The sequence below is a fragment of the Lineus longissimus genome, chromosome 10, assembly GCF_910592395.1.
Source record: "Lineus longissimus chromosome 10, tnLinLong1.2, whole genome shotgun sequence".
NCBI classification, from domain to species: Eukaryota; Metazoa; Nemertea; class Pilidiophora; order Heteronemertea; family Lineidae; genus Lineus; species Lineus longissimus.
Genome location: NC_088317.1, coordinates 3075764 through 3643080, shown reverse-complemented (window position 1 = coordinate 3643080; position 567317 = coordinate 3075764). Strand labels below are relative to the sequence as shown.

Here is a 567317-nt window from a genome sequence, read left to right as displayed (position 1 = left end):
CAGAATCAACTGGACTGACTAACGGCAAGCCCTTGACTTAAACAACGCTGGCATCATATCCGAGACACAAGACTCAGACTCTCAGATAACGATGGCTTTCAGATAACGATGGCATCCAAGACCCTGGCTCTTAGATAACGCTAGCATTATCCGAGACACAGGCTCTCAGATAGACAATGCCGTTATCAAAACGATGTGTCAATAACCGGATACGAAGTTGACTAAGCGCACTCGGGGAAATCAGAATCACAGGCGGAATTGATCTAGTTCCTTGGCAACCGAACCAACCATAGCTGACTGGACCAGCAGATGACTCAAACTGGAGTCTGACAATTATTTCCGACATTCTCCATGCAGCTATGAAAAATCCTTTATCTCAAATAAAGCTGCACCAGCGCAGTTCACCAACGCCTTGTCGGAGACTGGAGATGAGTCATCGTCTGCTCGTCTCAAAACTGCTCCTCCTCCAGACGACATTGTTCATCCTTTTTCGACTCGAGTCCGTACAGGAAGCGTTTTCTCAATTCCTCTCAAAAGAAATCCTTTCAAAATGTCTTGGAAAGAATGGTCCGATAAATTTCTTGACAACGGGTGCATGGACATGAGTGCTATTTACGGTATGGATGGAGGACTGACATTGTGGTCCGCGTCTGGGGAGCAGATTACGGTAAGTCTCCAATGTTGTCAGAACCTGAAACAATCATTGTGTGTGGGGTGGGGTCTTTTTGTGTGAAGTATATTTTTGTTTCAAGACTCCCGTGAGAAAAAATATACCGCGCGCTGTCACCAAACATAGGCTACGGTAAAAGTGTGGAGAGAGACGTCTTCTTTGGGAGCTTTAATTATTTCTTCGCATGTCACATCCTGACTTAAAGATTACATTGATGAGGTGATTCGCTTCTTCTATCTTTTATTCATGGTCACAAAATGTGTCAGTTTATGTAGGGGGACTATAGGCAAGAGCTGGGGGTCCAATCGGTGGTCTCCAAATGACAAATCTGAACAATTAGCACTGTATAGATAAATCTCTCGCTACTCATGAACATGAAAGTATATCAATTTCGCATGCTAAAAGGGAAACTCCTTTCACCACAACGCGGAAGAGAGGCAGCGTTCCGCATTTCAATTAACCTCGTAATAGAATCCACCTCATAAGGTGAGAGTATGAGTCACTCCCTCGCATTTCAATTTGCGATAATCAACATCAGGATGACTAAATCAGTCAGTCTCAATAGATTTCAGGAATGAGAACTATTAGCCAGGATTCTGAAGCGCTTTAAGTAGGTCGGTATGATATTTATGGAAATAAGGATCTGAATAGGAAATAGGGTATACAAAATTGATATCCATTCCACGCACTGTCTTTGGGAACATCCTCTATCTTTGGGAGCACCCCATTATTTTGAGAACACCCACAGTCTTTGTGATCATCCTGTTCTTGGGAACACCCTCTTTGGGAACATCCCCTGTCTTTACGAAATCAGCTTTGGGAACATCCTCTCTCTTTGTAAACATCCCCTATTTCAGGGGAGGCAATCCTCTATCCCACGAATCATTGGGAACATCTCCTTGGAAACATCTCCTATCTTTGCGAACACCATCTATCTTTGGGAACACCACCAGCTATCGTCGGGAACATCTAGTGACGGAGAAGAGAGGAATCTTCATGCGATCGACCCAGGTTTAGGTTCTGTACTCATGCTAACCATTTCATTTTTCAGATGAACGAAGAAGAACTCAAACACTGTATCAGCGCCATTGACATGAATGACTTCAGCCACCTCCAAGTGAATGGAGTCCGCGCTTGCTCCGGCAGGAAATTTTTATTCACATCCGAAGACAGAGTAAATAAATGTATAAAAGGCCAACATAAGGAGCACGGTGGTCTATTTGTCGGGGTGACCAAGTCGGGAAAATGTGAGTAGCCTTTCCATATCTTTCCATACAAGATTATATAAAAACATTATCTCAGCCAAACTTCTGTCTATTGTATGGAAACACTCAAATTATGGGGAAAGACAAATACGTTACACCGGTCCGGTCTTCACGCTCGCGCTGTCTGATTACTGATGGCCAGGTGTGACGGTTGCTGTAGCTTAGTCACCCCAGATATCCAGACGAGGACAGCGCGACGTGTTTATTCAGATTTCGATTGATCCAGTGATGACTCATCATCCATCAGACGAGTGTCAGACCCGGGGTGTCAGGTCACGTGGTGTCAGAATGGCAGTTGCTAGGAGCAACGGATTCTCATTTAGGAGATGCAATATTCATTGTCTGTTCAGGATTCAGAACACGACACGTTTTGATTGAATGTCATTGCGGAAAAGTTGCGGTACCGGGTCAAGAAGGTAGCGATGTTCCTGACCGGTTTTACAGCTTCCACTTCGTCTCGTCCTGTATTGTTTCTCAAAATTGCTGTCTTTCTCTCATTGCAGGTGCACTAGTGGGATACTGCAGTAAGCCATTCCAATGTCGACCAGCCTATGCCAAATTTTGCCAATTAAAATCTGATTTAGAGGGACATGGATTTTAGAAAGTGACTTGACGAGAAAACGGTGCACGTGCAATCGTGGAGCTAACTTCCAAACACACGAAAGGGCCTAATTCCTTCATGCCAATCTCATTCGAATTAAAAACATCTTTGTACTGAGTGTTTATCTCGAGAGAATCCCGAAACGATTGGTGATTCTGACATTTTATTGAAAGAGCACATTCCAAAAATCATCCATTATCATCCATTCATTGCCTGCGTGTTATTGACGTTTTGAACTGCTGCTCACCCCCGGTAGGTCGGCATGGGGTATTGCTTAAACTACGGTTTTACTGCTCTGAGAGCTTCGGATATATTCGAGAAAGTCTCGGTCAGGCATGGAAGTTCGATACGGACATCTCCCTGGGTCAATTCAAGTCACCGATGTTTACTAGAGGAGAGGAGAACAACGTCAAAGTGTCCTTTGTCCTTCATTTTTCGTCCTCTGACCATTTTATGATCGTTTGCTCTAGTCATTCATCTCATAACTGTTCATAACCATAACAATGAAAATAATAAATTTTGCTGATCATCCAATCCATTATCATGACCATAGACTCATTCTGTAGAGGATGAAGTGCCAATTAGTCGGAGCTTCTCGGCGGAGCATTTTTACTGGAATATCAGCCAGGAGCCATACCAGCATTGTGGCATAGGAAAAAATACCGTAAAAGATGTCCAGCCTCGTTTTGCTTTGGGGAAGCTGCATGAAGCAATGTGAAGTGACGGTTCCTGGCGGAATTGACAGTAATGATCGTGATAGGTGTAATAGGGTGGACGTAGGTTTAGATTTTTGTATGTAGTATTTAACTGCTAATGCTGTGGATACGGAGTTGACTGGTTAACGAGTTTAGTTGGAACGTTTGGCTTGTGACAGTATTTTATAAATCTGCCTTCTTATAAAACCATTATATAGATAGCCTAATCAACTTGAATTCCCTTACTCGATACAAACTAAATGGCTACCACGCATGTTTCCCCAGTTACTTATATCTCCCCCTTCTCCAAGCATGTCCCCTTCAATTTACTCAACCGTCAACTTCATATAGCCAAAAGAGATTATACACACTAAACCCGCTCGTCTCTGACCAATGGGCGCGGCGAGTATCCACAGTGTTTGGCATTACATCTACTCGTGCCATATTTATATTGTGATGCACTGCTTCTGTCTCATGTAACACTGTTGCTTAATAAATTGAATATATGTATTTTCAAAAATTGACTTCCGTCACGTGTTATTCACTGAGTGTGCTTGGTGGTTTGTTATCGAGAACGTCATCTCCTCTTTTTCGAGATCTTTTCGAATTCCTAGACGTTATCTGGCACATGGACAGACCACTGCTTCTCGTCAGGATCTGATAAAGCCGAGGCCCTATAACGTACCATTCTGCCATTGAGTAGACTCCTATGCAGTCCATTTCGTCATCCTGATTGTCTTTCATGCGACAGGACCAGCCAGTTGACTGCTTCCGTAGTGTACCATTGAGGCGCCGAGGCTAAGCACACAGGAAATTTAAACGAATTCGTTCGAAACTAATTTATTTGACCGATACGAAGGAAAAATAAAAAAATCACTGATACAATCCGGATATGTATTCTTTGCTCAGAAACCAACGAAGGCTCTAACATACACATTGCACGAAGCACTTTATTTGACAAACGACATCTTGATAAACGACATCTTGAATGTCATTCTTCCTTTTACGTCCCTCCCTGTCCAAAGCAGAATTTGCTGATGATTTTTTATGCCTTAAATTTCACGAGGTCTTTAAAATTATCGGGGATAAAAAAGTATTGGGTAGTTACTATAAGGTTAAAGCAAAAACCCATTTCTTTAAATGGGTCTTCGGTTAAGATATAAGCCGACACTGAAGATGAAAAAATGGCCCTATTGCACAACCCGTCTGCCGTTGCAGTGAAATAGAAAATATACGGAGTGACGTAATTTATTCAAGATGACGTCTCATACCATCATCCGGCCTTCCGTACACTAGCGAGGTCCATCTTTTTCGTAATCTTCTGTTTTGCATCAAGAAGTTTAGTTTTTGGGCGATTTTTCTCCTTGGACGACACTCCGAGCTTCCTATGCGCCGTGGCGAGCTTTTTAACCTTGGATATGTGTGGGACTTTCTCTTTAACATTCACAGGTTGAGTCTTCCCAACCTGCTCGGGCTTCAGTTTGATCGGTTTTACTTTCATGTGTTCTCCCTCGTTTTTCTTGCCATTTTCTTTTTCTTTTGATTTGATTTCCTTTAATTTTGGTTTCCTCCTTCCTTTGGGTTTAGTTTTTAAACTTGAATGTCCATCCCCTTTCAAATTTGATTTCCCTCTCCGTTTTGCCTTACTTTTTGCACTTGACTTTCCTTTTCCTTTAAATCTTTCCTTTTCCTTTACCTTTCCCATTACTTTCCCCATTGGTACCATTACTTTCCTTGCCTTCTGTTGCTCTCCATTACCCTTCAGCTTCATTTTTCCTTTCAGCTTCTTCCCAATTTTCACTGCTTTCGTTTTGGTATTTTTCAGTTTGAATTTCGTGTTTATTATAACTTTCGACTTCTTTTTGCCAGTTTCTTTCAGCGTTTGCTTCTCTCCCAACTCCTTAGTTTTTCTTGTTACGCTTTTACCTAAAATGTGTGAAGTTAAAAAATAGCGAGTGCATTAATTAGGTAGTCGATAGACAGAGAAAGAATTCAAGATGAATTCAGAGGCAATCAAATAATGAAATAGATTTTGCTCAACTCGAGCAGTGGCTATTCCCGAAAATCATTCATTGAGGATTTTGCATTTCGGAACTTAAATTCGCCATTTAATGAATATCACTTCTATGTCAGAAATGATGTAGGAAAGAAAATGTACCTAAATTAGATGAAGACTAATCTTACTTTGTTTTGATTATACTCACCGAGACAGAGATCACCATATCGTTTGTAAAACTTCGGACATTTCTTATCTGGAACAAAACATCAAATATACAATGTCTACGATCGACGAGAAAATGATACTCTGGGTATTGGTGACTTCGCATATTAAATGTAAGAATATAGTTGAAAAAATGCTATTCTTCATCTGATATTCAATGTCCAAAGTATCTAAAAGTACTTGCGAGAATCGGACAATGCATAATCGAGAACGAGAAATTGGAAACGAAATACCGACAACTTCGATTGTCGATAAACTTACAAACACACGCGCCGTCCTCGTTGACAAAACCTGGAAGGCAACCGTCTTTAACTTTGCTTCGTTTGCACTTGTGACCATCATGGGCATAACCCACTGGGCAGATGCCCTTGATATTCTTTACTGTTGGAAGACATTGCTTTCCGACCATCTCATAACCACCAGGGCACTTCGTCGTAACTGAATATAATAGTTTACATAATGTATACACTAAGAAAACGTTTAAATTAACAGATGGTGTCATACATTTTGAAATTCACCTTCATCATATACATGTTTAGTAGAAGCTTCTGAAGAATTTGAAGTTGGCTGGCTCATACATGTATGTATATAGGGACGAGGTTAGGTATCACAAGCCAGGTGACTAATTAGTCCAGTAAATTTAGACCAAAAGTAGCTGATACATGGCTCATATACATGTACTTACATTCGCATGTGTCGTCCTTTTTTCTGTATCCAACGGGGCAGATATTAACTGCAATTATAGAAGAATAGAACGCTTTCGCTTATGGTAGCTAAACTAACGTCAGAAATATAAACTAAATGTATTTGGATGCAGATACCATCGGAAATATACATAGCGTTCAAATATTCGACTAGGACCACTCACCCATACTGAGTTCGTAACACGTTTCACCAACCCTGGTTTCGTCTGTCTTGCAAACGACATCTGCAACAAAATTATATTCAGTCAGAGAGATTAAGATGAAAAAGAAAGAATGACAGCACGTTGTGTTGGCCCTGGGGGATTCCTATTTTCACCGAACTGTTAAAAACTGACAACGATCTTGTATTCAATTGATCGCTTTCACACTAACAATATTTCATTAGTGTGTCCTTAGACCACAGCCAAATAAGAAGATTTACCCCTGGCAATAGTCGGCACAACAATGGAGACCAAATCCAGCGCGTCCTTCCGTGAAACTTGGAACCTGAACCCCGGATACGTCAAACTCCATTGAAACTTGGCATCAGCGAGGTCATCCAACGCGAAGGAGAAAATCCTGATGCCCATTTTCCGCAGCAGCTCGGCAGCTTTGGCGACCTTCGTCTTGCGCGTGGTTTCCCCGCTGCCGATGATGACCAGGGTTTTCGCTGCGTCCTTTCTGTTTCCGGGGCCGAAGAGAACCGTTGCAGCTTTTCGCAACATTGGGAAAGCATCAGCATCCCCGGACTTCTTCTTGATGGAATCTGATTAGGAAAATATATTTGAACGAGTTTGAGCCAAAGGAGTTTATTTTGAACAGAGGGAAACAGGACCCCATGAACAGTGTAGGGCCATATCATAAACTTGTATCAATCATGCACTGGCTATTGCATTACATGCTTTTTTTGGGTCCTCCTCGTCCTCAGACATCATCGAGACTAACCTCACTCTCTCCACTTACCAATTTTATGCATTGCTTCTTCTGCGTTCTTGAAGCTGTCAAGCCGTCCCAAGATCTCTGTCTCTTTCCCGTAGACGATCACCGCGAAACGCGTGTGGCTTGATGGGACAGGCAGGGAGCTGATGAGCAGCTCGCCGAAACTCTTGGCTAGGACCACGTCCTCCTGCTCCAAGTCTCCTGACGACTCGATTGCAATGACGATGTCAGCTTTCAGGTTGTCTGAAAAGAAACGATGTAACTAGTGAGGTTGTGGTGAAGTTTTTTGTCAGGCAGTCCGTCAACTTCAAAGCTTCACTCCTTAGGTATGTTACAAAAGCCAAATTGATACGGACGTTTTCAAAGATTCGGAAACCTTTCATGGCCGCAACCTCAGATTTCGACCGACGCAACTCACCAACAGCAGGTTCCGATGGGAGGCTACAACCTTGGTTTGTGCGTTTGAAACCATGCGGGCAATGGCTGTGTGCTGAAAAAGACAGTTGGGTTTTAAAACGCAGGAAAACCTAGCATATATCTGAATACGGTAAGTCGTCTTGATGGCACTGTCGACTGTCGACTCGGTTTTTTGCGGCCTACCTATCAACTCCACGTGACTCGTGCGTTGTTTGAGAGAGACGTCCAGTTCGGTATCAAATCTGAACGCTCATTTGTTGTAAATTCATACTTACGGAGGCAAACTCTCCCGACCTGTTTATAGTGAAGGTGGCACGACCCTGGAATGAGCAAAAGCATCAGACGGTGTAATTGAAAGATTTAGAGATTTATAAAATCAAAAAAGAAATTTTCATTGCTTTCTACTATTTCCATAGCAGACTAAAATCATGAAAAGAAGATTTCGTACTTACGGCTACAGTAGTTTCCTGTCTTTTTGAACCCAGTTGGACACTCGTAAACTGAAATGATTGTCAGAGAGGTTCAGATTTTGACCCGAAAACGAGGTGGTATTTTTGATGATGGTTTATATTGCGTAACATGTTGTCAGGAAAGCAATGAAGTGGTGTGACTTTAATGTGTGCTATGCATAAAAATAAAGGAAATGACTATTTGGCAAGCCCGGCTTACCAAACAGCGACTTTTTCTTGTCCTGAATGGAGAGCCGAACTCATTAATATTAAAGTAAAGTCTCCAGCTCGCCAAACAGGGTAGATTTTTTACCTGTTTAGCAAGCCCGGCTGGCCGAACAGGGTGGCTTTTTAGTGCTGTTTGGCAAGCGGCTCTCCAAACAGGACAAAAAAAGATGCCTGTTCGGCGAGCGGCTTGCCAAATAGACCCGGCCAAAAATAAAATGGCAACTGGAACACTTACACAGGCAGTTCGCTCCCTTGGCCCTGTATCCGATTGGACAAATTGTAGCGGTCCCTTGATGAAAACAATGGAAACTTTAACAAGCACAGCTGATTTAGGGATGCCCCTCGAAGGGAAGAATGTTGGCAAAGCCAGGGGCCACACCGGATTGACATATCATGTAAAGTTATCCACCAACGTGCAACATCGGTTTTTAGGAGCAACCCTAGTCATTGCCGAGCCGGGAGCTGGTTTGGAGCAAGCAAACGAAAATGGGTTGTGACTAAGCCCCTGCGAATCTAACACTTGTGGTTAGTTGACATACAGAGGTAAATCTTTCGATGCCAATGTTAAAGTTAGCGTTAACGTCATATACAAGTCAACTATTGTCATACTAACGTTTGCAATAGCTTCCTCGTCTAACGAACCCCATCGGACACTTGACAACTGGAAGACAACAAGAAAATGGGCGACAAACAGACATTAAAAACTATGAATATGCCATAGTCTCCACTCAAAAATTCAATCCATAGGTTGCAGGAAATACCGCATTCTGAACCATCAGAGTTACTCGGTCCGTTACCTCTCCTCATAACGGTGTTACGGAGTCCGGGTCGGCGGAGTGGATCCAAGGCTTGTGGGTATGACGTTGACTATAAGAACCCCAACTACAACCTTTTTAACACTTTTGACCTTCATTAAATACTTACAAGTGCATTTTCCTGCCTTGGTTTCATATCCTATGGGACAGTCAACAACTATAATCAAAAAAGAGGATAATATTTGTTGGTTAACAATATTTGACTTAATTTTTTTTTTTAATTCGACAAAGTTTTTAGTTGACGAGTGATTTTTGCCAAAAACTTCATACTTACAAACGCAGTCTAAATTTTTCTTGGTGTAACCTATCGGACAGCCTGTGGACAGAACGTAAAACAGAGGGTCATCTTCGATCACACACCGGGTTATAGTTGGACGTAATTTAGTCAACCCCTAACTGCATCATACCAGTGAACTTTATGTCAAATGTCAAATTCAAAATGTTCCAGACCAATTGTCTGACTACCAACAAAGTATTTTTAGGAAAACTGATTCAGAGTCGGAAGTGGTGGAGACTCTCACGGCACGAAGGCAAGCTTTCGCGTTATCAGCCACCATTCTTCAGTTGCCGCTGACCTTTTTTCTTGTGCTTTGGTTCCTGTTCAGCTTTCGTCTGTAATTTTGAAATCTTCTTCTTTTTCTTCTTCTCTTCACCTCTAGTAATCTTGCCCTTCTTCATTTCTTTCTCCTTCGTCTTTGGTTCAGACTTCTTCGACAAGTTTGTCAGTTTCTTCAGTAACTTTTCTTTTGAGATTCCAGTACTTTTCTTGTCCACACCTTTCTTTCTACAATATTGAAGCATACCCCTGCTTGCTTCCACCATACCTTTTCCACAACCTTGAACTGTGGGGGTAAATGACACTTTTTGAGAAAATGAAAATTTCAAATAGCGTCTTGCTCATCATAGAAATTTGATAAAAAGAGGGGCCCGGGTATGGAGAAGGAGGAAGTTATCGTGCCCTTAGAATTTCGTATGTATCACTGAGATAAAAGCACATTACCTGCACATTTTCATAGATCTATAAGAACATTGCTGGTATCATGATGAATAAGAACAAGAAAGTACAATGTACTGTACAAACAAAGTTTGAGTCTCTTCATGCTGGCGATCGGCGAAAATTTTGGAAACCACAACTTTCTGGCGGTTTTTCAAATCGGCGAATATTTTCGCGAGCTCTAATCCAACACGACACTGCTGGTCTTATGAACTACTTACACAAGCACTGGTGGTTTTTCTCTCGATACCATTTCGGACATTTATGAACTGTAACATACCATAAGCAGAAATATAACAATTTGACAGGGTGGCTCTTTGACACCAGGTGGACTTTCTTGAATTGAAACAACTTTAAAATATAACATCAGTATGTAAATGTGCATACATTTACGTAACCGGGCATTACTTCGGATAAAACGATGTTTACCACATTTTCGTTTAAACGCAATTATTGATCCATTTTTAAGCAACATTACTTACACTGACACTTGTACATGTTCTTCATATCAGCCGCCTTGTATCCAACAGGGCATCCTGAAACTGTCAAATTCAGAACGGGGTAGCAATGTGGTCGCCGGGTACAGCTATAGACCAGACGTGGCCGCGTCACGGGTATATTGTTAGCCGTGTTTCGAGGGCGCGAGCTTCATCAGCCTCGGCTGACTAGGGCATGGCGTAAGCTTCAACTTGTCCATAAACCGTAGAACTTTCACCCGTTGGTGTCCGTGATAACGTACATCATAGAAAACACTCTTTCGCTATTCCCCTGTTACACTAGTCTCCGTCGATGGATCTATGATTGCCCATGGACGTCCCATCAACAGAGGTCCATGGATGGATAGACGATGGTGATTCTCCATCATCTATTCATGGACGGCCCATGGATGGAACATTGATGGTTTATCACCATCATAGGTCAATGCAAGGACACTTCTGCCTGTGTAGCCTAAACTTACAGACACACTTGTGGTCGGTCAACATGGAATAGAAGGCTGGACATTGGTTGGTCAAGGGTCGACACATTGGTATACCAATCTCTTTCTCTTCTCTGAAGCCGTTTGGACAGGCGGTGACTACAAGAAAGACCGATTGAAAAATGTGATGAGAAAAGGAAGCACTACAAAATACGGCTTTGATATCCACGTAGCAGTTTGAAATATCCTTGGATAGAATGTCCGGGGAACAAAGGATTCTATATTATGTGCTTTAATCTCTGGGCTATGGACGGCCATGGCCTCAATAGCACCATATACCATAATCCGTAGGGTCGGACACTTGTACCGAGGGGACATATTATACTTCTACACCGGGATCTGTGTACACTGTGTCGGACCCGAAACCATGGCGAAGGACTTACATGTATTGATGAGTATTCATGTGTGTTCAATGATAACTTTCGTTCGTTATATTTTTTCTGTCACTATGTTTGAAAAGTGGATGTAAATGCAGCCAAGATATTATACGAATGATACGAGAACAGTACATCGTAGAAAGCTTTTAGATAGGAACAAAGGCCCTATACTTACAGACGCATTTTATTTTGTTTGTGACCAAGACTGGTTTAGTTCCCAATCGGCAACCTAGGGGGAAATAATCACGGTGAACTACAATGAGGGCTCAGAAAAATAAAATCTACAGCATAATTTTCAAATATTGGCGAATGAGAACATTGGCCGTATGCTAGTAAGATGCAGTTGGTTCAGCGATAAGGAGTAAAAAGAGCAAAACCTGTTTGGAGAAGGTGGCAATATTCCGTCATCTAGGATCTGCGTTCGTTTAAAGCAAACGGTTGAAAACGACTTGATGGTGAATTGCTTCTTTTTTGTTTTCGTTATGGTTTTTCCAGGGTGAGTACCAGTTAGGCATAATCCTTAGTATGCCTAGGTTCACTTACAGAAACACCGACAACCCGTTTTTGTCAACTTCTTGTGGCAAGGACAGTCCTCTTTTGATGTGCACTCTGGAAAGAAAATAGGTCAGGTCTATTTGGTAAGCCGCTCGCCGAACAGGCATCTTTTTTTGTCCTGTTTGGAGAGTCGCTTGCCAAACAGCACTAAAAAGCCACCCTGTTCGGCCAGCCGGGCTTTCCAAACAGGTAAAAAATCTACCCTGTTTGGCGAGCTGGAGACTTTACTTTAATATTAATGAGTTCGGCTCTCCATTCAGGACAAGAAAAAGTCGCTGTTTGGTAAGCCGGGCTTGCCAAGTAGTCTTCCAAGAAAATATGGAACTATTGACAAACCTGGTTCGGGAGGAAGTGGCGGAATCATCTTGGCGATCTATGCTCCATCACTTGCAGAATCAAAGTTATAAGTAAAGATTTCTATTGTGCTGTAATGGTGAACGGACACTTCTGATGATTTTTGGGCGTTTATGTCGCATTGCAGATGAATTTGACAACATTATATGAGTTCCTTACCATCCTTGCAATCACACTCCGCGCAGCCGTTCGCTCCTATCTTGATAATGCATCCGCTCTTGCACTTCACCTTTGGACAAACTGTACATGTAATTAGTAATGAAATAATAATCAACGAAATAAAATATAAAAATATGTACATTTATCTGACAATGCGTACTCGGTGCACGGGCACAGAGAATACTTGTAACTTTTCGTTGCTATGTATCATCAAATGTTATCTATGCTGCTGTCACACAAGCTAGCCTTTTGGTCACTGGGGGCCCTTGCTTGCTGCAGCTAATGCCCTGGAATTACACAACCATGGCATGATTATAAGAATAAACAAATATGAAGAAAACTTTTTTGCCATGCGTACCTCTTTTCCTTCTCTTGCAGAAGAATTTCGGTGGAATACTTCTTGTTGAGAATTTCGCATAACCCTTCGGACAGCGAACAACTAAAAAGATAAAGACAATTTGAGCGAAAGGTTCACAAAGCACGCAAATCATACAAGACTTCGAATTCGTTTTCCTTCCAATGCTTAAATGATCATCTTTCCAATGGGTGGAAATGGAGAGTATTCGATACAGACAGCGACCAGACGACTTCTCGTTCCTGCGTAGACAATCCGCAAACATCACAAATAGTCAGACGTACACAGGGCAGGACCACATCACATGAATCCAAAATGTCGTCTTCCCATTTCTTTGATAATGCTTTTCAACCAAAATATCATTTCATTTGATAAAGCTTTCGCCTAAAGCCTTCCGAGATTACTTACAAATGCATTTCTTTCCTACACGCTTGAATCCAACGTGACAGACTAACACCTTAGCTGAAAGAACGAAGATGCAGTCATACTGTCATGAAATTACGACTCGTTGAGACAGCCCAAATAACATACATCGTATTCTTTGTTGGTAGTGCATTTATCTGTTTCCTCTTGAAACATGCGCATTGGGTTTAGATGACAAAATATCATTGAAATTCGGAATTAAAATCCTCGAAAGCAACAGACACTGCTGCCAAATGAAAGAAGGGGCTTGTCATGGTCAAGAACTACTCCAGCTTTCTATCACTTTTCTACTTCAGTATCAAATAATAATAATAATGAGTCTTTTATATAGCGCAATTCCGTGACACTATAGTTCTCGCTCAAAGCGCTTTGGGATATCATATTGTTACCCCGGTCTCCACAGAAATCAATCAGGGGTTTCAAGGAGCAACCAGAAGGTGCTCACTTGAACTCGACCACTAGATTCGGAGCAATTATCTGTTGGAAGTCGGTCATCAAAACGTACCTTTATTACAGCCCACTTTCTTGTGTTGCCAAATGAAGACAGAACATGGAACGCTCTTTGCCTTGTAATGCCAAGTGCATGATCCCTCCTTGCTGTTCCAATCCACAGAGACGCATTTGGAATGGTACTTGCAATACGCTTCACACGCCTTGTCCGTCCGGATGTGTTTTAGGAGACTGCCACCAGGGGTATGAGTACGGAGGAGTTTCTTCATGCAAACTGAAGATATGAAGGTTACATTAAAGAAATAAGTAGGCTACTAGCACCCCAGAGAATCGAAATCCTGAACTCCGGGCAGTACGAGGTGCCGAGTCTTTTCGTTCCGATCGTGCGTCTTGGGAAACCGCGCTCCCTTGCACCAAGACGCACAAAGTCAATAGTCATACATGTGTTACCGTGTGCATTCGGATCAAGGGGTCATTGGGAAGATGATGGTTAAAGTTTCACATTCAGATTGCGACATTTTAGAGGGGAGAAGGTTCAGAGAGAGAGGAAAAGGTTCATCTCTCACGGCATCAAGCAATTTTGAACCGATCTCTTCCAGTCTCGTTGATGAATTCCCTAAAGTTTGTGTGACTTTGATAACAGAGGGCGTTTACCTTTAGGCGCACAATAAATTGTGCCGCCCTTTATCTTCTGCGTCCAGCCTTTTGGGCACCTGACAACTGAAAATATCAGAAAAATGTTTTTTTTAAAGAAGGATCCTGACTTGAATCAGAATTTTACACAACCTGTTCTCAGTCGGTTTCTTGCATTTTCGTGATGAGTAGAATTACGGGATGACCTCATTTAACATTTGTATCAAGCCATAAATGACGGTAATACGAACGATGTAGTAGCGTCGGACGTTATACATGCCGATCCACCGCCGTTGTGCGTATATCCATCCTTCGCCGATAACTCTCCCCTGATCGGCTGTCAGAAGGGCTGTTACTTTATCGGTAGTCTCCCTGCATTCCCTTCCTTTCCCACGCGTCCTCTGTCGCGACAACACTAGCATTACACTCAATCGTGGTTGTCGCACGAGACACGTGCTAAAAAGCCATCATAATTGAAGACCAGGTGTTCAATGAGTAACGATTCCTGGGATGCTGACCTGACCCAAATGCACAGTGCATGCTGTATAGAAGAAGGGTGACCTTATCCGGAGGTTGGCACTATCAATTGAGGCCGTCATTCAATTACTTTGTGTCGAGCAATTTGATAGGCCATCCATTTATGGTGCGTCCGACAGATTACCTTGCGGGAGTTATCGGCGGTGAAAGGAGGAGACTTTAGGAATGGTATTCACCGCCGATAATTTGGCATGGACGTTATAGGGGAGGCAGTAATTAATTGAAGGAAATATGCTTACAAACACATTTTCCTCCTGTTTTTCGATACCCTGGCTGACACTTAACAGGAGGTTTGCTATTTCCAATGCAATGCACAACGGCATCCTTTCTCACCAATTTTGTGAATGGAGGGCACTTATTGACTGAAGGATAAAGTGAGACGCATGCACTTTACAAGAAAATTTTGATTCACATTAAGAAATATCTTTAAAAGATTCTTAGATATTGCCACGGAAACTGACGGGGCTCAACGCAAATTAGACTGAATGTGAAAATGTTGTGTCACTAAAACGGTTCTATACTTGCAAAGGTGAGCCTCTCAATGTTTATTTTTTTGTCCCGATTTCAAAAATTCAAATTCTACCTAGAGCTGAGACCGCCCTAGGTATTTTCACCTTTCTTTCTCTCAAAGGTACAAGGCCGTATCTTCCTAAACTGCGAAATCCCAAAACGTGTTCTCTTCAGCATACTGGGCCTATCATGCAGCCAGCATTGCGCCCGCCCGGCATTCCAGTCCACCGCCTTGCACTTCGGTCTCTCCATGCAGTACATCTTACAATGGGCCGCAGTGGTGATGCCGCGGAGTTTTATACCACCGATGGAGTGGCTGGCCGGATAGAACTGCATACAACCTGGAATTGCGGAATCATTCAATCAGATAGACCACATGCAGCAGAGTTCAGAAACGCCGAAAGAGGAGTGTTGTGTTGTGTTGTGTGATTAACTTCCTTTCGTCCCAAATTGATCTCATCAGGGCAGAGTCACAACCAGAATGCCGGGATTAGATCACTTTAAGAATCCTTGCAAAAAAAACGAAATCAACTTACGTATAACTATGCAGCTCCTAATGCCTTTTATGAAGCCAAGTCTGTATCCAGAAGGACAACCCTTGACTGGAAATAGATGTGAAAATAGGACGGTATAGCACTACGCTCTGAGCCTAACAATTTGGATGGGCTAGTCGTGTCTCTTAGGCTTACATGTCCGCAGGAAATAATGATGTTTGATATGGATATCATAGAACGGGATAGGACCATTTCCTCTAAGTATGAAAAAGCGTTAAGATGTTATGACCAAGATAGGTTCCTCATATATACCGCCCAAATTACATACTGTCTTTTATTTTAGAACGGATACTTACATCGGCATGTCCGGGATGACTTTCGTTTGACAAAACCAAGCGGGCAGCCGCGAACTGTCATAAGAAAAGAGAGGATATGGTCAGTTCGCAAATTACATATCAAATTTGATAGTCTGATAAAGATTGAAATCATTTCAATTGCGAAGAATAACATATATGGCTGACTCACATGTGCATTTGTCATTTCTCCAAATGTATCCAACTTTGCATGGCTTCCCTAAAGCAAAAAGGAAAATGATGAGCAAAATAATTATCAAAAGAGGTTACGTTATCTTATTTTGACTAATAAATCGTACGTCGGGTTTAGTCTAAGCAGAGTCTTTCGCCGTTCCTACGGACTGCGAAACCTGCCTCCAGACTATATCAGTCGTCCATTTTAAAGAGCTCCTCATTTCCTTCGCTGATGAGCGGAAGAAACGGTAAAATGAATTCAAAAATGGTTCAGTTGATGTCATTGTTGACATATCATAGCAAGAAAGCATTTCTTTTTTTATACAATGTTATAGTTTGTGACTATCATACTTAGACAGAATCCAAACTTGGACCGGACGAAACCATCGGGACAGCCATGATTCGGACGAAACGCTGAAAAAAGACATAGACAAAAGTTGAGAACAGTTTTTATCTCAACGCTGGAATGCGAATAGCAATTCGGCAAGGAGCCTTCAAATAACAGTATCACGTATTTTAGAATCCGTCTCTATGGACTAACCTTTGCACACTGGTCTCGGGAGCTTCCCGGACCGTTTGAGTATTCTACGAAAGCCATTTGGACAATGCCAGACTGAAAATCAATGAAAGTGCTTGGTTATGGAAAATAGACTGAGATAAAAGTCATTTTGTTTGGAAGAGATCATCAGTACTACGTGTATACGGTTCTAAAGCGCCCCGCAAAGGGGAGATTTTTGCTGCAACGATCGACTTGCGCGATTGTTCTATTGACAAAAGTAACAGGTTAAGGTGAACAACTGCCTGGAAGAAAAAGAGACTTACAAACACATCGTCCTTTTTGTTTAATGAATCCAACATCACACTGTGTTCCTTTATTCTGATGTGTTTCCTTCCCTTGATGTGTTGCGTTCTTGTGATGCGCCTCTTTCTTGCCATGTGTTCCTTTCTTGTCATGTGTTCCTTTCTTTTGATGTGTTGCGTTCTTGTGATGTGTCTCTTTCTTGTCATGTGTTTCTTTCTTGTCATGTGTTCCTTTCTTTTGATGTGTTGCGTTCTTGAGATGCGCCTCTTTCTTGTCATGTGTTCCTTTCTTTTGATGTGTTGCGTTCTTGTGATGCGCCTCTTTCTTGCCATGTGTTCCTTTCTTGTCATGTGTTCCTTTCTTTTGATGTGTTGCGTTCTTGAGATGCGCCTCTTTCTTGTCATGTGTTCCTTTCTTTTGATGTGTTGCGTTCTTGTGATGCGCCTCTTTCTTGTCATGTGTTTCTTTCTTGTCATGTGTTCCTTTCTTTTGATGTGTTGCGTTCTTGAGATGCGCCTCTTTCTTGTCATGTGTTCCTTTCTTTTGATGTGTTGCGTTCTTGTGATGCGCCTCTTTCTTGTCATGTGTTTCTTTCTCGTTATGTGTTTCTTTCTTGTCATGTGTTCCATTCTTTTTATGTGTTGCGTTCTTGTGATGTGCCTCTTTCTTGTGGCGCGTTCTTTCCGTGTGATGTTTTCTACTGTAGAGATGTGTTACAACCTTGCGGTGTTTTGGTTTTCCGGTTTGGAGAAGTCTTCCTTTTCTGTGCACTTTGCTATTTTTCTGTCCTAAACAGGTAAAAAAACGTCCCGTCCATTTCCTAACTTTGCCTTTTGGACAAGCACGAACTGAAACAAAACGCAGACGTTGACGTTGTATTAATTGTCATCACGGATGTATAGCTCCACATCTGTGTTTTAATGAGACTCCTTTTTTTCGCCGGATTGGATGGTTTTGGGAAAGGTTTCAGAGCCATATAGCCAACTATACCCCCAAATGGAAATATGTGAACCAAGTCATACTTACATTGGCATTTACCGTTTACCAGTCTATAGAACCGATGGCATCTGCTAATGGCCTTGTCTGTAATGGAGAGCGTACAAAATAAAGCCCAGTGTAGAAAGTGCATCCGTTATGTTTTCGACGGACGTACGTTGTCGTTGACCCAAATGCTCTACAGACGTCATACACGCGCCTTCAAACGTAGGAAACGATTCTTCATGGACCAATCGTGGATCAGTCACGGATGACATGGGTTATAACCCAATCAGGTTTGCACGCCGATCAACCTGCGTCGTCAGCCTCTTCTGCATCATGGCATGTAAGCGCAGCTTGATCTACGCGTAACTCCTTGTCCTACATGTGTATAAAACGTGTTTTGGGCTGTAAAGTGCACATTTTAGCATTGACTTTTTAGTGATTTCTATGAAGGGTTTGTAATTTTTCACCCGATATTATACTTACGACAAGACCCTGCAAACCATGTGTAGCCTTTCGGACAACCTATAAAACAAGTCCGAAACAAAAACTCAAACTTTTGTGGTCACATTTAAACAATCATATATCTCCCTGATCACAATAACCAGCAGCGAAGTGGCCCGGTGAAGTTTCTGCTACATCGATATTTCGTCAGCTGCGGGTCCACTGCAAGCGGCAGCCACAGCTGTGCGCATTTTGTCCCACCTGGCGTTTCTGTGTGCGATCGTCAATTCAATTTGCGGACTTGTACATGTATATCAACTATTGATTAACCATTATAACATAAATACCAACAGAGAATACATATAGTTTTATGGTGTTGCAGACAAATTAAGCGCAACATAGAACTCTTTGTTCCCGGACATTCTATCCGAGGACATTTCAGACTTCTACACCAGGTCCTAGAGTAATTTTCACAGAGAGAGAAAAAAAATGGCAAACTATTAATGCGTTCCAATATCAACCTTTAATGGCATGACCTAATATGAAGGCAACAGGTTTGCGCTCATTTTCATGCCACAGATACCATCACAGCCCATCCGCTGACAACATGCCCTATCAATTACACAATCAGGTATCAGCTGGACAACAACTAGGTTATTCACATTTTGGAGTAGAAGGTTCCCGTACACGAATAGGCTACTTGGATGGCAGTGTTGACCAACTCGATAACACTCAAAGAGGAGATAGCTTGCCATTTGGATATTCCTTCCAGGTGTGACGACCCGTCTTCATGGGATTCATGTTAGGGAATTCAGTTCCCTAAAGAAGATTGTGCCACAACTCGTGTATCGTTCTCTCATCATGAAAATCAACCAGCCGGTCTAAAGCCGCCAGTTCGTATTCCAGACCACTTTTGCGTTCTTAAAGCTGCCCAAATTGTGTTCTAAAAAGCATTTAAACAAGGCAATCTCTGATCAGTATAACCGGTAACGTTACGGCAAGTTACGGGTGTGACTCTGAGAATATCATATAAAACGTGGACAAAGACTGTGCTCAATTGCACCATGGAGCAAGCTACTCCGGCATTGCACTGAAATGTTCTATAATAACATTGTTGGTGGATTAAAATTCTGTGGAAACCAGGCTTAGTACTTTGCGATTTGGGCGAATTTCGCTGAAGATGACGCGCCGCATTCAAATCATGACATCCTCGAGGCCTAGTCGGCACGCCCGTTGTGCTATAGGCTTCGTCCTGGTCTGGTTTCTCTTGACCTTCTTGCTTCTCGTGAAATTCGCAATGGAACATAAGAAGCACGAATCCCGACATGAAGAACTTTCCAAAATGGTGGAAGCAATTCAACAACAAAAAATGGGCTTCTTCCCATACAAAATGGCTGCCGAGTCAAACAAAATGGCCGCCAAGACAAACAAAATGGCTGCCGTACAAAATAATATACCCATTCTTAAACCTAAGTTAAAAGCTAGGAGCGTGAATGAAATTTGCCGTGGCGACATGAAAATTAATTTACTAATTATTGTGAAAAGTGCTGTGCAAGATACGACCAGACGACTGCTCATCAGACGCACCTGGGGAGATCCTTATATTTACGCGGGAATTTCAATCCGGGTTGTTTTTCTCATTGGATTTGCAGACGGCACGCGAATGAAACAGAAATTTCTTAAGGAGGAACGAATATATGTTGATATCGTGAAGGGAAAGTACAATTACTATAGCAAAGGAGCTCATATTATGGACGGATTCAAGTGGGTAAAAAAATACTGTGGCAATGTGGACTACGTCATTTCTACGCAAGATGACGTCACTGTGTTTCCGGAGAATGTGATGCACTATCTTGCAGATCGTTCAGCAAATGAGCCTTTGTTCATGGGCGTCATATCTCGCAAATATCTTCCTGAAGAGCACCCAAAATGGGCTGAAGGTGTCAACAGAGGAAAAGATTTCGTTGTAAGGGAATACTTCGAAGATTTTGCAACACTACTGAATTATGACGTCATCAACAAATTGATCGAGGCAGACGAACTTTTGGACACGTCTCATTCTGATGATGATATCATACTTGGCGCATGTGCAGTTATAGTAAAGACAAAACTGGAGCCTTTTCCTGAAGACTTCGTCTACCGTTCGCAATACAACTACAATGTTTTGAAAGACAAATGTTTGAAATATTTTAAGGTTATTGCGGTGAGGGGCTTGTCTGAGACGGATATTGTTTTTTTGAGGAAAAATAAGCTGACCGCAGCGAAGTCAATAAAGGGCCATTGCCTCAGAAACAATTCAATGTTATAAAAACTAAGACAACGAATGGTTAATTTTCTCCATCTTTTGCGCCATATAGTTTTACATGTATATGCCTACAGGACTGACGATAAGGAGGTAGACGAACAGAAGATGGCCACCTATCTACACTGCACCTAGGAAAAATGGCTGATCAAAGATTGAGAAAATGTTAAAATGAAACTTACGCATTGCTAATTTATGAGAACAAGACATCTCGAAGTAAATATCACCAAACTTGCTGGGTTTAAAGGTCTTCTTGCTAAGTGTTTTTCTATTGTCCTTGGAGAGGTGACATATCCGTTTCCCCTTGTTATACTCCACAGAGAGACAGAGGAAGCGCCGCTCACGAATGCAGAAGAGCAGGCAGATCCTTGGATGGGAGACGCCGTGCATGGTGCGGTCGTCGTGGTGGAGAAGGTGGTAGCCCTTCGCCACCTTCCACGTCGGTCCATTACCTGGGGGAGGGAGTATGATACAGAGGTTGTGTAAGCGTGCGCAACCTCTCTAATATCAATAGAGAGGTTAAGTACATTTCCAGTTGCGTTACAGACCTCAGAGAGATGTAATATAAATGTAGCCTCTATTAGTTTGTCGAATAACATGGCGTTATTTCAAAATATTGGCTATAATTTTATACTGGAGAATCTAAATATAAAAACTAGCATAGATCACTTACAAAAACATCCAAACGCAGTCTTTCTGAAGTTTCTTGGACAGATGCCAGCTGCAGAATTGTGCCTCAAAGAACCTAAAGGTGGTGATACTTAAAATGTGATGAAATTGATACGAGTATTAATCAGTTCGAAAACATCTTGGTTCAATCAAAATCTTTCGATCATAACGATTGTTCTCGTTCAATGCAGTGTTGTCTTCTATACATAAACTGCGCCTCGCTTTGGCAGCTGCGTCTAAGGGTTGGTACATGATATAGAAACAATCAAAAACCTACCAAAATCCCATTTTCTATGGTCGATGTCTATTGTGTGGAAACACAAAGATACGGGGGACAATAAAAAACAATACACGGCAGTGACTCACCAGTGTTGTGAAGAATCACGATCAAGAGAAACAAAAGTCTTTGTACCATGGCTAGTAATTGCCTGAAATGAATGGTACGACAATTAAGGGACAGCATCGTTAAGCCATTTCCCGATAGCAGGAAAAATGTCCATCCGCAAACCAGGCGGCGCCACCAGTACGAGTCTGGGCTCCTGACCCACTTGTCTGATGTCCTTACTGTCCTTACTGAACGCCGAGGCCCGTAGTGCCAGGCTGTATACACGAAGGAAGCGAGCATATGATTTCCAAAGGGGATTGGTGACTTTTTCCAAAAGTACAGCGGCTAAAGCGTTAATTTTGAAACTGAGATTTTCGATCATCGGTCATTTTCAATTAATTCCCAAGAAGGGGGTCGGACGAACCGACTGCCATCCACTGGGACGCCAATGCTTCATCTGTATACGATCAACTTATATACCGCGGACGCATCCTTGTTGTTTCCTGCAGCAATTGAAGATAAAAGATCATAAAAAGAAGAAAAATAGGATGGTATTTTAAAACTGATAACTTACCACCAAATTATCTGCTAAAAGAGTATATCACACTCAGGTTTTAAGTCAAAATCTACATTTTATTCACGAATATATCCAATCTATTTGTATATCCGCCATCTTCTAAAAGTACAAATTGATTTTTGAACTCCGATCAATTGCAATTGTTCAATATATGCATGTGTATAAAAGTATTGTCCGAAATCATTAAATCGTTTTAAGGGTTAGTTCGGCTTTAACTTTGGTGCGACTGGTGAATACACGTGCCACCAGTAGCTAATTAATTGGCCCTAAACCACTAGAATGTTCGATTTAGGACAGGTGTGGCGAATTGATTTTACAAGAAGCAGTCTAAATATGTAAAAATATGTCCTTCTCGGCAATCGTACCACTTACACTCCCCCCGTAGTGATTTTCCTGCTCCTGTTAGTGTAAACTTTTCGCTTACAATCGAACGGTCCCTTTAACTGGGACAGAATATCGTTCTACATTGCACTACATAACTGAGTCGAATTTTGCCCTTCCCTCCAGCAACCTCTCCGCCTCGTCTTGAGTCTTCGTGTTCATTTCCTCAGCCAGCGTCGTGATGTCCACATCAGACAACCTGACATCATCATCCGACTCCGGAACGGCCGCAATCGTCTCCACCGCCTCAGTGGCTGCACGGTACATTGCTTCTGCCACGGACAAGCAATCGTTCCATCTGCCGGCGGCAGTCACAGTATCCCGCAGTTGAAACACAGTCATATCCCGCGTAACTTGCTTCCCGTATCCAGGTTTTGCCTCGTACAGTTCTATTTGCTGAGTTCCTGTCACATCCTCGATACGAAAAGATTTGTTGTCCTCACAACTCCAGTGCAAAAACACGTGTTTATTTCTCACTCCGCCGGGGGTTTCCCGCACTACAACACGGATCCCAAAATGGCGGTCGTTCGGACAGTGCGGGACTCGATGTGACAGTTCCTTCGTTTGCACCAAAGCGATGTAGGAAATCTTGGCCCGCAGGTCGCCTTCTACGAGATTGGGGTCAATGAACCCCCCAGTCCCATTGTTGCAGAAGCAAGACATACTCGTGTATGTATTTAACAATGTTCGAAATCCTGATGCACTCCCGAAAGATACTCAGCTCTTCGCCAAATCAATCCAGCGGTCTATTTTCGTGGAGACACAACAGCCAACGCTCGTATGTTTAGACCTATCTTGCGAAATCGATCAGTTTATTCCAAAATCGATTCAAGAGTTCTCTAATCTATTGACCGCCGGTATTTCCTATGACACGTTTACCTTCGACTGGAAACCTGGGAACATTTCCAAGTTGGGGTTTTTGATTGCAGGAACTGTACCTTTTATGTAATGCTAAAATCTAATCCCAATCTTTCTATTGCTAACCCCTATACCAGACCATTCGATGAAAATGCTATCCCCTGCCCTAACCTCTCCTCCATGCTAATGCTATATTTGTACGATTTGTTATTGTTATTTGCGATCATGTTTAGAAAGGGAAAACCCATTTGTTAAGACAATGATTTTGATTGGTCAGAATTAAACAATAGCTACCTAATTTCACTTTTTGTTTGAACATCATTTTTCCTCTTTTTTTATCTCACAGCAGGTCAGAGGTGTTATCAGGCACTCAACATAACTCGAGATGATCCAATCAAAATAAACAATAAAATCTGGTCTAACTTTAGACATCAAAGCCTTTGTTGTTAGTCAACCGTTAGTCAGCTCTAGTGAACGGACGAAAATATTGCGCCTATCGACACGCAAGCTTTTGACAATCGTTTCAAAATCGGACAGTGCGAACGGCGCCGATTCAAATAGGATATTACTCCGGATGTACGAAACATGTCTTGTTGCGGTAGCTGCTCCTCTGCCAAAGGCAAATTCAATATAGATCCGACCATCCAAGAGGAGGTCATCATGAGACCGATCAGGAAAATTGCCATGGTCAGAAAGAAGAAGAGTTCCGCGAAGACGAACTGCGTCAAGCATTTCGCACTGTGTCTCTACCTTGGCTCACGGAGAGCGAAAGACCTCGCGATAATCTTCATGGACTGGCGAAAGGGCGACGATGGGGCGCTGATAAATGTCGTGGACTGGACGCGCAAACTAGATTCCCGGCAGAGTTATGAGGTCGTATCGGAGGCGGAGATGTGCGGCCGCAGGGTCACCATTCTCACCCTGCGGGACTTTTACAACAAAGGTGCGTCCATGTTTGATAACTGCCGTTCATCCGCGACGCGGATGTACAGATCCGCTCTCCTTCATCCATTGGCTGTTCTCGATGACCCGAACGGCAATTGCTACGTTCCTCTGCAAGACAATGGAGACGCAGATTCGTATGTTGATTTTGGTGCAAGGAGGAGAGACGAAGACTTCGAGTCGTCACTGGAAAAAACTATTCTCAGGGTAGATATGAAAGTGTAAAGAGATGACGGATGAGCTAGCGCGAGTGACGACATGCATGTAAAGGACTGTAAATACGACATGTACCTGTTATAACGGATGTAGAGCAACATCCTCTGTTGCCTGAGATTCATTCGTCTTGAACGCTTGACCTTGTACTCCTTTGACCAACTGTGGCGAAGTTGCCTTTTATTTTCTTTTTGGACACCCTGTAGCCTATTTTAAGGAGGCCTATATTGGTAAGCTGGTTGAAGTTGAGAGTTTTTATGGCAACATGAATTATGTGCGTATTACATCAGTAATGGACTTTCCTTTAAATATTATAAAATTGTGCTTTAGAAGTTGACTCTCTGTTACATGTAGGAACATTGTCAGGTGATTCAGGAGGAATAAGGATTCAACTAGGCCTGTTGTGATTTGTGCTGGAAACTCCCTGTTATGAAATGTTTTGGGGTATGAGCTAATGTGGGGTGTGTGACCAGAAGGCTGGGTCACTTTGGAAGTCACCGAGGACCGAGCAGGACCTGTTTTACGGAAGGAGCTCCGACCTTTATCTTGGCGTTGATGCCGCTGTGACTGCAAGACTTCAGTGTACTATTCTTGGCGTTGGTGCCGTACGAGTCGTCGTGAAACGCGGCTAGACCACTGTCGTGGACGGTCAGAATCTGTTCCTGGCGTTGGTGCCGTTGATATCCTTTTCAATATCATCCATGCCAGAGGGCATACGGGGTCGAAGCACCCAATTCCTACACTGTGTCTCGTCGAGATTCGGCCGGCCGAATGTCATCCCGTGTTTATAATAATTCGTTGCTCATACCCCCACCGGAACTGTCCCTTTGATATTTGCTGAACACTGAACACTTGTCTCTGGAAGAATTTTTGGACTGTTGTAGTAGTAACGTGCTCTTATGAACTATTTTTCTTGGGTTTAATATTCGTTATCTATGTTTATTCTTGTAAATAATCACTCAGTTTATTTTAACCAGCTTTTGTTATAATTCGTGCCCGGAGGTACCGATAGCCCTTGATGCACTTGTTCATCAAGAACTACGTTACAATGCACAGCCCAGAATTGACTTATCCACGGCATGACCTTATTGTGAATTAATTTATGTACCGTGCGTGGAATTTATTGTACATACACGTAGGGGTACATGCAAGTTTCTCCTTTATTTCTTTATACAGGGATCTTTCAACGATCACCAATGTATAACTCTATAACTATTGCAACGCCAATAAATGTGGAAAAAATATTCAATTTACTTTAATTTCGTGGTATACCAAATTTTGCCGTTCTTCAATACGCGAAGGTGACCTTATTCAAAACAGTAAACTCGTCCATATTTATTGTCGTCGAATATTGTATTACACAGTCTATGATTAGTTTAAATCCAAAAGAACACGCGAATATACATTAAATCAGTAAATTATCAGGTGATTATCCTCGGAACATAGTCTGCGCGAAACTGCCTCCTTCTCCAGTGATGTTCCCTTCCGCTTGCTCATCTCAGACCAGTGTCGCTGCTTCTGGCGCAAGCGTCTGATATTTAATTGGCGCGATTGGGAGAATGGGATAACCAATCAGAAACCCCATCTCTCCTATAGCCTCTCTTCAAAGAGACACAGATCTACACGGTCATCCCCGTAATGTGGACGAATTATGACATTGGCCAGGTATGAAAATTGAGCGCCGTCGAGACAGACTGTTGGTTACCGCCAATGGAATTAAGCAATATATCTTTGCTGATACAAATCAAAGTTTAAAGTAAGAACAATCAACGCATCAATCATAACTCTGTTTTTTAAAGCAAGGGCATTGATAACGACGGACTTTCCAAATATATATTTTGTGCCACAAAATATCTAACCAGGAAGCATGAAAATGAAGTTCGCGGCCCGTCGTCCCCAAAATAGTATGATTTCGCGGTAATTAATCATAAGATCTGGGTTGGCGAATGCTTCCAAGGCAGATGACCTTTCAATTACCAACCCCAAACAACCAACTTGACTCCTTGGCACAACCACCATGAGACCGAACTGAAGACCATTATTTTCGCTCTGAACAGTGGCGACGCGTATGAGAATAATGCTTAACTAATTAAACGACGGATAACCAGCTGGAAGAGATTTCACCACGGACAGGTTGCAGCCGACACGAAATGCAGTTCCTTGGATGTGCTGATTAGCATAAAAGACAGTAACTAGCATAAAAGACAGTAACTGACAAAGAAATTCAATAGTAAAATGGTTTTATTATTCAATACCAGGCAGAAAGTCAGTGCACAATATATGAACCAAATATCAACAAAAATATACAGCCATTGAGACGTGGGCCACAATGAAATATGAAAACGATCGAGTTGGACAGGAACAATTAGTCACAAACAAGTTGTAGGCCCATCATCAGGCACCTGAGCTTGTGCAATACTTTCCTGTTCAAAATACATCGGGAGGACAGTGACCAGGCTAGCAGACTTGTGGGACGAATCATATCTTTTAGAATACAGCATAGCAAAAATTCAACTCTAATACATGAACGCATGTAAAAACTTCAGAAAACACAACTTGATGAAATCTTTTACAAAACTATCACCAGAAGCGCTTTCATTGTTAGCATTTGAAGACTTTCTGACCTGCAGAAAATACCAAGAAACATCTTGCAAGCGTATTTTTCTGGCAGTCAATGCCAGAAGACATTTCGAAAACAATAGAATTTCCGTTTCACGTAAAAAGGGACGGATTTAACATACACAATGCTTATTCATAAGGCCATTCAAAATTAATTTTTAGATTTACGTCACTCAGATCTGAAAAATTTGGTGGGGAGGGGAATTTGTTTTTTACTTTTTGACATTTTGATCCGTGTCCTCCTCAGTTCGAAAAGGATGAAAGAACCTTCCACTCTAGTCTATTCCCGCAATGCGGCGTCGGTATACTATTGCGTACTACATCTAACGGGAGTTGGATATTTTGGCTAGTAAATGGTCATATAAGCACTGTACCGAAGCTATCCCTATGAGGAGTTGTGCCAGTAAGGCCATAAAAAAGGTTTCCAATGGGCTTCAAGACCGAACTAATACAAAAAAACGGTTTTTTTAAAATTTAGCAAAAAACAAAAAAATATTGGGACGGAGGCAAAAACCGGGGCGGGCGGTAACGTAAATCTAAAAATTAATTTTGAATGGCCTAAGCAGATGAGACTGTCAACACACAAGTTCTATAGCCAGAGATTAAGTAGAAAATGTTAATTTGAGGGAGAGATCATGGCATATTTAACTCTTTAATGCAGGCCTAAGTTGGGACAAGTGATATCACGTGATCATAAAGATTTAAGTTATTTACAATTTCTCCCCCGCATTATTCACAAAACTTATTAGTTTTCCCATGCAAAGTTAATTGTTGTCTCTGCAGCGAATTCAACTGTCCCTGCTCTCTGCAGACACAATGGTTCTCTGCTCAGAGTAGGGACACTTATTCGCCAGAGAGAGAGACTTGTACAGGACTGATTTCTTAGCTCTTCCTACTCAAGGAATGGGATTTCATTCACAGGTCATGCAGCCTAAATATATCTCAGATTTTCAAACAGTTCATGTATTTCAGGAGATTCCACCGGGATCTAACTGTCGAGGATCTTGAAGAAGTACTCGACCTGAAAAATAATGAAATTGAACTTGTAGTCAAGGCATAGGTCAGATGAGGAAAGGCATAGGTCAGATGAGGAAGAGGACACAGGGCATAGGAGAAATCTGATAACATGCTTAATTATATACATGAGAAACATGCCTGGAAGGTATTTGCGAGAGCCCAAACTGATACCATGCCCAGCATTACACACCCTGAATTCACCTGTACACTTGCACGATAAAATAGAATCTGAAAGTCCAACTGAACCCAAGTTAGTAGTACTTCTGCTGGCCGTTTTTGAACTGGGAGCTGCACCCGGCCTTTTCCTCCCTTTTTCTTGCAGTCCGACTCCAGAAAGTTTCAAATGAATAATTCATACCAACCTCTAATAGGCCGTCTTCGGGAAGATCTGTGCAGTGGACGGCATTCTGAACCTTATCCAGTCCAAACTTGGCTCGGAGTGTACGTGGTCGCAAGTGGCGTGCAATTTCCTGAAAGAAAATAAAAATTCATGAAGCGACGTCCACAACTACATGTAAGCCTAGTGATATCTTACTTGCCTGAAATATCCCAGGGTTGACTTTTTTCAACTTGACCAAATCAAGCTAACACTGATGACTCAAGTCTGGTACCAAAATAACAATGCAGAATTTCATCATTTCATTCCTGATCATCTTAGTGTTCCATTGGCAGCTTCTACTTACAGGATCAGCCGGTCCAACCATCTCCCTGAAAGCCGTCGGTGCACTTTCCGCTGTGACTTCGAGTGCAATACACGGCCCCCTCGTGAGTTCCTCTACCATATCTTTATACTCCAACACAACTCCCTTGTACACTTCAAAGAATTCCTCAGCATTAGCTCGTTCCAGGTTAAACATTTGTATAGCTGTGACTCGGAAGTTGGACTCTTGGATTGCGGCTATGATTTTACCGGCTTGGCCTAAAATGTCAAACCAAAAGGTTATTGAAAGTTTAAACGTTTTTTTGGTTTAGGATCAACTCGAAAGAAGGGTATCATCCGACTTTACACCCTGGTCTGTACAGAAACTTTTCAGTAGACTTCAGATGAGCACAATCTGAGCATTTCTGACCGGTACCCATTTATACATCTGGGTGGAGTAAGGTACTTAAGACAAAGAGACCTGCTTCGAGTCTCATGCTGACAGTGGGGATCGAACCAGGGATCTCTTGGCCGCTAGTCCAGAGTCCAAGCCACTGCACCAAAGCGGCTTAGAGCAGGCCTGAATGCATTTCCTGTACATGTACGATAAAGAACACAGCGACTCACCTTCTCTGACAGCGTGAGGCTTGATCACACAGCACGTACAGTCACCGGACCTTGACGTGTTGTGTCGAGGTGGTGCTGCCGTGGGGAAGAAGAATTCTAACTCTCGCGCAGCAGATTCGGGGGAGTCTGATCCGTGACAGGCATTCCGTGTGTTATCTGAAGGAGGAAGAGGTTCAAACATGAAAACAGTTGCCATAGTGACCATCTCCATTGCCTTCATTATGGTATTACAGGACATTTGGTCAATTTGTAATTGATACTATGGGAGTTATTCAAAATCAAAAAAAAGGTAAATTTTTTTGTGACACCCAGTACAAACTTACCTTGACCAAACTTTGCCCTAATACTGCTTGGTGCCTGGCTTCTTGCTGCCGCAGAGTCGGTGGGGCCCAACAGACTGCGCCACTTGTTCACAGCATCACTTCCCATCAATTCAAACGCAACCACTGGACCGCTTGTAATATACCCTAAGAGTTCACTGAAATGAAAGTAAAAGGTTTGAATCGTTGTAAATTATCTGGAAAAAGTTCCCATTCAAGGGATTCTACAGGGCAAAAACGACTCTGTTAAATACTGGCCTACAATGCAAAATTTGCCCAATAATATCATTACGGAAGCTTTGTATTGCGTTGCAGTGCACTGACACCTACCTGAAGAATGGCTTCCCGACATGCTCTTCATAGAACTTATTTGCCTCATCTCTGCCCAGCTGGCACATTTTTAACTTTGAGATGCTGAAACCGCCTGCGTAGATGGCATCGAGGATGTGGCCCAGTTTGGAGATGGCATCTGGCTTGATCATACCTAAAGTTCTGGAAAAGAATAAAGGAGTCGTCACATTGAGTTAGGATTTATCCAAAATCTCGGGATAAGGGTAATTTTTGTGATTTGCAGCCTAGATGGGTGTGCGTCGAGATGAATAACTTCTTCAAAGTTTTGAAACTTTAAATATGGATGATTTCATGACTCTCAACCTCACATATTGGAGCTTCAATTAATTGACACATTGATGATTGACACATTTTACAATAATCACTCACTTTTCTTTCTTGCTAATGAGCTTACTCCTGGTATATTCATCTGCGTAGTCTGTCAAAGTTAGCTGCCTGGAGTGTACATTGATTGTGCTGCCTACATACAAGTCTGTTAGGGTGATATTTTCACATTTGGACCGCTTCAGGAAAATGCGTCTATTCTTAATGTCATACTGAAAATAAGATGGAAGTGAAAGTTAAATTATAAGTCAGTTTACCTCGAGTAAAACTTCATCTTAAGTTTAGAAAACACTCAACAGTAAGTACTAGTAGCATCGGTAATGAATCACGGAAATGGGATTCTGATTTTACCCCTATAGAAGATTCCCAGGCCTACTCTGATTGTATGTTTCATCGCCATATAGATTTGAATTGAGTGGTAAAATCGTAACTTTGACGTGACTTCTCCCCTGTTGGATGTCATGGAATACGAGTTGACCCACACCGAGGGCGAGGACCCACTGAATTGATGCTACATCGACTCGTCATTCCTCCATTACCTCCAACAACCACTTCCTGTTTCAGTGGCATAAAACACTGTTCAATACAAACTGGTTGAACCAGCTCCACACTCGATTTCACTTACCATCTCAACTGAATTATCGCAGACATAGTAAAGGAACTGGTATCGCCTGATAATGGTGGCATTAGGGTCGTACCACTCTGCTATGAAGGCATATCGGTCATCCGCCATTCTCACTGAAAGGAGATAATAAATTATCACATGAATCTATTTGTATTTGGTCATGTTTGAATTGCAACAGTGCAGGCCAACAGGATAGGACTGAGCCTGAGGCTGAGGAGAGGACAGAGTCAGAGACATCATGGACATTTTGATTTAACTTAGTGAGGAAAGACGAAAGTGAACTTGTTCAGTGAACATGGTCTCATGTTTCGGTGTCATGGCCCATGAACTGATGGAGTATGGAGTAATGCCAAATGGACACGATAGATTGGTGGTGTAGAAGCTGAGACTGTGAGAGTGAAAACAGTTTTGAGCATCACCAATGCCATGGCAATGCACTAGCCTAGGCCTATATCTGGTCATTCTGTAGCACAATGCAACTTACAGAGTAGAAAACACACACTACGTAGTTACAGTGTAATGGAAAAATAGAACAACATAGTCACCTCAGTAATTTTGACCCGATAAATGCTATGAAATTGGTTGTTTTTGCAAGGAACTTGCTTGACTCGATTTTGAAGCAAGCACTTGTTGTTGGCAACAAACGGAACCGAACGAATTTGTGTCGAAACTTCTGATTGGTTTGAAGCCAAAATCACGTGACAGTCATACAAAATGGTAGACGGAAGGAAATAATTTGTTTCTCATGTTTTCGTCATAATTTCTCCAATAACGTCATTATCAGATAATCGATTGGAAATATTGATTTGGAAAAGAGTCATCCTATAGTTGGAGCTGGTATTCATCAGCAGGTATTGGTTAGTTTTCATTCATTTTTGTATATTTATTTACATTTCCGTGTTGGTTGGACTCCAACTGAACTCCACCTGATTGTCGGGCATGTACATGTCATGACATACCATATGGCTACTGTAAATTCACATACCATACTTTCCCACTGCTGCTCAGATGATGATGATGAAAATCTATGAGTGATGATGCCACAGCAATATACGACTACGTCTACGAGTGTGCTGATATCCAAACCTACCTCGATGAACAACACTTCGTGCTTGTGGACAGTGGATATTGGATGTAGGTGGTTGTAGGAGAAGAACATCACAAGCATAAATGATGCCCTGTGTAGCATGATTGCTGCTGTCACAATCATCAATGGTGTAATCAGTATCGTTCTCATCTTTTTCAGAGGGACTTCTGAGCAATGTCAACTAACCTGCACATCCATTTAGACATCGAAGACGAGATGCCACCAAATGCTGGCATTGCAGATCAATCAAACTCAAGTGCCAGAATACGAGCACCTCGGTTCATTCCTTGGGAGCCAACCAAAGCCGCAACTGGTCCTCCGCCTATCAGCCACAGAAAACATGGAAAGAAACAGGATGTGATTCCGACAAGACCAACTCACATGACACATCCGCCTACCAAGAATCTACAAAATGCCACACCAACCTCAAAGCCAGACTTAAAACGGCTGTATCCTAGTCCCCACGTTGTGTATCATACTCATATTCATCCCAATAATGAAGTATTGGGAAATTTAGGAGTCAAGTCGTCCACTGTCCTAGCCAGTGGGAAAGTTGTTCAAAATACTGGCGACTTTGCAGTAAAACTGCAAGAAATGGACAGAAATGTGCTGAATGAATCTCAAAATGACAATGAAGTGGCCAAAAATATAGAAAACTTGAGCAATAATGTGAGAAGAAAAATCCTTCCTGATGATTTGATTCCAGAAAGTCCAGTTTCAGCTGTGATAGACCCTTTGGAGAGTTCTCAGCTGGAAGTGGTCGGGGAAGCCTTGAAAGTTACTAAACCGATTAGCGTTGTCGATCCGATGAAAATTGAGGACACGACTGCTATCGACATCAATGACCTGGAGAGTCGCGAGATTGTGAGGTTACGGCGGATGAATGATAAATATAACGAGAAGGTGAAACAGATACGGGAGGAGAGGAATGAGCTAAAGAAAGAATTGGAGGTGCAGTTTCAGGTAAGATTTCAATCAATCGGTTGGTGCCCATTCCCTGGTGCTGGCTTGAAGTTTGATGATAACCTGTACCAGTCTGCAGGCGATATCAGACTATAAACCCTAAACTTTAAACTCACTAAAACTACTGCCACTGACACGATGTTCCTATTCATCATTTAAGGAAAATATATTACAATGTCTTCTCATAAATTTCAGGTAAACACTGAACTCAAAAAACTGTTGGTTGCATCTGTTGGTGAAGATATACAGCACAGGGTGGAAAGGCTCGTGAGGTGAGTCAGTTGCGACTGTTAAAATTATTCCTGATTATTTACAGTGTATGACATGCAACTTGAAATTGATTGTGGTCTTCAGGATAACATAGGAGTCGACCAGTACCGGTCTGGAACTCGATAAACATCATGATTTGTATCATACACAGCCTTGCATATGTGTACAGTCTGATGTCATGCACACCTGTTCTGTTATCTCTTGAGAGTAACAGCTGTTACAACTTTACACTCCCTAACTCTTATATTGTAGAGAACGTGCTCAACTGGCTAATGAAATCGGCGACTACTGCAAGCGTATCCATGACGATCATGAAAATATTGACAGCGTTTCAATCCAAGCCGATATGTGGCGATCGAAATACATAGCTAGCAGAATGATGGTTGACGAGCTCGCGAATACCAGGTCGCACTTGACCGCCCAATACAAGGAATCCCAGCATGCACTGCAAGGCATTCTGCGGGAGCGTAATCAGATGAGGTCTAATCTGACCGACACATACAGGTGAATAAACCATGAGTGTCTTGTACCATTTAAGAAAATAAGAGCAGCTACAAACCACTTGAATGATGGACATCGAGCTTGTTCAATTACTTGTGCTGGGCTATGGTCAAGGCAATGTTACAGATTTCCACATGTCGTGAATATGGTCCCTCAAAACTTAAAGAGCTCAATGTACCTTCATGCTCGCTAAAAAATAATCAGGAAAACTTGAGTATTTCTTCCTGTTCACCTCGGCAATCTTCTCTGATTTAGGTATCTCCATCTAGTGAAGGACTCACTGCAGGCCCACGGCACCAAGAAACACGTCTATTCCACCAACGTTGTCAGCCTCGTTGAAACCATACGAGGGATGGTCGAGGCAATCAAGTTCCGTCTCATCGGCAACCCACCCATGCTGATGAACGTCTGTGTGTCTGCAGATGATTATACGCCAGCTGAAGTTATGGCAATGGAGATTGTACACAGCCAACAAACCACACTGGAAGGACTGTCAGATATTGCTCCCCCATCGGAGCAGATGATACATGGTTCCATATCGCGATACCATCCAGTCACAAGATACGATCACCTAACGATAAACTGTTGTAATCATTGTAATGGTGAAATATTAGTCATTTGAAAGCATTATTTGTTAAAACGGGTTTGGGTATTACGCTTTTTATCTACGGTGCAACGAATTTATTGAATCATTACGCTGCATACCAGAGATCTCCATTGTTGCAATTTCTGATAATTATTGCATGAGATAAAAATTTCATCTGCAGGGGTTGTTGCAGGCTCCTACAAGAATCAGTCATCGCTGTGATTTGCAAAAATCAGTTTTACCACAGTCAATATTTTTGTCACTCATCGCGTTGATAATTATCACATGACACTGCAACAAAAATCTGACGTTTACAATCTGCTTTTAAGAGATGTAGCTGCATTTTGTGATCAGAAGTGTGTTTTTTGTGATCAGAAGTGTGTTCAAGGAGCAGACTGATCCAATACTGAAGGAGAATTTGCTCAAGATATGGTCAGCTGGTTTGCATTCCCAGCTCTGCGTCCCAATGAATTTATATATTTACAGTATTGCATGTAGTATCAGACTCGGATAGACTCACTTGGGCATGTGGGATGTACAGTTATAAAAGGAACTTGGGAGGGGGAAAATATATTGAGGTCTTTTCATGATGCAATACATGAGCTTTTCAGGTATAGAGTTAGTTCATCAAATGTACTCAGAACTCAAGAATAATAAAAGTTTTATTTAATGATAAAATAAATGTGGTTGTTTTTGTTTATAGCCAAAGGTTTGTAAGATGCCAAGAATGTCTGCCTTAAGTCACAGGTAAAATTTTCCATCATAAAGTCTCTGAGCTGCGAGTGGGACAGAGGGCAAAGGACACTGTCTGCAGTACCAATAAAAAGGAACCCTGGTCCAATAAAACGTTAGTCAGATAACATTATAGCCAATATTAGATACCTGGTATAGGGTCAGAAGGAACCCATGGTCCTTACTAACTTCATGAAACAATATGGATGTACTGCTTTGGACAATCCGACTTGTCACAGCCCCTTATGAAGGAGTCGCATGTATGCAAGTCCTCTCCATGAATAGGCGACAGGACCGAACAATTTTTATGCCCATGTTTTGTGTAGTTGCCTGTGGGAAATCTCGGGCAGGTTGGCAATTTTCTGGTACTTGACTACAGCCGACGTGATGGTGGATGATGTCAGAAAATGCAATAGAGCCACATCGCTTCCGACATCGTAAAATGCCACCAGATGTCACAAGCAACATGATTGTGGAGATTCCCAGATGCCGTTACCTCATACAAATCATCATGGCCCTATATGTTTGTGAAAACATCATTTTCAGATTATGCATCCATTAGTTTTCCACAAATGGGTGAATGGGCCCCAGAAGTTTGTGATTGTATCCACTCGTACAAATATTTGCCTTGCAAAAATAAAGGGGATTACAGTAACAAGACAACTTACCCCGAAACTGTTTTTCCCATTCAGTGCTGCATGGAATCCGAAAACTATGTTGGTCCACATTATTCAATATATCAGTTTATACTGATCTGGTTGCTTCACTCTCCATATGCACATCGAGCTGGCTTACTCGTGCTCAGACCACCGACATGAAGTAGCTGTCTAGTTGTGGTGTGCAACTTTTGTAGAGACCTTTATAGGCCCTACCCCTGACCTTGTCATTACCTCATTGCGCATTTGATCCAATCATAGGCCTATTCACTGGGCTTTTATTGATACATATCATGAAATGGAGGTCAAAATCAATGAGGGTGACTGATCGGTTTCTCAGCCCCTATAGTTTGTGTTGCATAATAGTAGGTAACATTTACAAGAACATGTAACAGTGAGTTATAATATATAATGATTCTTTTATAAAGCGCAATTCCGTGACACTATAGTTCTCGCTCAAAGCGCTTTGGGATATCATATTATTACCCCGGTCTCCACAGAAATCAATCAGGGGTTTCAAGGAGCAACCACAAGGCGCTCACTTGAACTCGACCAGTAGGGAACTAAGCAGTGACTCGGCCGGGAGTCGAACCCACAACCTCCTGATCATGAGGCCGACTCTCTTCCACTGCGCTACCGCTGCCCCTGTTATGGGGGGAGGGCTTCTGCCGAGATGGATAACTGGTATGAAATAAAGCAAACAAAAGTTATTTTCCACATCATTCTGATTATTCGCTGTCCTCATTTATTCTGAATAAATACTAATTGCATTAACACAAAGAATTCACAAACAAACATCTGGCAGTTCTATGTAAACGAAACCCGACACCCCTATCCCTTACAATGGATCCTCCCTGGATTAATATACTCCGTTCTCTGCAACCTGTAACCTCAGGAGGCGATGAATCTCAATGAGAACTTGACACCCCTCCTTTGAAATGAGTCCTCCCTGGATGAGAATACTCCATCCTCTGCAACCTCGTCTCAGTGGGACATGAAATGAGACCCTGACATCCCCTTTTTTTTAATCACAATAAATTTTTTTGCCCAACTTTCTCTACTGCCATCTAAGCACTAAAACCTCTCATTTACAACATGTACAAGGCCAATTATCATTTATTAACAGCAATTACATATTACATGCATCATTATCACATTAGGTTGAGCATGATGAGATTCCAAACACACATTGTAAGTAACAATTATAAGTACTAAATATCACCATATTTATTTCTACTAGGTTTCAATCTTCCCTTGAAAAAACCACTGATACTTTAATAAAGACAGACATGAATAAGTAAGAGAGAGATTAAAATTCTGTCAATATTTTCAAACTACACATGCATTTAAGGCCTATCCCATAAGCATACTCATTGTTGCAAAAGCTCTGTCAAGTACTATATAGAATGAGTTTAAAAAAATAAGTTATGTCAAACCCTATTTTACACTTCAGTCAATGAATAACTTATAATCTGTTTAACTGAAATCTTTCACATTGTTTCTGGTAAATATTGAGGACTACTACATAAGACTACAGGGTGGGGCAAAAAAAATTTCCCTCACACAATGGATTACACAATAGAATTCGATTGTGCAAGGGAAAAGTTTTCTGGGCCACCCTGTATAGAACATATGTGACTCGCTCTACCAAAACTAGGCGCTTGTCGCATCTGAACTCGACAGGTTGATACGGACTTGTTGTTCATTTCCCTATTGTAGACCTTTTGTGAAATCTATTACAAACTGATTTGGTCACATTTCACAAAAGGTCTACAATAGGGAAATGAACAACAAGTCCGTATCAACCTGTCAAGTTCAGATGCGACAAGCGCCTAGTTTTGGTGAGCGGGTCACATATTTCAATGTAATAGGACAATAGAGCCTGACAACTGAAACGCGAAGCAATGAACTTTTATGTGGAGATAAAATCGAGTGTAGGCGTTAGTCACAAACACCAACAAATATCAAGCACCAGTTAAGCTCTCTGGAATGATCAGCAATCGAACATGTTTAAAAATGACGTAAAAATTCCTAAAAAGTAATGCGGGAGTTAAAAAATCATCACATAAGCATGACACAATACACTGCAAGAAACCAGTGCAAAGAACCCTTAACACATTTCTGGCAAAATTGTGTTCCTCGCGCTATTTTATTCAGCAGCCTGCCCTCTAACTACATGTACTGAAATTAAAAGCATTGTTCTGCACGGTACAAGCCTTGAGATATTGAAAGTGCCCTCAAAAGCAACAAGCCATAAACAGCCGACAGGAAGAACCTGGTAAGTACAATTTGAACACATTAGACCCTCAGTTGATGATATCATTGGCCCCAATTTTCTTTTATCTTGGGCCACCCTGTAAATGCAAACAAACTCCATTCTTGAAATGACTGACACGTGGGTTCCTGCTTTCCTACATGCACCTTTCAATCCCACAGTACAGTAGAACTTCTCTTAGCGGACACCTCTCTATTAAGGACTACCTCTCTATTAAGGACACAATTGGTCCCAATTTGGTAGTTTCCATTCAATTTGACCTGTCTTATCAGGACACCTCTCTATTAAGGACAGCACTTGTCAGTCCCGAGGGTGTCCTTAATAGAGAGGTTCCACTGTACATAAAATAAGCACCAATGGCCAGATAACCCTTGCCAACAAAGTATTCATCATACATGCCTAGTGTAATCCCACTCTGAAGTACCAAATTAACCCATTTTTGGCAACTACGGAAAACACCATGTACACCCTTGTCGGAAAGTTTATGGACACCAGTTTTTGCACATTTTCTCAAAAACGGCTAATCCTATTGAACCCAAATATTCACCAATGGTGGAGAATCTTCCTGGCTATCGAATGACGTGATAGTTGATATCAGGACCAATTGCATAACAAAGTTATTACATAATTTTGAGAGGCATCTATTTTTCACTTTTTGGTTGATTTTTTTAAAATCGAAGTATAAATCTTGCATCATACAGATAACAATGCTAAGACTTTCTGTGAAGAAAGTATTTGAAAATATCATTTACTTTTCATGATATATCAAAATATCAAAATTTTGAGATTCTGAAAATTTTGAGATTTTTCTGATTTTTCGATATATCCTAGTAGTACCCATGTCCCCTGAATGAATGGTGATTTTTTTCTGATTTTCAACTAAAGGAACATCTTGAAATTATAATATGAAAATTTTCATACTACCAAGTATCCACCTTTTCTCAGCAATATTAGTTGCTAGCTGTGCTAAATTGGTGCCAATCATTATTTGGGTATGACTTCTCAATGATACAGTTGCAAAAAACCCAAAAATATCAAATTATCAAAATATCAAAATTTTGATATTTCGATATATCTCAAAACCGAAATGAGATTTATCCAAATTTTTTTCACAGAAAGTCTTAGCTATGTGCAATATATACTGTAGGTTAATTTGGTTTTGAAAAATTGATTAACAAAAAAGTAAAAAAAAGATCCCTCTCAAAATTATGTAATAACTTTGTTATGCAATTGGTCCTGATATCAACTATCACGTCATTCGATAGCCAAGAAGATTCTCCACCATTGGTGAAAATTTGGGTTCAATAGGATTAGCCGTTTTTGAGAAAATGTGCAAAAACTGGTGTCCATAAACTTTCCGACAAGGGTGTACATGAAGTTGAACAAAATATAGCTTTGTACACTTGTCCACAGTGGAAAGGTACATGAACTAAAACTCATTCATGTCAATACTTAAATGCTCCATATTGTGCCGCTTTCCGTATAAAGTTTTTGAGAACTGTTTCATCGAGATTGATAAAGGCTTCCGTCTGTGTGATAGCAGTCATGTGGTTCATCGCAAATCGAAAACAAAACTCCTCCAGATCCTGCCAGGAAAGAAAATTATAGTTTTAGATACGTTATGCAACAAAAATTTGCCAGTAAGAGATTGAATTTTCGGTTGTTAGGAGTTGCAGATATACCGTTCAGTATCCAACATAGACCAATAAGGTCATATAAATAAATGGTTACAGTACCTTAGCTTCATATTTAATGGCAGCAGCATAGAGCATGGCAGCATTTTCGACTGAGATTCCTTGCTTGATGATCCTCTCACACAGTCTCTTGAGTTGTGTTTCACAATAAGCGTTAGCAAGATCTAATAATCCTGAAAGACAACAAACGGTGGCTGCATAAATCTTGTCCCTTGCCAAGCTTTGACAATATCCACATACCAAAATAAACAACTTGTCAGTACTATGTTGTTGGAGGGCTACGTCACAGTTATACAAATGCCACGGAACATCTGAGCGAGGGGGGGGGGGCACAATGCCAGGGGTCATCCTCAGAGGGATACTACCTACCAATAGCATCTTCAGGCAGCAGATCTATCCTGTCCGTGTAGAGATACTGAAGGAACGAGTGGTACACCACCCATGGAAACTGCTCGATCTCTATCACACTGAAAGACAGAAACGGAGAAGCTGACATTAAAATTTACATGAGGAATTCACGCTCAATTTCAACAAGGAGCATTCACAGGCTTTGTGGTCAATTGCGAGACAAAAATATCACATCAAAATACCAATAAATGCAACTCCTGTGTAGTTAAAGCTGCTTGGACCCCGCTTAACCCAATATAGTCTTAGCTTTAACCTGGCACAGGGTTCTCCACTATTCGAACCCGGGCCCTACTGTGTGGCAGCCCGAACTGTAGCTAACCATGAAACTGTGAGGCTCAAAATACTAGTATGGCGATCAGCTCAGGTGGACTTACTCTTTTCCTTCCTCACACCAATGAGACTGGAACATTTGTCGGAAGTGTTCGCACCTGAAACAAAATTCGAATAGTGCTTAGAGTGCTGGGCTCATAATCAGAAGGCCATGGGTTTGACTCAAGAATGACTCACCACTGTTTCATCTCTGTGTCCTTGAGCAAGACACCTAGCACTACGTGATAGGAGTATGAGGTTTGCCCCAAAGGTTGACCTGCAATGGATCAGTATCATATCCAAGGGGAATGACTAGTTCCGCGCATGAAATGTCCCCCCCCCATGAGAATAACTGTATTGCCTTACCTAATTTTGAGCACACTTTTATGTACATGGATTGTCTTTCCCTCAATTCTGAATTTGACATCACTTGTGACCTGAAGAGAAGAGTTAAAACAGGATCATACAACAACAAAATACAGAAGGATAGACAGAGGTTTCAAAGATGGTCAACTAGATCTAGTTCAAGCCAACTACAGGCCATAGTGGAACTATCACGAGAAACTATTTATCATAAAAAAGACTGATAATGGATAAGCCATCATCCTTACATTTCAAAATGCCATCTTGAGACTAATGTTTTTTGGGTAGAAGCAATAAAATCCACTGCTTTGAGCAGCTGTTCCGATTACTTGACACACCTGTATACATGAATGTATTGTATGATACACTAAAACAGAGTTTAAATAAATTTAAGAACTTTCTACATCCTAGGTTTAATATTTTGAATACTGTAAATGATACTAAATAATTTGCATCATGTCACATGCTGTTTCTGAGCCTCATTTGATTGCAGAAATAAATGCGTCATGCATTAGATTTACATTTTCAGAAAAGGCATGCTTTTTATTCATTATTATATCACCAACTACAATTCTTCAGGTTAGTTAATTACTATTGAATCTGTAACCATGATACAGCTTGCCATGCAAATATTACATCAAGAAGTCTATTGCCTTGTCAGGTTTATTCAGGTTTAGTGCCAGTCTTTGAAATTTCTACAGTTTTTCAGTTTGAGTCAGAGACAGATGAGGCAATTAAGCATTGCATATCATCGTAAATAATGAGCATTTCAACAAAATATGCATGCATAACGATAACCTATACATGTTATATATAATATGCTGTTATTTCAATACTTCAACTGGAATAAGAGAACTCTCACCTACATCATTCTAAATATCAAAGAAAACTACATTTAGATATGAAAATTCTCCTACAAACGCTTTAAATTTACCCTCACTTTAAACTGAATACTACATTTTCGATTCTCTAGTTATAGTTTATGAGGACAGCAATTTTGCCTTGAAAGTTTTAGATTGTTGATATTCCTATTAACTCTGTGGTTGTATGACTCTTGGTTGCCAGTCGTAGTTTCCAGGTAGTTGACACAATCAACGTGCAACCCATTGTCAATCAACGTACAACCCATTTTCAATCAACTTACAACCCATTTTCAATCAACGTACAACCCATTTTCAATCAACGTACAACCCATTTTCTGACTTAGAATGAATGTCACTCACCTAAGGTCATCAAACTTTATTGAGAAATACAACGTATTCACTGATTAATAATTTGAGCACAATTGCCAGGTAGTACTTACTGGATCACCAAATGCTCTTCTGAAACTTTCCGTCACAGGGCAACAGTCCTCATGTTCTGAAAAAAGAGGGGAAATGCTGATGTCCTTGAAGGTGCATTGCATGATGATAAAAACAGTAGAAACTCTCTATATCTTAGGGACTGAAAAATACTTTTCATGATAGCAAGGTGTCTTGATTACTCGGCCAAATTTCACAGAAACGAACTCTTTGGGACCAAGAAAATACTTACCAACATTCATGGGTTTCCAAGTGACCGATGGAGATGCAAAGCCAGCAAAGACATCATGCATGCTTGTGTAGCGAGTGCGTAAGGGCAGCGTTATACTCTGGCCTCGACACTGACCCCACATGTACACCACGCCAGTCTGGGTCGTCGCTGCGGAGATGTGGTTGTAGTGTGTAGCAGCTATTTCTATAAACCTGAATAAGGAAAAGACTGTAACAATAAGAGATTCAATAGTGAGATAGGAAATTATAAGCAAAATTCTGGATCAACTTGATAAATGAGAAAAGGCCACGCCGAATATCACTGTGGCATAATATTTACCTTTGATTGCCCTTGGCCATGACCACCTTGGCAGGTGTGACTAGATTAGCCTTGTTGCCTGTACCAAGCTGTCCGTACGAGTTGGCACCCCACACAAAAAGGGCACCTTCATCCGTGAGTGCCATTGTGTGCGCATAACCACATACGATCTGAAATCAAAGAGAAATGGAGGTAGTAGGTAAGCTCTTTACATCTCAAGGGAATGTGGAGATAATATTTGGCTGGCCCTAAGAATTCGGCTCAAGATCTACTTTCAATACAACCTCACCTGTATGACGAAGACACCCTGCAGTGCAGCAACTCGGCAAGGGTTGGCTTGGTTCACGTTGTTCCCCAGTCCAAGTTGACCGTTACCGTTATATCCCCAACCATACACCTGCAAATAATGGTAGTATAGCTTTCTTTTGAGCCAGACAGTAATGTATTGTAAATTCACCGGCCACCACTCGAAGAAATGGATCCGAGTTTCAAGAAACCCTAGTTTCCAGTCGTTTCAAAGACACATCCACACCTGCATTAGCTTTTGCCAACCATAGCCACTAGCGCTTATTGAGCAGCTCGTCTGAGCTCTACTGAAAGGTTGCAGCTTAAGACAGGGGAATAAATGTGACCCGCTCTACCAAAACTAGGCGCTTGTCGCATCTGAACTTGACAGGTTGATACGGACTTGTTGTTCATTTCCCTATTGTAGACCTTTTGTGAAATGTGACCAAATCAGTTTGTAATAGATTTCACAAAAGGTCTACAATAGGGAAATGAACAACAAGTCCGTATCAACCTGTCGAGTTCAGATGCGACAAGCGCCTAGTTTTGGTAGAGCGAGTCACAAATGTAAAGCGCTTTTAGAATGTTGTACATTATAAAGTGCCATAGAAGAATGTTTACTACAATGATACTCACATCGCCATTATCCAATGCACACATTGAAGACGTCTGCCCACAGGCTATAGACATGACATACTTTGTGCCGATGCATGCAGTGATTTTCCTAGGCGTTGGTTGGTTTGTGGTCGTACCGGAGCCAACCTGGCCACAGTTGTTTTGGCCCCATGAGAATACCTTAAAGACAAAGAAAGCTTGTAGCTAGTTTCAAGGTTTGGATCGTCTTTCTGAAATAGTTCTTAGCATCGGGTCAAAAGGAGTAGTTTTTGGTGCCAATGAAGTCACGAATGATGGACTTGCAGTCATGTTTGGTTTGATTCTCTGAATGAGAATGAAGCCGCAGATGCCTAGTCTGCTGTACTCACCTCCCCCTCTGCGGTCAACGCCATTGAGTGGTGACTGCCACATGCCACAGCAGTAATTTTCTTGCCCATGAGATTAGTCGTACAGAGCGTTGGCGAAGTTCCTTGGTTCGTGTTTCCATTCCCTAGCTGGCAATACCCGTTGTGGCCCCAGGCATAAAGCTCACCAGCTGAAGAAAACATTTCAGTTCATTCATTAATCTAATCTTCTCCGGCATTGTTAAAAGAAGTTCTGTGAGAAAAAGTAAAAAGTTCGATGGAATGTAGATTACTTTTTTTTATACTCATTCGAAGACCTAGTATCAAAAGCTAAAGCTGGAACAAAATGTTCAGATTTTAATAACGCAAATATTTCAGCAGGATTTCTAAAGGATACCAACCATTCAAATCTGTAACTTACATTCCGAGACAGCCAAAACATGAGGTCCACTCCCATAGGCAAATTCACAAATTCGCTTCTTGCATAATGGGTCCAATTTTCTCGGTTCGAGGCACCCAACAGAATCACCTAAAAAGTTTAAATGATATCAAAATTCATGTTAACAATGAATTTAATATCCCGTGTCTTGAATTACATGAGAAAAAGTTTGTTCTTTAGTTCACTCATGTCTGGATAGTGCGGTCTTCACTAAATCAGTCTTCAACCGATGGAAATAAAAGTCCGGCACTTAGATGCCACTTGCTGTTTCGGGAAACGCCATCTCAGAATCAAAGTACGACTTACCAAGTCCTAAGCAACCACTGCAGTTAGACCCCAAAGAGTAGACGTCATCGTCCTTCGTCACAACTAAGGCTTCATTGCCAGAGTTGCCGAATACACACGCAAACTTCACAGACGCAAGAAACTCTGGAGAGAGGAGGCTGAAGAGTGGCCATTTTCCAATGTCGAGTGGAATACTGGCGGAAGCAAATGACGAACATGCTGTGCCTGTCGCCATCTTGGAAAGACTCTGCGGGTACGGTTAGAACATTCTGGAAGAAATTTTGAATTGAAGTGAAAAAGTCAAGATGCTGGTAGCGACGGTAGCATACCTCGTTGGCATTGTTGTTCCCAATCAAGTGCATGAATCTATACATATAGGCTACAGGCAAGCGCTAATGGCCAACAAAAAAATGCCAGAAATTCTAAAGTTACTTGTCTTTGCCTTTGGCATCTTCATTCATGGTGCATACAATGGTCGCAACGAGTTTACGATCCCCGATCACACCCCAAAAAAGAAAGGTCATCGGTTGACTAACCAAGCACCACTGTTCAATGGATTTATAGTTGAATGCGATCAAACTACGTCATTTCCGATCGGGGATTCTAAAGTTTAGCCCAATGGTCTTGTGATGATGACATTGGACAAGACTTGAGCAGTTGGAACAGGCTTTGTAACACATTTACTATTGAGTCTGACAGGTTGCTAAGGTGCTAAATATAGAATGGCGCTGTTGTATAGATTTTGTGAAGTAAAACATTAGATGGTTTCAAAGAAACTATCGCAAAATTGCTACTTTTCTCATTGCGGAAGGGTTCTTCTATATACACTTTACCTTTGAAATACGATTGTAGATGAATAACTTTGGTTTTGATGTGGTTTATTCGACAAAACTGTGAGAGAATTTGAGAAAACGAAAATGAAGCGGTGAAAAGTGGAACTACGGATCCTCGCTTCCAGGATGAAAGGAAATAAAATGTGCAGGCGAATGCACGCGATAAAATTTGTCGAATCCATAAATCAAGGTTGTTTGGTACTTGCATGACACAGCAAATCAATACAAAGTATTCAGATAAACAACGACCCGCCCACCCCAAAACAACAAAACTCAACATTCCTGGTGAAGAAGATTGTGTTTTTGCAATCCAATGGCTTCAAAGATTGTGGTAGATGTGGTCAGTGACGTCATCTGACCATGGTGTTGGGTGGGGAAGCGTAAACTGGAAGCCGCGATTGAAGCTTGTAAAAAATACGAGTTCTCAGTCCGCTGGCATCCGTTTATGATTCGCCCACAGATACCGCTGGAGGGTGAACCGAAGCCACCAGACACACCGGGAAATCCAAGGTAAAGCGATAAATGTCCATGTGCCACAAAAATGGGCAGAAACGGAGACGTAGTCGCCAGGGTGGCCAGGCATCGGCCATTGGGGGAGGGGATCCAAGACCAAGTGGGTTTCGGGGGGTGAAACTGACGTCCGTTGGCCTCGAGCTCATTGTGTCATGTCACTCTTCTTTGCAGGGTTGGTCAACAATTGAAGGCAGCAGGTCAGGCCGTGAACATCGACTTCACAGGGAAGTCAGACATCCGTCCGAACACGGCCTTGTCCCATGTCCTCATGGATTTCACTCTCCAGAAATACGGAGCAGAGAGGCAGAATGATCTTGCAGAAAGTTTGTTCAAGGTAAAGAAAGGTGATACTGTCACATGCTTAAAGGGGTAGACCATTTGTATTTACTGGTGGCTCAGGAAAACAGAAATGCACTAATACACAATGCTGTAGGCCTACACTCCCACCACAATCGGGAGTTCAACCAATCAATTCCAGTGTAAATCAAAGGGTTCAAGGTCAGCTTGGCCTCCTATTGAGCCCTGAATTCTAGGAGTAGGCATGACAGTATCACGTTCCTGGAGGTTACTCTACGGCTCTTAGGAAGGCGTCGCTTTCATATTGGCCAAAAAGTAATGAAAGTAATAAAAGTCATGCACCATGTAGATAAAAAAACAGAGTATGTTTCAATGAGTCATGAAATTCCTCTCTTTGATTTTTCAAGGCGTATTTCACCGATGGAACCCAACTGAACAAGGCCGATCTCCTTGATCTAGCGCGTGAAATGAACCTTGATGTGGCGGCTGCTGATCAAGCAATGAGTGATCAGGCGATGTTTGAAGAGATTTACAAGAAGGACGAAGAGTGGAAGAAAAAAGGTGTTTCTGGTAAGTGGGAATCTCATATGTTGTGGCTCTTAGTTTGGGTTCGTTTTTTGGTTATGTCTGAAGGAAACCGAAAGAACTGTAGGTTATATTGATGTCGGGAGAAATGGTATTTTTTGGGATGCTGGGATTGGCCAAAAATCAGTCTGGATTAGGGATAGACTTCCTTATTTCAGTTGAATTGGCCTGAATTGCATATTAGGAATCGGGATGGGGCCATTTTTACAGCGGAACATTGCGACAGATTCCCCCTCAGGTTACATCACGTCTCTCTTTATTTCCAATAAACTTTCTTTACTTCCAGGTGTCCCATATTTCTTGATGAACGGCAAGCCGACCTTCTCAGGAGCCCAAGATGTCAGCGCTTTCCTTGCCACGTTTGAAAAAGTGTAATCAGTGAACAATGCTTCATGACCAGACCTATCAAGGATCTAAATAGATGTAGAGCTCCTCCTTTGGGCTTTTAGAATATAAGTTAACAACTTATTAATTATAGATAATACACTATTAAGTTTATGATTATAATGATTGCCATATTCTTGCAGAAAATAACTCTATTCTTCTTCAGAGAAAGTCTCAATGACACCTGTTTGATAAATCAGTTCGAACAGTTTGATAATTGACTTGTTTTGAAATAAGACCGAGGACTATTTTCTACAAGGACACGAGGTATGTGGAGTAACAATGCGAGGACCCACTGTCTCAAGTTTATTGTACAATCCTGTTGTACGCTCTTAAACAAAAGGAGACAGAGTTTGGTTTGAACATTCTTATGCCATATTCCCCGACTTTTCGGTTCAGAAGTTGTTAAATATAGAAAGTTATCTTCTAAGAATGATCTTTTTAATGAAATTAAAGATATTTGTTTGCTATTACTTATGTCTTAGTCTCGTTTTTTATCCAACTTTGATGTTCCTTGAAGACAGCCTTGGGGGCTTTCGGAGTGGCGCATTGAAAACGTCTGTGCCTGTCACCACTGAGGTTCTGGGATACATGTAGATTGGCGTGCGGGAACCAGGACTCGGACAAGTTCGTTGGCATCAACGTGACACTTCTCATGAAAAAATTGTCAAAAATGTATGAAGAGAAAAATTTATTACTTTCACTTCTCAACATTTATTGTGTTAACATGATACACAGTTAAGATGTACAATAGACCATTTAGAAAATGACCAATTCAAGAATGATTTCGCGCACAGCTATACTATACAATTCAGAACTTTTAATCACAGTTTATAATACCTTTGGATCACAACACACAAGTACATCTTAGTGGCCCAACATGATAACCACCATTCGCCAAAACTGTACAACTTACACATCTGTTGGAACTTAAAATCACATTTGACCACAACCTCCATGTATAACCGAAAACCCCTTCACAGTGATCACCCCATTTGGCAAATCTGTACAACTTTGAACTTCCAATCACAATATCTTAGCAAAACAGCACCAAAGTGTATCTGAAAGTTCCTTATCACATCAACAGCAATTTAAGCAGTTCAAGGCTTTCAGCTATGTAGCACTTGACCAAAGGTACCGTCATTTTGGCCGGAACTCGAAATCCTAAAACGATTGGAACTCCTTCAAAATGAAGTGAATGCAAATTTCAAGGATGGGTGTATGTTCTTTAGAAACAAAGAACTGACTCCCGCCCTTGAAATTGGCATTCAATTCGTTTTGAAAGAGTTTTAATCACTAGGATTTCAAGTTCCAGCTAAACTGCTGGTGCCTATGGTCTAAACAAGTTTGTTCCAATCATGTTTACCAAAAAGATGGCAAGTCTTTTTTACATAACGGAAAACCCCAAAATCAATTCTAAAATTTCAAAATTTGAACGAATGTCGTAGACCTTTAATAATTTGATAACTAATTTAAGCACATTAAAGAAAATATAGAGGTAATAATACTGCAGAATAATAAAATTAAATCACAAAGTACACCTCACTGACCAGATTAATATTTATATAATTATGTCCCTTTGAAAGTCATGGTCGATTCTGATCAAACAGCAAATTGTCCCGACTTCAAAATAATAATAATAATAATAATAATGTCACATATTTATATAGCACTCCTTAGTAACGGAACTGTTAAGGCGCTGTGGGATATGAAATTATTACCCCGGTCTCCACAGAAATCAATCAGGGGTTTAAAGGAGCAACCAGAAGGCGCTCACTTGAACTCGACCAGTCGGGGAACCAAGGAGTGACTCGGCCGGGAGTCGAACCCACGACCTCCTGATCATGAGGCCGACTCTCTTCCACTGTGCTACCGCTGCCCCTATAACCATACACGTACGCACATCAATGTAGAAACCTGGCCTTTTAAGTCAAGCCAAATATTTTCCCACTGTGTCCCTGTGTCCCTCCAAATCACAAATGCTCAAGTCGACGATGGAATGTTTACGATATAATCAGCCAAAGCCCGGTTGTTCATAAGCTCACAATCCACATTATTCCTGACGTAGTGTCCTAATCGAAGAAGTTCATTGAAGAGATCTCAGTGAAACCGTTCTTTGCATTTTGCAGGTCCTCATTGGAGAACTTCATCTCGGGTAAAGCTGAAGAAAAGAGGATATCCTTATCAATCCACTGCTTGTTCACAAATCTTTTATCTTTTATCTGTAACGTTATGGCAGGCTGGAGTGGCCTCACAGTCCTGTCAACATAATGTCATGGCTTCATTTCTTCACATCATCCTGACAGCATGACAGCAGAACTTTACAGCATGAAATTCTAATCTACGTAAGAGGCAACCGTGAAACCTCAGTTCCAACATACCTGACTCATCATTTCCAGCAAGCAGTAGAGCCTTCTCGTACAGATCTTTTGCCATCCAAGAATGAGGGATCCTGGGATACACCATTTTACTCTCCTGCGGCATGACAAAGTTGAGCTCCTCCAAAAGCTTGTGGAAGTACTGATTTGATAACATCTTCTCTTGGTCGCAGGTAAAGGGCACCAATGGAACCATTTCTTGCAATACTGAAAAGTTAAGTTGGAGTTAAAGTTTGGTTGCAGGTGAAAGGCACCAATGGAACCATTTCTTACAATACTGAAAAGTTAAGTTGGAGTTAAAGTTTGGTTGCAGGTGAAAGGCACCAATAGAACCATTTCTTACAATACTGAAAAGTTAAGTTGAAGTTAAAGTTTGGTTGCAGGTGAAAGGCACCAATGGAACCATTTCTTACAATATGTCAACATTAAAATTAGGTCGCAGGTAAAGGGCACCAATAGAACCATTTCTTGCAATACTGAAAAGTTAAGTTGAAGTTAAAGTTTGGTCGCAGGTGAAAGGCACCAATGGAACCAATTCTTACAATATGTCAACATTAAAATTAGGTCGCAGGCAAAGGGCACCAATGGAACCATTTCTTACAATATGTCAACATTAAAATTTGGTCGCAGGCAAAGGGCATCCATGGAACCGTTTCCTACAATATGTCAACATTAAAATTAGGTCGCAGGCAAAGGGCACCAATGGTACCATATAAAGATATTTACTTACGAAGTGAGACATGGGGAACTGGTTCTTCATATCGTTTGATCTCTTCTTTTGAGTGAGAGTCCCTTCCTCCTGAAAAACAATGATGGACTTCAGCAATGTTGACATGTATTAAGAAACACATTTTTCAAGTTTATGAGTCAGATAGTGTCAGCCCCAGGACTATTGAAATTGACACTGCAAAGTACATCTAACCGAGAATGACGTATACTAAACTGACCTAATTTGACATAACACGCTTCCAGAAGGAACTTTTGTAGCCACTGGATCATCGGCAAGCCGTCCTTCTCCGAGATTTTCTTCAAACAGGTTTCGATAGACTCAGCATTCTCCATATCCGAGAATTTGACCTCTGCCTTTTTGACATCAGTTTCGGTCACAAATGTCGCTTCGAATTTCTTGAATTCATTGTCTTCGAGGAGGCCCACGTAGAAGAGCTGCTTTAGAATCTGTAGAATAAGGGTGAAGGGTTTAGAACGAGGTTCAAATGACACTGCGCCAGACATTTTGACGCAATCAGCTAACAGAGCCAGCAAATGGTATGGACCTTGCAAGACATGATAGGTTTCGCCAGCAATCAACACAATTGCACAGGCCTTTGAGACACTTAACAGCAACTGCTGTACTTGGTATCGTCAAACTCTCTAGTCCGGAGGCAAAAATGCCAAGAATTCGTATCAAACTGACCTGTTTTTGTGATTTTGAGATGTTGACAGTGGCAAGTTTGCTCTGGATTGTCTGCAGAAGGTTGGAGTCGTTGAAGTTTTCAAGGTAATGCAGACAAAGATAGGTGTTTTCCAACTCTGTCCAAGGTGGCGGGCAATCATCTTGGATAGACTCCCTGCAATCAAAAGATGTTTATGGTAAATGTATTCCGATCATAACTCCTTGTTCCTCTAAGCAGAGTGTATCTTAAAAGGCCAAGTAACATCACAGCCTTTAGGAGTCGCATAGCCCAGTGGCTAATGTTACTACCACTTACTTTTTCCCATGTTCCGTGCTGTCCTCCTCACTCAGAATGGTGACGCAATCGTTAGGGTTCCCTTCAATAAGGTTGATAAACCTGTCAAACACAAAGTCGATCAAGTCCTCAAATACCTGAAACGAGATAAAATGAGCCATGATTTGCTTAAACAGAGAGTGGCTTTTGTAGGGGTACTGAAATCAACCAACGCATAGTACGTAACTCGGTTTCCCAGAGAGACCACTGTGGCATTGTGGTTTGAGTGCTGGGCTCATATAAAGTAGGTCCTGGGGTCAACTCTCAGAAGGATCACCACTCTTTTGTCTTTGTATCCTCGAACAAGAGACCCGGCCCTAAATTGCTTTGTCCTTCAAATAAGATGTAAAACCGAGGTTCCTTCTACCTGGTGTCTTCGCCAGGGTGAGCAAAAGACCACACCAAGAGAGAAACATATGTAGCTTGCGAGGCACTCTAATGGGTGAATTGAGAAAAGCAGAAGAATCAACATGAGTTATCACAAAATTTCAGGAAACGTACGTACCTCAGCCAATGGTAGCTCATGTTCTGTAATCTGTACCAGTGTGTTGAGCGTTTTTGGCTTGACTAGCAGATCAAGTTTTTCACAATCGCCGGCTATATGGTGCATCATCGTGAATAAACAGTTGTTGACGAAACTGCCATTTGTGGCAAACTCCTGAAGCAGGAGGGTGAATTTGTCCATGATGTCCACTTGAGCAAATCTGAGAAAAGAAAATTATGGAATTATTATTCTTTCTGATTCTAGAATGTGATCTAATGCAGACTGGCCCAGCAGTACATGTACTAGCAATTCCGAACTTATTAGCTCTTCTGTCACTCATGCAACACTCAGCTCCCAAATGCACACGGGCACACAGAGGTGGCCCAAAATATACCTCTATTCTGTGCCAAACATACAGGCAAAAGTGAACAAAGGGTGGATACTTCTGTGTCAACAGATAGGCTGCACACTAGAACAAGTCAAATCGAGCGTATGTATGCACAACTCACATCACTTGTTCGTGTATGAGGTCCAGCTTCAGCAGGGCTTTGTGGAGTGGTCAAAAGGCCTGCTATGGAAGGACGACTTTCTAGGACATGATACTTACTGTTCTACAACTGGCTGGAGCTGAAAGCTGTCCTTGTCCTCGAGAAGTAGTAGTAGCCGATGATTCGTCACAACCAGCGATTTGAAGAAGTTTATGGACTGTGCATTGTTGATAGCACCGGCGGCATTGTACGACCGCATCATGAACACAAAGAATTGCCAGATCTGTTCCAATTGTCGGAGGTTCTCTAAAATGAACGAGAAGAAAAACTTTGATAGGAAATTGCACCCACAGCCTATGAGCGCATGACGCACAGGATGGCGATGAAAACAAGAAATTATTTTCTGAAAGTTTTCAACTTTTTCAGGGTCAACCACACATGATGAACTAAGTGGGGCGGTTGCGTCAAAAAACAACTGGGAATTGGGTAAACCGTGATGACCCACCCCTTTAAACAAGACGCCTCAATATGCCATTGACACCTTTTTATAAAACCTTCCCCCTCACACCCTTGTCCATGCCATTACTGTCGCCATCTGTTGCCAAAACGTCAAACTCAATGTGTCCCATCCGATAAACATGTTATTGCCGCATGCATATGATGTATACTACACTGTCTGTAGCAAAAGGTTTAACAAAATCTTACCTATTTTTTGAATTATTTGGGGTTTGTCCTCTGTGTTTTCCATAAAGCTGCTGAGACATTTTACCATCTTCTGCCACAACAGTACACATCTTAAACACCTGAAAAGTAGACAGGTGGGAAGCTTTATAAATTAGTGTAAACCAATACAGTTTCGTGGGATCTTAACCACAGGCAGTTTACACACTACATCCCGTACATAGCACTGCAAAGAACAACCCAAAATATACAGTAGAACCTCTCTATTAAAGACACCCTTGGGACTGACAAGTGCTGTACTTAATAGAGTGGTGTCCTGATTAGAGAGGTCAAATTGAATGGAAACAACCAGTTTGGGACCAAAACTGGTGTCCTTAATAGAGAGGTTGTCCTTAATAGAGAGGTGTCCGCTAAGAGAGGTTCTACTGTACTGTTTTACGTACCGCTGATGGAGCTCATTAGAATCTCTTCCCTCCTTCTCCCGGAGAATAATTTCTTCAGATAGCGACACCCCATCGTACAGCATGAAGGAGAACGTATCGATACAGAATGCAGGCCTGAAAATGAAGTGAGAGCGTATTTAAACCCTGTGGTTATTCCTAAGTGATCCTGATACAACTCCCGCACATTGTGGAAATTTCGGACAGCCTTTTGTGTTCAACCAGCTCTAAGACAACCAACCACTTTGTTTATACACACCTTGTCGTACATGGTTTGAATATAAAGGGCCTGTGGAAAATATCGCTGCTTGGATAGTCCAATTAAATGCAATCTAGAGTTAGAGACTCAAAACGCTATACACCACCACAAACTCTTTACTTACTCCATGTTATTCCATGATGTGAGTGAGTAGAACGGGACAAAATCTTCAAGAAGTGTGAAGTACATTTCGAGTTCTTGGAATTGAAGCCGCTTAGTTCTGTCCGTCTGCAAAAATAAAGGCGTAATGAAACAAACACACTTTCTTCACCTCCTCTATTAGTCATCTTTTGTAGCAGTTGCTCGTTGCGTATCTGAAGTTTCTCGCCAAGGCACCACAGCAAATGAGCACCATTTCTCTCAGCGGACTCTCCCTCTGTCTGTGGACACTCCCACTGTCCATGGACACTCCCACAGTCCGTGGAGATACGATCTCAATACGTGGGAAAACCAACAAGTCTCGGAAAAGTTTAAGAAGGGCCTAAAATGGGATAAGGTGCATCGGGTAGCTAGGTTACTTTTCAAACAAAAATGGTGAACAGATACTGGAACTTACCAAAGACTTTAGGAATGTCTCAACTAGGCTACTAAAGCCAGACTTCATGAAAGAGGTGACAAAATCCTTCAGTGTTTCCCTGTTAAAAGACAAGTAAACAAATGGACGCTTGCACTTTATCATGGAAATCTTTTGACAGAAATTGGTGAGCACTTCAAAGTATGGGCAAGCTGCTGTAAATCCTGGTCACTTTCTCCATTGATTTGGGATGCTTGAAGATGCCATTCCAAAGACCTCATGCAGCTAATGTCAGTTAACCTTCAAAATAGATGCTTTACAGAAACAATCTATGGAGAAATCAAGTGGCAACATCTGCCAATTTGACACTTTTACTTACCTCACATACTCATACTCCATTTTGAATCCATCAGCGGATGGTTTCCAAAGTTTAGACGACGTCGCGTCACACTGATTCCACGTCAGGTCCGTGACATGGCGTTTACCAAGATGTGAGGACGCCTTGGAGAAATTTTCGCCAGTCCCGCTAGCTTTGAAAACCCAGTTGTCCAACGTGAGCGGGTTTTCCATTAAGATCTTGGAGCCCGAGGAGTCACGTAACGCCAATTGATTTCTGTCGTCAGTTGGCGCTTCCTCGGCTTCGGAGCAGTCACTTGCAGCGGAACCGGTCGAGCCCATGCACGATTCGTTCTTGTTCACGATAGTGTCGCCCTCTTTTGTCCAGAATGACGGCAGGAGGGCTTTCTTTAGGCCAGGGTCCGACTGGAATACGAAAATGACAGATGACTTCGGTTAGTTTTCAAGTCCCCTAGAACATCTATGGGAGGTGGGGTAGCAGTAAGGTGGGTTCGGGAGTGAGAGGGTTGATGGCACCATTTCTTCTTCGATTTTCATTTAGGGAAAACTGATATATCATGGGAACTTTCTAAAAGCAGAACCTGTTGGTTGAAATGTGTTTGAACTTGTAGAGCACTCACCTTTAAGAGATCATGAAGTAATTGAGACACGGCTCCAAAATGTTCTCCCTGGAAGAATGAAGAAAGAAATCAGCGGACAAATCAGACACGCAATTCTGTTAGTGTAATGGTTCTGTTCTACTTACAGGGTGTATCAATAAAACCAGTACACGACAAGACGGGGCTCTCTATCAGGGAAGCCTGGATCTGAGTTACCGGCTGGAACTTGACAACGAATGCATTTGTGCCAAAGATTCCCAAAGTTCGTCCTTGATAAAAGTGCGTTGATCGCCACGAAACAGAGTCAGAAGTCCTTCCAAGGCAAAATGCATTGACAACTTACTTTGGATGTTGACTGTATTGAATGGTCAATAAACCTCACCAAACCATGCTTCAAAAGGCACCTGAAACAAAAATTCACCAAATTTTACAAATGTTTGGCATTATAACTGGCAAACTTTAGGCTACTTCTCTTGCGAAACAACGTTAAACTCCTCTCACGATTTCATCCTCCTCCTCCAAACTTTATCTCAGGGTTCAAAAGACTGGCTAGCTGTGGTATTCAAGTGACATCCCACAGCCCCAATCAGTCCTTCCGAATAAAACGATTATTGACATCACAAATCAACTTACATTGTCACCGAAGTAACAACTTCGTTTCTCACAGTATCCTCACTTGTCCACATCAAGTTGTGGAACAGCTTCAGGCAGTTCAACACGCAGAGTTCAACCTCGGGGGACAACGCATCATCATCAATCTGCAAATAATCAATCAATCAATCAAACACTCAATCATCATCATCGTCACTAAACATCTTGATCCTTTTGGAACTTTGCCATGAGTCAGTCAGTCAGTTAGCCAGTTGATCTGTCAGTTGATCAATCAATCAATCGACTGATCAATCGATCGATCGACCGACCAATCAATGACTATGACCATGGGGTATGTGGGGAAGACCACCTGGGGGGTAAGTATTACAAGTCTGAAATGCAGAAGCAATACGCCGTCAATTAACAGCTTCAGTAGAATAAGTACAGATCAAAATCTATACATTCCGTGAGGAGTTGGGAATTTGAGACCCCCTAGGGCCATAACTCATGCGTCACTAAAATCATGCAGTCAGGGGTCGAGCTCCCCTGCAGGGGAAAAGGTCATATGTCCCCAAGCCTCGCTGAAAAACAAGATTTCCATACACACTTTTTGCCTTTTGAGGGCCAGTAAAGCCAAGAGGAGGTGATTTGCCTTTCCCAGACCAAAAGTCTAGCTACGGACCTCAATACACGGCAGTATGGATAATTGTCATAAGAAACATACCTTATCTATCATGTTGAACATGTGTTCAAATATAACAATGCTGAGGTCGAGTTCGACAAAACGCTGTTTGCTGATGTTGTTGCTTTTGTGGAGTTGTGGCGAGATGGTTCCCTTCGTATCATCGGATGAGGGCATCTCTGGTGTTGTCAGATATTTTGCTAAGCTGAAATAATGTACAAGAAACCTTTGTTAAAACCATTCATTGAAAAGCTCTCGATGAGCACTTCTAAACAGAATCTTTCGTGATTTTGTGTAAGTGTCAATTCATTATCAAGCATGTTCAGTTCAAAAATCATCACAAAACAGTCACTCTTCATGAAGAGTTTATAAAATTCAAGTTCATACTTTTATATTTTGCGATTTTTACCACCTTCTTTCTAAAAGAATAAACTGGAAGCTTCCCCTACAAGGTGAGATGACAGTAACACCCAGGTGGCGATTGGAATCGTACTCACTTTAAAGCATGTTTAAAAACCTCTTCATCCCCATCCATGAACTTCAGAACAGGCCATAATTGCTGAAAAACAATGTGAAAACATTTTATTCCATGTTCCACAAAAGAAAGTGACAAAATAAAGTGTTTAAAACTATCTGCATGCTTCGTCATTTACACTTACACAAATTATGCGAAGTCCATCGGCTAAATTCTGAAATATTTGTACATCTGCCTTCATATTCAACACGTATTAACACAATTCGAAATCTTCAAATTCGATTTCGATTTTTGAACAAAAAAAATTGACCTTTAATAATGTAAGACCAGTGATATATTTTGAAAGTATTACCTTTTCGACGAACTCCAGCCCCAACAACTGGAAATGTACTTCCCATGAGTAACCCTGACTGGGGTTCAGCATATCAAGGATTTCCACCAGAGTGTCTGAAAATTAAGAAAATATTTCTTTAAAATGACAGAAAATATCAGCAGGAAATACCATAGTTTCACCACTCTAAGACGAGTTGATTGATTAATTTGAAGAGCCAATCTGGAACATGATGTGATGTGCATCAGACAACTTGGAGTTGCTATTGTCTGTTAAAGTTGAACATACAAATGGTACTGATTAACCAAGTATATATTTTGGGGCCAGACTTGAATATTCAGAAATGGCCTTAGATCGTTGAAACTAGAGTATTTATATGCAAGAACATTCTGAAGTAATGCTACAATATGTGACTCACTCTACCAAAACTAGGCGCTTGTCGCATCTGAACTTGACAGGTTGATACGGACTTGTTGTTCATTTCCCTATTGTAGACCTTTTGTGAAATCTATTACAAACTGATTTGGTCACATTTCACAAAAGGTCTACAATAGGGAAATGAACAACAAGTCCGTATCAACCTGTTAAGTTCAGATGCGACAAGCGCCTAGTTTTGGTAGAGCGGGTCACATATAATAAAACCTAGAATGAGATGAAGTGACAAAAGTTACAGAGATCAGATCAACAATCCAGAATACAAACATTGACAAAAGCAGCCGACATACATTTAAACAATACAGTAATTATGTAACGAAAACAACAATCGGACAGTTACAGTTCATAGACAAGTCCCTCTTCTCGCGAACAAGGACGGTATCACTATCAAGAACAGTGATTTTGATCTCAATATACGACTTAACAATACCTGATTTTCAAGTGAGTAGGACACACAAATGACTCGTCTATTGCCAGGAAACCCATCAGACAGCAGGCCAAGGGGGTTTCAAGGACCTTAAACCGATCAGTCTTAATACAAATGCTCAACAATCTCAGTCCGAACACATTCTAATGGGTATATGACACATAATATCATACTGCCAAGTCCTTCACCCATTCGTTGCAAAATGCTTTCATTTTCTCACCTGCAGTACTTTCGCCGATGCCAAATATTTCATTGGCGATTCCCAAGTTACTGGTCAGGCCTTTAAGGCCATCCCAGTTCATCAATAAGACCTTCTCCATCACGGTGTCGGGCTCGAGCACGAACTGATCAAACCTGGCCAGCGAACTATCGAACAATATAAACCTGGAAGGGAAAACGTCACTGAGATTTTGCTCCAATCATCATCGTTTATCCTGTGATTGGGGCGGTTTGAGAATGTCCTGGAGAGCAGCGTATCATGCAACTGAATTTATGGCTCTAGGGCACATGTTGTAAGACTCGATTTATGGCAGGAACTGACACATTTTGTATCACACGTGTAAGCGTGCATTAACGTGCCAGGTGGTATGACTGTTTTTAGCACCTATTTTCGTACATTGCCATGCCAATTTGCAAGGTCTCGCATTGAATGCTTGCTGCATAAGCAACCTCATCCCTGCACATTTTAGGTGCCAAAGGTCCTTAGTTGAACTCAGGAATGTCACCTATCTATCTGAAAAACACTTTAGCCGAGATCAAAATGTTTTGTTTCAAGTAACTTTTTTGATCTCATTACCTGCATTACTGTGGTTTGAGAGTTTGACTGGTGAAAAATAAAACCTGCTCATCGGCAGACGTTACAATTAATGTAAATGCTTAATAACCAATCCAGGTATTGATACAAACCAACTGGAACTCCGACAGTAATGATCTAAGCTATTCATGAACATACGGCGGAAATTTGGTAATAATTGAATTGATATTTTGGAAGTTATTCAAGTTCGAAAGCATATAATCTTTTTTGCGTCAACTTGTATGTCAGAATGAGGAAAAATCTCACGTGGGTCTTTCTTGCGCTTTCATTGCCAAGGAGATTTGCACGCAACGGTACACATGTCAAGCCAGGGGGCCAGTAAGGGTGTCATTCAGCGATGTGAAATACAAGTTACGCGACATGACTTTCGGGGTCTTGTATGTAGTATTACAGTTACAAGGAAAATTATCAGCGTTGCTAAAGTAATTACATCATGTTTATCGAAAACTTTGTGAGCTCTTTTAAAAGCCTGAATCCTGAGCTTCCTGATACCCCCCCCCCCCCCCCTCCCACACACCTTGACCCCCTGGGTATTTCAAAGTAATTAAAAAAAGGATATTGGTATAACTGCTTCTATCGTTCTAACAGAGCATTAAAACTTGAGGCTTTAAAAATAACAGGGGTCTTAAAATGGCTCATTGTGAATAAATAGCAAGTATCAACAAGAAGTTCACCACTTTTTGCTACTATTAATTATACTATTAGTTTTCTAGTTTTTTAGGAAAAAATGATTTATGATTATATACAAAAAAATATTCATCTTGAAAACTAACAACACTATTGATTAACACCTAGTATATTTTCTACAAATCTATAATAATGTTACTAATATTTAGTAACAATGGAACTTCATCATTTTTTGGGCTACTAGTTTTCTTTTCAAGACACTGTTTTAGGAAAAAAGCTTTTTTATACATAAAAGAATTTCATCTTGAAAAGTAACAACATTATTGATTAACATCCTGTATGATTTCTACAAGTGTTACTCATTTATTCCTTATGGTCAATCACATTATCATCCGACACCAATGTTCGGGTGAACAAAAGACTGAACCTACCAACAAAAACTAATGCCAACCTTGAAAGAAAGTTTGAGTGCGTTACATAAAACCACTACCTGTCACATTTTAGACCTTCCAATGCATGCTTTTAGTGTAGTGCAGGCAGATCACTTATTGTGGCAGGGTGGACATGGATGGTCCTTCTCAGAAGAACACACTCAGATTTTGACTGTTTCAACATTTCGAAATAGCAAAATCATTCGTGTTTAGCATCAATCTTCTACAAGGTGAGTATCACCTAGACTGAATCTTGACATTATCAATTTCTTTTAGGGACAAAGAAGATTTTGGAAGAGAGGACAACTTGTCTTTCTTTGTCTATTTTTGGCGGGAAAATTCTTTGCCAAGACCTCTGAAACTTATGACCTAAAATGCATAAGAAATTTACGGCCTAACCTCAGAATAACCGGGACAGCAGTAGCTCTGTACATTAAGTACACTCTGTCCCTCTGTACATTATGAACACATTCCTATCATTTAGCACAGAGTCTCCCGGCTATTCTGCAGTTGCTACAAAATTTACTATAACCATCATTTTCAGGTAATGATATCACGACTTAAAGCAGAATTGAATTTATCATTACAGATGCTGCAACCTTGTCCACAATGGGAGAATCTCGTATCGCAAGAGGAAGGGTATGTATAGTATCAGGATATGAATTGCCTGATTTGTCGATAGATGTGACACTGTCAAATTGCTGTTAGTATAATAAGAAACTTGTAAAATGACGAAAATGAAGTTGAACACTTGTCGCAGTATGCACCAAGCCCTATCAACGAGTTACATAGAGTTGAAAAAAATATTGAATTAAAAGAGATTTACTGATTCTTTCAGTTTCACTGCCTGCCATAATATGACTGTAAATTGCCAGGCTTTTAAACGTTTTTCAAGAATCTGTAAAGAATTACAAATAAATAAGCTATGTTCACAAAATTTGTGTTATTTTCTTCTCAGAAGTCTCCTTATTACATGTACATCCCAGAGTCAATAGTATATTTGATGTGGAGTAGAAGACACCAAAAGTCTCTCCTGTGTAAGGGGTATTCCTCTCATTAAGCAGTGTAGCCCCGTGTTTCAAAAGCAATTACAATAGTAGAATGACCAAAACACGTGCAAAGTGAAGTAGACTTAGTAGAAAATCTCGTAGCACCATTATACGAATGCCACACCATCTGAGATAAACGTCAAGATTTAATGCGTTGCTGTACATACATGTAGCCACTGCGATATCATTTTTTGGATCCAAAGTATTTTTCAAAATATCAGTGATTGACAGTGACACCATTATCGGCAAATTGGTCGATTATTTATATGTTTCAAGGTTGCATATTGTTATCTGTAGGTGTGCGTGTGCGTGTGTGTGTGTGTGTTTGAGACGGGATAGGAAAAGGGTGCGGGAGGTCATGTGGGGCGGGGGGGGAGAGACTATGGTGACCATTGTGAGAGTTGGAAGTGTGTCTGATGACCGACTTGCTCATTTTGTAGCTATTGTTGTTATTCTAGTTGTTAGAGTAGTTATCGTAGTTACTAGCTATCGTAGTTATCTAGCTATTATAGTTGTTATTCTTTTGTTTCCTGCTTATCATCTATTTGAACCTATTCAGCTTTCAGTTGTCCAGGCCAGGCCAGGTGACCAATGACGATGATAGATTGGGTTCGATTCAAGCTATACGCTTGGTGTATTTGGTTATCGTGACTGGCGACTTGAGTCTATCTCATCTCATTTCCAAAGCGCGGTGGCTGGGTCCCAGGCATGCTTGCCACTTTGTTCTGCGGTCCTCATCTAAGTTTCGACGGTGATGACATGGACTTAGGTTCAAAGTACGTGTTCCCCTTGAGTCATTGTGGTTGATTGATGGGGGGAATAGACAGTTGCGTGTCGCTAGTCATTCAATTGGTCCCCTTGTTTTAGAGTGTTGGCGGGATAAGTCTTACGACTGTTAACAATAGTAAGCAATAGCTGGCCAGCGATCCCCTACCTGATCTCGAGGGGGATGGAATGACTGGGGTCCAAGGCCTGTTGTTAACCTGCGGAATTTCGTCGGACGAAATGTCAGGCGTGTCCGTGTGGGACTTGTGCTAAACCAGTTTAGTACATATGACGAAGACATTGGGCTCTTTGAATAACAACAGTGTTCTTGACCTCCTTGTGCCTCACAAAGCTAATAATATACACCCCCTGAAATCGACAAGACGGCGATGAAGAAGGAGAGCCGGCCTCCAGCTGGTCAGCCAAGGAGCCACTGGACACGAAGAATACAGTCTTGATGCCAATGTTGGATTCAAACGGGGTAAGCATCACTTAGTCCTCAGTTACGTCCGAAAAAGTATCAATCTGATGTACACTATTTCATTTATGCTGCGGTCACACTGAATTGACTGTACAATCAACTTTAAGACGTATTGGGCATATCTGTAGCTGGTGTGCTAGAATGAAAGTTGACTGTTAAAGGGGGAGCATAGTGCTTTTTAAACCAGCCCATTTTACATTATTTTGATGATTTATGAATAAATAAAGCATTGCAGAAGTTAACTTTTATTATTCTGGCCGTTTGTATATTTTTTTCATTTCTATGATACGAGGTGCGGGTGACACTTTTCAAATCGAATCGAATGCGCATTAGGCCAGGTGTGGCGCAGCCGTTTTGAAACCGGTGTAACAAATCTGTATTCCAGAGAGTGCTCTCTGCAAAGCAGTTTTAAATCGGATTCAGTGTGAACTTAATGCAGTGGAAACACTCAGAAATTTGATAATCCCTTCAATAAAATTTTTTTTCTTTTTTGGCAGCCCGGTCCAACATTGTACAAAGGCCACAAGGTCCAGGGCCACGGGACCAGGGACACAAGGACCAGGGACACAAGGACAAGGGACACAAGGACAAGGGACACAAAAGTTGTTGCAGCCTGCAGGGTGAGCATCACTTAGTCCTCGTTATTAAATATAAAATGTCCCCATGATCCAAACTTCATGACTGTCCAACCAGCAGTCAGAGAAGAAAAAAAAATTGTGGAAATAGTCAACAAAGACTTGAAATCAGTTGACACTGTCTGTGACATATATTTACGAGAAGAGCATAGCGAGCTCCAATGAACACCATTTTCAAGAGATTTAGCACTCAAAAACAACAACGTGATGCAACTATTGAAAAGTCCTGATGAAAAAAGGGGCAAATCAATAGGACATATTTTGATATAACATTAATCATTATTGCATATTTTTGTAGGTGTCACAGCGAATGAGAGGCATATTTTTATTCAAAATCCTCACTGAAACTGTCACAAGATGATTGCAGTGACATCGTGGTCATTGTTACGTTATCAGTCAAACCAAACAAATGCCAAACGTTCTCATTTTTAAAGAGGTAGACAACTTGAGAATTTGTTAGTAGAGACAACCATCTCGCCCAAATGAAAAAAAGGAATTATTTTAATTTCAATCTATTCAGTTTGAGATTGGTCCTTGAATGTATTTTTCCTGTTATCTAGCCCTCTGCAGAGTGAGATGATGGCTGTCGAGACGACCCAACCACTCAACCAAGATCTACAATCGTACTATGGTAGACGGGACTCTCCAAGATTTTGGATGACGAAGGAATCTAACACATAAACGGTAACTATAAACAGGTGACATGACAGTATAGAAGATCCAACCGCTTCCAGAAACTAGTGAACCCACTTCAGCCACCATTTTGTTTTGATCGACCGGGTCATTCAGGCAGAGATGTGCCATGGTGACGATACTCCGATATTGCTTGAAGACTTCAGCAACTGAGGGAGATTTTACTCGGGAAACCGAACGAATTCGGCCCTAACGTGTTACAGGGTGTGCCGATATTTATTATTAGATTTTCCATCCATGGTTTCATCATTGCATCACTCCAGTTGCACTTTACCAAACACAAACTGCATCAAAAGTGAAAGCACTTCAGTTTTGCAGTGGTTTGGGTCTCTAACAAGTGTTCATGAGCTCTCAGGCTCACCCATTGAAAATGCTCAGGTTGTAGTGCTGATGGAGAGCAGCTAATCTGAGTGCAATTGGAAAAATTTCTAGTTTGTAACGAATGGTGTAGGATTTAAGGGTTGTGATTCTATCATCAAACAACCTTGGTGAAGTTGATGAAACTGAATGAAAGGCCTCATGGCACAAGTGCATTAATCATGGTAGAACAATGGAGTAACCCTAAATTTTGTTTTCCAGTCGCTCACAGATACAGCAGACGACCGAGAGCCGAGTGGATTCAGTGGATCGAACGGTTGCGCTGAGGGATATCCATGTGCAGGAATGACGAACCACAGTTCAGCAAACGATGCCTTGACAGACCAATTCAAGGAGAACCTTCGCTAAGATCGGGAAGGGAACGTGTTTGCTGTGTGGATGGATTGGACACCGAAATGTCCGTCGTTCTAATAGACTACAATGACAATGTTCTAATAGACTATAATGACGTTCGAATTCCGAAGGGACTCTCTGGACTTAGGGAAAGCTACGGACATAGAGCCCGGACATGATATCCTGCAGCCACCACGAGGACAGCCTATCTCATACATTTGGAAGGATGCTATCACACGGTAATATAAACAAATCAATTTCAGTTTTTCAAATGTCCTTGATTAGGTGTGGCCTGATTTAGAGATCGTGAGCTCTCTGTCGAGGAACAATTTTCCGATCTTGTTTTCGGGACACCAATTATAGTGTGATTTTCATCAGACTCACAGTGATGATAGTTTGGACCAGTCTTAATTAGTAAAACAATACACTGTTGCAAAATGTGCAAAAAGAACTAGACAATAAGGAATGTTCACAGCTTCATCTGCTACTCGTTCTAAGCATATTAAAGCTTGCTACTCGATATATGATTGCATCATTCAGAAATATGCTTTTACAAGGCAAAATTTCCAAAGAAAAGTGGCAACAACTCGATACTTGATTTCGATGAAATAAGTGAAATTAGTTTGTCACCCATAGATATCTCACTGGTGGCTTGATTTTCACCAGTCCTGCAAGGATCTTGTGTTGCAAGTTGTCGCCAGTCCACAGAGTTTCGCCCTTCACACCCGCAGAAGTGCCCCTCGTGGCCAAGTCATATCAGCCCTTGCAAAATTTACCAGTTAATACTTTTGGAGTAGAACCTGACTTAGTGGACACCTCTCTATTAAGGACACCATCTCTATTGATGACACTAGTTGTGGTCCCAAATAGGTTGCATCCATTCAATTTGACCTCTCTAATCAGGACACCTCTCTATTAACCCTTTAAGTGTCTAATTTGTCTTTCTGCAAATCAGGAACCGTGAATTATGGGGTAAAGATTTTTACCTCAGTTATATGAAGAGATAACCCCTTAAAACTATTAATTTTTGGATAGCCCTTGATCTCCGCTTTCCAGTGATACCAAATTTGCCACCCTGTAACAGGTCATGACCTTCAGGATGACCTTGACCTTGTGTCGAGATGGGGGTGCCCCTTCAGAAGACAGGCTAGAGGGCCCAAAAACATTTATATATTGTTATTTTTTGCCTCCCCGCTTGTCCCAACCCCCCTATAAGGTCAAAAGTTTACGAAACATGTTCTGAGCATTCCCGCACCAGCAAGAGCCTCGTAGAGAACAACGTCGCCATCTATACGATCATCGATGGAACCAGGCCAGCCTAAGGCATTACAATGGTCATTACCCAACGTGCTGATCTGTACGTAAGACGGTTATAGGGTTAAGGAGAGCACTTTTCAGTCCTGAGGGTGTCCTTAATAGAGAGGTTCTACTGTACCAGCAGTGTATTTCTAAAATTAGGTTTGCACAAAGAAGCATCTGCGCATATCTTTCTTGATTTCAACTGGGAATTCCCAACGTTCTCTGTCATAAAGATGCTGTTCCTGCCCAGCGTCGGTGTAGCTGGATCTTGCTTATTTCCGTGAAAAACTCCCCCATCTATTAACACACTGTGGTAACTCGGTCCATGGCTCGCTTTGTCAAGGAGAGTTTCAAGGGCCCCGCGCACTCGAATTGGCGACAACACGCCAAATTTGTGGCCACTCACCAAACAAAGATCCTTGCCCGACTGGTTTCAAGCATACACCTAGCATTTGTATCAACTAGAGTATATGCACCTGCAACATGTTAAAATGCTATCTATTCCTTTTCAGCATGGTGAAGCATCCCACAGAAGAGAGAAGGATGATGTCGACCCAGCACATCCTCTCCAGTTGTCATCAAGGAACAATTTGATGACGGTTTGATTGTATTTTTGTCATCGTAGGCCTTATCCTTATACCAAGTTGTGTTTTATTGAAATATCTGATTGAAAGGTGATTTAATCAAAATCCTAATATTTTCTGATGGTGAGATTGCAAAGTTACCTTCTTTATATGGCAATGACTCTACGATTGCCATGGGTCAAAATCTTACACCCATCAAAAGATGGAATCGAAATTATGGGATGGGGGTGTTTGAGGTTACCAGGAGACTGGCAGGGGAGCAACAGAGCACTTTTGGATCCAAGAAAGCAAAATACAGGGTGGGGTGGTGAACAATGGATGGGACAGCGTTGTCTGCAGCTGCCAGGGTAGCCAACGACCACACTTGAACTGTTTTCAAGCAAAATTGATTTTTCTGCTCATAAATCACCTAAACTCGTCGATATTTCATTTGATTGTGTCCATCACTTGAGACATGGGGTCCATGTGTTGTTGTTTCTCTGACCCCAGGAAACAAGAACACATGTGTCTGATGGAAACGTAGGCCTCTTATATAATGTTGCTTGATCTCTCTAGTACCACAGAATCCACTGACAATCGGCCTGAGATCCGATAACCTGAATGCCCTCGACTTGTTATCGTCAATGGCTGGCTCAGTCGCTCAGCGCCAATGCTTGAGACAACTGACCAACAACATAGTGAATTTGTTGAAATCATTTCCTCGGGTATCAGTAAATTAAAATTTACTAATACCCTCGTACCATCTAATAAAACAGTAAGTTTAAAACTCTCACTGTTTTATTGAAACCTACCATGATCAATAGTTAGTTTAACTCTGAATTTAACCGACTAGACTGGTTCCTGATCCTACCCCAGTGGTCGCACAGGAACAAAGCTCAAGTCTTTTCTTCAACGTTCAAGCATTCTGCGAGTTACGAAAAATATCTTTTTGCCCCGTCAAAAAGATTTTAGATTAGATTGGTACTGAATGGATCAAGCAAATTGTCATTTTAAGAACGTCCACTTTTTGACGTTTTTAGAATATTTGTCTTGTATGCATGTACATGTACTTGTAAATCTTGTATGTAAAAACGAATGTTTCGTAAATAAAATGTCTAAATGAGATCAAGACTCTACTTGCCAAAAAAGAGCTGGCAAACCAACTTTTAGTCTTTGCCATGTCAAGGTCACATCTTTTGTCATGCAGATTAATGTCAAAGGTGCTCCTTTTGTCATGCAAAGTTGGCAGACCAGCTCTCCAGAGCCATGAGAAATGTGGTTCTTTTGTTATTCAAATTGGGTCCTTAACCAATTGACAGCAAAGTGACCAGTCGTATTACAATGGGTTTTTATAATACAAAAGCTAATCCATGTATAGAGACATGATGAATGCATGCAGAGGTTTAGTGCTGGCGTTTCCGTTGTGAATACTGCTGGCTTATACTTTTGTGTTGGAGTCGAACAATAGTATGATCTCAATTTAGCATTGTGTTTCTTGGACACTTATTAGTGTTCCTTTGTTAAGGAGTTGAACATGTTTTAAAGGGATAGTGCTACAAAGATCTCCCTGGTCCTCCTCCTAATTGGGCTTTCGGAGTGGTGCAGTAAATACTTAAGACAACCATCAATGTAATGTTCATGTTTGATGAAGTCATGATAGATATTTGGGCTGCGCCTGTCACCTGTATGATGGAGTTGGCGACTCCCTCCGATCGCGTAGGTTTTCTCCCGGTGTGCGGGTTTCCTCCTACAAGACATCCCAAAACGCCATGTGTCATCCTTGGAATGTACAACAATAAAGAATTTGAAAGAAAAAACAATTTGTTTTCTCATATCGCCTCATTGGACATCAACACCAACTATTAACAGAGCCCTTTCAAGCCATCGTTTTTAACGGTGAAGCCTGATGAAGGTCTATTGTAAAGATGGTTTGTTTTCCTGACCCTAGGTGGAACAGGGTTATCTTGTAAAAAAGGTTCTTGTAAATGGGGTCCCTCCATTGCCATTAACCCCTCATGATCATTTACTTGTTATCCACTGCTTCGTCACGAGTGACCCCCAACTGGTGGCGGTGCGATAGTGTCTATTGAAGTCTATTCGATACTCAGGGGACCATGGGGAGGGATCAAATTATGAAATAAATCAAAAAAGAACTTATCAAAATTGATATTAAAAGAAGTTATCTTGGTAAATTTTGGATGCATAACTTGCTAGCCCTGGCATGGCAGCTGCACTGCACAGTGCTTAAGAGTGCATAAATGGCAATCCAATGCACGAAGCAGTAGGGCCTACAGTAGCAGAAAGTGCTTGACACTGACTGACAGTCAGCGTCGTCAGTGACTCACAGTCCAGTGCTCACTTTTGAACCTCGATTTTTACACATTCCACTCAACTTAATTTAACTTACTAGATATCTTTCTGGTATACGGTAAGCTGTGTAACAGCAGGATTGATCAACCGGACTAAAACTACGCACATTTTCACAGAATACGATGTTTTTATTTTGACAAAATGTTGAATTATACAAATCGGCCTTGACCTTATTGAACTATTCTCCAAGCGTCGTCAATGATGATCATTTTCGCCAAGTCGCACTCTATCTACTGACTATGTGAGAATTTCAACGTGTGTATGCAAATTCGACATTTTGGTCCGAAGACCGGGTGCGCTATCTATTGAATTATAGTTAAACTAAAAAGATTCTATGTACGCGGCCGATGCTGTAAACTTGGTCAGGAGCCGTCACAGCTGCTGTCTCGAGTTGATGACCGCAGATCCCGGCTTTCGATAGTGAAACTGTCAAAGCTAGGGATAGGGCTCGATCTCGAACTGTATAACTAGATCGATAGTCGAGTCCAAGATGCTGCTCGATCCAATCCAGTATCTCGAGATCCAATGCCCCAGGGCCTGAATTTAGTGTCCTCCCTCTCGTCTCGCCGGTCCGTAGATATTGCCAGACCAGCACGAATAATGACTATCACGTCTTCGATTTAGAGATCTAAAGATCACAATGCATTCGCGAAGTGACTGTGTGGGGGCCTGGTGCGTGTGATTTTTAATCATGCTGGTCGAGCTAAAGAGGACAAAGTCACAACCACTAGGCAAGGATAAGGCTCATCTCTCAGCTTTTTTAGCTGTAAAAAATCGTGACAAAACAGTGATTGAGATTCCGCTTTATGAATTTTCTGGACTGGGTTCAACATGCATTGCGAATATACACCAACGCTGACGACATTTAGACAAACGTTTGCAACATCAGAAATACAAAAAACTCGGTTGGGAGCCATAGCGCCTTTCAAAGCGCTTCGCATAGGCTGCATAATCGTCACCCTGGTATGATTATTCATGATTACACCCACCTTAATAATTCAGACTTTGAGAAAAAGGGAATCTGCTAGTTCTCTTCCTGGGGTGAACTCCAAAACACCCTCCTCGCGGGATTCGAATCCTGCGTGGACGCATAGGCGCTCGGCCCAGTTTCACTGACAATACCCGCGCCAGGAGCCATCGCAGTTGTTTTTCAGTAAAATGTTGCCCAACTCAATCAGGAAAATTGGCATTCCCAGATATCTTGGGCCAGAGAGACATTCACACATCAACAGCCTGGGCATTGTGCCCGTGTCGGGGTCTCTGGTGGTTCGGTATTGATATATTGATTTAGGCAACTATCAAATTGAAAAAAGGTGCATGATAGAACGCGCAGGGTGACGAAATTCCAAATGAATATACACAGGTAGTACATGCCCCCCGATTTAAGCATCCCTACCTTTCGCAGCCCGTTTCATTGACGCCATCATCCTCCAGCTGTCTTCGTTCAAAAAATGAAATACGTTCTAAATATAAATTTCAACTGAATTGCTTAATTGCAGAATCCCTGACAAACTCACAAAAGAAGGTCATCACTACCAAAATATTCCATGGCTAACCAAAATTTTGTCGGGTACTCGATCTGCAATAAAGCCGTGACACTTCTCCCAAACGCTAGTCTCATCAGTAAAGAACACAGAGTTGTTCCTTCTTCTCCATCGCACGATCTCGCATTGCATGGCTTCTTCTCATCAGTTCACCAGCGCAATAAGCGATTCGTTTCTTGTCGTCCTCTTTTCGAACACCCACACAATCGCTAGCAGTGATGGCGTTTGTCAATTGCAATGTTACTCTCGTCAGATTTACCATTAAGGATAAGGTGCAGGCTATTGATGTGTTGATGGCCTTCATCGACACACCAATGAATGGAAAATGAGATATTAATGCGATTCTTGAAATGAATAGACTGTCCCCTGAACATGACATGCGTCAAAAATCATGTCCCGTCGATACCGAAGTCGAGGAACAAGTAGACATAAAAAAGGCGGGCGTGAAGGGAAGCCAGTCCATCCCCGCCAAAGGACGCTGAACGCAGATGAAGAAAAAGAATACGAGCGAAATGTCTTAAAAACGGGCGCCGAGAATGATCTTACACATCATTCAAGGAGCAAGAACCGAAAGGAAAATGTCCTTTGCCTCATGTTCAGAGCAACATTAATTACAGAATCACGCAGCATGACATGTCGAGATTATTATTTCTCAAACTTGCACATGTTGTCCTTGGCAGGTTTCGCAACTCTTACGAAGAGCTACAAACGACGAACGACAAACAGGAATTTTTAACGAAGAGGGTTTTAAAGTTCAAAACTTTATTGAAATCAGTAGAAATAATAACATTACAGTATATTCATAGAAGCACTGGCCGATGGATGTTTTGAATTTCCCAGGGCTGGTAAAAAAATATCCGGACCGTTATTACAATTCGACATTGCAATCATGTGTTTACGATCCACCGTCAGTGAAGACGCGTATACAATCAATTCAATTAAATCAGTACAATTCAAGTTATTTCTATACAAAAACAGTAATGTGATGGCACTTAATTAAAATTACTGCATTTTCTGCCCAATGTTTCGATTTCATGACACCAGATATAGGCTTACTGTACACACTTAATGATGATATTGAAAACAAAAAGTAATTAACCATCAATAATTAAATGCACAGTTTTTGTAGTCAGAATCAGGAAAATTATCTGCCCTGAGTATTGTTGTCCCTGAATGATTTTTCTCATGTGCAATATTTATTGCATAAAACAAAAATTGCCAGTCAGCTGGTCATCGCAGATAATTGGTTTTGGTGCGACGAACGATGTTATCAAAATCGAATTTCCCGCTAGCTGAGCTGAGCGGTGATAATTATCGCTCGTCACTAGGAAAGTACTATATCCACCAAGCAGAAACAACATAGGATGTTTGACTCAAATACAATTTAATCATTAAATACCTTACCCCAACATATAATGTTGGACAATACAACCACACAAGTTATGAATACTACCTTACTCATATCAATTATGTACATTATGGCTAACCATAACAGTCATTGGGAACCTACATGTATATACTATGCCCCCCCCCCCCATAATGTATGTTAGTTTCGGTCATGACGGCTCCTGGTGAGTTCACTGTAAATACGGTGCTGTCGCGGCGAGGACAGAATGAGACAAACGACAGCAACCAATCCGCACCCGCCATAGAATCTCTCCACGTTTGACGTCGTCCGAATAGTATACTCATCAAATATCATCCAAGAAATATCCAAGAAGCCACAACAGACTTGTTTATTTAATGAAAAAGCGTTGGTGTCGTAACTAGGGCGATGAAAATATGCAATTGTACAAGCCTTTCATCACTTCGTGTGTGACAGTCGCAAACCTGACCTCATAATTATGGTGTCTGCATCGCCTTCATTGTCATCCAAGGAGGTCGCTGGCCATCGCACAAAAATGGCACTATACAACATGGAAGCTATGTACTGGCAGAGACACGCTTGAATGGTAGTCTGCTTGGAAAATTTATCAAACTGCTCCCTTAACTATTCTTATACGAATTCATTTGGGGCTCAAGAGATTCATTTGAAGCTGAAAAGATTCATTTGAAGCAGAAAAGATTCATTTGAAGCTCACGAGATTCATTTGAAGCTGAATAGATTCATTTGAAGCTCAAGATATTCATTTGAAGCTCAAGAGATTTATTTGAAGCTCAAGAGATTCATTTGAAGCTCAGTTATACTTAAATCCTATCTTGTTCATAAATGCATTATTGAGTGGCTCAGGGAGATCGTAATAAACCTTTTCTTTAGCTATATTATTCCTTACATGCACCATGTCATCAGAGTCAACAATGTCCGCTGTAGATGACCAAATACTCAACGTATATGCTATAGATTTTTCAACTAAGTTCTTTAATATAGGCCACGATTTTTTCACCATTGCTGCCCGTACTGGGAAAGTCACTGGTTGTTCTACGTCTTTTATTAACTCCAGCATTTCGTCGATCATAGCTTGCGTATAAACTTGATCAGAATCTGAAATTACAAATGAAAATAAACTGATAAATGATAATGATAATGATAATAACGAATAATCAATATTGCAAAGGGTTATCTTCGCTTACTTATAGAACAATATATCCAATCCTTCTCGAGCAGGACCGGAACTCTCGTCGTTTGGTCTCTGCTTGAATTGGCTGCCATTGCCTCCGAATTGCCTTGACGAGCCATTTCATTATTGTGAGACTTTTAGGGCTCCTGGAGTCACGCGAACGTTTGTGACATGGTTAATAACAAAATACAAATTATACATCCTTACCGCTATTACTCCATCCCGTCGTCCAACCTATCGATAGAGTCGCCATAGGAAAGTACTCCTCACAATATTTCAAAAACATTTTGGCGTCCATAGGATCTTTTCCTTGTGGGCCCTTGAGGATGTCAGCATTCAGCCATATTGGTTGACGGATTAGGTGCTTTTGCTGTTTTAGGTACTCGAGGGTGGGTTTGACCGCCGCCAGGTCTTTGAAGTCTAACTTGATCCCTGGAAAGTATGGCCGACACTTTAAACGGAAAGCTTTCAAAAGAAATTTTAACTGTTAAAAACACCTTTTAAAGAAGCATGCCAAATGAGCGAATAGTTAGATAAGAGTCATACATGTATATCAAAATTCAGGCATCTTGGAGTGATCTTGTCAAACAGATGAATCGCTGTGCAGGAGAGTTCTTTGGTTATTCCGATACAATTTTTTCCCGCGATTTTCATTTTCGCGAATTGAGATAACATGTTTTCGCAAAATCCGAAACTTTAGCAGTTTATTTACATTACCTTTATTGGTCATCAGGACCGCTTGTAGCCACATGTAGAACGTATTGTCGCTGTCTGTGGCGGGAGGATGTGCCATTATCGGGACGGTGGTCTCATTAGCTGTTCCTCTACCCCTCACGATGATATCGGCCTCAAGCATCAGAACATCACCTGTAAAAACAAAAGTTTACAAATATATTTAAAACAAAATATTTAATGTGTGGAGGCATTTCGGATGTCGATGTATCTTACATTAGGAGAAGACTCCGCATCATAATCGTCCGATAGTTGTTGGCAAGAGTATTCCAATCTACTCACTCTTTAAAGCCTTGGACACCTCCGCCTTACTGTTGGCAGCATGAGCCCACGTGATCCCGAGAGCATCGCGAGACTTGAGCGGGAAGTAGTTCAAGAGACTGGCAGCCGTCACTGCGAGTTTTTGCAACATCTCGAAGCGTTTTCCCGGCAGGTCGAAATAGACCCGCCTCTTGTCGAAGTCGTTCCAGATGTGGAGCATGTCGAAGATGGAGACGTTTTCCCAGTCTTCCGCACCTTTTGGTGTCGAAACTGTGATTGTCATTCTATAAAACGCAAATATAAGAGGTAATAAAGGTGGCACAATGTCTTTATTTTGGGCTTCATCATGGTAACCACAAAATAAATAATTTGAAAGACTCTGGTGAAATTCTATGTCTTGGCTGCTGAGAGAGTCATTCTGTCATTTCTTCAGGGTTTGTACACATTTAAGCTCACTGTTCAACAACAGTCGTATTTCTTTATAAGCTAGTTAGATCTTTCACACTTGCTGTTAATTTCCACAGGTATACATTTATGTTTGATTCTTACTTTGATGATTTGGACAGCAGCCACTTAAATTCAGGCCACGATTGCGTCAGCAGCGACGCCCTTGCGCCAATGGTGATAGGCTGCACCGAGTCCTTGCAGAGCTGCCACATTTCCTCCATCATGGCGCGGGTGTAGGTCTCCCCGCAGCAGTCAGTCACCCAGCTCAGGGAGAGCGTCACTCGGGGGAAGTTCTTCTGTACCAAAGACAGGAATCTAGAAAGAGAATTGTAAAAAAATATACCAATTGCCATCACCATTCTGTGCTGTGAGATGAATCAATAGGACGACCAGTCCTTCTCTGTGGAGGGTCGGGTCTATTCCTGGAGCGAATGATCCCAGTGCTCTGTTTTACGTTGACTATCCTTGTTCGAAAAGTACAAAGCAGGTAATACCACAGCCACCTGTCTCAAGCAAAATGTATCTTACCGCTTGCCATCAATTGGCTGCTGCTTGGCGTTCGCTCCACCTGGCCCGATGGCCACATCGGCGTTCAGCCAGACAGGTCTGTCAAGATACCGCCGACTGCTGAGGATCCGGAGTGTTGGCTCAATCGCCTCCAGACTCTTAAAGTCGATTTTTAGACCTGAAAACAAAAAATTCTGATGGAGAAAGGTGGAGAATGCTTAAGAGACTATAATTTTGAATAATAAAGAATAACTGCTCGAGTTAAGAAACTGTTTTCCTTTCTTACCCTTGTCTTGTCTCGTTAATGACGTTTGAAGCCATTCATAAAATGTGATATCGCTATCTACCGCGGGAGGTTGAGCCATTATTGGAATGTTTGTTTGATTCGGAAGACCCTGATATCTGAAAGGGAAACGAAATGCTGTGACGATGATTCTACGATGGTCGAAACAGCTCTGCGGATAAAGACAAATGTTAAAGCAATCTTATCTTGGCTTACTTGTTGTGACTTAGTCCTCATTAGGCCAACTAAAGATGAAGGGAAACACGGACTACTCGGATCTGCAACTGCCTTTGAGTAGAACTTATCAATAGAATTAAACCGGATCTAGAAGAACGTAAATTACGCCTGACATGCTTCCGTATGAGAACGGAAGCCATTCATAGAATCTCTCTTATATTGAGATCATCCTCGAGACTGACAATAGTGTTCTCCTTAAAAGAGAGGTCTCCTGACTAAAGAGGTCAAATGGAATGGAAACAACAAATTTTTGACCAAAGCTAGTCTTCTCAATAGAGAGAGTGTCCCAGTCGAGAGGATCCTGCCAAGGGAGATTCCACTGTACAAGCTGATGAGAAAGGGGAAGGGTATCAAGTTGGCACCAACCTTAGCGTGACGTCCCCCTCCACCATCATAAAGTAGCCCGTAAGTGCGTCCCTTGTCTGTGCCCTGGTGTTTGCTCCGTGGTACCAGACGATGTCCAGGGCATCGCTCACACCGAAAAATGTCAGGGGGTCACCCATTGTGTCAAAGTAGTCACTGCCGGGAACTGCAACGAAAAGGATACTTGGTGTAAATTGTGCATTCAGTTTGTTATGCTTGTGGTGCAAGTCATGACGTATAGTTAAACGTGGTAATTATGATATTTTACGAGTTTCAGAATGTTGAGAAGGAACACAGAGGATTATTTAGTAATTTGGCGTATGTTATTAGAATTAACGGTAGTTCATTTTTTTCGTAGCAGTAAAAGAAGACGCAAGTGTCCTATAAGAGCTCCTTTTCTTGACTTTTAGCTGGGTCATGTAATTTATAGAAAATCAATTACAATGTAAACCGTAAAATCCTTGTGGACTTGGGAATATTAAGATCAACTTGCGAATGTAAAAATCGTGAAACAGATACTGGCATTTACTTGTAATCCGAGATGGTGGTTGGGATGTATTGTACGGATTCACGGCTAACAACTAAAAGGTACTATTTCACCGGAGGTTTTGGTTGTAGCACTCATAACAACTCATATTCTATTATCGCGGGTTCGCTGTAGCAGCTGCCTAATTAGTGTGCGACTGGTGAGCGCTGCAGCGGGTCTCAGGTGAAATAGAATCCCCATCGATGGCCTGCAGTAGTCTATGATACCTTAGCAGCTGATGAAAGGATAGGTTACCCCGTTTTAAGTTATCGGATCCGCTACTACATGTACAAGCTAGCTACGCCGGTCGTCGCTCCCACTAAAGCTTTTTCCCATGTGGCTTGATCCGGTCGCCTCCAGTGCTTATTTTGGTAGCCGCAGGCGCGTTTTGCGACACTTCTATAGACTTGCAACCAACCACACAAGCTATTAGGTAATTTTTTGCATTATGAAATATCCTCTGGCATTTTTCAATAGGGCCGATTGGGAGCATTTAACGACAAAATCATCTTCACGTGAGTAAAACCAAGAAAGCGCAAACCATATTGCGATTGCTTTACTGGCGCTGTAAACATCGTAGACCACATTTTTGATGATCCCTAATCACCAAAAAGTACATGTCACTCTTCCCCAGCATCTGATCGAATACAACATGACAAAAGCCGTAAAACAACTAAGGGTTCATCCGAACTCCGATGCCAACCTCTCCCCATGACTGTTACCATGCATGATAATGTGCGATGATATCGTTTCTAGATGAGTCTGGGTACAATGTAAAAAATAACCAAGCTCAATGTTCATACATGTATACGTAGGTGTGTGCTTGGTTCATCACAGAATTCATAAGTGCAGAATACTGGGTACCAGGTCAAGCAAATCAAACGGATGACTAAGTCTCGCGTTAAACGGCGATTTTTATGAGAATCGGTTGTTGAAACATGGCTGCCTTTCCCCGGATGGTCGCGTGACATGGGGAATGGCCCATTAAATAATGCTACAAGCCAACATCAAAGGCGCCGCCAATCTATTCGATATCAGTGTTATCTTGGGTTGATATATCTGATAGTTCAGCGTATCGGTGAATATTTACTGCCTATTCTGCAGGATGGCCATGTTTGAGCTGCAAAATAACTCGGGTCGGATATTGCAAAATCTGACTGTTGGTTTTTGGAAAGGCGCAGCAAAAAAGGAAGGCAACAAAAACACCAATCAACCATTACCAATCGGCGAAGGTGTAGAGGCCTGCCAGAGGCCTACTCTTCATCATTCTGAGGCCATTAAGTACATGTACATTTATTTGTTTATCGACAGCGGCATTGCACCTGATTTACCGCTAATGTCTAGTCAACAACTGTGAAGTGTGAGATGATGATTATGAATCTATTAGAACAGTTAACCCTTTCATAGAAAATACTTGAAAAGAAATTCACGTTTTCGATATTTTTGAAGTTTCAATGAATCCTTGGTTTTCATAGTCCAAGTATTCCTGCCAGCAAGCACCGGTGTGACAGCGGATATGGTCCCCCTGGAGTCATAGTCCGGTAGCACTATATTTGACCAATTAAGCAGCATGATCTATTGTACCGCTAACCCTAACCAAAACATTTAGCAATGCGGGCTATTGTTACACGGACTATCAGCCCTAGAACTACTATCCCTTGCACACCGGTATATGCCCTTTAGCGTAAAGATGTTTTGTTTCCCGACTCTGCAGGTGGTGTATTGCGGGAGTTCTCGCAAATCCCCCGAAACGCCGACGTGAACGCCTGTCTCAATATTATTCGACCTCCTGATAACGATGTTGTACAATGCGATAGCCATCCGCGCGGCCGCGTTGGCATTTCGGGGAATTTGCGAAACCTCCCTACAATACCAGCAAGTATTGTCTGCGCCGTGTGCTTGACCTTGACATACATGTAGTATCGATTTTATGCGTTATGCTCCTTCAATAAGGCTACCACGCACGTAGACTTTCGTGTTCGATAGTATAGACCTTACAGAACGAGAGAAAGCCTATACCAATATGGGAATTTACAAAAAAGGAAGGGGTGGGGGGGGGGGGGGGGTCTGTTTGAGACACAATGAGATGATACCTGATGGGAAATCCTACTCACCGTTAAGAAACCTACGTGACACTGGACAGAAATCGAACCGAAAACATTCAGTCACGAGCAGGGAGACGAACACAAAAATTCCGAAACAGAACAGGCACCAGAACCTTACGGCCATGTGTACCCACCAGAACCTGCGGCCGGTGCGCACCAAAACCTGTGGCAAGGACGTCCACACTCCGGCAATTTGGCGAACATACACTAGATTGTCGACATGCTGATAAATCCGTGTACACTCGTGTTGTAAGTTGATTCAATATATCAATGTCTATTGATCAGGTGTATGCCTGTTGTTGAATACAGCTGTTTAATATCAAGATACCGGTATTGTCGCATCATACATGTACCTAGACGTTTATAAAACTTAACGATCTACATGTATATTTATTTGACGATGTTTCCATTTTCTATTTTTTTCATCTTGCATTGATTGGAGAAGGTACCTCACCTTTTTAGCGCGGATGTTATATATCATGACTTCAGTCTTGTCTTACTATAGCTTTAGAACCAATGTGACATTCGGGACGCCTCATCACGTGGGGCCTTAAGGCTTGCATAAGCGCCAAAGAAGGGTATATATGTATCATATGTTTTTTTCGGGCGGGGGGGGGGGGGGGGAGACGACGATGTCCATACTTACCATATCCATAAGGGTCTTTCTTGCCTCCCATAGAAACTCCAAAATACACCGCCACCGCTATTCCGGTCCCGATCAGAATAAGGGACGCCACGAGCGCCCAAACTGTCCTCTTATCCATCTTTCTCTATTGTACACCACAAATAGAAACGGTATTTTTGTTCGGTAATTTTCTGCTATCCTTGAGCTGTTTTAGATCGTCCAGAATGCGTTTAATTTATCTCTTCGTGTAATAATGTATAATGAAATCCCGCAACTATCCGATCCTTGATGATAGCTAAGAATTGATAATGTATTGTCCCAAACTGTCCTAAGAAACGTGACTCGTAACATATGATAAAGTTATTTTTTGTCACTGTAGCTATTTTCTGCTGTGGTATGCTATCCTTGGACTGTTTATAGATTTCCAGGAGGCTCTTTATTCCCGAGTTGGTAACCGAAGTGTATGGGCTATACCGGGTAGCGGTATCATAAAGTTGCGGGCCTTATCCCAAGAAAGTGACGAAAGGCCGCGAGCGTAAACAAAGCAAAGGAGGTTGTGCACAGTTGTGGATGTCTTCGATAGTTTGCACTTTAGCTATTGGCCCAGAATGTTACGAAGCTTTGTTATCTGCAGGGAACTGGATTCCATGAAGGATTCGCAGAAGCTGTTGTTGGCTGGCCGACACTGATTAGTTATTACCAGAAAACAATCAAAAACGTTGTCTCTCGTAACACATTAAAGCTTTCATCAATGATAGATAAACGACTGAGTGACGCAAAGTTTATACTTGCTAACGTGTAGTGTGCATGTATTTCGTTATTGGAACTGTAGCAACCACCAAAGTCTCACCAAATGGAACCAAATGATATTGAAAGGTGTCAGAGATTTAAACAACAACGCGTGACCCTGGGTACAATCCGATAAGGGCTGACAGTAGCAACACTTCCTGGGTTCGATCGTACTTTAAGGTAAGTTCACAACAGATTTATGTGTTCAGTGGGTTACGCAGGATCGGAGGAACTCTACGAAGGTTCCTTCCGCCTCGTCGTAAAGGCCGTAGATACTTTGATCGTCAGGTAGGCGTGTTGATTCCAATGAGGAACTGATTCTCATGCAGTTCGGATGTACTAGCTAATCCAAGTTTCTGCTTCCGACGAAATTCAGAGGTACCTTAGCTAATCCAAGTCAGACTGCTTCGCATGCACAGAGGCACTTTTAGCTAATCCAAGTCACTGCCCTTGTGCAGTTCAGAGGGACTGCAGCAAACCAAGTCACTGCTCTCATGCAGTTCAGAGGGACTGCCGCTTATCCAAATCACTGCTCTCGTGCAGTTCAGAGGTACTTTTAGCTAACCCAGGTAACTGCTCCCCATGCAGACGTACTTTCAGCTAATCCAATGGACCGTTGACCCAGTGAGTCTCGTGAAATGATTCCATTAAACATCGACGATCGACGTGTCCTTGTTTTCTTCTCGAGCTATGAATCTGAAAATAGTTAGATTGAAAAAGGTTTCAATACATACGATTCTTTTTGAGAATTTACACTGCAAAATGATACAGGAAAACGTTAAGATACACAATTGGTCAAATGTTAAACAGCCTTTTTCCTTCCAAGTCAAATGCTTACATAGATACATTGTCCACTTTAAATGATACCTTCTAATTGCTCGATGGCGAAACCACTACACATGTTAAAGAAATAATCCTTGAGAAATCGCATCGCACTTTATAAAAAGGTTGCCAATGCCTTCGTTTTTCGTTCAGAATACGGTTAATGTAATTACACGACATAAGTGAAAAATAAGATATCTGGTCGTGGTATAGGCACTGATATATATAGGCCTACTTCTTTATTCTTGATATCAGTGATCTACAATGTAGTTCCAAGTGATCTAACTGTCTGTCTGCTATCATGAAGTCGGTCTATTAATGTTTGCCCTTCAATGTCTTATGTTATAAAAAATAAACATACGGTAGCTGATAACTGAACATACTGCTGTACATGATCAATCATGAAGGGAAACCAACGGTAAATAAACTGGTACAGAGTTAATCAACAAACAAATAGAACATGTACATGTAATATTGGGAAAGAAATTGAGATATTTTGCATAAAATCAAGCTATATTCCCTGCAGGCAGTTCCATAACCAATGCCGATGAAGGATCAGGAGCATATGTCTCTCTTCTGAGAGGGGCACCTATTATGTCGCTTGTGGCTCAAGGGAATTGACGTACCGAACTGGAGTCAAACCCCGCGAGAAGGAACTAGGCAAAAGCCGAGGGGGCCGCCGAGGTTTTGGGCGAAATAGCGGTGTTTGTCGAGACAGATACATGCCGATAATGTGGTGTCCAATTCTATTCAAAACACATGAAAGTGTAATTTGGTGTATTTAAGGCCTTATCCATCGGGAACCTGCTTTCGGCATCAAGTTAATACATAGCCAATTGAGTCATCAATATACTAGTATACACGTATGACAGAGTAGGTCGGTCGTCAGAAATGTCAAACACCAATAAATATAATAGGGGATGAAATTGGGGATGTAACATACATGTTCTGGTATCCTCATGCTCATGGCTACAGTGAAAGAGCCTATTACATCCAGGAGCAAAACAAGTAGAAGAAATTGCAACAGCTTTAGTTTACTTACCGTTCCTCTGAAGTCTGATACTCAACAATGGAATAGGTCAGCATGGAATACAGAGAGTATACAGGTTTGTTTCGACGGAATCTCAAGAGTACATGTAGGCTTAAAAAGCATTAGATGTCTATAGACAAAATTGACGTTGGTCTTCGAGAGCAGGTTGTGAACGTCCGACTACGAAATTCGCTAAAGGACTGTCAGGATGTTTCCCCTTTCTCGTAGCTTCTCTTAGTGAATGCTCAAACATTTTATAATCCACACACAGCCATCATATTCTCCACTGGCGCTCTTTTATTATATTGACATATTATATACACCATGTAAAGTGCATTTTCCCGCACGGCACAATCTCGATCATGAGTTTTATTGCCCCATTCCGGGACGTGAAACCGGCGAACTCAGTGCGGGGAAGGCTGTTGACAAGGCCACTGAAACGCGTCCACCATATCGGCGCTAGCCCCGTGATATTTTACTGATCTTTACTTCCAAAGGGTAATAAACCCATTTTAAGTCATTAAATTCTTCACGAGTCTTCCACATCATTGTGATGGTGATTTTGGTGATGTACATTGTTTTCTTCCACGCGGTTCACCCCTTTCTTGCTCTGCTTGGTTATGGCCCGATTTGATGTAGTGCCTGACTAAGATATTTTACGAGCGAGAGATTCGTGTTAACCCTGGCAACACGGGTCGGGGAAAGAACACCAGCTTGTATATGATACTTCAAAGAGAATTATCAAAACGCGCAAAGATTGCCGCGGATAGCACGCGTTCAATTGCACAGGATAAACTTTTCAATAATTTTTTTACTGAATTGTGATACTTATGAAGATTTTGATTCGGATATGAAGCATAGACAAAACTCTCCATGGTATCAGTGGAAGCTTTAGCATGGCTCACTCTCATTAAAGATATAAAGACTTGAGTCTTTTCGTCATTCTTGGTGGTATTGTCATATAGCATTTCATTCCCTTTGTCTGCGTCGTGGCAGGACCACTTGAGTACTTTTGGGGGTTATTGAAAGTATTTGGGAAGATGTCATCATTGACATGATTGATCAATCGCGGCTGATATCTCTTTTGCCGTGGGTTTGTTAAATCTAGGTTAGATTTGAGAGGAAAAACAAGATTATTTATTCGATACGCCTGTTCCCCACACCGGCCAGCACACTTGCTGACTTCGCTCATTGTCGGTAAAAAAAGGCAGACAAATCAATGCCTTTTTTCGAAAGAAGCGTGTGCCGCACTCATTGCTCTTTCACGCGCTTTCATACGAGAGTCAAGATAGCGACTCAGGGTAAAGGCATATCTTCACTTGGGCGCTTTACGCCGCAATATTTTGAACAAAAAAGTAAGTAGATAAATTAAAAGTGCGGCCATAAGTATTATGCAGATACATGTATCTACTTTATCAAACCTACAATGATAGAGTATGTAAGTGTGAAAAGCATTTCTATTGAACGACTTTAATCTATAGTCACCGGTTCATATAGTAATACACGTTAATCTGCCATTAAACTTTTCAACAGGACACTTTTTCCAGGGGACATTGATTCCCATTACACCGGTTTGGATATACACTGTACACGTATGGGCCCCTAACCAGACCAAGCCACCAGGGTTTGACGGGAAGTCCCAGCTGGAGAACTCAACTAAACACGTATAGGTTAAAAATTCTGATAGAGACGGAAATTCAAAATGATCATAAATGTCTCAGGAAGATGATTTGCGATTCCATTTTGTTATGACGTCACCAGACCATGACCACTGACAACAGGTTTACGACATCTCTCGTGAGGCCCGAGGCTTTTGGGTAAAATGATATAAAAAAATGATATTGCGTACTCTATCTCCCATAACATCGCCTCCCTCGCCGGGACTAATAGTTCAGTTGAGATATCAAAGTGCACTGCCATAAATGTCCTCTGACCGATATATTTAACTTAGAAATATAGACGGCAATTAATGCAGTTTAACATGGCGAACAGCAATAACGGCACACAAACATGAAGCAGTCATAAAGTTCTCCGGTCCAGCTTGATTTTATGCGTTTATCTCGAGATCAATGGCGAGTTTTATTGCCGCGAGACCCAGGGAAAGACTTTGGCAGATGAAATTATGATATTCGGCAGTTTTCAAAGAGAACGGTTCGTGTTCCGGTGGTAGAAGATTATATGTATATGACGGGTTTATCTTTTTGGCTGGCACGTTTAGTTCTGGGGGTAGGTACTTCCGTTACACCCTGCCCTCTGCTTCAACGTTAAAACAACACAAACGCCATCTTCATGGTGATGAAGGAACCAATTGTAAAGCGATTCAGACGTCGTTTTTTAGAGGGTTGGGAGTGCTGAAAAATGGGTCTTTTCGGTCACTTTTGACACTTTTTAACTAGGAAAATTAAATACAGATTGGGTATAGTATGGTATTAACTATCGTATTAGTAATTCTTAACCATTTGAATTCAAATATATTAGTTCTTCAATACTTTTTACTACTCTTTTAGCTGTAGATCAAGTGATTCATGGTTAGTTTCACAACGACATTTATTTCGCATTTGTTACAATGGGAACTACCAGATAAGTTGTTTCTACTAATGTACAAATTAAATTGATACTTTTTTAAATGATTGTATTACGGTGTATCTTGGTAGACAAAAACTAATGTCTATACGTGGTATTTTTTGTGTCATGTACTGTATGTATAAATTTACATGGTTCAGCTGTCGGAGATCGTGTGACGCAGTAAATATTAAATTGTGTGACCAAAGGATGAACAAATAAAGATGTATAAATATAAATACAAAAGTCTGTTGTTTCAGACCAATGATATCATCTCTATCAATATGCACAGAGCATTATCACAAATCAAAGGGGAGTTCAATAAATTACCGTTTATTTTTAGGCCAAGTGAATCAATAGAAGACATGACCTCAAAGCGATGTTTACCATTATATTAGGTGTCTATAAATTTATTTGATAATTTTGAATGAACATTTTAATGACACAAACTGCTTAGTATCAACTCAGTGTGTAACGGGCAAATTTGACATAAAAGAACCATGGAAATACATGTCCGGTGACATAACGCAGCCTTTCGAATAATAGTTGATATTTAAAGCGGCAAATAATAATCTGTTATATTTTAGCTCAATTCGATATTTCTCCCATACCGGTTTCACCCTTTGCGGTCATGATTGGCACCGAAACCGTTGCAAGTTACGCAGTAATATTTCCGAAGGGTATTTCCCTGTAATTTTTCTTTGAGCTGGAAGGTGTTGTCACCTTGACTCGCAGATGACGTGATGAAAAGTGTTAAATGAATTATGTAACACCTAGTAGCGTATACATAGCGTATTATGCTATGTCATATTCTCCGCCCAAAGAAACCTTCCACTTAGAACATAATCACCTGTATTTTGAAAAGATCGATCACTGGTTCACGTCAGGCGTGGCTATCGCCTACCTACAAGTTACCATGGATACTGATATAATCGTCATGTGAAGGCAGGTTCTAGAAGGCAGTTTATGTTATTAGTTCCAATACCCACACCGAGGCGACCAATAAAAGATGGCGAGAGGTAAGCCTACGTCTTATTTTTTATTTTTTCAGGTTCATATCAGAGGTCTACCCCTGGCATTTTTTCCACGGTGTATTCAAACCCTTTCTTATTTGGAGTCATTGGCATTAATTTTTATAGATGATTAAATGATCGTCATAATCTCATTGGCGGCGAAAGAAATCTCTCATGTCTTTATAAATGAGTGGTCTTGTCATACGTTGCGTACCTTTTAAGCCTTTTAGTTTCCCGGTAGGGCACCCGAGAACGAAAAAACCGTCGAGGCACGTGACGTAGCCGACGATCACCACATGTTGCACTGAAAGTGATACATGTATAGGCCTACATCGCGCACTTCGCTAAATCATGCCGATCCAACGTCGTTGTGTGTGTATTCATTCTCCTTGAAAGGAGGAGACTTTGGGACTGATAATATTCACCGCCGATAAGTCGGCATGCGCTAAATTGTGGTGACCCACTTTGTCTTCAACGAAAATTTATAGGTGTCATCCACCCACTGTAGACCCCAATCAAAGCGAATGAATTTTAGGAACGATGATACAAAGGGCTGCTGTGAAAGGATGATTACTGCCGAGTGTCACTAAGAGCAGCTTATGATTACAAAGTCGGTGGGGTATGTTCGGCCATCTCTGCAGTCCATAAGCAGCGTACTTTTACTCCTGTTTTTCTGATGTCGGTGTCCATGCGTCGCAAACGGTTAAGTTGTTCACGAGAGACAAGCTCGTGATGTACATATGGCGATAACATCAAGTGCAATCGAGGAAGTCATGAGACATTTCTCTTTTAAAAAATGACCGGTGATCGATTATCAGACAGATAACTGGTGATATACATATATATATATATCTGCCGCGTCGATGATCTTTCGATAACAGAACTGCCGCCATCGATCAATAACTTCGTTCAAAATTGATTTGTGATAGACTCATCGCGATCAAGAAAAGGAAGTATATATAGTCTTTTAGAAATAAAAGTTTTTGAGCTTTGGAAAAAGGAATTCATTCTGGCTATTTATCGAGATGGCTTTCTTCGCCCGAAGAACCGCGCATATCTTAATCGGCCTATTGTTTCTTTCAGGTATGAACTTGGTCTCGACATGATTCACAGCTACGAGCTCGAGCAGACCGAGGGGCTCAAGGTCAAGGGTCGAAAGGGCAAGGCCCTCCTCTGGGCGATTCTAGCCTCATGCTGGTCCATTATCATCATCCTGCCAACATCCCTAGCATGCGTATCAATATTTATCATCTACGGGAAGGAGGACATTTTCATTTCGCCGACGGACCAGTACCCAATTTCGCCAATCTCCAGAACGATGTGCAGGTACTTGGATGTACAATCACCAGTGCATATAAACATGGTGCTAGTGAATTACCCACCGGCGGAGAATGGCGGCATCTATAACGTGACGTCACCACGTCTCGCTTTAGAACTCGGCGTGAACAAGACTATAAAACCTTGGAAATTTCACATCATAGAACGCTCAAACGTCTCATTTCATTTGCTCAGACCAGTTTTGAATGTCACTTTTCTTATCATAAAAGGAGAGGAAAATTACGAGTCGTGGTCCCACTCAAAGGGCAAATGTGTCACGTGCGTCATGGCGGAATATTCATTAAACCAAACAGTGACGTCCCTTCCGTTCTATGCTAAGGATACAGACTTGTACTATTTTATATTCAAGCCTCAAAAAGACTGCGAAGATCAAATCTTGCCTTACGTCATCTACCTCAATCGCCGGACTTACCGCTTAGAAAGCAACCATATGTGCTTTTACACCAAGTTATGTTCCTTCGACATGTTCCCGAAGACATACCAGAAAATCTACATCGATTACGAAGACTTAGAACAGACATTTCAACCAATCAGATTGACCCTCACTTGCCATCCGCGGGAATGGATATATCTATTATGTTGTTTTCTCCTCCCTGTCGTCCTAGGCGTCATCATCACGACCGCTGTGTTGTATTACCACAAGTCTTACGAGCGCTCCGTCACGGAACAGCTCGCTGAACAGCAATACGAGGAGCACGAGTGTCCCGAGCTCTGCTCCCTCCCAGGAGAGGAAAGTCCGGCCCGGCGGAGGTTCGTCCCTCATTTGAGCGACATTGAAGAAGTGGCGTCTGTAGGAAGTTGTGATTCGCAGTCATCGCTCCTGAACAGAAACATGAAGGTGATGGCTAATTATGCAATAAATTCGACGACGGAGGACTGGACTCCTAGCGTTTGAAGACCGCGGAAGCGTCCATGTTCGTGTGTCAATAACACGTTCTGCAGCTTTCTAATAGACTCCCTGGGCAGCCCATTGCGTCACCCTAATTGGGTCTCATTATGGCGAGGAACGAGGCCGGTCCACTGCGTTCGGAGTGTACTTTCTAAAAGCGATTTCAATTCGGTTTTTCATCCAAAAAACTGTTGGCCTGAGAATGGGTACAAACTAATATCAATCACTCCATGTTTCGGAAAACGTTTTTAGATATTTAGTATTTAACTTATCAAAAGCTACCCCATCAGCTATAGCGAGATGTGTGTCTATAATAAAAAGGAAGTGACTACTTGGCAAGCCCGGCTTACCAAACAGCGACTTTTTCTTGTCCTGAATGGAGAGCCGAACTCATTAATATTAAAGTAAAGTCTCCAGCTCGCCAAACAGGGTAGATTTTTTACCTGTTTGGCAAGCCCGGCTGGCCGAACAGGGTGGCTTTTTAGTGCTGTTTGGCAAGCGGCTCTCCAAACAGGACAAAAAAAGATGCCTGTTCGGCGAGCGGCTTGCCAAATAGACCCGGCCTAATAAAAAAATGTGTATATTGAAAAGGAATTGACCGGTGTTGCCCGGCCACAGGGTGATGGTTCAAATAAGTACGTGAACCATCAGCACCATCATGCACCGGGTCTAATTGGTCTTGGTGATTTCAACGAAAATCAATTGCCCATTTTTTTCCCGGCGCCATGTGATCAATCGGTAATTGGCCTGAGCTCACCCCTCCCAAAATGGCCATCTGACTGCGAAGCCATGCAGCTGGAAAAAATCGGATAAAACACAATACAAATTGTAATATTGTAAGTACTGGAAAATGTAGTTTATTTTTCTTTAAGCGCCCCGTAAATTAGCCTTTTAGATCGCATACCTGCGCTTATAATCGCTGATTTGTGCGACAAAAGGATATTTCGTCTGCGGCTGCTAAAACCGGTAATCCATCTTCATAAGCTTGACGCATACGACATCCAAAGTTTCGGTTTCGCCCTCAAAATCCATCTCACACGGGAGATGCATTATACTTATTATGGTCCAATTTTCTCAAAAGCCCCAGGTCCCCGCTTCTTTCGAACTCCTCAAATCTTCGGTGCTCGGCCCCACAAACATGACTAAACTTTCAGTATATACCGTACGTCCCTACGAATTTGGGGGCATAATCTTTTTACTTCAAATGTATACGGCAATAATGTTTATAAACTGTGCCATAAGAAAATCCAATGACGAAAACGGAAAGGTCCTTGGGCATTATTTGTTTCCATGTTTTGACTCAGAGCATCAATCATTAAAATGAGTCTCGTCTAACTATTTCGGGGGATACATGCATGCAAATGGACCGGCCTGAAAAAAGAATTGAGCTCAAAAAGAAAGAAAAAGAAGGGGCCAAGTCGGACATTTTTCTGGATAATAATTATTGGTTCTAACCCCAGAAACTCGGCAGGATGGGGCAATCAATAGCAATGGAAGGGTGTCACTGATATTCTAACCAATACGAAAGATAAAACAAGGCCTACCAATATACACGAAAACATGTGGCCAACACCAACACTTCGAATCAGTAAATCGATTCAATTATTTTAACCCAACCCAATTGATCCCGTTCGATAACCCACTTTATAGCCAGTTTTTTTTCTCGCTGAGGACCAACCAGCCTGAACATCATGGTCTATATCCCCTAAGGCATTTTTTCACCTCTATGACAAAGTAACTCAAATTTGTGGCTCTACGTGGTGGCATGGTGGTAAATTCCACACCCAAGCTGCCCCTTCTTGAATAATTATTATTCTCCTTCTCTAACAACGATTCCAGAAATTTCAAGTTAAAAGAGAAGCTTCACAGATACTAGGACGAGTAGTGGCGCCATGACGCGTTCTACACGGCTCCTTCTCGGAATACCTTGCATTCTCTTCCTATACTTGCTGGGAAATTATCAAGGTGTGTATTTGCAGACTTTATTTATTTTTATTTATTGACCTAAAAGTTTGAACACGACGAGAACGGTATTTGAAGCGACGGCAGCCTCCGAAACGACGAAATTTAGCTGCAAAGTTTCGCTACCAAAAACACGTAGGCACGATACCATGGCAAATATCACCGAGTTTATCCCGTATACCTTTTATCAGAAATGGACTTCTTTCTTAGTCAGAAATACTGAATGTGCTTTTCAAAATCATATCTTCGTGACCAATATTTTCAGATCTTCCGGAAAGGTGAATTGTCATTGTGACTTTCGCTAACGATGTTCCCAATCAAGTGTATATAGATCTCTATAGTCCCTGAAAAGTCACGCCAGAACGACACAATTTGAGGGAACAGTCGGACTGAAAAAAATCCTAGTCTAGATTATCCTGTTATCTTTCAGTCACTGCGAAGGTCATCGGCAACAAATTTAAGACGACATCGAGCGAGAACATTCCAAAGTACATGCTGGATATAATGCGTCGCCAAGGGCGTACTGGTAAGATAGAGGGTAGGAAAGTCGTCTATCGAGGGATGACAAGAGGCAAGACTGTTCCCCATGGCGCGATGATGGTTGGTAAGGTCGTTCGTCATAGAAGCTCCGGTAGTAACACTGGAGGTAAGGTAGTTCAAAAGGTAATTCGCCTCGGAAGAGCTCCAAAGAGAGGAAGGACAATCATTCGCAAGATCATTCGTCAAGATACATCTAGTGCCAGGAATGTTCCCGATAAGTCAGGCGGGAAGGTCATCAGAGAAGTTGTTTCTCAAGGAAAATCAAGCAAGACTGGAGGAAAGACCAAGGTCGTTTCTGTGCGGAAAGCTAGTGACGAGACTGTCGGAAAAGTCGTCCAAAAGAGTACTTCTACAGAAATGCCCGGTGCAAAGAAAGATTCCCTGGGGTCAAAGGACTCTAAAATGAATAAAGCAACGAGTATTGGGGAAAAGAGTGAAGAGAGGGTGATTCATGAGACTATACACCATTTCTTACCAAAGTATGAAGCGACAAATCATGGCAGAGAAAGGGAAGCTCATCATAGGCACTTACACCATTTCTTACCAGAGTACGAGGCAACAAATCATGGCAGAGAAAGGGAAGCTCATAGGCACTTACACCATTTCTTACCAGAGCATAAAGCGACAAATCATGGCAGAGAAAGGGAAGCTCATAGGCACTTACACCATTTCTTACCAGAGCATGAAGCGAGGAGTATTGGGAAGAAACGTTCAAGAGATAGGAAACCCAAATCTGAACCTAAATCAAAAAAAGACGGCGATGATGATGATGATGATGATGATGATGATGATGATGATGATGATGATGATGATGATGAAAAGCCTGGCCCTGGAGAGCCAACAGCCGAAGACAGCAGAAAGCAGGAAGCAGAAGAAGACTCCAACTAAGGACTTTATTCTACAGTGACATAATTGTAGCCAACGAATCCAAACATGTGACCTCGGGTGGACAAACTCAAGACTGAATTTCAGGAGCAACATAAGAACAATTTAAGAAATATATATAAATTTATTTCCATTTCATGCTTTAGAACATATCACATCATGTATATACGTTATGGTGAAGAGAATATAAATTTTATCTCTTTATGGCAAAATAATCAAGTTGATCACACAATTCTTAGCACAGCTTTCAGCTTTTACTAGTTAATACAAACAGTTTCACTGGATGGCAAGTTGCAGCTCATATACAGGATGTTCCAAAAAGATGTCCCTACCACCAAGAATACAATGAATATTGTTTTTACATCAGAAGTCTTGAGTATGTTGTGCGACATCATACATGTCAATAACTTGCCGGCTACATCAGACGCTGCTTCCTTACAGAGGAATATCGTCTATTTGGCTGCTATCCACTGACCGACCAAGTCCTCTATCTTCTGCCTGGCTTGCTTCAGCTGGGGTGGATCATCAGGACTGTCTGGGTACATGTTGGCGCAGTGAGCCGTCCCTGAAAGACAACAGTCACACAGATGTATCTTGTAAGCTAAGGCTGTTCAGTTTTAAAAAGATACCTCCTGTAAAAGTGCGTGCCCCAAAATGGAAAGGGGTCAAAATCACAAAAAAAAATGTTCGCACCCTGAAATTACTTTGCAATGAAAAACGATGAAAGTCTGTTAAAAAATCAAACTGACTTTTTCATACCTTGAATATAGAGAGCAGTTGCAGTTGGATTTAAGTCCTTGGTGATGCCAAGTGCATGCCATGGGTCAATAGCACCATTTGGGAAGACCACCTTTGTGACTTTCATGTGATAACCGCCATAATTCGTGTTGGTTTCATTGATGCCACGCTGGAGGAGCTCGAGTGTGAACTTTGGACCAAAGATGTCAGCACATTGTTGGGTAAAAAATCTGAAAAGGATTTATCTTAATATTCAATAAATCAAACTACACTTTGAGTTAGCAGGGTCAGATGTTAGCAGTGGTCCAGTTGCCAGAGACCACCTAATTTAAGGCCCCGGGCATCTTCTTTGAGAACTTGAGTACAGCCCTATTATTGACAGCTGACCTGTAACCGCTGGTCGGAATAAACGAAATCAGGTCTCTTTTCTCTAAAATTGTGGCAAAGCTTTTGAGATAATTTTGTAAGCTGTGTGCGCATTCGAGACATATTGTTGTTTACTCACTTAATGGGAAAGTGCTGGCCAAACGGCTGATCCTTTAAATCTGAGGACTGGAAGAAACCAAACTCCACACAGCTTTGGTACATCCACTGACGACCTGCGGAAAACAATATATAATTGAGGCGGCTCTCAATTATGGGTTTGCTGCTACACCCCTATCGCGTGACTTAGTGATCTCATAAACTTCAGGGTCAACAATGCTGTCACAAATTTGAACATGATGTATTGACTATTTATGTCTTTAAATGTCAACACTTTCAAACGGTAACCTACAAGACCGCATCTAATTTCATATCTCACGCCAACCGAATGGGCGTGTTTGCCGTGTCAATACAACTCATTATCATCTCTCTCTGTTCATATCCTCTCTCTCTGTGCAAAAGAAACACTGAGCAATGCACTGTTATCAGTGACAATCCTTTGAAGTGTATCAACACCCTAACGTACCTCCAACTCCTTCCTTTGACGTCCAATCAGTCACTTGCATATTCTTGATGTAGTTTGTATATTTGAAGTCGAGACATTTTGTGCCGTACGTTTTCAGGACCAGAGCGTTTACAGCAGCATAGCGGCCAAGAGTGTCACCAATGTTGTCATCATTCATCATTTTGCAGAGTAAGTCTATGGTAAGCTGTGTGTCGACTGCACCCTGGAATTACACTGAAACTTATTAAGGGAGGGCCTCGAGCAAAAAGTTCACGACACACAACTTGGCTTCTCACCGGGTGCAAATAAGGCTCATTGGGCAATAAGCCTTAATCAGTACACTGAAACTTATTAAGGGAGGGCCTCGGGCAAAAAGTTCACGACACACAACTTGGCTTCTCACTGGGTGCAAATAAGGCTCATTGGGCAATAAGCCTTAATCAGTACACTGAAACTTATTAAGGGAGGGCCTCGGGCCAAAAGTTCACGACACACAACTTGGCTTCTCACTGGGTGCAAATAAGGCTCATTCGGCAATAAGCCTTAATCAGTAAACATTGGTCAGTATAGACTTGCAATAAGCAATAAACAATAAGAGACTTCCCTAAGGACACAATCATCATACCTCAAAAGCTCTATTGTCTTTGTTGTACTGCACAACATTCTGGAAGTTCAAGGACAGCAAATTGTAGAAATTGGCCATGTCATTTTCATTTGTTGGATCAATTGGATCACACGTCCTGGAGAAAACAAATTCATTGGATAGAAATGGCATTGAAAGTTTCAAAGAAGACATTAGGATTGCAAGACAGACAATAGGAAAACATAATACCTGTTTATACGATCTTAGATCCTAAATGCCCAAAGCAAAGCTCGGGTGGACTTTTGTTTGGTAAAGGGTACTATAGCAATTATTGCAAAGCTTGAGCAAGAACTTACATAAACATCTTCGCTAGTTTTTCTCGTCCACTTGCGTCTGCTAGCAGGCTTGTTATAGCTTCATTTGCCTTTTTGATTTGGGGGTTACAGGTGCTGCTGAATGTGTTTAGCGAGTCCCTCACCACAGAGAGATACGCTGGAATTAAAATGAAAAATATGGGTCGATTGTCATACCATGGTTTGCTCTTCATGACTTTGTGCATGACAATGCATTAGGGGGGAAACCTGAACTCACCTCTACCCCTCCCCCTGCTTGCAGACACCCTTCTGGGATACATCAGGTATTATAAAATGTATTGTAAACTATTGCCTCTAACTTTGCTTTTCCTTATTTCAAAAGGTATAGCTGTGGTAAAAATTGAATATACTTTTTTGTCTAAATCAGCCACTAGTGAGGCCAAGGTCTCATTCACTATCATTGTGATCCTCAAACATTCAGTTTAGCTTGAGAAAATACAATTATCAAAGATGCAGAAGAAAACTTACTTTTAAAGTTTACCAAGGCAAATACTGGAGCACTTGTCGCTACAGATCCAGCAACAAGATGTGGGTACTTCATTCTGAACCAGGCAGCAAGGGTGCCTAGAATTGACAAAATAAGATAAGTATGTTTCATGTCATGAATGTCAGCAAGAATAAGTTGTCTTTATTAATTCCTAATCTTTCACATTTCGTGGGACAAGTACTCTGAAGGAGAGATTTCGGAAGTAACAGTGTCTTTATCCTTTTAAAATCTATTCCTGAGGGAGGATAACCCGAGGGCATCAACAATCTAGATACCTGCTCACCTGGATAGGACCCTCCAAAGGCAATCCATTTGTTGTTCTCGAAACCCAGTTTCACTGCCATTTTATTTCGGAAATTTGCCAGATCTGCAAGGGCTTGTTCGCTGCTCAAATATCGGAGATTTTCAGTTGTCATACTGCTAAAAAACGACGATAAAGGCGAAATTAGCTTCCTTTCACTAAAACCACAGATCAATAGCATTCCGCGAAAATACTATTTATAGCTCACAAGGTCATTTGCATAAGATATTGATGACGTTTTAGTCACGTGACAGTCGGACATCGACACTTATTTCTACGCATTTGAGCTTATTTCAAAGTCAATTATCTTTGACCCTGCATTGTTTTTAGCATGAATGATACCATAGAGTCAGAGAGAGAAATATTCAGAACAATTATGTAGTATTTCCAACACTCGGGCATGTGCCAGATTGAATCTAACTGCCCTAGTTAGAAAGCCTGAATCCATTACGAAACCGCATGTTTGTCCGACATTGCCTGTAATTCAGCGATGGGGAAATAGAGGGCAGCAGCTGCAGTGACGTCATCTTCGCGGAATGCTATTGTAACCCAACCAAACAGAAACCATCCAAAGGATTGATATATGTTCACATTGCATGCACTGTAAATTAAGAATTCGACTCAAATTATTTGGAACAGCAACCCCAAACTTTTCCCCCCCAAAGTTCAACAAAGTAATGATATTTAAGGCTACCTTGTTGGATGACTTTCCCCATAATATCTATGTTCCAGCATGAGGCAATAGGCATTGTACTTCTTAGCATTTCTCAGCCACTGGCCTGCCACCATCCAATTCGCATTAGCTGTGCCTTCACCACCTATCATTAAGAAAACTGGACCACCAGCTTTGTAGAATGAGGCATTTGTGAAATAGCGCTGAAAGTGAAAACTAATGTAATTAACATAGGATTCTGCATCCAAGTTGAAAAACAAAGTAGATGGGTAAGCAAGGGTCAGAGTAGGCAGTTACTTAAGCGTAAAAATAAAGCTGCAAAGGCACACTGAACAAACCCACGCTTGCCACTTGGTCTTTTGTTTGTTGTTGGTTTATTGTGGCTCTCAATGGTTTGCTCCTAATTGTTGGCATTATTGTTGCGGGGTTAACCCCTAGCGGTAAATAAAAGAACTATGCAGCCTACCTGTCTCCAGTTTTTTGTTTCTGCAGCGTTGAAATGATCTAATTTCTGTATGAACCATTCATCAGGTGGTAAAGTCACATTCGCAGAAACTCGAGGAGAACCAAGGAAACCATTTCGGTAATGGAACAATGCATTTGACGAACAGAAAACACAGAAAACCAGCAGAATTTGGCTAAAAAAGCGAAAATCGTCCTTACCGGGGGCAGCCATTTTGTTCGTCGGTCACATGATCCATAGACCAGTACTTCGTCCCCAAAAGGGACGAAGTGCGAGCATTCTCCAAGCGTCGTCAATGCTGATTATCGTTGACAAGCCCGTCTCACACGACCTACTGTGACCTACAGCGGGTGCATGTAAATTGGACATTTGGCCCGGCGCTCGGGAGATTGAAGTGCGAGGTGCCTATTGAAAAGGATTGGTTGACGAATCAATGGCCTGATTGGTTGGCTAGCCTTGTGACGTCAAACTATTTTTACACTGAGAGGTTTTCCTTTAAAATGCGTTTGAGCTGGAATTCCCGGCTTATTTCGAGCGAGGCTATGGCGCTGTGCAAATAATTATTTGTTTTGTGTTCAAAATTTCTCATAAACTGCCCAGTTTCTACACTTTCCGTGCACACGATTCTATTAAAGTATTGTCAGACTCAAAGAAAAGTTATATTTGCATCTGTAAACGTGAACAACTAAGTGTGACAGTTTTAGATATTCGATTGTTCAGAGAAACAGAGTGACCGTGTAAGTTTACAGTAACAGGGTGTCCAAAAAAAACCTCCAGCAATTAACGAAATGACAGAAAGAATGAATGAAAGACAAGGCTCACTCAGGACATGTATGGGCTGGAGACTGCTTTCCCAGGCTTTTACGTATGCAAATGGGTTGGCAGTGGCTGCTCCAGGAATTGGCTGTTGTCTACCCTTCATCACTACTAAACCCAAAAAGAAACCCCTAAATATATTATTGCCTCTAAAATGCTCTTCTATTGCATCCAGGCATAAATATGAGCTTTGTCGAACAACAGCTGATGAAGGTCCATAATGCAGCAACTTCTTCAGAATGGAACGTGAGGGATATTGTATTGACGTTGCTCTTTGGTGTGACACTCATTACTGCTCTGCCCTATGTGCATATAGGTAAGCGATACGTGTACATACATATATTTTTCGGGAGCATACCGATGTTCCCCGGTACCTACGTTCCTCGGTACCTATGTTCCCCGGTACCTATGTTCCCCGATGAGGTACCCATGTTCCCCGATGAGGTACCTATGTTCCCCGAAGAGGTACCTCTGTTCCCCGATGAGGTACCTATGTTCCCGGGTACCTGTGTTCCCCAGGTACCTATGTTCCCAGTACCTATGTCCGCAAAGAAAAGTGTGTTTTTTGTGATACGGTTTGTTTCCACAAATTCCTGGAAAGACTTCACAGAATGAAGTAACAGGTACCTCTTGGGGGAAGATAGGTACCTCTTGGGGGAAGATAGGTACCTCTTGGGGGAAGATAGGTACCGGGGAACATAGGGATGACCCCATATTTTTTTATGGAAATTTCTGCCTGGGGGTAGAATGATGTTTATGTTTCCAGCTTGACCTACTTCAGTCAACTTGAAATAATCAAATAACTAAAGGATGAAAAACAAAATATTGATGAAAAACAGTCACTAATGAATCATTTTTAGGTAATTTCCAAGTTGCCTTAGAAGGAGTAAAACTCCAAATAAACTGAATTAATCATGAATGATACATGATAATGATACATGTATATGAGATCCAAATGATATTAGACATTAAATTTGTTACTTATAAACACATACGATAAAAAAACGTTTGAATGAAGTACTGGCCAGGCTATTGTGCAATGATCATTCACGCCTACTTCAAATCAAGATTTGACAATGCTAGTCCCTTTCAGATTCACAAGTTATATATTTGACTGAATTTCAGGTATATTCTATATGATATTCTGGACGCCAGGCAAAGGAAAGGTTGACAGGGCGAAATGCTCATGTAGCTGTTTTGATACAATATTCCGAGGTGAGTTTATTTCTAAACTGTCAACTGAATTAACAGTCGTCTGCAGTTCTCAATGTTTCGTCTGCCTTCACCCCAAAGTGTAGTTCATACTGCTGCTGTTTCTAAAGGTCGTCGCCCTATGACTGTCGTATTTACTGTAACTTATTCATATGCATCCCACTGTTAATTTCAGGAAGCTACGAATACCCACCAAGTGGCTACAAGCATATCTACTTCAATGCAACCAGCAGTACATTAAAGATATGCCTCCTGTCTGTTGCTTGCGTCCTTGCTGCCTATGAGACTATACGCCACCTTTACACCACTGCCAGATACAGCCAAATCCGTCCGACGATGCTTCTCCTTGTTTTAGTCTCAATTTACCCGCACTATTACACCTGGTGGTCCTACTTCAGCTATCTGAACGAGGAGTTCTACGATCATTGGTACCACGATATCTTCTTCTCAGTCTCAGAGTGGATCAGTACGATAGTCGCATTACATTTGTGCGACGTCAAAAACGAATTCACAACCTGGAAACTCCTGATTATCATCAGTATAAACGTAGTACACGTGTTCGTCGCTGGTTTGGACCAGTTCGCTGTCCATGTGATTCTAAAGAAAGGAATGGGTTTTCAAAATGCAAGGAATCTTGGCTTAATGATACCCGATTGGGTGTTCGTCCTTGTCTCGATATTTGAACTCATTCGTATGATGAGAGAGAAGAAATTGAAAATAACTGAACTGTTCTATAAAGAAGAGATTGCAGTGTCTATTATTTTTGTCTCGATCGCCACAATATTAATAAACAATGTTTAGTTGGAGACGTCTGTACCGCCATTTTTAGAATTCTGATGCGTCTTTTTTTAGCATTAGATATGAGCAGATCGATTCGTGAATGTCAACACTTAATTGGTCTCGATGACACTCGAAGGGATTAAAAGTTCCTTCCGAATCCTTTAATTTTGTATACATTCCAGCTTCCAGCTTGTGTTTTGGTTTAGGGACTGACAGAAGCTGTCCTCAACAGAACAGAGTCCTGTGATTACGGAGAGGTCAAATTAAATGGAAATTACCAATATTTGTGGCCGAAATCAGTGCCCTACATAGAGAGGGCATCCTGCTAAAGGGGACGTCCGGTACGAGAGATGCTACTGCAGTAGGCCTTATAGAGAGGTCTCCTGCTAACTAAGGTACTGATGATAGAGGTTCTACAGCAGTTGGCCTAATAGAGAGGTCTCCTGCTTACTAAGGTACTGATGAGAGAGGTTCTACAGCAGTTGGCCTGATACGAAAGCCCTATATGACGTGTTACAGGCCCGGATTACAGGCTAGTAGGTGAAACGGACGCACCAAAGAGGCTAAATAGCGCCTATCATTTAAAATCGCGGTTGGTTGTCGCGATCGCTAAGACAGGAACCATTCTATTTTCGCCCTCCTTTTCCGTTCGAAGTAGAGCTGGAATCGGCCGCAGTCGTCCGCCCGCAACAGCAGCATATTATACGAAAGATCACCAGCGCCTCGTTGCGATAGTAATCAAGCGACTTTGAATATATAATGAAGTTCATACTGTAGTTTATCATGGTCAAGGATACTACAAATGCGCCGATTCCGTGTAACATGTCAACTTCGTCTCTTGACTGTCTTGCCAAGCCGTGGATGAAGTTTTCGTAGTTATAATAAGACCATAATGTGACATATGGTATATTCAAGAGAATGAAGACGGTCGAGATAATGAGAAGGTTAATGGCGCATCTCAATTCTCTTGATTCCATATTGGGATTGCTCTTCCGAACAGTGGAGGTTTTGGACCTAGTTATCCCGACAACCAAGACAGAATTCAGCGCCAAAATCAAAACACACGGCAGCGCATAGTTCTTCGTTGTCAGAAAGAAGAATACGAATAAGAATTTCTCATTACCGTTGAGGCCAGGGAGACTATAAAAACATTTGGTATATCCCTTTTCCGTGAATATTTCTGCAAAAATCGGAACAGGGATGTTGGAAACCAACGCAGCCGTCATCAAGACAATTAAAGCCATCCGACGTCTCCGGGAAGTGAGCAAATATGATGTCTTCAGTGGCCACCACACGGCAAAAACACGCTCCAAGCTAAAGACAATTATGGTCCATGCAGAAGTGAACGCGAACACGTCTGCTAAGTAACTGAATAGCTTGCACGATGTTATCGAAAATGTCATCGCATTGACGACGATGGTGCCAGACGACAGTTCGCTTAGTCCGTAGGCGCTCCAATATGCGACAACATACATCAAGAGATTTCCGCTGTCGCTTACAGCAAGAAACGTCAAATAATAAATGCTCGCTGCATCCTTTTTCCTGCATCTCGAAAATACAATGATGGAGAAAATGTTTCCAAATAGTCCGACGCAAACAATAACTAAGTCAACATAGACCTGAATGAAACCTGTGATCTTCTTCAATTCAATGATAGCGCGAGAGGCATGAGGACCGACGGTTGTGCCGTCTGCGACGACACTCAAGATTTTTGTGAACACACGACCATCGGCGTTCAAATGATAGCCGTCTGTTATAGAAGCCATTGATCTGCCTCAGAATAAGTAATAAATGTAGTATTGGCTTGCTTGATAGGGTCAATCAGTGAATAAGCATCTGAATTGTCTCCGCCGTCAGCCGAGCCAAGTGTCTCTCATGGTCGAAATTCGTCTTCGGGCATTTCAATATTTACTCGTGCCCGAAGTCAAGCTTCGGTGTTCAAAGACTCAGTGGGGTTTGAACCTCCAACCTCATTTGCTCTCGATGCAACATACACCACTGATTCGACTCTGAAATAGGTGGCCGTCGCGCGCTGCTCCATTTATGGCTGCAACTGTGTATAAGGAATGTTAGTACATGTACATGTACACGTATAATATCATTCCGACTGCAAGACCTTTTTGTCCGAGACTGGCGTTGCCAGGTCTGTCTCCGCCAAAGAGGTTTTGCGGTCGCTTGTTGAGATTGAGATCGCCACACATAAATTATTAAAAATTGAATTGTGATAAGACTCGGAGAAACTAAAATTACATACTGCCTCATACTCAGTTGCTCATGCTCATGGTCAACGTTGAGTGCGCTGCATGCTGACTGTGCACTGAATGGTGTAATAAAAGTTGAGAGGTTGGGTTGTATAGCTTTCCTTCGTTTGTGTGTTGAAATCCGAATACCTTTTGTTACGAAAAACTAAAGCTCTTTTCGGGAATACAGAGAAAAAAAACTTAAGAACTGCTTGTAATTCTATGGCATTGGATTTCAATGATATCAAAAGTATACTCGTATAAGGGGAAATGTAAAAGGAGAAAATGTGTGACAAATAATTTCATAGTTTGCATTGGCACTTAGTACCGAATTCTGAAAATCAGGGGGCGTTTAATTGATTTAGCTCCTCTTCCATGTGACTGTTGCTCATTTGGCTGGTTAATACTTTTTTTTAATCATAAAATGTACCTTGCAACTGGGATAAGGAGAATAGGAGGTGACTGGGCAGTTGGCAGCTGGGTAATATTGTCCTCAATGATATAGACCAATGGTTCTTAAAAACTGGTGCTCGTGACACAATGGACAGTTTTCGCAGAACTTCATATTTTTCCTCGGAAGCCTTGCGAAAAATGCCTTATGTGACGGAGACACGACGCAGTATATACTGCATTTAGTTGGCCTACAGAAATAGTTTTTAGACAAATCTGCATCCTCTGTGACGTGTCCTCAGCAAGCGCAAGTATTTTTGTTTACACAACGACTGACATGATCGCATGAGCGCCAAGCTGTCTGATTCCATCAGGGTAAATCTTGACAACATCGACCAGGGCGAAACAGATTCTATGGGGGTCGATATAGGCCTTGACTGGGAAAGGCAAAAAAGTCAACACAAATAAGCTGATTGGAACTCTCAAATATTCTTAAAATTTGCAGTCTGTTTGCGTGGCAGATTTTCTGACGTTAATGTCATGGTCATTTGTGGACTTTCGTTCGAACTGAGAACAGATTCCTCCGCACCAGAGCCAGCAGTGTGCCTGCAACAGCATAGGCTCTGGAGAATCCTCCTCCCTTCATTGCGATAGAAATCAAGCGACTTCGAATATATTATGAAATTTATGCTGTAGTTAATCATGGTCAAAGATATAACAAACGTTCCAATTCCGTGTAACATGTCAACTTCGTCTTTGGACTTTCTCTCCAAACCGTGGATGAAGTTTTCGTAATTGTAATACGTCCATAACGTGACAAATGGGATGTTAAAGAGAATAAAGATTGTAGAGACAATGAGAAGGTTTATGACGCATCTCATTTCCCTAGCTTCAGTCTTTGAGTTACTGGTACGAACAGCGGACTTTTTGGACATTACTATTCCGACCACTAAGACCGAGTTTAGAGTTAGAAGCAGAATACAGGAAAGAGCGTAGTTCTTTGCGGTCAAAAAGAAAAATACGAAAAAAAATTTCCCGTCACCGCTGAATCCTTTGAGGTTGTAAAAACATTTCGTGAATCCTTTCTCTTCGAATATTTCAGAGAAAACGAGAACAGGGATGTTCGAAACCAGCGCAACCGCCAACAAAACTAAGATGGCCGTCCTTCGTCTCGATGGCGTCAGCAGAGATGATGTTTTTAGTGGCCACCATACGGCAACAACACGCTCCAAACTGAAGACAATTATGGTCCAGGCAGACGAGAAGGCGAAAACGTCAAGTAAATAACTGAATAATTTGCAAGGTATTGTTGAAAACGTCATCATTTTGAAAGCTATACCACCAGATGACAGTTCTTTTAGGCCATACCCACTCCAAAACGCAACAACATACATCACGAGATTTCCGCTGTCGCTTGCAGCAAGAAAGGTCAAATAAAAAATGCTCGCTGCATCTTTTTTCCTGCATCTCGAAAACACAATGATGGAGAAAATGTTTCCAGATAGTCCGACGCAAACAATGACTAAGTCAACATAGACCTGGATGAAACCTGTGATCTTCTTCAATTCAATTATAGCGCGAGAGGCATGAGGACCGACGGTTGTGCCGTCAACGACGACACTCAGGATTTGTGTGAACTCACGACCACCAGCGTTCGAATGATAACCGTCTGTTATAGTAGCCATTGATCTGCCTCAGAATAAGTAATAAACGTAATATTGGCTTGATAGGCCCAATCAGTGAATAATCGTCTGAATTGTCTCCGATGTCGGTCGAGCCATGTGTCTGTCAATGTCAAAATTCGTCTGCTGATATTTCAATTTTATGTGCCCGAAATCAAGCTTCGGTGTTCAAAGACTCAGTGCGGGTTGTCCCTTCAACCTCTCTTGCTCTCGATCCAACATACAACTCTGATTCAACTCTGTAAGGAGCCCGTCGCGCGCTGGTCTCGATTATCGCTGCAACTGTGTATAAGGAATGTTAGTACATGTACATGTACACGTATAATATCATTCCGACCGCAGCACCTTTTTTGCGGAGACTGGCGTTGCCAGGTCAGTCTCCGCCAAAGAGGTTTTGCGGTCGCTTGTTGAGATTGAGATCGCCACACATAAATTATTAAAAATTGAATTGTGATAAGACTCGGAGAAACTAAAATTACATACTGCCTCATACTCAGTTGCTCATGCTCTTGGTCAACGTTGAGTGCGCTACATGCTGACTGTGCACTGAATGGTGTAATAAAAGTTGAGAGGTTGGGTTGTATATCTTTCCTTCGTTTGTGTGTTGAAATCCGAATACCTTTTGTTACGAAAAACTAAAGCTCTCCGCGAATACAGAGAAAAAAACTTAAGAACTGCTCGGCATTGGACTCAATTACATGTATATCAAAAGTGTACATGTACTTGTATAAGGGGAAATGTAAAAGGACAAAATGTGTGACAAAGAATTTCATAGTTTGCATTGGCACTAAGTACCGAATTCTGATAATCAGGGGGCGTTTAATTGATTTAGCTCCTCTTCCATGTGACTGTTACTCATTTGGCTGGTTAAAACGGTTTTTAATCATAAAACGTACCTTGCAACTGGGATTAGGAGAATAGTAGGTGACTGGGCAGCCGACAGCTGGGTAATATTGCCCTCAATTGCCCTCAATAGACCTATGGTTCTTAAAAACTGGTGCTCGTGAAACAATGGACAGTTTTCGCAGAACTTCATATTTGTTCCTCGGAAGGCTTGCGAAAAATGCCTTCTGTGACGGAGACATGACGCAGTATATACTGCATTTAGTTGGCCTACAGAAATAGTTTATAGACAAATCTGCATCCTCTGTGACGTGTCCTCGGCAAGCGCAAGTATTTTTGTTTACTCAACGACTGACATGATCGCATGAGCGCCAAGCTGTCTGATTCCATCAGGATAAATCTTGACAACATCGACCAGGGCGAAACAGATTCTATGGGGGTCGATATAGGCCTTGACTGGCAAGGGCAAATAAGTCAACACAAATAAGCTGATTGGAACTCTCAAATATTTTTAACACTTGCAGTCTGTTTGCGTGGTAGATTTTCTGACGTTAATGTCATGGTCATTCGTGGACTTTCGGTCGAACTGAGAACAGATTCCTCCGCACCAGAGCCAGCAGTGTGCCTGCAACAGCATAGTAGACTCTGAAGAATCCTCCTCCCTTCATTGCGATAGTAATCAAGCGACTTTGAATATATTATGAAATTTATGCTGTAGTTAATCATGGTCAAAGATATACTAAACGTTCCTATTCCGTGCAACATGTCAACTTCGTCTATGGACTTGCTCTCCAAACCGTGGATAAAGTTTTCATAATTGTAATAAGTCCATAACGTAACAAATGGGATGTTAAAGAGAATGAAGATTGTAGAGATAATGAGAAGGTTTATAACGCATCTCATTTCCATAGCTTCAATTTTTGAGTTACTCGTCCGAACAGCGGCCCCTTTGCCTTTGGGCTTTACTATGCCGACCACTAAGACTGAGTTTAGAGTTAGAATCAGGAAACAAGGAAGAGCGTAGTTCTTTGTGGTCAAAAAGAAAAATACGAATAAAAACTTCCCGTCACCACTGAATCCGTCGAGGCGGTAAAAACATTTCGTGAATCCTTTCTCTTCAAATATTTCTGTGAAAACAAGAACTGGGATGTTCGAAACCAGCGCAACCGTCACCAAAACCAAAATGGCCGTCCTCCGTCTGAATGACGTCAGGAGAGATGATGTTTTTAATGGCCACCATACGGCAACAACGCGCTCCATACTAAAAACGATTATGGTCCACGCAGACGAGAAGGCGAAAATGTCAATCAAATAGATAAATAACTTGCAAGTTGTTGTTGAAAGCGTCATCATATTGAAAACTATGTCGCCAGGAGATAGTTCCTTTAGGCCATGACCACTCCAAAACGCAACAATATACATTACGAGATTTCCACTGTCGCTTGCAGCAAGAAAGGTCAAATAAAAAATGCTCGCTGCATCCTTTTTCCTGCATCTCGAAAACACGATGATGGAGAAAATGTTTCCAAATAGTCCGACGCAAACAATGACTAAGTCAACATAGACCTGGATGAAACCTGTGATCTTCTTTAATTCAATTATTGCGCGAGAGGCCTGAGGACCGACGAGGGTTGTGCCATTTGTGACGACACTCAAGATTTGTGTGAACTCACGACCATCGGCGTTCAAATGATAACCGTCTGTTATTTTAGCCATTGACCTGCCTCAGAATAAGTAATAGATGTAATATTGGCTTGATAGGCCCAATCAGTGAATAATCGTCTGAATCGTCTCCGCCGTCAGCTGAGCCATGTGTCTGTCATGGTCGAAATTCGTTTTCGGGCATTTCACTATTTACTTATGCTCGAAATTCAAGCTTCAGTGTTCAAAGACTCCGTGGGAGTTGTCCCTCCAACCTCTTTTGCTCTCGATGCACACATACAACTCTGTTAGGAGCCCGTCGCGCGCTGTCTCCATTATCGCTGCAACTGTGTATAAGGAATGCTAGTACGTGTACATGTACATATACAACGTATAATATCATTCCGACCGCAATACCTTTTTGGCGGAAACTGGCGTTGCCAGGTCAGTCTCCGCCAAAGAGGTTTTGCGGTCGCTTGTTGAGATTGAGATCGCCACACATAAATTATTAAAAATTGAATTGTGATAAGACTCGGAGAAACTAAAATTACATACTGCCTCATACTCCTCAAGGTACGAACCGTTCATCTGTTTTCACAAAATCTTCGATCTACTGCACTTAGCCTGCTGTGATGTCACTGTTCAACAACAAGTGGTCAGTTGCTCATGCTCATGGTCAACGTTGAGTGCGCTGCATGCTGGGTGTAATAAAAGTTGAGAGGTTGGGTTGTATATCTTTCCTTCGTTTGTGTGTTGAAATCCGAATACGAAAAACTAAAGCTCTTTCCGCGAATACAGAGAAAAAGTTTTAGAACTGCTCGTAATTCTATGGCATTGGATTTCAATGATATCAAAAGTGTACATGTATAAAGAGAAATGTAAAAGGAGAAAATGTGTGACAAATAATTTCATAGTTTGCATTGGCACTCAGTACCGAATTCTGATAATTAGGGGCAATTAATTGATTAAGCTCCTCTTCCATGTGACGGTTGCTCATTTGGCTGGTTAATACTATTTTTTTTAATCATAGCACGTACCTTGCAACTGGGATAAGGAGAATAGGAGGTAACTGGGCAGTCGACAGCTGGGTAATATTGTCCTCAATGATATAGACCAATGGTTCTTAAAAACTGGTGCTCGTGAAACAATGGACAGTTTTCGCAGAACTTCGTATTTGTCCCTCGGAAGGCTTGCGAAAAATGCCTTATGTGACGGAGACACGACGCAGTATATACTGCATTTAGTTGGCCTACAGAAATAGTTTATAGACAAATCTGCATCCTCTGTGACGTGTCCTCAGCAACCGCAAGTATTTTTGTTTACTCAACGACTGACATGATCGCATGAGCGCCAAGCTGTCTGATTCCATCAGGGTAAATCTTGACAACATCGACCAGGGTGAAATAGATTCTATGGGGGTCGATATAGGCCTTGACTGGCAAGGGCAAATAAGTCAACACAAATAAGCTGATTGGAACTCTCAAATATTTTTAAAATTTGCAGTCTGTTTGCGTGGCCGATTTTCTGACGTTAATGTCATGGTCAATTGTGGACTCTTGTTCGAACTGAGAACAGATTCCTCCGCACCAGAGCCAGCAGTGTGCCTGCAACAGCATAGTAGACTCTGAAGAATCTTCCTCCCTTCATTGCGATAGTAATCAAGCGACTTTGAATATATTATGAAGTTCATACTGTAGTTGATCATGGTCAAGGATACAACAAATACGCCGATTCCGTGCAACATGTCAACTTCGTCTCTTGACTGTCTTGCAAAGCCGTGGATGAAGTTTTCATAATTGTAATAAGTCCATAACGTAACAAATGGGATGTTAAAGAGAATGAAGATTGTAGTGATAATGAGAAGGTTTATAACGCATCTCATTTCCATAGCTTCAATTTTTGAGTTACTCGTCCGAACAGCGGCCCCTTTGCCTTTGGGCTTTACTATGCCGACCACTAAGACTGAGTTTAGGGTTAGAATCAGGAGACAAGGAAGAGCGTAGTTCTTTGTGGTCAAAAAGAAAAATACGAATAAAAACTTCCCGTCACCACTGAATCCGTCGAGGCGGTAAAAACATTTCGTGAATCCTTTCTCTTCAAATATTTCTGTGAAAACAAGAACTGGGATGTTCGAAACCAGCGCAACCGTCACCAAAACCAAGATGGCCGTCCTCCGTCTGAATGACGTCAGGAGAGATGATGTTTTTAATGGCCACCATACGGCAACAACGCGCTCCATACTAAAAACGATTATGGTCCACGCAGACGAGAAGGCGAAAATGTCAATCAAATAAATAAATAACTTGCAAGTTGTTGTTGAAAACGTCATCATATTGAAAACTATGTCGCCAGGAGATAGTTCCTTTAGGCCATGACCACTCCAAAACGCAACAATATACATTACGAGATTTCCACTGTCGCTTGCAGCAAGAAAGGTCAAATAAAAAATGCTCGCTGTATCCTTTTTCCTGCATCTCGAAAACACGATGATGGAGAAAATGTTTCCAAATAGTCCGACGCAAACAATGACTAAGTCAACATAGACCTGGATGAAACCTGTGATCTTCTTTAATTCAATGATAGCGCGAGAGGCATGAGGACCGACGAGGGTTGTGCCATTTGTGACGACACTCAAGATTTGTGTGAACTCACGACCATCGGCGTTCAAATGATAACCGTCTGTTATTTTAGCCATTGACCTGCCTCAGAGTAAGAAATAGATGTAATATTGGCTTGATAGGCCCAATCAGTGAATAATCGTCTGATGAATCGTCTCCGCCGTCAGCTGAGCCATGTGTCTGTCATGGTCGAAATTCGTTTTCGGGCATTTCACTATTTACTTATGCTCGAAATTCAAGCTTCAGTGTTCAAAGACTCCGTGGGAGTTGTCCCTCCAACCTCTCTTGCTCTCGATGCACACATACAACTCTGATTCAACTCTGTAAGGAGCCCGTCGCGCGCTGTCTCCATTATCGCTGCAACTGTGTGTAAGGAATGCTAGTACATGTACATGTACACGTACGTATAATATCATTCCGACCGCAATACCTTTTTGGCGGAAACTGGCGTTGCCAGGTCAGCCTCCGCCAATGAGGATTTGCGGTCGCTTGTTGAGATTGAGATCGCCACACATAAATTATTAAAAATTGAATTGTGATAAGACTCGGAGAAACTAAAATTACATACTGCCTCATACTCCTCAAGGTACGAACCGTTCATCTGTTTTCACAAAATCTTCGATCTACTGCACTTAGCCTGCTGTGATGTCACTGTTCAACAACAAGTGGTCAGTTGCTCATGCTCATGGTCAACGTTGAGTGCGCTGCATGCCGACTGTGTACTGAATGGTGTAATAAAAGTTGAGAGGTTGGGCTGTATATCTTTCCTTCGTTTGTGTGTTGAAATCCGAATACCTTTCGTTACGAAAAACTAAAGCTCTTTTCGGGAATACAGAGAAAAAGTTTTAGAACTGCTCGTAATTCTATGACATTGGATTTCAATGATATCAAAAGTGTACATGTATAAAGGGAAATGTAAAAGGAGAAAATGTGTGACAAATAATTTCATAGTTTGCATTGGCACTAAGTACCGAATTCTGATAATCAGGGGGCGTTTGATTGATTTAGCTCCTCTTCCATGTGACTGTTGCTCATTTGGCTGGTTAATACTTTTTTTTTAATCATAAAATGTACCTTGCAACTGGGATAAGGAGAATAGGAGGTGACTGGGCAGTCGACAGCTGGATAATATTGTCCTCAATGATATAGACCAATGGTTCTTAAAAACTGGTGCTCGTGACACAATGGACAGTTTTCGCAGAACTTCGTATTTGTTCCTCGGAAGGCTTGCGCAAAAAATGCCTTATGTGACGGAGACACGACGCAGGATATACTGCATTTAGTTGGCCTACATAAATAGTTTATAGACAAATCTGCATCCTCTGTGACGTGTCCTCAGCAACCGCAAGTATTTTTGTTTACTCAACGACTGACATGATCGCATGAGCGCCAAGCTGTCAGATTCCATCAGGGTAAATCTTGACAACATCGACCCCAGCGAAACAGATTCTATGGGGGTCGATATAGGCCTTGACTGGCAAGGGCAGGTAAGTCAACACAAAAAAGCTGATTGGAAATCTCAAATATTTTTAATATTTGCAGTCTGTTTGCGTGGCAGATTTTCTGACGTTAATGTCATGGTCATTCGTGGACTTTCGATCGAACTGAGAACAGATTCCTCCGCACCAGAGCCAGCAGTGTGCCTACAACAGCATAGGCTCTGGAGAATCCTCCTCCCTTCATTGCGGTAGAAATCAAGTGACTTCGAATATATTATGAAATTCATGCTGTAGTTAATCATGGTTAAAGATATAACAAACGTTCCTATTCCGTGCAACATGTCAACTTCGTCTCTTGACTGTCTTGCCAAGCCGTGGATGAAGTTTTCGTAGTTATAATAAGACCATAATGTGACATATGGTATATTCAAGAGAATGAATACGCGGCGAGATAATGAGAAGGTTAAAGACGCATCTCAATTCTCTTGCTTCCATATTGGGATTGCTCTTCCGAACAGTGGAGGTTTTGGACCTAGTTATCCCGACAACCAAGACAGAATTCAGCGCCAAAATCAAAACACACGGCAGCGCATAGTTCTTCGTTGTCAGAAAGAAGAATACGAATAAGAATTTCTCATTACCGTTGAGGCCGGGGAGACCATAAAAACATTTGGTATATCCCTTTTCCGTGAATATTTCTGCAAAAATCGGAACATGGATGTTAGAAACCAACGCAGCCGTCATCAAGACAATTAAAGCCATCCGACGTCTCCGGGAAGTGAGCAAATATGATGACTTCAGTGGCCACCACACGGCAAAAACACGCTCCAAGCTAAAGACAATTATGGTCCATGCAGAAGTGAACGCGAACACGTCTGCTAAGTAACTGAATAGCTTGCACGATGTTATCGAAAAAGTCATCGCATTGACGACGACGGTGCCAGACGACAGTTCGCTTAGTCCGTAGGCGCTCCAATATGCGACAACATACATCAAGAGATTTCCGCTGTCGCTTACAGCAAGAAACGTCAAATAATAAATGCTCGCTGCATCCTTTTTCCTGCATCTCGAAAATACAATGATGGAGAAAATGTTTCCAAATAGTCCGACGCAAACAATAACTAAGTCAACATAGACCTGAATGAAACCTGTGATCTTCTTCAATTCAATGATAGCGCGAGAGGCATGAGGACCGACGGTTGTGCCGTCTGCGACGACACTCAAGATTTTTGTGAACTCACGACCATCGGCGTTCAAATGATAGCCTTCTGTTATAGAAGCCATTGATCTGCCTCAGAATAAGTAATAAATGTAGTATTGGCTTGATAGGCCCAATCAGTGAATAAGCATCTGAATTGTCTCCGCCGTCAGCCGAGCCAAGTGTCTGTCCTGGTGGAAATTCGTTTTCGGGCATTTCGCTATTTACTTATGCTCGAAATTCAAGCTTTGGTGTTCAAAGACTCAGTTGGGGTTGTCCCTTCAACCTCTCTTGCTCTTGATGCAACATACAACTCTGATTCAACTCTGTTAGGAGCCCGTCGCGCGCTGTCTCCATTATCGCTGCAACTGTGTATAAGGAATGCTAGTACATGTACATTATTCCGACCGCAATACCTTTTTGGCACCAACCATTCATCTGTTTTCACCAAGTCTTCAATCTACTGCACTTAGCCTGCTGTGATGTCACTATTCAACAACAAGTGGTCAGTTGCTCATGCTCATGGTCAACGTTGAGTGCGCTGCATGCTGACTGTGCACTGAATGGTGTAATAAAAGTTGAGAGGTTGGGTTGTATATCTTTCCTTCGTTCGTGTGTTGAAATCCGAATACCTTTTGTTACGAGAAATCGACTGAAGCTCTATCTGCGATACAGAGATTTTTTTTAGAAATGCTCGTAATTCCATTGCATTGGATATCACTGATATCAAAAGTGTACACGTATAAAGGGAAATGTAAAAGGAGAAAATGTGTGACAAATAGTTTCATAGTTTGCATTGGCACTAAGTACCGAATTCTGATAATCAGGGGGCGTTTAATTGATTTAGCTCCTCTTCCATGTGACTGTTACTCATTTGGCTGGTTGATACTGTTTTTAATCATAACACGTACCTTGCAACTGGGATTGGAGAATAAGAGGTGACTGGGCAGCCGACAGCTGAGTAATATTGCCCTCAATGATAGAGACCAATGGTTCTTAAAAACTGGTGCTCGTGAAACAATGGACAGTTTTCGCAGAACTTCGTATTTGTCCCTCGGAAGGCTTGCGAAAGTGCCTAATGTGACGGAGACACGACGCAGTATATTCTGTATTTAGTTGCCTACAGCGATAGATTATAGACAAATCTGCATCCTCTGTGACGTGTCCTCAGCAAGCGCAAGTATTTTTTTTACACAACGACTGACATGATCGCATGAGCGCAAAGCTGTCTGATTCCATCAGGGTAAATCTTGACAACATCGACCCCAGCGAAACAGATTCTATGGGGGTCGATATAGGCCTTGACTGGCAAGGGCAAATAAGTCAACACAAATAAGCTGATTGGAACTCTCAAATATTTTTAACACTTGTAGTCTGTTTGCGTGGCAGATTTTCTGACGTTAATGTCATGGTCATTCGTGGACTCTCGATCGAACTGAGAACAGATTCCTCCGCACCAGAGCCAGCAGTGTGCCTGCAACAGCATAGTAGACTCTGAAGAATCTTCCTCCCTTCATTGCGATAGAAATCAAGCGACTTTGAATATATAATGAAGTTCATACTGTAGTTGATCATGGTCAAGGATACTACAAATGCGCCGATTCCGTGCAACATGTCAACTTCGTCTCTTGACTGTCTTGCCAAGCCGTGGATGAAGTTTTCATAATTGTAATAAGTCCATAACGTAACAAATGGGATGTTAAAGAGAATGAAGATTGTAGAGACAATGAGAAGGTTTATGACGCAGCTCATTTCCCTAGCTTCAGTCTTTGAGTTACTGGTACGAACAGCGGACTTTTTGGACATTACTATTCCGACCACTAAGACCGAGTTTAGAGTTAGAAGCAGAATACAGGGAAGAGCGTAGTTCTTTGTGGTCAAAAAGAAAAATACGAATAAAAACTTCCCGTCACCGCTGAATCCTTTGAGGTTGTAAAAACATTTCGTGAATCCTTTCTCTATGAATATTTCAGAGAAAACGAGAACAGGGATGTTCGAAACCAGCGCAACCGCCACCAAAACTAAGATGGCCGTCCTTCGTCTCGATGGCGTCAGCAGAGATGATGTTTTTAGTGGCCACCATACGGCAACAACACGCTCCAAACTGAAGACAATTATGGTCCAGGCAGACGAGAAGGCGAAAACGTCCAGTAAATAACTGAATAATTTGCAAGTCATTGTTGAAAACGTAATCATTTTGAAAGCTATACCACCAGATGACAGTTCTTTAAGGCCATACCCACTCCAAATCACAACAACATACATCAGGAGATTTCCGCTGTCACTTACAGCAAGAAAGGTCAAATAAAAAATGCTCGCTGCATCTTTTTTCCTGCATCTCGAAAACACAATGATGGAGAAAATGTTTCCAAATAGTCCGACGCAAACAATGACTAAGTCAACAAATACCTGAATGAAACCTGTGATCTTCTTCAATTCAATGATAGCGCGAGAGGCATGAGGACCGACGGTTGTGCCGTCAACGACGACACTCAAGATTTGTGTGAACTCACGACCACCAGCGTTCAAATGATAGCCGTCTGTTATAGTAGCCATTGACCTGCCTCAGAATAAGTAATAAATGTAATATTGGCTTGATAGGACCAATCAGTGAATAATCGTCTGAATTGTCTCCAATGTCGGCCGAGCCATGTGTCTGTCAATGTCAAAATTCGTCTTCTGATATTTCAATTTTATGTGCCCGAAATCAAGCTTCGGTGTTCAAAGACTCAGTGGGGGTTGTCCCTTCAACCTCTCTTGCTCTCGATGCAACATACAACTCTGATTCAACTCTGTTAGGAGCCCGTCGCGCGCTGTCTCCATTATCGCTGCAACTGTGTATAAGGAATGCTAGTACATGTACATGTACACGTATAATATCATTCCGACCGCAGCACCTTTTTGGCGGAGACTGGCGTTGCCAGGTCAGTGTCCGCCGAAGAGGATTTGCGGTCGCTTGTTGAGATTGAGATCGCCACACATAAATAATTAAAAATTGAATTGTGATAAGACTCGGAGAAACAAAAGTTACATACTGCCTCATACTCCTCGAGGTACGAACTGTTCATCTCTTTTCACAAAATCTTCGATCTACTGCACTTAGCCTGCTGTGATGTCACTGTTCAACAAGTGGTCAGTTGCTCATGCTCTTGGTCAACGTTGAGTGCGCTGCATGCTGACTGTATACTGAATGGTGTAATAAAAGTTGAGAGGTCGGGTTGTATATCTTTCCTTCGTTCGTGTGTTGAAATCCGAATACCTTTTGTTACGAGAAACCGACTGAAGCTCTATGTGCGATACAGAGAATTTTTTTAGAACTGCTCGTTATTCTATTGCATTGGATATCAATGATATCAAAAGTGTACACGTATAAAGGGAAGGAGAAAATGTGTGACAAATAATTTCATAGTTTGCATTGGCACTCAGTACCGAATTCTGATAATTAGGGGCAATTAATTGATTTAGCTCCTCTTCCATGTGACTGTTGCTCATTTGGCTGGTTGATACTGTTTTTAATCATAACACGTACCTTGCAACTGGGATAGGAGAATAGGAGGTGACTGGGCAGCCGACAGCTGGGTAATATTGCCCTCAATGATAAAGACCAATGGTTCTTAAAAACTGGTGCTCGTGAAACAATGGACAGTTTTCGCAGAACTTCGTATTTGTTCCTCGGAAGGCTTGCGAAAAATGCCTTATGTGACGGAGACATGACGCAGTATATACTGCATTTAGTTGGCCTACAGAAATAGTTTATAGACAAATTTGCATCCTCTGTGACGTGTCCTCAGCAAGCGCAAGTATTTTTTTTACACAACGACTGACATGATCGCATGAGCGCCAAGCTGTCTGATTCCATTAGGGTGAATCTTGACAACATTGACCCCAGCGAAACAGATTCTATGGGGGTCGATATAGACCTTGACTGGCAAGGGCAGATAAGTCAACACAAATAAGCTGATTGGAACTCTCAAGTATTTTTAAAATTTGCAGTCTGTTTGCGTGGCAGATTTTCTGACGTTAATGTCATGGTCATTCGTGGACTCTCGTTCAAACTGAGAACAGATTCCTCCGCACCAGAGCCAGCAGTGTGCCTGCAGCAGCATAGTAGACTCTGAAGAATCTTCCTCCCTTCATTGCGATAGTAATCAAGCGACTTTGAATATATTATGAAGTTCATACTGTAGTTGATCATGGTCAAGGATACAACAAATGCGCCGATTCCGTGCAACATGTCAACTTCGTCTCTTGACTGTCTTGCCAAGCCGTGGATGAAGTTTTCATAATTGTAATAAGTCCATAACGTAACAAATGGGATGTTAAAGAGAATGAAGATTGTAGAGATAATGAGAAGGTTTATAACGCATCTCATTTCCATAGCTTCAATTTTTGAGTTACTCGTCCGAACAGCGGCCCCTTTGCCTTTGGGCTTTACTATGCCGACCACTAAGACTGAGTTTAGGGTTAGAATCAGGAGACAAGGAAGAGCGTAGTTCTTTGTGGTCAAAAAGAAAAATACGAATAAAAACTTCCAGTCACCACTGAATCCGTCGAGGCGGTAAAAACATTTCGTGAATCCTTTCTCTTCGAATATTTCTGAGAAAACGAGAACAGGGATGTTCGAAACCAGCGCAACCGCCACCAAAACCAAGATGGCCGTCCTTCGTCTGAATGACGTCAGGAGAGATGATGTTTTTAATGGCCACCATACAGCAACCACGCGCTCCATGCTAAAAACGATTATGGTCCACGCAGACGAGAAGGCGAAAACATCTATCAAATAAATGAATAACTTGCAAGTTATTGTTGAAAACGTCATCATTTTGAAAACTATGTCGCCAGATGATAGTTCCTTTAGGCCATTACCACTCCAAAACGCAACAACATACATGAGGAGATTTCCGCTGTCGCTTACAGCAAGAAAGGTCAAATAAAAAATGCTCGCTGCATCTTTTTTCTTGCATCTCGAAAACACGATGATGGAGAAAATGTTTCCAAATAGTCCGACGCAAACAATGACTAAGTCAACATAGACCTGAATGAAACCTGTGATCTTCTTCAATTCAATGATAGCGCGAGAGGCATGAGGACCGACGGTTGTGCCGTCTGCGACGACACTCAGGATTTGTGTGAACTCACGACCACCAGTGTTCAAATGATAGCCGTCTGTAATAGTAGCCATTGACCTGCCTCAGAATAAGTAATAAATGTAATATTGGCTTGATAGGCCCAATCAGTGAATAAGCGTCTGAATTGTCTCCGGTGTCGGCCGGGCCATGTGTCTGTCAATGTCAAAATTCGTCTTCTGATATTTCAATTTTTTGTGCCCGAAATCAAGCTTCGGTGGTCAAAAACTCAGTGCTGGTTGCCCCTTCAACCTCTCTTGCTCTCGATGCAACATAGAACTCTGATTCAACTCTGTTAGGAGCCCGTCGCGTGCTGCCTCCATTCATGGCTGCCACTTTGTAAGGAGTGCTTGTACATGTACACGTATATTGTATACCATTCCGACTGCAAGACCTTTTGGGCTGAGACTGGCGTTGCCAGGTCAATCGACGTCTCCTCCAAGGAGGTTTTGCGGTCGCTTGTTGGATATTGAGATCGCCACACATCGATTTAAAAAAAGTTAACTTGTAGTAAGACTCAGAGAAACTAAAATTACCTACAGGCATATACTGCTCGAGGTTCGAACTATCAAAATCCGTTTTCACCACATCCTCGACTTTCAGGAGCGAGAGTAACCGAGGTAAACTGCACTAAACCTTCTGTAACGTCACTGTTCAATAACAAGTGGTCAGTTGCTCATGCTCATGGTTAACGTTGAGTGCGCTGCATGCTGACTGTGTACTCAATGGTGTAATAAAAGTTGAGAGGTTGGGTTGTATATCTTTCCTTCGTTCGTGTGTTGAAATCCGAATACGAGAAACTAAAGCTCTTTCCGCGAATACAGAGAAAAAGTTTTAGAACTGCTCGTAATTCTATGGCATTGGATTTCAATTATATCAAACGTGTCAGTGTGAGGGGAAATGTAAAATGACAAAAACGTGTGACTAATAATTTTAATATTCTCATAGTTTGCATTGGCACAGAGTACCTAGTTCTGAGTAGCAAGTCCTGATGACTAGCGGCGTTAAATTAATTTAGCTCCTCTTCCATATGAGTGTTGCTCATCATATTGACTGGTTAATTGTTTTTTATCGTAAAATCGTTACAACTGACCGACAGTTTAATTCTAGAGGGAGACACCGGAAGCTGGAAGCCCGGTGTAACATCTGTGGTTGTTTCCCATGTGTCAGTGTTTCCAAACAATAGGCAGCTAGAGAGACCACGACTTTTCAATAGGGGGGATACACAGAAAAACTTGTCAATCTATTTTTGAGCGTTCCCAAACAATGAGGGGAAACACTCAAAAACAGAAACACTCAAAAACATTACACCGGGATCAAAACAGAAAGCCCTAGATGTAAAAGGGATACGAGTTTTCTGGAATGTCCTGAGGTCGATAGGTTTGTCACGTAGACTATTTGTATGGTGAATACACTACAGAGGTAATCTCTACCGCCAACCAACCTTGTGTGTTCGGCGAAAGCCGTCAGAAATCCTGCCGAAAACACAAGATTGGCAGGCATTTTTATAACCGTCACTTCAGTGACGTTGGGGTATCCCAGAAAAGACGTCGTTACATGTACGTTTTGAAAATTAAAGATGGTGGACATTGATTTTCAAAACGTCTGTTGCAAAAAATACAGTCAATCCCAACCCGTTCGGATATGTTGAAACTGGTCGATCATGAAACAATGGACAAAATTTCGCAGAACTTCTTAGTTTGTTGCTCGGAAGGCTTGCGAAAAATGCCTAATGTGGCAGAGACACGGCAAATACCAAATAAGCTGATTAGTACTATCACATCTTGTCAACACTTATAGTATGAATGTGTTGCCTACTTCCTGACGTTGATGTGGTCATTCGCGAACTCTCGTTCGAACAGAAAACAGATTCCTCCGCACCAGAGCCAGCAGTGTGCCTGCAACAGCATAGTAGACTCTGAAGAATCTTCCTCCCTTCATGGCGATAGTAATCAAGCGACTTCGAATATATTATGAAATTTATGCTGTAGTTAATCATGGTCAAAGATATAACAAACGTTCCTATTCCGTGTAACATGTCAACATCGTCTTTGGACTTTCTCTCCAAACCGTGGATGAAGTTTTCATAATTGTAATAAGTCCATAACGTGACGTAGGGGATGTTTAAGAGAATGAAGACTGTAGAGACAATGAGAAGGTTTATAACGCATCTCATTTCCTTAGCTTCAATTTTTGATTTTGAGTAACTCGTTCGAACAACGGACCTTTTTGATTTCACTATTCCGACCACTAACACCGAGTTAAGAGTTAGAATCAGGAGACAAGGAAGAGCGTAGTTCTTTGTGGTCAAAAAGAAAAATACGAATAAAAACTTCCCGTCACCGCTGAATCCGTTGAGGTTGTAAAAACATTTCGTGAATCCTTTCTCTTCGAATATTTCTGAGAAAACGAGAACTGGGATGTTCGAAACCAGCGCAACCGCCACCAAAACTAAGATGGCCGTCCTTCGTCTCGATGGCGTCAGCAGAGATGATGTTTTTAATGGCCACCATACGGCAACAACGCGCTCCAAACTGAAGACAATTATGGTCCAGGCAGACGAGAAGGCGAAAACGTCGAGTAAATAACTGAATAATTTGCAAGTTATTGTTGAAAACGTCATCATATTGAAAACTATGTCTCCAGATGATAGTTCCTTCAAGCCATACGCGCTCCAATACGCAACAACATACATTACGAGATTTCCGCTGTCGCTTATAGCAAGAAAGGTCAAATAAAAAATGCTCGCTGCATCCTTTCTCCTGCATCTCGAAAAGACAATGATGGAGAAAATGTTACCGAGAAGTCCGACACATACAATGACTAAGTCAACGTAAACTTGGACGAAACCTGTGATCTTCTTCAATTCAATGATTCGGCGATTTGCCTGAAGAGGAACGGAAGTGCTGTTGGTGAGGGCTGTCAAAAGCTGTGTGACTGTGTTGCTAATACCCAAACTATAGGTTTCGGCCATTGTCATTGCGCTCTGATAACAGCGTCACAGGATATCGCAATATTTGCTTGAAATGACAATGCCCAAATACGAAGAATGAGTTAGTATAAAATCCTCTGGTCAATTCGCCCGAGCGCCGCGATGCCTTTCTCTCTTCCGGAATTCGTCTTCGGTGGCATCGGTCTGGAAAGTAAAGTAAAATGACAATTGGTGTATGTTTATAGAATAAGTGCTCTGATGACCTTCTTTTCTCGGTTCTTTGCAAATCGGAAATAGCTACCTTTTGGTGTACTTTTGTACATACTCTGACGAAATATAATTACCTTTTGTGATCGGAAACATGATACAACATGCTCCGCTACATAGATAGAATTGGAGCTGTAAAGGCGAAGTAATTCCACATGTATGGTGTTGGGATATCAAATGAAAATATCAAATGAACAAATGTATCATGTTAGTGTATTAAAATGGCTTTAGATAAGTGTTGAACTGAGAAAATAGATGTCTCGCCTTTGACTGGCATTTGGTCATCTTATGTATCTGTGCAATGCATCAAAAGTACTGTTGATCATGCGTGTGTTAATGGTAAAGTAGTACCTGATAAAGTGAGATAATATCTGTTTGATTTGACTACTCTTGGTCATCTGCGCAAGTACACTACTCAATCACGTTGATCATGAGAGATCGCAGAACGTGATCGACTAAAAAATATATCTGTCACGATTTTATCTCGTTTGGGTCGTGTGTCTGCGCAAGCAAAATACTGTTGATCATGCTGATTATGAGCATGATCGTGCTGATTTTGAGCATGATCATGGAAAAGTAGATATGTGACAAAATGAGAAAATATCAGTAACGCTTTTGACCATCCTTGGTCATACATGTATCTGCGCATTGTGCAATCAAAGGCACTGTTGGTCATCACCCTGAGCGGCAGGAACTAAAACCTCGAGCTTGGGGCAAATATTGTCGCAAGAAATTGATGTTTGTCAGCTCCTTCGATGAGAATCTATGATATTTACTCATTGACCATCATCAAGGCCGGGTGACCTTGCAAATATTATCCACCAATCATTTGTGTGGATTCTTGTGCGATTGTGAAATACACGTATATGTGAGCCACCACAGCAAAATGGGTCGCATGTCGCACAGAAGATGAGCCTAAAATGACACCAGGACATAATAGAAGAAATTGATACACTCAGATTTCACAAAAGGCAGACTATAGTGAAATGAACAACCAGTCCGCCTCAACCTGTCAAGCTCGAAGCGACATGCGACTCATTTTGCTGTAGAGGGTCACATGTGTCCTGTTAACTGCCAATGTTCGTGGGTGTGTACGCCTATATACAATGTACATGTACTATCCTATAATTACCCGGTGGCCCATCCCATATCAACACGTTTACTAGTATTTTCAAAACTTACCTACAACTAGTTATGAGTTTATAATATGCAAAATTGCTACAACTTCACAACCTGATTAAAAGTTCCAAGCAAAAGATTTGCCGTGTCGGCTACTTACCTAATGTGATAGCGAATTCGAGATTCAATCATAGATACTGGACTGATATTCCTGGCCTCGCTTTATCTTTGTATAAACAGGAATTTCCTTCGCTTTGAGACCGATCTTGTCATAACCTCTCCAACCCGATACTTGCTAAACGTTGGCAAGTTTCTCGCAACCTCCTCTGTTGCTAAATCCCAAACACACCAGTTTTCGTCCTCATGCATCCGATGTCGGGACATTCTCTCCGATGACGGCATCAATGATGCCTCTGATTGGTCAGATTTCTGTCGTTGTATTTGTGCTGTGCATGCGACGGAGTTAAAAATGATAAACACATGCAATACTTTCAACCCCCATGCCATCATTTTTGGTTTATCGTCTATCGTCTATCGTCTATTAGTCAGCCATAATGATGATTAAAAGCCATTAGCATTAGCTGATGTCCCGTGTAAACTATTTGGAATCGTGATCGAAAGAGATAATTGTGTGTTAAATATTCGCTACTGGTTCGTGTCGCGTTGATATTCCTTTGATCCGAATAATTCCAATCAAATGTTTAGAAATAGACTAATACAATTCATATTTGATTGCGGGTTTGGAATCGTATTGAGATTTCGAGGACGCACGCGGTCCTGTTTGAATACCTCTGAGGATGGACGATCGTGTCGGCGTTGGCGTTGGCGTTGCGATTTGATAGGGAGTTTTCACAAAGCAACGCCAACGCGAACGCCTATCCCATTGTTCAAAATCGTGTTAGGCAGGTCTTAAAATGAAATAGGCGTATTGTACAATGCGTTCTGTGAAGTGTGACCACCTACTTCTGCGATATCGAACACTGGGATTTGAGACATGTCGTGAGTTAATTGGCTGATAAGAGAACAACTGATCCTCTTATTTATATTTCGTAATTGCCGAATTAAAAATGCCCTGTGGCTTTTTGCCTCAAATTCCTGTGGTATCGAGCTAGTTATGTTCCATTGCAGATGGTATCAGCTATAATTGCCACAAATTTTTACTTTACCGAACAATGTGAGGGTGGGTGTCTGTTCTTTGATTTCCAGAGAGAACAGCGTCCCATAATTTAATTTTGAAGGTCGAGTTCTAATTACGTTAGGATTTCAAGTTCTGGCCAAAATAGTGATGCTAAGTCCTTGTGCCATACGCGATCACAGGCGTGACCTCTAACTCCCAACAAGTAGTCCTGTCGGAAGGGAATTCCGCCTTGGTCTTGGTACCTCTGAACGTTTCAGCCTCGTTGTCGGGCTCAGGGCCTTGCGCGGCGAAGTAGAGTCTAGTTCGTCAACCTCCTCGTTGAAATCTTGAAGAATCTTGATCTGAAAGATGGAACCATGACATGTTAAAGCTATTTTCTTCTTTCTTGCATATACTGGGACGCGGTCATTACACTGACCATTGTGCCCAGGGCCTTTGGCCCAAGGAGGGGAGAGTCCATGCAAGCTGATCATGTTTCTCACTTGGTGGGGTCTTTACTTGCCCTGGCATAGACACCAGACATGCCAGATGCATGGAGCCTCGGAGTCTTATTTGAAAGACTTACCTTTGGCGTTGTTGAAGCGTCCGTGCCGTAACACCCGAACAAGTATTTCCCCGGAGCGAAGGGTGTCTGTCCGATGAGGAAGTTGGAGAAGAGCAGTTCTACAGTGTCGATGTCCAGGTGATAGGTCCCTTTCTAAAAAGAAGAGAAAATGATTTGGGACGCCACACAAGACGACGATCGGCCTGGCACGTCCCACTACAAAAGGTACAATATACATGTAGGTTGGACTCCGTCAGCTCATAAATGGATAATTTCTATCATGGTGTGCGTCTGTTGCCGAATGCTGGACTAGAACTTACATCAGTCATTTGGTTAAAGGCTGAAAGCATCATACTTTCTTGAACATTCTTGGTCTTCGGGAGAAGTTGTTGGTAAAACCTCTTCAATTCGTCGAAACTGATCACGCCATCTCCTGAAATATATATACTAGTATTACAAAATCGCGTTAACGAGACGATGTTTACCGGCCATGGAGTTTCTAAACGTTATGTAGAGTACATACATGCATTTTCCTTTTGCTAAAAACATGAAGACCGTAGAGAAAGAAGTTTCTAGCTGACGTCCTCTAGCTAGGCAGATATCAGTCAGTGTTTTCTGTCTTAACTTACCATCTCTGTCGATGATTTCCAGGAGGATCTTAGGTAGGACCGTCACCCAGATTGGCAATCCGTCCATCACCTTCTTGCCGCGCAGCAGGTGCGACCACGTACGGAACCAGTTCTCTAGTGGTATGGAATATAAATGAAAGAGAATAAAGATGCAAGTATGAGATTGAGAAAACCTACCCCCTTGTACCAAGGCCCAGTTAATGTCGGCATACCCTTGTTGATGAAAAAATTCTTGTCTCTAGTTAAACATTTAATTCTAATGTGCAGTGTTTGATATGGACTCAATGGGTGATATGAATAAAGACTAGCAATTGCTTTTACTGAAAACCCCATGTACATTTACACTAGGCCTTTCTGTACAAAACTGAAGTAAAAGCATTTACTAGTCTTTATTCATATCACCCAATGTCTCACCAGGTCAATTTGAATCAGGCCTTGTGTCCAGACAGAAAGTGAAGACCAATAGAACCACGTATTGTACATGTTATTGAAATTCTACCTGAGGACAAGTCTGTAATTTTTTCTTCTTTATCCGCTTGGAGTAGAAAGTTGCACTTCTCCACCATCGACTTAAAGAAACACTCGATCACGCCCTTGCATCGCTTCGCTTCTGTCGATTCCTCGGTCCAGCCGGTGAAGTCGAGAATGTTCTAAACGTAAATATTTCTGTTACAGCCACAAGCCGAGCGGGGAACAATCTTGTCGGGCAGCGCGACCGGGCACTGACAGGGCACTGGCAGCGCAGCCTAGCCGCCGAGCAAAGGACTGAGATGGGATCGTGGAATGCGATCACGCCGTCTTTTGTTTGCCATTGGTTTGTTGTGGGTTCACAATGGTAACTTCCACTGACTGATATGGTACAAAGTTACCATTTCCTAAAAAAACGTTGAAAACCTCACCTTTATGTTGCAATATTCCTCCAACTATCGATTTCAAACCCAACACTTACCTTATATAAAACTTTCCAGCGAAGTTCGTTGAATTTCTCCTCTTCGACGCCAATCTCACTCTGAACTAAAACAAAGCGAAATATCAGACGGTTTGTGAAAATGCATACGTGTACAGCCATTTTGTTATCATTCTTTCCACAGACAACTGGAGTTCACCAAGACAATCTTGTTCAAACAGACTACTTGAAGTTGTGCATGACTATTTTGAAGATTTTGAAAATTACTTTTGTATCATAGTAAACTCCAGTTGCCTGTGGAATTTGTAAATACTTGGGTGAGTTTGTAAATATTTTGATTTCAAAATGGCTATTTTATTCAAGAAGTTATTTCTTCTACTGAGATTTCGGAAATATTGGTGTACCTACCAAAGAAGGAAAACATCGACTGAAGTTTCTCCTCTTGGAATTTTGAGAGTGCCCATTCCATAGTCATTTTCCTCGCACAGCCTGTTGCGGTGGAAGTTCGCTCTTGTTCCCTTGGCTCGTTGCAACGGCGTCTGGGACTCAACAGTGACCAACACGATGACACTCGGAATGCAATTCAAGGGTGGTTCCTGCCCTGGATGACTTATGTAAGCCAAGTCTATGCGTTTCTATAGAGGCCTATTCACTTATCATTCATACCCTCTCCCCATACCCCATGCTATCTTTATGAAACTGACATCATTGCAAAGAAGGTGTTTAGAAACCGATTAAAAAACGGTTAAACCCATTTTACTGTCGATTCGGCTCTCTCACGTCCCTCGTGATCAGAATGTTTGTTGATTTGGAAAAAAACTTTAATCTTATGAAGTCTCGTGGTGCACAGATGAAAATATTGATGAACATTACAACTTTTCGAGAGCTCTGCATGACCATAATCGAACAAAATGATACTTAATTTTTTATTGATTTTTTCCTGTCCTTATCCCACATGAAGCGTTAACACAAGCTGTACATCTGAAAGAGCAGACGCGATGTTTGCTAAAACCTACTTGAATGACTGCAGGTAGATAAAACTGCTACAACCGGGAACATTTTACCCGCTGGGCACATCACACCGAGAGCTGTGTATCTTATCCAGGCGTTGCTAAAGATAGTTTCATGTCAAATTGTCTGCAAGACTAGCTTTTGAAGACGGTCCGGAAACGATGGTAGGCCAATAGTACATTTTACCCGCTGGGCACATCACACCGAGAGCTGTGTATCTTATCCAGGCGTTGCTAAAGATAGTTTCATGTCAAATTGTCTGCAAGACTAGCTTTTGAAGACGGTCCGGAAACGATGGTAGGCCAATAGTACATTTTACCCGCTGGGCACATCACACCGAGAGCTGTGTATCTTATCCAGGCGTTGCTAAAGATAGTTTCATGTCAAATTGTCTGCAAGACTAGCTTTTGTAGACGGTCCGGAAACGATGGTAGGCCAATAAGGTCTTGTTTTTGTTTTCAGGTCAGATCTAAAGCTTGAATAAAGGAGTCAATGAAGTGGGGGTTATAATCTTATGATACTGAGCCTGCAGGTCCCGTCAGGCATGCTGACTAGAAAATGGGGCATATCTTCAGCTGTACATTTTCAGCCCTGCATATACTTTAGACTTAATTTGGGCCGAGGGTGCCGGCAACTAGAAGAAATGATAAGGTGCTGATGAACGTTTTCCTTTGATCGTCGCGGTTAATCGAAAAGATCTGCGACTTGCAGCAGAAATTGTTGGAACCTTCCGACACTGTGACTAATAACTGGTAACCAAGAGCAGAGCCAGATGTTCCAAAGGTGAGGTGCTTTCAGGGAAGATATTAAAATGTAACAAGATCTATCGGCAGGTTCAATTCCTGGCGTTAGAAGTTCCTGATTCTGAAGTTAACTTCTCTAAATATTGTTGGAGATAATGGCTGATATGAATAAAGTCTAGCATATGCTTTTACTTCAATTTTGTACAGAAAGGTGTAGTGTAAATGTACATGGAGTTTTAGATAAAAGCATTTGCTGGTCTTTATTCATATCACCCAATGTCTGAAAATGTTTGCTATGAAAATTTCCCAACTTAAACGGTCAGGTGGTTAAACTTTATTTAGCATCATACGGCATGACCACGGTGCTCAGTCGAATAAATAAACCGGGCTACGGGCAATAAACTCGCCCGAATCTGTTCTCAAATGAATTTAGAGGGGTGTAATGCACTCCTTATACCCCTCAAAAAGGACTGCAAGTGTACATTTTAGACCGAGTACGCAAAAGAAGAAGGGTTTCTGATCGAAGCAAGGCATAAATCATAAAGTGGCACTGTTATCACCCTGTAAACGCCGAGTATAATATCATAACTTGTCTTACAACTTATTTACTTTATTACCTTTGCCTAACTTTCAAGCGTCTGCAATCAGAGCTCGGAGCCCTTCTGAGCCACAGAAGAAGCAAACTGTTTGAGATAAAATAAAGTAAATATTTAGTAGAATAAGACAGCTATATCTCCAGGAACGCAACTGTTAGAGTTTTTGCGATATTATAGCAACGCATCTCTAAACTCCAGGGCCTCCGGATAGAAAATGTTCGCCTTCCATTTCTCAGTCTCGGCGGGATGAACAAAAATGTTATGGGCCAAGGGGCAGTTGAACTGAAACGTTTTTTTGGTGAACATGGTAGCCTGGACTGGCTCTTGCTACACGTGTGGCACTCCTCGCATCCCAGTTGGGCCAGGGTCAGTTGGATACTCATCTTCTCACCGAGTACCAAGTGAAAAGGCCCTGAAGCTTAGGATGCTCGGGGTGTTACTAATGTTTGAAATGGCAGTGGACGCCGGAAGAAACGCCTAAATCAGTCAAGGGTGTTGAAACGTGATCGAATAGCATTCCGCGAAGATGACGTCACTGCAGCTGCTGCCCTCTATTTCCCCATCGCTGAATTACAGGCAATGTCGGACAATCATGCGGTTTCGTAATGGATTCAGGCTTTCTAACTAGGGCAGTTAGATTCAATCTGGCACATGTCCGAGTGTTGGAAATACTACATAATTGTTCTGAATATTTTTCTCTCTGACTCTATGGTATCATTCATGCTAAAAACAATGCAGGGTCAAAGATAATTGACTTTGAAATAAGCTCAAATGCGTAGAAATAAGTGTCGATGTCCGACTGTCACGTGACTAAACGTCATCAATATCTTATGCAAATGACCTTGTGAGCTATAAATAGTAACTTCGCGGGATGCTATTACGTCAGTATTCTGTTGCAGGTGCGATTTAATGATAGGCTCTAGTGGTCAAGCAACGCGATTGGCCTTGTTGCAAAGATACATACCATTGAAATATGAAATGTCAGTGTCGGTCTATGTCAAAATAGCGGACTTCATCTGAACCCTTCCGACGATAATGGCAACAATGTCTAAAATGTGCGAAGAGACACAATGAGCTTTTATAGAGAACTATTACAATGCATTTATATCATGACCTCGTCAACATGTATCCCCTTAACTCATCAATCATATCACATCTAGTGCTCGCCAGTGATATTCGCAACCTGACGCCGAGGTCGCTTTGAAAGCATGTTCGAGCTGTCCGGAACGCGCACCATTGATAACTCCATATCATTCATAACTTGTTAGCGGGCGCAACAAGCCGTCTGCAGCTCCCCAGGGACCTGCCGGAATGCGAGATTACGGACTACATGGTAATTAAGTGAAGGAATCTGCGTGCAGGTGAGCTCTTTATTTCAAATTCTGTTTTCTTCCAATAACTCTCTAAAGACTAAATTTTAATATGTTTTACGTTCTTCAATCCCGGCGGTTTAAGTAAGCTTATTCAAGGTTTATACTTGAAGAATTAAATTAAATCTTCTTTCATTTAAAATCAACTTTCATTTTGCGGACTATCAGTTACATGTAGTAAGCGAAGGAATCTCAAGGCAGGTGAGTTTTTATTTATTAATTTCGGACAGCGTTAAATCTCTGCGTTATTGAATTCTGTCGAAGAGTCGAATTCGATATATTGCCCGGTTAAAACCGGTACCCCGAAAAGTTGTAAATACACGATTAATTTTAATTAATTGGGTTTGTCATTTCGTTGAAAAACGTCCGTGGGTGCACATCTATTCTGGCCGCAAAACCGTTAAGGGTTTTTAAAACGTTCAAAAACCCTTCACTTCTATGAGTGATTCATTGCCAAGTGGACGAGGAATTTAGGCGTCGTTATCGTCGTTGTTGTCGCTGCTGTTGTTGTTGGTGGTGTTTTTTTCGTTGTTGCTGTTAATGTTGATGTTGCTCTGACCTTTTTCCCCTTCTCTTGAGCATTTTTTTCTAAATATTTTCTTCTCGTTCTTCTTGAAGTGGGCTGAATCGGCCGTATTATTTTGAGGTCGCTTATATTTTGGTCCTTGAACTGTACCGAGTTAATCATGCTATCACTGAAAGCAATACTATTAGCACTTGTGGATATCAGTGTATCTGGCAGTTCGAGACGATAACTGAATGCTCACTCAGTAGGAGCCAGACAGAATGAAACTCTTACCAGAATGATGTTAATGGCATTATGAGGTACTATCTAAGTGCTATCCGAAAGGTCATTAAGAGGAGGACGTAGTAGATCGTGCTTCTCATTTTGCAGGTAGGCCTACTTGGTGTCCAGCGTCATTTCGTCTTATTCTTCATCTAAGGAATATCGAGGCGGACACCCATAGCATAAATACCTTCATTTGGTAAAATCTTATAAAAAATACAGTGTACTCCCTTCATTATCATCATCATAAAAAAATGATGAACTTGAAAAAGCTTCTTCAGGTAATAATGTAATTTTCTTAGTGTAATAGATATGGAGATGTACGATACGTACATGAATAGGTGTAACCATAAAGGAATAAACAGTAAATATCACATCTTTGCATTATTATTCCCAAGCACTGTCTGCAAAGTAGTAGATTCCTAATGAGGAATAGGTTGCCAATTGCTTCCAACAGTACAAATGAATGGAAAGGTGGATTTCTTTGCTAATCCGCTGTATTCTACTCTACTTAGCGTAGTTCCTAGGAAATCCCTTGAGAAATCCTACCGAAGTGGCTATCATCGAAATTATGTTGGTTTCTAATGAGCAGGATTTGTATCAGAGGCCAGCAGTAAGAATCGAGAATATTTTCTGCAGCAATGAAAATGTGGATGTGATTTGTACAGAAATCGCCGATTTGAAGACAGCATGAGTTCGCCTACTGCAGTGGGCTTTGATGAACTACTGTCGGCCTCATGGGCTATGTCCCGTTACCTTTTCTGATATTTTGTATTCGTTCCGGGGTCTTTCGTCATATCAAATCGTCTTATCGAGCCCAAGTTAAAAGAAAACTTAACTAAATATACAAAATATACATGCAAATGATCATCTGTATCCAATTTATTCAGTAAACAGACATGTTTTGAACGTGTTAGCAAACCAATCGAAATATCTTTATCTTTAAATTTTACTAAGTAAACAATTCAGTAAGTCACCAAGATTTGGATCAAGTTGCTTCCAAGATTTCAATCTAAATTTGACTTGACCGTAGCCGCTCTCAATAAGAACCTGTCGTTATGCGAACTTATATGCTAGCCAGATGTGGGTTATTACAGGTTAAAGCGAAGAGACGAGACGGCGAACATGAATTCCTGTTGGTTGAGAATACTTTGGTTTCAACTAGTCAACAAAATAAGCTCTCAAACATCTTTCATGGACAGTCGCTGCGCTTATGGACAAATAGTAAAAGCAGTAGTTTTCAAGGCAGCATTCATCTCCTTATACCTGCAGATGTGCTGTGGACGGCACGTCCACCCGATCAGGTATTCTATTCATAAACCCCACTTCAAACAGTGCTTACATAACCAAGCAGCGTGTATTTTCATCTGAAACCAGAGGAAAACTATGTACATGTAGTTCTATCCTAATCCTAGCTCGGTGCTTGTAAGGATGTACGGGGTGAAAGGGCAGTAAACTACTGGTAATAGGCATATATAAATGTCGACAATTCAGCACTCTGTATGTACGTGTATATATTTTTGTCAGCATCATGTAGGGGTATATTCAGACCATATGAAATAAATACATGATATTATCACGGTGCAATTGGTTTGACAAAAGAGACGACTTCTTCTGATTGTTATGTCGGAATGCTGTCATTTGTAATGCTGCTTGTGCAGTCACAAAGAATTGTATACAATTTCAGGCCATGTTCTACATACGATGTAATTGATTACGATGCCTTTCATAACTTCAAGTTGACAATTCTATGTAATTTGACCGAAGTTTCAGGCAAATACTGCTAAAAGACAAAAAACAGATTTGGCAGCGTTTTTGGGCACAAAATATAAAATGAAGGTGTCTTCGAGAGCAATTTAAGTCAGATGACAGGTTAGCTTGCTTTTTTTATATTCGGCAAGGCCCCAAGACCCCCTCTCGTCTCCGAGGTCGCACCGATCGGTGCTCTCTGGATGGATCTGCGTCTCCCATTCTCAAACCTATGAATGAATGTGCAAAGAATAACAATACAGTTTGAGCTGGAACGACGGAATGTTACAGACAAATTTCGGATTTTATCGTATTCGTTGGTTAAGTTTACCTTACTTTAATGATAAGTTTACATAACTCGCAACAACCTAGACGAACGCAATTTCACCATTGAGCAAGTTAATTATCGTATGCGGTAATTAACGAATCGTTTTACCAATCTTCGATCTACCTAAAGTACGTGATGAAGTGCTTTTCATTTCAGCAGTTGCTTTGCACCTCTCACAGCAAAATAACGTAGCTTAACTTCCAACCTGTGATGTTTTCTATGACTTAGCTGATTAGTTTATTAAGTAATTAACTGCACCTTAATTCATTTTGATTGAGTAGTATTATGAAGTCATTTCACCAGATGTTTTAACATCGATTATGGAAAGTTGTAATTTCGTTTTGTTAGGTACTTAGCATTTATATACAGACTTATTTCTACAGTGTGTGGCATTTCTTACGGCAGAGTAATTTTGCTGGGACCTGTTTTGGGTGGGTTTCCTTTGACAATTTGATCATCATCGATTAACAATATCTGTCAGTGTTGACCTGTAACCCATAGCGTTAAAGGGCCCTTTCGATACAGGCCCCAAAAACTATGCATCAATCTTAGACCGGTGTAACAGTAACAAATGCCCCCCCGAAAAAAGTGTCCGGCCCTATTGTATTCTACAACATGGTTCTATAGAGACCCTGACCGTCAATAGCTCAGAGATTGAAACGCATACTACTATCTTTTGTTTCCCGGGCATTCTATCCTAGGACATTTTAAACTTCTACACCGGTCGCACGCAAAAGCCTAGTATTGTGTTTGACTTTGTCAACCCAGGACACACAATTTCTACCAAACATGCATATGTTATCCCTTTCAACGTGTTTCAATTGTATCAATGCGTCTAACCCGTGTGAGATAAAGGGTAGGTATTCAAGACTCCAGTTTCATTATCACGACATCTTTAGAATAGACACCAACAGTATATGAGAATACGCCTATTTCGTGATATATCGCGACTTAAGTCACTTATAAATAGGCCTTGAAAATTGTCAAAAGAGTTCAAATTCTTAAAAGGGTCGTGTATTCCATCGAAAGGTCACTGCCGTTTCGTTGTCGTCTCAATGTCAAGATGAGCTAAGAATGTCATACGGGGAATATAGACTTGTTGCACGAGAAATTTGTCGGGGCAGATTATTTTCTGTGATCTGGGGTAAGTCATTCAGTTCAAACCAATAAATGAATAACAGTCGAAAACAGTTGGGAAAAGTAATGTGACTGACGACGTTGTGCATTTCAGATTTTATTTGTGAATTATGTCACAGTGGGCGCACCGCAGGCGAAAGACAGCTATTTATCATTCTGTGATTCACTAATGAGAAAATCGCACCAAAACATCGGGAATCTCAGAGAAAAACACGAACGATGTCAATGGTGTGAATTGCACCATAATGAGCAATTAGGTATGCCTTATTAAATCAGTAAATCTGCGGAATGTTGCCTCAAAAAACAACAACATTCATTTCTGCCAAAATCACCATACTGGATAATGTCTTAATTGAGAACAATTAGCGTATTCTTGTTCTACTATATCCGGTTCAATTCTATTGATCGGCTCTGTCACGATCAATAGAACTGAACCGGATTAAGTAGAACACAGAATGCGCCTTCAGTTCTGAATAGGGACATTGAACAATGTGGAAAAAATTCAATAGCAATGAGAACAAAAGAAGACTTTGGTATGCTGGTTGTATATGCGGCGGCCGTTTCCCTCCATTTACATCGTTAAGGAATGTATAAAAAAACCAGGCTAGCTGACATGAGGATGCTGGTTCACGACCGCTCGATAAAAGTCTGGCACTGTAATGCACATGTTTAACTTAACCCCCACATTGATTTTTTTCAAATTCCACTTAGCTGCATAATGCAAACAATTTTTCACTTTAAACATACATGCATACATGTATACTCTAAAAACAGCCGTCGAGTGGGAAAGTCGCCGCGGTGAGCGCAGAAGCCCAGGGCGCGCGCCCGGGTCGAGCCGCCGCGGGTGCAGATCTTGGTGGTAGTAGCAAATATTCAAACGAGAACTTTGAAGACCGAAGTGGAGAAGGGTTCCATGTGAACAGCAGTTGAACATGGGCTTTTTCGAATATTTGGTCCGACAAAAAACCTGGCACTGGACCAGCTACTCTACTGTTAACGAAAGTCCCCCCCCCCCCCCATCACGTTCTCAGTGTGGATAATTGCTCTTGCCAGAAGAAATAGATGTCAGAATTCTGTAAAAAGTTTAACAAGGGAAAGACAAGGAAGAGAATTCCTTTCAGATGGTTTCGAAACATTAATTACCTAAATTATTTACAAAACGGTGCAGGTAGGCTGAGACGTGAGGCCAGACAAAATGCAATATTCTTTCCTTGGCAAAGCAAACTCGCAAAATGGTTCGAAGTAAGGTCAATAATGAGTAAAGCGCCGAATTTTCCATTTTCGAGTGCCAACATCTCGCGGCAGTGCAACTACATGCACTGGTACAAGATAATTATCATAATTTCCTGAGGAAGTACTGGAGACCTACCCTTTAATCGCACCTATGTGGATGGTGTTCGGGTATCACACTTCTTCTTCGTCTCATTGTCGTTGGCTTTTTGTCGCTTTCGCTGTTGATGCTGGAACTGCTAAACACTCATCGACAGTGAGCGAGGAATTCCGTTTGCCAAACTTTCTGCGGGTTAGCAAGAAACAAGAGCTTGAAATCTTAATGAGCTGCGAGAGCACTTCCCCGGCCACACATTATGGATCAGCGGGTGTCGGAAAACTATTACTAACGTAAAACCAGAACGGGTAAAGTTTCGCAAGTTGGAAGCCGACCTGGGAAGTATTTAGACAATCTTGTACTTGCCGATTAGCGGTATCGCCCAGGCTCGACGAGTTACTGTCTGCTGCTGAAGTAACATTCCAATACGTAATTTGTATCATGAGATGGTGTGTTGGAAATCGCCCGAAAACTAGACCGTTTTATTCGATGGCATCCGGATAAGACCGGTCGCTTGGGCCGTGCAAGGATATACGCAAAAGAACCTGTGCGATTGGTTGTCTATCAAACATATTTCATTCTTAGAAATAATCTGGGCTATAGCTGGCATGGTATTGGTATTCTCATGATAAAAGTAAAAAAAATCACTATATCATAAGATCTGTTCTTTACTTCACACTTAGGATATGATAAATGGAAAATTTACTATTCTTCGCAAAATGCTCACTGTAAATGGCTGCTTTTGAAAGAATGTCAAGTCGCAAACGTGCAGCGACTGTAGCTAATCAATGTGCTTCCTGCCAGCCCCCTTCACCAACAGGAATCCATTAGTCTGTGAGGGGTCGAAGCATGACGGGAATAATTAGATATCACTAACAGAATCGAGTCAATCAACTCTTCTTGTACATGTATATGGCGCTGATGCTGTGAATGTGAGGACGGTGTGCATGCTGCGTTAAGAAGAAGAACATAGAACTCGCTACCCACCACCGATCAAAATGCATATTTTTGCAGCACCCATTCTGATGCTTCGTCCATAACTCGAGGTATCCATTGGGTCTATTATGATCAGATGACAGGGCGGTGATGTCCAATTTCCTATCCTTCTCTCCGATGGTAAATTCAAACAAAAACACTGCTGTGGATCACTCTGTCAGGAAAGGCGCGCTTGAAATGATTGGTCGTGTTTTTCTAATATTGACGAATACCCAGATTGATGTGATTGCATGAGACATCACAACTGACCCCTTAGACGTGTACATGTCTGAGTTTTTCACAATCAAGACAATGTCAACATAGATTGAGATAAGAACTACACTTTATGCGTCAGAGTCTATATTGACTCTCTGTAGCACTACAAAACTGCTCGTTGTAGCTTCTACGACAGACAGTCTATATTCGTGTGGATACAATCAGAATTTTCAATAATATTTTCTATTAAGAGAGCCTGATACAATTAATCATGATCCATTAGTCTCGACACTAGACTAGTATTCACATCTATCGTCCAAATTGCTATCCGTCAACGCTGGCTAAACTTCAACACTTAACACATAATTGATTTTATGATTTACTTAATACATACGAAAAGAAATATGAGCAAAATCGACTTGCCACAAAATTGTACAATATGTTACTAAGCTAAGGTTAGCACAGTACGACCTAGCATACCACACCATGCAATGTCTTCACATCTGCTAACCGTTAGCTCAGATAACGCCCATAGATAACGTATCACAAACATGGCTAGCACTTGACAGAGCACGTGTTTCTAACATGGCCGATCAAAGAGAATGTGTTTTTATCCGGAGGTACTCAACATTGACTCGGAGTAAGATTGATGACCTCCGCCAAAATTGCTCACATATCGTCGCCACTGGAATATCATTCCAGCGTTAAGATATAAATGCATCGGAAAAAAGGTAGTCATGCTTCGGCGTTCCGCAGGTCGAACAGAAAATTGTTGGCAAGGTTTCGTACATTACGTTTATTTGCTCTAGCTGGTTTTAGTTTATCGACCCCCACGAAAGCTGTTCTATGTGGATCGATGTTATCAAGATTTGCCCTGATAACCCATTGATAAGACAGGCGAAAAGTTGGGATTAAGGCCTAGGAGAGAGCAGGCTTTTGATGAGCCAGACTTGTAGTGTAATCTTTTAACTACGAAGTTGGCAAAAACGTAATGTATCTTCATTAGTTCCTAGTCTTCTCACTGGTGCGCACCGGACGGGAGGATAAATCGGGTCCACTGATTGGTTGTGGGGGATTGGCTCACGAGGGTACCGAGTGGTCGGTATAAATACCATGTCCCTAAAATCACTGGATGGCCCTGCGTGACGTCTTGTATGCGCCCCGGACGAAGCAGAACGATTCTGCGCTGATTACTAGATTGTAACGTGTTTCTTACCAATATAATGCGTTGTCTTTTCAGCATCTCCAAGACTAAGGGGTACCACAATCGGGCGCGGCTATGACGCGAAGAACGTACATCATGGCGCTCTTTGCGTTCCTTCTCCACATTTCCCACAAATCTTTGGCAGGCGGCGCTTCTGGTGATGCAGACGACGAGGAAGAATTGCCCTGTCCCGCTAGGTGTCGTTGTGTGCAGGTGCGTTTCCATGCCGTTTTGATGAAATTATTGGGGTGATATATTGGGATGAGTCGGCTTATGTACATTTTATGGCAATACTATTTCTGCTGTGTGCACCTGGGGAATTAGCTTCTGTTTTCATGGCGGTTATACTTGTTGGTATCCTTTCCTTATTTGAATACTTCGTTTAGAGCTATTTGCAATGGTTTACTGCCCCCTATTGTGAGAAATCATAACCTAGTTCTAGACTGTCTCACTCCTATCTGATCTGTAGCAAACATACATTCTTAGTGATTGATTCTTGATGATATACCTGATTTATTTCACGTACGGTACATCGATCTTTTCAGGTCATGGGCGGCACTATCGACATCTACTGCGAAAATGCGGAGCTATCATCATTGCTGGACATAACACAACTCGGATACAAATCGAAAATTGGGAATCTTATAATTTCAGGAAGAAATAACATCACGGAAATAAAAGCGGGAGACCTTGACGGGTTAACCATAGAAAATATAGAAATGTTCAACAGCCCGCTGAAAAGGATGGATACGAATGCCTTTCAAGGTGTTAAAGGATTAGAGCGGTTATTCATCTTGCGTTCTCCATTGTTTGAATTTTTACCCAAACTCGGCCATCTCAAAAATTTGATGAAGTTGAATCTCAATAAAAACAATATCACGTACATTTCCAAAGGCGTATTCGAGAATGAGGACTCAGAAACGGTTGCAGGTATAATCAACCTGAACGAAAATAACATCAGAAATTTAGATTTTATTCAAAACGTCTGTAACTTTCGAAAGACAACTGTTCAGCTGAAGAAAAATCCGATTATTTGTGACTGCGCCGTTTATGAAATAATCCGCGCGGATGTATTCAAATCTAAAAGTGGGTTGTTCGGTCATTGCAGTGGGCCGAAGTACTTCCGGAGGACGAATCTAATGGATTTGAATGAGTCTCCGCTCATGAGTAAACAATGCAATGATTCTTGCGCAACGGAGAAGAAAATCTCTGTCAGGTTTGACTGCAAGAAAATGCTTTGGGTGACAAGTTCTGGACTGTCGTGCGAGACTCGCCCAACTTGTGAAAATGGACATCTCGTCTGCTCAGGTGGTGGCGTGCGCGCAGTAGTTTTTCAGAGTCCCGCGCAAGATTCCGCAAATGTTCGAGGTCAGGGTAACAATGTCACATCATCGGTGATGATAATAATCGTTGCATTGGTGTTTTCATTTGCTAAATTGTTCAGCTGAGGCGTTCCAGATGTTGGTGTAAGCATGATAGTTCCTTATGTACTATAATACTCCGCATAAATTTGTGACACACGTAGCCCGTTCGATTGGAACTCGGAGTTGAACGCGAGTCCCTCAAGTTACATTCGAGGTGCAAAATCTACCTGGGTTGGCGAGCTTTGCCGGCAAGCAATATGGCGGCACAGTCACATGCCTGATGCAGCCCCAACTGCACCGCGGCGTGGATCCCCGAACGGAGACTCAAGGCCCCCTAGACAACCAATATATCTTGTTCAGTATCAGCCAGGGGCAGAGTGCTTGTGAAATCCTAAGAGGGGAAGCTTCCATTTTCAATTTCAATTTTATTTTATCGTAACGAAAATTTGTGACCGTGACGTAACGTTGCCTGTAAGTTACATGGATATGCTTGTTTGTGACTGTATGGTGAAAGTAATAAAAAGATGTTTTCTAGCTCTCGGTTTATTTGTTCGATAACATCTGATGCCACGATCAGATGGCAGATTAGTGACGAATCACAACGTCTATATGGCCACGATCCATATGGAAGAAACTCCACCGCCCGTATTGGCGCATACTCAGCGTCATTTCCTGGGTCAACAGGTCTTGGTCCTCGTGTCTAGTTAAACACAAAAAGTGGCCTCGAGAAAGTTTATCTCAGTACGTTCCGAGTTCAAGTTTATCTCAGCTGCAGAAAGATCTACCACTTCATACTGGTGCAAACAACTTGGGCTAACAGAGGAGGTAACGTGATGAAATCACATCACGTGATTTCATTCAATATACACAGTATAGTCGACGGTCCTGACATGTATTAGAGTTGTACCGATGTAGCAGTATCCGGCCCTCCCCCCTCCGCCGCAATAGGCCTACGAGCCTTTAAGGGCTGACTATATGTGCATTTTAGCTAGAACTTGAATTCCTAAAGCAATTAGAACTCTTTTAGAAGAGTTCTTCCTGCTTTAGGATTTCAATTTCTAGAGAAATGGTGGCGCTATGGTACCTAGTCTATGACGTCATCACAACACACCACGCGTTTGTGAGTGTCTTCCGTACTGGGAATGGTATATGCTAGATTTATGATGTTTTCCAGTATTCATGAACTCATTATCGTCGCATCATCATCGTGCACGCGAGTCCATTCAGCTGCGGAGTAATACAACATCGCCAACAGGTGAAAAGAAAAAATACCTCATTATATGCATCAAACAGCACTTTAATTGACCAGATATATATATGACACTATCCTTTATGAGGTTCATTTTCCGCCCGGTGCCTTCCGCTTTGAATGGTACAGCTGTTTAACTAGTCCTTTTCATATTGTCATGGGGATGGTTCTATGGTTCTGAGGAAACGCTACTCAATGGTGCGTAATATTGCATTATTCAGTACCCTGTCCGCACGTTCCTACGGGATGATATTGGCCTATGATTTTTATGATGAAACTGGTTATTCAGATTCGCAGCTGAGTTTGATGTTCGGGATGGTAATCCCAAACATTGTCGTTCATATGACGTCAGGCGCTTAGTACCTGAGGGCCTCCTGTGATTTCCCCGATTTTCCCGTGCGGTATGTATTTTGGATGACCTTACATAATCTGCTACATGATGCAGGTTGGTATTACAATTTGACATCAAGGACTGCCGTTTAGGGTGGCAAGACTTTTCGCCAGTAAAGAACTTGGCAGGCAAACAGACACAAGCTCAGACCGACACGACAACGTTATTAAATCATTACTTCCTGGGAGCTGTACATGTGGCTGGCGCAAGTAACAGGCGCTTGTTACATTGGACGTTCGACGTAAAAATCGGCGAATTGGATTTCTTGGTACTAACTTCAAAACAAGGTAAGTGTTTCCGTGAAAAAAAAAACTCGAATTTTTAGTTCCAGCCTGACCCGAAATATATTTGTATAGTTGCCTATTTAAATTATATCAGAAAGTTGACAATTCCTAAAAAAACGCTGCCACAAGTCAAACAGTTGAACCGACTTACAAGATCCGTGAACAAATATTCTGACATGCCGCTCTGATAACGGTTTCGGTGATTTCCCATTTGGTGATATTTCGCTAAAACGGGCAGTAATTGGCCAGAATAGTTTGCAGGGCGGCATTGGCAGTAGTATAGCTGACGTTGCTTGCTCGGGGGTCGGGAACACTCTCGAAAACCTCAGGCGGGTTGAAGAAGGCAAACGGCGAAACTATGAGAACGGGACTCAAAATTTGATACAGTATTATAAGGTACAGTATTTAAACCAGTCTCTCTTAAAAATAAGGGGTTTTAAACCCAACAAACATGTACATAGTCATGGAAATGAAAAACCTTTAAGTTTTTCCTAAGCTCAAAAATCGTTCATGTCTTTTCATTTCTCTGAAAATCCTCTGGGGGTGCGGCATACACCGTGTTGGTTGAAAGCCTTTAAGCATTTTCAAAAGCCCAAACCCCTTATAAGATTGGCCTTTTCCTTCCCCATCAATCATCTTCGACAAAAAATCATACCAGTACTTCTCCTTTTCAGGTCTAACTGGTGCTTTCAACGACTCTTTTGACAGAAAATGGCTGTGGCCTTTCTCGGTTGGTGCTTTATGTTCGTTCTTCTCATCTTGCCGTGGTTGTGACCCTGCCGCATCTAAACAGCCGAATTGGAAGTCTGTGTCTAAAGCAAAATCTCAAGAGGATTCTCTCAAATTACTAGCGAGACGCGCGATAATAGTTTGTAAAAATCAGAGCAAAGTCTGACATCATTTGTTACTTGGAGCACTTTGTTTCTTAAACATTTCGGGATTAAAACATGGCTCGGACCGTGGACACAATTATTGAGGAGGTGGGTCCTTTTGGTCGCTTCCAGTTCTTTGTGTTAGCAATATGTATGTTAGTGTCGATATTAAACGGAGCGACCCTCTATCTCATGACATACATCGGTGTGCAGCCCCGTTACCATTGCGAACAGAGAGCAACGAACGGTTTCTTCAACAGCAGCCGCGGCCTGGAGAATATCTCCGACGCGGGGGTTCAGAAATGGATGCTACGGAGTTCGGCCGTGCGCGGCATCAGGGGCGCCCCGTACAGCAACACGACGGGGGCGCCGTTCCATGTTTTAAAAGCGTCGAATGGAACGCTTCGCACTGCTGGTGGAGAGTCGTTTCAGCTTCCTAAGGCAGAGAATTGGTCAGTACAAAGCGAGGAGGGGGTTTTCTTTCCGGGATACGATGCGGAGGATTGGGAGGTCGTGGTTGAGATGGGAGAGTTTTGTGATGCAGACGGTACGGCATGTGATGGTCGAAGAGATAATGAAAATGTGTCGTCAATTGTCACGGAGGTGAGTCATATGTTATGTGAGAAGTGAAATTACCAAAAAATACGTAAAATCGAGAAATAGTTTCACTGGCGTCAATTTAAAAAAATGAGTACACGGTCAGCGTGGTCATCCACGGTTTCGTTTGTGACTTACTTATATTCTATCTCAATTCTAGTGGGACCTCGTCTGCGACTATAACTGGATCCCGGACACCCTCATCTCCATCCAGCTGGTAGGCTACTGGCTGGGCGCCCCAGTGATCGGGCAGCTCTGCGACCGCTTCGGGAGAAAGAAAATGATGTATCTGACCCTCTTCTTCCTTGTCTGCTTCACATTGGGTCAGGGGCTCGCCGTCAACTATGTCATGTTTGGGGCGTTTCTGTTTCTGAATGGCATTGCTCATGGAACCGGCAAGGTAGGTCGACATATTTTTGCGACTAATTCGCGAAATTTTTGAAAAAAATAAAAATTTCACTTTCCTTGGCAGATTACAAAATTTCTTTTGGTTTTTTAAATCAAAAAATTTTCGCGATGTTTATTTTTTCGAATCACTATTTCAATATTGTCGTCTTCAGGTCGTGATGATCCTCTATCCAATGGAATTTTGTGGTTTCAAGTACCGCGTGATTCCCTCCTGCCTGCCCTCCAATGCCATCGGCCTCCTCCTCATCTCCGTGCTGGCGTACTTCCTCCAAGATTGGCGATACGTTACCATAGCCATTGCTCTAATTGGAACACCAGTGTTCCTGACAATCTGGTAAGTTCTTCTTATTCTGCTTTCCGAATTTTTGAGATGAATTCTAGACAGTCAGCTCGTTTTCGGTAACGAAGTCGGTTGTCCTAGAGAGTTCCATCACAGAGCCCCAGAGCTAGTGGTCAGGGTGGAGTTCTTTGGGCACTTGAGTATTCTATTCTGTTTCAGGGCACATCGCCTTTCAATGGGAAGGGAACTACCATGTTATGCGTTATGAAACTACGTTATAAAGACGAGTCCGGAAAAAAACATTATCAACATTTTAAAGTGACTGTTTTCAGCATTTTCCCTGAGAGCATCCGGTACCTCATGGTCTGCAAGCGATACGACGAGGCCCGGAAGATATTCTCCATGATGGCGCGTTGGAACGGAAGGAAGGAGCCAAATCTGGATGATCTTGAGACAATATACGCCACAGGAAGTGACGAAGCCAAGGAAACTGGAAATAAGATGACGTATTGGGACCTGTTTCGAAATAGAAAATACGCCAAGCTAACAGCCAAAGTGGCTTTTATATGGTCAGTTTCTCGACTCGGATATGTTTTACTCCGAGGCCTGTTCTTTACGACGGACGGCGTGAGAAACAAAATCTTCCTCCACATCAGTGGCTCACGCTACGTATCATGTACAAGGCCTTTGTCACTTTGTCACCGCATTGCTAACGTACAAAGGCATAATTTTATCTAGCCTTTTTTATACCTCCAACACCATCTCTAACATCTACCTCTTTCGTTGCCCCCCAGGTTATGTTTCGGTATTTCATACACCGGGCAGAGCTTCGCCGTGAAGGAATTCCCCGGGAATCGGTATGCGAATCTGGCTATTCTTGGCTGCACGGAGGCTGTTGCAGTTGTTTCTTCTGGGTGTGCTTCTAATATGTAAGTATCTTTTAGATGAAGTTGTACTTTAGGTTCCTCCGTGTACATTTTGTTTGCCTTTGGTCCTCTGGCAATGCTGGTGTATCCTTTTCTGCGGCATGTTGCTGCAGCTGCGTTAACGTCATGTATACATTTTGGAACAAGTGCACTGCAATTTGCTTTTTTGGCGCATTTATGCTAGCATTTCATTTTCATTTTGCAGAATTGGTCGGAAAGGTGCCGTGTTTTCCTATTATGCACTATCCATCACCTCTAACATCGTCTTAGCCGTATTAAACCAACTCAGTAAGTACAAATGTATATCATGAACAATTCAAGCACCAAAAGAGATATATTATGTTGCCTTCGTAAAGAAAGTGGTAGAATGACTGCTCATTTGGTTTCTCAAGCGAACAGCAAGTTTTATAACTAACCTGGACCTTGTGTAAGCCATCTTACTCTTCCTCTATTCCAGGCATTACGAACTCGCATGCTATCGTGGCGCTCTCCATGATCTCATGGTTTGGCATCAGTGGGGGCTGTGCTGCTGTCTTCACCTTTACCGCGGAAACCTACCCGACAGTCATACGGTAAGTTAAGTCAGTCAGTGTCATAGTTTGGTTTCATGACACCATGACTGACAGTATAAGCCGTGTGGATACTAGCACCCCTCAAAACAAGGAAGGCAGTACGTGGGGCCGTTTACACGACACGATAAAGTGAGATCACATCCACATTAAATCCAAATAATAAAAGCACGGTTTACACGACACGAAAAAGTGACATCACATCCATCCATTGCATTCAGATCATAAAAATACGACTAAATGACCTCTTCCCTATACTACAACACCAACTTTATTATTTCAGAGCACTTGGGTACAGTTTCTGCAACAGCTTCGGAAGATTCGGAAGCATTCTCGGCCCGCAGTTGGTCTACCTGGTAAGTATCGTTCGACATGTAATCCGGTATTTGCCAGCTAATGAATAGATCAGTTATTCTTGTTCGTCCAAAACTTACTTTGAATCTCGTCTAAAAAGTACGTTCTCATTCCAGTATCATCGTCACCCATTTATATCCTACCTGACCTACGGAGGCGTGTTGCTGCTAAGTATGGCAGCCACATGCACCATCCCAGAGACTAACGGCCAAGAGCTGCAAGACATCATGACAGAAGAGAAACCCAAACCTGGCACGTGCAAGTGTTACGGAAGCGTGGAGAGTGGGTTCAAGGACACTGCGAAACTGATGGAGAATGATGGCAACGATGGGAACTACTAGAAAGTGTAACGTGCAACCACAGCTCTATGATATGTACATGACAGATGTGTACATCAGTGCATGGAAGCTAATGGTTTGTGTTGCATGTGTGACATTTTAGGACTTACCCTGTGTGCGATCTTACGAACCGATTCGTGCATTTGATACTATGATATGCAGTGCCTGTGATTATACTTCTGGCAAATACTATGAATAATTATTCGATACAATGATCAAATTATTGGCCAGGAATACGTTGATTGCTTGTTAGGAGAACGTAGGCGTGGTAACAGAAAGGTTTATTAGTATTTTTTGAGATGAGTTTCACAGTGTTTTAAACAATGAATGAGCCCTAGATACGTTCAGGGGCTCAGGACCCCAGAGCTCGGTTGTCAGAAAGCATGTTTTAATAGCACATACTGACATGTCGGTTCATGTACATCAATGCACGTGTAAAAACACGTCAGCATGTTATGAGCTCACATGCCTTCTTACAACCGAGCCATGTCGAGTGTGTATCATGTTAGCTATTCAGATAATTAAATAGATCTGTCGGGGATTCGAATTTATTAAATCATCTAGATCAATGACAAGAGAATAATTTAGATGTGCCTATGTAGCTAATTTGTGATATATCAATTAAATTACTAAGTTTTCAATAGGTGTTTGTCTCAACTATTTGGTATGACATATTGTCCATTCGAGGGATCATAATGAGACAGCCAGGATCTACATGCAGCGAGGTATCTATTTCCATTTTAAAAGGGCTTAAAGTGAACATTTGTCATCGAATCAAAACCCAGTGACACCAAGGACCGCTGTGATCAAAACGAGCCTTAACACATTTTTTCCTCTTTACAATCATTGATAACCTATGGCCAACGCCTTTCAGAATTTTATGCTATCAACGGAAATGTTTACGTTTGATAGTTCTATGATCGGCCGCGTGGTGTATCGACGAAACTTCAGCGTTTCTTATCTCTGGCGCTAGAGTTTCGTCGTTCTTTTGCCTTATCTCATCAAAATAATGATAACACTGTCTGAATGTATAACATAACGATATTCATATACACAACAAAACAAACAATTTTTTGAGAGCAGTACTTGTACTAGACGGGAATAGTAAGATTTCGAAGTCTTTCAGCTACATTTTATACATTGTCTCACGGTAACCGGGAGTCACTATCGCCATGGAGACAGCGTGCGAACAGCGGAAAGGCTGTCAACGAGGGTTCCTCTGTTTTGCTGTTGTAATCCTGTGCATTGCCGGTGGTACAGGCATAGCGTTATTCTTCATTCTTGGGGGAGGCGCGGGTTCGACGACCCCGGCGGCACCATCAGTATCAGCGAGAACAGCACCACTAGTCGATTGTTCGATGGGTCAGGAGTTGGACGAGGAAACGTGTGCAAAAAGAAGGTAAGCGTCCGCGATGGATGACCGTATTGGTTTACCTCCCGGTTTACCTTCTCGTCTACCTCTACAACTCAATAGCAATGCAACGCAATCTTTAATTCAGTGATTATGAGTAGCGCCCCTCAAAATGAAAACGTGTTTTTCTGGGATTGGGTCGTTTTCTTCTTTTGAGATGTTAGCCTGTTCTTTTTGTCGGTAAACGATTATGATATATTTATCCATCGTGCTGTCAAGACTCATCCAACTTTGCCACCAACGCCTCTTGTCCTGATGTGCCAGGCATTTTCAGTAAAGAACCGTAAGTTAGACCATCCACGCAGCTTCTTTTTGCCGTAACAAAGTGGGCACTATCAGTAGGCCTACTGGGATGAGGTAGCTCTTAGCTTACGTTAAAATCTGTCTCACTACAGCTGTGTATGGCGTGAAACCCCGTCACCAGGTGAACCAAACTGTGTCTTCTCTGATACCGACGGCTACAATCTGGACGGTGACATCGAAGAGACAAATCTGGGCTACAGGATAAAGCTGCATCGGATAAATGGACCAAGAGTGCACGGAGACTTTTTTCAACATCTCATCGTTGATGTGGAGGTTCAGACGGAAACGAGAGTTCGTGTTAAGGTATGTGACCTTGACCAAGGTGACTGCGCCGGCGCATAGTACTTCGTCCGAAAAGTCCGAAAGAGGGACAAAATACCATGAAAATGAAACCATTCTACTGTACTAATAACATGTAAAATTGATAGCGGTTCTGAAAGGTACAATATTTGAAGAAAAAATTCAATTTGCTGAGTAATAAAATCTGTTTGTCGACAGCAACCAGCTGTCTCCTTCACCAAGGTCAACAACTCTCCCAACTCATCTTATCTCATCAAATCAGCATGGCCACTATAGGCAAACATCTCTCCCGAGCCAATCACAGCGTGCATTTTGCCACTTTTTTCAGTTCAGCGTATTCAACCAATCAAGATACGAGGTTCCAGACGAGGCTCTCCACATTCCGACCAATGGGATCAAGGCAAACCATACACTGTATAGCGTAGAGTTTCAGAAACTTCCCTTCTTTGGCATAAAGATTATTCGGAATGCGACGGGCGTGGTCATGTAAGCAACAACATCTATCCGTAATTTTTAGAAAGATGAAAATGATGTTTTTGCTAGTGATTAACGTGCTATTGAATCCTGTTGCCGATAGCTGACATCTACATTCCAAGGATCAAAACGTTTTTCGTTGAAGGAAATGTATTACGGTGTTCATTGCGTTTTATTAGCGACACCTTAGCCATACAACACCGGATGAAGTCCCGAGTTATCCGTCTTTTTGCTCACAACTCTATCAGTTAAACCTGGCCCGGTTAAAGGAAGAACGAAAATCTCTTACGACTGATCGTGACATCAATTTTGGCCCTCTTCGCGTAATTTCATATTTACAGTTTCGATACCACTTTCCCGGGGTTCCTCTTCTGTGACCAGTTTATCCAGATCACCACCAAGCTACCATCGGAGTACCTGTACGGTCTTGGCGAGCACAACCACCGGGTGTTTAAACACAACATGAACTGGAAGACGTGGTCTATATTCACGAGAGACGTTGCTCCAGTGGTAGGTACAAGAAAAACACACTTTAAACTTTGCTTCTAAAGATTGCCAACAACATAGCATTTCTCGAAACACACTCAATTATCAGCAACATTTAAAAAGTAGACAAACCTAGACCTCGCTAAGACCAACTTTACCCAAGGATATTGCATAATTTGAAACTGTGATATTAAGCCAAGGCCCGGGAAGACAAGGATTGGAATTTGCCTGCCAGTTGCTTTCGCAGGCCATTGGAATCTATATAGGCAAAGAGAGATCGTCATCCAGGCTACATCGGCATACGCATTCCATTCTGGGGGCAAGAGAACTTTCAAAGAAATGAAAAACCCTTTCCTTGAAAGACCTCTAGTCTAAGAGTACATATTTGTCTTGGCTGAAAGCTACAAAACTTAGATTAAGAGTGAGGTACATGTAGTTAAAAAAACGCTACATTGCAAATTACGGAGCACAATCGTCAAAGGCTTTGTCTTTCAGGACGAATGGAATCTCTACGGCGCGCATCCCTTCTACATGAGCCTTGAGAAAACGAACACATCCGCGCCAGCAGCGCATGGAGTGTTTCTCAAGAACAGTAACGCCATGGGTAAGTTTACATTGCAGCTATGCTTTGTGTAAATTGGACTTCCTTCTCATGCTGACATCGATGTTTTTTGGCAAGGAATGATAGCTCTGTGGGGCGCATTGACGAGAACAAGGGATGGAAATCGACGCTCCGACTCGACTCCGCCAGCTAGTGGCTGAACTGAGTGATCCGAGCAGGTCGGTTATTTCTTATTGTCTCAGTTGATGGCGATACCGCAAACTTTTTCCCAATAAAGGTCACAAAATACGTATTCTTCCAGACATTACGCTTCAACCGAATCCTTTCCCAGCCCTAACATACCGTGTCATAGGTGGTCTCCTTGATTTCTATATATTCCTTGGACCGAGCCCAGAGAACGTCGTGCAGCAACTGACTGAGGTAAATACACCATAAACGAATATCCAACTAGAGAGCCTACATTTGTCTAGAAAAATGCTGGCCGGTTTCAGCCGTCTAGGAATTCAGTCTCTGACGGAGTAAACTGAACGACTGATGAATTACAAAAAAGCCTCCTTCATATACCTCGGTAGTCACTCTCAATTTTGAATCGTCTCACCTCAAGTTCAAAACTTAGCTAGGTATGAAAATTGTTCTACAGTTAAGCCTCTTCTTTCTTTTGCTCTCCTTCCAGGCAGTTGGCCGGCCCATGATGCCGCCCTACTGGTCCTTGGGCTTTCAGCTCAGTCGGTGGAACTACGATAACATCACACACGTCGAAGAGGTGGTCGAACGAAACCGACGAGCAGGGATACCACAGGTTGTAATACAAACATGTAGCAAAATATGATTTGGTTTTGTCGTCATGAAATTTGAATGAATCAGCCCCCATCTCTGATGCAATATGCGTCTTCTTTATATAATCATTGGAAAGTAAAACCAAAACCTGTTTTTAGAATAATAATGATGCGTCTTATATAGCGCAGTATCCAGGTCGTTTGCCCGCTCAAAGCGCTTTACATTATTACCCCGGTCTCTCCTGAAACCTTTCAGTAGAACTCAGAAAGGCTGCCGTCAATTCAGCGCACTAGCTGATCATTCCAACCGGTACCCATTCATACACCTGGGTGGAGAGAAGCAACTGCAGGGTTAAGTGTCTTGCCCAGGGACACTGAAACCAGTATTGTGGTTCTAACCGGAGTCGAACCCACGACCTTTCGGTTATGAGTCCGGCGCTCTAACCATTACTCCACTGATTCCCCTGGAATGAACAAACCTGCTTCCCAAACAGTAGAACTAGCGTCGTTTCAGCCCGGCTCCTATGTCTTTCCTAGGTTGGTAGATCCATTGGCATGTAGAACTGTTGCTGGAAATGAGGACTACACCATTCGTACCTAACAGCTAATTTTCAACTATGGACTTGGCGTGCTAGAAATTAACGCGAACCTTTCTCTCCCATCTGCATTCAGGACGTTCAGTATGGCGACATAGATTACATGGAGTCCAAGTTTGACTTTACCATAGATCTTGACAAGTACGCAACACTACCATCCCTAGTCAAAGACTTACACGATCATGGTCAACGATATATCATCATTCTGGTAATCAAGTTTTTGATAACGTCTGATCCCTTAACTACCCAAACTTCCGCACCCCGAAACGCCAATGGGAACGCCTATCACATTGTTCGGCATCGATAATAGGTGTCTTCTAGGGTGTTTTGGGGGCTTTGCGAAAATTTCCCTTCGTCTAACAGGATCTTCCAAAGCGAATCCACATGAGACGATTTGCAAGATGCGTGTCAGTATTTTCTACTATGGAAGGGACGAAGTTTCAAGTTTCAAAACGTGCTGTGTATCTTTCGTTTCAGGATCCTGCCATTAGTAATAATCGTACCTTGCATGTCCAGGAATTGAATGACAGCTACCTATGCTATGAAGATGGCTTGAAAAGCGGTATCTACGTCAAGAACGAGTCGGGGGACGGCTTCATCGAAGGCGAGGTAAGCATGCATGTGGCACTGAAACATTGGGTCGATTTCAGAAACACGCGTTGATCTGTAAAACCTGTTTTGTCAGAAGTGTTCTCAGCAATAAAATCTAGAACGCCGGTTGGATCTAATTCCACCCCGACCCTTTAAGATGTGATTTGTGGCCTCTGGAATTGTTGTGTTTCTTGTTTTCCACCTGTTTCAGGTTTGGCCTGGAAGTACATACTTCCCCGACTTCACCCACCCCGACACGGAGGCGTGGTGGCTCAAATGGTGTGAGGACTTCTATCGCAACAACAGTGGGCGAGCAATAGAGTATGATGCGCTGTGGATTGTGAGTATTTTACACAATTAACGATCACCTCGACGCAAGATGGCATGAAATCCGAATTACCTTCATACCTTCTCTCATCAGCTAACATTGGCTAAAGAGTCAAGTTGAGCCATTGTTAGTACCATTAGCTTGTCATCTGTTATACAAAAGACGAAGCGACATTCCCTTCCACATGCTTGACGTTTCATGACATTATCTTTTCATGTGACTAAAAGATATTTGCCAACACAATCGGAAGGTTGTCTTTGCCCCCGTCTTAGTTGAGGACAGGACAGCTGTAGATCTAGTAGCTATCTGCAATTCCTTTGTCAGGCTTTTTGTTTCTTGTTCAGGATATGAATGAACCCGCCAATTTTGTTCAGGGATCAACCAAGGGCTGTGCCAAAAATAAACTGAACTATCCACCGTACGTTCCAAGTAAGTTTCAACTGCAAAATCTTATTCTAGTTGATGACGTATTACTGGAATTTACTTGAAATGAGCTCACTGTATGGGGGCGAAGGAGGTAGAAATTTTGGGGCCAACGAAGGAAGATGAAGATGCACCTACTGATGGGCCAGGTCACGCGAAGCACAGTGAGAGTTCTACCTGGGGTGCTAGAGGGGAAAAGACTAAGGCTCCTGCCAGAGGCATTACTCGCCTGGTTTTAGAGGCAAGGCAAGGAACCCATTCTGTAGCATCACTGCCAACAGCACGGGACGTCCTTCGCGTCCATTTTGCTGCCAAAGCCATCTCCAATTCTATTTCATTTTCAGAGATTCTCGGGGCGGGTCCAGAAGGCCGAATGTACGATAAGACACTGTGCATGGACTCTCAGCAGCACTGGGGACTCCATTACGATGTCCATAGTCTGTATGGGCACAGTCAGGCTATTCAGACATTTAGGTAAGGAGTGCTAATAGCTTGCCCTCATAAGGCTCTCAAAGCTGAAGCTGGCTCTGAAACTGCTGGGCCGATTTGCAAAAGTCAGGTTTCGTTTTTTCTTTGAGCAAGATTCTCCATTCACCACGCTTTTGGGGGGAGGGGAGGGGGTATTATTGAGTGGTAAAAATAGCAGCTAACCCCTTTGTTTCCGATTTGTCTACGTCCTCTTCAAATACGAATTCCTTGCGATAATTATCATAAAAAACTGTTTTCTTTCCAGTGTTCTACGTACCATGTTCCCAACGAAGAGACCCCTTGTTCTGACTAGGTCCTCCTTTACCGGAACCCACAGGTATGCCGGTCATTGGTTAGGCGACAACCAGAGTCAGTGGCCACAGATGGCTTGGTCAATCGTAGGTATGTGATGGTTTTGCTTCTTCCTTGAATTGGCAGGTTTCGAAACCCTCACAACGACATGTGTTCCATACTTAATGCCAAATGGCTAAGGTGAAATTTTGGTCTTTTGCAGGAATGCTGGAATTCAGTTTATTCGGGTTTTCATATGTAAGTACTTGTATTGATTCAACCTACACTCGTGAGCTTGCTTTTTTCGACTGGTATCGTATCCAGGGTAAGGGTCGACTGTTGCCCATGCGGCTGGGAATGCCGCGCCAGAAACGAATCGAAGTTACAAAGCGTCCCTTCTCATTGGTCAAGATCTGTCTCAGGCCGCTGGAAAGATGTTCTCTACACAATCAAGGATTGCAGTGTTGATTATAACCGAGCATTTCATCAGTCATTTAGGTTAACGAAGTCATTTCTGTAACACAGCACGTTTTATTTTGCGCAGATTGGTGCCGACATCTGTGGATTTTGGTTTGACACGAGCGAAGAGATGTGTCAACGTTGGATGCAGCTTGGAGCATTTTATCCATTCGCTCGAAACCATAATGCAATTGGATTCAGAGTAAGAAACATTTATCATTTACCATAGCTGCTGAGGAGCAATGGAAACACTGGAATACCTTCTTTATGACAGGGGGTAACCTGTACGCACTAAAAATAACTTGGGGCTAAAGTTGGTCAGTTGACGTGTTTAAGGTTGGTCAACTGCTGACGAAAAAACTCCATTGTCAGCTGACGAGATTTGCAGCCAACTTGCCAACGCGAGTAGTCCGTTGAAGGACTTGATAAGTCAGAAATTGTCGAGGCCAGATACAACTTAAGCTTGGCCAACCTGCTTGGTAAACTCCATTTCGCCACAATCAACTGACCGAGATATGACAATCCGTATGGAACCGCATCCAGAACGAAATGTAGAGCCGCAGTTGTGATAGGGATCTTATAAAAGCCAAGTCTTGCTGACATCCTTCTCGTTATTTTAGGATCAAGATCCAGCCGCATTTGGTGACGCCATGATAAAATCATCGCGTGACATTCTTCTGACGCGATACAAACTTCTACCATATCTCTACACACTGTTTCATTTGTCACACACAGACGGAAGCACGGTGGCAAGACCAGTATTGCACGAGTAAGTGTCCAAAATATTCTTGCTTCCACTTCGCAAATGTTGGTAGGAGTGTCCACTGCGCTATGCACATACCACCAGAAACCGACGGTATACCAACTGGTCAGCTAGGCGTGTGATCACATCGATCTAAACCCGATACTAAACCCGTCATCATGTTCATGTAACTTTACGATGCGTTTCAGATTTCTTGACGATGAAAACACGTGGAACATCGACCATCAGTTCCTATGGGGCCCAGCCCTTCTGATCTCGCCATGTTTGGAGGAAGGCTCTACCACAGTTCAAGCCTATATTCCTGCAGGAGTGTGGTATGACTATTTTACGGTACGTTTGAATATGAAGCGTCATGACCACTAAAATTTTGATTTCATATGATAAACGTCAAACAAATGGTTGAACTATTGCATTTGTGTGTCGTTGGTCTGTTTTCCTTATCTTACTGCACTAAAAATATAAACAGCATCCTAGTCAGCCACGTATCCTAGCCAAACGAATCGAGCGGCATACCGAATCAATCAATGTTTCATAAGTCCAGACTAAAGTTATATCTTGCTGATACCGAAGTCAGAAGCGTTGATTTCCAAAGCAAGTTTTGGTTGTTTTTAGGGCGGAAGGCTGCTCTCCGGTGGTGAATGGAAGACCTTTGATACTCCACTGGACACGATCAACCTCCATGTTCGAGGCGGATACATCATTCCTTGGCAGAAACCAGCAAATACTACAGTTTATAGGTATGCTGCTTTAAATTATATTTATTATTGAACGCCCTTCTTAAACTATCTGACATCGAAGTCCATCTTTTTTACATCTGACAGGGCGCAAGGGCAAAACACAAGTGCACGAATCCGTTTTCCATGCATGCATCAAAACGCGTGTTTGTTCCAGTAGTGCAAAGCATCAACAACAAAGATCTTGCCGCATGCGTTGACAAAACGGAATATCAAACGTTTGGATATAAAGATACGTACGGATAGACCGATCTGGCTTTGGTAAAGTCGACCACGTATTGACCGCGTGCTCCCGATACCTACATGTACATGCAGATGCCGTGCATTATGTTAAACGTCTTTCCCCAGTCAACTCCATCTGGAGGCGGTGGCGATAGTTTCGTTTGCCTCGTTAACCTCTATAATTTGTCACAGTCGGAAGAATCCAATGGGTCTCCTAGTGGCCCTAGATGAGCACCAGAAAGCCGGTGGCGAGCTGTTCTGGGATGATGGGGAATCCAACGATACCTTCCCAAATGGTCAACACTTGAAACTACGATGCATGGCAACGGAGGTAAGTACGATACAGTATGTCCCAGAAAAGATGATCTTTGTACAGTCATAGGTTTGGTTTTAGCTCCGCCTCTATGGGTGTCAAACTGAGAGCCTACGCATTGAACGACACATGACAGCAACATCTTATAATATGATTCAAACACTTTACCCCAATTCATTTATCCGTGGTTTTTTACGAGTTGTAACGTGATTGCTTCAATGATTGCTTTCAGGCTGGCCAGCTAAATCTGGTGGTGGAGAGCAACACCTACTCTACAGATCTAGTGTACGATACCATTGAGTTGTGGGGACTCAGGAAGGTACCCACCTCAATTCAAGTAGATGGGAAGGAGCTGTCGATGGGAGATATCGATGTTGACCATTCAAGAATGGTAAGAACAATCGGGGAAAGCTTTTTAAACTTTTGTTGTAAGAATATAACAGCTATAGGAACGAACAGCAGGCGACGAGATCTCTAGAGTGACATGAAGATCACAGGAACTCTTGGCATGAACTGGAGAGGATCGCGGTGGAGAAACTTTCTTGGTGGCCTATAATGCTCTCAGAGTAGCGAAGAGCTGAGGAACTGATAGCTGATGACATTCATCAGATATATGGCTTTCTAATGAATTGTCTACTACATGTACACGTAGTTACTTCCCTTTAATAGCTACTAATACCCGATGGGACTCATACGTAGCCACATTATTTCACGTTTCCGAACAAGAGTCACACATTAGTATCATTGTTTGCTTCGCATCGTTTTCAACATCTACTAGCTTGCATATCTCTCCCGTTTCAGGCGCTGACGCTCTCAAACCTGAACCTAGATATAAAATCAAACCACGACATCCGATGGAACACGTTTTAAATCTGAATGCAAGACTGGCGCGTGAATTCTTCACTTTCCTCATGCAGCCATTTTTGTTAGGTATTGACCAATAAGAATACACCTGTCATGCTTTCGTGGCCATGGCCATGACGATTTCAGCGCTCCTGATTGGTCAATAAAGGTCGCCAGAGAGAGGAAATGCCAAATCAATGCCGCGAGTGGTGGATGATACTACCAAGCGAGAACATTTCCAAAGTGTTTCCAAGTTTTTACGTTTTTCAATACTTATTGGGGCTTTATATTACGGGTTACAGGGTTTCGATGGTATCTTCGTCGATGCTTCTAAATGATCATTGGAGAACAAACTATGAGTAGAATTGGATAAATAGTTTAATCTTAGAGAAATGAAATGATTTTAATGGAATTTATAAGAAAATGAAAAGTTGACTAACATGTTGTTATCTGTTTGTCGCTTCCTAATAAAGAACATTTCTTTTACTTTTCTTCGAAAGTGCGGGTGTTTTCGTAACACAGAACGACTGCCAGTAGTTTCAATGTTTTTTCAAGACAACCGACCATAAAAATATGAGAAAATCATCAATGGTGGTACACGCCTGTATAAACTCCTGAAATTTACAAATGCCCTCCCCTTGCTGCGTACGTGTACGTTTCAAACGTCCGAAGGGCGAAACGTTCTTTTGATAGAGGGGAACTTCCTCGACTACAATGAAAAATATGAAATTCTACCTACATACTACATGAAGTAATTACTAGTAGTATCCGTATTATCGAAGAAACTTGGAATACGACCACGTAGTCCGGTACTGATTATGAACTATTCCTGAGAGTCTCTATATCTGTCGTTTTTCTTTGGCCTGAAAAGGATGAGGTGGCTGTCAGTGAAAATTCGTAGCATTTTAAGTAAATGTTAAAGATTTTTTCCTGAGTAACAGCAATTTATTAGAGGGAGAATTCACTGATTTAAAAGCAGTGCTAATGTATTCTTGCCAGAATGCAGAAATATGAGCCATCATATGTGCAATGCCATGGTTCAATATGCTGAATATATTGCACACACGTGTGTCTCACTTTGCGATGAAACTTTCCATATACACCTCTCGGACTGCGCAATGCCATGGTATGGGCTCAAAAATATATGGCTCAGACTACCAGTGCGTCTCGTCTTGCGATGAAACATTTCACATATTTCTACTCTAACTTACCATTTTATAAAGATTCGACAAGCAAATCAGAACCTGTCTCATATTTTTGCTCTCGTAGAGGTCAACCGTCTGGAAACAATACTCTTCGCGGATGCCGTACGATTTCACCGCACTGCAAAAGAACCCAATGTTCTCCATTTTCTTGAAAGCCATCTTCGAGGTATTCACTTTGATTTTTCCCTCCGGGTACAGTTGATTCATCTTACTGGAGTAAAAATTGATATTTTGATTAATACGTGGACGGACGAAAGGGAAGCATATAGTTCAGTTTATGTAAGCAATGATATTACACTGCATTATTGTAAGGTTTTGTAATGTCATTGACGTCAGCAAGACAACAATGCTATATAATTGTCTCCAGGTTTGATTACATCAATGCTGGTGTGGTTTCAGTTTTTCTGTGATTTTCCAAACCAAAAACTAACAGCACATGCTGGGGAACTAGAGGAACTAAATTCCCAAAGACAATTGAAGGCTTTCCCTCATCATTTCACGAGTGGCGATCGAACATACTCACTTGCATAAAAGCTGTCCATCAACGAGGGCTTCATGCACGTCATTTTCCTAAGGACAGAAATAATAAAGTGTATCAGCACAATCTCCACGCAGATAACATACAGCAAGATTGTTCTCTCTGCCATTATAGCCTCCATGCTGTGGGGGCGTCACTGGACATTATGGCAATAAGACTGAGAGTCAAGCGCCCAGCGAACGAGCATTTCAAACGCTGCTACCTTCGATTTAAATCGCATGCGATGATAATCGACCGTTTGCGGTGGTCATCGCCCTGTCCATGTGATAAGATTCAGTGATACAGTGAGTTGTCCCTTATGAATGACAGCTATTTTTATGTCGAGAATAATCATAACAAGATAAAATGTTGACGTACAGTTTTTGCGTGAAGACCGAGCAGCTTGTTCGCATCGTCGATCATTCCAGGGAGAGCAGTATCTTCAACCTCAGCCATCTGAAAAAGTCATAGATTATCATGTACATATTAAAGGGAGGCTACAGGCAGGAGCCAAGTGGGTCAGATTAAGTTACAGGAACTAACCGACAGATGACTCTCTACTTCCCGTAGCAGAGCTGCGCTGTAGCTAGAGGGGGCAGAGGGCAAATGCTCGGCCGACAGGTTGACCAAAAACCGTTTCATGCATTCTACGATTCTATAATAGGCCGCGAACGATGAACCGACCTGAGGAACACAAAGCATTCGTGAGGTGAAAAAGTAACCGCGTTAATGAGAAATGAATAATTAATCAAACCTAGTATTGGATAATCACAAAATAGTTCGTTACTATTATGACGTTGCCAATCATACGTTACAGCTACTGAACTCTGGCTTGGCAGGCATTCAGATATTTTGGGGGCATTGCACTACAACCATTGAAACATTCCCTAGAGGGTTTGAACGGGGATGTTGAATGATATGCAATGACATACAATAAACGCAAAGGTCCATGTTTCAACACTGTCGGTTCTTCACAATGAAAACAATAAATAATACGTGCAGCATGGTGCAAACAGGTCAATATCGTTCTATAGAAAATAGCAGTTCTATCTACGTTTGCTGACGAACTCGGGGAACAAACACAATGTATGAACCGCCGCCTAAGTGAGATCGATTCTTCAATACTACAGTAACTATAGCGGTATAAGTTACATTCAACTCCAACAGTATGCAACATCGGAATTCCGCCAATTAGACGCCCATGTGATGAGAGTTAATTGACTTCATTGGACTGCTGGCCTGCAAGTGACATGGCCATCTTTCCTTTCTTGCTCAACACTAACAGCAATGGCAAGGGCAACTTTCGAGTTTAAGTTGAACCCCACTTGCAAATAAACTGGCTGATTACAATTTTAGCCTACATCGAATGCTTTCAGCCATTGTCAGGTACACGTAACAATAAATGTGAGGAAATGTCAGTGTATGGTTGTCAGTAATGTTAGTGAAAGGAACCACCTGTTGATAGAAACTCGATACCGTATAAACCGAAGCCCATTGAATATTTAGTAGTATACCGTGTTTAACCGCCATCCATGCCGGGAAGTATTGATTAGAGACTGTACACAGCATTGTTCAGTAACACTAGAAATAGCTCTTCTTAAAATGAGGGAAGCGCTTTGCTTTACTGACAGGCATACGACACATCAAAGCAAAACACAAAATGGCATTAAGAAATGTTCATCCTTTGGGAGACAGAAAATGGGCGGGTCCCTATATAGAAAGTTTTTGGATTGTTATGTCATCGTTTTTTATGACACAACTTTCTGTCCCCGGCTTTTGCCACATATAGCAACGGTGGGTCCCTGGTAGCGAAAGAAGTGTGTTTGACGGTTGCATACTATCTCTCAGTGCATGTACAGTAAAGAGTGCATCAAATGCACACAAGAAGAAGCGTATTTCCTTTCCCAGATACAAGATCATACTGGTACATGTATATCCAAATGTCATATCTCAATACACAGAGATCAGTAGATATATACTAGTATACAGCCTAGATCAGCTAGATACCTTGACGAAAAAAGATCGATACCCTACCTTGAAATATCAGGCTTCCTTCCACACTCACAATGTACAGCCGCCAGCACTGACAGTCCTCTCGCCGTGGTATCCAGAAGACGCCCAATCTACGCTGAATCTACAGTCTACCTCTTCATTCAATGATTGGCACACTAAGGACGCCTACATTACATTCACCATATCATTCTAAATGATATGCGAGGAATCTAGGCTAATATGTCATTTATTGATATGTAATATTGTGCGCTTGGTGAATGGAATTATTTTCTATTGAATATTTCCTTCCGATCTTAATTCTTATTGTGTCTGCGACATGTTTGTTGGAATCACGCACCATCGTTTCGAGTTTCTATTTACAAACTATCAAAAATAGATAAGCGAAGACATGCCTAACAGTATGAATATAATTTGGTGCCACTTTTCGACAGTAGGGGGAGTTTTTTAAACTTGTTGGTTGTGGCTCCTATTTTGTTGAGCACGGATCTACAGCAATGGAATGTAGAGAAGTTCTGAGTGATAATTTGGAGAAATTAGCAAATTAAGGTAGCTTACATGGTACCGTGAGAGTTTAAAGTAAATTAAGTGCCTAAGTCGGATGAACATTTTTCAAAACCTCTAAATTTACGTCAATATATGGACGCGATGTGGTTTTTCAAACAGAGGGTATGATATAAAGAGGTTGTACTACCCGGGATGTGGAAATTCCCCACATGCCAGTTGCAGAACATGCCGTGCTGGATTTTGCTCGTTTGTTTGCATCGATATAATTCAACCAATACGGCTCGGCTAACATGGCCCATTGCCCAGGGCGACGCACGCGCTGTACCGCCTCCCCGTTTCCAAAACACCATCGACCCAAGGAAGAAAGTTTTGATATCGCTCTAATAAACTTAGGACCCTTTTCTGAATTATCCATTTTTTAGTCGATATTACCATGCACACGTAAAACAAACTGGACCTTGTTTTGAGTGTGGCGTAAAACTTCCGTTGACAATTTACCAAACAACGGAAATATTCATGCAATTTAGACCTCGTAATTTCGATCTTGGATTATTGCAAACACAGCCTCAAGACGAATAAGACGTGTTACGCGAAACGAAATTTTCCTAATTTATATTCGGAGATATTCTTACTTGAGAACGTAACTGATTAAAATGGAAGGCTTCAAGTGTAAAGATTGTTTGACGACTTTTCAAATTTTCTACCTGACTCTTTGCGGACTTGCTTTTGTGGGATCTTTACCAGGGATAGTACGGGCATCAGAAGACGAAACAACAGGTAGGCTGTGGTGCAGGAGTTCTGGATTCGTTCTTCTATCATCTACAAAGTCTTATATTCAATTCATTTTAAGGTTGGTTTTTCACCAAGCGATGAGCGGTTGAAAGTGTAATGCAAGCGGCTATAACATTACCAAAGCGAATTCCATCCGAAAAATTTCACTTCTGTAAAATCAGTGAAAAATCTATTCAACCAGTCTTTGGACATTGTGTCTGTTTTTCATGAGTCGCCTACATGTATACATATACAATAGAAGACCCAATAAAGCTTGATAACAGAAAGTTGTTTTGGTGTGAGACGGCCCACGATATCAAAGCATCACCTCCCTCAGATAAAGAGATATTTGCAAACTGGTGCAATACTGAATTTTATTGCGATATTTTTTTTCAGACAGCCCTGGTACCACTGCATCCATGGAACAAACTACGCCTGCCCCAGGTAAGCACTTGTAGATATATATTCGAGAGCCAAACTACGCAAGAATTCCGAAATACCTGCTTGAGCAACATTTCAAAGAAATTGTCTTCTATTTCCTTTTTTGATGACGAAGAACACAGGACTTTTCTTTGAAATAAACACTTCAACCATGTCTTTTCCATCCACAGTTGAAGTTTACTACGATGCCTCATTCAAATGCGCTGGAATCAACTTCACCGCCGACTTGCTCAACACATCCTCGGCTGAATTTCTGAGTTTGAAGTCGCAATTCACGACTATGGTAAGAGATAATTCATCATTTATCGTAATCCTATTATCATATAACTTCAGCATTTCGTCGTTCTGAGGGATTACGAAACCAGCTCATTGGCCAAGACCGCCGACGGGACAAAATAAGTTGTAAAGCATCACTTGATAGGGCTTTTTGGCAGGTTCCATCATATTTCTGACTCTTACAAAACCATTATTGCAAATAAGTGTGTCTTTCATATCCTACTCTAGACTTATTTTGAGATTCGTCTTTTCCAGTTACTGACTGCATTTAACAATTCAGCAGATGTGTCAAGCGTTGACGTATACGGATTTCAGTAAGTAATTAAAGGATCACTTCTTTTCTGGTAGAGACTCTCTTATACACTTGAACGACTGAAATTATGCTGGGAATCAGGGGAAAAGCCTCCGTCAGGGAGGAAATGTTGAACGCCTTGCTCATAGCAGGATCTCACTTCAGTAGGCCCTGAAATAAGAACTACATTATACCCATCACAAGGAACTTGGACTTGGATCTTGAAAGCCCTGTCTACGTGTATCTATGTGCTGGTATCCGGTTTATGCAAGTCAGATATACATTGTACCCAAGGTTTACCTGAAAACAGCCCAGACGATGAGAGAACTATCGCGTCTCGCTCTCCAACACGCCATGATACCTCGGTATAATGATTTTAAGAGAACTCAATGTCGTATAGTGGGCCCGGAAAGCATTTAGCTCCCAAACGAACATCATGAAATCGATCTCTCTGAATAATTTTCAAAATGCTTCCTTTCCTTATAGACAAGGCAGCGTGATTGTGTTATACCGGGTCATCTTGGCCACCCCTGCCTCGGTGAACGTCAGCGTTGCAAATACCTCTGCCATCCTCAACACCCTGACGACGTATATATCGAACAACCCGGGCTCCGTTTCGCAATTCGGCATTGACACGTCATCTATAGCAGTATCAGGTAAATCAATATATATGGAGAGTTTTTTCATCCAAGATTACACAACTACCCTCCAGGAGCCATCTTGAAAAAATCACAGTTGGAATTTTTTTTCCTTTGAGTTCATTTCAAAAACCTTCTAGTTATATGCCTATTTGTATTGTTGCGGAAGAAAGAAGTCAGTGATACAAATACGATAAGCCTGTTTGCCGTTGATGACATATATGTTACCATGGTTGAGGGTCGACTTTTTAATCTTTTGAGAGGAAACGTGACGTCTTTATTTTGTCTCATCTTTCACTAGTGCCCCTCAGCGCCACAACTACCGAAACACCTACGACACCAGCAGCGACCACAACCGAAACACCGACCACCACGGAAACGCCAACCACAACTGAACCAGTACCAGTAAGTACATGTACATTGTATATTTAATTTCCATTGTTCCAATACTGGTTACGACTGAGCCACAATAGACCCGAATCTTTTGTCAAACTAATTTTAGAGGGGTGATTCACTCTCCTTTCACCCCTCAATTTCGCCAGTCACAAAAGATTGCACGGGTCAATTGGCATTTGACAAAGTAAATGTAGTACTTATTGTCCCTCCATAACTCAAAAAAGCTGAAGCCATTAGCTCAACACTTTCGGCTTTTGTATTTTCTTCAGTCAATGAATTGGCTTAGAATAGAGAAATAGACTCCATAGAAACATGTGACGTACAGTGTCTTTCATGTTTATTTTTTAATTCTACAGGTTGTGTGCTATACGTGCACAAATAACACAAAATGCGACCGGGTGCAAATCTGCGATTCGGATAACTACACAACCTGTGCTATCGGGGAAGTTTGCTGGGTAAGTTGATACTCATCAATGTCGAAATGTCAGTATATCAACTGAAATCATTTGATTACCAGATTTACGTACTTCGGTCATCTTGGATACTATCGGCCATCTTGTTTACGATAAACCAATGACATTATGCCATTCATGTGACGTCACATTACATTTACATGTAATGTACATGTAGAAACCTATCTCTCCATTTTTATATTCATTTTAATCAACGCATGCGTGATAAAAGCTTGAAAATTTTGCAAAGCCTTTGTATGCGTTGACAAAACGTGTTATAAAAAGCGTGCATGTGTCCAACATATTAACATCAACTTCAATAATTACAACTCCACCTTCATGACCACAGGGTCACAGAGAATTATCTACAATAACTCCAATGCCTCGCCTCCTTCACTGAACATGTTTTTTTAGGTTAAAGACAATTCGCTATGATAATAGTTTCAACTAAGCCATATGTTTGGGTTACAGACAGTTCGCTACAATAACTTCAACACCAGCCACATCTACCACGAAAGGAAGTGCGGGCCAGCCTGTGACAGTACGTATACTGAGGAGTACTGTAAAACAGCCAACAACATGCAGGTGAGAATGGGTTCCAAATTGCCATAGACCAATTATATACGTCCTTGAGTAAAGCACTTAACCTATAGGCCTATGCATAAAACCACTTTTGTTGACAAGTAGGGCAAGCAGGAAGCAGGACTAGTGATATTTCCGGCAGCAGCAGTGTTGACAATTGAAAACCATCCGAGTATTCGCGGTGGTTTTAGACATGTTCAGCGTTATCACATATAATGCAAGTAGTTCGCTTAAATACCAGTACATCACCTATCATCTTTGGGTGGAAAAAGTGAAAGGCTTTTTGGGAGTGCATATGTCCTCCATCGGCGGCGTGGAGATTATGAACTAGCTCGTGGTGAATCTGATACTTGAACGCGTTTACTTTCCTTTTCGCTAATAGCTAGTAATAATAATGATAATGTTCTATTATTAATTATTGTGTATATTTTTCAGGAATGTGCTCAATGCTGCTCGTCGATAAAATGCAACATGATGCCGCTTACCGGAATGAGCGGGGCTAATCACGTGACACCAAGCATCCTCACAGCGGCGGCCATTTTGTTTTTCATGCTCGTACGGTGAAGATGGTGAATTCCCGATAGAAAAATGACATTCAGCGAGATGCACCGTCATCGCAAAGGAGGCGAGACAAGGACTGGTTCGAAATCCGTGCGCTTAGAAACCGCAGTTGAGGAACTTAACAGTTTCGCAATTTGCGTGAACGGGGTTTCGTTGTCGTTGTCCAATGCCAAAACTGGGACGGCCCGGCCGCCATGTTTCTTTATTTACATCTTGTGACGACAGAGCACAAGTTAGCATCAACGGATAAAGTGAATGTAGAAATAAATAGCGCGAATGAGATGAATGAGAACGTATTGAGTGAAAATTCAGGTATTTTTGATTGGTATGGGAAGCAGGTGATGAGAATGATTGTGTTGCATGTTTTGTAGTGTGAGGGATGTATCATAATGACATATCGTTGGTCATGTGAGACTGTATGGCCACACCCGTGGTGAATGCGATCAATCGAATGTGGAAGAAACTGGCGCGATTGATGCGAAAATTGTTGTATGAGAGCATCTATCGAAATGTACATATTGTATATAGTATTTGACTCTTAAAAATTCAGAATATCCGAGGAATCATTTTCTGCACGCTGAAATGTTAGAGAGCTGACATGCACGAACGTCATCCGTTCTGTCAACGCACGCGGGGGAAATATCAACAACTTTTACGATGCAATGCGCCCAAACAAATCCTTTGTCGCATGCGTCGACAAATCGGATATTAAAACGTGTACAAGCATGAGGCAAATTTGTGGAGCAATCTTTAACATGTATATACATGTGGTCTATGATGCAAATTGCCTGTTTTCACAATGAATATTTTCTTTTCTTCCTGTTGTTCATGTATCCATTGTATAAACTAAAGTCTTACTCCGTTCGTTCAAAGATTTGAAAATTAAACTAAAATTCGAAAATTTCGAACAAAATACAATAAATACCAAGTTTGGGCGAAATTGCGTGCATAATAACTGCACTATGCTACTTTGTGTTTGCCTGATGAGCTACCAGTACATACAATGAGTACGAGCGGCGTACCCCTTTAAGAACATCAACTATAAAAACAACTGAAATCATGTGCAACTCCTATACTTTTGAATAAAAATATTTCTTTGACTAAACAAGTTGGCGTTTTAGTTCGTAGGCGGGCAAGTTACATGTACAAACATTCAAATGGTTTGGTTGATATTTTCTGCCCACGGCAAACAGAGTCGAACATGCATGGGAACAAAGCAACATGGCAAAGAAGCTTGGCAGTGCAGTGTTCTGTCGAAGTATGTACGTTGCTGCGGTACTAAAAGCGCAGACAGTTGCATTTGCTATTGGCAACTGAATATAAACATGCCATGACCCCCTGCATAATTGATAATGTCGTTGTGAGCACGCAATGTGTACCAAAAATTGTTGTCAGCAACTGCATCGACCAAATAATATTTTGATTTGTTTCAATTTATCCATTATTGAGTTCAAATGTGCCGATCGCAGTTGCCTAAGCTAAATCGATGCTATCGAGAAATGCGGATTACGCCATGGTACAGAGTATAGAAGCGGTAAAACAGCGGTAAAATCACATTCGTTTCAGTATTTCGTTTGAGTACCATGTTGTTTTAAAAGAGAAATTGATACCTTACTGTCAGTATGGTTGTCTTTCCAAATACTGCCGAGGTAGAGCTGCCAGTTTTGCCCAAATCCCCGGCTGCTCGGCGTCTTCTGTCATGGTCTGCATTTAAGCTTTACCCTCGCAGTGTTTGCTGGGCAACGAATACCTCCAGTTCGGTATCAAATTCTTAAACAGCGAGCTTTTCATCATTGACCAACTTTTGAAATTTTATAAGCAAACTGTGTCCAGTCTATTTCTCTATCTAGAGTCGTCCCGACATCTTAAGCAAACTGTGTCCAGTCTATTTCTCTATCTAGAGTCGTCCCGACATCTTAAGCAAACTGTGTCCAGTCTATTTCTCTATCTAGAGTCGTTCCGACATCTTAAGCAAACTGTGTCCAGTCTATTTCTCTATCTAGAGTCGTCCCGACATCTTTCACCGTAATTTCTCCCCTGTTTAGCATGCCAGTGATCTTGTCTATAGCACCTGAAAATATCATATATCAAATAATGAATGGGACGCGTGGTAGAACTTTGTTTGAAGAAGTATTTCTTATTCATCCAATTTGTCGTTCCCATTCGAAGACTTTCCTCGAGCATGAATCCGCTCAAGTATCAGAAGTCATATAAGCGCCAAGGCCCGCACCAGACAAGCAACTTAGGCGTCTTCTGCATGGCCAATACCTGATCGAAAGTCACCGATTCCGGCACGAGGAAAGAAGCTAATCCTTAAGAGAGACTGTTACCCAGTTTCTTGTCGCAAGCTTGAACTCGTATGAGGACAGTAGGCTTTGCGTAAATGTTGCGTACGCTGTAATTTAACAAGTCGATTTTGGTTTATTTCGCGGCAAATGGGAAACCTGGGTTACATGCGTCATCGCGGAGATGAGGTAGACGAAACTTTGCTGCAAACGAACCTCTTCGTCAAATGTTCAGCGCGTTCAATTTCCCACTCAGAATTTTTTGTTGAATTATGATACGATAATCGAAGGTGTATACTTACTATTACCGAATTTCTTCATTTTATCAAATTCAATTCCGAATGTTTCTCCCCAGGTTTTCGGCTTTTCCTTCCCGAATAAAAACTTATTAAAGTCTTTCTGTATGTCTTCTTTTACGCCAGTGAAGATTCCTTTCAGCGCGTACTTTATCAGAGTGGCCTTGCTAAGAGAGAAGGCGTGACTGTTGCTGATTAGCAGAGAAATAGCTAAAATGGCCACCAATGGCTTCATGTTTCTATCAAGTAAGACTACAGCACTTTTGAGGATGACGTGGCCTCCAATAATGGAGCAATGACATACAAGCCCATTGTATTGTGGGAACATGAAAGAATGGGTAGGCCTATGTGATCAAATACGCCTTTTCAAGAACGATATGAAGAAAATATCGGTTATCGCGACGATATGAAAGGCACGGGCAGCGATGATTGCAATCAATGAAAAAAATTGACTTTTTCTATCATGATTTTCCAAATAAATCGAACTGAAACGGCACCCTCAAATATCTGACATCTGAGCATTAATACGTCCATATAATCTTGTTTCTAACTCCTAACGTCCAGCCAGATCTCTACATGAGCGCATTTCTTGGCCCGTTATGGGATAATTTTAAGGCCTTCTATAATCCTCTAGTATTTGAATGTGAATAGCAATAGTTGTAGGCGGAAATTGAATGGAGTTTAGATGCTGCGTGTCTAACACCTAAACTTACTCCCGTCGTGGGCCTACCCAAATGTACACATACACTAGCTTACTACAGTTGAGTTAGGCGTGCGAAACTAGAGTATATTTTGATGAACAAAAACAAAAACGCAACAGTTCAACGAAATCTCTTCTTTAATGTAAACTGTCACTGCGACAAAATTGAGAACATTATAGCCAATGTTGAAATTTAAGCAGAGAAGCGAGGAAGAAGTCTTACGAGACGATCGTAAACCAGTCAAGCAAAATCGCAGGTAGCGTTTCTACCTCATCAGAAGCCGAGTATATTCTTTGCATTGTTAAACGTATACATGTACGGAGATGGCGTGGGGTCAATGCTTTATTTTCTGTTAAAGTTGTTCATGGTCATCCTCAGATAGTCCGATATATTTTCTGGCTGAAGTTCTCCACTTTTGAGTTTGTTATCGATGTCAATGACGATCGCTGAAAGGCAGAAGAAATTGTTCCTTAACTTGCTGTAGCAGAGTTACCCTTAACGTCTAAAGCAAAATCAGTACCTTTGTAATACGGTAGTGTGAAGCTGTAACAAAAGTACCGCATATGCACTGCTACCTACCCCCTGCCCCCGCCCCTCCACAAACTCCTCAAGTCTCCTCACACCAAGAACCCTGTGTCAAGCCGCCATCCCGTGGATGTCTTTCCCTATTAATTGTATGTTGACGGATAATGGTTCTATCGATGAAACCCATGACCTTAAATATCTCCGAGATGAAAAGTGCATGCATAAGAGAATCTTTCGACATCAGGAAACGCTAACCGACATTTAAAACTGTTACACTGCATCAGGTCATTTTTAGCATGCGTAGTGCCAAGACCTTACCTGTGCCAATTTGCTTGACAACCGGTACGCCCTTTGCAATGGCTTCCTTCATGCCTTCTTTGATGACGCCTTCATAGATGAGAGTGACGGCCTGCTTTTCCATGTCCTTTTTCATGAGGCTCCAGACTCCATTGGCTATCCGTGTTATCATTGGGGTAATGAAGCCACACTCCGCGCAGGCAAGGAAAACCACGAGAAGTAGTATTGCGATCTTCATTTCGTATTCTCAGATGAACCTGTGAAACAAACGTTCTTGACGGACTCTTGCCCAAAGGACTGGCCCGTCATCGGCTTTTAAATCCCCTTGCCAACGCATGCAAACATTGTTTGTTAAATGCAGTGTAGCGCAAAGAAGAAGGCATCTTCCTGCATGCGTTGACAAAACGGATAAACGTGCATTTTAGATTCACACGCACGTTTCATTAAAAATGTTTTATCAACGCACGCAAACGGGACAACGTTTTTTTTATTATGATAACAAAGATGTTTCTGCACATAACTCAGACCTGAAGGAAACCGCGCCGACGCCACTAGATGTAAATAATGTAAATAACGTACGGACTTACGACAATATTTTCCCCTCGAATATTTCACAAGAACGCTTATTTCCCACGAAAACAACCAGTACCACCAGCGAACGCAGGAGACTGCGCAGTTTCATCAGACGTTTCAGTGTAGGTTATTGGCACGGAAATTGTAACATACCACAAATCTGGGAAACGTGGGCTGCGGTCTGTTGTGAAATCAGACCTCAAAACTCACCAGATACCTACAACCTATCCGGGGAATGGCCAAAATACAAAGGACCTAAATTTGCCTTCCGTCCCAGCTATCATTGCTTCCCTCGGCCTAGTCATGATTGTTCAATTAACCTTTATCAATATCAATTACCCTCTACCCCTAATGATTATGATATCTTTTTATATCCATTATCTATGTTTGTTTTCAATGTGCTGATGAAGCCTTCGGGGTTAATTGATCAGGTAAAAATTGAAAAACGACATTTGTATAGGAAGCAGTCGAGTTGAGGCAGGGCAATTATTTTTTAAATCGGGTCCTTACCACAACCCAAGGGCATTATGTCTTCTACTCCAGTACACTCTAGAATGAAGGAAATCATACTCGTATAACGGAAGATGTACTCACTCTGACTCTCTCGCAGGCACGGCGCCGTGGTGGGGCGGGGAGGGGCCCGTGAAAATCTTGAAATCTAGGTGCTCCAAGATGCGATTTAAGCCGCCAATTCTTGAGCCGTTGGCACGCCGTTGTACATGAGATCTTCCCAAAAAAGTCTTTAAAAAAGGGCTTAATTGAATGAGATAACACAAAGTGAAATTTACGTTACGCCAGTGTAAGTGGCAAAATTCGTTTTGAACAACCAGACCCTAGAGACTACAAATTGTCGACCGTAGCTCCTACCTATCAATGCTAAAGACCCATTATCGAGAACACAAAATAATGACAATACTGACAATAATAAAAGCAAATGTCGATCACAACAAGTAAATGCTTCATTTTGTGGATATCAGTCAGCTTCCGACGATACGACGGAGAAGACTTAATAATATCATCCAATTTAAATGTCTCAATAAGGCGAGCTGTTTTCGTGTAAATTGTTTACATATGACTACTGTCCCACAGGTCATAACCATGCGAGTAGTGTAATTACTAGAAATCAGCGTGTTGACTGTTAGCATCAATAGTGTTTCTTTATCGGTCAACGCAACATAGCATTGTAGTTGAAGTTTATATTAAATATGTATTTACATGATTTCAAGACACGAGGTGTGCTATTATACCCTTGATCGTTCTTAAATCCCATATGAAGAGGACAAGCGTTCCAGCCTGCCCACTGTGTGAATGTCAGATGGTGAACCCAACCGCATCCAATACCTTGCTGGGGTGCCAATCAGCAAAAAGCGTGAAGTCTCCGTCTCGGTTATGACTGAGGCGGAGAGACACGTCACCAGGCCTGCAAGGTATGGGGGACCAGATTGAATTGGTGAAGACAGTCTGTTTGGAGCTGATCGAAGACGTGATGAAAATAGCCGCCAACTCAGATATCGAACATTGGAGAAGGTGTTTTGTTCATGAGTAGGATTATAGCCAGCATCCTATAGGTTCGCCGCATACGCCATCTAGTGGTACTCAACTCGAAGGCACGATCGAGGCGAACAATCGCTCACTCTATCGCCTGTCCCTTGTAACCTTCCGCCTTGAGTTTTAGCCATGCCCTTGCATCATGTTTGGTCGGATTCGCGACGGCCAGCTGATCCAACATCTTATAGGCCTCATCCACGCCGACCCTAGATTGATCACAGACAATTTTTCTTGCCACCCACCTGGAACCGAAATGGTTTTGAATCATGATTATGAAGTTCCGTAACCTATCTTCTGTCTACCGCAATCTACGAACTGCAGATGCATGCACTGTGCATTATGCACGTACCGTAAGCTGGTATGTACAGTCCATAAAACAGTAACATTTGCCAACTACGGATATGCAATCCCGAAACTAAAAGCGAAATATTTATCTGCTAAGTTCCCAGCTGAAAACTCTAAAAAGCAGTATTACGTCCCAGACAGTCTTCCCATTCTGTTATAAGCAGCATGCAGGGAAGCTTTGTAAATGTATTTTTTATGTGGAATAAAATCCAAAAATTTGCCATACCTTGCATACATTGAGATGGCATCTTCCGCAAAGGCCTTCGACCGCCAAAACTCGGCCCGTTCTTCTTTCGTGGCTGATAGGGCGTTCACACTCGCCTGAAATTGCTGTTTATCCATCTCAGGGGCCATGACAGTCTGTAGACGCTCCCAGAAGGCGCACGCACACAACAGCTTCTTTCGCACGATCCTCAAACTGCCAGATAGGTCGTGTAGAAGGGGTTGGAGACTATTCAAGACCTCTTCCCTCCCTCTGGCTTGCTCCAGTCTGTCTGCTTGTGCAATCATCCTCTTTCGCGCATCAAGTCGCTCTCCTTCTAAATCCGCTGCCCGTTTTCTGGCCAGCTGTATTTTGTCTTCTGAGCCGATCGTTCTTTTAATAAATCTCTGGGTGGCTTTAATGACCGTGACTGCTCCAGTTGCTCCAACCTTAAATTGAGGGAGGGAAAACAGTGTCACGACCGGTATTGCTGTCACCACCACCTCCGCCGCCATTTCGATCACTTCGCTGATCATGTTGCGCTTCTCCATGCAAGCTAAATTCTTGTTCTCAGCCACCAACCTCTCTTCAGCGTCAACATGATCCCTCTTAGCCGCTGAAATCCCAGCCTCGCAAGCCATTCGTTCCTCCCCGGCTATGCCGAGCTTGGCCTTCTCTTCGGTTATCCATTCAAGAATGCTCATAACATTGTCATTACACGTGTCTATTAGTCTTTTGAGTTCTGCAGATGCACCTAAACTTGACATACTCTTAACAAGTGCCTCCAACTTCAAGTGTGCAACGTCTTCGAAACCATCCAACAGATAAAGGAATGCTCCCTTGTAATGGATACAGGCGTCATGAGAAGTACGAGAGAACCTGACCAAGGTGTTCCCTGTCGTGCTACACAGTTTGTTCATGTCAAAGCAGACACCGTTTATCATATTCTCCAGTTTGCCCATGTCATTCGCCACAGCAGTGTTGTACGCAAACTCCAAGTTGCAGCAAACTTCCTTGAACGGTTCCTCCAAGCCACCAATATCAGAGAGGCCATTCTCTTGGAAGTTATTCACGCAGATTTTCACCACTGTGCTGTCCGGGTTGGGAAGGTTCTCAAAGGAGTAAACTTGACCATGGAGTTCCACCCACCAAATGCCGTCATTATTGACAACGGCCCTGCATCAAAACAGACAGAATATGATTGTGAATTTGTTGAGTAACCCAACAACGAAACGTCGGCAGGCGTGCGTGGTATTTAACCTAATCTATTGTCTATTTGTTTCCCAAGAGTGGCGTAGATGGTGGCATTTCGTCTCTTACCTTAAAGGGACAACTTGGGCGTGGGTTTTAACTGGCCAGGAGGATAATGATCCTACTCTAATTCCACCATGCGCCGCCACTCGTAGTGCCACACATATTCTGATATCTAATATTGATTTTTGCCGGGGTTGTGAGGCAGTTTTAGACATGGCTTGTGAAACTCGGGCAGGCCTATGGATGCACCCACTTCTAGTGCATGATTGCAGTTCAATGGTCTTTCAAGTACTTAGTATCCCGTTTGAATATGTCACGGTCCTGCTGGAAGCCATTTTGTTTGAAAAACCAACATATCTCATGTCCAAGTTGTCCCTTTAAGAACGACCTCTGAGGATAAATGCCGTATTTTAGGTTAAGACGATCCTCGCGCGCGCCCTGGTCAATGAATAAAATGACAGGCAGATGGACAAGAGGGGCAAATACTCACTACATGTATCAATTTCTCATACGCAACATATTCTGCGTGGATATTTCGACACACTTACCGCTTGCCTTGAATCACGACCCGAAGGTCATCCATGCCATCTTCGAGGTCTTCCATGGCCAGGTCTTTTGCAATCCGATCGCGGTATCGATTTCCTCCTTCTGCCATGTTCATACAAAGGAGTGGTGACGATGTTTGAAGTTAGGTGGAGGTACCTTCGCTTCTGCAGAACAGGACAGAAGTACATGTACGTGTATAGTATAAGCGTCACATGTCAACAGACAGATTATGGGAATCCCAAAAAGAATTTAACATTACAGACACATCAATCGATCAAATTTCATGTAGGTCGGTTCCAGCATCTAAAAATGAAACAACAGAATCACACGAGCCTCAAAACATCCACAATGCAACTGGTGAGACCATCCTTCAAATTAGCAAGATCCGGCTGATTTACCCTCGAAACTGGGAAAATATTTGCCGAGTGTACTGTGAACATTTTCTACGCCGGTCTCAGCATGTCAAAAGGAGACTTACGGCGGCGACGGCTCTCAGCCAATGCACTAAACCCATGTTTGGTCAATCGTTTGAAACTGGCTGTCAACGCCGTCTTTTCACGATGTCCAAGTTGGATCCAACCATGCCAGCGGTTACTGGAAGCTAGTGATACATTTTTATATGAAAACGAACGCTGGGGAAGAGCGTAGAAGCAGGCTGATGAACACAACAAAAGTGAAAGTGAGTGATAATTCACAATGAGCTCACCTGTTATGTCTGCTCTCGACTCGCCACTCTGGCGCCAAAAGCTAGTAAGACTTGCAGTAGGCCTTCAGCGCGCAAGGCTCCGTGTACCAAGGGCGAAGCTTTGAGATTAGTCCTCTATTCCAGAAGGAACCCAGGAAGCGATATGACGAAATCCTCCTAGCTGATATCGCAGTGCAAGATACGCTATCGATTATTCCCGCTGGAATTCCCCCGCTGGTTTCCCCACTGCTTTCGATTCGCGGAATCACTTAGGTATGTATAGTTCTTTATGACATGCGGGTCTTTATAAAAGTGATTGTAGCATTTTACTTCATTTGTGATATACTGCAGCTTTCACCGGCTTTAATTAATGAGCTTGTCCCGAACTCGTGATAGTGTGAAGACTATTGTTTTGGGGGGGAGGGCGATAGACGCCAGCTAATCCTGGGCTGGCGTATACAGTATATGGTTTGGCGGGAGTCTTGAGCTAAAAGTTGCGATCGGCTGTGAATCACTCCTTAAAAGGGGCTCGGGCTTTTTTATCGGGACACCAGGACCGGACAGGCCAAAAAACTGGATAGACGCCCATATTTTAGCGACAAAATCAGGGAGTGGTAGAAAATTGGGTCGGGATTGCTGAAGTTGTCTGTAGGGATTCGGAATGGGGCCTTTTTATAACGGGAAGTGGGGACAGGAACCTCCCCCCCCCCCCCCCGACCATCTTCTAAAATAAAGGACAACAAGAATTACACAACTGATACACCTACTTTATTGAACAGGATCGCCATGTAATGTTCTGTACAACCTCAGAGTAACCAGACTAAATTTAGTCTGGTTACTCTAAGGTACAACCCTGCATTTACACCAGGCCGCCGAAGCTATTTAGAAATATTAAAAGATGCAGTTGAAAAGGCTTTATGGACCTTTTAGGGAGCCTGGGGGTATTATTTAATCAGTATAAAGCAGTGACAAAAAGCTTTGCAGAGAGACTATTTTATAAATGGAAGTGACTACTTGGCAAGCCCGGCTTACCAAACAGCGACTTTTTCTTGTCCTGAATGGAGAGCCGAACTCATTAATATTAAAGTAAAGTCTCCAGCTCGCCAAACAGGGTAGATTTTTTACCTGTTTACCCGGCTGGCCGAACAGGGTGGCTTTTTAGTGCTGTTTGGCAAGCGGCTCTCCAAACAGGACAAAAAAAGATGCCTGTTCGGCGAGCGGCTTGCCAAATAGACCCGGCCTTTATAAAATACATTGTGACTTTAAAGGTGGATAAAAAAATCAGTACACCAATTGTACATGAGTTTATTGATACATGTACATGAATCTAATTCACAAGTGTACAACCTACATGTATAGTATAATAATAGAAAACGTGCTGAATGCCCAATATGATTTTATCAATAAAACACTGCGCATTACAAATAAATTATCAGACTTACATAATACATGTATAGGCCGTTCCATTACCGCTGAGAAGACCACACCTAATCGTTGGCCTCAACAGCTCAGCACCTGTAAACAATAATGGTGTTGATGATTGTCCCGTTAAAACTAATGAACACTGGACGGTACAACACTATTCTAGAACAGCTAACGGACAAAACATTATTGTTATAACCGACCTACCCCCTACCCCAACCCCCCCCCCCCCGCCAGTAAATACTACTATAACCGTTTTTTAAAAAAGAGGTGGCATGATGAGAGTGTTCGTGCGTCCATGCATTTGAGCTCAGATTCGTGGTAGACGTACGATGTCATCGATGTGCGGCCGAGTTTCTCGACCTCAGCTATCATTAGATGCATTCTTCAGTCAAAAATATTTCCCAATACAACAATCCCCTACATCTCCATCTTGACACCGAAACAATAGCTGCAATACAATGTAGAACTATATTTAGTCACGGTGGTGCACGTGTTTCCGCTGAGTGAACAAGTATGTCACGCCATCAGGCTAATCTATTCACAACAAAAATTATAGTAGAAAAAAACGTCTTTTCATAGAAAGTACATATAACATTTCCGACATTTTGACCATTTGTAGTAAATACAACACCCTCTGTGACCATTCTGATATTAATATGCGAAATGTGCAAATCTGACAACAGCTTGTGGCACTGAACACATACAACGTAGAGCCTGCAGACACCATTTTCCATTTTCCACTCGTATTTAATCGCTGGTCAGGAAAATAGAAATACAGCTACACAATGCCATAGTGCAGTCGTTCATGCAACTTTTCTGGAACGTGTTGCTCTTGAAGCCCTAAGAATCAGTCACACTGAATGTCATACGGATATTTGATAAACGTGAGTTTAAGATTATATTGACGACTCCAACTCATCTTTAAAACTGAATTACAGTCTTCTAGTGACATCTTTGACCTCAATAAAGAGCATTTTCAAATCGAAAAACCAAAATTTATCCACACTAGAATCTTGAAATCCTAATTGGGACCTGTCGTACCAGAATGTAATAATGAAGTCGTATTGCATGTCGTATTGCACGTCGTAGGCCACCGCTCCCCTCCAGCACACATCAAATCAGAATGATCGTATCTCTTCATTCAATGTGAAAGAGTTCTTGTACTGAGTTAATTTGAAGATATTTGGACCATTATTTGCGTCAGAAAGGCGGGTTCGAGTCAGAATCGTAAAGTTGATCTTAACTTCACTATTGGCGTTGTTCGCACGCCACCCACGTTCAGAGTCTTGTCAAACTCTTCCTCTCCTTAAAGCTGTCCATCCACGAGTTATCCGCGTCATCTATGACGTAACGCTTCGCCTTAGTAAAGTTCAGATTGGCGTGTTCGAGTGGTATGGACTCCAGTGGTACGTTCGATTTGTACTGACGGTAACTGAAATGCAATTCGAAGTGTTACATGCTACGTAACATGACATATCAAGCTCGTCACAGAAAGATGTCTTTTTTCCAGAACAAGATGAATAGCCTATACATGCTTCCCAAAATTGGTGGCTTGCATTGGAACTAACTTTTCCCCCTTGTCCGTCATTAAAGGCATTCAAGTGTGTTGGTCAACCATGACTATCTCCTTGTCCCTCCACCATAAGGCCTAGTTTCTCCACTATTTCGGACACTCAGCGCCCCATTTCTGGAAAGGTGTATAGCGTCATTCGATAGAACAGCCCTAGAACATTTCCTGAAGGGTTTTTAAAACTCTAAAATAGAAAAATGGCCGCTCCATATTTCCAAAAAGGCAGTTAACGCGTCTAAATTTGGGCTAGGTTGTTTCAGTTTGTTTCAGTTTAGCAAGCTCAGTATCATTTAACTTGTTGAGGAAACGAGGAAACTGGGCTTTGGTTTGAACAGTGCGTCACGCACGAGGTAGGGAAATTATATAGATGTGCTACACCCTACACAGACAGCACTTGGATATCAAACTCAACCATCAAATGAACTCGGAAAAAATATCAAGGAGAGAGAGTGAATTTAAGCGATGATTGCTTTGAAACTTATGCGATGACTGTGAGTATACTTACATATATGTTGACCAGATGATGATCACCAACAGTACAGACACCACGTCCACTGTCACCCACATGATAAGGTACGTCAGTGGTTGCTGAAATAAAACAGGGTATAGATGGTTTTTGGTATGGTCTTCAAATATTTGCTCCGCTAAGACCTTGGATCACACGTCTTTTGGACACCATCTTCACTCACAATGCCAGGCCCGAAGATCGTTTTATTACATGTATAAAGTAGAGAAATGTTTTTTAGACTGGATGGTCAGTGACACAGGACAAATCTCCCATTCTAGAATATCTCTTGAACACGCGATGAGTTGGCCGAAATTTCAATGCGGTGGCGGGGGTCCACTTTAAAACAAGATGAACTGTAGGTTCTGCTGCAGTCTGAGCCCGGAGTTGGAGTAACCGGCTGCTTACGGTGCCGCACTGATACGTAAACCAATCACGGAGAAGAAGCTAGAAGAAGATGATGAAGTTGATGATGAAACTTACAATATGCCATATCGGAGACTGCATTTTCCGTAGTTCATCCACATTGTCTGTAGTAACGTAATCGACGCCGAGACACCAGTAGAATGAGTAAAGCCAATCGGTGTTGACAATGTAAATAATTGTCTCGATATTCGACTCACTATATTCCCTGAAAAGAAATTCGAAGGATGAAACTATAGGTGCACGTTTAGAAATGAAGGTTTTTCAGTTTTTGAAACCTTTAAATGGTTTTTCGACCAACACAAATATCATACGCCCGGTAGAGGATATCGATCCTATGCATACATGACTGTGCGCATCGTACACGTTCTAAAATCTAAACCTATTTTTCTTGAACTTACCTGATAGTTGACTCTTTGAGCACATCGTATCTTACATTAATCACCGAGTATTTATTATCTCGGAGATGCCGTACCCTGGGACTGGAAAACGTGCTAGCAACAAGGGTGGACCGCGCCAGGGTTTTGTTATCTGTCTTAATCCAATAAACCTGCCGATGATAAGGAATTGACATTGTAAGACATGCATTTTCCTCCAGTGAGATTATCCCCCAGCCCCTTCAAGCCACCAATAGATCTTCTCCAACAACCACAACCTCTGGCTGCCAAGCGCAGGACATTGATCCGAAAATCAGCAACTACTTCATTCAGGGACATTAATGGAACCTCACCAGCCCTGAAATAGTTGAACCAGTCTGGTTACACTTACATTTTTCCGTGGTATTCTAGAGTCCTTGACTGTTTCTAAGACCTTCTTCAGAACCGTCCCATTCTCGTTATAAACTTTGATATCGAACATGATCCTGGTTTTGTGAGATTTCGCGAAAGTGAGGAACTCGGCGAGAGTTGGTACCGTCTGCTTCCGGTATTGCCTCTTCTGCTTTTTTGTCAGCTTGCTGACTTGGTGGTATGGGTCTTGCTGGAAGACGAAAATGAATTGACTATTCCCCTTATTTTAGTTGATTAGGGGAATGGGTCACATGCTGTAAAGTGATTTGAATGACCAATCTTTAGACGATTCTCTCTCATATTAGCAGAAAATGGGGTTGTGGTCAAAACCTGGCTTACGTTCGTTTATAACAGGGCCTACTTGTGCAGAAATATTTGGATCATCTGGGTAGTTCAAAGCAAATATTAAAGAGCGAAGTAACGCCGAGATATAAAACCGATTTCTGCTTGAGCCGCACTGGTCACCCGCTTAGATACCAGTAATGAAGTCAAGGAATGAGGGGTTTTTTTCTGCTGGAGTGGCATTTTATCAAGCAGCCAAGCTCAAATCCTACTCTTCGTCCATATATATATATTGACACCTACGTCCAGAAACCACTGTCCTGCACTGAGTAGGCTGACTTCGTCCGCGGTGAACCGCCATATTGGATCGTCAACTCGACCCGGGAACACGTCGGCAACATTCGTGGTTCTACCGAGTGTCGTATCGTGAAGCATGACGGGTACTCCGTCCAATCTGAAACAGAGATTTATTCAAATCAAGAATAACCGCGGAACGCACTTAAATCTAGGTACATGTGTACTCTTAGATCAACACACTGTGATTGGTTCATCACTCTCAAGTGATGCAGAAGTTGAATTTTCTCATTGGACAATGTGATCAGACATGCAAATCAAGAACGGCAGCACTTCGATCTAGTTTGATCAACACACTGTGATTGGCTGACTTTCAAGTGATGCAGAACTTGACAATATGATCGTATACATGAATAGCATTCCGCGACGTTACTATTTATGGCTCACAAGATCATTTGCATAAGATATTTTGACGTTTTAGTCACGTGACAGTCGGCCATCGACACTTATTTCTACGCATTTGAGCTTATTTCAAAGTCAGTTATCTTTGACCCTGCATTGTTTTTAGCATGAATGATACCATAGAGTCAGAGAGAGAAATATTCAGAACAATTATGTAGTATTTCCAACACTCGGACATGTGCCAGATTGAATCTAACTGCCCTAGTTAGAAAGCCTGAATCCATTACGAAAGCACATGTTTGTCCGACATTGCCTGTAATTCAGCGATGGGGAAATAGAGGGCAGGAACTGCACTGACGTCATCTTCGCGGAATGCCATTAGCTATTGTATTAAAACCTAGTAAATCAAGATGCTTTTTGATGTCTATACTTCTTTCAGAATTTAAAGGTTTTGTCCATCTTTGTCCGAGAAAGGTTACCGTCTGCAATTCACTTACGTGATGCCAACGTCGGACTCGAGACCATAGCATCCATTTTCGATGGCATATTCAAAGGCAGCCATCGTGTTTTCTGGAGCTACCTGAAGCAGAAGAAGAAGAAGATATTATTGGGTACAACTTATGTAATAACAAAAAAGCGTTGTTTTTCTGGATGACATACTTGAAGGTGGCCATCGCGTTTTCTGGAGCCACCTGGAGAAGAAGATAATGAAGAAGAAGAAGGCACTATGGCTGGTAGAACTATAAGATCACAGCAAAAAAGCGTTGTTTTTTTATTTAAAGGATAATCTCTACATAGCTACTCTCGGGCAATGTGGCATAAAATAACAAAGGGCTGTACGTTATGTGATACGCCACGGGAAACGCTTTTGTGGATGTAGGCATTTACTGCTGATAAACAGTGACTGAGCTGGTGACTTAGCTTATATGTGTTTCTTGTACATCAGTAACTGCTGACTTATACCAAAACATGAAAGACTTAAGCACTGACGCAAATATACAGTTTTAGAAAGATTTCATTTTACACTTCAAGAGCTGAATGCCTTTAAAGGACTTACCATAGAAGCCCCTCTGTGAGCAAACAACTTTGGCTTGACCGGTACTTCATTGTCATGGCAAATACAGGGAGCTGATATGAGTAAGGGTGACAGGTAGAGGAACATCATGAAGGATATGTAGAGGACCAAAAGGAAGGCGCGAAGGGCTTGAAGAAAATATGGGAAACGTGTGAAACGAAAAGGTTTTGAACATGAAAGCTGGTATCAAAGACATAGATGTTGTAACCCGATCTATTAGCAATACTAATGCGGGATCGAAGTCTAGACCTCCAAGGTTATAAAATCCTTGAACGGACAGTGAAAAATTGGTAGGACGGGTAAACCAGGGGGACCAACTAACTTTTACACCGGGATATAATGTTTGACTCAGTGTTTATATATGAACAGTTATGATTCCATTACGAAGTGACCTTCTTGGAAAATTCAAGTTCATATTGTAATAATCTTATGATTTACCTGCAACTGTTAGTTTGACCCATCGTACCACAAACAGCCATGTCAAGATGGTAGCTAGGACTACGGCTGCCACCTGCAGGAATGGCCCGGTCATCTAAAAGTAAAAGGATAATTGAAAAAATGACCAGATATCTGCCTAGTATATACCTTAAGCGAACATTTCCAAGGGTTGAATGAGGATCAAGAAAATCATTAAAGGGATCTACATGACATGAAAACAGTCCGATTCCGCCTGGGAAATATCTTAACTTACATGTAGGGAGAGCCGGACGAGCTGCCATTCCTGTTTTTCCATCACACCAACCACGACCATGATGCCTCCAAACAGCAAGGTGAGCAGGACGAGAAAGACCCTGTTGACATGGTGCATGTATAGCTGGAGCTTCAGCACGGAGTGACACAGGGAAAGGACCTGCAACAAAAGTTTAACGCTCTCATTCTGATCATTTCCTTATAGAATTTTCACACGATTATTACAACATTTTTACAACATTTTCTAATTTAAACCAACATCTAACATGAAATGTATCTTGTCAAAAGTGTATGAGAAATCATTCTTTGTGAAGTACCTACCAATAGTAAAGCAATGTAAGAGAACGCGATCGATGTCGATATCAACATCAGGGTGTACCATCGAAAGCGGATCCCGGTCTTATTATGCAGATAACTGCAATAAAAATATCAAATACTGTTTTATCAACTTGAAGATTATTTTTTTGCGTCCCGCTTTCGCTTCGACTTGATCATGTATGTTACTCCCACGTTAAAATCCATTATAATAATGATGGCCGGTTATTGTTGTACGGTGTGATTGTGCGTTTCATCCGCTAAATATCTGTGGTTCTTCCGTTCCAAGGGCTGCGGGCGACTACGGACTCGACTCAAACCCCCGAATGCTCTTCTTTCGCTCCACCGACGTCCGTTAACATGTTCCGTGACAGTAACTTTACACCCACTTTAAAGTAACAGTGGCCGTTAATTATCCCGCCAGTACTTAACTGGTGATTGTGCGGTCATTGTGCACTTCAACCGCTAAATATTAGTTGTTGTTCCGTAAGAAGGGCTACAGAGCGGGGAGATTCATCAACGGAAACCCTTTTAGAGCTCTGTCGGACGTCCGTTAGCATAATCCGGTGACTGGCGCTAGGCGCTCTGTCGGTGTTTACTACAATGAGCTCTTGACGGGGCGCTTTGAGCTCTTGACGGGGCGCTTTGACCCGGACAATGCGTGCACATGGGTTGGGCGTTGCAGATGTGCTAACTGTAGATTTTAAATCTCTCTGTGCCTGTTTTTTTTTTAAAGTCCAATATTGATTGATTTTTATCATTATATGTATTAATTTTTAAGGGGACCCCTATTATGGGTCTATGATCCCTCTGGGTGTCCCTATTGAGTGCCATCATTGTGTCCCTTCGTTTGTTTGTATTTTTATTGTTTATGTTCTGTACTCTTGTATATTAAATATTAAAATTATAAAATTAAAATACCCTGATAACTCACGTATTAAAGTTCGCTTCGTCGTTCTCGATGACCAGCCAGAGGTAGAGTGAGATGGTGATGACGGCGGTGAAGAGAAGCAACAAAAAAAACCAGATGAGATCACACTGTAATAGAAATAGGAAAGTTGTTGATATGTTTATACAATGTCACTGAGAAAATCGGTCGCCAAGCTTGGTAATCGTCAAAAAGTCAAATAAAAAGCACCTTGATCAACAACCTATTGTTTCTTGTTCAACAACCTAGAATGACTGGGCATATCACCGGTAGGCATTTAATGGTTGGAGTTTGAACTCAGTTTTTAAGAAAACTTACCGCGGTACTCGGCGGAGGGACGTGCTTCTTCCAGCGGCAGCCGTAGATACCGCCGAGTAGAGAGCTACAGCACCCGTGGAGCCCTTGCCGGCGGGTGGGAGCCTTCTGCATGCTGCTGGTCTCCTGTTCTGGCACGAATGATTCACGGGTCGCCTGAAACGAATGGAAAATACAGGTAAAATATCATTTCCACGGTACAGAATTCAAAGCGACTACATCCATGTAGAGGTGAACGAAACGCAATCGTATTTCCAAGGCAAGTTTGGTAAGAAGAGGTTCTTTTCTGATTGGCTGCTGTAATAGTGACGTCATGCATGATGTATTTTCATTCAGCTTTTCTTTCTTCTAATTGTTCTTCCTATAAGCGTTCGAGGACAGCATCAAATTCTTAGGGTGATGGATGTCAGGAATCAGGCCGTGGCCCTCAGGTGTTCTCCAATGTTGACATTTCGATCCTCCATTAGGTCTCTCTCGACTGTGCTTCAGAAGGAGCGCAGTCTAAGAGGATGTGTGGTGTGTCGTATTACTGGAAGTATAACGTCCAGGAATATTCTTGCATTTCCCAACAGTTCAGGGTTTTTTTACAACCCAGTGTTAAAGCCTTCTAAACAGTATATAAACTCCATTGTTGTTGTGAGTCTACGGTCAGATATTTGTTTTTACAATGCGTATAATAGATCGATCAAAACTGTATCTGAGCAAAATGGAAGATGTAAATACCTTCCATTAGGTGCAATATATACACCATTATATAGCTAACTGACGTCAATCGATATGAAACTATTGTGACTCGTAAATGATGCTGACACCTGTCGCACTTGATCTTGATACCTATGTGCATGGAAAAATGCGCGATGGATGATGTGCTGCCTCGGTGGCCTAATGGAGAAGGCATCGGCCTCCGGAGCCGGGGATTGCGGGTTCGAGTCCCGCCCGAGGTAGATTTTATTAATTTTCTTCGATTACACAAAAAATGTTGTTAGTACTTTTTTATCAGGAGAGACAAATTATGTTGTGCCAAAAGAAGCAACTCTATGGTTACGTAAGCACACTACTACAGTCTCTTCAATTTTCGATAACATGCTTCTCGAAATTGGTGGTTTGCATTGGAACTAACTTTTTCCCCCTTGTCCGTCATTAAAGGCATTCAAGTGTGTTGGTCAACCATGACTATCTCCTTTGTCCCTCCACCATAAGGTTTAGTTTCCCCTTATGACATCACTATTTCGGACACTCAGCGCCCCATTTCTGGAAAGGTGTATAGTCAAGGCCAAAAGGACCGCCTCACCACACTACTTTCACTGCGCCGTAGTATGTTTTCGATGCACTTGTCTCGTATCACTCCAAGAGCCAATCGTCACAAGGACATCAACCCCAATTAAATGACTACAGCATGCCATTTCATAAATTCCTATCACTCATTTGTATCTCATCCAACATTAGCTTGGAATTCGTGAATCCTACCTGGTCGTTGGAAGACATTTTGAATCCAGTGTCAACCACTCCAAACCAGCAGAGGCACTCTGTAACCTCCCCTCGTTGGTATAACGGAGTCCGGGTCAAGATGGTGTGAACTGGTCATAGGTCCGTCTCTGACTAGGGCAGTATCCTCGATACAGTATTCAAGTACTCCATTCAATGTCTTAATTTGTTTAGGTTAAAGCGATAAATTAATGGCCACAGCAATAGAAACTGGCAGCACGATAATATGTTATTAGGTCACGAAGAGATAAATGTGGCATTTACACCAATTTCAAATGCCTGTACCACATAATTGCGATCGCTTTATCATACCAATGCCGACAATGAGAGAGTTTTCGCAAAGCACCCGAAATGCCAACATGAACACATCTCATTGTTCGACCTCCAGATAACTTTGTCGAACAATGGGATAGGCGATCGTGTTGACGTTTCAGGAGCTTTGCGAAAACTCCCTAATGCCAGTGTCGGGCAATGATTCCCGAACGGCGAGTGGTCGCCGAACGAGCTATTTTCACCCTTCACAGCCGCCGATTCGACTTTACCTTGTCTGGGATCCTGACTGCACTCTCGCTCATACAATATAAACCGTGTCGTTTCTGAAATAGACTCGCGCATAAAAAAAGCGCACACTTGCACTAATTGCATCTGTTCGAAATGAACACCATCTCTGGAACAATTCCAGTTCATTGTCACCGTCTTTCCTGTCCGAAAATTCCGGACAACACATGAAGATAGTTCCAGTTCACGACCGACACGATCTTGAATCGTGTTCTTGTCCAAATAATTAAATTAGCAAGCTTTACAAGAACTCATAATGAATTATGTATTGGTCGTTTGTTAGCTGCATATTGATATGTGAGCTGAGATTTACCATAAACACGAGAAAACACTCGTGAAAGTTTTGCAATGTGCGATATCTCGCTCAATCTTAGAGATTTTCACCTGGTTATACACCAAGTGACTGAGCGATTTGGGAAATTATCATTGAAAACAACAAGGTAAAGTGTCAACCGTTGTTCACAGATTCCATAGATTTCGGGCAGGAGTGACAATCAAATAATATGACATAGACTCAGAATCTTTGTTCACAGATGCTACGGATTTCGGACAGGAAAGTGATACTCGTTCTTCCCCTGCCAGAGGATTGTTGGTGGATGAATCCCGGCGGACAGTTAACTTTATCCTTGGCAAAACCTCAAATGATTTAATAATGTGTTATTGTTTGGATAATCACATCTATTCTTTGGAATACAATCATGAAGGTAAAAAGTTCGCTACGGTAATAAAGCCAGCGAAATTAGTGGAAATCGTGTTTGGATTATTTATCGAAATTATACAAGGTAACTGACCTTGTTACTCTAGATTCATTTTCATTAGGTCAGTGGAAGATATTCTTTTTACTTGGTCCGAACTCTGGCAATGTCATTCCACATAAATAACTGTCCCTTGGAGTGCCAGGCTGACTCTAACGACGAAAATGAAACAAAATCCGGCCACCGATCTGAAAATTGACTGACTTTATGAAAATGCAGATAGAGTATTTCGTGTGTTATGGTGTACGGTGATAGGTGACAGAGCCATGAACCTCATCCGGTAACATTATTGGAGGCGCGAATTCCTCAATCAGGCTGCATTATTAGCGGTGTGGATACCGCATCATTGGAGGTGCGGATACCTCATATGATGCTGCATTATTGATGACACGACAGAGATTTGGCAAAAGCTTGGTGACCTCATCAGGCTCCATTATTGAAGGCGTCATATTGACGATGACCTGACAGAGAAGCGGCAAAGGAAACAGCTCCAAACTGTCAATACTGTAATCGCCCCAGAGAAAAATCGGCGGTGCAGATTGGGATTGACTAATTCCGAGAGAAGTGGATGGCATTGGTATCGTTGGATCCTTTCAGTTTAGGCATGCCAAGGTTCTTTCCGTGACTTCAAAAAATTACAATCTGCACTCGGCCTGATGTAAGAGAAGCCTAATTGACAACTTTCGTACTCATCAGTTCAGTTTCTTCATTTTGTTGCGGAAATTTGTATTTGAAAAGATTGTCATCCAACGGACCTTAGCAGCACAAGACAACGATGAAACTTGCTAGAATAGGCCTCACTATTATTTTCTTGCTCGGTCTTCAAGCCCACACCTTGCTCGCCGTCACTACTGAGGTAGCTGTTACATTGGAATCAATACATGTAAGTACACTTTATAGGTTTTCCGGCGTTTTTTGAATTTGTGATTCGCAAAAAAATATAAGAAATATTTATATTTTGGTGAATTACGAATTTTCTTCCGTTGTCAAATAAAAAATAATTCACGATTTTCATTTTCGCAAAAACCGCGAAAATAAAACCACCGCAAAAATCTAGCGGTTTACCTTAATTAGCAAAAGTTATATAATAAAGAAGAATTGTTTTATAAATACTGGGTATTGATTTAGTTTCGAAAAGAAGCAAGACAGGGTTATTTTTGCACAATACGCGTCCTGAATTTTGTTATTGTTGGATTAGGGATTGTATTTCCGGTTAGGTTTCATTGTTTTGAGTTATAAATAATCGTTTCATTACGCAAAAACTAGAAAGAATCCAGGGTGTTCACTGCGGTCTACGTTAGCGTCAGACGAAAAACTCTGAATTATACGAAACCATTAGTTAAAATTAGGTGTTGGCTCGATGCTACCGCTCTGAAAACACTGGTTAATAGTTCAGCCGTGTTTCAATCGGGTCACTGAATGAAAGCCCTTGAAACTTCACTACTAAGTCGTTCGATAAACTCAGAATAGTGGATAGCAACTCGGGAAAGCGGACATCATATGATTCCAGGTCCGCAACGCATTTGCAGTTAAGCGTGACAAACTCGGGATAGCCGGCAGCAGTTCTGGTGATAAGTTTACATCGTATTTGAGAATGAAAAATGAGAACCCGAAATGTTGTTGCTGATTCTACAGGCTGATAATACCACTCTGTTATGGTGTCAATGTGGTTATAAAGTCGGCAACTTGTTTTCTATTCCCAGGACCTCAATAGCACAGTTACCCCCGGGCCACAGAATGATACCAGCGACGACACCCAGGTGGCGGAACCTCGTAATGTTCCCAGAGCTGAGAATAATACTACGAACATGACAACAACTGAGAAAACTACTGGAATACAGTAAGTCACGTTTTGATAGATACACGCACATTTTTCAAGTTTTATACTCCGTGCCAAGACGACGATGTGATGGAGAAAATGATGGGATCTACTTAACAGAAAAAATATTTCCGTCAGAAGAACCTGTATTCGCCATCTACGTTTTCTCCCGCTTCGAAAACGAATTTGAAACTTCTGAAGTCTTTCTGATTGGCTCATCATTGCAAATGAGCACGGCCGGGACGAATAATCATGCATTTCTGATTGGACAAAATACCACAGAATACCTGAACCCAAACTTCCACCTTCGGAATTGCCTGAATAAGTCGGCTTTGGGATTATCAGTATGTTGCATCAAAAAAACTTTCGGAGAAAGCAGAATTTCAACTTTGACTGAACCTGGGCAGGGAGAGTGCACCACAAACATAGACACGCCGCCAAAATATGTGCCAAAGTCCCAGGCGTTCTCCTCCTATCACGTCATTGGACATGTTGGAATTGGGGAGCCCCGAGATGGTTGATTTGAGTCACGACGATGTGGGGTAATCATGGGGCTCGAATCAACCATTTCGGAAGGTTTGATTGGTAAAAGAACGACGAGGGAGCCTCTTTTAGTTTTGAAATCAGACGGTTTCCCTTAATTGCAACTGAGGTAGTGGGGGCCTTATATAGTTTTGAATTAAGAATGCGACAGTACACTCTTAGAAATAAAGGTTTTTGAGCATTTGAGAAATATTGAATGTTTTTTTACCAACACATAAGCTTACATGTATATGCACCCTGTAGAAGTTTTTCAGCGAAGTGATCATAATCTCAAAAACCAGAGGTTTTTCTCATTTTGCCCCCCAAAAAACTCTACGTGATGCATATTTGTGTTGGTCAAAGCCCAAACACCTCTATTTCTGAGAGTGTTTGTCGCTCCAAACATGATGTCACGGCCCTCAAGGGTTGACCAAAGCCACCACGATTTTGGCTAGAATCTGTATTTAGAGGCATCAGAACTCCCTAAAAATCAAGTGAATGCCAATTTCAAGTGTGAGAGTTTTTTTTCAGGAAAACAAAGAACTGACTCCTACCCTTACAATTGGCATTTACTTCAATTTGCAAGAATAATTCTTAAGGCTTTAGGGAAAAAAACAAAGAACTGACTCCTACCCTTACAATTGGCATTTACTTCAATTTGCAAGAATAATTCTTATGGCTTTAGGGAAAACAAAGAACTGACTCCTACCCTTACAATTGGCATTTACTTCAATTTGCAAGAATAATTCTTATGGCTTTAGGGAAAACAAAGAACTGACTCCTATACCCTTACAATTGGCATTTACTTCAATTTGCAAGAATAATTCTTATGGCTTTAGGATTTTACGTTTTAGCAAAAATGGAAAGTGGTACCTGTAGTCAATCCTCAATAGTAGGTTAGGTTACGAGAGTTACATTCTGTTCCTGCAGACAACCTACCTTTCGTCTGATGTAATCCCTTGTCTTCATCAATTCTGTTTACCTTCCCTTAATCTCAGTCATTTAAATCGCCATTCAATTGGAATGTTGGACAGAAAAGTACACACTTTCACGGACGAAGACCACACTGTACGAAACGACTTGTTAAGGGTTGGCCATTAAATCACAACTTTGGTCAGAGCTTGAAACCTTAAAGCAATCAACTCCTTCAAAATGACGAAATAGAACCCTTTAAGAAAGAGCGGACAAGACCCGCGTGATACCATCACATTATTTACACCATAATGCATCAGAATAAGGCAACACAATAACAACTATGATATGCGACAGTACGTCAATGTTTGCAAAGGGACTTACCCTTATCCAGTACGGAATTTTGAAGGCTCTTAAACACAATGACTATTACCTTAATTGACTTTTGATCGTGATTTAGAAAGCTTTATCACTTAAAGCATCTGGTTTTAAGCACACTTCACGCAACGCAAACTGCTTCCCCTCTTCTCTTTCTATCATCGCCAATGCACTGTGTCTACATTGTGTATTGATTGTTTCCTGGTACAAGGGAGCATTTACTCATAGCTATGGCGGCTCAATACTCACAGCTCTGTACAGATTTGCTACCATTATTTAGTCACCATACTGTGAGTGACTCATCAGTCCCTTGTCGCCATGCTAACAACGCGTGCCAGGCTCCATGCATTCTCATCACTGCGCGTGTCGATATGATACGCGTGGAGAGTGGCGACATCACAGCCTCCAGGCGTGTTGTCAATGTGCACTCTGATTACCAGTACCACCCATGCGCGTGTCGCATTGTCATGATTTTGCACCTGTGTGGAGGATGAACGTCAATGAGCATGGTCCTTTGTCACCGTACCCTCAATGAAATTCGACGTGTGTGGCGCTATCGTAATGTTACAGCTCTAAAAAAGTAAGGGTTTTTTATTGTAGTGTCACCCCAAATGGCCGACCAGATGAGACACTCCTTACTACAAAACTCGTCGGTCCTATCTCTTATGCCAGACGCTTGGCGATAAGGCCGTTTGTACCCAAATATAATATTGCTGATTGGTATACACACAACCTAAACAGCTCCCTTTTTACCCTTTCATGTCCCGCTTTATGCTTGGGGTTTTTCTGGGTTTTTTTTAATCTGTTGATTCGGGACATCGCCGGTCACACGCCAGTGAGACATCTGGAACATCGTGCTGCAATGGAAATGACTGAGAGAATATCCTTTGATTTGCTTGGAGAATGTATAAAAAGGTATAAAAACCATCATGGTACAACCAAGCTTCTTGTAAGTTTAAATTAGTACCGAAAAAAAAATCTACATCGATAAGGGCTGAATCGGAAATACCTTTGAGGGATGCGCAAATGCTTAATTCATCCCACATTCGTTTCAGGTTTAACAACTGCAGCGTCCTCTTCTCTGACATAGACGATTTTCGTGACGTAGAATTGACGGAGGAACTACTTCTACAATGGCCGTGCGAAGTCTTGAAATATTACTACGACCTCCAACCATTGGTCAAGCTTGTGAAACTGCTTCTGAACCAAGGATCGTCAGCTATCGTCGGACTCGGCTTCGTCTTCAACATTTTGGCCTTCGTTACCTTCATGCAGGAAAAGATGCGGCGAGTCTCAATGGGGAACTACCTCGCAGTCCTGGCAATTTACGACAGCATGGTTTTGATATTTAACTTTTTGATTGGCGTTTTGCGCGGACAGATCGAAAGTGTCAACGCCACTTTCCAACAGAGTGAGGCACTGTGCATACTGCATTCAATTGGTGTAGAGTTGTTTACGATGTTGAGTGTCTGGATCATAGTCTGTGTAACGGCGGAGAGGGCGCTGGTCGTGATCTATCCCCTGAAGGCGTCCAACATCACCGTATCCAGAGCTCGTAAAACAATCGCCTGGGTCTCCCTTATCATTCTCCTTTTCAGCTGCAGTAAGGGCTTCGTGACCGGGTTCGAAGGTGACAGTGTGTTCGGATACGCAGCATGCCTCACCAATCGTGCGCAGAATCCGGCATTGGTTTACATGTACGTGGCAATAAGTACATGGATTCCCACTTTTACAATCCTTGGGTTGAACATCACCATTTTGTATGTACTCAACCGCGATAAAAAGAAACTCGGTGCTATAAATTCTGACGCAATGTCAAGGAAACAAGCGGAAAGAGAAGGAAAGTTGACCATCATGCTTTTGACCTTGACCTTTTCATTCCTTTTCTTAATCCTACCCCTAGGGATTGTCCAATCAGCGGAGCTGTATTGGAATAATGTGATGAAGGTTCCACCTAGCGGTACCGAGCCCAACAAATCCGAATACATCTTCTTCTTCCAAACAAAACTTCTTCTCAAATGGGTGAGGGCCTTCTTCTTCTTCTTATACCAGTTCAATTACGCGATAAACTTGTTCCTGTACTGCATTTCTGGTGACAAGTTCAAACGGGTGTTTGTAAGTTTCGCATTCTGTTTGCCCGAGACGTTGGGACAAAGCAAGGCATCGATGATGGGTAGCAGCATGAGTTCGCGCGGGACCATTTCCCTCAAAATGTCGAACAGCACCCTGGATGTGGATAATGCTGCCGCCACTCCATCACCAACGCCGCCAACAAATCCTAAAAATCCGCGCTTTTAGAACCATCAATGCAACGTTCGCGGCATGCTTTCGTAGACGGTCAAGAATGAACATTTTTAGTTCTATTGAAAAAGAAAAGGTCGCGTCGTTCTCGAATAAGCCGAACGATTTTCGTTATATATATCTTGACTTCTGATAAAAGTGGAGAAGCCGCATTTTTTCAGTGGGCAATACTGCTGGCTTACCATGCAAGAGGGCCAGGTTTGTGGAAAAGCAAGAATTGTGTTTGGGAGGAATCGATGTACCGAGGAATTTCTGCCCCTTCGGACCTTGAAAATGACGTAAATCGAGCTTATCTCTCAATGAATATGTTCGCTGTTTTCTCCGAGCAAAAGAATGACTCCTCATGAATATGAAATTTTTCAGCAGTATGGTCGTCTATGACCACATCCAATGCATGTGTTGCTTCCAAATATAGCAAGATCAGTTACGTCCTCCTCTCCTATACGCTGAACGTATCACTAGACTGGACTGCAAAACATGTAAATAGCGCTTCAGATGGTTAGGCCGACTAGATGTAACTCATCTGTCGAAGGTATATTTAAAAGTAATGTTGCTCGGAACATCTTATAAAAAAACACGAATCATGAACGCAAACTCCTTATTTGGACTAGCTGATCGTAGGAGATATCATTAATTGATCATGTCACTAAATATCACTAGTTTAGAGATGACCCCACTTATAATACATTTATGGACTGGAGTAGAAAGAGTTAATAAGTTCATAGTATGCGTGACGAATTCCACTCCAGGCAAGGACAAATTCGCAGTCTAACAAACATTCGGGTGAACTGTTGTAACTATAGACTGTCTGTTATTTGTTATGGATACTCCACGTGATGGCTCGTTTAAATGTCAGCGTTCTTTTCGAGGCCTGGTATTAAGACATATGTCAAATAAAGTCCCATAATAGATTTCCTCGAAATTAGGTCTATTACTTCGAAATCTTGATAATGGGACATTGGAATTACAAGCGCAGGTCAATCAATTTGCACTGATATAAATTTGTCGCTTGCCGACTATTGATATTTTGACCCGATTCACAATGCCAATTGTCTGCGTGTAACATTCTCATAACATGCATAAGCGTTGTATCATGGTTATACTAATATATCATAGAAAGTTGTTTGTAGTGCAGATAAATGCTTTGAGCTTACTCTTGCATTTTCACCACCTTAGTTTTCATTTTCTGTGTTCAAAACTCCGGTACAGGTCATTTAGCTCGATTTGTACTGAACATCTGGACATTAGGATTCTATTCACAAACTCGCGCGCGTGTTGGAAATTCCATATTAATGACTTGATGCATCAACAGCCGAATTTTCTTTTTTTAATCAAAGACAAAGACTAGAAGTAGCATTTTAGGATTTTCCTTCTGTGCGATGGAATTTTTTAATTTGTTGAAAAATGGTCGCTAATATTTTCGAAAAGTGGTTTTTGACCCGCCAATTTTCGCGAATGTTTTATTTTCGTGGAATTTGCGACTAATTATGAGTCGCGAAAATGAAAAATTGCGAACGTATTTTTTACAAGAAAAACGGAAAGATATTTTGTAAAAGAAATTTCGCAAAATTGAATAGACGCGAAAGTTGTTCGGTTCACGCGGACAGTACCCTGCCCAGTGTTGTATGAATACATGTAGTGGTTTAATGTGCATTATATTCCTGAGTAATGCAATATTTGTCATACATGTACATGTATAATTGTCAACAAACCTTCAGGGAATGTTAGCAGAATATGTTGTTGAGTGTAGTTAAGAATAATATATAGTGTAAAAAGGCTATCATTAAATAATTCACACCCTACTTCTTTATCATCATCGTCCACTGCGCCCTGCCAGAAAGGGGGCCATTTCACTATTTTAAAGGAACCCTCCCCCTTATCTTGTCACGATTTGTCCAAGCCAGTACGATTTAACACCAGAGATGTTCCGATTTTTATCCAAGACAAGTTCGTACGCTGCCAGTGTGACAGCGGATATAGTCCCCCTGGAGTCATAGTCCGGTAGCTTGTATTTGATCAATTAAGCAGCATGATCTATTGTACCGCTAACCCTAACCAAAACATTTAGCAATGCGGGCTATTGTTACACGGACTATCAGCCCTAGGACTACTATCCCTTGCACACTGGTGCTCAGCTTGATGTGTGCACCTTCCGACTGTTCCGGTGTTTTTTTAATGTTCGGAAATTACGAAAATGATACAAAATGACGCCAAACGATTCGAACTCGGCGTAGAATCTTCGTGAAGGGGATAATGCGTTGAATGGCTGCGGGAGGAATATGGATATTGGAGAAAATCGGTTACACTGTTTCGAACAGCGTATAATATAGTGAGGCATTCAGATCTTCATAGTCTATACTCCCTTTAAACGTAGCCTGGGTAAAGCTTCAGGAGATATGGATGTAAAAACGTTGGTGGTCAAGATGATAGTGTGGCGAACTTATTTGATTCAAGTCACTTTTTGTCGGTCCTGGGTCTCGAGATGAGAGTTCCTTTAATAGAGGACGATTTTTGGCATTTCGACAGAATATTAGTAGATATCTTATATCGATTCGGCAATATATCGTCACGGGCATTTCATACCTTGAAGTTGTTTTGTAAACCATACAGAACTAGGCCAGTGTCAAACAAAACACTGCTAAGTATTTCTGCTCACTTCATGTACGCATGGCGTATATATAAGCAAGATGCCCGATTAGTGCCTGGAAAGTATGGATTTGAGAGCAGGAAGGAAAGATTTCCTGGCGATATGGTTTCGACGAAGTCACAGCTGAAATTCAAACTTCGCCCATTAGCGATTTGATTCGTTCATTTTTAACCAATGGAGCTAGACTCTCGGAACATGATACACGGTGAGATCTTGTCCTGGTAAACAAAGAATTACAAAATTATATGTCTGTTCCGCATGGAATATTAGCACAGACAACTGACGCAAATTGTATAAAGGCTACTTCCCTCTTGATAAGCGCTCTTTTGATAAAGGAAACAATGGATGCTGAAAAAGGTTACAGCAAAGTGCAAAGCAGGAAAAAACCCTCGGTCACTTGGAATCGCGTTTTCGTTGTTATCGTATCAATTGTGGCGGTCGTTGGTCTCTGCAACTTTAGTCTCGGGATGATTCTGTGGATAGAGGTGAAAGATCTCAGGCGGCTAGCCCTGCAGGAGGGAAAGATTTCATCTACGAATTCAATGCAAGCTAAGGTAAAGATTGCGTCCATTGACATTGTTAAGCAGTGGGTGTTTGAGAATGGTGACGGGCTTTATCGCTGAAGCCGACCAAAGTCAAAGCCTGCAGAAAATCTGGAGATCCCTTCCTACTGCCAGGTCTTGACAGTTTATTTTCTGGGGCGTCACTTACTAAGCCAAGTCTCCCCAGTCTCTCACCACGCCAGCCTTTAGTTCAAAACTTTGAAAATTCAGCTCGAACTTGTTACTTTTTTCCAATTGCGTAATTGCCTACTGAATATAAATTGTAAAAATATACCATTGCAGCTGCGTACTGTTGTGTACTGATACAAATACTATAAATGCCACGTTTCAGCGAATTTGCCTGCATATTAGCTGCACTGTGACAATTTTTATTTCTAGATACCTGAAAACAACATGAAAGTACATTTTCTAACAGTTACAAGAATGGCGTAAACCATTAACTAGACCGATTCTTTTTGAGGCAACTCTCCTTTTGAAGTTAAATAAACAAATATCGCGAAATAAGCTTATTGTGAATATTTCTTTGAAAGCTACTATTCCGTCTGCAGGGTCTGCAGCTCAACACAAACGTCAGCTTCACAGAATGGTTAAATGAGCAGCATCAATCAGGGCGTTATAGTCTCCCTTCCCCCATCAAAGATCTCCTGCATGAAACTCACAGAAGATACCGTCGTTCGAAAACCACATGCCACAAACAAAGTAAGTTTTGGGCCAGACTCTCAATTCGAGTGGTATAATTTTCGATACATGTTTGTTTTACGTGATGCCGTTGTTTTCGTCGTCAGAAAACCCGAATACGTCCGACGGCCTCATAAATTTCCGAATGATTCGGATGTAAGAGTAATGCATGTAGCGCGGAGATGATGGCGAAGACGTAAATGTATCATTAGTACATTATAATTTCCATTATATATTGCCCAATCTCTTTTTCAGGGTGTGATCACCTGCCAAAGAAACGCCGAGATGCTTGCCGTCATCGTTGCTCAACGGAGAATGATATTAAAGGTAACATTATTAGTGCCATCCTTCCGACATGAAACAAATATTAGATTAGGATTTTGGGTTCGTGCCTGAGCTGCATCCTGAACTTCAGGGCAACACTTGGCACCAGACATGTGCAAGGCGAGGAGCATTCGCCTGACTGGTATTCGAGGATGGCCTGAGCTGAGTGCTCTTCCAACAAACCGTTGGCCGACGATGTTTGGGGAAACACGAGGATGGAAAATCTATTTCCAGTCAACTGGCCTAAATGATTATTTTAGGTTTTATCAGTGCCCTTGGTTCGCCCAGCAGCCCTCATTGTCGGAAAGGGCAAATGCAAGGTATAAATAATTTCTATCAGGCCTAAGTGATATCGTGATTTAAATAATTTCGCCCGAGCGTAGAACCCATACATTCATTACAAATTATTACATTACATCCGATCAGAGATACTAACTCATTCTCTACTTCAACACACAATGAAAACCTCGGACTCGATGGAGTTTTTACAAGCTGAAATAGCTTTAATTATAACGGTTTTTATAAATAGAGCACATGCTCCCCATGCCAATTGGAAATGAAAAAAATCAGGAAGTTTTCAAAACATGTCATTGTCAGTACTGCAAAGAATGGACTAAATAAAATCAGAGTCTTACACATATTTATATCCTAATACAAATCATTACCTATTAAAATCCTCTCTTATTTCATTAAGAGATTGACGTGTCAATCTAATAAAACTAAGACTGTCACAAGTGTACTCAACATCTTCGACAACAACGTGACGTAATTGTGTCTCGGAGTTCGTGACAGTGCATCAGTACTATAAGTGCAGGATATCCTAACTTCGCCAGTCCCCTGTGATGAATCTAGCAGGCCAAACAACCTAGGATCTGAGGTGAAAATATAAGAACAGAAATACAATTGGTGATAAGATATGTAAAGTTCAAATGGGTCAAACTGAACATCCGAAATCAACAAACTTCTGGTCGAATCTTTGCCTCTTATTTATCTCTCGTGTTCATTTCTTTTTAAAGGACGACTCGACAAAGTAGAAAAGGAGGTAGAGGCATTAAAAAAACAGGTAGGCATACCATGTGAAAGTACATCAAGGTAGACTAAACATAATACCACGTGAAAAAAACACATAAAGTAGACATACCCCGTGAAAAAAACACATTAGGTAGACATAATACCACATGAAAGTGCATCAGGCAGACATAATACCATGTGAATGTACATCAATGCAAGGCAGACATAATACCATGTGAAAAGACCACATTAGGTAGACTATTATGCCATGTGAAAGTTCATCACGGTAGACATATTACCATGTGAAAGTACATCAAGGTAGACATAATACCGGGTGAAAAGACCACATTAGGTAGACTATTATGCCATGTGAAAGTACATCACGGTAGACATATTACCATGTGAAAGTACATCAAGGTAGACATAATACAATGTGAAAAGACCACATTAGGTAGACTATTATGCCATGTGAAAGTACATCACGGTAGACATATTACCATGTGAAAGTACATCAAGGTAGACATATTACCATGTGAAAGTACATCAAGGTGGACATAATACCGTGTGAAAGTACATCAAAGTAGACATAATACCATGTGAAAAGAACCACATTAGGTAGACTATTATGCTATGTGAAAGTACATCACGGTAGACATATTACCATGTGAAAGTACATCACGGTAGACACATTACCATGTGAAAGTACATCAAGGTAGACATATTACCATGTGAAAGTACATCAAGGTGGACATAATACCGTGTGAAAGTACATCAAAGTAGACATAATACAATGTGAAAGTACATCAAAGTAGACATAATACCAGAGTTGTCCTCCGCCCTGAATGTTCAGTTGCAGATGTCCATTCCTTCAGTAAAGCAGAGTCTTTCTATAGAAAGACTCTGAGTAAAGCTAGTCCTGTGCCTTAAGTTCTCGATTGCAGCTGCATACAATTGCCCGGATATGAACGGTCGGTGAGAGGTCCACTCAGGATTTTAGGCCACATCAAAGTATCGAAACTTGCCGTGCAACTGGCATGACCGGTGTGATGTAGCCTACTGAAATATCGTTGCTTCTACCTATAATTATGTATACATAAGTCTTAGTTCCAGTTTTAGTTTTGCATATTCTCATAGAACCGATGTGCAATCCCCAATTGGTAATCACATCAAAAGATTCAAATTGGAATTTCTCAGGCCTAGTTTTGGTTCTGGTTTTGGGCCTATTTTAAAAATAGCATTGATTTCATTTTCAGCTTTCGACCCCGGCTCAGGTCACACGAACAAAGGTAAGACGTCTACATGTAAAATAAATTATTTTGTTTTGGTGTGTGTTTTAGTTTCTTAAGTTATGGCCTGTAACATGCGATGCCTCTGTATGCATCAATGGAACGTCTACTGGGCGAGTTCCAAAAAGACAGTCATTAATTTATACTTAAATGCTGTGATAAAAAACATACACTGAAACCTTTGATATTTGTGTCTGGTATAGTTTTTTTAGGAGTACGACATTAAATAGAAAAGACATCAAACACTTAAGAAAGTAGTTTTGGACGAAGTAATCGAGCGACGAATAGCGCCCTACTTTTGATTTCCATTCCAAATGTTCTTATCATTTTAAGTTATCTCACTTTTATTTCGTTAATTGCTGTTCAAACTTCACATTATCTGTGTTATCGTTTCCATTGTTGTCAAAATGGTTTTGGTAGTTCCAGAATATATATAAGATACCCCCCCCCCCGCCCGTGCGCTGCTCCGGGGTGACGTTTGACCTTTTAAGTAGTTTCTGATTAGATTTGCAGGGCTTTTTAATAAAGTGACACTTATGTGAAGTTCAAACTTATCCAAATTGTGGTTCATTTTCAGTACGAAGACCGACTTGGGCATTTTGAAGGCGGGAGTGGTCCAAACAACAAAAGTGCGTAACCCAAACCGCGGTTACAACATATATCTAACCGTGTTCTGTTTCCCCAAGTTCTCCTATACAGTTGTGATAAACAGTCCAGTATTAGGCAAGAGAAACCATGATAAAACCTATTCATTCACGAGAAACCATGATAAAATCTATTCATTCACTAGAAACCATGATAAAATCTATTCATTCAAGAGCTGAGGGAGCTTGTTCAGCCAATTTCATTGTATGCGCCAGATCGTTATTCAAGTCTTTACTCGCATGTTACTTTATTATCCTCGGAAAGATTTCATTTCTCGGAAAGACCCTTTCATTGTATTGGTCCAATGTACTCTGGGGGTTTTTCAAAGTCAAAAGAGTCGTAATCTTTTTTGTGTCACCCAGTAATCCACGTCTTTCCAGTGATTCTTATTTAATCTTTTTCCTTTTCAGACTGTAAAAATAAGTTTCTAAGCACACGGGAAACATACTTGAAAACAACCGCCGGTACGTGTTACTATTAAGGAAAGACCAACTGAATCATCTTTATTTTCAAATTCAAATTTTTTAACCTAAGGAGCAGGCCTTTAAAGTGATATTTTCCCGCTTTACTAAATGAGACTTTCCCCTCGGCCGGATGGAACAAGATGATCAAAAGCTGCAGTGTACATCTAAAACAGGGTGCATCACCCTTCTCGACCATACATGTAATTTGTTTTAGAATTAGCCAATATCTCCCGCCCACCGATATGCACGTGCAACTGTCCAAGAAAATCTCTTTATTAATTTGGCATTCTCAACAATTTGCTAAATATAGCCCGCTCTTTTTTAGATGGCAAGATTTGCATGTGGCAATATGCCAGCTGGGTGACCAATGGTGCAAAACAACTTTACGTTCTCAATACGGCTGATGGCACGGTGAGGGTCACCGAGGGAGGCGTCTATTTCATCTATGGACAGGTATGATCAATGACATATCAACTGTTTTAGCCAGGCATCCTTACGAATATCACAACGCCCTGGACTTTAAATCATTATAGGAGCGATACAAAGGCCTCCTATGGGAAGATGCTGCCGATTCTTTTCTTTGGAATAATACATTTGGTGTACTATGCAATTGCCTTACCTCAACGATGAGAGAAACAGGCGAACAGAGTTTCACGATGCTGAAGACTAGATCACTGTACAACGATACTTTTCACCCGTGTCAGTGAAGTCATGGCAAGGTTACGATAGACCTCTTCTCCAAGAACGTGTCTACTGTGTGACGTCATCAGTTTCACTGGTGTTTCCTAATGACTTGTGACTCTTCAAGTTGGAAGTTCTTCTTGTCGTAATTTACTGACTTCTCGTACTCGTCGAGCTGCGAGAATTTCTAAACCGCAAACGCGCGGTGCCACTCCCAGAACCGACTCCGCGTTCACCACATGTTCGTTCTCGGGAGCCGGGCCCGATCTAACCTCCCTATTGACTGGATAAGTTAATACATGTATATATATATATCATTCCTCTGTTTTTCAGCTAATTGTTAACGATATTGGACCGCGTGTGGCGCAGGGGCTATGGGTCTACGACGCCAGCGGCAACAGGAAAGAGTTAGCAAGATGCGTGGAGACGGCCAGATCAGATGGAACAAACAAGACATTTCGAACATGCTATTTCGGGATCATGGCGAGGATAGAAAATGGTTCAAAAGTCTATTTGGCAATAAACACTGCACCCCTAGACATTGCCGTTCGGATATACCATACAGACAAGACGGCTTTCTTTGGACTTATAAAATTTACCGGGTCCGATACATGAGACCTTGAGCGAATTCCGAGCCCGAGCATTACGCGGTTCCGGGCTTCTCGTGTTTCTGAGTTCCGCGTCACCCGAAACCGTGTCTTGGCAAAAACCTTCTCCCTGGTTCAAAATATTCAATTCAGTTCTTATTATCCTTGGACTTTGGATCTGGGGCTCTTTGGGAACACTATGGTTTTGCTTCTCCGGGGTGAGACATATAGTCTTAAAACTAATAAATACGTATTGGACAATACGCAAAAACATGCGCAGATCGTCGTAGAATTGAATGTCGGACATTCTGAGATTGGTACTGTGCAGTGGGGACAGCGCCTATATGTGGTTAGGTTGGTGTAAATATTGTAAACTATCCTGTACAGTCAATCTTTTTAATAAAATTCAGACATTTGAATCAAGTGTATTTTTTCCTTGTCCCACTCTCTAGCCACGCATTCGGGGAAATATCCTATGTCTTCATTGCGATGTTTTCCCACATCGACAGTTTGTATGCTCGCTCATCATTCGTCATAATATTGACAGGCCGCATTAAAAAAAACGTGAGGAAAGTAGTAATGAAGTTAGAAAATCATGTAAACTCACACGATAAGAATGCCGATAAATATTTCTTGATTTTCATGATGTTGCTATTTTTGCTTACATTGTTGTTACTTAATGTGAGATGTGCCTCTATGATGCATCCGGTGTGTACATTTGTACATAAGCTTCATGTAGATCAGCTGAGGTTGTTCGATCTTGTTCGGCCGCAGGTAGCCAGTAGTGATTGCAGATATACATAACTGTCGTATCACTACTCGTCAGTTCCCTTGGAACGACCGTTCCCTGTTCTAGAAGCGACGAAGTACCAGGGCCATCGCCTCTATCAGTTTAGGTGGGAACTCCTGGTATAATGCTTCGAGCACTTCAAAATCTCGTGTTGTATGGTTAATGGCACAATACCAAAGAGTATAAAGAAAATTGCTCAGTCATTCGTGAAAATTTTATTAAACTAGAAAAATACAAAGTCGTGCATGTGCAGCACACGTATATTTACAAAGCACAGTCATGGAATCAATGCCAAAACTCATCTTCTTTTTCTTTTCTTCTTTTACAAAATATGACTTTTTCAAATAATTCCCAACCGCGAATGTGTCGCAGTTTCAATATCCCCACCATGCCCGATGTAACAGGCATTCTGATTGGTTTTTCGCTATAAACAGTGGCGACCAAAGAAGCGCCGGACCTCTGGACTTGTCGTTGTATTCTGTGTCATTTAACGATTTCCGCCCAACTTCAAAAACACGAACTAGAATTTAAGTCACCGGGACTTAGTACATGATTAGATACGATCTACAAAATGTACACTAAACATTGCGTAATGCATTCTTTAACGCCATCAGAACCTTGATAGAATTAAAACATTCGTTGACCACCTCGTCTCCAGAAAAGGGACTGGTACAACAATAAAGTTGTAAAAAAATTGTACTAAGTAATCATTCGCTGCATGAATATGTATTTCTTATAAACTCTGAATAGATTCAGCGAAACCTTGCCCTACAATACCTAGGCCTTAACGGCAAACTTGGCATAAAGGGCTCTGTTGTTAGAAAGCATGTTAGCTAATAACATCATGTTGACACGTTGTTTCATGTACATCAATACACATCAATCCACATATAAATCAAAACCAAAGGTTTATAAGTTTTATACTCTAAATTTGGAAAATATTTTTAGAACTTTGCTAAAAGGTTTGTTACTCCCTGAGCAACCCTCTATCTTGCATCTTTTGTGTTATTTGTAATCCAAGTGAAGTTAAAACACTACGTGTAAAAAACACTACGTGTATTTTGGTTTAGGCGAATCGACCACCATGAAAGATGTTACGTGAGGTTGATGTTATCAAGATTTGCGTTGATAACCCTATGATAAGACAGTAGAACAGTACGTATTTAGGCCTAGGTGCGAGCGGGCTTTGTTTACAGACAATAGACCGTGTATTTGGCTAGGCCTGAATTCGTTTCACTACGAGGTAAGTGGTAAAATAACGTAATGAATAAAGTTGACAGACTTGTAATTGACTTAGGCCACTTGAGTTAAATCTGTTGGTTCCATCTGGAGCATGATATAGAGGCCGTCCACTGCCTTCGTCGACCTTCTCCAGTCACGCGCTGCTGCCTAAATCTTCCCCTACGATCGCTGCGGTAACATTTCATTCTCACATGCTCGGGACACATGGACAGCCACACCAAACTCACCAATAACGCCGCCATAAACCCTCACACGATGCAAGCAGGTCACGCACGCACACTATGCTGAGCTTCCAGCGATATTGCCTCCGCCCATACTGACGCCCGTTGTGTGGAAGCGTGGCAATGTCAATACATTGAAGGTCAAGATGGCACACCCCAGATGCACACCCGTTATCTTCGGAAATATAAACTGACCAAACTGGAAATACGAAAGGTGAGTTTGCATGTTTTCTTTCATGTCTGTTTTGTCTGTTCAACCAACGTCGCAGTTACATGTTCATTCTCAGTGCTGAATACCAAGTGGACCTCTGAATGAACACACTGAAAACTCAATTTTGTTTGGTCGTGGAAACGTACGATTAAGTCAAGTATGACTTGTTTGCACTTATCAGGCACTATAGTCACTTCGCTTGTCGCCATAATAAACAAGACCTAGGTACGTTTCCTTGTCAAATATGACATGCGAAATCATCTGCCCAATCTGAAGGTAAACCACATCGTTGACTTCCAGGTAGAAAAACTTTCTGCTGAAGGCCATGTCAATTGCTTCGATATTGCCGCGGTTTCTCCTGTCTCTGAAAATCGGAGGGGAATCATCAAGTAGTTGGCATCTATGACGATGCCCAATTGTGGTCTCACCCTCATGCTTTGCACATGGTTAGAAAATATCGAACAGGCCTATAGGTTCACCCCGTTCTCGTGCATTGTTATAGCAGTTGAACGATTTTTCAATTATCCTTTTTGGAAGCCATATTTGTATGAGAAACCAACATATTATCGCATGCCCAAATTAAACGAAAGTCCTTTAAACAACTACACAAATTACTTACGGTGAAGCCTGCGTTATCGTCTTCTCTAGCAAAATGACTCTCTTATTAGGAAGGCCATCCGGTGCCTTCGTGATGTAGTATGTCTGGTATGGTTTATCGACCCTGCCCATAGATCTAAAATGGTTAAAATGCCTATTTTATTTGAAAGATAACCCATTCTTTAAAGGAGAACTGTAGGCAGGAGCTAGGGAATCAATTTGGCAGGTGACTAGTACAGTTAGGGGAGGATTCTTGATTTATCTATCCTCGTTCAAGCGTGAATTGTTTCGATGTACTGCGAGATATGAGAGCGACAATCGGCAACTTTGTGTAACTTAATCTGACCTGCCTAACTTATGTCTGTAGTCACCATTTAAAATTAAACTTTTCCATAACACTGAATGATTGAGCACCTACTGGTAGGGCGCCGGTGTAACAGTAACAAATGCCCCCCTTGAAAAAGTGTCAGGCCCTATTGTATTCTGCAATATGGTTCTATAGAGACCCTGACCGTCAATAGCTCAGAGATTGAAGCCCATAATAGAATCCTTTGTTCCCGGGCATTCTATCCTAGGACATTTTAAACTTCTACACCGGGCTTAGAATGTAGGGGTTGTATCACAGTAGGCCCTTACATTTTTTAAGGCGTCGAGTCATAAGTCCATACTCAAAGACAAGAAAGTCAGATGTATCGTCTCTGGAAACCTCCTTGATCGAAAAAAGGTCCATTATTTCCCGGGAATCATCCAAGAAAACCCTATTTTTTTCCTAAGCCAAGAAATCTACTCAGAATTTTGAACTTAACTTTTTCAGGCCAATTGGCCATGGAGGAACAAAGGCAAATTAATTTAGAAATCAATTAGCAGTTTTACCTATGAACTCCTTTGAATTTGACCTGTGCATAGACAGAGAAAAAGCCTTGTTTCTTCACTTTGATTCCAACGATCCTGCCATAATGTACCGGGTCCGATTCAGCAATTAAGGTTGGATCCTCGTCGCTGTCCAAAATGTCGGTATTTTCTTCTTGCCAATACACCGTGTAGTTGTTGACGTCTAGAAGGTAAATTAGTACGGATGAATGCATTTATTACTAAATTTATTGCATAAACAATGGATTATCAAAAGTCTCAATTCAAGTGAATCACCCAAATCATAGTATCGAGAATTCATAAAAACTAGGAATTTGTACAGCATCGTAACTAGCACTAGGTTCCAAATTTTGACAATAGGGGGCGTTTGCAAGATAATAATCTTGATGAATTCTTGATAGTTTATGTGCATACGTTATCCTCACTTTTCTTTTTAAAACAATTTCTCGAGGGTTTTGAAGGTATACTCTTATTTCGGGGTGGTGTTGTTGGCTGTGATACTAATGACCAACTGGCAACGTCTATACAAAGTTCACCAATAAACCACGCCTAAACTGTATCAGGTGTTGTATTACTTTTAACCACCATATTTCGTGCTGATTTATATTTTCGATTCGCTTTTTTTTCTGAACTTTTTACGTTTTATATTCGCGGATTACGGAATTCATTTCAGTTTTTTCAATCCACAAAAAATGTGCTATTTTAATTTTCGCGATTCCAGGTTACTTGCGAAATCCGGGATAATAAAACAACGGAAATTGTTTGCAGTTGACAGTGAATGGTTAATACACGTACTGTGTGATTGGTTCTCTGCTGTCACTTGGAAGATGGCTGGGATCGGGGGCGAGTTGATCTGAAAGATGAGCATATCCAAACGACCTTATCAAAAAAGGAATTCAAACTCTAGGTGGCAGGACTGAAGGATGCAGGTCGGCCACCTAGGAGTCAACAGATGAACTAAACGTTACTGCTCTTTGCATTGGATAATCTCATGGTTAAAGTAATATAAAGTCGGTTGATATCATTGTGAGATAATTTTTGTCATGTGACCGTCATGATACGAGCATTTTTCTAAAACATCCAGCAAGGTAAGGGCGCCAACAATTCCACTGAACACGTATATGCTTACCATCGCTAGAATGTTATTAAATTTGTGTTGCAAGTCACTCACTTTGTGTCGCAGATCTCTGACCACCTGGCGACGATTATCTTGATGACCTGAAATACATGCAGCACATGTTGCGTATCAGGCGTAGTCAAAGTCTTGTGCTTGCCTAGATGTTTGACACAAATTGTACCCAGGATTGTCTGCCGTTCCGTCGCAATCACATTCCAAAGTGCAATTTGGTCTCCGATAGGATTTTGCTCCCGTCCCCACTGCCAAGGCTGGTCGGTTGCAACAACAGGCGACGGCAACGACCACGCAACGTCCGCCCAATCAAAAAACTTATTACATACACAGGTTGGCCCAACAAGACACTACATCATCAGAAGATAAAACTTTGAGGACACGTGGAGAAGTATCCCAAACTTACGCCTTTTCCGCCGGTGTCTGATGGAGCGCACTGGTCTCTCTGCATGTTGGTAAGCTGCGGGGGTGGGCAACGGACTCTGAAGAAGACAAATAAAACATAATAATTTGGTTTATTGGCAATAATTGTTTGATTTTGGTGTCGGTCGACGCTCACAGTCCCGAACTAGACTCCATTCGCGAATGGTATCAAAATGTGTGTCTGATATGGCAATCAAACTATTTTTAACCTATAATCTTGCCTCTTTGTGACATCAAATAAAGACACAGCCTACACATACCCGTGACAAAAACCGAATTTGTGCATTCCTCTTGACTTCTGCAGGCAGGGGGGGGGCTATCATACAACTTTGTCTTTCAGTACTCGAAGGGTAAGCTGTTAATAGCAATGAGATAGGCGTTAACGTTCGCGTTTCGGATTTGCGAAAACTCGCTATTATCGAACTTGAATTTGAGATTTACGTTGATATCCGATGAATAAATACTTATTGAACCCCGTTGTGCAGACTGATACAAAAATACTATGCATGGAAAGTTTTATCGCATTGGCGAATGAACTTATTGCACTATTGTTCGTCCATGTTTGCGAGCCTCTGCCAGGGTGAATGTCATTCCCAATGGAATTGTATGTTATGTAGAGTCAAACAAGTGGACCGAGCCAATGATATCGGCCTGTATATATGATGAGTACAACAAGTGTTTTTTTCATTCAGTTTTCAATTCAATGAAAAAAATGATTTATTGACGTCACACATTATCATCTTCCTTGTATTAATTTGAGCTATGGTGATAGGCTATTGTGATTTTAAGTAATGACCGCGCTGTCCCGTGATATCTCTCAACGGGGATTTTGGAATTCCCAGTTTCCGACCCACGTAAAATTTTTAACATTCCGAAGGAATGAAGTTAGAGCTGAGTTGGGAAATTTTTCATTACATCTCAGGAAGTTGGGATCACAAGAGTGCGAATGTTGGTTATCTAAAATACTAGGAAACACATGTATGGGGTAAGCTAAACGTTCAGTTTCATTTCTAAGCAGAAACTTGTGTTACTGTGGTAAAACCGGTAAAAGCTCATTCAAACTTGTACACTACAATTGGAAACATCTGGAAACACTGTCTTCATGAAATGACTGTAAGTGCAATAGGTACTGATGGAAGTTAAAATTTGATTGATTTTAGAAATTGTGAAGGCGAACAAATCTTTATGAATATTTGGATAACTTGGCAGAACATTTGGCTTAATTATGATTGCGATATTTTCTTCTTCAAACATTTTGGATATTTCAGAAAGTTGTTACCAACAAAACAAGCATCACAGGCAAAGTATCTGTGTCACATAGTTGAGTATTTACAGTTGGATTCAATGGATAGTGATAATTCATGTGTATTTCGGATCGTGGATAGTGATTTAATGGATGAAATTTGTGGATATTGTCATGAAAAGTTGACAGTGGTAAGAGTGACAACGCGGATTATGAATTAGAATATACGGAATACTCAGCCCTTTTCTCGTTTTTCATGTACGTTTAGATAACAAAATAATGTAAGTAAAATATTCTAGCAGTTCACATGATTTCCTTTTTTCAGGTTTTTTCCATTGCTTATAATTTTGACTATAGTGTCACCACTCGTATTCAAACACAAAATCATCTTGTTTGTGTATGCGATATCGGAATGCGATATCAGAATTGATTTTGCATTTCTTTTGAATTGGATCATTTGCATTAATCCTCGTATGGTGATATGAATATTGATGAGGGAAGGTGTCATGTCTGTATTCTGATTGGTTAATCCCGAACAATGATATTGTAGAAAACATGATATTTATAATATACCCAGTAACTTGAGACAGACGATTTACTCTGTGATAAAACAAAATGTTGTAAAATAATGCCCCAACCACAAATAATAGACATTTTGTTCAATTAATTTATAAAACTCGCAATTACTTTACCAACTGAAGAAGATCACCAAAAAATTCACTTCTTCGTCATGTACAAGGTTAGGTTTGAAATATCGAGAGGTGGCGTATATTGAAAGAATACAAGAATGACAAAAAAGTGGACAACCATTTTCAGGCGAGGTTTTACATGTTACCAAAAGATAATTTCACAATCACTCGCACGTTCGCACCATGAAATGTAACTCAAGAATTTAATCAGTTATAAACGATTGTCTTTTAAAGAGTGTTTTCAACATGATATTATGGCAATTTAAAAACTGATTACCACTTTTAGTAATCCACGTTTGAGCTGCAGACTCCGATTTTAGAATTTTCCGAGTCATTCAGTATACTTGTGTGATTGGTTTTACAAGTATGAAGTATGCAATAAAGGACATGTATGTATGGTTAATCTGTACTTGCAAGTATACTTATAGTCGAATACCGTCCTTCTATTCATACTAAATACCATTGACGCGCTTTCAAGGAAGGAATTAGTACATGTAGGTTAATAGTTAATGGGTAGTCATATTAGCCAGGGAATCTCGAAAAAAATAGAAGACTCTTCTGGTGAGGACATCATTTTCGAGTTTTCCTTATATGACAAATATCACTGTCTTCGAGAAAGGTGAAAATATGATTGACCCTAGAAATTGTGTGCGTCTTACTATTTGCTGTTACATAGCTTATAAAAGGACAATTTAGTAGTAATTAGCTTCTTCACTTTTAATTAATAATTAACTCTTACAATTGTTTGAGAGTACCTCAGTGGTGCCAGGATTTTGATATGCTCTATGAGCGAAAAACCATCTTTAACACATTCTCCAACTTAACTCACATATGTGTACTAATACCTTTGAAAACTACTCCTGGTGGATTTCTAGTAGCCAGTATAATTGTAACTCTGTTCTCAACCAACAAGTTAGAATTCCAGCAGTCATGGGCGCGAACTTTTGGCAGTTTGAAGACCGAGTCATACAAACAAGAGCAGCTTTCAAATTTATAGAATATTAGCCTAAAAGGGAAATTATGCAGCACAAAATTAAAGTCTTAAAATGAACAAGTCGAGTGAAATATCTCCCTTGGCAAAGGAGCATTACCCTAGAGAATGCTTAAAGAGATACGCCGTTCGTAATAACTGGTGGTCCAGGAAAATACTGCAGTTATACACAATGCCCGGCGCCCGCAGTGCAGTTATTCTGCACACAAATAACCTGAAACTCGGTGTTTTTATTTTGGAAGTGACTACTTGGCAAGCCCGGCTTACCAAACAGCGACTTTTTCTTGTCCTGAATGGAGAGCCGAACTCAATAATATTAAAGTAAAGTCTCCAGCTCGCCAAACAGGGTAGATTTTTTACCTGTTTGCCAAGCCCGGCTGGCCGAACAGGGTGGCTTTTTAGTGCTGTTTGGCAAGCGGCTCTCCAAACAGGACAAAAAAAGATGCCTGTTCGGCGAGCGGCTTGCCAAATAGACTCGGCCTTGTATTTTTTGTATATTTGTCTCCACAACGGCAATGGTGAAATTTACATCGAGTACGTATTAACGCTATTGGAAATTTTCAAATTCAAATTCAATTACAAATTTCAAATTTTAACGAACGACGTATGCCTTTAAAGTCATGGCCGTTCCTGTTCATTGCATAGACATGTATTTTCTTGTAACGCAGGAACTTTCATGATAATTTAAAAAAATGCCAGCCGTTGTACAGTTATAATGCACGTAGATTCGCAGAACCTTTGCATATCACACAACAGCAATAAGGAAATTTATATTCGGTACATATTGACAATTGAAAATTCTCAAATTCAAGTTGAATTTTCAAATTTTTGGCCGAACAGAGGAGGCCTTGAAAAAAACGAGACGGCTGTCCGATCACTTCAGACATTTTATATAAATGTAGTATGCCCAGCATTACATATCAATTCGAAGGAATGGTCACAATTTGTTCGTCTGAGAAATATATGACGTGTTAAAAATATTAGCTAATGTATGTAAGTATAGAATTCACTTATGCGTAGAAGATAAAACAATGTATTATTACTGGGCCCACTGAGATTTCCTGGCCTTTCGATTTCTTGGTAATGCCGCCATTCTGATTGGCAATGTCAAATTATTTTGAGGTCGTCATTGAATAATAACACTGTATGTATTGAGTACGAGACGGAATATAAAATCAAACACAGATGCAGTCATGAAAATGGATAGAATCCCCGATTGGGTAGAATTTACATTTTTTTTATCGGTAATATTGTCACGTATCATATTTGATATATACAGAAGTGAAGTGTAGTTTGTTAATTGCAGTGTCATTCCTTCTAAAAGGGCTGGCCATAATTGACTTACGAGACATGAGACATTCACTCCTAGACTCCTCTTTTTAATGTCAGACGAAAAGGCTGGTCACATCATATATTCGCTAATTCGTGGCGAACCAAATGGCCGCAAAGGAACAAGCTATCAACGGGTGTCGAACCTTCTCGCTCCTAATTACGAGACGGATGACTATACCACTCGGCCATTTGGATCCGGATCTGGTCATCATAAACAGCGTTTAAAGTCAATTTTTTAAAGTCATAAAATTAAGGAAGTGACTACTTGGCAAGCCCGGCTTACCAAACAGCGACTTTTTCTTGTCCTGAATGGAGAGCCGAACTCATTAATATCAAAGTAAAGTCTCCAGCTCACCAAACAGGGTAGATTTTTTACCTGTTTGGCAAGTCCGGCTGGCCGAACAGGGTGGCTTTTTAGTGCTGTTTGGCAAGCGGCTCTCCAAACAGGACAAAAAAAGATGCCTGTTCGGCGAGCGGCTTGCCAAATAGACCCGGCCTAAAATTAAATCAAATTAAAAGCAGGCCGGGACTTTTTCCACATGACATTTGTGTGTAAGATGGGAGATTTGTTGTCTACATGTATGATGTACAAGCGTCCACAAGCTCAGCCGGTGGCCATCTTGGATTCGACTTTAGAAGAAATGATAGGGCTTCTCAATTAAGTTACTGGCCACTTGTTACTTTAGACAATGACCCCCTTGTCTTACAGCACAGTCTGAAAGAAGCTACAGTCTGTGCTTACACCTAAAAAAGGAAATTTTCAGGAAATTTGTTAAATGGTCTACTTATTTCGTTTATGACAACTGAATTTTATTTTGATGGCTTTTTACCTGGTACGATTATTTTCAATGAAAACTATTTTGGGAACATACGCAGTGAATCAGCATAATAATAAGGCAGCCTTTCAAAGTTCTGAGATTCTTTCAGAATTCAGAGGTGGTTGGGTTCACTCAGAAAACGTTTGAAATCTTGCCCTATAGTCCCTTTCGTAGAATATCAGCACCGGAATAACCCAATTCCGGGAGCCGTTCTGTCTCTTGATCGCATTTGACAAAAGTATCTCCAGAAAAAAGCCTCTCGCATTTATTTCTATGAATGTGAGCCGGGGGGGTGAAATCACGATGTTTATGCTAATTAGGTCGATGGCCTTCAAATCGCTAAAAAACAAGTCTGTGATTGGCTGTAATACATTTTTTTGTATTTTTCTTCCAACAAATAACATTTCTTGGTGCCTTGATTCCCTGATCGTGTTTGGATAGCCCCAGGGGACCGCCAGCAATCCTGTAAACAGGGACAAGATAGCCTAAGTTTTGGTCCGGCGATATTTGGCTCTTATGAATATTTGAACTGTATAATAATCCAAAGCGTAAGTTGATATTGGTTGTTGCTGGGAATTCTCCCGGGGCCGTTAGCGGTCCCGTAAACAAGACGCCGCCTGGACCTGTTGAACTTTTCTTTCTATATTCGGCTCGGTTATAAATATGAATTAGTTCTTTATTACAAGTAGTTAATTCCTGCACCGATGCGGATATGTTGTGTTTCCTATTAAAAACAGCAGCCTAATTTGCGGTCTAATTTTACAAATTGATATATCAAATCCGCCAAGACTATATTAAGCAAAGTAACTTTTTTCCGTGATGCAAGTGAAGGAAGCTTTTACATGAAGGAAAGCTTTTAATTTTCATCATATGACACTTACCACCGCAGGCTTAAGTTCCTATCAAGATGGGAAAAATGTTCACTAGTTTTTTTTCTATTATGCAATGCAACAAGAGATGTTTCAAGCGCAATTATTTTTGGAAAAAGTGTTTTTAGGAAGTTTGCTGGTTTTGGACTCTGGTATGAAATTCATATCACTTGCAAATTCCGATGAAATGCCAGCACTAAATTTATGACTAATGTTCGCATTTGATATCATGTAAGAAGCTCAAAGAGAATAAATGGTCAACAAGGTGAAGTATCGTACTAGAAATGTCAATACAACTGAGAATCATTGATTTTGATATCTCAGACTTCAAAACAATATATTTTATGAGTAGATCAAAGCTTGAGTGAAGAGGTTTCCCTTGGCGGTATCTCTGGCAAGTTGCCGGAGCTTTTTCTGTAGCCACCCTTCGAGTGCACCTCAAGCCAAACTTTAGAATTTCAGTCTGCCCAGCAATGTAATTATAAAGGGTTCTTTATTTTGAAATGTTTATTTTTTTGGCAATGTCAGCTTGATCAACGTTTTGCCAAACTTCTCTGAATGCAAAAGGTATCAGCGTGAAATTATTCGCAAAAACATAATCAAATCAAAAAGTATTTCTTAAGCAAACTAGTATTTTGCCAAATTGGTATGAAATTTTTTTTGTAAGCAAATGTTGGACGCAGACAGCATTTATGTTCCAATGTGCCAAGCATGCAAAGTGTGAATTGTGAAGCAAATTAAAGAGCGTTAAACTTTGTTAGGTCAGAAATCCTGATACAGATATTATCCAAAATAGTCAAGATTCCAAATAGGCCTAGTCTATCGTCTTGGACGCAGGGCCGTATTTAACTTTTCAACCCTGGGACAGAACACCTTAGGGTCCCAAAAGGACCCAAATCAGCATGAAAAAAAAACAAGTTTTTTGGCGATGTCCGGGGTGGCTTTTGCCCCCGTTACCTCCCCGACCCCGCTAAATACGGCGCTGGGACGTTCATTATAACTACTTACCACAGCTGTGGAGGCTTCCTTTTTCCTGCAGCATGCCTTGGCTTCTGCAATGGCAACCTTAAGTTCTTTAATCTGCTCGTCTTGTCTAGCCAAAATCTCCCCAAATTGTACATTAATTATCACAAGCATGAAAGAACAAATGATTAGGGAAGATAATACGGCCACTACAATATGAGACAGAATCTCCGAACGCCGACTGGAAGGCATCGTTAAAAGAGTTTTCCCATGTGCTTGACCAAAGTAAAGCTAAACATGACGATATTGTTAAACCAAACTGTTTACGCCAGGGTGCGCTGAACTTTGTATGGCGATGCGTTTGTTGAGAGGTCTTTTTACTCAAGGCCTCTGAAAAATAGGTCAGAGATTTGATATTTCTAAATGTGCTCTGTAATAATCGCTTGTCATTTATTGATGTGGCAAGGTGTCAACAGCGTCAGTACAAAAAGGTGCGAGGACAGGCTGATTCCATTGGATTTTTAAACAGCTGAATGGTCAGTCAGATTGATATCAATGGTCCACGTCATGTAACACTAAAGTGGATCTGTCGATCAAAGTGTCACATGTCTAAAGATTATCATGTAACAGTGTCACATGTCTAATGTGATTATTCAAATCAAGTAACGAAAACTAGTCTTATATTCTCCAGGTAACTGTTAAAGGTATTTATTACTAACGTTAGTTTTTACAAATTTACACCTTTTACAGTTGTATACAAGTATATATGCATTATGAGAATCCTCCGATTTAACGTTACGTTACTACATTTTTACAAATTTACAACTTTTACAGTAGTATACAAGTATATATGCATTATGAGAATCCTCCGATTTAACGTTACGTTACTACATTTTTACAACGTTTTACAACTTTTACAAAATATTTATATGCAGTCGCCACCATCTCGGTTTTCGAGAACGCCAGTTAGAATTCTCGTAAAATCGAGTTGGCCTAGGCCTATTATTCAATGTATGCACATTTTTTACTGTTTGACTGAAAATCGACCCTCCTGCTTTATGTCGAAAACTGAGTAAAATAAGCATCTTTTCTCGAAACATACAAGAAGGCAGTACGTCGATTCCAAATCAAAGTATCCCGAGGATTGTTTTTTCATCGTAATATTTTTTTATTCGTGAAAATTCCCGAATTAAATTAGATAAATAAATTTGCAGCCATTTGTCGGTTTTTATAACGTTTCCCGCGGCATGACTGCGCCGGGCTGAATACGCTCACTTATTTTTTTTTTTCATTCGAGGATTTTCGAAATTGCATATATTCTGTTGCAATGCGCAAGCGTTGCATCACAAAATCTATTTCCGGAAAAAGGATAACAAAAGTGGATATTGTGAAAATTTCAGCTGTTTCAAAATTTGATAGCAAAATTTGAAATGCCTGCCAGACAGATGCTCTGCTCGGAGAATTACATGTAACTACTTGATGAATTATTACCCGTTTACAACGAATGCAATATCTGTCATAGCAGGATGAGGCTGTTTCCCATACGAGCAATGTAACCGACAATTACATTAATAAGGTAAATCCATGTTTCATCATAAGAGAGCGAATAGCTACCGTGGACACTAAAAGACCGAATAAGCTTTCTAATTCAATTGAAATACCAAAAAATATATTAAAAATGTCCTTTACATTGTACATGTACATGTAAATGAATTTCCCGAGTAATTTAAGATACGCGCTAAAGACCCATGATGCATCTTCAGAATGAAAAGGCCACATGTCAAATATTTTATGTGTATTTGATGATGCCAAAGAAGGCAGTTGTCACCTTATGGAAAGTCTTTACCGGAATATGCTTATTACTACTGCTCCTTGGCACGTGGACAACGATGTACACCTCCGATCCCTTAGACAACTCTGTTACGGAGCCCATATTGCAAGTCCGAAACGACTCGTCAGTGATTTGCCCAGCGGATCCAATGAGATAGCCTGCACTCTCTATGCACCTGCTTAGTTCTCTCTCCAAGCTATCTCCACCGGTCTTGTAGCGGTCTCTGATCATGATACCCAAACTAGCCGTCGGATTCCTATCGTGGATGATGAGCTGAGGAAAAGAGCTCATGCATTACAAGTAAATAATTCTCCGTCCTGACACAGTTTTTGTTCAGAGCCTGATTCGTTTAGCAACCGCAAATTTAAAGTGACCGCCACTCAACTTGCCAGAAAGTTTGGGGTTCCGCCTAGCTTTGGCGGAACCCCAAACTTTCTGGCAAGTTGAGTTGCGATCACTTAAAATTCACTTGAAACTTGGCGGAGCAATAAAGGATTTTGTACATTGACAAAATTGATGTCCGGTATCTCCTTCAAAATTATCTTGATTAGTTTACAGCTACATTGTAAGTGAGGTTTCATTTTGTTCCTAACGGTTTTATCTTTACACAGTGAACAAATGAATAATACTGTAGGATGTTAGGGAAACTATGGACGCCCTTTTTGCAAAAAGGCTAGCATTTTTGGCAATTTTGATGTTTCACGTTCTTAGTCTTTGTTATCTAGTTGAACTTTGTTTAAATATTCAGGAAAACTAACGTTGTACGATATTCTATCGCCACGTCGTGAGAAGATAGTACGCTATATCGCCACTTTTTAATGGACATTTAAACGTCATGGCATAAATGGCCATATAACGAGTATTACGTATATCTTTTTAACTCACCTGGCCATAGATATAGTACAGGCCGGCATCTCTCACCTCGACCTTGCCGTTTGATTGCAGATTATACAGTTTCTTGGACTCTCTTTTCATCCATGTTGCATATTTCCAGGCGCAAATGTCCCCAGCTGGCGAAAGAAACAAAGCATTTCAAGTACAAGACATTTCGGATTCTAATAACGGCAAAGGCTATATGTTAGCAAATCATCAGATATAAGTTACCCCCTCAAATCAGACTGAAGCTAAAATTTTCTAATTTTTGCATGCAACTTTTTCTCTTGGGACCCCCAGGCCTCTCTAACAAAACTGCATACTTACTATCCGTTGTGAGAGCGTACGGTTTACCCTTCTCGATCATCTTACCACACTTAATAACTCCTAATAAAAAGTCAAAGTACAAATGATAAACGACAAGGTCTCGAAAATGATATCGTACAATAGGTAGACTTGGCGGCCAGAAAAGCTCATATCATTTTCGGCAAACCAGGATTATGAGAATCGTTGAGGATGTTTCAGTTAACTCGCAGTTTTATATCGCGCACAAACATTCGTACAAGTACATCTCGAATGTCATTCCGTGAAGAAGTTTCGTGAGATTCTTTTTTGCACAAAGCAAAAATGGATTTGTTTATAGCACGTCATCAGTAGGCCTAGTGCGGAATCGGTGCGTTGTAAACCTCGTAAAGTGTGAGAAAACGACAGAAATATGGGCGAGGGAAATGGTGAACTTCTTCGAATTATGATATTACATGTATTAACTTTTCAAATATCTGCTCTAAAACCTTTGATCAGAACTCGCAGCACTGTCTTAAACAGCACGGACATAAATTTGTGTCCTTCCTTGAGACCATACAGGGGGAGTGAGGCGGTCTAATGAATTTTTGAAAAAAAATATATTTAAATAATTTTACAATTTTACAATTTCCTCGCTCCGTTATGGTATTTTAGAACGGCAGGTTACGTACATTTGTAATACCACTCTCCATCATCTGTACTGATGGTCGTTGATACTTTGAATGTTCGCCCACAGGGTCTTGTAATTGATTAATTGAATGACAAGTTGAGCTTAGAACGCCTAAAGCTCTCTCTCGAAATATACGTGTAAAAAGAAGCGGGATTATAATGTCAGATTTTAAAGAAAAAGGATGACGCTCGGTCAAGTTTCCAATTTAGTTTCTAAACCTATACAGAGGACGGTTTTGATTGGTTTATTTTTATCAGCAACTCAATTTGACCAATCAAAAGCCAACCTTCGTACAGTTGTAGAAGTTGCACATGAGCACAAGGTACATACACAGAAAGAGACAGACCTTGGTGAAACATTCTTTGACATAAAGGTTTTTGAGCATCTAAAAAACCATTAAGGTCGTTCGGCGAATACAAATTACATCACATGGATGTGAGAAAAAACTCAAACTTATGGGTTTTCATTTTTTTAAACCCTTCAATAGTTTTTTTTGCCATGCAGCACAAATGTGCACCCTCAGAAGTTTTAACAATTTCAAAAACCCTTAAGTTTGAGTTTTCTAAGAATTTCTAAGACAGTAGCGTTTTTAACTAAATCAACACCAAATCAATCACTCAGTTAACCACAAGAATCTATGACTCGCCGATCTCATTTTCATCGCAAATATGAGGCGAATGATCACCATCTTCGATGCTCCGTATGCATATCGATAAAAATATAGAAATATGACGTGTCGATATTCTACCAAAATTGAAAATTTGAAAGAAATCAGCTATCATGCAGTCCTTACCCTCTGTAGAACCAATAAAGTGGCCAATCCGTGACTTGAACTGAAACATTAAATAGTCAATTAAACATCAGAAGGTGCACAGGTGCATTTCTTCTTTTAATTTTTCTCTTGGCCGAATTAAGATAAAATCTAAGAATTTCTATTAAGCCTGTTTAATATCGGGTTAAATCGAGTTCTTAGCAGTTTGTGAGAATAAATTGACACCCAAATCATGACCAATGCATTATATCTTTTATGACCCCTGGGCCAGTTGATTGATTTATAAATTAGTATTTATATTGTATGATGTTTGCAGTATAATCAAAAGAAAGTAAAAGCTTACCATGGATATCTTTAGAATGCACTATACCGAAGAGTATTTTCTTTATACTTCAGAAGCCAACTCCCCCTCTTCTTGACCCGGTAAAAATGAACTCTACTTTTATCGGACACCAGTTTATATACCAGTATGTACAAAACATTTCAATATATACTTACAATACTGCTGATAGCTTTTTCTGTTACACCTGGAAGATAGTAAAGGGACTCTTAGACAGAAAGGTTTTTTAGCTTTTGAAAAAACGAAGGTGTTTCAGCTAACACAAATATGCATTCTGAACTATCAGAGGTACACCGTCCGTAACCTCCCCTCAGTGGTGAAGCGGAGTCATAGGCGATCAGGAGTGGATCCAAAACTTAAGAGTCAAGATGCCAATATGCACCTCAGAGCAAAGTGAAAGACCAGGGCTTATTTTTCTGTTACCGAAAAACCTTTGGGGGTTCCTTATCAGTGTCGGCTGAAAATCATTTGAAGGTTTTCAAAAAGCTCAAAAACCTTTATTTCTAACTAGAGCGGGGAGTGGGAATATTGCTTGAAACATTATTAAAAATCAAAGTACAAACATTATTGTTCTCTCATTTGGACTGACCGATAGTAATCATCATGACGACCGATTTTTACAACTGAGCAATCTTGTTAGAAATCGGTTACATAACATCCTACGGGACACCTGAAAGGAACATGCCGTTGGCTTTATTGTCTAAACTTCATTCATCTAACTGTAGTGAAAAGATTTTCTTCTCTGAAGTGATCAAATAAGGGCAATTGTGCTTACCATGATTTTTTTCGGGCCTGCAGAACTTGTGGCTTCCACATTCTGCAAATACATTCAAACAGTTCTGTGTTAAAAACGTTGGCTATTGAGATTCAAAAGGGTTTATTTTATACCCATACCTATACCTAAAACGGTGATCAGGTGACCATGTCACTCAGTCAGACGTTAGAGGATCTACTTTGGGACTAGATTGCAGGACCTAGCATATTGAAATACCAGTCCTCGTCGACGTCCAATAGTTTTTATTTGCGCAAATGACGTCATCGATGGCGGAATTACACTGAAATTCGGGTCGATTCCTTGATTACGGATGGAGATACATCCATTCTCTAACGCAGCACGTATCCATGCTTGCTGTTTTATCTGTGTTCCTTTAGAGTCAACTCTTAGGCGCGGATCCAGTTCCTGAATTCGCCATTCACCATTTTTACTTGAGCAAAATTGGAGCGATGTAAAACGGCAGAGTCGCATCTCAAAAATTGTCTGACTGACTTAAACTTATGGCTTTGTTTATTTTCACTGTGTTATACCTACTTTGACAACAGCGCTTGCAATCCCTCTTTGCTGAAATCAGAAGACGACAGTGATACAAGGGCAAAGGGTTTTTCTGCCAAATTTAAAATCAGTTTGTTTTTTTTGTTAAGTTTTCCAGCAAATCTTTAACAACAAACTCTGTCTTAAATAATAGTTAATTCTGTTTCTAAAACATTAAAGATTCGATGATGATACTAGTAGCATAACATGCTCGCAACTTTACTTAACACATCATATGTTTACCTTAAACACTTTTCGTCAACCTTGAAATTATTATAGGTTTTGTAAGTCACTTTATTTCGCGAAATACCTACCACCCTTTTTCTTCTTCTTGATAGTACAGTCACAATCTAAAAAAATACGGACGGCTTTATCACTAAAACGAGTACCCCTATTCTAACAAAGGCTAAACCATATTGGTATGTTCTGTCTTCGAAGATAAAGATAGATTCTCAAAAAGACCAGACCAAAAGGACGTCAACATTTTTAATGACAGTTCGAAATCTGAACATTCCTAAGTTTGCTTCGAAATCTGTCACAGAATAAAGTCAATCTACCACTTACATGTGTCTACCCTTCAACGAGTTGATATCATTTGACGCAGGAAGCCCTTCACACTTTTGATACTAGAAACTCAAAACCTAGGTTTTCCACTTTCAAAAGAGCACACAAGTACGAAAGGTCTCGTCAGTGAAAGGCGACGAGTCAGAAGACAAGAATATCTACCAAATCAAACATAGCCTATCACTAGCTGAAAAAAGGCGATATATCAAAATTCTTTTTACGGCAGAAACTTATCTCTCCACCTCTGGCAGAAATGTTGCGGCCGGGCGAAATTATGATAATTGTAGAAATTGTAAAAAAAAACTTTTCTGGACAACCCTGTGAAAGACTATAATGCGGTGCCCTCCTTTCGACAACGCCGATTCTTAAAGGGTCTATAGTACTATTCACGCCATCGTTTCTGCATTAGGCTCAATACAAATATGTGGATGGACGAGAAGGACATCAGTGACCGTGTCGGCACGACAACAACAAACTCTGTCACAGGAGATATGAACCTACCTCGGCAGCAGCCCGCACACGCCCTCACGTTCCGCCGGACCCTCACAGCACCTTCATCAGAGACAAACACCTCACTGATGTTGTTGGCTGGGAGGCTTGGCTTTATTCCTATTTGTGGAAAACTTGGAACCCATTCTGGAATACCGCTCTCTTCTTCGACAACTTCATCATCTTCTCTATCCTATAAAGAGGAAAAAATATCAATTTTTTTCTCAAAAACAAAATATTACTGATAGATTTTGCCATTCTTAGTGAACTCGTATGGATAATTTTAGATGGGGAAGAGAACAGTAATATTTTAGACCGGGTCTATTTGGCAAGCCGCTCGCCGAACAGGCATCTTTTTTTGTCCTGTTTGGAGAGCCGCTTGCCAAACAGCACTAAAAAGCCACCCTGTTCGGCCAGCCGGGCTTGCCAAACAGGTAAAAAATCTACCCTGTTTGGCGAGCTGGAGACTTTACAACACATTAGCCAATCGGAGGGCTCTCCATTCAGGACAAGAAAAAGTCGCTGTTTGGTAAGCCGGGCTTGCCAAATAGTCACTTCCAATATTTTAATACACACTCTAACAATTAAGGGTTTTCGAGCTTTTGAAAAAGCTCAAGGGTTTTTCAGCCAACACAAATATACACCACTTTTTCAGGTAAGCGAAAAACACTTTCAAATTAATCGTGCTTGGTTTTCCAAATAGAGGCTATCCACGGGTGTCAATCTTTTGCTATTCCCAGTTGTCAGCAACGGTAATCCATCTTACACTTTCGTCAAAATCTTCCAGACTGCTGTCCGGTTTCTCGGTAGGTGTCATTATGACTCCATCCTTGATCTCCCGGAGCTCCCTTCGCAAATCGCTGTTGTCCACGTAGGTGATGCAGCCGAACACGACGAAGCAGACCACGAAACTCGCCAACATCACCCCCAGGAACAGGACCCGTTTCTGTACAGGGCGATGAGCCTCAGAGGCGCTTTCTTGATCCTTCATCGTGACGGTCTGAAATTTTATGTTGATCTTTACGGTCTACTACAATTAAATATAGAAAGTAGACAGAGTTTATTTCCCGGAAATCTGCCTGAGACGTGCTTGCCAATTTTCTGGCTTACCTATTATTTTTAAATAAGAGCACTACCGTATTGATAAGAAAACATGTATGCACTTAGATACTAGTAAATGTCATCTATTTTGTGACAACTTTCATTTTTTCATACGCTGTACTGATGGATTCAATCCAAAAACAGGTGAAAATATGTGAGTGTCAGGAATAACGACCGATATTTTTGTGTTTTCATCTGCCATGAATACAAATTTCCCTGTACATGTTGACCAGTACTCGTCTTTCCGAGTTTCACTGAATCCATCGAGAGACTAGGGCCTAGATATATATCAAAACACATGATATGCATCACAAAGGAATCTACCAGGAAGCCTACCATGGACCCTGGCGAATCGATCCATGACCGACATACTATTGAATTTTCACGGAATACATCTGCAGAAACACCCTGGATCGTTTGACCCGTTTTTTGTTGCTATTATTTACAATGCATTCAAATTGGTGCGGATAAGATAAGGCGTTCGATCACTATCTGGATGCAAATAATAATTTACTAGTTTATCTACATGTAGTTAATGCAGAAGATGGATTGAATTGATTTCCTCAAAATATATTTAATGAGTTCGGTCAAGGCGGCTGCCACCTAATGGACAGTTTTGATAACTTGATAAATCTGTGGTCGTGTGGAAACACCGACTCGAATTCACGGAATCCTCCAGCAGATCTCGTCCTCTCCAGCTGAACTTTCTGCTAGAACTATTGTCATGATTCAAAATGATGGATGCTACATTGGAATTAATGGAATTCCCCTGCATTGCATTGTTTCATCGCTCTTGATTCGCCAGTTGCATGGGGAATCTCCTTTAAATCTTGTCCATCATTGGCCATTCGTTTGTGATTAAGTGTGCCACTGCATTATAAAACTTCCCCTTTCTATAGGTACTAGTACTGCTGGGATTTCCCAGAATCATGAATCATCAATGGTTTGACAGTCTTGATGGTTAACGGGAGGCTACAGGAAGGAGCCAGGTCGCCGGTATTGTCCTATCCTACCTCATACCACATGAAGAGTATTCACTTTTGTATGAAGAATGCGGGATGTCCTCGTGAGTACCGGTAGCCAATCCTTTCTGTACTATAAAAGTAGGACCATACATTTCGAAGGTCCACAAAAGGGTACCAGTAGGGCTAAGTAGGCCCTGGTCCCGCCTTTATTGTGACTTGTAATGCACAGTCTGCAAAGCGCCGCTTCCCATTCCGCCCTGGAACATTGACTAACAAAACATTAGAAATACCCGCTGGAGTGGCTTACAGATCTTTAACCAATGACTGTGACGACCTGTGCATACAATAACATTTAAATAACACTGTGTTCATAAATAGCCAAATATAATAGATGCAATATGTGGCACCCCAAGAGGCCTTTTCAAAATGGCACCCTATACCGGTATTCACGAGGACGACCTGTATTACTGCTGAATCAAACTCGATCCAATCCCCCGAGTGCGAATATCGGCCTCCTGGAGACCACCCATAGCTATTGTCTATACATGCTTCCCGAAATTGGTGGCTTGCATTGGAACTAACTTTTTCCCCCTTGTCCGTCATCAAAGTCATTCTAGTGTGTTGGTCAACCATGACTATCTCCTTTGTCCCTACACCATAAGGCCTAGTTTCCCCTTATGACATCACTATTTCGGACACTCAGCGCCCCATTTCTGGAAAGGTGTATAGGCTCCCTTTAAAGCCCGGACGATTGTGTTCCAGAAATTTACGTCTATCGATATTTTTGATCGTGAGCACGCAGTTCAATTCCCATCCTGAGATTCATGTTTTTGATCCTCCTACGTCATAGTCATTTGAAATATCGAGAGGCAGAGTAAATTGAAAACAACAGGTGCAAGACTGTTCAATCTCCAACATTATAACAGGCAGTCCCTTTTTTCGACCATGGCCGCCTCGCACCTGTTAAATAGAGGCAAACTGTCAAAACAAACTTAAACAAGAGTTTTGAGCTTTTGGAGTTTTTCGGTGAGCACTGAAATATAATACTCGCCCAAGGATTTTCGAGCTTACGTGGTAAAACCATCCAAGAGGTTTTCATTTCTCTTAAAGGATTTCATATTTGTGCCGCTTAAAATCCCTTTAAGGTTTGTCAAATCTAGTAGCTGAAACATCTTTATTTTTAAGAGGGTTCCGAATCCAAAACCGCGCTTTCATTGTATATTTAGGATTCAGGTCATTTAAGTATTCTAATCTTGTACGTATTGGTATATTGATCGGATGTCTGGTGTTTCGAGGCAATCTTGTGATAGGACATTTGAAATATGCTTTTGCCGAGTTGGAAATGCCCCAACTACCTGATCAGTTTCTCTGCACTTGCTATGCCTCGAAATGCTATGAAAGGGTATATGAACTGATTGTAATGAGTATGTATTGAGGCCGACCAAGAAGACGTTCATCATTTTCATCGAACGCCGACATTTTTTAACATTTCAATACAATGTATATTGCATCAATACATGTACAGTACCTAGCCTGATTGACTCCCATTGACTGGTCTCACTTGACTGCACAAGCAACAAGTTTGTTGACAAGACTGGTGACAGACACGTGGTTATTTAAAGGAAAAATCGGCAAATCGGGACCTGCCACATTCATAGCCCACTTCCAATAATGCCACGAAGCCTATGTAATATTGTATTATGAAAAAAAGCTTCATACGTACGGTTTACGTGAGTATGCTTTGAGCTGTATAGAAGCACAATATCCTCACGATTTTCTTTGGCGGACTTAAACATTTCTTACAGTTCCAATAAAAATAATTTTGACAGAAACAAAATAAGGTGAAAATGATGATAATGAAATTTAATTAATATTGCATTGTACTTATACAGATAAAGTTACTTTTATAAAGCATTTACATACATAACAGAACTGAACACTTTGGCTACACGTATAGATAGAGGACGGATAATGTTTAAGCCTTGTTTTGGCTATATAGAGGCTATGGCGAGACCACTATTTCCTCTCGGTTCGGAGCAAAAATGACGAAAGCAGTCAAAAGAGGTCAAAATCACTTCGATGTTAAGTTTGAAGTGATCATCGACCAATTCAGTCACCGGTGACACATTAAGGCATTTTGATGTAATTTAATATTGAACTACTAAGTTATTCAAATGACCTATACATTGCATATTTTCCGAGTATTTAACGATACGCGTAAAAGAACCATCCATCCTGTGAACGAAAAGGCCACATGTCAAATTAAACGATTTATGTGTACTTGATCATGCCAAAGAATGCAGTTGTCACGTTATGAAAAGTCTTAACAGGAATCTTCTCCCCATTACTTGCCTCTCCAACATGAACGAAGATGAACACCTCCGATCCCTCGTACAGCTCTGTCAGGGAGCCCATGTTGCAGGTCCGGAACGACCCGGACTTGTCCGCGATGACCCCACCCTCCCCAATGAGATAGCCCGCGGTCTCGATGCACTTGGTCAGTTCTCTTTCAACAAATCTGGTGCTATTCCCCATACGGGGGTCCCTGACCTTGAGACCCACACTTGCCGTCGGTTTGATATCGTAAACGATGAGCTGAAAGAATAAAGTCATCCTTGCATCACAAGTACATGTATGTATTTCTTCGTACTGAAACAGTTGAACTGTAAAGGCCAAATAGCATTCCGCGAAGTTACTATCTATAGCTCACAAGGTCATTTGCATAAGATATTGATGACATTTTAGTCACGTGACAGTCGGACATCGACACTTATTTCTACGCATTTGAGCTTATTTCAAAGTCATTTATCTTTGACCCTGCATTGTTTTTAGCATGAATGATACCATAGAGTCAGAGAGAGAAATATTCAGAACAATTATGTAGTATTTCCAACACTCGGACATGTGCCAGATTGAATCTAACTGCCCTAGTTAGAAAGCCTGAATCCGTTACGAAACCGCATGTTTGTCCGACATTGCCTGTAATTCAGCGATGGGAAAATAGAAGGCAGCAGCTGCACTGACGTCATCTTCGCGGAATGCTATTCATAGGGCACAACACGAACACTACAGAGCACCATTTTTATGCACTTCGCTCATCAGACAAACGTGATTTTTTTCCCAGTTGACAGAAAATAGGGGGGGGGGGGGGGGCGGGTCGCCTCCCCCCCTCGATCCGCCCTTGAAAAGGCAAGATCTTCTGGCATTTTATCAAGCTCCAAATTCTTAGTCTTTATGTGTGATAATATTGGTTGAGATCGGTTTTGATATTCTCTCCCCTGAACGCAGAGTACAGTATACCTCTCTATTAAGGACACACTCGGGACTGATAAGTGCTGTCATTTAGATCACTTGTCTAATAGAGAGGTTGTCCTTTATAGAGTGGTGTGTGCTAAGGGAGGTTCCACTGTATACGGAATACCGTTTTTTTTAAACTCACCTGGCCATACACGTAGTACATGCCTTCATCTTTAACCCTGACCGTGCCGTTTGAGTAAAGTTTATACAGATTCCTGGACGCATTCTTCATCCACGTTGCATAACTCCAGGCACAGATGATACCAGCTGATGAAAGAAACAATCTTGTCATTTCAAGTTCAACTGATTCGGATGACTGCTAGCAAGTCATCTATGTTAAGGCACCTTCTCTAAATTGGCTGAAGCGAAACTAAACTTCGGACTTCTGCCCTCCCTCAAAAGACCGAAGCATTGAGCGTTCCCATATAGGTGACAGGCCACACTCTTGGATATAAAGCTTTCCCAGCTTTTGAAAAACCTTCAGTGGTTTTTCCCAACACAGATATGCACCCCGCAGAGGTTTTCAGTGTTGGGAAAAACCCATAGTGGGTTTTCCATTTCAAAAACCTTCAAGGGTTTTTTACTTTTAATGAAAAACCACTACGGGGTGTCTATTTGTATTGGGCGAAAAACTTTTAAAGGTTTTTTGAAAGCTCAAAATACTTTATTTCTAAGAATGCATGAAGCAGACAATGCTTGGCTCCACTGAGCTGATGAATAATCAAACTAGAAAACCACATTATACATCTTCCCTTTGGTTGTATTGAGACCTTGAGCAATGCAGACAACTACAGTTATGTACAGTGAAACCAAATTACCAAGAAAATGAATTTTTTACATTGAAAACGATATTTTTATGCAAATGGGTGGTTATTTGGTAAATGCTAAATTTGCTAAATACCACCTCACAGGTGCATACTTACTTCGCGTACCCATAACATACTTTCTAGCACCCCAGAATTTCGAATTACAGTTACCTAGAAAAAAGGCCAAGGCACAAATGATAAACGACAAGAATTCAGCTGAAGATTATGAGAAAGGTTGGGTTTCAGGATCGAGCAATTTTATATTTCTTCCACGCCAACATACCAGTATATCGATTGCTTTTCGGTGACAAACTGTAGTTTAGGGTCTTTTCGTATAAACATAGCAGTTATAGAAAGCCATCAGTAGTGAGGAATTCTCAAATGTTCACCGCAAATAGGAGGCAAATGATTATATCATCTGTCTTTGAAACTGAGTATGCATTTTCCAGTATAAAAATATGATCTGTCGATATTCTATTAAACAATTCTACAAAACAATTGAAAGAAATTTGGCTATTATGCTGTGCTTACCAATTTTACTTGAACCAACAAAGTGGCCAATGCGTGAATTGGGCTGAAAAATTAAATAATCTATTAAATGTCAATAGGTGCCAGTTACCTAAGTTAAAAATTCTTAGTCTTTATCTATGGCAAGCCGTTTGCTTCAAAAAGTCGAAATGATTTATTTTCTAGTCGAAATGATTTTTTTCTAGTCAAGATATTTTTTTTCAAGTCAAGAAAAAAAATTTGAAATTAAATTTTTTTTTCAAGTCGAGATATTTATTTTTCTTCTCATTTAAAAGTTGAATCAATTAATAAAAATTTCACTGCGAGAAAAAAATGATTATAAAAATAAAAATAGTGTTTGTAAAATATAATAATGATACATAATAAATACCGAAATAGTGTCGAATGTAAAAATTTCATACTCGAGTAAAAATTTCATACTCGAGAAAATAATCAGTCGAGCGCTACAAAAATAAAGTCGAACATTATGACGTCATCAGTTTTTGTGTACATTGCGCGCGCCGTTCCAATTCAACACCTGGCCAGCCGCGAACAGGCCCGTGTGTCGTGTTATTCTGCAAACCCTCTATCGCGTGCAATACCTGATCGTTAGTGCCTTGCGTTAGTGCTGTGCATATGCACCAAGACCTCCGCAAAATCTTCTGCCAAAACGGAACCGGCACCGAAGTGATCGCATGCACGTATATACAGCGCACTCAGAATTCCTAGAATGTCATCTAGTAGCCTGGAACAGTTCTCTAGTTTGTTTTGATCTAATGATTGTCTGGCCCTTTCAGATCGCCGGACCATAGCGGGACACTGACGCAGACACTCGGCAATGTCAACAACATCGCCTCCCGCCATCTTGCATACTGTATAGGCTGGTCCCCTGCTATGTATATATGTGGGCATTAGAATGCGAAGTCAGCAAGAGAACGGCTGGGGACGAGTCTACATACTGTACACGAAAAGTGATGACGTCATAATGTTCGACTTATTTTTTCTGTCTCGAATGTGTTTTTTTTGTTGAATAGGAAATTTGTCATTTACAATAAATTTTTATCGACTTGAAATTTTTTTTTTAAGAATTAGAAAAATAATCAACTGATAAGTTGTATATAAAAAAATTAATGAAAAATTTTTTTTTTACTTAAAAAAAAATATGTATATATATTTAAAAAGTCGACTTAAAAAAAATGTGTAAACTTGAAAATACTAATCTCAACTTTTTGAAGAAATTTCTTGACTTGAAATATTTTTTCTTGACTTGAAAAAAAAATCTCGACTTGAAAAAAATCATCTCGACTTTTTGAAGCAAACGGCTTGCCATATTTATCTGCTTGATAATATTGAGATGGGGCCGAATTTTAACATGCGATCAAATTTACATTTTTATCAAACCTACTTTGTTTTAATTGGGTCTAATCTTATCAACTACATGTATTAAACTTGCCAATCGAAAGCCCAAAGTAGCAAAGATAATTTTCGAAGTATTCCTATATATTTCTATATATCACTTCGTCGGGAAATTAGTTATTTCTGAAACTGATGAACCCGCCCCTTTTTTAAATTTCCTCTTCTTTAACCGTAACTTTATGGGACTTATTGTTTATACATCTACAAAAAGTATTTACTTACGTCCGTCTTCGCTGGAAGATGAAGCAAAGGGAGTAGTTAAAACGACGCTTGAGACTTGTTATAAAAATCATGAGCAGGCCTACAAACTACTCATGGAGTAACTGATGTAAATATCATCAGTTGCCGGCCCCGTGTACAACTTATTCATGCAGTGGGCAATGTCCTTAGCTATGAGAGGTCACTACATTGGTGAAATAAAGTCAATATGGACGTCGAGTCTGATGGAGTTTACTGAAGGAAATGAGGCCAAGTTAGGTAGCTGGCCCAGGGTTGGGTAGCTCAGTCAGCATAAGACCTAAAAGATGAACCTCTAAAGGGTATTTCACCTTGTTGAAAAGTCACAATCTAAAAACGAAAGATACTCGTTTGAGATACTAAAAGAACAGTCGTTTTCTAACAGTTTGCGGTATACATGTACATGTATCGTGTCGTATTTTCTTTCATCCCGACGACTAGGCCGGCAGGTATACCGTATCAGCACGACAACGACAAACTCTACAACGTAATATAACGGGGACCTACCTCCGCTCTTTTCCGCAGACCGCCGGGCCCTTACAGATTTTTTTCTTGGTCGGCTTGGCTTAGATCCCAGTACAGGAAAACTTGGAACCCAATCTGGAATACCGCTTACTTCTTCATCTTCTGCATCCTATAACGAAAACAAAGATAAGTTGATATTTCAAAAAAAATCCAAATCAAAGTACGATGTATTACTGATCGATTTCGTCATTCCTATATCTAATAAACTCATATAAATCATTTAGATGAGGTGATTTTAAAATAGCATCAATCAGTAAAAATTTGCGTTTGTCATTGAAATTACCACGAGGTTTGAAGTAGTCTCTCAAGAGAACTCCTTTGTGTGTACCGTCTTTGATTTCAGGACAAAAAGCCCTATACATTTCCACTTTTCAGAATCGAATTGCATATTTTACTTTCTTAATCCTGTCTTGATCGTATCACGTAATGTGCTGAGAATGGAAATATTGCTTCTAGCATCCCTTGACAATCTAGCATCCCTCACAATGAATGCGACAGGCTGTATCCTCATGTTTTGGTTTTCAAAACGGAGATGTTCCCCGGCTCTACGTTCTTTTCTCCCTTCCCACCGCACGAAACAGCTGTCATGGACCCCCACGACAGGCCTAAACCGGTAAGATCCGATTTCGAGATTTAAAAAACTGCCAAAAAAGTGATAACGTCATTCGCGTAAGTCGCTCATTCTCTGTGGACCAGTACTCAGAACGGGATTGGGAAACCTTACAAGTACCATCTACGGAAATTCAACTTACATTTTCGTCATTGTCCGGTTTCTCGAGGACGGTCAACTTGACTATATCCTTGATCTCGCGGAGCTCCCTCCGCAAATTACTGATGTCCACGTAGGTGATGCAGCCCAGCATGACGAAGCAAACCACGAAACTCGCCAACATCACCCCCAGAAACAGGACCCGTTTATCAGAAGGGGAAGGTGCCACAGGGGTCGTTTCTTGAACCTTCATCCTCGCAGTCAGAAAGGTTATGTTGATTTTTTTCGGGCACACAACAATTTAAAATGCAACTAGACAGAAGACATTTCCCAGAAATGTGCTTGAAACTTACGTCGGACACCCACTTTCTCGATTTCTAATTGTAGGTATAAGCGCATTTACTGTAGGCTATGATATGCAAGACATACAAACGCGTCTATTCTTATAATATTTATGTCATCTATTTTGAGATAACTTTCATTTTGGGATATTGATTGATTCAGTTTATATTTATATTCCAAACTATCGGAGTGCCTGGAACTTTCATGAGTCATCATTCATCACAAAAGAACCCATCAAGACTTAGCATGGACACTGGCGAATCGCTGGCCCATGACTTACATATAATAATAATATATTGTAAAAAAACAAAAAAAACAACAACAACAACAAAACAAAATTCAGTTCACTACAGTTTATTTTAATCTTATTAGCGCCCATGAGGTTTTTACAGATAAAAAGACATATTATACATGTTATTGGAGTTTGTACGGATGATTCAAGACAGCATTCAACTCCTTTTGTGGGGAACTTTTTTATCTTATGATGTTATTACTGACAAAAGCATTTTTACTCACCTTTGAAATGTCGTCACGAAAAGACAGTTTTTTGATTCATTAGAAAATCTCAAATTCAATTTCAAATTTCAAATTTGAACTATACATACCATATGGAACGACAGGGCGTTTTTCAAAAGTGGTCATCATCTCAATGTCGCCAACAAGACTGTTTTTAAATGCTATCTGTGAAGAAATTAAACATACTTTGCAATGATAATGATAATGAATATTTACAGACGTGTTAAAACAAATCATATTTATCTGAGGGAGATGGTGCTGTGCTCTTGCGAGTAATATGGTATTAGAAGTTTGTAAGTTTTTAGCGAAATCTATCGTCCAACACAAGAACTAGATTCTGTTGTGGGGCCATCATGCCGATCCACCGTCGTTGTGCGTACATGTATATCCATCCTTCAAGAAGAAAGGAGGAGACCATAGGACTGATATTCACTGCCGATAAGTCGGCATGCGGGCCATTGACCTATTGGTTAAAATATTGACGTATGTACCAGTAGAGGCCTGCATGTTTACACAATATGAGCATTTCAAATTCAATTACAAATTTCAAATATTTGACGAACAACGGAGGCCTTTTACGAATAACCGATGTGTTCTTTATATCGGCACAAGTATGAAGTAGGCCAATGCAACAAAAACTAGGTTACCCAATGTTTATAATTGTTTAGACGCCATACGCGCGTACGTCAATATCTCATTTCGATACCTCGCACAGTCAATGGCCGACTTACGATTGTTAACCGAAAACCTCCTCGCTGATTGGTTGAGGCATGTCCCAGAAATTTAGGTGTTTTCCCATCCGTTTTCAGTGACCTCTTTGGGCCAGCTGGCCCTCCTTTATTTTGATATTTTGCCGATTGTTAATTGAAATGTAATTACAATAGCAATAAAGAGTGAAGTGCCCCCTGTTGACCTTCAATGTATTGACATTGCTCAGCTTCCAGACAACGCGCCGCCGAGGCTACGGAGGCAATACCGCTGGAAGTTCAGTATGGAAGTGCCCCAGGTCTTGTATCTGAATTCATCTTCATCACACCTAAAGCTTGAACGCGGGAAGTTAAGTAATACCAGACTTGCCGGGCAACTAATGCAACAAGTATTATCAAAAATATATTTTTGGTATTATAAGTCCAAAAATGTACTCGTTCGTTGCTTCTTATGCAAAGGTCCATGTTGATCATTCCAGTTTTGCGTATATGTAAGGCATCATCAGTCTTTTAATTTCTAAAAAGAGAACGAGTCAAATCAAGCGTGTTATCTAGTTGCTGGCTGCCATTAAACTCCCGAGGCAGCCCAGTTTCGTCAGCCCTTCATACTTTCTCTATTGTAGGGACATGGCCAATCCGCTGCGTCTGGAGTGTAACTGCCCCATGTGGGCAATAAGCTGTTGTAGGGTTTTTCACACATTTTAATTGGGTTGGAAGTAGAAAACACCGAAATCAACCCAACCCGGCTAGCCACTTAGACTAGCTCGGTTGGCATTTAACAAAGTGTCCTCGCGAGACGAATATTACATTGCAGCTGAGATGGCCCCTTAAATTATTATCAAATTATTCATGTATTGCAACGGTCTATGCTGTTCCAAATTCTTTCCAATGTTGCCATCTATCTTAAGTAAATGTCCTATTTTTGGACATCTCATCTTGCCATCTATCTTTTAATGACAAACCTAACCCAAACGACATATATCTGGGTATAGTGTCTGCAATAGCATTCCGCGATAATGACGTCACTGCAGCTGCTGCCCTCTATTTCCCCATCCCTGAATTACAGGCAATGTCGGACAAACATGCGGTTTCGTAATGGATTCAGGCTTTCTAACTAGGACAGTTAGATTCAATCTGGCACATGTCCGAGTGTTGGAAATACTACATAATTGTTCTGAATATTTCTCTCTCTGACTCTATGGTATCATTCATGCTAAAAACAATGCAGGGTCAAAGATAATTGACTTTGAAATAAGCTCAAATGCGTAGAAGTAAGTGTCGATGTCCGACTGTCACGTGACTAAAACGTCATCAATATCTTATTCAAATGACCTTGTGAGCTATAAATAGTAACGTCGCGGAATGCTATTGTACCGAGGGTAACTTAACCACACCTCACCCGACTGGGTCCAGCCAAAGTCTCCCTTGAAGCACTGCATCTAAGCACGATTCAATAGTTCACTTACATTGGTTGGTGATCGCTTGTTTGGCACTATAATGCATGCACTGCCACCTATCGCGAGTATAAAAAAAAGAGTTTTGATTCAAATTTATCAATATCGACACCTGTTAAAAACTAATTTAATGAGGGAAGACCACTCACTGACGATAGGATCTATCAAGTACCAGAGGTACACAATGTAATGTAAAGTTATATGTATGCATGCATTGGAGTGTTCCCTGTATCTAAGTCCTGCATCGCTTGAGATTTCGTACGGGATTTTTATGACGCGTTGTGTGAATATCGTCTAAAGCTGCCAGGATTAAGGGCAACAGTGGACTACATCTCTCCTTGGGCTGCTTAAGGTATGTATCTTCTAAAACGGACTCCTAATACTCACTTTCGATTTGCTTGTACATTGCATTGCTTACACAAAAAAAGATGGTCGTGATGCGACTACGTAAACAAGATGGCCGCCATCGCAGTTCGAGCTAATGACCATTGCTGGAGAACATTGTCCATTGTCATTTACCATTCAAATTTTTTAAAATTTTCTACAATTTCAATCGCTGTGTGTATTTCTCTATTTCTTGGACGTGTATTTGGCACTGGGGCGTTCAATGTTAGACGTGCTAAGGGTTCCATCGGTGTAGGGTAACAGTATTTGCCTCATCATACTGCCATACCAGTTTGGTGTTCCGATGTAGAAGTAGAAAATGTCCCCCCTGGAAAAGGTTTCCAGTCATATTATATTCTGTATGTGGGGTTATAGAGACCATGAACAATACCTTAGAGATCAAAGCGTATAATAGTATCATTTGTTCCCCGGACATTCTGTTCTAGGACAATTCAAACTTCTACACAGGCTTCATTCTTTCTCTGGTTAGGTAGAAGCTGTAAGATCATCATATTGGGTTCGAGGTGGGCATGACGGATAATGGTGAACGGGGTCGCCTGACAGAAGCGTTTATAGATTGCATTATGCAATGGTTACAATGATGATCGATACACTCAACATTAATCATAAATCAATCGTGTTGGTTTGGCATTCGTTTCATCCATTGAGAACTAACTGCCCTTCGATGCTATCGATTTTGTTTAGCGGCAACCAATTAAATTCGTGAGGCAAATAGGAACGAAATATGGCTGAAAGGTGAAATAAACCTTCCTGATATGGAATATAGGTGAAATGATGCTGCCATGCCAAATGAGAATTACTCATAACCTCAAGCAAAATATGATACCCCGTCTCTTACTTTCCATTTCCACCCCGGCGTTTTCCTGAGAGATTTCCTTTAATTGCAGTAGCGGCTCGTCCAAGGATGAGAGTATGACCGGGCTTCTCCTCGTCCTGGGGATACTCAGTTTCGTGGCCGCCGCCTCTGCAGGACTTCCCAAGGGTAAGATAGCCAAAACCAGCAAAAATGTAATCCTGCTTTGTTCAACATTATGCAAAGCTTTCTTTTCCATTCAGGTTACCCTTTACTAACTCGCCTTTGCAATATCATTTTTTTTGTCCGGCTTGTTTTATCGGAATTTTCTAACCGAGCAGTGAGCGCACGCTTGAAAATGTTCATTTCAAAAACCGTAAACTGGTTGAACGTCTCCCTAATGGACTTAACTAGGCTAAGCAAGGGCTAAATAGATACAGTAAGTCGATTTTATAAAGAAGTCCCGCACATCAAGCTACTGGTATTCGTTGTTTTAGTCTGCAAGACGGGGGCCATGGCAGACGTGGTATTCCTGGTCGACAGCTCTCAAGCCATCAAGCTCCATAACTTCAAGAAGCAGATCAACTTCATCTCCAATGTGGTCCACGGGTTCAAGCAGATCGGGCCCTGGGCCGTACAAGTCGCTATGATTCAAATATCTAGTCAGGCCGAGACCAAACTCTTGTGGAAGTTAAATAGGTGAGTAAGCTTGGGAAAGAACTTTTTATACGTTGTATCCGACCACTAGAAGAGAAAGTATCTTTGCTTTGTGATATGACTATCGGGAAAAAGGGAAAAACATCCCCTTTGTAAAACGTAGACATTACAGAAAATTTTTTATCAAAATGTAAGTTTTATACGACTATTAGAAAAAAACGGCATATTAGTGTTTGTGTATGACTATCAGCGCGACCAATCCTCTTCCATACGTTGTTCATACGACATAACACGTTCTTAGACATATTGATCTATTGATTGAGCCTGAAATACCGTTATTCTATTCGAAATTGATTCAAAATTGTTCACATCGATTGTTCCTTCCAGTTATGGATCCCAGGATGCCCTAATCAAAGCTATCAGGCGGACCAAGTACAGCAAAGGTGATTCCTATCTGGCGAAGGGGATGGGTATCCTCATCAACAAAGCATTTACAAAGCAAGTTGGAGGCAGGCCCAATGTCACAAGAGTAAGGTTCTGCCAAGACCCTGCACACTGGGGCATTCTGAGAAATTTCTTGCCATCAAAATTGTCATTGTGACAAAAGGTCTCTGAGGGGAACTAACTTAGCCAAAGAATTGACCTAAATTTCAAAAAGTTCTTACGGGCAAGGTGGTTTTAAAGTTCTTTGGCTTCTATATGCTTCTATATGCTACCAAGTTTCTCGTCGAAGGAGGTAAAATTTGTCTTGGAATGAATGTGAAATCCTTGTCTGCATAGTTTAGGTGCTTCTCCAGAACGGCATTAGGGTAGGCCAAAAGGTTGCTGATCGGCTTGATCCGAAACCTATTTACAGATAGCAGTCATCCTGTCGGACGGTCTGGCCACGGACCGTTCCAAGTTACAGTCTATCATGCACCAAGTGAAGTCCTCTGGCATAGTGGTCTACACGGTTGGTATCGGAAGGCGGATCGATGTGGCAGAGGTCGCCAATATGGCCACGGATAACAAGCATGTCCTCACTGTGGCGGATTTCAACCAGTTGGATAAAATAGTTGGGACACTTCGGACAAGGCTATGTCATTATGGTAAGTGGTCACACTGTGGTAAGTTTTCACACTATGTTAAGTAGTCACACTATGGCAAGGGATCGCGTTATGGTAAGGGATCAGACTATGGCGGGGATTACACTATGGTAAGGGATCACATTATGGTGAGGGGTCAGACTGTAACAGGGGTCACACTATGGTAAGGAGAGTAGCTTATCGTATCGCCAGTGCTGCTCGAAGAAGAACTGCAAGGTATGGGGAGATGAATGCTGCCTCTATTAATCTGCTGATACGGTATTCGGTGTTATCATTTTTCAGGACATAAATGTCCAAAGGGAAAGCGGTGGCACGCCAGCCTGAACAAATGTAGAGCTGACAAGAAAAAGGGTCACTCCAAATCTACAGGGTCAAAGAAGAAAGGCACATCTAAGAAGAAAAAGAGAAAGTTAACGCGAAAACCGAAGAAAAGAAAAAAGAAACGAAAGCCAAAAAAAAGACATGTGCATGGGAAGAAAGGAAGGATACACAAGCGTGCAAGGCTAAAACTTGATTTGATAATAGTGTTAGATGCAACGAAAAATACAGGAAAGGCAAACTTTCAGCGATGTTTTAAATTCATCTCAGTTTTGACGGAACATTACAGGATTGACCGTGATCACTTGAGGATATTCTTGGTGTTGAACGCCGGTGCGGCGCAGCAGTATCATATATTCACCAAGAAGGATAGGAAGAAATATTTAGCCAAGGCCCATGTTATCAAGTAAGTATAGGTTTGGTCTGCCCATCATGTAGGCAGAGAATTTATCTTATTGAACGATGCTCTTAAAATCACTTAATTGCCGTTCGCGAATCGAGAGCAACAGGCTTTGTTTGTTAATGGAGCAATAAAAGGGGAACGTGCATGCAAAAGGAGGCATATTCTGGAGCGATGAAGTACCTTTTGGTTATGCCGTGAATGGTAGAAACAGGCAGGAGACTATGCGGTCCTTTTTACTTGACCTCAGATACATGGTCTTGGGTTACCTTGAATAGCAACCTTCACATTCTGAGAAGACACCAAATAGGTCATCAACCTTTACTCTCAGCTGAGTATGCTGAAATATCGCCGCTATGGTACTATTAGCCCTACCATTCCTGTCAAATATGTATACATGTACTTATCGCGGTATCCTCTTTTTATCAATTGCAGATATTCTGGGGTAAAGCACGACTCAGTAGATGCCATAGAACTGCTCACCAAAAGCCTCAAGTCCAAGAAGCTAAAGCGGACTGGCGTGAGGCGAGCAATTCTCTTCCTCGGCGGCGTCTCCGTGGATCAGACCAACAGAGCCAAGGTCAGCGGAATGATGATCAAGGAGGTCCTCACGCAGAAACTCCTAGTGTTCTATCTTCCCATGGGCTCCAACCCCAACGTGCCTTTTTGGAACCAGTTCATCTCCGAGGCCTACCTCCTTGAAGGCTCCGTCACAGCGGACACCAAGTTTGTCGTAAAGACGATGAAATACATCATGGGGCTTGTTCGGAACGAAGGTTTGTGGTTGCTTCCTTCTTCTTTCTTCCTTCTCCTTCTCCTTCTCCTTTCTCCCCTTCTTCACGAGGTAGCCAGTTACTCCTGCTCTGATGACAAATCTGCTCTTCTTCGGAACTTCTCGAAGCTATTTGGCACCATCCCGGATAGATGTCTTCCTTTCATTTCCATTGCATCAATAGAAAACTGTATTCTCATTTTATCAAGCATGATTTTTACGTAAGGATTGATAATCCATGTATACACAATGTAAATGTACAACAGATTTGAATCCCCTCTAATTTTCAGAATGTATGCCTGGAAGAACACCCAGAGGAACCGCATGCATCGCCACGAAGACCGCTGGTATGTCAGAGTTGTTTATGTAGTCTGGATTGAAGATCTAAAACATCTGCACAATCATTCAGCCGATTGACTCTTTATCTAAACACTGGTATTGACCTTTGCTACAGCAAGGTGTGGAGAGAGTGGGGCGCCATGAGGAATCGGGGAAACTCTTCGTCGCTCCGGCACTGCACACAAACCCCTGAGACATTAGCCCTCATTTGGTGAATTAATAAAGACTAGTCCCTATCACTTTTTGCCACTACTCAATTCTTTTTCTCATCAGGTTCAGTGAGTAAGCGTATCAAGGAAGTGATTGACGTGATGGTAGTGCTTGATGGCTCCTCGGCAACTGGGAGGAAGAAGTTCGACCAACTCAAGCAGTTCGTCATCTACCTCCTGACCAACTATCAGATCTCACAGAAGTATATGAGGGTGTTCCTCATCTCGTGGGGTCATCGGTTGCATACGTATAGGTTCTATGGAGGCAACGACCAGGTTGGTGAAATTGTTAAAGAAGTTTTTGATAGAGGAAGGGAACGGCCCTGAGGAGATCCAAGACAATTCCTCCTACGCTGGCCACTAATCAGTTCAGTAAGCCTGAGCAACCTGTATACACCCCTCGGCCCAGACTAGAGCCCCTTCGCCGATCTCCGATCAGAGATTCCGGTTGCAACTACTTTACCTGAAGGCCATGGAGCTGAGCAAGGTTTGGACAATCTCGAACACCAATTTTAACAGCGTACGTTACCCACGCGGTTCTGAAGACTGTCGTATGAGTTTGAGGAAGATCTGAAACAAAACATACCCTAATGATCCGAACACATGGAAGACGCTGTCGTATATTCTTTTGTTGTGATTGTGATGTTCTATCTAGTTGAAAAATGTGGGTGAGAGATACACGTATTCTGCCTTTTAGGTCGTCACCGCACAATACATCAACGAGGTGCGTGAGGTCCTTTACGCCAAGTCTAAATCACACGTCGGGCTGATCCTTGGCAAGGTACTGGAGGTGGTCAGGGATAAGGAGTTCCTGAGGCCCGGAGTCAGTAGGGTCATACTGCTGTTTGGGGCCCTTCAGACGGAGGGTGCAAGGGGACAGCAGACAACTGCACTAGTACAGAATATCTTGTCCTACAGGACTTTCATGTTCTATATGGCATACGGAAAGAAGGTAAAAATACTTTAATAAGGCCTTTCCTGTCCAAAGTCACCCGATTGATATTGGCTCGGCTTTTGATTTTCGTCGTTATACGATCGTGGTTTTATCAATCTCATACTCGAAGTGTGCATGTACCTCCCGGAAGTAGAATCCATTGATCGTCTATTTTTGTTGCGCTGGGTGTTTCAATGCAAATCGGGTATCCTATAAAAGTGGTATAGAAGGATTGTGGAAGCGTTCTAGGACTTTTAGACACCAACATCGTGCATTATTTGACGTTGCGACATTTCCCGTTGCAGACAGATGATGTGTTTTGGAAGAAGGCGTTACCAGTTGGCTACGTATTCGACAACGTCCAACCGAAGTTGATATGGTTCATCAAGGTCATGAACACCATCTACGAGGTCACTGGAAAAAAGAGCTGTGCAAAGGGATACAAACTGACCAAGAACAGGTGCATTGGAAAAGGAAAAGGTACCACTGCGTAGAGTATCTGTAGTTTCATCATCGTCATCATTATGAAACTGATAGGGTCTCCCAAAAGTTGCTTTCATCTTCACGCAGTTTGCTTTCATCCGCAGCATGGTTCCCCATTTCGGATGCAACCACATTCAGGAACATATTCTTATTTCTAAAATATCAAATTGTACACGAAGAACAAAACAATGATGTTGTTGACAAGTGAAAAATGGGACATTAGATGAACTCTCTGTAACCTTTTAATGTTGTTCTTATGTGTGAAAAAACCTGCACGTGTATGACTTCTTATATCAAGAAACTACTTCCAGTGAACAAGCGAATCAAACTGAAGTTGAACCTCGTGGTAATCATAGATGCCTCGGTGAACACAGGTAAGGTCCACTACTCCAAGGTGAAGCAGCTCCTTCTCTATCTCCTGGACAACTACCTCATCAGCAAGGAGTACCTCACCCTCAAGATCATCTACGCTGGGAGGAAGGTGCAGATGCTGAAGATAAACGACACGAGAAGCATTCAGGTACATGTAGAACAAAAGATGCGAGAGATTGTTACCAACAGTAGTTGATTAGAGTATTCATCTAGCCTACCACCCCAAACGTCTTGATAAGCAATGAGCTTAAGGATAGCATTAATGTACCTGGTTCCTCTAGGTTCCCTGTAGAATTCGACACTGCTTGTTTATGTAACCACTGCTTGATGCACTACGATCGATCGGAGTATTTGGCTGATTACTGCACGATGATAGTGCACGAGGCCGTCAAAAACCATTCATTGCGCGCGCATCTTACATGAAGAATTCGGATGACGGAGTCTTTTCTTTCATGTCTTTATTAACAGGTTCTGAAAAAAGCCAAAGCAAATATAGCCTCGAAATTCCCGTACGTTGATGCCACACTCCAAACGTCCGATTCCTTCAAATTCCTGGTGAAACGTTCCGGAAGAAAAGGCTTTCATCGAAAGGATGTCGGAACAGCCATCTTCATGCTCGGGGGCTGCCGGATTGAGAGGGACAAGCGCACTTTGGTCACCAACTGGGTGAAGCAACTGGTCGGTCTCACTGCCCATGTTTATTACTTGGCGTACGGAGCAAAGACTGATGTACCGTTCTGGACGAAAGTAATTTACAAGTACAACATTCAGACGCGGACAATGGGGAGTTTGAGGTGGTTCAAGGGATTCATGGCTGATGTGATGTCGGTCATGAGGAAGAAAGGTTCGAAATTGTTCTTCTCTTCTGCATTTTGTGTACTCTCAGTTCATTAATTGCGCACAGAGATCACCTTGGTGAATAGCCCACGCTGTCGTTCCCGTCGAGTCATAAAGAATCTTTTTCGTCTTGCTATGTTAAGAAGCAATAAAGAAACGAAAAAATATCATCATTTTATTGACATTCTTTCCTTACAGTTAACTAATTGACGATATCTTTCTCTGGTCATGCAGGCTGTATGCGAGGCTACTACAAAGACAAGAAGAAAGGAATGTGTCTAGGTACGGACTCAAAATAGTTTGACCTCTCTCTCGATATTGCAAAAATGAGGAAAAATCGGTTTATGGTGACAATTATCGACAGTACCTCAGAGCGTAATAGCGTGTGATAGAACACTTTGGCCCTCTGATACTCTATCTAGGTCAAATTCAAACTCTTTCACCGGTTGGCTAGAAGCATGTCGTTTCTGAAATTTTACCAAGGCGTATTTAGTCAAATGACATTCGAAACACTTAGTAGTTTAAAGTGTGTTTTCTTTTATTCTAGGAGCCCTAAACAAATGCAAACACCCCCAAGTCTGGAATGGCAAGCGATGTGTCATCATGAAGAAAAGTCGAATCGTCCTAGACCTCATCATCGTCATCGATGGTTCAAGCAACACGGGTAGAGAAAAGTTCAACGACATCAAGCGGTTCACGACACTGATTCTTGAGAACTACGTCATCAGTAAAAGTGCACTTCGAATATACGTCATCGTTTGTGGGAGGCGCACGCATCAATTTCAATTTCTCGACAGCCAATCAGGAAAGAGAACCAAGGAGTTTGCGAAGCAGATTAGTAGTTTGGAGTACACGGGATCGAAGCCTGATGTTATGAGTATGATGGAGGCGTTGCATCAGGTTGTTGGGCGCAAAGATTTGTTTGTCCGGCGTGGGGTCAAGCGCGTCGCCTTCTTAATGGGAAGCTTCAAGCCGAAACGAAGAGCAAAGACCGATGTCAGTACAGAGTTGAAGTTGATTTCCTCATACAGGTAAAGCTGCTTTTCAGTTTTAATTTTTCTTCGATTTAAAACGGGTTTGTATTCGAAACATCTCAGCATTCACTTTTCGTTGGTAATATAATTTTAAAATGTGTATAGCCGTCGATTTAGTGTTGCTTTTTAAAGGTTGGGGACTCGGGATGCACTCATGCGCTGATAGACCATTAGGCGCGTATAAACGTTCCCGTGCTATCGATAATGGTCATATGGGATCAAGCGCAAACAATGTTTTATATTTTCATTCGTCTACTTCAGGGTATTCATCTTCTACATGATAAGCGGGAGGAAGGTAGAAAGAACTTTCTGGAGACAAGAGCTCCATATGAACCACATCATCAGTAGGATGCGGCTAACTCTCCAAGGCATACGCAGTAGGCTCAACAAGATCATGAAAGTCATCGCCAAAAACAGTATGTATTTTATATAGGGACTCGGGAGTGAGTACGCTATTCGGAAATCTTTGCTAGTTTGTTTCTTGCCCGCTTAAAGAATTATATCGCATTGGACAGAATGCATCAGAGAAAACCATTTGTTTTCGTTTTCTTTCAACAAAATCATTGATAATGCCTTCCAGTGATACATGTAGTGCTACTCAGACAAAGATGTCATTTCGGAGAATCTTTGAGTAATTTGGCTTACGTATGCCCATGAAATACATACGGGATATTAATTCCTTCGCGGCCTTATCTCAACTCCACGACAACAACGGCTGTGACAGTCGCTGACTAGTTATGCGGTGACCATGTACAACCTCTCTTTGACCATGATAAAGTCACAATTAGTCCAGCGGCTATAACTGTTGCAAAAAGGTAACATTCAACCAGTATATACGTGTTGTCCTCCTTCTCCTAGACTGCATGGACGGTTACGAGCTGAAGAAGAATATGTGTGTGGTGAAGCTCCCCAAGGCTGATACGTGTGCCAAGGAACAAGAATACGATAAGAAGGCGAAGAGATGCGTCAGAGGTAGGGAAACATTCACGACAATCCCTCCAGGGCTTTCCAACAGCAGCATTCAATTGGTTTAATTCACGCCGAATCTGCGAGTAGTACTCAAGTGCTCGGTTAACTGAACAAGTAGGCTCTTATCGAACAGTACCGATGGCGAAGATTGGAGAATGGTTAACATTTGGTTAGATCTCTAGTCATATCAAGATGCATGTAATGGCCAATCAGAGGGTCTAAAACCGACTTCACCAGCGCAGCCTTTACGGAAGGACGAATCACGAGAAAGTATTGACAATATGTTAATTTTCGTTAGGAAAGTGGCGAATGCTGACACTTCGCCTTTTTTCTTTCAGCTGGAGATGTAAACGGACCACTTGCTCCAAGCAAAGGTAATGCACGTTTCTCTAATTCGGAAAACTTCGTGAGAGTTGACATTGCTGTCCCGTAGTTTACTTCTTCCGAACTGTTGATGACATCAATTTGGATGTGTACATTATTTTAACACTTTTTCCAGGTTGTATGAAGCTTTACCCGCACAAGTTAGGCCAGGGTTCCGAGAAGATTCCAAACCCTTCGGGGAAGAAGTGGACGTCTAAACTGTGCCGAGACTACTGCGAAATCAACCCGAAGTGCCTGGCAGTGGATTGGAAGGCGATTGAGCGAGCCTGTCTGTTGCATACGTCGTCCTTCAAGCCGATGAAGGCGACCAAGAAGTACTCAAAGCACCCGGGATCTATTGCTCAGTACGCCAAGGAAGGGAAATGTCATGGTAAGGAAATAGAGTTTGCAAATTCAAGAGTGATATCCCCTAATGAAAACGATCGTATAGATGGCTAACATCCTTGACGTGCCGAGGCTGTTCAAGTGAGCGCAGTCTGGCTGCGTACTGTGTGTAGTGTTTTCAGTCAGGATGTCGACGCACTATACCACGTCGCCTCTCTCAAAAAAGGTACATTTACGTGTATCAAAAATATAATCTTTCAATGTTATTCTTACTTCCAGATCACAGAAGAAAAATCGAGCTGAACCTACTGCTTGTTGTAGATGCCTCAAGCGACACGGGCAGGGAAAACTTCAAGAAAATCCAAAAGGCCATCCGCGATCTTCTGGAAGACTTCGCCTTTGGCCCAAAGAAACTGAAAGTAGAAATCTTAATCTCTTTGGCTGGTGCAATAAAACACTTCAAGCTCCCCACAGATACCAAGGCATTCGGTCAACGCACGAAGTTCTTGAGTCTCGTTTACGAAGTTGGTAAATCCCAGAACCAAGCGCTCTTGGTGAAAGCAGCGAAGGTTGTCTCGAAGGGAAACTTATTCAAGTCCAAGGCGAAAGCAGCCATTTTGATTTTTGGCGCATTCAAAGCCAAAAATGGCGATGGAAAGGCAATGAAGACTACTTTACGGCAAATTATTGCGAAGAAGGTCCATATTTTGTATATTGCGTCCGGAAAGCATGATGATGTCAGATTCTGGAGGAAGCTGATCCCGAAGAATTATACCAGGAAAGGGATCCATTCGACTGAGTCTTGGTGGAACCGGCTGCTGAGTTACATATCGAGGAGCACGAAGAAAGGAGGTGAGATGGCGCGGAGAGACTGGTTGGAGCTTCCTTCCGCTTTTTCTTTTCATTATTCTTCTCCTTCTTCTTCTTTTACTGCTTATAGTTGTAATGTACATGTAACCTTGTCGTTTCTAGTTGGTTCTTTTAAAAAACGATGAAGCCTAAGGGTAGCCCGTAGTTGGAGGATAATTTTTCGTCATTCAGCGTCTAATATGATCTTCCATTTTGTTTTCTCGAGGTTGCATGGACAATTACATTATCGAGGGGGGCAAATGTCACCCTAGATGTTACAAAGGCGCAAAGTGGCACTCTAGGAAGGAGAGGTGTGTCGCCAAAGGTAACAATTGTCGTCAAGTTTAAGGGCTACATGAAAGCATTTTATTTGAGCTTTGCTGTTGACATCCTCCCAAACATATATCCACCGCTTTACTCATTATGACCAGCCTTGCGGATTAACGCCGATGCAAAATTGACTTCAGAGACATTTGCCGCTAAATTTGGACTTTTTGATGCGGGTACTTATTTAATTGTTTATATTGCTCCACGGTTTGATCATTTCAGCCAAACCAATTCCCTTTGCACCGTCATCTGGATGCATGAAGCTCTACGATCACTCTCACGCTCTTGGAGGCATTTTGATATCTAAACAAAATGGCCGCACCTGGAGCTCCGCTTTCTGTCGGGACTATTGTAAAAAGAGGAAGAAATGCACTGCCGTTGACTGGCATGGCGCTGAGAAGAAATGCAAGTTGCACGAATCGTCATACACGAGAATAAAGGCAACAAGGGCTTCTGCTCATCATCCGGAGAGTGTGGTACAGTATGCAAAGAAGGGGTCCTGCAAGAAAGCTGGGGCCAAACACGGCAAGAGCAAGAAGGCCGGGACAAAACATGGGAAGAGCAAGAAAGCTGGGGCGAAACACGGCAAGAGCAAGAAGGTCGGGAAAAAACATGGGAAGAGCAAGAAAGCTGGGGCGAAACACGGCAAGAGCAAGAAGGTCGGGAAAAAACATGGGAAGAACAAGAAAGCTGGGGCGAAACACGGCAAGAGCAAGAAGGTCGGGAAAAAACATGGGAAGAACAAGAAAGCTGGGGCGAAACACGGCAAGAGCAAGAAGGTCGGGAAAAAACATGGGAAGAGCAAGAAACCTGGGGCGAAACACGGCAAGAGCAAGAAGGTCGGGAAAAAACATGGGAAGAGTAAGAAACCTGGGGCGAAACACGGCAAGAGCAAGAAGGTCGGGACAAAACATGGGAAGAGCAAGAAACCTGGGGCGAAACACGGCAAGAGCAAGAAGGTCGGGACAAAACATGGGAAGAGCAAGAAACCTGGGGCCAAACACGGCAAGAGCAAGAAGGTCGGGAAAAAACATGGGAAGAGCAAGAAACCTGGGGCGAAACCTAGCAAGAGCTCGAAGGGTACTAAAGCCAAAACTAAGAATGGTGTAAACAAGGTTGGAATTAAGGGCAAACATGCTGCCAAATCAAGAGGTAAGCGACCTGTTTCCTTAACGTTGATTTCATGTGTGGTAACTGAAATTACTAATCTCCCGGTGCGTTTGCCCAATGCCAAGTCCAAATGTCATAAAATAGACTTTATGATTTTTTTCAGCGCAATGCCACTTCCCGATGGTGTGGAACTACTTGGAGAAGATCTGTGTGAAGCCGCCTACTGGTCTGTGCAAAACTGGTGATAGATGGGATGTAAACAAACGGGCCTGTGTCAAAGGTAACGAAATGATATTTGTCGCAAATTGTAGTTTTTTGGTCGCAATTCTCGAGTGTGCAAATGGAGGTAAATGAAAATCCTAGCTTCAATTTTAACTAACAAGGCATTATCCTACCTATTCTTTTCTATTTTAGTCGGGGTCGTATTCTATTCTGTTATCTTCACAGATTCCTGTTCTATATTTCTTGCTTCCAGGGTGTAAGCCAATGGAGGCCTGGAATGACAAGACAAAGCGCTGTGAGCCAAAGCCGCAGGATCTGTGTCGACCCGACGAGACATGGGACACAAAGTCAAGAAAATGTGTCAAGAACAAGGGTAAAAAACTAATAAATGATATCGTCAGTTATTTTGAAATGATGATAAGTAAATAAATGTATTCACACACAAAATGGTATTAAAATAAAATCACGGGAAAAAATTAAAAAAGTGACCGTAGCGTGATTCGAACCGGGGACGCTGACGTCGAAGGTCATTGCCATTACCATAAGGCCACGGAAATGTCTTGATCACTGGAGCTGAAAGTGTGGATCTCGTCCTGGGTGCCGACAAATGGTACCCAGGTTCGAGATCGACTGGACAATAAGCACCCTGGGTGCCATTACACTAGACAAACAGCACCCAGCTTCTTTTTGCCTGGCTTACGGATCTTAGGAACGAGGACGTTTCTTGCAATCTCGTTTTATCTCGCGCCGTGGTACTTGTGGCATTAGCAGTGCTCGAAATAAAAAGAACACAGAAACAGAAAAAAACGCGTTTAGGCCTAAAGGTCTTTGAAAGCACATTTCGGATGATTTATTCAGAAAAGGTATATAGGAGGGATATATCCGAAAGGTATAGGAGGGATATATCCGAAATGTGCTTTCAAAGACCTATAGGCCTAAACGCTTTTTTTCTGTTTATCTCATCTGTTCTTTTTATTTCGAGCACTGCTAATGCCGCAAGTACCACGGCGCGAGAAGGAGATTGCAAGAAACGTCCTCGTCCCTTAGAGCCAGGCCAGGCAAAAAGAAGCTGGGTGCTGTTTGTCTAGTGTAATGGCACCCAGGGTGCTTATTGTCCAGTCGATCTCGAACCTGGGTACCATTTATCGGTACCCAGGACGACATCCACCCTTTCAGCATCACTGGAGGCCTGTAAGCGCCAGAATACATGTGGACGTTTTGTATGATCTGAGATGATCCGTCTGGAATTTTTTAATCACCCTGTGCTGTAAAAGATTCAGATGATATTTTGTTGGAATACTCTATTCTGATATTTTTACTTTTCAGTAAAGAAGAAGAAGCTTGCTGGGAAGAAGCATTCAGGGAAGAGGAAGACCGGGAAAAAGAAAATTACCGGTAGCCTTGAGACGAATCTTAAATCCGGCAAATCGAAGAAGAAAAAGTCTAAAAAAATAGGCTCTGTTGTCATACATGAACAGAAGAAACTGTTGAAACACGGGGTGATACATAAGAAAATGTTGACTATGGCGATGAAGCAGAAGCTCAAACCTTCATTACACAATCAAGCAAAAAGTCATATAGAGTTGATAAACCACGGGTTGGCGCATATAAAGCATTTACTAAGACAAAAGCTGAGACAATACGCTTTAAGACATAAAGGTATTCACTCATTAAAACATCAAGGGAAACATGGGTTGAAACTTGAGCATAAACATGCATTGAAACAAAAAGGGAAACATGGACATAAACACGGTTTGAAACATCAAGGGAAACATGGACATAAAGACAAGCTCGCTTTGAAACATCACGGGAAACATGAACATAAACATAAACCCGGATCGAAACATCAAGGGAAACATGGACATAAACATAAACCCGGATCGAAACATCAAGGGAAACATGGACATAAAGACAAGCTCGCTTTGAAACATCAAGGGATACATGGACATAAACATAAACCCGGATCGAAACATCAAGGGAAACATGGACATAAACATAAACACTCATCGAAACATCAAGGGAAACATGGACATAAACATAAACACGCATCGAAACATCAAGAGAAACATGGACATAAACATAAACCCGGATCGAAACATCAAGGGAAACATGGACATAAACATAAACCCGGATCGAAACATCAAGGGAAACATGAACATAAACATAAACACGCACTGAAACATCAAGGGAAACATGGACATAAACATAAACCCGGATCGAAACATCAAGGGATACATGGACATAAACATAAACCCGGATCGAAACATCAAGGGAAACATGGACATAAACATAAACAGGCATCGAAACATCAAGGGAAACATGGACATAAACATAAACACGCACTGAAACATCAAGGGAAACATGGACATAAACATAAACCCGGATCGAAACATCAAGGGAAACATAAACATAAACATAAACACGCACTGAAACATCAAGGGAAACATGGACATAAACATAAACCCGGATCAAAACATCAAGGAAAACATGGACATAAACATAAACCCGGATCGAAACATCAAGGGAAACATGGACATAAACATAAACACCCATCGAAACATCAAGGGAAACATGGACATAAACATAAACCCGGATCGAAACATCAAGGGAAACATGGGCATAAACATAAACCCGGATCGAAACATCAAGGGAAACATGGACATAAGCACAAGCACGCATCGAAACATCAAGGGATACATGGACATAAACATAAACCCGGATCGAAACATCAAGGGAAACATGGACATAAACATAAACCCGGATCGAAACATCAAGGGAAACATGGACATAAACGTAAACACGGGTTGAACCATGGATTGAAGCATAACCACAAACACACATCGAAAAAGGGGAATCAAGGAGTGAGCCACAAACATAAAGGGAAACATGGATTGAAACATAAACCACCTGTGTTAAATCATGATGCAAAAGCTAATCACCTTTTAACACACACAGTCAAACATGAAGATGTTTTCAAACATAGAGCGAAACCCGGAGTAAAGCATAAGAACAAATTGACACATAAGGGGACGCATGGAGTGAAGCATAAACCCGCTGCCGAGAAGAAGTGTCCTCCGATGAATACTTGGAATGACAAGCTTGGTCGCTGTGTAAAACGTAAGTTCAAATGAATATTTCATGAATCTCTATTACAGGAAAGATGAAGAATCTCGTTATCACTTCGGGGGAAATTGTTTCTCAAACCGTTGAGGTGTGACTGAAAGCCAACAGCACTCCTCAAACAACTATATCTGTCGACGTGAGATTTAGCGAAAATATCTTGCGATTTAGGTGTAATTCACTGCAAAGATGTCACGGAAAATTCGTCAAAGAAGCACCGCTTGCGTGACTGGGATAAGCACGCATTTGTCTTCTGAACTGAACCCTGGACCAAAACGGCAAATCACTCTGAGCCAATGAAAAAACCTAGTGGAGGTGTACAGTTTGGATGTCCCTCATTTGAATATCGCTTTCAATCGCATTTCAGTGCATTGCATGCTGCCTATGGTGTGGAACAGATCAAAACAGATCTGTGAGAGTAAGTTGTGAAGATCGTCCGTCCCCCTTTTTCATGTTTTGACAACTTGGGGCAAAGGCATCCCATCCGTATCATGACTAGTGAGAGACCATCTTTCCTGTTTTCTTCTCAATTCATGTATACGTAAACACTCCAGTGTCTCCTCTAACCCCCCCCCTCCACCCTACCCCCCCCCCCCCCCTACCCCCACACGCACACACACATACGCACACACTCTACCAGGAGCATCATCATCACCACTGGCCAACACCACCACCGCCACCACCACCACTCACTGTACTTCCTACAAACGTTGTCTTCATAACTTATTCATCTCCTATATCCCACCCCCGGCCTCACCACCACCACTACAGTGTGCTACATTCTAGCTGTCTCTTTCTCTCTCTTCAGTGCCAAGGTGTCCACCGAAACAGGAGTGGGATGCGAAACTAATGAAATGCCTGCCAATGACTGCACAAGCAACAAAACCCAAACCAAAGTCTTCAACCGAGAAATCCCACCAGGCGAAACCTGTCGCTCAGAAAATTCACAAGACTAAAATTGCGAAATCCAAAATCGGACACAATAATGTACCCAAACCATTAGTATTGTTTATTTCATCAAAACAGAAGTCGAACCTCAAATCAAATAAAAATAAGAAGTCCGCAATTGGTACTAAGAAAAAAGAGCCGAAAGCTACCCCATTGGAGAAGCATGTGTCCAAAACAGCAGCCAATGGGAACACACCAAAAAAAGCAACCAATACGAACATGTCCAAAACAGCAGCCAGAGCGAACATGTCCAAAACAGCAGCCAGAGCGAACATGTCCAAAACAGCAGCCAGAGTGAACATGTCCAAAACAGCAGCCAAGGCGGACATGTCCAAAACAGCCACCAAGGCGAACATGTCCAAAACAGCCACCAAGGCGAACATGTCCAAAACAGCAGCCAGAGCGAACATGTCCAAAACAGCAACCAGAGCGAACATGTCCAAAGAAGGAATCAAGACGAACATGTCCAAAGAAGGAATCAAGGCGAACATGTCCAAAGAAGGAATCAACACGAACATGTCCAAAGAAGGAATCAACACGAACATGTCCAAAACAGCAACCAAAAAGAAACGAGGAAGTGAAAACAAGAGAACATACAAGCCGAAGTCTTATGGAGTTCAAACGAACTCGCATGGAATTAAAACAACATATGGAAGGAAGAGAGGAGGGTCTTCGTCTGGAGAAAACGAAGAGGCTGAGACACAATCAAGTAGCGGTGCTGAGAAGGGTCGTTCGGGAACCGAACAGAGTTCGCACAGACGGCGTTACGGAGAGATGCCCCGCAGGAGTAGCAGTATGCGAGGGGAACGGTACGAAGAGTCTGAGCGCCCGAATTATTGAGCCTTGTTTGGTTCCGTATTTAGTGCAAATTTCTGGCCCTGTAGTCATTAAAACTGGTTTTCGGTGAAGACCTGTCTGCAGAGTTTGTTTTTTCAGACCTGGAATGGTTGGAATGATCTGGAATGAACCACATTTTGACCATGACATGCACCTTTAGACAACACATGTTGCTTCTCTTGACAACCTGCCAGTGTCTTTGATAGCCATAGATACACCCATTTCGAGAGAATTGTGTAAGACCATTGCAATTTAATCGCTGTATACTACTTGAGAGACAGTTTGGGACATTGCTTCCAGGTTGAGAAGGAGTGCTGAAAATATTCCTGGGGGTCTATCGGCTTCCTGGCATATGAAAACGTTCCTCCTGGCTTCTGAACAGATTGTGACTCTGTCCTGACTTGACTGCTCCGTCCTGCCCTTGGGACTATTCCTTCTTCTACACCAGCCGCAAGTTGTGAAAGATAATGTAACAATTCCTCCTGCTACACCAGCAACAAATTGTTAAAGACCTAGGACAATTCCTCCTACTACACCAACAACAGACTGTGAAAGACAGGGGACAATTCCTCCTGCTACACCAGCAGCAGACTATGAAAGACAGGGGACCATTCCTCCTACTACACCAACAACAGACTGTGAAAGACAGGGGGAAATTCCTCCTGCTACACCAACAACAGACTGTGAAAGACGGGAGACTAGTCCTCCTGCTACACCAGAAACAGACTGTGAAAGATAGAGGACAATTCCTCCTGCTACACCAGCAGCAGACTATGAAAGACAGGGGACCATTCCTCCTGCTACACCAACAACAGACTGTGAAAGACAGGAGACTAGTCCTCCTGCTACACCAGCAACAGACTGTGAAAGACAGGAGACTAGTCCTCCTGCTACACCAGCAACAGACTGTGAACGACAGGGGACAATTCCTCCTGCTACACCAGCAGCAGACTATGAAAGACAGGGGACAATTCCTCCTGCTACACCAGCAACAGACTGTGAAAGACAGGGGACCATTCCTCCTGCTACACCAGCAACAGACTGTGAAAGACAGGGGACCATTCCTCCTGCTACACCAGCAACAGACTATGAAAGACGGGGCCATTCCTCCTGCTACAACGGCAACAGACTATGAAAGACAGGGGACCATTCCTCCTGCTACACCAGCAATGGACTATAAAGACAAGGGGACCATTCCTCCTGCTACACCAGCAACAGACTGTGAAAGACAGGGGACTAGTACTAGTCCTCCTGTAGACTCTTTCAACAGTCTCCGCTGCGCGGCGAATAGGATCGGGGTTACCTGGACTAGTCCGCCTGCTACACCAGCCGCCGGTTGTGAAAGACAGTGGGTGAGGTCAAATCTCAGAGTTAACTCTACACCTAGATTATCCAAGTGTAATCTCTGTGAAAAGTGTTAACCTGAACCCTAGACACCAAGTTCAGGTTAACACCTTGGTGACACCTGGGTTACACCAAGATTACACTTGAATAATACTTTCCTAACACCTTCTAGATACTTTACTTCTACATGGGCAAGGTGCCAAGCCTGGCACATGTCAGTGGTAAATAATCCATGCCACAGTTACATAATGATGTTAGTTTCACTTGGTTTCCTGGTTGCACAGGTCTGGCACTTTGCCCATGTTGAAGAGAGGTTGAATTGGACTATGCGTAGATCTTTAGTGTAAGTCTGTCATCTGAACAGTCATCATGGACGGAAAGGGGAAGAAACGCTTCCAGTGGACACTCGAGAAGAGGATGCAAACTCTTGAGTACGTGATTGATCACCATGAGGCATTTCGTCGTGCCAAGAAGAATGCTCTGGTCCAGGAATTTTATGCAGCAGTAGGGAACCACGTTGGTACCCACGCCGAAGTGGTTGAAAATATGCTTAAGAACCTAGGGAAGGAATATCGAGATGCCATCAAGACACAGCAGGCTTCAGGGGCTGCAACAGATGATATGCACCCTGGTTTAAAACTCAAGGACTCTCGTGAATTATTTGAACTTTTTGACTCTTTCCATCGACTTTATTATCCGAAAGTTCTCTGCTCTTCTATTATGTCTTAGGGCAACAACTTGAAACATAGGAATCGCAAACATGGCTGCCTTTGTAACTCTGAGAATTGACCTCTCACTGGTGTTAACCTCCAGGAGGTTAACACCTGATGTACACGATCTGTAATGCATTTTCTTAACACTTGGCCACTTCCTCAGATTAAGGGAACACCTGAGCGATCAAAGTGTTCCCTAGGTGTCTACCAAGTGTTAACTTAGTGTCAACTCGGTGTTAAGAAAGTGTTAACTAGGAGTCAAGTGAGGAGGTCAAATCTCGGGGTTTTGGAACACTTTCTTAACACCTGGTGTTAACACTTAGTAAACTCTGAGATTTGACCTCACCCAGAGTACTATTCCTCCTGCTACACAAGCCAGAAGTTGTGAAAGACCGGGACTATTCCTTCTGCTTCACCAGCCTCAGGTTGTGAAAAACGGTAGATTATTCTTCCTGCTACACCAGCCGCCGGCTGTGAAAAATAGGGGGCTAGTCCTCCTTCTGCTCCACCAGCCTCAGGTTGTGGAAGACAGAAGACTACTCCTCCTGCTACACCAGCCGCCTGTTCCGAAGGACAGGGTACGTACTATTAGACGCAAGTTGTGAAATACAGGGTACTAGTCCTCCTGTTACACGAGCCACCGGTTGTGAAAGACAGGGGGCTAGTCCTTCTACTACACCAGCCGCAAGTTGTGAAAGACGGGCTAATCCTCCTGCTACACCAGCCTCAGGTTGTGAAAGACAGGGTGTTATTCCTCCATTTACACCAGCCACAAGCTGTGAAAGACATGGGACTAGTCCTCCGGCTACACCAGGAACAGGTTGTGATAGACAAAGTTGTCAACGACTGGGGACTCGTCCTCTTGCTACACCAGCGGCCGGTTGTGATAGACAGAGGACTACTCTAGTCCACTGAAATATGCGGATGGGATGGACTTGTCGATCTATTGACTACTTCTCCTGCTCAACAGCCGAATGTCGTGAAAGACGGGGACTAGTCCTCCTGTTTCAATAGCCACAAGGTATAGAAGACGGGGTACTATTCCTCCTGCTACACCAGTCGCCGGTTGTGAGAGACGGGGGACTATTCCTTCAGTTAATACACCAGCTACATGTTGTGAAAGACAGGAGACTGGTCCTCCTGTTACACCTGCCTCAGGTTGTTGAAGACAGGAAACAAGTCCGCTTGTAACACCAGCCGCCTGTTATGAAAGCCAGGGGACTATTCCTTCTGCTACACCAACCGCAAATTGTGAAAGACAGGGGACTAGTCCTCTATCTATACCAGCCACACGTTGTGAAAGACAGGGTGTACAAGTTCTGCTACTACAGCCGGTTGTAAAAGACTAGGGACTAGTCCTCCTGCTGCACCAGCAACAGACTATGAAAGACAGGGGACCAATCCTCCTGCTACACCAGCGACAGACCAGTCTCTGCTGCGCGGCGGATAGGATTGGGGTTACCTGGACTAGTCCTCCTGCTACACCAGCCGCGTATTGTGTAAGACAAGGGACTTCTTCTCCTGCTACACGAGCCACCGGCTGTGAAAGACGGGGACAATTCCTTCTGCTTCGTCAGCCACAGGTTGTGAACAACGATAGATTATTCTTCCTACTACTGCACCAGCCGCCGGCTGTGAAAATAAGGGGGCCAGTCCTCCTGGTACACAAGCCGCAAGTTGTGAAAGACAGAAGACTACTCCTCCTGCTACACCAGCCGCCTGTTCCGAAGGATAGGGTACTATTCCTATTGCTACACTAGACGCAAGTTGTGAAATACAGTGTACTATTCCTCCTGCTAAACTTGCCGCCGCTTGTGAAAGACAGGGGGCTAGTCCTTCTACTACACCAGCTGCAAGTTGTGAAAGACAGGGGCTATTCCTCCTGCTACATCAGCCGCTTGTCGTGAAAGACAGGAGACTAGTCCTCCTGCTACACCAACCGCTTGTCGTGAAAGACAGGAGACTAGTCCTCCTGCTACACCAGCTGCAAGTTGTGAAACACAGAGGGCTGTTCTTCCTGCTACACCAGCCGCTTGTCGTGAAAGACAGGAGACTAGTTCTCCTGCTACACCAGCCACAAGCTATGAAAGACAGGGTACTACTACTCCTGCTACACCATCCACCTGTGGTGAAAGCAAGGGTACTAGTCATCCTATTACACCAGCCTCAGGTTGTGAAAGACAGGGTACTATTCCTTCTTCTACACCAGCCACACGCTGTGAAAGACAGGATACTATTTCTCCTGCTACACCAGCTGCAAGTATTTAGAGACAGGGGACTAGTCCTCCGGCTACACCAGCAACAGGCTGGGTATATTCATCCCGTTACACTAACCACAAATTGTGACGACAGGGTACTATTCCTCCTGCTAGACCAGTCGCCAGTTGTGAGAGTCAGGAGACGATTCCTTCAGTTACACCAGCTACAGGTTGTGAAAGACAGGGGACTAGTCCTCCTGCTACTCCTGCCTCAGGTTGGAAAAGGCAGGAGACAAGTCCGCTTGCTACACCAGCCGCTTGTTGTGAAACCCAGGGGACTATTCCTCATGCTACACCAGCCGCAAATTGTAAAAGACAGGATACTAGTCCTCCATCTATACCAGCCACACGTTGTGAAAGACAGTGTACTAGGTCTGCTGCTACACCAGCCGCATATCCTAAAAGACACGGCTACACCAGCCGCCGGTTTTGAAAGACAGGGTAAAATCTCTCCACCCACACCAGCCGCCTGTTGTAAAAGCCTGAGACAGGGACAATTCCTGCCTCAACAGCCACGGTAGTTAAAAAACAGGCCACCAGTCCTGCTACACCATCAGCATGTTGTCAAAAACATGCAGGAGACGATTCCTCGCTCTACTCCAGCCGCAAGTCGTGAAAGCCAGGGGACTATTCCTTCTGCTACACCAGCCGCAGGTTGTGAAAGACAGGAGACTATTCCTCCTATTACACCAGCCGCAGGTTGTGAAAGACAGGATACTATTCTTCCTACACCAGGCGTAGGTCCTATCAGGGGACTTCCTCCTGCTACACCAGCTAGTACTAGTATTCTTGCTACAACAGCTGCATGTTGTGAAAGACAGGGGACTAATCATCATCCTGTCGCAAGTTGTAAAAGACAGGGGACTTTTTTCCCGGCTTCACCAGCCACAGGTTGGGAAAGACACGAGATAGAGTATTCTTCCTGCTGAACCTGACGCAGATTGTGAAAGATAGGGGACTTTCCTCTTGCTACACCAGTCGCAGGTTGTATAAGACAAGTGACTATCCTCTTGTTATATTGGCGACAGGTTGTTGAAGACTTTTGCTATATCAGCCGCAAGTTGTCAGAGACATGGGACTATTCCTCCTGCTACACCGCCGCAGGTTGTGAAAGACAGGGGACCTTGCTCCTGTGACACCAGCCAGAAGTGTTTTTTAAGACTATGGTCTATCCCTTCTGCTACATCAGCCACAGGTTGTGAAAGACAGGGGACGTGTATGGCCCTACCAGATTCTGAAGGGTTATGGTATATGGTTCTATGGAGGCCAATCCTTTGTTCCGCGGACATTTCAAACGTCTCCACCGGGTTTAAAAGGTGGTCAGATATGTAAAGACATCGTCCCGGGTTCCTTGTGTATCAGGACACTGTTCCTGATTGCTCAACAGATTGTGACTAAGGCTCCTGAGCTTGTGTTGACTTACTACTTTGTCCCTGCGACACGGACGTATTCAGACATCCCCCTGGCTTGAATGTCTTTGTTTGCTGGGTAATTTGGCGTGTGAAGTGTCCCTGGTTGCTTAGTGTATATAGAGACACAGTTTCTTAGTTCTGGAGGGATTGTGACTCTGTCTATGGGTTATGGGCATCTCTAGACATTGTAGGTTGGATATGGACGTCTTGTGACGTTGCTGCCGGTGTAACATCTGTGGTTGTTTCCCATGTGTCAGTGTTTCCAAACAATAGGCAGCTAGAGAGACCACGACTTTTCAATAGGGGGGATACACAGAAAAACTTGTCAATCTATTTTTGAGCGTTCCCAAACAATGAGGGGAAACACTCAAAAACAAAAACACTCAAAAACATTACACCGGGTTGAAAAGGTGCTCAGATACGACCCGGGTTCCTTGTGTATCAAGACGCAACTCCTAGTTTATGAAGACTAGTTGCTCCTAGCTTTTGAACAGGCTGTGACTACCTGATCTTCCTGGGTCGATTGTCTTTTTGGATAGGTTTTTGGCATGTGTACATGCACATTTTGACAGTGTCCCTTGTTGCACAGTGTTTATAGACGTTTTTACTTGTTTCTTGACAGGTTGTGACTGTCTCCCTTGGTTCTGGCCACATTTAGATTTGTCCTGGGCTTGTGGGTGTCTTCAGACATTCTCTCTGGGTTGTGGACGTCTTTGGACAATGTTGCCTGGTTGTGGCCATCTTGCGAGATTGTCCCTGTGCTGTGAATGTCTTCAGACATTGATTCTATGTTTTAGAAGTATTATAAGACATTGTCTCTTGGATTTGGATGTAATCAGACATCGCCATAGGCTTGTGGATGTGCATGTTCATTACATGTATTTAGACTTTGTCAATGCACTGCTGTGGACGTAATCAGACATTGGGTGTCAATGCACTGCTGTGGACGTAATCAGACATTGGGTGATATGAATAAAGACCAGTAAATGCTTTTATCTAAAACTCCATGTACATTCACACTTGGCCTTTCTGTACAAAATTGTAGTAAAAGCATTTACTTGTCTTTATTCATATCGCCCATTGTCCCTGGGTTGCCCCTTTGTCATATATATAGAGACACACAATCAGGGTTGTGTGTGTACATAAGCATTGTCTTTGGCTTTGTATTGAGACCCTCCAACCAGGTTGTGCCCCAGTCATTGACATATAGAGAGGAGTATGAGTGGTCACCAGGTTTTGGTCACAAAGAGCATCATCGTCTCTGGGTCTTAAACATATTTCAAAACTATTTGCGCCGGTAATGCACATAGGAATAGAGAAAGATGAAATAGTTATACTTTTCATATCTTTTTATTGAATTAATTATACAGAGTTTGTTACATTATGATGCATAGAAAAATAGAAGTGAACTTGTATGATTGATTACACATCATACTCACATGGAGTTTCTAACAATATTTTGATTATTAACTAGGTAGGCCTATTAACTGTACACCCCTTTATTTAAGCAGGGCACTATATTTTCGTGTCAACACCCTTTCAAATTTTTCATTTAGTAACAGCTGTAGAAAGTGATTTCACCTGTTTTAACTTATAGCAGTTTGTTGAGCTTGCTTTGGGATGTACCCTTAACTTATAGCAGGTTGCTGAGCTCGCTTTGTGATGTACCTTTGACTAATATCAGTTTGCCGAGCTCGCTTTGTGATGTACCTTTGACTAATATCAGTTTGCTGAGCTCGCTTTGTGATGTACCTTTGACTAATATCAGTTTGCCGAGCTCGCTTTGTGATGTACCTTTAACTAATATAAGATTGCTGAGCTCGCTTTGTGATGTACCTTTAACTAATATCAGATTGTCCAGCTCGCTTTGTGCTGTACCTTTAACTAATATAAGATTGCTGAGCTCGCTTTGTGATGTACCTTTAACTAATATCAGATTGTCCAGCTCGCTTTGTGCTGTACCTTTAACTAATATAAGATTGCTGAGCTCGCTTTGTGATGTACCTTTAACTAATATAAGATTGCTGAGCTCGCTTTGTGATGTACCTTTAACTAATATAAGATTGCTGAGCTCGCTTTGTGATGTACCTTTAACTAATATCAGATTGTCCAGTTCGCTTTGTGCTTGGGATCCTTTCATAAAAAGAAATCAGCAGTTACATATATTTTGATGGCCACACGATCTACATTTTACATGTTTAGGCACTTGTGAAAGATGGTCACCTGACCTTCACGACACAGGAAGACATACGATGGTCACATGATCCTCATTGGGCCAATCAGAATGCAACCGATGGTTTACATTGGTCCAGTCAGAATACAGCAATTTGTCACATGACCCGAGCTATCCAATCAATCCTATCTCTTCAAGTATGCTCTTCGGTTCATCATCTTCCTGGAGAAGCAGAAGGAAATGAACAAAATAAAACGTGTTTCATAACAGATTAAGCCGAGCACTTTCAGATGCGGATAGTAGCAGAAAGTAGAAAACAGTTCTGCAGAATCAGGACTTACAATGTGACATTGTCCAAAGTGAGGTTTTCTGTGCAGGGATTTTATAAACATCAATTTGGAGTCACATTGTTAATATGCTTTTAATAGATGTCGTCGCCAGGAATGATGCAGTCGCCAACGTCAACCTGGTCGCGCTATCACACTTTGTCGACACATGGCATTTTTATCTCTGACCAGGATTCAACACTCATTCATGGAGGGCTTGAAATGAAGTCATAAGAAGCTCACCACATTTTTCACAAATTTTTCACTGTTATACATTGGGCGATATGAATAAAGACTAGCAAATGCTTTTACTTCAATTCTGTACAGAAAGGCCTAGTGTAAATGTACATAAAGTTTTAGATAAAAGCATTTGCTAGTCTTTATTCATATCACCCATTGTATGTATACATTTTCCTTTAGCAATGATGATGACAAAGTATTCGACACTACGAGGTCGACAGAATGTCGATGGGTAGAAAAGACTGCTCACTCAGAATTCGACACGTATTCAAAGCTTAACTAGTTGCAACACCAAACAAGGGGTGTACAAGGTTAACATCAACCACTGCATAAGGGAAAGGGAATCCAGGGGCTCACCTACATGACCTATGGGCTAGACAGACAGCTGTAACAGGAATGAAGAAAGCTGCAGGAAAGTGCTACTGGACTGTTTTAACCATCTCCCAATGATATCAAATAGTTACCCACACACCAGGTTTTAAAAAAATTTGGTGAAGAATCTCGCCATTGGTAAAGGAGCATCTCATAATCGGTTGAAGCCTTAAAACTGTTGTCGGCATAGTTGAAATTAACATAATTCAATATTTATTTTCTTTATTGATTTTCAAATTTTTGAATGACACAGTAGGCCTTTAAAGTTTAAGGCTTCAACTTATTTCGAGATCAATTCTTAAAGGGCAAACACTGCAGGGGAAGTGGAATAACACATAAAAGCGGGTAAATTTTACAGAATCATTTTTAATGCTAAAGGGGTCATTCAAGCCTGGTTTTTGGAAATAAGATGCAGCATCCCTTGATCAAGCTCAGGGGATCTTTAAGGAGAGAGAATTCGGGAGGAGTCTGCAGATATTTTGGGATTTAGAAATCCGACAAACCTTCCATGCAGGTGTACCATTACCATCCATATGCAGTAGTGACATATGGGCTAAAGCCTTCATCCTGCAATTAGGACAACAAGATCATGAAGCTTTCTTCATTCCTGACAAGCTGATGTGAAATAAAGCCGAATAGAGTGGGCCTATTTGAAAAGTTTGATGGTCTTCACATCCTTGACCACTTTCTTGCTTCTGAGCTGCCTCCTTTTTCAATTTTGGTGGAAATCATGTCTAAACATGTTCTCCACTCTACAATGGAACTCGTTTTATAAAAATTCAAATGCATTTATCATGTTAGTTAGTATTATGTACAAAAGTTTGGAATTATCAGTATTAGTGCGTTTTAGAAAGGAAGTTAGCAGCAAGCCTTGGAGATGGTATACGGATGTCAGCCGGGATGAGGAGGGAATTAGGATAATAGATGTCAATTTCATCAAAAGATAATTCATTCCGGAAAATAAATTCCCAGATTAAATGAGATTGTGGGGAATCAGGCAAGTCTTCCAACTTGCCAAGCTGGCCTGTGGTGGAATAGAAAAGTTATTCAGTGAAGTACAAAGAACTTTGTTGTTTGAGCACATTTTGGTTGTTGTTCCTGTGTGTCCCAGGGCTCAAACAGCACTATCCAGGGCAGGCTGCTTGGTAAGTTAGAAAGCCTGCCTTGGATACCCAAGATTAAGATAAGATCCTCGGTAATCTGGAGAGCAGATTCTCCGGGGCGTAATTGGGAGAGAAAGTAAGTCGTTCTTGGTTTGTTTAGTTCTCAATCTTGGAAAGTTTCCTTGGAGATCAGTCCTCACACAATACAGTCAAGGCACAGAGGTGGACCCGGAGGAGGAGCTTAGAGGCACCCATCCTCTCTCAAGACACCTGGATCAGCCCCAGTGACAGGATATTCAAAATCATTTTTGTTGAGGTGAACATTTCAGCCGGGGCACAGAGCAGGCAGGGAGACAACGGAACATAAACAAATCATACATTCAACAAAACATTTCGTAAGAGATTCCCATTTTTATTGTTATAAATGTCTTATTCCATGCTACAAGCTTTAAATAGCATTCATCCAGAAATATACACATCATTACAAACAAAAAAGTTTCAACATCTCACATGGCAACTAAATTACAAACCCATATTATCATTTTGTAACAATATCATTTGGACCTTGTAGGCCATTGGAGTATTGCTAAAACCGAGGAGCAAAGGCTCCAATGTTCTACATGAAGGCCTTCTAAAAGTTGATGGGCCTACTAGTTCAGGAGTACACATTATGAGATTCTTTCAATAATAATTGACATGGAATGATCTGAGATTTCGCTCACAGGAATGCCAAACATTGCTTTCCCGACTGTAACAGTTAATTCAATCAGATCTTCTTTTTCACGGACATATATTTTTGCAATTATCTGTAATCGCGAAAATATATGGCACGCTAATATTTCTCTGTTTACCGTAATGTTCAGATTCAAAAAGTAGATCGAGTTGATCAGCTGCAGATGAACATAGTATCACAAGTGTCGAAATTTCGAGATTCGAAAAAGCTCATGAAAAAAGAAAAGAAGGTAGGATTCGACCAGAACAAAACTCTACTACACCAGTACTTTGGTATTTGGATTATAATATCATAAATCTTGGAAAAAGATATCGTAATCATTATTCAGGATTTTCTGTCAAACAGCTAGGCAAGGCAGAGTCATAAAGATGGATTGAGAATGTAAAGTGTTACATGCAACACTCTTTCTTTTAATAGCACTTTAGTATTGACTAGCTGTATTTAGTGTCATGGAAAAATTGCCAATACATTATATTCGTGAGAAGGCCTACTAATATGCCTATCAAACAGCAAATACAATTTCACAAAATGATCCTGCCTATTAACACACTTGCCATCACAAGACTTTCTAGGCTTGACCATAGACAGGGTAGAACTTGACATCCTAAAGCAATTATTACTCGTTCAAAATGAAGTGAATATCAATATCAAGGGTGGGAGTCAGTTCTTTGGGAACAGTCTCTAAGGTTTTGAATGGGCCTTCATTTGATTTTGAAGGAATTCTATTAGTCCTGGCCAAAATGGTGATGCCTATGGTCAGCCATAGATGGATTGGGGGGGAATCCACCACTGCGCTTGGCAGCTGCTCAGATTGCAATAGAGTGTGGTCAGCAATATTTCTGGTCAGTATAATTTTGGTTACAATTAGGGCCAAATTCATAAAGGGCGTTTAGCTTAAAACAGCGTTTAACTACTGAATAGACAGATTCTGGCCCTTCATGCAAATCTTCAGAGAATATGAATAGGCCCTGAAATTGATTAGAGAGAAGTTGTACATGTCTAACCCTTAAACGCCCTTTATGAATTTGGGCCTTAGTATTTTTATCTGCAAAGGCGCACCAAGAAGGGATTTCCGAGTTATATCACATCGAAATGATGGATCACCGTATGAATGCACTGAATTCCTAACAAATTCTCATTCGCTGTGACTGTCAGTAAAGGCACAATGCAGTGTCAAAGAAGCGCTTGCTAGCAAGTTAAAATATCCGACTCACACACACAATAGACAACCCATGCAGAACAGGTCAATTTTTCAAATTGGCAAAATAATGATTAATTCATTCAAATATAGGTGACAGCACTTACGTCTTTAGTTTCAAATTTGCGGTGATTTCACTGAATGTGGAGAAAATGATATTGTAATAAAACCTTTTGACAAAAATTGACAGGAAAGACAGCGTTCTTTGCGACTTCATGCGTCAGTATCTTACGTTAACCCTTTTGCTGGGGCGGCCATCTTGTGCTGACAGTGGATACCAATACTGAACAATAAAGCGTATTTTAATTTGAACCGTCAAAACTACTTAAAATTGTTACCATCTATACAATTAGGATGAAACTATGTTCCTTGAGTGCTGTGCACGTCACCTACAGCAAAAGGGATAACTTACAGCACATTATTAATCAAAGAGCACATCAAATCATGAACACAGAGGAAAGTAGAGGTGAATCTTTAAAGGAACACTGGCCTACCACGTGATAAAACACTTGTGATGCAGAATCTCCTCAGAATCTCCTCTACAGTTGTCTGTGGCACTAGTGGTAGGCCAAGATATGTGACTCGCTCTACCAATAGGCGCTTGTCGCATCTGAACTTGACAGGTTGATACGGACTTGTTGTTCATTTCCCTATTGTAGACCTTTTGTGAAATCTATTACAAACTGATTTGGTCACATTTCACAAAAGGTCTACAATAGGGAAATGAACAACAAGTCCGTATCAACCTGTCAAGTTCAGATGCAACAAGCGCTTAGTTTTGGTAGAGCGAGTCACATATGTTTAAGACATGAACCACTACCTGACGTTTGGTAGTTTTAAACCAAGTTACAGTATTCCTCACGAAAGATCAGTTACAGGTTCTTAAAGGAGGAGAAGCATAATTTACCGCTGATCATCATTACGAAGCTCCAGGGTACATGTTGATGCAACAAACATGTACATGAACGGAATCGAAAGTGACTGTTTGTAAGTTTTTTATAAATCTCAATCACAATACACATGCAATACCGGGACTCCATAACTACATTAGGAGGGAATAACTAATACTGGTCCTCCTTTAATAACCAATTCTCAACTTGACTTCAACTTTTCTTTAAATAACTGGAAAGACAGACAATCTATGGATATAACGAAGACAGGAAAAACGGAGATCTCATCATAGCTTGCGCACACACGTGCATGCCTCATGCAGTCAACCAATCAACCAAGACCATGATCTTCAAAGAAACCTTGTGGTGTCTCCTCCTAGTGGCAGCAAATGAAACAAAGACAACAATAAGTTATACAGATTATGACTAACGACGGACCAGACTTGCAGAAAGTAACTGGTCTGTGGCGAAAAGAGACCATGGATAAGTCTGCAGTTATTCGGTTAGATATGTTATACATGTAAGCTTCAGCAACGGACAGGCAGCCTAAAGGCAAGGTGTTGTGCCAGTGGCCAACACATGACTTACCCAAGGAGCTCACACTTATGCATAATACCATAATGCACAGGCTGATGCACTTATGAGAACCTCTACCTGCAGTGCTCAAGGAGAGAATGTCAGGCTAACTATACTCGGCCTCCTTTTCTTAGCGACTGGAGTCTTTAAATGGCGACCAGTTTGAGAATAATTGAGAAGCAACTATAGTCGAACCTCTCTTAGCAGTCACCTCCCTATTAAGGACACCCTCTCTATTGTGTGTTCTACTTTATGCTTGGCTTCTTGAAAATATTGGAAATTTCACTTGACCAATTTTGAACATTTCAATGACATAAAAGGTATTAAACAGAGGCTGTTACAAATGTGCGACAGAAGTTCTGGTGAGGACTACACGTAAAATAAACGAATGTGTGCAGGGAAACTTAAATTCATAATAATGATAAAACTTAACCTATTAAAACTGCTACAACATTCTAATTTCACACAAAAAAGAGAGGGAAATTGAAATTAATGATATCAATTAATAACATCAGCAGTTTCCAGGAGAGAACCGCTGAAAACGTTTGCATGCACTTTCACCTGAGAGAAACGCCACACTAGCAATTGAACAGGCCAAGTGTGCAAGATTTCATGCTAAAGGATCTCCACAACAGAAGTGGCATTCAATTCAAGTACAAACCTTTGGAATGGAAACATACATAAAGACATCGGATGAAATGGACCGCGTGAAATAAGGCGTATTGATTGCACTGCGAGAAGTATTATGAAGTAATCGACTGCAGGAATTAGGCTGAGGAGTTTACTTATACTGACTAATAGCAAATTACCCGTAATGCGGGCAGGTTGAAAATTGATAAACCTAAGGTTTATTAATCCCTCACTGTTCTGTCCATTTGTCAACCAGGGTTGGCCACACCACACACAACTTGACACATGTAAATTGTTTCCAACCTAATAACAGATGGACGCAAGGAAGGTTGACAGATTGAGGTGGGACCAACAGAGTCTGTGTTGCTTGCAACGTCTGGTGGAATGCACCATTCCAGACGTCACAAGTGCAATATGTCTGGTGGAATACACCAGCAAATGCTGCATTTGGCATGCAATGTTACAAATGGACAGAAGTGTAGGTCAAACAAGTTTAACTCCGAATGAATAAACAACATTGTTAAAAGCTGAGTGAAATAAATGACACTTTACACAACTCAGTGGATTCTCTAAGGATGAATGGCACAAACATATATCTGTCAAGGAAAGGCAAAATATTTGGAAACGGTTTCCATATTTTGACATTTCCCAGACTAGTATGGAGAAGTTGAGAGATGTATGAGATTATACTACCATGGATCAGACGTACGAAGTAGACATTTCAAAGAATGATCTGAATACTTAGAGTCTTGGGTCACACAATTTGGAAACTGCAAGATTGACTCCTGTCCCCATCCCCAGGCTGAAGTTGCACATCAGGCAAAATCAAAGTCAAGCAATACCAAGGTTCACCCCAAAATCAGCCTTTCAGACAAGAGTACATCATGCTGCATTTCAAGATAAGCAATGAGCTCATGCAGAATGCAGGCTTGAAAACAATGAACAACTGTGGCCTTAAAACTCAACCCTGTGTGACTCCAAAAACAGAACTGACAGCCAGTATCAATGCAAACTACCAACTGCAGCCAAATGCAGTACATCTTGACCAAATGCATTGTAGAAACAACAAGCTATTTTCTGAAAAGGTACCTCGGGGTTTTTTTTCATCAAAAGTTGCAAGGAGTGTAGGTATAGGTCTCGACAACATGTACAACATATGCGAAGTGAGGTGGTCGTAGGTTGACGGCAAGTCATCCAAAGACAGAAGCCATGCCACACATGGATGGGTTGCTGTTTTGCAAAGTGCAATGTTTTGTCAAATTATGTGGCAAACATTTGAAGTGATTTCACACTGTATGCCAGTGTAATGTTTTTGGTTGTTCCCCAGTTCTAGTGTTTGCACAGAACAGACAGCTGGGGCCAGAGCTGGGGCCAGCAGAGAATGACAACAAGAGAGGCTTCAAATAGATCACCTCGACATAATTTGACAAAACCTGTCCAATGATAATTTGGTAGCCGCACCTATGTTAATCCATATTCTCTCAAAGCAGTTTCTAGTGCCTCATCCTTAGAAAACAAAGCAAAAGAAAGCACAATTAGTATGCATCCAGTACAGATAAAAGCGACTCGTAAAACACAGGGTTCAAGGTTTTTCAAGTCCAATCTATTGACAGGGACACTGCTTAAAGTGTGCATTATTACTGTGATCCCTGCTATGAAAGACTTTCGTCAATGATTAACCCACAAAATGGCAAAAATCAATTCGTACCAACTTTCCCAAAGTCGTCTGCTCAGCATTTCTTGGCAACTACTCCATTCTCTAACAGTAACACTGCAGTATTATTCTTTACTGATGATGTCACTTGATACAGTTGCAACAATATTTTCAACAGACAATGTATAGTCATTTAAGAGTTTGAATCTGACGGCTCCTAGTCAAAAATTGTCAAATATTTATAAATAGGCATTTTCTGATGAATGCATCCGAGTTGCCTGACAGGAACTCTCTAACTATATTAAGCGATGGCCGGCAGTATTACTCATTCTTGGCTTTTTAAAAATCTTTTTTATTGAAAATTTTGGAGAATCTAGTCTTGTCTTGATCAATGTGACTATTTTATCAAACTTTCATAAAACAATTGACAAGGAGAGCTTCAAAAGCACACAAAAGTATCAGCAAAAAGATGTAACCAAACTATTTGAATTTGGCAAATTAAGAATTATGTACATTGACAAACACTTAAATTTTCACAAATAAATGATGATAAATATGCACACAGGATGATACAAGTAAGAAATCAACATGGCATTAGGAAATGGTCATCGCTACATGCCAAGCCAAAAGCCTTGAGCAATCAAAAGAAATGGGGACTTTTTTAAATTATCAGATTATCATATTAACAATTGTATCAGGTACTGATATCTCAAATCAACCCTTGGTTGTATGGATATCAATGGTAGGCCTGTTGAGAGACTATGTCGGATTTGAGGTGAATGACTTAAGGGTTTAGCAGAGGTGCAAGAATGATTCTCAGCTGTTTGACCCCTAGGAGCCAAGTTAATCGAGAAATTGTTTCCCAAGACAGACATTGTGGAACACCTTTAGGGCCCAGATTATCACTATACTGACTGATAAATTTTGATAGAGAGAAGTGGATAGTTTTAGCTATGTCATATATTCATGTCCGGCACAATATAAATTTTACATCTAAGCAGATTTTCATGTTTTTTTGTTAGAATTCCAACCCATCATTCATGCATCAAACTGTAATATTCGGACACAGGCCTGGTTAGTTGTGTGAATGTCACTAATGCTGGCGTTAATTTATTTCCTTCAGTTAAGCCCTTAGACTTAACGCCAAAACGTTAGTGACAGAGGTTGTTTCGAACGTTACAACTGGGCCTTGTTCCTATCCCTGGCTTCAAACTCAAAGATAGACCACGACAGAACCCAACAATCACATCTCCATGCATACCACCGTTTACACCCAGGCTGCATTCAAATCTCGTGGTTTTTTACAATGCATGACCAACTTTGGAGTGCAAAAGATATTGTTTTCATAATGTATACAAATCATTATCTTTTTATTCTTTTTGCTTTCCCTTTCAACTTTTAAGACACTTTCTATTCGGCTGGTTAGTATGACTTACCAACCTGAGCTCCCCAGCCTGCGGGTGGCAATTACGTTAACCAAATAAGCACCTGCGAAATCCCAACTGTGGATGATCTTTTGCTGAATTCCGTTGGGTTTTTTTAGGACTCCCGTAGCATTTTTTGGGCTTTTTTACTCCTTTTGTCAGACACTCAAAATGAATTCCGATGGGAAAGTGTCTTATCCTGATCTTCATGTATTTTGAAAACAACCAACATTTTGAAAACAAACAAAATATCTTTTACACTCAAGTTGACTGAAGTGTGCGATACAGTTTCTATAAAATCTCAGGCATGATAGTTAGATTCAGAATCTAGCCAAGATTTTGCATTCATCAGCAGTAGGACACAATCATCTTTAGAGTTTACCTTGGAAAGGTTCAATCGGATCAGTTTCGCTTTGCTAGAGGGGCAACAAAAAATCTCGGAAATCAGTCATATCAAATTCTCAGAAGTAATACACGCTACATAAGACATGTAAGGTAATATGGTACAAATACAAATCATGTTTATAGCTCTGGTACAGTTTTAGCCCTTGTCGTTGTGGGTTGTTAAAAAGCATGTTAGCTCATCATAACATGATGTCAGATGGTCATTTCATGTACGGACATTAGAACAACCCAATATCTCACAAGTACAAGCTAAAATGAGCTAACAAGCTTTCTAACATCAACAAGGCCAATCTGTTTTCCACACTAGAGGGCTATAAGTATAACTGTACCGCTGCTATGATTGTACCTCAGTCTTTGACCACAGCTCATCCTGTACAATTTGAAGAACCACATTACACAGACCTCATCATTACTTTAGAAACACCCTGAAACCACTGCAAGTGTAGAGACAGCTGGGTTGGCTTCTTCCTGGACCTCAGTAAAGTGACTTTAAGACCCTGGTGTAAAACCCTTTTTTCATCGAAGATTTAACCTAAAGGGGCCAACTCGATCCTATTCCATTAGACCGGGTCTAAACAATGCTGCATTGGCAGGCAGGGACAACATAATAATCATGCTACGAAGTTACAAAATCTTATCAACAGCACGTTTACCAATCTGTGTGTGGAGGCACAACATCCAGTGATCCCAATCACCCACAACAGAAGTGATTTTCCTTTTGTACGATATCCATATCATTACACCCACTTCTGACTGATGATTTTTCAGAAATTAATTAACTGACAAACCTTTAAAACCATGGCATAAGTAGCTAGACCTTTTTGGCAGACTTACCATGCCTTCAGTATTGGGGAGTATTAGAATACACCAACGTCCTCAAGGGCCTGAGTAAATGCTGTACAGTTGGCATACATTTATAAACAATATTGACAAAATGAAATCTTCAAATATTTTCTTCATCAACTCAGTCTTTGATGGGTGAACGACATCTTGCCAGTGAACATTGAGAAATCTGACTGGATAGATTTACCTGGACACACTATAAACCATCATTGCCATGCAAAAACGGGACGCGAGAGTCTAACCCGGGCTAAAGTAATAGATAGAGTAGATGGGTAAAGGACGGTGCTTACATAGAGTTGAACTTTAAGGCTGGGCTTACATAGAATTCACCTTGTAACATATTCTCTTGTCGCTCGTGACATGAAGGCATCACATGAACGCGGTACAAAGGCGTCACACGCGTCACTTTTCAACCTCAGACATGTCAAGTTTTCAAGTCGGAGTAAACACACATGCTTGTGATGACCAACAAGTGACATGTGACAGCGTGAATCATGTAAACTCCCTTTTACTAATGTAACATGATTTTTATGTAGAAATAGCTTTTTAAACATACATCATCATCAATCTTCTTGAGGTCAACCCTTTCAATTAAGTCTGCCTTAAGAACTTCCAAAGGAATTTTTCACTCATACAGTCAAAGATAGTGCAAGAAGTTTTTTTTACACCGCTCACCGTATTTTATAGGGAGACTGGTGCACATAGTGTATAGTAGCTAGGTCACGACAGAGACTGAACTTACCAAGGGTCAATGGATCTATTTCTAAAAACTAATTCCACAAGAAGGATTTTTAATTTTACAGTATGTTTTCAGCTTCAAGTATTTAAATGCTTAACATATATCACAGCTGTCTGAAATTCGCTTGGACCCATTTTTAAAACACCCACTCTTCTTCTCAGCAGTTTATGTACTCAAACTTCTCTCTCAACAACTGCTGATCTTTCAAAATATCATGAACTACGACTTCGGCATTGTGCAAACCAGCAACCACAATCAGCGAGACCAGCAACCAAAAACTACTTGTCTCAGACTTCATCCTTTAGTGGCATTTTAAGTCTCCTGCATAGATTTGAGTGTCTTGTATGGATTCTCAACTTATTACAACTATCATGCGGCGTCCCCAGGTGTAGTTTCTGGACCAATCTATCAAACTTACTTTTGATAGTATGTGAGATCTTTCTGATAGTCATGCGCACACCTAAGGATGCCCTTGGAAGATGCCACATAAAATTGTCAAAAAACATTGTTTAAAATAGCTTTCATAAGTCATGAATTCATACAAGACACTCCAGACCTATCAGCAATGCCAAGTTTCCGTTTGCTCCTTTTTGAAGTCCAACAGCCATTCTTGATTTATACACACCTACGCACATGTGCATGCACAATTCTACACCGACACCAATGTGTGCAACCTTCCTTTTCACAAAACATATCAACCGATATTCACTTTTCAAATGCCTCCCGATGCTCTGTGCCCGGACACCAAAAGGACCACATGCGCTCTGAGAACTTGGGGGTAAACATTCGTCAAAGAGTCCAGGATCTTTGCCTTTCTGCCTGACATAGCACAATTATCTGAAGTTTTTAGATTTTATAAAAAAATATCTGGGGATATTAGACCGACATCATACGGCCAGGTAGAACCTGGGCAGGAGTGGATCAGTTGAGCCAACAATCTTTTTCAGATAACAGGATATGCCCCTGGGGCACTGGAGAAAATTCTTAGGAGAGGAGAGAGTTTAGGATAGAGGGCATTGACTTGACAGCAAAAGAAATAGGGTGTGTGTGGGGGGGGGGCTGGCTATTGGGGTCGACTGCAAAACCATTTATAGAAGCTAATCCAAAGCAGAATGCAGCAAATGAAATCATGAATCAGGTTTACAACATGGACAACAAAAGTGACAGAATATATAGGGTGCCAAACTAGAAACACTGAAGTGCAAAACATAACGAAGCAAAAAAATATCTGACACTGTAAAATGCCTGGTTACAGTTTCGAGTTTAAATTGTTAGAAGTTAGGTTCTGTTATGATGATAATCACAGGATACAAGTTTGCTGTTAGCTAGAGGCCGCGAGCATCAAAAATGTAACGCTGAGCGCAAACGTTGCAAAGCTGCATTCCTAATGCAGTCCTTCCACTGCGCTTCCACTTCCATCTACGCTGACACCTCTATACCCCACCATGCAAATTAGGAATGATCATTTCAAGAGAAATACGATGAAGGAAAGACGCAGCCCCATCCCAACCTTTGGAACCCAAGCTTCATCGTGGACCAGTTTCGTGTTTTGATTTCAGGAAGATGTCACCGAATTTTCCCGCATGTGTTGTCGTCAAGCATGCGAACACAAACTCGTTCCAATCTACTCTTAAAGACTACGAGAACTATGTCCAAACCTTCCATTCTTCATACAAAATACTGAATTCCTATCGCACACCTTTTAACCATTTCGAATTGCTAAAGAATTCTTAGATTTCAATCTCAATTTATTGGCTATGTATGGAGATATCATGAACTTCATATGGAAATCACCGCATTTGTGCAGAGTGAAGAGAAGAGATGGACAATTTCAGAGCGGAAATGCCTTCAGGGAATTCATAAATGTACATGTGTATAAAGTGAACTACTTGGCAAAGAATTGGTTGTGTTGATGTTCCGTGAACCTCTGTTTACTTAATTAGTCACAGCACAGGGAGACACAGGGGATTTTGCATTCAGGATTTGCATTTGAAAGGTAGGAAACATTCACTTCAAAAGTTCACCCCTGAACACTGTTTAGTGCATTTGTGTACAGGGGGCAAACTTGTGAAGTAATAAATAAGTTTCTCACCTTTTGGCCCCTTAAATTGGACCTTCTCCTCCTAAGTTAACCCTTCATGGTCATTCTACTATGTTTAAACCCTGACCCTTGATTGAGTGTCCTGAGATTTGACAATTCGCTGAAGACATTTTAACCCGACACAAAAATAACACCTCAACCAATAAAACAACATAAAACAGGACACGAATTGCATGCGAGAAACGAGATTGAAAAAAGTTGAGCTTACTTCTTGTAACAGATCCTGGGCAGCTATAGCTTTTAATACATTCTTCTTACTCGTTTCTTGGACTTCACCTCCGAGGAGTAACTCATCTAACATGAAATACGCCTTCTCAAAGTTGAAGATGATATCTAGTTCGCACACCTACGAAAGATAAAGACAGGATTCAGAAGAGATTTTGCATCAATATCAAAAACATTGCCTTCCTTAAAAAAATTGAGAATAAAACACATCTCCTTCTACACTAAGAGACCTGGGATAGAAACAACAGATTTTGGATGCCTCAAAAGACTAAATAGTAACAATGTACTCCTAATTTACCCCAATCTAGATTTATCGTTTTTGTAAGTTTATACTACATACAGAATAATGTGAAGGATTTAAGAAACTCAGACATCCCATTGTGAACCAAATACAGTGTCTAATCGATTGACCTGTGCTGATTGGGGAATAGATTTCCAGTAACAAAAGACTTACACTTCCAAAATACTTATCTAACAGCTCAACATATCGATGGATGATTTCTAGTGTCAATAGCTCATTATCTTCCTCTTCTATTGCACAGCAAAAATATAAACTGGCGTATCTGAAAATAGGAGGAAAATTGTTGGCTGTAATCTTAGTCAATAACGTTAAGTTAACAGCAAAATCGAAATGAAAACTAGAATTGTATCATAAAGTCTGCAGGCAGACAATGAAGTTATTGGCCTCATGTCTCCAACTGAGAATAAGTTCATCGCCAGATACTGTCAACTTGGCTGCAGTCGTTTGCTAGCCCCTCGCATAGTCCCAAGGTACAAGGAACCCCTTTTTTTCATTCCAAGGACGTAATGACGCCTTCTTCCAATTTGCCGTCTAGCCTCGACAGGCTCTGGACACTTGACAGACTTAGCAACATCATTTTCATTGGGTGAGGTCAAATATCAAAGTTAACTCAAGTTAACTCCAGGGGTTAACTAATAGTTATGGTAACCCCAAGATAACCCCTGCATTTGACCTCCCAGCGAGACTTTAGTTAACCCATAGTTAACTCATGGTTAACTTGAAGTTAACTATGGGTAAACCCAGAAGTTAACACTTTTTTAACCCCAGGGTTAACTCTGAGTTAACCCTGAGTTGACTTGGAGTTAACCTGAAGTCAGAGTTAAGGGTTCAGGTTAACTTCATCTCTGGAGTTAACTTAGAGTTAACTTTGGTGTCAGGGTTAACTTTGATATTTGACCTCACCCAATGTCACCGTCTACATTGTAAACATGAAATCTTTTCACCAGATTATGAATGCAAGTAAATAGTTCTTGTCAAGAAAATTCACCTTTTGTAAACTATTTTCAGATCTCTCCATTCTAGAAAACTACACATTTTAGGTTTGCGAGCCAGTATCATGGTGATCAGTTCACGTGTGACTTTCTTCTTGGCTTTATCCGTGTGAGCATTGTACCATTTCTGCAGACGGAGCTTGCCTTGGCGACTGAACAACAGCATGAACTGCATCTGAAATTAACAATAGCAAGCAATATGTTAAAACAATCTCGTTGATGACAAAACAATATGTTAAAACAATCTCGTTGATGACAAAACAATATGTTAAAACAATCCCTTCCCTTGGCTTCGGTGACTGATATGCATATACATGGCTGGTAATAGACCTTTTTACACCAGGCAGAGGAAGTCATTGTGGGCCCAAACAAACCTAAATATAGGCACAACGAACAAAAGATCATGTGGTGTGCGACCATGCGGTTTTTTGTTAGCTGCTTGTTTGTTTTGGCCTTCAGTGGCTCCCTCACAGCCTCCTCTACCTGGTGTAAGGGCTTCTATGCCAATGCCTCTTGCTCTTGCGGCTCTTGAGTCACTAATGTCTGGCATATTTTACCGTAAAGTGGCTTGTATATGATAGAGGATTGGGGAAGTCATAAGAGTAAAGACGGCTAAACTTTAGAATCCCCGATCGGAAATGACGTAGTTTGATCGCATTCAACTATAAATCCATTGAACAGTGGTGCTTCGTTAGACGTTAGTCAACCGATGACCTTTTTTTGGGGTGTGATCGGGGATTATAAACTCGTTCCGTAAAGACTTCTAACAGTGAGTCTATACTATAAGTACACAGTACTACAACAGTGCAGTCACACTCACACTCACTCGGTCAAGCCAAGCCTGCATTAGCTATTTGCATCCACACAAAACCTTTGTTTTTACCTTTTTATAAACCTTTTACTCACCATTTTGGCAGCTCTTCTGTTTCGACCACAACTAAATTATCAAGTGAATAGATATAAATTGGTCTCGATTCGTTTACTATCGTATAAATAGGGGAAATGTGGCGAAAAATAAGAAAATTTATGCAAAAATCTCCACCCTCCAGGTTGTACTTGTTCACAACGTCATCAGTTCCGGGGCGAATTCCGGTACAGAAAGTGATGACGAACTTCACAGGTGCTGTCAGAATTGTCCAAAATATTTCAATGAAAGTGTAAATAAAGGTCGTTTTGTGTTGGTTAATGACTGTGACTGTCGTATTTCGTGTAAATAAGTAATTGGTTAGTGCTGTAGCATCTCATTTTTTGTATTATATTAATGCCAGTTTCTTTTAATAGCGGAAAATATTGATTGAAAATCGAAAATTCTGTCTTCCATTCTCCAATCATTGTGACCTTGACATTAGGCATTTAGTTGCACTTACATAAGATGCTATTTACACCATTCATTTACACAGTTGGAAGTATATGGTAATTTCTATGTAAGTTTGATCATGAGTCGATGGTGACCCTGTCCTTCCTGGTCATTGTCGGTGAATTAGACAGAGTAATGTTCAGCATGTGATCACTTCTAGTCAGAGTTTTATAACTGACCCATTTTGAAGCTTTCTAATGAATTATAGAGTTATTGGCTCATAATATCATTTCTGAGATAGAGGGTATTGAATGAATGCAAGTTTTGCTGATATATTGATAATTTATTTTACTTGTTAGTGTGCATCAGGAGTTTAAAGTTCGGAAACAGAATCAAGAAGAGAGAGTTGACGATTTAGCCGACAATTAAGACATCACAGGAGCAGAGATGTCACTGTACAGGAATGTAGTGTGGTACTGCAAAGGCAAGGGGGAGTATACCAAGTAAGTATCCATGATCCTACAACTTGCTGTAGAGAATTGTTTCATTTAGAATAGAATGTGATTGCAGGACTTGATGGCCTTCAGGCAGCTCTGCATGGCTCTCAACTTAATTCCCATTTTGTCATAGACTAAACTGAACAAATTGAATTATTTTTGTGTACTAACCAATTGCAAATTTTCAGGAAAGGATATGAAGCTGCTGCTAAACACTTCAATGCGGGAGACCTCAATGTTAGTGCAGCTGGGAAGAACTACATGATCACTGGTGCTAATAGCGGCATTGGCAAGGCGGCGGCCATCGATATTGCAAATAAAGGCGGGACTGTGCATATGGTGTGTCGGAACGAGGAGAGGGGAGAACAGGCTAAAAATGAAATAATGGAGAAAACGGGTAGTTCAGTAAGTATCGGATAAAGTTTCTTTTATTGAACTGAAGTGTTTGAGTAAAATTTAAAGGGAGACTAAAGACGGGAGCTTGGGAGGTCCAATTAAGTTGCACAAAGTCACAGATAGAGGTCTTTCTTATCTCTCCTATCTGTCCTAAGAAATATGATTAGCTCCTGCCCAAGAATATGTTACCTACTGTTTTCATCTTTTCCACGGGATTTCAAGCTGCGTCTGTTAGTTCAAAGACAGCCACAACTTGCTCATTTCTCTTCATAGTTGACAGTCTTTCATTCTTTCACATTTTCAGAATGTTCACCTTCACCTCCTTGACATGAGTAACACGAGAGCTGTGTGGAAGTTTGCAAAGGACTTTGAATCTGCTGGGAATTCGCTCAATGTGCTGGTAGGTGTTGACATTCGTTGTTCGAAAGATTGTTGATTGACTTGACAGAAGAAGTTCTCTTCCAAATATTCCGAAAAAATATCCTTGGAAGACTCTCTGTCTTGTTACCAGTAGTAATTTCCAACCAAAAAAATTGTAAACTTCTATTCTTAAAACCTGATCGTGCGTCTCAGGCCCTTCAGACTTGATCATGTGCTGCTATATCTCGATAGAGCATTATCCGGTCGGAATGACCCAGTCATACCTTACTCACAATCACATGAGCTTCCTCTGGCTTGACAAAGAAACAGCTTGGGTTCTCTCCGTTTAGGAGTCGGACACATCACCATGTACACTGTGTCCTCCTTATGTACATTCATCCATACTCTCTTTCTGCAGGTAAACAATGCTGGGTGCATGGTGAACAGTCGAGGGCTTACAGATGATGGAATCGAGAAGAATTTTGCCACCAATGTCCTTGGAACCTATGCCCTGACGATCGGTCTCATGCCAATTTTGAACAAAGCAGACAAACCTAGAGTGGTAGGTATACCATTTTTTACGTACCAGTAGCTATGATGAATGTTTCCACCATTGAGCCACAGGTCGAAGTTTCTTCTTGTTGAGGAGGAAAAGGTGACATTATGCATTGCTCTTTCGATGCTGCAGCAGACCTCAGCATTGTCAAGTAAAAAATTTTTAGACGGATTTCAGCCTTTTTCACCTATTTTCCTTTCCTCCTTCAGGTCACAGTGTCGTCTGGAGGCATGTTAGTGCAGCAGCTAAACATTGACGATATCCAATTTGAGAAGATGAAACCTTTTGACGGCACAATGGCGTATGCTCAGAACAAACGGCAGCAAGTTGTGATGATGGAGGAATTAACGAAGAAGTACCCAAAAGTCCATTTCTCATCTATGCACCCTGGCTGGGCCGATACACCAGGTGTGTTTACTAGAATATACAAGTGAATAGCTCAGATACAAAAGGCTCGAAGCCATTCATTAAAAAAGAGAGAATTTTGAAGAAGTGAAGCTGACAGCATCGCTGCCTGTCCCTCAAATTTGAAAACCAAACCATTTCAAAGCAAAGTTTGCAATATCCTGTAGGACATTGTACGATAAGATGTCACTTTTAATGCAAAAATCATAAACCCCTGATTGATTTCTGTGGAGACCGGGGTAACAATATGATATCCCAAAAGCGCTTTGAGCGAGAACTAGTGTCACGGAATTGCGCTATATAAAAGACTCATTATTATTATTATTATTATTATTATTATTATTATTAATATGCTCAGATACTATGTCTACTTTGGAGAATAGCTTTTTGTACATCTGTTCTAACTCACACAAACTCTTTTCTTCAGCTGTCAAGCTCTCCATGCCCTCCTTCTACGAATCGATGAAAGGCCAGTTGAAGACAGCAGAACAAGGAGCCGATACTATAACCTGGTTGAGTTTGTCTGATGCCGCCCTAGCTCTCAAAGGAGGCGAATTCTTCCAAGGTAAAGAACCTAAACCACCTGCTCAAATTGCATTGGGTCCAGTTTATTCCTATCACCCTAGCCTCCTGATCTGGGCCTGCCTGGGGCCATTGGCCTTCCGGATTCCGTACTATAAGGTGACATGTTATGGCAAATAAAAATGTTCAAGTCATCACTTCAATTCCCCCCCTAGCTGTACGCAAGTGTAGGCAAAAATGATCTCAAATTCAAAATTCCCTCGTCCTTAGTGCGTACATACCATATGAACAACTCCTAGGCAAAATCAACATTTCTATATCTAATACCTCTTTCTATTCTTCAGATCGGAAACCAGTCCCCAAACATCTGCCACTGGCCTGGACGAAATCAAAAGCTGGCGAAAGTGAGAAATTAATTGAAATCCTCGATTCATTCCTGGAGCAGTTTAAGTCCTAGTTTTGATATCTCAGACGCAAACCGATTTACTGTGACTTTCATGTGCCTTTCAAGTCTTAATTGGTTTTGTCAATGATGTACTGATGTCTCAGGTCATTATTAATGTATTTTCCTCACGATTTTTGTACACGTAGATATACAAGCTTACAAAACAAAACTTAAGTTATTAGTAAGTTTAGCAAGTATAACTTCCTCATACGACAAATGAAAAAATGACTACTGCTATACAAATCATAGATTAGAAAAGTTAGGATTGCAGGGTGTTTTGAACTAAATCAGGACTTAAGACATGTAAGTGTTTATATCCCTGTGTCTTGTTTCTCAAGTGCACATCCCACCTTAACCTCAATTTAATACTTAATATTTGATACTCGAGAGAATTATTGTTATGAAAACCTAATATATTATTTTTATTGTATTGACAGTTATTTTTCTATGTTGCTGTTCATTCCTATATTTCAAAAGAGGCGTAAGCCTTCAATGTACAATACTAAAAAAATAAAAGATTTATATCATAATCTATTGTATTTCTGTGTTTTGTAATGATTTCCAATCATTGTGGTATCAAAGATGAGGCTGGAGTTGGTTGGGATATGTTTGCTAAATGCCACCATGCACAGAATCGAGTTGGCAGTCCCAGATCACGGCCAAAAAAAGCTCCGCAATAGATGAAATAAGTGGCATTGTTCATAGGATTCTACTTGAATGTGATCAAACTATGTCATTTTCCGCTCGGGGACTGTGGATTTTAACCCAGGCACGCTCCCAAGGACTGCTGGTGAGGAAAGAAAAGACCAGTGTCGCACGCATTGTGAGAATCTGAAGTCTGAAGTCTGGCTATGCAGGTTGTATGACATGAGGATGTCGTCCAGCATTCTTGGTTGTGACAGATCCAATCTAAGTCGAGGTCCGTGTGGTAATAACAGCAATCATAAGACTTCGATGTTGTCCTACACACAGAAGGTTGTGACATCCCCATGTTGGTAGGGACGTGTGTGCTGAATGTGGCTGGGCACATTCCCAAGGACTGCATACCAATGGACAGCAAACGGGAAATAAAATTGAGGACGTCCAAAGGAGACCAGCGTCACACTCATGATGAGAATAGAATGGAATCTAGTTGTCTGCTATCTGTTTGTGAGCCGAATCTGTTTTGTCTGCTGCTTGCTATGCAGGTGTGATAATTTGAGGATGCTGTCCTGCATTCTTGGATTGTTGTGACAGATCCGATCTTTGTCGAGGTCTGGGTGGTGAAAGCCATGATTGGACTTTGATGTTGTCCTAGATACCAAGAATGCCATGAGATCCCTATACTGGCAGATGTTTGGGTAGGACACAGATGTTTGACAGTGACGGGCAATGAGACTGTTGTAGGACAATGATGTCCCGATTTCTAGAAAAGGTTGCGACCACCCCAATCTTAGTAGAAGTCTCGATGGTAATGACAATGATTGAACTTCGATGTCGTCCTTCACACTGAGAAGGTTGTGACATCCCCATGTTGGTAGGGACGTGTGCTGCCTGTGACTGGGTACACTCCCAAGGACTGTATACCAATGGACAGCAAACGGGAAATGAAATTGAGGAAGTCCAAAAAGAGACTGATGTCGCACTCATTATGACAAAAAAATGATATCTGTTCATCTGCTGTCTGGCTATGCAGGTGTGATGACATGGTCTTCTGTCTGGCATTCTTGGAATGTTGTGACAAATCCAATCTCCGTAGAAGTCCGAGTGGTGATAGCAATGATTGCTGGTGTTCTTTACACTGAGAAGGTTGGGACAGAGGTATGGGTGGGTCACAGATGTTTGACAGTGACGGGCAATGGCATTATTAGAGGTCAGACATAGACTCAATCTAGGAATGGTTGTGACAGTCCTATCTTGGCAGATTTACAGGTCATTTTCATCTTCACAATATCCTGTCTCCCCTTCTGGGATCAAAAAAGACAAAATATTAACTGATTTTGTATCAATACTTTATTAGAAAATAAAATTTAACAGCAGTATGTTTGACGGTTGATGAAAACAAGAATGAAGGTGACATTTGTTGTTGGTGGGAGTTGCATATGTTGGTGAAAGGACCTGGTCTAGTGTTGCGGTTTAGTCTCTTAAAGGACACCGTATTTGGTCCGCTATTGGTCAATTCCAATGAATTTCACCCCTGATATTCCAATGAATTTCACCCCTGATATTCCAATGAATTTCACCCCTGATCAGGACATCTCTCAAACAAAGACAGCATATTACAGTTCCAGGGGCTCCAATGCATTCACTAAACAACTGTACTTTCATGTCATGGAATGCACCTCATGAAACATCTTCCATCAGGTTGTTGAGTTTCACTTTATTGACAACAGATGGCAGTAGCAGAGGAACGGGTGATCGCCACATTTGTGACCCGCTCTACCAAAACTAGGCGCTTGTCGCATCTGAACTTGACAGGTTGATACCTTGGGTTGATACGGACTTGTTGTTCATTTCCCTATTGTAGACCTTTTGTGAAATGTGACCAAATAGTTTTGGTAGAGCGAGTCACATTTGTCAAAAGAGCAAGTTTCATCATAATGAGAACAACAATGAGAAAACTGGATGGAAATATGCTATCAAAGAAACCACATTTATGACACTCAATCATGGTAACATCCACATGTATTCACTTCGTAAAGGAGACCAAAGAATAAGTTTTTTTCATGAAGATGAACGGTTCTTCCCAAGGGTGTCTTTTATTAAGTAGCAGTAAACATTGCCATCATGACAAAAGAATTCTGCAGACGACACCAAGTGGCCCCCTGGTGGTAATATCATCAATCACATTTTTCTGTCTACTTTTTTCATATGAAAAGTGCAACACATTATCGTTTTCTTTGCTGGAGAGGAAATTCTGCTTGTCTTTGTAACATTTCAACCAAGAGCAGGCATGCAAAGGAATAGTAGCTTGAAAACCGACGGTAGCAACACAATTTATATTATGTTAGTGATGGTCACTCGACGTATCAAGGAAGCACACTGTAGCAATAGCTGATGGCATTGTCCTTTTTACAACAACAAATCACTGATAATAATGTCCCTTTAAACACAGTTGGCAAATCTCATAGTCCCTTTAAGCACAGCTAATGTGATGGATGGCTTGAATGTTTCCGTGATGTCAGGATGATCACTCCATGAATCCGGCGCCAAATCGATGATAGAAGACAGTCACGTGTCGCTTCAGGGGGTCGATGATGAAATAGGAGAAGTTTTGGTCATGGTCTGAATCTGCGGGATAAACGTCACCCTCGGCGTCCTGAAAAATATAACGAAATCAGCAGGTTAATGACATGAATGATGAATTCTGAAGATGACCTTATAAACACTTGTGCAAAAACTTATTTTGCCAGTAGGGAAAAGATGAAAATGTGGATGTTATGCTGATAGAAGTCATGGTGCTTTTGGCGGGTTAGACAACTCCCTCAGAGTCCTGTAAAACATAACAAAATTAGCAGGCTTATTATGAATTCTGAAATTTCAGCTTTCACCAAGTGCTGAAGTAATACTAAACCGGCAATGAATATGATACTTTACAAATAAGAGCACACCTAAACAACACAGGTCAGAGGCAACAATCACTGACTTCCTTCTCAACGGAAGCAATCGTCACCACCAGTCGTAATATTAGACCATGAATCACAATTTTATTTTAAGACTGATAACATGAGACTATAGCTTTGGACGAAAAGCCCAGGAAGTACGACACGACAGTCGCGTAGGCTACGATTCTAGACAAAGAGCCAAGCAAACAACACAAGTCAGACCCGACAATCACCGACTTCCGTCTGAACGGATGCAATCATCAGCTCCTACCGTAATATTAGATCATGAATTGTGGTCGATGGATTGGCCTGAAGCTAGAGCACTCAATCTTGCAAAAACACACTGTCCAGAAAACTGCAGTGATATGCACGGCACTGATGCCTTAGAGCAAAAACAAAAGAAGTGGAGGGAAAAAACAACCCAACAAGTCAGACTAGACAATCACTGACTTCCTTCTGAACGGAAGCAATCGTCAGCTCCGACCGAAGATCTTGAATAATGGTCCCTGGATTGGCCCCAAGCGTGAGCGACCAATCTTGCAAAAACACCCACTGATTACATACCAGACAAATGAGTTGGGTGACTTGTTTAGTGCATGATGGGGAAAAGAAGAGTAAAATTGGTGGCAGATGAGATGATAAATACCAAAATATTGATTGGTTAACCCCCGAAGTCTTCATAGCAGAAGACAGGGCCTTTTCTCATGGCTGTTGTGAACAATTCCCGAGCATGGAACCTCAGCTACTTGATACATGGTCATGCCACGAGATGCTTTTCTCTTTCCGGCCCACTGACACGAGAGGCGAGGCAATGAGCTCTGATTGCTTGGTAAATGGTCAACCATTAGACTGTGTCCTCTCTGAATCACATCTTCTTGATCGTCGAAACGATTTCTACCTCCATTGCAAAATTTCTATGCTTATGCCTTACGAAGCTCGACTAACTCAACGCGATCTAATATGCCTTGTAATCAACACGCCATGATGACCAATTGCAACTCCCTGAAGACCTTGATGGACAATCTATGACGGCAGGTCTCATAACTGATTGAATGTTGGGCAAAAGTACCTGTGTCATCACTTGACGTCATTCGGCGGGATAAGAATTTGGTCTACATTGTGACCAGTTGTCATTGTTCATGGTGCTGGGATGATGTCTAAATGGCATTGCAGTAAGAGTAACTGGCTCGGATGTTACAGGGGTTTTAGAGCTGTTTTCCTTCATGTCCAATGGGTTAACCAATGATATGATGACCATTGCACTGAAGTTGTTGCATATATTGGTTATAGCTCAGCACCTCGAGGAAATAATGAATACCAATAAAGACCTGGCAATAAATGCGAGTGAATCAAAGTAGATTATCGAGTAACCAACTCATGGATTATTGCCACCATGAATGATAAAGGTTTCTTTATCAATATCAGTTGTGCTTTATTATAGCATTGATTTCTAGTGAGATTACTATGACTGGCACTGGTAGAGACTGAGAGAGTAAAAGTCTGCTGGGCCGGACTCATCAGCCTGAAGTGTATCCCAGATTCGGTCGGGAATTGCAAAAGTTGCCCATCAGGATTCAGGCTGGGACCTTTTTTATAACAGGACATCAGAACTGATAACCCCCTTCCCCCTTTAAGGTTGTGGTATCTTGATCCCCCCCCCCCCTGGTCTGGCCACAATCAGATATTACTCCTTGTTGGTCGAGCACTCAGCTGGACTAATCAAGCAGTCAAAACTACATGTAACAATTCATCATCTATTATTGCCTCCAGCAACTAGGGTGGGTACTCGTGGTCGAGATTGCTTCTTGATCCAGATGAAAAAAGACTACATTTGAAAGGTGCGATCACCGATTCTTATTGCACGCACCTGCGATGAACACTGCAGACAAGCGTTTCTGTTGGATGCGATTATGACAACGAGCAGCAGCGATTTCAATCGCTTGTACGCGGGGTGCTTTAACGAGAGAAAACTGGCTGCATTATGATGCTTGGCCGACAATGGAGGACCTGACCCAAAACCTTTCTGATTTGATCGCCAGTTGTCAGACGGATTGTCAGGGTATTACGGCAAGATTGATAGATCTGTTGACCGTAACCTCCAGCCTCCTTTTCATTAGCCAGATAATCCACGTATCTTGCTGCCTGGGATGGAAGTGATATTCAATGAGGGATTGAAAGCAATGTATTAGTAAGTCAGTGGTGGATTTAGGATGGCGCATTAGGCGTGTGCCTTCCCTTTCGTCGGAGACCAATCATTTCCCAGGGCGCCTCTTCCACAGAAGCAAAGAACAAATTCTTATTTTAGCCAGGACACCACAAATTTTCTACCTTTTTCAATGAACTACATATATGTTAAAATGAAGTCATCACTAAACTGTGCTAACATTACATAATGCCCAATTTTGTTTATAGACCTAGCAACGTTCTGGTAGACACTCAGCTCTCCACTCAATATTTCAATATTTACTGACCAGCTTGTCCAAATAAGGACTTGTATTTAAAGTCTATTTCCCCCAAAATGCAGACCCAGATTACAATCAAGAGTGCTATAACTCAAAAACGGTTCTTGAAGATTATCGGCAAATACTCTCTATTTGATTTCCGCAGTCATCAGTCATCTAGAACAAACAAGCCTAAAAACCTGTCCCAGAACCACCTTTTTCGGATGACGGTGATTATGCATTAGTGACGACCGGAAGGACCTTGCACAGGACACATCGTTACCACCAACACTCTCACCACCAGGCCAGTACAGACAATGCAAGACCATGGATTCTCCACTAATGATAGTTAATCATCTAATTGCGTGTTCCGTGTTCCGATAGCTTGAAGTTGTTTCGACATGCAATATTCTGTTGTGTATCATCAGCAAAAATTCTGAACTTTAATTGCTCTTCCATCATTCATACAACACCCTGCCCCCAAATGCAGTATAATGCACAGCAATGCATTGTAATGCATAGATCAATATTTGCCGATAGCACATGGTAATCTCTGGGGTAAATAGAACATGCTTACCCCAGAGATACCATGACTGTGCTATTGGCAAGTATTGATCTATGCATTACAATGCATGTCAATTATACCTATGCATTAGCAATGTATTACCATCTGTACACAGGATAACTTAAACTTTAAATTGATGCATGAAGCTTTTTAGAATTCAATTTTTCTCTGCCATTATAAGCCGTCCCGTGGGAGCGATGCAACTTCATGCCTTCTTCATCGATGCCATTACCGAGATGTTTGACTTTGATTTCTAGGATTTTCGATCGATTTTGTCCCGTTATTGCTTTCTTATGGTGATGCAGATGTCACGAATGAAGGAATGGTTTATATGTACTCGGCCTTTATTGAAGGGTAGGATGAAATATTCTTACACAAGCAGAGTATGCATCTCAGCAGTTTCAAGTAGGTTCCAGTTAAGGGTAGACCAAATGCACCACCATTTTGGCCAGAACTTGAAATCCTCAAAGCAATAGCATTCCGCGAAGATGACGTCACTGCAGCTCCTGCCCTCTATTTCCCCATCGCTGAATTACAGGCAATGTCGGACGAACATGCGGTTTCGTAATGGATTCAGGCTTTCTAACTAGGGCAGTTAGATTCAATCTCGCACATGTCCGAGTGTTGGAAATACTACATAATTGTTCTGAATATTTCTCTCTCTGACTCTATGGTATCATTCATGCTAAAAACAATGCAGGGTCAAAGATAATTGACTTTGAAATAAGCTCAAATGCGTAGAAATAAGTGTCGATGTCCGACTGTCACGTGACTAAAACGTCATCAATATCTTATGCAAATGACCTTGTGAGCTATAAATAGTAACTTCGCGGAACACTAGAATAACTCCTCTTGATGGTGCCTCACTAGTACATTTGTAAACTGTATTTTGAATGACTTAAAGTACGATCTACTTAGTCTATAACAAACACATCTTTTGATTGGTCCCATCAGACTGGACATAGTGTGCACACTGGGATCAATGGTCGAATCAATACCAATCATGGCAATGATTGATTCACGGAAATAATCCCAAAATACATGTTACAGCAGCGCTTTTATCCGTGATGTCCGACTAACACGGCTGGTTGGAGCGGGCTCATGGTTGCCTTACGCTCAATATAAAGCTCAAAACATTTGTCAGAAAGAACAGAAGGACATCCAGAAATGGAAGCTTGCCCCTAAGGGCATCCTGACCCCTGTACGCTGCTCGGAGTCATGATTGGGTGCGATGCCTTTCTTAGTAAATGATATTTGGGCGCCTCAAATATCCAGAACAGATACACCTGGGAACTAAATAGATGAACCCATCATTTGCCAGCACCCGGCCAGAGTCAATGCTCCCCATTGCCTGCCATGGACACCAGTCCAAGCAAACTGCTCCCCTGCTAGCTTCAGGCCTTACCACCTAGAGTCACTGCTCCCCACCTCCTGACCATGGAGACCAGTCCCAACAATCTGCTCCCCTGATAGCTTCTGTTAGAACAGCGTGAGGAAATACTCATCAAATGAAAAGACACTGAGTCCTGGCTTAAGGGATCGGACAACGTGGTACATGTTTCATAGTGATTATCCAGCTATTGGACGCTAAATCTATTGGACTAATTTTACGGCTTTTATTCATTGATTGGCGGGGATGTGATTACAGCCCACGTTTCAAGAAGGCAGGATACAACTTGAATGTCACGATTCCCCAAGGAGGGTGCTTCACTTGTCGATTTCCGATACCAATAAAGCAGACCTCAGAAATGACGTACCTTGTTCAAATCAGAAGTAATTAGACTTTGGTTTTGTTTCATGCCTATATCTGGAGAGGTAACCATACTTATGGCTGAATACTAATGTAGCCAGACGAATTGGAGAGTAAACCATACCCATACAGCCAAACAAATTGGACAGTTTACCATACTCATACAAGCAAACAAACCCAAGAGGTAACCATACTCATGTCGAATGAACCAAACAGCTAACCATACTCATGTCAAATGAACCAAACAGCTAACCATACACATTCACCCTATAACAAATTGGACATACAATGTATGCAAACAAAGTGAACCCAACAACAAATGTTTGAAATGTTTGAAATTCAAAGATCGTTGGAAACGCTTCAAGTTTTTTACGATACCTGTAACAAGGAAGATTCTGTTCGAGAAGTTGGCATGAGGATTGATTCCAATACCAGTGATTACCATTTCGGAAAAAGGTAAGGTGAAAATGGTTGTATAGTTGCTATCGACGAATCCTTTACAGAGATCATAGTGAGATAAAGGAACGCGCTCGGTGGGACCTCCAAAGGAGTTACAAATTTTCTCGAAGTTTTTAAGATTCAAATGGCGTAGAGGATTTCAAAGCTTATTTCTTGAATCAAAATTTTCTTCAGGAAGGACGACTGCTGGAGGTGATTAGATCAAGAGAAACCGCTACCCAAGTACTTAACCATACCCCTAAAGTGTAACTTATGAATGGTAAACCAATGATTTAAAGATTGTTGGAAGTGTGTCAAGTTTTACAACAGGTTGGCCAATAGAAGGGATTCCAATTGTTATTACTACTTTAGTGAAAGGTAAAGTGAAAACAACTGGATACTTCCCATCAATACCTTGGCTGAATGGAGCAGAGGTGATCATGCACCGTTCCATCTTGCAAGGAAATACCGATTTTTAAGTTATTTTATTACTTGGGATAAGACTGGTATAAGTCTATATCAATAGTGATTATCATTGAGAATCGAAGGTAAAGGAAACTGGATACTTCACTGAATGGCGTAAAAAAAGTGCACTCGCCAAATGAAAAACAGACTTTTACGATTGATTTTGAACAGTAGGTTTTTACAATACCTGCTTTTAGAGAGATACAACTCAAAGTGATTTATCATTAAGTATAGGTAAAGTCAACTGTATAATTTGAATGGAGAAAAGATCATCTCACTCAGTACGATCGCCGAACATTTTTTAAAGTTAGACACCAAAAATAAACTCTTGTCTGAAAATACAAGATTTAATAGGAATCCAAAAATAAACTCTTTTGTATGAAAATACAAGATTTAATAGGAATCCAAAAATAAACTCTTGTCTGAAAATACAAGATTTAATAGGAATCCAAAAATAAACTCTTGTCTGAAAATACAAGATTTAATAGGAATCCAAAAATAAACTCTTGTCTGAAAATACAAGATTTAATAGGAATCCAAAAATAAACTCTTGTCTGAAAATACAAGATTTAATAGGAATCCAAAAATAAACTCTTGTCTGAAAATACAAGATTTAATAGGAATCCAAAAATAAACTCTTGTCTGAAAATACAAGATTTAAGAGGAATCCAAAAATAAACTCTTGTCTGAAAATACAAGATTTAATAGAAATCCCAAATAAACTCTTGTTGTCGGACGATGCACAATTTGGAGGAAACGTCTGAAGAGCAAACTTCTGAGGAGGAAACTTCTGTGGAGGAAGTTGTCGGCAAATCATGCCTCACACAAAGCTCTCTTGAGGCAGCTCTCCGGCAACACTTTGCCAACTGAAACATGACAATCGTCCTGAGGCGGACCACCTGATCACAGTGAAAGGCAAAAGGCCAGCTCGGCGAGTATTAAGGGCTTTCGTTTCTGTCACTTCAGATCCGTAGTATTGTAAATGGGGGCGACTGGCTAAGAATACTTTCTCAGGCAATTCAGGAGACATGCTGTACTTGTGAGGTGGTAGGCTGAAGCAATAGTAAAGGATTCTGCAGGCGTTTTCACTGCTGTTATTGAATCTTCAGTATTGTAAATGGATTATGACTGACCAAGAAATCTTTCTCAATACTTTGTGGACATTCAGGATCTGCTTCACTGCTGCAGGAATTATAGAAATGCACTCAGTGGGATATGATTCAAGTATAAAATAGCAAACTCGTTCATGAAAGGGAGACACAAAAGCAAACGTTGTGATACTCAGAGCTGTTTCAAATGAGTTAAGGAATTTCCGACATGGATTGAGCTGTTTCATTTCCGACATGGATTATTGAGCTGTTTCAAATGAGTTTAGGAATTACCAACATGGATTAGAGCTGTTTCAAATGAGATGCCGAATTATCCACACGCATACAAATTGAATTCTGTTGAAATAGATTGTTTGAGCTGACAAATTAGCCATTTTCTTGTCATAGGATTATACATGTACACATACGATTGCAATTGACAATTAGTGTTGGGTCACCCATACTCATAGTGGATTATCCTTTAAGCAAAACAAAGAGATGAAATATTTCTTATTGGAATACATAGCGGAAGAAATGCACTTGAAATCATCACGCCCAGTTGGCAAACGTTTGTTGAGAATTGGTTTTGAAATCGATTTTTAATCATAAATCATTGTGAAGGTTGGTAATGAGAAAGCTGAATTGATTGTTGAGTTAAATTGGAATATGAGTGAATCTTATATGATCCAAAGTACATGTAGCAAAGGTTCAAAACCAACTTACCATTACCAATAGGTTTCTTGAAACACTTAGGAAATTATTCTGAACTTAGCTACGGGAGGAAAGCTTAAAATCAACAGGAATATAGTCAGGTCTCATCTTCTTGAAGGTGGCAAGTATTAAGAATCTTTGAATTGGTAAATGATTGCCACGTTTCACGTATTCAATTGCCAATAGCAAGGTAGTAAATTATTCTGAACTTGGCTACGGGAAGGGAAGTCTACCGGATCAATTGGAATTCACAGAACATATCGGATATCGTGAACCAGGTTCTCTTCTGTTTGTGATAATACATCACTGGAATAACGGACTCACAAGAGGATTTGGCCGAGGTGTATAGGTAGGTACCTATTCTGCGTTAAAATATTTTGATAATTCTCGTTGACTGCGCACGTACTTCGGTCAGCTGGTATGTTTCATTGTGAAGAACGGTGAACTTAAGTTTTTTGCTCTCAAACCATGGTTTTAAAATCGTGTTTTTTTGTCTTGTCCTTGAAAAGGTTTAAATACCTTGTTGCGTAAATCAGCTTGTTTCTGCGCATTTCATTCAAAACAGAACTCTGAGGTCTTTGACTTACTCTAATTATTAACCCTTTTAATGCAGATGACACACAACTGCACCAGCTCGTGTGCAGTAGTGGACAGCAAAGCTGAACAGTAGTGCTATGCACATCAGGCCGAAGTTACATAGACCTCATTCGTTTATTTACCACGAGTCACTTTCCGGGTTTTTCTTTCATTCCTCGGTGAATGCACGCCACAAGGCCGTGCATTCACCGAGGAATGAAAGCAAAAGGGGAAAATGAGTCCTGGGAAATGAACGAATGAGGTCTATGTAACTTCGGCCTCATGTCCTTGCTTCCAACTTCACTTTTGAATTTTGCAGAAAAGTTTTTATTGGTTTTCAGAAAGGTTCAATGACAGGTCAATTAAAAATCTCAATCAAAAGTGCATTGCGCAATGACTCAGCACTTGAGAATCAGTTGAGTTGTTTCTGTAATTGACATCCACAACTGATGCCAACATTATCCTCTTGTGTTTTAAATTGTCATTCATCCCGTTAGAGATGCCTGCTGTCTTAAAAATCATTCCAATCAATATTTCTCATCAAAGGGCTTCACTTAATGGGAATAGTGACAGTGGGTCGATCCAATTAAATGAGATTTAAAGTGCAGGCCGCTGGAGAGATTCAGCAAAATGCAAAAAAATGCTGTTTTTGGTTTTCTGCTTGAGTTTAGTAGTGATGCAATACCTGACTCGTGATCATAACATTGTGTGTTTGACACCGGACACATGCACATCCATTGTGATCTAGCGCAAGTCACTTTACTTCAATTCAACTACGAGGTCTATGCGGGGCATCTGGTGGCATAGTGGTTTATAGAGTGCAGTCCACCTGAACAAGAGGTTGTGGGTTTGAATCACTTTTGACATGTTTGAGGCATCTAAATCTTTCCCCGATACAGTTTGAAGTTAGGTAACATCCCCCGACAATTCTTGGATGAAAAAGCACTTTGAGGAAGTACTGTCTATGCAATAAATCTTCCCAAAGAAATGCAGATCACCAAATCACTATAAATAGCCATACAACATGTACACTTAATCCCATAGAGTCTTAGAAAAAATATTTATTGCACCAAATGGCTACATCATTGAAAGGATGCCAACTGGCTTATTGTTCCAATGATTTAACTAATAGGAAGTGGTGTAGTTTTCAATTAGACTCAAGACCCAGACGCCCATAAAATATTTCTTAATCCAACAAAGTTAGATTATGCCTTAAACGTGTCTGTATCCCCATGCGATAAATTACATGGGGATCTTTCCAGTAAATTCATCGCCTGATCTCGAAGAATATCCCTTGAATTAGTTGACATTGCGATGACTGACGGAATGTCTGCATCAATCCGTCCCAAGAAGAGTTTTTTCACCAGAGAATCTCTCTATTAAGGACAAGTGCTGTCCTCATAAGAGAGGTATCCTGCCGACACTGAAATTGCGCTTAACCTCTTGTGGAAATGCTGAAACTCTAAATTGGGAAGCGCGACTTTGGTGCCATGTTTTCCGACACAATGAGATGGAATTGATTCTTTAAGATGTCGTCATAGGACTCAACGTACCGTCAATAACAAATCCGTCGATATGAGGATCAGAGATTAAATCCATACAAAGCGCCCGCCTCATCTCTTACGAGCCGAGTGCAGAATCGTAGAAAATTGAGACGGCCGCCATTGTAAAGAAACGGCATCAATATTTGATGTCAAATGCAGAATTTGTTTGAATTCGTCTGCCTCTTCGGCAATTTCTCGAGATTTCATTCAATTTTGAAATTTAATCCATAGCGCATTCGCGCTATCTTAACCGACAGAATAACTTGAATTAATCTTGATATCAGATTTCCTGGAAATTGTAATCCAATCTGTTTTTTAACATTTTGCATGGGTACTCAGCGAAAGCTAAATGCGTGGCTGTCCTATGTGGCCTATGACCAGGTAAGATGTCAAAAGGGACCAAGAAAAATTGATTCTACAATCTTAAAGATTTCAATCATAAATTTGTACATGTGTATCAAATTTGAGATAAATATTATTGCAATCGGGTATGTAGTTAATAAGGGATAATAAAATGTTGAGGTTTTCAGGTTTGGCCCCCTGGTGGCCAAGCAGTGAATCAGATCAGATACATCACCATCCACCCCCTCACAGAACCAGGAATTAACACCAGGCTCATGAGCCAATTGGCACTACCGACTACAAAGCACACTTCAACCTAACTTTTTTATAACCTGTCTCTGATGAAGCAGTCCTTGATCTATTACAAGCATATTCCTCCATAAATCATTGTTTTTACCATCATATGACAGACTTAATACCGGTATTCGATGCTGGATTAAAGTGTCATATCACTGAGGACGAATTTACATTTTGACAGCTTGTAATACCACTGATGGTTGCCTTAAGTTAATTGGATTTTAGAGGGAATTACAGGCATTACGGCACACAGCCCTCAGACAGCCAATTCCCCCTCCCCCTCATTCTGATCAACTAGATGTAGGTATACTTGAGGATGAGATTGATGGACCTGGTCAAAGTAGGCCACTCCGAAAAATGGTTCGAATCAGCGCATGGAGAAGGAGAACTGAGGCTAGATGCATCGCCCCCCCCCCCCTCCCGCCCCACGGGACACAGTCTATCTCAGCACACCTCGACCGTGCCATCCTAGGTAGCCAGCAGCAACCACGGATCAACGGTCAAGGCACCACGGGCCATTCATATCTTCGTAACTCAGCACTCCATTTCATAAGCGGCAACATCTCTCACCTTTAACATTTATCGTAACTACTGACAACCAATAAATCACTACACGGCGAAGATTTTTACTTTTCTGTCAATAAAAATTTAACGCGTTGAGAAGAAAACATCGCATTGCTAGAGGATATTGATAGACCAATTTATACCCATTCCGGTCAAGATGGATTGAGTGAGGGTGGTACTCTAATTAGTTTGAAGTTCGCATTCTATATTTGGTGAAATCAATAGTTATATACTGGAGAAATTGGGTAGATCAAATTCACTACACCTCTTCCGCATTGATATCAGACTATAAGCCCCAAACTTAAACTTTAACTTCACGAAAGTAGCCATCCATAAAACGAAATTATGAAAACCAAAATACACCAAACACAAAATAAATGTAAGAAACACAGTGTCAATGAGGTTCTGCAGCCAATCCAAACAATTTCCATTTCTCCTGAAAAATTATGTTGTCTTATCCAATGCCGACATGCTGATTAAAATTCTGCATCAAATTCCCAATAGAGCATCGATTTTCTTAGATCTATCGAAGCCAGGTCCCTCCAGAGTAGTGTCAACCAACATGGAACAGAACTATATGATTCTGACGTCTTTGAAAACGAGTTTGCATGAGCTGGAATGCTGATGCCAAAGGATGTTACAACAGCAAGGTATGGAAATGAGGAAATAACTTCACCATAAAACCACAAAACATTACAGCATGTAGTCCCTCTGGACCTGCTGTTGCAAACCATGAAGTAGAATCTGAATTTTGACTTCTTTATCTCATGAGGTAGGAACGCATTAATGATAGCATAAATGTGGCACACCAGCAAGTTGGCGTGAGTAGGAATGCTAAGTACTGATCACCCAGGGCATTGACTGGGTATAACAGGTCAATGGCAAGTCAAGCCATGGACCACACTGCAGACAAAACAAATCTGAATTTTTATTTCTTACTTCTTGGCACAAGGAAGGAGAATATTTGAGATGACAGATTGGCAAGTCTACAAAAGTTGGAATGTTCCTGTTGACATGAGCAGGAGGTCTGATGATTTAGGGTGATAAGGAGCAATGAACTACACAACTCTATGGAGCTGTCGATTTCACCATAAAACAGAATTCCTATTTGACTTCTTTATGCATCGGGTATCATATGAGAATATTTGAGAAGACAGCGTGAGACAAGTCTGTATAAGTTGGAATGTTGATGTTGTAGGCATGAGTGGGTGACCGATGTTTTAGGTGCCACTCATGGAGAGGTGCAGGCAATTAACAAGTCAAGAAGGAGTGAACCTGACCTCTTCCAACACTCATCTGCTATGCTTACCAAGAGAAAACAGAATATGAGGTACGAGCATATTTGAGATGACAGAATAAATGCGGCATCCAGGCAAGTTGGCATGAGTGAGAATGCTAATGACAAATCTCTGGGGCGCTACAGGGTAAAATAGGTCATTTGGCAGTCAAGCCATGGACCAGACTCCTATCAGTCCCATTTGCAGGACGAAAACGAGTCTGATTTTTTACTTTTGCCGGTTAGCTAAAAATGACAGTCTAAGTGGAATGCTGATGCTGTGGGCTGATAAGAGGGAGGTCTGATGATTTAGGGAGTTTACAGGGGAGAGAAGCAACGGGGTTGATATATTAAAATACCCCAAACTTTTTGAGTAATTTTGCCCCCCCCTTCCTCCCAATTTGGGTGCCCCATACTTTTGCTACATCTGACTTCATGCAATTGAAAACTCAGATTAATAGCCAATCAGAGCAAGCATTCCCCTTGGCATGAGTATCCCATGTTGCCCCTAATTGTTGGGAAGTTGCTGGGATGTTTTCCAATGCGGCCAACTTTCAAAGGCAACATCAGACAAGACGAGTAACTTAACATGTCTCCTGTCTCACTTCCAAGCCTTTATCAATATTTGTCCTCGGGTTCAGTTTTACGACGGCTCGCTCGCCTAAAGAACGCCGCAATCCACTGGGATTACAACCTCCACTGGCCGCAGACGTTCCTTTTCCAGACAGTTCAATATCTCCCATTTGCACAGTAACTATTATCCTGGCCAATATTGACGCATTCAGGGTGACTTGGCTCTGCTCATCTCAACTTGCTTAGCGGCCATGAAGACACTCTTGTACAGTGGGACAATCTTTTTATTTGGTCTGAATTTGCTCAGGTGGTGGTTTTTTCTCATGAGTTAATGTCATAGACATGGCCAGTTGATAGCAGGTCAAAACGCAGAAAATTCTTCACATGGCTTCAGGAGACACGCTTGCGAGAGATGATTCACAACAAAGGCAACATCATCTCATGACGTTCATTATTCATACTTCCATCAATCTAGCAAAAAGCTAAACTGCTCAATCGAATCTGTGTTTGTATTGTGTGAGGGCGGTGGGTAATGGAGGTATTTCACTGCAACAATGTATTAAGTGATTGGCATTCAGCGAGTCTCAGATCAGATTGTTGTGGTAAAACGCTTATTTCCCTAAACAGTTTTAACCCACTGTATTTCACTTAACAAGAAAACTTCAAAGTCTTAAAGTCCTGGCTACTAATGTCCTGACACAATCGTGCGACCCAGGGATTTCCGACCCCAACTGTCAGGTGTCGCGACACTTCCCTGCAACACCCGGTAATTCCAAAAATCATTTTACCGACATCCATCGCAAACACAAGTAAACAATCTGGGTGATTCCTGTAAATTCTCAGAGAGATTCAACTGAGGAAGCTGGCTGTGTCAACATGGAATCTTCCCAAAAGCCGATATCTCACTCCTTGCACTTCACTGATCAAATTTGATCAGACAAGACCACAATTATCTGGATTTGACATGCAATACTCAGGGAATGGCTAACTTTTGGGGCAGACATCTTCTCTCAATCAATTTTCCCTAGAGACCTAAGGAGGACAAACTTATCTTGGTAATTTGTGGCAAGACTAGGCAGTGGAATTGCTTTCCTTAGCTGATAACAGCTTTTCTATTCAATTATGAGTAATGGTATTATTATGGATGAGACGGTTGAATTGGTAGCATTTAAAAATATCATAGTGTTCAGTGTTTGTTCAAGATGTATGGGGATGAGAGGCACATGTGCACACAATTGCCTCCCAAATTACGAAAAGTGCAAAAAAGTTAGGTTTATAGTCTGACGTCAGCTACGGAATTGGTCGTCACCCATCTTCGCAGCTAGAACTCAGACGAGTTCAATCAGTGCTTCAACCTGAGCCTTTCTGACCAGTGCCAGTGCCAATTATACAGCTGGGTAGAGTAAGGCAAGTTCGACACCGAGCCCTGCAAAAAAGTCTCCTGCCAACTGAGGGGTCAGAGCTAGGGACCTCTGGGCCGTTCGTCATCAGTCCAAGCCACTGGTCCACAGTGGCTCCAGGTCTGCAATATCAATCAGTTCATTTGGCCAAACACAGCTGACCATGCTCAACATTAGCCGCACGTACACCACCTGAAAATGGACCACCAATTTTGGTTCGCGAACCAATGCCGCACCATCGAAAATCCACCAAGCGCGTACACCAGCGCTGCAGCTAGTTATAAAATCCGGCAACAGATGGCGCGCAAACAATAAGCAGAAAGCGCCATTTCGAAAGCGCCGCCTGTCGCCGAACCATCTAACTGGCTAATTGCCGATCCATTAGCGCGTAAACCACGACAAAGCCGAGCTTTTAACAAGCCGGGCGAATTTGGACCATCGGCAATGGATTGCCGAACAAATTTGTCGTGGCAATGTGGTGGTGTACGTGCAATTGGTCCACCAATATTTCGTGGTGTACGCAACTATTATTTGAGACATCTGTACCGATGCTTTAGCCCCCAGCCAATCTCAAGGGCAACAAACAGACCAGTATTCTTAGCAATGGATTGATATCTCGTACAAAAAGATAAAACAAGATGTTTCTTATCATCAAGATGTGAACAAGACGGCCAGGTATTTCCTTTATTGCTTTCATCAATTATCTCGAACTTGTGTTGGCAGACCACCATCACCAGCAACGAGAAAGCAATCACTTACAGAGAAATCAAAACTCCTGCTTTATCACGAGAAGTAGTAGGAGTGGTAGATATGATATTGGTTCATGCCTTGTCTATGCATTGCCTTTATCAATTCCTGCTTTATCACTGGATGTAGTATTGGAAAGGTAGATGTGTGATAGATTCATGCCAAAAGAAGATTGGGCAGTTATGTCTATACTAACCAGTCTTTCAACCAGTTTGTGTCATGTGATACATTTATACACACGCGTCCAACTTTGTCCACGCAATTCCAATCTAAATTTGTAAAATGGAATTTTCATGGTCCGCAGTCACGACATGCATGATGGGATGGATTTCCATTATTTTCTGTCCTCGTTTCCTGTAATAGTCGATTTCAAGTAATCACAGCGGTGTGATGAATGAAGATGGATGAGTTAACTCTGACTGGACTCTCGTGTGAGTGTTGTTTGTTCATTGATGTTGAAAAAAAAGACATGCCGTGATGAACTGAGTATTCACTTTCTCAGAAGTGTTGCTGCCATGAGCCCCCAGGCCCATCAGTCATTATGTCCTCTCCCAGGTCTGTATTTGAAGATGTCTGACCACAGCCATGCGCGCCACTTCAACGGAAGGCTTAACTCAATAATGGGCCCGCCAAATCAGAACGAAATCAGGCAGAGTCAATAGAGGAACTAATTGATCATATTGGATATTGATTAGAGTGTGCATGTGTTTGTATGGTCGATGTTACAGCCTACCGCTAATATCGTTGAAGATCGTTTATCTTACATAAAAGGCTATAAATGAGATTGCACAAAACACTGATCAATAGCTTACCCACTTATGCAGCAGGCAACACGAACTCTGTAATCCCCACCCCCATTGTCAGGGGTGAATCTGCCCCGTATTTTTCGCACAGCGGTCAAAATGTTGTGAACATTTACTTCTGAAGCCGACTATAACTGTTTTTACACCAATCACACCAACTACAACAACTATCTGAAAATTATTAAAATATCCTGACATGAGTTAAGATCGGAGACAAGCTTCCGCTCGATTAGCTTTCCTCATTCCACTGCACTACATGATAGCATCAAGTTGCTCGAATTGAATTATTTCACTTCTCTGAACACATTTTCTCCTAAATATGGATTTTCTGATTAATTTTCACTCCGTCTTATGAAGGTTCACAACGTTATTTGTGTAAGATGTTTCATAATAAACTTGTTGACCTTTAGGACAAAATTTACGAGGACTTCTTTACTTACTCATTGCAGAAGGGAGAATGGTCTTTTTTGGGGTGCCGGGATTGCCCCCCAAAATATCTATCGAGGGGGAAGGTGATTCTTGGGATGTCAAGATCGGCTGAAAAAGCACTACACTCCCTTTAATATTTCAACAGGGTTTAGTTCGGTTGAGAATTAGGTGGGATTTGGCTGAAACTGCTTTATCAGGAATCGGGAAGAGGATTTTTTGTAACGGGACATCAAGACAGCTCCCCCTTTCCCCCCCTCGAACATACCCTCACAAGTCAAGAGTATTGTGTACGCACTTCAAAAGTTAAAGCAAATCAGGCAGCTTTATCGAATTACTTTTCTATTTGAAAGATTGGATGACGTTACCAACTGAGTTTATTACATTACAAACGTAACGGAAGCTTTAGGTTGAAATTTGTTTTTCCTCTCGATGCACCCACAAGATGTGAGGCAAAATTCCTTCAGCACGAAATGAAATTATCATATGACACCTCGGCTAATTGGTATTCCAACATTCTGCATCAAACACCACATACCTCGTCAGAGATAAACTTTGGATAGAAAGATTCTCTACACATCATCTTGAAGTTGAGAGTTCAAGATTTCCAACGGTACCAGCCATCATGGGGTATACGGCGGGTTGGTCTCTCTAAACCTGTAATTTTAGGGTAAATCGCCCGGGATCTGGAAGTCACGACGTGCGAATTCCCCCCGGGATCGTCAGAGTTAAACATGCAGGTCCAGGCAGAACAAACAACGCATGGCCAGGCTACGTACAAACATCCTCAGCCTCATTACTAAATCATCATTAATCCCATTAGAAGCCCCCGCTGTGTCTTTCAGGCAAAACCAGCGAGCCTGACATCAGCATGCATAAAAAGTGACTCTGGCATTCTTGGCATTGGAGTACCCTTACATGTCACTTCTTACAAGATAATGGGTGTCAATCATGCGACGCGCGCAGACCAACCGATTATTTTCAGCGCATGAATGCTTTTTCTCGTTACCAGTACACGATTATCGATCACGATCGGATATATTTGCAATTTTTGATAGGTCCTACTGGGATCTAATATATCATTCAGCTTTAAAAGATATCTAGCGGCCTCACTACATATTAAAGAAGGTCGTGTCATGATGCAGACAGGCCATCCAAAAACACCATTCTTTAGAAACGTTTCGCTGCAGGTTTCCTTTAACCAGATAAAAGACACGTCCGTCAGCTGTGAAGTCGATATCGGAACGTGCCTGAGGGCCAGTCAAAGCACTACTGGTCCGGAAGGCGTCTCAGTTCCAAGCTAATCAACAAATCGATATAGCAACCTAATCAAGCAAAACTAATTAAACTTTTCAAAGTCGACTAATGGTATTTAAATCAGGAGCAAATCTACCAAGTCACAAACACTCCCACATCGGGACTGATAAAAGGGCAAGTGTGGATGCTGTTTTCGTAGTCAAAGTCTAATTGGTTAGGTCAGCAGACAGGGCAGAGTGGGGATGTTGGTGCTGAGTCAAAGTCTAATTGGTTAGGTCAGCAGACAGGGCAGAGTGTGGATGTTGTTTTCCAAGTCAAAGTCTAATTGGTTAGGTCAGCAGACAGGGAAGAGTGGGGATGTTGGTGCTGAGTCAAAGTCTAATTGGTTAGGTCAGCAGACAGGGCAGAGTGGGGATGTTGGTGCTGAGTCAAAGTCTAATTGGTTAGGTCAGCAGACAGGGAAGAGTGGGGATGTTGGTGCTGAGTCAAAGTCTAATTGGTTAGGTCAGCAGACAGGGCAGAGTGTGGATGTTGTTTTCCAAGTCAAAGTCTAATTGGTTAGGTCAGCAGACAGGGCAGAGTGTGGATGTTGGTGCTGAGTCAAAGTCTAATTGGTTAGGTCAGCAGACATGGCAGAGTGTGGATGTTGTTTTCCAAGTCAAAGTCTAATTGGTTAGGTCAGCAGACAGGGCAGAGTGGGGATGTTGGTGCTGAGTCAAAGTCTAATTGGTTAGGTCAGCAGACAGGGCAGAGTGGGGATGTTGGTGCTGAGTCAAAGTCAAAGGGTTCCTAAATTCTCTTTTTGAACCAAAAGTCTTATAACTTCATTGATTTTTTTAGATCGGACTTTGCCATGAAACATGCAATTTTTGAGCTGAAATTGTACCCATACCCTTTTCCTCAGTGACCTACAAGTGATTATCCCTGCCTTTCCAAACTCCTTTATATAGTTAAATATTCTCCTAAGTCGTCAAATAATTTCAAACAGATTAGCCGGTTATTCATGACCCGCGCGACACCAAGCCACAAAGCGGCACTCCAGACTGCATATTCAAACGTCGACTTCTGATAAGGATGTGCGGCCTAATGAGATAAACCAAGTCAGACACAGACAGGTGATTAACGACTATCAAGTCTGATCCAATTGCAAGTCTGATCCAATTCCTAATCGCTCCAGTCCAATGTACCTGTAGGAAAAACCATCGCCAGCCGAAAATTTGCGAGTCAGATTCGTAACGTGGGTGGCACTCGAATCTGCTTCTAATAGAAACTTTGTTATTTATTATTCATGGCCTAACCTGAAGAGGCTGGTGACATGTCTTGATTGAAGGATACTTTAGTGAACTGAGAGGTTGGGGGGGGGTGGATAGTGACTAGAGATGCTGGGCCTCTCCAACCTCAACTTTGACCGATGTTGCTTCACCTCAGCCTGGTGCTTTAGTGACTTACAACCGACCGATATACATGACTAAAATCATACACCAACTTGCACACTGACAATAGCGTAATCTTTCAGGGAAACCTCTCTCCTTGTTTGCCGGAACATTGATTAACTGCTAGAGGACAGCCTACTTTATTAATGGCATAAACTAGATTGTTGCAGTAATTATAGAGTCATAGCAAGATTTATGACAACTAACTGGTTATAAGAAGTCCCATTGGTACTCAGATGGAATATTAATGAATTTTTTGTTTCACTTGAGATCTGCTGTAAAAAGGTAGGACCACTTGACACTGTGTGGTTTTGCTGATGGGTTTGACACTTTGGCCAAACCTGCCCTTGAGTCCCACTACCCCTCCCAAGTCAGATACCACAAGCTGCTTGCAAATTCCAAGCACCCAGGTTCTGACTTTAACATGAATGGGGTGGGGGGAGGGGTGGGGTGTAATTCTCTGCTTATCCTCTGACCTCCTCTTCAGCTACTTAAAGGGAACTGAAACCGCCAAGCCAGTTCGTATGACCTCCATTTCATTTCCAGCGTATCGGGTGATCAGAACGAGGCATGAATGAAATATGGCGCCTAGCTGTCAATCATTGAGTGACGTCACTAATATGGAATTTACCACGAAAACTCATGAATGAAAGATCACATGACTCACGTGATTCTCACATGATTCTCAATAATAACAAATTGAACTGCGCATGCTCGGGCACTGGGGGCAGAGCTACAAATCTGAACTCGAATAGGAAGTTGGAAGTTTGACTTTCTCGGGAGGTGAAAGTCGAAAAGTTGAATAAATCGCTCGGCGGTTCAAGTTCCCTTTAAGTCTTTCAAACTTAAACGTCATTCATAACTCAAAAACTGACAGTTTTTACATCGAAAGACACTTCATTAAGTTAGAATTCAAAACTGACGTTAAATGAGTCCTATTCATCGTGGAGGAAATTGAGGCTTGTCGATCTCGGTGGTTGGTTGAAGGAGGCAAGAGAATTAGAAACATTCTTTGCTGATTGACGCATTCATCGGGCGGGGAACTAGGGACAATCTCTCTCATAACATCATTAAGATTGTATTAAAAGTCAGTGTAATAGGACACTCTGCTGATTGCGGCATATACCATATAAAAGTCGGATAGAAAATCAAATCAGTCCCCAAGAAAGACTTTGTCGGGAAAATAGTTATGGCTTGCAATTAAGGGGGATTACTAAAACATAGTTGAAGCCCCAGGCAGTCGACAACATCAATCCAACTGGTACGATCACAGATTATCCTAAGATTGTTTTAAAAGACGATGTAATAAAACTCTGCGTTGATTGCGGACGATACCATATAAATTGTGTGATCGAAAATCAAATCAGTGCCTTGGGAGATATTACATTTTTGTTTGCAATTTATTCGGCTGTGCAATTGGTGAGGGGAGCAGGGTGGTGCAGTTCTGAGCAAACCAGACTCCTGATTAAGAGGTTTATGGTTTGAATCTTTACAAGCTACTTTGTTCTTTCCAAGTTTGGTTTGAGGGTTAAGTGATATGCCTAGTACAGTAGAAGCTGCTCTTTAACATCCCCTGGGAGAATCCTGGTGATGAAAAAAAAAATTTAAATATTTAAATATTTAAAAAAAAATTTTTAAAGATATTTTCTTTGATATTTAAAAAAAGCGCTATAGAAGAGCCTTACTTTTTATAAAATCCTCAAGATGTCAAAACAGATGAGACAAGGTTACAGGCAGATGGCCCAGATCATGTTATGAAGTGGAAAGTTCATGTAAACTCTACCAGTGATCACTGGAGTAGGAAAATGAATCTAAACAGACCTTCCTCGCTCGTTTGATATTCATGAAAATGGTTTAGAATTAAATTTCGGCACCATGACAATGCTCTAACATTATACACAATCACCCCCAATAGATTTAAACTATGCCCATGATCAAAACGGGAAGCCACCATTAAAGCTGACAGGCATGCATAAATCCCCCAGTGACCGATTTATAGTAGAAAACACAAATGCCTGACCGTCAAATGACCATATTTGGAAACGCTTATGCCTTTATCAGAAGTGGGGAGAATGAAGTGCTGAAGGTCCCGAGTTCAAACTCACTAGGATTATTTTTCAGTTTTTCTTTACAAGAGAGCGCATCTGTGACCTGTCTCGTCGATGACCTTGTGTCGATAGACCAGTCAGTGGATGTCTATCATTGCTGTTGGGCGTTTTTTCTGACTTGGCTGCTGGGGGATAACAAGTATGCATGTCATGTTTAGCATGGAATTGACATTGAACTAAATAACTTTCACAACTGTATTGTCCTTGAATTCTTACAATCAAATTTCAGCACCACAAAATTGTTTTGACATTATGCAGAATCACTCCCAGTAGATTTCAAACTCTGGCCGTTACCACAGCTTGAACCATCATTAGCATGGAAATGGTTAGAAATAGCAGGTTTTCTCAGAAGGTTACTCTGATTTATACCAGCACCGCCGGTGCAATCAGGCCACCTACATGAACTAACGACTTTTCTCTCCAATCGTCCTTGGCCCTTGGACCTTTCTGTCACTGGGCCTATGCCCAATACCGATGAGGCCATCGTGATTGGTACGAATTCCAGTCTTCTCTGGTCCGACGCCAATCAGTCTGACCAGAGGACCTCTCTGTCACTGGGCCTATGTCTAATAACGATGAGGCCATCAAGATTGGTACAAATTCCAGTCTCCTCTGGTCCGACACCAATCAGTTGGACCAGAGGACCTCTCTGTCACTGGGCCTATGTCTTATAACGATGAGGCCATCAAGATTGGTACGAATTCTAGTCTCCTCTGGTCCGACACCAATCAGTTAGACCAGAGGACCTCTCTGTCACTGGGCCTATGTCTTATAACGATGAGGCCATCGTGATTGATACTAATTCCAGTCTCCTCTGGTCCGACGCCAATCAGTCTGTTAATCTGGCATCGGGCCCTATCTCGTCCCACCCACACATCATGTGACGATCCCGCAATACACCCACCCCCCATATACAGAGGCGACAACTCAATCACCTCTGTGGTACTCGTGTCGAATCCAAAATTGTGTTACCATGGTTATATGGCTGTTTCCCTTTGCCAGACACTAGACAGATGGTCGTCTCATCCCTGGCTGTGATCATCTGCACACTAATTAAACTAAAGGCCAAGTAAGTCAGCGTTAATTTTGACGATTATAACTTGAATACAAATTTTCGAAATTATTGTAAAGCTGTGTCAAATTACTCACAACATCAGTTATGACATTTCTGCCTCTTGCTTGTCATCTGAGACATTTAACTCATAGCAGGTATTGGAAGCAAATTCAAATGCTAAATTCGCCAATTCCAAACATTCAAATGAGCAAACTTTGACCTTTAGACAATCAAACTAACACATCTTTTTCGACCTAGTTATTTCTGGAATCTTCATACTCTGCTCACATTCAAACAGAGTACATCCATGTACACATATTACGACCAGACAGGGCGAAACAGACTCTACATCTCTTGCCATGGAGGATGGAGGAGTGATGGGTCGGGCAATTATGTACGCATCCCAGCATCGGCCGGTCTTATCGGGATTAAGCGGTGATATTTCGGTATCAGCGGGGTATACGATACGAACTGGCTCAACTCTCTAATCGCTAGTTGCGGTGATTAGGGTTATTAGTTAATTAAGTGTTCCGTGTTATGGGCGGTCCCGCGGCTCGTTGGATGCTGTAAAATACTTTATCCACACTGGGAATTGGGGGCATAATGATGATAGATTTCAGTATGATGTTTGGTGGTTCTGACAATGGGGATTGTGGTGTTTGCAGTCATATAATGTGTTGTCACCTCAAACACAAAGGTGTGTTTGGTATTAAGGGGGGAATTCTATGACGTCATACAGTTAAGAATCCACACCAAAATTAGCCACCATGATCAAATCACACTGTGGAGACAAAACAAGGCGGTCATCCAGGAGCCACCCGAAAAACATGTACACACAAAGTTTTGCAAAAATTCCATTGACCCATAGCCATAAACAGCTGACAGTCCTCTCTACTTCCCATTTTATGCTGGTCGGCCACCAGACCAAATGTAGTTTAGACATTATCACCAGACAAAAAATTATATGCTGCCAGACCAAGATCGTTGAAGCTGTGGTGCACTAAAAACTGAGGAAAACGTCAATCTCAAGAAAATGTAAGTTTAGCACACGGCTATCAGAAAACTGAATGGAGAACCCTGAGCTAATGGTCAGCTATATGTCTTGCTATGATTTGAAGCTGACCAGTATTATACACTGACCAGTATTGATGACGTTTGTAGCTGTGTGATTATCATAGAGACATTTGGTACGGATGATAGAAATCTTGTGTCCCATATCCGATCAGCGGCAATCCATCTTGAATATTGGTATTCTATACATGCACATGTATATGGGGGCGTTGGGACTTCAGCGAGGGGACTCACAGTGCTTTCAGACTGCCAAATACAGTGGAATCTCTCATAGCAGACACCCCACTATCAAAAACACCCTTTCTAAGGACACTGCATTTGGTCCCAAATTGGTAATCATTACTGAACTTAGCTCCTTTAATCAGAACACCTCCCTATTAAGGACAGCACTTGTCTGTACTAAGGATGTCTTTGATATAGAGGTTTTACTGTAGTATGGCACTGTTAGGCCATCCACCGTCTCGGATAGATGAAGCAGTAAAGATTCATCATCATTATTCATGCGTAGATGCAGCCCGTGTCAGCTAGAAGCCTCCGGAGGCTGGGCTTAATGGAAGCCTGGAATAATGGATATCAAATAGACACCAAGTCAACAGTAATCCCCTATGAAAGACCCCTTGAAATACCAAACAACTATACTAGTTTTCAACTACCAATTTCTGCTCATGGTTCCCCAAAGGAGGCTGTCATTCTGTCTGATTGGGTTAGACCACCACAACCCTGAGGCAACACTCAACATCACTGCTCGAGTGTGAAAATAACATTCCGTGTCACTGGGAAGAGATCACAATAAGTCAGGCACCTGGGATTGAGATAACCCAAGTCTGGGGGCGGGAACTCTCAATGCAATTACACGATGGTCAATGACGACTGTTTATTAATCTCTCAAACCGAACTTGTAATTCATCACGGCCTAAGGCTACCACAAATTGTGAAGGAGTTTTCTGAGTCCAGTGCCCTGTTTGTAGACAGGAGATGGTCACCTGTTGCTTCCTGTCTAGCTGGGTGATGTTGTCAGTCCCGGGGGGGGGGGGGGGGGTAATGATTGCCTTTGAATGGGCGAGAGCATTGGGCTGGAACTCACATGTGAAACGCCACAAGTCTTCTCACTGGTAGCCAGGGGATCATGAACTCAACGTGGCATACCCAAGACAAGGAAAGTTTTGTCAGATGACAGTATGTCTAAAAGCAATTACATGTTTCAGACTATAATTGCTGTGTTGGACATTTACGAGTATCTTTACAGTTGTCTCGGCCCTATTGACAGACACCAGCCACAACTCAAGCGTGATACTGACATCTCCAATCACGCTTCCATCACTGGTTGCAACGAGATTACAAACTCTACTTGTTATACTCATGACACTTTATGTGATGTCAGAGTAGAGTAGGTCTCGACGCAATTATATCATACTGCCTATGATGGCTGAGTTGGATGTGTAGGCTGTCTCTATAGTCACCTTTCGCACTGACTACAACATCGGTCTGTAACTCAAGTGTGAAAGCCGAACATATCTATTCACTGGTAGGTTCAAACAAGAACTAGTAGTAATAAGTTATTGTTCCACGCAACCCTGTCAGCAGGTACAATTTGTTCCTGCCCGGAAATATTTTCACCATCAAAGTTTGTTGATGCTGTTATCACAGTAACCTCAGCCCTACACGCCCTGATTGAAAGATTGATGACAGCCACATCAGTTCTCAGTCGTTAGGTGTGTAATAGCCTTGAAGACGAGCCTCGACAGTCACATATAGACAATCTGCTAAGGAATGATTCGATCTCGGAGATCGATCCTAAAGCGGTTGATTGTCTCCGCTTGCTGAGTAGTCAATACTTTGGTTTGGTGTCTGGTGATTGGAAACTGTTGCTCCGGGTTCTGTGAATGTGGTTTAGTCCCCAGGAATGCACTGAACCATCTCAGGCACTGAACAATCTCAGGCACTTCTCAGCAGGTATAGCGGCTGACTGGAAATGGCACACAGAGACAAAGTGATGTTCACATTTTAGTCAGGGTGAGCTCCGACATCGAAAGGATATGCTCCTGCTTGGAAAGACAAAGTTTGTTGATGTTGTTTTCATAGCAGCAACCTCAACTCCACCACGTCTGATTGAACGATCGGTGATAGTGGCATCTTTGACATTGAAAGTATGTTCTTGCTTAGAAAGATGGAATTTTCTCATGTCGTTTTTTCCCAGCACCATCACTCCAACCGCACCGATCGAACCATTGGCAATTGCCGAATCGGTTCCAGTCATTAGGTATGTAATCGCCATGAGAGGACGAACTCGAAAGTCACATAGGCAATCTGCTCAGGGGTGATTCGATCTCGCAAATCAATCACAGAGGAGTTGATTGTCTCTGCTTAGAATAGTAGTCAATACCTGGTCTGGTGTCTGCTAATAACATGAATAAAGTCATCTTGACCCTCAAGTTTTGGATCCCCACCGCCGACCCGGACTCTGTTACGACATGAGGAGAGGTTACGGGCGATCAAACTTTATGAATTTCAGGGAAAAGATCTCCAAACTGCATATTGTTAAACTTCCTAGCATGAAAGGTAAATGCTTTTTCTTTATATTTTGCAGGTGGGAAAAGGACTGACTGATACTCAAACTACAAAGAAGCTGCAGAGAGTCAGCAGCAAAGGCTGATCTGTTGTCATCAGTGGATTCACAGAGACGCAAACGATTTAAACTGAGCAGATGAAACAAGTTACAGTGTGAACGTTTCAAGGATTCAAAACAAAACGAATGGATTAATTTCGTATTTCATAGATCTGTAGGAACGTCACACTTATGCAAGACTCGGATTCAAATATGTTTTCGGCTTTGCTGACACCCAAGCGGGACGTCTCAAAGCTGAGGAAGTCGTTATCACTCAGTAAGATCCCGTGGAAACACATACGCCAGGACATACGGTTGAACCGGTACCTGATAGCCGGCCTGGGGATGTTTCTACTACTGCTGGCTGGCGGACAGACTGCGGGCGGGATAAACTTAGTGAGTTCGTGCCGGCTTAATCTACACTATAGTGCCTGTTTCCCAGCGGGAGATGCGTGTTCGCGTATGGGGATTCCTGCCTTTGCTGGCTGTTCTGTGGTCTTCTCACTGCTGTGCGCAGTGACGTGTGCAAGCACGAAAACGTTAGCGGCGTTATTATTGATGGTTTTAGCAGGTGAATTCGTTTTAGGTTTGTACATACAGTTTTCCGCTCCAATGAATCGCTATTTGAAGAATTTCCTTCCAATGCAGACGCAGCAGTTGATCGGGTGTGAGAAACTCCGTGATAATATGACGATGCCCTGCTGGTATCATTTGGGGCTCCATTTCCCCTCATGTGACATCGTCTACCATGTCAAGCTCACCGCATGCAATGTGACCATGTCGGGAAAACTCATGCCAAAGTCTCAAAATGGTGAATTTGACGCCGTGAACATTGGAATGGGCAAGTATGGCAAGTATGGGCCATTGAAACAGAGTGATAGTCCGAGGGTGCAAGACATGGATAGACAGTTTTACAATGTGCCTGATCACGCACATGACGTGACGCCAAAATCAACGGTATTTGTGACGGGGAAACCGGAATACGTCATTTTCAAAGACGGACAGGAATTATCAGTGAAAAAACACTTGAACGTAACTGAAGAATTCTTATTGGAGAGCAGCGGTTTCTCCGTCAAGTCTGTGATCGCGAAACGGGAACTATGTTTCGAGGACGTAATGCAACACACAAAATCCCATTTCGGATTTTATAAAGACCTGACCGTCATCGTCCTTCTCGTTAGTGCCACGATACACCTTCTATGCGCAATTATTTTATGTTTATTAGACAAAAAGGCCATATGCATTCGTTCGGAAATCAAACACAAAAAGTTCCACGTCAGACCAGAAGAGGACGCCACCACGGTGAAACCAGTGACTGCGACGAATGTATGACTAAGAGTGAAGAAATGACAGTGGCAAATCAAGGATGCCACATTGAACTTCACATGTATACAAACAATCTATTACATCAACTGTCCATGACTTGAAGTAGAAAGCTACACACTCTTTCATGAGAAAATGACACTCCGATTTTTGTCGATTAGGATTTTTTTTCGAAACAGTCTTAGACCGGTGAATGTAGAGTATACAGGTACACTAACAAGAGAGACTAATAAACATGTCCAACGTCCACGGAGATGTTGTCATAATGCTTTGTGTCTGCGGCCATAAATCTTGTCCTAACCCTCGCAACAGACAAAGCTATGATTTAGTAGCCATCCAAAAGAAATGAAGGTGATGACCGTTGGCTAATGAAGGTACGTAACCGTACATTTCTTCTTGGGTGACTTTAAGAGTTTTAGACTGTAGTCTGTCAAGGCTCAGGATTGCTCTTAGGCATTATTTGTGGAACCTTCTTCAAAGAACACCACCAATGAGTGGGTCGTTATGATGGAACTAGGGAACTAACTTTCAAACAGGGACATCTGGTTACTTAACGAACAACTATCAGCAAGAGAAACCATTGGTCTCAGATGACAATTTCTGCACCAGAGACATCTAGGGAGGGATTCATCATGTATAAGTGTGTACACATTGTCCCTTGAGTAACAAAAGGTGCCATATTCAAATTTTATAGAACATGTGGAATTAAAGCTAGGCAATGACAGAAAATGCCTATATGTGAAAATATACAAAAATTTCATCTCATATTAATTTTACATCACACATACATATATCAAAGGTATTCACTTGGTGGTCTAGTCTGCTTTGTTGTACAGTAGAACCTCTCTATTAAGGACACCTTCGGGGCTGACTAGTGCTGTCCTTAATAGAGAGGTGTCCTGATTAGAGAGGTCAAATTGAATTGAAACAACAAATTTGGGACCAAAACTAGTGTCCTTAATAGAGAGGTTGTCCTTAATAGAGAGGTGTCCGCTAAGGGAGGTTCCACTGTACCAACAATGAATAAAGACCAGTCTTTATCAATTCTTGATATTGCTTTGAACATTATAGGCGTCACCAGGGTGGGGGTCGGAGATTCGAATGACCCTGCTTTGGACAATTCTTGATGGTATACCGAGAAAATTCACAAAAAGGGAGTCTTGTTGCTGAAATTGGTAGAAATAGCTTGCGAACCTAACTAGGGAATATGCACATGTAACTGTCAGTCGAATATAATCACATGTACATACTGTATCTCCTCTTTGTAGAATAAAGTTTCTAGTTACTTTTAATCCAGACTTGTTGTATTATTGTTATCGTTAGATAAAACATTTGTGTGAAATACATGTAGATATAGAAAGTGACTTACCGCTGCTGTGACTCTAAAAGCATGTGATATTACCCTAAGCTTTTTCGTTTCACTATCCTTCACGACACTGAAAATAAAATCTTATGGGGTGATTATTTGGAAAATCATGGTGGCACAGCAGAATCTGTCTCTGGCTTTTTATTTGACTGTGTCATCCTACCAGCACTATCATGTTTTGTACATTGTATAAAACGGCCAAGAGGAGGCAAAATTATGTCCCACAAAGAATACAATTCACCAACAGAATCAGCCCCCCCCAGCTTAAGGCATGAGATACCAACCTGTCTACAAAGTCTTTACACAAAACCTTTAGCTGTATCAAGACAAGGCGTGACGAGGCCCCCAAACTGACACACTTCACCAACCAACCCCAGCCCCCCTCCCCCCCGCTCAGGGCATGATATACTAACCTGACTAACTCCTTATACACAGCCTTAGCCATGTCAAGATAAGGTGTGATGAAGTCCTCAAACTGACACACTTCACCCCCAATACAAATATGGGTGAATATCCTGAACAAGAACTCCTCTCTTTCAGCTTCGCTGAACAGTTCATAGTTTTCTGATTCCTCCAGGAGGAGTACCTGCAATGTGATAGATAAGGTAAAGTGGTAGAGTTATAGCCATGGTACCCAGAAAACTAAAGTAAAGTGGTACAATTATGGGTGCAGCAACCAGAAATGTAAGGTAAAGTGGTACAATTAGTAGTCACTGTACCAAAAAGGCACTTTATGTCAGTCACTAGACTGAAGATACAGTACAGGGAGGCTGAACGCAGAAGAAGAAGAATAGTCACACACAAAACACAACCACAAACCTCTGCGCTTTAGATCATTTATGTTTTGTACAACCCCGCCCACTGTAAGTGATAGTAGAGACAATAGCACAATCTGTCTTCAGACGTTTTAGTTCTTCTTTACAGGTACAGGTGTCTCTACTGTACGAGGTGAAACCAGACTAGTAGTCCTACAAGAAAGTTGACATGCGAGAGCAGTACGTTAGACTCAGTGTTGAGAGGTTGCCCCCCTATAGTTATGCTTACCTTTCTCAGCTCATCAGAGATTATTGTGTCCCCCACATACTCATCGAAGCATTTTTTAATATGTCCCGTCTCTTGTCTGGCGATCTCTCCGTAGAGACGATCGAAGAATTCCATGGAGATCACCGTGCAAGGAACTGGTGCGATGGAAACTTTTTCAACTTTTGTACCTGAGGGAAGAGGTGAAGACAAGTGCTGATTGAAACAAAGAGGTAAATGATCACAGGTGACTGCTGTAAACTGTCCAATTTTTGCAGACTTCACGGATTACCGGTACTAAGATTTGCAATAATCATGATAATAAAAATCGGCAGGTCACAAGGTCATGACGCCACAAGTCCACAAGAAAACAGTCTATGGATACCCAGACTGATAAAGGACCTCACCAAAGCTTGACCACTTCCCCCCTGAAGACACAACTTGTAGATTTTGCTGAACTTCTGGGTCCTCAAAGAAAGCCTGAAATAAAAGGTGACAAGTTTTATACATGACAACAACTGAGCGAGCTGTAGCAATTTTTTGCTACTACATACGAAATTAAAGTACTCTACTTACTAAAATCAAAAAGAAAGTTTGTGTATGCTATTTATTTGGAATTATAGATCATGCCCTTAGACTACTGACCAACTGCTCTAATTTTATACCCCACATTTGGGGCATACTCTAACTGAACTAACCTTTGCAAAATCTTCTTTCTGGTATGTTTGGAACTGCTGATCAAAGCTGAAGGTCTGTGCTTTGATGCGTCCTTTCATGCCCCTGAAACCGAAAATAACGTACAATCATAATTAAGATACAGACCAAATCAAAATAGCCATATTTTTGGGAGGAGTGCATTAGACCCCCAGATGCCTCCCTGTGATGTTGCTCACCCTTCTCAACTCATTTGAGATAATCGGGGGATTGACAACACGACGGAAAATTCATACTTATTTTTATCTTCACACCGCCTCATAATGTAGGCCTATTTCTTTTTGACTCTACAACGGCAGATTTCGTTGAAGTTGTTAGGGTACTGACCAGTCAGGAGTTTCACCTGGAACAAAGGGTCAAAAGGGCTTATGGCATTGTCTTAAGGTGGCCTAGGCATGCTAGGCCTTCCGAGTGTGCACATGATATACTTTCAAGAAGATTGCTTTTGTGCATCTGGGTGGTTAACGTACAGAATCATGGGACTTTGGGACTGACATTCTCCGTTTGCAAGCATGCAGCCGAGCCACACCACACACTGCCACACTCACAGTGACAGTGTGAGCATTAGATTCGGACTGTGAGTGACGACAAGCCTCAACTCAACAGCTCAAAAGTCAGTCAAGACCATGGGATGTCATTGTCAAGTGTCAAACTTTTCACTCCTTTTCCTGATGGTTCGGTAACTCTTTAGCTTTCTTTGACCTAATCAAATGCAAATGGTGATCTGGTATATAATTAACCATTTCATGAGAAAATCTTGAGCATCTTTCCCTTCGATAGAGGGGAAATTCTTGCTTTTGAGGTGCTGAAAACTAAATTTCGACTGCATTTCTGCTATTCAACCTCGCCCTAGTGCCTTCCGGGAAACGAGAATGAGTTTAACAAATCAACTCTCATTTGGTGGATATAACAACGCTGATTTATGGCAGAAACAAGCAATAATAAACAATTATTCACCTTTATTTTTTAATATAGACTTAACCAAGTCTTTATTTATCTAAAAATGCATATTACATGAAATACATTAGAAGATTTTTAAAATTTTTAAAAAATGTTTTGAAAGCTGGTGTTCAATAAACCACAGTCAGCTGGATGAAATTTTGTAACATTTGTCAATTTTGTGTCCTCTATTTCCCCATTTTCTAAAAACTGGTTGGTTAATTTTTTAATTTTAGCGTCTAAATATGATCAACAAGTCTAAGTTGTTTCGACAGTGTGTAGCTAACTCACATACTTAGAGGTGGTGTGGCTCTGGGAGTTGATTTATGATGAGTTTTCTCATTTTTATGTCATCAGAAATATCATATGCCAATGCCATGAATGCATGAAGATGTATTTCATTCATGAATGCCAGTGAACACAGTTCGTGTGACTGTGCGTGTGCGTGTGTGTGTGTGTGTGTCTTACTTCATCAATGCGATGAGATGATCAACTCCGGCTTCGTCTGGTAATGAAGTAGTAGGCCTATACCCTGGATACAGTAGTCGGTAACCATCTCGGCATCAGTGTTTGTTATATACCAGGTTCATGCATGCATTGTATGGCATTGACTTGCAAAGATGTAAATAGATAACGTATGATTATGCAATCTCAGAAATGTCACGACGATGACACCGCCACCATACGTTGGAATCGAATATGTTGTTGACTGATGTAACAATGTTCGACTTCGAGGTTTGAAGCCCAAGTTTCCCAGGGAGTTTTCCATGCCGAAGACGTAATGAAGAGTACTTTTGCCCCATCCACATTGTTGTAGTGCAAATGGTTTGCTCTACAGGCTGTTGGCAATACACAGTCAGTGGTAGAAGACATTCTTAACTAAATTTAGCGCATTTCTAGTTGAATGACATAAAATGTAAACCTGACCTCTTCATCCCGATTGATCAATAAATAACCCATAGGCATAAAGTCTTGAGTCCAGTGATTGCACTTTTAAGTGAAATTACCTGCCCTACATCCAAATAGGACAGTAACACAGACAGTTCCAGAATTAATCAATGTTGTTTGACAGGTTATAATGAACACTCCTGGACTGACCTTACTTAAGTGTACTGAAAATCCTGTCATTGGAGTGATTTATATAAAAATCAATACAACAAATATGCCAATGTGCCAATGTGGCAATTCTGGTTCTCTCTTGATTTGTTTAGTCTGTTAGGGTTAAGGATTGCACTATAGATCAGATTTTGAGACTCTCCGTTTTGAGAGAAGTAGTGATTTACATTTACTTTTGTTAATATTATGAAAGTCAATTTATTTGTAAACAAACATCCATAAATCAAATTACTATTCGGGTGCTTTTCGAAATTTTCATGAATCTCAAAAATAAAAAGTCTGAAAGATTTAGCGAATTTTCCAATAACAGTCCACAAAAGTGTAGTAATATAATGTACTTAAAAGTTATTTCTGCTGGCTCTCCTTATATTTTTGGTTTAATCTGCTCTTCTTTTTTCAGAATCTACAATTACAATAATGTCACCTACCAAAAACTTAAGGAAACTGATGAAGTGATATGCAAAATGGTCAATTGTTTAGTGGCTGTCATTATCGAAATTAAGTTTTTCCAACATGGGAGATCGCGAGGCAGATGCAATTTCCACTGCTGATGATGCTGGGGGTATTCAGATAGGAGAGAATGTAGCTTTGGAGGAAATTAAATCTGACGTGCCGGATGAGAAAACAGACAGTAGGAAGAATGAGGAATTACACTGTACAGTGCATGGAAATGAAGGGAATACTCAGACTGGATCTGGTAACACAAATGATGGTAGCGTAAGTGATGGTAACACGAAGGATTCTGACACAAATGGGAGTAACACGAATGTCGCTGACAATAACACAAATGATGCCGATGGTGATGAAAAACTTTGTGCGTGTACTAGTGGTTGTTCCTGTGATGACGCGGCGGTGGGGGACCGTCTGCTGGGCAATACAGACATGGCTAAGCCCCCTGTTAGTTCTTCTAATCACAAGATTCAGTTCCAAGATTCAAGGTTAGTGTTTGCTTCTTCCTTTCAGTAGATGAGGATATGCAATGCAACTGTCAATATGTATCTCGTACCCCCCTCAATGTTTTGACACCTTCACATCTTGTAATCCCCCTCAATGTTTCGACATTTCACATTTTAGATCTGCTCGCCGCCTTCATTACGATTATGAACAGATTATAAAACTTCATTGTCAAATTTTCTGACTTCTCTCAAATCTTCATTTCAGTTTGCACTCAGTTGATGAAGTGTACCCAAAGTCGTACGTCCAGTGTAAGAAAACCTCCCCCAAAAGATCCAAATACAGCAAGTACAGGAATTCTATGTTACATTTCCTACCTGTACGCACAGATAGCAAGTGAGTAGAATTCAGAATCCATACATATCATCAATGTGCTTGTTAGATTTGCTCTTGTGTACGGGATCAGATTTTCTATTGGAGGAAAAATGGAATTTCTTCCCCTGATGTTTCCTTTCCTATTTCTAGGCCCAACATTTGTCCGTATGAGAGTGCTGGTTTCTTCTCCACGATCACCTTCCATTGGATCCAAGGTCTCATGATGAAGATTTATCGCCGCGGCTTGGAGGACGACGCGATCTGGGCATGCCCGGTCAACCAGAGTGCCGATACCAACTGCAGAAGGTAACCTTCCCTATGCCTCTGCGACTTCACCCCTATTCGGGGTGAAGTTTAAACACATTCATGATCATCTGATGTTCAGATTATTTTGACATACATCTTAGTCCTCAATTCAGACTCATACAGAGTGCAGTGTCGACTCCAAGTTTGGATTAAGAGTCCCAATAATGCCAATCGGACTGTGAGAACACTGCATTCGTTATGTTTACATGTGATTTCAGACTCGAACGATTATGGACTGAAGAACTTGAGAAGAAGGGCGATCAAGCATCGTTTAGACGTGTCATATTCCGATTCATCAAGACGAGGACATTAGTCTCGGGATTCTTTCTTGCCATACATGTGCTCATCAGTTTTGTGGGCCCGGTAAGTTTGATAATACGCCAGCCCATGGATGCCCTTGAACTGATTCTATATTGGCATGAAACACAACGCTATTGCAATACTGCACCTGAGGATATATTTCACCTGCACTGGCAAATGTAGATGCTCGTCATGTATGACGAAACGGGTCAAAAACATCAGTGACTTGGCCTCAGCTTTGCCTATCAACTGTAACCTTGCAAGCCATACACATAAAAAACTATGCTGGAGGCCTCTGTATAAGCTTAAGTTTCATGCCAGACATTTCGTATGAGCCTTGAATAGGTTTGTGACTCAGTGCACCTTCCTAGGGAGTTCGATTTGCAACAATTTCCTTTTCTCTTTCAGGCCTATTTTTTGCACAGCATCCTAGAATACACTCAACACAATGAAGTGGATATCGCCTATGGTGTTGGGTTAGCCGTGGGACTCTCCATCGTGGAGCTAGCTCGAAGTCTCTCTGCTGCTATATCATTCTCCATGAACTATGAAACCGGTAAGTATTGCTGAAGGAAATCCTGATTTGGTGTATGACTCTAACTGACAATTTTGAGTCTTTCAAAAGTAAGGATGAACTCATGTCTTTCAACATCTGCCTTTCAGGTGTTCAACTCCGTGGTGCTGTCCTCGCCATCGTCTATCAAAAGGTGCTCCGTCTCCGCAGCCTAAAAGATAAGTCTGCCGGCCAGTTGGTCAACCTCTTCTCCACCGACGCACAGCGTATGTTCGATGTCTGTATCAGCGCGATGAATATCATATCCGGCCCATTGATATCACTGGTTGCTCTCGTCTACCTCCTTTTTCTACTCGGGCCCATCGTCATCTTCGGATTCCTGGTCATATTCTGTTTTTATCCGTTTCAGGTAAGATCGCTTCTTCTTTTACTGCATTTGCTCCTCTGCCCCGATTGAGACAAAAATTCACCCAGATGACTCAAAAACCCTTTAAAGTCCATTTGAATTCCATAAAAATTACAAAACATGACTTAAAAAAAGTATCTGGCGTCTGCACAAAAACCTAGGTCCTATCGGTTCAAATCAAAAGCCTGGGTCTATGCTCTGCAGGAGAAAGTTCTGATTTATGGTAAAATGCTCACTTTTCTTACATTTCAGCTTTGTATGTCGAAATTAATGAGCCTGTATCGTAGAAAAGCTGTTGTTATCACTGACCAGAGGGTCCGACTGATGAATGAAATCTTGACGTGCGTGAAGTTGATCAAGATGTACGCTTGGGAGAAACCGTTTGCTAAAACCATAGCGGGTAAGTGGATTTGATCCAGTGCATGTAGTTTGAAATAACAAAGTGACAAGAAGAATTTTAGATTGAAATAGATAAATATTGTTTCAAATATCAAAGTTTGACTCTTTTTATGCTCTGTGGTAAAATAGCAGACAGAGCAGGTATAAGAAGGTATGAGCTCTTGAAATATTTTTTCATCATTTCAAGGTATTCGTGATGCTGAAATTAAGATGATGGAGAAGTCCACCTATGTTCAGAGTATGACGATGGCATTTACGCCCGGTCTTCCAATCACAGCAGCCATCCTGACCCTCATAGCGCACACCCTGTTGGGCAACGATCTCACTGCTGCACAGGTAGGTTGACAGATACTGAGACAGGCATGTATAACATAACCTCTCTATTAAGGACACCCTCATGACTGACAAGTGCTGTCCTTATTAGAGAGGTGTCCAGATTAAAGAGGTTAAATAACCAACTAGTATTAATTTTATCTGTCTTTGTTTCCAGGCATTTACCCTTCTGTCTGTTTTCAACTGCGTCCGTCCCAAGTTGAGCGTTGCGCCTGCCGCTATTAAATCTATAATCGAGGCCAGAATAGCTGCCAAAAGATATCAGGTACTCGTCTCTTGCTCTTTATTTACTGAAATTTCCCAAGTTCTGGGCCCGATTGCTCAGTCGGTGTGAGCGTGAAAGTTGATATTGAAACTGAAATACCTGAGTACTGGGTTGAGATCCCGTGGCCATTAATGTCTAACCTGGGGTGGACTGAATTCCTTGGGACTAAAATCTCCCAATGACAACAGGGCCGAATAGCACTTCCTTAGAAGCACTTGTTGACTTTGTACATTCTACTGTCCATGACTTCCCTCACTTTAAGCTCTTGAGTATACCTTGTATTGTCATTTCAGGACATCTTAGTAATGGAGGAGTCATCTTCGTTGAGTAAACCTGACGACCCAGATGTCGCGGTTGTGTTCAAGTCCACCACCCTCGCATGGGACGTCTTACCTTATGCCACCAAAGAGGAACTTAAGATCCCTGATACTCCGCTCAAGCCGAAGAGATACCTCAGCGAAAGTGAAGGTAAGGTCATATTTTGACAAATGCTAAACTGTAAACCACCAATATTTGTGTGGGCTATTTATTTTGGCGATTTCGCGAATGATCTTGCTCCGCTGAAATACACATAGAGAAGGAGTTTTCCAAGTTCATATCCTAATAACTGGGTTACAATATCTTGAAATGGAGATTTGTAAATTTTGATTTTGATATTTCTCTCCAAATATTTCCAGGCAATAATAATCTACGAAAAGGCTTGTACTTTTTTTGTCTTCGTGAGTCTTTCATGCTTAATGCCCCTCATTCCATGTGTCAATGATCATTATTCCAAAATTGCTAGTTTGAATTCCTTATAATACAAAATATCTTTCCACCTTCATGTAGAATAGAGATTTACCAGTACTGGCCGCTGTACGGAATGGCATTTTCCGCATGGCCTTCAGACATACATCTTGTAATTACCCAAGCGTGTTAGTGGGGTTGGGCCACTGAATGAGTCGCCATCGTTACCATAGTTTCATATTTTCCATGGACATGCATTAACAGCATGGCGGTATTCACAGGATGGCATTGCATTCATGCAATTGTCATTGTTAACATCCTGTTCATTGAATAAAGTCCAGCACTGAATTGGCTTCAGTCCATGTTGTAAATAGATAATCCAGTCTATAATCATTTCTTAGTCCCTTCCCTTTGTAAACATTCCCCTGTGTGATCTTCCTCTTACCAAATTTCCTTTAGGACCCATGGTGCCTTTGGTAGGACATGGGCCATCCATCAGGGACCTCCACTCCAGTGTATTGGCAACTTTTATCTTGCTGACTCCCATGCGATGCCCTTGTCTTAGAATTCTGTCACCATTTTCTTCACAGGTTGCTATAAAACTGTATAGAAATTGTGAGATGTTTTTGCTGAGGCAAAAAGCAAACAAGCTTTTACCTGTCAGACAGTTGGACCCTATATTTTGATCTTGGCCACTTTGTTTAAAAGTTGTATTATTCCTCTTCTTTCACAGAAATGCCTCTAGCTGGAAGTACACCTAACACAGAAATAAAGAATCCGTTTGGAAAACCCATAAAGAAACAAAAGATGCAATCTACAAAGAAGGGAAAAAATCAGGAAACAAGAAAAAATGATAGTCAGGAAACAAGAAAAAATATCACTGTTTCCCAGAAGAAGCAGAGGTGCTTGCAGATTCAGGCTGAGGTTTCTCTGATGGAGATTGAAAAACCATCATTTGAGGAGGAGGAGAATCTTGAGGAGACAGAGTCGCTGGAAGAGAAAGATCCTGAGTTTGAGGAGGCTTTGTTTGATTTGAACTTGGAGGTGAAGAAGGGCAGTTTGATAGGGATCTGCGGTAGTGTGGGCTGTGGGAAGAGTTCGTTGTTAGCTGCGGTTATGGCTCAGGTAGGTTATTACCATCTGTTTATGTTGGTGCCAGACTCCAAGACGTCTTGCAACGTGTGAGAGCTCCTCTGTGGTGGATCAAGTGACTCGGCCAAAAGACCATATTCCAAACTGAGGTGGCACAGAAAAAACAATGGGTGATGAAGAATCAAAGGACATTTTCGAGTTCCTTAAAAATTATATTGTTGTATTCTTAAATTTTCAGATGAAGCTCATGAGTGGTACTATCAAGGTTTGCGGGGATGTGGCATACGTCGCCCAGCAAGCGTGGATCTTCAATGCGACAGTCAAGGAGAATATCGTCTATGGTTACAGCTGGGATGAGGTGAGGTACCAGAAGATTCTTGAGGCGTGTAAACTCGTGTCGGACTTGGAGATGCTGCCGTCGGGGGACGAGACTGAGGTAGGTCATTTCAGTCCTGTATATTGGTGAAGCTGTCGGCCAAAATGGAGAAAGTCGACCCACTGACTTTCAACCCTGGTGCTTTTTTGTCACATCTCTGCTGTGAAAGCATAGTCTAATGTCCAAGTGCTTTGTCACACAGAAAGTAATGTACATGTATCATTTTTTCAAGATTGGTGAACGTGGCATCAACCTTAGCGGAGGTCAGAAGCAGCGAGTGAGCCTCGCCCGAGCAGTGTACAGTGACCGAGATATCTACCTGCTCGACGACCCACTGTCTGCGGTCGATGGGCCCGTCGGCCACCACATCTTTCACCAGTGCATCAGGAATCTTTTGAAGGAGAAGACTGTCTTACTTGTGACTCATCAACTGCAAGTGAGTGTGAACATTTCAAATTCTTAAAGGCCTTGGTCATTTTAACAAAAAATACTTGCAGACGGGTGATCTTTTTGTTGCACATACCAGCGATTTTAGTCGCAGGTCACAGCAATATAAGTCCCTTGTTTGCAAGCAAAAAAGATGAAAAACTTGCCTCTATTCATGCGTACCTCTGATGTATTTCAGTATCTGAACCACTGCAGCCAAGTCCTCTTGATGAAAGATGGCCGCATCGTGGAGGCAGGCCATCACAACGATCTTTTGCAGCAGGCAAAAGAATATGCTGCAATAATACGGCATTATTCCAGCAACGAAAATCTAGCGAGCGAAAAATCAGACATCCATCACGCGCGGAGCATGGATGAAATTTCGATTCGTGTTTCGAATCAAGCGGATTTGTGGACGTTGGATGATATGTTGTCGCAGAGCAGTCATGGGTCCGGTCTGAAGCGGAGGAACAGCGCTAGTTGCTCTGAGTTACCAACATCCTGTGACAGAAACCTCATCCATTCAATGCAGAGTATAATGAGTGGCATGAGTTATGAGTCGGGCGAGCATGAAGGTAGGTCCCATTGTTGTTAAAGACTTCTTCTTCAGATGGAATTGTGTATTGCTGAAGTATCATGCATTCAAGGCTTGGTAGTCAAAATGCTCACCTGCCTTGGAGGAGGAAACCTCTCTCGAGATTAGTACCTACAAGTGCAGAACGAACGCTGAAGAAGACAAACATAAAGCATGGATCGATAAAAAACAAATCCAAATTACAATACAATACAATTACGAATGAACTTTAGTAAGTTTCACCTCTTTTCAGGAGCAACTGGAAAATTGATCACTGCAGAGACCAGGGCGAGCGGCAACATCAAGGGCCAGACGTACCTGTCGTATGTCAGAGCAGCCGGAGGATTTGGCGTCTGCTTCTTTGTACTGTTCATGTTTTTCATCCACATCGGCTGCACGGGTTTGGGGAACTGGTGGCTGTCGTACTGGTTGGCTCAGGGAAGTGGGGTGAGTCGTATGAATGTTTTTCTGCGTGCAAAAAATGCCCAAAACTGCTGGGAAATGTTGTCTGTATTTTGCTTCAAATGGCTTGTTATTGGTCATGGTTTGTCTAATTTGAGCGAAGTAAGCATTTTGAGATACTTTGATCCTTATGGAACAAATTGTTGACCTGCTGCATGTGTGAAATCACCAAAAATCAAAGTGCCATTTTCTCCTGAAATGACAACTTGATCAGAGTTGTAAAAATTGTCATATTTATTCCATTTCAGAACACGAGTGTCACAGTGGACAATGTAACTTACATTAGTGATAATATCAGCGATAATCCACAGATGTATTTCTATAACTCGGTTCATGGTGCTATTCTCATTGCCATATTGATTACCACATGTATTAGGAGTCTACTTCTCATGAAGGTATGTACAAATCTCTAACCTGTGGAATGAAGGTACTGTTAACAGCCAGATTTTGACGTCTATCTGTAGCAATTTGCAAAAATTCCTTTAAATTTTTTTAGAGTTGTTTCTATTTTGATTACAGTGTACGCTTCACGCATCAAATACCCTCCATGATCTGCTGTTTGTCAAGGTGCTAAGAAGTCCAATGAGTTTCTTCGACATGACACCGACAGGCCGAGTGCTGAATCGCTTCTCAAAAGACATCGATGACAGTGAGTCTAAGGCTTATTACCAGTATTTGTTTCCTTCAAATGAAGAAAAAATGTGTCTGAGGACACTAGGATCATGTTGTGGGTTATAGATGTCTCTGTTATGCTGCATATTCATAGACTCTTCTCTTGTGGACTTGTGGCAAAGTGACCTTGTGACCTGGCAAATGCCCAATAAGCCTTGTTTGCCCACCGGGTAACAATCGTTCTTTTCTATTTACAGCTGATTCCGGTCTGCCAATCTTACAAGAGTCCCTCCTTCAGAATATATTCCTGGTGATCCTCTCAATATTCATGATCGTTTACGTGTTTCCATGGTTTCTGGTCGCCGTGGTGCCCCTTGTTGCCATTTTCTACATCCTACAACGAATATTCCGTACCGGTCTCCGCGAGTTGAAGCGCGTCGTGTCCGTGACAAGTTCTCCCATCTTCAGCTGTGTCACGGCAACCGTCCAAGGTCTACATACTATCAAAGCCTACAGTAAACACAAGGAATACAATACCAGGTACAAATTTTGATTCAATTTACCCTCTTCAGTGTTCTCCACTGACTTTACTAGCCAGGTGGTAAGATTTTCTTGAGATTGAAATCTTTCCTCAATTTTTTCCAAGTTGTTTAATTGTTTGATTGCATTGTCCTTTTAAAAGGATTAGACGATGCTTGAGGTCAGTTTGTACAAAAGAGACTCTTGTCTGTGTAGGCCCCAAATTGAATTCTATGTCAATCTCGACCTATATGACAAGAACTTTGATGCCGCAGTTCCTCCGTCATTTTGCCAAACATTGGCTGACCATTCGCCTCGATCTCGTCGCTATCACAATTTGACTTATCACTGCCCCCTATCCTAGGTTTCAGCAACTACTTGACGAGAACACGATGCCGCTGTTTCTCCACCATTGTGCCAAACGTTGGTTGACCGTCCGCCTGGACCTGGTGGCCATCACGATCATACTTATAACTGCCTTGCTTATCGTGCTGCTGAAGAACGAAATCCCGACGGCTTACTCTGGCTTGGCACTCAACTACGCTCTAATGGTAAGCTGACAATTCTCGCCAACCTTCCGATAAATTAGATCCATCACCTCAGTGATCTACTTCCTGCTATTTTATTTATTTCTAACCATATTGTATTGTTTGTTTTTTTCCAGCTGATCGGCCTGTTCCAGTTTACCCTGCGGATGGCGTTTGAGACGGAAACACGATTCACAGCGGTGGAGAGAATTGATGAATACATCAAGGTAACTCTCAAACTCTACGCATTAGTCAGAGGAACTGAATCTCAAGACCCTTTTGAACTGATCTTGACAAATGTATCGCTGTGGTTTTAGGTTACATTAAGTCTGACATTATACTTTACGGAATATGGCAATGGAAGCTTGCTTAGGCCAGCTGACTATCCCACCTCTTCCATCTTACTATTAGTGTGTGACCCCAATTCTCAACCACCATTTTGATATTTTGCAGTATCTGAAGTCGGAGGCTCCATCTGTTATCAAAACTAATCGCCCACCAAATAACTGGCCTGCGGAGGGCCACATCAAGTTTGAAAATGTCCGAATGCGCTATCGGTCTGGGTTACCGTGTATCCTGCGAGGTATCAACATTGAGATTTCACCCGAGGAGAAAGTTGGGATCGTCGGTCGGACGGGATCGGGGAAGAGCTCACTAGGTGTGGCTCTATTCCGATTGGTGGAGTTAGCAGCAGGTTCTATCACCATTGATGGGGTTGACATCAGCGAGATAGGGCTGGAAGATCTGAGGACAAAGCTGTCTATTATTCCGCAGGACCCTGTGCTGTTTGTTGGGACAATAAGGTTGGTACAAAAACGATTTCTTGGTGGTTTAAAATGTGCTCAATCAAATGATTAGTTTATCTTTAAGTTCTGGGGCTAATCAAGGTCTCTGCTCCAACACTCAATGGGATATGAAATGACATCTCAATTTCTGGTAATTGTTTTTGTAATTTGTCTCTCGCAGGTACAATCTCGACCCCTTCAATGAGCATACGGACATTGAACTCTGGGATGCCCTTAGAAAGTGCCATATCATGGAAATGGTAAGACATACATTTTACTTTAGATTAAAGCACCAGTTAACCAAATCAAAACAAGATTATTTTTGTGAGCCTTAGATTTTGCTATACATTTTTGACAAAAGTCACTTCCAGCAGACGGATTACATCATCAAAAGGGCCCCTGGATGCCCAGCCAAAAAGGCACAGGTGATATGTCACAAAACTTGCTGAAATCCATTCCGCTTAGTGTTGAAATGTATTTGTATTTTGTAGATCAGGGCGTTGCCCGGAAGACTGGACTCAACAGTTGTAGAGAACGGGGAGAACTTTTCTGTTGGGGAACGTCAGCTTCTGTGCCTTGCAAGGGCATTACTAAGACAGAGTAAGGTAAGGCAGTCTGACCCCGAGTCATGTTGTGGCTAGAGTAGGACACCAAGAGAAATGAAATAAAATCGAAGAGAGGGATCCCAAATAAAACAACATTACACATGTTTAACAAAATAAGAACAATAAATACCATAATGTATTCTACTTCGTGTGCTGTAGGGGACGGACGGGCTAAACCATTTGCCAGACAGGGGAGTCCTAGTAGTGCACGTAGTGCAATACATTAGGACCACATGTACAGGTGACCCCCTTTTTACCTATTGAAACGATCTGTCTACGACCTTCACAACTATGGTCTTGGGTATTCAGCTTGAACTTCTGTTTTAGATACTGATGTTGGATGAGGCCACAGCATCCATCGATTCCGAGACGGACTCATGCGTGCAGCAGACGATCGCAGAGTCGTTCTCTGGCTGTACTATCCTGACTGTGGCGCACAGACTCAACACGGTGCTAAACTATGATAGGGTACTTGTCATGAAAAATGGAAAGGTTAGTAGTCATTGTAGTCTGTCAATGTCTGGTATGCCCAGAAACAATAACACAAAACAATCAATAATGACGATGACGTCATCTAGAGAAAAAATCACCTTTGTTCTCGATATCAAAATCTGAACCTCTCTATCATTGGTGAACAGTTCCCTCGACCTCAACTTTTCTATTGAATATGATCTTGATGACCTCCGTACTTCTTCAGGTTGTTGAATTCGACAAGCCCAGCGCTCTTCTTGCCCGATCGAACTCGACGTTCAGTTCGATGATGGCAGCCGTCGAGAGTCAAAGCACGTTGGCAGATTTACAAAATTGCTTTCTGGACAGCAGATGACAGGATGAAGATAAAAACGACAGTGGATATTGAAACTGAAGGACTTATTTAACCTGGAATTTTGACGAATCTGATGCACCCGAGGCCATTGAGTAATATTTCAGTGACTCTGTTATATGAGATAAGACATCATGTAGTTTGATCGGACTGTTTTTGTGAAGCTGTTGTGTTATACATTGTACATGTATCATATCGACTACATATCGTTTGTGTGTGATAACGGCCTCTGAGTGCATGCATGTGAACCCAGTCACCCAGAATTGGCATTTTCAAATTGGTGCTCTTGCGTGAAACTACACACTCGAGTAAAAGCAATAATTTAAACCTTTCACCAGTCAAGTGCTGATTCAAACTCTTTAAAAGAAGATTTGTATAATCTGTGTACTAGGAACTTTCAAATTATTATTTCCATCTGAAGTAACAAGAATCATGTCAGTCAGCTTAAGCATTGATTTTTTGAATTTTTTTGAATTGGTGATTTTTACTAAGACTGATGAGATAGGTATCAGGAAGTGCTTTCCTTCAGGCGTAATTTTATTATTTCATGTCATCGGTTCTGGTGATCATAGGAGTTTCCATACATTGGTTTAGTTTGGAGATTGAGACACAGATTTGTCGTTTTGATCACCCTTTCATGTACATGTAGGTATACGTGTAGGCCTAACCATTTTAGTGTAAATTGTCAGTCTAATTCTAGTGTGACAAATCAGAAAATGCATTAATCAAATAAATCAAAATGATGTGTAATTTCAGTTTTCAATAAATTGTACCGGGTAATTCATTTTCTCAGAGCAATAGCGATATCATGTTGAAAACTCAATAGCTGCATGTCTGCAACGGTAAAATTCCCAAAATCTAGCTTATATTACTACCTCTTCTTTGAAGTTGGCTTGAGTGGGAGCTGGCCTTTTGTGCATTTTGGTATGTTCAGCCTGCTGCTCTTGGCTATGATTGCTTAGTCATGTTTGGAAAAGTATTATTTTGATGGGTATATTTTCATTTTGATCAGTTGATTTGAACTGCTATTCCTCACCATCGCTGGTCATGGACATAATCTGTTCTTGCTGATTTCTGAGGTATTTTTATCAAATACATTTGCTATGAAAGTTGTATCAGTGGTTTGTTTCTTTTATCTGCACTCAAGGATTACAGTGATGTACTATGGATGTACTTCAGCGCATGTACTATGGATGTACTACAGTGCATGTACTGCAGATGCTAAAAAATTATCAGCTGAATAACATACATTGTACATGCCAGTGTACGAACTGTTCAGGTCCCCAGCAGATGTCCAACTTGACATGCACCCAATCACTTCTAGTTCTGAACAGACTGCTGAAACTAGGCCAAGTTGAGGCCCTGTTTCCTGGAGAAACCATGTAGCTCCCTGCTGCCTAGTTGATTGGTCATGCAACTATAATAGTGCACCACAGACTTTCAGTGGGTTCACCCCTGCCCGACATGCTCGAATCTGTAATAGGCAATGACCCCAGAGTCCCAATGTCGCCAGCACTTTTCTCAGTCATCTCAGAAGCTCTGTTGTGATTACGTCATCTGTCAAAGTTGACTCCCAAATTGTTACAGAGTTGGGCATTGCATTCTCAGCACATTCACTAATGCTGCTGGCTCAAGCACAACCACTGGAGGGGGCACTCCGTGTGCTCCCTGTAAACCATAAGTGCTTTTTAATAGAGTAGTTGGTCCTAGATTCAGGTCACACGTGCTACTCTATTAACAAGCACTTGTGGTTTACAGGAAGCACATGTGGAACCTGAATCCAGGACCAACTACTCTATTAACAAACTTTGTCCAAGATTGTCCATACTGGCATCTGATGCCTATTCTTGCAACCCTATTATGGTCTCAAACAGTGCAAAAATGCAGGAGGCCCAGCGTGTATACTTGCACTCTGGTTGTGACTTTGTCCTCAGGATACTAATTTGGAAAGATCAGAAATATAAACACCACAGCAACGCTTTCCAAGCACAAAGCAATGATGACAATATGTCACATCCTTTCATTGCAACCGTGGTCATTGTGCGTGGCCTTTTTTTGAAAGAACAGGAAGTAGCTTGATACTTCTCAGCCAATGAAGGTGAACCCAAGTGAGAAACTTGAATGGTGGGGGAGGGGAGGAGACCCTTTAAAGTGGCCTTTCTGTGGACTCCTAATGTGAATAGCCAAGGAGGATATGACCTGGCTACTGATGGTCTTGGACTTGTTGGAACAAAAGCAGGGGAGGAAGTTCAATTTTACACGTACGAACAAAATAAAGATTAAGAAGAGTATTTTGGAGTAAAATAAATATCATTATTTGAAAAAGAAAAGAAATTTAGACAATGCACCGATGCCCTGCTGAAAATATTCACCAGTCACAACACAATGGTGCCTTTGCACTTGCAACAACAATGCCTCCTAATGGCCAACCATGAAACTGCATCTGAAGCATTACAAAGTGCTGTACATTTTCAGTTAAGTAATAAGCGTTTAGAACACAGTCTGTACTTTGGAAGTTTGTTAACAAGCTTATTAGCAAAATGAAAGCATATTAAGTTCAACTGTATAGGAGCCTATGCCTATTAGCAAAATGAAAGCATATTAAGTTTGACTGTATAGGAGCCTATGCCAATATCAGCTGATTGATCAACCCTCTGTACAGTGAGCAAAAGGAATTATCAATTACAGAGGGACCTCTCTATCTAAGTACACCATCCTGTCAGACAAATCACACATTCTCCTCAATTCCATCATGTGAAATAAACTGAATAAAACCGGTTTCTGATTATCATGTATCAAATGAAAAGCTGAGCCGCGAACTGAACAGAGTCACATTTCCTCCTCGTCGTTATTACCCATCATGGTGAAAGAACACTGTCTCTTGTATTCGTGTTTCACTTGAAAAGCTGGACCGTGTCCGGGAATAATCACATCCGCAAGCCGTAACATTTCTATACGATTCTGTTGCTGCAGCTCAGCATTTTCACTTTGATTCTGCCAGATATCGGAGTCTTCTAAATCTTCTTCCATCTCGAACAAGTCCCCTGGAAAGAAAACATTATGACTACCATATTACACATTTTCTTAGTTTCTATGCACGACTATTACAACAAGTTACACTTTCGTCATTTCTGTGCAAACTATTACAAACTACTCTTCATGTGATCATTTGATGTTCTCCATTCAACAAATTCTGTAAACTCTTCAGACTTAAAAACAATACAAAGTGAGAGAAAGGACAAGTTCGTCTGCTCCTGTCAATGTGTGACCGCATTGTTGTCACAGCAGAATCTGTTCACTACTGAGGTTTGTTTGTAGAGGTGGCTTCAGTCAGTCAAGGATGTGATGTCTTGGCGGGGAGTGACATAGCTGTGACATTCAGATCTAAATAATCCCTTGAAGTCACTGGAAGTGAGAGCTAACAACTTACTAATGCGGTTGTTCAACTTACCGGAAATCACCACAGTTCCCTTTTCAGTGCCCTTGACGAGAACACTGACGTCTGACATCGTGTGCCCAGGTGTAGGGTGGACCTCAATCACATCATCTATCTCAAATGGGATGCCCTGAAATCAAAAGTTTAGAATAATTTTACCAATAATGATTAGAATTTAGACTCATTTATTGTTATCATTGGCAGTGTTGGCTTTCAATAGTCATTGTTTCTTCCCCTATTGATGACTCACCCCTTTGAAGTCATGCATCATGTACTGGTCTCCTTTGCAGATATCATAGCCGACAATATGGGTAGCATTCTGGAAGAGGTTGAGGTTGCCAACATGATCAACATGCCCATGCGTGCACACCACATAGTCGATCTGGTCAGGGGTGAGACTATTCTCCTTTAGACCTGCAACAAAATGAAATCAAGATTAAATTACAGCATAAATTACAGTTAATGATCAAATTACAGCATAAATTACAATTAACGATCAAATTACAGCATAGATAAGCCGAGTGTAAAGAAAATATAGAGCTGCAGTTATAATGTTTTCACAATTTATAACAGAAATCAGAAGGCATAATGGTTCACAATGGTCAGCTATGTAAGACTTTGACACAGGATCATTGGATTCCTTATTGATATAGTATACAACGTTGTATCTTACCTACCATGGGGGAGGGGAGGTACAAGCTTAGAATTGATGGTTGCATAAATAAAATGGTTTAATGGCATCTTTTGTTCAGTAACTTACCTTTCAAGATGCAATCACGGTCAGTGGGACAACCAGTATCCACCATCACATTGTGGTTACGACCTTTTATCAGCGTGATGCTGCCATCAGCCTTGAACACCGCTGTTCGAAAATGGACAATTAAGAGATATACTCATAAGCACAAGTTCAACATTTGAAGTTCAGAGGCCTTCATCATCATGTATTTTAATCAGCTCAGCAGTTATTCTTAGCGATTCACACTAAGTATACTTACAATTACTGTTATCAACAGGTTTGCAGTATCCTTCCTTGAGGACCTTTATCTGATAGGTTGCCATGTTCAGTCTCTGCAGACCATACTCCAAACAATGAATGTGTCCTGAAAGTGAAAGGCAAACTCAAGTCTTGTCAATGTTTACATTACAAACTCTCAAAGATAACTTCCTTATTTCCCCAGCCTTATATACACTAATAACTTTCTGGAAACTTACAGTGAAGTATCTGGATCTTTCTAGAACTTAGATAGAATAGAAGAATGTGGAGGCGGGGGCCAGCCAGGGCTTATACATATAAAAAAAACTTTTAAAATCATGACTGAACTAGACTAAAGAGTAGCGTTTGGAGACAGTTGTCTATAGTCATCTGATTTGCCTTAGCGATGACTAAGCTGAATCTTCTAAGAGTAGGACAAGGAATGAGGAAGGTACCAGAAACATTTTTTTTCTTTCCGGAAATCGATAGTAAAAATACAATGTTAGAATGTACACAGGAAATTGTAAACAACAAACCTAAATCCGGACAAATTGCTTTTGTGACGATTTTTCTGATGCAACTTTCAATTTAAAAGCAGCAATGTTTTAAGTGATAAGTTATTGACGCATTCAAGAGTTTAACCTGATTATCTTTGCCTTTTCTCCTGCTGAAAAAGCACTTTTGAAAGGGAAACTCAAAAATGTCTGGAACCAATCTCCCGGGCGCCGGGCCAAATGTCCAATTTACATACAGCCGTTGAAATTCTCACACAGTCAGTAGGTCGAGTGAGACTTGGCAACGATTACCTTTGACGACGCTTGGAGAGTGGTCTGGAACAGGTGCACTTTTTCCTTCTCACCATTGAACCAAATCTATTGGAGAGTTCCAAATCTCGCGAGATCGTGAAATATTTGTTTGGGTTGGATACAGCATTTGACAGCTCTGTTTATCACTAAAAACCCTTCAAAAATGCTAAAAAGAAACCATCTATGCTGAAACCCAAAGTGTACATAGCTAAATTAAACAAAAATCTATTGATATTTCATCAGTAAGTTGAAAAAAGATTATGTTAACCAGTTCAAAACTGATGTGCCGGTCATCAATCTTTTTCACATTTTTTGATTTTTCACTCTGCTGTCTGCAGCTTGCATTTTTTGTGTGCAGCATTTTGGCACAGCCACAGGCACCTCGGGCCACTGAAAATCGGGTAATATCGAGGGCCGCAGGCCCGAGTGAGGTCAATTTTAGAGAGTCTCCAAAACTTTTTCCAGAGATGACAACAGTGTTTATAATTTCACACTTTTATGTTTGCATTCTTCCGTCTTCAGTCATTCCCAGCAGTGAAAAGACAAATGAAAGATGTCCGGGTTTAATATCACAACGACTAAGAAAGAGGATGTTTCCCTTAAACTCAAGTCCCAGTAAGTATGTCACTTGTATGCAGAATGTATTGCAGAGAAATTTAGCCGGTGTCCTAATGCAGTGGTCACTGTAAACCATGTGTAGGTGCATGGGTTTGTGTTGGCTACTTTTAGGAATTGAAACTAATTTCTAATGGATATCATTAACTGTTGTTAAAAATCTGTGTTGGAATAGGCCTACTGCTAATGTGTTTGTTAAAATCTCACATTCCTCGAAGCATATAAATCACTAGACCATGTAGAGCCTCGATGCAGACAGAACAATGCACAATATTCTAATTTGCTACAGTAAATTAACCAAGCTGTTTATTTTACCGGCCCACTGCTTGTGATTCTAACTCCCAGCTCTCTTTTTTGTGTTTTCTAGGCATTTCAGGTAAGGTGCCCTCTGAAATGTGCTCCATTTTGATAAATTGCTCAGAAGGCTTTCATCATTTCTGAAGTTGTTTGCCGTGCTGTGCGTGCTTGTTTTTGCCAAATTCTTTTTTGAAGAGCATGATTGCAAACTTGGCCAATGATGTTGTTTCTATCCCAATTCCTGCATGTGGTGTGATCTTGCTTCAGTCTATTTTGTCAGTGGGTTTGGTTTGATGTCTGATCAATACCAGTCACCTGAAGAGTTACCTTGCATTGACTTCTGGCTTCTTGCATGTAGTGAGTTGAATTTATTTCCCATTTTGAATCTGTATAGATAGAACTATTAATTTCCTATTTTGAGAACCATTCATTTCGCAGTTGTTGAAAAAGTCTTGGAAAACTGTCGAGAGTTCAAGTTTTTAGAATATGGAAAAACATCTTACCTCCATAGTATGTGTTCATCCTTGATTCCTGATCAAAAATGTCGTTTGAATTAACTGTTCACTCTAAATTTGAAAGAGCTTTTAAATATTTGACGGAGCTCTATGGGTATAGAGAAGGTACTGTTTCCTAACCTTTCGAGAAGGTTCTTGTTCCTTCTTATGCCCTTATTCACAGCTAGCTGGGGAATGCAAATGAAATGTGTGAAATTTCATTATCACCTCCAGTCTGTTTTTGAGTTATTTTTGCGAATATTAGTACAACATGGGGGGATCAGTTAGTGCTGAAATCATTTTGTAAAAGGCCAAGGATGCACTCCCAGGACTGGGAGAAAAATAACACTCACCACAAAAAAACCTTAAAAAATAGTGCTTCAGATTCAGAACCTGTGTATCATGATTCAAAGGTTCAAGTTTTCTTGAAATTGTAAAACATGTTTTTGCGACGTCTAGGGGAGGCATTTGCCCCCCCCCCTCCCCTCGTAGATCCATATCCTGGTTAGTTACTTGTCATTGTGACTTTCTTTGCCCTTAGGAATCTGCGCAACTCCAAGGAGCAGACCAAACGCCTGGAGCAGGAGAGCAAGAGGATGGAGCTGCGACTAAACGAGCTCAAGATTGCCATGAGCAAGGAGAAGGAGGAGAGAGAGTAGGTATTAGGGCCAGTGTATTGTACAGAGAGTAGGTATTACCATTAAGGCTGGTGTATTGTACGGATAGTAGGCCAGTGTATTGTACAAAGTCAATTCATTAATCAGAGATGCACTGTGATGGAAAGTATAGTTATACTTGTCTGCCAAGTACGTGGGGATATGAGGGAATGGGCCCTGGGCACGTGCTAAAAGATATCATGATATTGACATTTCAGGGCCCAAGGCGGAGATGGCTCACGCTGGAAATCGGGCAAAACCGAGGGTACCCTCACGACTCATGCTCAAGATGTTCTCAATAAAAATTTACGTCGGATTGAGAAGTCGAAATCCAAGAGTTTGAAGCCGAGAAAGATTACAGTGCTGAAAGATGAAAAAATAGGTAAGAATATTGACATGCGAAACCAGTACCCCAAGTTATTGTTATCCACCTGTTTTTGGTCCATTTGTCTCATTAATAATAAAATCTGAGTAATTTTTTATCGAAATTTATTTCTTTAGCCGCCAGACCAAAACAAGGTAACTGCATGGAGCATGAGATGAGTCACTGGTCGCACTGTATATGTTCTGTATGATTGCGTCACTTTGCACCTGCCAAAGATACATTAATGTATCCCTTTTAAGTGTATTTTATCGTGAGGAGTTATTTCGAGTGTTTTTAGAGTACATTTTTCAATCTTCCTCATACCGCAATTGTGAATGCATTCTTTCTCATTTTTAGTGGCACCGCCAAAAAATGCGCCTCAACCTGGCACCATGGCGTATCTGGCCAACTGTGACCCTTACTCAGCCCCTAAGGAATCTGCCCGATTGAAGGGACCAAAGTGTGGTCAGTGTGAAAGGAAGGTGGCTGCTGTGGTAGGTCTAGATGCGATATTTTGAAAATTTCAGAAAAGTGTTTTTTCCGAAGAGTAAATTCAACGAAGACAAATGTCACTCTCAGGAAGAACTGATTGAGCGCTTTCCATTGACTGGCCTTGTCAATCTTTCTTCGATCTCCACATGATTTATTTTTCAGAACTGCCAAGAGTGTGGAGAAGACTATTGTGCTGGTTGTTTCGCCTCATTCCATCTTAAAGGTGCACTAAGGAAGCATCGCTCTATGCCGATACAGGCAAACGGCCCTCGTCCATCTCCACGGGTATCGTACGAACCTCGTCCCCCACTGCAGCAGGTACAGAACGAGATTGTCACGCCGCAGCAGCGGGCGATGAAGGAGTTTGAGAGAAGGCAAACAACACCTCGTCCAGCAAAGACAGTCGTGCATCAGCAAACTCACCAAGAGGTAAGCTTGGAACGGCACACAGACAAATCCAAAATAGAATATTCAGAGATGATCAGTCAGTCGTTCATTGATGTCATCGGACCAGTACGAGACCTGAATACTAGTCTACCATAGTGAAATATCCGCTCGAAACACATAATTTTTTGGTTTATGGCAATTTATCAACTAATTTGTTATTTCAGAATGGTGGGTCCGCATCGTCAGAGGAACGTTCCCACTTCACCGGTCCCTCTCTCCTTGACGGAACATATAACGAAGAGGACAGTGCTGCCTCCTTTCAGGCTGCTCTGAATCAGTGGCGCGGCGAGGACACCAGCCAGGCAAGCGCCCCGACAGCTAGCAGTGCTCAAACAGCTGTTACAGTTAGACCATATTCTCCTGTTCGAACACCGAGTAAGTTGCAATTCCGTTGAAAATAAATCAAGTCTCTTGTCTGCATTTTCAAACTCTGCTCTTCATCACCATCATCATCATCATTGCGGCAGTTTCAAGACCCTCCTGGGTCTTTGCCTCCTCTTCATATGTCCAAACAACTTTTCTTTTGAGTGTGCATACTACTTGAACAGTGCGGTTAAAAGGCCTCATAAAGTAACATAAATGTAGTAATAAAACCTTATTGAACTCTCTGCAGTAAAAGTTTTATCATGATGGGTCACATATTGTCTCATCTGACTTTTCAGCTGTTAACGTTGACTATGGAACAAGCACAAACCCTGTCAGAGATCCGACCCCGGATATTGTGTTTCACAGCACTATGACCTACTCGGAGAAACTCCTGCTGAAGAAACACCGTCGATGTGAGATTGACGCGCTGCAGACGCCCAGGGTTGACTCCTACGGCCAGCCGACAAGCGGTGGTCAAGATTATGGTAAGAAAGTGCAGTTTACCTACCATAGTTTGACTGATTTATGCTTTACAATTGTGGCATAGTAAGATCATTCAGGGTTAGGCTTATATGGCGCTGTGCTGGAGATTGGCTAGAGATTGCAAGGCTACACACAGTGCCAAAGAGAATATGGATAAGAAGAAGAAAACTTATTCAATTAAACCTGAAATATATTTTTTCCTAAATTTTTTTTCTTCTGTGTACTCCAGCTCTATCACTACCAGAGGATGAAGAGAGGGTGGACTTCCGTGCCTTATACGAGGCGGCTGTGACCCCGAGATCTGACAGCCAAACGAGGACACCAACTAACATCGTGGAGGTGACAGAAGTTGAGGTAGGTTGAGGATGACCAAGATTTGACCGATCAATGCCCGATTTGAAAATCAGTGGACCATAATTGGTGCCTACTAGAAACCAGACTGATATTCATAATGCCTACTAGTTGCATCTGTCTATTTCAGCCCAATTCGAATACGAGAGGCATAGAGCAAGTTAGTCAGTATGAGGTGTTGGAGGAATCGGATCCAGAGGTTGAAGCCATATTACTCAGGTACGTGACCCCATTCTCCGAGTCCAAGCAGATTGACAGAAGAATATTCTAAGATCAAAGATCAAACATTTGGTTTGAGCATTATCAGATTAGTAATCTCTCTGTATATTTTTCTTATGTCTGTGTTTTTTGTCTATGTCTCCGTTTTATTTTGCTGTAGGAATAAGAAGAATGAGAAAAATTCCAAAAGTAAGTCGGCTAGTAAATCTGGACGAAGAACTCCCGCGGACAAGTCGAAGCTACCGCCATCTGGTGGTGGTAAGGGGAAGCTCGAGAGAGAAAATACGGGAAATAGAACGTCATCAAATTTTGAGCGGGAAAACACGGGAACGAAATCATCGGTGAGATTAGAAAGGGAGAAGACGGGAAATAAAGATAAAATAGATCGTCCAAGTAGTCGAGTCAAGCGAGAAAAAAGCGATACGTATATCAAAGATGCCAGGATTGCTCAACAACGTGGCAGCGTTGAAAAACTCGAGGCTGAAAAAACGGACATTTCACTAAAAGATTCCGGACGCCCTCCGGTAGTTAAAAAGGCATCAGCTGAGAATGGGAAGTTAGTTAATGGCCGTCCGCCATCGAGAGCTAAATCAAAATCTGGGACGTCTGTGCAATCGAGACCGCAGTCGAGGACCAAATCACGCGCTCAGTCGCGTTCAGGATCAAGAGCAAGGCCGTGGTCCCGAGCAGATATTCCGTAAGTTGTTTGGTCGTTTGGTACAAGTTGTGTTGGATTCCAGATCTGAAACCCATGAGTTCAACCTCTTTGATGCATCACTCTCCACGACCTACATACATGACCAGCTATATGGTGAAAAACAACACGGATTTGAAGAGGGTGTCTTGTTGTAAAAGACATTGAGCTGCCGTGGAAGAGGTGCCTGGTTCCTATCTCACAGTCAACGTGAGACTCTAGGCAGCGCTGATGGGCAAAATGTATAAACTGTTGTTTGTCCTTTTATTTTAGTGAAGGTAACCTTACCAAGCGACCTTCTGAGGGTCTCAAGGCCATAGCATCCAGGACCTCGGAGCAGGTGTCACCATCGCCCTATATGGGACTGCAGGATGTACTGACAATCGGTGTGTCGAGGGAAGCTGCACCCCAGGTTGATCGAGTTATGACGCCATCGTTTGACCGTCCTGGGAGTCGTGCCAAGTCAGCTAAGAAAGGGCCTACTGTCAGTTATAAATGTAAGTACATATGCAATATCTATACCATCCCTTCGGTTGTCCAAATGTCAGCTTTATGGAGTGGGAAGTATGTGGCCTACATCTGATCTCACACTGTCGTTTGTTTCTGTTTGCAGTTTATCAAATGTCGCCGCGGTCGTGGAAACCTCAAGTCAGTCTGGGTGATCAAGTCGACATTCAGCCCTCTGATCTCCAGGACTACGACCACGCATTTGCCATGGCCGAGAATGAGGCGCCACCTATGTTTGAAGATGAAGAATTAGAGCAGGAAATCAAAGCGTTAGCGGGGATCACTGGGCCGTCTCCTGATGTTATAAGGGAACGTTCGGTTGTCGATCAAAGGTGAGGTTAGCCTGCTTCCCAAGACGAGGAGAGACAAATTGTCAAATTCAATAAAAACGTTCAAATTCTTATTAAACGACTTAGGCCTCTAAGCAATGTTCTTATCTGTTCAGATAATCACTCACTTCATATGGAAGATATTGCTGAATCTGTTGTGTTATGGGGTGTGATGGATAGCTCTCTTTTGAACTATAAATTCATGCGAGTGATGGGCTGTACATGAGAATGATCAGTCTACATTTGAAGGATATTGACATTCTGGGAGAATCTGGGACGGTTGTTTATTAGATGTTGTCTAATTGATAAAATCATTGTGTAGGCTTGAAGAAGACCTGCCTCCGGTCCCTGCCAGTCCAGAAGTGCCATTACCCTCGCCAGTCCAGACTCCAGTACCTACGGCGTCTCCCTCGATGACTCCAAGGCCTCCACAGTCCCCATCTAACACGCCCAGGAGACGATCCGTGCGCTCAGTCACGCCAAGGAAGCAGGTCACACCGGTTGCCACTCCGACTCCAAGGACACCTGTTGAGGCACCTAGGCCTACGTCGTCCATGAGTGAACTTGGCCGAGAGTCGAGAATGATAGGTAAGCGCTATTTATCACTGTTGGACAGTTCGCTGGAAATAAACCCGATTGGCATCCAACCATAGTGGCATGTACAACCTTCGATTTCATTCATGAAAATGCTTTTTGCATTGCAGTGGTTGATGGTGATGATATGACAGAGTTCGATGACCAGGACGATGACCACGAACACCAGTGTGAGGAGGATGCCGAGACCTTGGATAAACTCGAGTGGGAATTGGCCTCGGAAACTGGACGAATTACAGGTGGGTGGGATTACTGGCATGTATATTGTTGCCACGTGGCCAAGGAAAGACGCTGAAGTCGATACACACATCAGTGTGGTCATCAGAACCCATTACCATCATTGGCAAGGCCCTCAACCCTACATGTACAATACTGTTTAGGCCAAAAAAATTGAAATTTTTAGAATTTTCTCAAAGTAGTTTCAATGCTTGCGTTTGTTTTTCCAGCTGACGGTAAGATATCACGCATGACCCTAATGAACTCGAGCGATGATGAACTGGCTCGAAGTGACAGCTTCGCCAGCTCTAACCTGGAAGATGGTATCAGGACACCAAGGACTGGCTATGAGATGGATCCACGGGTCAGGTGGGGAGCACAAATATTAAATGATAGAATACAGAATGATTTGACTGCTTGATAATTTTGGAGAATTACGATATAGCTTTTGAATTGTGATGGCTTTTCAACAGTTAATGTCATGTGTAGTTCAAAATTATCAAGGTGTTCAAATTAGTTGCTCTAGTCCTGCATAGGTGATAGATTCCTCCATCTCCTGGGTTCTTCTCTCCAGTAGTTCAGAGTTCTATTCTTAACCAAGGGAAATTAGAGGCAAATATGTAGTATTCGGACTTTCTGTTCTGTCCCTATTAAATCTTGAAGTGATTTCTTTCTGGTATACTAGCAGTTTTGAAATGAACTTATTCAAGTCATCTATTTGTCCTCATAAGATATTTCAAGTTTAGTCAAAAAAAATTGTCTTCTTGTAAACTTGGTCAACTTTAGATAAATGTGTTCTATTCTGTTTGTGTTCTTCTATATTTTAACCCTCTCTTCTTCTTATATATTTTAGTGAAGAGGAATTAAATTTTGATTACGAGGACATTGAGCAACAGGTTGCAGACGAAGATGAGGTCAGAGCGCTGCGGTGAGGATTTGCTGATGTTTGGTTGGCTGTCGATGATGTCATAATGGAGATGATCAATTCATGTGCTGTCAAAATGAACATTAGTTTACTTGTTTTGGTGGGGTCAAAAGGGTATTCTTATCAGCTTGTTGGATACTGAGGCAATCACAGATAGACTCTATGTGAGTTTCAAGTATTGATTCTATAAAGGCCCTCTATAATCGACAATATCATAAAGCCCTCACAGCTTTAAATGCAATTTGTGTTATTGCAACGTTGCGAGGGCTGGGTGGTACATGTATGTGAATATTGCCCAAGTGTTTGTTGTCTGTAGATAGTTATTAAAATGAAGTGCAGCGAGACAAAATAGAAATTTGTCTCCTCTTTAGATATTTCACTCCAAATATCAAGAGTACCAGTATCAAAAATCTATATTTCACTCAAATATCTAGAGTATCAAATATTGGTATTTCACTCTAAATATCACTTATATTGAAATAAAGGTTCTGGGCAGTCCCAATTTTATGAACATTCCGTTATAAATATTTGTATAATATATCGCGATTATAAATGTATTTATAATTTTATAAATAATTTAGCCACAATTTGTGCCGTCCTGTAGTTTTCCTTTTGATCCTTGAAGAGTTTTATTAGTGAATCAGTTGGTCCATCCATGTGGCTTGTAGGTGGGGGAAATTGGTAATGTAGCTAAATGTTGGTTCCTGGGCTCTTGCAGTGACCCCTTCAGTTACCCTTGTTTACAATACTGTAGTCAAATATATTGATGTATTTCTTCCGTCCAATGTATCTCTTCCGTCTTGAGTTTGGGTGATATTATTGTATAGCTGGCACTTTCGGGTTCTACACGTATTTGAGTATACTGTAAAGTCCGTCCTTATTAAATAAACGTGAATTCATACAAGCTAATGTTTTTCTTACTTTAGTCTCATCAGGATTTCCAATTTCCACGCAATGTCAGATGGCTCACCTTATTCATGGGAGCAACCTAAAATGTGGAATCGGGAATGATTGCCAGCTGGCATGGCGAGGATGCAGGAGTTCCTCCACAGAATGAGGTGTTGTCATATTCAGCCTATGATCCCAGGACAAGGCAATTTCTATCCCATCTCCATATGAATATTCCAATTTGGCCAGGCAGTTTCCGTTATGGTCTGTCAGAGTCACCTCAGAGTTCCCAGGTTCGATTCCCGGGTGTCTCTTTGACAGTGTTGGTTTCACCTTGGGGAGGGTCTCTGGATTCTCATATATTACAATCGCCCAGTATTGTTCAGAGGGCTAATAATGTCCTTCAATGAAGTAGGAAAGTGGTGGTCAGCAGCGTTAACCACTAGGCACTAGGCTATGACGTTCCTCAACTTGGTCCTTGGTGGATGCTTGTCACAGCTTCAGAGGATGAAGTGATTGGTACAGTAAAGGCAGTAAGGAGCCATCTGTACATGTACTTTCTGGATAGCAGTTCTGTTATGAAGTATTCCATTACATGTAAATGCCAGGTGCTGCCATACTCAACATAACTAAAGTTCCAACTGCTCCTGACCGATTCCGCAGTAAATTTGTTCTCCTTTCTTTTCACTTGCTTTCAAGTCTTCTTTGACAAATGATGAAAAAATCAATTGTTTTATGTATATGTCATTTATTCAACTTACGCATAATTTAAAAATATAGGTTTGTAAAAATTACATTTTGGATCTAAACCTAAATTGTAAACTTTACATACAGGTATCGCTACATGGAGTGGTACCAACAGGTTAATTTTATCCCCTAAGGCAAAACATGATACCAATTTTTGGTTGTTTGATTCTGAAGTCATCTTATGTTATGAGCCACAGAGCAGAGGACTTTCATACATCTATGCAAGAAAGGAACGAGGCAGCTAGAATTGTATGACAGAAAGTAGGATCTACAAGTAGTTTTGAATTTCAACAGTTTTTAAGGTTATGGCTCTAAATATACAACCAGATTAGTCCATTTCCATTACATACAAGGGCCTTTATAACAAGCCAAGGACATGTGTTACTGTTAGAAGGGAGAAGTCTCAAGATATATGTATATACAACTAAATTCATGTAGCAAGCAGTCTTTTGAATATACATGTACATGTAACCCTCACAAATGTTACTCAAACAACAAATTGTTTTATAAAGCCAGGTCAGAGGATGAGTTATTTTTTCATTACTCCTAAACCACTAAATGTAATAGATATCAAATGTTAAAGGGAGTCTATGGTGGAGAGCCAGGTAGGTCAGACTAAGTTACACAAAGTCACCAATAGGTCACTCCTATCTCACAAAACATCAAAACCTTTTACACTTGTATGAGGAAAATGACTATCGCTAAACTGAACAAGACCCTGTCTCCTTACAGTGCAGATCAGTCACCTGAACTTACTATTTATTTATACTTGGTTGAACCCAACAGAAGATATGTCACAGAAACAGAACAGGTCAAGAGGCATTTGCTGATATGTTAAAACCAAACAGAATATGATTGGTCTTTGCCAATTTAAGCTGCCAGCCTCAATTTAGTAGTAAGTGTACTCGTATTTACAGGACTACTCAAGAATAGATAGAAATTTTCTTGAAAGGACATTATTTCAATGCACTTGATTATTTTCGTCCTTATTTTTATTCCACCCTTTTACTCAAAATTGAGAAAACAGCCTCAAGTGTGTAGCCAACAAAATCCCAATAGATGGGTACAGGCAAAAGAGGTCATGCAGTGACGTCATTTGGATAGCATTTTGAACATCAATCTGTGTCCGTGATATTGACCTTGAAACACTGTTATACTCCTGTCGTCAAATCAACAACAAAGTGTGCCGATGATGTAAATTTCATGTCCAAAACTGTGTCGTTTTCTGTGACCCAGTAGTCTGCATGGCCTCTAAACATGTAGCTAGGCACACAAAATGAATCGAAAGCATTTGTTGGTGGCCAATTTTTTAACCCTAGCATACATAAATAAATTACAGACAACTAAAGATATTTTGGCAAACTGCCACCAAGATGAGCAGATCTTCTAAGATGAGGCCACCTTCAGTGTCTTCATGATCAGATTTGTCTGGTGGATAAGATGATTCGCGCTGATGTAAACATCATTTTGACTGAAAGGAAAAAACACATTACACATATTAGGTCTGCTTCCCTCAGAACTAATAACCATTTCGTTCCCATATCTCCTATCAAAATACTTATATCTCCGAGCCAAGTACCCATATCTTTTATCCAAGTACCCATATCTCCTATCCAAGTACCCATATTTCCTATCCAGGTACCCATGTCTCCTATCAAAGTACTCATATCTCCTATCAAAATACTCATATCTCCGAGCCAAGTACCCATATCTCCTATCCAGGTACCCATATCTCCTATCCAAGTACCCATATCACCTATCAAAGTACTCATGTCTCCTATCCAAGTACCCATATCTCCTATCCAAGTACCCATATCTCCTATCCAGATACCCATATCTCATATCCAAGTGACCAGTATAGGTAAATATTTCAGAGCTTTTCAATACTTACTGTCCATCTTTAAAGTACGTCTTGAGTGTATTGCTGAATCGTTTGGAATATTTGACAAACTCTCTCTTCTGCTGCTCCAGATTCTGTAACTGTGGATTCCCCCTGTCCTTCATCTCCTCCGTAATCTTACTCACCGAATCAAGAAGGTTTCGGATGGCATTCGCTATATCTCTGAAAGATAGTTTGATTGCAAATTTACAAATGCTTCATGGATTTACATAAAGGTTTGAGAACCAGTGAGATTTAGGGAATGGAAGTATGGACTAAAAATACAAACATGACCATTCATTGGAAAGGTCTTGGCAAGCACTACACAATGAGACCATTGGTGTCTCAACTAATCTTATTCCAGGCATATCATACAGGTTCTTATATTTCAAAATATGATTCGAAAACATTAAGGCTAGTCCTACTTACTTAATTGTTTCAAGAAACTTTTTCCTGTCATGGATCTCATCTGGTATCCAGCTCAGGATCTTCTTCAGTGCCCTAGACTTGACATTCAGTGTTCGGTAGATATCCTCGGACCGATCAATTTGGAATTCTGAAACATTCGGGTACAATAAGGCATGGTGATCAGAGTTAGGACTCTAACATGCCCAGCTTATTCAATAAGCTGGGCATGTTAGAAGAAGTTAAAGGAGTGGACGGATTTTTTCTACAACTTCTACAAGATGTTTGTACTCCTGCTTCGTTAGTAAACTATACTTTTCTACCATCTTTGAAGCTGTAATGGTTTTCTAATGAAAGAAGACTACCAGACCAAGAATGTCTTACCACCAGACCATTACAAAGTTGAGGACAACTTCTCCCTCAACAAAATCTAACCTCACCAGCGGACCAGAAGTAAACCGAAAGGAGAACACTGTAACTCTCCTGTACTAACCTTCTGATTCATTGATTTTTTCTAGCCTAAGTAGAGCTTCACACATATCAATCTTATTGAAGACTTCACCCTTGTGTAATAACGCTTTGATGAGATCGTATGTGAAACCTGGATGAACTACCTCGACCTGAAATCATGGATGGGCCATGGGTGACACTTCAAGAGACTGGTACATATATATTACAATTAATATTTAGGCTACAAAGTGACTTATATAGGGTAGATTTGATTCTGAAAATCATGGCCAATTTCAGAGATTTTCACAAGTCCCCCAACTTAATATGTGCTGCTGTACCTCCCCATCTCATGCAACGAATCATACCTTTGTGAAAGCAGCTCTCAATGTTTGTGCAGCAGCAATGTCTTTCTTTTCCAACTGAAAACATAACAGAGACGAAACCGATGAATTATAAAACCTTGTGAGTGAACAACTTTGTTTGGTGTCATAAATGTCAAGACCACAATGACAAGCCCTACACTGCGCCATCATCAGGACAACTGGCTGTAAAAACAAACATATATATCTAACTAACAGCGGTCAGTACATGAATGGATCGAATGAATATCATCATACATGTCATAGCCTCCCGATCCTTCTCCAGGCCGATAGGTAATAAAGTAAGTATACACACCTTTTCAAGTATTGGACCAATGACTACTGGCAGTGCCATTTGTGAATGCAGGGTCTCCTCTCCCATGGTCATTGCTTCTATTTCAAATCAAAACCACTCCTCAATTTGCAAAATGTGCAGTGTACTGTAAAGGGAGTGACAGCCCAAATCAACTCCACCCAGCTCAGAAGCCAAAAGAAATGTCAACACACTTCAGCAGACCAAACTTGTAGAGTCAAAAAAACTATGTTTAAGCGAAACAATTGACATGCTTTTGGTCTTGTTTGAAGCTTTACTTTCTTTTCTTCTGTTTGATTGACAAACGGACTGAAAATATTCAACACTTTTTGAGGATAGCGGTATTTTGTGAGGAACTTCCTTCACAAAAATAAACAAAATCGTAAGTCCTAAAGAATTCTATCTCCACCAAATGGAGATCTGCGCAAGCATTCTCCAAGCGTCGTCAATGGTGGTCATTGTTTTGAAACCGTACTCGACCTACTGTCTCTGCCACAGTTAGACTCTGCGAGAATTTCAGCGGGTGCATGTAAAATTCGACAGACGGACCGAAGACCGGGAGATTGCTGCGCAAGCTCAGTCTTAGTTTCACGTCCTGCTAATAGGCGCCGTTAGAGTCGTTCTGGCAAATTTTCCAAAAATTATATCATAAAACACCTAAAAAAGCAGGTTTATAAGGCAACCAAACATGAATTTCTTAAAAAATGTTGTCCAGTCGCCATTTACTAGGTCAGTACTTCGAGCCAGTATCCTTCGACCAGCAGGTGTGACGATGAACAGTCAAGAAGTAGGTGTGAAGTTCATGTCTTCACAAGTTGGGCCAGTTGACCTACTTTCTGATGAAGAACAAATGATGAAAGACACTGTCAGAAAATTTGCACTTGAAAAAGTTGGTCCTCTGGTGCGGGAGATGGATGCCAACTCTCGCTGTGACCCATCGATACTTGCCGGCCTGTTTGAAAATGGCTTTATGGGGATGGAAATCGATGAAAAATATGGCGGCCCGAACTGTAATTTTATCATGACGATGGTCGTGATTGAGGAACTCGCTCGTGTTGATCCAGCTATTGGGACACTTTGCGATGTTCACAATACGGTTGTAGCGAATCTCCTCAACAAGGTGGCGTCAGATAAACTAAAGGAGAAATACCTACCTCAGCTATGCACGGATATGGTTGGTAGTTTTTGCCTCTCGGAAGCCGGATCTGGTAGCGATGCATTTGCCTTGAAGACAACAGCTGTTGAGGACGATGGAAATTATGTCCTCAATGGGACAAAATTGTGGATTACGAATGCAGAACATGCCGGTATCTTTATCGTTTTTGCCAACGCTAGTCCGAAGGACGGATACAAGGGGATTACCTGCTTTGCTGTTGATCGGGATACTCCCGGTCTGTCAATCGGAAAGAAGGAAGACAAAATTGGTATCAGAGCTTCCAGCACTTGCCCTGTCAATTTGGATAATGTCCGGGTACCAGCAGACCATATCGTTGGAGAATTAGGACATGGTTATAAGTACGCTATTGGTCTTCTTAATGAGGGACGCATAGGGATAGCAGTACAGATGGTTGGACTTGCTACCGGTTGTCTTGAAAATACATTGGCCTACACTATGGAAAGAAAACAATTTGGTCAAAGAATTTGGGATTTTCAGTCAATGCAACATCAGATTGCTCATGTGGCGACGCAGATTGAAGCAGCTCGGGTTCTTACTTATAATGCAGCAAGGCGAATGCAAGCGGGTCTTCCATTCGTGAAGGAAGCGTCAATGGCCAAGTATTTTGCAGGTGAAGTTGCTACCCTGACGACTTCAAAGTGTATGGAATTCATGGGCGGTGTAGGATTCACCAAAGACTATCCGATTGAAAAATATTACAGAGACTGTAAGATTGGAACGATATATGAAGGCACAACCAACATACAGTTGAACACTATTGCCAAGTGCATACAACAGGAGAAGCATTAGTGTTTCTTGTTTACATGTGTTATCAGTGCGGTGTTCCTTGGTTTTGTGTGTGTAGGGTACTAACAAAAGTGACATTTGCAATTTGTTTTCATGTTGTGTTTTCTGTCTTCCACCATATCAGGGGATGTTTTTGGAAATACCGGTAATGAGTACAAGAAGTAAGTTAAATCATGCTACATTTACCTCTTTCTTGTGATCATTAGGCCTATCACAGGGACTTTTGCCCAAGTCGTGATAATTGTAATTATGAAAAGTGTAATATATATGACATCAATAATAAATAAAGACTAGTCTTTATGCTGTGTGGCTGTGACTAATTGAAGTAATTTGATGACCAACCGAAGAGCAACTATGTACTTGGAATCTTCTCTATATCTGATCATACTAGTATAATGTACATGTACATGTAATATGTGAATAAATGCACAATAGTACCCAACTTCTCAAAATAAGACCTACGACTCTACTTTATTAATCTAGTTTCAGAATGTTACGAGGTCAGACAAGAAGATTATTCCTCAGGTGAAATTGACATGCGCAACTTGTAGTCAATTTGAATAGAGTGGTGATAATCAAATACTGGTTTGAAGACAAGAGACAATGTCACATCCCAGCCCAGTCTCAATTGGGGAGACTGCAGACAGACCAGACAGAGTACCTCTGATAGTTCAGAATATATAAAATCAACACCCGCTCTGAATTTCAGTAGCTAATTTCTAAAACTGACTGTCACAACCAACAACACGACATGTCCTGAAAATGCTCGAGTACTGTAAAACTGGTCAGGAGCCATACTTGGTACTTCTGTAAGTAACACTTCGTGATTTATTTTGCATTTTGTTTTCGTAAAAAAATTACACTTTTGCCTTTGCAAGGTCAATAAAGGTCTTACAGTGGCATATAACTAGTCAGCTCGATAGCTTACTGGTAGTCTGTGATAACTGCGCGCGAACATGAGCTGATTGTCAAAGAATTCATTTGATTTTTCCATCCAAAAATCGAAAAATCTTGAATCTAAAATCCTTATTTTTGCAAGCCTTGCGGCGACAGTGTCCACCTCATGACTTGTGTGAGTTAATATACATGGACATGGTTCTCCACTCATATGCAATGTGGTGATGATGATGTTGATACAGGCCATAATTAATAGATCGCTCTCCGTCTTCCTATTCCAGAGATCATGCCCACTGGGATTAGGATTTATGTCATAACGATTAACATCATTAATCCATTCCACAATTGTATTTCGTCTTACAGATGAAAACAGCCTTTGATCCTGATCCTCGGTTTGTGGACAATGAAGATGAAGATGACTGGTTATTTGCCTCCATGAAGAGGTGAGCTGAGGTCTGAGTTTGACTCTTCTTGATGACACACCCTCATAAAGAAGCAGATCATGGAGATTTGATGGGCTAACACTGTATCAGGGTGTTGGGGCTGGAGATAAGCCGGCTAAAACATGTTTTTGGAGCATGAAACTCTTGGCCCAGGACTCTTAATTTCAAAATGTTCAACTTGAAGAAAGTTGCAGGTCTCCCGAGGCTTGGATCTTGTCAAAACTTGCCTGGCGAGGGCCCTGCAGTGCCTCGATCAGTCTGTAATAACCCTTATGTTTTGTCTCTTCAGGTACAAAAACCTTCATATGTTTGACCTTCAGTATCCAGTGAAGTCACTGGCATGGGTAAATAGTAACAGTAAGTAAGTACTTACAACCTCTTTATTAGGGACACCCACCCTTTGGGCTGACAATTTCGCTCATTTTGGTGATACCGTGACCAAAATGAATGAAAAAGTGTTAAAAAAACTGCAAATAGGAAATTGTTGGTATTTGAATTATTCTATGGTTGCAGCACTAAGACACCTTCAAGGGTTGTCTATAAAGACATGTTTCTTTGTAACAAAGATTTACTTCACTTTCCAGCCATATGTGTCGCTACAAGAAAGCCAGTCGGTGCTGAAATACTGGAGTTGAATCTTCCGGAAAAACTTCTTGCTGAAACACGGGAAGATGAGGTAAGAATCAGGTTTCAAAAACATTGAGATACCTGTCTAAATTTGTAACCTTCCTCTTTTGTTTCAAACAACTGCTTGATAGGTTGGTTGGAAAGTGGCTTTTTAGCTTGATTTGTGTTCCTTTTTGAATAGTTATCGTTGTTACTTACACTGATTTGAAGAGAAATGACTAAACAATATTTCAGGCTTACACTACTGGTCCCTCGACACAGTGACTTCAGAAAGCCATTCAAAGATTCTTCAACTCTTATTTTTCAGGGACTGTGTAACAGCCGTGATTTTCATCTGCCATCTGGTGGACTCTGCGAAAGACATATAGTGGATGTAAAATGCATTCCTGAATCGAGGTAATACTGGGACGAGGGACTTATGTTCTCTTCTGTTCTTCCCCCTTCTTTTCTCTATTCAATTCATTGTCTTGTGGCAGTGAAATTTCTTCAGGGATGAATTAACCTTTATAACTGTTGCAAGAAACTGTGTAATCCCATCACTAACCCACCTTGAGGAAATTGGGGTTAATGTTATTTTCTTCGGCCCTGAGCAGATTTTTTTTTTCTGATGCCAAAAATGCTGATTGACCTGAACTCGTTTACATGAATCTCTTTTGTATTCCCTTCCAGGCTTGTGTTTTGCTCACATGAGGCAGACAACTCAGTGTCAGTCTGGCAACTTGGAACAGACACAAAAGACGTCATCCAAGAAGTGAAGATACTGAAGAACATAAGTCCCAATTCGTATCCTTTGCTTAGAGCATCAGGTTTCTTCTATGGAACTCGATGGTGGATGCTGATGACCTCAGGACCTATAACTGAGATTCACATGTTCAATTTGTAGTTTGGCAACTCGATCTACTCTCTCAATATCAATATATTTTCCTTGATGAATTCCCAGTGATCCATCTCTCATTGCTCTCCATGACAACCATGTCAACAAGGTAGCATTTGGGTCCACCACGTCTAACATCAGTTTGTCAGATGTAGAGACTGGAGAGAATTTGTACAATACACTGGGTAAGTCCATCGGAGAAATGTCCTTCTAGAACTGGTATTATCAAACCTGTTATTCTTTATGGCAGGGAATTGCTGTGGTGATGTACTTTTCTGTAAATGCAGGCTAGTAGCATCTCGGGGCTCGTGGAACAACCAACCAAAGTAGACAGCAGCTTGTGATGGACTCATTCTCCCATGCCGAAGTAAGAGTCACTAGGCATGTGAACTCTTCTGGTGCCCAACTGTAGTAGCATGCAAAAATGCTCTCTAGAGGAAACACAGCAAACAATAGGAAGAATCTAATTCAATCTACTTGCAGTTGTTACATTTATTCGTGGCTGACTGAGATTTTTCTCAATTTAGGTTGCACAAATTCGTCTCGTCTCATCGGCCTTGACTTTCAAAAGGAGAACATAATACTCACATGCACACAGCAAGGCCATTTCAACTCTTTTGACATTCGGGAAAAACCTCCCACCAACTCTGTGGAGATTTTTAACCCTGACCCCAAAGACTCATGTGCTGCAATGTGCGTTAAGGACGATGTTGTTGCTGTTGCCACAAGGAGAGGGAAAATCATTCTAAAGGATTTGAGGAGTGCTGGAGATGTCTGTTCTCTAGATACAGGGTTGTGTTCAGGCGGAGCTGACGTCTGTGTTCAGGTAAGAAACAGTTTAGTATATCCAGGTTATGGTAAATTACTTTCCTATTCGAGTAACGGATAAACGATTTCAAACATCTTTCTAAAATCCGGTTGTTTCTTTCAGTTTTCACCCAGTCAAGATAACGTCCTCTCCCTGTCCGGTTACAACCAGAATGTCAATGTCTACAACTATCAACAAGATACGATATGTCCACTATTCGTTCATGATGGCCACTGGAAAGCAGACGGATTATCAACGGATGTCAAAATTTGGACGCATAGTTGGCATCCGGAGCAGAGTCACCTGGTGTTGTCAAGTGGAACTGATGGTAGTCTCCATGCATGGGATTATGTAACTGATGTGTCATGACCCTTTGCTTGGAGTTCTCAATATAAGGGCATACCAGAACATTCTGAGATATATTCCGTGATGTTAGAAATTTTTATTGGCGTTTTGAGGACAAACTCACAACCAGAATGCCTGGATAAGATCATTTTGATTTTTGTAAATTATCTGGCTTCTGCCCCCATGAAAAAAGTGTAGTGAAATATCTCTTTATGCATTTATTAGAGAAAACAAAATCACACATTTGATCTTTTCAATGGTATCCATGAAGAAAGTAGGGCAATTGTAAAACAAGAAACACTGAACTGCAGAAACCGAACACAGGATGTGCCGAAACCAGGGTCTGAAGACACCGTCCTATTGCAATCAAATTGGTCATTTCGCTGAGCTGAGTTTTCCCAATCTAAATGTTGGCACCTGGAATCACATGATCAAGATAATAATCAATGAATACCTATAAATTGTTCCCTGTAACCATGGTAACTGTCAATCATGTTTCATCATGTTTGGGTGGGTTTCCATTGACACCACTCCCGAATGGATTATCTTCCTTTTTGGGTCCAATATCATAAGCAGCTTTCATCCGAGGAGACACTGGTCTGTCCTTATCCATTTTTGCTGTATCATCATCCTTTTTCACCTCCAAATTGTCCTTTTTCTCCGCACTCCCAAAAAATCTCGACAAATAGCGCTTTTTTAACTTATCAACATTGTCCATAATATCAGAAGAAATAAATCGTCCAAAACTAAAAGCTAAGGGTTTTTTTCTTTTTTCTTCCCATAAGCGATTTGGATCAAATTCGTCCGGTTTTTCTTTCGCTTCTTCATTGTGTTTATGCTCCCCGCTGTGTAATGCGCTGTCAGGGTCGACACCTATTGGTCCGTCTGGTATATCGCTCTCAGTTTCCTTCTCGTCTTCATGTTTGTGATCTTTCCCTCGCGTCTTGTCCCCGTGCATGAGGATGCCGTGGACGTCTTCCATGAGGTTCCCAAGCTCCATGCTTCCTCTAGACTTGGCATCGTCCTCGATGTGCTTGGCATCCTCGAGGGCGTGATCCCGACCCTGGGCGCCATCTCCGTGCATCAGGACACCATGAAGGTGGTCCATTGCATCTGGGACACCAAAATCTTTTTTCAACTCGGGCCCTGGAACATGATAATTCAAATGATTAGTTTGTTTGCCAAATACAGTTTGGACTTCTTGTGGATGTCATTGAGACTGAGAAGAGCTGTCCTTAATTGAGAGGTCCCTGATTACAGAGGTCAAATTCAATAGAAACAGCTGATTTAAGACCAAATGTCAAATGAAGTGTCCTTAATATGAGGGTGTCCTTAATGGACAGTTGTTCACTAAGGGAGTTTCTCCTATAGTTTGTTTGGCTGTAGGAGAGACAAAATATGCAGCTAAGACATTGTCACAATCACTGGCGTACACATGCATCACACCACTGGACAGTCAGTGGTATAACTGATTGAGACATTGACGCAACACTGGACATCAGCAGAATACCTGATGTGAAAGACACAATCGGAAATATGACTTTGGATGAAAATAGAGACAATACCAGTATGTCACATCCAGAATAACTTAGATACTTAACTTGAGGAGTAACTGCAGGACCAGAGACACAAGGGTGTGTAGATATAATTAAGACTTCTCAAGCAGGCAGGACATGGTTGAGATCGTGGCATGTGTTATTTTCACAACCACGGACAATTTCATTCCGACAGTTAACGACATAGATGGACAGGTCCCTTTCTGTCCAACTGTCTCAGCAACACGACAGAATCTTTACATATCAACACCTACCACAGGCACCTGTACCCCAGCGACCCCAAACATCCCAGAGACTAGTAGATGCCCGAGAAAACATACTTCTGATGATACGTTCTCTGGGGTGTCTACTGGTCTCTCTGGGATTTTTGGTGGGTCTGGCCAGGGTGCCCGTTCCTGTGCACCTACCATCCTGGCTGAGGTCATGGGACGTCCCCTTCCCGTCCGGATGCATAAGCGTATCATGAAGTTCAGTCATTCTATCCTGGGGCCCAATATGTTTCTTGTCGTTCAACATTTCGTCCATTTCTTGTAGGGCTTTCATTTTGTCTTCCCCTCTGTGGTCCTCACCAACCTTGGCATCGCCGTGCATCAGTACGCCGTGGAGGTTGTCCATGGCGTTCATTGGACCTGAAAATGGAGAAGAAAACCACAACATATACCTTCGATGTTCTTCTCCCAGCAATTGTATTTTCACAATCGTCCATGGCCCGATTCTCGGCGTCAGCAGTGACGTTTAAGTCATAACGTTGTACTATTGAAACTGAAATTTACTGAAAGAGATAGAGCTTGCTTGAGCTAACGCTGGCGTTTGCCTCTAACGCAGATTGAGTAAATGGACCCATTTCGACTATAAGAAGACGGAATAAGGTTGTGACTATTAGGAGCTAGGACAACGTAGGTGTGGAGACGGGGGAATCTACGTGGACAGGACATTGAACGCTGTCCGAATTTTCCCGGTCAAATTCAAAGACTATTCCCGAAAAGGGGAGCGTTCGCAGCCCTCCTCTCCTTTTGCTTATGCCTGCAGAGACAGAGAGGTAATGCGAAATGGGTGATTTTTCTTACCGATACGTTCATCAACCGCTCTTCCAAGGGCGTATCCGACAAAAGCAAGACCGAGAAATATTACAAGTTTCGCCATCCTTTAATCTGAATTAGTTCGTCTTTGCTGTTACCCTGTTTACCCTTCGTACTTTTGCTTTCAAATGAAAGTAAAATATCCCAATTGATCAGTTTTTTAATCAAAATTAGAACGTTGTCCTCGGTCCATGGTTATGCCATTTTACGTTTATGTCGCGCATTTATCCGAATCTTTGGGAATGTCCTGTCAAAATTTATCATCAAAATTTTGCCAACACAGGTCAGTTTGTCATATCATCAAGAAATCAGTGTATATGAGATATACATTGTGCCACGCTGTGATTGAACACGTAGATTAATAGAAATCAATAGGTTTTCAAGTCGTGACACCATCTGTGCCAAAACGGACCGTGCGACGGTGACGTCGATGGACCCCAGATGGTGTCGTTTCGCAATGCGTAGAATATTTCGATATTTGATTGATTTTGTATGGGCCATTTGTTTTGATTGTTGGAATGAGCCTTTTGCTATGTCATTTACTGGGACTGAGGTGCCAATCATGAATGAAAAATAATCCCTGCAAATTACTGTAAAGTCGGCCCTGTCCATTCCGTCACGTTGCCTTTTCCGCCGACACTCCGGACGAAGTGGACCGGCCTGCGAATTTTTTTCCTGAACCTTTCGGGCAGTACAGTGTACATTTGTACACAGGTTCTCAGCTAATCAGAATCCGATAAATCTGAAGAAAGCACCACATTGTCTAGTGAAGTGCGTTGAAAACAATCAGTCTTGAAAAAACACATTGCACGAAATGATAAATTTTGACTACTGTATGCAAAACAGCAGGTATGGCTATTCTACTTGTGTCATTTAAACCCATTTTGCTTGTATAGTTTTGTTAACTTGCCATTATATCAATAGATATTTCTGTAAAATGATGCTTCAAATAACGCTGTTCTCAGCATACAGTATCACAATATACTGGAGGAAGACCATACACATGAGGCAGTATCGAAAGACAAGTCTCATTGCAGAGAAACATATTCATACTGGAGGAAGACTATTCACATGAGACAAGCCTCATTGTATATTCATACTCAATATGATATCTGAAGGACTATCCCTTGGATCTTAGAGATGGGCTATTGTTATTGTCCTTTCTGTAGGTATGTTGCAGGCAGCATAATTCAAATATCTAAAATCTAAATAACAAGGGAAAAGAAACGCATTATAAAAATAAAATATTAAGTAAAAAAGAAAGAGAAAAATGTTGTCCACAATCGAATTCGAACTCGCGACCGTTGAATCGAACATCGTATTCTGCCATTTCTGACGAGCGCTCTACCAACTCTGCTCTAATGTTTCTAACACGTCTGACGTTATGTATTTGTCGGTTTACAGTGGGGGCCTGTACATATTCATTGAACCATAACAAAATATATAAATAACTTAAATGAGTCTATTTTCTTATTAAATAATACATTTTTTACTTCATTATTTACATCATACATTTTACATTTTATAAACAAGAAAAAAAAGGTGCAAAAAAGCGATTGCCTTTGCAGGCCATGACCATAAACTCACACTTTTTATGAGAGATGAATGTTTTAAACCTTTCAAGCCCTGTGCTAAATGACACAGCATGATCACCGAGCATCGGTTTACGTTCAAAGAGTTAAAATCTGATATAAACCTTTCCCAATGAAACCGAACAACTGGGTCAAAGTTCGAGTGAGAAGGTTATATTTCAGCTTGGCCATGGTTACCCCCCCCCCCCCCCGAGTGTGTCATCTTCCTGGAGATAAAGACCAGTGAGTGTCTAACCTTAGATACGTTGCGCCTACACCTAACTCGCTGGTCTCCATCCTATCACTAACGGCTACACTAGAAGTGGCTACGGATGACGGCACTAACTGCCAGTCATGAAATAAACTGCTATCAGAACCTTGTAGGCCTAACCCACTTCTAATCTAGCTAAAATGACCAACATGTACACCACTAAAGGAAAAAAAACCTGTAAATTCAAAAAGATATCGTGACAAAAATATTAAAAAACAACTGAAATTAATAGAAGATTTTGCCTAGATGGGGCTAAGGAAGATGACACTGTATTCAATGATAAATTTATCGACTGACTTTAGCAGCTAATTTAATTCAAATAGTACACAGACTAATTTGAGAAGGGGAAAGGGGTCACAAGAGCATTCAGGCTTGAAAGGTTTAAATTACATTAGTTTCAACCTTGAGTTTCAAAGGTACAAAACACACTGTGCCACAGTGCAAGATTATGTGCGGCATTGCATTGTCAAATACATACAGGTGATCTACATACAGGTGATCTTCAAACATGTTGATAAATCACAATTTTGAACAAACATTTTGCCTAACAAATTGTAGCGTTGCATTACATTACATTACATTTCCTGAAACTAGAGCATCATCCTGCTCTGTATCAATGAGACGCGTTGGTGTAAGCGCGGAGAGTTCGTTCATTAAGTTTCTCCCTGACGGACGTGATTTGACACTCGTCGGTAGTTTTCAGCGTATCCTGATCAGGGCTTGTTGTACCTTTAAAATATTAGAATGAGAATGACACACAATCAATTCATAACAGAATCCTCAGCAAGACTTGGCAGGAAATCTCCTCTGTACATTCTTGTTGATTCCTCCTTTCGATGTTCTTGAATGTATAGGTGGCGTAGCAAAAAGGTATCTTACTTCAATCACATAATCAATCAATGGCATCGAAAATAACCAGACTGTGTATCATTCAGTGTCCAAGCTGATCCAAGGATCGAGACACCTACCTTGACCTATCTCAACTACAATCATTCGTAGTCATCCCCAAGTCCATGAAAATCCAAGATCCGCAACCAGTCCTCTCCTGTGGACTTCTTGAACCTTAAAAAAACTGAACCAGGACTGAAGCATTTTTTTCCTGAACAGAGAGACGGAGGAAACACAGTCGACTCACTATCTGCACTATTACTATAGAGAACTACTCTGGACTCTTGGGTCTTTGCGAGATTAGTTTCTCTGCAACCCGAGACGGAATGATGAGCATCTCATGTTCAACTTGCTTTCATTTCGCAGTCAGTTTATTAGTTACCATTGTTATGCCTTAGAGGGGGCAAAATGGTACTGCTTAGACAAGAAGTCACTCCAACAGCCACAGGTATCTCTTCAAAAACATCTCAGCAACACGTTCGACCCAGCTAATCTGTCAGCGTGGCTGACAAGTAGGTTGGGAATTGTGTGTGATCAGTTCTCTCAAAGACGCCCGAGACAAGGATTAAGATCTTGTGTTTATAAGTTACCATTGTTATGCCTTAGAGGGGGCAGAATGGTACTGCTTAGACAAGAAGTCACTCAAACAGCCACAAGTGTCTCTTCAAAAACATCTCAGCAACACGTTCGACCCAGTTAATCTGTCAGCGTGGCTGACGAGTAGGTTGGGAATTGTGTGTGATCAGTTCTCTCAAAGACACCCAAGACAAGGATCAAAATCTTGTGTTTAATGGCGAACGAATGCTTGCCCTTTCCAAAGACACCCTTTCAGGAATCTTGCTCCCACGGGGGTGACTGGCTCTTCCACCCTTCCCCCGCTCTCCCCCTGCGAACGTATCATTAGATAAAGCCAGGTCCTTGGGATCACGGTGGAGTGTCATCAAAAATTGCAAGCAGATGCCAGGGAGACCACTATCTGACATCCATAACAGCCTACTTCCCTCTTCAGCTAGTTACAGTCGGTGTGACACAACAGGCGGGATAGTGGTTGCCAAAAGTTTTTGATTGATTTATAACATCATTTGAAATTGTGATTTTACGTGGTATCAAGAGAACACTGATAAGTCAACATCAAGTTCTTAATCAAGTTCTTGATTTCAGTGTTACCTGACCACAAAAGCTTTACAGGGTCGTTCAAACAACTTGTTCAGACAAGAAGTCCGGTGACCAGATTTGGCTGGTTTCTTCAGTGTGATCCGACTGCCGGCCAAGGCGCGGTTAAAAGTGTTTCACTAAACATGTAGGATGAATCAGTACACCAAGTACCCTGAACTGTTCGAAACTGAGAGTCAAAGAAAAAGATCGCCAAGAAACTACATCAACATTTCGGGCATGCATCAGCAGAAAAGTTTAAGAAACTGATGTCTGATTCTTGGCTCAAAGATATACTGATGATGTGACATCACATCATGTGGGTCTTTGAAAGATTAGTTTTCTCTGCATCTGTTCTGATCATTTGGAAAGTGGAAAGAAGTTGTACTCGCCCAACTAAGAGTAGCTCACATCCAAGTTGACCTGCCTCGAGTCTTGGCCTGCGGAAAAATCCAGAAGAAACTCATTCAAAGAGAAAAATGGGAACAGAAATATTCAACTGTTGAAAGGTTCAAGAATCTCCTGCTGAATAAGCTTAACAAGTCGACTTCAAATTTAGTTCTTCAAATTTCGATTCCTCAAATTTAGATAAATTTGATCAAGTTTTTCAGGAAAAATGAGACACAAATTTCCACACTTACTTCAGTCCAAAGACAAACCAGCACTGATTCAAAATGCACAGGGCAGTTAGAACTGGTTCTGCTAATTAAGTCATGTGACCCAAACCTCCTTTTCATTAATCCAGTCTAATCCCTTGTCCATTGTCCATTGTTATTCAGTGGTTTGGTCTTTTCAGTTCCTCTCTTGCCCTGAAGATTGCGATGGCGTAGTTCTTTCATGAAGGCCATGAGACTCCGATAACCAGCTCAAAGAGGGGGGGTTGGGCCACGCAGATCTACGTGGTTCGGCGCTGAAAGTGTTAACTGCGCGCGTTGCCCACCTTTTCAGTTGTATTGGTGGGGATATTGAACCAGTCTTGACAACAGGTAGTCTACTTCTAGAGATGGGTGAGAACGCGGAGTTTGACGTCTTATCTGAAGACACTGTCACAACTGGACTGAAGCAGTGTAAGGACCATTTCAAGATAGCTCTTGACATCTCCTCCAAAGACAAGTCACAACCGGGCTTGACACAGCGAGGACCATTTCAGGGTGGATATTGACATCTTATCCAAAGACAAGTCACAATTGATGGACTTAGAGCAGTATAGGGACCAATTCAAGATAGATCTTGACATCTTATCCAAAGACAAGTCACAACCCGAATTGGAGCAGTGGTGAGACTACTTTTCAAGATGGAGCATGGCATCTCATCTAAAGACAAGTCACAACCAGACTGGATGCACTGTTCAGGGTGGATCTTGGGTGGTGTGTCACTGCAAGACACGTCACATCCAAACTAGCTGTAGTGCAAGGACAATTTCAGGAGTTGACACCACATCATAAGACAACTTGAAGGGCTACAAGGCAAGACGACCCAAGTCCTATGCATTAACCATTATCCCTTCAGTTGAACTCCATTCAGTGCATGGTGGATCATTGGCTTTGTGCCATTGCAGGACAAGTCACAAATTGGCTTAAGCAGTTCACTGACCAACTGCAGAGTGAATGTTGGTCAACGACTCATCAACAAAAAAGTCACAACCACAGAAAACACCATCTGCAATAATCTTATAACTTAAATTATCATTTTTTATTAATACTTTCCTTTTTACAGCTGATACATTTCATTGTACAATCAAATGAATACCTTCAAGTACTCGTCATAAGGTATCCATTTTATTAATCCATATAACGAAGAAATCTGTTCGGGCGAGATGGCGCCGAACTTAAAGCAATGCCCTTAGCAGTTGAATCCTGGCCCAATATTCAGCATTGGTAAAAGTTCTTGAATACTGACTCATGGCATTCAGAAGCAGTTGTAGCACAAATGTTATGATATAAGTAAGAGAATGACACTTTTGTCCAGACATTAAACAGGGGTAATAACACATAAATGCATACATGTATAAAACAGAGAATACTGGTATTTCATTAAGGTATCAAACTTTAAAACAGGGTTTTTCAACGACTGGCCATTTTCACAGTGTTCTGAACACTAAATCTTATTGCAATTTCGAAAGATCAACATCCTGTCAAGTAGACAGAGGGATCCTGAAAGTAGAACCTCTCTATCAAGGACACCCTTTGGACAGATAAGTGCTGTTCCTATAAAGGTATCTTGATCAGAAAGGTCAAACTGAATGGAAACAACCAATTTAGGTTCAAAACTAGTGTCCCTAATAGAGAGGTTGTCCTTAATGGAGAGGTTGTCCTTAATAGAGAGGTGTCTGCTTAGGAAGGTTCCGCAGTACTAACAATACTAACAATGCAACCTCCCAACACTTCACAAATAGTAACGGATCATAGCTACCTTTCCTATGAATTAAAAAAAAGATCAGAAATGTCTCCAAATACAGACGATACACTTAGACCCTGCATTCAAAAGATACATTCAAAAGATACATGTTACACAAAACCACATCTTATGCCAGTTCATGAGCAAATTTTCTGTTTAGCAGTGATTTACAACTAAATGATACAACACAGAAACTCAAATTATCAAATTCATTCAGGCATCAAAATAGCAACCTATCATATCTGTCAACATTTTTCTTATCGCTCTCATTTCAATATTTGTTGAACAAGTTTTACAAGGCAAACCTCAAATGCATTAAAGGTATGTGACTTGATATCAAGATTCATCTGAAGTAGGCCCTCTAAAAGGCAATATGAAATAATTCTCAACATAGCAAACAAGACTATAAATGAAATAGTAACTACCAAATAATCAAAATAACCTGATTTCTTTGGTCTAAAACTATGCAACCTATCAGATTTGAACTAAGGGCACTAAAATATACACATGCATGTAGTACAGAACAGAATTTATCCTCAAACTGACTAGAAATGAAATACATGTAATTCAAATAAATTCCCTGGGGTAGCACAATGAATCTTACAAAAGTTTCGAAATGGGAACAGAGATCTACTGCCTTGGCACTATAAAACGCGTTGCCCAGCTTTTTGGCGTTTCATCGTCTAATCAAGAGTACATACGGAACCAAATAGTTGCGGTGGTATCACGCATTATATAACAGCAAACAGGTGACATATGAAACAAATGACCAGTAAAATGGCTTTACAGTATATCAAAATACCTTGAAGACCTCAATGTAACAGTAACATGCACATAACAAATCCACTGATCTTCAACAAGGGCAATCTAAATTCATATTCCTCACTCACAAATTTCACTTCTATGAAAATATTCATATCATAATGACACCATTTTCATACTCATATTAATACATGTATTCCATGCGTTTAGTAATTCAAATCTTTAAGACACACTCTTTCTCTAAAGGTATTACCCAGTGGGAGAGTGCTGACGCAATTTTTCTCAAGCTTGTTCAAAATTGGGAGGTTCAACATCCTATAACATTCCTATAACACACCAAAATTATTGTGTCGCATGCAAGACCCAAGCACCAAATATAAAAAGCACATATCTAATTCCGATGAGATTCAAACTCTTCAGGCATACAACTACAAGATTCATAACCCATCAAATATTCAAGTAACTATTTACAGGGGAGAACACTTCGAAGAGCACATTTCGGAATCAACAAATTATTTATGGCAGATTAGCTTTTTAAACGAAGGCAGGCTACATTGCAGAAAATTGCTATTTACAGACCATATATTGGACAATCAGGCTTTGCTCATTTAACACCTTCAGCGCCGAACCACGTAGGTCTACGTGGCCCAAATCCCCCTCTTTGAGCTGGTTATCGGAGTCTCCTGGACTTCATGAAAGAACTTACGCCGTCGCCATCTTCAGGGCAAGATAGGAACCAAACGGGTCTTTTCAGTTCCTACCGTGCCCTGAAGATGGCGATGGCATAGTTCAGCACAAAAAACTACGCCATCGCCATCTTCAGGTAAAGGGAGGAACTGAAAAAAGACATTTTCTTGTCTTTTCAGTTCCTCCCTTGCCCTGAAGATGGCGATGGCGTAGTTCTTTCATGAAGTCCATGAGACTCCGATAACCAGCTCAAAGGGGAGGGGGGATTTGGGCCACGTAGATCTACGTGGTTCGGCGCTGAAGGTGTTAACATAAATGTCTAAATGCACTGCAGGAAAATTGCGACCTGCTAAAAAAGTGAGGTATTCAAACTCAACTAACATTGCTAAACCATGAATGATGTAAATTACACATACATATTACTTTACATATACTTCTTCCTTATTCCAGCAGTTGTCTGTATAACGAGTGGTTTGCCTTTATTTGATACTTTCCTGAAGCAGGGTTTCAGAACCTCTGATTGGCCTATTAGAAGACACCTATCATATCTGGTCGGCTCAAAAGCATGCCCATGGGAGCTTACAGGACTTGTGATTGGCCAATACCTGAGCAGTAGTCCCACTTCTCTGAGGAAATAGGCAAACTGAGATGTGTCCTCCAGAGGGAGCTGTCCAAACTTTGAGAATGACAAAACGATTCTCGGAAAGATTTTGTCCATAGTCTCATATTAAGTAAACTTGGCAGTTTCTCTTGAGCACCTGTTTTGGAGAGATAGTGATTTGCTCGGAGCGATCCCCACTTCTTACAACACCAGAGAGCTGCTGGTTACTTGGAGACCTAGAATAAACAAGAAAACAACCAGATTATTTTTACTCTTGTCAGGTCAGGGTTGGTCAGGAAATGAAACTCGACAGACATGTTGCCTTTATCAAACAGGTCGAGACTTTCTTACCTTGAAGGTGAAGGAGTACTAGCTGCCGAACCCTGGTTCATCACCGTCAGATGCTGCGTCCTCTTCTCAGTATCTTCCGTCGAATTTGCCCGGAGGATCAATGAGGGTCGTCGTATGAGACCCTTCAAGGAAGCAGTGCTGAGAGTCGAGGCAATGGTACTCTTCTTCGGTTCTTTTTCACCCATCACGGTGCTAATTGCATATTGAAGGTTTAATCTCATGTGTTGGCACAACTGAAAAATAGTAAAGAATCGTTAAAGGTTTTCAAACTGTAGAGAAATGCAACATACCATAAGGCCTTTTCTTTTATAAGGTGGTCTGAATAATGACGACAGAGACTCATTGGGTACATGTACAAGTCTCAAGTTGAGAGTTAAACAAACAAGTAAATTATCCAGACTCTTAGTTGCTAAGTCTAAGAAACTCAGACCTTTGTATCTGTTTGTCAGTTCTCATCACATACATGCTGTCATAAAAGCAAAATTGTTATTTCCGAGACATGAAAATTGACCCGTACCTCATAAAGTCCTGCTTTAAGGATCTGGAAGCCCACGGTTATAGTAACAGTTGAGCCAGTCTTACAAGACCCCACGGATTGGCACGGTTCCTGACATATGACAGAATTTATCACATTTTCTATGTTCTTCTTCTCAATATAATTTTTATCTGAAAAAGAATTCAACATTTTATCGTTTCACGACAAACTTTATACCTGAGCTTGTCTTTCACACTAGAGCTTGTCTTTCACACAATGACTTTTCAGCTCAATGCTTATCAAGAGGAAAGGACGAAATATGGGCCGCGACGCTACCAACAGTGATGATGATGATGATGATGACGAAGAGTATGGCCATGCACTGCCATTTTCTACAAACTAGCCAGGTAGTTTCAAGGTAGTTTCAAGGTAGTTTCAAGGACGATTCAAGGTAGTTTCTAGCAGAGTACCCTACAGCCACTAATGTGCCTGACCTAGGTGGGAACTTTCTCCTTACATTTTTTATCAGCCAAAGTCTTCTCTGGTTTCCACATCATCTTAATCGACATGAAGTCATGGAGGTTGTTGTGTATCGTATACTTGACAGTAAAACTCTTCCCCACGTTAACGTCATGTGTTGGGCTGGCCGTCAGAATGAAGGATGGTTTATGGATGGCAATACCAGGCAGCCTGCAACGAATGAGATAGAGAAATAGATTCTAAAGTTTGTTGGACAACGTAAAGTGGTTTGTGATGATGAGACTATTTTGTCTGAAGTTCTTAAAGAAGTACCTGAAATAACTCCATAACATACAAATGTAGATGGTGATGATAGTACTCCTAGGGTGAAAATAGGGTGCTTGCAGCTAGATCTTACCAAAGACAAGGACTATTTACTTACTTGTAATGAGAAATAATGGGATCGCTCTGATTGTCTGCCATCTTCCACGTCAGGAGTCCAATAAAATGCACTTCCTGATCCTGAAAGTGGACACAATCAGTTTCACTAAGAAAGGGCAAAGCAAAACCAACACAAAAAGGGACAGGAAAGTCTGTACATTTCAATGTGTGATCATCAAGGGGACAAAGCGGTGAATAGTCGTTTGAAAGTGTGTGAGGTGGGGATGATTGTTAAGGAGAAAAATCGGTTGATTCACACTGGCTTGGTAAGAAAGAAGGGTGTGTGTTGCAACTTTGGCAAACCTTTCTCTTCATCCCTGGAACACTATTAGTTGTATTCTTACCAAAAACTTCTCAATGTCCATCTCATTCTTCAACCTGATTTCAAACAGCACTGCATGTTCCTCTTCTGGGGTCAGGGTCACCGGAAAATCTCCCGATTCAGACGGAAACCTTGTCACGAGATTGCCATGGATTTCTTCACTTTCTGAGCTGATGAATAGAAAATACAATTTGGCTTATGGAACTGATACGGAACTGGAGTTATTGGTTGACACACCCAATATCACGAGGGTGATGCTTAAATGTTGGCCGAAACGGAGGTTTTCGGTGAAACAACAGTGCCACCCCAGCTCTGGCTCATTAATGGGGGTCATTGGCTATTTTTAGTCATGATACTCACCTTTCATCATCACAAGGACTACTGATGACATCAGTGTCATCTTCTTCTGGTTTCGGAGGCAGAAATGTGTCATTGAAATCTGGGAAGACTTTGGCAGTTTGTAGGACAATGTTCTTGTCAAGGCAATTAGTAGCTGAAATGGATTTTTGTAAAATTTGAAATTGAATTTGAAAAATAACAATCTTAGCAAGTATGTACGCATAATAATGGCACCACGACATTGTGTATAACTGTGAATCTTCAACTCACCTTTTAGAGACATGAATTGTTTATCACCAACACAAAAATGGCGGGATTTCACATTGGGTGTAGGAAGAATTGGCAAACTGGCAGTCACTGAAATGACAGGTTTTGAGAAGTTTACATAGATACCTAGATAGCTAGTAAGTTTGGAGTATGAGTGATTATTTAATATGAGAATCTTGTGAATACAATGAAATGTATGGGTGGGATTCTATCAGCTCATGAATGGATAACTTCTATTATGGTGTCTGTTGTCGAATACTGGACAGTTTATAGGAGAGTCTCAAATTCTGTTCAAGATAAGAATTCAATTTAATACTGCTAACTATTTTTTTTTTAATCTGTTTTCAAGATCAAGAATTTTCTCAACATACCCGTCTGAGAAATCACACGCCCTCTATACTTTAGCACCTCGTCTTTTCCATATTTTACAAATGCCTCCAGGTATCCCATTGCTTTGTGGTCTGGATTCTCTGAGGGCAGACTCCACACCCAGGTTGTGAGGTCTGCCTTGGTGCAGGATGGGGACAGGTTGTCCAGGTTGACATTTTGCAGAAAGATTATCGTCTCACTGTCAACAATCTTTGGCTTCTCTGAACTCTGAAAAAGAAACAAGACGCTGATAAAGTTTCATTTGAAAACAGAAATGGACTGGGCAGTATCTATTTAACGTCTTTGACATTGTATCTGATCAAGAAGAAGCTGCAAATAAAAAATGGGGCAGAAGATGCTGTCAAAGTGTCATAAATTGCTGCTGCTGCATGCTGCTGATGACAATGATGATGACCGATGATGGTACTTAACTAACATGCTCTCTGTTGGCAACACATTTCTGCAAGATAAAGTCATTCAATGAAGGCCTACATACCCCTATGGCTTTATGCAAGAAAACAATGAATGAAAGTCAACCAATTCAATTTCAAATCAATTCAATTCAACAAAAATAAACATGCCTTGGTGCGACTAGGTGTTGAACTGTCATTCTTAGACTTGTCGGTTTCTCGACTGTTGGCTACAAGATCACATTCAACATAATCAGCAGGTTTCCTTTCAGTCTCTTCTGCAATTTCCTCAAAATAAAACTGAGATTCATGTCTCCTGTCAAACTCAACTCCAGCAGGCCTGCAACTGATGTGAAGTTTCAGCAGCCTCTCTTTCCACTCAACTAAACTGCTCTCTTGCAACGATTCACCTCTGTATTTTGCTATCAAAAGAAGTTTAACTGTTTCTCCTAAATATGCTAGTTTTCTGCATCTTTTTTCACGCCAGCATTTTATTGCATCGCTCGAAAACTGGGGAAAGAAAATAGAGAATTCTGTTTCCTCATCAACACTTTCTTCCATATTGACATTATTGTCAATCTCCTTCAAAAGTGATAAAAACCTTATGGACTCTGCCAATCGGTGACTTCCGCGTATGAATATTGCTCACTATTTACTGCCAACTTGACCACGCTACAGAAATAGTTTTAAATAAAATCGCCTGACTTTAGCAAAAACGTTATTTATTTTGGTTTAACTCGTCAATTGAGTATATTTAAAGACTAAAATTCTGAAATAGACCAATGATCGATTCATCGATTTGGAACCAATCCTTTATTTTTGACTGAATGTGCAGGTTTGGTACAAAATGGCAGTATCAATGGCAGCGATTAACCAGATCTTGGCAGTATAATTCTATTTGCTACGGAGATTTTTCATCAGTGTAGCCAATAAGATTATAATTTTCAATAAACTCTTTCAATCAGGCCATTCTTTTTAATTTGTCATAAGCATTTTCCTAAACAACACTTTTTATTTAAGAAAAATATACAAAATTGTTGAAAAATAGCGTTTTAGTAAAGAAAATCTATATGTACATTGGTAAGATTACTAAACTTGGTAGTACACTCACAAATATTGCATTCTGATTGGTTAAAAAAGGTACACATTGAAGCATGGCGCATTTGTCTTTGAATAAGTACCTTCAGCAGGTGAATAATAGTCGATTTCTACTTACCAGTTGAACATATTTTGTTAAAATCATGATAATCTCTTTCGTATTTTACCTAAGAATCTAAAAATGTAAACTTTTAAATGATGTGACTTTTGATGACCAAGTGTGCAGCATTTGTTTATTGACTTTTTCACTTTTTCACTTTTTCTCAAGTGAAGTTGGGGGGGGGGGGGGGGTAGACTGCTCGGGCTTTGGGGAGAGACAAGAACATTCAGTCACAACATAGTTTGCGATCATATGGTTTTACGATGAGGTAAACACAAAAACGTGGAGTGCCACACAAGGTTCTACATGTTCTAGGCAGGCAAATCATGACAATAGCTCAGTGCTCACAGCCCCCGATCGTCGACTGACCAACACACACCCACTGACAAACAAGTAAAAGAATGGAAGGTATTCTTCTGCAGAACATGCAGAGTTCGTCTACAATCTTTGCAGACACATAACTGATTCACCTCAAAATATTTTTTCACAATTACAGCAGTTTACAGATTTTAACTTTTTTGTTCTACTCATAGGTTGAGGAATCCATATCGGAAAAGGATGGCTTTTCTTTAGCAGTAAGTATTCTGCATGTACTATCGCACTGTAAGGATAACTAAATATCTCAAACATGGATTGAACATATTTTACACCTTCCCTTCGTTACCCTTCAGCTTATGGTCTCTTTCAAACCTTCCTTATCCTTCTCTGTGACATTTATTTAAGAAATATTTCCGATTTCAATGAAGTTATACTTTTGTTGCAGCCAGAGTAGAATTATCAAGTTCTTATCACTGGATTTCAGGATTTGCTGTCAATTATCAATTTCTGATTACTCTTTTTCAGGAGTTACTGTCATTCAAACATCCACATGTTGCCAACTACAGACTTCACCTTGAACACCCAGAGGCGCAGTGTCAGCAATGGTTTGAACCATCATATGATGAGCTGGTGGCAGCTCATTTAAGGTATGTTAAAGCGAGATAGGCAGGGGCCAAATGGGCCTGATTCATTCAAAACGATCTTGGGTGAGCTACTTTGAAGGATACTTAAGAAGGATATAGCTAATTAACAGTACATTTCCTTTGATCAGGTTTGAATGCATTGATCAGAGGGGTTGTTAATTAGCAGATATATTCTATAATCAGTGAATAATTAGGTGATTTTCTCTGCTAATTAATCAGTTCCTTTGATCACTTCTTCAAAAGGATATCACAATCTCTGAAAATTATTCATCAAACATAAAAGGATTGACTATTTTTCAACTTAACAAATATAGATAAATGAAATTTTCCTTTGGAAAAATAGAAAGTGATTCAAGAAAACTGTCTAACTTTTATTCCAGATGCACATGGGCGGTAGCAAACCATGACTTCATTGAAGCCTATGGATGTCAGGCAGTTGTTGTCCAATATCCTTTGCTTTAAGTTTAACAAGTTGATGGACATCATGAGATATCAAACTTGAATGTCACCAGTGTATAATTAAGTTTCAATTACTTAATAGCATCAAGACTATAAAAACCATATTGGCAGTTTTAAAAGTTCAAGGTTGTCCAACATCAGCCGTAAATTGCAAAACATGTTTGTAACCTACATAAAGGTTAATGTTGTCAATTTATTTTGTAAACGAGTCCTTAACCATAGTCACAGCATTCACAAAAGCATTCCAGAGCCAGAAGGATGAGAACTGGGCTTTACCAGTCATGTTTGCCGTTTGTCTCGACCTCAGGTTATTTGCCAACAGTGTAAGTTATATGTCTTCTGCCATCACCTGAATTCTAAGTTTGAGGGCAATTTACTTCATGTACTCTGATGCATTCACCATTAAACTAAAGTAGCAAACACGGAATTAAGACTATGTCTAATGAAAAATGAGCCTGGCTTTGCGATTTACATAAATGTTTTGGCATTTCTGTAAGCACGTCAAGTCAATTTATTGTTTCAATTTCCATTGTTTTTCCTGCAGGGCGATATCCAGCTGAGTAAAAAAGGGCGGGGTAAACCAGGAGAGACTTTAGAAAAAGCTGCTGAACTTCTCATGGGCTGCTTCAGGATATGTGCCAGTGACAAGTAAGTAAGAAACAATTTTGCATCGATTTTTTTTGAAATTCCAGAAAATTGTTGGCAAATGATACTCCCTGATGGTATTTTGCTCCTGAACTAAACTTCTCCAAACTGCACGAATCTTAATCTTTGATGTCGCTTTATTTTTGCCGGTATCTCTTTCAGCCGAGCAGCTATAGAAGAATCCAAGAAATGGGGCATGCTCAACCTCATCAACCAACTTTTCAAAATATACTTCAAGGTAAGGTTCTGTAGTTGGTTCTGTGAGGAGAAATCCGGTCGACCTCATTCACCCTTTGCTCTGGCCAAAGGCTGTGGGTGCCCAGAAGAAACACTTGTTGAATACTAAAAAGAGTAGACTACGGTATTACATCAATTTGTTTCTTCATTTTTCTTCATGTCTTCATTTCAGATAAACAAACTTCATTTATGTAAACCACTGATCAGAGCCATGGACAGCTTGCCCATCAAAGATAAATTCAGTGTCTCACAACTCATTACATACAGGTAAGCCTCTTTTTCAGAAAACTGAACAACTGGTTTCACTGTTGCCTTGTGTTCCTATTATCTGATTGCTCTGGGTTTTTTCCTGTGAACTTAAATACTTTTGCCCTGAATATTCTAGATTCTAGATTCTTAGAGTTAATTGGTGATATAGTGATGAAAGGGAATGATTAATTGGTGATGTAGTGATGAAAGGGAAAGAGTTAATTGGTGATATAGTGATGAAAGGGAAAGAGTTAATTGGTGATGTAGTGATGAAAGGGAAAGAGTTAATTGGTGATGTAGTGATGAAAGGGAATGGTCAATTGGTGATGTAGTGATGAAAGGGAATGATTAATTGGTGATATAGTGATGAAAGGGAAAGAGTTAATTGCTGATATAGTGATGAAAGAGAATGGTTAAAAGAGATTAAAGGAGATTTAAATGTACAGATGTATTGAAAAATAAATCACAATTTACCAAATAATGGTCAATATTTTTTCTTCTAAGAAAACTGCTTTTAAAACATTCCATTTACTTTTTGCTTCAGATACTATGTTGGAAGAAAGGCAATATTTGATGGCGACTTCAAAAGTGGTGAGTTACTCTTTTTGAAAGTTAAAGAATTTAGTAAACCCCTTTATTTTGCGGCCCTAAATGTTAAATGTGAAATGTATTTTCAAACTGAATCCAATTCTCATTTCAGCCGAGGACTACTTGTCATTTGCATTCCAGAGATGTCATCGTTCGAGCAAAAACAACAAACGACTTACACTTATCTTTCTCCTGCCCGTCAAAATGTTGCTTGTGAGTATTTTCTGAGATATTGAGTTGAGAGCTTAATGCTTGGCTCATTATTGACTCTTTAGATAATCTTTTGGCAATTTGTCCTGTAGGAGGAAACCTGCGCTTTCGAAGAGTCGCCTCTCTGTCACATGAGAAACGGGACCAACCCAGAATCGAACCTTGGATTGGACCTCAGAGGTGACAGGCACCGTTGTTTCCATTGGCCAATCCTACACCACCAAAGTGTCCACATGTTGCTATGTTGAAATATTTCAATTCTCCGAGGGAATTCCAGGCCAAAATCATTTGTATGAGTTTCTTGTCCGTTTTCAGGGTCACATGCCTAAAGTTGAGTTGTTGAGGAAGTACGATCTCTTACAGTTTGCAGAAGTCACTGAAGCAGTAAGGTAAGGCATTTCATGAAAAACTTTAACCTTTTAGTATTTACCTTTTACCAACTGAATTTAAACTGAACGTCAACTGCTCCATTCTTCTTACAGCTCTGGCAATATACTCCAACTTAACGAGGCTTTCGAGAAGCACGAAGCATTCTTCATCAAGTGTGGCATCTATCTAATCTTGGAGAAACTCAAGATCATCGCGTATAGGAATCTATTCAAGAAAGTCTACATGCTCATGAAGACGCATCAACTGCCCATTGAAGCCTTTGTGACAGCATTGAAGTTTATGAAGGTGAGACAGTCATATTCTTTGAGTGAGGCTTCTGTGGAAGTATCCGAAATTTCGATTTTTTAATAAGCCCAGAACTTATAGAGTTTTCTGTTCTCAATTTTATATCCTATGTTATACTCATCAAATCTCTCTGAAAAGATCAAAGGAACTGATTTATGTTAGAAAAATCACCCCAATAATCTGTTCCTAAGCAACTCATATGCTAATTAACCACCCCTTTGATCATTGGAATTGAATAATTAGCATAACTAATTATGTTCCATAGCTTGTGAATAGTTGATAATTATCACGTTTTCCTGTCTCTTTGATCACCAAGATCAAAGAAAAATTAACTAATTAATCCTCACAGCTGGTGATTAATTAGCAAATTAGCAGGTACCCCTTTCCCTTTGATCACTGTAGCTCATCAAGATCAAAGGAAAACTCTTTTGTTCCATAACCAATTGTAAAAGGCCAACATGGTGTAATTAGATTCGCTGATTATTAATGAGATCATGAGTTGTGTTAGTTGAGCCAAACCTGGGTATAAATGGGGACAAAATCTTCTGAGATGTCAGTTTCCAAGTTGCTCTCAGCAAGGTAACATCTCACAGTCATCTCAGCGAAACCTCCGAAGCAAACTTCTACTGAATCAAGTCCTGATCATTTGCAAGTCCAGTCCAGTCCAAAGTCCAGTGCCAAGTCCATTATCAAAGCGAGTTCAGTGCAAAGTCCAGTAACAAGTCCATTACCAAGTCCGGTTCAGGCCAAAGTCCAGTGACAAGTCCAGTACAAAGTCCAGCAGCAAACATAAGTACAAGTGTCCTCGTACCAAAAGCTCCAACTTCCAGAATGGCTGAAGATCTTGTCACACTCGCTCAAGAGCTCATCGTCCTGATGAAGAAGCACGACCGGGCAACTCAACAGATCGACTTGTTAGACGCACGTCTCCAGAACATGACGTCTGCTCGCAATCCCGCCGTCCTGATCCATCGATGTGTACTCGAAGACACGAAACAAACGTTCGCCTTCTATCGTAAACATGTGAAGACGACTATTGAAGACATCGTCAGACGCCTCACAGATAACGAAATGCCAGCAGAGAATACTGATAGTGAGATTTTCGATGATGATACGTCTGGTGACGATATGTTGATGGACTGGGGATGGGCTGCGAGAGAGTAGAACAATGATGTGTCGATATATCAACTGTGCCATACGTGAATGGTTTTGTGTGATGGTGGACTGAACATTTGCTGTGTTTATGAACTCTGAATAAGCCTTTGGGTGCTAATGAACTTTTCAAAGAGTTATCTTATTGCTTTGCAGGCATGTATCAAAAAGTTATTCAAACGAAGCAACTCGAGTATTTAGAATTGCAATTTGAAGTGCAAATACTGTACATTATGTAAATACTTCTGTAGTATAATGTAAATAAAATATTGTAAATACATACAAGATAAGCTTCTTGTAAATAAAATATATGAATTGGATATAAGTCTTTTAGCTTTATTTTTCCCCTTGAGAAATATGAATTGCTCTGGCTTGCCCCCTGAAAGAAATACTGGTATCAGTGATTGTCTTGAGAAATATGAATTGCTCTGGCTTGCCCCCTCAAAGAAATACTGGTATCAGTGATTGTCTTGAGAAATATGAATTGCTCTGGCTTGCCCTCTGAAAGAAATACTGGTATCAGTGATTGTCTTGAGAAATATGAATTGCTCTGGCTTGCCCCCTGAAAGAAATACTGGTATCAGTGATTGTCTTGAGAAATATGAATTGCTCTGGCTTGCCCCCTGAAAGAAATACTGGTATCAGTGATTGTCTTCATCCAGATCTTATTGTATTCCAATTTTCATTTGCTTGTTGCAGATTGAAGACATTGACAGTGATGAAGTCCAGTGTATATTGTCCAACCTGATACACGAGGTAAGGAACGAAATTGATATTGACAAAGTTTGTGTGATATTCAGGTGTTGTCTTGAAACCAAGTGCTAACTGACAATTTGTCCTTTCACTGGAAACCAGACTCGCTGGTGGAAATTCTCACTGTCAGAGAGTCTCTATCACATTTGAAAATATATGAAGAGCAATGTAGCTTTTTTCTGTCCAAAAATTTCATGACTGCATTTTCTATTGAAAGTTACATTCTTTATCTTCATTGCAGAACATGATCAAAGGATACATCAGCTACCAGCATCAAAAGTTAGTCGTCAGTAAACAAAATCCATTCCCGGCATTGGCGACTGTCAGTTAGGATACCTTCGTCAGATTTATCTGGTGCTTCGTTAGAGGACAAAAGACACTGCTGAGAGAAGGACAGAGGGGCTGTTGTTACTGCATTTAGGACATTCTGTCTGTCTTTGGGTTAGAAGGAGATACTTTCTGTCAAAATGATTCTTTCTCCTTCAGCATTCTAAATGTCAAACTTACATCATTTGTACATTGTACACAGTGGTTGATGGTAACTTTTGTAATGATTTGTATTTGTAAAATGTTGTAAAAAATAAACTGCCATAACACGTAAAGCTACTCTTTTCTGGTGTCTCCACTTGACTTGCATGTAGAACTGGATAAATTGTCCGTCCCTATTGTACATGTATGGTGATGGATTTGGGTGTGTGGTTCTATGGAGATCATGACAGTCAATAGATAGGTCCTCAGATATTGACAGTGCATATACAATAGCATCCACTGACTCCTTTGTACCATACGATGAGTTGCAACAGGCGTTGACACAGGACCGAAATGCCTCGAGGGGTGTATTGGCAGAGTTGACATAGAAATGTCAGGTTAATTGCAGGAGTGAGGGACTTGAGTGTCTCTGGACACACAAACTCGTACATGTGCACCAGCATGGATGTTCAATGGAAGACCACAGTAAAATGGACATGGCTGGTTTGCCAGCTATGGCTGGATGGACCTTGTCCTCAGTTTTGCCTGACTCGGGGTGGGGGAAGGGAGGCTCTTGTCTCAGTCATGTCTTCAGCCCTGTGTTGGACAGGAAGCTGGTTGTCTTCATGCAGGTTTTTTCACCACAGAGCTGGCTTGGATCTTGCCACCTGGTCTTGTAGCCTCCTTGGCTTGAGAGTGGGCACAGTATGTGGTAAGTGGATATTCGTCTGACATGTGGTCCTTGTACTCGCACATACACGGAATGTACAGATGAATATTCATCAATGCAAGACTTCATCAGTTGTTGGTGACTGTGGACGTGCACTTTCCTTGCATTCGCACCATTGTTGTTATCATTTGCATTTGCAACTGGGTTTGCTGGCCAAGTAACTCTGGCCTGTCTTCGGCCAAGGAGTGGAGTCCACCTCAAGTAACTTCCCACTTGTATGGGGTCTTTTTTGTCCTCCCAAGGAAAAGGACGTTGGTTTTACATCTCATTAGAAGAACGATGTACATTGTAGGGCTAGGTGTCCTAAGTGGACGTTGCTTGTTGGCAAGGGATGGACCTTGTCCCCAGTTCTGTCAGACTCAAGTGGTTTTACGATTCATTTGAAGGACAATGTAGGGCTAGGTGTCTTCCTCAAGATAACGATGATCCTTCCTAGCTAGAGTCAAAGCTGTGCCCTCCTGATTAACGGCTCTGCCAAGTGATCCCCCCCAAAACTACGAAGACCAAAAAGCAATTCATTTAGAAATGTTACTGTATTTCATCAAATCCATATACATGTAGTTTACACAGGTGGGACATTGGATATAAGTATTTACATCTTAACAGGAACAGCAAACATGATTTCAACAAAGTCAGGTGGGAAATCATTATACATTAGAAATATGTTTCAAAAAGACCCCATTAGTCATGCCAAATAATGGCAATACATATACACCCCAGGCAAAATCTTGTCTACAAAAGAGTTCTTCATCTCGGCTCCCTATTTATACAATAACAATTCTCCCCAATGCAGCAAGAAGCAATTGGGTCAGACACTTTTCAGCAGAGGAGGTTTTGGGTAGAATTAATATTCATGTCCAGCATGAATTACAGAAATTTTAAGGAAACCAAGCAATCCCATTCTAGTACAGTAGAACCTCTGTACTGACAGGTACTGTCCTTAATAGAGAGGCATCCTGATTAGAGAGGTCAAATCGAGTGGAAACAACCAAATTGGGACCAAAACTAGTGTCTTTAACAGAGAGGTGGAGGTTCCATGGTACATTCATGTAAAGTGTACAAATGGCAGTTTTTGTAGTGAAAGACTAGGGTAGGTCTACAACTACAAGGCCTATCTAGGCTACAAACCAGTTCATCAATTCAAATGCTGAGGAATATATGCAGATTCTGATTTATCCCAATAATCTGTTTCCCTAAAATACTCGTAGTAAAAGCATATTACACTCTAAAAGTCGACAGGTATGGCAATATATTTGGTGTCACAGCTGTACTTACTCTGTATAACCTGCCAGCGAGTTTCCCAATTATTATTATCAAATGTGTCAGCTCGATGAGTTCAAATGATCAGGGAAGACACTTGCTCATATCAAACTTGTAGGATTTGAAAATTATATTCTGAGTCCTATAATCAAGGTTGGTCTCATCTCACATGAGACGACTCCTCGACTTCTGGTAAGTGAGCGAGTTACGTAACTTTGGTTCCTTGCTCTTGTAATGTTCGTTGAAATCGAGGCGGAAACTGAGGAATCTTAACGAGACGTCGGGATGGCTTGTCAGCATCAAGAGGAAGGACTGCACCATGTCCTGAAGGGAAGAGATCAAGATATTTAAAAAAGTGAGAGGCGAGAGGTGGTAGCTCACAAGTCTTCTTCTTCTTCTTTTGAGATACACTCACAAGTCTTCTTCTTCTTCTTTTGAGATACACCTTAAAACGTCAGTCGGTTTTCGGTGACGAAGTCAGCTGTCCTAGAGAGCTCCACCACAGAGCCCCAGAGCTTTGTGGTCAGGGTGGTGTCCTTTGGCCAGTATTTCTCTCTATTCTTCATTGTGGAGCAGGTCTGAAGCACATGAGCTAGAGTCTGGTCGACATTCACATTGCGCAGATTCTTGTGAGCCCTTCCTGTGAAGCTCACAAGACAACACTATGAAAACATAGGCACTGGTTATTGCTGTGTGTCTCTTCCCTCAGATCGTGAGTATTCAGGACACAACGACCCAAGTCTACTGATCACAAATTCGTTTTTCAAACTGGTCAACTTACATGGTAGGACTGGGCATTCACTCGGAGTTGCCTCCTGGTCTGAGTCACAAGCGATGATATAACTTCTTTTCTCCGTTGTCGTTCATCAATTTCATCAGATTCTGTCAAGCCCCAGTTGCCCTGAAAAAAAGTTGACTCATATTAAACATACCAGCATTACTTGAAAGATCCTAAATGTACTACTGTTTGTGCGCTTAGATAGATTGCCCTTGCACTTAGGAAGAGTTGGAGGGAAATTCCCTTGAGCACACTCGATAGAGTGGGTGGCCAGAGAGTTCTTTGCTCCAAATGCAGCAAGGATGTCACACATGGGAAAGAGCCACCCACACTACAAATATAGATATCCCCTCACCTGGTCTGTTTTTGATGATTTCTTCGCCTCAAAACTCGTCCTGGCCTCAATCTCATCGTTGGCTACTTGGTACATGTTGTCTTGTATCGACTGGTACTGGATGATTAGGTCGAAGATGGTCCTCAGCTGGGTCAGGATGGTGCCCTAAATTAAAAACATGATTGAATAAATGATCAATTGATGAAACCAAATTCTGTTATGGTGTCCAATAAGGTCACTCTAATCATCACATGAAGTTGAGTGGACTTGCATCAGATGCTCACGGGGCAAGACTTTGAACATGACCCGTGGTTGAGGGACGGAATTTGAATCTCCAGTTGGACATAAAGATGCCTGGCCATCCCAGTCCGAGTGGTACAAACTCACCCTTGACTCATCATCGAGCAGCGATCGTGTGATGATGCAGTCTAGGAACTCCTGATGAGCCGCGATGATGTGGTCCAGGTCACCAGCATCGCTGACCTTCTTCAGCAGGTCATCCCAGGAACACTCCAGCACCTATGAAAAACAACAAATTGGACGTTCAATTTTGCCAGCCCACAGAAGATTTCAGTGCGCCTATTGTAAATTTCCCGGACGGTCCACTCACTCACTCCTACAACTTGACATTTCTATGTCAACTGTGCCACTACATCCCTCCAAACATTACAGTCCCATTTAATCATTTCTAGACGTTCGTGTAATTCAATAAACTGATCTCACCTCAAAGTTGACATAGTACTGGACCTGCTGTACGAAATGGATCATCTCGCTGGCTATGACGTGACACTGGTGAAGGATTGGGCCAAGTTCGGGCAGTGTCCGTAGGATCTTGTAGTTGGCCATCTGGCCCCTCCAGATGTGAGACAAGATGTACTCCATGCGCTTTGCCCGCCACAGGAAGTTGAAGACACGCAGGTACATGATGATAGATTCTGGTGTGAAAACCTGAAAGGAGATTGAAAATGGAAGGCTGATTCTTGAAGAGGATGTGGCGTTTGTCAGAGTCGGAATGGCACTCCAGATAACCAAGCTTTGTTACTTTAGGTCTTTCCTGACATCACTCCACCATTACCTTATTCCAATTATCTAAACTTACAGTGCTTATAGGTCCATCCACATGATAATCCAAACTGAAGACATCCCAGCCAGTATCGCCTGGTGAAACCTCCAACAATCGTACATCCAATCTCTTCAGGATGTCCGAATCATCAAACTGGGCATTCGTTGCCCTGATAGCCGTCTCTAGGATCCCGGTCAGATTGTGGAGGTACAAGCTGCCGGCAGGTTTGGCCAGGTCTTCTCTGGAAGTACAGAATGATATCAGAAATCAGTCACTGAAAAGTGACCAAAACGACCACCTTTTCGGCACTCCTGGACCCCTCAAAAAACTCCCGAAGTCAGAATCGCTTTACAACTTGTTCTAACGCATCAAATGAGTCAGTTCCTTCATCGCATTGCAGATGGCCTTATGTTGTTTTAACGTAGAAGGCTTTAGAGAACGAATAATCGGCTGTATTTTTGGCAGAGGAAGTGACGTAGGTCTACAACTCACTCTAACAGATCCATAAGATGTCTGATGAAGTCTCCCTGCCCAAGCAGAAGGTATCTCCTCATGGCCTTCAGATGGTCCATGAACTGGTACTTGGCGTGGAGCACGTCCAAGAGATGGCGGCTGGTCTCCTTGTATATGGTATCAACCATCTTCTGGAAACTATTGTTCATGTCCTGGGTGAACATGGAGTCGGCTGGAAAGGGAAAGTTGTGCAGGAGAATGAAAACGTAACTGAAGACAGAAAGCCAAGAGACCTGAGGAAATTTCGACAGGCGGCAATCATGATGGTAGGGGGTGGGGTGCACGAAACTGAAAAAGATCAGCAGTAATGGGTTATTTTTTAGAAAATGAAGTTTACCTTGAGTAATCATAGCTTTCTTCACCACGTCTCTGTTCTTGATGGTGGTACGATCCTGGCATACTTGGCGGAGGAAATTTATCGACTTGCCGGTGAGAAGGATCTGAAACATATTGATAAGCTTCAAGTATAAGGAATATCTGGTTTTAAACTTCTTCAAAACATGTGAAGAGAACCAAAAATGAAGTATTCTGTACAACATATGACAAAATACAATGAAGATTGTGAATATTTATACTGTTCTTACCTTCCTAGCTTGTTCAATGTTGATGAATGAAGGGATCATAGACTTCCTTAGGCTGTACTTGTCGTGCCACAGTCGGTCTTCCTTCACGCTTGGGTCCGATGCAACAAAGAACTGAAAAGCAACATTTGTATTGGAAGATTCATGTTTTATATCTCTCTTCGTTTTGCAAATACCTTTCATCTTCTATGAAACCACAGAAAATATCATTAAAAAAACTTGATCTTTATTCCATCCTTCTCTAAAATATATTGTTCAAAAAACAACAAGCAATGATTCGAATGCAACATGGTTGATATATTACCTCATGATACGTGTCATCAAGTTCTCCATCATATATCCAACGAGTAAGAGTCGCGAAGATCGGCTGTACGACTAAGGTGAGTGTGTGTTTGACCAGTCCTCGGATGAATGGATCACCGTGTTGAAGATAGGAATGGATCGCTGAGGCTAGTGCGCCACCTTTCTTTCCTAAAAAGAATCAAAGCGAGAAACCTAAATCAGCTATGATTCTTGATGTCATTCTTCTTGTTTGTTTTCAATCTTCTATCTTCTATCTTAGATGGACAGTCCTGTAGATCCCAAGAATGCCACTTATCAAATACTGAGTGGTAAATTTCCCGAGCCAATCAGCACATAGAAAAAAGATCTTGGCAAAGATGAAGGAATGAACAGACAATTTATAAACTGTACCTTTACAGACATCAGTCAGAGCCGCTAAAGACTTCAATCTCACAAGAGGGTCACTCGTCCATATGAGCAGACGCCTTAGGGTCAAACCCCCAAGGTCACACACAATACCCTGGTCTTGCTCCTGTTGAAGCTGGGCCTCTAACACGGCCATCAGTCGGTAATATTCAGTCAATTCTTGATGCAAGGCAGCACAAAAACTCTGCAAATGTACAAATGTAAGACTGAAACAAGTTTTTCTTATATTGTCAAATCTTGCTTGAGAAAAATTGAGAAAAAAACAAGGCAAGGCACCTTTCACAACCAGACACACGTGCCAAGGATTACACTAGTCAAAGCGAGTACACTTACCTGACCAACTAAACCAAAAGTTTTCTCCTGCGCCCGTGAATCAGTGTACTTCCTGACTTTACTGAATAACCATCCACACTCCACCAGTTTGTTGACCATGTGCCGCGTAGCTCGTGGAATCCCTATCGTAGCATTGGCCTTGTACCCCTCTCGGCCCTGTTTGATATATTTGCCCTCTATTCCCTGGAAGGTGTAGACGATGTCCTTAACAAGAGCGGCCTCAGGTAACTCGGATGAAGCTGACGAAGAAATGGTGTTAGATTAAATCCCTTTGCAATTGACAATGAAGCAGCCATCCATATCCAATGTTCATTTCAAATGAAATAGATACTGTAAACCCTGACATTCTCAGTTTTCAGCCCCCAGGATCCTGCTCGAGATGGACCTGCAGGTGAAGTTTTAACCTTGAAATTTCAAGTATTAGACTGTTCGTTAACGAGTCAAAAGTTGTGGACGGGCGCCAGAGCTGAAAAAATGCTGCCAGTAACCGAACGCCCTACATGTTGGAAAAAACAATGAGCAAATAAACTTTTTCTTACTGTTATCAGTGTCCTCCCTCCTTGGCTTCAGTTTGACTAATGTCCCTCCAGCTGATGACCCCCATGCTTCTTTACTTGTTGAGTTCAGGTTGAGGCGGCCACGTGGGTCAGCCGGTGTGAAAGACGGGGTGGGATGGGCAGGAAATCTGTAAAACGGGGGATAAAACTTCAATGAAAATTGAATTTCCACTAACAACAAAACAGTACCTTACGACTCACAACATCACTTCACACTATGACTAATTGTTAAAAAATACTATCACTGCATCCTTCGTATCCTTCGCATCCTTTGGAGAAGACTAATTTCTTTTGTGAAAATACTTTCTGAGAAATGTTCTCTTGCAAATCAAATTGACCCCTAACAGACAATGACTCCTTACGTTTGAACGTGCGAGTAAGTTTGAGGTATTGGAGTTGGTTCTTCTGATCGGAAGCTCGGATTGATGCTACTAATGCCACTGCTCCCAATGCCACTGCTCTTTGACGAAGCCGTAATGTTGCCGACATGCGGCGTCTGTGGTGGGAAGGCCGCCGGATGGAAGGGCGTGGAGGTGATCTGAACTGGTTGCAGGGCGGGTGTGAAAAATGCAGGCACAGGCAGCTGAAGCAGAATACGAAAAAAAATGGGATGAAATTCACTTCCAGTTATGAAAATAACAAAATTTTCCATAGAGCATAGTGTTTTACACATACTTTTTAAAAGTGAATTATGGTTGATATTGTACAACAATAGTCTTTGTCAATAGCTTTTCATTTTTTCAACAAATGGCCATGTCAACAGGGTTTTGAAAATTCCTAACTTTTGGATCTCACCTTTTCCTTTGGCTTGCAGTCATCCTGACTAACATTCATCAACAAATGTAGAATGGCCCATCGATTCTTTAGAATATTCTGCGCTTGTAACTTGCGGTGGAGTTCTGAAAAAATGGCAGCATCTTTTTCCTGTCCTTTTCTTACTACTGCAAAGTAAAGATAGAAAATAGTCAGTTTGGGACCGCCATACATGCCATATCAGAATGACTGGTTGACTTAGAGATTTTATCACGTTATGTGACAGTTGCTAGCATTACGAAAATGCAGCTGCAAGTTTACTGCCCTCCATCTATTCTAGTCAGTGGTGCCCATGAAATTTCTTCTTTACAGACCACAAGTTCTTCTTCATTATGTCCATTTGTGTTACCCTATTTTTGGCAAAACAAGCAAAAATGCCTCTTTTGCTGTGCCTTATTGAAACTAATTTCAAGCCCTGTAGAATTATACTTACATTTCCTTTTGATCTTTTGTGCAACTTGAAATTCATCACTTTCGCTTGAAGCAGCAAAATTGCTGGAAAGAAAGTTAGATACATTGTCATAATTGTGAAATTGAGGCATTAACGGTGCCAGCAATCCACCGAACAGACCAGGAACATAGTGAAAATTTCAGAGTGTTTTCAGTCATTAATTCAAACGTTCTCGGCCATGTCTGCCTGTATAACTAGTACAAACTCACCTTCCAAGAACTGTCAGTGCATGTTGGTAATGGGGAGTAATGACTTTCTCTGAAAACAGAAAAAACAAACAATGAAACAACTTAAAAAACAAGGGGTCAACTACGACTCAGATTCAGAGTGAGAGTAAAAACCATGAACTATGAAGATATAACGCTGCGCGATATTGTATTGCAGAGTCGTGAAAAAAATTTGCGTTAAATCGCCACACTCAGGGCCTGTCACTCGTCCTGGCCTGTAGTGAGCCTGATCTGAGAGGCGGCGGAGCCGGCTGGGGGGGGAGGGTAAGCCTGAAATGTGCCAAACACTCACCATCTGTCGAATTGACCAAACGACTACATAGTTTATACACAAGTACAGATGGTGTTTTTGAGTTCTGCACTGTATTTTGATCCATTTCAGGTGGTTTAGCATCAGTTTTGGTCTAAAATTTTCAAAGTTTTTTGGGTTGGAAATCCTTTTCCGCCATTTTCCGTCGAATTGATTCTTACTATCGATATACAAAGAAATGAAATATCGATGCAGGGATTAAAAAATCATTTATACAAATTAACTAGTAGACAAAGATTCGAATTGGTGATTCAAGATAATAACTTTTATATTCATATGATATTCGAATTTAAAAATACTTTTGAGCTTTTAATGAACCGCGAGCTGTAAATAAACGATAAATAAATATATATCAAAACTAAACTGCAGACATTACATGTGAAGCCCAACCAAGAGTAAAAATTTGCTCTCTGTTTTATCTGTTTCATGCAACATATACGCAATTACTGCTTTGAAAATGAAAACAAAAGAATTTTTAAATTATAAGTTGTTTTAAAACATAATAGATAACTCCAGAACTATATATCATTTAAGTTCTTTGATTGTGCGTTGTCAGGATGGGCTGCATAGTTTTTGTCCGAGTATCACCATTACTAATGGTTTTTATGCTGGATAGTGATAGATAAACATTGGACGTTTCTGGTCAATATATGTCGGATTAAAAACGGTCTGGGACCATAAATATGTGATAATTCGTGATTTTTTATTATGTTTCTTCCGTGTGTTCTGTTAACCTTTCAATACGATGGGGAGTTTTATCTTCAGAGCTCTAGAAAAGTGCTTCAAGTCGATGGTAGGTTTGTGATCCGAATTTTGGACCGTCCCACTTTTTCACTGGTCAGCCGAACACCGGCTCTTCAGCAATCCGTCTTCACGTACTTCGTGATCAGTTGTTCGGGTCAACCCTTTCAGGTTCAGGTTATGTGCGCATTTTGATACCGAGTTCATGATGTTTACTGTTTATTCTTCATGCCAATCATCGGTCTTTCACACCAAAATATGTTTTTGTAGACGCGAGCCCCGAGACTTACTTGATTTTTGATGTGTCATTTTTTGAAGGTGTCTAGGAGGACCATTTTATTGCACTTGACAGTTGACTGTCTGGAAGGTTTTAGAAATCATATAGTCAATAACTACAAACATGTATACTTTCAAGACAGTTCTGTTCCAGCTGAAAGCTGATTTGCAGATTCAACCAGGAGTCTCAGTCAGTCATTAGACTGAAATATGGTTCTTCCTGTCACTAGTGTCAGTCATGCATATTATTTATTAATCTAAAATTGGAAACAATAAACCATTCATTTCATACACAGATGGTTTTCAATGCAATGCTATGCCAATATAGGACACCAGGCTCACCAGCCAATTTTGTTTTGATGTTGCCAAGCTACAGTCATGAGAGTTTGAATATAATTGACTTCTGTCTGAACCCGCTACACTCAACTGTTTTCAAGGCTGATATGTATTTGTTGACAGTTTGAGTTTGTATGGTGATGAGATTGAACTTATGAAACCATGATGTGTACCTTATTACATACACATCGGATGTATGGAACACTTTATCTACATGAAGTCACCATATCACTTTATCAGTGAATTTAAAAAAAATCAATAACATACAATCTGTTCTGGGAGAACATGTATTATAACGACTTTCATTACACTACCCTGGGGATTACCAGATGTCAGCTTGAGCCCCGACATGCATGATGGAGCCATAATTTTCATAGGAAATGCCAATTCCATTAGTATGCCAGAGTCTTGGGCCGTTCCCTTGGAAATAACGATCCATACTAAGCTGGTTCAACTGCATAAACTAATATGTTATCATTCGTCATTGATCGTAACATGCAGTATCAATCATAATTGAGACTGAGATTATCAGATTCAGAAGAAGATATATAGATTCTATAAGAGTATAAGACAAGCGTTTAGTTGCCTTTGAGACGTTGTTTAGCTGATGACCTTAGGCATGGCACAAAGAATACTGTAGTTTTCTATTTACATGTATACACTCCTATCCTACATCTATCTAGTCCTCACTTCCCTCATTGGCTGTCATACAATGTTGATTGGCCTCATCAGTCCTTCATGTCCTTGTGAAATATGAGATCTCGTCGTTACCGTGGTGATAGCTTGATTACTGGTGGGATAAACTAATCAATCAATAAAAATACCATGCCAGGTGAATATCATATTGATCTAGGTGATTTATTATTTTCTCCATATTTCTGACTGGGTCTGTATGTCTTTTGATACATGTAACTTTCTGTCATATTTCAAACGGATCAGTCTTTTTCTGAACATCGAAAGGAAAGGTTATTTAAAGTCTTAAACACAATGAAACTAGCTACATGGATGTAACTTTCCCCTATTTTACCTTACATGTTCATCAATATGTGTCTCATGAAGATGACCAGCTACCAACATTGGATGGGTGGGGTATGAAAAATGCAAACAGTTGCTATGGTGACGCATATACAGTTTCCTGTCTGAAGCTTTGTAATTGCTCAGGAAATTACAGTTTATCAGATCTCAAAGGAAGTGAGAGCGTATTACGTCAATTACGACAATAAAAAAAGGTCATAGGTTGTGAAGAGATGTGTGGCCTACTATAGGTACATGTACATGTACTACCATGACCAAGTATGCATTGCCGTGACTGATGATAAAATGATATTTAGCATTGTTTAGGATCTCTAAATCCAGCTTCTTACATGTTTAAGAAGGCCTTTGGTCTGTTTGCCCCCTACATGCCTTAGACTTAGTCCTTCACACTAGACACAGGGTTAGCCCTTGCCATGGCAGTCGGACGTTCCTTCTATTCTAACATGGCATTCATGCCTGCCCTCTCAGCTCTTCTTTTACATTTTTCAATTTGCCCAGGGCCAAAATGGCTCTGAGATGGGTGCCTGATAAAATTTCGTGGCCTGATTTTTATTCCAGCTCATCAGATATGTTATTTTCTCATTTCAGCCATGTTGTCGGAAGCCACCCCGTCCAGAAAACCGGACTATCTTTGTTGGCAACCAGGCTCCACTGGACGAGGAGGTTCTCATTCCTGAAACGTTCGTTCCCAATCACATCATCACAAGCAAGGTATGAATGATAACAAAAATGGATCATTTCTGATGATAGTCAGACGACAGGCAGATCAGTACTACCTGTACATGTAATTTCACTTGGTAAACAGGTTGGTCTTTGACAGGCTGAGTGACACTTTGGTGACACTTGTCAAAAAGCCTCTACACAAACCACATAGCATATTTCAGTTTACCATTACACTTTGCCTTTGGGGAATTACACATTGTCATGTCTTGATTTATCCAGTACAAATGCATCGCGTCCCGAGATGCAGGATGGTATAGTCACGATTGCATGTAAACATGGATTTTCCTAAAGCTGGTTTTTAGGAGTCTCTACTGACATCTGGATGTGGTTAAATACTCCATCAGTTGATCAGTTGCTTGGCGACTGAATAATAAATTGTTTAGGAACTGGATAGGGTGGCCCTGTCTCATACCTCTTTCTAACCAAAGGACCATTGGTACATTGTCAGGTGTTAATAGTTTAGAGTCGTTTTGTACTTTTCCAGACGGCCCAGTTGTCTTTACTTTGATAGATGAATGGTTCCCTAGGCAACGCAATCACAAACTGAAAGCAAACAATTTACACTCAATTCGCCCAGTCAGTTTTAGTGATTGATTGCATGGATTCATCAACGTTTGCTTCAGTTGGGGACTATCATTGGGCTTTTAGTCCGATGGTGCAAGCTTGTCAGTTGTCCTGAGGGAAGACTTCATTTCAATCCTAGACAGACCTTTAAGGTCCCTCTGTTGCATGGGATGGTGGCTGTGATAATGAATGCCAGTCTGCGGTGTGGTGGGATGACTTCTACGGACCATTTGAAAAAGTGATTGTACATGTTGTAGTGAAAGACTTGAGTTTTTTAACTTGTGAATTTGGTGATACATGTATGCAGGTAGAACACCTGTGTAGGTAAACACCTGTGTCTTCCTGGTCTGTGTTGTGCTATTTACCAAAAAATCATTGTTGTTATTCTATTCTTGAATCAATAAACATGTGGGTCATTCCAATATATGGACACGTAATATTATTATCAGTGAGATCATCTTGAGAAGAGACATGCTTTCCAAAGTACAGAACTATGGAGATGGCATGATAAATATTTGATTGATGTCTACATGTATGAGTCATCATTAAAGGGTAACTCGTGTCAAATTTCACCATATAACGTTTTAGCTGTTTTTGACAAATGACTACGTCACTTTCTAATAAATCGGTAAGGTTTTCGAATCGAAATGCACATTTTCTAGAAATTGATGGTTTAATCCCGCCCGGACGGCTCACTTCGATGCCGTTTTCGTTGATGACGTCATAACATGGACATTTTCGCGGTCGCGGTGGTTTACATTCAGCGATTTTATAATAAATCTAATCAAAAATGGAAAATTTGAGCTTTACATTTGTGATCAACAATTAAAAACGGACGTATTTCCGCAAAGTTGTAAATCACATCATAGTATCACTTTAAGTCTGAGGTTTTCTCATAACTTGTTATAATAAAAACATTTAGCGATGATCCTTTTCTTGTTTTAGTACACAGCATGGAACTTCCTCCCAAAGAACTTGTTCGAGCAGCTCCAACGAATTGCCAACTTTTACTTCTGTTGCATGGGCATTATCATGGTAAGAATCAACTTTCGGCGCCAACTTTGCTACTGAGACTGCATGGAGAGTGAGAGGACGTGTTTTGTTTCTTGAAGAATACCTGGAGCTGGGCCATCAGGGAGCCGGCTAGAACCGGGACGTGGATGTGTGTACCTGGATTGGTTTTAAAAAGCGACCTCCCCAAAAAGAACTTGTAAAAGACAATCACTATGGTCATCAAATGTTCCACTCCAGGACAACTCAAAGTCAGTTGTAAATGTTCTGCATATTGTCCCTGCAGTGTTGTTCCCAATGGAGATTGATTTACATTTTTTGCCTGGGAACACCTTATGAAAAATTCATGCAAAACGTTAGGTATCGACCTGGCTGGAGTAGCCGCTGTTTGTTAGCACAGCTAGTGGCTATTTATTATCAGTTCAGAAATTGTCGGGACTGGGAACGTTATGTATCGAGCCACACTGGAGTAGCCGCTACTTGTTAGCACAGCTAGTGGCTATTATCGTTTTAGTTGTCAGGACTCAGTTTTGTATCAGTTATCTAGACCAATAATGCTATTATGATTGTGAATACGTGTTAATTGATCGTGGGTGGTGGTAATAAATTACTAATTAATAGCTAAGTCAGAAACTGTTCACAAAAAATTATCACCACACCTAATGCATGTAATGCGGTTCCAAAGCTCGAGTTTTCAGCTCAGCGGCCGCATTGGCTTGGAACTCTCTCGGCCAAGGCCTACGCCAGGAGGACACTCTGAACAAGTTCAGGAAGGCTCTAAAAACTGAGCTTTTCAGAAAACATTTCTAATGACTGTCAACTATAGTGGGGAGCGCTTTTGAACATTTTCAAATGGAAACAGCGCTTTATAAATTTAACTTTATTATTATTATTATAATGCTCACTGGACAAATCCTACTTCCATAACTTCCAAATCAGCAGATCACCAAATCAGCATTAACGACATTCACTGTCTCCTGCTAACCAACATGATCACAGAAGAAACCTGATTCACTCCGCTAATAAAGCACAAATTGTCCATCGATTGAGGCTAATAAAAAAGCTGTACTACAGTTACGTTAGCATTGAAACGTGTACAATGCCATGCTGTGTGGATAAACCACACCCATGGTGATCGAGCCTTACATGGTGTTGTAAATTAATATCGTGCAGAGCATGGTTTATTTAGTCTATGGGTGGGTGTGGAGAAGAGCTCCGAGGGTACCAGAGTTATTTGAGTTTGACATGTTTGAAGGGCCAATTTCAACGCAATTATTTGTTCAAAACATCGTGAAGTTGATAATTTCATGAGAGTGCAGAAGTGGGGACAAGAGGTTTTTAAGTGTTTATTTACCTATTTATGTCACTATTGTATTATACTCCCTAGTACAGGAGACACCCAAGCACCCTATGGGGAAGTTCCTTTAAAGAATTGTGGTTGACATGCTTGGCCCTCATTGCGGAAGTTAAGACCAAAGTCAAGGGCGGTTAATCAGCTGATGTGTTGACTGTTAAAGAAATATAACAGCTGGAGACCAGAAGATGTAATCGGCAATGAGTTTTGTAGTCCAATAAAATGTTTTGACTGAAAACACTGCATCATTTGTGGTTGGTGCAGTTGGAAGGTCATCAAGTGCAGCTTTCAGTGCTTATATTTTGTTGTATTCATTAGACCTCTGGAAAAGTACAGTAGAACCTCTCTATTAAGGACACCCTTGGGACTGACAAGTGCTGTCCTTAATAGAGAGGTGTCCTGATTAGAGAGTTCAAATTGAATGGAAACAACCAGTTTGGGACCAAAACCAGTGTCCTTAATAGAGAGGTGTCTGCTAAGAGAGGTTATACTGTACTTTCAAAAGCCTTTTTAACCCCTCAAATTCCATAAACTGGACCGTTTTAAAACTTTATGTCTTCTGTCTTTCAGTTCCTGATCGACAGTCCAGTGAGTCCCGCCACCAGTATCCTCCCCTTAGTATTCGTCTTGTCAGTCACCGCCATCAAACAGGTACAGTATATAGTGGAACTCCCCACACATGATAGTCAAATATTGACTATGTCCTCATCTGACTTCAAACTTTATCCTGGTCTACAACCGAATAAGTTAATACCCAGTCAGAGCTACAGCCTGAAATTTCTTCGAATTCAACCATCTTTGGCAGTGTCAAAAATGTCCTGCAAACATATCATACCTCAATCATCAGATAAATATTTGAGAACCTGCCCTAAAACTAATGCGATATAATGCCTGTAACATCCAAGACCTGCATGCCCACGCTATAATCTGAGCTGACAGTTTGCACACACAGCTATGCTGGTCAGTCCATCAATATCAGCCGTGATAATGCATAGCGTTCCTCAATCAATCGGGTATGGTACGACTAGTGATTCAATACCTGTGTGTTGACAGTTAGCAAACTGTTTGCGTCTGCAACGTTGTAGAATAGCCAATGAATTATCCAAGGGGATAGGAGATTAGCTGTATCATTGATTTATCTCAACCCACAGAGATTGACAATGGAATTGTGGTTTTAGTACAAACTACAAATGATATGAATATTTTTGATTTTTTTTGTTGATTTTTGACCCATAAACGCCCATTGAAATTGGCACTCACTTCATTTAGGAGGAATCAAGTATTACTTTAGGATTTCAAGTTCTTGCCAAAATGGTGGTGCCTATAGTCAACCCTTAAAATCCAATTTCTGATTATGACAGTACAGTAATAGGCCAGGGATAAATCTAGGCAGTTCTTGTGAAATGAAACCTACAAATTGTTTTTCAGGGCTACGAAGATTGGCTACGACACACGGCCGACAAAGAGGTCAACAATCGTCAAGCATATGTGGTCAGAAACGGCGAGTTGATGGCTGTCAAATCTATGGAAATAAAAGTAAGATAAATATGATACACGTATTAGGCTCATTGCCTCTGACGTTGCCTGATTCAGTGCCCACGACGAATGCTAGTCTGGCTTTGTTGTTGGATCCAATTCTTTCTGCCCCCCCTGACCACAACAACCACAGTTGTGTGGCAGACGTTCATATCCTTTGTCAGTGACCCATTAGGAGCCTCGTGACACATATCGGCATATGGGAAGCTTTTCAGCTGGGCTTACCCACTTGGGCTTACCCACTTGGGCTTACCCACTTGGGCTTACCCACTTGGGCTTACCCACTTGGGCTTACCCACTTGGGCTTACCCACTTGGGCTTACCCACTTGGGCTTACCCACTTGGGCTTACCCACTTGGGCTTACCCACTTGGGCTTACCCACTTGGGCTTACCCACTTGGGCTTACCCACTTGGGCTTACCCACTTGGGCTTACCCACTTGGGCTTACCCACTTGGGCTTACCCACTTGGGCTTACCCACTTGGGCTTACCCACTTGGGCTTACCCACTTGGGCTTGGGCTCTTTCTCTGTGTTGTCCGTGTCCAAATGATCAAGGCTCTCCCTGTGATCTTGTGTTATTAACATCCTATGTTCTATGTTCTCCAGGTTGGTGATATTGTGCGTGTCCAAATGAATCAAGGCTTTCCCTGTGATCTTGTATTGTTATCGTCCCATGACAACGAAGGTGATTGTTCCATCACCACTGCTAACCTTGATGGTGAAACAAACCTAAAAGTAAGTGCTATGGAACCTCTGTTTAAGGACACCTCTATCTGAAGGACAACCTCTGTATCAAGGACATCCTGTGTGATGGATAATTTTGGTAACCAACCGAAGGAACAGAATTTGTCAGTCCAAGGACTATCCGTCATAATATGGTGGTTTAACTGGGTAGTGGATATTTGAATTTCAATATAACAGGTACATCAAGTGTTCAAAGAATGCACAGTGTATGCAAAACCTTATTCCTTTCTCTTCTTCCAGACCTTCAACTGCATTCCAGAAACCCGCCAATATCAAAATGTTGAAGCGTTAACTGATCTCCGAGCCAAGATAGAATGTCAGCAGCCAATAACAGATTTATACAAATTCATCGGCAGAATTACTTTATACGACACCACCTCTGGTGGAGCACCGATAGTCCGTCCGTTAGGTCCAGAAAATGTCCTTCTCCGAGGAGCCATGCTGAAAAATACACCTTTTATATTTGGTAGGTTTGCCACATGCATTGTGTTTGTATATTTCTGTCCTCAAAGTAATTTCTGTAGAACTGCTAGTGAAGCTGTTTTGAAGCAAAACATCACATGTACCAAATGAAGACAGCAGGTGAGATAATATAATAATAATACGAGTCTTATATAGCGCAGTATCCAACCATCAACTGGCCGCTCAAAGCGCTTGGGGATATCATATTATTATCCCGGTCTCCACAGAAATCAATTGGGGGTTTCAAGGAGCAACCCCAGAAGGTGCTGACTTGAACTCGACCAGTCGGGGAACTAAGCAGATAGATTGAAATGCTCAAATCGACTAAATCTTGACTTTTAGCACTCATTTTTTTCATATATTTCTAGGTAGTGCAATCTACACTGGCCAAGAAACCAAGATGGCCTTGAACTCGAAGTTCAAACGCAGCAAGTTTTCCCGCGTGGAGCGTCGCCTCAATCAATTCCTCATCGCCTTCCTCATTCTACTCGCTATCGAAGTAGCGGTTTGTACCGGCCTACAGTATTATTATATCCAACAGCCCCGGCCGTGGTACCAACCGCCCCATAAAGATATTAATGTAAGCATAGAGGATAGACGCAGTCGGGTTTATTTGCATTGTTAATCATAAATGTAGGGGTGGATGGCATATCCTTTGTTTAGTAAGTCTGTTTATCATCTTTCCGTAAATCTTTTGTAGTGTGTTATGAGACGTTTCCCGTCCCCTCTCTAAAGCAGTATTGGTTTCTTGGAGATGTAAACGGACAGTAAACAGTAAACAGGACTGGTGTGGCCTCATAGCCTAGTGGTTGAGACTTCTGGCTACCATGCATTAGGGCCCGGGTTCGACCCCAGGGAGAACTCAGATTGTATTCCTAGATGAATCAGGATGGTTTTTAAGGGACAGTCAAATATATCCAAAGAATTGTGTGTGATTATGATGGGTTCTATGTTTTTTGTTTCAGGTTCACACTGTGATAGGAGACATCTTTGCCTTTCTCACTTTGTTCAACTACATTATTCCTATATCATTGTATGTCTCCATAGGTGAGTAGTAAAAATGTATAAGGTACATTTGTAAGGTGGTACAGTTAAAGTCCTGGTACAATTATCCTCCCAGCTTTAGACTCTCGGTGAAGTAGAACTTGTGACCTGTAAATAATGATTTTTTGACATGTGAGGACATTCAACGTGCCTTTTCTGTTTCAGAATTACAAAAGTTTTTCGGTTCAATGTTTTTTGGTTGGGACATTGAAATGTATGATGCTCAAATCAACCAGCCTGCTAAAGCCAATACATCAGATCTCAATGAAGAGCTGGGCCAGGTAAGGAAGAATGTGGGCATAGGCAGGGGATTGATAGCTAGCTTTTTGGTCGGGGGGATGGGCAAAATGACAAAAGAAGAAAAAATTGGGACCAATTCTCTGATGGTGAATTCCCCCCAGAGGGTGAATATTCTAGAGACGAATTACCTGGGGTTGGATTGTCCAAGGCTTATTGTCTGTGGGCTGTATACTATCTGTGGAAATAAACCATTTTGTCTTTTTTTGGCTTCAAAGACTTACGCTAAACAATATCTCTCCTTCTATTTCAGGTTGAATACCTATTTACTGATAAAACCGGCACACTGACGGAAAACGACATGCAGTTCCGGCAGTGTTCAATCAACGGTGTCCGGTACATTGAACACGGTGGGATGCTGTGCGAGAGACCGGATATACCAGGAGTCCAGCCACAGCCGGTCCATAAATTCAGCGTAGGTATTATAAGTTGGCCCACGAACTAACCAGCCATGTGCCTCCTCCTCATCGGGGCGAACCAAAGTGGTCCTTTAACAGTTTTATTTAGGACAAATGATTAACAAACCTGAAGAATTTGTTGAGAGATCGGGAGGGCTGTATTCAAATGGTACCCACAGCATCAAAGTTCTCAAATTTGCTAGAGGGAACAGGGACCAAGGGTAGTGGGAGTAAGGAACCCTCAGAGGTGTTGTGTTCGCTGGTCCACTTGTCCAGTTTCCAAGTATGCTGGCTAAAGCAGATTTTGTTTCTGATCAAAACGTATATGAGAATGCATAGGTTGTTGTAAACGTGTGCTCTGAGGTATGCTTATCACCTTACTTAACACCTCCTTTGATGTATTCTGTAGGTAGCTGGTTTTATTTTAGTATCAACCTTAATTCCCACCTGTTGATATCGTAATGCTGTGGTGCTCTTTCCTTAATGGCTTTTGTTCGATGGTGTAAGTTGAATATTGCCCCTACAAATTCTGTCCTCATCATGAGGGAAATCAAATTTCTGAAAAAGTTAGAGCAAGGTCACAATGCCAACTTGTCACACAGTCTTATGCTTATATACACATTTTGGTTTGGCTCCTTTTGAAAGATATTTTTAAACCTTTTGTGAGGTTTTGGTGGTGATGAGTGAGAGGTCTGCGTGATTGATAAACAACCATAACAATGAAATGTTCTTGCTCTCAGAGATTTTCGTCTCGAGTAATTTTAGGGTTGACTGATCGGTTGTAATGCTGTTGTCTGTAGAATGTAACCTATTACTATTTCAGTGCGACAAACTCACTACGTATGACATTTTAATATCTAAAGATGTTTCTCAACTAATTTGGTGTTTTGGATGCTGATTTCCAGCAGTTGCAATGACTTCGACGAGATATAGGCCAGCTGTTGTTTTTCCCAATTCTGAAACATTTACAAAATGTTCTTCAATTAATACAGAATCTTATCAGTGGGCCTAAAATGGTGCATCGCTGTAAACCACTGTGGTGCACACAAGGAGAAACTTAGAGTCATTGCTTTTGCTGGAAGTCGGTCTGTATACTAGTCTTGAGCTTATTAACCAAGAGTGTCTGCATGTGCAACAGAAATTTTATGTCTTCATCGAGTTTGCTATGTCCTCATGATTTTGTGCTACATTGTGTATGATTGAAATATAGATTTAGGTGCCTGAGGTGTAGCTGTCATACATAGGCATGAATGGGTAGTTACAAATACGGTCATTTTAGAGTTTGAAATGCCTGGCATTCTTTGCCTGTTACCTTGTCTATATGACTCTACTTTCATTAATGTGAGGTCAGTGGCAAATCCTCATGTCAAGTCACTCGTTTGTCTTTATTGCTGAAGAAAAATGTCTGAAAATACCAGACCTTGCTTTGATAACATATTTATCGCTCTGTCTTAAGAAATTGTGACCAACGAAAACTTAGTGATGCTGATTTCCCAAATTCTACTGACCTTATAGAAGTGAAGAGAGAGTATCCCCTGATACATTTGTGTGTAGGATGTGTCCCCTGCATGCTGAATCCTCAATCCAAGGATTTCTTCATACAAAACCCTTTTTTAACTAAAGTTGTTTTAGGAAATTTCAGAAAAACACACTTTTTGTGGTTATAAATTCAGTTCATTTATTTGTATAGAAAACACTTTCAAATAGTATCACACCAACCCAAATATTTTTGAATGTCGATTGCATTTAAGTTTGCGTGTGGATTTACCTAGTCATCAATTGCATGTTGCCTGTACATTTGCAGTTTATACCCTCCTCTGAAAAGGTACTTCTTGCTTTATGATTAGAATATTTCTAGATTTAGATTCAAAACACTTCCTTCCCTTATCCCGAGTTTCCAAATGCACCGCATTTCTTTGCCGGGATATTTTGTTGTGAATTTCATCTCATCTCAGAAATCAGACCAACCAATATTGCACAATGTTGTAGAGTTTTAGATTCATTTTTAGAGTTCCTAGAATTAATAGATTCTTGTGTGAAATGTCAGTTTATCAGTTTTTTAAAATTCCATTTCTCCTTTATTTTGTATAGTCTCATTGTTTATTCTTCCATCCATTATTATCCCCTCGAAAAGAAACCCAGGAATCTTTTCAGAAATTGGGGGAGACACTTCATCACCCTCTCCTCAAGAACTCGGCCCTACCCTCTTTAGAAATCAGAAATCAGTAATTTGTCCAAATTCCAAGAAGCTGTTGCCATTGATACTCGGTTTCCATAGAAACCATTTCCATGGGGTCCATTTGTTGCCATGGTTACCAGTATGGGTGATTTTTGTTGTCCTGCATGCTCAACATCTCGATGTTTGTTTACTTTCCAGAATTTGAATGTTCCTAGTCAGCTAGATGGAATTGATGTAAATATATATGTTTTGGATGAATTTTTTTCCTGTTATGTTTGTTTCTCGATACATTGAAGTAATGCACGTTTCCTTTACTACACAGAGAAGAAGAGACGAGAAATCAGTTATTAAATTTTTTTCACAATCAAGAAATTTGCCACGTCAATACAATGCCCAGTTTTCAAAGTTGTCAAGTTTGGATATTTTTTCAAAATGGCCTGCTCATTTCCCACATATGAATCCGAAAGGTTTGGGTATAAACCTGAACTGTTTACGATGGGGTCTTCTGCACACACCCATGTTTTTCCTAGCTTTCTGCAACTTACACCATTTCCGTGTTTTATGCTACAGTTCCTGTCTTTTATGATATTGAAGTGGTGTGGTGCATAACATAATGCGAGTGTGTGTGTAACTTTTGGCAGTCAACTCTGTTAGTCATATCTAATCAAGCGATGCTCCTCCAGGGATGTAATGTGTTGAATTCTTCCACTAAATATTGCCTTGTCGCGTTAGAAATCATAATCAATTGTCTTGTTGTCATGGCAACATCGCGAATCGCAGCGAAAGCAATCGCTCGATTTTAGCTTAGATTCCCACAATGCAATTTCGACTTTGATATTATACATTCATGTACATGTATATCTTTTAATATTTAATCAAATATTCTGTCGGTATGCTTTCAATGTTAATTCACATTTCTGCAAAGTTTAAGCAATATGCATTTTAAGCCTCTTTTTCTGTTGTCTGATTTGGTTTTGTAGCTGATCTCTTGCACTAGCATTTGAAATGAGTATTAAACAGTCTTTAATGGCTTCAAGGTCAATACTATTAAGCATGCAAATGCAACAAAATTTGGCATGCATTGTATTTGTAGGCTCTAACTGTGGGTATGCTAGTCTCCTGAAGACTATCAGTTTGACCCCTTGGTCCTACCTATAGTTCCCCTTTAAGTTAATATCTGATGTCGGAAAAATCTAACTTCGAGACTTTCCCTTATCAGTCCCTCATTTCAGTCACTTCGATTTTCTTTACACCATTTTCCGTTTCTCTGCAGGACGAGATTATGGAGTTCCTTGAAGTCTTGGTCCTCTGCCACACGGTGCGCGTCGACCGGCAGGAGGTCGTCCAGAATGGCACCTCATATGGCCAGAATCCTGCAGGACAGGGGATGGAGTACGAATACCAGGCCTCGTCGCCGGATGAGAAGGCCTTTGTAGAGGCCTGCCGGAGGTACTTCAATCAAATCAAATCAAATATGATATTTCTAAAGCGCCCAAATTTGGTGAAAAATTTCACCAACTCTCAGGCGCCTTTGAAATACACTCGGTAGTTTAACAATAAGACTTTATGGCCAGACCTTTAATATTCAGTTGATGTCACATCTGTGCAAAACAAGTCAAGATAGGATCCGACATATGATATATTTTTAACATTAAGTGAATTGATATCATGATTATAATAACTTTCCTTTCCTTTGCTCTTCCAGGTATGGCATAGTATTCCACGGTACCAAGGACACGGAGCACGTGGTCAGCTTCAAAGAGGATACCCGTCGCTACAAAGTTCTCTATGTGCTCGACTTTGATGCTAATAGGAAGTGTATGAGTGTCATTATTCAGAACCCAGATGGTAGGTTTATATGAATTAAGATAAATCTCAGAGTAAAGATTTTGTGATAAATCTGTCTGCTTTCATCAAGAAGCAGATTTTGTTTTCTTCAGCTTTTGATGCACTATCTTATTATTGTTGAATTGCCCTCATAGTGTATTCGATGTGTCTCCCAGGATTTGCTTTAATCGTTTTCGATTTTGATTTGATTCATTTCCAGGTGAGATCATCCTCCTGTGCAAGGGAGCCGAGTCCTCCCTCCTGCAGCGTTGCACCTCCGGCACGAAGGAGGCCACGTTACATCACGTTAACGAGTACGCTATGGTCGGTCTGCGTACTCTCGTCATTGCCCACCGCCGCCTGAGTCCAGACGAGTTTGAACATTTCAACGAAAAGTTGACAGAGGCGAAGAAAACATTGGAAAATCGAGAAAAGAAGGTAATATTCCGAAGTTTTAAAATGTCCGAGATAATTCAAGATGGGCGTCCAATAATACCCTGTGTTCTCCAGTCCTCCAAATTTTGAATTTTCCTACGTTATTTCCAGCTGTCTGAGATCTACGATGAGGTCGAGCAGAACCTCCACCTCCTGGGTGCAACAGCGGTGGAGGACCGCCTCCAGGATGGCGTACCGATGACAATCCAGGCGCTGAGGCGGGCGGGAATCAAGGTCTGGGTCCTGACAGGTGATAAGGAGGAAACAGCCGTCAATATCAGTTACTCTGCAGGTCATTTCAAGCAGGGGATGGTCGAACTGAGGCTGACCAAGCAGGAGAATGCTCTGGAGTGTGAACAGCTCTTGAAACAGTTCCAAATGAAGTGAGTTGAATATTATTCCTCTGTTTTGTGTTCTGTACTCTGTTGACACGTCAGATGGGTGATGGCTCTTGCAAGAGCTCTCGCCCCCCTCTCTCAATATCCTCCATGGCAGGGCTCTGGCAATATCCTCCATGGCATGGCTCTGGAAACATCCTCCATGGCATGGCTCTGGCAATATCCTCCATAATGGCTCTGACAACAGTTCTGGCCCCATTCCCTCCAATATCCTCCGCAATCTGTTCCCATCTGGTGCTATCTCATAAGCCTCCTCATTTTTAACACCATCGTCATATTGCCATCCAGTCACGCTACATTCCAGCAAGGTGTTTTAAAGCTGTCTCTAATGTCAGGTGACCAATTGACTTCATTCTGAAATCCTTTCTATTTCAGGATGTCAGATGCCGGTGGAATAGTGGAACACGTCCTCGTCATCGACGGCATAAGTCTTGCTCACGTCCTACACGACTATGGCGACCTCTTTCTGACCGTGTGTCAGAAGTGCATGGCCGTGTTGTGCTGTAGAATGACACCTTTACAGAAAGCTGAGGCAAGTTCAGTCTTACATGATGCTTCTCCTGGGAATTCTCTTGCAAAATACTTTGGTATCCCAAGGTCCTTCTGAGTGATGCATGGTGGGCAAAAGAGCAAATCTTGAGGTGGCAGGATTTTGCTCTTTCGCCCACCCTGACCTCGACTATCTACAGCCATTTGTAGCTGTTATCATTTACATTGTACTTTTCCACAAATTGATCTAACGTCCACTTTCAGGTGGTGCGACTTGTGAAGCATAGCAAAGCCCAGCCAGTGACCGCTGCTATCGGGGATGGTGCTAATGATGTCAGTATGATACAGGAGGCTGACGTCGGCTTAGGTAGGTCATGTACAGCCACTGTAGCGTATTGGCTCAGACTCTTGACTAGTGTTTAAGAGGTCCCTGGTTCAATCCTCACAATTGGTGTGAGACTTTGGGCAGGTGTCTTTGTCTAACTTGCCTCACTCCATCCAGGTGTATGAATGGGTACAGGTGAAAATGCTCCAATTGTAACACTGGTTTAGCAGCTCATCTGAGGTCTACTGTAAAGTTCAGGTTTAGACCTAGTGAGATATTGCAAAGATTTTGTAAAGGCTGTACATTTGGCCACGTGTCAGCACAGCTTGATCTAGCTATTCCGTGATACTCCCCGATCTTGCTTCGCCGTGGTATCTTCAAGGCAAAGTCGAATGGGGGCCCTTTGAGGCAGTTGTGGCCTGACTTGATGACAACTCGCAATTCAGGGATCATTCCTCGACTGTTTACAACTCCATTTCTTCATTCTTGTTGAATGCATGATTTCTACATTTTCCTGAATCTTTGTTCTAGCATGCAATGACTGTGTAAGGTTTAACCTCGGTTTTTTCATGGTGATGGTTCATCTACGTGTGGATGGTTGAGTCTATAGTCACTTTTGTCTCTCATACTTTTCAAATAGTTTAACTCTCAAAATTTTGTAAATCCAAATATCTGCTGCATTCTTAACTTTAAAAGCTTTGTCAATAATTCTTTGTGCAATATTTATCTTGGGTGAAGATTTCTTGAACTAATAGATTACTGTAAAATTGTAAAACCTATTTGAATGTACAAAATATTTTTATATAGCCTCATCGCCCAAGTTAACACAACCCTTTTCTACTCCACATTTACAGGCATTATGGGTAAAGAAGGCCGGCAAGCTGTCCGCTGCAGTGACTACGCTTTTGGACGATTCCGGTTCCTGATGCGAGCGTTCCTGGTCCATGGGCACTGGTACTATGTCCGATTAGCGACGCTGGTGCAGTACTTCTTCTACAAGAATATTGCGTTCATAACTGCTGAAGTCTACTATGCATGTTTTTCCTCATTCTCGCAGCAGGTGAGACATTGTGCTCCCCGGACTTTTCATTGGAATTGAAACACCCTTTGGAATAGGTTGCAACCTCTCCATGTGTCTCCCACCTCTCAGAGTCGAGGGCAAATACCTCACCGAGCAAGTCCAACCTCAGACTGAAGTCCACTTCAAAACAAGGCCCTTTAGGACCGTACATCCAACTTTACAGCTTCTGCACCGTGGTGAGCCATGCCAGGACACACAAAAAGCCATATTCAGGCTTTCCAACTGATGTTGCATCTCTGAGGGTTCAATGTTTGAACAAAAATGCGTCCAACTGACGGCCTCCTCACTGTGGTGAGGCAATGCCAGGTCACCCAAAGAGCCATGCTCAGGATTTCAGATAAATCCAAAAATACGTGCCATTGATCTTCTGTGAAAGAATACTCGAAATATACCTCATATTGCTCTGACATACCCTACTTCAAGATTCTCTCACTAATTCTGATTTTGAATTCTCTTTTCAGTCTGTCTATGAGAGCATCTATCTGATGTTCTACAACACCACATTCACCGCCCTACCTATCCTTGTCTTTGGTTTGTTCGAGCAACACATATCTCAGGAAGCTTTGCTGAGAAAACCAGAGCTTTATAAGTAAGTAGGTTTGCTTTGGAAGCCAGAATATATAATTCATCATCAGAGAACTATGAAACTCACTTGCGGTGTAGTGATTAAGATGTGGGCCGGTTGTTTTTACTCAAAATGTTATGAAATTCTTTCAATTTTTCAGAGAAATTCGAGGCAATTCACGGCTCTCACCAATGCAGTTCTTAAAGTGGAACCTGAACGGACTGTGGCATTCCTTGGTTTGCTTCTTCGGCGTTTATCTCTTGTTTGGGGATGAAGTCAGTATATCTCCCGACGGCAAGGTCAGTTAAGATCTCGTTTTTATGGTGTCTTTTCATTCCTAACCTCGTCGGTTAGGCAGTTTTGTGCGGTTAACTGGTTGGTGGCGAGTCCAGGTATCTGCCAGCACACTTCTGGCTAAATGAGATACTCGGGTAGTTTATTTGTTTTTGATGGCCGTGTGGGGTCAGCTTGCTCTGATATGGCAAGTTGAGTAGATAGGCGCCTGGCATTGCTGATAAAATTTTGAAAGCAAACAGTGTCTCATCAGCCAAATCTGGCTTGCCATTTCATAGGGTGACACTGTCTTGACAACTTTACAAACATTTAACTTCTGATTATACTCTCTTTCAGATGTATGGTGTTTGGAGTTTCGGCACGATTGTGGTCCATGCCGTGGTGTTTACAGTCAATATAAAACTTGGTATAGAAGCATACTTCTGGAATCCTGCTCTACCAATAGCGTATTTTGTAACATGCATTGGGTTCTTTCCACTTATTCTTGTATATAACATTGTGATATGGTAAGTTGTAAGTTACATTGAAATCAAAGTTGTCACGAATACCTGTGAACAAATATATGACATGATGTTTGGGAGATACCGTGGAAATCATCTGTACATGTATATTTTTTACCCACTGTCAATGATGAACATGATCTTTGAAACACATCTGTGTCCAACTGTGTCGGGTGAAATAGACGTTAAGGTCTCAGTTGGCTCTAAAAATAGTGTCTCACAGTGCAAAATGTTGGGAATCCTTTATTTCTCAATTGGTAGTGCAGTGGCCGGCAATAGCATTCCGCGAAGTTACTATTTATAGCTCACAAGGTCATTTGCATAAGATATTGATGACGTTTTAGTCACGTGACAGTCGGACATCAACACTTATTTCTACGCATTTGAGCTTATTTCAAAGTCAATGATCTTTGACCCTGCATTGTTTCTAGCATGAATGATACCAAAGAGTCAGAGAGAGAAATATTCAGAACGATTATGTAGTATTTCCAACACTCGGACATGTGCCAGATTGAATCTAACTGCCCTAGTTAGAAAGCCTGAATTCATTACGAAACCGCATGTTTGTCCGACATTGCCTGTAATTCAGCAATGGGGAAATAGAGGGCAGCAGCTGCAGTGACGTCATCTTCGCGGAATGCAATTCAAAGATCTGTGGTGTGAATCCCAGTCAAGGCAACTAGATTTTTCTGTGCTAATTTCATCACGTCTGACCTTGACTTTCCAGGCCATCTTGGCTGTCCGAAAGTCTCCTGCTGCGCGTGGTGGACACCGTCCTTGCCAGTGGCATCGTCTGGTTAGGAATCTTACTTCTGGTCGTCCTCAGTCTCCTGCCCGATCTCATCATGAAGGCCGTCAAGGATACGTTCTATACTCGCAAGATTGATCCGAGGAAGAAACACTCGATTAATAAGGTGAGCAAAATTAGCTGCCAAGATCTGTGTCAGGGTTAACAATGATGCACTGAGAGGCACTTGCCCCCTTTCCATGGAAGAGCAAGGATCTTTAGGGCGGACTCCCAAGAATCACATAACTTCAGCTAATTTCAGCCCTCAGATGCCAAGAAAACGCATATTTGGTGCCTATATTTCCAAATTTTCTTTTCTTTTCGTGTTCTGAGATGGGAAAGTTTGCGTTATTCAGTTCTGGTGACATAAACATTACTAACAAGTGCTTCTTTTTATAGACTGAATGTTCAACTGTTGCATTAGTAAGTACAGTATGTAATTTGAGTGAAATTCTTTAAATCCATTCAAAATAGAAAAATAGAAAAAAAAATTTTCCGACTGACTTTCAAAATGCTGGGTCACGTTACGGCAAGCAAAAAGTCAATTCAGGTCAGCCCTTCAAGCAGTGGCCTCTGTGTAAAATAACAGCTTTGACCTTTGACCTTTCAGATTTTAGTGATGTTATGTTCTACTATTCTGTGTTCCATTTTAACACTTCTATAACTTCTGAAACTTTGCTCAAGTGTGAGACAGATAATTGCTTGTCACCTCTCCCTCAACTACAGATTAATGAAGTTTCTTTAATCCCTTGTCTTTCTTTACCCTGAGCTAAAATCTCTTGTAAGAATAGTTTCTCAGGCCAATAGAATGTGCGGGCAAAATTTGGGAATGGCGGTCCGACATCATTCTGACGTTATTCCACAGACGTCTTTCTGACATAATTCTTGCAAAATATCTAGTTGACACTCCTGGGGGGGGGGGGGGGGGTGTCTCAGATATCGAGAACTCGTTTGAAAGAAGATTAAATGATTGAAGTTTTATTCTCTAGTTATGGTTTGAATTGACTTGCAATGTCAGGAAGGATTATTCCCATAATCGTGACCTAACAGCGGATGAGGATGTCCCTGAAGGTATTGTACTGACCTAGGATGACTTCTGCTTGGAACATTGGTTCACTTGTAACAGAAATGGCAGCCTAAGATTCACAGTACAATTTACAGTGATTTAGTTGCTAATCAAATGCAATAGGGGGCCACCACATTGAAGATGCTATTGCAAGAAGGTCGTCAAGAGCTAGTTTTGTAAGAATTGAGTTAGTAACAAATTTGACAATAATGTTGCCTTCTCTGGACGTGGTGTGACTACAGTAGAGGTTGACATGACCAGTAAGCCAGTTTTAAGCATTGAACTTGACTGTCCTAATGCATTTCCCATTAGCTTCCTTGTGATTTTGTCCATTCCATTTAAAATAACAAAACAGCACTTGACTACCTTTACAATACTGTCTAGTATCATCTCAACTTTCACATAATTTAGATTCTAACTTTCAGATATTTCGCTTCCTAAACCTGTGTGACGTTCTCTTTCAGCAAGTAAAATCAGCTGTTCGAGGGGGCATTGGCCTGTGCAGAAAACCTACGGCATTCAGAGCAGTCCCCTCTGGTTCTCTTGCAAACAACCACTCACTTGCATACACACTCAGTAATGATTCCGAATCGTTTGAATTTCCAGGGGAAACTTTACGACAGTCGCCGAAGCAAATTGTCCATATCGTTCACAAAACGATCTGGGACTCTCACTGTATCCCAAACAAATATTCTTGATGGATAGGTACAGTAACACTAGTCTTTCTCAAGTTTGCACTGTCTTGTCCAATGTCTTCTAAGCGTGTATAATTGTTGTTGAATTTTCTCTCTTTCGTTTGTTTGGTGTGGTGATTTCTTCTTGTTGTTGTCTATAGCCTGGACTGCTTCTAGTTCTGAAATGTATTATATGCAGAACCACCCCTCCATAAAGGACACCCTTGGGACAGACAAATGCTGACCCTAATTGAGAGGTGTCCTGATTACAGAGGTCAAGTTCATTTGAAATGAATCTCTATCGAGGGCCGACGGGGACTTGTTATGAAGGATTTTGACCAACGGATGCATGACTTTTAAAAAGGATGCATCACGCACATGGACCAGTGCGACTTCACTAAGAATTGAAGGCGTTCAGATAGTTTTCAGGACTTGGTTCATCAAGGAGGACAGAAAAACGACCAGTGACGTATGACACAGAACGAGAATTGCCTCGGAGTCACCAGTGACGTATGACACCGAACGAGAATTGCCTCGGAGTCACCAGTGACGTATGACACCGAACGAGAATTGCCTCGGAGTCACCAGTGACGTATGACACAGAACGAGAATTGCCTCGGAGTCACCAGTGACGTATGACACAGAACGAGAATTGCCTCGGAGTCACCAGTGACGTATGACACCGAACGAGAATTGCCTCGGAGTCACCAGTGACGTATGACACAGAACGAGAATTGCCTCGGAGTCACCAGTGACGTATGACACCGAACGAGAATTGCCTCGGAGTCAGAACACCATGCAAACTTTGTAAAATGCACAGTTTTTTTTCACATTTTTATTCACATTTTTTTATTCAAGTTCATCATCCCTCTCTAATCATTCTAACCACCAATCCCGATTGCCGATTATGAAATCACGCCTCTAATTTTACGCATTTTGCTTTTTAGTTGTGTAGCCTGCATGCTTGTAGACCTTTTAGTTAACATTTTCTCTCCAAAATTGCTTCTTTTAGATTTATAGCTCAACTGCTACCATATGAGGTCATGGATTTGAAAGTAAATTTTATATGATTCTTGTTATGTTGTTTGTTGTCAAAGGCTAACACCGCTCCTCCTCATTACGCATGTATTTTCTAGTGGCACATATAAAATGAAATAAACATTAGCGCAGCGCATTTGATAAACACGTAAATTTATCAAAACCTGGCATTTATGCAATTGGTTAATCAGTCCACGTGATGGCGTTGTTCAAATTTATATCAAAATAGTATTCACACAATGAGAAAATTCAAATTCAAATTCAATTTGTAACTTTTTGAAGGAGCAGAGTTGGCCTTTGATATGTTAAAACATTTTGCAGTTCTGTTAGTGTTGTTATTTGTTCATTTCTTTCCGTTAATTTAGGTCTCCTTGATATTTGTCAAACCTAGTTGGGTATTGAATCCAATTTGATTGAAGTTGGCTCCAAGCATTCTCAATCCTATAATAGCTAACTCATGTAACCTTTAATTCACTCTGAGGATGAACCAGAGGATGATTCTTGAGTATGTACCGGTATTCTTTTAAAAATCAAAGGGTTTACAACACACAGGGTGTAAACTGCCTCTAAAAAACTTCTAACTATAAAACCAGTCTTTGAAGGGATAACCTTCATGGACTTCTGGTTGGCATTTTTGGCCCCATCACTGAAATATTTACTTAAAGCACAAAAGCAAACCCACACACGTGTCACATGGGGCGATTGAGTCCGCATTTTGTTACTGTGTTAACATCTGTTTAAAAAATCTCTTATTACAGGCTCGGGGACAATCTGAATCGAGTGAGTTTTCACTTCTGAAATTTGACCCACCTGCACAGTTCCCGGGACCAACGTATGGAGATGGTTCTATCGAAGTCTATCTGTAATGATTGGAACTACATCAAGGAAATTACCAGTCGTGCAGCAGCTGGGCGTCAAAACATTCCAGAGAGGTAATCGATGGGTTTGGTATTTATTGCTGGTCGCAGTAATGCCAGATTTTTGTTGCGGGCAACTGTGATCGCCCTGCGGATGAGATACTTATGTCTTACATGTATGTGATAATAATCAGAGGTCGTTGCAGACATCTCTTTAGGTGGTGACATCTGTCGTCCAGAATGTAAACAGTAGAACCTTTCCAATAAGGACATCATTAGGACTGACGAATGCTGTCCTATTAAATGGCCAGGAGTCCTGATATCAAAATGTACAGTAAATTGCATGCTATACAAATTATAGGAAAAATTATTTTCCGTCCACAATAACCATTTGGTATACAGTATATAACACATCACATGTGCTAAATATTTTTTATATGTAATTGTTTTTGCGCAGTTGATTTTCAGAGCATGATTTTTATTGATTTTCTTATATGAAATCCATCCAGTACAGGCCGCTGAATTATGACAAGAACTTTTGGAATAGATTCAATATTTTCTTCTTTTATACCAGTGTCATCAGCAAGTTTTGAATACCCAGTTATAGTAAGAGCTCTTCTTCTGAAAGTTTGAGAATTTTTACAAATTGATATTATTTGCAAAATTTGCAAAAAAATGCCCACGAAAATTTGGTGGGTTGCAGTAGGCCTTATCACTTAATGCCTGTTCGGGCCTGGGAAACTTTCCATATTAGGCATAGGGGTTCTTGTTGTAAGAAAGATTTATTATAATTTCTGATTAAACATATCAAAACCAAAATCTGTAATTTGTTGCCATCATTTTAAAACCAATGTTAGATTTATGCATATCATTGTTTTGATTTAAATTTGAAGCACAAGTGTCGACATCGTTAAAACCATATAAAATATTAACATGTATGTTGTGGTCTACTAGAATGAAATGGAGGTCATCAATCCAGATTTACGTGTCTTTTGTGGTTTGAATGGTACTTTATACGAAGTACCGACATGTGACAATTAAAGTGTATAAAAAATTCGGTGTAATTTTGTATTGTGTATAAGCCAAGTGCCTTGAATCCATGAAAAATTTGATTTTTTTCCTCTGTGTATTGGACAAGTCCATCGTGATACAGGGTGTTTCAAAATATTCGAGCTAAATGATGCAGCTGCTCTGTTGGGCTGTGGAGTAACATTTAGATGCCCGGTAATTAAGGTCCATGTTGTACTTTGTTTTTCATGGAACACCCTGTATACTCAATATATTTTGTGCCATCGCATATTTCAGCACATATCAGACTTTTGTATTAGAACATAATCAAAATTTTGATGAATATTTCATAAAGGAATGAATTACAAGACAGTGTCACATTATTGAACAGTCAGTTCAAAACCGTCACTTCAAACCTTTTCTGAAATTTGTGTCAATTTGTCATTTACAGCACTTTGGTCTACACCAATACCAATGAGCTTTTTATAGCTAATTTGACTTTTGGGTGATTTTTTGCGTTAATACACCTTACTTATTTACATTTATCATTAAATGTCATTATTTTTGCTCATTTGTCAAACTCTTCAGATTAAGCCTAATGTTACGTTACGTTAGGTCGCGTTACATTACATTAACGTTACAGTAATGTGTGAAACGTCTTGATTTTGCACCTATTCACTGTCTTTCCCTGTTCTGAAGAGAAGCTGCTACATGTATGCTTGTGCATATGCACTGTATATTTTTTGTATTAGTTATGTTATTATGTTCTCTTGGAGTTTACACTTAGATTAGGGCATTCTGTTTTATTATTCAAAGATTCTTGCACTACTCATAACTTCGTTATACTCAAAACCATTAAATTTTTGTTTATTTGCTCACGTTTGAAGACTTGATTGTTTTGTTATGAATTATGTTACTATTAAAACTTAACCTGATTTTACACCAATGTACATGTACAGACAAACTATGTAGAAATCATGAACATACAATAAAGAAATGCGAAAAACAAGTTTTCTATAACATATCTCGGGTCTTGCGCACGTCCAGTACTTTAACGAGGTACACCACATCGGTATGCCGAAACCCCCTTACTTTTGAAAACCTAGAACTTGAATGTTTAACTTTTTATTTTGTGAGCTAATTTCACATTATGTGCTAAATTGTTTATCAAATTCTTGCCTCAATTGTAAATTTTTATTTAAAATGTATATTTCGTGCACGCCCAACATGAAGAATTAGCAACCGATTGCGTGAGGTTTGAATATGCAATCCCAATTTTCGAGTCAAAATGCTATCCACTCAACCGAGGCCACATGAAGCTAGCCTGCTGAAAGCTCTCTCTCATCACTGTCATTCAAAGTTCTCCACGAGTACTCAATTGGTTGATTTGATTGGAACACTAAATTCAAAGTTTTGAGACATTTTTACTGTATATTTTCAAGAATTTCAGGAGGCAAGTTAGATGTGGCTCGAGCGTGTGGATAGCAGTTCGACACTGTTATCGGGATAGCATGTTTAAAGTCCCATGCAATCAGTTACTGAGACTTCAGGGCATTTGTAACTATCCTTCACTGGACCATAACAAAATGACTCCACCGCGCACTATAAAAATGTAATTTAGCAGGCACTTGTATGAAGACTGCTTCATATGATAATGCTCTATGTATATAATACCATGCCTGGCATTTGATTGCATATCTTCACCGATAATTTTTGTTCTGATGACTGTTGATGATATCATATCATGATGTATATTCTATATTCCTCGCTATTTATCGTCCGCTTGTGACTGTGCCCTTGCTTGGAGACCAATTAAATTAATGCACCCTTCAAAATACTGTCACTCAAAAGATAATGAGTCACAAGGGTGAACATTTGGGTGAACAATGTTTTGTCTGGGAATTCTCAAGTACTTTCCCTGTGATGGGGTGTACTGAAATTTGTATTGGTTTCCAAGAGCCTTCACTTATTGAGCCTGCTTGGCATATGAGCTGTAGATTCATGTACATGTACTCACCTACCGGTATTGTAAATATGGTTGAATGTTCAGATTTTATCAAAAAATCATAGACAATATTTTCAATAAAATAAATTTCAATGAAATATGTGGTTTTCTACACTGAATCTTTGTCTTTGAAACCCTTTCCCATGGTCATTGCATTCACATCCATTCACTACGGACGTTGTCACGATTTGTGCCGACTCCAGGGACAATTATGCAATCTCAACGTCTTCATGGCAAGGCCTCAGTTCACAAGGCCTCAAAAACCCTTTTCTGTGACATCCTGTACATAGGCAAGAAACATTGCAGCAGCATGACCATCTGATGATACCAAGCTAGGTTGTGACAATGTCTCCATGTAAGGCCCATGAGGCTGAACAGATCCTTTTCTGAGACATCCTGTATATGGCAAAACGGCTTACAACAATATGTCCACCTGTTGAACCAGCGCTAGCTTGTGACCATGTCCCTATGTCCAGTCCTCGAGGCATTACAGACCATTTTCTGAGGTTGTGACCATGTCTTCGTGGCCAGTCCTGGAGCGGGCTTAACAGGTCCTTTTCTGAGACATTCTTTAGGAAGACGATTGAAATAGTATGGCCAGCTGTTCAGCCAGAGCTAGGATGTGACCATGTCTTCGTGGCCAGTCCTTGGGGAATTACAGGCCCTTTTCTGAGACATTCTTTAGGACGACGACTAAAACAGTATGTCCAACTGTTCAGCCAGGGCTAGGCTGTGAACGTGTTCTCGCGGTCAGTCCATAAGGCAATACATATCCTTTTCTGAGACATTCTTTAGGACGACGATTGCATCAGTATGTCCACCTGTTCACCCAGAGCTAGCTTGTGACCGTTTCTCTATGTCCAGTCCTCGAGGCATTCAGATCCTTTTCTGAGACATCCTTTAGGACGACGGTTGAAACTTCACCGAGCTGGGTTGTCTTCACGCCCAGTCCTTTAGGCAATACAGATATCCTTTTCTGAGACATCCTTTAGGAAGACAATTGCAGAAGTATGTCCAACTGTTCAGCTAGAGCTAGATAAGACCATGTCTTGGTAGGCTCTTGTTTTTCTTAGATATCTCGTATATTACAAGGAAGATTGCGACAGTATCTGAGAGGAATAGATTGTTACAATGTCCCCATATATCAGCTAGAGTCTTGATGCTATACAGGTCCCTTTCTGAGACACCCTGCAGGCTATATAGGAAGACATATCGCAACCAGGGCTGGACATGAAGACATTATCACAACCTATTTCTGCCGTTCCATTTTGGCACACAGCTGAATTCGACCTTGCTATACCAGATGAATGTTGCAGAAAAGGATCTGTTGAGCCTAATAAATGGGTCTGGCATGAAGACATTGTCACAACCTAGTCCTGTTGTTGTAGTTGTGTATACTTTTGCAATTTGTCTTGCTATGTATATGGGCTCTGTTTAACCTCCAGGGCCTGATGGAGACATTGTCACAACCTATCAGTACTTTTGCACCAGCTCATATGCTGCTTGAATCTTCCTTGCAGTGTATCAAAAGGATGTCTGTGGTGTATTGTATCGGGAAAATAGGACTAATAACAACAAGTTTCTCAAAACGAAACCATTCTTTATTTTCTCATTCATCATTGCTCCCATACTGAAGAGCACAGTTACAACAATACAACTTCACACGTGTACAATGGTCTATCCTGTTACCTTTCAGTAGAACGCAGATGAGCTGCTCATTTAGCAGTATATCCTGAGCACATCTGACCGGTACTGATTTACACACCTGGGTGCAGTAAGACAAGTCATACAAAAGAGACCTGCCTACAGTCTCACGCGCACTGTGGGGCTCAAACCAGGGAGCGCTTTTATAAGAGTCCAAGCCACATGTCCCAGCAGCTCCTTCCACAGCAGGCGGCACAGGTCTGATTTGCTGTAAACCTCACAATCCCAGTAGGAGCAAGTCAATCAAGTTTCCTATTCTTGCATCATGAGAAGGCAGAATTCACAGCAAACTCCAGTAGTGTCGTATACGAGGGGTGCAGATGTGTGTTGTCAAACTCTGAAGATGAAAGAAAAAGGTAGATCAATAAGACGGCCATTCATTGCAATGATATAACGATCACAAACAAAATCTTAGTGTATTCGTTGTTTTTGAGGCACTGACTGGGTTGTGACTGGAGTGACATTTCACTTGTGTCTGTCTCAGCCAATGCAAAGGTGAAAGTTAAATGTGGTTGAGCATTGGATGCAGTTACCACTGTTCCAGGATTGGTCTGGATGAGATAGAATGCCCAAAGTCAGACTATGATCTAAACCCAGATAAACATGGCCAGACCGATAAGATAACAAAACATCCCACATACCATACTCCGTCTTTATAGCAGACCTGTCTTCATTCAGCAGTGAATCCACAATATCCAGATAGCACAAAAAAGGATGGTCCTTTAGTTGAAACTTCAGGCAGTTGTTGAACTTGTCCACCACAGACCTGGAAGAAAAAATAACAACTTTGTGGAAAAAACCTACATGTACATGTACTTACCATTTATTGGAATTTGAGTCTGTCTTATCCTGAACTTCTGGTTGTGACTTGTCTTCAGAAAGCCAATTTTGGATGAATGGAAGTTATAATCAAACACCACAATTCAGTAATGATCAGATAAGGTTGATTGTCATGTCTTTCCATTATAAAACTGGGGTCATAAGTGGCTCACCTTTGCCTATTATTCAAGGAGCAGAAAGTAGCAGGTTCATTCTCAGAACCCACGAAAATGGACTTTTGAGGACTGTTCGAGGACACTAAAACATACCTTGTCATTGCCAGGACAGGAGGCACTGGATGGACGAACATCTTCCATTTGTGATCACGATGAAGCTGGCCTAATACGTCGATATAGATGTCCAGGATACATTTGATGGCATCGTCTAGACTCTGAAATTACGAATATCCATGAACTATAGCTTTTCTATCACTTGCATATACTGTCACATTTGTCATACATTGTATGTACATGACCTCTATAATCCTGCATTTGGTGAATTACCGGGTATGCTTGCTCCCTGAGGACCTACACAGTTAGTGCCAATGGCATCACTGAATCAACAGCACCTCTTAGGCTCGGCCTTAGCTTAGGAACCTAAGACTCCCAAATAAAACTTGACCAATGTCAGAGTGCACCGGATTCTAACCAGGTGTGCACGCAACTACAAACACTATGCCTGAGGAAGTACCAACCTACCTCATATCTACACTTGTCCACACACTGCATCAACCCTTCACGACAATCGATCTCGCCAAAGTTGACAATGACCGTGGCACCATTTGGTATAGTCTTGACAGCAGTATTAAAGTTCTCCTTGGAGTAGAACAAACTATCTGGTCGCAGGTGCCAAATCTTTGTCCCCGTCGAAAGAACTGGGTGGATCGTGTGTTCGAAACCCTGAAATTCAAATAACACAAAGTGTGAATTTCGGAAATTGACAATTTACTTTTATAGGTCTGGTTCATTCACTATTTCTTCATTTTGTTTTTTGCTGATTTCACTATGATTGTACTGTACATATTCGCATGCACGATACCTGCACTGCGATGTTTCTTTTTATTCACCTGAGCCATGCAATACATTGAACTCAAACAGTGTCAGCCTTTGATACACATACCCGATACATGATGCATCTCCATGCAGATGTAAGACAATGGCTGTCGCCTAGGTGATAGATAAACTTCCCGTCCATCTTGGGAATCTCCGGCTGACAATCACAGATAACTTTACTGATACAGTAGAAGTAAGCAGCTTCATTTCTGATATCAGTTGTGTGTAACATTTTACCATCGTGTAGAGGAGCTGAAAGAAAAGTACATACAGTGGAACCTCTCTTAGTGGACACCTCTCTTAGCAGGACACCCTTCTATTAGGGCAAAAAGATTTTGGTCTCAAATTGGTCTTTCTATACAAATTGATCTCCGTCATAGCAGACACCTGTCTCAGCAGGACACCGTTTCTATTAGGGACATTGATTATGGTCCCAATTATGTTATGTACAGTGGAACCTCCCTTAGCAGACACCTCTCTATTAAGGACAACCTCTCTATTAAGTACACTAGTTTTAGTCCCAAAGCGGTTGTTTCTATTCATTTTGACCTCTCTAATCAGGACACCTCTCTATTAAGGACAGCACGTGTCAGTCGCAAGGGTGTCCTTAATAGAGAGGTTCTACTGTATCTGTGCAATTTGACCTCACAAATACTGGATACAGTAGTGAAAGAGTTAAAGGGGAACATACCCAGCAGCTTGACCAGCTCAGGCAGAACGGACAGATGACCCTCAATGAAGAGTATTTTGACCAGAGTGAACAAAATGGCAATCGTGTACAGTTCTTTTTCCTCAAACTCTCGTTCTAGCCCTTGAGGTGGGGTCATCTTCTCAAAGGTGGCGCTGACTGTTGGACATGAAAATATATTTTTAGAACGATCCATACTTTCTGGTTACTTGTATGTTTCCCCAATTATGTGCCTATTATCACAACTTACTATAAAATAAGCCCTCATTATCACTTTCATATTGTGTTGTTGTAAAAATTCATTTCGGTTGATGAATTAGAGTTATACAGTAGAACCTTCCTTAGCAGACACCTGTTTATAGCAGGACACACCTCTCTATCAAGGACACTGACTTCGGGCTGAAACACACCATGGCCATTCAAGCAAAATGCTTACTTTTCCACTTATAAACAGAATCCAACAAGTGAATGATCTCCTCCAATGACACTGGTCCTAAAGTCTGGCTGCTGGATTTTTCACAGAGAAATGTTCGAAGCAGTTGGACTGATTCACGGTACTGGCATTTGCCCTGGAAAGAAAATTAAACAAAGGTTGATATTTTTCTAATTACTTGAAATTATTTTATAAACTTCAGGGTCATTAAGAAACTAAAGTGATAAATGCTCTAAAATTAAAAGTTAGGCTTGTTTTTTTTCCCAATGACGTCCTTCATCTCTAGGTAAAGCACAGTATTTCAGCGGGAAATTAGGACAAATGGAAAGTCTTACATACCTCAAGCATATGAGCTAGTGTCAGGAAAATCTGTGGATTTTGAGGTTCGAGTTCACAGCATATGTCCATCAACTCAACGGCTTGGTCCGTGCCGCCCCATTGCCGAAAAACACAGGCAATATAGAACACAGCTGAGGTGGAGTCCCAGGCTGACTGCATTGAACTGAAATTGGAAATGAATACATGTATAAATAAAATAACTGGAGGAGTTGCATACATGTCGCCTGGTGGTTAACAATCCAACACTCAAGTTATGCAATATTATAACTACCATTGGAAACATAAATGTTTTCGTCCCTACCTCTGCAGTCCTTTCATGCCTCCCGGCATCTGACAAATTTTCACAAGATTTTTCTTGACTTCATTATCTCCTGAAATCAAAACAAAGAATATGTCACACTCTTTTAAATTTGGAGTACTCAAAAACATCATATTTTTAGTCATACCAGTCGGAAATAAGTTACCGTACTCACTATTAAAGGACCATGGAAGTGATGTTGTTGCTGTGCTATATGGGTGACGTCGAATGCAAAGTTTGCTCTTCGCAACAAAAAATACGAAATTACAGCACACGCAAATATTTCCTGGTTCAATGTACCTGTCTGTTTTGCTAATGCTGCCAGTAGGACACTGACACATTCTTTGAAGTATGTGTCATTGAGGTCATATGCTATGATCGCCAGTCCAGTCATTGCATCAACATAGTCTGGGTTCTCACGCAGGACACCCTGAAAAAACAGTTCATAGAGCCCTGTCAAGACACCCTGAAAAAACAGTTCATAGAGCCCTGTCAAGTCAATCAGCTAAAGGGCATAAAGATCAAGTCAAGTTCAACTATGGAATACCGAGCCAATGGTCCTTGTTTTTTTAATGAAGACTGCTCTGAGCAGGTGGTCCTTGTTTGTCTCCCAATGAACATTACTTTACATGTTGCATCAACTTAAAAAATATTCTGCTGTCCATTGAGCATTTAGATCACTCATTATGAAATTCTTCATTATCTTTCTCTCTGTAGTCAGTATCATCGATTAGAACAATAATTCCCCTACCTGGTAAACCACAATGGCCATATCTCTCTTCTCCTGCTGCATATATGCCTTGGCAAGAAGACACTGCAGCCTCCACTTGTCCCTGCCATCCAAGCCACCGCCCTTACGACGCTCTTTACAAATATCCAATAGGTACTGTACTGGGTCGTAACGATCTCGAAACTGTAGCATCGCTGTGGCAACTTCGATTTTGAAATCCAGGTCCTTTGGGTAATATTTCTCTCCTCTCTTAGCGAATTTAATTGCTTCTGATGGACGATTTGCAAGTAGATATATTGACACTGTAACAGAATTGAAAACAATCATGATCATTATAAAACTATTCATTCAAATACTAAGAACAACCAAGTCAGATGCGCTTGAGACAACGGTCCAGGATGAACTAGCTCAACAAACAATCCAGATTTTTGCCTCTGCCATCGTACAGGCCTGGATTGTGAGAAAAAGACAAAATTAGGACAGAGAAACTGTTGACCCCCTCCCTCTGATGTAAGCATTTCATCTCTTACCGCTTCAAGCAATTTCGAGATGATCCTAACAAGAGATGAACTAACACTGACCAATGCACAAATAAAGTTACGAGACCGGAAAGACTTATAATGGATATGCAGAAAAGTTTTCTAACCTAAACCATGAAGCGTTTCCTTGTTCTTCTCATCAACATATAACACCTCTTTATAAGCTGTCACAGCCAGTCGATATAGGCCACCCTCTTTGTACTCCCCAGCTTCTCGGAGCAATTCCTTCACTTGGGCGCCCTCACGATCTTGCTTATCAAGAGAAATGGCTAAACTGGACATGGCTTTATCAAGTTGGTGTCCCTCCTTGGTTTTTTTAAGCCTCGGTCCCAAATAAGTGACGAAGATGTCCTCTTTATTCGTTATAACCGAGAGAGGATTTGCGTCGACTGGAATCTGTTCTCTGGAAATGATAAGTTATAGTTATCGATATTCATTTTCTACTGAGGGCCTGCATGAAAAACCAATTCAGCCAGACTGTAACCCAATGAGACCACTCTTATCTACATACAATTATACTTTTGTTAACCTACAGGGGCCTACATGGATCTACAAATAATTGTGGACAATACCTCTTTGAGTTGAGCAGAACAACATTGCCTATGGTCAACTTTGTCTTCAACTCTTCACAGGCTGAGTCAAGGAATATCTGAAACAACAAATACTACTGTGAACCCACAAATCTTCGCAGCCACTTTACTTTGCGGTTTTGTGAAACATCAACTTCTGTGTACTTATCATTCTGTCACAGTAATTTCAGATTTTCTCTATCCTATTTTCTCTGCCCTATATTTTTGCAATTTGTTGTAAATGCGAAAAAAACTTGACAATGAAAGGCGCTGATCATTCATATATCAACAGCTCTTTAATTATTTACCTGAAGAACATCTCTGATACATCCCTTCTTGTCCTCAGGCCACTTCATCACAATAGTTGTCTCCGGCGGTTCTTCATAATGCAGGTAGAACTTCATTCTCGGACATGCGACTGGGAGGCCTCTGTTGAAGTTGTTCTATAAAGTGGGCAAATGTAAATTGTCAGTGACAGTGAATGAGACGTTTTTCCCACTTCTATGAACGAGACGTTTTTCCCACTTCTATCTACTCCATCAACGGTGGCTGGAAGTGCCCAGGCCCAATGCCATGACCTGATACACTAATAAACTTGATATACATGTAGAGTAGACACTACACTACAGTACGAGTACACTTATGGCAGCTATTGTAGTAGTAGTAGTAAGTATAGTTAGTACAGCTCAAAACATCATCTCAATTCATCCATGGCTCAAGACTGGCACTAGTTCAGCCAATGATTACAAGGTTTCATACGCCAAACTAACATTGAATTGACCTTCAACCTATGTTACCACTTCAAATCAACTGACAATCTCCAGAAATCATGGAAACAGCAAAGAAAGTGGGATCAAAATCATGAAATTTACAAATGTCATGTACACAAATGTACATGTGCATAATTGCTAAAAATAGAACATCCTTGACCTTTGTGGCAATACGCTATATCATGGAATTCCATATATCATCAGGCAGCCGCCTATTCAGGTCTCATTAGGAAGTTTTTTTGTATTCATGTGCGACCAACCGTAGTTCCTAAAAAATCATTAATTTTTGGTTCTCACAGTATTTCAGTGTTAATTTCGCAGTTGTTTTGGCAAAGACATGTTTTTCTGGAGTTTCTGAAACCTAGAGCGCTACTCAATAGGTGGTTAACAAGAAACTACGCATTTTACTGTTGTTGCCGACGTATGTGTACACTGAACTTGGGATGTGCGTCGGCCCCGTGTTGAAATGCCGTCCAGTACCAGTTGGTGCGTTTTTCGCTGATTTGTGCAAAATTCAACATATATCTCAAAAGTTTAATGGTTGACCCTCGATTTTTTTTGATTTTTGTGTAGCGTAAGCAACTGTCTTTCACGGGGGAATGGCCACTGTAAGAATTATCCAGGAAGAAATGTATAATATTTGGAGTTTTCCGTGATTGTCCTGCCCAATTGGCAATATTGTCATTTGGGATGGTGAACAGAGCTAGGAGCAAATGCGACGCTTCTGATTTATTTAAAGAAATAAAATGCCCGATTTAACATCCTGCAGAATCAGGGGAATCGGGGGTTTCCAGTGATATACGACACAAATGGGTTGTCCTCATGAAATCACATTGGAAACGCATTTTAAAATAGATGTTACATCCTGTAAGACGTCATGGGGCACGTCATCATCGCGTACATTCGGAAAAACTTCCCAACGAGACCTCAATCATGGGAGCAACCTAAAATGTGGAAGCGGGAATGATTGCCAAATGGCAAAGCGAGGCTGAACAAGAGGCCAGTTAGTCAGTCACTCAGCTGTGGATGAAGCAATGACACCAAGCCATTTTGGTTCATTTTCAGTAGTTAATTGCTTTGTTGGAAAGATGAAAATGTGTCCTGACATAGAATAGAGGCTGACTGATGGCAAGCTGGACAGACGGGCCACATGAGTACTGTAGGTAGTCCAAATGTCTCCTTCAAAGAGAGTCTGAAGCTATGATGAAGGGCAGACACCAAATAGGGACTTGGGATCACCGCTGCAAGCAATTCACTAAACCAACACAATTTCCCTTTGAAACGTTTTATTAAAACAATTTCTTCAAATTACATTTTTGTAGAAACATCACTGACATTTGCATTTTTTTTAGAAATATTTTTTGGACATTATCCAATCACAATAAGGTCAGTGATCACATGATATAGTAGGTATCACACAACAGATCAGTAAGACTGAGGATCAACCTCTGTCACAGGGGTGCTGCTATTGCAATATGATTTCTGATGGGCAGCTACCCCTGTCAACAATCCAGGAAAGCTGGACTTGCATGACCTTGTAATGTACTCCATGTAGCCAATCAACACATGTTTTGTGTCATAGTCGGGAGGTCTGGAGAGCTACCAGTTCAATCTCCAACAACAAGGACTGACATCAGACCTCTGTGATGGAGACTGAAAAATGATGCAACTTCAGCACTCTCTATAGGAGGTTCAAGACATCAGAACTACTGAAAAAAACAATAGTTTTTTCCAAGTTCTTGACTGAGAAATGAATCTTTTCCCTAGCATCTTCTCATTGTTAGCTACTTCTTCACAGAACTTTTGATGTGACATCACAGGCTTGAATATTATAGAGATTTGGCGTTGGAAACTGCACCAATCTCATTACAGGCGGAATAGGAATTCACATTTGTCATTAGCTACTTGAGCACTAAATGCACTGAAATCTAAATTGTAATGAATTGGAACTAAGAGATTCACCCTATGAATCATGCCAGGGTCTTATAATATATCATGGATATAAAACCCTGGTGTACCCTTTCTAACCAGCAAGCCAACAAATGCATGTTTTTAGTTTCAAAAGTGGTGACGTGCATCATCGGCGTGAATCATAAGCCCTGTTTCATATCAGATAACCGTATTGCATGATCAAGCCAGGTCTCCAAACCTGTGTGGTAGCGAGCAGTGTTATGCTCCTATAATAAACAAATTCCATCAGTAATTTGAATTTGATCCACTCACTATATATGTAAACGAAATCGCAAATGAGCACAAGCACATAATGAACATTCTTAATACAAAACCGGGTTAAATTTTTGTCAATTAAAGTTTTATAACACAGAAAATTACTAGAAACTCTGGAGTAAATAGGTTTGATATAGTACATAGGCATCTATGTAGACTATAGCACACAATGATAAAAATATGAAAGTCAATGCATCACATGCAGGGCTTGAAAAATACTTGCTTTGCAAAAACCAGATAATCACGGGACATATCGTACAAAGATTCTCCATACACATGTCACTGAGTGACCCCCCTGGACAAATTCACAACAAGCATTTTAAAACCCTGCATATCCATCTAACTTTTTTGTCAATTACATAAAAAGCTCACTTGACAGAAGACATAAAATACAGTACAAAAACCAACAAGCAAATGAGAAGCACATTTAGACCACTCTTATCACATTATCATTACGCACGCACCAAGGCATTTTACCTTATCCTGAAGGGCAATTTTTGCCTTCACACATATCTTTCTTTCTCTCGACCCATAGGCCAAACCAACGTCAAGTACAAGCACAAACCACATTCAAACTTTCAGAGACCATTTGCATTTTAAACAGTGATAAAAACATACAAAATCAACATCAAACCAGCAAGAACAGGCGTTTATCCAATAACAATGCATTGATTATCAATTCAAAATAAACCTACACAGCAACCCCCCCTCGCCAGCCACCAACGCGTTTTTCTTCTCGTCAAGGAACTGATGCCACACTGGTGTAATTCATGTTATTTGCTGTCACACCAAACCCAAACACCGACATAAGCAAAATATGCAAATGTTTGACATCAACCTGCAGGTGTCAACTGTAGGTCTTCTATACTCCTCCTTTTATAAGAGAATTTACAATAAACGCATAAAAAACTCTCGTTTCGTGAGATTGAATCGCCATTCACGATCAAATTCCCCTTAAAAAGCGGCGATTATTATGCACAATTTTCCAACGACTTGGCGATACAATAGCGCGCAACATTACTAGCCAACATGGCTCACCAGGCTATAACACTCATAATAGCACCTTCCCACATCACAACTACCCCCAACGTAACTCACTGCTCAAAGCTAACTACAACCCCTCCGCCCGTCGGAGCCAATCCTAATCTTCTTTTGAACACAAGCGTACATGGACCAGATTCTTGAAGCCATATAGTTTAGTGCCCTTGCCTTCGCTACAGGTATACAAGCCTTTCAACTGCATGGTTTTCACACCATTCGATGGTGTGAGAGGGCGCTACATGTCCCCAAATAAGCATAAAGTATTTCAAACTTTTCCAAAACATTTTTTTAGCTTTTACAGATAAGGTCCTAAACCTAGGCAAAATAGCAAAAAACTTGTCCCAAAATTGGCTAAAAAACACAACAGAGTTTAAATGTTTACATTTGATTGAAAGGCCTGCGTATGACAGGGCAGCATTGCCTCTCATGTTGTTTGAATACAACAGAGGTCAGTCGTGCTGCCTCGCTGGATTTCATGGAAAGGTCATGGGTATATCATTTGAACACTCGGGTCACAATTGAAGTCCCTAATGTCCAGTATCATTATCTTGTGTTGGTAATCTTGACAAGTTTCTTATCATTGAAGTTAATCTTTGCAATCACTCCCTTTGTTTGCTGGAAGTTCAGGCCAGGAGCTTTGGCTATTTTAGTCCATATCATTTTCTCAGGATCGTAGCACCAAAGTTCGTCCTCTGCGGCTTTGAAGTGTTCGTGGCCAATGGAGAAGATTTTGTTGTTCAAGGAAACAAAATGGCCGTCAGAGCGGCCTTTCAGAGTATTGCTTAAACACGTCCACTGATCTGTTGGAATATCGTAAACTTCAATCGGAACTAGTGACTGCTGTTCTGAGTTTGGCTGGCTGTTCTGAAGACATATTCCACCGAAGACGTAGATTTTATCCTGCAGCGTTATCATACTGTGCAGCCGCCTTGGACCGCTGAGCATATTAGGCTTGCAGTCCCATTTTCTCGTGGCTGGATTGAAACAAATGAAAGTATTGGCCGGTAGGATATCATGGCCGTTTAGAGAAGACCAGCCGCCCGATATATAGATATTCTCCTTGGCGACGACTGCGGCGTGGGAATGTAATGGACATGGCAAGGCATCGAGTCGTGTCCAGGTATTTGTTTCAACATCGTAACACTCTATACAATCCAGTATGACGTAGTTGGCAAACTTTCCACCAATGAGGTAGAGTTTCTTATTCAAACTGACCAGGGCTGCCTCCGTGCGTGGCCGTTCCATTGGCTGGAGCTCTTGCAGGGAAAGGTGACGAGGATCAAAGCGGCACAACGAAGCGGTCGAGACACCGCCTTCATTCTGATAATCTAAAACACGGCATATGTAAATGAAATTATCAAGCACAGCCATTTCTGCGCTTACATTCCCACAAAATTCTGAAGTTAAATTAAAGAAGCTATTTGTCTCTTCCTGATACGCCGTTACTTTCAATGGCGTGTAGGCACTTCCAGGATGGACGCAAACAAGGGAATCGGACGGCGTTCGCAGGTTTGTGTTAATCGAATCACTGAATTTGATTGGACCAGCTTTACTCTGTTGGTGATAGAGTAGTCCCCTACTGACTAGGGCCGATACATCGCTACTATTCCGTACAAAATCACTCTGCGCAATTTCCTGGAGCTCCGCCTCGGACATCAGACCGAAACGAACGTCTTTCATGATGTCTCGGATGTGTTCTGTTCGGTCCTCATCCTCCTCAATCCAACGTCGGACGTGATGAAATACCTGCAACTCTGATCGTGTCCGTAACTCGTCACTAGAAACATACTTTATAAAATGATCCAACTTCAAGTTAAAGAACAACTCTGTCTTGGCAAACTCTTCAAAGTTCTTCAAAACTAAAGTGTCAAATTCTTTGAGAACACCAGGAAGCGAGTACGTGTCAGCAATTTCCAAAATATCGTCCGCGTTGTCAAATGTTAGTAACGAATTGAGATACTTGGTACAGCGGTCGAGCGCGGCATGTACCTGGAGATGACTGGCAGCGTCTAAGATATCGCTCAGCGTGTCATGGTTCAAGTTCAGTTTTCCCGTGTATATGAAAGTTATGATGTGATCAAGTGCGGTCCCAGTTAATCCCTTTAAGTCGACACTGTCTTCACGGCTCTCCTTCATGTTCATGGAACCTCGGAACATCACTTTGAAATAATCACAGGTTGCTGCTAGGAGGGCTTTGTGGACCTGAAAATATAAAGAAAGATAGTCACTTACTCACACTTTTTATGGCTTCAACAATCACGATTCGTGGGCTTTTTCTCACCAATTTCTTATTGTACAAATTAAGATGAAACGAAATTTGACTACATTTTTCTGACCTGAAATGTCTTTTCATTTGCTGACACGGTGAAGTCACATAGGTGGCCATCGTCTTCTCTCAGAGAGTTGAGACCCTGCACCACCACTTCTCCGTAAGATCTCTCCTCCTCCGCCATATTGGAATGGCTTCAGTTCCTGAAAACAAATATTTCATATTGTCAATAACAGAAAGGTAGAAAAATGCACATTTTGATGTTCATGCATGTCATGTTTAGACCGCGCTGGGATCATCAACCAGACTTTTTAAATTCGGATAGTGTACCGAATCCAGAAGAACCTAGTGTTGCATGTCAACACTTGAGACAATTACAGAGCAAGTTCACATTGAACAAGGAGGTCTTGGCCTACACCACTCACACAGTTTTCTTCTGTGTTGCGCAATAAACAAGGATCATGCACTGGTATTGCACAGCATGAATGCATGCCTCAATGGGCTGCGTAAAGAATATGATAAAAAAACGAAAATCCTGCCACTTTGAATCAATGAAAAAGAGGAGAAATGAGTTATGATCTTTCACAACAAAACATAAAATCTATACTCCGTTTTCTGATTACACAAACCTCACAATCTGTTTATTTTGTCTGGCTGAGAAAATGAAGGAGACAAATCTTTGAAAAGGACTAACGAATTTGTCTGGCCAAGTCTGGAAATCGCCATATTGAATGACGCACTGAGTTTTCACCTCTGCAAAGAGTTTTTTAGAAAAATTTTGGTATTACACAAAAGATCTTATATAGCTATATTTTCCCCATCGAATGATAGCGATAAATGAATATATATATTAAATTGTATATGAAGAAATTAAATGCATTTTGACGATAATACAAATAAGAAATGTGATAGTATGTGATGCACTATATTGGCAGTAAGCCATATTATTGAGCATTGACGTACCAACGTGCAGCAGAGATATTAAACAAATTTGTACAACCTCGCCTCCATGAGTGTTAATAAAAATCGAACTTTTACTGCCGGGATATCGATTAAAGGGACAACAATGGCATTACTATGTGCGTTCAGTCTAGTTCCAGCAGTACCGTAACTTCACCGAACAGGGTGTAGATTGTGACATTGTCCCTGGGCTATTATATTGTCCTTTTGATGTCGATGGCCGGGATCGATGGTTTTACTGACATCAGGCGAGAGTCTGTTTTCTGAGATTCCCGGCCGAGATTATCTTTCTTATGTACGATGGGTCAAGGAGCTTTCTCAGTATGATGTAGGCCTAGCCTGGGTACAGATCGTCGGGAGCTTGCTCTGGCTGACCTGTGTCCTGGGTGCGTACATCGTCGAGAGCTTGCCCAGGATGACCTTCCCTTAGATGGTGTACTCAAGACGGATCGTCAGACGCGCCCAGGATGTTGTACCATGGAAACAGATAGCCGGGAACTGCACACACCCCTCCCCCTCCACGATGATCTACCCAGATCACCAGGAGCTTGCCCAGATGATGTGACCTCGGCACAGATCACCGGGGCCTTGCCCATGATGGTACAGATTGTGAGGAGCTTGCATAGGACGCCAGATACAAAGTTCTAGTCCAGTCGAGTCCGATACGCGAGGTTTAGGCCGGGTTTGCATTATAATGTATAGGGCTACAACACAAGTCTCTAGTGCATCTGAGCGAGGTAAAGCTAACCCACTTGAAACCAAGTTGATGTCGGATATAAATGTCCAAAGGAAATGAATCTCTGAAAGATGAAGAAACAAAGTCTACTCAATCGTGTTTAGTAATTTTTTATTTACAAATAATGCACGCTTGTCTGATTTGTTGAACACGCAGACTTACACTTACATTCTACACTGCCAATTGACCAAATGATTAAATTATTACTCAGAAAAAAACATTTAATTCGTCGTCACACTTCGGAAACTCCCGTAAATCTCTGGGAAATCCCGAGCGCTCGAACACTCTGAAAGCCATTCTATTGTCAGTACACAAATATCAGAAAAGTATTTTGAGTCATAAAACGCACATTTCGCCACATTTGGGGAACTGACGTAAATGTTTGGGAATGCTCCTTCACCCCGAAAGCCATTGTACCCCGCATTCCACTCAGTCCATAAATATCAGAAAAGGGGTCGAGTTATAGCACCAAAACACCTGGTTAATTAAAGACACTGCGAATCATGCTAAAATCAGTATGAGTCTCAAACTTTCAAGCCGAGATTCGTTATGATCATGAATATGAAATTCGTCCAATTACAATAGATGTGTGTTACCAAGAATAAAAAGATTGAGATTTTCGAACTGCGAAGACCACACACAATCTGTCTTGTTTTCAGTCTGATTTCCGTTGATTATCGCAGTGATAAAGACGAGCAAGATGATAGTTCTGATCTTCCACAGATAAAGGAAATTAGCCGCAAGTTCACATAACATGTACATGCATATGTCGTGCTGGGCACGATACTGGGTATCTTAGAGAAGTCTCAGGACCCCATTAAAAACATGTATTTAATCATAATCTATTTAAGGAATGTGTATGTGACAATAATAGAGCAACACCAGCCACAAGGAGCAATACCTATTGAATGGGAGTCAATTTATCCATTCTCACCGCCAGAGGGCGATCCCTTTATTGCGTCATCTAGTGGCAAGAAATACAACTACAACACCCATTTTTCATTTTTACATTCACATGTTCCCTTAACGCTCTGATCTCTAACATTTAACGTACATATATCAAATACTGGTCATAAAATGCCTGTATCCATGCAGTACATGCAAAACTATCAACAAAGCAAGCAAAACAGCTCTAAAACAGCGTGCACGTTGGACAGAGTGCGCAAGTTGATAAACACACCCTAAAACAGCGTGCAGGCACAGGCCTGCATGCGGTATGTCTCTAGACAGATGTGCGCGATCCATCCCTCGGCTGTCCTGCTTCCGTCTTTTTTTAAACTTATTTTCAGTTTGTAGGTGCCTGTGTAGAATCTCTTCAAAGCTGAAGTTCTATTTGAGAAATAGGGCATATACGCCGACCACTTGTGAAGACAGGGGGCAAAACAGCTTTTAAAAATAGCCTTGTTCTAGTCAATCAATCGATCAATTAATCAAATTGTATGGCGCAACTTTCCAGGCAAAAGACTCCTGTTCAGGTGCGCCCTCCTATCCGCTGTACTCTGCTGCTGATGCGTGTGGAAGATACTGTGTACGTCAGCATTGGTATTAATTTATGAGCTAGTATATATAGGCCTATTCGACGTGAAGAGATTTTTTGCCAGTTTGATATAAATACTTGCCGTATTAAGAACGCTACATCGACACCACACAGGTAAACTGCTGGCACGCCCAAACCCGTCACCGACGGGTATTATGCTACGGGGTTTTGAACAAATATATGAATCAAAATATTTTTTATAATGATGATAAGTAATAGACTTAAAGATAATGAGCAATAATCATTCAAGTATAAGAGCACTGTTGTCTGCAGCTCAGATTTTGCACGGCATTTTAGAAATTTAAAAGGGAAATACATCAATTTCAACTCCATGTATACACATATATTAGCCCCATAGTTTTGTCTCTCGGGTCCTATCACAATATACTATAGAATGTTCCAAAATATTGTGTTCTTTTTGGGGCACGAGTTGTGAATAAAGTTAGAAACATCTGAACAGCATTAGAAATCGTGATGGGAAAAATAGCTTGGCCTTCATCTTTTTAAGTTCCATATTCAGCTAAAACATTAGCCTCTAAGCACAATTAATACACATCTTTATAGTATAGGGTTAATGTGAGCTTTGGTATACATTTATAATGACTAAAAGATTGCATTCTGGTGTGGTAAGATACAATTAAAATACATCAATGGCTACTTCTGGCGATATTTAGAGCAACAAAAATAAACTTTAAAGTCATGTGACTGGTCGCCATCTTTGATTCGCCACCACCACATGACCAACACGTGATCTCAACGACGGGCTGGCAGTCTAAAAAGTCACGCAGATCTATAGAGCGAAGACATAGTGACCTTCAGCTATCTTTTGTGCAATAGTTTCCATACAAAATATACCAAGGTTCCCCGCCAGACCACATGTTCACTCAAAACTAAGTCGATAGTAAGGCCTTACACTTGCATTATATGCTACACCTGATCACATACCACTTCGAAAGGATTTTAAGTATACTAAACATAAACTCATCAACGTGAGGTATTCGTATGTTTCGAATATAAAAGTTGTATGTTGTTGGTTTCTGGCGGGAAGCCTAGTTTGAACTGTTTATACTTTCAACGTGCGTCGTTTTAAAAGTTGGAATTAAAAGACAAAACAACCCAAAATACATTTGTAACAACGATACTACATATGTATAGCACATGAAAAAAACTCATATTATGATATTTTGCACGGCATTCATTGGCAAACATTTAGTTATTGTCCGAATTAAATGTCATTTTCGTCACTCCGGTGCAAACTCTGGGACTTTCTGTCTCAAAGACTAAATTGCCTTGCTGAAATTATCCCCCTGGACTCACTTTTGAAATAATATTTTAGTGTAAGACATGTAGTGTATACAGTATAGTTTGTGTAAAAAAAACAACAAGACTCAAAAGGCCTATACCTCATTCGTGTTCATGACATTTTGCTTGTTGTTCATGTAATAGAAATACATTGTGCAATTATCATGCACGCAATTCGCAGGAACTTAGCATCTGTGATACTTGTGTATCAGTCTACATAACAGCTTTATTGAATTTTTTATTCAGTTCGTATTTTACAACTGACGATTTTTCAAATTTAAGTTTGATTTTCAGATTTTTGAACGAAGGGAGAAGGCCTTTAAAGAAATGTCACCAGTTGTCTAGCACAACGACCAAAAACACTGTGGACATAGAGACTGTTGTGTTTGTAGTCGAACATTTATAATAAACCTGAGTGATTTCCAATGATTTTACACAATGTTTGCATTTTAGTGCTCTTTTCCCTAGAAGTTGTTCGCACGGTTTGGTACATAGCACTGAAAAACGTCCACTGTATGATTAAATGTTACATGAAGGTCAGAAGCATACCAATTTCAATCGCTATAAACCAGTCGCCAAAGATCGTAAGCTGTGTAGCATTCATGTTATTTCACATAGAGAGAGAAGCGAATGAAGACGCCTAGTTTAAGGCTGTCTGAGGAGTTCTAAACCGGAAGTGACAGAAAAACCGGAATGGACTGGTTCCATCTTTTTCTTTAGGCATTTTCGAGAAATACAAGCCAAAGTCATGAAACAGGTAAGCTGTGCCAGATAGGTACAAGTTTCGAGGTCGGTAAGTGTTGTAGTCCCGCACCCATCGTTGGCAGTTCATACCAATATCCAAATGAACACAGCATTTTGGCCGAAAATCCATCAAAGTCTCAAGAAACATTTGGAATCAGTCTGTCCCTGTCAATCACTGTAAATTACTGAAACGGAAGAATCATTATGTAGTCTTTCGCATTTCGTAAAAATCTAATAATTCGGCTTGAAAGTGTCAATACTTCATGGAATGTAAATGATTCACATCTAAATTACTGAATAACCAAAATGGTATATAAGAATAGAAACGGTCCGACTTGTATGAGCTGTAGCGATTATATACATGAATGCACCACACGATGTAGGGTATTCGAAAACAGAGACACGAAGATACAAGAATAAAGCAATCAGCATCGAGTAGCTAAATAAACGAAACGGAATATGATGGAACATGATGATAACATCACCACGCCCAAGACAGCCGCAAAAAGGTTTCCCAGTTCTGGGGGCGACTAGCGGTCGATCCCATGGTTAGCACAAAGTGTTTGCATACATTCTTGTTCACATGATAAATTCTTATGCGATGATTAAGCGTGATTTTATCACGTTTAATCTACGTTCATCCCGTCATTTCGATGACGAGGCCGGGATTCCTATAGTACTGCTATGCGGGACGAACACCAGAATATGAGTTATTTCTTAGGGTATATATTCGAAAACAGAGACACAAAAAAACAAGAATAAAGCTATCAACATCGAGTAGCTTCAGCAATAAACGTATGTAGACTGTATAATGACGTATGCAGACTTTGGTAAAGTTCATCTTGGAATGGAAAACCCACATTCTGGTGTATACTCGGATTCTGGTGTTCGACCAGACCTGATTATATACCAATATAATTGTGCAGTATAAGACGGCCCTTTGACCAATCTGAAGATTTCTCTATTTCGTCTTTTCGCTGTTTTCTCATACCCAATGATATCAGTTTAACAATGATCCACATAAAGTTTTGAAATTGACCTTTGACTCGGATGTGAATCCTTCTACGAGGTACTTCGGCGGCATGCGTATTCACATTTCATTTGTTTTAAAATATACGGAACTAAACGAAAATATTGCAATTTTGTCCAAAAGAACTTTGACCACTCACATAACAGTAAACTGTACAGTCACTTATAAGCTTTATACATATTATCAGTGGCAGAAACATTATTTTCGAATGTGACAAATCGCACACCATTTAAATAGTTTGACTTCGTTTCCCCTGGCATAACGTGGGCGACGTACTAAACATAAAAGACACGAGGTTTCCCTGCCCAACCTTTTGAATGCTTGGCAACAGTTGCTGGTTATTATCGTTTCATAACTGACCGAACTTAATCTCAATAAGAAAACATAAAATAAATAAATGAAAAAGCACCAAAAACAACATACAATGTACAGCAGGTCCATGATCCATACCGGGTGGCCCAGAAAATACGTCCCGCTTGTAAAGGTTTGTTATCTGAAAGACGAATCAGCCAGGAGCATTCAAAATTTACTTCTTGAATTTTGCATTTTTTACTCAAACTCTTGCAAAGTTATACCTTGCACCTATTAGTACAGTAAGGAAATTGACGATTTCTTTGAATTGAAATTTTTCATAAGATATCCGGATTTTCCGATTTTAGTGTTGTATGTTTTAGGCATTTTTTTCTTTCTTTTTTTCTGTTACTAACAGATAATGCGTGTTGTCATGATCAGTGTGAATTCTATTGTTACATGAATATCTGATATAGTCTTTAAAATATTTAACTTTTATGAGCGGGACCTTTTTTTGGGTCACCCGATATTCCATTACTCAAAAAGGCAACGGAATAATATACAGTATGTTCAGTTCAATCCTTAACTAAAACGAACACCATATGGCAGTTACATTGGTTAATTACAATACATACTTTATGGCAAATGAGCTTGGAGGGCAGGACTGGTGTGCGATGCCAGTCATAGTAGAGGTTTTAACAGCAGAAAGATAACAGAACAGTTAGGCCAGCGGGACTCGAACGATCTCGTAGTATGAATAATACAACACAATTTGGTGAACAAATTAAAATTCATAACGCTTAAATTTTCTTTTCTCCGAGTTTTTGTGTATCCTGTACATGTTAATCGATCAGCAAATAAAGGCCTTTTTCTGCTATCAAAACCCACTGTGCAGTTGGTTCACAGACAGCAGCAATGTATCGTATGAGATTTTATTGGTAAATACGATTATATATTACAATTATATATTTTAATTGATTAGTTGATTGCAGACATTTGTTAGGCCGATATAGCGCTTTATTTTTTTGGGACAAATTTGGTGTGCTTGGGTTAGCTGTCGGGGTTGAGTGACAGTTCCTCGTTTTTTTCAGTCCACCAAATTTCCGCTCGGAACGCTGGCAAACTAGTTTTGATCACATTCATCGTACCCGCTTACAACATATGGGTTAGACGCCATGTTGAATAAGACAAAAAAACCGTACTAATGCATCAAACAAACCAGACAGAGCAAACTGAATGAATGAAAAATTAGAACTGTCAGTGTCAATAGAGATACCGACTGTGGCGAAATATGCTGGCAGCCATCTTTAAAATTTTTGAAATGTGCAAGCAGCCATCATTAATTTCAAAATTTGCAGGCGGCCATCTTTAATTTTAAACTGCGGAGGCATCATAACTACTCATGACTAGAATATCTCAAATAGTCCTGAACCTGTGTCAATCACTGGTGACGTCAGACGTCTCCAGGATATCGGACCACTTCGGAAGGGAGTTCGAATCGGCGGCTTCAGTTTGTGATTATGCTACAGCAAGCTTTTAGACAGGCAGTGAATGTGCATCTTGGGGCGAACATATTGCTTCCGTAGCTTTATGGTTTCATGGATACAGGTATAAAATACTTTTGCGCTGAATATTTCATTTTGGGCCTCTAGTTTTGTATCACAGCTTACTGTACGTAAAGGTAACACCATGTGTCGGACGACATACAACACTTTACTTTACGTCCGTGGTAATTGAATATGCCTAGTATAAAATATTGTTCGTGTTACTTGCATATTAGGATGACAAGAAAGCATCAGGAGCAGAACAATAAGATAAAAGTCGAGTGATTTCCAAGTACGCACTATTATGGGAACACTGTATTATTAAACGCCGATAAAGATATGTTCAAACAGTTAGTGCAAAAAGGCATCGGTGATTTGAATATCGTCGTCAAACTACAATGTACTATTCAGACAGTGCACCAGTGAGACCATGATAATATAAAATAATCAGATATTATTTTCGTCGGAATATTTTGACACGGATGGCATATTGATTTAACTCAAACATCTGACACCAAAATGAGAAAAAACCTAACCTCACCATTCAAGAAACCAAGTTTACTCAGAATTTTTTGGTCGAAATTGCACGACAGGTACACGACTGTCTACATCGTTACAACAATATGGTCACTATATCGACAAAGCCTAATCGAAAGTCATCCACTTGGTATTTTCAGTGATATACTTGAATGTGCTGGCAGCCATCTTTGATTTTTAAAACGTGATGGCAGCCATCTTTGAATTTATATACTGTAGAGGCATCCTTTCTACTTATCATCACAACATCAATAACTAACAGTGTTTGTGCACATACGCGTCGGTGTGCATACGTTTCAAGATAAACAATGTTCCTCTTTATTCTGGTGCCCGAAACGTCTCCTTTGAGCAACGTGTTATTTCCATGGCCTCATACCTAACTGTAATGCATTATCCTACACTAATACACATACTAGGCTGTTTGGCACAAAGTTAAGTATTCATCATCACACCATTTTTTATATTTCGCACATTTTTAACTCAACCGTTCATTTTTCCAGTGGAAGAAAAAATTTGATTCATTTTTTAAAAATTAAAAAATCTTGTCAACCGAAGTGGGCACGCCATTCGAAAGATTCAAAATTTCTGACTGAGTGTTTTTATATATCTTTCTTCCTATAAAAATATATAAAATAACTTCGGAATATCCGTTCTATTTATAGTGTTTACAAGACTTAGTATATTCACACAGAATGCTGCAATAGAGGCTTCTTCACAATATCATAATATCAATATCTGTACAACTATACCATGACAATAATACACACATCAGGCTACAACAATTCTTTTGACATAAATTAACCGCTTATTTTAAAACGCGCGAAGCACTGGAAACAAAGATATATGACTATAATATAATTAAAGAATAAATCTTGTGTTTGCTCAATGTCCTAAAAGATGCTAAATGGTCGCTGTGTGGCGCCCTTTGGCCCCAGCCAATTAGATATCATTATTCAATCACGTGATCATCGTGCACTCATTTTTGTCGCAATGTATGTACGGAATGAAAGTGGCTTATTTTGTTGGAATTGTCAACATTACGTCCAACTTGTTGTCTTTGGTACCACATGACGTCATTATGTGTATCGTCTGCTCACACCTGATGCTCCCTAGAAGTTTTTGGCCTTTCTCATGTTCCAGATTCTTATAGCCTATATCAGTTCTAGAAATAATCACCAGAAAGTCGCGGCCCTGAATTGTCTGTTACATAAGTTGTTCGATCAGACGGCTAGTGCTCTCTCGGCCTTTGGAAGTGAGAAAGTTAGGAGCTTTAAAAACGCTACGACCAGTAAAAACCTACCGTAGCCAAAATACTACAACGTAAAACCGAGTATAATATAGACTAAAGTCAGTTTCGTAGGCATATATACCACGGCACATGTATTTGCATAGGGTATTCACGATATGTCTTTGAGGAGAGTCTGCTTGTAATGTCAGAGTGTCAGTCCATATTTCCCGTATTTATTATCACTATTAAGTCAGGTATATCCTGGTCCATTGATCCAATGTAAAATAAAAAATGCGTTTGCTTTATATTCCCCTCCGAGGACTTTTTATCAGCGTTGTTTTGTAAAAAAAATCCCCGATTATATTCATATCAACTCATCGAGTCATTTGTCACATGGTGGCGATTGTACATTTTAATTCTACATTTTGCTTCAACAGTTTTCAGAATATTCTTTTACATTCGACGTTTTTTAATCAAAAATAATAATCGTTTGTCGCTAATCGCTCTGAGGTATGGCTCCATTTGAGGAGATGACCTCATCTCAACACTACAACGTACAGATACAGCATTGGTTGTGTTGAAGTCGAAAATCACAGGAATACCACATACATCTGCATGAGGGGTGTAGTTTTTCGATCCGCATCATATCCGCTGTCACCAAATATAAATCTGAGAAGAATGTTTAACCACTGATTGTTCCGAAAGACTATAGCACTTGGTTCAAACATTGAATATAGGGGACTTTCTGTTATCAAATTAGCCGCTCGTCTACATGTAGTTCACTAACCATTGAACTTATCTGTCTACGCAACGACAATGTTGAAATTTGTATTCTGTACGTATTTATATACGCAATAATAACAAATTTCAAATTTCAAATTTCAAATTTTTATAAGGAATGGCGTAGGCCTTAAACTTCATTCTTTTCTAAACTACTTGCTGACACGTATGAATTAATTTCTTGATAATTTGCATTCACTGTACTTGCAATTACATGACAAAGGAAAGGGGGTAGTAAGTTGAATAAACTAAAAATGCAACAGGAAGAAAATCAAAAATGCTTCTTTTTCAATTGAATGCGGACAGGGTAGCTTTGATACGATGATAACGTACTGGAAAGCACAGCTAAAAGTTAACAGACAAAAACGCATTGTGAGGTCTTACTTACTGGCAAAACGGCCTGAATCTCATTCGATTTTGGTGTCTGGGTACACTTACAATATATCGATGCCATCATACGAAGAAAAGTTCTTACTGAGTTCGGGGTCGCGTGCAGTGAGCTATATGGAAGTGCATTCGATTTAGCCATCCTCGTATATCAAGGTGTTTCAAAACACCCCCTCTCCTCTCAGTTATTTCATATTCGTTAGCGAGTATAAGCGACAAATGCATGAATATCAGGATGCGGTCTATGATTGGCATAATTAAGATGATATAAATTAGAAAGAATTATGTGGACAGAAATGACCTTCTTAGAAAAATATTCATGCTGAACTAGCCGTTTGAATATAATTGACATGATATTTAAAGACCCATTTTTTTTCTCTAGACTTCAGCAAACAGCCAAGAGATTTGTGCGGTTTATTTTCGAGGATTTCCCGCGAAATTTCGTAATTCGTCAAAAAATAGCGAACATTTTATTTTTTCAAACATTTTTTCGCCTTGCAAAAATCAAGAGGTACGAAACTTGGCGGTTTATAAATTATTTTTTGAGATCAAAATCATAACTATCGATATTACATGCATTCGCGATTAATTATAAATCGGTGGCGAAACCTTGCGGACGTTCTCGTAGTTTAAGTATGTAGCTTGATTTAAGGCCCACACCACTTCAAATTATCAGTCGGATGACCTTCTCATTATAGCGTTTATTAAATAAATGGCTCACCATTACTGAGGCGAAGTGCATCAAATCTATATAATTAATGCCTTATATTTGCACTGTATTTACATTGTATAAGTATATCAACGTACGTGAAATGAAGAATACACTTTTCTAATGTATTATTAGTTGCATTCAATTTATTCACTAGCTTTGCGTCATCACTTAACAAAACTTCACAATTTAAAAATGTCCCTTTCGCGAATCCCGTCATAATTCATTTCCCAACACAACCAGTCAGGCAAAATCTCTCAATCGACCGATCGCACAGCCCGATCAAGTAATTGCCCACGCATCGTTGACATTGCCTGACGGATGACGGCCCGAATACTGATTATAAACTTGATCCAAATGTCGGAATTTATCAGGTAGAACGGATAGACATATTAAAATTGGGTATAGTCGGTTGGTGGCAATGGCTATGGCGACCTCAGGGACTTAAAAAATACAAGTCATTCAATTGTTCCTGATACAACTAGATAAACTCAAAAACAGTGGAAAGAATGAAATAATTCTGACTAGTAATAAACTGTAGTTTATGAATCTTAAAAAGAAACTTGGTGCACGACAGAGACCAGCTTTTAGGAAAAACGCAGCGCCCAGTGAGCAAATCATTCGATGTTATTTAGCGCCGGTCGAAGGCCTATGTGAAACAGACGCACCAAAAAACGGATAAATAGCATGGATATTGACCAATAGATTGAGTCCGTTAGCCAAGACTCCACGATTCTTAAAAAAGACCAGTTAACCTTTTGAACTCGGGGTTGTTTTGTGTAAGAATGTGGGAATACGTTTTCCTAAAACGCGTATAAACTCTCTTTTTACACGTATACGATCAGTGGCAAAGACTCATCTATTTTCCCCATCACTGTCTTTCGAAACGAATTAAACATTTTGAGGGGTAACGTACTGGGCCTGGTATTTATGATAAATGACCCAATTGGGCAACATGCGGTTATCGATGCAGTCCATGCTTGTGCATGAAGTGTTCATCTAAAAAACCAACTGACCTTAAAATGTAAAAGTAGAGTTTATCTGGTATGGCAAATGTCGTACGACACCAGAATCGTCTGCACTAATACGCTGATATGCATATGGTGACGTAAATAATGCACACAACGTGACATTACCAAGGCAGCACGAGCAGTAGAAAATAAAGTTATAGGATTGTAAAGGCGTACTGTATGAGAATTACGTAACTGGTGGTTACATAAGCAATATGGCGATACATACATTCTTAGTGGATGCCAACACTTACATCATCAAATCAGTCAAAAGACATACCTTGAATTCTTTAGTCAGCTTGTCCTCACACGGCAAGTTTCACAACCCTCATGAAGGGCAACAAAAGACGAAGTGCGTAGTAAAAGTACTTTCGACAATATGCCCGATTAGCCGAGTGTGCATCGTGTTGTTGAGGTGTACAATTAATTTGTCACTAAGTCCAGCGCGAATTCAGTCATGTGATACTCATATGTCAACTTTTCATACTTGTACCACCATGAGGAACCAAGGAACTCATCAAAAACTGTTGTCGATAAAATTCCTTCACATCGTACATCGTTTTTCGCATAGCTCTTCGTAAGGAATGCGAAACTTGGCTATTTTTAGCACTGGATAACGAACGATAATGACGTACATGGCTAATAAATATGAAATAAACGTAAAAATCAATTATGAGGGTTCGTGATTATAGAGTAAATGCATAACGACTTAAAATACAATGTAGCAACCGGACCGTTAAAAATATCATTGCACGATCGGGCTATCTGAACATTTTTCAAATACTCACACCCTATAAGCCATAATTAGAAGTGCATGTAATGTTCACCATAGGGTGTCTGGACATATTGTAGAATTAGATAATATCCCCCAATATCTCGAAAATACTCCTTCCTTAAGGTTGCCCACATTTCAAAATTGGCTTCCTTTTTTCTCTCTAGTGGTTCTTGGACGACATTGGTAACAGCAATATTAGACAGTAAATATTTGGTAAAATGTGATAAAAAATCATTTTTCAATTTAGACGCCGCATCGGGTTCCTGTCCTCCGTGAAAAACCTCCCCCAGTGTTGCGTCGACTACTGTATCCCGTGAATAATCTGGTCCATGGTTGCCTGGCCTATCGTTTTCTTGAAAAAGACATCTTGGACGAGCTTGGCGGGTATATTCTTGAGACAAGGCAGTGTGAGGAGCATCTTGCCGAACCTGGCTGGGTTGTGGGGGTGAACTTGACTGACGTAATGAGCCAAGGCCAGCTGGGCTTGGTCTTGCAGGATCTGTACTTTAGAGAATTCAGACAAAGACTTCTTGGTTTCTGAAAAGGAATGAGCATCTCATTCAGTTCCCGACAGGTTTTCACTCCATTACCTCCTCAGGGTGTTTTATAGAAACGAAATCTCCCTAAAGGTTTTTGAGCCTTTGAAAAACTTCTACGGGATGCGTATTTGTAATGACTGAACACCCTCAAAGCTTTTCCAAAAGCTCAAAACCCTTACAGTGTAGGAGAAATTTGTGTTGAGCTAAGAAGAATCACCAAGCAACCCTCGCCTTCTTTCAGCAACAACGCCACCGAAAGAACTGTAAGAAAACGCTGTCAAAGGTGCATGCGGGGAAAGACTTCAAAAATCATCGAGCGGCACTGCTTTCCTTGTAGAAGACAAGGCACTTCTTTGGTTTATGACATAAACTTGGATGATTTGGCTACAAACCCTGTTTTAGTAGGACAATGGTCTCTAGGAAGGCGAGCTCGGTGAAGTCAGCATTGAGAGTCTGGCAGGCTACGATCACACTATGAAGTTTGTGGATGTTTTCTCGCTCGTCCTAAAGAAAAGAAACAAGCACATGAGGTATTACAATGTAATTTGTATCACCAATTACTGCGGGCAGCATCGAGGATTGGCCAAACAAAAGTCCAGAATCTTTCTTCACCGAAACAGTCTTTACAAACCAGTCACAACACGGTATTTCCCTTAGACTCTGACGTCTAGTATATTTGACTTGAATTGCATGAATAAGGGCTAGCAAATGCTTTTACTTCAATTTTGTACAGAAAGGCCAAGTGTAAATGTACATAGAGTTTTAGATAAAAGCATTTACTACTCTTTATACATATCACCCATGTGTCGAGGGCGAATGTAAAAAGGAAACCCCAACTTGATAGAGTATTTGCTTGCCTTTAGCTGAGGCTTCTTTAGCACTTTTTGAGCGATTATTGACAAGTGCTTTGACCACCCGACCTAGATTCTTCTGAGGAGCTAATTGCATTACCTAACCTCGAACTGTCACATGGGAAAGAGGAAAGGGATTCGTGCTAACGAGCTCTCGACCAAGAATCCATTATTCAGTAGATTTGTCTTTCACCTAAACACATAGATAATGCCGAAGTTCATCCGATTTTTGTCAGAACTGTTGTTGTTTACCTTAAGTTCGTCATTACTGCTCCACCTGAGAATAAGAATACCAATATCAATGGGCCAGTAAGCAGAGTTCAAGAGGAAGAGTTCATTCCATGTCTCCTCCAGCAAGGTCAGTTTGTCTCTCGAGCTGAGGTGCAGGAAAAACTGGTTCGACCTGGCCTTCTTGATTGCGGTAAACAAAATCTGAGCCGTCACTTCTTGGATGATATACGATGCATCGATAAACGAGGTCTCTGGTGATATATTTGGACCTGAAGGAAAACAGCAGAAAAAATGGAGGGTCCAGTTTCTTGCAAAAACCAAAAGATAAATTTGTAAACGCTCAGTCTAAGTTAGCCTTTGAATCAGAGAGAAGCTTGTGCAATTCATCACTGGAACTTTCTGGGTTTTACAATACTGAGGATTTTGCCAACGGGATGAGACAAAAACTAACTCACGGGTAGAAAGATCTAAAACTGGGTAGTCTTTTTTTGGCATAACTTTGGTGAAAGCGCTACTGTCGTTGCTCGAGTCAAAGGTCGGTGTCCGGCTCCCGACTGGAGTAAACGCGCTAGGGAGGAGGTCCAGGGTAGGAAACGTAGCAGCTATCGACGGTCGGACGAGGGAGCTGGCGGACAAGGGGCTGAGCGAGTCTCTGCGCTGCATGGGGCAGTACGGGATGCTGAGGGACACCCGGCTGCCATTTGGTGACGACTTGGCCGAGCCAGAGGGCGAGATCTTTGAGCCTTTGTTTTTCCGCGGGCCTCGTTCTTCTTGAACGGCTGAAAATGGTAGGAGATATGTCAGCATATATTACAACACCACTGCTATCTGAAAAGGCATTTTGCAGGGTTAAATAGTATAACTGATTGATTCACCACACAAACGCACCAAAAAGAATAGCATGTCTGACCCACAGGTCAACAAAATATCGTAATTTCTCAGAATTCAAGTAGGCATTCAGTGACCCATTCTCCACACATTTCGGGGATACGTATGTTCGCAAGTGCCTATCACTTCCGCTCCATCATATCCAACAACAGAAGGCCTTATATAAGGAAGAACTCGGCGAAAAGGCCGCTCGATAGAAAATCCGGTCTTGTTTATTCACCATGTCAATGAAGTACACCTTTTGTGTAGTCGTAAAGTTTCAAACCTGCGGGAAGGTTGTTCTCATTCATCCATAAGCCCACCCATTTTTCACCTGAGATCATCGCTGACAAGACATAAAAATATAGATGCTGAAAGCGTCTTGTTTCTCAAAATAGTGACACTGTCAAGGAAATTAATACTTCTTGATACCAATTGTGCCCATCAAATGTTTCTCTGCTTCTGTGGAAAAAAGGTTTGTATTGACAAACTGCGAAGTTCGCTTCCAGCCTCGGGGGAATACACGGGATCAAAAGTTCCGCGATCGAACAGTTAAGAAACTTCTCGTCATTAGAGCACCAGAGGCAAGAGAATACCGAGAGGACAGGACTGATTATAATCTTCTTCATTAAAAAACGGATTGGGACAACCTAAAGGTTTGAGGTTTGCGACAGGTGGAGTGGTTTAGCATAACCTGCGTGGTATACCCCAGGGCCGACATGGTGGAAGGAAGTTTGTGGCTGCAGTGTAATGGCGTGAAAAATGCGGCGTGTTCTGTGATTCGCGCCAGGTGGGCTTCCCTGAGGAAGCGAAGCTTGCCTTTCCCAGAATGATCTTAACTCTTTGAAGGGCAAATGGTTGGCTCAGACAAAGTCAGTTCTAAATGATCGCCTTCGTCTTTTGCTCGGTCGTCACATATATATCATCAGATGGCATACTAAGAATTTTCGCCTTATGAAGAAATCTGTCAACACACTAGTATTTATTTTTTGTTTGCAAGTCAGTTGGTCTCATTACCTGCATCAGATATTGCGCAATAGGCATTTTGTTCGATTATGATTTTCCAACTCACACTCATATGCACGCTAAAACACACCTCACACATGCAAGTAATCATACCCTGAAAATAGAGAAAAGGAAAAATGGGAAACCGGTCAAGAAAATCGTCTTTTCCCTTAAGTGTTTAGAAAAGGTAGAACGTTTGAATAGAGAATAAAAGGAAAATAAAATAGATATTTTACATACAGCCAAGAGGAAGATACTGCATAATGTAGAGCTGAGATGCAAAATGTTCACCATATCCCTTTCCACGGCAAAAATCAACAAAAATGGTTTTCCAACATGATGTACAGTGTATTGTGTTCAAACATTATGCATGGACCCAGTCAGCGATTTCCACCTGACCTGCTTTATTCTTTGCCCAAAAGCCGCACCGCAGTTTACCTTCATCGGTGCGGTGCATCCGATACAGTGAACATAGTGATGTGCATGCGCTACACTCAGATAAAGGTATTACATAGACATACTTCCAGTTCCATGCGAGGAAAATATAAAGATATAAAATTTCTGTGGGTCAAAAAAGATGTATTCATACACACGAGAAAGTTAACCTTAGCAGAAACCTGAACACGAATATCCGCAATTAAGTCACTTGCCTCAAATATGTCAAGGATGTACGTTCATGGCCGGCATGCCAACATCAAGCAACAAATGCGTGCACACCAGAAACATTGACTGTCATCACACACAAGCAGGGTCCGGTTGTTAGAAATGTTTATAGCTCGTGTATTCTTATGATTTGACACGTTGTTCCATGTACATCGATGTACATAGAACTACACGTCAACATGATGTTACGAGTTAACATGCTTTCTAGTAACAACCGGTCACTGAGGGTCATCACCACACTTAGCACACCAGGCCTGGCGATCCCAATCACTAATTCCTCTGTCCTCTTTATGTCTACATCAACTGGTTACTAGGAAACTTCTGCATTAAGCCTCTGACAGAGAGCATCAACCTCGGTATCAAAAGCTCGAGAAACGTCCTTTTCAAAACCGAGCCATGTATGGCCATGGGGATATCTTCCAAAATTTTAAACTTTTAGTTTTAGAATTCAACAACCTGCAGAGGAAAGGTGGCGATTTAAATTGCCTGAACTACAAAAATACAAGAAAGCAACTTCATCACGCTCGGGCACCACACATACAGTATACTCTCTGAGGTGACTTCGAAGGGGATGGTCTGTTGGCAACAATCTTGCATTCGGTCCAAAACATGCAAGATATCAGAAAACCATTGAGAATCACCATTTACACGTCCAGACATTGGAATAGCGACACCATTTCCTACTGCACGCAGAAAACAAAATGTTCAACTTGAGTTGCTGAAGTTCAATATAAGATCCTTCAACTTCTCAGTCACCAGTCGCGTATCATCCACCCACTTTCACAGCAGCATCAACAACATTGTCAATCATGTCAGAGTCTTTCAAATCAAAGACTAGGCAGAAGCCAGGTAATATATATCCGATTAAGTAGCACAAAGTCGGCAAATGGGGTCTCTTCTGTCTCATAGTTCATCGAAACTACGTTGTATTCATGTACATTGTATTAGTATGAGGAATTTAAAAATCACAGTATCAAATGCAACGCAAAGCCCCTATACAACTGTGCATTTTAGTCACCTGGAGACTACCAATTTGACCACCTAGCTACTTTCCTTTGCCCCCCTTTAAACAAAGCATGCTTTATGACCCGCTTCCGTTGCTGTTGTGAATAAATATCTTACCATTTTTATTCATATTCACACCAAAACATTTGTGAAGTCTGCAATAGGGACACCAGTTCCTTCTTGCCTTGTCTATCACACAGTTGCCTTTCCCAGCTGAAGAGAGAAGATACGGCGTGGCTTAGAAAACTGATACGGGAACAAATCTTTCGATTGTTGTAACCATGATGGCCCAGTTGGTGATCACCAAGCCATTCCCCATTTTCATGATGGCTTTAATTAATCCTCCATCGAAGAAGGTGTATTGGGTTCTTTTGCAAGAAATACTGCTGTTGCTAGTTTGCCAAGAGTGACAATCTGTGTTTTGGCAAAAAGGTTTGATTCACTAAAGTAGCACGAACTTTCCGTACTCATTTACCATTATCGAGTCGTCTACCTATTTCACTGCAACCGCAGGAGTGTGGACATGACAAATCGGCAAACCTGCCTTGTTCACTCGGAAGCACCCAATAGAGGCTTATCAGAATCACCAATAGCGGCTACTTAATGTCGTATACCGCCAGACTGAGGCAAGCCGGAACGGAACGACATATTCATTCTCCTCAAGGCAAGGCAGCAGGGCCACTTCTTCATCAGGAAATGGCGTTAGGCTGTGAGACGACTTAGGGAAGGCGGGATGGGGTGCGAAGGCATGTGTTCAGGTAATATGAGATACGTTATACGGGATGTCCTCGTGAATACCGGTAGCCTATCCTTTCTGTACTATAAAAGTAGGACTATACATTTCGGAGGTCCATAAAAGGGTACCAGTAGGACTAAGTAGGCCCTGGTCCCACCTTTATTGTGACGTGTCATGCACAATCTGCACTGCGCCGCTTCCCATACCGCCATAGAACATTGACAAACAAAACATTCGAAATACCCGCTGGTATGGCTTACAGATCTTTAGCCAATGACTGTGACGACCTGTGCATACAATAACATTTAAATAACACTGTTCATGGAGTATAAAACGCCAATTATGATACATGCAATATATGGCACCCCAAGAGGCCTTTTCAAAATGGCACCCGATACCAGTATTCATGAGGACGATCTGTATATGCTGTTTCAACTTGAAATAGTCCTACCTATGCACGTATAGACCATCTTCTTCCGGATGCTCCTCTTGAAGAAGCAACTACACCCATCACAGCAATAGACCCCGTAGTGTTTCCCGTAACTTTTGTCGCCGCACACCTTACAGGCTACTGGCACCGGTAACGTCCGACCTGAAGAATATAATATGTTTATAGAATTACAAACACATCAAGCAGCATCTTCAAACTAAACTAAAGACATTACGCGGAATCAAAAATGATCTTTCATCTCGGGTATGTCAAAATTCACAAGAAAAAATGGATTACCACCTCTGGTACAATAAGCAGTCCTTACCCTTAAATGATTTTAAATTCTACCAAACCTTCAGGGGGATGAATTTTCTCACAAAGCATTTACTTTGGAACCCAAATGCTTTCAAGAATCATCGGCAAAGTAAATGAATATAGGGAACATCATGTTCTACTGATAAAAGTTGTATCAATATTTCACTCACAAGGCTAGATTAGAAAAGCAGATTTATTATATTGTGCTGTATATCTTCTGGCTTATATGAAAAATTTTGGAACATCAAATGATCGATTTCCACCTCGGGATAAAAGCAACGCGTAGAAGTCTCGCATATTCTTCAAGAGCATTTCGATTACCGATTGGTAAATAATGGAGCAAATACTGCAAACTGTTATACAGTTTATTGAAAGTTTGACGCAGCGAAAGAACATATATTTTCCTAATTATTTGTTTATATTTTTATACTGGAGTTTTGGAATCATGCTCGTGGCGTTTTATCGTTGTTTGCAGGCCCGCACCCCGAAGGGCACAGACTACAAGCTTAATATACCTCTTGTATCGGTTAGCCTTAAAATCGTTTCCGTAATAAAAAAAATTATTGATGTTAACCGCTCGACGTGTATTTCTTAAGTAGTTGCAATTAAAAGAAGATATGCTTTCAAAAATAATCTCCGAATCGATCGGTAAAGGTTTGTCGTCCAGAGAAAGCGACGTCATTTATTTCTGTTAACCTAACATGATTTTGAGAAGTGCACTGCAGTCTAAATTTTGATTATTTATTTAATGCCAGACTTCGTAAGGAGACGTATAAAGTAAACTTTCTTAGTAAACACACTCGGGCGGTGACTAGAAATAGAGCAGACCATACCCTATCACAAGCCCGTCGCCGACGAAATCGCCATGTAAGTGAATATTGGACGTGGGAGTATACGTCTTCAGGAACAGCTAAGAACGTTGATCTTCCCTCCAAAACAAGCAGCACCTGTCGACTTCTGGCTATTTGAAACACAGCGACATCTCCGAGTTATGTCGCTGAAGCCAGCCATGCTCTGTGAGGCAAAAATCATCATCTCTTTCAAGTGTTCCTATTCATCCCTTAGCATGCCCTTAACACATTTAAAACTTTTAACAAACTGTTTACTGGTTGTTGGATCTCGACAGACTGCACTCTTAGAAATATTGAAAGGGTTTTGAGCTTCTGAAAATCCCTCAATGGCTTATCTCCCAATACAAATATGCACTCCGCAGTGGGTTTTTTTGGGTAAAATGAAAACACTAAAATAATTTTCGAGATGTGAAAAATCTCATGGGGTTTTTTCTCTATGAGGTGCACAATTGTCTTGGCCGAAGAACCATCAAAAAGTTTTCGAAAGCTCAAAAACCTTTATGTCTAAGACTGTGCGAGGTAAGAACAGTAAGTTTTACAGAGCCAGAATGCGTGAGTTGACAGCAGCAGGTTTTCTTTAACTTTAACAAGTCATTAAACGGTGAACTAAAGAATCACCCCAAGTCAACCAGGCGGAATACCAGTGTAGGCCGACTGATGTTTTAAGTCCTTTTAAGGTGCAGGTGCATGCACTTCAAGTCATTCAACTCCCCTGGATTTGGGGGCTGACAGGGGAAATATCTTTAAGTTCTCCGAGGTTCTTCTGAACTCATTAGAATTAGAGAGGCACCTGCAGGAGTAATCGACGAATGCAGTCATGGTGATGATTAAGAATCGGTTGCAATCAGAATTTGACTGTGTAGTTCTTATTTTCTGTCGTTTTCTAACACAATGAGTTATTAGAATTGGATTATCGTCCAATCGCAAGGCGTTATACCGAAACTTCTTCTTCACTGCGTTTAGAATTTTTGAGAAGTGATAATACTTCTGGTCAATTCTGCTCTCGGAAAAGAGGGTGCCATTTCCAACGTTCATCGCAAAGTGAAAGTACATGTAGGGTACGCTAGAAAACCGAGCACGTCAGCAATATTAGAGACGTTTACAAATGGTAAGGCTTGGAGAATGGAGCGAATGCAGATCTTAAATGGTAAATAAGCTATGCCTACTTATTCGGTTTATGTTCCTGCATCAAACGCGATCTGGACTCTTGACCAATAAAGAACCAGAGTCAGCCGACTCTCTCCGCCCTATACGTCAATGCTTCACGGTCACCAAGCAACGAGGAAGCCATATCGCGTAACCAAGTGCCGCTTGGCAATCAACGTCAGTTCATGGTAGAAGTGACCGCATCTAATCGCCTATTTCTCATGTTCCAACACCTGTCCAGGTGACAGCGTCTCAATCACGATTCTCCATCTCGAGTAATTGCCATTTTATAGAATTCTGTTGACAAACCTCCCCTCAATTATCTTTGGAGACAGGTGGATGTAAAATCAGGATTCGCATTATGGACGGGCTTACGGAACGCCGAGGGTGGGATGAGCTAGGTCACGTGAGTCAGCGGTTCTAATCGTCGGAACAAATAAAAGATTATACTCCAATTGAATTATAAACGAAGGGCAGGATCGAGTTTAGTTTGGTGTCATTTCACAGCCTGGAGGGATGCTTGCAGGCTGTATCATTCAAAATTGCTGGTGACCTCGGATGTCATCGTGACAAAAAGGATGCTCACCAACCATCGATAGATTAGATGGAAAAAAGAAGCCCCATTCGAAGTTGTATTACAAATTGTTTTAACAATTAAAAATGTAATGACATCCGTTGATTTTCGACCCAGGCAAACCTTTCACTGTCACAAATTAATTTCCCCCTTTCTATCTTCCATGCTCTTCAAAACGCCACTTTGGTGCTAAACGATATACATGTACTCTAGTGCTCTATCGATCGAACCATTGTCAAAACACACTTCTGCTCTTTCAGAAAAAAATCACTCGCACCCATTTTTCATCGAGAACGCGCAGCAGAGACACACTAGGCCTTTGTGTGTGCTTTATGAAATGTTACATTAATTGGAGAGTGCTTTAGTCGCATTTGTATTAAAATAGCTGCCTCCGGCAACATGATGTATGTATTTATAGTCGATTCTGTCATTTGTAAAGGAGAGCACGCCAACAGTATGTCTTTATCCTGGGGGCATTTCAGGCAAAACTCCGAAATCAAGCTCATGTTTTCATCCAAATAATAAGAGAGGCAAAAACTTACAAGAATTAGGAAAAACTAGATGGGTGCACAAGTATAAAGATGGCCGACATCGTGGTACTTCCTTCGCTAAGCAAGCGGTTATTTCCATATGATCCTTTGAAAAGGTTTTCAGTGATTTTCCGATTCCTGTTCACGATTATCGAATTATTGGTGATATTGCATTTCTTACATATAGGCCTTACCTTCAGGCATACGTACTGAATAATGGATAGCATTGTTCTGAATAATAAGTCAACATGCTATTGACAAATCACGCGAGGCCAGCAAGGTATGCTTGGTACCAGCAGCAGTGTATGGCAACTGCTAGTACGAGAAATCACCACTAGTGTCGCATGTACAACATTTCGGGTTAAATACCAACATTTGTTTCCCTCTAAAAAGGTGAAATATGACTTTGAAAGAATATCGCAAGAGGAAAAGAAAACTAAGAATGTCAGTAATCTCCCATCACGAATGGATAGTTACGTCCGTTGCATGCCTTACTGAAAGTAACCCACGACTAAAATCCCGTGCAGGGACAATGAACAACCAATCCCAAATATCGTGCTACTCCGGGTTTTTCCATCGGGCCAATAGCTATGGCGTGGCGATGGATTTTACCGTATTTTAGTAATTTTTCATCAACTTGATTTAGCAATGCAGCCCTGGCCCAGATTTTGGCCTCCCACACCTTTGCCGTTTAGACACAGAGGATCTCGCCCAAGGCGACAAACATGGACGCCAGGTTGCCTCTGTCAGATACCAGAGAGACACTATCACGCACCTGATGCGCCCACTGTTAAATCTTTTCTTAACATTTATCAAATGAGAGAGTGCATTAACTGGATCAATGGGCGACAATAACACTTCAGCTGTTGAAATGGCCCGCGACAATGGGCGAAATCGTCTGCAACAATGGAGAGGCAGGCGACGCTAAGAGGTTTGTCAACAGTGGCACGTGTCCTAACCACATCTCGCGAGATAGCAAGTGCAGCCCCGCGGAAAGCAACATCGCGCGTGTAATTTGACGCTTGGACGAGACCCTCAGCTTCAAAATTATATCTCATATGTTTGAAATTTGCTTCAAAAAGCTTTACAGAATACATGCACATGTCTGCACATGTATATATTTTCAAGAGTTTAGTCTCCCGTAATCACTAAATAAAGCGAAAAAGGATTTGCTTTTTAGTCACTTGACAAAATTAGGTCACTGGCAGCAATTCGATTTATATCAAGACACCGACTGCCTTACAATGTTGACAAACTTTTGATTAGGACAGTACAAAAGTTACCGTACATTAGCCGAAATCTTGAAAGCTATTCTTTTATAAAGAAGACAAACTATTTCGATATGTTAAAGTTCAGGTAATGCGCAACATCAACATATTTTTGTTTATAAAATCACTTGCTCTGACGATATGGTATTGGTATGTACGTTTCAAAAACGCATAGGATAATATACCCATTCATTTTTTCGGGAATTTCCGATTGAAACCCGCCTCGAGCACAATACTGTCTGACAAAATCGGAGATCGAACGTTAAGTTACGGTATATTTACATTTATACCCGGGATACTACATTTAAGCAAATTATACAAAGGAATTACATCTGCAAAAATGTTATTCGTAAAGTTTTCAGACATTTGTTTGTTGTGTCAGACAATGCAGTTAACGACAAAAGATATACTTTAGAGTTGGCGACAGAAGAAACAAAAACTGCTTTAATTAATAAATGTTAAGCTTGATGTAAGACATCAGAATGGTTGTGATTGGAAAGGACATATCAATTCTATTTCCCACATTGCCTAATGGGGGTCATGTTTCTATCTATTTACATGTATAGGGTGAAAACTGAATAATAAATGCTTATGAGGCTTCAAAGGCATATTTGGCGGCCATTTTGAATTGATGCAAATAAAGTACTTTCCCCGACCCGAAAATCAGAGAATTTTGGATGATCACACGAATAAAATGGTCCCATACCCTTTTATTGGTTCTAGGTTTAACCTTATATTGACTGGACTGGACTGAGCATAAGCAGTACATGTACATGTATATATTGAATCGATTGGCCAACCAGATGCCCTTAATTCTGTTTCACCGGTACAGTCTTCCAAATTGAACCAATCACGTGATGTAGATCTCCTCTTAATGAATGCGGTGAACTTGTTAAAAAAACAGTATACATGTCCCCAAGCCTCTGCATAAACTTTTAGAGGTCACGTCAGGAAACTGGGCATCAACTGGTCGCTCACATTGGATCACCCCTGTCGTGGTTCGATATAAAGATTTTGATATTGACTTTACAAGTTCAAACATAATTTCTTTAATTCCACACAAACTTCAAAACTTTTCGTTGTATTAGCCATACGTCATAAGGGGTGATCTTGATTCAAAAGCCTGCATTAAAATAGCTTTTGTGCACGATTCTTTTTAATCTATTTTATTCAAGTATGCAGATCCGAATTAGTTTTTTACTCTCTCACGCCCACGTGTTGACATTTGACGTCATTGTGTGCACGGAATTCTGGGAAGAGGGGACGCCTTGAGGGACTGCAAGGGAACCTTGAGAAGCCAATATTTTATCAGAATAGTGAACAAAAGGATGTATGATATCTAAAAATTCGTGTTTTTCCTTCAATCCAATTCGTTTCAAAATTGGGGTATTTCATCTAACACAAACGGTTTTTAAGTTTTTCACAAGATCAGAAAGCTTTCGGGGTTTATTTTCCTGGAAAACCTCGAGAGGGGGGAGGGGTGCATATTTGTGTTGGCTGAAACCCCCGTTTTTTTAAACGGAGCTGCAAGAGCATTTCCAAAGCCTCCAGCAGGCGCTCCTGGCATCCCTGGTCAACTCATTGAGTTAGCTTACGTTTCTAGTATGGAAAAACGTCTGTGGTTTGGTGCCGACCTAGATATCGTCGAATTTCGTTTGAAGTTTTTAGAAATGACAGGATTTCGAACACAGTAATCGAAAATTAGTAAAACACTTTTTTTAAATTGATTTATCAACGGGATATAAATGAATCGATAATTCTTCGTCTATTTTATTGCACATTGATTTTTGTACATCATCCTCCGCGGAAATTAAGTCATCGACCTCCACACTGAACCCTGTTGGGGCCTATACTTGTATTGATATTCAAGTTGTAGGTCTTTCGCAAAAGATACCAGACAAAACAATTGGGCAAACATACTCATCACCTTTCCTGGATGAATGCTCGGTTACACTGAGACAACGACAGTGCAACGGTGAACGGTTTACAGCCGAGTGCAGAACTATCATGCCCATGCATTCAGTAAACATGTACATGTACGTGGCTTTCGGGTGTTTTTAGCCGCCTCTACGTTGGTATATCATCATGAGTCTTTTAACATAACGAGTACGCTTACATGTACATGCAGAACCTGATACATAATTAACACGTTCCGAACTTCAATACAATTTCCAATTGGTGCAGAAATACCAATAAATTAGAATCGATGGAACATTCACGATCATGAAACCTTCAAGACCGGAACACCTACGCGCCCAGTATCAGAACGCAGGCACGTTCATCAAAACTGTAGCCCAACTGACACCACTCACATGAAATTTTTCTTGCGCGGTGTCCGTTGGGCTGGGGTTTTGAGGTTCGCGTGCCCGTATAGTAGGATGGCTTGAGGCGAGAAAAAGGGCCAGGCCTAAAACACTTTTTATCATGCATACTTATGATACATGTCACTCAAATGAAGACGAGATGCATAAATGCCAGTAAACACCCTGAGTCCGCTCGATTTAAGTGTTTAATGAAACTGACCTGACTCCGTGTTGATACAGTCATGACAGTCTGCAATCCAAGGGACCCGGGTTCGATCCCAAGCTGGGTCGTACGTGACAGAGTCGAAGGCATAAAGCCTGGTCATAGCTGAGTTTCTCGTCCGGTATCCTAGCAAAAGGCCTCCCCATAAAGGTGATGAGCAAGGGGCTTATTGTTGTGATACGCGATTAAGAATTAATCGAACGCGCAGATGAGGTAACTCATTCCCTTTGATGGGTCCGTCACATTTAACACAAAATGGGACAGAGAATGGCGGACGTTAATTCCACAGTTAATAAACCTGAGCATTTTATTGGAGTTTTAATATAATTGGTCTTCAACAACGACGCCTTTGTCGGTTGGAAAGCACCTGTTTGTAAGCCGCGGACTACGAGACCCAGCTTCCTGAGATGAACATGACAAGACCGCCGGCGGCTGGGATCAAAAAGCGAGCGATTCTAATAAGTGAGAGGATGTTTTTGTCTCTCTAAACCTAGCAATCTCCAATTGAGACTGTCAGTTCTAAATGTGATTAATTTAATACCCCTTGCTTAATATCTGGTGCGTCAATGGTTGGAGTCGAAATGAATAAAATTCCACGTTTTACATAATACCACAGCAGAAAGGAATGATACAAAAAAATGGAGCGATTTCGTTCTTTACAGTATGCGATGATATTATATTTTCATATTGTGGTCAGATTCGTTTCTCAGCCAGCGCTGGTGAATTATTGTGTGATTAGTCCATTGGCAATAACAGATCCGGAGAAACGAAATTCAGCCACGCCATCTGATTGGACGACAGAAAGAGTAATTTGAAGTTTAACAGTAGCATGTCATATCCAAGATAAAACGTGGATTTTACAAAACCAACTGCCAGGAGAGCATATTTTAAAAAGATTTGATCTGTAGCCTAGTCTTGTCATTTTGTGGCATCTTTTTTTGTATCCACCATATTTCGCATTAGACATGTCACCACTAAGTCAAGTCAGGTTGTAGCTTCATCGATTTCAAAAGGAACTTGACGCAGGAGGTGTCTCACTCTTTGTATAATCAGCTTATGAATCTTGCTAGGAGTGCTTGTACTTCCTTTTCGTGTTTCAGTCATTATTTGCCCACCCGGCGCTGAGTCTTATACGGTTGTCAACGGTCTCGCTTTGGCTAAGAAGCGAGGACAATGGCAATTTCGAAATGATGAAAAGGAGCGAAGGAAAACATATGTTTATCATCAGCAACCATTAATGGTGTATATTGTGTCTTGAATATCTAACTGACCCGTACTCTTATATCTCAGTCACCGATGCATATTTCGATCCAATATCTGCATCGAAGATGAAACATTCATTCATCAACTATGCATGCAAATCATGTCTTCATGTATGATGATTTGGAAGAGCTTCGATCCGCTACGCTTACCACTTGTAGTGGGGCGGGCGGGCCAGCGCCGGTCTATACTATGAAGTGCACACATTATTTGAGTTGACTGGACTGCCGATCAGCCTTACATGCGCTCATGCCAGTGTAAAATTTGTGGCTGTTCCCCATGCCATATTCAGCGTTTGGGGAAAATGGGGGAAAACACAGAAAAACGTGTTGATCTAGATTGAATCTTACAGTGTTCCCAAACAATGAGGGAAACACTCAGAAAAGGAAACACCAAAAAACGTCATTTTAATTATTTATACATTTATGCCTTTTAATTTTTTTTATGTTGTGGAGTATGACACAGGCATCTAAAAGATACTGAACGTTATACAGAAAGCTGCGTAATGATACAGATGACACAAACGTGTGAAAAGTGGAAAAGTGCATGACTGTACAAAACATGCAATGGCTGCCTCATCGTTTCCCAATATATTTACTTGGTATCTGAACAGGCTACTCAATATTCATTAGGCACAAAGCTACATGTCTTTTCCTGTTCAGGTTTAAAGCCTCTTTCCGCACCAAATTAAAAATTTGAAGTTGAAGTTGAATATCCTATTTTTTCTTGGTTTGATTGAGAATCATGTGAGCTCCTGACATTAGTCAGTTTCTAAATCAGTAAAAGTCGGCGGTTGCAGTTTACTTGTCTTCTCAGTTCTGTTACTGTAGCAATAGTATAATAATGTATTCGTTAGTTGTCGAGAATATTTACAGAAAATAAGTTACTGAATCCTCAACACAATTGATATTCCTCCCGCGATAGAACAGAACGAGGCTTTCTAGAAGGTCATAAGCTTAGCAGGGCATCATTAACTAAAATGGCGGTGGTTATTCTTTATTTACAGAATTTTCATGGCCTTTTTTGACTTCTTCAAAACATGCGTTGAAAGTCAAATTACTGCCTTGGCGAGTTTGGATGTTTCCTTGGTTTTTTGTCTTTTCGACTCTTTTGAGTACATTGTACCTTATGGTTTAATGAAAGTACAAATATATTTTTCATTATTTTCTGTTTACACCAAATTGTGCCAAGAACATTTTGGCAAACATGATGTACTGCCTTTCGCGACTTGAACGCTCGTCGCGTCTGATAACGGGTTTGCACACACAACTTCAAACAAGGATGATATAAAATAAGCGGAATGAGGACTTACCCATTTTTATTTTTTCTTTGAGTTTGCAGAAATATATGTAAAATCACCACCAATCATTGAGGTATATCTTATTGTCTTTCCCCGGAAGATGCGGCCGCGTGAGATGATCTCGGGGCGTGGGCCTTTCCCGCGGCTTGACAAGGACACTGAGGCGAATCCCTCCTTTTCCCCGTCTCTTAAAATCACAAGAAGCCACTCTCGATCTCCAGGAGTTACTGACTTCTGACGTCACTGAAGGTCAAAGGTCGACGCATCATCTCCAAAACTTTATTATCTAAAGTCATGAAATTTATTCGCAACTGTAACATTTTCACGAGATTTAATTTCAGTTTGAGTTCATTCCTTGAAATGGTTACACTCCGAGTGCCACCCCGGCGCGTCACTTTAGTATCCACAGATGAAAGATGACACAAATATCATTGTCATCTAGATCAGATCTGCATAACTGATCTAATTGATTCACATCAGCCAATCAGCGCTCGTCTTTTTGACGCGTGCTTAACGGGGATCATGTTTAAACAGATGAGGTTTGAGAAGTGTTTCGATTCGGCGGATGTTGTGTGCGTTGTTTCGAGGGGTCTTGCGCAGACAAAAGCTTTTCTACTTGTGCGCCAAAACCACGTTGTAGGATTTCCGTTACACACACAATACTGTTGAATTTGATTCGTTTGAAATTGAAGTTCAAATATTGGTACTCCGAGTAATCTGTGACATGTCGGAGTTGAGAGCGTTTATTGTTTAATGTGGGATTAATGTTCAAATACTATTGGATTCTGATAAGTGAAATGTTGAGTTAAAAGTGAAATGTCGCAGTTTCAATAACTTTATTAAGCAAATGAGCATGAAGCAAATAAAATAAATGTATACATACAAAAATTGTATGTGTGTTTTTTTTGCGGTTGCGAGAACTGAATTAAATGATGATGATGCATGATGGAATTAAGTAGAAATCTTCCAAATGTGATGGAATTAAGGATAGGAAGGCTAGACTTGATATTTTGGAACGCTTAGATTACAGAAACCTCCAAATTTGCGCGGGTGTTGTAAATCGCACTAATCCGACCCTCCGCAATTTTCCAAGTCGTAGGCCGCCGAACCTGACTTGAAATATATATTTACCCCTTACACATCACTTCCAATTAAATCAGATATACATGTAGATGAATTAGACTGAAATCTAATTTTATCCATTTCATGGTTAATAGACAATCTCCTATAAAATACAGGTTAGTGACTAGACAACCAGCATGTCACAAGCCATTACTAAACTGAGAAAAAACCCGTTGATCTTTTAATCATTTCATCAATTTCAAAAGTTTTTTGAATTTCAAAAAAGTACAATGACGAAGTTTTTTTCGTAACTTTTTGAACATGTACTTATCAGATCAATGGTGAAATACATTAGGTTATAGAATAGATAAGTGCATCTCTCGAGTCCATTAGAAAACCATTTGTTTGTCATTTGTCTGCAATTTAGGTCTTCAGCCGCGTACATTTATTCATCTGTTGCACCATAACTAGTCCTAAAATGCCCGTAGAAATGGAAATCTATAATTGAACTAGTAGGGCCGTTTATTAGTCGATTAGAAGTGGAACGAAATTAGCTATTGACACCTACGTGTACCTAGCAACCAAAAGTTAATAATCAAAAAATGTGATATTCGAAGCAGACATGGCAACGTCTGATGATGTTTATGCGGAGGTCAATGCAAACCCTATACCCACTCAGGGTCACCACTAATGTTTTGTCGAAATACAGTTGAAATCAGCGCGAATATTTTTTTTACTATTCGACCTTCGGTTGGTCAGAAATAGGGGTCAGTGTCGAGATCCCTGTCGACTTGTCTTCAGCGAATATCCCCCTCTCTTTACCTTACTCCGAAAAGCAATTGCCTATCTCCAAAGCTGCATTGGCAAAACGACCTTTTTTTTTCTTACCTCCACTTCCTTCTTCGTATTCGTAAAAATCTCAATGCAGTATTTATTTGCATCGCTTGATACAGCTGCGATTTATGATACACCAATCTCGTTTGACGCGAGACTTTGACTGCTGAGTAAAGCAGACGGTACCTAGCCTCGTTTTCGTTCAAACAATCTGGTTTGTTTTGCGAATCGCCATCTTGGCAATCAGAAAACAGAACGGCTGACTTTCTTTATTGACATATTTCGCGACGATGGGGCTAAGATGGAGACCTACTATTTAGTTGTTGGTGTGAGGTAATATGGAGCATCCTGCACTAACATGCCATTCCAGTCGCTACAATCAACAACTCGAATTTTTAGTCCCCGCAGCCATACCCGAAATCCATCCCATGCAGTTTGCCCTATTTGAATTCGAATTTTTAGCCCCTAGGGGGTCGTGCCTTGAAGAAAATGGAAGCATGTTAAATATTTCAAGGTGTTTCGTGCTTCAGTGTTAGATTGATTATTCAGCCGCCGAAAGGTTATGCGCCTTCTTGAGTTTGGCTACACGAGACTAAAAATTATCTAAAGAATATTCTACTTGTGGTTTTTTTCATGCAAGTCAACGTCACCCCAAAAATTGTCACTCACGCCTCGGAGGTTTTCCTGGCAAGCCGCAGCTCAGAGACTCCGGCGTCGCACACTTCTGCAACAGCCAATCAGAAGGTCGCTCTGTTTTTTAGTTCCAATGAAGTTGCTGGCAACTTTCCGTGACCTCTCTCCTTCTTGCTATCCAATTCCACAGGAACGAGTCTTGTCACACCTTTATAAAGACATTATAACTTGTATTTGATCAGATGCGTGAAGCAGCGAAATCGGACCAACTCCAATTACTGTGATATTGAACTTGGCGATCAGGTGCTGAATACTTTACCTGGAGGCAAGACTGTGGTTATGAGAAGGTTTGGCTTGCATCGTCGTGAAAAAAGGCCCTATACATACATGTACAGTTCTAGACAAAACTATTATTTAGTCCAAGAGCAGGTCCATTTATTTCCGATTTATCTAACGGTAATTTTTTTGAAAAGGGTCTACCATGTGTCATGTGAAAATGGGTAGTTTAAAGTTTGCGAGTGCATGGTGGGTTTGGATTTTATTAACCCCTTTCCTCTAAAAATTCTTTACCGAGCGCAACATTCCAAAGCGTGCCTCCATTGATTCCACCAGGATGCGCTGCGGTCGACATGCATTGGGCGGCGCACGCAATGGATAATCGCCAAGGGTTAAATCGGGTGCAGTGCTTTCATCCATTGGAATCCTTTAATCAACGGATAAAAAAACTGTGTTATACTTATTGTTGAAAAATAAAGAGTAAATTTGAACAAACATAATACCACGGAATAATATTATATGTTGCTTGGGTTCCCGCTAACCCTGGCTAGAAGGAATTGAAAAAGGAATTGAACACAAAGGCAAAATGGGGCATTTTTTCAATTATTTACCAACAAGAGTTACAATGATTTGGTGAAAAGCCACAATTTGTCCCTGGATTACACCCACTTTCAACGCCTGATTCCGATATTCAAATAGAACATAACGTGAATTATTAACACATCGATGTAACACTTCGAAAGGTAAACAATGTAAACAAACAACTCAAGTTTAGATATTGCTATTTTTGCCTCAGTTATGAATTGTAGTGGAAGGGAGTAAAAGTGTTAACTGAGAGCTGGCCTAAGGCAAGGGATCTTGATTCTCATCTCATGGCGTTGAGGTCACGGTCCTGCTGGGAGCCATTTTTGTATGAAAAACCACCATTTATGCCCAGTTGTCCCTTTAAACGCACGAGCCCTGGCTGGAGCATGGCCTGAAGCCAGAGTCTTGGGATAGTTGGCGTTGCTATTTACCGATGCAGGCTACCGATCAAGAAAGCGATGGTAACCTTTGCGTGCCTCGCCCCGAAAATCCATCACCCTATGTTAAACTAGATACAAAAAACTAAATATTTGTTCTAACTGCCCACCTTTAATGAAAGGAATTAATTTACCAATAGATCAACCCATTTGAACAAAGCACGACATGATTCCGAGATTTTTCGACCAATAATCGATACTTTCTGACCTTTTCCGTGCGCGCGGGGCGAGGTTGACGCTTAACACCTTCCCTATCGTTTTCTCGTAAAATGTCAACTTCAAAGAATAATAAAGAATGATGTGTTGATGGTTGGTCTGTCAAGCCCCTCCTACATCTTCAATTGTTGCCATTGGTTACGCTGTCAATCTAGAACGACAACACGGATGCGGGCGGAACTAAAGTTACTACATGTATAATAAAGGGAAATTTTGATTCCGAGAGGGGCTCGATGCTCGTGTGATTTCAAAAGATTGGTTCTTCTCACTTGTATTGCCGCAAAATGTGCTCTTCTGCCGCTCATTTTAAGCTTCACACAACAAAAGAGAAATACCTTTGTTTTCTTTTTAAAATCACCCAATAATAGAAACAAGTTCAAATAATATCGAAAAGAAATAATCTTTTAATAATGCAAGCAAATAAATTTGGTTGGGAGTATTGATTATAGGGGTTGAACTTGTAATCTCCTGCGCAGCCCTGGAACTGTATTCATTGATGACGTGTCTTTCTGTCACTGCCAACCCGGCAGGCCACTACTTTACGATCTGTGGAGTAGATCACCGGTCCGCAATCTACCAGCCCGAATTATGAATTAACTGGAATAGACAACCCAAACAAACAGACATTTATATCCGGGTGTGTTTTCTGTAAGCTGGTTGATCGCTAAAAGTTATATCTGATTTTTAGTTGCGAACACTGATAGTCGACCGTCTTTTTCCCCTGTCAATTTCAGTCTAACGCCTGAATGCGGTCATGTCTACATGTGAAGTTGTGAGGGCGCCCATGCTGAGGATAGCTATTTCCGACAGAGGAGCTTGTTGTCTCAACAAACAACTTGATTAGCCAGGGACTAAGTAGGTATCGACCGCCAAGGGTAAATCCGATAGAAGTATTTGTGATGCTGTAGTTTATAGGCTTTAACTGACTGGTCCGGAGATCACCCCGGGGACCGTCACCATTTTCATAAAAACAAGCCGCTATTGTCATGGGAACGACATAATTTCTATAGATATCTTTCATGTGATACATTTTCTGAATCAAGTGGGGCCTAGGGCATGTCAACTTAGGTCGCATACTGAACTTCCAGCGGTATTGCCTCGTCCGTAGCCTCCGCCTCCGTCTTGACCTTGACGCGCGTTGTCTGGAAAAGGAGCAGTAAATACATTGCAGTTCAACTCAAAGGTAGTCAAAACATTTGATGCGAAACAGGTCAGGCCCGATCGAGGTCGCAGTAGCAGAAGACCAATCGCCCGTCACAAATGGTCTTCGGGCAAACACGGCTTCTACGGAACTCTTCGTGGCAGAAACAATACTTCGTCTGCTCGAGAAATCCCCCTTGAAGTCCCTTTAAGAAAACAAACATGTGCTCGATAATCGTGAGCATAATACGGTATTCTTCATGAAATAGGTAAATGTTATGTTGTTCGAATCATACAAATGGCATATGCAGGCCGTTATAAATCTTACAATGCTCCCCAAACATTGAAATAATCATTTTCAACAGCTTTTGTTGGTCCGGACGAGTGGCCAATCATGATTTTATAACTACCCATAGGAGCGAGGGTGATTGGTCGCGTCATTTTTCATGGGAATTTCTCGATTTTGGGGAAACCCCGCCAAACTAAAAAAACATTTGTTTCAATAAAATCGTCGTTTCAAAGGTCAATATTTACAAATTCAGCAAAAATAGAGTAACACTGTATCCCTATTCTATTCTGGGTCCCTATTCTGCATCAGATAAACCCGAGGTTATAGCGTGACGAGTCAGTTTGAGTGTGCTGACGACCTTTTTCTATTCGCTTTTTTGACATTTTCACATGACGATACTCGATAGGGTTGTAGTATTGAGTAAACGAGTACATCATCATGTACATAACATAGTCGGACCTACATCGTCGTCATGTACATCATGCATGCATATAGCCCATTTCGCAGTGCAATCTTACTGTGAGTGTGAACAAAGCCCTGTTCGATTGAATCCCAAGAATATTCAGGCCTAGCATATGATATATATTATATAAGTAGGCCTAGGCTTTATCATTCCATCCAATGAATTATCCATCCGTTAATGTGTCATGATGCCGTTTCCATGATGACGCTGTAGGCCTAGTCGGACTTCAGTTGCATACGTATACAGCCAGCCTGTACCGTAGTGTAGGCGTAGGGCCTTGCAGGCATCAAGTGCAGCAGCAATTGGCTCCCCCGAGCCGAGGCCTAGGCTTGACAGACTGTCACTGTGCCTCAAAGGATTTGATGGGCAGGGCCTCTACTTCTTGTCATGTCGGTAATCATCTGCTCTACTGTTATTTCTTTTTTCAGTGTTTAAAGATGGATGCATTTTTCAAGGGTAAAAGACCAGTTCAATCAAAGGACAAAGCTGGGTCGTCAGAGAAGCCAAAGAGAAATGTTCCTTGGATAGAAAAATAGTAAGTAAGCCATGGCGGTGTGGAACCAATTTGCTAAATTGTGAGTCAATCCTGAACGGGGTCTGTCCTCTACTGGGTACTAGGGTTTAGAAACAAAGTGAGCAGGGCTTAAGACACGTTCAGTGGTAAACCAACCATACTTAACTGCATACTTCCACTTCATTTTGTCATTTAAACATTTCAGCCGACCGAAAAACATTGACGAAGTTGCCCACCAGGACGAAGTGATAGGAGTTCTCAGGAAATCGTTAGAAGGATCAGACGTAAGGAGTTCCTCTTTCATTTGCTTCAGTTTTATCACAAAACTGGTTCTATCACAAAACTGGTTGTGTCTTTGTGCTGATTAGATCGATTTAGGACAAATGAAAATCAAAGTGGAACCTCTCTAATAAGGACACCCTTGAGGTCAGATTGTAGAGAGAAACCCTACCCATTTGGGACTACAATCCCTGTCCCTAATACAGAGGGTGTCCTGCTAACAAAGGCTCCACTATGTAAAAGTCTCATTCTTTTCATTTATTCTGTTACAGCTTCCAAACTTATTATTCTATGGGCCACCTGGAACAGGAAAAACGTCTACAATTTTAGCTGCAGCAAGACAGTTATATGGGTAAGTTCTAGGACAAGGCAAATGTTTCCATGAAGCGGTCATTTGAAATCAGATGAATGGTATTTCTGTTGTAGTTCTTTATATCCTTTCTCCTCGATTCTTTCAGCAATGATCTTTACAAGAATCGTGTCCTGGAGTTGAATGCATCTGACGAGCGTGGTATCAGTGTCGTCAGAGAAAAAGTGAAGAACTTTGCACAGTTGACGGCAAATGCAAAAAGGCCAGAGTAAGCTGAACGATTTTTATTTCAATGATAGATTGTTTGAAAATGACGTAAAGTCCTTGTAGCTGTCATAGAGGCAAATTGAAGCAGTCACGCAAGACCGTATGAGGTGGAGAAAGGCCATGGATGACCTTTGCTCCTGATAGAGCCAACGGGTTTCACTTGATCTTGCTATCCCAAGTCAAATAAACTCTTAATTGCCATTTCAGCGGGAAGCCATGCCCAGCCTTCAAAATCGTCATCTTAGATGAAGCCGACTCGATGACCGGTGCTGCTCAAGCTGCCCTCCGAAGAACCATGGAAAAACAATCAAAGACAACACGATTCTGCCTCATCTGTAATTATGTCAGTCGTATTATCGAACCAATCACATCCAGATGTGCAAAGTTCCGATTCAAGGCACTAGATGGCGTGGTGCTGGAGAGTCGACTGAAACATATATGTGAGCAAGAGAATGTGAAATACAATGAAGGGGTAAGTGATTGTTGTAGCTAGACTAGGCAGATCATTGATAACATTAGTTTTTAGATCCCTTTGCAGTAACCTTCCCTCGGTCTTGATGATTGTCTCATTATCTTTTTTAGTCCATGGAGGCTTTGATGGAAACGTCAGAAGGTGACATGAGGAAGGCGATCACATATCTACAGAGCGCTCACAGATTGAAGGGAGAAGATGGAATTGATGCACAAGATATCTGGGAAATAGCCGGGGTGCGTCGTAATTTGTCAAAGGTTCTGTGGTGAATGTAGAATAAACAGATAAAATTTGAGAAGACTTTGATGTTATGTGACCATTCACTGACAATGTGAGTGGTGTTGCTGCAAAAAATAAATGTTTTGTTTTTAAATGTAATTTCCAGATATTCACATATTTCAACTATTTTGTTTGTTACTGGTATCAAATTCCAGCTTTGTCATTCTAAATTCTCTCATTTGTGTGCTTGTATGTTGCAGATTATACCAAAAGATGTGATTGATCATATTCTTACTGTCTGCCATTCAAATTCATATGAAAAATTGGAAGTTGCTGTTAAGGTATGTAAGCTTATTTTGTTGCAGTCAACTTGAGATTTATGTGAACTTACTTTGGCAATAGTTTGAAGATTACTGTAAACCTGCTTACTGTCTTTATTTATTGCATGGTTGAAATGTCTGTTCACGAACGACTTGTGTCAAATTTTAATCATTCCTCCTTGATTTCAGGACCTGATTGCTGAGGGCCACTCGGCCTATCAGATTCTCCAGCAGTTACATATGATAATGGCCCAAAAAGAGGAACTCGGCGATAAACAGAAATCCATCGTGTGTGAAAAGATGGCGGTAAGTACATGTACCCTGGACAATTTGCAATAATAATTTAATGCCCTCTCTCTTTGCTTAGGCCTACAGATCTATTGGCTTTGTTACCCAATGATGAAACCTCAAGTATTTTCCTTGATGTCCACCCATGTGATTATTGTCTCTTCTTGTGATATTATCGAATATTTGCGTTGTCCTTAAAATTATTGGGAAGCATTTTTTCATCACCTTTCTTATCTTTGCAGGTTGTAGACAAGTGCTTGATGGATGGTGCTGATGAGTATCTTCAGATTATGGATCTGTGTACGGTTATGATGCAACAGATATGCCAAGGAGAAAAATAGTCCTTGTTTTGCATCGCAGCTTTGGATCCTTGGAATCGATCAAAACTTCAGTGCAAAATGATGTCATTGGCACCAAAAACGACTTCTTTTGACTTCGAATTCGATTCCTCATATTGTACATTATATCATATTTAATAAGGCAGGATCGGGAATGATTATAACATTGTTCTAGGTCCACAGGCTGAACAGGAATGCTCTACCTGGCTTTGTGATGAATCCATTTGAACTGTTTCACCTACATGTATCATGTCACAACCATTTTCAATAAATGCCATTATTATTGTTATGAAAGTTGTTTCCTTCATTTCTTCGGATGGTCAGGAGAGGACAGCTCGTCGTCTGGTTTGACATGGATGGGTGGCCATCCAGTGCAATAGAATAGGTTTTGTCAGTTCGACATTCAGCTTTATCCGTTAGGGGTCCTAATGGGTCGTGTGGGGGGGGGGGGGGGGGGGTTGAGATGTCTCCACTGTCATAGCAGGCCAGAGAAGCTCAATATCATAATTGTTTGCCCTCGTGGCCCAATAGCTTGGGAGTAGTGCAAATCTGGAAATATTTGCGGTCAATTAGTATAGTCGTACTTCCACCTATCAAATCCCCGTGTCTTTTGCACTTGCACCTATGAATTGCCGTGACCATTTCTACAACCTGTAACAGTTACGTGTATTTCAATTACTGATGTTGGGAGCAAACAAAAAAGTGAAAATATATCGGAATTAAAAAAAATTGTTCTTTGGAGAACCCGGGTATCGATCCCGGTGCCTCTCACATGCTAAGCGAGCGCTCTACCATTTGAGCTAGTCCCCCGAACTGACAAATGTCACGACCGAAGGTGTACAAGAATCCAACTCAAAACTGATAACTTTCGATACTACTAATTGACTGTTTTGTTATTGTCTCTTCACCTAAACATTTCTTATACCAGGTCTACAAAGGATCCAAAGTAACAGAAACAACAGGCGTATTTGATAAAAATGCATCTCATTTTTGGCGGGAAACTGCTGCGCCATCTACCAGGTTAGTGAAGCACTTCTATCATGCGGGTCGATAACCAGCTTGAAGAGGTCTGCGTGCCATTGCGACATTCTGATGAATTGATGTCAATCAATCAAGTTACATTTGTATCAAGGCGCCTTTCCGTGGTCGCACCACGCTCAAGGCGCCACCTCCCCATAGGCTCGTTCGAAGAGTAGAGTTTTTAATTGTCTTTTAAATGTTTTTTCGGCTGGGATCTTAGTTCGAAAGTTTATTCCAGAGGTACGGGCCTCACCTTGAAAAGCTGCGGTCACCGTACCTCGATCTGGTACGTTTGACCTGAAGGGCCTTGGAGGTAACTGACCGAGTGCGACCTTCTGTTTCCAGAAGGAGGTCACTGAGGTACTCAGGTCCCGAACCATTCAGTGATTTGTGGATATCTTAAACTCAATCCTAGCCTTGATTGGAAGCCAGTGTAGGTCCTTCAGCAAGGGCTTTACATGGTCAAATTTCTTCCCGCTATCAACCTCGCTGCCATATTCTGAACCCGTTGCAATGGAGCAATAGTCTTATCCGGCAGACCGTATAGAATTCCATTGTTAGAATCAAGCCGTGATGTAACAAAGGCATTGACCAGTCTTTCAGCGCTGCGTTTGTCCAAGAACTTCCTCATGCGTCCGATCTTATAAAGGCTTGCGAAAGCAGCCTTGCATGTCATCTTGACCTGCATGCGCATACTCATGTCCCGTTGATGTGAGACACAGTGTTGCCGTTAATCTCAAACTGTCATGATGAGTTTATGAGAGGTACTGGTATTAGCACGTACAGGAGACACAGGGTTAGTGTACATTTGTCATTGAGATCCACACTGTCTCAATTTTTATTTTCTATTGAAGACATGTGTTGGTAGAGCGAATTCTGTTTTACTTTTGATTACTTTTATGAGGTACTTAAAGTTTGGACGAGTGTTCCACGAGGAATGTTGTGGTATGATTTTGACTGGGTTTCGGAGCAGTGATGATCATCGGTTGCCCGCGCGCGCAAGTATCGGCTCGTCTTTGTGTTTACCATACACATGCCAACCTCGTACAAAGATAATATGATCGTTTTCTTTGTTGTTTATTTACAGGTAGGTCAACTAAGAATACAACGCAGTGCGTTGGCCCTCTACCGTCTAAACCACGGGAGAAACGAATTATAGAAGTGAAGTGTTTTTAGGCCCTGAAAATCAGCGGCGCCATTATTCATGCCATAACGATATACCTTGAGCATTCTGATTCGGTGACAGTAAATGCCCTTACACGTTTGTTACAGCGATGCCCATTGGCTAATCGTCCAACCGCATGAATTCCCATGGAAAAGGGCGGCGGTAGCGTCGAATTCACCGTTTTCAATACACTCCGGCCGCCTCTTGATATTTTGTATACGACATAGGAGTAAAAAAGCCTGATCTCAGGACGGAATTCACCCACCTCGTGTTAGGCGATACGAGCATGACTCTAATCAGAATCTTTCAATAATCTTGATTGAGTCTGCTCATTTTAGCGAGAGAGTTGAAGGATCTTGACTGGCGCAGAGAGAGTGCAATATTGGCGGGAACACTGGTCATTCATAGCATTACACTATTGTATGTACAGGCAACAATTATAAACAGGATCCGGATATACATCATGTTTATCATACGATCAAGGCTTCGACGATTTGGGCTATATATATTTTACAAAGATGGTAAGCAAAGCCATGACGTATTTTCGTATCCTGAACATTAATGGAAGGTGCACCAAAATAGATGCACGTCGTTTGCACCATACATGATTCTGAAAGCAGTCTGTCAAGAGTCATCAGTGCTGAGTATCAACTTACCAATATCACCAGAGGTGTTCTTCTCTTCTTCTTTAAACCGCCTTATGGCGTATTTAGAGCAGAAGTGGTTGGAGTGCGATGCGGGTTTAGCGAGCCTCAAAGGACTCCAAGTGCTGCACGCATAGTCTCTTGAGCCCTGTGCTTATTATTTTCACGCTTTGACTCGGTGCTCACTGGATGAAAGGACTAGCGTCCTCATTCGGTTCAAGACGATGGTTGTATGAACCTATACCACTGCGTCCTCCAATGATGTTACTCTGGCTAGTGGCGATATCGCTTTTATTTATGTTTCCCAGTTCAGTTGCTCTGGCATTTGTGTGACACTTGAAGTCCTCTAGCTTTGTTAACAACTCTTGCTGCTCATCTTTAGACGAGTTCTAGCTCTTTGGCATCTCTGCTATCCTCTGTAGGGCCTCATGCGCGGCCTTTTCTAAGTTCGAACGGCATCCCAAAGCGGGCTTTATCACAAGAGAGCGTGGGAATTGGTGTTACAAACCAGCTTCGAAATGAAATGATTAATTTTCACTACATCGACAGGTGCCATGCTCAATTCTTACTCAAAAGGACTGGATGCTAACTAAGGAAGAGGACTCAGGTGGCTATACATCACAATGAACGCCACTATCCCGCCCGTTGAAAATGTCAATAAGGACTATCCTCTTCTTGAGGTTGTACTTGCAGTACTAACTAAATACGCCTGGAGTATTCCAGTCGCCTTCGGAATTCCCGGGAATATTCTCGCAATTTTTGTAGCGAGACGAAATCACAACCGTAAAATGTCTCCTTGCGTCTATATGACAGCATTGGCAGTTTCAGATGTGCTGTTTCTCTTTGACATCACTTGGTATTATTCCGTGTTTTATCCGGGTCATCTCGATGCTATGACTGATAGGAAAATGAGGGGTTTGATTCTAGAGTAAGTATAATGTATCGTTAGCAAATATTTCAAAACTGCAGTCAGTCAGGTTATTGTGTGAGCGATGTTAAAGTCATCACAAAAGCTCATTTTTACAATACAACTCTTGTTAGTTTGGCAGAAGTAACATCGAAAAATACGACATCAAATAATGATGATCACCGAGGAATTCATCCTCACACTTGGTAAAAGTTCTGTTGAATTATCAGCCGTTTTCGAAATATCTGCACTCAACGCAAGTACAACCTAGAATTAGGCTGCCTGCCTGACTTCGATGAAACGTTCAGATTCCTTACAACGTGGTGTCATTTTCTCGATTTCATATATTCATCATGTTCAACTGTGCCACGATATCGAGCCTTTACCTCGCCGCCATGTCCATCGACCGGCTGATCGCAGTCAGATTCCCCATGGCCGCCATTAGATTCTGCACCACCAAGAGGGCAAAGTTCACGGTACTTCTCATTACCATACCGATCCTGGCCATCAATGTTCATATATTTTTCTTCTTGAAGTATACAGAGGATCTTGAATCAGGTTGGTGATAATTGAAACATAGAATCTGTCCCCTTGCTTCCATTCACGAAAAGCCGTCAGTTAGAATTCGGGTCATAGTAGTACCCCCGACTTAAATACATGTACATGTAACAAAAAAATTGAATTCCAAACTCGCCTAAAATGTCACCCAAGGAGTCACCGCAGAAAACGTGCGTTTTCTCGAAAAGACCCGAAGCAAATTTATTGGTTTTTGCACCTGATCTCTTCATGTTTTATATATTTGATATTATCAATCTTATTTTAAGTGATGGTTCTGTTCCAGGGATGCGTGTGTTGGTCTTCGATGTCCCAGCCTCGATTGAACAGGCCTCGAACGTCTTCCACATCATATTCAACACAGCCTTACCATTCACCATCATCCTTGGCTGCAACTTGATGATAATCATAACAGTTAAGAGAGCTTCGAAAGAGAGAGCTAAACTGAAATCAAACACGCCACCTGGCGGTAGAGAAGGGAATAGTAAGCAAAACCTGACGGCTATGTTGCTATTTGTGAGCTTGGCCTACGTCGTGACCACGCTTCCCTATCGACTATATTGGCCTATCACGGAATTAACACAAATGAAAGAGCTTAATGACAGATCTCAGAAATATTGGAGACTTCACTATATCATTGGGATTTACGCCACAGCAAATCTGTGGTTTTATAATTACGCAGTTAATTTTTATCTCTACTGTATTGGAGGAGGGAAACGGTACAGAGATGATACGAAGGCTGTGATTAGTGAATTGCTGCGATGCTGTCGTAGGGAATGATTGGCCTGGTTCCACCGGGCACGGGTGTTAAAGACTGAGGCCTGGTTACGACAACGATCTATAAAGACACGTTGGAATACCGGATGATTTTGCAGAATCCCAAACAAATTCCCAAAAAAGGTCATCACTGCCAATGGTTCTATGGCTAACCCTAATTATTTGTCAGGGCTGCTTCTGCAATCGAGCTTGAAACAAACATGAAAACCGTTCGTGCTGCTGGAGGTATTCCTATTTAGCTGTAATAATTTATTTAACATTGCCTCATTTAGAATTCGATATTGATAGAATATCAATTTTGAACGGCTACTTTTAGATTTTATTCTATTTGCAATCTGCTTTTGGAAATGCAAGCGTCAACTTCTCAAATAACATACATGTATTATCGAACAAACATTTAAATGAAACAGGTTGTGGTGATAGTCCTTGATCATTAGAGTTTGGCGACCACAGGCCTTACTGTCAGGTCTTACTTTCGGTACGGTAGTTACTTCTCGATATCTTTGAATATGTTCATCTGATTGGGAACTAGGTAACGATATAAAGCTAATGTTCACACAACCAACACGATTGCAATCTTCACTGAATGACTTCTCTACAATCGGCATACCATCAAGATGATCTCGTGGGAGCCAATTACAATCACACTACGCGATACTTCTAGACCGCCTAAAACAAAGATTAGGAGTATGGCTTTGCAGTGGTTGTCTTCCTTCCCCTACAGGCGCGTATGCACTCCGTGTTTCGCGGAGGTAGCTTCATCGAAACGAGTTTCCCTTCATTTCGGCGTCCCCACAAGGCTCAGTATTGAGGCCGGTTATGTTTGACATCTATATTTCCACTTGGCGATGTGATACAAGGAACGTGAACGTCACAGCTATGAGATTTTTTGCTGATGACAATCAGTTGGTGTGCAAGGCAACCTATAATGCGTGTTTATTCGAAATCGGGCACATTCGAAATTACCTCGGCAAAGTCAGTACGAAAAGGGTAGTTCTTGCCTTTGTAATAACATCGTGCCTTGGTTACAGCAATGGTCCTCTCTACAGATTACCAAAGATAATCCGTGAACCATTGAAACATTCAGAATCGCAACTGTACTCGTCAAGAGAACCACATTTATGGCAATTCCTCTTAAAGAACTCGAATCATTGGTTGCCTGTAAAGTCAGTGCCAGATTCAGCTCAAGATCTAGCTGCAGGTCGTAGATTCTCAAAACAAATTGCATCAACAGTAACGAAGTGTTAACTTTTACTTGGCGTTATCTCTTTGAGCTTTGCCCATTAGTCTAAACGCCAAGTTAACTTTGAAAGTTACCCCTTACTATATACGTGACTAACAACTTATGCATGGCCCGGTTGTTCAAAACAGGTTTTAGTCGCCAACGCTGGCGGTAGCTTGGCGGTTCAGTTAAGCCTACTGGACTTAACGCCAAGTTAAAGTTAACGCCAAGTTAGCGATTCAAAGTAACATGTTTTGAACTTCCGGACCCTGGTTTATACAGCCAGGAAATGAAGAGCAGTCAATGAGCTGAGCCAGAGACCCTGATCGGATATTTTGGCACTGAGTTTACTCATTCCAATTGGCGCGACTTAGTAATGATCTAAAACACAGTTCAGTAAAGTACAGTACTGTAAAGTACACAGTTTGGTTACTGAGCAATGAATTCAACTTCGACCATGAACCAAGGAGGCGAGCAGGAATATCCCCTCCTAAAATCAATCGTAATCGCCCTCACGAAGTACGTATGGAGTGTCCCAGTCGCTTTTGGTATTCCTGGGAACATCTTGGCCATCTTGGTGTCCAGACGAAAGCACAACCGCCGCTTGTCCCCTTGCACTTACATGACTGCGATGGCGGTGGCGGACACTCTGTTTCTCCTGGAAGTCCTTTGGTACTATGCTGTGTTCTACCAAGGATACATCGACGCCGTGACTGAGAGGAAAACCAGGGAACTTCTTATAGAGTAGGTATAACAAAAAATAGAGATGATTATATTCTGTAAGTGGCAGGTGCACTGCTATTGTTGGAGAGCATCCAAGATCCAAGCTTTGCTATGCTCTTCGGTAAATGTAGACCAAATCAGGTCGTAGTTTCTAAAAATCGGTCAGTCCTCAAAGAGTCGAGTGGCGAAATTCTCCGCATACGTAGCTTCAGTTCCTCGCAAACACTTCCCGTGCTATCATCATCTGTGAATTACCTTTGTAGGTTCCACCTATTTATTATGTCAACCTGTAGCATCATCTCGGGCCTCTACCTCGCCGCCATGTCCATCGACCGGCTGATCGCAGTCAGGTTCCCTATGGCGGCCATTAGACTCTGCACCACCAAGAGGGCAAAGGTCACGATACTCTTGGTTACCTTTCCCATTCTTCTGATCAATATCCATATTTTCTTTGTTTTTAAATATGTGGAGGATCTCGAATCAGGTAAGAGCAGAAGATATCTTTATTTTAAAGGGCAGTTTTAGTACTAATTAATGCATGTCGTACACCAGGAAAGACCTATTTGGGAGAACCGCCCTACCGTTCCTTCGCGACTCGCCCTACCGTTCCTTCGCGACTGAATCATTTTTATCTCTCCATCAGTTGTCTAGACTATATATAACTTCAGTCCCGTGGCGGAGGTTCTTCTGTGGTCTTATATCTGAAAGTAGTACATTTCTTCCTTATCTCTTGTTGCAGGGGTGCGGTTACTGCTCTACGATGTGCCAGCTTCATTTGAAAAAGCGTCATCTCTCTACGTAATCATCTTTGGAACTGTCCTACCCTTTTCCATCATCTTTGCATGCAACTTAGTGATTATAATCACTGTTAAGAAAGCATCAGTACAAAGAGCTCAACTCAACTCAAACACGTCCAGAAAAGAAAAGGATGAACAAAGTCAGCAAAATCTAACAGTTTTGTTGCTTCTTGTGAGCTTGGCCTATGTTGTCACCACACTCCCCTACCGATTACATGACCCTATATTAGAAATGCCTCAACTGAAAGCCATCTACGATATGACTCAGCAATATTGGAAGCTTCGCTACAGCATTGGCCTTTTTTCCACAGTAAATCTTTGGTTTTATAATTACGCAGTGAATTTTTACCTATATTGCATTGGAGGAGGACAGCGGTACAGAGATGATACGAAGGCTGTGATTGGTCAGTTATTTCCATATTGCAAATGGTGGTAGAATAACCCGGGAATATTGTTTTTTAAGAAGCGATCTTCTGCGGATGCTACATTTTACAAAAGTCCCCCAGCAGTAAGAACAATGCACGTGTGTCAATCTTACCAATTTTAGAACGTTTGATGGTTTTGAACTTATTTTAGAATAGCCAATATTATATACACGTAATCTAAGTACTAGACTTATTTAGATGTATTGATATATGGCGTCAAATCAGTGGTCGGAGACATTCACTGAGATAACATTATATCGAAATATCAAAACTTATTGATGCAGCTGCGAGTGGAAGTTAACGAGACGGCAATCTGCCCCAATCTCATGCTGTACGAGTACGTCGAATGATGTTAAATTGCACTGGGAACCTTTGCAGGACTTATAGAAAACTGGTGGTCGCAATATACCCAGAAAAAAACACGCCACGAAGCTTTCAATATCTTGAATCTTCCTACCTCTTGAAAGGACATTAAGCTGTATAAAGGTCGCAATAACGGACATATATGAACTGGACGGGGAACTTCAGCCGTATTTACGTCCGTGTCGCAATGTACCCGTAACACAAAAATGCGAACGAAATATTTCACGACCACATGTCTAAAATCAGCTGTTTCGACGTCAGTTTTCAGTTCTTTTCGGAGCTATTTCATTTGAATGACTGCAACGATGAATTCATCTACGACTACCCAGAGCCTAAGTGGAGAAGTCGAATACCCCATCTTAAAAGCAATCTTATCAGCTCTCACGAAGTACGTTTGGATTATCCCGGTTGTTTTGGGAATTCCTGGGAACATCCTGACCATATTAGTGGCAAGACGAAAGCACAACCGTAAAATGTCTCCGTGTATTTACATGACCGCAATGGCGTTATCGGACACGATTTTCTTGCTCGACGTGTCTTGGTATTATTCCTTGTTTTACCAGGGACACCTCGATGGCATCACGGATGTTAAGAAACGGGGATTGATAATAGAGTGAGTAAAGATTTAAGAATGGTATATAGTGACCTCTCACTACAACTTACCCAAAGAGGTTCATCGGCAACGCATTGGTTGACGAAATAAGGGGTGACTATCATCAGACCAACAAAATAGCAGTGAATTCATCAGTCAGGCCGCCAAGAATGTATTCGTTTGGATGTATTCGACCGAAAAAAGTTAATAAGTTCAAATTTGTGAGGCGCCTTTTTTCTTATTCCTGCTCAAAACGCTTCGGGTTGTTTGTAAGGTAAACCAAACCTATCAGTGGCCTGTGGTGTTCCCTTTAGGAATCTATGGGAGCAGCGTACTTCCGGTTGCATCAGCCAACCGGAAGTCCTCAAGTATGCTTCATTTACGCAGTTCCTCTTTCAGAACTTTTGTATGTTATTACAAGGGAGAGTTTTGCTGGGACGTACATGTAGTATGTCAATTTTAAAATTTCGTGACGTTGTTGCAAAGTTACCATTTCATCCGTATTGGCAGCAGTGTGCTGTTATTTGGGGCTGGAATAGGATCTGCAGAGAACCGCTTGGTGTATATATCTGTCACTGCTTCTTATCTTTTACTTCTCATGATATCAATCATCTGAACAACAAATATGTATCTATTTTGTAGGTTTCACATATTCATCGTTTTTACCTGTTCCAAAATATCGGGCCTCTACCTCGCCGCCATGTCCGTTGACCGGCTGATCGCAGTCAGATTCCCAATGGCGGCCATTAGACTCTGCACCACCAAGAGGGCAAAGGTCACGATACTCTTAATCACCTTTCCCATTCTTCTGATCAATATCCATATCTTTTATGCTCTTAAATATGTGGAGGATATCGAATCAGGTTAGAGCAAAATATATCTTTATTTTGAAGGGTGATAAGTAAGTAATGCATATCTTGCACTAGAAAAGGCTGATTTGATAATTGAAAAAAAACAATCAGTCAGTTATTGGCCTACCGTCCCTCCGTGACCGAATTATACTTTATTACTCCATCGACTTTCTATACATCTATTGTCATCTACATAATCTTATTTGGAAGTTGTACATTTGTATCTCTTGTTGCAGGGGTGCGGTTACTTCTCTACGATGAGCCAACCATTGAAAAAGCGTCATCTTTCTACGTAATCATCTTTGGAACTGTCCTACCCTTTTCCATCATCTTTGCATGCAACTTACTGATCATAATCACAGTTAAGAAAGCATCATCGCGAAGAGCCAAACTTAACTCAAACACGTCCAGAAAAGAAAAGGATGAACAAAGTCAGCAAAATCTAACAGTTTTATTGCTTCTTGTGAGCTTGGCCTATGTTGTCACCACACTCCCCTACCGATTACATGACCCTATATTAGAAATGCCTCAACTGAAAGCCATCTACGATATGACTCAGCAATATTGGAAGCTTCGCTACAGCATTGGCCTTTTTTCCACAGTAAATCTTTGGTTTTATAATTACGCAGTGAATTTTTACCTGTATTGTATTGGGGGAGGAAAACGATACATGGATGACACGAAGGCTGTGATTGGCCAGTTATTTCCATATTTCAAATGGTTGTAGTTCACGTGGGGAATATGCATCAAGAAGCGATATTCTGGGGATGCGACCGCTACAGTTAGTCACCTGGAATCGAAACATAGCACTAGAAAATCAGGATAGCATGCAAGCGATCATCTCTAATACTGTGTTGACGCTTATTAGCCAGTTTTGGTGCGTCTGTTTCACAGAGGCCTACTACACGTGAAATAGGCTTTTTGTAAAGGTGCCCTTCAGCTGGCTACATAGCGTCTACAGAGTATGTTGCTTTCATACATTGTGACATCTCCACGGGGACCGTTTTAATGATGCCTCACGGGATTTTTTTAATGGCACTACTATCATACAGAGGCCTACATTTAACACAAGTCACGTATGCGTACACGGGTGACAATCTTGTAGTTTATATTTGCAATTAACAATTTTAGAACGTCTGATGGTTTTGAACTTATTTTAGAATAGCTAATTTTATATACACGTAATCTAAGTACTAGACGTATTTAGATGTTTTGATATCTGGCGTCAAACCAGAGGTCAGAGCCATTCACTGATACAACATTATATCGAAATATCAAAACTTATCGATGCAGCTGCGAGTGGAAGTTAACGAGACGACAATCTGCTCCAATCTCATGCTGACGTGTACGTCCAAGAATGCTATATCTCACTGCGAGCCGTTGGAGGACTTGAAAAAAAACTGGGGGTCGCAATATACCCAGAACAAAACCATGCCACGAAGCTTTCATTATCGTGAATCTTCCTTAGCAGTATAAAGTCGCAATCACGGAAATACATGAACTGAATGGGTAACTTTAGGTGTCGCAATGTACCCAAAACACGAAAGATTTCACGACCACATGTCTCAAAATAATCAGCTGCATGTTTCGACGACTAGTTCTTTTCATAGCCATGATTTCACTTGAATGACTGCAACGATGAATTCATCTGCGACTGCCCAGAGCCAAAGTGGAGAAGTCGAATACCCCATCTTAAAAGCAATCTTATCAGCTCTCACGAAGTACGTTTGGATTATCCCGGTTGTTTTGGGAATTCCTGGGAACATCCTGACCATATTAGTGGCAAGACGAAAGCACAACCGTAAAATGTCTCCGTGTGTTTACATGACCGCAATGGCGTTATCGGACACGATTTTCTTGCTCGACGTGTCTTGGTATTATTCCTTATTCCTCCAGGGACACCTCGATGGCATCACGGATGTTGAGGAACGGGGATTGATAATAGAGTGAGTAAAGCTTAAATAATGGTATATAGTGACGTGACCGCTCACTACAACTTACCTAAAAAGGCTCTTCGGCCACGCTTTGATTGACGAAATAAGAGACGAGTATCATCAGACCAACAAAATAGCAGTGAATTCATCAGTCAGGCCGCCAAGAATGTATTCGTTTGGATGTATTCGACCGAAAATGAGTTGATAAGGTAAAATTTGTGAAGCGCCTTTTTTCTTATTCCTGATCAAAGCGCTTCGGGTTGTTTGTAAGGTAAACCAAACCTCTCAGTGGCTTATGGTGTTCCCTTTAGGAATCTATGGGAGCAGTGTACTTCTGGTTGCATCGGCCAACCGGAAGTCCTCAACTATACTTCAGAACTTAATCGATTACAAGGATGAATTTTGCTGAGATATCGTTTATGACATTGTTGTCGATTTGCAATATTCGTGAAAACTAGTAAGAATCTCTGCGTGTATTTCTGACTACTTCACAGTACCCTTTCTCCTCCCTTTTCACGAATTAATCGATCTCTCTTGTAGGTCTCACATATTCATCATTTTCACCTGTTCCAAAGTATCGGGCCTCTACCTCGCCGCCATGTCCGTTGACCGGCTGATCGCAGTCAGATTCCCAATGGCGGCCATTAGACTCTGCACTACCAAGAGGGCAAAGGTCACGATACTCTTGATCACCTTTCCCATTCTTCTGATCAATATCCATATTTTTTATGCTCTTAAATATGTGGAGGATATCGAATCAGGTTAGAGCAAATATCTTTATTTTGAAGGGTGACTAAGTAAGTAATGCATATCTTGCACTAGAAAAGGCTGATTTGATAATTGAAAAAAAAACAGTCAGTCAGTTATTGGCCTACCGTCCCTCCGTGACCGAATTATACTTTATTACTCCATCATGACTATAGTTGCGCGTACACCACGAAATATTGGTGGACCAATTGCACGTACACCACCTCATTGCCGCGACAAATTTGTTCGGCAATCCATTGCCGGTACAAATTGCCGGGCGAATTTGTCCCATCAAGCTTGATGATCCGAATTGTGATCCAAATATCTTATCGGGGAAGGATTTGTGCATAATCTTATTTGAAAGTTGTACATTTGTATCTCTTGTTGCAGGGGTGCGGTTATTGTTCTACGATGTGGCAGCCATTGAAAAAGCCGCATCTTTCTACGTAATCATCTTTGGAACTGTACTACCCTTTTCAATCATCTTTGCATGCAACTTACTGATTATAATCACAGTTAAGAAAGCATCATCGCGAAGAGCCAAACTTAACTCAAACACGTCCAGAAAAGAAAAGGATGAACAAAGTCAGCAAAATCTAACAGTTTTGTTGCTTCTTGTGAGCTTGGCCTATGTTGTTACCACACTCCCCTACCGATTACATAATCCTATATTAGAAATGCCTCAACTGAAAGCTATCTACGACATGACTCAGCAATATTGGAAGCTTCGCTTTAGTATTGGCCTTTTTTCCACAATAAATCTTTGGTTTTATAATTACGCAGTGAATTTTTACCTGTATTGTATTGGGGGAGGAAAACGATACATGGATGATACGAAGGCTGTGATTGATCAGTTATTTCCCTGTTGTAAATTTGGAAAATAGAATATGGCAAATGAAGACGATCAAAATGCTGGTGATGCGACTGTTACATTATTAGTAGTCATATTCGGACAGGTAAAGCATGATTACCCTCGTATTGGAGAATTGGTAATGGTTACGACTCGCCGAAGTCGAGTAGGCCCATATACTATAGGGCAACTCGCCGTAAGTCTGGTTACAGCGGAGGGTGACTTGGAGATAGATAACGCAGTAGAAAGTAGCGACGATAGCCAAAAGTAGCGACAACTCGCAAAACTGGGATCCTTGTCTGACTTATTACGATTTGCAGTGCCTCAATGGTTACCATTACCAAGTCGTTACCATTACCAATTCTCCAATACGAAGGTAATCATGCTGCAATTTCCTGTTCATTCCTCCAAGCAGGAACCGTGTTATTGAAGAGTACCCGTGCTATTCCATCGGAAATAGTTGCCGATGACCGGATTCGCGATACACGAGGTGGATAGTCTTTAACGATTAATGGAGGAACTAGAAGCTGTTTCGAAATACAAGAAATTGTCTTTGATCGGAATCGCACGGCAGCCTGTGAGGATGAAGTCAGCAACTTTTGTCGAACGTGGTCGTTTCGCCATAGCGTTATTTTCCGACATGGCCAACACATTTGAGCGGCGATCATTCAGAGCGAGTATATAGCGGAAATCAAAATATTACTCCCTTATCGACATTATGCACATGTACGGCCACTTCACATATATCAGTACGGCGTACATCGTGAAATTAATATACATGTACATGCATTTGGATAACCGAAAATACATAAACGTAATTGTCGTCATCAATTTATGATAAAAACGATTATTTTCATCATTTCCATCGCCACGGTTTGCTCTCATGGGCTCATCCATCCAATCAGCTAACAGAACCAGCAAATGACGTCACGTTTCTTCCCCTCGTTTCTCGTTTGGTATGGATCTCGCGAGACTAGGGCAAGATCCATCTTGGATCGAGCGCGGGTGTGAGTTCCACAATTCACCTGTAGATGGCGTATCGTTACTGCGATTCTGTTTGACCCGTTTCAAACCGAGTATGACGCGACCGGTTTGAAAGCGATTTAACCAAACCGTATTCCAGAGAGCGCTCTCCGGGAAAAGGTTTTAATTCGCCTCCAGTGTGAACGTACGTATATGTCACATTTTTCTTGCCATTCAGAGCTGAAAAGCGTTAATCACCCTTGTCATCGTACGTGACCACTAATCCGAGGAGCGGCGTCTTTAACACTCGGTTATCTCTCCCAAGGAACTCGCGTCTTATATTAAGACGTTTTTCGTATCGGTTGTCATAGAAACGGCACAGTTTTCTAGATGCACGCTTGCACTTATACCATCGTTTGAGGCTGATCTGGCGATCCGCGTCTGAATCGACGCAAATATATCAATTATAAATCATATGTATCCGAGGCATGATCCGTGATGTGACTGAGAGGGGGATAATTCGAGTCGTTTGTTATTACATCAAAGCTACGGTCACCGTTCCTGGCGACGTTGGTCAGTGTTGTTATGCAACTGTTGCTTTTGAACGTCGCCATTGCTGTACATTTCACATTTTTAAGTTCGGGTTCAGGGGTTTACTTCAAGATAATAATTGTAATGATAATGGTGTCAATAATGATAATAATGAATAACATGAAAAGACCGACAGGGCTGACCAAAATTGACGTTCGTATAGGGGTTGCAAAACCAGTCTAATGTATAATACGAAACGAGAAACTTGCTTGCGGTCTTGATTTCCGAAATCAGAAAACTCGTGATAATTCATAATGATTTTAACTCGTGATAACAGCAAACCTTACCTAAAAAAAAACAGAAACGGAAATCGACCCAACACTAAGGTTTGATGGCGAGAAATGAATGGACGATGAAGCTGACGAAGGCAGCGTAGTTCGACGCTGTGTTTCCAGTCGGCGTTGATGTCACGATATTTTAAACCCGTTGTCATCTCACGTTTCTGACGCAATTTCTGACTAAGAGAAATAAATTCAGCCTCGTCCCAAGTCATTGCGCCTTTGAATTTGAATGTGAATTTGAATTTGCGCCTCCGCCAATTCCTGACGCAAGGTTGGTTTGTAGCTACTTTATAGTGGCCACAAACCGCGAATTCGTCCAAGCATTGACCGGGGCGATCTACCACCCAAATATCACGAGATCTCGCAGGGAAGCGCGTGGTTTTACCAGGCTGAAACAAATTCATCGGATTTTTTGCGCTCACACTACTGATATATGAGAGTTTCACCGAACTGAACTGGTCGACAAGAATAGATTATTGTCAGTGTGTATCTGTACAAACGAAGTGGGAATATTAAGTTATTTTATAAAGGGGGATGTTATTGAGAAGAATAATGATAATGATGCAGCAGTAACTTCGCTTATTGTTGCAGTTGTTGTTGAACAAACAGCCACGTTATGCACGACCAGCCAGAGTAATAGACCCCTGGCCTAGCTCTGGGCGTCTCTCGGGAGCTGGGCGCTAGGAACGTGCTTTTCAGGAGGACATCTCCCCGGCCTCGATTTCCCTGCTTTCTAGTATTTCTCCACCTTCTTCTAATCAGTGGGCAGCGCCACCCCCAGCATTCTCACCTTAATTATCCCAGTTGATGACATTCCCGTCTTCAATCTTACCTATGATTGTCCCCTAAGTGACATCGGTTGACCACAATTACTGTTCTCAGTCAGCGTGTTGCTAGCCTATGCTAGCTGTAATGGATATGGTCTATAGACGCCCGTGTTTTCAGGTATCGTCAGAACTGCTTCAGCCATATCAGTAACATATACTAGTACATTGCACTTTCGAAACATATTCGAGCCTTTACATTGCCATATGATTCAAAATCTCGAAAATTTTAATTTTTTTCCATGAAAAATAGAGTTGCAAAAACTTCGCGCTTTGCAAGTGCATCGTGACCTCTTGAGAAGCAATCCCTTTAGAAAATTATATGATGTGAGTAGATTTGTATTAATACGGAGATGAATCGTGGACAGAAACTGACTTTAAAGGGACGACTTCGTCAAGATACATGTTGGTTTTTCATTGAAAAACGGCTTCCAGAAGGACCGTGACTTCTCCATACAGGATCAACGAAAAAAATCATAAATGCAGTACACAGTTCAATTAGAATAGCCAACCTGAGGTAAATCCATGTCCAAAACCACCTCGAAAACACTTCCGATAATCATTATTGCATGGATATCACCATAGTCTGATGTTAGGTGGTGGTGCACGGTGGCGAGAAAGCACATTATCCTCTTGGCCACTTAATTCACATGCCCAAATTATCCCTTTAACACTTTTTCCATAGCCAATATCGAGCTCTTTCCGTAATTGAAACGCACGATCCTCCTATTAAATTTTTGAAAAAAGGAATTTAAGACGTTCGTTGATTAATTGCAGTTCGTGATTCGGTTCCTCCACTCTTCTTTTTACAGACTGATTAACCCGAGGGGTGTGCGAGTCCCCGATCACCTTAAAGGGGTACGCCGTAAATGTTATCTGTATTTTATAGTTGAGTCTTCAGCAAGATAATATTCAAAGGGCGCTTCAATTATTTTCAGTAAAATAGCCAGTGAACATTTGTTCCATTTTCTACATCGCAAACAGTTTTCTCTGCCATCGCGAAGTCTTGCTTGCTGTAGCATTCTTCAGAGCGACTCAACCACGCATCCTCAAAGTCCGTTTGAAGCCGTCAGATCTATTAGTAGTCTAGCGTTTCAACACGGCGGTGCCGCGTCGCCCAGGGCTCCACTACGTAAAGTAGACGGCCAAGGAAAGTCTGTCAATAGATTCTTCACCTCTCATTTCATTAGGGCTCGACGGATTTCTGTAATCAATTTGATTAGTTGGATTGCATTTTGAATTTTCAGGTAATGATATATATGCTTCATTATCTCATGACAGTAATTTCCGTCGTCATCACGATCACCATCTTTATTGTCATCATCTGCGTCGCCATCGCCATCATAATCGTCATCGCTATTGCCATCATCAACTTCATCGTCATCGTCATCGTCATCGTCATCGTCATCGTCATCATCAACATCATCCTCATCATCCTAATCATCATCGCCATCGACATCGCGATCTCTATCATGGTCATCAGCCTATACTTACATCGTCTATCAAATCAGAAAAATCATCTACTGCCTTTACCATTTCCTAGTATTTACTGAATGTTTAACAACAGAATTCAACCCTGTACTGCATTGCCGTGATTCTTTTGGGTCAAAGACGTTATAACCGCGACTATGGCAAGCCAAAGCGGAATTTATTCAAGACCGTGGAATTACTATTCAAGAAGTTAAATATATGTTCAAGACCAAAATATGTTCAATCCTGAATCAAATATTGTCAACCTTGAATCAAATATTGTCAACCTTGAATCAAATATTGTCAACCTTGAACAAAATATATTCAACCTTGAACAAAATATATTCAAGACTCACGTGACCATATTCAAGACGCACGTGACCACAAAAATTGATGACGTAGTTGCTCATGTTTTGATGCTTTACGGACTTTCCCGAACCCGCGTCCGGACTTTCCCGAACCCATGGTACTTGTGTTGCGTTTCGGAGCTCGAATTGTTCGCACGAGGTTTTGACACATGGTTGTACACGTACCTAGCCGCCTACACCTGACATGTACTGTAATCCTACACATCATGACATGGATGCCGAGTGAATGTCAGAGTCGATACATGTTTCACAGACATATCAGGCAAACTATAGGTTCAAAATGCGCAATGCCTGTCGTGAAACAGAACGCATCGGAAGTACCACAGATTCTACGCTCTACGTCATCAATTTTGTGGTCACGTGCGTCTTGAATATGGTCACGTGAGTCTTGAATATATTTTGTTCAAGGTTGAATATATTTTGTTCAAGGTTGGACATATTTTATTCAAGGTTGAACATATTTTATTCAAGGTTGAACATATTTTATTCAAGGTTGAAAACACTTGATTCAAGGTTGAACATATTTTAGTCTTGAACATATATTTCCTTCTTGAACTTATATTTAACTTCTTGAATGGTAATTCTAAAGTCTTGAATAAATTCCGCTTTGGCTTGCCATACGCGACATCATGTGTTCCTGATACAAAATCTCGATGACGTACATTCGTAATTATGTTCTGAGGGTTATCAACCCATGAATAAGCTAGTTTCGAGTGCCTGTGTAACCAGCAGCGTAGCGAATACGTATCAACAATCGCAAATGCCGAGCCGCTGAAGATCTTCCGTGAGTGTTAAGTGCGCGATCAATGTAAACCATTCACAATCGATGTAAAAGTAATCCGATTCTCTATCGAGTTCCTGCTCTATTTCCCCAGGCGAAAATAGACGCATCTTGCCATGGCAAAATTGGATATCATACGGGGCGGGTGAAGTGCAATGAATCGTGTTTTTTACTTGGGGTATAAGGACTTGTACTTGACCAACCTATCAAATTTGTACATGTATATTGACCAACAACAGAATTGCAGGTCGACAAACATAGATCTCAGACGAACTTTCTGGTCTATTCGACCCTTCCATCAGCGTCTTTTTTGTCTACAGTTAAAATTTTGAAATGACGAGGTTATGTATACCAACGTCGACATGCGCCCCGTGTTAAATCGTCACAAAATACAATTTATCAAAAAGAAAAGCCTGACTGGTATTACCGCGGGTTTATAGTTTTCTGGGCGCCTTTGTAGCATAGCTTGACTTTGTCTATACACTGGTGTCATCACCGTGTTCAAGTTACCAGCAGAAGGAGTTCGTTGTCTTATTGTGGACCATATTCCCCGATGACGCCGGCGTTTGATATTGAGTAAATGTTGGCGGCGGCGGGGATATGTCTCGCCAACCAAGAGGCGAGTAATTGGCGTCTAGGCTCTATTTTATTAGCATTTTACATACATGTATTTGGTCATGACTGTTTCTCACGGGCGCCGTTCGGTCAGCGGTCAGAGGTCAGACGGAATTGGAAGCACTGAGCAGAAGGCCTCGTATTCATACGTATACTAGTTTGAAGAAAAATCATATGACCTGGCCTGTTGTCATGCATTTTCCTCTGATCTCTAGCTCTTAGAAAGTGTTCAATGCGTCTGAAGTGATTCCATTACTCCTCTTAAATTCTTAATAGCCAGTAGTTATTGATGCTGCAGAAATCGATCCGCTAATCCACTTTAATTGATTTATCTCCGCGGAAGCATTTGATTTATAGTCAGTACGCCATACACGTACCTTTGAAGCTGGCGGCGTTTGATAGTCTGTTCATGAAGTAGTTGCCCACAGAATAAAGTGATTTAATCTTTTTTGAATTCTAGTGAATTCAAGGTCTGATGGTACACATGGTGATGAATTGAATAGTGAAGGTGGCTATGTACATGTTATTCTCGCCAATAAAATCTTCGAGTATGGATATGGCGCGAACACCACTCGTCACTTGCTTCATTTTGTTTTGGAGGTGACTATTTGGCCGGGTTGCCAAACTCACCTGGGTTGATATTTCAGCGCTGTTCGGCAAGCGGCTTTCCAAATAGGACAACAATAATGATAGTTTTTTACCTGAGATGATGCAGGATCAACTGTTTTTTGAATAAACTCTATATGAAAGTGTGAAGGCCAATGAAAGTTGACCTATAGATTATTGGACTTTAAAGCAAAACATGTTTATTAGATAAATTATATGTTGGTGTAGTGATTATCGATAAAAGAGTCTTGACATTCAGACGAAGTCTGATTCGAAAGCAGACTAATATCGGAAAGTATATATCATTGGATTGATGACAAAGCAAGAGACTTAGAAGGTCAGCTAGCTAATCTCACATTCGCAGAGCATGATGACAAATTTATACCCCAACAATCATTGGGTTGGTTTCGCAATCCGTTCGAACGACGAAGTACGAAATACGAAGGTCCGTGGTGACAGCAAGCCCTGTGCCAATTGCATGTAACTAATTTTCGCGACATATGTAAATCACCCTTTCCTTAGTTTTGTTAGGAATCGGGGATTTTTTTTGAAAAAAAATCGTCGATAATACATTGACACTAAGCTTCTTACTTCGTCGTTCGTAGCCTTTCGTAAGTGTTGGGGAACCATGCCTATTGTCGTTTACCAACAATCAACCGAGAGTCGAGGGCCCGCTTGCGTGTTCCTGCGTCTGTTGCAAATGTCAACAAATGTCGTCTACCGTCGATCTACCGTCAAGAGGAGGCTTCCGGAAGGTGCTGCAAAAGTCGATTCTGACGTGCGGTAATTACCGTTGGTGTGTGAATAGTCAAAAAGATCAGACAGGAAGATTTTGTATCTCTTCGTTCCTGCTAAGATTTTGTTTTTATATATATCCACCTTGACGCAGCGTTTAGCGCTGGTTGGTGTGGTTTAGAGGTAAGGGAATATGCATATGACGATATTGTTAGGGAATGTGATATGCCAGGTAGAAGACCTATCACGCAGTACTAATTTGACTGGGATATACTATATCTGGAATTCGTGGACAAACTAGGAATGGTCTATATTTTGCCAAAAGATGTGGATGTAAAAAAGAGAGGCAGGATCTCGCTCGAAGCATTTTTATGATATGCGTCTTTTTTACATATGCTTAACAATAAAATACATATTTTAGTATCACCACGGATGTAGAGCAACATACGTGGTATTACTATACTACATATTCATGTAGTTGAAGATGAAGAGTACATGTATCTTAAAAAGCAGTTGCGTAGGACCCTCTCTCATTACCGTGATTGCGAAGGAGGTGTTTCAACCTACCCACGACCTAAACAGCCGTACAATATCAATAGCATCTGGAGAGGTTCGTATCCCTCATTCTGATAATTGGAATAGACTTATTCGTGATATGCTGAGCCTCATTACTTCCGTAACATAACAGATGAAATGCTAAATGTCAATGTGCAACCAGACCTTTCTATAAAGTACGTTGGTATCAAGTGTCTAACTAAAGTAAGCAGTCGATGTATCTAATCGCGGATCGGGGATGCAAAATATCCACTTGTTGTATCACACGTGCGGACTTGACTTTCTCTTCTCAGAATGAAAAGTATAAATTTCATCTCTTTTATTCAGCAAAGTACAAATTTCATCTCAATTGGTTGAAGCGAAGCAATAAGGGTATGGTTGCTATGCATTCTCCTGATGTAGCCGGTATCACTTCATTTGTTGACAGACTTGGTTCTTTTTCTACAGTTTGCTGGGTACGACGTTTCAACCAGTTGTCTATATTTACTTATAATTTTTGTTGCGCCCCAATGTACAGTAAGGAAATTTACAACTCTCGGTTGGCGAACTACCTCCACTTGGCTGCTTTAAATCCGAAATGAAAACGATTCTAGCATTATCTGGTTTATTTGATGTCGTTATCACTTGCTATAAATGCTTCCATCACCGCCAGAAGTGCAACAGCCTCGCTGTGACCGTAATAAAGCTAGCGGCGTCTGGCTGTATTGACGATATGGTATCATGATACTTTATGGCTCTCGACGATGCTAAAAGTACGACGCGACAGATTAGCAAGGCTTGTGGAACCATCATGGCACACGAAGCGCCATGATCAAGCGAATCGTGGACATGACCTCAAGTTTATTGGTACATGAAGTAAACATTTGTATACTTATTTCATTCCTGCCGTATATTCTCGTGGGCTGATAAGTCTCCCGCGTGCAGACTCATTCGTATAGCTTTCATTGTAACCTTTCACCGATACCATCTTCCAATTGACATTTATCTCATGTTTTAATTATGTCTCCCCCATTGATCCGGGGAGGTTGGACTCATCTACACTTAGAGAGCTGGCCGAGGGTTTTGCCGACGTCTTGACATCACCCACAGCTACATTCCCCATTTTGCGGCTTTCACCGCATGATCGGTTGAAATTGTCAGTTCACCTATAAAATGTGTCAAATACGTTATTAACGTAACAAGAAATACAACATATATTTAGACAAACTGAGGATAATGACGAAGATATCTATACCAGAGACTGTCGTATCAACGCTTTTAGTTAGTTTTGACTCTATCAAATCAAGTATTGCGTCACAGACAAAAACTACGTGGATCGTATACATAACGACGGAGAAACGCGAAGACGGTAAAGAACACTGTAGATCAAAGAACGGCTTGATAAAGTCTGATGAGTGGGCGTGGGGTGAGGTTACAGGTCGTGTATAATGTTCACAGCACAATATGAACGTGGATCACGCAAAGTATCAGCGAGGATTATCGGCGTGGATGGAAACTGGTTCATTCTTTGGCAGGTTTCTACGGTGGCCGGGAAAGGACATCAAATGATTTTTTAACATGAGAAAAGAAATACATGTATCTCGATCGATGAACTTAGAAGTATCATCTGGATCGAGAATAGTTTCCCCGCGGCGACCACAGCGATAAAACGTCCTTAGTTGAACCATGCCTTAAGGGCCCGCAGCACCACGTCAAGTACATTTGGGATGTCTATGTTGCAGGGGAAAATCGAGATCCTCGTCCATCGGTCGTTGACTGCAGCGCTGTCCTAAGGCACCAGCGATAATTTATCTTATTTGGTGATAAGGCCAAATTCATGAATAGGAGGCCAGGTTCTGAGACTGCGATCTTGATATATTTACATGTACGCCAATGAAAAATAGAATTAACGAAATTCTTTGCTGTCGTCACACGACTAATTGGTTCGTAACTGAAGTACAAAGAGAGTTCATTGGTCGGTTAAACATCGTCACTCAAACGGGTAAACGATTGTTTCAGTGTTCAAGCGCTAAAACAGAACATTATAATTATATCGACTGGTCTTACAGTGTCCATGACGACAACACACGACGAAACATATAATATCGAGAAAAAAAACTAAACATGGTAATATTTTTCCGTGTCTACGCTTGGAATGAACGCTAGTCGAACGCCTGGCACGTACCAACGGCGTCTCGTAATGCAACCAAGGAAAACGTGCTTCCGTTGCGATGGTGTAGCGGCCTCGTGATGGAAAATAGCGTTCATTACGCCGAAAGCTGAGCTATCGTTCCGAGGAAACGGTCGCCGAGTGGTGCTGGAGATATCGATTAAGAAGACGAGAGATTTTAACACTTTCAGGTTCTCACGTCACAGACTACTAGGCACTCTTCCCGGTCCTCGACTCGAAAAGCAACGCTCTCTCGCCCGCCATTAAAATGGTTTCCACCGGTGTTGCTTTCCCATTTGCATTTCTTGCATTGTGGGAGTCATGACCTTTAGTATTCGCGCAGCTCACACTTCATAATATGCAACCATCGAATGAAGGTAGCAATATCTTCTACTCCGCACGTCTCAAATAAATTCCGCCACCGAGCATCTCGGGGCAATTCTCAGACGATTTCCCCGTATTATTTGTATAATCAATATTCTAATCCTGTACCGGAGCGCTGTCGTATTTAAAAAGATGCTGAGGCGTAGCTTATCGCTTCTGTCATTTTTTGTCGCCGGGATGTGGCGGGGGTTTGTAAAAGTCGGAATGTCAAAGGAACAGAACTGATATGAGGTAAAATGGGGGAATTTCTATTATAATTCCTCGCGTAACGCCTGCTAATACAGAATTATTGACGGCCTTTTGAATCGTTTCACGTATCGACTTTTCCGGGTCTGCCCGCGGCGGCGACATGAATGTTTATCGCATCGTCAATAATAAAAACTAAGTCCACAATGTACAGTGTCTTGTTTGACGTTGCTTCTTCTTCGTCGATACTGCACTGTGCGATTTCGGAAACCTGGCCGTTCAGAATAACATCCTAGATCGTCACCATGGACACGCACAGAAGCACTTGCAAAGATAACAGCGATTACCTTTCGTGTATCATGTTCCTAATTATCAAAATTTGGATAGGGGATGACGTGCTTCAAGGCGAGTATCTCCTTCTTTCCAGCTCGAAAGTACTTACATTTGTCGATCGGATAAAAGCAACAGGGAATTCAATTGTTCGCAGATTTCAGACAAAACTGATGTAAGACAGTAATAGCGAGGAGACTGCAGACTATCGATGTATGTGCGAATTTCGGTCATGGCCTCCATTGAACCATATTCCATAACCCGTAAGAATACAATAGGGCGGGACACTATTCCAGGTTGGCACTTCCTACTTCTACAGAGGCCACATCTAAAATGATTTTTCCCCAGTGTTGGGAGGCATTTTGGACGAGGCTGGTGAATTTCATGCAGGCCTATGATCACACCCCGTCCTAGTGCATTATTTATTGCATTTCAATTATTTTTCAATTATCCTGTTGCTGTGGAGAAGTCACGGTCCTGCTGGAAATTTTTTTGTATGAAGAAACTACATATCTAACGCCAAAGCCTTGTCCTTAACAACTGCGCCATTAGAACTGAAAAAATATATCATGAAGCTAATCAACTCCACTAACATCGCAGAACCTCGAATATAAATAGAATTAACCGGAGTACGGTGTAGAAATAAACCAAAAGGGCAAATCGCGAAGAAGGCCATTTCATTTTGGTCGCGTTGTAGCCCAGTGTCGTATGGGATACAGCAAGGTTTTTCCTCTCTGCAGTCGCTTGCCTCTGTGTGGGACGGAGAAAGACTATGCCACAAGCAAGCGACCTGAGAACTTGATGCTGCGTCGAACGCTAAGCTTGCCACTTCCAACAGCGTATTTCCTCACCGAATTCACGGGAGTGTTTCTGCCGTATTGACCAGTGACGGCCGATGGCAATATCTTTGGAAGCCACGGCAATAGCCTATCTGATATCAAAGCAGAGGTTGCCAGGCTGATATATTTCATTTGCAGAACGGTGTGTTGCTGATAGTCTATAGCTAGCTTTCCTGGGGTATTTGACGACGTACGAATGCTTCCTCCTAAGTTGAGTCAGCGGGGATAGTGTGGTAATGGTTTCTCGAGAAAGGAGTAGACCTCGGCGCCAATCTATCAATATGTGCTAGACAACGAGAAAACGCGAGCACGTCGGTTGAGTTCCGTGACCACGGTGATAGCCAGGCGGTGAATAATTGAACGGAAGTGTGGTACGACCGGAATTCTTAACACGCGGGGTTTCGTCTTCGGTTTCTTACGGGGCCATGCGTCCGGACTGCCAGGTCGATGTCATTATAAAGTACGGGTCTTGTGATAGTCTAGGGTTGGAAATGTATGACAGATATGTATGAAAGCGGTAATAAAATACATGTATAGCAGAAAGACAAAAGAATTGGGCATAGCTAATTTCGCTGATGACACAAAGCGAGTATAGTTTTATGCTACATGATTACGCACTCATACAATGTAACACCATCTGCGGCTGAAAGTCGTAGACCAGTGTTTTCCTATATTCCATCCATCCACCATATATATGCACCCCAACCTTACCACTCAGCCCAAACCTTTCATCATTGCTATTAACCGAGATACCCAACATTTCCCTAGCGATATTCCTACGATCGTGATAGGCGATCGTGACAGCGCTGCTTCTCGTCCTAGACCAATAAATGGCCCCAGAATCGGCTGCGTTCGTCAGCGCTCCAGCAGCAGTGGTTTATCGTCGACATCAACGCAGGGTTGCTTTAACCCTTTTCTGGTAAATCGATATGCTTCGTTCGTCCAAGACAAATAAACAGCACGGAGAAGCGCTGGAAAGCTCGTGACGGTGTCCTTAAAAACTGATCAGTGAGGTTCGGATTTTGATAAGAGAACCGACGAGGACGAGGGGACTTTTTCAAATGCACAGTTCCTTTCATATCTTCTTTACAAGAAGATTGGTCGAACCGTTTTGTGCAAACTACCCAATATATGTTTTATGGAACAAATTATCCGAGCTTCTACTACAATGGTATTCATCCAGAAGGTTAAACTAATTTATGACAGACACTTAATATAACTCTTTAAAACAGAATACCCTGCGTCTTTGATGTCACAATCCTTTGCATGTAATCCAAATCGTTTTCATCAGCGTACTTCTTTTTCTCTCGTATCTAGATAAATCTAATCGATTGCTGCTTTTTTCCTAACACGATTAAGATCTTCTCAAATGAGCCAGCGCTATGCAGCAGGTGCATTATGCCGCTCCAGCGTCTCCTTAAGGGATATCTAGTGTGACTAGAATACGAGACGCCCCTTTCACATTAGGAGAAAGTAGACTTCAAAGCCGAGGCCAGATAGAGTAAAATTTTAGTTTAGTAAAGTAAGCAATGGAAGTAGGCTTTGTCTGGTAAATATTTATCTTCTGACCCAGACAAGGACGGCACTGCACGACGGAACCAGGGAACACAATACCTGCTGTCTTCACTAAAGCAATCTGGACTCGGACCCCTTCCCACAGACAACTCCATTGGCATTACCTTCCGCACCGTGCCAAAGCCGAAGACCAATGTCAAGGACTGATAGCGGCTGCGGAGTCAGTGTCGTTTGACTACCGCGGCCGCTAATCACACAGTTGTTTTATCACTTTATACCATTCTTTGAACAAAAGACGACTGATGAAGTAAAAGCCACACGATGCATTGGTTTGACCTTTGGTTTTTCCCCAAAGGTAATAAAAACACTTGTTAATTCGTTATCCCCGCGATTGTACATATTCCATCAACACGCAAGTACAGCCGAGCGAGTGACCTTGACCAGTGGTATCCTCGTACGTTACGTCGCCAGGACAACATAGACGCTCAGCGTTCGTGTTGTTACAATTCCCGGCCGCGGCTAACGACATTTGTGGAATTACTATCGCTCACGGCTTCGTTGTCTGCTACAGAAAAATCCAAATTGAGTGAGAAGGCTGGGCTAATAGGGACACATTAAACTTGCGTAGAAGACGAGATTTCTGTCTTAGATAGCTAAAACGAAGTGTAAGCGAGGCACAAATGACGTTTTCTTTTAAAGCGCGCTGAAGATTCTTTTCAAATCTTGTTACGTAATTTAGTTGAGACGAGGGTGTTTTTTTCGCACCGGGCACGAACGTCCCATACGTGTCAGAGTGACTGAGGATGGCGTGATACAATGAATAAATGCTCCATTAAGTGGAGGTTATGTACATGTATAAGCTAAATTCAGATTTGTTGTACATTCATCGTTTTTGCATGTTTGTGATAACCAAATCGGTTTTCAGCTGGAAGCCATCAAAAATACGAAAAGACATTCTGATACATTCGTGTAATCCGTCAGATAAAAAGAGTCGACAAAAACAGAAGATTGGAGCCAAAGAGAGCTTAGCAGACGACGGTAAATGCTAAGGTTCAGATTCATAAACACTTATTTTGTATCTGTAGTAGTTGAAGTTTTTTTTTTTTCATCAAGAATTAGACACTCGCTTGCGAATAGGCAAGAAACAAATTCAGAATTTCATAACCGACACTTGGGGGAGTAGACGACGGCAAATGCTGATATAAGGTTTGATATTTCGGATTCATATACATTTACTTCATATGTAGTTATACAGGTCGTCCTCGTGAATATCGGTATCGGGTGCCATTTTGAAGAGGCCTCTTGGGGTGCCATATATTGCATGTATTATAATTGGCTATTTAAACACCATGAACAGTGTTATTTAAATGTTATTGTATGCACAGGTCGTCACAGTCATTGACTAAAGATCAAGAAAGTGAATTGCATAACCGACATGGCGATAGAAATAAGCTCCTGCGACAGCGGCGAATGGTGGCTTTATGTATCCGGGATATTTATAGTACATGTACATGGATCGTGTTGTTTTTTGTGCTGCCAACTGCGATTGCAATCGTAATGCTTTGTACGACAAACAGAGCTTATTATTCCTTTGAACCAGGGCTTAGCACTGCGTGCTTCGACGAGTAATTCGATTACATGAACCTCGTCAGAAATATACATGCATATACTACGTAATTTATATCGACGGCTCTCCCGGGGAGGTATCCACTGATCGATCGTTTGCGAGAAAAAACGTGAAATTGATTCACCACAAACGCGCTAGCATGATAAGACGGAGGTGATCGCTTGACGCTAAGTCTTGCTGAGGGTCGTAATGGGGGACTGCAGGCCGAGTGCCTTCATGTACCTGACTGGGGACGCAGGAGTTGGTCGGATCCGCGTTCCTGGGGTCGATCTCCTGCTAGGTGGTCAAGTCGTAGAGAGATGAAACTACTGATTTCCTTCTGAAAATTAAATAAGATACATTGTAAAGTGCTACAATTGTAGCCCCGGTAAAGTTATAACACTGCAGTCGCTAGGAAACAGCGGACAGTATGTGGCTCAACTTGCAACCTTCCAAGGGAGTAAGCTGCTATCGCCAAACAACCGCTAGGGAGTTTTTAAGACCGACGTGTGAAATACGAATAAAACAGTATCGCTAGATTTTCTCTGCGCTTGATACAATTGCATAGTTTCTTGTTTTTAAAGAGCTGTAGTAAGTATATGGACACGTCAACAATTTCACGTGAATCAAATTGATCGCGATCGCGAAATGACATGTAATTTACAACTACAAATTCTTCTTGCACGATACGATCAAATTACAAATGCAGAGATTTCACCTTAAGTTGGGTACAGTTCTGTAGATTTAGGAAAAGCTTTGCATTACACGTAATGCACAGGTAACTCAAGAGTGAAACTCGTGTTCAAAATTAGATAAAGTATCATTTTCGTGTTTATGTGCGTGAATCTCAAGTGCCAATCCTTGATTTCGCCAACCTTAATCTAATTGAAATCACGTGATCGTTTTGCGTCGAATCAATTTTCTTCGATCGGTTTTCGATCTGGTCTGTTTTTATAGATTCACGATGAATACGCTATGAACGTCATTCGATATTTTAGTTTTCAATTAGGTTCGTCGGCAATGTGGATAATCTATGCTAGGATTGGTTATATAAACCTATGCGAAACTCCTAGGGAAATTGGCTATAAATCCTACATTGCCTAATGCAAACGATATACGGTGTATTTCTGTCACCCAATGTTTGAAGACCAGAAGCAGTAGTGTCTTCTATCTACACGTACATGAACATGTACATGTAGGCGACATGACATCACAGACAAATTACCTCTCTCAACTACCAGTTATATATTCACCCAATCCAATAAACCGCTGAGAGCATTAACGTACCTCTGTCATTTTTTGTAAATTCTACATTATACATTTATGTAGCGAATTTGGTAACTCGATACAACGCACGAAGAAAATACGATATAAAACAAGAGAATAATGCCATTAGTTTTTATCCCTTTTCCAATAACGCAACTGTTCATCCTCGCGATCGGCAGACTGAGCGAAATTGGATTTTTAAAACTCCGGTCATAACATAATTCTAGAGGCGTCATATGGATATTAAAGGGGAAGGCTTTTCGTGTTTATTGTATTTACTAGTGGCTAAGGAAAAATGAAATAAACAATGAAGTACTGCCGTAGTTATCATGCATGCAAACACGATGAGACTCGGTGTAGACCTTTTAGTTTCAACGAATTGGCATGCATAACTGCACTGCGGCATTGTGTACATGTATATCTATTTTCCTGAGCCACCAGTAAATGCAATGAGGACTAACGGCCTTCCCCTTCGAGACTGATTGGTTGGTAACTGTGTGCGTGAGAATCTGTTGTGTGTTACTGTAAGCTGCGTCCATAAGCTACTACAAGTATCATGATTGCACGCACGCACAGTCCTACAAATGATGATCGTATTCGATCCTATGAATCCGTAGTGTATACATGTATTAGGAAACGTAACGCGGCCGTCATAATATTTGCACACCTTACAAAGGGAGGATGATCCCCCATTTCACGGAGATTTCCACAGTCGGTACGCGACATGCCTATTTGAATAAACTATCGTTATCTACGCATCATTCAGTTATTTCTTTATCAATGTTTGCCTTCCTTAGAACTATAAATCTCTCTCTCTTGACGATAAGCGGCAATTGTACGGGATATCCATTTTATGCGTTTCTTCCTGAGCATTTCCTATATCAGGACGGCATCCATTAGACGTTCGAGATCTATGTACAGGCCCCTGGACGTCAATGGATGTAAGACCAATTGGTATAGAAATCATGCACAGGAATAAACACATAAAATGGATGTCACGCACTATTGCTTGTATGAGATCGCAACAGCAGAACCCCATCACACTGAAATGGAGATTGTTGCCCGATCGTCTCGCAAGATGGCACGGCAAAATGGGGAAATCGGCCATGCCCGCCATTTCGATATTTCTATAGACAATCAACGACTTTCCTTCTTCGTGTGAAATACGAATAATAATCAAAAATTTCTTTCATTTTAATTTTGGTTGGATTGTCATCTCAGGTTGTTGTTTCGGGCTTTAAAGAACAGAATATAACTGTTTTAACAGTTATATTCAAATTCACTGCAAATAATTAATGCATTACAAATTGAAAGCAATCAACATTCATTTTAATTCCACTCCGCCATTTGCACTTAAAAGCTATTTTTATTGAATTTCCGGAGCAATTAACTTAGAATTGCATGGTAACATTACTCCAGGCTTCATCTCATCTCATTCCGTGACGAATATGATCATGGTGCCCCGCAATATTTCTCCTCCAGTACTACCCCGCTGCATGAGAATCCAGTCATTTCCCCCTGTGGCCGCGGCGCGTCATTATCGAATGTGGGAAACGTGCAGCCGATACCAACTCAAACGTAATGGATTTATTCACATTTTAGCATTTGCGATATTTACGACAACTGCTTCGGCTTGCATCGACGCGAGCTGGGCTCTGCTCCGCGAGGGCTATGTTCATTGCAAAGAAGGGATCGGCGCTGAACTCGGGGTACGGTACGTTCCATACGCCAATTTCAGTGAGGCGAGAATAATGTGTTGTTTCCAGTCAGGTGACAGGTATTGGCCAATCGGAAGCCTGGTACTTGTCATCATGGACATGCTGAACTCTGTCGAACAAGCATGATAGGTGCCTTCTAATAGGCCGATACCTGATCAGAAGCTCCAACCTCCCTTTTGGGAAAAGTGCCGGTAAAGCTCATACGGTGTGGATAGAATGCGATACACTTACATATATGCATAACAAGTCTTTTTCACTTTCCCATTAACGCAGCCTTTTCTGGAAGATGAGCAGCTGCATTTTTTATTTTCAGAATTAAGAATCGATTACTAACTGCGGGATGCGATGTGAATATCATGTCCGTTCAATTCGTGTAATTTGTCTCGTGGTGTAAATTACCTGTGTGTTTTTATGACGAACCATGCAGATTTAAGAAGAATTTCACGGCGGTTATGCGTATGTATGCTAAAAGAGACGATAATACGGGATGTCCTCAGTCCTGAATACCGGTAGCCTATCCTTTCTGTACTATAAAAGTAGGACCAGACGTTTCGGAGGACCACAAATTATTAAAGGGTACCAGTAGTACTAAGTAGTACTAAGTAGGCCCTGGTACCGCCTTTACTGTTACGTGTCATGCACAATCTGCAAAGCGCCGCTTCCCATACCGCCATGGAACATTGACTAACAAAACATTAGAAATACCCGCTGGTGTGGCTTACAGATCTTAAGTCAATGACAGTGACAACCTGTACATACAATAACATTTAAATAATACTGTTCATGGAGTATAAATAGCCAATTATAATACATGCAATATATGGCACCCCAAGAGGCCTCTTCAAAATGGCATCCGATAAAAGTATTCACGAGGACGACCTGTATTGTCTCAGTTCTTTGCCATACTGACATTACTTGTCGTATCCTTGGTTCGCATATGTACATGTATATGCAGTGAATTTTATCTGGAAGGCACGTAGCAAATACACTCGTGATGGCAAAATTTCATTTCGTTTTCTTCCTAGCTCGCGGGAGTGGAGGCATCCCAATACTAAAAAAAATTGAGGAGTACTCCGACCGTGCCTGTCTCCGACCGCCATTTGCGAGCAGATTCTCTCTGGATCTAGCAGCACCGACTGTCGACCACTAAAAAACAGTCGCTTTTTTAAAAATTGGGTTTTCTTGAGGCATGATCTGGTGATTTCACGTTATCATTCGTGACGCTTTCATCAAGAAGTAAATGAAGAGCCATTTTGACCTGTCTCTGTTTCTGCTGTAGTTTTTTTTCCGAAGGGGCTTTCTCCTGTATGTTGTCGAAGCATAGCCAGGCTGGGAATCAGAAACCAGTCTGATTTCAGCCAAAATGATATCAAACCGTAGAGTTCTTGCCTGGAGGTCTTGGTGAACTGGAAGGGGACCGGAGTCCATTTTCTCATGCAGCCGTTCAGTTATTATGGCTGTACAAAGATGGCACCACAATCTAAGTGTGATATCACTTGCCAAAATGGCCGGACGACACGATATGGCTTGGTTATTATTCCTTTTACCGACTCTTTTCTGGCCACTTGTAAGCAGGGGCAAATCAGAGTAGGTTACACGAAGTCGCCGATAGGGGTTTCCTATCTCGCTGTAATAGAAACTGCAAGTTAGCTGGGTGACCGGCCTACACTGTAGGATACCGCTGGTGCAAGTGTACCTTACAATCCGGTAATTTGCTTAATCAGCCCGACGAGAAAGTGTTAACGCCATTGCGGGTAGTCACCCGTTACAAGATCCAATCGCTCGGATGGCGACAGTTGCATTTGAATAACGATATCAGGATTGCGGGCTCGGATTCGAGGGAGGGTGGTAGCTATCGATGCTCCATCATGGCTCATGGCCTCAGAGTGCTGTCGGAAGAGACTCTGCGGCCAATGTCCAATGGCTTTCCTAAATATCAGCGAATAAAAGTACGCCTGCATTCGCGTGATGGTTGTTAAATGGATGAACTCTTCGAGAAGAGGAAGCGGCAATATGCCAAATTCTGCTGATTCAGATATGCCACGTATTAAAGCCGTCATCTCAATAGGCACACTAAGTCACTCGTTACAAGATATCCAATCGATCCAATAACGACAGCTGCAGTGGAATAACGATACCAGCTCGCTTGACGGCCTAAGCGGTCTGCTACTATATCATCGTATTATCGCCGCTCATCCGCCACTGACAGCCATATATACTGCTGTCGTAAGGTCCATACCTCATTTTGGTAGCCTCTGTAATTTTCAGAGTATGAGCATGGAAACTGCGATACATGTATAGACTATGGCCGGCAACAGTCGGGGGAGTGAACCGTTCTCTACGCAGATAGCTATCGCCATACACTTAGTAGAGATACTGCTTGTCACACCGAACACCTTGAATATGTAAAGTTCGGGTTCAAGGGTTTTCTCAAAGATAATAATGAAAATGATAATGATATTAATGATAATAATGATGACATTGTAATGTACATAAATGACGTCTGGGGAGGGGAGTAACGCCCATACCCCACCTAAAGGCCCTGCTGTTTTATACATGTATCATGTTGAAAAAGTAAATGACACGTTTTAGATACTAGTATGACGATGCGTTGATGCGCTTGATAACGGTCTGTACGAGATGGAAAGGAAATAACAATCAATAGACTAGTGGAACATATGTTAGCAGCTGTCGTGGTGGTACGTTTTCTTTTTTGTAGACTAACAATACATTTTATCGTCATACCAGCAAAAGCGGATCGATTCGTATTCAAGAGCAGAAGTGAAGTATTCGAGGTAATCTTGTGACCGCAGTGCGATAACTGCACTACCTGTCTTCGGATGAGGGCAAATGTGTTTTTGACCGTGATTTTGGCCGAACATCTCTAAAAGAATCAGTTTGCTCCGCCTCCCCCTCCCCCCGAGAGCATTTTGCCCTCAAAACCAAAAAGCTAGCTACGCTTTTCCCGTCCCGCTGCTTGGTCGTTGAGTGTATTTCCTGAATGTTCCCGAGAAAAATCGATACAGGTCCGGGTTCATGATGTCGTAGGCTGCACCCGGCGGCCATCGATCATGTGACCGACCATCCGTACTATGGCGGATCGGATTTAGTGCAGACCATCAATACAAGACTCGCGTGATTCGCTTTTTAGTCGGTTGTTGAACGGATCTCTATACACATTAGGGAGTTTTCGCAAAGCCAAGAAACGGCAACGTGAACGCCTATCCAATTGTTCGAGCTCCTGATCACGATGTCGAACAATGAGACAGGGGTTCACCTTGGCGTTTTGGGGATTTGCGAAAACTCGCTATAAATATGTATTCTATTCATAGACATGACGTCCGTGGTGGAGGCATTCGAGTTTTCTGCAGCATTACGGCATTAGTTTAGACTTTAGAGTAACCAAGTTCAGTGAGCAGGAACGCACCTACCAAGTGTCGACCGCCGCAATAGACCGGATCAGCGAAGATTGGGGAATTCATCGCGACCCGGATAGATTCCTTTGATAACAAAAGGCAGAAGAAGTCAATCTTTTGAAAATCATTTGACATGCTTCGTCACGCAGGTACATGTACACACTTGGCACATTCCGATAAAAAGTATAGCCGATATATCATTGCCACATTGATTAGGCGTTGCCTTTGACATGTTTGATATCAGCCATTGTTCATTGTATCTATCATGGGTCAAGCTTTTGCCAATCGCCCCAGGCAGTTCAGTAACGGCAAACGGAAAGAACACGGACTTGTGAGGTCCTTGGAAATATTACAATCAACGAGCGAAAGGACTTAACAGAGAAGTCCTTTCGCTCGATTTACCCTTCAGACTTGCTAAAGCTAAAATGGGCTAAAACATAATACCCGACCACGGGTGGTCATAGTGGTCCTACTTTCTCAGTGCACTCGGGTTGTGGTTGACATCCCCTATTCGTTCTTGCGCCAAAACTGGAAAGGGTGTATAGCCGTCACGCACAGGTGGTTCCCGGTGGTGAGTTGTTCCTCTCATTGGGAGATAGGGTACGGCGGCCCAAACTGCGCGCCTCCACCAAATTCCTTACGCAAGATTGGATTATAGCTTCGTTCACAGCTTTCATATGTATTGTGAAGAATCGGTAAAATTTCAATCAGAAAATCGCTGTAAATAAATTACATTTACAATTTTCGTCCTTTGATATGTTATGTTTTCATAAGGGTTGAGAAAGCGGCCATTTATAAATACTAAAGTCGTTCGCAAACCTTTTTACTTCCTCGATTTGAACGCCCGGTCATTGTCAATGTCCGATAACGTTACAATGGCGTTCCATTTTCCTTTCGATATGCATATTATATAGTTCTTCGACCCAGAATGAATGTAAACAAAGACGTAAATCAATATCAATATATTTTTCATGAGATCGTTTGTGACAATTTGGCCTAATCTATAAAGTGGGTCACGTTCAGTGACGCTTTTCGGGCGAGAATTACGGACGGAATGCCAAGTGTTTATGCCTTATTGGGCATAGTCTGTTCAAAATCTCATTAGAATATAATTCATGGCTGTATTTTTAATCAATCAATTAATTGATCAATTCATTAATTAATTATATAGAAGCTGGGGCGGAGAGAATACGTTTTGAATCCCGGTAAAATCTCAAAGTGCAATTTTTGAAAAGTTTCTTTTTAATCCTTTTTTGGCTCCAAAATGCCAGGACGAAATCGCACTCGATGATTTCCGAATGATATTTTTCTGCAGGAGGAGCCCAGGATGCCCACTATAATGACGAGCTTGGCGCATTTGATGACTTTCGGCTTGGCCTTCAAAACGTGTCCAGTTGCTTCGAAAAGCATCAGCTCGGCCTTTGGTCCTCCCCGGTTAGGCCCTACGACGACGTTTATTGTTCTGGTGAACCCACACAATAGATAGACGTCGTCGTATGGCCTATTAAACCTGGTGATTGCAAAACCTCACTAAAGTAGGGATGACGGATACTAGTTGTGAGAGTTTGACCAGCTTCCAATATCATTACATGTATATGCATAGACTGCTCTACATTTTATGCGCGCATCTGTCATATGATATATGTATGACAGATGCGCGCATAAAATGTAGAGCAGTAGAGAAGGATACATGTAAATGTAGATTCGAAGTCTTAACTGAACTCTGTCTCCGACACCAAAGAGAGTCATTGTAGTCCGTAAGATGGCAGCACATGTGTTCACTGAATTATTCACAGAAACCTTATCATTATCTGGATATTGGATATGCGTTTCAAAAAACATAGTACCGTTACATTGATTTGTATTCGTCTGACGAGTGACCTATATTTGTATTCTATGCCACACACTTCGCCAACTTGACAAAGCCGTGGGCACACTAAATCAGTTATGCGCCGAACAATACGGCGCTCTTCAATGTCCGCGTTTACCCGGCCGTGCAGCGCACCTCGTGAGATGAGGCTATACTAAATTGTCAAACGCCGTAATACAGTGATTACAATATAAACTTGAAGTATCATTGAAGTTTGCTTTCATCTATCATAATGTCGTTTAGGCCTGGGCCGCAAAAATACGACAGTTCGTCATTCCTCAATGTAGGTCATTCAGATTACATGTATTTCAAAGTGGGACAATCATTGATTGTCCAGGTGCCTGTCCTCTAGTCGTACAACGAACTAGGTTCGGTACAAGCAGCGCATTTCGAGACTAGCATTTAGTCAGCAGTGTATTACCGGTCGTACATGTAAATGTACATTGCTCATAGGGTACATAACAAGAAGGTTATGTTGACCAAATATCGGAAAAGCCTTCAGCCTAACTATTGCATTGCCGCGTAAACATTTACCCACGGACCTGCTTTTACCTTTAAAATGTATTGTTCTACTTAAACAGGTTGGCGGTTTATCGCATGCATTGGATTATTCAGTACATGTATGTAGGTAGATAACGGTTAAGTGTTTTTTTCCTGAAAGAGTTATTGGGGTTTGAAATAATAACAGCAGGCCTTTGACTGGGTTCGATCCGATAACGAACAAAGAGAGTGCATTTACATGTATGAATGTATCAATGTATTTAACTGTGGCGTTGTAAAATCGTCAGTGTGAGCGCCGCTCGATATTTTGTATACGACATTTGAGTAAAAAAAGCCTTATTATGCAGAATGCCTGGATGTAATAAAGCAAAACTGTGAACTTGACTTGATGACCACCTCCGGTCAACCAGAGAAAAAATCATTTCGTTCTCGGATCGAAATCTTAACTTCTCCATTGTCTGGAATCGAAGGGAAAAGGCTGCTGAGGAGAATTGGCGATAAAGTACCAGGCCGCAGCCTCAATATCAAGATTCGCTCGTTTGACCTTTATTCTATCTTTGCTTTTATAAATGTTCTGAGGTTTGCACGCAGTGACATTCAGCTGTGTATGCTACAGTAACCAGCCAGTAATTATCTCATCCGCTTTAGACAATCGGCACGTAATGACAGAACTGCTGGTAAAACGGAATTTGCTAATTATGAATACCAGTGAATGTGATATAATTCCTATAATTGTGCAGAAAATGCACCAGTATACTTGTATTTGATGTTGCCTTCGTGCTGCTGAAGTCCATCTCGTCAGTAAAGTTTCAAATTTACACCCAACTGATCCCATGCTCCAAGCAGGTCGAGTCGTTAACCCAGCTTGGTCGGAATATGTTGCACGGCCCGGCCGCTTGATTGGCCCGGCCGTCGGTTAGCATCATGACGAACACGGGCTCAGCCTCGGTTGGTCGAACCGTCCGCAATCTTACGTCACTTACTCAACCATCAGATGGCACCCGTATTATCAACCGACTGATTAACGTGCCGGACAGTTCAGTAAAAGCTATTATGTCAAGTCGCCTTTTGTTGTTATGTACCCCATGGCGGACAACTTTTCAGGTAGTGAACATGTATAGCCGTCGTAATACGAACACACTTCGTCCATTTTTTTATTCCTTGGAAAAATTTATCCAGTCTGAAAGGTTATTCCTTATCAATACTTGGCAAAGTAATTAAACAGTAATGACAAAATATCTTTGTGTTTAATGTTGTTATAACCAACAGGTTAAAAGCCTGAGACGAGTTTTTAAAATCCTCAGCCTTCTCGGTGACGCGTCACGGTGGTTCGCCCATTCGAATGCTAGTATAAAACATCAGCCCAAATTTTTAGTCAATATCGCGTTTAGTGCCCGCTGCCTGAAACAGAAAAACGCCTAGATATTTCTTTACTTTTATAGCAGAGAAATCCGTTCCAGCCACTGAATCAATAGGTCACTCATCAATTTTATTTAAAGGTGTACTATGATACATGTTTTACCAGAATGACTTGACACGGCCCACCGAGACAATTTTCAGAAATTGATAAAAGACGTAATTTTATATCCCATTAAATTATGGCTATATGTTTGGGAAAAAATAAAACGCAACAATACCGTTTTTAAAAGAAAATGTTACCTGTATTTTTTTATTGGCCTTGACCACGTGTAAAGAAAAATGGACGCCCTTTTCTGACTTGCGCGACGGCCACTAAACCCATTCAAATACATTGTAGATGCCGAGCATGTTTATTACCGAGGAGCCGGGTATGTCGGTGTATACATGAAATTCAAGCAGGCTGAAAGTCTGTGCCATCTGCGTAGACACCAGGCCCACAATCAATACAACTATAGCAGGTCAGTCACTCAATAAATCAAAATATTTTCGCACGCACATGTATCTATTTTCTGTTTCGTGGGTAATGCAAAAAACAAAACAGAAATCTTGCACCTTTGCGGGGCCGACGATCGTCAGTTTGGCGAAAAACCCCGCGTCAGTAATCTAGTAAAGGACAATACTGTCTTTTACGGTCAGCGAAAGCATACACAACCGATATTCAAATGCAAATAGCCACAGTTGCATAAAAGAACCCCGGGGCCACTTAGCTCCGCGCCGCCGCTCCATCCACCACTTCGTCGATCGGCGAACAAAGCCACCTACTCGGTAATTCCGAACAGACTGTAGTGATATCGTCGGCAGAACCTTTCCGACTCGCCTGTGTATAATTAATAGTTCACAACGAAGTTGGCCTGCTGTATGGTGTTGTACCACGTGTCCACGTCTCGTAACACAACCAGGGTTTATACGCGACTGGTGAGCGCCATTGAGGAGTAGAAACGCACTTTTCACGGCGGCCAGATCGCGGTATCAGTTGGATTATTACCGATCTTTTTCTGTCGTGTATGTGTGGAATTCAGTGACGATCTTTCTGCGGTAGAAATTACACTCGGATTATTCGCAGGAATACTCTCATTGGATATATCTGCGTATTTTAGAGCTGTATGGAAATTTGGATATAAGGTCAGCATTGTTTGGAATATCAGTGTTTATATCAATATCATGGAGTAAAGATAGAGAATTTTATAGTGTTTTATTATTTGTACGTAGATATGTATTCATGGCTGTCTGGTATGATATCGCGATCGACGTACTTTGTATATGTTTCATTAAATGGCCGCGTTCGCGTCAAATAAAGCTCAGTATTTACGCTGGCTGTGGCAATGGAGCCGCGTATTATCCTAGTTTTATAGATCGTCAGCCTGTTTACTTTTGCCGTCGAAGGCAAGTGAGAAATTATTTGGCGACGGGAGTTTTCATCAGCAAATTTTAAGGCTAGGCTTTATTATATGGTTTTCCGTAGTTGGTCGAGTTGAGCGCTTTTCGTGGCGGAACACAAAGACTAGGGAGGCATTTATATATATTTCAGTGTTCCGTCGCTGAAGGTTTGTTTATCGATTGTGTGGATATCTTTTTCTATCGGCGCCGTAAACATGTACGTACGTCAGTGTAGACGCGGTGAAAATGGTACTTTTAACGGTTCATGTGGGTTGGCCACATATTTGCACAGTGATTACCATGATTACTCAAATTCGCCATTTTCTGTATTTAGACAGAAAGCGTATGTTTTTCTAGTGATCGATCCGGGCGATTGAGAATAATAAGGCGGTTGTATTCTTTCATAATTTGAGGCTGTTCTCATCACGGGACAAATTCCAGTGAGCATTTTGTAAGTTCCTGCGTGTGAAATTTTCTTCCGTGATGCTTTTCCTTATCTTGTCGCGCTGTTGATGGTTGAATGCTTTGCAGGTTTTTAGGTACGGCGTTTTAGGTAAATGACTTTTTTTTATAGCGCTCGATGATCGCGGTACTGCATGGTTTGGTTCTACACCCTCGGCGTCAGTCATGCCGTCATCATTGTAAATTTTCTTATTTTTACTTGACCATGGTTGACCAGTTTCGGGAAATATGTTATTTTGAACAGCCGTGCCCTGTAATAGGCCTATATTTCGTCTCGAACGGAAGCGGACGTTCTAAATTTTTTAACGATGACTGCTTTGAATGCGGATCACCAATGAATCGCTCAAATGGCAGTGTCGAAATAATCAATTAGCTCTTAATTAATTATTAATTTTGGCGAAAACTGTAGCCTACGTTTCTATTATTCATTGATTATTCCATTATCCGATAATATAATAGCGTATTAAGACTATTAATAATTTGAACACGTATGCGAGCTCTGCTCTTTATTTTCCTCACTTGTTTTGATTAGACACTTTCAGTATATTCTATTTTCGCCAGTTTGTGTGCGTCACTTTTTTGTGATTTAGGCAATTGCGTCGTCGTTAATTTGTTCACGCGGCAACTGCCATAAAAATACGTGTGCAGGCTGCATTGCTAATTACTCACAGTTTGTTCCACTGCAATTAGAAATAAACATCGGGATTGATGAAATTCATATTCAGTAATCAAAATTCCCAGATTCAGGTTAAAGTTTTGAAGGAACGAACGAACGAGGAATTTAAACGAATACAATTTTTTTCTTCACCAACAACGTTTTCAGTCTGAGAGTTTTGCCTCAAAACAAAAGTAACGGTGAGCAAAATGCATATAAACCAGATTGTTGCCGCGCCAGCAATCACATACACCGGCCAGCAATGAAAGAGAGCCTACGGAATCATCCAGCTTTCTATTGGCTACAGTATTCCTCGCGTGTAAGCTAGAGAAAAATCGATGGTCTGCTCGGATCCAATGCTCCACGGGCGCGGGAGCGAGTAAGCGCGATCACGCCATTGCTTGTTTGTTGACTGGAACGTCTGCGTGGAAAATGACACGGCGTTCTAAAAATACGACTCGCATCACATCTACTGCAACTCGCGCTATGAATTTAATTCACAAAATATTTGATTTTATCAAAAATACTAGCCTAAATGTAGATACCTTACCTGGCCATTCTGTATAGGCCCGCTGACGCTGTTGCCTACGGGATTTTGAAATTCAGACTGAGAGTTGTGTGGTCTAGTCAACGTTCCATTTTTTGATGGCTGGGAAAATTATACTAAAATGGGGTCTAGTCAAAGATAGTTTTTATAGTTTTTTAGGCTAATAGAATTATTTTAAGACACTTTGGCGCACGTATTTCCATGCAGATAACAGTTGTATGCGGTCTACTACCAGCATACTTGCAATCGTTCACGTTCGTCAGCCCGTCAGCCCGAGGCTGTGGTGACTAAAATCACGGTTTTTATTTTGGCGAGGCCTATTTTTATCGGCGCTTATAGAATATTCTAATGATAAATACTACTTCCGTCCACGTAGCACTTCAAAGTCATATACATAATCATTAACTCTTGAAGCCCGCATTATAACACATAAAGGGCCTATAACTACGAACGGTTTCCCTGGGCTTAATTTCTACGGCAAACCGGTGAATTAAATCATAATTCGTCTGTGTACTTGACGAACAGACTCAACCTGCACGTTCTCAGTGCACTCGGAAGGTAAAAAACGAAGGCCTTACATTGTGTACGGAGGCTTTTCTTATATAAAATTCATAAAAAGGACAAAACCATGTTGTGATCGTGATATACCTTTGACCAAATATGATTTAAAGAATAAATCTATACTTGCTTTGACCAACATTTCGACAAAAAAAACCCACATCACATGCCGAGAACCGCCACATTAACCCCGGTTCATCTTCCGACACAGCCGACAATGTCTCAGGTTACGTCATCACGGTGACCATGGTGACACCCTGTTTTCATTGGTGTCAATTGGGAATACGTTTATTTGCCATTTCCTTCTCCGATCTCGAGTTCGAACGCCCACCGTTCTGCCTTGTGAAGACCGCTGACCGAAAATAAACAAGGAATGCTTCATTCCGCGGCGAGGGTTTGTGCCGTGCGACTGCAGTTTCGGTGTTTGAATGAGGTCACATCCTGATTCGACAAGCCATTTTAAACCTCGGAAGCTGGATGAGGAAGTAAATATAATGCATGTAGTATTTACAATTTGAATTGTGTTAAGGATATGTGTTTCAAGAGCCAGTAATAAAATTTATGATCTTCTTTGTTGAGGCGTAGAGCGCAGAACCGTTACGTTATCGTTAATTGGATAGTTCTTTTTAAAGCAACAGACCAACGGGGTTGTGTGTGTAACACCTGGAAGAGCCGAAGGTCCTTCTTCTTTTTCAAATAATTTTATTGAACAATAAAGTTGTTCTCTGCTAAATTAAAATCGTAAAAAATTATCTTTATTTTCGCGAGTTGAAAAAGAAAGAGGATAAAGTACAAAGATCCATATTTTTGCGTGTCGCAGAAATGCAGAGGAACCAATTTTAAGCGACTACAGAGAACGTTTGTATTATCTTACATTATCGTGACGGGTGTGTTACGTAAGCGTGCATGTGAGTAATTGAGCCGCATTTATTCCTGGGAATACTGTGTGTTTACAATCGAAGACTATTGTCATATTATTCGCATGACGTTAGTGTTGATACAAGACCGATTAGTTATCTGGATGCGTTCGCCTCATTGCTGACTATGTCGGCAAAGCAGGACGAGACACACCTACGCACATACTCGCTAGCATACATCGTACCACACAATGACGGCACGTTATCGCCAGCTCGATACGCCTATCTATCGATCTATCGAGACGTAAGCGAATCGGGACAACATAAATAAGCAAGAAATAATGTTGCCATGCACTGTGCTTTTTCATTGACTTCATTGAGGTCTCGGTCACGCGCCGACTGGGCTACTAGAGTACTATGTAAAAACCGCTCGATATGCACGGATGAATTTATACAAGCCAAATAAAAGATAGACACAAACTGTGTGACTGCTATACGTTCAGTTGTGTCTATGGCCTCTTGCCGAAACACGAATTTGTCAGTTGTGGTTTCAGTCAACAAACACTGCTACGGTGGAGTTGTCGTTTTTTCCAAAACCTCTCGCGAGGTGCCTCGCTTTTGGCAAACATTTTTGCTTCACACTCGCAGTGTTCGGTGAAACCCAAAAGCTCAATGTGGATCAGTTCGCTATGAATTTTGGGACAAAAAAAACCAAAACGTGTTGCCATTATTCTGTAACGTTTTTTTTGTTGAAAAGGTGAATCTATAATTTGAAGCGGATGCCTATATTTGAATTATAGTTTTATAAATTTACAACCGGAAAAGCTGTTGGATTTTCCAATACGAATAAAATGTCTGGTGCAGTTCGCTCTTTCTGTATTGATTTTAGCTCAGCCAGACGCGTACATGTACACACGGCGTAGGATCAAATGACAACAAACCCCATTTGCTGCACGCGATTAGATTACGACAGTGTCGCTTCCGGAAGTACCGTGACAAATAAACTAAACGCTCGATATTAGCGTTCTTTATTCAAAGGAGACTTTGCCATTTGTTCATCAGTCATAGACACTATCAACATATCGACCATCGACTTTGTATCGTTGCCAAAATAAAGAATATACATGTAGGTCAAGTCCTTCATACGTTTTCGTAAAACATAAGTGTCTTGAATATCAACCATCGTGCCCCAAAAAACGGCAGGCTCGTTTGACGCCACGTTCAGGTCCATGATTTCGGGGTAAGCGCTGGGCCACTAGTCTCATAACTGTGCAACATATGGCACCATTGTTCAACATTAGATAAGTGCTATTTCAAATCCACCACATCGTTGAAGGATTGAGTTTCAAATTAATCAAATTTCACTTCGAACGAGGAGCCGAGAAAAAATAAGCACGTACTGCTTATGGGCGGCCTCCCTATAAAAGCTTGCGTGCCTGACATTCACTACTTGAGCACCAGAGGTAGTGGTTCTCATAGTGTATGAGGTAGTCCATTATTCCATGCAATGCATTAGAAGGCCATCACCTGGGCCCATGCTTCAAAGCTTTTTAACGAATGGAGTTGGGCTTTATTTTAAGTCAATACCGTACCGTAGTTCATGAAGCCGATATCAAAAACCCTCAAATATAGTCAGGAAAACTGAAATATGGCTTTTGTTTGGATTTATGACTGAAGTGACGGCTCGACGGAGAACGACTCGCCGTCAACAGCTACACACACAGCCAAAGCACGATACGCGCTTTAATTGACTCTTTCTTTCAACTGGAAAGTGTACGGCTGGCGTTTCCACCTGTGCGTCTGAAAATGCGGCGTCGAGGGAGCATTTCATAATGCATGGCTCTCATTACCTTCGGATCCATTCTCGATGTGTAAAAACATCGCCAGCACACAGCCAGGGTTCATTCACATACCACCGCGATGGAGGTGTACTTCACCTGGTACTCACGGTTGATACATGTAACTAGTATTTACCGTTTAAACTAAATTCGTGCTGACATTTTAGGGGAAATTATCTCACAATAGAAACTTTGCCAGCACCCCTTCAGTTTGACCGTGGCTGTAAGATTAAAACGGAAGGCCTGGATTTAAGTTTAATTTCAATTCAATTCATTCAATAGGCAGGCCGGCGTGTCCCCTATAGGCCTATTTTAATATAATCGTTGGCTGTTGTCAGATTTAATTATCGCCGTTTAACTACCGCAGCCACATTCGTCAAGTACAGTAGTATGAAATAACTGAATTATTTGGATACGATCCCATGCACGCTCTCGCTTCGTGCTCGCCAAGTGTGTTTAACCAGCTGACTAAAAAAACAACCGGCCTTTATTTAAATAATAAACAAGCCCGTTTGAATAAAACATCTGAACTGAACTATACACATGTATGTGATGAGTTCATGTACGGGTCATCCAGTATATACGTGTAGATCGAGTAACAATACATATCCTGGATCCGAGATGCTTCCTAAATATATTATTGCACATACTTCTTAATTTGGCACGATTCAAGAACATCGTCTAGTCAACTGATCAAGCTGATTTTGATTGACCTCAAATTAGCAAACGGGTGAAATTACACTTCTCTGGTAGTCATTTGATGATCGGATGGAAGAAATATCTGTTTAATAATTTAACTCAAAATTGTCTCTGTATGTCTTGCAGATGTATCCTACCGGGCGGCCTAGTGAGGTGCGGCCCGCCGATCCCCGGGAGCTCCAGCGACACTCTTTGATGGACCCCACGGTCGCCAGACGCCTCCTTCTCCACGATGCCAATTCGGCCAAGGAGATAGACATGACTCACGCAAGGATCCGAGCCTTCGACGAAACGGTCAAATATATAGAACAAATGAAGTTCGTTCCGTCTGAAACTGTTAGGAAAATTGAGCAGACTTCTTTGTCGCGTGCTTCAACGCCAGGTTCAGATTCAGACTTATATGTGCAGCCATTGGATTTATCATTTCAAGCTAAAAAGCAGGCTCGCGATGCTGATAGTCCCTTAGATTTATCTGTTAAGACTACGCGTAGGAGCGCAGATACTACCGGCCCGGCAGAGCAGCATGAGTTGGGATTGGTGAAGCGTCACGACTTACTCTCACCGCGACCTAGTGGTATGTGCGACACCACCAACGCCCCGCGTAATCCAAAGAAGGAGAAATTGCTACAGTACGAGCGGGTGTCGCAGCAGAATCAGCAGAAGTCGCCTACCCCGCAACTTTTAACTCAACAGCAGCGCCGGCAGCAACTACAGATGCAGCATTATGTGCAGCAGAGGCAGCATCAGCAGCAACAGCAGAGAGATATGCAGCTTGCGAGCCCCACGGCTAGGGAGCCGCCGAAAACGAAAGAAAGCGTGGCTGTGGATTCGACTTTCCAGGCAATGCGGCAACAGAAGCTTCATGTAATGCAAGCCTATCAGAGCGCATTTTTGCAAGGGCATTTGCCGTTCTCCGCGCCGCCGTCGCCTATGGCGACACAACCCATGACTCAGGGTTTACCACATCCTCACGTCAACAGAGTTCCCCGCCCATCTCCCAAAGGAACTTATTCAGGACGCGAGGGGGAAATCAGGGGACCAAGTCCAACAATGAGCCCGAATCTAAGGGCAACTTCGGGCAAAGAGTCGCCAAAATCCACACCTAAGGCTATAAGCCGGCCTGGGTCAGAGGTGTCTCGAGCAGGGACGCCCCAGATTCCACCGAGAACAAGTCCTCAAATGCATCCTCAGCTCTCGCAGCACTCACCCGCTCAGTTAGAACAGATGCGGCTCTTACACCACGCAATGTCCCAGCGATATCTGTTAGGAAGTGACGGAAAGCTACACCCAGGTTATCCAGTGCCCCCACAGGACTTCAGGGTGCCCAATGGGGCAGTTAGATTACCTAACGGGATGATACAGCATTCACAAACACCTCCGCCACGGAAACGCGAACCTAGTAGTAGTAAGCCAGCGGCTGCTACTCCACTTAGGATTGAAATACCAGACTCTAGTCATAGTTCGCCATTATCAGACAAAATATCGCCATCTCCAGCAATGCAGCCGAGGCCTTCACCATCGTATTTTCACAGTAAACCAAGAATGGCACTCAGTACGCCTCGGTTCCCTGCGCCGCGAGGACACAATAGACCGGGAGAATCGGGGTCTCCACCTCCGCTTTCAATGGCCGATGTCAAGACCCCTGTAGCCATTCCACCTCCTCTTATTCGCGGGACTAGCCCATTGCCCTCGCCCCAAATGCCCGTATTGAGCCCGCACACCAAGTCGCCTACGTTGCTTGGAAGTCCTCGTAACAGTCCAACAATACGGAATTCAGGGAACGCTGAGCGTCCGGCCAAGGAAGTGGAGCTGGACAGCAAGGAAGCTGTGTCAGCCATCATACAGGAACTGATGCCAGCGTTTTCGAAAAAATATAGAAATAAGAACAAAGAGACAAATGAAAACGCAACTGGTGGACCAGTTCGAGAATCCATTTTGAATATTCCAAGGCCTCTGCGAATGGAGAATAGGCCTAAGGCGATTCCTCAACCAAGTTATGATCTCAGTGCCCCTCGGCAAGAACCTAAGGAAAGCTCCCCTTATGAGGGGAAATCAGTGAACAGTATTTTGGAGAGTGCCATTAAACGGGAAATACAGCTGTATGATAAGGTCAACGCCACTGCTTTAAAAAAGCGAGAAGAGGACATACGGAAAGAGGAAAATATGGACTTTGAGATGAAAAGTTCTTGTGTAAATAAAGAAACAATAAAGAGTGTGGATACCGAAAGCGAAATGAAAAACACGAATGTAAATAGTGAGCTTGCAACTAGTGTTGTAAGTGACCAAGAAAGTGTAACATGTGTTTCGGTGGAAAATGATGCGAATAGCGAATACCTGAACTGGACGGACAGCAAAGACTCGGGCGATGACAAAAACGAAGCGCCACTTCAGGAGACAGAGATTCAAAATGATAAATTGGTTAGGTCACAAACCCCCACCAAATCAGAACCAAAACAAAGCGGTGATTCGAAAGACTACCCTGTGAAAATCCGTCCTCCGTGTGGAAGGATAGTTCAAAAGACATCGCCTGCCCCCAAGGTGAAACTGTCCAAAGAACCAAAGGTCAGCATGGCTGATTTTTCGGGAATGGAGTCTTCTAGGCAACGGCAGTCTCTGGTGTCCAAAGCAGAGACCAAATGCGATTCGTCAGGTCTCTCGGAGACAGCACCTGACACGGGGAGGCAACCTCCACAACGAAAAGCAGAGAAGGCTGCCTCACCCGGACCGTCTGGAGTGCCCCCGAGCCAACGACCACCTCCCATGCGAAACGTATGGTCCACGATCAGGATTGAGAATGGAGAAATATCGCCAATGCCAATGCCACCTCCTGTAGTGAAACCCATGAAGAAAGGTGCATGCAGCTCTCCTAAAAGGTCCAGTGACTCTCCTAAGGCTGGGCGCTCTTGTGAGTCCCCTAAGGGGCGCCCCATTGACTCCCCCAAGGGGAGACCAAGCGAGGCCTCCGCTGGTCAGTCTGGCGACTCTACAAAGCCTGCCGAAGACGCACCAAGAGGCCGCCCAGAGCAGGTCAAGAAGGGCACCTCGCCGAAACGGGCTGCGATGAAAAACATGGCTCCTTTGATGAAGAAGACGGTGTTAATGAGGAATAAGATGCAACAGGATAATATAACAGCCCGAACGAAGAATAAGGACGAATCGGATTCTGAGGTAAGTCGTGGCGTGCGGCCTTAAACGTAATGTAAAGACTTCTCTCGGCACACCATGTCACAGTTGATTAGCGGAGCAAGTTCATCAACGGACATGTCTCTGATTGCCACATAATGCTTCAACTCATCTAAAGAGCATATTTTAGTGTTAGTAAAATTATGATTATAACTAAAGAGTACACTTGCATTCTGTTGTAAGATGATAGGCTTCACAGAAGAGACCTTCTCACTATAACTGAAAGAACAGAAACGAAGGAGTGGCTGATAAACTCAAAATCGTTTGGAGAATTTAAAATGAGGTTGAGCGGCGGTCAAAGAACATTGCAAATATGCGAAACTTTTTTATCATTTTCCCCAAATACTGTAAAGTTGTTGTTTGTTTTTCAGTCTAAACGTTTGCGGGGACCGAGTGGACCGAAACGCTCTCTGAAACGGATTAAAAAACCAACCGCTGCGGAATTACGGCGAATACAGCGGCGCCGATCTATTCTGGATGAGATTGCCAACTCTCAGGGATTCGTCGGTGAGGCTAAGAAGAGGAAACAAGGAGCGGATGACTTGTATGCCGACCCTGCACTGCTGGATAGGGAGGAGAGGGCGCTACGGGTGAGTAATTTTAGATTTTTAGTTGTCTTCACCAGCGACGTGAGACTTCCTATTGTTCACGCCTAAGTGATTATTTCGATTGAACTGTGGCAACTTTCGGCGAGGCCAGTTCATCCATCTGATGACCAGTCTAAAAAAAATCGGTTTTCGTAGTTTTTGGAAAGCACTGATTTCATTATCTTTTGGAACATGTTAGCTATCAGTTTGCAGGACATGTGAGGCTGGTTGGAGTTCAACTCTTTCTCGTCCTCATGAACTCCCTCATTAACCTCCGGACTGTTACTCTCCTGACTTGGTGCATTGCTAAGATGATTTTATTTTGTTTTAACCAATCACAGTGCGCCATGTCGAAGTCAAAGGTGAGTATGCAAATGAGTAGAGTCTGCATGATGGTGGTTAAAGGTGCAGTCCCGCAGCAAATTGCAATTGGTTACGAAGTCGAAATAAATTTACTTCTTTTAAATGAACGCTTTCAGTTGTTTTAAAAATAACCGAATTATTTTTTAAATGACTGAGAGCGATAGGACTTATTCAGACTTAGACTGATTGTAAGATAAACCATCCAGCCATTTGCTCCGGGACACTACATGGACACTGTCATGGTTTTGGTGGTCATCTCTCATAATATTTTCACCCATTATAGTCTGTTTGATGCCTCTAGCTTTTTGCAGTTATCATTAACCTATGGTCGACGATAACACTTGTCCTCCATTCATGGGGAAATCTTGACAACCAGTCTTTGCTTTCCAATCAGTGATTTTGTTTGCTAACAATGCTTTGTTTTACCTCTTTTAGTTTTCCTTCATAGCGTTCCTGTTTAGTGTGATTTTCACACCAGATTTGCTGGAATCAAAATTAACATCTAACATGAGCAACAGTTTAAATCACTATCGGCTGTTTTTCGCATCCCTTTTGAAAAAAATGATTGGCGGTCTATGAAATTTCTTTCGATTCTGTGTTAATGTAATTTCGTATCAAGTTCCTATATCCTTGAATTCCGCGAAAATACGACGTCCGCTAAAATTTTGCGGTTTCTGCAATAATTTCAGCAGATTTGGGGTGGTCAGTATTTTCAGTGCGTGGTCATCCCTTCGTCCGCTCATCCGCAGTTAACCGCTCACAATAACCATTCATTGAGAGTTTTTTTTCTGTACATGTACATGTATTTTGTCGCAGTTTTCATTTGTGCATTCACGACCTGTCGTCATCCATTCCAATTCCTTTACATGTGCCATGTTCAGTTTGTTTCATATGTATTTTGTCTGATTAATTAGTCAGTTACAATAATCTTAAAAAATCATGCCTTCGCAGTTTACTGGATGAAAATTATATCGCGATCGGCCAAGTTTACTGTAAAGCGCACCTACATCTATATAACACGTTCTCCTGTCTGAATAATGTAGTTACGTACAAATTAATGAGCTAACCGAGTATTTTATTTACGAGTTGTTACGATAGTGGGTTCTGTAATCATGTGTGCATCGCCTTCATTTATATCCAATCCGGCGGATTTACGTAGGTGTGTTTCGCAATCATTAAGTCCGGCATTTTTTTACAATGTCATGGCAAGTTGAGTTCAAGGGTAAACTGGCTATCTTTTATTTAGGTCTTCTTATGACAGGTAAACTTTCAATATTGAATTCAAACCTTGTGGATCATAACGCCCCACAGGTTATGAATGTGAAATTCGCCTCTTCGGTCATGTCGGTTCGCGGTGAGAATATATCGTGATCATTTATTACCGTTGTTGTTTTCTCCAGCGGTGTACATGTACTTCAGCCACGTTATAATGGTATATACAAATCATGGAAATGCATAACATTAGGTTTTTACTGTTATTCAAGGCAAAACTCATCATGGACATAAAGTGTCAGTTCATGTTAGGAGGTTGAGAGTTTTATCCCTATACGTAGAAGGGTCGTTGATAAGTCGCTGTTCTCAACCTCCCTAGACAGTATTCTCGGGGAAAACGGAGAGCGAGTCGGTGTGGTGAAATATTCGTGCCGTGTCGCGTCACGAAACATCAATCACTGTGACACAATAACCTTTGTCATCATTGCTATTTCTAGGTCTATTTTTATGTGTCGGATCGGCGGTGTAAATAACATACCATGAAATTCTTTCCGAGGTCACTGATCGAGCCTATGATTTGCATGCAAATCATAGGCCCGATCACTGATCACAATCTTCGGATTTTAAAGTACCAAATCTAAGTACATGTAGAATAGCACTACATGTATTGTTGACATTTTACATCACGCACATGCCGCATGTATCATGCCACGTGACCTAGAATACGTTTAAAAGAAAATGTATAGGTCCGTGATCACTCAGAGCATTTCGAATAAATGAAGACTAGTCCTCATGTTTTCTTTCGCACACCAATTCACAACTTTTCCGTGATCAAATATTTATTAGGCGGCGGCGGCGGCTCGCTTTTGTAGTTTTGTGCGATGCGTATGCCTAACTTTGAGTAGGCCTATTCTCTCCTTCAAACCCGGATGTACCCCTAAATAACCCCGTTTGTTTATCGCTTGATAAAACAATGTTTTACTTGGCCGATTTGTTGGGCTAATTTTTTATTTCTTTTGCGACTGGTTACGTAGACGATCTTACGCATCGGGCCTATTTACTTGCATGCATAATCTAACAGAAATTTGACCGGAACAAATCGCCGTGCCAGCAATACGGGACGTATATACCCGGAGGAGAAACGGGGCCCGATTTTCCTGACATCCTGCCAATCCACGAGCACTTCAAAGCACAACGCGAATCTCACGGCTAAGATATCTTTAGATAATGGCCTGTCCTTTATGCTGCCCAGCGCGTTAAATCATGATAAACCCGCATAGAATCGTGAATACAGCCGTTGCAGATCACATTGATTGCAATATCATGTGCATGTTTGTACATGTAAATTAGTCTTATCCATACATGTTCATACATGTACTTGATAACATTCGCCAGGGTTCCGCAACCCAAAAACTGGATGATATATTTCTGTTGCCTCAAGTTGCCACGGTGCGTCCTTCTGAAGTACTGGGCTGGGTCGTTCAAAATCACGTGAGTTTTAACGGCGCCGTTAAGTCTTTACATGAAAATTCTAATGGGATTAACTCAAAGAGATAATTTCCATGAGGATACTTAACGTAACCGTTAAGGAACGTCACTTTTGTGCTTTTTTGAACAGCCAGGCCTGATGTACATGTATATATACATAATTCAATGATGGCGTTACATTACAAAGTATGAACAAAGGCTTATTATGATGTAGACTAATCTTTATGATTAAATAGTAAAATAAATCACTAGTCTTAATTAAATCTTTAAAGTATATAATTATAAGCCATTTCGACCCTCTATTGACATTGCTGAGCTTCCGGACAGCGCGCGTATGGGCGAGGGCTACGGAGACAATACCGCTGAAAGTTCAGTATGGATTAGCATTTGCGTTCAATTCCATGATTGCTAAAAGTACCTCCGTCTGTGTTGGAACGGCTGTAGCACCGGTTTTTTATGAGGTTAGTCACCCCCGTATAGGTGGCCAGTACTGTTGCCAGTAAATCCTGCTTTCCCGTAAATAGTTTCGGAACAAACTCTACATCTTTAAGTGCGTTGATGCTATTCATCAAACTCCCTGCCGTGACCAAACGAAATTTTCTTTGACGAGATATTTTTAGAAATCGTTTTCTTTATCCTTCACGAAAATGGTTGACCTGTGAAGCGGTTTATCCCCGACACAAGTCCTCTTCGGACAAGTTTTTTCGACCTCAGTCGTGTCGTTTTTTTAACATTTCCTAGTTTCTTATTACTAAGGCGGCATTGCGTGTATTGTTCAACGTTGGGCACTAATTTTGATGGGCTCAATAGTTTGCGGTTCGCGTTCACTTAAACCACAGTCCCAAAAAATGTCCTTTCTCCAAAACAGGAAAATATCTGCGGCGACATTTCTCGCAAATTGTTTTTTCGATTAGTGAGAAATGTGACTAATCGACATTCTCTTCTCTCGCTAACAATCTAGTGAGGAGTGAAAAATGTCACGGTCATTACCACTGTTCTCATAACTGTTCTTGATGATTGGTTTTCCTTCAAAATATGTATCAAACGACATCAGCATTAAGACACTTACTTTCAAATTCGTACCACACACGCCGTGACGTCAGAGAGATGAAAACAGACTTATGCCGGCGTGGCGAACACCGGGCTCTTTCAGCTGATATAATGGGTGTTGCGTGTCGAGGATCCAGCTGTATTTAATGGTTGCGTATACGTATAAAAGATACCTCGCTTGCCGTTGCAGTGTCGCATCGATCGTTTCGCAGACATATGCGGCGAGCGGTGTGTGACAGCTATCCGATTATGCCGGTGAGACACGCCATACTTGAGGAAAAAATCATTTCACTCGCCCGTCATTATTCTGCCGCGGTGTGAAGTTGTTGTAAACGTGCCGCCCCCTGCTCCATGTTTTGATACACCAAGAAAAGCCTCATGTCGCATTTCGGGTTTGCCGTATAATCGCTACATATATTCATCAGTATTTCTACTAAAAATGCCACCACTGGGATTAGAGCATTTTTTCAGTGTCACTTATCATGCATATCATATGCAGCACCTGTGGGTGCGAGTATAAAATATAAATATAAAATGTAAATTAATTCATGTGAACGAACCAGAAATTACCCTGTGATGCGAATCGTGTGCTGCTGCAACACAGCTGACGCCTAGATCCTTTGTTGTGATCTCGGGGACTTTGCTATGGGTTCTTCAGTATGAAAATATGAAACTACATGTAATATTGAGTAGTTTTGTTGTTCTTTAGTGCATTTTCAACAGGTCAATTCGTAATTTCAGTTCTCCTTTCGCGGTAAGAAAAATCCCTCTGCCCTGCGCTTTCTACATCTCCTCGTTCGTTCACTGACCGGGATCGATGAAAGACTACAGCAGAAGAAACACCGGCCGTAATAGGATAATATCGTGCTCAGTAATTTCTCGGAGAGATAAAAAGATATTCTGAGCGTGGCTGCGGCTATTGTTCGCTTGTCGTAATGACTCTGCGTGGAATGAACTGGCCTTTCAGCATCCCGGCGTGGTCGGGTTGCGGAGGCTGAACATTGGAGGCGCAAGAAAAGACTACATGTAGGGTGCTACTGTCATATAGGGGGCAAAAGTACCAGTAAGTCTGGCATACGCCTAAACCTATGCTGTATACTGGTAATCCGAATGCACTTAGTTAGTTGTGAAATATATATCAGTGACACCGCTGCATGATGCCGGGCGTCCTCACAGCCAACACCACCATGACAACGGTGAGTGATAAATTGTCACTTGGTCTGTAGTGTTGTTTTGGATTCTCCTTGGAGCAGCCCCCCCCCCTCAATTGTCACTGCCACATGTGATAGGCAGGAGGGGGGGGTCAGGCCTAAGAGGCTGGCTAGTTAGGCCTCAGAGTGTTATTCTACAGTTACAGAATACGTCAATACATGCACATGTTCATGTATGTTGTTGACATATGTAGTGCCAGACACTTGAGCCATAAATAATATCAGACTGCGCGCGGTATTATTGATAGACGTGGTGAATCATTTTGTTTTGTGGCATTTTCGATCCGTCGGCTACCGCAATACGCGTTGTTAAATTCGTGTTTCTCGATTGTTTTTAGTACTGAGTTTCCTTTCCCTGGTGCAGGCTGTGAAACCGATGAAAACAAAATGGCTGCCGCTGCAGCCATGACACCATATTTTCAAATGTTTACACTGCTACGAAAATAAATATTCAGCAGCGTACAGTTGCAATCTCAGTGACAAGTGAACGTTCCTCGTCCAACAAATACTTTACCTATCACCTGTAACGTGACATTATCCTCCTATCCGTCGATCCAGATCTTTGTATCCATGAAATCCTAAACCAGCTACAATAGGCACGTAAGTAAGCGCAATCGATAGACTCGAATTAGACGTCGCCGTAGGGGAACTCGCGATCGAATTGTAAGCTACTATTTGCCGCGCTTCCGTGAGAAATAAACCTATGTGCGCTAAACATGCCGTGACTATGCCTGGTACAATGTACCTGGAGGCTTCACCACCAAAATCAAATATCCGTCGTCGTCGAAAATCTATATTAGTGAATTGATATAAAAAACTTAGTAGGTCACCTTGGAAAATGACGACCCAGTGTAGCAGTCGGAAATGTCTCCTGGGAAAAATGTCGACTCATAGTATTCTGACGAATTCTGGTGAATTCCTGTTCTATTAGCTCTGTCAATACCTCGGCAGTTAAAAGTCCGATGGAATCATTTTCCCCCAGCCTTCTAGTATCCTTGGCTATAGGACATTTCTATTTTTTACACTTGCGTTGTCTCACGTGGTCGTCGATCTACTTCCGGTATTTGATGGAATATACAAACCAAAAAATAAAAATAAAATAAACTAAACTAAAAATAAAAAAAGATCGAGTCCCGTCTTCCGTACAATTACATTTACCTAGTTGGTACCGAAAGAGTTCATTCGGCGAAAACAACGCTCCATTCTGAAGCGGCACTGCGGCGTAGCGCAGTGCACAATCAGTTGCCTCTGTAAGGACCCGTCCTCCTCCGGGGAAAGCGTCTTGTTGAGTGTTCTGTGCATTCATATGGTGATGTGGACGTTATAATCGGCGCTTGAGGGACCTTCCTGGTGCTCAATGGCACTTGGTAATCGGTGTGCCACTCCCGTTCATGCTATCTAGGATGCTTGGTCTCTCTGCCGCGTGATTGTGTACCTTATCTGACGTAAGACGCGGGTGTTACTTCCTTCCTGTGATGACTCAAAATTTCTTCATATCGATATTTTATGAGACACAAAGGCCTAAGAAGGCGCACCCAACATTCCCTCTCAGACGATCGAGGAAGGGTATAAAGATGGTGAAAAGGGTGAAAAGATAAATTTGGAATTTTTCGTGGTCAAAAACTTAGTTTTTGAAGTGAATCGAAAGTTTGTGAAGTTGTTGGGGTCATTTGGCAGTGGAAAGTTTTTTATATTGGATCAATGACAACATCTCAAGAAGTTCGTCCCAATAGGACTTTGTGCTGATATACCAGCGCTTGTTTCAATCACCGGGGGCGTGTAGGTGTAAATCCAGTGTTGTTGTTATCAACTTGACCTGAAGCCGATATCCAATTATTGCCTGCACTTGTCAGTGCTCGGCTCGATATCGATAGCATGGGTTATAGATCGATTTCTGCTGAAATATAAATATAGCCAGCGATCGTCGACAAGCTAGCAAATACGGCCGAGCGCCGTAAAAACAATCCGATCATGTATCGTGCCTACGCATGGATACTAACTGTACGTGTTTATTTTCGATGTGGTAATGTGCGTTGATATGAGTGGCTACACAAAGGCCTAAAAGGACACTCCCAACATTCCCTCCTAGAAGTGTAAAATGGCGGTGTGGTGACGAAGACTGGGGGTCAAAATAAAAAATTAGCGCCAAATTACATTTTCTCTGCGACGCGGTTACATATAGAATCGCTTGCCAATAGGGCTATCACGAATCTCTGATTGAGTACGTATTTCATTACCAAAAGCCTTTCCTTCAGTCAATACTTTCAAATTCTTGTCAAACTTCGTCTGGAAAAGAAATTGCAAAAAGCAAAATTTACGTTGGTGGTGGACTAACATTCCGGTTATTTCTACACATTTCTATCGAACCAAATTGAGTTTATTTGCCCTCCAGCCGGCTCACAGTGTAGGACCCATCGCGCCGTCTAAACACCATTGATCAACGTTCGTGCCTTCAAGGTTATCGGCAATCCAATACTTTTATCGTAGCTGATAGCGAAATGGGCCGGCCGAACTCGAGTGTTTACGCGCGTTTAACACCTTTGCTGCGGGACTGGCATGTAATAGATGGACAAATCAATTGAAATAATAAGGAATAGTCACGTTCATAATGTTTGATTTGGCCACGTATTTTTCTTAATGAAAATAATTTTCCTAAAATGGTGCGACAAAGCAATCGATTTGCTAACTTCGCCTTCTAATATAAATTGAACACTGTGAGGTGGCCGCCGGTTTCCGTCAAATGACAGAGTTTACCGAATACGGTGATGAATTCGTCACATCTGCGATGACAGACATTTACGATTTGTTTACGTCGTCGTTCGTCGGTCTTCGTAAAGTTTGCGGAACCTGCCTTATATATACCGGAGACATCTGCTCATACTATTGATGACTTTATGCCCAGCTGCTCCCTGATCAGAATGAAGTTGTCGTAAACACTTGCCTTAGTCTGCACGGGATGATTTATTGATAGCATGGCTGGCTTTTATCATGGGGATATAGAGATCTATAACATGTTCTACAATCATAAATGTGATCGGCAGGATTTTCATGGTACGTGCGGCGGCCTTCACGTCCCGTGTCGATACTGGCATGACTGGCCTACTTTGCCGTGGTGAACAATCTCGTTGTACGTTACATTCGCTATCATTTTATCCATGACGTTATTTCCCCCTACCTTGTAGTTAAAAGAATAATAGCCTTCGCCGAATACGGTCTAATGTCTCCAAACAAAGCCCGCTCCAAGGCCTTAATTCCCATTGTTCTGCAGTCTTGTTAAAAAGTCATCAGGGCAAACATTAAATCCACAGACACCCATGAAACAGAGCCTTTCAATCTATATAAACCGGCAAGGGCAAAAAACCGTAATGTTGAGTACTTATTTCACATTAAGATTTTAATCTGAATTTGCCATAGATGTAACTTCAGATAGGCCTAAATTCTGAACTCTGTGAATTGAAGGGTATAAAAAATTATCCACTGCTGATTATAACAATTCCTCTACCGACCTTCATCGTCCGACTCAAATTCTAGAACAGAGTGTAGAAGTTACCGGGAAATATCCACGCTTATTCCGACACGCCGCCGTTTCATTTCATACCATGTTTACAGTATTTCCAGTGCAGGGAAATGTGTGCATACATGTACGCGAGAATCCGGTCGATTACAACCCTGCTCAACGTTACGCGGTAGCATGTAATGGCAATCGCCTTTCCTGAAGTCCAACCAAAACTAACCTGCCAGGAATGAGCAGTACACTTGTAAAAGAAGTACACTTTTATGTACGTTTATCTCGACCAAGTTGAGTTGAAATCTTGTTGAGATTAGGATTGCTGGTCTTCCAACTAAACCCGGCCATTAGTGCCGCAGGCCATGCTAAAACTTCCGCACCATTTCGTCCCAACTTCTCCAGTTCAATTGAGTAGCACAGAAGGTTCTTTCACGCTAACAAGACGGAATATGTGCACATTGCCTGTCATATATGTGCAGAATATTATCGTTTGATGACTCGCGGCTGCCCGGGAGACGAGCAGTACGGCTCTCTCTTCCACTCTGAAATTTAATACAGGAAGTTGTCGGTGACAGGGCGATATTTCTTGGTGATGCATACACATGTGCGTATATAAGATTTAAAAAATTAAAAAATTCTGATACTACTTTTTAGGCATTCAGTCATGACACAGGTCTACTTCATAAAAGGCCGCCAGCACTTGATGTATTTAGGGACATCAGTCTTAACAAAATGAAAAGGCAAGTTATCGTAGTGCAGGGTATAGAACATTCATGCAAATCTGATTGTAATAAAATGCGGGCATGGCAGCCGCTGGATTATTGATATAATCATATACAGATAATAATGTATAGATATATAGACGTCACCTATATCTATAGAGAGTATCGATCTTTTTATGTGGTCGGGCTGATATCTATGCGCACATTGTATTTGTGGACGTCGTACTGACTTCATCGCCATTATTCATTGTTCAACCATTGCAAGATTATGGCGAAATTCCACGGTTTTTTTTCTGCCAAATATTCGCAATTTGTACAGACATGTATCGATGTGTCGACAGATCTTTACGTCAGAGGGATTTTTTCGATCTGAGGTTTTAAGTCGATCAGTAGTCTCGATCGTTTTAGAACACACGCAACGCAGACTGCCCACCAGAGGGTTGGTGCTCAACAACTTCAACAGCTTTAACTCTCCGCCAATGAATCGCTTGGCGGATTTCCAACGGTTGACGCCGTGCTCAATTCACGTCTGTCGCTTCTCGATTGCGTTGAAGTTACGGTTTTTGTTTACTCTGTCGCATGCCGCTCACGCTGTGAGCGGGAAATAGCAGCATTAACCCTTCAAAAGCCAAAGCGGCCCTGGTACAGAGAAGTAGAGAAGGGAAGTCGCTGTTACAAGTGTTTCTGAGACGAGACACAAAACACAATATCCAGCTAGGTGTCCGCTGTAACATCTGTCAGTGTTTTCCGTATTATGCCTCTCTTCGCGGAAAAAGGTGACCACGTGACTTACCCAACAACAGGCATTTCGGGGCCTGAAACACACGCACACACAGAAACACTCACATATACTACACCGGGCTGGATGCACCTGTCAAAGAATTTCTTTTTATGTGTTTTGATGCATGAATTCCATATTTATCAGGTAATAGTGTTGCTATGACTTCTATATATAAATCGATCCACTTGCGGCGGAATAACCGCGTAACTACAAGAGCGACGGGGCCGGCACTCTATTCGTGAGATATGAGAGACTCAAAGCAGGAATTTGCTACATACATGTATATCTGCTCACTACGATATTGCACATATTCTTACGATGTTCTCTGGAACAGTAATCAAATGACTATGCCATATAATATTTCCTGCCAACAGCGGTTAGCGCCTCTAAGGTTGCCACGCGGCTCCGTTTACCCGGCCCGTGATGACAAAAGTCATTATTAAGTGTCTCCCTACCCATCCATAAAGCAGAAATTAAACCAATTAATCAATTGGACCAATGGTCCCGCGGTAATCATTCAAGATGCGTATGGCGCGGTTAAATTCCTGCCCGGTCGTCTAAGAGAAGGAAGGAGGTGACCAAATTGCCGTCAGCGCCAGCTGGTTATCTGTAATTGGTTCACTTCAACCATCATGCATGATGGACGTGCATATTTGTACAGGAAACGATACGAGAATGCACTTTGCGTATGCACGTAATTTAGGCTAAAAACCTATTTGTCCGGAAAGAGACACAATGTCATGTAAGTCGGAATGTACAGATATTCCCTGAATTATTTTGGTCCACATGTTCATTTGGCGATGACCCAGATCTCGACCTAGATCTAAGTGATCCATTAATATTCACACGTGCCGCACAAAGTGCGATAAGTCACAATGGGAAAATTAAACGAAGTGTTTTTAGTCCAATTAAGTTGTAAAGCTTTCCTCAGTGTCGTTCCATGTGTAGTGTACAGGAGAGACCCGTGAAATTATGTTTAGTTTCAAATACGGAAAGAATGTTGTTTAGTATCAGGCTGAAATCTGACCTACTTTGGGTGAAAACTCCAACCCGGTATTTGCCTGAACTTCCCTGTTCAGAATGCGCAGCGAACATCGCACAACATCAGCCTGACTACATGTTGGTGGACAGTGAATTCATTGTATCTTCTGAGATTGTATGCAGCATGCAGCCGCTATGTATCAGCTTGCATTGCATTATCTACGTCTCGTAGATACCCTTCGATTTCTGCCAACGACAATGGCCAAGATATCCATAGCTCGAAGTGTACATATGTCCGATCGATGACTGAACGACTTCAGTCGGCTCGTTCAGTCAGTACTTTCAGTGCAGGCACACGCTTATGAATAACCAAAGCCAACTGATCTGCAATAACCGTCCGCGGTCCGTCCCAAGGGCCTTGTTCCCTGTCCGAGTTGTGCGGCTGCAGCCATGCGACGATTCGGCAAACAAATCCGTCTTACATGTTGGTCGGAAATTATCTGTCCCAGCAAACAAAGCCTCGCCAAGGGGGTGAACGTGGGGTAAACAGGGCAACAATACATGAAGGTCAAACAATAGAGTGTTTTAACAGTCGGCCATGTTGGAGGGTAGAACAATGATTTGTCATGCCTGACTTAACTGAACTAAAAGCTGCCATGGTCATTTGGGCTTGCTTTCTTTTGTCTGTCCCTCCAGCTTAGCAGGTGATGACGTCACGCGAAACCACGCCATAGTGAGAAAATGAAATTAAAACCCTTTAACCCCTTAAACAGCCTTTATGGGGCTGATAGACATTGACCGAGAAGGGGAAATAAAACGTCATGTGTTGTTCATGTATTGAGAGGGCCTTTTACTCTTTTACCACCCTCTCTAGTCCCCGACTGATCACAGCTAGAAACAAAATTGCTTTGCCCCGTCGTGATTTGTAAATACGAGGATGTTTACCTATGATGAGAAGGTAGTAAGACCACGTTGCGTTGGAAAGCCTGAGAATGCTTGAAGATCATCGTCTTCCTCGGCGAAACAGATTGCAATGATAACATATCTTCCCTCAAAGCTTGCTGACTTTGATAATGGTCTACAAAATATCAGCAAAATTATTTGAGATTGGCATTTGCAATCCGTTCTTCTTGGCATTTAACATCGCCACTGCCATTTATTTTGTTGAAATGAAAAGTGCAGCCGGGACTTATTCTGGTGGCTTAAAGGGGTGCGCCGTTCGTATTCAATGGTGGCTCAGGAGATAAAATGCGGTTGTTCACTTACAATGCCCTGGTGATTTATCATGCATGCAAATTTGCTGAAACTTGGTATTTATAGTCTTTGTATATCTGTCTACACAACTTGTATTCAGTACGTGTTTACGAAGTTTGAAACTTTTAGAATTCAATTGTAAATCGGCAATTGTTTTAAACGACGGAGGCCTTTAAAGGATCATCGCTCTCCAATTAATTCAACCAAAGACCTTTAGATTGTCTCGAAGGCAGTCAGTTTGATCAAAGAGAAGTCTTATCACGGACGTTGCTTTGGTCTTTAACGTGTATTGCCAGAGGCAAAGAGGCCGCGGAGATTTAATTGCAACACGGGCGTAGTTGGGGAAGCAGAGCCCCAAAATGTCATTTTTACCGGCCAGGTTTTGATAAAGTCTCCATGCAACACGAGCAGCCTGTCGACCCCTATACCTCCCGTAGATCCTTCCCACACGAGCCTTAGGGTTGTCGCTTGGATATCTCGTGCACGAGGATGCAGAGTAGCTCACTGCGCAGGGTGGACTGAAGCATCGCAAGTGCAATCTTCCAGTAAGCGGGCAGGCTAAATTTGCTGCGTAGTTAGTAAATGTGCTTGTCGATCACTAAACAACAGTTATGGAGATGGATGGCATTGTTGAATCTTCGACCCAGCCAACTGCGCATGTGAGTGGCCCCAAACAACATACCGAAAAAAGGCTGGCCCGTGGAAATGATCTATAGGCTACTATTGTTTATGAAACGGTGTTTTCATCAGAACATGTTTGGCTTACATGTATATACATGTACTGGAGTTCTGGAACAGAAAGTGGGGTGCGCTTAATACCTTCACCCCACAAATAATAGACTTTTGATGAAAAATTCCACTTTCACATTTTAATTTCAGATTAGAAAACATTTCCATATAGTGGTTCAGTTTAACATAACAGCCGAGCATCGCTGTCGGCGAATGATGGGTCTCTAACCTGACGCTTGTGAAATGGAATCGAGATTCTCCCGAGGCTAAATTCCATTAGATATTTCATCCATTTCAAAAACAAAAAATCCCCGCTCCCCTCTCGTGGAGTTCATGACAGTACCTTAGGGACGGCGCCAAATGTTTGATTTTCATGGAAAATGAATAACAATCGGGGCACTAATTGCCGACCCTTGGCGACAAGTGGGTGTGGCCGGGAGATTCATATCGGGTCTGTTCTCTATGGAGCCGCGAATGGCTCTGGGTCCCATTCTAGCTAGGTGCATGCCGGTGCATTCTTCAGAAAGGAATGGGGGATAATGGAGACCTGGTGGATATTCTTTTATCGACTCATTGCATCCGCTGAATTATGATAGGAATTCATGGCTTAGAACTTAGTACTTCGTATCATAGTTTTGATTTTGGGACGCTGCAAGCTAACATGTCGTTACATTTGTTGGCGTTGGAGAAAAGCTCAGTTTGCAAGAAATAATGGTGAGACTCTCTGGCTTATAATACTCAGCCTATGCGATTTTCACGACCAAAGAGATTGATTGGTGAACGTACTATTAAGGAACAGGTGACTGGTATTGATTGGATTAATAATAGGTAGAGGGAAATCAGAATGCCTCACCATATCGATGATTCCCTTCATCTTCTCCCTGTCTCCAGCCGACGGGCTATAGATCTTCACAGCCCTATGGTCAGCGCGGAACATCGCTTGCCCACTATCAGAGAATCACCTTGTCCTCTTTAACTCACCTTAACGCGATCCACCCCGACAACCCACTTCATCAATCGGCTTACGGTCTTCCTACCGTCATCACAGATTACATCGATTTATTGGCATCCCTCCCTCACGAGTAACCGCTGCGCCCGACACCCTTTCCGACCAACCCTCTCTTTTCCGCGACATCCCCGCGAGGCCATCGACCCGCTGACGTTCTCACCGCCTCGGCCTGCCGTCAGAGCGGATTACATTAATTTCATTGATGCGCTGACGCTGTTCAAATATCGTTCGCCGCAGTTCTTTCTCGGGTTGGCAAGGAACAATGGGTTGGCTGGGGAATAATTACTGTGACCGGCGCTGAGCTGGCGATTGTATTTGGCTGTAAAGAGGAGATGGTGATGTTGGTCACGAAAGCATCTTGTTCAAACTTTATCCCCGCTGTCAAACGAGACGAGCCAAGTAAGAAAGTTCGAGTGTACTTTGAGGTGAAGGTGGTACCTAATAGGTTCATAATACAACAGTCAAAGTTTGCCTTTCTTTCTGGTAACGACAGGGAAATCTCATGTAATTGAGATGCCTGGAGTGGTCTTCTTAACGATTGTACTTTTCGGGAAGATGGCGATGGCCCTTGAAAGGTAACATCCTGGCCGTGTTGTTAAATGGACATCTCTGTTTAGTTGGAGAATGATTTGGCAGCCCTTGTGTACGAACGACGAACACACAGTACTAACTTTTTCAACAAATCATCATCACCATTACCATTTGATGTTGCATTTTTCAAGATGTATTGCATAAAAAAATCTGAATCTGAAATTCGTTTGTTTCAGCCTGTGGTGACGGAGTCGAACGTCATAAGCACTTCATCACCATAACAACATGCTCGCGCTGATCATTGTATTGACATGATTTTTACAGCGAAATATCCTGTTGATTCTGTGTTGAAACGATGTAACGTGACATGCATCAGCATCTGGTCTGGGGAAATGATGGCAATCAGCCTGTTGTCCATAAAACAATTATTGCCCTCGGCGATGTAGGCCTATCGGCGATCATGGAAGCTGTTTCGTTGAGTCGAAGTTTTTAAGATTTTCCCTGATAACCCTTTGAAAATACAGTAGGATAATGGGAATTTAGGCCTCGGTGCGAACGGGCTTCGTTTTAAAGACCATAAGACCGTGTATTTGGCTAGGCCTGAATTGTTTAACTGCGAGGTACGGGGCAAATAACGTCATGTTAAAGCATATCGTTGTCTGCACGTATAGAGGTGACCTCACTCGATTAGATACACCAACGCGAAAAAAATTCTTGCACTGACGAGGTTAATGAATGGGTTAACCTGGCGCCGGTCGCCATTCGACCACCTGCCGGAAACTCCGCCTCGACGCCATATATCTATCTTCATGCGTCTGTGTACACCTCGCCGATCGATTCCCCGATATCACAAATGCGGAAAAAGCACGCACGTGGAAGGATGGGAAGTTTTATTATGCTCATATGGACTTTCACCTTAATGATATTGCCTCGAGATTGAGGCAACATCTATGTACCAATGTATAAATACTAATCGCCGATTACCACTCCGGGTAACGTGTTGGATAATGTACGGTTATCCTATAAGTCGTTCACTGCCATTGCCACATTTGCCTCTGGCTGAGGAATTGCTCTGTTTCCGGTTTCAATTTTGTCGCTCGATTAAAAAAAAGCGGAGGGTAATGTAGTAAACCCAGAATAAAACGTTGTTTCAGGTATACTCTTATCTTGTTGTAGTTACATCCAAAGTATGACTGATCTGATCGAAAGTGACTTTTTTGGCACTTGTTTTCCCATCACATGAAATACAATGCGCTGAACATTGCCCACATGACATAGTCCAAACAAGTTGCATGCCTTCCTGTTTGTGGCAGAAATATAATGTCAAACATTTCGTATTCCTACTTTGTTTAGCTTGAGTCATGTTCTAGGGAATGACCATGCCTTATCACGTTTCCAGGAAATAAATTGTTGTAGATGGCCATCGAATTTGTCCTCGTACTGCCATGTTACTTCCGCTTCGTGAGCTAAACTTCTGCTGACCGTATACATCAGTAATACGTTAAGTACGGCAGTACGGAAAAACATTTTTATGCACTGTATTTTAATTTCCGGGTCGAAAGAGGAATGTAGGTAAACCTCCTAACGTTGAAAATCTTAACTGTAGAAATCCTAACGGTAAAAATCCCAACGGTAAAAATCACAATGGTAAAAATCCTAACGGTAAAAATCTCAACGGTAAAAGTCCTAACGGTAAAAATCCTAATTGTAAAAAATCCTAACTGTAAAAATCTCAACGGTAAAAATCCCTACGGTAAAAACCCCAACGGTGAAAATCCCAGCTGTAATAATCCCTACGGTAAAAAACCCTAACGATAAGAATATACTGTAAAAATCCTAACGATAGGCCGGTACACGGGAGACCGCTTCCGGCCGCTACTGTACGCCGTGATATTAAAAAACTTCAGTTTCATCACAACACCTAAATTCAGGCTTGAACAATAACATATGCGTATATCGATGTTACTTTGAACTGTATCGAATATACTACCTTGAGCTGAGCCATTATTGTTTAAAAAATTATTTCTAATGTCAGTGGTCGGGCCTATGATATGTATTCATGCATAGGCCTGAGGCAATGACCTCTTGGCGTTTGCGGTATAAATGTTACCATGCAAACTACTCGTAAATGATCATTCGTTGCCTAATGATTTGATAAACGCCATCATGAGCACTGGCATAAGATTTTATGGTCATTTGAAATATAAACGTATCTCATAAATATGAAATTCATGATTTATCTGGCGCATTCAACATCAGCTCCTTCGAATAACATAAAAGAATGGTTGTTATGACATCCCTCATATATTGTTCGTCATGCTTTTGGAGATCGTTGCCCAAACACTTCGCCGACTCATTCTCATTTTAGCCACTTTATTTGCGGTGGAATAAAATTACAGAAATAAAACGTTTTTATCATAGCGCACAATGAAGCCAGTTTTGTAGTCAGCGCCGTATCATAATGACGTTATTGTCACCGGAGCCTTAGTGGGAATTCAATGGATGCGCCCCAGGTTGTTACGGAGAACACTATATCCTTTGCTTCATATCGCGCTTTAGGATGAATGTCAATCCCTTTGTAGTCCACCTCATCTTAACTTTGGCGCAATCTAATGTACATGCTGCATAGCCTGTGTACATTATTTATTCGTAAATATTGCTGTAAGAGAAAATATGATTACTATTGTAAACTGCAACAGTACCTTAGGTACATCGCGTGTACTTTGAGACTGATCGCTTAATGTTATTAGATTCACTTCAAACTGTAATTCTAGTTCCGGAAAACCAATTTAATCTGCTGTAGTGAAAACTGTCTACTAGTTCATTCTTTACTCGTATTTTGTAACCATCAACTTTTCTTCTTCTTTTTCTTTCTCGAAAATTTGCTAATTGAACTGGTAAATGTCGTATTTTGTCGGTTATTTTCATCACGAAGTATGATAATTGATATGAACTTTGCAAAGCGGCCGTAAACGAACGATTTTTGTCACACGCATTCATGATCGCAGGTCGCAGCGTCGAAAATCGCTCATTTGCTCGGCGCTTTAGCTAAGATTCTTTGTGCGCGCAGCAGTGTACACTGGTGCTGCGCGTTTCTGACCGATCACGCGATATCAGCGAGACATACTTGAATTTCACAGGCGTCACTTCCGTGGTACTAAGTACATGTATATACATATGTATATTCAGAATCTTTATCAACGATATTGATTTAACAGCCCGTCATTCACAATTATGTATGAACAGAGACATTTATCATTATTCCAACTTGCCTTTCACGAATGTCGTGTTCTTAAAAGGGTGGTCTTATTGAACGATCGGGACATCTGCTGATAACGAGCTCGAATTGACGGGAACAATACCTTCTGTCATACAATACAGCTCCGTGTCACGCCAACTGTACATAATGCAGTATTCATTGCGTATGTGTTGTGTGCATGTAGTTTAAGTCAACCAAAAAAGCGATAGATAACTGTCTACTCGTTGTGAATTCTCCAACCAATGTAAACATGTTACTATACTCTGTTTCCGATTGGTTTCACCTTTGTTGGGTTTGGTATACAAGACTATCTTTGATGTTCGTATGGATAAAAGCCAAGGGGAATGAAAAAAGTTGCATGACGAAAATGATAAGGCAAACGATACATGTTGGTTTCATTTGTAGCGGATTATTTGGAGAAAAAAGTTGCTGTTGTAACCTTTAGCGGAAGAGATACAAATAATACTGGCGATGTGATCGGCAGACATTTCCGTGTTTTGATCCGATGTGACACTTTTATATGTCTTAGAAAAAAATCGTCTCGAGGCAGCAGTAGTAGAAATATTCAACAGGATTTAAAGGATAAAATGTGGAGGTATCACTGCTGAGGAGACGGACAAGTGGATTGATGTATTAGATGACTAGGTCAGAGGTTTTACAAGTTCAACCAGTGCCGTTCCCATTTAATTAATGAGGCAATAAAGATTAATAGTCTCTAAAGAACCATTCCTTAATCCGTCACCATACAATGAGTGGACACTTTATAACGTTATTAACAGTTACAATCGACGTTACGGTCCGCCAGCTAAGAAAGTTGATGATGAAAAAAGTAGTGCCCGTAACTTTCGTTGCCGGAAAAAAAAGCCTCTATCGGAAAAAGTACTAAGTACGGATCAACCTGCCACGACTTCCGACAAGTCCGCAAATGTATCTCGTTGAGCTCGCTTGCTAATGGAGTTGATATCGTATCGCGTGTTCGCTTCCCGGTCTCTACGCCCCAAGAGGAAACCGTTATAATTTTCTTTTCTGTCCGCGACGTGCTCTAGTTTCATCGATCTAGGCTTGTTTTTGAATGAATACTCAGAAACGGGAGATATATTATGTACATGGTCGTTCGATACCAGTCAACTTGGATAGACACCAAGTTGTCCAATGTTCGTGACGTCGGTTCTGGTTTCTCTTTGTGTCACGCCGCAACTTTTCTTGCAGGACACCAGCAATGTTCGTTGCAGCCTGCAACAGAGTACCTCAGTAACGTTGACGAGCTAGAATTCAATTTTTCTTTCGGCTTTGTCGATCTATTATCGGCGGATGGACTGTTACGCCTTGGAAACAAAAATTCCATTTCGCCACCCATTCCAATGTTTATTGAGCCGAGCGGCAGGTAATAGCGCTAAGTACAGCCGGCAGCTTGTACCCAAGTAAAATCTCCATTCTAGCGGCCGGAACATCAATTTAACCTGCTTGATATTGCCATCGGCCGCGATAAACTAGCTGTTAAAGGGAGACAGACCTGTTGTCATTTCAGCTGACATACCTTTGAGGTGTGATAAATCTTCCTTTTAATCTACTAGCCCACTTCTACCTCGTTTTTGGTAATCTGGATATTAGATTCAATGACTAACTCCGAGATGATACAAGGTATCTACATCGGCTGTATGTATACAAAGCAAAAAGTCGATTCTGTCTTAATTCACTACTTTTAATGAATTTTATCTCTCAGGAACTATTGATAGTTAGAGTTAATTAGACTGAACGTACTTTCGACTCAATCAATTCAGACACACTACCTTTAAGCAGCGAGCATAACTTAATATGTTCACTGATAGAGCCGCCGGGTACTGCAAACACGATATAAAGCGGTGTTACTCAATCTGATAGCGGCGCGTTAATGTACGTTGCTACTCCCAAGTAATATTACCCCCATTGCATCTATGCTGCCGATTTTCGCATCATTAGTTCCTCAGAGTAAGCTATACAATGTGCGACTTATTCCGAAACTAAGAATGATTTTACATGATATTTCATTGATATCCTGATATTACATTTTGAGTACACGCGGCATGTTATTTTTACGAATATTTGGCACTTTGTACTCCATCGATTTCAGAAGACTACGAAAAATTATGAGTCATCGATGTTTTAATCATCTGTAAGTTATGAACTCGGTACCTGCAGTAAACGTTGGTAAGACAAAGGCAATATGTATACTGGCGGGGCACAAATTTAGAAGGTCAAAACGTTTTCATTAGTCGATCAGACCGCACATGTCTGATATCGAAGAAGGAAAATAATCGTCTGCTTACGGATAGTTTCTTTCCCGCTAGCGGATAACGCGATATAGATTTGCAAAAAGACGCCGATGCTGGCTAGCTATCCAATCCACTCTTGAGATGCTAATCATATTGCCACGTCTCTGCTATATCGTGTGTACATGGCCATTATCTAATTATAAAGTATGTACGTCAAGGAAATAGGGGAAATATTCCAGACTTTCGCGGTGGGACAAAATACTCTCCGTACGCTGATACGGATGTGTAATTAATAGGTTTTTATAAATCGCTGTCTAAAACCCATTAGGAATTGGAATGCAATTAAGAGAAGATAGCAGTGGAACTGTCTATTGTGTTTTGAGGGGAGGATAGTGGACTTACATAAGTAGAAGGGCGAAATAGTGTCAGCGAGTGCCCGGGGATCCATATACGTAGACTTGTAAAATGGCTTTTGAAAAACACCTTTAAAGGCATTTTTCCAAACACTAATATGCAGCCCATAGACAGGTAGAGAGGTTCCTCAGCTAAATGAAAACCACTTCGATTTTTAGAATCTCAAAATAATTACGGGTGTTTCATTTTACTGTCTTGAAATCTCTACAGGCTGCTTATTTGTGAAAGAACACAATCGGAGGGCTCGCTTCCCCCGTTTTATCTTCCTGAAGCAAGAATAAATACGTCTGGAAAGTCACCAGTCCGCCTTCTCCTATCGATAACATCAGCAATCTGAAGGGGAAAAAAGCTATGTTTTGTGAAAATACAACTTGCAACTTTGATATATTTCAACTGTTGTTCTCTAAGTCTAATACCCACTGAATATCACCTACGCTTTCGCTGCACTCGCCAACATCGTTCAAAACGCTGGCATGGTTTCGTCGGCGTGGTAGACTCCGTCAGCTGCCGCTGGCGTTTTGCGCCATTCTATTGATCGTGGCTTCGGCGTTCGCCAAGTAACGTAGGCAAGCGTACGTGTGCCGGGGCCGTGATTAACAAAGGCGGATAGAGGATACAGTTGTAAGGTTTTCTTAACGCTTTAACATAACATAGAGAAGCTTGTTCCTATTTTTGCAGCTTCTTTTTAGTCAGATGGATCGGTTATTTGAGGAGGCACCACGTTTAACAAGACTACATTGATGAAACTGTGGGATTGATGTGGAGCTTGTGAACGGGTCAGGTCAAGACAAACCCTGAAACATTTTGACATTAATCCGGAAACTGAAAATTGAAAAAATGATAGGCGGGCGGGGACGAGTATCAATATTGAGATTTTGCCTAGCCTTACTGTTGCCAAATTAAAAAAGTAACAACTCTATATGTAAAATACTACTTGATATATAAAAATGACATGTCAGCTGCTGATTAAAAATATCAGTTGTTCAGTATAATATATTATGATTCCATTAGCTCAACAAAGCGTTCATCGGTGGCTGGTATGTACTAAGCGAACGTTGCGCTTTAGGTGCAGTTTAAAGGTAATATTGTTTGCGCTTCAGTGATGGCATTTATCGCTAAGCGTTACCTGACGTATCTTGGCTTTTTTACCAACTGAGAAACTATTTACAATAATGCGTTACTACTTTCAACATGTCTAACAGAAAGCCAATACTCCGACAAATTCCAACGTCAGCGCTTTATCCAAGTAAACATGCAGCGATTCACCTTATGAGCGGCATCTGAATACACAAATACATTTCATATGCAATGCATTGTAGGCAAAACTCCGTTACATGAACTTTTAAAAAGACTGCATATATATATCAGAAGTTGCATCATGCATGTATAATGTCCTCAGGCTCTGAGTAAAGGACCATTACGACGAATAATTCATGATTTCGATCCGATCAAACAGATTACTCCGCCCACACTCAATAAATTCATGAAAAACTTACACGACCATTCTCCGAACAATTTGATATTCAGACATATATCGCTGACGTTATTGGCTTCCATTTTGTCATCTGTGCGTACAATGCGTGCAGTTAATGCATGGTGCAATGATGTTTTCTATAGCAGGTGTGCACCGAGAAAAATTAACAAAAACAAAATGTTAAAAAAACATTAAACATGGCACAAAAATTGATAATGATTTTGAGAACCGATATATTTTGAAATGGAAGCCAACATGATGACGGCAAAGATGAATGATCTCATCACCTCATCAACGCGTAAGAGGTGTGTAAAAGCACGGACACTAGACTCACTATTCTATCCAGTGTCGGCGCTTTAAGCTTCCCGCGTGAAAAATGTACCCCTGCCAGTACTTACATGAAATGGAGAGTAAGTTCTTGGAGAGTACCTTGACAAGTACATTAAAGCACTACTTGCGCTCATGAAGTACATTTTCCGGTGATGCCAATGTGCGTGTAATTTTATTCATGAATCGGTTGAAATATATTTTTCACGAGATATCAAGTTGGTAATGACGGAGTTATTGGATCGTTGTCCCCGGATTATTGTTGCTGCTAATGACTGTGTTTATATATGGCGTTGCATGTGGGATTGGCGTCGCCTAATGAGTTGGCGCTAGGCTGGTTTCGTAACCCCAACGAACGAAGTACGAATAGAAATGCCTGCGGTGTGAAGAAAAACATCGTACACCCAAAGGCTCTGACTATTGTGAGCATCACCCAGCTCTTAGTGTTTTTATAAATATTTTGAAGCATAGAATGTCTTGCAAAATTAAAAGCAATGTATGACACCATATTATTAGGCCAATATCTGTACTTTGTTATTTTATTTATAGCAGAATCGCTAGGCGTATTGTCTTGTACATTTGACTTAGATACCACATTTTATTCTGAAATAAAATGGCCGCTATATTGCGTTTACGAATAATTCCCTAATCCCATTCCGAGAGCGCCGTAGAAGTCCCCTCATCTTTCACCCCTTGCCTCCCTTCTTTATAAAACACACCAGTGATAAATAGCCGGACTCTAAAACGGGTGCGTCTACCGCCCATCGTGAAAGAAAAGAGATCCTGTTTGAAATCTAATGCTTTATCAGTGATTACTCCCCTCGCACAATTATAGCCCCGGACTTGAGATTACCATGACAAAGTGCGACCAGAGAATGTAATGGCCAGCTCCTCTTGCTCTATCGTCGCCGGCCATAAGGTGATGGATGTCGCGGCCGCATTGCAGGCATAGCTTGCCGCGCCTTGCCATCATTTTGAGTTTCCGTTTCACTTGCGATTAGTTGAGTGCATGCATTGTTATGAAACGGAATACACTTCGCAAAGCCTCTGGCTGCATCGGCTGTTGGAGGTCGCGTAATGTTTCGATATGATAGTTTGATTTAGATTAAAAATACTATTCGATAAGAAACAAATATACAGTTTAGTTTTCTAATCGCTTTGGTATTGGTCTTATATGCTGTGCTACTTCAAACTGATAGCCATTGCTACAAAAAATAACACTCGCCTTGGCCGGTCTACCAGTGGATAAACCTAAATGTCCACCAGCCGCGCCCATGGCCCAAGGGTCACACCGTCGAGACGACAGGTCACCATAATTACTCACCAAGGTCCTCGACCCTTGGGCTGCAACCTCACCAAGAAGCAGGAAGACACGCGCGCACTGAAGCACGACCGATATCGCCCGAAAGGTCGCACTGAAAATCGTGCTAGCGCTGGCTCCGCGGCAACCACAGACGGCCCGCATTGGTGAGATTCATATTACGCTCTTGGGCTATCGCGGTAATGGCCAAGTGTCCTTTTCGTGAGACCCGAGTAATTGCCCAGCCCTTTGATCCGATAGTGAGATACAATCACTTGCCTAGCTTGAGTGGTGACGTCTTTTCGTGTTGTCTGGGATCGAATGCCGGTGTTGGTCTTCTCTTCTGGTTAGGGTAATTTTGAATTAGAGTAAATGATGAGTGTCACAATTCCATCCGTTAGTATATGTACATGTGCGTGTACTTTTACTTGTATGAAGGAAGATATAGTGATGTTTGGAAACATTCCGCTGAAGAACGTGTCGGTGGTTTACACACATGACCGATGGATTAAATCTCTACTTCCTAAGTGGTCGTCAGAAATGTTTTAGTCAGTTAACACACATACTTCTCGAGAAGTTTTGGTCTACGCCGTCTTAACATACGTACATTTTGTAGTCCTGATTGTCGGTTACGCCAGTCCCTTTACATTCATCTCGATTCTCCGGTACCGTACGAAATCGCTATTGTTGCTGTTCGCGCGTTAATCAACATTGCTCTTGGGCACCGCTCCGCTGTTGGGAGTCGGAGCTAAAACGCAGCCCGTAGCCTAACCTATTTATTTCTCAAAATAGACAATGAGGAATGTCGAATCAAATTGTCTATTATTCGGAAGTGCATAAAAAGGCGAGGATTGATAGCAATTGCCGCTGCTACACTGATTACATTAATCTCGACAACTCTAGAAGATAGGTGTGCCTTTTAATCTGATCAGCTTGAATGGCATCCAGGGGGAAAAGATTAATTTTTGATAAATGGTTATCATCACCTTTTAGTTTTAGTTTGCAGTACATTGTACACGTACATGTAGCGTACCGTAATACGTATAAATGTGTAGTCATTTTATCAGTCTCCTCACCTTTAGTCAGAGTAACTATACCAGAAATAATCACCTATTAAGGACACCTCTACATTACGGACACCAACGCCCAGTCATATGGTGTCCGCAATAGAGAGGTTGTACTGTATAAGTGAAGACAGAATATTTCAAACTACGTGTATGTATAGTCTAATCACCAATATGCTTTTTGAGTGAGCTTTCCTATTTTTCTGCTTTGAGTGGTTAGATGGTAATGAAAGCTTTATTTATTTATTTATTTCTATTTATGCAATTTGAAATTTTTCTATTTGATTATATATTTGCCTGTAAAACTTGCAGCATCAACAAAACTTAACTCCTCTCGTGAACATTTAACACTCACAGCTCGATTAAACATAACTTTCTTTATTATATAACCAAGATCGGTGTGTCTTTATTATAGCCTTAATACCACCTAGCTGTTAAATGAATCAATATCTGTTCAGATTTACAGAAACATGAACGCAGTCACTGAAGAAAAAAACGTATACCGTAGCAACGTATCATTTTGTGTATACAGTGTAGATTTATTCCTCTCGTAAACGCCTCAAAGCTCAAAGCTGGTTAACAGCCTTTGCGAAATCCTGGTTATCTGAAATATGAATTGTCTGAGTAATGTCGTCTTTCATGTGTTGTACACTCGATATACCGTTCTAATTTTGATCCGCTACTCAGCCATTTGCGCAGTACACTCAGGTTTGGACAACGGAAACTCCGGAAAGATTGCTTGCGTCATGAAAAACATATCTTATCCATTCTTCTTCTATATTTGCAGAGGGCGATGATCCAGTTCAGTGAAATGGATGGCGATGATCTCCCCTACCTAGAAGACCATGAACTTGAAATGTTGCGGGATAAAATAACATCGGAAGAGCGTCAAGGAAAGGTATGGGCTCGGTTGGAAGATAGAAAAAGTGTTTCCATCTTTACTTATTTTACACAATTTTAAAAGTTAACTTCTTTAGAATTCAACGCAGATGGGGATGTTAGCTGCTTGCGACAATCAGTAATTCCCGATGAATTGACAACAACGTTGGCAGGTCATAATTCGCCATCAGCAAACAGAGACGCAGCGCCTACGCCGTTACATTCTATGCTAAGCCTTTGTTAGCGTTTGACAATTAGATTTCCTAGCGATTACTAACATATTGCCTTAGAAACCATTTTTGATATGGATTAAATCTTAATGTCAGATGATGACGGCGAAGTGGAAAAGCATAAAAGAAAATAAAGAAAATAAAAAGCTTTTAGTATAGGTTGGACGAAATAGGTTTCCGGTGACCCGGTACATGTATAGACATAGAGATTAGTAAGAGAGGTCGCGTATCCATTCCGACTCCCGCTCTGACCTTACATTTGAGGGTGAATTGCAGTCGTGTTACGACAAGTGCGATTTTGGAATTTTACGTGAGTGGCAGCGCCCTTAGTGGGTTCATCTAGATACTACATCATTATCGTTATTTGATATTTTCTGTCTCTGGCATCAAATTAATATCTAATTTGCTATATTTTCAGGTGGGCACACGGAAACGACGAGGTGGTGACAAATTAACAGATGCCTCAGGTACGGAATGGTATTACGACAGAGTTGATCCCGGTTACGTGTGATGCAGTGGTAATTTATCCGTGAAAAGTGGCGAAGGATGAATTGCATTATAGGGGGCATGTCAAAAATTATTTTGTTGCTAAAACTGAACGAACACTGGTAGTCTGGGGAGGGGGTCAGAAACCAACAGAGTTGAGCCCTTCGTAAAATAACCAAAATGCGATATGAGAGTACAAAATGTATTTGGTATACACCTTATTCATGACTGGAGTAAAAACTCTCACATCACCTAATTTACTGCTAGTTCTACAAAGCCTTTGATTGTCATGACAATCCCATTCTACGCTTCTCGACGCGTGACTTCTAACTTGCCGTCAGAATCATTCGTTAAGGCTATGAACATACCAGGCGGTAATTGTTTATCGGCTGAGGCTATTTATACGTCCATTAATATTTCATATTGCTCTACTGCTAAAATGTACGCAGCGTTTGATGAGCAGCCTTTTGAGTAATGGAACATGCATTGAACATCGACGGAAAGTCAGCTACACTTGTTTACATGTAGGTGACTGTGGGAGGTTGATATGCACAGGGTGATCCAGAAAAAAGCGAAAGGTTATTTTAATCAGAAATACTGGAACTGGAACTGGAAAGAGGCCATTCCGGGGGTTTTCTGGGCTGCCCTGTTTTGTGTCTTCAATTGTAAATCTTAGGCGGTATCTTACCAGATTTAGCAATAAGTACAGTTTGGTGTCGTCCTTTGACCTTGACCTTGTCTTTGGTCTTAATCCTTAGGTTCTAAAATAAGGTTTATAGCCGCTCATTATATTTTGATCTCCTCTCACAGACTCAAAGAAGCGTAAGGTTGGCAAGGGCGAGGGAAAGAAGAGAAAGAAAGGAGCTGCCAGCGAAGTGCTGGAGACACGCACGAGGACACAGGCAGCAGGTACGTTGATTTTCTGTCACCGGTTCCGACAAGGATGAAGTAGACTTTACGTTTTTACCAGCAAGACGTATTATCGCTTATCATTTTAGACATACATGGCTAACACAGAAAGCGACCTTAATTTGTGAATGCTGACTTATGTTCTGTAATAATATCGTTCATGATATCCTTATAATTACTATATACTGTACCGATGTGAGCTGTTGTTTAATTGGTCCACTCTGTCTGGGCTCCCGCAACTGCCACGCTTTCTGTGACGTCAGATCCTGCCGGTCATGACATCTGTCATTCCAATGAAGTCCACCTGACCTGCACTCGTCGTCTACGGAAACCTATCCTTCTGCGGAAGATCCTCACTAACAGTGTTATCGATGTACACTAATTGTATTGATCGGAAGCACAGCGTATAAACCCTGGGGACACGATTTGAACTATTCCAATAGGCAAACCCGTCGATCGGCGCAGAGTATGCTCAAGTGCCGCGCTCTCCGGGCATCGAAGGCAGACATGTTTCTAATGGAACGGTTATCGGTTGTCTGCTCATATATCTGGCGGCAAAGCATGGGATTTTTTGTAGGCAATTTTGTTTGATCTTTTTTGTCGGTGAGAGGGGATATAAGAAATAAGTAAGACAGATTTTAAAATGATAATTTTATGGTGTCATTTTTTACATTCATCCGAGTAAAGTTTATTTTTGAGATTCATTAGACTATGGTGTCTTTGAGTTAATTGAAATTGTTTGAATTCCTGTTAATTGTTCATTTGATGGGTGATCGGTACTGCCGCGATAAAAAAGCTTTAAAATGGTGAGGACAGTCTGACTGTGTTTTATATCAACCGCTCGTTCTTGGTGAAGCTTTATTTGAATTTGGCGAAGTGATTATTTTGAGATAAATGTACCGTTCTTATCAGTGACTTTGAAGTTTGAAGTGAAAATATATCTTTTGCTGATCTGCTGTGTTTTGTAGCAACAGCAACATGAACATAAGTCGAGGACATGAAAATTCAGATTGAAGCTTCTCGCCACATTCTCGAAGATTTTCTTTTGCGCTGGCCGGCGACTGTATGTCTACTGGATTTCCTTCGTTCCCTGGTGTCACTTAAATATTCCGGAACATACATATTTATTGCTTGGGGTTCTTAAATGGAGACTAGTATGATAGACGTAGACGCTAAGCGTTGCCGTGGCCTTGAAGATACTGAGCCTATGACCTTTTCCTTTCCGTTTTCGGATTCGGTACTTGCTACTGTTTGGCGGACAGAACTTGGTGTGCGGACAAAATACGTTCCGCTGATCAGATCAGTGTCGAAGGGTGACATCGATGTTTATTTGAAAACGGTTGCCAACGTGTCCTAGAACACGTGATGACCAATGGCATTGCATTGGCAAAGTCAGTGCAGACGTCATAAACGCAGTTCGCAGGGTCGCTCACTGCACTGACAGTTTCAAAACCTCCCTATTGTATTTCCGCATCAACCTCCGTCTTAAAGTGTTAAAACTAAAACCATTGACAATGAAGACGCTGATCCGGAGGGTACTCGGAAGTCCGTTGGTTGTCGAGGCATAAGGTGTAATGCCGATCTCGGTGAGGCGGCGTTTATCAGCTCGTTCGCCTGACTGGGTAATGACGCTGTAGATTTTATTGCGGGAGGAAAATTTGAGCTGCAATTGACATTGAAATAGCGCCGGTTGTTTATGATTTTATTGAGCAATTGGCGAGATAAATTACGGGGGCAATTTACAATAAATCGACAGTAATTGGTTGAAGACTACGTAATCACTTCAACCCGGTCATCATTATTTCATCGTGGGTTTGAAACAAAGAGCTGAAACGGTGAATTGTTTGGTTAACGAAATGACATTAGTCTAGAATGTAGGATAGTAGACTTTGAAAAAAATATCGATGATTAATTTCTTTATGTACTAGTTCTTTCATAATCGGTTATTGGTACATGTAATTGGGCAAAAAGTGACTGGAATAACTGCATCTGGAATCGAAACCAACCCGTAATAATCAACTTTAGTTGAATAATTGAAATTAAAGTTGAGATATTCTTATTTAGAATTTTGCAATACAGTTTTCAACAATGCTGTTGTGTATACCTATACTAAAACACGTTATAAGTCTGCCGGCGCTGTGGTGGTTACGAGTTATTGTACATGTATTAAGGCCATGTTTTTTTCCTAATTACATGTACATTTGGAAACAATGCGATCGAGGTGTACACCAGCCAATCTGTCGCGCATATCAAATCACTCATTCCTACCCAAACGAGTACATTTTGTTTACTTCTGTACAGATTTTTACGTCGCCCTTTTCCGGCGAACTTTCCAGGAATGGCACAGGAAATGGCAGTTTGCGCCGCATGACGGCACGTTTCCCGGTCGTCTGTGCCTGGCGACCTCTGAGATATTGATCGACGCGGGGTTTAAGTCAAACACCGACATTAATGTCGGGGCAGACATCGTTAATCACGTTGCCTGGGGACCGACTCGCGAGAGATACGGAAAACAGGAGTCCAGCGGTAGATATTTCGTGTTTATCGGGGATGGGAAGGGGTTGGGAATGTAATGGGGACAGTTTGCATGTTGTAACTTACGGTTGTTTTAAATCAACTCCGTACTTTGTCTAATATAGGCCTGCCCATCGTGCCGGTGATGCAAACAGCTTTGTCGCCGGCGAGGCGGAGATTGCTGCGCCATTGGGTTACAAAAACAACGAAGCAGGTTGTATAGGATTACGAGGAATAAGAAACAGGTTGTTCCCTGGTTGACTGCAGAATCCCTTCCTCTTAAGCCATCGTGTGGTACCCAAATTTTGAGAGAAGAGCCGCCAGAAAGCAGAATTGATAACGTCATTTCGGAGGTTTATTTCGCTTCGATTCATTGACCATTTCGTTTATCATTTCATCTGTTTTCATCACAAACCCCCCAAAAAGGGGTTTTGATGATTGCACTGATCTACTTCGTAATTATTTCTTCTTAGCTGAAATGGCCAATATAAACGTTTAAGAATTCTGCACTCGTTTCTGAATTTGACAAATCTCTATCCTATAGTAATGCGAAGATCTCCCCATTATTGAATTGCTGAAGGTATCGCTTGATATAAGTCGATTCTTTGAATTCCCCGTCACCAGCTCGCTACGATAAGCTTCGCCCGGAGCTGCAGTAGCTGTGTTATATGGAGTATCGTAGGCGTACCGGAATGATTGTCGGAAAATATCGATTCTGAGAACACCGCTAAAAAATATTAACTCTCGTTAAGAGCTACGGAAATTCCTGGTCTAAGCTTAATTGTCGTCGATGTGCTGAACAGCCTGATCTCTTCTCAAGAAAGAGGAACGAACAAGGCAAATCACAGCTTCCTGAAATTACATACGTTTATTTTGATAACGCTCACAATGGGCCAACATGATTTTTTAGTACATGTGTATGAAAATCGTGGCGTCAAGTAGTGTATATTGTGCTTCATGTCTTCTCGGCACTCCATCGCTCCTCGGGTGAGATTAACCGTGTTGGTCTTTTGATATTTGATATACATGACATTTCCGATTCTACTCGGTTTCTTAGTAATCCGAAGATATCATGGCAAAACATCGCATTTTCGGTAGACATCTTGTGTTTCTGGATTTATTTCTTCGATTGTAAAGATGATGCCGCCAGACAGATACTACCCATTTTGACGGGGATACATCAATTGCACCTTCTTATGGCCACTAAAGTATCTATATGGCAAAAGAGAGCGGGAAACGTTTTGCGACTTTTTACAGAATTGAACAATTTGAGTCGATCAGCGAAACAAACCTCTCATCCTGACTCTGTTTTAAGATGGGATAAATTCTCGTGACACTATCGGTCATGAATCTCGATCTTCTCATGACCTGTTTCCTCAGTCTGATGTCAGCTGAGAGTTGTTGGTTTTATGCATATGGCCGGAATATGTCTTCTCGTTTGTCGAGTCAGTATCCAATCTCCAAGTCTCACCTTTGGTAGCGGTTGCTGAGTGATAGACGAGCACCGTATATTGAGCAAATGTAGCTCTACGGAGCAAATGTAGCTGTTCCTCTCATTGGGAGATTGGTCAATATCGGACATATCTGTACATATGATACCCACTCTGATCTCGTTGTGAGTACTGAGACATCAGGTGACATCTTCACCCATGTCGCCGGATACAGTGTCAAATGTTTGCATTGTGTCAACCTCAAGAATACTGTAGAGGGGCGTGGAGTGCATGGACACCTCTCTTTCATGTGTCAAACCTCCATGTTCCCGCATCTGAATAGGGGAATATGTTTGGGTGAATGGTTGTTGTTATATGAGGCCACCCGGTGGGGCATCGCGAAGTTCCTGGAAACGGTCGTCCTTAAGAGAAGATGTCCCTGGGTGCATGGAGGTAGAATCAGTCTGGGCAGGGCGGGTCCTAAAATGTTCCCCGATACCCCTATTCTCTGGCCCCATGTCCCTCGGGTCCGATGTCCCCCAAGTGTGTTCGGTCTGAACAACCCCTTTCAACAAACTGCACAGACCTGACAAGGCCAAATAAACGTAATGCAGACACGAAGTAAGAGGTGTTAAGTCGTTTTTATCAATACCTTCATTTGGATGTTTCTAATGATTGAGAGACTTTTCGCCATCTTGGTCACAGTACCACCATTTAGATTTTCGTATAATCAACTGGTCAGCTGTGGAAAGCACATGTATCTATGAATATTGTCAAAGAAGACAACTCTCACGGTTTCTTCCTCCAACCGAATTTGAATGGCTGGTGTCGTATATAGCTAATTCTTCTGCTTGCATGCTGACGATGATTATGCCCGCCTCTTATTTCTCCTGGGTTGAATAGGTAGAGAACGTGAGCCGCATGTCTCCAGGCGTGGTCCGCGGATTATCACGACTATTGAGCGGCAGGATCTTAGGCTATGGGCTGTTTCAAATGAGGCGGACTCGCTAATCGCCGATGTTGAACAGCTAGGCTCTGGTACTATGCTGTCGAAGTGTACCGTCACAGATAACCCTGTAACTTGGGTATTGAATAACGCTAGCTCTCAAGGGCAGGGTCACTGTTGCCACCAGTCAGGGCAGGGCTTGGTCCTTGGCTAATGGGCTTATGGGCTGTTACAAGTGAGGCCGACTCGCCAAACGGCGATGTTGAACCGTTAGTGGGCTCTCGTTATCGAGACTATCGACTGTCATGACTGTACAGCCACAGAAAACCCAGTCAACTCAGGTATTGAACGCAATCTCCCAAGGCATGGTCACTGTTGCAGGACTAGAGTTCCCTTTTATAGCGACCTTCTCTGATTCTCGGCCCCAAGCGTCTGCCAATGGCCTGCTACATGCCGGGCCTACTCGCCGTGGTTCCTGGTATAAACGAGACTTAGAGCAATGGCTCATTGAAGTTAACTCAGCAAATTACAATAAACCTTAGAGGAACCAATCATGCCAGAAAAAAAGCGAATGCCTTTAAAAAGTCTCCTATTTCCTCGGTACATTTTCGATTTCCTGCGATAAGCCACGGCCTGTAATTTACTGAATCCTAACGATCGTCGGTTAAGCAACCTTATCCAGCGCACGGAGACTGAACCAGAGAGAACGATATAACTGAGATCGATAAAACAGGCTGTCGTTGTATCCGGCACGTAGACACGCCGCTCACTAGGCGATCTGAGCCATTAGGTCTTACGAATGATGTAGGAGGCGAGGCTCCGTGCGTAAATCCTACGCTTAGCTGAAGCCTTTCAAATGAGAGTTGCTCGTACATGCGATACTATATTGACGATATAGTCTATTTCGACACTAAGCAATCCCCTCTAGCAGCATTGACAAGGCGATCAGTTACTCGTTAACCCTCGACTTCACTTTAACGAAGTTCTCTTTTATTTAGTGGTTTCCAGAACAGTCAGAGTAGCGTATTGAATATTTTGAGCCTCTGTCGCTGAAAACATTGATGACGCGGAATGTAGAGAACACTCGCTGATACGCCGTTCTGCTCCTGGCGTCCCCGGAACTTAGAAAACGCCAATGCAAACCATAGCATTGTGAGTAATTCAACCACTGTAAATTTTTAATCACTCTCTGCGACAATACCATCATATTCGGTTGCACTATTTGCGCCAGAGGGAGTTCAAATTTTTCATCTGCCTTGGAAATGTATCTGTAACGGTTTGACTTTTTGCTTTTCAAAAAGACCGAAGAAAACAGACAATTCTGCGTAAATCTTCACAATGCGCTCCATCCACTGTGAAATTGTAATTGCTTTTCGCGACTTCGCCGACTTAGAGTTACAACATGCTTCCCCCAGAGGCTGTTTCACGTTTTCATGAGTATTTTGTTTCTCAGAATAATCCCACCTGGCGACGGAAGATTTGACTCAAATATCAAATACTAAAGAGTATTGACCTTGTCCCGAGGGGGGTTGAAAGTGATGCAACGAGCGTGAAATCATCGATTGTGATTTGCGATTGGCACTGTCCTTGACGGTTCACCTGTCAGTTCAAGACAACAGTATCGCCATGTCAATGGGTGTCGATGTATGCTCGGTTCAGACGTACAGTACATTCTGTCTTAGACCATGTACATTTCTGCTTAGCTGAATTTGGTACAATATGAGATTAACCAGCTATGCGATTGTCTCGGATCGTAAACAAAGGCTAGTTCGTCACACCCAGTACCCCCGAACCCCCGTAAGCCAAATCCCGTGGTACTTCAGTCGAAGTCGCCGGGCGTCCGCCTAGATACGCGTCCGGAATAATAATGACTGTATAACACACAATATCGGCTTCCCTGGGCGCTATTAATTTATATAGATTTGGTTGCGCATACATGAGACGCTGGGTCGTCACTGCTGAGATAACTGGTTTAGCCGCGGTTGTAGGACCGCCACGCAAATAAAGGGAGGCAATAAATCGGCGACTGGATGCGGAGCGGAAGAACAGGGCTTCATTAACGGAGAAGGCAGACGGGGTGGAAATGGTGTCAGCTTTGATTACGAATCCGGTGGCGTCGACTAGACAGGAAGATAAAAAGGGTCACCCAGCACAGTCCAGTTGGCCGAACGTTTGGCTTCCCTTGACTTAATTACCATTTACCTCTTTCTATTTCATGAATAAGGGCCAGACTTATTGGTAATCAACACCTTTTTCTATTCAATTGGCGTTCGAACATGTAGTCCTCACATCAAAGAACATGCATTTGCGAAATCAAAGAGAGGCCACTGATTAATATGAATTGATAAGAATTAATATAGAATAGTCTTTGTCAATTCATGCATTATGAAGTTTACGTACATGTTTTTTAACGATGCACACACTTAAGATTCCATTGTAGAACACGACAAAAGGGATGTCAGCATCACAATATCAGCAAATACAATATGATGAATCGGAGTCTGATGACGTGCGAAATACCCCAAGGCCCCCAGCGCAAAATGGCTGCGGCATTGTTTCGTATGACACGTTGACACGATAGTGTCTTTCCTTTTGATTCATGCCAGGTCACCAGCTCCGGGTTCCAGCTTCGTGCCGTGGGTGATGCCAGGGGCTCTCTAAGGGAACGCCGCCTCACCAAGGACCTTACGCCGGGGAAGCCCTGGGCTGTTTTGAACGGACGACTGACATCGTGATTTGTACTGTTTTCTGATAAATAACGAATGATGAATAACATGCAATGGCCAGAAGCATTCGATAGATCTAATCGGAACCTATCGGGACTCGAGGCAATACATTCAGCGATTCGTCCTCATTCGATTCCGGGCGATCGTCGCGGGGTGACCGGAGCTGGGTGTTTCCTTGTCAGTAGCACAATGCGACCTCTCCCACGGCATGTTGCGATCTACATGTTCCACGGCTTTTGGGTGTTTTCTTCCTAGTGTCTTGTGTTAGAAAAGATATTTCAAAATTATAATTCCCGTATATAGCTATTGGTCATCCCGTCTTATCGATTTGCAGTGCGGGGAACACTATCCTATGCAGCGTTCACGCAATGCAGGTTGTTGGCACAAGTCATACACTCAGGTGGTTGGCAATTATGCGGTCATTGCGCTATTGCCAGCGAGACCTGTGTAAACAGTGCACACGACTAAACCAAGTATTCACATGTATGATGGTAGAGAATGCCGATGAGAACACTGCGGAAGCAACAAAAGCAAGTCGAGAGACGGATGTTGAGTCGACGACCATTCACTGATCACGCTGTACATCACACGCCGACCGTGTACTGATCACGATGTACATCACACGACCGTGTACTGATCACGCTGTACATCACACGACCGTGTACTGATCACGCTGTACATCACACGCCGACCGTGTACTGATCACGCTATACATCACACTACAGTGTACTGATCACGCTGTACGTTGTACATGTACATCACACGACCGTGTACTTATCACGCTGTACATCACACGACCGCCTTCATGTGCTGATCATGCTGTGCGTTGTACATCACACGCCAACCAATGTACTGATCACGCTGTACACTCGACTGTGTATGGGGGAATTCGCCATGTTCTCATGATAAATACGTAACTGAGTGACCTCAACGAACACGAAGGTTTTATTGTTCCCGCGAGGTAAAAGCGACTATAAACACATTGCAAAGCGTTAATGTGCTGCTTTTATTGGGTTATCTGATATATAGACCCAAATTTATAGCAATCCCATGGAAGTGTAACTACGAACCTAATGAAAAACAATTCAATTAAAACAGCGGCTGGAAATAGGAATTATACGGACGTAATGAATCTTAGTTATAGATTGCGGGCGCCAGGAGAATTTGAAATTGATTACAGGAGCTCCAAACACGATTAAATTCATTCGAAGTAATTTGGAGAAAGGTTAAGTGTGGGGCATTTACAGTGTTCTGGCAGCAGCGTACCGCCTCCACCAACAGGTAAATACTAGTATTTGACTCAAACATTTTCACTTTTACCAAGTGCACTGAAGGCCACTTTCACTGATTTCTATCTGATGAGAAATCCTGGTGCGCTTTAAAAGAAAGCGACAGACCCCGCACAATGTAAAGTCAGGCGTTTATCGCCAGAGACCCAGGCACTCGACTCGAAAAACTATTGGTATATTAATCATGCCTGGCTTTATAAAATGATTTATCGGTGTAGAAATGTAATGTGACGAGACACGGTAGATACCAATCGATCTGGTCCTGCCTTGCCGTGATGGCGTGTCTCCTGGGGCCCCTGCAGTCACAATAGCGAAACTGAATTTCCGATTGCGACAGCCAGCGTACTCGCATATCAAACAGCGCAGTTTTAGCACAAGGATGATTCTCTCGCGGTGCTTTCAGTCTTGGTGCAGTTCGACCCTAGCTCTTGATTGAAGACTCTTCAAAGTGTATAAAGTTTGCGTGACATTTAGACAAGGCGTTCAATTTTGGAGAGATTGTCGCTCCTTCTTAAAACTGACTACAGACAATTTCGACCATACTTTTTTTTCTGTTCTCCATAAGTTTGCATGAGCGATTATGTTCGCTACAGATTCGCCGCTTAGTCCGTATTTCAGCATCCACCGTATTTGAAGCGATGCATCTCTCTGTATTGGCGGAGGGAATTGGCACTGGCTATTAACAAAAGATTTAGTTGGCCTGTCATGTACTATAGTTTTGCGTTATGGAATATCGGCCGAAGGGATCACAGCCTCGCCAGTCACTATTCTAATTCAGTTGCCAGCCCATCATTCAGGACACACTAGGGGACATTACACCTCACAAACGACTCCATCCCCTATCTAAATGACCCAAATTCTTTACGTCTCGCTGCATCGTGGGAGCATCGTGAATGCGGCCGCTAACCCGGAGCTATACGCCCTGCGGCCTCGGCGCGTCATGGCCATAACCGGATGAATGCCTAACAAGTAGCTATTAGATTATTGCCGGCGGATTAAACTCGAGATACGCGACCAGATGCAATCAGGTGTAGAACGGCAGTCACTGCGACGTGGCTAGTGAGATAGGCGGCTCAGTACTGTGTTCGGAGGATGATTGAATTCACCCCCGGTAAAGCAATTTCAGCGAATCGCACGATTGTTAAATGTGGGGATGGTTTCGGTGTAATTTGTCAGCGATCCATCGTCCTCAATTATTCAGTATGCCGATTCTGAGTTATTGCAAGCCGATGCCGATTCCCTTTTGCCACCAACCAATGTTGTATAGGTCATTAAGCCTCATTGAACAGTCATTCCTTCTCTAATCATATCGATATTCTATGGCAAAAGAAAACAAAACGTTTCGTACAATCTTTCAGTCTTTACCGGACCCCGCCCGGGTCTCAGCAAATCTTTCACACTGGTCTCTCCCTCAGTCAACTAATTTGTTTCCTCTTCCCGTTATCTCCCTGGGTGCCCCCTTGTTCCCCGCAGTCCCTTGGCCGAACACACCTAATCGATGTCGTAGATTTTGATCTTACATGTATGCCCGGGGGTAATGTCAAAATACTTTCGCACCACTACCTGCTTTGCCGGTTACATGAAAAAGTTGGCCATGAACATTCAAAGCTGTATTCTCAACCTCATCACAAATTAGTGTTCTAAACAAACACCACAATCTTGAGGCACGCCTCATAAATAACTTTTACTTTTCGTGCTGACGTGACTCACTCAATGCCATCAACAACCTTCGCAAAGGTCATGGTCGCTCAAAGGTCATCAGCATGGCGGTCACGCAGTCAGGAGCGTTATCTCCTGGCGCGGGGAAATAAGCATTATCTTAGCTACGGCACGTCTTAGCCCCATCAAAGGGCCGACTAATTGCTACGTAGGTGTTCACGATAATATGTATGCCGCGCGGGTTACTGCTAGGGGTTGGAGACACGAGACATTACGAATCTAGCAGAGGCCAGGGTCTCCAGACTAGCTTGTTGTCATCTCCGTGATATTGTAGGGGTTTACCAGACCTGGCTTCTTTTGCCATTGGCAAGAAATGATAACTTACAGCTGCTTGTAATGTTCTTGACAGCTTCTCATTTCTAATGACGGACCATCGATTCATGGCTGTCACCTCTGCCTGATGTTTAAGGCACGATACGGAGGCGATGGTGGCGTCTCAGACGTTAACCGATGGTATCAAGGTGCGTTCTGGAACATTTTTTAAAGTGTGGGCAGACGTTCATCTTGAAAATGTTGCCGTGCCTTCTATGAGAATAAAATATTATGACAACATATCAGCGAGTTCTGCAAAACTTGTTTGTTAAAATCGCACGATCTTTGTATAAAATCAGCTTTTGGCTCAAGTTTCAATCGATTAAAACCTACGTCTGACATGTTTGACTTTTGACACGTGTGTTTACCAAGAGAGAAGTTCAGATTTGGTCCGAAATCGAGGTGGCGCTTTGACCGCCGATGTCGCGTTGATCGACTTGATGACGTCAACAAGAAAAAAATCACCCCGTTCTAGTATCAAAATATTCACATGTGTATGTATGTACGTTCCTTGGTAATGATAACTGGCATAATAACTTTAGAATGTAACAAGGGAGCCAGGGCAACGCACTCCGTACCTGGTTAACCATTGATTTACGGATAGCTCCCAGCGATAGCAGAGGTAGGATGTTCGACAGATGGAACGGCCATAAACATCGTCCCTATCAATGTTGGCATCACCTTTCTTTATCTAGGATGTCTATAGTGCGTTCCGAAGATATTTGATCGGTGGGAAAGTGCTGACAGGCAAATTAGCTTGAGATGATTGACATTATATAATTGACTGCCTTTGCCGCGACCCCTCAATAGTTAATGTGAGACCATATCGTCAGATATACCCTAGTGCGCTAGTTGCGATATCGCTGAGGCGATATGGCTCAGTGTGCCCTGGGGAATCCGACGAGAGAACGGTTGAACCGCTCCCTGCATAAGCGATATTTTCCCTTGGAGTTGATCTACTGGATGATGCCGTATTTTGTGCTTCTAGCCAGTGTTCGAGATAACTCGTCAGTTGCGTGACTGAACACTCCAGGGTGTGCTGTAGATAAAAATGTACGTTGTACATCAAAATGTACATGCGGGCTGGTTTACTTGGATTGAAACTAATCACATTCGCCTTATCAAACCACGAGGTCATCGGGATATTGTGGTGAACACCAAAGCGTGCCCCCCGGTGACCAAAAACTACCTACTCGCCTCAAAAAACTAATCTATTCGATTATAACAAGGACATAAAAAATACCCAGGCACTCGCTTGTGTGACAAACCCGGGGTTCTTTCGACCTATTTTTTTATACTCTGAATTTCTATTGTCGATGGGCTTCGTTATTTTGCGATGATTTTGCCTCTGGGTCATGGTCGGCCTTTCTCGACGGAGCCACGGTAACAAACCATGAGATACAAGCACCTTATTAGGGCCAGCAAATGAAAGTATCATGGCCTTATTTCGTGGCGATAACCCGACGATTGCGGTACAGACTCGAGAGAAATAATATTCATCAGTGCCAAGTTATGTCGCATTTGTGTGTGCAGAATATTTGCATGACTGCCATGTCCGAGTCTAGTTATAATCACCCCCAGGGCGCATGTAAACGAGTGGTACATAAACTACATGTACGTCTATCATTTAGGCAAAAAGATTTGTGTACGTTGTATCCATTTGCCGAATTATTTATACCTCTGTTGCAACCGTGAAGAGAACTCCTAAGGAGAAACACATTACTCGTGCTCGTACCGAGCGCTCCATACATGCCGTAAACCAATCTAATCCCGCTGGGTTAGATACGGGGACCAGCATAGCATCAGATGAGACTGATGGAGGCACGCAGCTTCTCATTTCGTGCAAAGTAGCCTTTTCAAACAATCAAGATAGTTAATTGGAAAAAGCGCTATTGATAAAACTATGTGGTAATCCATGCCGATTCATGCGTATTTCTGCACGATGATTTTTTGGGTAGTATTTGTGCATTTGTCCGCACAACTAAATTTTACAGTGTATAGTCAGTTAGTACTTCGTTGCCTGCACCTGCACTCCTTATTGTAAATGCACCACATGTGTACGAATAATTGGTAATAATAATTAAAAATGAAAAAATTGTGTTGAAATCTAAATATAGTGCGTACATGTATGTATTTTTTTTACAAAATTATAAATTTTCAAATTCAAGTTGAATTTTCAAATCTTTGAACGAACAGAGTAGGCATTTGTAACGTGAAACAACATAAATTTATTGGAAATTAGCAATGGTCTCAGATCCGTCGGTTGTTATTCCGTTCACCACTCCGCACTCAACGCACCATCAAGTCCATCTCTGGTAATGAAAGCGCGGGGCAATCGGCAATAGACGGCCAAGCGTTCTCAGATGAAACGCTCACAAATTGATCGCTATTCCACTCTCGGGAAGCAGAATTCGGTTAAGTACACATCTACGTTAACGGCTGTTTCTTTGTGTAAGCGTTCTATCAGCGTTCGTGGTATATGGCGATTGTGAACGATTTGTTATATGACCTGTCTGTGAACGGCCGGATTGCCGAGAAAGCAATGGCGGGTTCATCGCGTTGGTGATAGAGTTTACCTTTCTTAGCAAACAGCCCTGATTTTTTGCATGATAACATTTCGTTTCGTACTACATGCGATGTTCGCTCTTGCCAATGGCTTTAACCGAAATTGTTGTATAATAGAACTACATGACTATTGGCCAATCGCGTGTCAAATGTGGGAAAACACGTCGTCAAACTCTTAAATGGGGAGACAGACATTTAGACATAAGACTGGCCTACTTCAGAACAGTCACAGCCTCCATAAACGTCTGATTCATCCATTCTTGATCAAAGGGGTATGTATTTGTGTATATAGGAGCTTTCTTTCCTTTTTTCTCTTACGAGTCGCTCTGCCACAGCACTAAGTCAAACTGTGGCATTTTCACCTCTCTTTCCTTGGTGTACCCGGATATGCGTGCTGTTAGAATCAGCTCTTTATCATCTTGCCTATTGATGAGTTCGCCGTGACAGCGCTCGTGATAAAGGGGCCCTGGTGCTCTCAGATGGCGCGGGAGCGTCTCGGGTACAACCGGAGCTCGGCGTGAATAGGTAAAAAAGGTGATGGAATTATTGTCTGTTCGAGACTGAGTGTATTATGCCGGCGTAATGCCAGTCTTCGCACCGGGTTTTTTTCACGGGCGATTTAGATTACATGTACTATTGAGAATAAAGTACAAACTCCCTCCATGAGAGCCATTCGTATCATTATTTATTTTCTGCGGACAGATCTACTACTCTCATACAAACATCAGTTCCCGACCAAAACATACATCATTGTGCAAAAAGGGTATCCAGTACGAAGAAAACAGCGGGAAGTGTGGGCTTCGTTTCTCCGCACCGTGATAAATATCATGGCGCCCACTCGTATCGTTTTGTAATACTGGAATAACGCGGTGCTTACATCGTTGATTCATCTTTTCTCATATTTTGCCGATGTTGGCTTGCTTCTCTTACACAGAGAATGGAAGTTGCGAATTTCAGATGGAAAATATACCAAACGAGTACGACTCAAATTACACATGTGTACGACTTGATTAGAACTAACGAGAGTGATAATAGCGGTTTTCATGCGTCATCACCATACACCTTTCCGTCAGCATCTGACTCGGACCAAGAATTGGTTAAACGACACCTCGAACGTCACCGCAGAGTAACTGACGATCTTCGAACACGGCCATTCAGCCCACGCTTTCTTCCATTCCTTATCTGAACGCCGCGGTAACCATAATATTACCAGCCACAACGTGAACTGGGTATAGATTCCCTCTTAGCAACCAGAGAACGATCCACCCTGAAGTAGTTCCGTTTAACGGCAGCGGAAAAATCGAAACTTGGGCTGCAGTGGCAACTGATGGGTATTTTTTTCTTATTCGCTGGTTGGTCACGTTAGTGCTGGGAACTTGTTTATATAATGACATTAATAAATTACATGTAGGTTACTTCAGTGCCTTCACCTTATACCATCAGTGATGATTGTCAGTTGTATATCGACCACATGCCTCTGTATAAAGTTCCTATGCAAATTGAGCTATGTTACGTCAATGCCTGCACCGCCTGTATCAGGAGACAATGCGTGCATGACATTCTATCAATTGGACATTCTCCCGCCCATCGGCGAACCTCCCTCTCTCGCCCTTGCAGTATGTGCTATATTGTAAGCTATCCACGTACATGCATGACCAACATTTCCCGAGCAGGTCGTGCGTGTCCCTTTAACGACGCTCATAACATTTGCTACATTTTGTACCGCCCGCGTTGAGATAGAATTAATAATTGAAAAAAAAGATGTTATACTTGCAAGTCTTTGTATGTTTTCTCTATAGCAAGTGCTATAATGTTACATCAGCGGTAAAAAACGATAACGTTACATGTGCATTACAGTGCTGCCTAATGTGGGTTTTTTTACGTCGTGCCTCGGAGCATGTTTTTTGTGATTCCGATAAGCACAACAGCTCGAGGAATGCATTAAAGTACCGCAGATTAACGTACTCGTGTGGAGTCTCATTTCCCCTGGTTATACGGTAGACCCCCAAACTTTTGCGACTCTTTATTTTTGCGATTCGCGAAAATTTCTTTTTTAAAAAGGATTTTATTTTGCGGATTACGAAATTTCTTTCCGCTTTTTCAATCATCAAATTTGTTTTCTCCTAAAAGCTTTTCGTCAAATAAATTTCTGAAATGTTGATTTGCGCTGTGCCACTCTGTTTAAGCCCTCAGTTTTGTCCTTTTCGCAAAAACAGTACTCGTTTATCTTTGATTGTTCGCTGCATTTGAAGTCATAAACGTCTTGACGCGAATGATCTTGATTTCCCGATCTATTTCCGATGTTCTGAAATTCCGACCATGCTCCACGTGTCCCTGGCGAGTCGAAAGGAATCCGAGCGATTTGGGTGGCTGTTCCATCAATGGCGCTGCAGCCCGTTGGCCAGACCGATCGATTTCCATCCGTCTTCATCTATCATCTGGTTACATCTCTTCGTGATAAATTGTTCAGTACACTCTCCCGTAGAGTTAACCCCTTGGGGTTTGCATAGCAATACTGCGTAGTGTGTGGGCTAAAAAACCTACGTCTCCTTTAATAATCCACGTACTTTTGGCTTTCGGTCATGTCGGTGAAAAGTGGCCAACTCCAGTGTTCGAAATACCGTATAGATAATACTTTTCCTTCTCAGGTAAAACTCGCGCGGATGTCGACATCAGGTCTAGGACGATAGCGTGATTTGACACTGCTGACTATTGCCTATTCGTGGCTATTTGCAATTATAAGAAAATGTTTTTCCTTTCTCTTTTTAGCTACAAAGACTGGCCCGCCCCTAGCCGCCTACAACAGGAACGCAGCCTACGAAAGGGAACTCAAACGAGAGGAAATCAAGGCCAAAGTCCTCAAAGCAAAACGAACCAAGGACTTCTACAAGGAGGCCGAGGAACAAGATGTCGATCAAGACACCGAAAACCCTGACACCGGAAATGACGCACCGGAACCGGATATTGAAAGGGAAACAGAAGATGATGACACGCGGAAGATGTTCCGGAATAAATCCCGGTCCGCTGCTCTCAGGTTGCTATGGCAACGGCGTAGGATTGAACAAGCCAAGCAGTGGTCCTATAACTCCGTTGTCAAGGGTGTCGGCGGGAAGCGGAAGCGAAGGTCAAGGACGAAGAGGATCAAGTTTTGCAGAGGACGGAAGTCAAGGTCAGCCAGGCTTGCTCGGGAAGAGGAGGCGGCATTTCAATTCTTTGAGGTGAGGCAATAAGGGACGCAACGTCGTCGTTGTGGCAGTCTTATTCTTCTTCTTCTCGTCCTCTTATCATGACTATTGTTTTCTTGCGTTCTCGGCCATGTTGTCGCAATGGCAACTGACGTCACATTTTTGTTATCAGGACACAGGGGGTTAATGTTCTTTTGATACCACATTCTGTGTTACGACGGGAATGCTCACACAAATGCGTCATAATGTGATTTACCAAGTAAAAACATACTAGTATTGACGCGGCCGCTTGCCACGGGCATAAACACATTGAATAGAACAAAGCAGTAGAGCTGTCGAGACGCTCAAATTAATCGCTAGCAGCGAATATATAATTCATATCCATCCATTTTCCGCTCCATGTTCCATCATCGACGATCTTTTGCTCTTTGTATTGGTGGGGCGATGTTCGATGAGTAGAATGGCGGCCTGTCGGCGAGGCCGTTGTAATTATAGCCTCGTGAAGAGTGAACGTCGTTCTCGATTCCGTAAATTGGCACGAATCCATTGTGTTGGTGCCGATGTGGAAATCCAAGCGTATAACAGAAATTTGGTGAATTCCTGGCCACATGATACCTCCTTATATAAAGCTTGTAAAAAAAGAAAGTTATGTAACTTAAATATTTCAGAATCATTACGTTTTATCTGCTTGTAGTTTTGTTTTTTAGAGAGCCGTCCGCGATTTTATGGTATTGGCCTACACGTAGTGCGATCTGGCGGTAGACTTGTAAACGAGACCAAACCAATACACTGAACCTTTAAGGTGCAGTCATGACAGGTGCAGCATCGCTAGCACTCACGTACCTTATCCGTTAGGCACGTATTAATTTGAGAAAAACGGTCGTCTTAAGATATCGACACCGCTTAGAATGGCTCTCGGAATGGATACCATATCGAACTCTCTCTTTAATCGATTGGTTTTATACACAGGTGCTGGTTATCAATATTCGCTGAATAAAAGTGTGTACTTTATAATGGCGGTCGGTATTTGATCTATAAAGCATAACATACTACGTGACCATTGTAAGCGGTATATTTGGCCGAGAGCCATGCCGATCCACTACAGACTGTTCGAAAATCAATAGCCAAGCAAATCGAACGATATGCGCTCTGCCGACAAAGGCTTTCATTACACCGGGAGGTCCCGGATGTGGGACAGGCGCGTGATGTGATCCGAATCGGAGTGTTACCGGGTATTGAAAGACTGTCGGAATCAACAGATTAATTAGTGATCGACCCATCCCCGACATTTCTTACCTTGATGAGGCCAACACGCTTCATTTTGATATGAATATAACAAGATTCATTGCCACATGTAAAACGCTACCTTAGATATTTCGAAGGTTTTATTTCTGACACTTTTGACACTCAATGTAGTCTACAACCGCCGCCGATGATTTTACGTCGATAGCGTCAGTCGTTACGTCTACATAGGCTATCGCCGCTCAGTTTACCTGCAGTTGCCAGGCGGAGTGAGTTAATCTATTAGACATTGATTTACACCGTGTTTCTTGAATGAACTTTCCAAAGCTCTCCCGCGCGCACGAATGTTGACCTACACACTCACTGGCGGGGTCAAGTGCAGTGTAAATATAAGACACGAACGTACCTCCTACATGGTTTTCAAAGAATTGCATCATCTACATCATCTACATCATCTACACATCTGAAAGTGTGTTTTAGCCAGAATGGAGATAAAGAAACGTTTACAGGCACTCCCGCTCACGATCCCGCTAAAAGCCAACCTCCACGGAGTTATTCATAGAGCGTTTTATGCCCAGTGCCCTTGGCTTTGTTATCTGACGAGTAAGCGTGCGTACCCACGCACAGGGCCTTTGTTTCTTCCGCCGCGGTCGGATGCTTAGGAACTAAGGGTCTTGTACGTAATACATGTACTCTTATGTGAAAGCACATAACTTATTCATGGTCCAAAGAGAGTTAACCTTTTTACGTCAATGCCGTCTTAGCCTTTCCTTTCCGTCGCCAATAACATGAGATCGCCGCGTGCACATCAGTTCTAACGCTCGTCTTTGTTACTTTCTAGTCTATCATGTATAACCAATACTAAAATGTACATAGCTTTCTGTCAAGTGATTCCATGCTAAGTTGCCCGTTATAGCTGTATATTTTCCTATTACATTATGTTCGCGCAAGGGTTCCCAACTCAAGATGATATAATATCATTCCTGTGCCTGCCTGCGACGCCATCTGTCTTTATCACGTGCAATTCATGCACACGCGACTGGTACAGTCAAAATCTATTTATAACTCGGGTTTAATTTGTGTACATGATGTAGTGCATGATGTACACTGTTTCTGGCCAATTAGTTAACTTGAACTCCACTATCATCCAGTTCAAGCTAACTTTGACTCAATTTATGTGTACACGTTATTTATTGCGCGAAGTACTCTTCAGACTTATCGATTAGGACAGTCGCATGGCTTGGCGGTATTTCCGCGCTATTATCGTTAACATAATCGTATCTCATGGAAAAAGGTCTAATTTATAAGTCGTTTTGTCTTTCTTGAATCGTATCAAGTTCAATTAATTTCATTAGATGAATTAGAATAATGGAATGATAAAACTGAGAATGCCCGCTATAGGATTCCCAAATTTTGAAACCTAGAGCTAAAATATGATTGTTATGATTTGAGACGATGAAGATAGCCTGCAGAATGGTTCAATGTTATTAAGTGCGTGTCTCCGGCATTGACAGAATGCAAGAGCATACGAACGAACGCCGTAAAAAAATGCTTATTATCATCATCATCTGCCGGAACGATTTATAACTCCATTACTTTTTTTCAGGGTGATGACACTTACGACTTCCATGACGACGACGCATGCCCAGAGATGCCGGATACACGTCAGGTTCCGCCGGAAATGAAGCGGATGGTTGTCAACAAAAACTCTGGGGAGACGATTCTGCACCGTGCTGCTAGATTGGGATACGAGGTGAGCGGAAAACGACAATTTATGGCCCAGGCTCTTGGTATTTAGTTCCGGGTCATTATTAAGGAGATGATATACGGATAGTTAGCGCTATTTACCATAATCGTACCGTTGTTTTATTCAATGGAGTGTTACATTTTGACCTCATCAGACTAATGGCAATGATAGGCTCTTCGATTAATTGGGTGTTGCCTCGCTAGTGTTTTGTTAACCGGTCCTAAATGTCTCATTCCCTTCTTTTCAGGATGTTGTCATCTACTGCCTGGAGACTGGCACCGCTGCCGTGAACGCCCGAGACAACGCCGGTTATACGCCGTTACACGAGTGCTGCGTCCGAGGTCACCTCAACATCGCCAAGTACTTGATCAACTACGGAGCCAATGTGAACTGTAGTGCCACTGATGGAACGAGGTAGGGATAGCAGTGAATTGTTTTGATTTATAACTAAAAAGCAGTGAAACTATCAAGTTAAGGCTGTCCACATAGAAGGGGCCACCCAGCATAAAAAGAAAGGTCTTCTGCGTGTCAAGGACTATGACAAAATTAAAACCAGGACACCTGATAAAATATGCTATTCTAGCTGGATAAAAGTTCGAAATCGAATTTAATTAAACGAGAAATGAAATTCAGAATCTCCGTCTAGCAATACCCATGCCTCTGTCCTCTAGGCCAATCCACGACGCCGTAGACCATGATCGCCTCGAAGTCGTCCGCCTGCTCCTCTCCCACGGGGCTGACCCGCTCCTGGCCACCTACTCTGGGCGGACACCCATGAAGGCCGCCCGCTACCCAAAGATGAGGGCTTTCCTCAAGGGATTCCTGGCAGATCTGAACGGGCCGAACGAGGAGGAAGGAGAAACGCCAACTCCTTGGGAATTCAATGGCTCAAGCTATTATTCGGGTAGGTAAACTAGATATCAAAATACATGTATTGAGCATTTCCTTGATTCGTTGTTTACTGCACGGTTGCTGCATTTCGGACATTTTAAAAGTATGCCGCTACCTACATGTACAATGAGTGCGTTTACTGCTTCTTTTAAAGCTCGGGCGTAAAACAACAAAGCCTCTAATGCATCTGTTGACACAAGGGAAATTGTGTTCATCTCTGTGCCAGGTCCATTTATACATAAGATAAAGCAACTAATTTTCGCAATTTGCTACAAAAAAGGAAGCAAGAGTGAAGTAACGTTTACCATGATTACTATTTCTAAAAAAATCTATTGTTTATTTCAGATCCAACGACAAACACGGGTTTTGCGATATTCTCCGATCTCCCATCAGACCCAGAGGATGGTGACCATGACCTTGAATTCGAGTTTTCATCGCAGCCGCACATTCGAACTTACCGACTGGAGTTAGAGAATGAAAATGGGTAGGTAATGTACTTATCAACATGTCGTCATCAGTGTCGTAAATGAATAAATATCCCACCGCTTTCCCTCGTACAAATTTACTGCAAATAACAACGCTTCTTTTTTCGTTACCGTTTCAGGCCGAAGAACTATGTTTTGATGACCGACGTCCTCGAACAGCTGAAGCTGTCGAGACAAGAATTCATGGAACGCCACCCCAAAATCTGTGTCGGCACCAAAAGGATTCGTAGTGCCATATTTCGTCAACAGGTGGAACTATCGTGCTTTGATGACATCACTGGGGCGTCTGGTTCGAATTCACGGCGGCAGGCGCAGTTTACGGAGTTATTACGTCTTGATTGCGGCGTTCGCGAATTGCTTGACATTCCTGTTGTTTTGATGGATTATGTCACGGAAACTGTCCAAATTCCGCCCCGTGTTTCTGATCAAGAAGAAGATGTCGAGTCAGTCATGTCGGAGGATACTGTGATTTACGATGCTGATGATCTCGGGAACGAGGCTGACGTAGATGAGGAAAAGCCGTCTGCTGAGCCGGAAGCTACTACGTCATGTGATATTGACACTTTGCGTAGAACTGACGTTGAAACCCTTTCTCATGACAATGTTATTCCAAAGGAAGTTGAACGAACTGCGAGTGAGTGTCTGGTCATAAAACAGGAAAAAAGTCCAGAGGCTGTTGAAACTGCATCTCCGCTTTCAGAACTTCAGCAAAGACAATGGCCTGAAACAGACTATACTCAGGAAAGGGTACCTCTCAGTTCGCGGTATAACAGGGACCAACCTCCCCGACAAATGCCAGATTATTACAGACAGTTACCTCGTGCCATACCGGAGGGTTACCCATTAGATCGTCGGGTTTCGTCAGCGGCTGTCACCTCAATGCCTGCGGTGGTTCGGGGCACGTTGCCGCATGTGCAGCAGCTGGACTCCAGGGGGACTTTAGATTTGAACAGTGCAATGCATAGATCAATTACGCAGGCCATGACGCATCATCCTGCCGAGTTGGCTGTAAGCAGGGAACAAATGGTGGCTGCAAGTCGAGAACAGATGTCTAAATCGGGAGTCAACTATCACAACTTTCCGTATATGTATAAGACGCCACATCATAGTCACATGCGCGGTAACGTGCCCGCGGTTCACCAGTACCCTCTGCCCCACCCAGCATCCCAACAGTACCCTGTTGGACACCAGCATCCTCATCATCCGCCTACGACACGTACAGACTACTACTCTCGCAGATATAGGCATCCCATGCCGCAAAACTGCCATAATTTGTTCCAAATGCAACAACAGCGTAGCCATAGAGACCATTCGCAACATTTGGGGGCTGCCCACTCCAAAGAAATGGAGGCCCTGGCAGAAGCAAAACGGACAACTGACTCAATGGAGTCGGCATACCTATTAAAAGTCGCCACAACGCCTGAGGAATATTTCATGACGTATAAACAGCGCCTAAATTCAAACAATTCCCCGCAATATCATCACCAACGAAATCCGCCATCACTGGTGAATGGCATCGGCACACCTCCACATCCGCACGTTCCTGCGCATGTTCAGACAAGACCTGATCGCCTTCCGCCATATTCATGAGACAGAGCTCTGAATAGAATGCTTATTTATTACTTCATCAGTGTGATGCTACATCAAATATTTCTAAGTGTTGCGTCAATTCCTGTGCTTTTACTGTTAGGTGTTTCTGGACTGAGCTTTGATACAGGGATGAAATTTATTCCTACAGATGTTTAACTGTTTCGTCTAACATTAAAGTAAGAGTGTCTCAAGATTATGCTCAAGATCATGCTGAATCATGCTTAATCGTGAGGGTTCCTAAATCTTTACAAAAAGGGCCAACATTTGGCTCCTTCAGAAACACATTGTCAAACATTCCACCAACTGTTTGCATGCACGTGGCACTTCGGGATTTATGCATATCGTGCCTCTGGCACAGGAGCTCTGTAACTAATCCGGCATTATTTTGAGACTCTCATCCTTTCATGCCCTGCCAGGTCCAGTAGAGGCCCTACCAATCGATGAGGTATGACTCGGTGATCTCAAACCTTTGAAAAAAACAGGAGGTGATGTTCAAGGCCTGCATTTAATGTTTCAATAAAAAAGGGTGCTTTTATTGTGTATTTTACATTTCTCGCTTGCAAGTTTTTGTTTGTAACTTTCGCGGCAAACCGTTGGCAAAGCGTCCTGGTTCAATCTCCTAGCCTCGAGATTGGTAACCGTTGCTTAGTGTTGTGACACTAGCTCTGTTTACCAACGTTCATTTGGCCTCTTCTGGTTGGTCACTTCCGGCCAGCAAATGGAAGCTAGTCCTCTCGTTGGGAGATTGGTCCTGGTGCAACGAAACGTGCTGATTCAGCCGATAATTGTCACGCCCCTTTCACAGCGTGTCTCCGGCAAAAGGTTAAAAAGGCGCACGAAATTATCAGAAGTTTACGATGTACCCACAGTAACCGACTCACTATCTGGATGAGTAATCATGACGAAATAATCTCTTGATATAACGCCTTTAGTAGATGGTTGATATTAGCCAGGTTTCGCCAACCATACGAAGAGCTACATGTGCGAACGACGAAGTACGAAGTATTAAATGTCCGCCTCGAAGACGTTATCATGGGTGTGTCTAGGACTCGATTCGGAAATGACGACGATCGGTGTGCTCAAGTTTCAAGCATATTTGCATCATTGATGTGATGTGTAAACATGTATGAGATCGAGACTGTAAATATATAGATGTAAATATTCGTGTTATGGATTAAATACGGGTTAAACAGAATAAACGAAGTCCGCGAAATAATACGTGAATTAGTAGCCTTCTTTTTTTAACCTATTAATGCCATTTTGTGTACCTATTTTTCCTGTACCTTTTTTTACCGTATACCGTTCCAAAGGCCTCAAAGGATAACAGTAGCAGTAGCCTATTACCATCTTGACCCTCAAGCCTTGGATCCATTCCGCCGACCCGGACTCCGTTACACCGTGAGGGGAGGGATTAACGGACCGAGTAACTCTGATGGTTGAGAATACAGCCTTGGTGCGCGTGGCTTGGTGTTATCCGCGAATCATACGTCCAAGGTTCCCCATATGTAGTGCTGGTGCACCCTTGGTCAAAACATGTGCAGAATAGGCCAAAGTAAGCTAGTGGGCGGTTCAGTTTATGCTGACCGAGGCTATCATCTGCCAGCAACTGGGTCAATTTGATATAAGTTACACTTTGGTCCGACTCTACATTAAAGGATCGGGACGATTAGGTAATAGGGAACGAACTTTGGCCCAGGCAGATAAAGAATAATCTGAAGTGTCGTTGATATCACCGATCGTCCCCATCTGCGAGCTCAGTGCACAAAGTGCTCTCCATTTGGCACAATCTAACGTTGCGCATGGATGCGCACATCGTTTACTGGTGTATAAATCGTGATATATGCTTAGCAGGTGTTGTACTAGAGGCACGAGTACAGATGGCCGGCGACTCGCAACGCAGAAGTATCGCTAAAAACATTATTATGGAGGTTTGGGGGTAAGTTCTGTCATACAATTGAAGTAGGCTTACATTCTCTCGGGAAAATATCGGCTGGGTCTGTGTGTTGGCGGCTCGAAAGCTCTTGAGGCCTTTAGAATACAATAAACCAAACTACCCGTACACATACACACGCACTAAACCTTTTGATGGTGGGGCCAGAGTTTTTCAAGTTTCGACTCTGGTCGAGCCCTGTCATGTGGCGAGCAGTGTGCACGCTTGACAGCCATTCGACAAACGGTTCGACGGAGAATTTCCCCCTGCAGGTCAAGTCTCGCTTCGGCAAGAAGTACATGTACCCATGCCGACTTACCGGCGGTGTACGTCAATCCTAAAGTCTCCTCCTTTCATCGAAAGCTTGGTAGACGCGCAACGCCGGTAGATGGTATAGCCAGTGCGACAGCTACTGCCATTACTTGAGTCGGCCAACCAACCAACCCTTTTATGGTATTTTAGTTTAGTCTGTCATGTCTGTTTGGTTTTCCTTACAGAATGATAAGTTGATGACAGAATGTGTGATCTGCCAACGCATTCTACCGGTATGGAAATAACACTGATCATCGTGCAGCTGTTACAGAAGCTGTGATTGATCGGGGAGACATAGTAGCACGCGGCACAGTGGTCGAATCGAAGTGAGATGAACACTAAAGCCCCATGTTCTCCGAGTGCGGATATAGATAAGGCCATGGAGGGTCTTCAACAACTTTTGGAGACTATAGGTGATCCGGATCACGGGTCCGTCACCTCATTACCTACTTCGTCGCCGGATCGCAGCGCTCACGTTGGTCATTCAACCGACCCTCAACTTGAGAAGTCAGGACTGTCCATGAGCCATCCAGATACCCCTGTGGCATCTCTCAAGCAAAAACCACCAGATGTCCCACAGCCTAATCCCCTATCACACACTGAAAAGGGAAATACACATGAGAGCTTAGTATCAAATTCGGCAGGAGAAACGAATCGAAGCCCGCAATCAGTGAACCAAAAGCCAGGGAATTCGGTCACATTCAGTTTACCAGAATATGGACAAAGAGTTATCAATAGGCCAGGTTATCATGGGGTTCCAAATGATATTGTCGGTGAACCTGCCCACCTGCCGAACTCCTGTACAGGTGAGGTAGATATCAAGCGGAATGTAACCGAACATAACTGGCGCGATTCCATGGACGAACCAAGATTGTTACTTTGTCCTGCACCAACAGACAAGGATGCGACACACCTGTCTGTTTCAAGGGATAATGTGTTTGCCGGTAAACAGAAGCATGGGCCTGGAAAAACCAGTGTTGGGAATGGGACACCAACTGGAGTAGAGGTAGATGTTCCAATGTCTTGTCCTCATCCAAGAACCTTGGATCAGACAGACGGGGCATATGGTGACCACGACTCAACATCCGAAAGCGGGTCGTATGATTTCACACCTGATGATGCCATAAGAGCCTTAAATCGGAAAGAAGAGCAAATGAAGCTAGTTGACAAACTGTTTCCCAACTACCCAGATGAGGTTCCGAAGTTCACTGCTCCAGATGGTGGATATGCCTGGGTTGTTCTTGCCGCTTCGTTCCTTCTACAGGGCATTACTATCGCGTTGCCATTATCGTTCGGGGTGCTCTATTTGGAGCTTCTTAGCTACTTTGAGGATTCTAATACGAAAACCGCGTGGATTGGTTCCATTGCCGCAGGATTCGGACTTGGGGCAGGTGAGAAACTCGGAACGCTTAGCTTCAACCATCTTGAGACAGGGAATGTCAAAGATGCTTCTTGAATAATGTTTTTAAACGTATAAGTCAGTTAGAATTGAAAGAGTATCTTAAGATCTGCACGAGGTCATTGACGTGACACTCGTATTTGGCTTTCCTTGTAGCTCGAGGAATTAGCGAACTCAAAATCTGTCGCCGCTAATATACATGTACATTTATATGTTCATGCATTGCAATTGGGAAATTACTTCTTCTGGTTTTAAACGTGTTCACCTTCGACTAATTCCATTCCAGGGCCTATTTCAAGCATTTTGTGTAACTACGTTGGGTACAGACTGACTTGCATCATCGGAGGCTTGGTGGCGGCTCTTGGTCTCTTCGTCAGTTCGTTTGCGCCAAATGTTTATATGCTATGTGGAAGCTTTGGTGTCCTCACAGGTAAGGTTAATCATAAAAGGGCTTCACTATGTGAAGAATGTTTATTTCTTTGCCCAACACTTTTGTTTCAGCTGAGCTGGATGTCAAAAGACTTGTCATGTCGCTACATTTTCATATCTTCTTTTCATCATTCTTTTACGTTAGGAATTTTTGAGATGCACACTAGCTAGACAGCCAGTCCGTTTTTGGTAACGAATGCGGCTGTTCTAGAGAGTTTCAGGGCCCACAGCGCCCCAAAGCTTTGTGGTCAGTTTGGTGTCAGATGGCCAGTATTTCCTCTCTGTTCTTCATTACGACCAATCGAGTACGGAGAAGGTGACCTGGAGCCCGGTCATCAACTCCACGTAGATTCTCGTAAGTCTCTTCTGTGAATGAGTTTTTTCTTGAGGCAGTTCTCTTCGTCTAATCGTCTAATTTTCTAATCATCGCTAGATATATAATTCTACACCTCAACTACGGTATACATTGGTCAAACGTTATGAATATAAAGTCCACCAATGACAACTATGTATCTTTAGTCTTATCAACAATGGACTAAGTGTTATTCATTTGTCTTGTTGATATAAGTCTGCGTAAACCGTCTACACCTAATTTCACAGTTCAGATAAATATCAGCAAACGGTAATCAATGAGTGCTATGTACAGTAATGGCTGGTTTCTATCAGCTAGTACATCTATTTGCTCGAACTGTGAAAATAATTTGTGACCTGCTCTTATCTGTAGAAACTTTTATGACCAGACATGACCGATATGGTCGGTCAGATGAACGAACACCTCTTCTCAGTGTTTGATGAATTCTAAAGTAGTGCAGAGTACAAAGGTTGCTAACATCAACCATCCTGAACTAGACGTGAACACCACTTCAGCATTTGATCGAGACCCAATACTTATACCTCCCTTGCTGGGTGCGTCGACGGAGGCCTATCCATTTCAATCATCGCTACATTTGAGGGCCAATACTAGTATTTGCTTTATGTCGTAAATGATAAACAGGCAATGTCTCTTTTAGCAGATATATAACTCCAGTGTTCCTTTTCCAGGACTCGGAGTCAGTATGTCTTACATTCCCGCAGTGGTCATCATTGGGTACTATTTCGACAAAAGAAGGACCATGGCAAACGGCATTGCCTGCGCAGGCGTGGCCGCCGGGGCGTTGGTCTACCCGCTCTTGATAGAAATGCTAATTGTGTCCTACACATGGAGAGGTGCAATGATTGTACTCAGTGGAGTCATGTTGAACTGTTGTGTCCTCGGGTTGCTCCTTCGCCCGACACGTTACTGTAAGCTCTTTAGAAGAAGAGGAAAGACAAGTATTTTGAATGGTGCGTTGCTCTCCGATTGGAGATTCTGTTTATTTTGTCTCTCTGAAATTTTATGGAACATTGGAAGTTTAGTATTTCTTACCAGTGCCGCAGATCATGCGAACTTAACGGGAAAAAGTGATGACAAATCGGTCCTTTTGCTTTCTATAACCGGCATCGGAGGCTTCGTTGGACGAATTGTCATGGCATTCGCCACAAATCCCAGGAACTGCAACCGACCTTTGTGTCTAGCTGTAGCAACCTTGATTACCGTTATTCCAATGGCGTTGTTCACGGTGAGTGACTTGTACTCGGTCCTTGCTGTCCATTGTCTCGTGTACGGTCTTGGATTCGGATTCCAACTTGGCCTTCTTGCCGTTGTGACTGCGGAGCTGTTCACCTTGGAGAAGCTTACCAGTGCTTATGGATATGTAATGTTTGCGGATGGTATTGGAGGTTTTATTGGGCCGTTTGTAACAGGTGGGTGGCTTTTTCAAATTAGCATTATCATCAGGTGAAGGTGTTCGTGCAAAAAGGTGGTCAATTGAATTTTGTTCTAAAGGTGACTTAGTAACCTATTTGATCAAGACGTCATCTTCGCCGTGTCATCTTCGGGAATTTCCGGAAGGTCGACTGAAGTGTTGCCAAAACTAGTATGACCATGATATGGGTTTCACCGTTACCTCGTTGCTACCTGGACCCAGTTGTTCAAAATAAGTTTCGTCACCAACGCTGACTTGGCGTTGAGACTGTTCGATTCACTGGAGGAGATAACGCAAAGTAAAGTTGATGCCAGCGTTAGTGACGAAAGATGTTTTGAACAACCGGGCCCTGATGTTTGTTATACAATATAAGGACATGAAATAGTCTCATTGTCTTTAACTCCAGGGGTGTTGTTCGACTATTCCAAAATGTATTTCCCAGCTCTCCTGTTCGGAGCATCGGTGTCCCTCCTAGCCGCTGTTATATTCTTCATCCTTGTGGTGGATCAGTTTCTACAACACAAAACAGGAGGCGAAATGAGAGGAAGACCAGATATTGAAGGTACAGTAGAGAGTTCAAGTTGAATCTAGAAACAATAGAGGGGGTGTCCTTAAGAGTCGCTGTCGCTGATATACATTTTATATCTTCCATTTTCAGAGGACAACTTTTTATGAGCCAGAAGGTGACGTTTGGTGCTGACGGTGCTGTGATTGGCTTCCTGAAGATGACGTCATGATCTGTGATGGTTCTCTTACATTCTTGCAGGACCACGGAGCCGAGCGCACACTGTATGCAAAAAACTGTGATATTCAACATTATGCAAGAGTGGGACTACATTGAGCAGCTTTTGCTGTCATGGACAGGCTTTTGAGTTTATTTTTTGTTAAATTTATATAGAGTGTGGTACAGTATTGAGTACTGATAAGATATTGAAATCCAATAAATTACTTATATGAGAATGTACGTATTAGTTGAAAAGCGTATTTGTCCCCCCCCCCCCCTCAGAGACCAGAAAGGTAGCTTGGACAGCCCGAGACAACTTGTATTGTAGAAAAATCGGGTGAATTATAGTGAATACATCCGTGATACATACTATATTGTAGACTAAAGGTGCTCTACTTTTGGTGGTGTAGACCCAATACAAATAATGATTGCAATTCATATTTTGTAAAAGGCTATTGACAAAAAGCCTATGCAAATATACCGCCTCAGGTTCATTCATCAAATAATACATGCGTGTTTTATTTATGGCCGGGTCTATTTGGCAAGCCGCTCGCCGAACAGGCATCTTTTTTGTCCTGTTTGGAGAGCCGCTTGCCAAACAGCACTAAAAAGCCACCTGTTTGGCGAGCTGGAGACTTTACTTTAATATTAATGAGTTCGGCTCTCCATTCAGGACAAGAAAAAGTCGCTGTTTGGTAAGCCGGGCTTGCCAAGTAGTCACTTCCTTTATTATTTATGGACTCTTGCGCGCGCAGTCGCGTAGCTGACCTTATAGCTCTGCTTGGTCAATTTCGCACCTGGACAACATGTTGCCCAACATGTTGTCAGTGTGTACAGAGCTTTACTCACTCACCCAAAGCGCGATAGCGGTGACGCAAACGCATGAGAGCCAGGATGTTAATACATGGGCCTTGAGTCACATGTAGGTACTCCGCGTGTTGTCTGTAAATACAGACGATACTCCGTAGGCTTTGGCCTACTCGGTAGTTTCGATCACCGCTAGATGTTAAATGTTTCTAAGGGAACTAGCTTGAACTTGCAAACTCTTTATTCATGTTTGTAGGCCATCAGCCCATGGTGAAAACATGTATCAACCATTTCCGGGAACCATCTAGCCTGTAATGACCTTATTTTGAATAAACCTCATACACCAAGCATCATTTCGAACACTGTCATCTTTTGCATGAATACCACGAGAAAGCCTTGTGACTACAGTTTCCGCTGTATATATAGGCTATCTATACATGTAAGTAAAAAGACACAAAATAGGCTACACAAGAATATCTCCCAAACCACAAGGGCTAAATGTACGCATTTCATGTTTTACAAGTTATCGATAAATATGTTGCCTCTATTTTTTATAACTGGTAATTGACGTATTACTTTTTGATTTATAACTGATTATTAACCGCAGGACATGTACATGATCACCATTCTCGTAGTTATACACATAACCATCAGGTGGCTCTGTCATTCCCGCCATTGATCGCGGTGTAGCGTCACTCTCACACGTGGTCTTGAGTGTGCATGCTAATACAGCGCAGCTAGCGATGGCAGCATAGGCTACACTCGATATTGAGACATTACGAGGTAAGATTTGTTCTGTTCCATTGTGTGTAATATGCGCATGCAACGTAGCCTACTTTTGATGTTTAGCCTATTATATTCTTGTTGCTTTCTGTCTGATCACCGATGTCGGTCATGCCGACTGCTTACCGGCAGTGAATATGTCAGTCCTAAAGTCTCCTCCTTCCAGTCAGTGGAGAGATTCTGTAGCCTATACAGTACAGGCTACAGTATAGCCTGTAGGCTACAGTACAGCTTTTTTAGCTTTATGCTCGATAAGACCTTCGAGACCGAAATACCGGCCCAGGGGATTCTGTCCCATAGAAGGGGTATGCACACCCGTACGGCTTTCCTCCATGTTATTTCTATCCCCAGGTTTCTGAACAAAAGCAGCGTGCCTGGGCGTTATTAATATACATGTATATGTAGACCTTAAGCCACCATTCAGCAGTAGAGCTCTGCTTTGCAAAAGCCCTTGGGATTGCTAAACCAATCTGCTGATAGGCCTACCAAACTCACAACAGTGGTACCGAGGAAAGCTCTCTAGATCGGTTAGGAACCATGTACTATATAACCTCTCTATTAAGGACACCCTTGGTACCGACAAGTGCTGTCCTTAATAGAGAGGTGTCCTGATTAGAGAGGTCAAATTGAATGGAAACAAACACTTTGGGACAATACTAGTGTCCTGAATAGAGAGGTTGTCCTTAATAGAGAGGTGTCCGCTAAGGGAGGTTCCACTGTACTATACTATTATAGGCTATACAATCATCCGTCAGAATACAATACGCCTGGGGCCCGGAACTTTTTTTCCAGGAGGACATTTTCTACTTCTACATCGGGTGCAGACTGATTTGGCAACAAAAACAAGGCAACCACTACATACACCCGATATTCACATATACATGTATGTGTAGAGTGTTTTTGGTACTTGGTTTATGTATGTATATCAGATCGTGTTTCCCACCTGTCTAATGTTACCATTTTTTATGCACACTATCGATAATTACCGGGAACAGCCTGAACTTATAAATCAACTAATCTGGGTATACATGCACATCCGTGTCCCGGCTGACAAATTGGTGCTAATTCTTGTCTACGTGACAACACTGTGCAGGTCGTCAAAAAGCCCCTGTTCAGCCTAATAGAGTAATCACCCTTGGGTCTTTTATGGTGTACTTTTCATCAAAAGTATAAATTTACAAGTTATCAATGTTAAGGTGAATATTTTTTATTTATTTATTATTAAAATATGACAAATGGAACATGTCAAAACACATACTAGTTAGCTAATTCTGAAAACAATGGTTACTGAGGGTTTAACTCTTTCACTATAAGGTCATTGTTATATTACTCAAGTGTGTTCAGACAAGTTGGATACGCTTGATTGGCAAGTGTAATTAGTATAAGTCTTTCAATCAGAAACGTGTTTGATTGTATTATGTCTCCTTGGTGATTTTGTGTTGTTATAGTGTTCACGGTCCAGACTGGCAACACACATATTTGGACTCGCCAATCTGTATTTGTGACTGTAACTATCCATTATATAAATGCTGTATTTGGAAGAATTTGGAATATACAAGAATAAAGGATCTCCATCTTCAAGTTGTTTTTGAAGCTAGTCTTTCCCCAATAATATTTGTTTACTCTAAGGTTCAGCTAAGCTTTCCCTGCAAAAGCCCAGTCATGGAATAACTAAACCAACCTTCTCATGCACTATCCTTACTAAAGACACGACATTGGTACATACGGGAAGCGTGGTAACCCTCATCTAGAACCTCATGACCTTAACTCCCCGCATGCCTAATGTTGTCCTAATTGCCCTATTTAAGTTGAACTGAAGATGTACTTATTGCCATGGAGGACATTCTACAGATATAATTCGTGTGTTTCCTGCCATTGATACTTCAGATGACTTCTTCCAATTCTGCGCACCATAGCAATGGAAAGGCAGAAATATATATCAGCAAGGAAACAGATCCCTTAGAGTCTAAAAATGGCGGTGCGGTGGCAACGGAGGTCAAGATCAAAGATGAAGGTCATACTGATGTGGAGGCCCTCGACGGGGGCTACGCATGGGTGATCGTCTTCGCCTCATTTTGGATCCAGTTTCTGATCTCATTACCGATGGTATATGGCGTACTGTACGTCGAACTGTTGGAGGCGTTCGAGAGCAGCAACGCGGATACTGCCTGGCCTGGTTCGATTGCAACTGGCCTTGCCCTCGGTCTTGGTAGGTTATCCCAAAACATCGTGGTTACAATGTAACTCTGTTCACAGTGTATGGAGCACTGTGCCTCGTTCTTGCGGCAGCGATAACCATTACCGCTTGTGGTTGGTACAAAATTTTGAGGCAGTCAAAATCACTTTTCGATGTTTTATTTGAGCTGTTTAGATTAGACGTTGATGCCGCACTATCGGTATTGGTTGACTCACCAAACACCACTTGGCCTGGGTGGGGCAGTCATTACGGCCAAAACCTTTGCTGCTGCCTCGATATCGGCCTAGATTGTCGCTCTACCCTCGCAGTATTGGTGAGACAAACAATGAACACCCAGTGATTTGAAAACATTTCGACCACTTTTTCATATGAATGTTATCAAAAACACATTACTTTGGAGTAATATGTTTTTGATGTGTATTATGTATTATATTCTTTAGGACCCCTGGCGAGTGTCTTATGTAATAAGTTTGGCCACCGTGCGACGTGTATAGCGGGAGGAGTCTTCACAGCTGTCGGCGTATTCTCCAGTGCCTTCGTCAACAATATCTACTTGCTCAACCTGACGTATGGTGTTCTAGCAGGTACTGTTCCACTTCAGCCTCGACAACGAACTTATGACAAAATCCCTTGAACTGAAATCAGCATGATGTCCCTGATTACTTTCCCTCCATTTCATCTCCAAAGTACTAAATGTATACTCGGGGTCTGGTTGTTTAAAACATATTTTTGGTCACTAACCTTGGCGTTATCTACGTGTATTTCTGTTGGGCTCGTGGCACGCTTATATATTTCGGTCAGCTCCTTTTTCTTTTTCTATTTGCAGGTACAGGAATGGCCATGGCCTACGTTCCCGGTGTGGTCATGGTAGGATTTTACTTCGACAAGAAGAAGGGTCTTGCGAACGGGCTGGCAGTCACAGGTGTTGGTGTGGCCGGCATTGTGATCCCGTCTCTTATGACATATCTCATCAATGTTCTCGGGTGGAGAGGCTGTCTCATAATCATGGGGGGTATTGCATTGAACATTTGTGTGATGGGTGCGCTCCTCCGGCCGCTTCCGAAGCGATTCATCACAGCGGGAGCAGAGCAAGAGGATAAAATCTGTGAGATCTCGTTGCTGAAAGACTGGCGACTCCTGGTGTTCATTTTGGTTGACTTTTTATGGAATATTGGGGGTGTGACTTGGGTCACCCTGGTCGTGGACCACGCTATAGTCGAAGGATTTGGGAAGGAAGAATCCGCTCTGTTGGCCACGGTCGATGGGATCGGAGGGGTACTTGGGAAACTTACCATAGCATTTCTCTCAAAACATCTGTGCTGTAATCGTCTGTTGATCTTCGCCACAGCAATATTTTTTTCAGGTGTACCCTCGTTTCTGGTCTCAATAGACACCTCCTATGCCGCCTTGGTGTGTTACTGTGCACTTTACGGGTTTTCTTTTGGTGTTCAGTTAGGATTACTACCTGTGATAATTCTCGAACTGTTCGGATTACGTCGACTGACCAGCGCGTTCGGCTACGCGATGGTGGGTGATGGTATTGGCGCTCTCATTGGACCACCAATTGGAGGTAGAGTAAAATTATCCACGATGCTGTACATGGCAGGGGAAAATGAAGCAACAAGCTGAAGAGGTTGTGCCTGGGAGGCAGATGGAATCATGGAATTTATAACCAAAACTGCTCCAGAACCAAAACAAACACTTCATAGATTTAGTCACCGTACACTCCCGAATTATTTTACTTTGAGCACGAACTTCTTGGAGGACTGATCATGCTCTGCCAGGTTGGCAGGTTTGCTGTTGGCCCCAACCTTACCTTGTTGGGTCAGTGCCCTTTCTGGTTCGCCAGTGAGCTCAAATGATCAGCGCTAATCAATTGCTTTGGAAAGATGCTCTATATACTGTAGGCCTATACCATTTGATACATTCCTAATCCGTTTTTCGTTCTCTTTCTACAGGTTTTGTCTTCGATGTAACCAAGTCGTATACCTTGTCCTTCGTATTCGGCGGTCTGACGTGCGTGGCGTCAGCAGGTCTTGTGATGGTTCTGTTCATCTCAGTCAAGTGTAGAAAAACTCCCGTGGTGGTAGATGAGATTGTGTTGGAACAGGAGGAAGAGGCAAAGGATCTGGTTACATGAAGCTACGACGTGAAGTGGCAGTGTCCTGGGTCCGGTCGTTGGCGTCTGGGTCCGTGGTACCTTGGACACCAATGTTTTCTGTCCCCTCATTTTGTAATATTCGGAATGAGCTGATATGAAACACTGGTTAGTCAGGATTACAGTTTTTTAAAGGTGGTTCGTCCCTTGGATCTGGTTGGTGAATTCTGGGCAGAGTTGGTAGTACGGGTAGCAGTCGAGGATATCTCCTCACAGAACATTGACTTTGTGATTCCTATTTTACGATGACTTTCAGCAGAGAGAATAACTTTTGTGAATAAAATTCCTTTTAACGAATGCGTTTTAGCAATAACGAATTTTGAAAAGGTTTTAAAAAGTACATGTACCAATGGAATGACTTAAATGACTCTTTTTAAAATGGCTGGAGACCTGAAAACATCTTTAGCCAATTGTTTGGATTTCATCGTATTTTTGTGTTGTCACTGTCGAACTTCAAAGCGGGACAATAGGCAGGAGTCAGGTCGCCTTGGTTACATAACACGAAGTCGCTGATTGGCGTCTACTACAAGTATCACTCTTTTACCACGAGGGTCGCTTAGTCACACTAGACCCTACAGTTCCCTTGATATGTATATTGGTCACCTGACGACAACCTTTACCTATAACTATTTCCTGTTGTCCCCTTAATGAAATTCCGTGTAATAAGGCCATTACTTATTGAGGAGACAATCTTCATATTCTTATTTACATGCACATACTTGCAATATTATCTCTACAATTTTAAAGGCTTCAGGGTCACTTTATGTATGGTACCGACATGATTAAACCTGCTTGCCATTGTAAACTCTCGTTTTTATTTTTTCCTGGAAGTTATTCCCTTCAAATCTTTTAACCAATACTTTTACACTGACCGGGTTATTTCGACGACTGTGGTGTACCGAAAAGCGGATGGCCTACCGATACGAATTTTTGCCAGTTTTATGGTACATATGTAGGCTATACATTAAAATGTAACGTCCGTGTACGTAATTGTTTCGAGTAGAATTGGAAAAGAATAGCGCGGGGGATAGCTTCCAGAACTTTAACTTAGAACGATCTCAAAGAATTGAAATTAGTTTCACATTTGAGGTCGATCGATGTTGAGCGCCCTAGAACACTGGTGGTCAGCTACCGAAATATATCTCCGTTGCCAAAATAAAATCAATGAATTTAATTACCGCTGGAGTTTACCAAAAATCGATGAAGGGTGTCCTAGTCGTTTCATCGCAACGTGTCCGGATCCATCGGACATCGGTGTATGCATAATAACTGCCAATAATGGGTAAAGTTGATATTTCAAGCGATGTGGACGAGCATCCACACGAAGGCCTCTTATCGTGCACTTTCGCCAGTCACAATGAATCACGTGACCTGAGGCAGCCATGACACCAAACATGGCCGCCGTTTCTGTCCTCCGTAGAGCAATTGCGATTGTTTTTATTGGAATCGGTATGGATATTTCTTCATCTTTGTTTTTCTTTGACAGGTCATGAAATAAGAACAACATCGCCATCAG

General features: G+C 41.6%; 49 protein-coding genes, 3 long non-coding RNA genes and 2 other non-coding genes across 93 annotated transcripts; 29 read left to right on the top strand and 25 right to left on the bottom strand.

Moving 5' to 3' along the window:
* Positions 1–502: 502 nt before the first annotated feature.
* LOC135494874 (uncharacterized) lies at positions 503–3695 on the top strand. Its single transcript, XM_064783183.1, has 3 exons — positions 503–667; positions 1722–1917; positions 2439–3695. Exons 1-3 carry the CDS (start codon positions 551–553, stop codon positions 2534–2536), a joined length of 411 nt encoding a protein of 136 aa, XP_064639253.1. The 5' UTR covers positions 503–550; the 3' UTR covers positions 2537–3695.
* A 370-nt stretch (positions 3696–4065) lies between these two features.
* LOC135494937 (uncharacterized) lies at positions 4066–21593 on the bottom strand. Its single transcript, XM_064783289.1, has 37 exons — positions 21527–21593; positions 21036–21305; positions 18594–18632; positions 18156–18212; positions 17150–17977; positions 16869–16940; positions 16679–16741; positions 16326–16373; positions 16157–16210; positions 15843–15908; positions 15411–15647; positions 15036–15158; positions 14281–14346; positions 13682–13900; positions 13162–13215; positions 12757–12837; positions 12399–12479; positions 11874–11939; positions 11506–11559; positions 10936–11052; positions 10460–10519; positions 10199–10246; positions 9559–9825; positions 9258–9299; positions 9093–9140; positions 8782–8829; positions 8404–8457; positions 7944–7991; positions 7767–7811; positions 7493–7564; positions 7099–7317; positions 6578–6901; positions 6321–6380; positions 6138–6185; positions 5714–5890; positions 5436–5483; positions 4066–5157 (listed from the first exon to the last, which is right to left on the bottom strand). The coding sequence occupies exons 2-37, from the start codon at positions 21241–21243 to the stop codon at positions 4505–4507; spliced, it is 4794 nt and encodes a 1597-aa protein (XP_064639359.1). The 5' UTR covers positions 21244–21305; positions 21527–21593; the 3' UTR covers positions 4066–4504.
* Positions 21594–27041: 5448 nt separating this feature from the next.
* LOC135494949 (nucleoside diphosphate kinase homolog 7-like) lies at positions 27042–32004 on the bottom strand. Its single transcript, XM_064783321.1, has 9 exons — positions 31887–32004; positions 31342–31454; positions 30762–30928; positions 30372–30533; positions 30045–30199; positions 29722–29877; positions 29138–29373; positions 28817–28924; positions 27042–28458 (listed from the first exon to the last, which is right to left on the bottom strand). Exons 2-9 carry the CDS (start codon positions 31447–31449, stop codon positions 28426–28428), a joined length of 1125 nt encoding a protein of 374 aa, XP_064639391.1. The 5' UTR covers positions 31450–31454; positions 31887–32004; the 3' UTR covers positions 27042–28425.
* Positions 32005–32052: 48 nt separating this feature from the next.
* On the top strand, positions 32053–35399 carry LOC135494648 (golgin-45-like). 2 transcript variants are annotated; one of them, XM_064782806.1, is made up of 5 exons: positions 32053–32192; positions 32588–33391; positions 33587–33663; positions 33914–34165; positions 34418–35399. In XM_064782806.1, the coding sequence occupies exons 2-5, from the start codon at positions 32603–32605 to the stop codon at positions 34782–34784; spliced, it is 1485 nt and encodes a 494-aa protein (XP_064638876.1). In that variant the 5' UTR covers positions 32053–32192; positions 32588–32602; the 3' UTR covers positions 34785–35399. The 2 variants fall into 2 exon arrangements, with proteins under 2 accessions (XP_064638876.1, XP_064638877.1); XM_064782807.1 differs by having other exon boundaries at positions 32059–32198.
* Positions 35400–36849: 1450 nt separating this feature from the next.
* Positions 36850–45938, bottom strand: LOC135494245 (RCC1 and BTB domain-containing protein 1-like). Of its 2 annotated transcripts, none has more exons than XM_064782093.1 (14): positions 45817–45938; positions 45005–45252; positions 44681–44788; positions 44284–44450; positions 43937–44095; positions 43305–43412; positions 43037–43185; positions 42719–42909; positions 42489–42544; positions 41189–41259; positions 40888–40941; positions 40475–40572; positions 40148–40278; positions 36850–39997 (listed from the first exon to the last, which is right to left on the bottom strand). In XM_064782093.1, the coding sequence occupies exons 2-14, from the start codon at positions 45216–45218 to the stop codon at positions 39857–39859; spliced, it is 1647 nt and encodes a 548-aa protein (XP_064638163.1). In that variant the 5' UTR covers positions 45219–45252; positions 45817–45938; the 3' UTR covers positions 36850–39856. The 2 variants fall into 2 exon arrangements, with proteins under 2 accessions (XP_064638163.1, XP_064638164.1); XM_064782094.1 differs by having other exon boundaries at positions 45520–45924.
* A 114-nt stretch (positions 45939–46052) lies between these two features.
* On the top strand, positions 46053–48068 carry LOC135494246 (uncharacterized). The gene is made up of 4 exons (XM_064782095.1): positions 46053–46326; positions 46501–46663; positions 47034–47196; positions 47498–48068. The coding sequence occupies exons 1-4, from the start codon at positions 46262–46264 to the stop codon at positions 47584–47586; spliced, it is 480 nt and encodes a 159-aa protein (XP_064638165.1). The 5' UTR covers positions 46053–46261; the 3' UTR covers positions 47587–48068.
* Positions 48069–48285: 217 nt separating this feature from the next.
* LOC135494244 (protein timeless-like) lies at positions 48286–69083 on the bottom strand. Of its 3 annotated transcripts, XM_064782089.1 has the most exons (21): positions 68939–69083; positions 58684–58847; positions 57623–57717; positions 57293–57354; positions 56838–57000; positions 56156–56280; positions 55866–55926; positions 55544–55591; positions 54946–55328; positions 54609–54687; positions 54177–54280; positions 53797–53910; positions 53378–53475; positions 52792–52978; positions 52206–52404; positions 51683–51798; positions 51388–51541; positions 50921–51149; positions 50704–50772; positions 49977–50180; positions 48286–49756 (listed from the first exon to the last, which is right to left on the bottom strand). In XM_064782089.1, exons 2-21 carry the CDS (start codon positions 58781–58783, stop codon positions 49668–49670), a joined length of 2679 nt encoding a protein of 892 aa, XP_064638159.1. In that variant the 5' UTR covers positions 58784–58847; positions 68939–69083; the 3' UTR covers positions 48286–49667. The 3 variants fall into 3 exon arrangements, with proteins under 3 accessions (XP_064638159.1, XP_064638161.1, XP_064638160.1); XM_064782091.1 differs by lacking the exon at positions 58684–58847 and having other exon boundaries at positions 68939–69082; XM_064782090.1 differs by lacking the exon at positions 68939–69083 and having other exon boundaries at positions 58684–59768.
* LOC135495107 (uncharacterized) lies at positions 60258–68346 on the top strand. Its single transcript, XR_010448512.1, has 7 exons — positions 60258–60565; positions 60925–60974; positions 61944–62630; positions 63128–63250; positions 63826–63949; positions 64538–64908; positions 66481–68346. It is a non-coding gene; the product is annotated as an uncharacterized LOC135495107 (long non-coding RNA).
* Positions 69084–71190: 2107 nt separating the features above from the next.
* Positions 71191–82035, bottom strand: LOC135495166 (protein FAM151A-like). 2 transcript variants are annotated; one of them, XM_064783622.1, is made up of 10 exons: positions 81743–82035; positions 79111–80574; positions 75837–75999; positions 75237–75352; positions 74972–75128; positions 74546–74758; positions 74018–74280; positions 73721–73870; positions 73211–73435; positions 71191–72927 (listed from the first exon to the last, which is right to left on the bottom strand). In XM_064783622.1, the coding sequence occupies exons 2-10, from the start codon at positions 79226–79228 to the stop codon at positions 72623–72625; spliced, it is 1710 nt and encodes a 569-aa protein (XP_064639692.1). In that variant the 5' UTR covers positions 79229–80574; positions 81743–82035; the 3' UTR covers positions 71191–72622. The 2 variants fall into 2 exon arrangements, with proteins under 2 accessions (XP_064639692.1, XP_064639693.1); XM_064783623.1 differs by lacking the exons at positions 79111–80574; positions 81743–82035 and adding an exon at positions 78474–78705.
* On the top strand, positions 78582–91023 carry LOC135495169 (uncharacterized). Of its 2 annotated transcripts, XM_064783627.1 has the most exons (4): positions 78582–78713; positions 86389–88368; positions 89372–89497; positions 89925–91023. In XM_064783627.1, exons 1-2 carry the CDS (start codon positions 78685–78687, stop codon positions 87536–87538), a joined length of 1179 nt encoding a protein of 392 aa, XP_064639697.1. In that variant the 5' UTR covers positions 78582–78684; the 3' UTR covers positions 87539–88368; positions 89372–89497; positions 89925–91023. The 2 variants fall into 2 exon arrangements, with proteins under 2 accessions (XP_064639697.1, XP_064639696.1); XM_064783626.1 differs by lacking the exons at positions 78582–78713; positions 89372–89497; positions 89925–91023 and adding an exon at positions 85083–85311 and having other exon boundaries at positions 86389–88375.
* LOC135495041 (sarcoplasmic reticulum histidine-rich calcium-binding protein-like) lies at positions 89999–90922 on the top strand. Its single transcript, XM_064783440.1, has one exon. The coding sequence runs from the start codon at positions 89999–90001 to the stop codon at positions 90920–90922; it is 924 nt and encodes a 307-aa protein (XP_064639510.1).
* LOC135495167 (putative serine protease K12H4.7) lies at positions 91024–95811 on the bottom strand. 2 transcript variants are annotated; one of them, XM_064783624.1, is made up of 10 exons: positions 95470–95811; positions 95025–95206; positions 94313–94449; positions 94011–94106; positions 93525–93660; positions 93211–93325; positions 92607–92808; positions 92163–92256; positions 91679–91887; positions 91024–91484 (listed from the first exon to the last, which is right to left on the bottom strand). In XM_064783624.1, exons 1-10 carry the CDS (start codon positions 95677–95679, stop codon positions 91372–91374), a joined length of 1494 nt encoding a protein of 497 aa, XP_064639694.1. In that variant the 5' UTR covers positions 95680–95811; the 3' UTR covers positions 91024–91371. The 2 variants fall into 2 exon arrangements, with proteins under 2 accessions (XP_064639694.1, XP_064639695.1); XM_064783625.1 differs by having other exon boundaries at positions 95667–95751.
* A 186-nt stretch (positions 95812–95997) lies between these two features.
* Positions 95998–98555, top strand: LOC135495170 (uncharacterized). Its single transcript, XM_064783628.1, has 4 exons — positions 95998–96203; positions 96458–96598; positions 97408–97497; positions 97670–98555. Exons 2-4 carry the CDS (start codon positions 96466–96468, stop codon positions 98293–98295), a joined length of 849 nt encoding a protein of 282 aa, XP_064639698.1. The 5' UTR covers positions 95998–96203; positions 96458–96465; the 3' UTR covers positions 98296–98555.
* A 21716-nt stretch (positions 98556–120271) lies between these two features.
* Positions 120272–123525, bottom strand: LOC135494930 (uncharacterized). Its single transcript, XM_064783274.1, has 7 exons — positions 123396–123525; positions 123030–123094; positions 122580–122730; positions 122081–122194; positions 121772–121884; positions 121473–121604; positions 120272–121248 (listed from the first exon to the last, which is right to left on the bottom strand). Exons 1-7 carry the CDS (start codon positions 123460–123462, stop codon positions 121096–121098), a joined length of 795 nt encoding a protein of 264 aa, XP_064639344.1. The 5' UTR covers positions 123463–123525; the 3' UTR covers positions 120272–121095.
* Positions 123526–126558: 3033 nt separating this feature from the next.
* On the top strand, positions 126559–136328 carry LOC135494667 (amphoterin-induced protein 2-like). The gene is made up of 3 exons (XM_064782861.1): positions 126559–126698; positions 134467–134643; positions 134976–136328. Exons 2-3 carry the CDS (start codon positions 134506–134508, stop codon positions 135876–135878), a joined length of 1041 nt encoding a protein of 346 aa, XP_064638931.1. The 5' UTR covers positions 126559–126698; positions 134467–134505; the 3' UTR covers positions 135879–136328.
* A 1009-nt stretch (positions 136329–137337) lies between these two features.
* LOC135494830 (organic cation/carnitine transporter 2-like) lies at positions 137338–142634 on the top strand. 2 transcript variants are annotated; one of them, XM_064783118.1, is made up of 10 exons: positions 137338–137444; positions 138393–139193; positions 139348–139587; positions 139748–139929; positions 140208–140444; positions 140670–140804; positions 141007–141089; positions 141259–141373; positions 141654–141726; positions 141841–142634. In XM_064783118.1, the coding sequence occupies exons 2-10, from the start codon at positions 138666–138668 to the stop codon at positions 142063–142065; spliced, it is 1818 nt and encodes a 605-aa protein (XP_064639188.1). In that variant the 5' UTR covers positions 137338–137444; positions 138393–138665; the 3' UTR covers positions 142066–142634. The 2 variants fall into 2 exon arrangements, with proteins under 2 accessions (XP_064639188.1, XP_064639187.1); XM_064783117.1 differs by having other exon boundaries at positions 137407–137721.
* A 512-nt stretch (positions 142635–143146) lies between these two features.
* On the top strand, positions 143147–152694 carry LOC135494988 (sucrase-isomaltase, intestinal-like). The gene is made up of 21 exons (XM_064783370.1): positions 143147–143461; positions 143869–144079; positions 144405–144562; positions 144892–145060; positions 145532–145640; positions 145900–146018; positions 146272–146397; positions 147047–147178; positions 147448–147579; positions 147773–147901; positions 148234–148318; positions 148657–148786; positions 149046–149182; positions 149295–149329; positions 149616–149732; positions 150151–150299; positions 150482–150623; positions 150906–151030; positions 151442–151580; positions 151795–151953; positions 152364–152694. Exons 1-21 carry the CDS (start codon positions 143235–143237, stop codon positions 152430–152432), a joined length of 2799 nt encoding a protein of 932 aa, XP_064639440.1. The 5' UTR covers positions 143147–143234; the 3' UTR covers positions 152433–152694.
* Positions 152695–152765: 71 nt separating this feature from the next.
* Positions 152766–156338, bottom strand: LOC135494989 (transgelin-2-like). Of its 2 annotated transcripts, none has more exons than XM_064783371.1 (5): positions 156162–156338; positions 154506–154583; positions 154134–154180; positions 153617–153821; positions 152766–153268 (listed from the first exon to the last, which is right to left on the bottom strand). In XM_064783371.1, exons 2-5 carry the CDS (start codon positions 154581–154583, stop codon positions 153245–153247), a joined length of 354 nt encoding a protein of 117 aa, XP_064639441.1. In that variant the 5' UTR covers positions 156162–156338; the 3' UTR covers positions 152766–153244. The 2 variants fall into 2 exon arrangements, with proteins under 2 accessions (XP_064639441.1, XP_064639442.1); XM_064783372.1 differs by having other exon boundaries at positions 156193–156337.
* Positions 156339–157297: 959 nt separating this feature from the next.
* On the top strand, positions 157298–159757 carry LOC135495040 (mucin-2-like). Its single transcript, XM_064783439.1, has 7 exons — positions 157298–157421; positions 157812–157859; positions 158027–158139; positions 158388–158446; positions 158911–159080; positions 159364–159467; positions 159728–159757. The coding sequence occupies exons 1-7, from the start codon at positions 157298–157300 to the stop codon at positions 159755–159757; spliced, it is 648 nt and encodes a 215-aa protein (XP_064639509.1).
* Positions 159758–159820: 63 nt separating this feature from the next.
* LOC135494771 (uncharacterized) lies at positions 159821–161822 on the top strand. Its single transcript, XR_010448456.1, has 3 exons — positions 159821–159913; positions 160382–160495; positions 160928–161822. It is a non-coding gene; the product is annotated as an uncharacterized LOC135494771 (long non-coding RNA).
* Positions 161823–164454: 2632 nt separating this feature from the next.
* Positions 164455–166025, bottom strand: LOC135494903 (uncharacterized). The gene is made up of 3 exons (XR_010448486.1): positions 165941–166025; positions 165179–165414; positions 164455–164781 (listed from the first exon to the last, which is right to left on the bottom strand). It is a non-coding gene; the product is annotated as an uncharacterized LOC135494903 (long non-coding RNA).
* Positions 166026–166508: 483 nt separating this feature from the next.
* Positions 166509–170497, bottom strand: LOC135494591 (uncharacterized). Its single transcript, XM_064782701.1, has 4 exons — positions 170332–170497; positions 169628–169789; positions 167850–169001; positions 166509–167520 (listed from the first exon to the last, which is right to left on the bottom strand). Exons 2-4 carry the CDS (start codon positions 169738–169740, stop codon positions 167361–167363), a joined length of 1425 nt encoding a protein of 474 aa, XP_064638771.1. The 5' UTR covers positions 169741–169789; positions 170332–170497; the 3' UTR covers positions 166509–167360.
* Positions 170498–171969: 1472 nt separating this feature from the next.
* On the bottom strand, positions 171970–185878 carry LOC135494683 (glycerophosphodiester phosphodiesterase domain-containing protein 5-like). 3 transcript variants are annotated; one of them, XM_064782885.1, is made up of 14 exons: positions 185807–185878; positions 179326–179478; positions 179014–179117; positions 178086–178179; positions 177766–177924; positions 177513–177606; positions 177057–177202; positions 176497–176579; positions 175607–175757; positions 175002–175211; positions 174635–174783; positions 174294–174441; positions 173811–173893; positions 171970–173167 (listed from the first exon to the last, which is right to left on the bottom strand). In XM_064782885.1, the coding sequence occupies exons 2-14, from the start codon at positions 179434–179436 to the stop codon at positions 173014–173016; spliced, it is 1686 nt and encodes a 561-aa protein (XP_064638955.1). In that variant the 5' UTR covers positions 179437–179478; positions 185807–185878; the 3' UTR covers positions 171970–173013. The 3 variants fall into 3 exon arrangements, with proteins under 3 accessions (XP_064638955.1, XP_064638954.1, XP_064638956.1); XM_064782884.1 differs by lacking the exon at positions 185807–185878 and adding an exon at positions 180790–180956; XM_064782886.1 differs by lacking the exon at positions 185807–185878 and adding an exon at positions 180790–180956 and having other exon boundaries at positions 177057–177127.
* Positions 180194–180266, top strand: Trnar-ccg (transfer RNA arginine (anticodon CCG)). Its single transcript has one exon. It is a non-coding gene; the product is annotated as a tRNA-Arg (tRNA).
* On the top strand, positions 183929–188049 carry LOC135495039 (uncharacterized). Its single transcript, XM_064783438.1, has 2 exons — positions 183929–183960; positions 186807–188049. Exons 1-2 carry the CDS (start codon positions 183929–183931, stop codon positions 188047–188049), a joined length of 1275 nt encoding a protein of 424 aa, XP_064639508.1.
* A 2680-nt stretch (positions 188050–190729) lies between these two features.
* LOC135495086 (uncharacterized) lies at positions 190730–197357 on the top strand. The gene is made up of 9 exons (XM_064783502.1): positions 190730–191253; positions 191811–191961; positions 192196–192267; positions 193281–193327; positions 194529–194561; positions 195139–195190; positions 195617–195670; positions 195996–196123; positions 196685–197357. Exons 1-9 carry the CDS (start codon positions 190945–190947, stop codon positions 196964–196966), a joined length of 1128 nt encoding a protein of 375 aa, XP_064639572.1. The 5' UTR covers positions 190730–190944; the 3' UTR covers positions 196967–197357.
* A 572-nt stretch (positions 197358–197929) lies between these two features.
* Positions 197930–209661, bottom strand: LOC135494584 (uncharacterized). 2 transcript variants are annotated; one of them, XM_064782685.1, is made up of 7 exons: positions 209372–209661; positions 202405–202480; positions 201999–202087; positions 201665–201722; positions 200873–201053; positions 200022–200135; positions 197930–199766 (listed from the first exon to the last, which is right to left on the bottom strand). In XM_064782685.1, exons 1-7 carry the CDS (start codon positions 209576–209578, stop codon positions 199580–199582), a joined length of 912 nt encoding a protein of 303 aa, XP_064638755.1. In that variant the 5' UTR covers positions 209579–209661; the 3' UTR covers positions 197930–199579. The 2 variants fall into 2 exon arrangements, with proteins under 2 accessions (XP_064638755.1, XP_064638756.1); XM_064782686.1 differs by having other exon boundaries at positions 202041–202087.
* Positions 209662–210033: 372 nt separating this feature from the next.
* LOC135494665 (uncharacterized) lies at positions 210034–217712 on the bottom strand. The gene is made up of 11 exons (XM_064782860.1): positions 217588–217712; positions 217244–217477; positions 216490–216670; positions 215739–215774; positions 215425–215454; positions 214891–214932; positions 214274–214302; positions 213797–213836; positions 212358–212417; positions 212043–212167; positions 210034–211430 (listed from the first exon to the last, which is right to left on the bottom strand). The coding sequence occupies exons 2-11, from the start codon at positions 217466–217468 to the stop codon at positions 211116–211118; spliced, it is 1083 nt and encodes a 360-aa protein (XP_064638930.1). The 5' UTR covers positions 217469–217477; positions 217588–217712; the 3' UTR covers positions 210034–211115.
* Positions 217713–220405: 2693 nt separating this feature from the next.
* Positions 220406–223214, bottom strand: LOC135494892 (uncharacterized). The gene is made up of 4 exons (XM_064783205.1): positions 223178–223214; positions 222764–222817; positions 221983–222107; positions 220406–221138 (listed from the first exon to the last, which is right to left on the bottom strand). Exons 2-4 carry the CDS (start codon positions 222774–222776, stop codon positions 220815–220817), a joined length of 462 nt encoding a protein of 153 aa, XP_064639275.1. The 5' UTR covers positions 222777–222817; positions 223178–223214; the 3' UTR covers positions 220406–220814.
* Positions 223215–232530: 9316 nt separating this feature from the next.
* Positions 232531–240369, top strand: LOC135495038 (uncharacterized). The gene is made up of 17 exons (XM_064783437.1): positions 232531–232553; positions 232607–232723; positions 233153–233493; positions 233780–233836; positions 234102–234313; positions 234735–234989; positions 235277–235451; positions 235766–235974; positions 236295–236670; positions 236898–236945; positions 237211–237694; positions 237959–238113; positions 238556–238669; positions 239005–239040; positions 239166–239420; positions 239654–240226; positions 240347–240369. Exons 1-17 carry the CDS (start codon positions 232531–232533, stop codon positions 240367–240369), a joined length of 3453 nt encoding a protein of 1150 aa, XP_064639507.1.
* A 528-nt stretch (positions 240370–240897) lies between these two features.
* On the top strand, positions 240898–246858 carry LOC135494633 (filaggrin-like). The gene is made up of 6 exons (XM_064782782.1): positions 240898–241702; positions 241824–241940; positions 242136–242255; positions 243209–244999; positions 245370–245420; positions 245811–246858. The coding sequence occupies exons 2-6, from the start codon at positions 241841–241843 to the stop codon at positions 246788–246790; spliced, it is 3042 nt and encodes a 1013-aa protein (XP_064638852.1). The 5' UTR covers positions 240898–241702; positions 241824–241840; the 3' UTR covers positions 246791–246858.
* Positions 246859–253867: 7009 nt separating this feature from the next.
* On the bottom strand, positions 253868–270515 carry LOC135495187 (AP-1 complex subunit sigma-2). Of its 8 annotated transcripts, none has more exons than XM_064783675.1 (6): positions 270346–270514; positions 269436–269614; positions 268601–268709; positions 268130–268267; positions 258767–258796; positions 253868–254909 (listed from the first exon to the last, which is right to left on the bottom strand). In XM_064783675.1, the coding sequence occupies exons 1-5, from the start codon at positions 270346–270348 to the stop codon at positions 258794–258796; spliced, it is 432 nt and encodes a 143-aa protein (XP_064639745.1). In that variant the 5' UTR covers positions 270349–270514; the 3' UTR covers positions 253868–254909; positions 258767–258793. The 8 variants fall into 8 exon arrangements, with proteins under 8 accessions (XP_064639745.1, XP_064639740.1, XP_064639739.1 ...); XM_064783670.1 differs by lacking the exon at positions 258767–258796 and adding an exon at positions 256129–256192; XM_064783668.1 differs by lacking the exons at positions 253868–254909; positions 258767–258796 and adding exons at positions 259377–259925; positions 264216–264249 and having other exon boundaries at positions 270346–270515.
* Positions 270516–270555: 40 nt separating this feature from the next.
* On the top strand, positions 270556–274447 carry LOC135495186 (dehydrogenase/reductase SDR family member 12-like). 3 transcript variants are annotated; one of them, XM_064783664.1, is made up of 8 exons: positions 270556–270663; positions 271096–271239; positions 271422–271638; positions 271934–272029; positions 272408–272551; positions 272755–272953; positions 273378–273515; positions 273817–274447. In XM_064783664.1, the coding sequence occupies exons 2-8, from the start codon at positions 271184–271186 to the stop codon at positions 273927–273929; spliced, it is 963 nt and encodes a 320-aa protein (XP_064639734.1). In that variant the 5' UTR covers positions 270556–270663; positions 271096–271183; the 3' UTR covers positions 273930–274447. The 3 variants fall into 3 exon arrangements, with proteins under 3 accessions (XP_064639734.1, XP_064639736.1, XP_064639737.1); XM_064783666.1 differs by lacking the exon at positions 270556–270663 and adding an exon at positions 270730–270863; XM_064783667.1 differs by lacking the exon at positions 270556–270663 and adding an exon at positions 270910–270928.
* Positions 274448–275891: 1444 nt separating this feature from the next.
* On the bottom strand, positions 275892–308302 carry LOC135494843 (cilia- and flagella-associated protein 300-like). The gene is made up of 7 exons (XM_064783133.1): positions 308199–308302; positions 307443–307524; positions 307152–307224; positions 306769–306935; positions 306138–306310; positions 305728–305794; positions 275892–277215 (listed from the first exon to the last, which is right to left on the bottom strand). The coding sequence occupies exons 1-7, from the start codon at positions 308285–308287 to the stop codon at positions 277087–277089; spliced, it is 780 nt and encodes a 259-aa protein (XP_064639203.1). The 5' UTR covers positions 308288–308302; the 3' UTR covers positions 275892–277086.
* Positions 281959–305186, top strand: LOC135494842 (uncharacterized). Of its 2 annotated transcripts, XM_064783132.1 has the most exons (3): positions 281959–282713; positions 284127–285308; positions 303018–305186. In XM_064783132.1, the coding sequence occupies exon 3, from the start codon at positions 303228–303230 to the stop codon at positions 304365–304367; it is 1140 nt and encodes a 379-aa protein (XP_064639202.1). In that variant the 5' UTR covers positions 281959–282713; positions 284127–285308; positions 303018–303227; the 3' UTR covers positions 304368–305186. The 2 variants fall into 2 exon arrangements, with proteins under 2 accessions (XP_064639202.1, XP_064639201.1); XM_064783131.1 differs by lacking the exon at positions 281959–282713 and having other exon boundaries at positions 283873–285308.
* A 243-nt stretch (positions 308303–308545) lies between the features above and the next one.
* On the top strand, positions 308546–321977 carry LOC135494579 (ATP-binding cassette sub-family C member 5-like). 4 transcript variants are annotated; one of them, XM_064782677.1, is made up of 27 exons: positions 308546–308610; positions 309914–310451; positions 310675–310803; positions 310933–311088; positions 311307–311451; positions 311797–311944; positions 312052–312311; positions 312561–312708; positions 312895–313043; positions 313198–313305; positions 313599–313773; positions 313983–314003; positions 314765–315156; positions 315362–315559; positions 315732–315935; positions 316125–316500; positions 316753–316946; positions 317210–317356; positions 317481–317610; positions 317831–318113; positions 318457–318643; positions 318757–318846; positions 319073–319422; positions 319586–319664; positions 319896–320009; positions 320337–320501; positions 320707–321977. In XM_064782677.1, the coding sequence occupies exons 2-27, from the start codon at positions 310027–310029 to the stop codon at positions 320833–320835; spliced, it is 4902 nt and encodes a 1633-aa protein (XP_064638747.1). In that variant the 5' UTR covers positions 308546–308610; positions 309914–310026; the 3' UTR covers positions 320836–321977. The 4 variants fall into 4 exon arrangements, with proteins under 4 accessions (XP_064638747.1, XP_064638745.1, XP_064638748.1 ...); XM_064782675.1 differs by having other exon boundaries at positions 313983–314024; XM_064782678.1 differs by lacking the exon at positions 313983–314003 and having other exon boundaries at positions 320707–321976.
* A 1202-nt stretch (positions 321978–323179) lies between these two features.
* LOC135494703 (metallo-beta-lactamase domain-containing protein 1-like) lies at positions 323180–325978 on the bottom strand. Of its 2 annotated transcripts, none has more exons than XM_064782920.1 (6): positions 325884–325978; positions 325264–325368; positions 325029–325130; positions 324519–324682; positions 324284–324398; positions 323180–323876 (listed from the first exon to the last, which is right to left on the bottom strand). In XM_064782920.1, the coding sequence occupies exons 2-6, from the start codon at positions 325325–325327 to the stop codon at positions 323662–323664; spliced, it is 660 nt and encodes a 219-aa protein (XP_064638990.1). In that variant the 5' UTR covers positions 325328–325368; positions 325884–325978; the 3' UTR covers positions 323180–323661. The 2 variants fall into 2 exon arrangements, with proteins under 2 accessions (XP_064638990.1, XP_064638989.1); XM_064782919.1 differs by having other exon boundaries at positions 325778–325969.
* A 176-nt stretch (positions 325979–326154) lies between these two features.
* On the top strand, positions 326155–334983 carry LOC135495177 (zinc finger B-box domain-containing protein 1-like). The gene is made up of 17 exons (XM_064783652.1): positions 326155–326289; positions 326570–326662; positions 327995–328108; positions 328328–328491; positions 328831–328967; positions 329128–329394; positions 329577–329787; positions 330075–330263; positions 330491–330615; positions 330743–330831; positions 330992–331528; positions 331799–332022; positions 332139–332364; positions 332684–332949; positions 333066–333194; positions 333402–333540; positions 334025–334983. Exons 2-17 carry the CDS (start codon positions 326601–326603, stop codon positions 334101–334103), a joined length of 2958 nt encoding a protein of 985 aa, XP_064639722.1. The 5' UTR covers positions 326155–326289; positions 326570–326600; the 3' UTR covers positions 334104–334983.
* Positions 334984–335718: 735 nt separating this feature from the next.
* On the bottom strand, positions 335719–339532 carry LOC135495181 (programmed cell death protein 10-like). The gene is made up of 6 exons (XM_064783658.1): positions 339141–339532; positions 338831–338884; positions 338509–338635; positions 338040–338166; positions 337623–337793; positions 335719–337202 (listed from the first exon to the last, which is right to left on the bottom strand). Exons 1-6 carry the CDS (start codon positions 339210–339212, stop codon positions 337118–337120), a joined length of 636 nt encoding a protein of 211 aa, XP_064639728.1. The 5' UTR covers positions 339213–339532; the 3' UTR covers positions 335719–337117.
* Positions 339533–339749: 217 nt separating this feature from the next.
* Positions 339750–341540, top strand: LOC135495178 (short/branched chain specific acyl-CoA dehydrogenase, mitochondrial-like). Its single transcript, XM_064783654.1, has one exon. It carries the CDS (start codon positions 339826–339828, stop codon positions 341101–341103), a length of 1278 nt encoding a protein of 425 aa, XP_064639724.1. The 5' UTR covers positions 339750–339825; the 3' UTR covers positions 341104–341540.
* A 399-nt stretch (positions 341541–341939) lies between these two features.
* Positions 341940–345846, top strand: LOC135495179 (WD repeat-containing protein 73-like). 2 transcript variants are annotated; one of them, XM_064783656.1, is made up of 9 exons: positions 341940–341978; positions 342361–342440; positions 342730–342797; positions 343025–343116; positions 343375–343463; positions 343737–343850; positions 344008–344126; positions 344469–344767; positions 344873–345846. In XM_064783656.1, exons 2-9 carry the CDS (start codon positions 342361–342363, stop codon positions 345116–345118), a joined length of 1107 nt encoding a protein of 368 aa, XP_064639726.1. In that variant the 5' UTR covers positions 341940–341978; the 3' UTR covers positions 345119–345846. The 2 variants fall into 2 exon arrangements, with proteins under 2 accessions (XP_064639726.1, XP_064639725.1); XM_064783655.1 differs by having other exon boundaries at positions 341940–342172.
* On the bottom strand, positions 344614–348049 carry LOC135495180 (uncharacterized). Its single transcript, XM_064783657.1, has 3 exons — positions 347718–348049; positions 347058–347279; positions 344614–346240 (listed from the first exon to the last, which is right to left on the bottom strand). Exons 1-3 carry the CDS (start codon positions 347791–347793, stop codon positions 345585–345587), a joined length of 954 nt encoding a protein of 317 aa, XP_064639727.1. The 5' UTR covers positions 347794–348049; the 3' UTR covers positions 344614–345584.
* A 7583-nt stretch (positions 348050–355632) lies between these two features.
* On the bottom strand, positions 355633–360059 carry LOC135494768 (trafficking protein particle complex subunit 14-like). The gene is made up of 10 exons (XM_064783034.1): positions 359663–360059; positions 359084–359309; positions 358716–358802; positions 358467–358599; positions 358129–358276; positions 357786–357865; positions 357402–357574; positions 356927–357075; positions 356410–356642; positions 355633–356294 (listed from the first exon to the last, which is right to left on the bottom strand). Exons 1-10 carry the CDS (start codon positions 360050–360052, stop codon positions 356180–356182), a joined length of 1734 nt encoding a protein of 577 aa, XP_064639104.1. The 5' UTR covers positions 360053–360059; the 3' UTR covers positions 355633–356179.
* Positions 360060–360632: 573 nt separating this feature from the next.
* Positions 360633–367205, top strand: LOC135494623 (PCI domain-containing protein 2-like). Its single transcript, XM_064782761.1, has 14 exons — positions 360633–360681; positions 361223–361264; positions 361533–361654; positions 362032–362097; positions 362337–362433; positions 362655–362758; positions 362918–362993; positions 363165–363259; positions 363786–363832; positions 363942–364042; positions 364355–364428; positions 364522–364714; positions 366566–366622; positions 366861–367205. Exons 1-14 carry the CDS (start codon positions 360646–360648, stop codon positions 366948–366950), a joined length of 1200 nt encoding a protein of 399 aa, XP_064638831.1. The 5' UTR covers positions 360633–360645; the 3' UTR covers positions 366951–367205.
* Positions 367206–368354: 1149 nt separating this feature from the next.
* Positions 368355–375874, bottom strand: LOC135494622 (gamma-tubulin complex component 3 homolog). Its single transcript, XM_064782760.1, has 18 exons — positions 375728–375874; positions 375418–375466; positions 375191–375252; positions 374740–374885; positions 374307–374527; positions 373927–374072; positions 373388–373626; positions 373040–373238; positions 372651–372817; positions 372350–372460; positions 372103–372205; positions 371745–371937; positions 371289–371493; positions 370913–371137; positions 370577–370708; positions 370211–370354; positions 369859–369978; positions 368355–369401 (listed from the first exon to the last, which is right to left on the bottom strand). The coding sequence occupies exons 1-18, from the start codon at positions 375810–375812 to the stop codon at positions 369243–369245; spliced, it is 2706 nt and encodes a 901-aa protein (XP_064638830.1). The 5' UTR covers positions 375813–375874; the 3' UTR covers positions 368355–369242.
* Positions 375875–376357: 483 nt separating this feature from the next.
* LOC135494454 (phospholipid-transporting ATPase IF-like) lies at positions 376358–401887 on the top strand. Of its 5 annotated transcripts, XM_064782444.1 has the most exons (25): positions 376358–376538; positions 378722–378844; positions 380366–380455; positions 382356–382436; positions 383214–383321; positions 383929–384057; positions 384307–384536; positions 384901–385108; positions 385494–385575; positions 385738–385853; positions 386123–386284; positions 389720–389895; positions 390152–390294; positions 390494–390711; positions 390820–391091; positions 391482–391638; positions 391860–391962; positions 392775–392980; positions 393463–393590; positions 393727–393865; positions 394197–394366; positions 395088–395274; positions 395547–395570; positions 396137–396218; positions 398684–401887. In XM_064782444.1, the coding sequence occupies exons 1-25, from the start codon at positions 376491–376493 to the stop codon at positions 398698–398700; spliced, it is 3399 nt and encodes a 1132-aa protein (XP_064638514.1). In that variant the 5' UTR covers positions 376358–376490; the 3' UTR covers positions 398701–401887. The 5 variants fall into 5 exon arrangements, with proteins under 5 accessions (XP_064638514.1, XP_064638517.1, XP_064638513.1 ...); XM_064782447.1 differs by lacking the exon at positions 395547–395570; XM_064782443.1 differs by lacking the exon at positions 396137–396218.
* A 1513-nt stretch (positions 401888–403400) lies between these two features.
* Positions 403401–409868, bottom strand: LOC135494744 (uncharacterized). Of its 2 annotated transcripts, XM_064783006.1 has the most exons (15): positions 409748–409868; positions 409275–409409; positions 408970–409046; positions 408505–408800; positions 407880–408160; positions 407429–407558; positions 407132–407201; positions 406831–406993; positions 406495–406627; positions 406062–406217; positions 405438–405622; positions 405017–405217; positions 404588–404709; positions 404141–404265; positions 403401–403836 (listed from the first exon to the last, which is right to left on the bottom strand). In XM_064783006.1, exons 2-15 carry the CDS (start codon positions 409368–409370, stop codon positions 403763–403765), a joined length of 2109 nt encoding a protein of 702 aa, XP_064639076.1. In that variant the 5' UTR covers positions 409371–409409; positions 409748–409868; the 3' UTR covers positions 403401–403762. The 2 variants fall into 2 exon arrangements, with proteins under 2 accessions (XP_064639076.1, XP_064639078.1); XM_064783008.1 differs by having other exon boundaries at positions 409275–409868.
* Positions 409869–411012: 1144 nt separating this feature from the next.
* On the bottom strand, positions 411013–415989 carry LOC135494920 (kelch-like protein 13). Of its 2 annotated transcripts, none has more exons than XM_064783255.1 (3): positions 415902–415989; positions 415340–415475; positions 411013–415205 (listed from the first exon to the last, which is right to left on the bottom strand). In XM_064783255.1, the coding sequence occupies exons 2-3, from the start codon at positions 415454–415456 to the stop codon at positions 413547–413549; spliced, it is 1776 nt and encodes a 591-aa protein (XP_064639325.1). In that variant the 5' UTR covers positions 415457–415475; positions 415902–415989; the 3' UTR covers positions 411013–413546. The 2 variants fall into 2 exon arrangements, with proteins under 2 accessions (XP_064639325.1, XP_064639326.1); XM_064783256.1 differs by lacking the exon at positions 415902–415989 and adding an exon at positions 415698–415764.
* A 13154-nt stretch (positions 415990–429143) lies between these two features.
* On the bottom strand, positions 429144–445127 carry LOC135495037 (nuclear receptor subfamily 2 group F member 6-like). The gene is made up of 7 exons (XM_064783436.1): positions 444952–445127; positions 435191–435331; positions 434121–434216; positions 430919–431242; positions 430485–430732; positions 429774–429885; positions 429144–429379 (listed from the first exon to the last, which is right to left on the bottom strand). Exons 1-7 carry the CDS (start codon positions 444953–444955, stop codon positions 429144–429146), a joined length of 1161 nt encoding a protein of 386 aa, XP_064639506.1. The 5' UTR covers positions 444956–445127.
* Positions 445128–450575: 5448 nt separating this feature from the next.
* Positions 450576–454149, top strand: LOC135494687 (replication factor C subunit 4-like). 3 transcript variants are annotated; one of them, XM_064782891.1, is made up of 10 exons: positions 450576–450644; positions 451303–451409; positions 451594–451672; positions 451940–452019; positions 452126–452245; positions 452452–452716; positions 452827–452952; positions 453196–453276; positions 453445–453561; positions 453786–454149. In XM_064782891.1, exons 2-10 carry the CDS (start codon positions 451312–451314, stop codon positions 453882–453884), a joined length of 1065 nt encoding a protein of 354 aa, XP_064638961.1. In that variant the 5' UTR covers positions 450576–450644; positions 451303–451311; the 3' UTR covers positions 453885–454149. The 3 variants fall into 3 exon arrangements, with proteins under 3 accessions (XP_064638961.1, XP_064638963.1, XP_064638960.1); XM_064782893.1 differs by lacking the exon at positions 450576–450644 and adding an exon at positions 450671–450930; XM_064782890.1 differs by lacking the exon at positions 450576–450644 and having other exon boundaries at positions 450963–451409.
* A 469-nt stretch (positions 454150–454618) lies between these two features.
* Positions 454619–454691, bottom strand: Trnaa-agc (transfer RNA alanine (anticodon AGC)). The gene has a single exon. It is a non-coding gene; the product is annotated as a tRNA-Ala (tRNA).
* Positions 454692–488391: 33700 nt separating this feature from the next.
* Positions 488392–554482, top strand: LOC135494394 (uncharacterized). Of its 4 annotated transcripts, none has more exons than XM_064782316.1 (13): positions 488392–488800; positions 499561–502602; positions 502989–503207; positions 503546–503566; positions 528921–529031; positions 529661–529709; positions 530539–530637; positions 546908–547356; positions 550172–550318; positions 550560–550726; positions 550984–551216; positions 551549–551687; positions 551808–554482. In XM_064782316.1, exons 2-13 carry the CDS (start codon positions 499561–499563, stop codon positions 553276–553278), a joined length of 6147 nt encoding a protein of 2048 aa, XP_064638386.1. In that variant the 5' UTR covers positions 488392–488800; the 3' UTR covers positions 553279–554482. The 4 variants fall into 4 exon arrangements, with proteins under 4 accessions (XP_064638386.1, XP_064638387.1, XP_064638384.1 ...); XM_064782317.1 differs by lacking the exon at positions 488392–488800 and adding an exon at positions 488809–488834; XM_064782314.1 differs by lacking the exon at positions 488392–488800 and adding an exon at positions 493287–493563.
* Positions 554483–555053: 571 nt separating this feature from the next.
* LOC135494406 (monocarboxylate transporter 4-like) lies at positions 555054–560092 on the top strand. Of its 2 annotated transcripts, XM_064782339.1 has the most exons (6): positions 555054–555214; positions 555706–556911; positions 557206–557349; positions 558390–559130; positions 559539–559694; positions 559791–560092. In XM_064782339.1, exons 2-6 carry the CDS (start codon positions 555852–555854, stop codon positions 559805–559807), a joined length of 2118 nt encoding a protein of 705 aa, XP_064638409.1. In that variant the 5' UTR covers positions 555054–555214; positions 555706–555851; the 3' UTR covers positions 559808–560092. The 2 variants fall into 2 exon arrangements, with proteins under 2 accessions (XP_064638409.1, XP_064638410.1); XM_064782340.1 differs by lacking the exon at positions 558390–559130.
* A 1267-nt stretch (positions 560093–561359) lies between these two features.
* On the top strand, positions 561360–566597 carry LOC135494414 (monocarboxylate transporter 14-like). Its single transcript, XM_064782362.1, has 5 exons — positions 561360–561446; positions 563334–563655; positions 564084–564227; positions 564470–565213; positions 565602–566597. Exons 2-5 carry the CDS (start codon positions 563334–563336, stop codon positions 565781–565783), a joined length of 1392 nt encoding a protein of 463 aa, XP_064638432.1. The 5' UTR covers positions 561360–561446; the 3' UTR covers positions 565784–566597.
* The last annotated feature ends 720 nt before the right edge of the window (positions 566598–567317 follow it).

Bases quoted from the DNA above. Each gene is read 5' to 3' on its own strand.
- LOC135494874 (XM_064783183.1), top strand. From the start codon at position 551: ATGTCTTGGAAAGAATGGTCCGATAAATTTCTTGACAACGGGTGCATG. The intron at 668-1,721 runs GTAAGTCTCCAA...TTCATTTTTCAG, and splicing joins CGTCTGGGGAGCAGATTACG to ATGAACGAAGAAGAACTCAA. The intron at 1,918-2,438 runs GTGAGTAGCCTT...CTCTCATTGCAG, and splicing joins GGTGACCAAGTCGGGAAAAT to GTGCACTAGTGGGATACTGC.
- LOC135494937 (XM_064783289.1), bottom strand. From the start codon at position 21,243: ATGCACGGCGTCTCCCATCCAAGGATCTGCCTGCTCTTCTGCATTCGT. The intron at 16,742-16,868 runs GTTAGTCCATAG...GTCTTTTTTCAG, and splicing joins CCCGAGACCAGTGTGCAAAG to CGTTTCGTCCGAATCATGGC. The intron at 7,992-8,403 runs GTAAGTGTTCCA...CAATCATTTCAG, and splicing joins CAAGGGAGCGAACTGCCTGT to TTTACGAGTGTCCAACTGGG.
- LOC135494949 (XM_064783321.1), bottom strand. From the start codon at position 31,449: ATGGCGGATGACCGATATGCCTTCATAGCAGAGTGGTACGACCCTAAT. The intron at 29,878-30,044 runs GTAAGTTTGTAC...TTCCTCCTTCAG, and splicing joins TAGGGCAAAGTTTGGTCAAG to ATAACACACGGAATGCCTGT. The intron at 28,925-29,137 runs GTAAGTAGAAGC...ATTTTCTTTCAG, and splicing joins TGGTTGGACCGGCTGATCCT to GAAATTGCACGCCACTTGCG.
- LOC135494648 (XM_064782806.1), top strand. From the start codon at position 32,603: ATGTCAACTAACCTGCACATCCATTTAGACATCGAAGACGAGATGCCA. The intron at 33,664-33,913 runs GTGAGTCAGTTG...CTTATATTGTAG, and splicing joins AGGGTGGAAAGGCTCGTGAG to AGAACGTGCTCAACTGGCTA. The intron at 34,166-34,417 runs GTGAATAAACCA...TCTCTGATTTAG, and splicing joins AATCTGACCGACACATACAG to GTATCTCCATCTAGTGAAGG.
- LOC135494245 (XM_064782093.1), bottom strand. From the start codon at position 45,218: ATGGCGACAGGCACAGCATGTTCGTCATTTGCTTCCGCCAGTATTCCA. The intron at 44,451-44,680 runs GTAAGTTACAGA...TGTTTTCTTCAG, and splicing joins TGTTTTGGCTGTCTCGGAAT to CTGGTGAGCTTTATGCCTGG. The intron at 43,186-43,304 runs GTGAGGTTGTAT...CTTTGATTTCAG, and splicing joins AGGGTGTCTTCGTCATACAG to ATCGTATGTGGTTATGCGCA.
- LOC135494246 (XM_064782095.1), top strand. From the start codon at position 46,262: ATGATTCGCCCACAGATACCGCTGGAGGGTGAACCGAAGCCACCAGAC. The intron at 46,327-46,500 runs GTAAAGCGATAA...TCTTCTTTGCAG, and splicing joins GACACACCGGGAAATCCAAG to GGTTGGTCAACAATTGAAGG. The intron at 47,197-47,497 runs GTAAGTGGGAAT...CTTTACTTCCAG, and splicing joins GAAGAAAAAAGGTGTTTCTG to GTGTCCCATATTTCTTGATG.
- LOC135494244 (XM_064782089.1), bottom strand. From the start codon at position 58,783: ATGGAGAAGGTCTTATTGATGAACTGGGATGGCCTTAAAGGCCTGACC. The intron at 51,542-51,682 runs GTAAGTGGTAGT...TTTTGATTGCAG, and splicing joins AGCACGGAACATGGGAAAAA to GGAGTCTATCCAAGATGATT. The intron at 50,773-50,920 runs GTCAGTTTAGTA...ATTGTTTTTCAG, and splicing joins AGCGTGTTATGTCAAATTAG to GAGGAAGGGACTCTCACTCA.
- LOC135495166 (XM_064783622.1), bottom strand. From the start codon at position 79,228: ATGGATAAGAGGACAGTTTGGGCGCTCGTGGCGTCCCTTATTCTGATC. The intron at 75,129-75,236 runs GTAAGAAAGGAA...TTTTGTTTTCAG, and splicing joins ATTAACGAGACAAGACAAGG to GTCTAAAAATCGACTTTAAG. The intron at 73,436-73,720 runs GTAATGTAAATA...CATACTTTCCAG, and splicing joins GGTCCTGATGACCAATAAAG to GGATCAAGTTAGACTTCAAA.
- LOC135495169 (XM_064783626.1), top strand. From the start codon at position 85,259: ATGTTATTAGTTCCAATACCCACACCGAGGCGACCAATAAAAGATGGC. The intron at 85,312-86,388 runs GTAAGCCTACGT...TGTTTCTTTCAG, and splicing joins CCAATAAAAGATGGCGAGAG to GTATGAACTTGGTCTCGACA.
- LOC135495041 (XM_064783440.1), top strand. From the start codon at position 89,999: ATGCGTCGCCAAGGGCGTACTGGTAAGATAGAGGGTAGGAAAGTCGTC.
- LOC135495167 (XM_064783624.1), bottom strand. From the start codon at position 95,679: ATGGCTGCCCCCGGTAAGGACGATTTTCGCTTTTTTAGCCAAATTCTG. The intron at 95,207-95,469 runs GTAGGCTGCATA...TTTCACTTTCAG, and splicing joins AAACAAAAAACTGGAGACAG to CGCTATTTCACAAATGCCTC. The intron at 91,888-92,162 runs GTGAGTAAACAA...AATCCTTTTCAG, and splicing joins GGCCAGCACTTTCCCATTAA to ATTTTTTACCCAACAATGTG.
- LOC135495170 (XM_064783628.1), top strand. From the start codon at position 96,466: ATGAGCTTTGTCGAACAACAGCTGATGAAGGTCCATAATGCAGCAACT. The intron at 96,599-97,407 runs GTAAGCGATACG...ACTGAATTTCAG, and splicing joins TCTGCCCTATGTGCATATAG to GTATATTCTATATGATATTC. The intron at 97,498-97,669 runs GTGAGTTTATTT...TGTTAATTTCAG, and splicing joins TTTTGATACAATATTCCGAG to GAAGCTACGAATACCCACCA.
- LOC135494930 (XM_064783274.1), bottom strand. From the start codon at position 123,462: ATGACTATGGAATGGGCACTCTCAAAATTCCAAGAGGAGAAACTTCAG. The intron at 122,731-123,029 runs GTAAGTGTTGGG...ATTTACGTTTAG, and splicing joins GCTGGAAAGTTTTATATAAG to AACATTCTCGACTTCACCGG. The intron at 121,885-122,080 runs GTAAGTTAAGAC...TATATATTTCAG, and splicing joins GGAAATCATCGACAGAGATG to GAGATGGCGTGATCAGTTTC.
- LOC135494667 (XM_064782861.1), top strand. From the start codon at position 134,506: ATGACGCGAAGAACGTACATCATGGCGCTCTTTGCGTTCCTTCTCCAC. The intron at 134,644-134,975 runs GTGCGTTTCCAT...CGATCTTTTCAG, and splicing joins CTAGGTGTCGTTGTGTGCAG to GTCATGGGCGGCACTATCGA.
- LOC135494830 (XM_064783118.1), top strand. From the start codon at position 138,666: ATGGCTCGGACCGTGGACACAATTATTGAGGAGGTGGGTCCTTTTGGT. The intron at 139,194-139,347 runs GTGAGTCATATG...TCTCAATTCTAG, and splicing joins TGTCGTCAATTGTCACGGAG to TGGGACCTCGTCTGCGACTA. The intron at 141,727-141,840 runs GTAAGTATCGTT...TTCTCATTCCAG, and splicing joins GCCCGCAGTTGGTCTACCTG to TATCATCGTCACCCATTTAT.
- LOC135494988 (XM_064783370.1), top strand. From the start codon at position 143,235: ATGGAGACAGCGTGCGAACAGCGGAAAGGCTGTCAACGAGGGTTCCTC. The intron at 147,179-147,447 runs GTAATCAAGTTT...CTTTCGTTTCAG, and splicing joins AACGATATATCATCATTCTG to GATCCTGCCATTAGTAATAA. The intron at 149,330-149,615 runs GTAAGTACTTGT...TATTTTGCGCAG, and splicing joins GTTTATTCGGGTTTTCATAT to ATTGGTGCCGACATCTGTGG.
- LOC135494989 (XM_064783371.1), bottom strand. From the start codon at position 154,583: ATGGCTGAGGTTGAAGATACTGCTCTCCCTGGAATGATCGACGATGCG. The intron at 154,181-154,505 runs GTACGTCAACAT...TTCTGTCCTTAG, and splicing joins TCGGTCTTCACGCAAAAACT to GAAAATGACGTGCATGAAGC. The intron at 153,269-153,616 runs GTAAGTTAGAGT...CATCCTTTTCAG, and splicing joins TGTCGAATCTTTATAAAATG to GCCAAAGAAAAACGACAGAT.
- LOC135495040 (XM_064783439.1), top strand. From the start codon at position 157,298: ATGGAAGGCTTCAAGTGTAAAGATTGTTTGACGACTTTTCAAATTTTC. The intron at 157,860-158,026 runs GTAAGCACTTGT...TTCCATCCACAG, and splicing joins ACAAACTACGCCTGCCCCAG to TTGAAGTTTACTACGATGCC. The intron at 159,081-159,363 runs GTAAATCAATAT...ATCTTTCACTAG, and splicing joins GTCATCTATAGCAGTATCAG to TGCCCCTCAGCGCCACAACT.
- LOC135494591 (XM_064782701.1), bottom strand. From the start codon at position 169,740: ATGAACATGGCAGAAGGAGGAAATCGATACCGCGATCGGATTGCAAAA. The intron at 169,002-169,627 runs GTAAGTGTGTCG...GTTTTGATGCAG, and splicing joins GTCGTGATTCAAGGCAAGCG to GGCCGTTGTCAATAATGACG. The intron at 167,521-167,849 runs GTATGGCAAATT...TTTCGGTTCCAG, and splicing joins GCCATCTCAATGTATGCAAG to GTGGGTGGCAAGAAAAATTG.
- LOC135494683 (XM_064782884.1), bottom strand. The intron at 178,180-179,013 runs GTGAGTTATCAG...TTTTTATTGCAG, and splicing joins GACGAAGCGAACTTTAATAC to TTATCTGCATAATAAGACCG. The intron at 176,580-177,056 runs GTAAGTCCTTTA...CTTCTGCTTCAG, and splicing joins CTCACAGAGGGGCTTCTATG to GTAGCTCCAGAAAACACGAT.
- LOC135495039 (XM_064783438.1), top strand. From the start codon at position 183,929: ATGACAACAACTGAGAAAACTACTGGAATACA. The intron at 183,961-186,806 runs GTAAGTCACGTT...CATTCGTTTCAG, and splicing joins GAGAAAACTACTGGAATACA to GTTTAACAACTGCAGCGTCC.
- LOC135495086 (XM_064783502.1), top strand. From the start codon at position 190,945: ATGTCTGTTCCGCATGGAATATTAGCACAGACAACTGACGCAAATTGT. The intron at 193,328-194,528 runs GTAGGCATACCA...TTTCATTTTCAG, and splicing joins TAGAGGCATTAAAAAAACAG to CTTTCGACCCCGGCTCAGGT. The intron at 196,124-196,684 runs GTATGATCAATG...TCTGTTTTTCAG, and splicing joins TCTATTTCATCTATGGACAG to CTAATTGTTAACGATATTGG.
- LOC135494584 (XM_064782685.1), bottom strand. From the start codon at position 209,578: ATGCCTTCCAGTCGGCGTTCGGAGATTCTGTCTCATATTGTAGTGGCC. The intron at 202,088-202,404 runs GTAAGTTTGGGA...CATGTATTTCAG, and splicing joins CAGACACCGGCGGAAAAGGC to GTCATCAAGATAATCGTCGC. The intron at 201,723-201,998 runs GTAAGCATATAC...CTCATCTTTCAG, and splicing joins TTAATAACATTCTAGCGATG to ATCAACTCGCCCCCGATCCC.
- LOC135494665 (XM_064782860.1), bottom strand. From the start codon at position 217,468: ATGAAGGATCAAGAAAGCGCCTCTGAGGCTCATCGCCCTGTACAGAAA. The intron at 215,775-216,489 runs GTAGGTTCATAT...GTATTTTTTTAG, and splicing joins GTGTGCGGGCTGCTGCCGAG to ATTGTGACTGTACTATCAAG. The intron at 212,168-212,357 runs GTAAGTATGCAG...TTCTTTCGCCAG, and splicing joins GTACGCTCTCACAACGGATA to CTGGGGACATTTGCGCCTGG.
- LOC135494892 (XM_064783205.1), bottom strand. The intron at 221,139-221,982 runs GTGAGTTTAAAA...TTATTCTTTCAG, and splicing joins TGTACTACGTGTATGGCCAG to CTCATCGTTTACGATATCAA.
- LOC135495038 (XM_064783437.1), top strand. From the start codon at position 232,531: ATGCAACGAAAAATACAGGAAAG. The intron at 237,695-237,958 runs GTAAAGCTGCTT...CGTCTACTTCAG, and splicing joins AAGTTGATTTCCTCATACAG to GGTATTCATCTTCTACATGA. The intron at 239,421-239,653 runs GTAAGGAAATAG...TCTTACTTCCAG, and splicing joins CAAGGAAGGGAAATGTCATG to ATCACAGAAGAAAAATCGAG.
- LOC135494633 (XM_064782782.1), top strand. From the start codon at position 241,841: ATGGTGTGGAACTACTTGGAGAAGATCTGTGTGAAGCCGCCTACTGGT. The intron at 241,941-242,135 runs GTAACGAAATGA...TCTTGCTTCCAG, and splicing joins CAAACGGGCCTGTGTCAAAG to GGTGTAAGCCAATGGAGGCC. The intron at 245,421-245,810 runs GTAAGTTGTGAA...CTCTCTCTTCAG, and splicing joins ATCAAAACAGATCTGTGAGA to TGCCAAGGTGTCCACCGAAA.
- LOC135495187 (XM_064783668.1), bottom strand. The intron at 268,710-269,435 runs GTGAATTTTCTT...TCCTATTTTCAG, and splicing joins CTGAAAATAGTTTACAAAAG to ATACGCCAGTTTATATTTTT. The intron at 259,926-264,215 runs GTAAACTCTAAA...TGCTGCCACTAG, and splicing joins TCCGATTGAACCTTTCCAAG to GAGGAGACACCACAAGGTTT.
- LOC135495186 (XM_064783664.1), top strand. From the start codon at position 271,184: ATGTCACTGTACAGGAATGTAGTGTGGTACTGCAAAGGCAAGGGGGAG. The intron at 271,639-271,933 runs GTAAGTATCGGA...TCACATTTTCAG, and splicing joins TGGAGAAAACGGGTAGTTCA to AATGTTCACCTTCACCTCCT. The intron at 272,552-272,754 runs GTAGGTATACCA...TTCCTCCTTCAG, and splicing joins AAGCAGACAAACCTAGAGTG to GTCACAGTGTCGTCTGGAGG.
- LOC135494842 (XM_064783132.1), top strand. From the start codon at position 303,228: ATGCAAGACTCGGATTCAAATATGTTTTCGGCTTTGCTGACACCCAAG.
- LOC135494843 (XM_064783133.1), bottom strand. From the start codon at position 308,287: ATGCAGTCGAAATTTAGTTTTCAGCACCTCAAAAGCAAGAATTTCCCC. The intron at 306,936-307,151 runs GTGAGGTCCTTT...CTCTTCCCTCAG, and splicing joins GGGGAAGTGGTCAAGCTTTG to GTACAAAAGTTGAAAAAGTT. The intron at 306,311-306,768 runs GTAAGCATAACT...ATCACATTGCAG, and splicing joins TCTCTGATGAGCTGAGAAAG to GTACTCCTCCTGGAGGAATC.
- LOC135494579 (XM_064782675.1), top strand. From the start codon at position 310,027: ATGGGAGATCGCGAGGCAGATGCAATTTCCACTGCTGATGATGCTGGG. The intron at 311,945-312,051 runs GTAAGTATTGCT...TCTGCCTTTCAG, and splicing joins CTCCATGAACTATGAAACCG to GTGTTCAACTCCGTGGTGCT. The intron at 318,847-319,072 runs GTAACTCTCAAA...GATATTTTGCAG, and splicing joins GAATTGATGAATACATCAAG to TATCTGAAGTCGGAGGCTCC.
- LOC135494703 (XM_064782920.1), bottom strand. From the start codon at position 325,327: ATGGCAACCTATCAGATAAAGGTCCTCAAGGAAGGATACTGCAAACCT. The intron at 325,131-325,263 runs GTAAGTATACTT...ATTTTCGAACAG, and splicing joins ACCTGTTGATAACAGTAATT to CGGTGTTCAAGGCTGATGGC. The intron at 324,683-325,028 runs GTAAGTTACTGA...ATTTTGTTGCAG, and splicing joins CCGTGATTGCATCTTGAAAG to GTCTAAAGGAGAATAGTCTC.
- LOC135495177 (XM_064783652.1), top strand. From the start codon at position 326,601: ATGTCCGGGTTTAATATCACAACGACTAAGAAAGAGGATGTTTCCCTT. The intron at 329,395-329,576 runs GTAAGCTTGGAA...TTGTTATTTCAG, and splicing joins ATCAGCAAACTCACCAAGAG to AATGGTGGGTCCGCATCGTC. The intron at 332,950-333,065 runs GTAAGCGCTATT...TTTGCATTGCAG, and splicing joins CCGAGAGTCGAGAATGATAG to TGGTTGATGGTGATGATATG.
- LOC135495181 (XM_064783658.1), bottom strand. From the start codon at position 339,212: ATGACCATGGGAGAGGAGACCCTGCATTCACAAATGGCACTGCCAGTA. The intron at 338,636-338,830 runs GTATGATTCGTT...CCATGATTTCAG, and splicing joins TGAGAGCTGCTTTCACAAAG to GTCGAGGTAGTTCATCCAGG. The intron at 337,794-338,039 runs GTAAGTAGGACT...ACTATCTTTCAG, and splicing joins AAGTTTCTTGAAACAATTAA to AGATATAGCGAATGCCATCC.
- LOC135495178 (XM_064783654.1), top strand. From the start codon at position 339,826: ATGAATTTCTTAAAAAATGTTGTCCAGTCGCCATTTACTAGGTCAGTA.
- LOC135495179 (XM_064783655.1), top strand. The intron at 342,798-343,024 runs GTAAGTAAGTAC...TTCACTTTCCAG, and splicing joins GGCATGGGTAAATAGTAACA to CCATATGTGTCGCTACAAGA. The intron at 343,117-343,374 runs GTAAGAATCAGG...CTTATTTTTCAG, and splicing joins CTGAAACACGGGAAGATGAG to GGACTGTGTAACAGCCGTGA.
- LOC135495180 (XM_064783657.1), bottom strand. From the start codon at position 347,793: ATGGCGAAACTTGTAATATTTCTCGGTCTTGCTTTTGTCGGATACGCC. The intron at 347,280-347,717 runs GTAAGAAAAATC...CTCCATTTTCAG, and splicing joins AGCGGTTGATGAACGTATCG to GTCCAATGAACGCCATGGAC. The intron at 346,241-347,057 runs GTAGGTGCACAG...ATCATGTTCCAG, and splicing joins CCATGACCTCAGCCAGGATG to GGCCCGAGTTGAAAAAAGAT.
- LOC135494768 (XM_064783034.1), bottom strand. From the start codon at position 360,052: ATGGAAGAAAGTGTTGATGAGGAAACAGAATTCTCTATTTTCTTTCCC. The intron at 358,277-358,466 runs GTGAGTATCATG...TCTATTCATCAG, and splicing joins AGTCCTTGTGATGATGAAAG to CTCAGAAAGTGAAGAAATCC. The intron at 356,295-356,409 runs GTAAGAAAGTCT...TGTTTATTCTAG, and splicing joins AGTACTCCTTCACCTTCAAG to GTCTCCAAGTAACCAGCAGC.
- LOC135494623 (XM_064782761.1), top strand. From the start codon at position 360,646: ATGGCGCATTTGTCTTTGAATAAGTACCTTCAGCAG. The intron at 362,994-363,164 runs GTAAGGTTCTGT...TCTTCATTTCAG, and splicing joins TTTTCAAAATATACTTCAAG to ATAAACAAACTTCATTTATG. The intron at 363,833-363,941 runs GTGAGTTACTCT...TTCTCATTTCAG, and splicing joins TGATGGCGACTTCAAAAGTG to CCGAGGACTACTTGTCATTT.
- LOC135494622 (XM_064782760.1), bottom strand. From the start codon at position 375,812: ATGGATCAAAATACAGTGCAGAACTCAAAAACACCATCTGTACTTGTG. The intron at 374,528-374,739 runs GTGAGATCCAAA...ATTCTGCTTCAG, and splicing joins ACTGCAAGCCAAAGGAAAAG to CTGCCTGTGCCTGCATTTTT. The intron at 372,206-372,349 runs GTAAGAACAGTA...AATATGTTTCAG, and splicing joins ACATTGAACAAGCTAGGAAG to ATCCTTCTCACCGGCAAGTC.
- LOC135494454 (XM_064782443.1), top strand. From the start codon at position 376,491: ATGGGGAGTTTTATCTTCAGAGCTCTAGAAAAGTGCTTCAAGTCGATG. The intron at 383,322-383,928 runs GTAAGATAAATA...TATGTTCTCCAG, and splicing joins TCAAATCTATGGAAATAAAA to GTTGGTGATATTGTGCGTGT. The intron at 384,058-384,306 runs GTAAGTGCTATG...CTCTTCTTCCAG, and splicing joins ATGGTGAAACAAACCTAAAA to ACCTTCAACTGCATTCCAGA.
- LOC135494744 (XM_064783008.1), bottom strand. From the start codon at position 409,370: ATGAAGTTCTACCTGCATTATGAAGAACCGCCGGAGACAACTATTGTG. The intron at 409,047-409,274 runs GTAAATAATTAA...TTGTTGTTTCAG, and splicing joins GTATCAGAGATGTTCTTCAG to ATATTCCTTGACTCAGCCTG. The intron at 408,161-408,504 runs GTTAGAAAACTT...ATTCTGTTACAG, and splicing joins GGAAACGCTTCATGGTTTAG to TGTCAATATATCTACTTGCA.
- LOC135494920 (XM_064783255.1), bottom strand. From the start codon at position 415,456: ATGGCGGAGGAGGAGAGATCTTACGGAGAAGTGGTGGTGCAGGGTCTC. The intron at 415,206-415,339 runs GTCAGAAAAATG...TTATATTTTCAG, and splicing joins CAAATGAAAAGACATTTCAG to GTCCACAAAGCCCTCCTAGC.
- LOC135495037 (XM_064783436.1), bottom strand. The intron at 430,733-430,918 runs GTGAGTTAGTTT...GTTTTCCTTCAG, and splicing joins AGTTTTAGATCTTTCTACCC to GTCCAAATATATCACCAGAG. The intron at 429,886-430,484 runs GTAAACAACAAC...TCTTTTCTTTAG, and splicing joins GCAGTAATGACGAACTTAAG to GACGAGCGAGAAAACATCCA.
- LOC135494687 (XM_064782890.1), top strand. From the start codon at position 451,237: ATGGGCAGGGCCTCTACTTCTTGTCATGTCGGTAATCATCTGCTCTAC. The intron at 452,717-452,826 runs GTAAGTGATTGT...TATCTTTTTTAG, and splicing joins ATGTGAAATACAATGAAGGG to TCCATGGAGGCTTTGATGGA. The intron at 453,562-453,785 runs GTAAGTACATGT...TTATCTTTGCAG, and splicing joins TCGTGTGTGAAAAGATGGCG to GTTGTAGACAAGTGCTTGAT.
- LOC135494394 (XM_064782316.1), top strand. From the start codon at position 499,561: ATGTATCCTACCGGGCGGCCTAGTGAGGTGCGGCCCGCCGATCCCCGG. The intron at 503,567-528,920 runs GTGAGTATGCAA...CTATATTTGCAG, and splicing joins GCGCCATGTCGAAGTCAAAG to AGGGCGATGATCCAGTTCAG. The intron at 529,032-529,660 runs GTATGGGCTCGG...CTATATTTTCAG, and splicing joins CGGAAGAGCGTCAAGGAAAG to GTGGGCACACGGAAACGACG.
- LOC135494406 (XM_064782339.1), top strand. From the start codon at position 555,852: ATGAACACTAAAGCCCCATGTTCTCCGAGTGCGGATATAGATAAGGCC. The intron at 556,912-557,205 runs GTGAGAAACTCG...ATTCCATTCCAG, and splicing joins AGGATTCGGACTTGGGGCAG to GGCCTATTTCAAGCATTTTG. The intron at 559,131-559,538 runs GTGGGTGGCTTT...CTTTAACTCCAG, and splicing joins TATTGGGCCGTTTGTAACAG to GGGTGTTGTTCGACTATTCC.
- LOC135494414 (XM_064782362.1), top strand. From the start codon at position 563,334: ATGACTTCTTCCAATTCTGCGCACCATAGCAATGGAAAGGCAGAAATA. The intron at 563,656-564,083 runs GTAGGTTATCCC...TATATTCTTTAG, and splicing joins TGGCCTTGCCCTCGGTCTTG to GACCCCTGGCGAGTGTCTTA. The intron at 564,228-564,469 runs GTACTGTTCCAC...TTCTATTTGCAG, and splicing joins GACGTATGGTGTTCTAGCAG to GTACAGGAATGGCCATGGCC.